Below are 576,716 nucleotides of genomic sequence, written 5' to 3' on the forward strand. Positions count from 1 at the left end.
CTGGGAACAAGGTTTGGCTGAAAAGCTCAGAGAGATTTGTAACTGTTAGGAACTTGGCAGAAGTTCCCAGATCCTACCTACTGAAGACTCCAGAAGGATTTCTCTAGAGGAACCAGGTTCATCTTCCATATCTCTACAAAGAGAGAACCTGGAACCTGTAGGTACTCTGTCAGGAAGCGAGCCCTCTTCACAGAGAACTCCTCACACATACTCAATGGAAGAGAACATGGTCCGGAAGACTGATCAGACCCTCTCCAAGACTTGATCTTTGTGCTACGGCTCAGGATTATTTAAATGCAGTTGGTGAGGGGACATAGTAGTATAAATAGTTCTAAGGAATTTGAAGTTTTATTTTGAACTGTTGTGTGCATATACATTGGTTTATAATTTAAGTTTTCATCTTTTATTATAAAGAAAGGGAGATGTGGAGTGGTTATAGAGTTCCTGGTCTCCACAATTACCTGAGAGGACCAGAATGTGTTGCAGTGGGGAGCTGAGTAAGTGTAGGAACTTCCTGGTTTGCGAGTCGTCTAGTCGCTGCTTAATGCATGTGTTTATGTCCTCAGACTATCAAGAAATTTCTACCCCTTTTACACTCTTGTTTTGTTTTGTTCTCCACAGAGTAGTAAAATCATAGACAGTACCATTATATTGTAGCAGCCGTTTAATTTTTGCTGTTCATTATACAATGACAAATACCTGAGTGACACACTGCAAATTAAAGTAGGACGGATTTTATTTTTTTTTAATTAAAACCAAAAATAATTTTAATTCTAAGTTGTGAAGAAGATATCTATCAGGGCTGGATTCTGCTTTCGCTTACACCAGTGTAAATCAGGAGCAGCTCCACTGAAGTCAACGGAGCTACGCCAGTCAAAAAGAACAACCATGAAAATGAGAGCAGAATCAGACTCATATATCTTAATTCATATGTACGGTAGGAACATGTTTTTATCACAAGGATCTTACAGCACTGTTGAAATTATGTTACTGCCCATTAAAGCAGAGCCAAAATTGATCAGGATTTAGCCATAATACATCTCATAGTGGGAGACCACTTTTAGTGGAAGGCCTTAGTAATTCTAGAAGCAATCACTGCAAAGATTGGTCTGGTGATGTGCTGTCATGTTGGGCCTGGCTTTGCTTCCTTATCTCATCCCCATGCTGAAAAAGGGTTAAAGCTTTGCACAAGCTGTGTTCTCCGGCCATTGCTCTGTAGTGAGCCCCTTTGGATGACAAAAAGAAGAGCACTGACAGACTCCAGATGATTCAGCTCTCCTCATCTGGAGCCATTGACTTCAATGGGAATAGGATCAAGCCCCTAAAGAGAGGGTTGTCATGTTATGGGATGTGTGTGGGCTGACAGAGTAAATGGTGGGAAAAAGGAGATCACCTCGAGGATATCTCACAGAAAGGAGCCTCAGTATCTGTCATAATGAAAATACAGACTAAGGGTATGTCTACACTACAAAATTAGGTCGATCTTATAGAAGTCGATTTTTAGAAATTGATTTTATACAGTCCATTGTGTATGTCCACACTAAGCTCATTAAGTCGGCAGAGTGCATCCACAGTACCATGGCTAGCATTGACTTTTGGAGCGTTGCACTGTGGGTAGCTATCCCACAGTTCCTGCAGTCTCCGCTGGAATTCTGGGTTGAGCTCCTAATACCTGATGGAGCAAAAACATTGTCGCGGGTGGTTTTGGGTACATGTCATCAGTCGCCCCTCCCTCCATGAAAGCAACGGCAGACAATCATTTTCCGTGCAGACACCGTACTGCTGTCAGCAGATGGTGCAGTAGGACTGCTAACTGTCGTCGTCATCCACTGCTTCCACTGCAACTCTGCTCTGCTGCTCTTGTCTCAATAGCGAATTTCTCCATGTTGTCTGTCATGTGCTCCCGGGTACTTGTGTTCTTCCTCAGAAAATGTGCGCGGTGCTAACCGTCGTCCTCCACCGCTTCCGCTGCAACTCTGCTCTCCTGCAGACGCCATACCACGGCAAGCATGGAGCCCACTCAGCTCATCTCTGCTGTTGTGAGCATTGCAAACACCTCACACATCATCTTGCAGTATGCAGGCGAGGAGGCAATGACAGCACGATCATGATAGTGATGAGGACATGGACACACACTTCTCTCAAAGCACAGGCCCTGGCAATTTCAACATCATGGTGGTAATGGGGCAGGTTCATGTCGTGGAATGCTGATTCTGGGCCCGAGAAACAAGCACAGACTGGGATGATTCCCAGTGGCTGCAAATCTTTCGCATGCGTAAGGGCACTTTCATGGAACTTCATGACTTGCTTTCCCCTGCCCTGAAGCACAAGAATATCAAGATGAGAGCAGCCCTCACAGTTCACAAGAGAGTGGCGATAGCCCTCTGGAAGCCTGCAATTCCAGACAGCTACTGGTCAGTCGGGAATCAATTTGGGATGGGTAAATATTCTGTGGGGGCTGCTGTGATGCAAGTAGCCAATGCAATCACTAAGCTGCTGCTATCAAGGCTAGTGACTCTGGGAAATGTGCAGGTCATAGTGGACAGCTTTGCTGCAATGGGGTTCCCTAACTGTGGTCGGGCGATAGATGGAACGCATATCCCTATCTTGGGACCGGACCACCTTGGCAGCCAGTATGTAAACCTCAAGGGGTACTTTTCAATGGTGCTGCAAGCACTGGTGGATCACAAGGGATGTTTCACTGACATCAACGTGGGATGGCCAGGAAAGGTGCATGACACTCGCATCTTCAGGAACTCTGGTCTGTTTGAACAGCTACAGGAAGGAACTTACTTCCCAGACCAGAAAATTACCATTAAGGATGTTGAAATGCCTATAGCTATCCTTGGGGACCCAGCCTACCCCTTAATGCCATGGCTCATGAAGCCATACACAGGCAGCCTGGACAGTAGTAAGGAGCAGTTCAACTATAGGCTGAGCAAGTGCAGAATGGTGGTAGAATGTGCATTTGGACATTTAAAAGCGCGCTGGCGCAGTTTACTGACTCGGTTAGACCTCCGCAAAACCAATATTCCCATTGTTATTGCTACTTGCTGTGTGCTCCACAATATCTATGAGAGTAATGGGGAGACGTTTATGGTGGGGTGGGAGGTTGAGGCAAATCGCCTCGCAGCTGATTACGCGCAGCTAGACACCAGGGCAATTAGAAGAGCACAGATGGATGCCCTGCACATCAGAGAAGCTTTGAAAACCAGTTTCATAACTGGCCAGGCTACGGTGTGACAGTTCTGTTTGTTTCTCCTTGATGAAAACCCGCCCCCTTGGTTGACTCTACTTCCCTGTAAGCCAACCGACCTCCCCCCTTCGATCACCACTTTCAGAGGCAATAAAGTAATTATTGTTTCAAAATCATGCATTCTTTATTAATTCATCACACAAATAGGGGGAAAACTCGCAAGGTAGCCCGGGAGGGGTGGGTGAGGAGGGAAGTACCGGGTGTGGTGGTGGATGAGGGGAGGAGGGAAGGTCAAGGCCACACTAGAGTTCAAAACGTATTGAATGCCAGCCTTCTGTTACTTGGGCAATCCTCTGGGGTGGAGTGGCTGGGTTCCCATAGCCTCCCCACCCACCCCCGCATACTTGGGCCTCTGGGTGAGGAGGATATGGAACTTGGGGAGGAGGACAGGCAGTTATACAGGGGCTGCAGCAGCGGTCTGTGCTCCTGCTGCCTTTCCTGCATCTCCACCAGATGCCTGAGCATGTCAGTTTGCTTTCCCATTAGACTCAGCATTGCATCCTCCCTCCTCTCATCACGTTCATTTAATGCTTTCCTGGTCTCTGCAATTGTTTGCCTCCAAGAATTCTGCTGAGCTTTATCAGAGCGGGAGGACTGCATGAGCTCTGAGAACATTTCATTGCGAGTACTTTTTTTTTTTTTTTTTTTTTACCTTCTAATCTGTGCTAGCCTCTGGGATGGAGATGATAGTGGAGCATAGAAGCATTTGCAGCTGTGGGAGGAAAAAAAGGGAGAGTAGTATTTTAAAAGATACATTTTAGAGAACAAAGGGAAGACTATTTCACACTGAATCAAGCGAGTCACAATACGTAGCACATGTGCTTTTGGTACAAGGTCGCATTTTGCCTCTTATATTGAGTGCCTGCTGGTTTGGTGTGAGACATCATGAGACACCATGCTCAGCTGGGCAACAGAATTCGGCTTGAAGGCAGCCATGGTAAGGTAAAGGGTTTCGGCTTCTTCAACCTTGATAACATGTGGGAACAGTTTCAAACAGCAGCACACTCCTTTCCCATACCAAGCAAAGCCCATTGGGTTGGCCATTTAAAATGAGGGGATGCGGTTTTAGGGTGAATGTGCAGCACAACCCAACCACCCCCGCCCATTCTCTGGGATGATCGCTTCACCACCACCCCCGCCACCACGTGGCTAGTATCAGGGAAGATCTCTGTCAGCCAAATACAAACAGCTCAGCATGAACGGGCCTCCCCCAACAGCGTGGCTAACAGCAGGGATGATTTCTTTTCAGCCAAAGGCAAACAGCCTAGCTGGAACGGGCACCTCTGAATGTCCCCTTAAACAAATTTCCCGTATTTGAACCAGGTGACCATGAATGATATCACTCTCCTGAGGCTAACACAGAGAGTTAAAGACTGAATGTTGCCTGAATGCCACCAAAGCCCGGGCCAATTCACTACAATGCTTTGTTCTGCAATGATTCCAAACTACTTGCTACTGGCTTGGCATTGTAAAAGTGTCCTATCATGGAGGACGGAATAAGGCTGCCCTCCCCAGAAACCTCCTGCAAAGGCTTTTAGAGTACCTCCAAGAGAGCTTCATGGAGATGTCCCTGGAGGATTTCCACTCCATCCCCAGACACATTAACAGACTTTTCCAGTAGTTATACTGGCCGCGAATGCATCCCAAGTCATCAGGGCAAATTACTCATTAAACACGCTTGCTTTTAAACCCTGTATTATATTTACAAAGGTACACTGACTCGAGGTGCCTTCTCTGGCTTTGTGATCCGGGAGCCTGCCTTGGGAGGGTATTGGCTCCAGGGTGATGAACAGTTCCTGGCTGCCGGGGAGAAGAGATTCTCTGCTTGCCTGCTATGCGCTATCCTCCTCCTTCTCCTCATCTTCCTAATCCACAAAATCCTCATCCCTGTTGCGTGAGACTCCCTCCTTAAAGGTGTCCAAGGACAGGGGTGGGGTCGTGGTAGGCCCCCCTCCCCCCCCCCAGAATTGCATGCAGCTCATCATAGAAGTGGCATGTATCGGGCTCTGACCCAGAGCAACCATTTGCATCCTTTGTTTTTTGGTAGGCTTGCCTCAGCTCCTTAACTTTCACATGGCACTGTTGTGTGTCCCTGTTGTAGCCTCTGTCCATCATGCCCTTGGAGATTTTGGCAAATATATTGACATTTCATCTTTTGGAACAGAGTTCTGCCTGCATGGATTCTTCTCCCCATACAGCGATCAGATCCAGTGTCTTCCATTCAGTCCATGCAGGAGTTCTTTTGCGATTCTGGGACTGCATTGTCACCTGTGCTGATGAGCTCTGCAAGGTCACCTCTGCTGATCAGCTCACCACACTGGCCAAACAGGAAATGAAATTCAAAAGTTCCTGGGGCTTTTCCTGTCTACCTGGCCAGTGCATCTGAGTTGAGAGTGCTGTCCAGAGTGGTCACAATGGAGCACTCTGGGATAGCCCCCAGAGGCCAATACCGTCGAATTGCATCCACACTACCCCAAATTCGACCCAGCGAGGTCGATTTTAGCGCTACTCCCCTCACCGGGGAGGAGTACAGAAATCGATTTTAAGAGCCCTTTAAGTCAACAAAACAGGCTTGGTCGTGTGAATGGGTGCAGGGTTAAATCGACCTAATGCTGCTAAATTCGACCTAAACTTGTAGTGTAGACCAGGGCTAAGTGACAATGAGTCCCATTGTCTCTGGAAGCCAGATTCCAATATTGTACTATCAGAGATGGCAGTAATTTGAAAGCCAACCAAAAGCTTTGCCAGTAGCCCAGAGTACCACATTAAATTACTGAAAACAAATAATTAAATCAAGAGGATTATTTCCCACAGGCAAGCAGAAGAATGCAACCTGCAAGTCTTAGAATGGCAGCTTTACAATTTCTGCAGTTCTCGCAGCAAGCAGCATGGTGATGTGAATCTCTTGATGGAGAGAACTCGTGACTATTTCATTTTTCTGGCTCCCTGTTTATCTATAAACTGTTTTTCCAAATATTGATTTGGGAGGAAGGGAAAGTAAACTGGTAAATACTATATTTTCTCTTATTCATGAACACCATGCTGAGAGTGTCAATTCATATATGGATGCATGAGTGATATACAAAGAGAATTCCCATTGGCTTCATGTTAACTAATATATATTTGTAGAATAAATTTCTCTGTTATTTCTCCTTGGTTTACTTTTTTACTGGATGCAGGGATATGTGCACACATTTTTTTCAGGCACTATATAAGTACAGTACTTTGTGGCATTAATTTTTTCCCCTAAGATGTATATGTCTATGTTTGAACAGTGGAGATGACACATTGTGAAGTTCTGTATTTTCAGTGAGCTATAATTAAAAATTAACAGCACTTGGTGTCTCCAGTCTTCAAAGAAATGTAAGCAGATGACATGCTGCTTGTGTGATGATATTACATTTATACAGCCCTTATTTTTCCTGAGTATTTGAAAGCACTTCATAAACTGATGTACAAACTACACACAGCATCACACCCCACCATTGAAATGCAGTCACCTCTGGGTTTAAACATACCCACTGTTTATTAGATTGTAGCAACATTACAGAAACCTTCCAAGTCTCCCTCCCAATCCTGCACACCTAGGCCTCTTTCCTAACCATCTCATTTGATTCCTCACACTTTTCTTTTTGTGCCTTCTTCATACTGCCTGGAATCTTTTTCCTTCCTTGGTGTGCTAGGTATCCATAACCTCCTCTTCCAAATCTCTTCTTAAACACACTTCCCCAGTGAAGCAACATTAATTCACCAAAGAGAGTGTTAATATTTACAACAAGCAATTAAAAAAACTCACACTGATTTGTGATAAATCCCTCTATCTAGGAGCTTAAATAGTCCCAAGCAGCTGAGCTTCTGCCAATTATTAATGAATATATTCTTACAACACCCCATTTTACAGATGGAAAACTGAGGCACCAAGAGATTAAGCAGAATTCTAAAGGTCAAACAGGAAGTCTGTGAAAGAGACCCCAGTTTCCTGATTTTCCTTCCAGTGCCTTAATCACAAGACCAGCCTTCCTCTTCTGGCCACCAAGTGTGATGTGTCAGAACTGTATTGTTTGTCTAGTTAGACTGTAAGCATCTTGTGATGGGAACCATTTTTGCCATATGTTTTGTATGACACCGTGCGCAATGTCAGTAACAAATAAAAATAGTAAATGGAGCAAATTCTGGTTTCGCATTTGAACAGTGGATTTCAGCTCAGATATTCTTCATTCTCAATGGGAGATCTATGCAGACAGGGAGATCAGAACGCAAGAGTTGAGATTCATCATGCAAATATGAGAGTGGAATTTTGCCTTCAAGGACAAATTCACATCTCGGCAGAGGGACATCACACGGTGTACACAACACTGAAGTGCCACTAAGGCACTTGTGCTGACTTTTTGCACGGGAGAAAAATGTTACCCTTTTTGAATTATGCAGCATAGTTGTAGCCTTGTCAGTCCCAGGATATTAGAGAGACAAGGTGGGAGAGGTAATATCTTTTACTGGACCAACTTCTGTTGGTGAGAGAGAGACAAGCTTTCAAGCCAACAGAGCTCTTCTTCAGGTCTGGAAAAGGTACTCCCAGCGTCACAGCTACATGCATGGTGGAACAAACTGTTTAGCACAAGTAGTTAGCACATATTGTAAGGGACTATTCAAGGGCCTGTGGGTTACAGATTGTTGTAATAAGCCATAAATTCAGTGTCTCTCTTCAGTGAATGATTTTTGGTGTCTAGCAAATTAATTTAAGCTCCCAGGCTTGTCTTTTGAAAGTGTTGTGCAGGTTTCCTTTGAGGAGGAGTACCAAAAGGTCAGATATAGAGTGATCACTTTGTAAAAAGTGTTCACTCACAGGTGACAGGGTGTCTTCATCTTATTTTCCTGTGTGAGTTCATGCAAAATAATCCCTTACAATATGTTTAACCACTTATGCTAAACAATCTTGTCTCACTAACACCCTTTTTGCTTCACTTCAGAGGAGAGATACCTCTAGTGTTTAATTTGTAATTAAAGAGGTGCCAGGGCTCAAGTAATATTTTTACATTCATAACTGATGCAGCAACCAGAGGTGCCGGGTCTATGAACTGCCAAGCGTCGAGGAATCGGGGCTCAGCCCTAGCAAGCCCTGGCACAAATCAAGCATTGGATACATCAAATATTCTCTACAGACAAAGCGCAATGCCAGCATGTGTTTTCAACTTTTCTTAATGAATATTGTTAAAACTGTGAATAGCAGCATAGTGCATATCGGTGAGAAGATATTCCAGTGTACCTTTTCAGCTTCTTACTGCTAAGTTTATGTTGGGGATTGGTAAATGCAACTACAATTATTGTAACAGATTATTTAATCAATAGAAGGCTACAGAACTGATTACTTTATCGATGCCAAAAGTAATATTTTCACAAATAATAGTACAAATTTACAATTCACTTCATTGTATTGCAGAAAAAGTTGAACTGTTCCCTATCTATGTTAAGTGGCCTACCAACAAGGTCTTTATATAAGCATAACCTGTAGCCATGTGAATAGTAAGTATAATGGATCAGATTCTCTTTTGCCCTGACATCTGTTCAGCTATGTAGAGATGGAGAACTATCTTTGCCCTGCAGGGCTTCAGCTTCAACTCCAGCTCTGGCATAAATTAGAAGAGCCTGGGGGATGCTCTAATTCAGTGAAAAGAAAAGGAGTACTTGTGGCACCTTAGAGACTAACAAATTTATATGAGCATAAGCTTTCGTGAGCTACAGCTCACTTAAGCTTATGCTCAAATAAATTTGTTAGTCTCTAAGGTGCCACAAGTACTCCTTTTCTTTTTGCGAATACAGACTAACATGGCTGCTACTCTGAAACCTCTAATTCAGTGGTTTTCAGACTGTGGTCTGTGGACCCCGGGGCCTATGCGAAAGTTTGTAGTTACCATAGAACAGTGGTTTTCTATGTCTATATTTCTATGACTATGTCTAAGATTTCCAAAGGGGTCCATACCTCCCTTCAAAGTTTTTTAGGGGCCTGCAAATGAAAAAAAAGGTTGAAAACCACTGCTCTAATCTAAGCCATCTGGCAACAGTCCCTGCAGGACCATCGTCCAGCTCTGAATTGCCAGAATGCTGTTAGCTGAGAGCTCCCTGCTGTCAGAGTAATTCTCAGCTGGCCAGCTATGGCCAGATTCCAGCTCCTTTGTGCTTCTAGAATAGCCGAAAAGAGCTGGTTCAGGGGAGAGCATTTGATTCAGTATCTTTAGGGAGGCATTCACTTTACACGGTTTGTCAAAAAGCACTCAGCACTGGTTTTGCAAAGGTGTGTCAGGCACCATAATTTAATCAGTTAATACTGGCATTTACACAGCACTTTATATCTCCAAAACGGTTTACAATCAGTGGCCCAAAGACTCCTCTAATTAATAACCAGGAAACTATATTGAAATCAATGGGGTTGAATAGAGACAACCAAGAGCAGAATCTAGTCCACTAACTAATCAATTAAACCTTGTAGCATCCATTAGGTGTGAGTACCAGTTTTATTATCCCCTTTTGACAGATGAGAAAACTGAGACCAAGGAAAGCCACATGACTTACCCAAGACCTTGCTGCAAGTCACTGCAGAGCTTGGATTTGAATGAATGAGTTTCTAATCCTGTCCTTAAACCAATCTGCCAGGCTGACTTCCTCCCCAGTTCATTATATTAAAACATTTATATGAAAAACGAACAATTCCCCTCTATTCCAACTTCTACTGATAATCATTAAACCATAGCATCATGCTTCTCGACTCATAGCATGTACTGTGTAGAGCTTGAGCTGCAGAAAGGGAGACCTTTGATTTTTTTTTTAAATCAAAACTTCCCTCTAAGCACCCATTTCCTTACCCAGATATGTAGTCACAAACAAAATGTGGTGTTAACCGAGAGTTAAAGTTGCAAGTGCTTCAGAGGAGTCTAGCTAACACCCTAAACCAATGGGTAATGAGAAATGCAAGAAAAAAACAACATAACCTTGTCCTCAAAATATTAGCCAGATTGAAACATGAGTCTCCCGACTCCCCAGGGCAAAATGCTGCTTTCGGAAGCACATGGCACATCTTGCCTCTGATAGACTGCCTGATGTCAATAGAATGAATCAATGCATTTAAGCCCAGATCCAAAGCCACTGAAGTCAATGGGAGACTTTCTGTTGATTTCAGTGGGCTTTGGATCAGGTCCTTAGGGAGAACATATTATCCAAGGCAAGATTTGCCATACGGCTATAAGAACAGAATTTTGATGTCGGGGCATGAGACAGTGCTTTGAGCAGCCACTGCAAACAGAAATATTAACCCTTTGTTATTGATTCGCTATCCCATTCTGAAACTACTACAGTGCTTTGCACAATAGGTATAACTCGCTGATATCACTGCAAAGGTAGCAACCTCGGAGTTAAAATCTTAACACACAATTATTAATAATATGATTAACTTGAAACCGATCTGCTGCTAAGCTATTTCTTGCTGTGTATACTGAAAAATATCTAAGGGGCTGATAAATTTGACACAGCTGATTTTTGTTTTTACTTTTGGAAAATGCTACCCCAACAGATCTCAGAGTCAAGCTACACATCTGTCACTCCCTCTAGTCAAATCCTTGGAATTCTATATTCAGAGTCTTATTTCTTCCACAGTAGGGGCTTGATCCAATGCTTATTAAAGTCAACAGAAGTCTTGCCATTGACTTCACTGGGTTTTTGAATTAGAACCTAGAAGTGTTATGGAAGTGACAATCATTACTGAAAAAAATGGATAAAAAAAGTTCTGTGTGAGACCCATCCAGTAATAGAAATATTGTGGATTGTTATTAGAAAACATATTACATATGTATTCCAGACATAGCAAAGAAAGATCTCTGGACAAGGAGATTACTAGAAGAAAATGTGTTATTAGTTATGCACACCTCACACTCCTTGAGGACTCAAAACTTTCAGTGAAGTCAATGGGTATTTTAGCTGTGCAAGAAATGCAGGTTCAGGCTCTATGTGCTGTTTTTATGTTAAACTCTGGTGTATCATTTTATTATCTTTTATTATAACAAGCACTTAATCATTGAGCTGTGTTTAAAAACAAAACAAAAAAAACACTGCAAGATTAAAAGCACTCAAAATTTGCCCTTTAAGTTTGCAGAGATTCCACAAACTGCTGATAACATTTCCCACAGAAGTTTTTGTACCAGTAAAATTTTCTTCAAAGATGGGCAATAAAACATTGTCTTTAGCTGAATGCTGGCAAAATGTCAATGAAGCTTTTACAGAACATTTTCACTTTTTGAGATGGGTTATGTTGGATTTCATCATCTGGCTGAAATCTATCACCCTGTAGTCTGACACGTGCTCCAGCGGGTCATAGACTCAGTTACCATAAAGAGAAAAGACAGAAAACCACTCAGGAGCAGCTAATATATAGAGAAAAAATAATTTTTTAAAAGTATAAGCCATGTAAGAGATTAAATAAGTTATGAAAATTCCCATAAGCAACTTCATTACAGTTTCAGAGTAGCAGCTGTGTTAGTCTGTATCCACAAAAAGAACAGGTGGACTTGTGATACCTTAGAGACTAACAAATTTATTTGAGCATAAGCTTTTGTGAGCTACAGCCCACTTCATCGGATGCATAGAATGGAACATATAGTAAGAAGAGTTAGATAGATAGCTAGAACATGAAAAGGTGGAGTAAGAGGCTAATTAATTAAGATGAGCTATTATCAGCAGGAGAAAAAAAACTTTTGTAGTGATAATCAAGATGGCCCATTTAGACAGTTGACAAGAAGGTGTGAGGATATTTAATATGGGGAAATGGATTCAATATGTGTAATGACCTAGCCACTCCCAGTCTCTATTTAAACCCAAGTTAATGGTAGTTTGCATATTAATTCAAGCTCAGCAGTTTTTCTTTCGAGTGTGTTTTTGAAGCTTTTCTGTTGCAAAATTGCCACTTTCAAGTCTGTTACTGAGTGGCCAGAGAGGTTGAAGTGTTCTCCTACCAGTTTTTGAATGTTTTTGAATCTGTTTACCCTGTAAAGTTACCTTCCATCCCGATTTTACGGAGGTGCTTCTTTTACTTTTTTTTCTTTATAATAAAGTTCTGTTTTTTAAGAATCTGGTTTACCTATTTGGTTCGTATATTATTCTCAAGCCTTCCCAGGAAGGGGGCGTAGGGTTTGGAGGGATATTGTGGGGGAATAGGAATTCCAAGTGATTTCCCTGATTCTTTGTCTAAATCACTTGGTGGTGGCAGCGTACCATCCAAGGACAAAGGATTTCTGCCTTGGGGAAGTTTTTAACCTAAGCTGGTAGAAATAAGCTTAGGGGGCTTTCATGCAGGTCCCCACATCTGTACCCTAAAGTTCAGAGTGGGGAGGGAACCCACAAACAAGGTACAATTCTGCAGTGACCTAGAATCCTACTTTCAACGTCTCCAACTCAAAGAATATTTCCAACACACCTCTGAACAACATACTAACCCACAGAATCCTTCCTACCAACACTACAAAAAGAAGGATTCTGCCTGGACTCCTCCTGAATGTTGAAACAACAGACTGGACTTCTACATAGATTGCTTCCGTCGACATGCACAGGCTGAAATTGTGAAAAAGTAGCATCATTTGCCCCATAACCTCAGCCGTGCTGAACACAATGCCATCCACAGCCTCAGGAACAACTCTGATATCATAATCAAAAAGGCTGACAAAGGAGGGGCTGTCGTCATCATGAATAAGTTGGAATATGAACAAGAGGCTGCTAGGCAGCTCTCTAACTCCACATTCTACAGGCCATTATCCTCTGATCCCACTGAGGGTTACCAAAAGAAACTACACCATCTGTTCAAGAAACTCCCTGAAAAAGCACAGGAACAGATCTGTGCAGACACATGCCTAGAACCCCGACCTAGGGTATTCTAGTTGCTACCCAAGATCCATAAACCTGGAAATCCTGGACTCCCCATCATCTCAGGCATTGGCATCCTAACAGCAGGATTGTCTGGCTAAGTGGACTCTTTCCTCAGGCCCTATGCTACCAGCACTCCCAGCTATCTTCGAGACACCACTGACTTCTTGAGGAAACTACAGTCCATCAGTGATCTTCCAGAAAACACCATCCTGGTCACTAAGGATGTAGACGCCCTCTACACCAACATTCCACACAAAGATGGACTACAAGCTATCAGGAACAGTATCCCCGATAATATCACAGCAAACCTTGTGGCTGACCTTTGTGACTTTGTCCTCACCCACAACTATTTCACATTTGGGTACTATATATACCTTCAAGTCAATGGCACTGCTATGGGTAACCGCATGGCCCCACAGTATGCCAACATTTTTATGGCTGACTTAGAACAATGCTTCCTTAGCTCTTGTCCCTACTCCCCTACTCTACTTGCGCTACATTGATGACATCTTTATCATCTGGACCCACAGAAAAGAAGCCCTTGAGGAATTCCACCATGATTTCAACAATTTCCATCCCACCTCAGCCTAGACCAATCCACACAAGCGGTCCATTTCCTGGACACTACTGTGCTAATAAGTGATGGTCACATAAACAGCACCCTATACCAGAAACCTACTGACCGCTATACTTACCTACATGCCTCCAGCTTCCATCCAGGACACACCACATGATCCATTGTCTACAGCCAAGCTCTACGATACAAGTGCATTTGCTCCAATCCCTCAGACAGAGACAAACACCTACAAGATCTCTATCAAGCATTCTTACAACTACAATACCCACCTGCTGAAGTGAAAAAACAGATTGACAGAGCCAGAAGAATACCCAGAAGTTACCTACTACAGGATAGGCCCAACAAAGAAAATAACAGAACGCCACTAGCTGTCACCTTCAGCCCCCAACTAAAACCTCTCCAGCGCATCATCAAAGATCTACAACCTATCCTGAAAAATGATCCCTCACTCTCACAGATCTTGGGAGACAGACCAGTCCTAACTTACAAACAGCCCCCCAACCTGAAGCAAATACTCTCCAGCAACCACACGCCACACAACAAAAACAGTAACCCAGGAACCTGTCCTTGCAACAAAGCCCGATGCCAACTCTGTCCACATATTTATTCAAGTGTCAGCATCACAGGACCTAATCACATTAGCCACGCCATCAGGGGCTCATTCACCTGCACATCTACCAATGTGATATATGCCATCATGTGCCAGCAATGTCCCTCTGTCATGTACATTGGCCAAACCGGACAGTCTCTATGCAGAAGAATAAATGGACATAAATCTGACATCAGGAATCATAACATTCAAAAACTGGTAGGAGAACACTTCAACCTCTCTGGCCACTCAGTAACAGACTTAAAGGTGGCAATTTTGCAGCAGAAAAGCTTCAAAAACACACTCCAAAGAGAAACTGCTGAGCTTGAACTAATATGCAAACTAGATATCATTAACTTGGGTTTGAATAGAGACTGGGAGTGGCTGGGTCATTACACATATTGAATCTATTTCCCCATGTTAAGTATCCTCACACCTTCTTGTCAACTGTCTAAATGGGCCATCTTGATTATCACTACAAAAGTTGTTTTTCTCCTGTTGATAATAGCTCATCTTAATTAATTAGCCTCTTACTCCACCTTTTCATGTTCTCCGTATGTGTGTGTGTACATATAATATAATATAATATAATATAATATAATATAATATAATATATATCTTTTTACTATGTGTTCCATTCGATGCATTCGATGAAGTGGGCTGTAGCCCACGAAAGCTTACGCGCAAATAAATTTGTTAGCCTCTAAGGTGCCACAAGTCCTCCTGTTCTTTTTTCATTACAGTTGTCAGATAAAATTAAAAAAAACTCAGAGGCTAGAAAAAGCCTTTGTCTAAGCTAAAGAAAATCTTTTCATGCAGGCGCAAGTTCTGCTAGGCTTCCAGGGTAAATTTAGTCTTGAAAGACTGAAACAGGCCCCTGCCTAAACCAGCTTAACTAAGGCTATGCCTACACAACAGATCTTATAGCGGCACGGCTGTGCCTCTGCAAATGTGCTGCTGTAAGGTTTCCCGCGTAGCTGCTCTATGCCGACGGGAGAGAGCTCGCCCGTCCACATAATTAAACCGTCCCCAACGAGCGGCGGTAGCTATGTCGGCGGGAGAGCGTCCACGGGGTGGCAATATAGCACTGTCCACACCAGCGCTTCAGTCAGTTAAATTTATGTCGGTCGGGGGGTGTTTTTTTTCCCACACCCCTTACAGACAAGAGTTGTACCAACACAAGTGTTAGTGTAGACGTAGCCTTGGATTGCCGAAGGCGGAGCAAGCCTCCTAAACTAAGGGCTTGTCTACACGCACAGTGCTGTGGTGGTGCAGCGGCACTGATGCCGCTCTGCTACTGGAGTGCGTCTGGTGAAGACGCTGTGCAGGTCCGCTTACCTCCAGATCTCCTACCCAAATGAGCTAATTCCCTGTCTTTTAATTCCTCCAGCAGATGGTGCATTTGCTGCAGGTGTGGCGGAGCAGGGCTGGCTGAGCCCAAAATAATCCCTTAACCCCTTGTTGCTCAGTGTGGGGTGTGTACACCCCATCACAGATGATAGGAGGCCAGGGAGTTTGGAGGGGGGGCTTCCATAGATTTGAATAATTCTTCTGATAAATAGCCAGACTTCTAGATGCTTTTCTGAACTTTTAGAGGTTCCCTCATAAACTAGCTTCTTCTCCTTCCCCCACAGCACTGAGACTTGCTTATACTTTTACATGTATCATGTGATGGGGAAGCTGTGTATTAAACCCTATTTCATATAGATGGGCAATACTGACAGTTTTTATATACAGGGGGAGGCTGACTTACCATGTGCTTAAGGAGACCCCATGCCCTTGAATTCCAGGAATGTCTATGCTAGGATGCTTGATGGTTTTAAAAAACTCAGTATTTTGTCCCAGTTTTTGCAACCTCATGAAGTCAGTGGCCAGCTGAGGCAATGAAATTAAGACCAGCCTGGTTATGCCCATTGACTGTAATGGGACTTTGCTGATTTACTCGAGCTGAGGATGTAGCCCATGTGTCTCAAGAGCTAACACATACAAAGCTTTTCACAAGACACCATCTTGCCCTTTCCCCTCTATAAGTGTGCTAAAATCCCTGATTGTTTAAAGAATAGGCCTTTTCATGCATTCAAGAAGCAAAGAACTCCACTTATGCCCACACACAAACAGGGGCGCAAAATCTGCTCAGTAAATCCAAGCAACAAACCCCAACCTCTGACATTTTGTGTGCCTTTATCTACTTAATAATAGCCTCACCACTGGAAGTGCAATTCATAGATTCCAAGACCAGAAAGGACCTATGTGATCATCTAGTCTGACCTCCTGTGTAACACAGGCCAGAGACTTTCCCCAAAATAATTCCTGAGGACTGCAAAGCACTATAATTGCCAGAGTATCATAATTAGGGCAGTGATTTTTTCGCTTATGGTGTGGGGGTTTTGGGGTTTTTTTGTTTTGTTTTGTTTTTTTTGTAAAATTGCAAACTATTCACATTGTTTTAAAAAATGATACTTTAGGCCTTGTGCTGGCCCGCTGCACAGGGTGAATTTCACCCTACATGAATAAAAGCACTGCGTTAGGCTAACTCAGGGGTGAATTTCACTCTATATGGACAGCCATCTAAAATAAACCTTCAGCACCATATTAGTCCCATGTAAGCCCTATTTTGAGGTCTTGAGTGGTGCACAGGCCTTGTGCTGGAGCTTTGCACAGCTGCAAATTGCACCGTTTGATTCTTGAGCTCATTTGTGACACCAGACTCTGCCACTTGCCGTGACTGTAAGCCACAAGTGAACTGTAAGGCACAGATCCTCAAAGGCATTTAGGCAGCTAACTCTCACTTAAATCAATGGGAGCTGGGTGTCTAAATACTTCTGAGGATGTGAGCCTAGTGTCTAGGTACACTATCTAAGTAAATATTTATATATATGAATAATCGATTTTTGGCTCTTGTAACATCTGCTTATCCTTATCCCAGGCATCTGAAAACCACTTATATTATTAAAGAAAATAATAGAACTGGCATTTTCCCACAACCACAGGTATTTAAAATATTTAAGAAAATAAGATATCATGCATAAGCACTCTGATGGCCATCTTGCAGCCTTAGGGCAAGAGCAAAAGATTTCTTCCTGAGGGATAATTTTGTAAGAGTTTAGTATTAGAAATTAATATGTCCCCTCCCCACCCATAATGGCAGAGACTTTGCAAGTATATTGATGATTTTCAATAAACTTCATTTACTTTTGTGCAAAAATATAAGAGATTGATAACCAATTTAAAGTTCCCAGTGCAAAGTGGGAAATAATTTTCACTAGGAAGTGATTGGCTGATGAAAGTTCCAATTGTGTTGGTATCTGGTAGAATTACAGGTGTGAGGATTCGCAAAAAGAAAAGGGGTACTTGTGGCACCTTAGAGACTAACCAATTTATTTGAGCATGAGCTTTCGTGAGCTACAGTTCACTTCATCCTAGAGACTAACCAATTTATTTGAGCATGAGCTTTATTTCAGCATCGGATGAAGTGAGCTGTAGCTCACGAAAGCTCATGCTCAAATAAATTGGTTAGTCTCTAAGGTGCCACAAGTACTCCTTTTCTTTTTGCGAATACAGACTAACACGGCTGTTACTCTGAAAGGTGTGAGGATTGGCTTGTTAAAGGGATTGGCAATAGAACACTGAGCCCTTCACTGCTAGATCACAGTGTGAATATGTCCCAGAGCAGCACTGATTGCAAGGCACCTTCTGCTGTCCTGTCTGAAACATGTTACTAGGGCTCATTCCAGTTCCTAAACGGTAAGAGCCATTGAAATCAAAGGAAGTTTATCCCACGAGACACCTATCTGCATCTTTAGGCTAAGGCCCAGACCCACAAAGGTAGTTAAGTGTCTAAACCTCAGATTTAGGCACCTATGTCCCAGTATTGGCTTCACTGCGATCCATAGAATTCCCACTAAACACTGTAGGGGCCTAAACTCACCCAGCATCCAGGTTTTCAAAGTAAGAGTTTCCTAGATAGCTGAGTTTCAGCTTCTGGGTAAATGTCCCGCTGACCCACTCTAGGCATCCAGTTACCTATCTCTCACCTAAGCTTCAGAGTGATGCACAGAGCAGGGAAAGCTAGGCATTTGGCCACCTAACTCACATACAGGGGCTATTCTGGGAGGTATGCCCACAGGCTGCCTACCAAATCAGATCAAGGAGGAGGTGGTGACACCCACCCAACAGTTAGAGCACTTGCTTGGGAAACTAAGATTCAGCTCCCTGTCGCTGGGGGAAGGATTTGAACTGGGGTTTCTTACCTATCAGGCAAGTGCTTTAACCACTGAGCTACAGGACGGTCTGTTGGGAGAGTCCCTCGGTCCCCGCTTTTGCAGCTATACTGTGACTAAATAATGAAAGAGTCATTGGAGCAGAGGGACTGGCCCCAGGATCTTCTACCTGGAAGGTGGGTTCCCTAGCCACTGGACTACAGTGTCTCTCACTCTTGCCCCATGACTTTTCTACTGTGAATAAATATTTAAACAGGCATTGGGCCAGAAAGAGTGAAAGAGAATGACTCTGTAGTGCTAAGGGCACCCACTTGAGAAGTGGGAGACCCTGAGTCCAGTCCCTCTGCTCAAATCATCCTTGTATTATTTATCCACACTGAAACAGCTTCCACAAAAGAAGCCCAATATGAGATTAGCCCAGTAGTTAGCAAGCTCTCCTGAGAGGTCAGAGACCCCTTATTCAAATCCTCCCACCCTCTGCCAGTGAGGGGAATTTAACCGGGGGGCTTCCACATCCCAGGCTAGTGTACTAGCCACTGAGAGAAAAGTTTTAAGATGGGTTTCCCCCACCCCTATTTTGTGTGCAGCAAGGCAGGGACCTAACTTATTCCCTCAAGAAGCAGCTTAGGCAAATAAACCACCTGAATCTAGGTGGCGGGTTCCCGTTTGTGGATCATTAAGCACAGATAGGTGCTTCCCCGCAGCACAGATTTAGGTGCCTATCTCCAAGAGAGGGGTGGGCTTAGTGCACACCCTTGTTGTCCGCACCTTCCATTGGTTAACTTAGGCGGGGAGCCTCCAAGCATAATGGCTTTTGTGGATCACATTCTTAGGTGCCTGTCTCTCCCCATTCATAGCATAGGGCACCTAGATACCTAACTCAGGCTTTGTGAATCTCAGAGTTGTTCTTCTGAACTTCTAGGTGCCTAAAACTTAGGCGCTGTTGTACTCAGTGTTACAATGCTTCAGTCTCTTTGTGGATCTCACCTGAAGTGTCCACATCCCAATAACCATAATTACAATGGACGCTAACTGGCTCATTTGTTGGTCTAAGATGGAAATAACATTAAAAACTAAACTACCATTTTATCACTCACGGACATCATTTATTCATGAACATTGATTTATGCATCAAGATGTCTGCCTTCAGTTATCATTTAACAGTTTTGCTAAACATGGTGTTTCATTTAAATGATAAACTCCATACTGGACCTTTATCTATCTAACAAGGAATGGCAGGAGCCTTATTAAATAAGGACTACAAATGGACTAAACAATTCTGGATTTGATAGGCAATATTACATAGCAAAGAGTAACTAATTCCACTGCAGGAATTATTGGGTGAAAATCTATGGCCTGTATTAAGCAGGAGGTCTGACTAAATGGTTATAGTGGTCCTTTCTGGCCTTAAAATATATTAATTTATTCACTTTGCAGTAAGAAACAATTCAATCTATACATATTGAATTAAGAGGAATTAACTTGCTGGTCAGGAAAGATACATTTTAGGCAAGTTTTCTTTAGATATAAAATGAAAATAATGAGTTTATAGATTACTAGTTCATCTGAGCTGTGAATCCCAGGTACATTACACAGTGTGGTGGCTACCATGCAAAAAAACCTTATTTTGATATGGTGCTGTGAAACTGAACCACAATATGAATTGTCAGTCCAAGAAAACCAAAAGTAGCTTTGTAAATAGAAAAACTCCTAATTGTTGTTCCTGCCTATTAGAGAATTAATAATATTAGATTTCTAGAACTTCAACAAGGTTCTTTGACAATGCAAAAGAAATATGTAGGTGGCAATACCCAGGGAATGATCAAGGAAAACCTGGATGTAAGAAAGTTGCCCCCTATATTGTCTCCTACAGACTGGACACTGTGCGTTAACTGATCAATCTACAAGTTTTGGGAAATGACTATACAATAGAACAAAGTTTATGCGCATAGTAAATACACATGAACATTTGTTATACATCCTACCTTCTTAAAAATGCCAACGCCAATTTTTTGAACAATGGTTGGCATATTACCAAGAAAAAATTTGCCTACCATAATGTTTAGAGTGAGTAAGACACTAATCGAACATGCTGACATCAACTAAAAAGGCCAACCATCAACCCAACCCTGCTTTTTACAAGCCTTATGAATATAGTGTGTTGGTGTGAGGCAATATTTAAGAGATCCTGTCATCAGACAATAAACAAGCTCCAAGGCAGCCCCTTTGGTGAACCATGAAGTTCAGGATTCTCTCCTGGTTCAGAATTTTTTTTTTGCTGGTATGTTGCACAGAAGATAAATCACACTATGTGGCATCTGGTGGTCCAAGCAGTGCAAGAGATGACAAACAAATGACTCTTCCATGTTCCTTCTTTTCTTTTTAAATACTGAATTTTTATGTCATCCACAGTTGTGCAGTGACATTAAGTAGAACAATAGCAGTCAAGTAACAGGTCTGCCTATACAGTACCCAATCCCTGGAGATAGAAAGGTTACAGATCTGTTTTAACAATAAAGACAGATTTGCAAACAAACAAACTTGGTTAAAAGAGAGTGAAGGTTGGAATACCCAAAAGCAATATTACATCTGCTCTAAAACACTTTACACCTTTAAAAAACAAATAAAAACAAAAAACTTAGAATGTCTGGAAATGAACAATTAAAAGATCCAGTCTAGTCTCCACTGCCATACAGCCTTTCATTGCTCATGTAAACTATCTACTCAGATTTAACTTTGCCCCCTTGTTTTGTTCTGTTATGGAAATATGCTGTAGGGTGTATACAGTAGATGCTGTTACTACTGACATTGCTGCTTGCAGGCAGGGATACAGATTGTAAAACCCAGATCTAAGGAAATATCTAGTCTAACTACCTGCCTACTTTTCCCTCAATTGTTCAGGTGAAATTGATGTCCCCATTCAGGGAATTCTTCCTTAAAAAAAAGTCTTTCATGTTAGCAGAGCTCTTAAAATAGTTTAAAACAATAACAAACAAAAGCCTCTTGAAATCAAAAGTCAATGCATGAAACACCGAGAAAGCAATCACACAAGAATGGTGCAAGCTTTCATTTCTTTCCAGCAAAGTTTGGCTGCTTATTAGAAAGAAATGTGGAGGGAAATGTTATTTATATGAGGTACCATGCTGGGAGTTTCAACCTGTTTAGTTCTGAGCTCCCAATGTTCAGAAAGATGCCTGGCTGAGTGGAATAAGATATATGGAGCTAAATTCTGTTATCATGAGTGGGGCTACATGTGTATAGGTGAGTGGAGAATTTGACCTCCTGAGTGCATTCTGATTTACAAACATTTAAGTGTCAAACTCTCTAACTATCCTCCAAAACCTAGCCTAGATACATCTCCCAGTTTGATAACAAATCATTAATAACTACTCTTTGACTATAGTCTTTCAACCAGTTGTGCACCCACCTTATAATAATTTCAGTTAGATAACATTTCTCTAGCTTGCTTCTGAGAATGTCATGTGGGATTTTGTTAAAAGCCTTACTAAAATCAAGATCCTGTATATCATGTCTGCAGCTTCCTCCAAACCACTAGGCAAGTAACCCGGTCAAGGAAAGAAATTAGGATGGTTTGGCATGATTTGTTCTTGAAAAATCTATGTTGGCTATAATTTATTATCCTCTAGGTGCTTACTTCATTCCAGTATCTTTCCAGGTGTCTAAGATAGGCTGACTGGTCTTTAATTCCCCAGGTCCTCTTTGTTTCCCTTTTTAAAGTTAAGTACTCTGTTTGTTCTCTCCAGTCCTCTGGAACTTCACAGCCCTATACAATATAAGGTTTATGAAGATTAAATTGATAAGCCAAATGATATAATAGGACAAGTGTGTTTGCAAAAAAAGCCTTACAGGATGTAGTGTCATATCTGATGCTTCTGAGGCTTTCATTCTGGGTATGAACATGAATTCAGTGGGTACAATACCTTTTTAGCCATTTCAGTTATAAAGCTACAGAAAGTGCCCAATTCTTGACAGTTCTATATTCTAATGAGCAGGGAAGAGCATTGTGCATAAACAGCCAGTCATTAGCTTAGTTTTAACCAAGACAAGTGACTATGGACCAGCCATGTGCTGTCCCCTGCCATAGGCCCCACCACCTTGGCACACCTTGCCCTAAGAAGGTTCCCTGATGAAAGGGAAAAGCAGTGAGTTCAGACCTCCAGGGGTTGCCTAGAGAGGCCTCTCAAGATCAGCTGAAAACAGAACTAGAGAGAGTTGGTCCTCTAGCAGCTAGAAGGGCCAAGAGCAGACAGAGACCAATCAGAGCCCAACAGGCAAGCTAAAAAGGTCTGTTTCCTTTTACTAGGAGCCCCAGTTCTGGGTGAAGCCAACACAGGACAGGGCAGCACAGCCTAATCCAAGTTACCTGGCCAACTCAGGATCTTAACCTTGGTAACATTGACCTTGGGTTTTTATGAAGGACTAGGGTTTATATTATGGACTTTAACACCCAAGTGGCTATTTTGAGTTGAGATTTAATTTGTCTTCTGCTAATCCTGGAAGAAGTCTGGACTGAAAGCTGATCTATCTGGAAAGTTAGGCCATGGAGTTGGCAGACCAATGTGGAATCAGGACAGGAGGCGGTACTCGAGAGGAAGAGTTCCTGTCATGCTGTGTCCTGCCAGTAGGGGCTGCTGTGTTGGTGAGTACACACTATAATAGGAAGCCTTTTAAAAGTTATCCCTTTAGTTGCCATCACACTGAATATACACAGCCACTTGAAAACATGGGTGTTCTTTCTATCTCCATTGAGACTATCAGTTAACAAAACCATCAATATCACACTGAGTTAATTTGACAAGATAAGAACAAAGCTGAGTGTTAGTCCATGAGATGCTGGAGTAGAGATGTCTGTCTTGAATTACCCATTAGGTGCTTCTGTCCATTACCTGAAGAAAAGTGGGACATCTGTTTGGTAGCAAACACACTGTCAGCAAAACCCTAAGCAAGTAACAGATCTAGTTCTGTGGTACTGCTGTTTATACTGTGCAATAATTAGTTTAGGGAAAGCTAAGTCACAATTACAATTGATTGAAAGATGGTAATTAATTGACATATTCCCTCCTTATGAGTAACAAAAATGTTGAGGTCTGGTACTGAAACAGACAAGGATCTCACACATGATCACAGGTAATTTTAGAACGTTGTTAATCTTGTGCATTAACTCAAATGGAGTGTTTATTACAAATACTTCAGTTCAGGCCTGCATAAATTCTCCTGCTCTGATTGCCAGCATAGCCTGCAGGAGACATAGTCAGTGAGGGCAAGCCACATCTTGCAAATCATGGGTGCACAAAACAATGCTGCTTGGCCACCTCTATCATTATCATTGCACAGTATATTGATACTGCCTTTTAATAGGTGTATACTTTGGCAATTCCAGTAACAGCTGTAGAGTCAATAAAAGGAGTGTTGACTAGGTGCAAGATTCAACGCAAGATAAATGTTTATCACTGAACACATCCTTGCTGAGGTTTGCTGTTTGACTACAACTAACCTGTTTCTAAGATCTGTTCTTGCTCTTGCCTTTTTCAGAGCTTTCCACATATTTTGATGTAATCTACGCATGCATTTTAGTGAAGCCCATATTTCAATAAACAAACATTTCCCATTAAGGCAAAAGCAAATCTCCCATTGATTCCAAGGAGTGCACGTTCAAGCCCAGGCTGTAGATGTAGTGCCAGGAGAACTTCAAAAGGTCCCACAGATTCAGTTCAGATAAGGAGAAAAAAAATTCAGACACTTATCTATTTAAAAAAACTAGATAAGTTCATGGAGGATAGGTCAATCAATGGCTATTAGCCAGGATGGATACGGATGGTGTCCCTGACCTCTGTTTGCCAGAAGCTGGGAATGGGCAACAGGAGATGGATCACTTGATGGTTACCTGTTCTGATCTTTCCCTGGGGGGGGCACCTGGCATTGGCCACTGTTGGAAGACAGGATACTCGGCTAGTTGGACCTTTGTTCTGACCCAGTATGGCAATTCTTATGTTCTTCTACTTTTGGGTCCGGAAACTAGGCTGGAAATACCATGAGAACATCCTCTTCCACTGTATTTTGGCTCTTCTATTTCCATCAGGAAACTTTTATGAATCTTAGAAATAATTCAGTTTGGTTCAAATTATGGATGAGTGTTCAGGTCAGTGTTGATTTAAGATGAACAGATTTTATCCTCCCTAACAGATGCATTTATAGGGAAGAGAGCGGTAAGCAGTGGGACTCAGATTCCACCTGAATTATAAGAGCAGCTCTGATCAGTTTTCTTGGTGATGGAGGGGAAAATCCTGTGCTCCCATGCACTTCACATAGTAATGGAATTGCCTGGTTGTAAATGAGAGCAGGATTTGACAGGAACTTTTACCTGAAGTTCCTTATAATATTAAAGTTGTTAATGGAGGTTGGGAGAAGTTTTTATAATCCATACATTACACTAATGGCTGGTCTACATGGGGAGTTAGTCTAGAATAGCTATTAATTCAATGTGTGGACTCTCTTATTCTGCAATGAGTTCCTTGTTCCAAATTAGTTTACAGATCAAGCTACTTCAGAATAAGGGCACTCTTATTCCAGACTAAGCATCCATATATGGAGTTAATCAAGAATATTTAACCTGCTTTAAATTCACGCCCTGCCTGCCAGATTCCAGATTAATTTTCATGTGTAGACAAACTGTCAAATATACCTGAGCCAAGATTAGAAAATCAGATTCTAGAGGATAGTAGTGTTACCTCAGAGTTTAGATTGCTATTGGAACAAAATAAATTACTCTATTCAACAGTAAAAAAAAGCATGAATAACACTATCACATACTGTAACAAGTTTGATCATTAGTGTAAAATCTTACGGTATTGTTATAAGGGATGGGTGATGTTAGATTTAAAGGAATGATCCCCAGGCTGAGTTACAAAAGTTTTTGTCTCCTGCTGATAATAGCTCATCTTAACTAATTAGCCTCTCACAGTTTGTATGGTAACTTCCAACTTATCTGTATGTATATATATATATATATCTTACTATATGTTCCATTCTATGCATCCGATGAAGTGAGCTGTAGCCCATGAAAGCTTATGCTCCAATACATTGGTTAGTCTCGAAGGTGCCACAAGTCCTCCTTTTCTTTTTGCAAGAAGCTGCTTTTCATACACATGATAAACAACCACTAGCCAATATCATCTTTGGAGTGTTGCCAAGAAAAACACTTGCCTGTTCGAGCACAGTCACTTGAATGGGTGCAGGCGAATGTACATCATCTGCTTAGCCATGTCGTGAAAGGCAGGTGGGGAAACGATTATTATGGGATATATATTATGTCTAATCAGATCTCAGCATATGGGACGACAGAGGTGTAATGTATATATTTTTTAAATCCAAAAGTAGTATATTATCTAATCAATAGGCATAGGACACTTCTGAGTCCATTTATGCATTTTACCAATATCATCATGCGTAATAGCTGCATCTCTCTGATTTTCTTTGGTTTGCATCAGGTTAAAAAAATGTAATCAACATTAAAAAAAAAATGAACAGGAACTTTGATCCAGGCTTTCAGCTACAATTATACAATTTGTGTTCATAAGGGCTGACATTTTTCAAGAGTAGCCATTGATTTTGAGTGCCCAGCCTAAGACATCATTTTTCAATGTGCTGAGTACATGCAGCTCCCATTGATTTTAACTGGAATTGCAGATGTTCAGCGCCTGCCTGAAAGTTTGAATTTGGGCACCAAAAATTAGTGTCCATTTTTGGCCTAAATCCTTTCTTCCCAAATTATTGCTTGTGTCTAAGGAAATACTATAAGAAGTTATTTTGCAATTATTTACTAATGACTTAGGAAACCAAGCATATAGATGACTGAATCTTCACTGTACCGAACCTAAATATCTCATTAACATATCTCCATTACCATATTCCATAATGAATGGGTAAAGGAACCAGAAAGCTTTGATGAATTGTTCAAAATGCTGCAACTTTCTTACTTCTAGCAACAAACAAAAAACCAGTCTAGCCTGGCACATATACATATCATTTATATCTGCTTTAAAACAAGGAAATTTGTCTCCTAGACTAGAGCAATGACTTAGTGACACTGCCCAGATCTTGGACTTGGTCTCAGTCTGACTCCCCAGGCCAACAGTTGCTGAAAGTGCTGCTGAAAAGTACTGGTCAGCTCTGAAAAGGGAAGGAATGCCACTCAACAGCAGCCCCTCAAACTGACTACACTTTGGGTGGAATCCACAAAGAGATCTGGGTGTTGCAATGCTGAGCGTTTGGATGCCTAACTTTTAGGTGCCTCGAAAATCACAGAAACAACACAAAGCCAAGTTAGGTGCCTCCTAGCCTCCTACACAATGAACGGAGAGAGATAGGCACCTAAGAGATCCATCAAAGCCAGCATGCAAGTCAGGGAGCCACCTAAGCTAGCCAAGGGGGGGTGCATCCTAAGCCCTGCCCCTCTCTCAGAGAGAGACGCCTAAGTCCAGGCTTCAGAGAGGTGCCTAGCTCTGCATGTGCTCCATGAACTGGGAGAAGATAGACTGGCTAAACTGCATGCAGGGTTTGAAACAAAACAGCTGCAGCCTGGAGAGAAGCACCCTCATAACCTTTAGCCTCCATGTGGGACACCCCCAGGTAAAGTCCCTCTCCTCCTGAGCAGGGATTTGAACCAGGTATGCTACCGCCAAAGAGCATGAATGCTCTGTTGTGGGACTCCTGCAATCTTCTCTACTAAAGTTGTTCCACTGTGATTAAACAATGGACTACTTAAATGTTAATTGGACCAATGAACGAGTTAGAATGACTTTGTAGCCTAGTGGATGCTATGGCCTGAGAGATCCCAGATCAAATCCCTTCTCCTGCCCACATCCTGTATAAATACTCAATCCACTAGGCTAAAGATTATAAGGAAGATCTCCCCATTGCCCGCTGGGTGGTTTGTGTGAACTTGCCTGGGGGGCTTGATTCAGTAGGCACCCTCTGAGCATGACTACTAGATTGGACCCCTGCATGCGATTTAGGTGGCCGAACGCCCCTCTTTCCTGGTTTGTGAATAGCTCAGGGGCTTAGGCAGGAGTGAGGCATCTGGACACCTATTATGAAGCACCAGTGCACATGCTCAGGCAGGAGATAGGTGCCTAGTGTGAGGCTGCAGCATACATACCCGGAGGAAAAAAATTTAGGCACTAAGCAAGTTGAGGCGTCTGCCAGATCAGGTGGCAGCCAAGCAGGAGTTTTGTAGATAGCAGTGGTGCCTAAAACATGGACGTAGGCATCTAAGTATCTTTGTTGGTCGCACCCTTAGCCTCACATTGCTTAAATAGCTCAGCTGACAGTCTCCACATGTAGTCCTGTTCAGTCTTTCTTGGATAGCAGAAGAAATGTGGGTTTTCAAGTATGGTGGGGGAAGATGAAAGGAATGTACAGTGTTCATCAGGGAAAGACCCAACTCCCAGGGAAGCTAAACATAATTAATTAGTTTGAGACAGTTGTGCTGTATCATTGCATGAGGTCACTAGTGGCTCTGTATTTGGATACAAGACAACACAGTTTTGCTACCTCCTATCTCTGTTCTGTCTCGCCAGGGTAATTGTTGCCATTATACTCCCCACAAGACAAGCTCTGGCAATCATGCCAACTAAACCAGATTAGTGTTCAGGGGTATTTGCTGTACAAGATGCCAAATTCATCCTTGATCCTAATTATATGAAATATGCTCCAATAATTTTCCACTCGGTGAATACAAATAATGCCAGAACTGCTGCCTTTTACTAAACCTCAGTTAAAGAGGCATTCACTAATCCCAAGACATATCATAGCTTCCTCCTGTGTGATTACATTCCTGTTTTAAAAAATGGTGTTTCCCCAAAAGGAGATGATTAGCTCTGTTCCTGGCACCAAAATTCTAGGGAGAGAGAGAGAGAAAAATTATTTCAAGCCTAATTTGTCTGGGCCAAATCCTGAAGTCCTTATTCAGGCAAAATCCACATTTGTAGGTTGGTGTTCACATACAATTTAAACCAATAAAAATTTCAAGACATACCTCTCTATACAATACTTCTTCCTGAATCAAAAGAAGGAAAAACACCTTAACTTGGGAAATAAAATCAAAATACACAAATTAGCATTTAGTACTTAGCATTGGTGAAATATTTTCTCTAAATTAAAAATGCTACATGCTGGAGCCAATTCCAAAATTGTATTCTGGAAATTATTTGACACTAAAGTGGGAAGAGTGGTAGATACACGGCAGGGTATGGATAGGATACAGAGGGACCAAGACAAATTAGAGGATTGGGCCAAAAGAAATCTGATGAGGTTCAACAAGGACAAGTGCAGAGTCCTGCACTTAGGACGGAAGAATCCCATGCACTGCTACAGACTAGGGACCGAGTGGCTAGGCAGTAGTTCTGCAGAAAAGGACCTAGGGGTTACAGTGGACAAAAAGTTGGATATGAGTCAACAGTATGCTCTTGTTCCCAAAAAGGCTAATGGCATTTTGGGCTGTATAAGTAGGACCATTGTCAGCAGATCGAGGGACATGATTGTTCCCCTCTATTCGGCATTGGTGAGGCCTCATCTGGAGTACTGTGTCCAGTTTTGGGCCCCACGCTACAAGAAGGATGTGGAAAAATTGGAAAATGTCCAGCGGAGGGCAACAAAAATGATTAGGGGGCTGGAGCACATGACTTATGGGGAGAGGCTGAGGGAACTGGGATTATTTAGTCTGCAGAAGAGAAGAATGAGGGGGGATTTGATAGCTGCTTTCAACTACCTGAAAGGGGGTTCCAAAGATGATGGATCTAGACTGTTCTCAGTGGTACCAGATGACAGAACAAGGAGTAACTGTCTCAAGTTGCAGTGGGGGAGATTTAGGTTGGATATTAGGAAAAACTTTTTCACTAGGAGGGTGGTGAAGCACTGGAATGGGTTACTTAGGGAGGTGGTGGAATCTCCTTCCTTAGAAGTTTTTAAGGTCAGGCTTGACAAAGCCCTGGCTGGGATGATTTAGCTGGGGATTGGTCCTGCTTTGAGCAGGGGGTTGGACTAGATGACCTCCTGTGGTCCCTTCCAACCCTGATACTCTATGATTCTACTGACTAATAAGGACAATGTTTTTAAAAACAAGTGTTCAGGAATAATGATTACAAAATATAAACTCACAGGCATTCTAGTTGCACAATAAGAAAAGGAGGACTTGTGGCACCTTAGAGACTAACAAATTTATTTGAGCATAAGCTTTTGTGAACTACAGCTCACTTCATCGGATGCATTCAGTGGAAAATACAGTGGGGAGATTTATATACACAGAGAACATGAAACAATGAGTGTTACCATACACACTGTAAGGAGAGTGATCAGGTAAGGTGAGCTATTACCAGCAGGAGAGCAGGGCGGGGGTAGAGGAACCTTTTGTAGTGATAATCAAGGTGGGCCATTTCCAACAGTTGACAAGAACATCTGAGGAACCTGGGGGCGGTGGGGGGGGGAAGGTGGGGGTGGGCAGGGAATAAACATGAGGAAATAGTTTTACTTTGTGTAATGACCCATCCACTTCCAGTCTTTATTCAGGCCTAAGTTAATTGTATCTAGTTTGCAAATTAATTCCAATTCAGCAGTCTCTCATTGGAGTCTGTTTCTGAAGTTTTTTTGTTGAAGAATTGCAACTTTTAGGTCTGTAATCAAGTGACCAAAGAGATTGAAGTGTTCTCCAACTGGTTTTTGAATGTTATAATTCTTGACGTCTGATTTGTGTCCATTTATTCTTTTACGTAGAGACTGTCCAGTTTGACCAATGTACATGGCAGAGGGGCATTGCTGGCACATGATGGCATATATCACATTGGTGGATGTGCAGGTGAACGAGCCTCTGATAGTGTGGCAATGAAATGCTTAAAATATACCTTTATTTACATTTGAAAACTTTTCTTTGGTACATTAAATGTTGCACCTGAAATAAACTGGTTGTATATGGGGGAATCCATTTACCAAAACAAACTGATAGCAAATTTGTTTTTACAATGTATAATCAATCTCATTATTACTTCTTGCAGGATCTGTGAAGAATAGTGCATATTTAAGATTAAATGGGAAAATTTACCTTAAAGCTATTTACCATTCATTGCCAATATAAGGCCTTTGTCAACTTGGAGCGATTTAATAGTATTTGACCCTCCTGTTGTTTAATTTTGCTGTTACCCTTTTGTTTTGTTTTGTTTTGTTGAAAGTCTAATGATCGTAAGGTTAGTTTTACTGAAATAGACATCACGTTTTATAACTTCTTTCAAACCACCTAAAACAGCACAGCAGAAATAAGGGAATGTCAGGAACTGATAAGTTAAAAAACGAAACAAACAAAAAAAGCCAAACCAAAACAAAACCCTCTAAAGAATAAAAACTCTTAGGTATGAATAATACGATGTACTTAAGTAGAATTATTGTCTGAGCTAAAGCACAGTTTAAATGGCACTAAATTTGTTACTATGGTAGATGAAAATAGTCTGATGGTATTGATAGATCTAACACTTAATTTTGTGTCCAGGTACAGCAGCAATAAAGAAAGCTAATAGGATGTAGATGTCACCAGTTTTGGTCACCATATTTTAAAAAAAGATAAAATTGGATAAAGTACTGTACAGACAACTCCAGTAACATGAATGTAATGGAAAGGTTTATATATGACAAGAGACCAACAGAACTGAGATCACAAGTCTTCAGAGAAGAAAACTAGGAGGTGAAATGACTGAAGTATTTAAATTAGCTGAAGGTTACAAAATGAAACTTGATGATCTGTTTGATACAGCTAGGCAGACCTGAATTAGGGGACATAGCTTTAGGTTAAGAAATGGGCTGCTCATTTCCTAAGTAGTGCATCACACGAACAGCATGTATGTTACACAATTAGTCCATATTCTGAACTGTGAATGGGTTTTCAGGGGGAAGGCTTTAAGGTTGGTAATCCCATGGTTAGGGTGGTAGCTTAGCATTTATGAGAGCTGGGTGCTCAATTTGCTACTCTGCTGCCTATGTCCTTGTAACTATTAGCAAGTTATTTGGTCTCTATGCCCCACTTCCCCATCTGTAAAATGGCAATAACAGTACTTTCCTCCCTCACAATGGTGATGTGAAGATAAATGCAATAAAGATTGTGAGTTGTTCAGCTGGTAGCACTGGCTTCAGTACATAAAGCCCTAAATGGTTTGGAAACTATTTATGTAGTGAAGCTCATTTTCGCCACAGTTGTGAGCACCAGAAGTCCCTGGTCTGGCATCCTCTCAGTTTAAATGGGAGGAGGCTCCTGGTAGGACAGTATCTGTGGAAAAACCCTTGACTTTGAAACTTGTTTCTCCCTGGATTGACCAGAGCCCAGTTTCTGAACTCTCTGAGCAAATAGCAAAGCCCATGTTTTCTGGTGGACATCCGGCAAGAAGGTAGGGTTGCCAACTTTCTAATCACACAAACCAAACACCCAAGCCTGGCCCCTTCCCTGAGGCCCCACCCACTACATTCCCCCTCCCTCGGTAGCTAACTCTCCCCTCCCCACTCACTTTCACTGGGCTGGGGTGTGGGAGGGGGTGAGGGCTCTAACTGGGGTTGCAGGCTCTGGGGTAGGGCCAGAAATGAGGGGTTCAGGGTGTAGAAGGGGGCTCCGGGCTGGGGCAGGGAGTTGGGGTGTGGGAGGGGGTGTGTGTTCTGGACTGGGAGTACAGGCTCTGGGGTGGGGCTGTGGATGAGGGGTTCGGGATGCAGGAGGGGGCTCCAGACTGGGGGGTGGGGCCGAGACATTCAGAGTGCGTGATGGGGCTGCGGGTTGAGGCAGGAGGTTGGGATGCAGGAGGGGGTACGGGCTCTGGGCTGGGGGTGCGGGCTCTGGGGTGGGGCTGGGGATGAGGGGTTTGGGGTGCAGGAGGGGGCTCAGGTTTGGGTGGCTCAGGGCTGGGGCAGGGGGTTGGGGCTCGGGGTTGGGGCATGGGCTTACTTTGGGAGGTTCTCGGTCAGCGGCGCAGTGGGACTAAGGCAGGCTCCCTACCTGTCCTGGCACCGCGCTGCATCCTGGAAGCAGCCAGCAGGTCCGGCTCCTAGGCGGGGGGGGGGAGGAGTCTCCGCAAGCTGCTCTCACCCACAGGCACTGCCCCCCCCCCCAGCTCCCATTGCCCATCATTCCCGGCCACTGGGAGTGCAGAGTTGGTGCTCAGGGCGGGAACAGCACGTGGAGCCCCATGGCCCCCCTGCCTAAAAGCTGAACCTGCTGGCTGCTTCGGGGGCACAGCGCAGTGCCAGGACAGGTAGGGACTAGCCTACCTTAGCCCTGCAGCACCACCAACCGGACTTTTAATGGCCCAGTCGGCGGTGCTGACCGGAGCCACCACGGTCCCTTTTTGACCGAGCATTCCAGTTGAAAACTGGACACTTGGAAACACTACAAGAAGGTGGGTTGATGGGCTGGTTAACAGAGTAGAGGGATGTGAGTTGTGGGATTTGTGTAGCAGTTCAAGTAATAAATTAATGGTCAAAATGTTGTACTGAATATTTTTAAATTTTGTAATGTGCCAAGGTTATGATATTTATGCTATAAAATCATAATAAATACATGAGAGTTATTTTATTTGAGCAAGGAATAAATTAAATAGATTTCCACTTCATCAAGTTAAGTAGTATTTAGAACTAGTCAGAAAATGGGACAGGGGAGAGTTCTCCATGGAAAACTTCAATGAAAACAGAAATGTTTTCCCTGAAACTTTCTGTGGAAAATGTTGACATTTTGTTGAATAGCAAAAAATTTCCAGGTGAAAATTCTAAAAAGTTGTCTAGAAAGTTTTTAACAACTACTTAAAATTTTCAGTTGAAAGCAATGTTGTTGTAGCCATATTGGTTCTGGGATATTAGAGAGACAAGGTGGGTGACAAGAAGAACTCTTTGTAAGCTCAAAAGTTTGTCTCTCTCACCAACAGAAACTGATCCAATGGAAAATGAACGGTTTTCATGAAAAACTTCACTTAGTCCAAATCCAAGGAACACTTGGAGGGAAATTTTTTCATGAGACCGAATAGTAGTGTGTGTTTAAGCGAAACCTAGATAGCAACATGGAATTTAATAAGTGAAAGGGGTAACAATCAGTTTGGTAGTACACCATCTTTCCTAAGGGTCAAAAGTAAATTTTCCATTGATCAGGCTTTTAACCCCTCACCAAGTTGGTGATGAGAATTTTTGGTTTGGGAGTAGTTTTACCTTCTTCTCGTACTAAAAGAAAATATTTTAACAGTTTAAGGTTTTAAAATGTATATGTGATCGAGATGGGAGAGCCTCATTACATCTTTCCAAACAGAAAGGGCCTGGGGTCTTCTTCTGATTCAACACCCATCCTCCTTCAGAGCCTGGGACTAGACAGATGAGTCTTGTGGCATGCCCGGAGATCAACAGATTTGTAGTATTTAGACCAAAAGGCAGGCAAATTGCAAAGTTGAGAGCTTCTCACAGAAAATGCCCTGCCAATTTTGTACCAAGAAGGCTCCAGACCAGACACCTCTATGGATCATAGGTAAGGCACTGCATGAGAAAAGAGGTGATCTCTCATGTAGGCAGGTCCCAACCATTTAAAACTTTACTTGTCATAACCAATACCATCTGGAAACCAATAATAGATCCTATAACATGGTTGTCATGTGCTCATGGTGAGAGAGCTGCTGCATTTTGAACTAGCTACAGTTTCTGGTATGATTTAAGGTATAATCCAATATAGAGCATGTTATAGTAATCTAATCCCAAAGTGACAAAATGCATGTATTTCAGTAACAAGGGTCTGCATCCAAAAGAAACAGTCACAATCTCCTGGTTTCACCACCGAGACATGAGTGGTCTGAACATAGGTGCTGGAACGAGGAGTGCTGGCTTGAAGTAGCAATAACAAACACCAAATACATGGCTTCTGCCTTCAGCACCCCACTATAAAAATTGTTTCAGAGCCACTGGTCTGACCTAGTGGTCAAAGAAGGAGTCAGGCTGGGTCAGATACCGGGAGGTCAGGGTCCAAGACAGGCCAGAGGGCAAACCAAGAGTTGTGCATCAGGAAGCAGGCAGGTTCGGGTTACCAGGAGATCAGCAGCAGAAGACAAACTTGAGAGCAGAACCACAGATCAATAACCAGAGTCAGGCCGGGTCAAGATACCAGGAAATCAAGCCAGGGGAGCAGGAACAGGAAGCACAAGGTACACAGTCCAGAGCAGGATTGATCCAAGATGAAGCGGGACCTGGCAGCCACATGGGCTTCCTCAGCTGTGCCCCCCTGCCAGCCCAGCTCCGGAGGCCGGCGCCTGGGGTTGAACCTTGCAGGCACCGCCGAGTTCCCGCTCTCGCAGCAGCTGCAGATGGCCTGGGGGCCTTTCACTGGCATCCAGGCATTGCCAGCTTGGCTGAAGGAGAAGGCTTTGGTCAAGGGATCTGGCACTTGGGTGGCTGCCGTGACCTTCAGGTGGCAGGTGATGTAGATCAGGGGTCTCCAAACTTTTTGAATCGCACACCCCCAGGGCCAGCTCTGGGGAAGTAAAAAAAAAAAAAGAAGAGCTGCTGCCGGCGTGCCACCGAAGCATCAGAGGTCCAGGAGCTCCTTCGGCGGCGCCCCTCCTGCCGCACACCCCCATGGATGGTCTTGCGCACCCCACTTTGGAGACCACCGATGTAGATCACATTCTTGGAATCACCAGCAAATCTGAATGCATTAACCATGAACCAGAGGATGTCCTACCAGAGCCTGGTTCAGCTACTAGATACCAATGCTGAACTCCTGGTATCTGACCCAGCCCAACTCCTATTTGATCACTAGGTCCGACCACCCACATCCTGGTCATGACAATTTCTATGGACAACAGGCCTGGTCCTGTGCTGAGTTTAAATAGGAGCTGTGGACCAATCAGGACCCCCAGTATCCTGCCAATCAGGTTCCAGGATTGGAGTCCTCTATCAGGTTTCAGCTTCTGCCCTAGCAACTGTTGGCAGGTTGCTGGGTGACAGGTTGGTGCTTACTAACTCCTACAAGTCCTGTAGACCCAGGTTTAAGACCTGTGGTCCCTGACATCTGCTAGTCAAAGATGAGAAAAGGACTTCCTAGAAATTGCTGTTCTTTGTGTAATGGCAGATAGGAATTCAATAATAACTCCCAGATTGCAAACCAATAAATGGCAGGCACACATCCTCAGTATTAAGAGGAAGATATAATCTTTGCCATATCTTCTGGTTGCCTCCCCTATCCTGCTAGCATCACCTCACTCTTATCTGGCTGAGCTTCAGCCACCTAATTCTCGACCAGGCCTAATTTTCCCTCAAACATTCAGCTAGGTGTTCAACAGCACTGGCCTTGTCATGTGAGCTAGCAATGTAGAGCTGGTTGTTGCCAACAGACTGGAAACACTGCTGCAACTTACTCCTGCAAATCCTCCTAACAGCCCTGTGTACGAACTGAATAAAGGGGAGGCAAGATGGAGCTCCACATGATAGCATCCAAAACCGCCGCTGAGAATGTTCAGCAAGGAAGGAGTGGGAAAACCTGGATAGCAACCCTATTTGCTCCTGCTGCTGACCACAGGAGACTCAACAGTGCCCCATGATCAGTGGCATTGTAGGCTGCAGATAATAATAAATATTTAATACAGCTCTAACAATATTAGCATGGGCACTGGGGGTTACGAAAAGTAATTCATGTATGTCTGTAACGAGTTACAAGATCCTTAGACAAAAGGTGCTATAGAAGCAAGAAGTATAGCTATTAAATATTACTTTTTACAATTGTCTGTTTACCTCATACACTGTAGTAGCCCGAAGTCTGTCAGGGGAGGTGAACTACAGCAAAGATCAAAACAGAGCTGTCAGGAAGCAATTTTCCCCTGGAGAGAAGAGAGGAGAATTTCTTTTCTTTAAACACTCCTTTCCTGATGGCATCCATTGAAGCTTCTGTTGGAATGTTTGCACTTAAAATGCTATGCCTAGTGTAATACAATCTTAGGGCTTCCCCGTGTAGCAGGCACGCTGGGTAAATCTGAAACAGTTAAAATGAAATTAAGAGTTTTATTTTTATCTGCAATGGCCATGGAATTATGGCCCAATTTTAAAACCTGAGTGCCCAATGTTAGCCTCCTAAATTCATCTTTAGACTCCTAAATCTTCTATTTAGTAGCCTAACTTTAGGCCTTACAATTTTGAAAATATTGGCCTATATCCTTGAATCACTCGGTTACGTCTAGATGTTGCATGAGTCTCTAAACCGTAGGTGTTAAGAAATACCATATGCTGCAATACCAAGTTACAACAGGGTAAGCTAAGGACAGAGCGTCATCCTTAACTTTGAATTTCCTTCTCTTTTCCGAATGGTGTTACAACTTTTAGCATTACTTAAATGCATGTTTTGTGCTTTAATGAACTTCAGGCACAAATGTTTTACCTAATATTAAAGCTGACAGAAAAATAATGATGTTCACTGTCAGCACAAATAACATTGAAAGACAATGAATCATTGACTTGTAAACTATAATCAATTGAAGTTATTTGCCTCTATAAAGGTAGATTGTTAAAAGGCTAAATGTGATTTTAAATGGTTACAAAATAGAGAGTAGAGATACATTAAATATGGATGATAAGAATAAGGAATAAAACCAGTGAAGGAAAAGCCAGGATGTTCAACATATTCATAAATGATCTGGAAAAAGGGGTAAACAGTGAGGTAGCAAAATTTGTAGATGATACAAAACTACTCAAGATAGTTAAGTCCAAAGCAGACTGCGAAGAGATACAAAGGAATCTCACAAAACTGGGTGACTGGGCAACATAGCGGCAGATGAAATTCAATGTTGATAAATGCGAAGTAATGCACATTGGAAACATAATCCCAACTATATGTATAAAATGATGGGGTCTAAATTAGCTGTTATCACTCAAGAAAGACATCTTAGAGTCATTGTGGATAGTTCTCTGAAAACATACACTCAATGTGCAGCAGCAGTCAGAAAATCTGACAACACTGGGAACCATTAAGAAAAGGATAGATAATAAGACAGAAAATATCATATTGCCTCTATATAAATCCATGGTATGCCCACATCTTGAATACTGTGGTCGCCTCATCTCAAAAAAGATATATCAGAATTGGAAAAGGGTCAGAAAAGGGCGACAAAAATTATTAGATGTATGGAACAGTTTCCATATGAGGAGAGAATAATAAGACTGGGACTTTTCATCTTGAAAAAGAAATGACTAAGGGGGGATAGGATAGAGCCTAGAGGTCTATAAAATCATGATGGGTGTGGAGAAAGTAAATAAGGAAATGTTATTTACTCCTTCTCATAACACAAGAACTAGCGGTTGCCAAATGAAATTAAAAGGCAGCAAGTTTTAAACCAACAAAAGGAAGTATTTCTTCACACAACGCACAGTCAACCTGTGGAACTCCTTGCCAGAGGATGTTGTGAAGGCCAAGACTATAACAGGGTTCAAAAAAGAACTAGATAAATTCATGGACGATAGGTCCATCAATTTCTATTAGCTAGGATGGGCAGGGATGATGTCCCTAGCCTCTGTTTGCCAGAAGCTGGGAATGGGCGACAGGGGATGGATCATTTGATGATTACCTGTTCTGTTCATTCCCTCTGGGGCATCTGGCATTGGCCACTGTAGGAAGACAGGGTACTGGGCTAGATGGACCTTTAGTCTGATCCAATATGGGAATGAGGGGCGATCAGCAGGTTATCTCAAGTGCTTATATACGAATGCACAAAGCCTTGGAAACAAGCAGGGAGAACTGGAGGTCCTGGTGATGTCAAGGAACTATGATGTGATTGGAATCACAGAGACTTGGTGGGATAACTCACATGACTGGAGTACTGTCATGGATGGTTATAAACTGTTCAGGAAGGACAGGCAGGGCAGAAAAGGTGGGGGAGTAGCACTGTATGTAAGGGAGCAGTATGACTGCTCAGAGCTCCGGTACGAAACTGTAGAAAAACCTGAGTGTCTCTGGATTAAGTTTAGAAGTGTGTGCAACAAGAGTGATGTAGTGGTGGGAGTCTGCTATAGACCACCGGACCAGGGGGATGAGGTAGATGAGGCTTTCTTCCGGCAGCTCACGGAAGCTACTAGATCGCATGCCCTGATTCTCATGGGTGACTTTAATTTTCCTGATATCTGCTGGGAGAGCAATACTGCGGTGCATAGACAATCCAGGAAGTTTTTGGAAAGCGTAGGGGACAATTTCCTGGCGCAAGTGCTAGAGGAGCCAACTAGGGGGGGCGCTTTTCTTGACCTGCTGCTCACAAACCGGGTAGAATTAGTGGGGGAAGCAAAAGTGGATGGGAATCTGGGAGGCAGTGACCATGAATTGGTTGAGTTCAGGATCCTGACGCAGGGAAGAAAGGTAAGCAGCAGGATACGGACCCTGGACCTCAGGAAAGCAGACTTCGACTCCCTCAGGGAATGGATGGCCAGGATCCCCTGGGGGACTAACTTGAAGGGGAAAGGAGTCCAGGAGAGCTGGCTGTATTTCAAGGAATCCCTGTTGAGGTTACAGGGACAAACCATCCCAATGAGTCAAAAGAATAGTAAATATGGCAGGCGACCAGCTTGGCTTAATGGTGAAATCCTAGCGGATCTTAAACATAAAAAAGAAGCTTACAAGAAGTGGAAGGTTGGACATATGACCAGGGAAGAGTATAAAAATATTGCTCGGGCATGTAGGAATGAATTCAGGAGGGCCAAATCGCACCTGGAGCTGCAGCTAGTGAGAGATGTCAAGAGTAGCAAGAAGGGTTTTTTCAGGTATGTTGGCTACAAGAAGAAAGCCAAGGAAAGTGTGGGCCCCTTACTGAATGAGGGAGGCAACCTAGTGACAGAGGATGTGGAAAAAGCTAATGTACTCAATGCTTTTTTTGCCTCTGTTTTCACTAACAAGGTCAGCTCCCAGACTGCTGCGCTGGGCATCACAAAATGGGGAAGAGATGGCCAGCCCTCTGTGGAGACAGAGGTGGTTAGGGACTATTTAGAAAAGCTGGACGTGCACAAGTCCATGGGGCCAGACGAGTTGCATCCGAGAGTGCTGAAAGAATTGGCGGCTGTTATTGCAGAGCCATTGGCCATTATCTTTGAAAACTCGTGGCGAACCGGGGAAGTCCCGGATGACTGGAAAAAGGCTAATGTAGTGCCAATCTTTAAAAAAGGGAAGAAGGAGGATCCTGGGAACTACAGGCCAGTCAGCCTCACCTCAGTCCCTGGAAAAATCATGGAGCAGGTCCTCAAAGAATCAATCCTGATGCACTTGCATGAGAGGAAAGTGATCAGGAACAGCCAGCATGGATTCACCAAGGGAAGGTCATGCCTGACTAATCTAATCGCCTTCTATGATGAGATTACTGGTTCTGTGGATGAAGGGAAAGCAGTGGATGTATTGTTTCTTGACTTTAGCAAAGCTTTTGACACGGTCTCCCACAGTATTCTTGTCAGCAAGTTAAAGAAGTATGGGCTGGATGAATGCACTATAAGGTGGGTAGAAAGCTGGCTAGATTGTCGGGCTCAACGGGTAGTGATCAATGGCTCCATGTCTAGTTGGCAGCCGGTATCAAGTGGAGTGCCCCAAGGGTCGGTCCTGGGGCCGGTTTTGTTCAATATCTTCATAAATGATCTGGAGGATGGTGTGGATTGCACTCTCAGCAAATTTGCGGATGATACTAAACTGGGAGGAGTGGTAGATACGCTGGAAGGGAGGGATAGGATACAGAAGGACCTAGACAAATTGGAGGATTAGGCCAAAAGAAATCTGATGAGGTTCAATAAGGATAAGTGCAGGGTCCTGCACTTAGGATGGAAGAATCCAATGCACCGCTACAGACTAGGGACCGAATGGCTAGGCAGCAGTTCTGCGGAAAAGGACCTAGGGGTGACAGTGGATGAGAAGCTGGATATGAGTCAGCAGTGTGCCCTTGTTGCCAAGAAGGCCAATGGCATTTTGGGATGTATAAGTAGGGGCATAGCGAGCAGATCGAGGGACGTGATCGTTCCCCTCTATTCGACATTGGTGAGGCCTCATCTGGAGTACTGTGTCCAGTTTTGGGCCCCACACTACAAGAAGGATGTGGATAAATTGGAGAGAGTCCAGCGAAGGGCAACAAAAATGATTAGGGGTCTAGAACACATGACTTATGAGGAGAGGCTGAGGGAGCTGGGATTGTTTAGCCTGCAGAAGAGAAGAATGAGGGGATAGCTGCTTTCAACTACCTGAAAGGGGGTTCCAAAGAGGATGGCTCTAGACTGTTCTCAATGGTAGCAGATGACAGAACGAGGAGTAATGGTCTCAAGTTGCAGTGGGGGAGGTTTAGATTGGATATTAGGAAAAACTTTTTCACTAAGAGGGTGGTGAAACACTGGAATGCGTTACCTAGGGAGGTGGTAGAATCTCCTTCCTTAGAGGTTTTTAAGGTCAGGCTTGACAAAGCCCTGGCTGGGATGATTTAACTGGGAATTGGTCCTGCTTCGAGCAGGGGGTTGGACTAGATGACCTTCAGGGGTCCCTTCCAACCCTGATATTCTATGATTCTATGATTCATTCTTATGTTCTTATGTTTCATTACATGAAACAGAAGTGACAGTGAACACTTCTGAGTCAGCCTAAGGAAAGAAGTTTTTTACAAACAAAGTCATGTCTCTGACCAAGTATCTCTGTCCATCTCTATCCATCTAATGCAGATGCAGTATATCATATGTATTACAACAACTTCCAACACTTTTCATGTCATAGATTGCAAATGACTGGGAAATACATTGTACACATGTCCTGGCTCCCATCTCTTCTTCAAGTGGAATCAGTAAAGCCTCAGTCTGTCTTGACGAATGTAGAACTAAGACATCTATGACCAGTAAGTGTAGAATTGACGACATGAAGGTGCCCATCAAGTAAATGTCTGTGTGGTGGGATCTCAGAGCCTCAACAGATATGTGAATACTATGTATTTGGACTGATCACAATTTTTCCATCACAACATAGTTTTTCTCAAAAAGTGTCTATTTTCTGCAGAATATTTTGAGTTTTAGTTAAAAAAACAAAAAACTTTTTGGCCAAAAGCCCAAATTTTTTGGTGTTTGAGGTAAAAATTTTCTGCAGAAAAAAACCTCCGTTTTTCAAACAGGTCTAATGCATATACACAGGAGGATGGATAAGGTAGGTTGAGTTCTCTGTCTCAGAATGGATGGGAAAGGCACTGTCTCTGGGCTTTCTATGGAATGACTGTGATTGCTGTACCATATTAAGAGTGTGGGTTGTGACGGATTTGGGTCTTTGGAGAGTAAGATACAAGATGTTGGTATCTCTGGCCCATAATGGGCAGGTGGATAGGAAAAAGGCTGCTTGTACCTGGTATGTCGTGGTTGAATGGTGGTCTGCAGGTCAACAGGATAAGTGTGGGAGCAGGTAGTAGGGGTCTGGAGCCCATATTGGAAATGTAGATGGATTAGCTTATGTATGATTAAGGAGGTTTCTGGCCTACAGAGGAAGGCTCTGGAATGTTACAGAAAGAAAAACAATCAGCTTTCTATGTTCAGTAATTCATTTTACTGTTTTAGAAATTTGTAAGACTAAGAAATGCAAATGTACTTTTGATGTGCTGATTACTTTGGGGTGCACAAAAACATGAAAAGTAACTGTAATGAAATATCTCCTGGGTGTCTTGGAACATCCAAAGGGGATGCAGGAGGAGTTCCCTAGGAAACAAGAGATGCACTGACAAGCATTTTTAAGCCTGGACAGCTGACAGCTAGTCAGTTGAGCTCTGAACATCATTGCTAGAAGGTATGTGATTCCACTCAAAAGTGTGGTTGGTAGGATTAAATGTGGAGAGCCTTAGATTTCTGAGAGAACCTACAAGGGAAGCAGGCTGGATAGCTTAGTGTCCATAAATCCTTTCTGAAACCACTGAGAAGGATAAAAGTCTGATCACTAGTTTATCCAAAAAGGGATTTGGTGACACCTTAAATAACTCTAAAAAAAGATTATAGGGCACAATTCTGCCACTTAGGCACAGACCACATTGGAAGCAACAGAAGTCACACCATATGTCCTGGAGCCCCTTGACACCCAGGGGGAGTGTGTCAATTGCACCACACCCTGGCAAAGGGTAATATGCTCTGCTTTCTGTAGCTGGCCAGCTCAAATCCATGTCCTTTTTGGGCTTGTTTAGGAGACTGTAGACAATGTAATTGTGCCTGATGCATCTATGGGGTGCAAAGGGGAAGAAAATATCTTGCTGGCCAGGAAGTGGGTAAATACAACTTGTCCTCAATAGTTTTCAAACAGTGGCCTGAGTGCCATCAGTGGTCCTTGGGGTCCCTCTTGGCGGTTCACAGTATGAAACATTTTGAGAATCAAGCAGTTGGAATTTGGGATGTTAGGAGAGGAGGTGGACTAGGAGAGACTCTCTCTTTTACAAAGGTGTCATAGAAGTGAGAAGTCGGAGAACTATTGCTCATAAACTCCCACACCTTGTTCCGAGATAGTTCCTGCTTGGAAACAGATGTGCCAGTAAATCAAATACAAGTAATAAATGCATTTAATAGCTAGATCAGTATAATTGCTTGCCTCGTCAGCTAGTAAGCAAAGAGAACGAACAAGTACCATAACAGTTTTATTACATGTTCGTGCTTGTGTTTCCTTGAGACGTATGATGTAAGCAAACTGTATGATACAGTACACTTCAAACAAGCAGTTAAAAGTAAGAGTTCGCAACAAGCAATTTAAAACAAATGTTGGGAGAACTAGGACTTCAAGAAATCTTTTCCAGGTTAAGTTGTAATTATAGTTTACGATTTGATGAGGAGAATAAGATGATGTGAAACATCATACAGGATATTAACATTTAGAAAGACATCCTTTAAATATTTTTTCTCTTGTTTGCTTGTAAGATGTGTTTCAGGGAAGTAATATATACTACTATCTGTAAAATCATCAGGCATGACTCTGTATGGAAATTTTTTGCATGAGTGATTGGTTGTGAAATATCCCCACCCTTTCTTAGTTCAAGCAACATATAAGGAATGTGCTTCTTATTTCTCAAGTAGAGTATTTTATTTATTGCAGATAAGAGTGTAAAATTCGTTTTGAAGTGCTTGAATATTAGTAAATTGGAATTAAGATGTTAAATACATTTCTGACAATCTACTACAGTTTTACAAATATTGCATGGATTATTACAAGGGAATGCATCTTTGATGTTACATCAAGATATATTAGGCTGCTAAATCATGTAAAGTAAGTCCTTAGATTTTTTTCATTTTACAGCATAGCACATTGTGCGTGTTATGTTGTACTGTAGGGGAAGTGGACAAGAAGAGGCTGAAATAGTCTGCCAAAGTCTGATTTTTACTTAAATTAATGGGTTTTTACTGATGTGAGAACAACATTGACCCTGAAGATAGATCTTCATGTGAAATTTCACCATCAAAAGCAATACAGCAAAGTTTAAAAAACAAATTCTTGTAAAACATTTCTAAAATGAATATTGTCATAGTCCGGTGGGGCAAATATGGCTAAACAGATGGTCATTAACAAATATATATTGTGACAGGGTCAGGCCAGATGGCTACAGGAGAGTAATAGAAGGCAGATATATTAGCCCTAGGCTAAGTAGGTCCCTTTCCCCTGGGTAAGGTAACAGGGAAGGTTCGAGAACAATCAGGAACCTTCTGGAGACAATTAAGACAGGCTGATTAGAACACCTGCAGCCAATCAAGAAGCTGCTAGAATCAATTTAGGCAGGCTAATCAGGGCACCTGGGTTTTAGAAAGGAGCTCACTTCAGTTTGTGGTGGTGTGTAAGGAGCTGGGAGCAAGAGGCGCTAGGAGCTGAGAGTGAGAACGCATACTGTTGGAGGACTGAGGAGTACAAGCATTATCAGACACCAGGAGGAAGGTCCTATGGTGAGGATAAAGAAGGTGTTGGGAGCAGGCCATGGGGAAGTAGCCCAGGGAGTTGTTGCTGTTGCACAGATGTTCCAGGAAGCACTCTAGACAGCTGCATTCCACAGGGCCCTGGGCTGGAACCTGGAGTAGAGGGCGGGCCTGGGTTCCCCCCAAAACCTCCCAACTCCTGGTCAGACACAGGAGGAGTTGACCTGGACTGTGGGTTCATGAAAACGGCCAAACTGAGGGATGCTGTGAAGCTCCAAGGTGAGCAAATCTGCCAATAAGCGCAAGACCCACCAAGGTAGAGGAGGAACATTGTCACAATATATAAAAAATTACGGCTAGAAATAGAGGGCCTGATTTTTCCACTCTATTATATTGGCTTAAAACTGATAGAATGGAGAATGAGGCGCTCAGATTTTGCTGGCTAACACTAGTCATGGACTTTCTCTGGATCAAAGGCAGAGGAATTGTCTCATGCTACAACTTGCTCAATTTTAGCCCTCAAAGAAATTTTTCTTTTTGATTCACAGTTGTGTAGTTGTGGAGGAAAGAGCTCATAGGGTTCAGTATGACGTCAAAGTAGCGTCAACATCACTTTCAAGACTTCTGTGATGCATGCATTTCAGATATAAAACAGTCATGCCGAAAAACAAAGAAATCCACAAATTTATCTTCAAGCTTGACAACCCCTTAAAATGAATGAACAGCCCAGTTATGAATCAAAACATCCTGTTTCTTTTTTTATATTATAGCTGTAAATGGACAACAAATGCTAAATGCCTGTGATTGGACAAGAGGATGTTACTGTTTTAAAGTAGAAATTGAATTTAAAGTTCTGTGTTTAATTAATTACTTTTGGCTTTGCCTTTTATTTTGAATTAAAGATGCCTTGCCTGGAGATTTAAAAGAGAAAATTTGTAGCTTTCAATATTATTTCACTTTGTAGAATGTGGATGTTAAAGAATATACACAAATTGCTTTAAAGAGTAAAAGATTATTTGAAACATAAAAACATTGTTGTTTTTTTTATGGTGTTCAAATAAGCAAGTATTGTATAAGGTTAATTATTTTGCGTTGTTTGAATTTTCATTTGCTACACTATGTGTCGGATTTTGTAAATTAAAAGTCCCTGCAGTTACATTCCTTTTTTTAAAAAGTATATTTCTTTCCTGCAGTTCTTTCCTTTTTTCTTTTTCACTTTACTGAATGCCTACTCAGCGTGTCAAGGTCAAAGTCACTGCAGCTGTTTTAAGAAAATTGAATTTTTCCTTTTCAGCCTGAATTGGGAAAACGTGTATATCTGCTGGCAACTTTGTAAATGAGACTCTTGCAGAGTAGACCAACTGCATTCTTCTAATATCCCACATATCTAAAGGCATGTCACAGAAAGAGACAGAATGAAAGAAATGAACTAACTAAAGGGCTAAATTAAGACACAGCCCAGCTTGGGAGTGAGGTGGGGTGGAGGTGGATCCTGTTCCTCCCGGGCTTCTAGGGAACACAGGCCACAGCAGGAGTTCTGCTACCCTTTTAGAGAGTGCAGCTCATGCCTCCTTAAATTATTGAAACTGAATACGTTAACTTGTTTTCAGCATTTCATTCAGTTTGGAGAATGAAACAATTTCACTTTCACTTTCTGGTTCTCATGCACTAGCACCAGCTAGTCTCATGACTAGCTCTTTTGTTTACATTTCCAAGGCTGGAGGGGAATGTTTAGCTTTTTAAAAAAATTGATTAAATGTAAAACAAAGCAAACCTTTCTGTTTGTATTAATTTTGTAACCTCCCTCTTTGTATATTTCAAAATCTAACTGTTAAGCCTGTTGATTACCTGATGCTGTCCCTTTATGGTAAATATCAGCTATATCATGAAACACTTTTTCCTGTGTAAGACATGATTACTGTTGCTCCATGACTATAATTACACTCAAAGACTCAGTTCCAGCATATCAAGCTTTCTTTCTAAGAAATGGCTCCTTTTTAAATCCATGATATTATGTTGTTTGTTGAGACGTGAATTACAGGGATTCAGCCACACATCTTCATGCTTCATCTTGTCATTTTCTACACTGCACTGTATCTGCTTAAAGTTTCTGACAGGTCCATAAAAAGAACTGATGCTGTTCAAGCAACAGTGCATGTTGGACAATATCCTGAGGCCACTTCATTAACTAATACATGTGTTTACTTATACCTAAAAATAAATAACACTCATAATATTGTAAAAGATTTTTAATATTTGCCTCAATAGGATATGTTGATCATACTTCATTTACAAAGTGGCACTGTACTGTATATAGGTCATATCTTAGCCAGTAGCACTTATGCCTCAGTAACACACATTGGGGTTAAGTGATTTGTCATATGATCAGAATTCTAATTTTCTTTCTTTCCTGCTTATAGGAAAGACACTGAAGTAAGCCTGATTTACAAAAATTAATTGCTATTGTTTGTGCTGGAGCAACCAACATTATTGGTTACTTCCTGCAGTTTAGTTTAGTTTAGTCAAAACTATTATTGTACTAAATAAATATAAATAATCTTGGTCTTTGTTATAGTTTATTTTTAATGGCTCCTGCATTTGCTCCTCAGAACCCTGAGGATTCACCTTCATTTCCTCTATTAATGTTATATTGCCTCCTTTCTTCAAAGTCTATGCTTTGTTAATCTTTCTTCTGGCCATGGAGAACTAATTGTGGAGCACATTAGGAATCACTGAACAGCAATGTGTTGTCTCCGTCAGAAGCCTTTCCAAACTTTCCAAGAACAGGAAAAGAAAGACAGTACTCCAGAATCCCACTCATGGCAATTATATGGCAATATAACAATATGGGGGAAATTCCATTTCCAGAACTGGGCTCCACACTTTTACTTTGTCTGACTTCCAGGAGAGTTATTGGGAATCCTTCTTAAATAACTGGGGCCCAGCCCTGGATCATAAATGCAAATTACCTCTACAGAACCATCCCTAACTTTACCATGTTTAATTAGTTTATCACGTCAAACACTTTAAGGCATGCCTGTGGACACTCTTCTGCTATCTTCCCTTAGAAGACCATATGCTTCAATGCCTCAGCCCAAAGGGATAATGACATCTACTTTTGGGGTGAGGGTATTGTTCATTCTTTATGCATTCCATTTGCTGAGACTACCAACCAAGATGACAATTTGTACTATCTTATGCTGGTTTTGGTAACATGAACTCCTGTCAGATAGCAACTGGACTGAGACTACAGGCTTATTTCACATATATCACTGAATGGCTGTCAGAGATTAATGACTTTTTGTGGTTATTCAGACTAGAAACTTTGAGGTGAAAGGTGGCCAGTTTCCTGAGTCATCCAATTTCAACTCCCATTGTGTTACTTCATATCTTCTGTGTCTTGCAGACTTTCAGTATACATCCAAAAAAGGGCATTGTATGATTCCTTTGGATATTTACTGCAGTTCCTCCTATGCCATTAAAGCCTGACATGCTGAGACTTAGTAGTTCTTGTGACATTTTCAAAGCTACTGTATGGTTGGGTGTTTTACTTATTATTTGCATACTTCGGTCATTGTTGCTGTGTTTTTCCAAATTAATGCTGCATTCCCTCCCCCCTGAAAAAAAAGTTTTCTTTTATTATACAGTATTTGTGAGTGGGGAAGTATTGCCTATTAGGGGAGCCCAAGAGAGGTATTTAGTTTTTCCAGGTTTCTGGGTGGGGGTTCAAGACAGTTTTGTTTTTCTAGTTTTAAGAACCCCAATACTGAACCTGGCCTTGTTGCTGCTGACAAGACCTAGCAGAAGGTTTACACTTGCATACACTGCATCAGTGGCAAAGCTGAGAATAGAAGCTAGGGGTGAAAACCTCACCCTGACTCCAACTCCTTTTTACCAAGTAAAAGAGGGAGTGGCATGAAGGTGCCTAAAAGCACTATGTCATTTGGGGTAGGATTCTCCTGGCACAGGAACTGTGGAGACAGCCTTTTAAGCTACCTCCCAAGGACCTGCTTGCAATCCCTGACATGGGGGCATGCTGGGTAGGGCCCCAATACACAGTGCTGCTATCCATAGGATAGCCCAGGGGGGCTACCACAATTTAGGTCCAGGGATTATCTAAATTATGCTGGGGGCATCTCCAGCCCCAAGAGCAGCCTAGGATTGGGAAGATGCAAAGGTGGTTTATAGACACCATGTCCCCTTCCCTCTCAGCTGCGTGTTCTGTGCTGTTCCTCTTAGACATGCAGCACAGAATCTCCCACAGGTCTAGTCTAGTTGGCAGCTGGTATCAAGTGGAGTGCCCCAAGGGTCGGTCCTGGGGCCGGTTTTGTTCAATATTTTCATAAATGATCTGGAGGATGGTATGGATTGCGCCCTTAGCAAGTTTGCAGACACTAAACTGGGAGGAGAGGTAAATTCGCTGGAGGATAGGGATAGGATACAGAGGGACCTAGACAAATTGGAGGATTGGGCCAAAAGAAATCTGGTGAAGTTCAGCAAGGACAAGTGTAGAGTCCTGCACTTAGGACAGAAGAATCCAATGCACCGCTATAGACTAGGGACCGAATGACTCGGCAGCAGTTCTGCAGAAAAGGACCTAGGGGTTACAGTGGACGAGAAGCTGAATATGAGTCAGCAGTGTGCCCTTGTTGCCAAGAAGGCCAATGGCATTTTGGGATGTATAAGTAGGGGCATTGCCAGCAGATCGAGGGACGTGATCGTTCCCCTCTATTCAACACTGGTGAGGCCTCATCTGGAGTACTGTCTCCAGTTTTGGGCCCCACACTACAAGAAGGATGTGGAAAAATTGGAAAGAGTCCAGCGGAGGGCAACAAAAATTATTAGGGGACTGGAACACATGAGTTATGAGGAGAAGCTGAGGGAACTGGGGATGTTTAGTCTACGGAAGAGAAGAATGAGGGGGGATTTGATAGCTGCTTTCAACTACCTGAAAGGGGGTTCCAAAGAGGAAGGCTCTAGACTGTTCTCAGTGGTACCAGATGACAGAACAAGGAGTAATGGTCTCAAGTTGCAGTGGGGGAGATTTAGGCTGGATATTAGGAAAAACTTTTTCACTAGGAGGGTGGTGAAACACTGGAATGCGTTACTTAGGGAGGTGGTGGAATCTCCTTCCTTAGAAGTTTTTAAGGTCAGGCTTGACAAAGCCCTGGCTGGGATGATTTAATTGGGGATCGGTCCTGCTTTGAGCAGGGGGTTGGACTAGATGACCTCCTGAGGTCCCTTCCAACCCTGATATTCTATGATTCTATGATTCTTCTGACTCCCACTCCACAGCTCTAACCACTGCCACATGGTGCTTCCATTACTAACAACCTGCTGAATGCCTTGACAAAATAAACTGCTAAGGGCTAACTTCATATTTGTTACAGGACCTTTACTGTGAATTTCCCCCTTTCTTTTTTCTGAAGTTCTTTGTTCAAAATTTAACTTATTGTTGGAATTGGTCTGATGCAGCTCACTAGTGGTGCGTGAAAAAGCCAGTGTTTAGAAAATTCCTAGAAACTAACCTAAAGTGATCATGTGTTGATCACTTGTAGTGTGTTGTCTTGTGACTGTACAATGGACCATACCTTCTGTATATATGCCACTTTCTATCTGACACAATAAAAGATTATAATAAAACAACACTTGACCAAAAATGTATTCTCACCCAAATATTGAATATAATACTATGCATGTGTGGGTGTCCATATATACTACCCACGATTTTTTAAGAATAGCTAATGCTTTTGGTACATTAGTGTTTGGGTTCCCAACTTGAGACATGTTAAAGGGGCCTGACTTTCAGAGAATGGATGTGAAGCACTTTCTGAATATCAGGACCCTTTAAAATGTCTCAAGTTGGAAACCCAAAATCTCTAACTAAAATCTTGGATACAAGAGAAAGTTGTAAAGCACTTTGGGATCCTTCAGGATGAAAGGCCCTATATAAATATAAGATTATTAAGGCCCTATATAAGATTATTTCTACGGCCAATGGGAACTGTGGGGGCAGCACTTGGGGAGGGGGCAGAGTGTAGAGCGGAGCCTCCTGGCTGCTGCCCCTACGCGTAGAAGCTGGAGTGGGGCCATGCCGCTGCTTCCAGGAGCCGCGTGGAGCGGCCCCCTACCCTGCTCCCTGGCTGGAGCACCGGAGTGGAGCAAGCCCCAGACTCCGCTCCCCAGCAGGAGCTCAAGGGGCAGATTAAAACAGCTGGCGGTCCGGATCTGGCCCCCAGGATGTAGTTTGCCCACCCCTGCCCTAGCCTCTGTTTGCCAGAAGCTGGAAATGGGCAACAGGGGATGGATCACTTGATGATCATCTGTTCTGTTCATTCCCTCTGGAGCACCTGGCATTGTCCACTGTCAGAAGACAGAATACTGGGCTAAATGGAGCTTTGGTCTAACACAGTATGGCCGTTCTTATGTTGAAAGATTGATGAGGCATGATTTCCTTTTACAAAACCATGCTGATTCTTCCCCAACATATTGTGTTCATCTATGTGTCTGATAATTCTGTTCTTTAGTATAATTTCAACCAATCTGCCTCATACTGAAGTTAGGCTTATCGGTCTGTAATTGCCAGGATTACATCTGGACCCTTTATAAAAATCAGAGTTACCTGAGCTACCTTACTTTCTAAAAGTCTCACACATACTTTTACACACACAATCTTACCATATGAAGTAAACGTACCTTATTTGTCCATAGTAATGACCCAAAATACGGTAATAGCAATACTGCAATGTTTGGGGGCAATTACTGTAGCATACAAAAATGTTAGAAAAATACCCTCTTTCACCTACCCTTCCTTTCTCACACCACACACACATACATGTGCACACAATTTGTAATGTAGTTGTTTTATGGGTATGTGCATTTGGCCCTGCCACTCTCTCATGGCTGGCCCATAGAAAGGATAAGGGTACTATTACCCTAGAAGCTACAAAAGTTCTCCTTTAGGCCAAATTGTTTTTTGTTTTTGTTTTTTGCAAAAGGAGAATTCTAGTCTCTTTGTGTTGCTGAATTATTACAATTGTCATATATGTGTACCCTCTGTAAGAATGTGAGGAAGTGAAACCCAAGAGAAAACAGAACAGGGAATCAAAATATTTATTAGTTAGAAAGGCGAGAGGCACGATCTACAGCAATCTGCTACAGAACAATACTAACAACCATTAGCCTCCAGCTGGTTGTCTTTCTTAGGACCAACTATCAGTGTGAAGCATGCTGGGAAATGCCTTGATACAAGTGTGAGCTTAAAATTGAGAGCCCAATGGTGACCAGGCAGCCAGAGGCAATGGGCCTGGTCACTCTGTTACAACAGATTTATGATAGTGTAACTCCATGGTATAAAACTGGTGTAACAGCAGTAGGGTGACCAGATGTTCTGATATTATTGGGACCATCCTGATATTAGAGGCTTTGTCTTATATACACAACTATACCCCCCACCCCTGAAAAAAAGTGTCCCTCAATTTCTCACACTTGCTATATGGTCACCCTAAACAGCAGAAAATTGGGCCTATTATTTACTATTGGGCCTATTTACTACTATTATCTGTAGTAAATGCTGATGTAAAGGGAGAAATTCCCAATTCTGCTGAGGATAAGTGACTGGAATGTATGATACATTAAGATTACTATAACCAAAGACTGGTTTATGATGAATCTGGAGTATTTATTTTTTGTGTCCTGTAATTACGTTTATATTACAATAAAAACAGAGTCTTTTTTGTTATCCTCCACACTTACAGAATTTCAGTTTAATAACTCTTTCAGAAAGCCGTACTCTAGTTTAACCACACGTTATTGGGCTCAATTCAGGAACTTTTGGATAATTCAGTGGCCTGTACTATCCAGGTCAGATTAGCTGATCATAATGGTGCCTTCTGGCCTTAAAAAAGAAAAATCCATAAATCTACAGTATTTTATTAGCATGACATGCTGTATCAGTTTCGTCAAAACATAAAAGAGACAAGAAGCCAGAGTCTCCTTCAGAGATACATGCTTCTGCCTGGAAGTGGTCTTCACTGTAGTTGGGGTTTTATCCTCTCTCACCATTTGTCCGGATTGGCCATTTCTAACTGAGAGGCCAGGTGCTATCCAATCTGCCACTATCTCTGCTTTCTCTTATGGTTATGAAGCTTTCCTTTGTTGCTTTTTGATGGAAAGTCTTATCATTTCTAATAGTTTAAACATGTTTTTGTCACTCTCCTGAGTATCTAGGAGCCTGACTGCTCCCACTGATATCACGGAGAATTTTGTTTCTGTTTTCAACGGAAGGCAGATCAGGCCTTTGGACGGTGCAGTAGAAAATCTCTCTTAGTTTCTATCTCTCATCTATGATATTAGATGCACCATTATTTCTCTCTCAAACACCCTTCATGCCTTCTCCTCACATCTTTTACCCACCCTCAACCTCATCTTCTCCCCTAATTTCAGCCTAATTCTCTCATCCATCAGTCACCTCATTCAGCCCCTCATTCCAGGAGTGGAATTGCACTCTGCCAAGCTCTTCTACAAACCAAGCCCAATCCATCTGAGATGCTGAAGTGAGATTTCCCTTTTCCTTTCTCTTTTCTGAGTTTATTAAGAGCCAACACAACATTGCTTCAGGTAGACAGAGCTGCATCACTTTATGCTCCAGTCATAGTTTCAAGGATTTTTTCACAATCTCCATGGCTAGGTGCTTAATATTTTGAAAGATCAGATTCCAGAACCCAAGATGGCAGTTTCCAGGAAAGAAACACTGATTCAATTACAACCCACAAGCCGGATCCATTTGGCTGCTGTCCTCCCCTCCTACCTTCCCTCACCCATCTTTGTCACATTCTCATCCCCCACCTAGTTCTTCTCACCCATGTCCCCAAACCCTTACACTCACCTTCTCACCTCACAAACCCTCTCAAGCTCTCCCCCTACCCCAAATCCATCCCTACCTCCAAACCCTCCTCCTCCAACCCACCCCAATCCCTCCTCTTCAACCCCAGCCCCACCTCCAAACCCTCCTCCTCCAACCCACCCCAATCCCTCCCCCTCAACCCCACCCCAAACCCATCTCCTCCAACCCACCCCACCTCCAAACCCTTCTCCTCCATCCCACCCCAATCCCTCCTCCTCAACCCCAGCCCAATCCCTCCCCTTCAACCCCACCCCACCCCAAACCCTCCTCCTCCAACCCACCCGAATCCCTCCCCTTCAACCCCACCCCACCCCCAAACCCTCCTCCTCCAACTCACCCAAATCCCTCCCCTTCAACCCCACCCCACCCCAAACCCTCCTCCTCCAACCCACCCCAATCCCTCCCCTTCAACCCTACCCCTAAACCCTCCTCCTCCAACCGCCCCAATCCCTTCTCTTCATCCCCACCCCACCTCCAATCTCTCCTCCTCCAACCCGCCCCAATCCCTCCTCCTCAACCCCAGCCCTACCTCCACACCCTCCTCCTCCAACCCACCCCAATCCCTCCCCTTCAACCCCACCCCCAAACCCTCCTCCTCCATCCCACCCCAATCCCTCCCCCTCAACCCCACCCCACCTCCAAACCCTCCTCCTCCAACCCGCCCCAATCCCTCCCCCTCAACCCCACCCCACCTCCAAACCCTCCTCCTCCAACCCACCCCACCTCCAAACCCTTCTCCTCCAACCCACCCCAATCCCTCCTCCTCAACCCCAGCCTTACCTCCAAACCCTCCTCCTCAACCCCAGCCCAATCCCTCCCCTTCAACCCCACCCCACCCCACCCCAAACCCTCCTCCTCCAACCCACCCGAATCCCTCCCCTTCAACCCCACCCCTAAACCCTCCTCCTCCAACCCGCCCCAATCCCTTCTCTTCATCCCCACCCCACCTCCAATCTCTCCTCCTCCAACCCGCCCCAATCCCTCCTCCTCAACCCCAGCCCTACCTCCACACCCTCCTCCTCCAACCCACCCCAATCCCTCCCCTTCAACCCCACCCCCAAACCCTCCTCCTCCATCCCACCCCAATCCCTCCCCCTCAACCCCACCCCACCTCCAAACCCTCCTCCTCCAACCCGCCCCAATCCCTCCCCCTCAACCCCACCCCACCTCCAAACCCTCCTCCTCCAACCACCCCAATCCCTCCCCTCCAACCCCACCCCCAAACCCTCCTCCTCAACCCCACCCCACCTCCAAACACTCCTCCTCCAACCCTCCCCTGCCTTAAACCCAATCTCCAAATCTTCCCCCATCTTCAAACTCACTCCCCACGAGCCCTCCCCTCACCCATCCTTTCCCCCCTTCAATCTCCCCCCCCCCGCGTCCTGTCCCTCCCCAACCCGCTACGCTCCTTCAGCCGAGGCGTGACGGCAAGACTGTAGCACCTCCCTCCGGCGCATGCGCAGCGGCGACCCTTTCTCTGTGCCGGTTGCCCCTCCCTGGCCCCGCCCCCAGGTCTCGGGAGCCGCCGGCCGTTGTTGTCAGTGCGTCGCGCTCGGAGTCGCCGCAGCGGCAGGAGCCGGGGCCAGAGCTGGCGGCGGCGCTGGGCGCGGGACACGCAGAGCCGGACGCGGGCACAGGTTGAGCTGCTCCCCGCCGCTGTTTCGCTGTCCCGCCTGGGCCCCGCTTCTCCCGGGGGCGCCTCCAGCTCCCAGCGCGGGGAGCGGCCGGTGACAGGGGCCGGCGCCGCTGCCCATGTGGGGGGTGGCGTCCGGAGGAGCCGCGGCTGCGGGGGTACGTTACTGGCGCGGCGCGGGGGAGCGGTGTCCCGGGGCTCCCGGCCCGGCGGGGATGGCGGAAAAGTAGGGGACCGTTCCCCGGGTCCGGCCGGCCTGCCCGCCGGGGCCCTGGCTCCCTGCCGGCCGGGCAATGGCGGCCTCGCCCCGGGGAGGCGGCGGGGCCCGGCGGCGGGGCAGTTCCCCGCTCCTGAAGGTCGGGGCTGCCCGGGCTGGGGGAGCCACATCTTGTGTCTCCTCCTCCTCCCGGCTTAGGCCGGCCGGGTGAGGGTTGGTGCGGGGCTGGAAGCGCCTGGGCAGGCGGGAGTGTGACACAACGACCCCGTCCCGCCGCGCGCGCGCGTGTGTGTGACACGACGACCACCCCCACGTCCCCGGGCACGCGTGTGTGTGACATGATGACTCCCGTCCCGCCGTGCGTGTGTGTGTGTGACACGACGACCACCGCCCCCGTACCCCCGCACGCGTGTGTGTGACATGACGACTCCCCCTTTCCCCCACGCGCGTGTGTGTGTGTGTGATTTGTGGTACTATCAAAATCCAAACACGGGCCAAGCAGGCTCTGAGGGAAGAAAGTGAGGTGGAGTTCACCCTCACCTCTCACACCCTGTGAAGGGCAGGGACACCTATCGTGCTTTGCCTGTTCTATGCTTTGTGTTAAAAGGGTGAAATCTTTCTAGCTAGAGAAATTCTTAAACCAGAATCCTATCCACATTTTGGGGGGGATGATACTATACTGCCTCTTACTCTTTTAGGCCAGAGGCATAGCCAACAGGTTTGTTCAGAGTGAGCTGACATTCTTTCTTTGCTTAGAGGGAGTACCTCTGACAGACAGACAGACAAACAAACTGTAGGTGTCTCTTTTCCTTTGGCAACAGTTGTATAATCATGCCATTAACACTATTTCGTTGAACTGCTGTTTCTAGGTTACTATCGAAATTAATTTGGCAAGTAGCCCTGTACTGGACAATGGCTTTTATGGACCTTAGTGGCTAGGTTCTGACACCCAGAAGCCACCCCACTAACTACATCCATGAAATGTATCTTTTAAAATCTGTTTTATTGTTTTTAGTTATTCATGAAGTCCTAGGGTAACTAAGGTAAAATCTATGCTATCTTGAATATTGTATGCAGTTCTGATTGCCCCATCTCAAAAAGATGTATTAGAATTGGAAAATGTTGCAAAATTTTTTTGTACAAAAATTATTGTACAAAAATTATTATGGGTATGGAACAGTTTCTGTATGAGGAGAGATTAAAGAGATGGACTGGTCATCTTAGAAAAGAGATGACTAAGGCCATGTCTGCAATTACAAGCACAGCTGTAAGATCACTCGTGCAGTTATGTTATGACGACAGGAGAGAGCTCTCCCGTCGACATAATAAAACTAGATCAACAAGCAGCTGTAGCTGTGTCCGCAGAAGAGTGTCTTCTGCTGACATAGCACTGTGCACATGAGCACTTACACCGGCAAAACTTACGTAGCTCAGGGGGCTGTTTTTTTCACACCACTGAGCGACAAAAGTTTTGCTGACATAAGTGCTAGTGTAGACATGGCCTAAGGGGGAGGGATATGATAGAGGTCTATAAAATCATGAATGGTGTGGAGAAGTGAATAGGGAAGTGTTGTTTATCCCTTCACATAAAGGGAAAAACTCTGTAGTGACCTGGGGGATGCTGGAGACAAACTTGACTTTTCTCCAACTGGATTTTTTTACTGGTACATATGATAACTAGAGCATCTGTGGAGGGGCGCTTTCTGCACACACAAAGATTACTGAAGGGAGAAAGGTTTAAATTGTGGTATAAAAATGTTTTCTCATTACGGGACAATTTTACATCTGTCCCCCTACTCTATGCATCCTGTTAGAACTCGGATTGCAAACAAGTGACTTCCTCAGTGGTACCAGAGCAGTTCTTGAAACAATAGAGGTGTGATCTAAGACTTATAGCCATCTACTGGTGTGGATAAATTGCATCCAAATATGTGATTTTATGCCTTCCCTCTCTGGTGTACATGCTACTTAGTTATTATATAGGCTGCTACATTTTTGCTTTTGAGCATTTTTATGGGGAATGCTTTTAGACCTCCAAAGGCACTTTTTCCATGTGTAGGGGGAGGAAGAAAATAAGGATCTTAGTAAAGTGGAATTTAAAGATATGTTGAGACTGACTTATAGATTATAAAAGGGTTAAGCTCATCTTGCAAGAAATGTGCCACCAAGGAATTGATTAGTACTGAAATATTGTTGAAATCAGCTGAATTTTCGTTTTACGTAATGTGCTCCAATTGTCAACTACTGGGACTGAGGAGCCAATTGATTGTAGTGAGTAGCAATGACAGTTAGTTCTTGTAGGACTTGAAACAGATCAAGCATTAAAATACTATACAGTAACATGAGTCCATATGATTCCTCAGAGCTGCCAACAAAGCCAGATAAGACCAGATTTGACATTTCAAATGTATTTAAGGTAATAAAAAGCCGGAAATCTTAAAACAAACAAACACAACCCCCACACCCTTCCTGTATTCTTTATATAACATAAAGAAGAAGGGGGGGGGGGGAAGCACAGACCCAATTTATTCCCTTAGTATGGTGGATGACATAAATTACATTTCATTCTTAGTGATATTCCCTATATTTAAATCCTGTTAGAACTGAAGTAAACTTTTTAAGTGTGCCTAATATAAGTGACTTAATGCTTTCTTTCTTGTCTGATTGTGCAGTAGGTCAAACAGTTTAAATTCTGGTAACTGAAGTGAATGCAATGTGAAGACATATTGGTACATCATTTTTAAACTGGACATGTGCATTTGTTATACTAAAACCTCTAATCCTCACCTTTCTCTCCTTCAGTCTATTCATAATGTTACAAAGAGAATCTTTCTCACACACTGCTCTGACCACCTCATCCTCTCTTCAAATCCCTCTTACTTCCTGCCTTCTGAATCAGGTTTAAATAGCTCTTCTCCAGTCTACATCTTCATTTGAATCTTGCTCCCTGTACTCTGCCAATACCTTGTGTCTGACCACTTCCTCTTTATCATTCTTGCTTTCTTGTCTCTCTTTCTATGCTGTCCCTTACGCCTAGTATATCCTTGCTGTCGTGGTGTGCAACAAGATTCCTCTCTTTCCTCTTTCATATACGTCCTCAAAACATACTTACCAGTCATACTCCCCAACTGTCCCCCACTCCAAGAAATCCCCTGAAGTACTATAATTAATTTAAAAACTTTTTTTGCTGCACTGCTGTGCATCCAATCATCAGGTGGTTTGTGTTATTTTAGAGGGTAAGTTCCTGGGAGCAGGGACTTGTCCTTCTGTATGTTCTATACAGAGCTGAACCTACTGTGTGCGGCAAATAAATAAATACTGTCAGGTAAGTTAACAACTTAAGTGGTAGTACAAATTACTTCTGAAATGTAATTGACATTGAAATTCAACCACATCTGTAGTATAAAATAGCTGCTGTTTTAAGAGCACATGACAATAGTACACAGCATTTCAAGGATGTGCAAATTTGTGCATACAGTTGAAATTTCAGAGAGAATATAGCTAGTCAGTATGTAGACACCCACGCAGAAATCTGGCCAGGACAATGGGGTTAAGAAAAGAAGGTGGCATGCAATCTTTACTAATCACTAATGGACAAGATCTCTCTTTCATCTTAGACTACATCTCTCAACTGCACAGTGAATGCTACTACCATGATGGGGCATTATATGAAGTTGTATGGAAGAGTTTCTATTCATTGATTCACCAACATGACTCCTGCATCATCCTGTTTTCTTCAGCAGGCTCACATCCCATTAGTGACCAGGCATAACCCAGCTTATCTTGAGATATAAGATCTCAGCTCAGGATTTCATGACTAAAGTTCATATATAGTAAGTAAGGAACGAAAAATTTCACTTTTTTGCCAATTCTTAAGTAACTTAAGATGTTATTAATGAAGGTGTAGTATAGAAGCTGACTAACTGGGTGGGGAAAAACTATGTTATTGAACTTTAAGGAAAAGCAGTTTGTGGCTACAGATCTCAGTGGGAAGGTTCCAGTATTATAAAGCCATATGTGTCCAGGCTAAGTTGGTATTCTGAACATTTATGGTATCCGACATTTATTAAACCAGTAATGCTCTAGGATTTAGTTCACAAGCATACTGTGGAAATCTTACTTTAGAGGGTGAGAGTGTGGCTTACAATAGGTTTTATATGTACTTGTCTCAGTATTCAGACATGGGACAGCATTTGACACTTCTAGCTCAGTCCACATGGATTAAAAAAAATCTTGATTTGTGCTTGTTTATTGATGTTACCTTTTGTCTGAGTATGCTTACAATAATGGATTAATCTCATTTGTTTTTTTTTTAAAATGTGTCCCCATTGAAGAATCAGCTGAACATCTGTTGAAATGTTTTGAAGTCCAAGTATTCGTGTCTCTTATCTTTGTATATTCTACAAATATTTACTAGCCTTCCAGTGGAGGGAAATAATTTTTTTTTTTAACTCTCTGCTTACCTAGGAGCGAGGGAAAGAAGAATGCAAAACTGGCATCAGTACTTGATATGGAAACATCATTAGACATTTGGAAAGGATGAAGAAAGTCTGAGACTTCATGAACAAAGAACAAACCCAAATGATATCTCTGAAAGGGGCACTGTCAAGGTTGGTGGAACCCAAATTTGATCAGTCTTTTCCTTCTTTTACAAAATGTTTGCAATTAACTTTCTCAAAATAAATGTGTTTTCCCCATTTAAAAAATAACCAGCGCTGCCATTCACGATCAGACCTACAATAATAAAGTATATGCATGTTGTAGAAGGGTAGACTTTCATCAGAGTAATACATCATTTCAAGCTTCCAAACAGTTGTTCTAAAATGATGGGTCGGGAGGATGAAGAGGGAAGATGTTGAGGGATTTATAATTCTGAAGTTTAGGGAAAAATACTTGGTTAATGCCAATTAATCTTCAAAACAAATCTTGGCTTGAGAAGATTATATGGTTTTATTTCTAGATTCAGGAAAGACTGACCAAAATGCTTGGTTTCTGGGCTGCTTCTTAGATTTGCTTTTTCTTTGTGGATGAATTGTAGTCAATTAATTGTTGGTTGGATTATGGGTAGCTGAGGTCTACGGTGGGTTTGTTGTGCTAGGGGAGAAGCTGTTTGCTGCTCTAGTGAATATTATGGTATGCTGCAAAAAAAATGTTTGGGTATGTGAACTGTCAAAATGGATTTATTTCAGTATTATGAAGATTTGGTATAACTGAAGAAATTTTATAGCTAAGAATTTCTATGTCTGGCTGTTCACAAAATAATGGACGTTTATAATTATATCATCCTGGCTACCATCTTGCTTTCTCCCCTGCTCTGTTACTTTTGCAATTACTATCTTAAGAGGTAGTATTAGGTGTTAGCAGTTTACACCATTAATGCTTTATTTTTTGGAAAGCTTTCCAGCCTTTCACTATAAAAGTCTGATAAATCTGTCAAAATTGAAGTGAGGTTGGAGAACAAATTATGATCAGAATTGTTGGTATTTTCTGGTTAACTTTCTTACCACACACAAGGGCTATAAATGAAGGATGTAAACTGCTGGAAGTTGAGATTCCCAGCTTTCCAGTGGTGGTATGACATTTCTTTCTAGCTGTGATGGTTCATAAGATATCAAACCTTAATATTTTCTAGATTGAGGGACCAGTGAAATACAGTGGTGGTGCCTGTCTAGGAAAGACCATAACAAGTCTGAGACTTGCAAAATTTTCATTCTTTGCTGTTTAAATATAAGACTACAGCACTTCACGTGCCTAGCTTTGGTACTTGGAATTCTCTTCCCAAACCCTTTGTATAAAGAGGGCTGGGTAGGAATGATATTAACTGATGTGCCCCTCCCTCTGTTGATTCTATGTGCTATTCAAAATATATTGGTGATCAGTGAGATCATGAAGAGTTGGACACTTCCCTTGTTACATCTAATCTGATTTAGTTCCCTATGGTTGACTTTTAATCAAATTTCACCTCTTGCTTCCCTCAGGTGTAAGAAATCACTTTTGGGATGGAGTGGGCCATTTCAATGGCCAAAGGTGAAAGAGTGTTTCAATCAATTGGTTACAAATCTCTGTTTAATCTTCCATCTTTGTGCCCTGTTGATATATGTTGGGCTACACGTAGTGGTCTTCCTGAGCCCGCTATACCAGAGATACCTTTATATGCATCCCTTTTACCCCTGAAAAATACCTTCTAATGCTGTTGTTTTTAGATTGAAATAAAAACTAAATACATAACAGGACTCAACAGTGTTCATCCTGCAGGATGGTTCTCCAGTTTTTCAAACAGACTTGCGATCAGGAACGTCTATTGGATGATATGTTTGACGGTCCTCTCTATTTCCAGTCAAAACTGGGTTTTGTTCAGCCAAAAATCCCTCATAATAAAACATTAGCTTTGCTTTTATACCACTTTAACCAAATACACATGAGTAATATTTTCTCTTGAGCTATCTTGAAAGCCATGTTTTGACCAAGTATATTTTTTTGTGTCCCAGTTAAGTACAGAAAATAAGACTTAATGGAAATGGATAATGCTTTCCATTAGCAGGTATCAAAGCACTTTACAAAGGAGTTAAGTCTCATTATCCCCATTTTACAGATGGGGGAAACTGAGGCATACAGTGGTGAAGTGACTTGGCCAAGGGTCATCTAATAGGCAAGTGGTAGAGCTGAGAATTAGAACAGAGATCTCCTGAGTCCCATTCCAGTGCCCTTGAAAGCATTAATGAAAGAATAGTAGTTGAATTTTTCAAGCTTAGAATATTTGAAATTTTGGTAGTGCACGCATATGATGAAATTTGTGTATTATAATAAATAATTATGTGCCTGTTGGCTACTAATGAATACTTTACTTTTCCTTTCAAACCTTGTTAAGTTTACAGTTGATGTCCTGTGTTTCAATTTTCTAAGACTTAACCTTTTTAAACTGCCATCAATTATGAACCCATGACTTTAGATTAAGTTCACAATTTTGGGGGACTCTATTGCTGGATTTGCAACTCATTCTAGCTCACCTGTTGTGTAAAAATGGGAAACAAAAATGCAGCATTAATATGGAAAGTCTTCGTTATCTTCCCCTTGCTCTGACCCTATTTTTTCCTTCCCTTTTTGTGAATATTTGTCCCATTGAAGGTGCTGTCGTTTGAAAATTTCTCAATAGCTAATGCATAGCTGACTTTTGATCAAAAGCTTTTTGTGACAGGTTGAAGTTTAAAGACAAACTGTCACCTTTTAATCAGATTTTACATAAGTGCATAGTTGCAGGTACTACGCTTGGTCTTGAGCCCTCCTGCCAACATTTTAGTGGTACTGGAAATCGTTCTATTTTCTTTCTCTGTTGCTGTTAGTGAGATGCACAGAGAATAGGGGAAAATCTCTCTTCCTATTTGTTCGCTTTGTACATTTTCAGAACCTTGGCATATGGTCAGTTTCCCTATTTTCTCCCAGTCTTTTAGTTATAGTAATCTTAAATGCAGTAGTAATAGTTGATTTAAATCTCACTTTTGTCTCATCTCACGGTCTGTCTAGGTTTTTTACAGTGCCCCATCATTGTGGTCTGAGCAGTTCACACAATTAAAGTTTGTGTGTGTTTAATGTGTGTATATATAAGCTTCTCTTTTTCCTCCACTGTGCAGAGAATGGACTATTTTGGGTTTTTCTTGTTGATGTTAGAGGAAAGTTAGGTCAAAATGGATTTTGTATTTTTGACCTCAAGGTTAGCTTTACCTCATGCAGTACCAAGATCTAGTTTTATGGGCCAATCACTAAGAAAGGTATTTCCCATGCACATGAAGCACATTCCAGAATTTGACATTACTAGTGGAATGTAGCTTGAGGTGGTGATCACTGAGTGAGGTGGTCAGATGATTTGAGCCAGTTGCATGGAGGCTTTGGGGGAGGATGACTAAAACCTTGGGTCTTTTGCTATTTCATAGGAAGCCAGCAAAAAGAGTGGAGCACTGGGATAATGTGCTTTGGCAGGCTGTGTTGCTGAGCAGTTGGGCTACTATGTTCTGAACCAGTTTTAGCTTTTAATTTAAGATCATCAGTTTCAGTCCTACACATGAAGGAATAAAATAACTGAGCAGGGAGTTTGAGTATAAATTTCACTGTGGGTAAGTTCAAATTAGATAGAAGGCACACAGTTCTTGTCAACTGTATTTAGAAATGACTTTTTTATGGCTGTAGGCTATTTGCGTACAGAGAAGCAGTGGTTGTGAGTTCTTTAACATGCTTCATTCTTCTTGTAAGCATAGCTTTAGTCTTTCTAGGATTTATCTTCCAATAGCTGCTCTAACACAAGAAGTAGGGGCCACCAAATGAAATTAATAGGTAGCAGGTTTAAAACAAACAAAAGGAAGTATTTCTTCACACAGTGCACAGTCAACCTGTGGAAGTCTTTGCCAGAGGATGCTGTGAAGGCCAAGACTATAGTAGGGTTCAAAAAAGAACTAGATAAAATCATGGAGGATAGGTCCATCAGTGGCTATTAGCCAGGATGGGCAGAGATGGTGTCCTTAGCCTCTGTTTGCCAGAAGCTGGGGATGGGCGACAGAGGATGGATCACTTGATGGTTACTTGTTCTGTTCATTCCCTCTGGAGCACCTGGCATTGTCCACTGTCAGAAGACAGGATACTGGGCTAGGTGGACCTTTGGTCTGATCCAGTATGGCCATTCTTATGTTCTTCATCCAGTTGCTGGTTGTGCTGTTTAGTGTCTTCATATAGATGTTGAACAAGTTAAGGGAGAGGATAAATTGTTGTGGGAATCCACATCTGAAGGCTATTGAGGTGAAGGAGCATGTGCCCATCACAACTTAGTTTGATGTGAGATGACCAGTTGAAACCATCTCCGATCCAGTGCTGCTAACCATGCCTGCATATGAAATGGGTAGTAGGATTTTTGATAGGAGTACAAATGTTTCTTTTTACTGGTCAAGAAGAGCACATTCATCAGTGCCATCATATCTCTGTTCCATGTCCAGCCCTGAAGCTCAATTGGATGGGGCCCAGAATATTGGCAGAATCTAGGTGGAGCTGGAGGTGACCTTGCTCAAGAATAGAAGGCTAGATACTAGATAGTAATTTCTTAACTAATGGTCAGATTGTGATGTGGTTCATGGAGACTGTTAGGTCTCTTTTTAGAGGAGGTATTAATGAGCTTAGTTAGGGGGCAAAGACTTTCTCAATACTTTCACTAGCTGACCAGAGCATGGATTAGGGTTGCAGCCTCCCTCATGGCTTCATTTTCTTGCAGTGCTTCCTGTTTGTCTGTGAGCATAGACTGAATTTGGATATAGAGTGTTTCTTGTGCTTGATTCCTGTTGTTGTGAATGAATGACCTTCTCTGAGAAGTAGGCTAATGTTCTTTGAAGTGGGAGGTATTGGGGTCTGGAATTGAGTGGAAACTTTCTGGGTTAGAAGACTCCTTGTCCCCTTTTAAGACTTGTTCTGTTTCTTTTACAGTTCCATGGTTATGTTTTTGTAGTGCTTTTTTAAATTGCCAAATACACTTGTTGAAATTTTAAGTAACTTTTTAAATACAAAAGGGACTTTCATGCATTGATAAACGATCACTAAATTTGAGTTAGAAAGTGAAATCTAGTACCTCATTCTGAGCCGTGGTAAATGGGAAATTGTTACCCAACATATTTTAACGTCACTGCGGTAGAACATTGATCCAAGAAATGAGGATGTTTCACCTCATTTTTTGGCATATTTTAACACTTATGTTGCAGCACATAACAGTTATTCTGTGATTCAAAGTTCTATTGGCATTACTTTGAATTCTGATGATTAGCTCCCCTGTTTTAACAAGAACATGTAGACTTCAGCTTTTAAGGGCTTCTATAATTGACCATTTTTATACTGTAGTCATGTGGAAGAACTAATTTATCCAAACTACAGCTTCCTTGAAGTGTTAATCACACATTGTATTTTCCAAATCCAAGGCACATCAAGGGTATCCAGTTTTTGAGAGAAGTTTTTGGGTGTCATGAGATTCCTCTAATGCCCTTTGAGTAAATTTCTCTTGAAATTCCATTACTCTTCATCCCATTGTGCCTTTGAAACTCACTTTCATCAAACACATGGACAGCATGGTTTTCTGACCGGTGCTGGTCAGCAGTGGCATTGCTTTAGTTAGGGTGTTGGCAAAATATTCTTTTTGAAGAACTCATCTGCTGAATAACTTCAGAAGTATTCTATAACGCCCACATTGTAATTATTTTTGAATGGCTTACACTTAGGACGAAGTGAATATATGTAATCATGTTTCTCTTTCTATGTTTTAGATATGTTTGGCAGTGAAAATGGATTACTTATTTGGAAAAAATATCCTTGTATGAGAAGATCCCCATTCCAAACAGTTTAAACATTATTCCTTCTTCAGGAACAGTATGGCAGGCTTCAAACGAGGGTATGATGGAAAAATTGCTGGACTGTATGATTTGGATAAAACCTTGGGCAGAGGCCACTTTGCTGTGGTCAAACTTGCCCGGCATGTCTTTACAGGTGAAAAAGTAGCAGTGAAAGTAATTGACAAGACCAAACTGGACACTCTAGCCACTGGGCATCTTTTCCAAGAAGTTAGATGCATGAAACTAGTGCAGCATCCTAATATTGTTCGACTGTATGAAGTGATTGACACCCAGACCAAACTTTACCTTATCTTGGAGCTTGGTGATGGAGGAGATATGTTTGATTACATCATGAAACATGAAGAGGGACTTAATGAGGACCTGGCTAAGAAATACTTTGCTCAGATAGTTCATGCTATATCTTATTGCCATAAACTACATGTAGTTCACAGAGACTTAAAACCAGAAAATGTTGTCTTCTTTGAAAAACAAGGACTCGTGAAATTGACTGACTTTGGCTTCAGCAACAAATTTCAGCCTGGAAAGAAGCTTACTACCAGTTGCGGATCTCTAGCATATTCTGCTCCTGAAATTCTACTTGGGGATGAGTATGATGCACCAGCAGTGGGTAAGTCACTCTTCTTAAATTTGACCAGTAATGTTAACTTATATACCTCAACATTTTACCAGTTAGACTTCTTCCCTTCCAAAATAATGCCATCCTTAGAAAAGAAGTCTTATAGTAAAGATTGGATCACTGAGTCAAGGTTACAGTAGCTTTATTTGAAGGAGACACTATTTAGTCTATTTAAGAAGAACTTTCAAACTGCTTGTTAAATCTTTTATTTTTATCTTAAACCTCATAAAAATGGAAACCCATGCAATATATGGACTGGATTAAAATAAACTATCAATAGTACGGTGTATGCAGTATGCCTTCTGGTATATAGTGATTCAAACAAAATCCAGCTCCTTTCATAGGGAACAGAAAGGTAAAATTTAAAAACAAAACAAAACCTCCCAAATCTAAACACACAAGAATCACTTACCTCACAAACAGAAGTAAACTTTGAAAATGAGCAATTCTTCTTTTGAGTGCTTTTCCGTGTGTATTCCATTCTTCGTGAGCATTTGCTTGAAATCAGAGTCTTTTGGCCAGCAGTGTCTGTTGAGTCCTCCCATGCACCCTGAAGGCCCTTGTGCTCCCATACCAAGAGCATAAAGGGCAGCATGGGACCCTACTGCCACTCAGTTCCTTCTTACCTCCTGTGGCTTTGAGACGGTGCACCCAGAGTCCACGATCACTTTCTCTCTTAATAAGGAAAATTTGGATTTAGTGTATATATTAGTACAGTAAATTTGGTTTGGTTTAGTTGCCTGTTGGCATCACCTCTTTGATAGGTTTTGCTTAGTTCTGAGAAGTCTTTAATATTTGTACATATTCCCAGCTGGGATCTTTCAGTACTAGTGCTTAAAGATGTTGCAGCCAAAGTCTTCTGCATTAAATTTTGGCCCCCTTGTGAGGCAGCTGTTTCCATTAATGATGGGCATACAAGATCTCATTGTTTTGAGGGGGTCACATTTCCCCTTAAATGCAGCATGTGCAAGTCCTTTTCGAGAGGGCTTTGAAGTCTGAGAAGCGAAGCTTAAAATGTTCCACTTAACCACTCTGTGCAGCCTGCCTCAGATCCAGGTCTGTCTGACCCATTCCTGGTCATCAGTCTGTTGTGTCCAAAAGTGCCCGTGTCAGTTTGGCTTCAGTTAGCTGCAGGGCTCCAGTAAGCAAGCTGCAATTTCAGAGATTTTGGTAGGACTGTCCCTGTTAATGTTCCTGAGGGTAAGGAGCATTGCTCCGCCTCTAAAATTAGTCAGTTCTCATATCTCTAATGTAAAGAAGAGGTCAAAACAGCCTCTTGACTCCCAATCTAAGGAGTCTCCACAGCTTGAACTGAATACTGGAGGAGATTCAAGGGAACATGGTACTGGCTAACTGATACTGCACACTGCAGGATACAGTGTTCTTGAGTAGTACCAAGACAATGGTTATTTAGGTTATTTCGGCACTGTGTGTGTCTTTATTGGTTGCTACCTCTTCAGCACTGATGAAAATATCAGTACCAAGTGAATTGACTGTGGCTACCCTTATGGGCTGCACATTAGATATGAGATTTGCAGCACCATATATCCTGGTACTGATGAGGTACACATTACTGAAGAAGCTCTATGTTATGGAGGAACCTAAGTCTCTCTTATTGTCTCTTGGGCTTAACGTTCCATCGGTACTCATGCCCGCTGCTGCAGTGGTACCAACCTTGTCTTCAGCACCACCTGCTGCTGGGTTACAGCCTATTACTGCTGCCTCAGCAGCCCCACCTTTAGAGATGGAATTTTCGTATTCTTCATCTGACTCACAAAAAAATGAGGCAAGTTCTCCAACTGTTCCCCTAGGACTCCTTTTCCAAGTTCTGTGGATCAGAAAGAGTCTAGAGTCTCCTATATTTAGATCTGTAGGAATTATGAGGGTAGCTTTATGCCCTTGTACTCTTCCCTTTTGGCCCATACTCCTTTTCCCTGTACTGTTCCTGCATGGCCATACTGGAACCTTGGGGTCCATATTGGTTTATCTCTTATGCACCATCTCAGAGAGAGCAAGAGCTACTTAGAGGCAGAGAACATTGTAACCTCAGACATCCCGTGATGACTCTCTGCCTGCAGAGGAAGAACAGCCCCAAGACAAGATTAGGACATGCAGGCACCAGTGGCTATCTCCTCTTCCTTTCCAAATGTGTCAGTAATCCTTTCATCTGGATGTCTATAAAGGCTTCCAGTATTTGGTGAGAAGGGTAACTGAATCACTCCATATTTCATTTGAAGAGGTGCAGGAGGCCCCTCATAAGTTTTTGAACATTTTGCACACTTCTTGCCATTAACAAAGCCGTATTGGAATCTCCTAAAAATATCTGGCAGACGCCAGCAACTGTTGTCCCAAATTCAGAAAAGCAGGTCAGAGATAGTATGTACTGTTGGTAAGAACAGAATATTTTTTCACATCTGCTACCAGGGTTTTTAGTTGTTGCTGCTGTGAATTGAAAGCATAGGCTGCATCAACCTAAAGTGACTCTATCTGAAATGGAAATGAATCTAGTTAAATTTTAAGAGTTACCTGGGCAAGTCTGAGAGGTAGAATTTCAAACTATCAGGCTCTTCTTGCTCTCTGATGTTAATTACAATAAGTTTAGTCTGCAGAGACAGACTGTCACAGAAAGAAGACTTCAGGTCCCTGATTGCTATGGGGCAGTTAGATGCAAGAACATCTCTGCAGGCAGCACTGAATGCTGTGGGTACCACTAGTTGGTTCATGGCATCACCTATAGTGACAAGACACTTTTCTTGGACTCTAGAGTTCTGGGTTCTCAAGAGAAGTACAATATACAGTGGAGGATGTTCTGTTCATGGGCTCCAGTTTGTTCAGCAGAAAGACGGATGATGCCCTTCACATCTCGAAGGATTCCTGTGCCATACTTTGTTCTTTAGGAATCTGCATGCTGCAGTGAAGAGGAAAGAGTAGATCCCATTCTTACTCTAGTCAAAAAACAGCACCAAGCACTGTCCAAGGTCCTCAGAACTTCCTTGAAAGTGTCAGTGACTTCAGAAGAGAAAATCTTTTAGATTCTACTTCTGCCTCCCAGCTGGCTTCAGCAAGTAAGCAATCCTTTTGATGGGCTTGTGGAGAGATGCAAATTAATCACTTTTGATTTTCCTTCTTTGCTTCCCTTTTGGAAACTACCTCTTTTTTTAGGGGCGGGGGGGGGAGGGGGAGGTGTTATGAAACTTGGTAACAATGCAGGAGAAATGTTTCTATTATAATTCCTCATACCCAAACAGTGTGATCGAAGCCATTTATGGATTTGAGTGTGCCCAATACCTACATCTGCCAGAAAAAGTTTAGAATGGTCACCACAGCCTCTGTAATGCCAGCTCTAGATCCAGAAAATTATTTTGCGGCTCTCGCCCTCTATAGTGCCTGCTTTCATATTGCCATACATCTTGCACACAAGAAATACTTAAGATTCTTGGTAGGTCATAACCACTTCCAGTACGGAGTTCTACCTTTTGCCTCTTCATAGCACTTAAGTGTTTAACAGAGTGTAGTGGTAGGAGCTGCACACAATGGGGTATGTCTATATTTGATCAAAAATCTGCAGCTGGCCCATGCCTGCTGACTCGGGCTTGTGGGGCTTGGGCAAAGGGGCTGTTTAATTGTGGTGTGAACATTCTGGCTTGGGCTGGAGCCTGGGCTCTAGGACCCTGTGAGGTGGGAGGGTCCCAGCACTCTGGCTGCAGCCTGAGACCAAACGTCTACAATGCAATTAAACAGCCCCTTAGCCTGAGCCCTGTGAGCCTGAGTCAGCTGGCACAAGCCAGCTGTTGGTGTCTAATTTCAGGGTAGACATAGGCTATTATCCCCTAGCTCCTTAAGGATATCCACAACTGTCTTATCAGAGGGAAGTCTCAGCATCATGTGCAGAACTCCATTCAGTGAATTCTTCAGCTCTTCATGTCCTTCAGCTGAAAAGTCCATTTTGACACTAATGCAACAGATTTTATAAGGATTGTTTTGACTCCAAGACAGCAAGAGCTCATTTACCCCAGGATAGGTTTTGAAACGGTGCGTGCACATCATGTAACCTCAGACAAATTCTCAAACAAGAGAAGAATTTGTCTGAGCCTGCTGGGATCACATGGCGGCCTGCACTTTTGCCTCACAGCATGCCAGGCTAACCTGTATTCTACATGCAGGCCTTACAAAATCAGTTTACATTCTGAGCAGGCCCAACTTGGACATGCCTCAGACATTCAGTAAGATGTTTTCTCCTTATTGAGCTGTTGGATGGACCCTAGCAAGGAGTGCAGAGGAATTCCCTTCTCTCCACTCTTCCAGCCAAAACTGTAATGGCAGATGCCTCACATCTGGGTTTGGGAGTGCGCCTAGAACACCAATCAAGCATGAGACAGGTGGACTCATGAGGAGACTCATTCACACAACTATATTGGAACTCGGAGTTGTTTGCAAAGCGTACATACACTTCTTTCCTCTGATTCAAAGACTGTACATTCAGATCATGACAGACAGCATAACTGCTATGTTTTATATAAACAGGAAGGAAGAGCTGTGGTCATCTCCTCTGTGCCAAGAGGCAGTTCAGTTATGAAACTAGAGCCTTAGGGTATGTTTACACCATGAAATTAGGTCGAATTTATAAAAGTCGTTTTTTTTAGAAATCGTTTTTATATAGTTGATTGTGTCCCCACACACAATTCTGTAAGTGCATTAACTCGGCGGAGTGCTTCCACAGTACGGAAGCTAGCGTCGACTTCTGGACCGTTGCACTGTGGGTAGCTATCCCACAGTTCCCGCAGTCTCCGCCGCCCATTGGAATTCTGGGTTGAGATCCCAATGCCTAATGGGGCAAAAAAATTGTCATGGGCAGTTCTGTGTACATGTCATCAGACCCTCCATCCTTCCATGAAAGGAATGGCACACAATGGTTTCGCGCCTTTTTCCCTGAGTTATCTGTGCAGACGCCATACCACGGCAAGCATGGAGCCCGCTCAGCTAACTATCACCCTACATCTCCTGGGTGCTGGCAGACGCGGTACTGCATTGCTGCACAGCAGCAGCTCATTGCCTTGTGGCAGCAGACAGTGCAATAGGCCTGATAACCATCGTCATCATGTCAGAGGTGCTCCTGGCCGCCTTGGTAGGGTCGGTCAGGAGTGCCTGGGCAGACATGGGCGCAGGTACTAAAATAGGAGTAACTCGACCAGGTCATTCTCTTTAGTCCTGCTGGCAGTCCTATTGCACCGTCTTCTGCTGAGCATGCAGGAGATGAGGATGGCTAGCAGTCCTTCTGCACCGTGTGCTGCTAGCCAAAGATGTAAAAGCTAGATGGAGTGGATCAAAACAAGAAATACACCAGATTTGTTTTGTATGCATTTGCTCCCCCCTCCATCACTCCCTCCCTCTGTGAAATCAACGGCTGACAATTGGTTCGGTGAGGTCTGTCGGGGTACCTTGAAAAGTTTAATGGAGATTCAGTCCTGCCTGAAATACCGGGGGGAGGGATAGCTCATTGGGTTGAGCATTGGCCTGCTAAACCCAGCGTTTTGAGTTCAATCCTTGAGGGGGCTATTCTGTGTGACAGTTGTTTTTGTTTATCCTTGCTGTAAAGCCACCCCTTTTGTCGATTTTAATTCCCTGTAAGCCAACCCTGTAAGCCATGTTGTCAGTCGCCCCTCCATCCATCAGAGCAACGGCAGACAATCATTCCACGCTTTTTTTTCTGTAAGCATGGAGCCTGCTCAGATCACTTCGGCAATTTGGAGCACAGTAAACACCATGTGCATTGTCCAGCAGTGTTTGCAGCACCAGAACCTGGCAAAGCGAAACCGGGCAAGTAGGCGACGTCAGCGCGGTGACGAGAGTGATGAGGACATGGACACAGACTTCTCTCAAAGCACGGGCCCTGGCAACGTGGGCATCATGGTGCTAATGGGGCAGGTTCATGCTGTGGAACGCCGATTCTGGGCCCAGGAAGCAAGCACAGACTGGTGGGACCACATAGTGTTGCAGGTCTGGGACGATTCCCAGTGGCTGCGAAACTTTTGCATGAGTAAGGGGACTTTCGTGGAACTTTGTGACTTGATTTCCCCTGCCCTGAGACGCAAAAATACCAAGATGAGCAGCCCTCACAGCTGAGAATCGAGTGGCAATAGCCCTGTGGAAGCTTGCAGTACCAGACAGCTACCAGTCAGTTGGGAATCAATTTGGAGTGGGCAAATTTACTGTGGGGGCTGCTGTGATGCAAGTAGCCAACGCAATCAAAGATCTGCTGATATCAAGGGTAGTGACCCTGGGAAATGTGCAGGTCATAGTGGATGGCTTTGCTGCAATGGGATTCCCTAACTGTGGTGGGGCCATAGACGGAACCCATATCCCTATCTTGGCACCGGAGCACCAAGCCGGCGAGTACATAAACCACAAGGGGTACTTTTCAATAGTGCTGCAAGCACTGGTGGGTCATAAGGGATGTTTCACCGACATCAGCGTGGGATGGCCAGGAAAGGTACATGACACGCTCATCTTCAGGAACTCTGGTCTGTTTCAAAAGCTGCAGGAAGGGACTTTATTCCCAGACGAGAAAATAACCGTTGGGGATGTTGAAATGCCTATAGTTATCCTTGGGGACCCAGCCTACTCCTTAATGCCATGGCTTATGAAGCCATACACAGGCAGCCTGGACAGTAGTCAGGAGCTGTTCAACTACAAGCTGAGCAAGTGCAGAATGGTGGTAGAATGTGCATTTGGACATTTAAAAGCGCACTGGCGCAGTTTACTGACTCGGTTAGACCTCAGCAAAACCGATATTCCCCTGCTATTACTGCTTGCTGTGTGCTCCACATTCTCTGTGAGAGTAAGGGGGAGACGTTTATGGCGGGGTGGGAGGTTAAGGCAAATCGCCTGGCCGCTGGTTAGGCGCAGCCAGACACCAGGGCGGCTAGAAGAGCACAGGAGGGAACGGCGCGCATCAGAGAAGCTTTGAAAACCAGTTTCATGACTGGGCAGGCGACGGTGTGAAAGTTCTGTTTGTTTCTTCTTGATGAAACCCCCACCCTCCTTGGTTCACTCTACTTCTCTGTAAGCTAACCACCCTCTCCTCCTCCCTTTGATCACCGCTTTCAGAGGCAATAAAGTCATTGTTGCTTCAGAATCATGCATTCTTTATTAATTCATCACACAAATAGGGGGATAACTGCCAAGGTAGCCCGGGAGAGGTGGTGGAGGAGGGAAGCACCGGCAGGGGTGGTGGAGGAGGGAAGTACAAGGCCACACAGCACTTGAAGAGTTTAAAACTTATTGAATGCCAGCCTTCTGTTGCTTGGGCAATCCTCTGGGGTGGAGTGGCTGGGTAGCCAGAGCGGGCCCCCCCCCGCCACCAAGTTCTTGGGCGTCTGGGTGAGGAGGCTATGGAACTTGGGGAGGAAGGTGGTTGGTTACACAGGGGCTGTAGCTGCGATCTGTGCTCCTCCTGCCTTTCCTGCAGCTCAATCGTATGCTAGACCGTATTAGTTTGAACCTCCAGCAGCCTCTGCGTTGAATCCTGCCTCCTCTCATCATGCTGCCGCCACCTTTCAGCTTCAGCCCTCTCTTCAGCCTCTCCTCCTGGTCACTTTGTGCTTTCCTGCCCTCTGACATTGTCTTCCTCCGCACATTCATCTGTGCTCTGTCAGTGTGGGAGGACAGCATGAGCTCAGAGAACATTTCATTGCAAGTGCGTTCTTTTTTGCCTTCTAATCTTTGCTAGCCTCTGGGAAGGAGAAGATCCTGTGATCCTTGAAACACATGCAGCTGGTGGAGGAAAAAAAAGGGACAGTGGTATTTAAAAACACATTTTATAGAACAATGGGTACATTCTTTCACGGTAAACCTTGCTGTTAACACTACATACATAGCACATGTGCTTTTGTTGCAAGGTCGCATTTTGCCTCCCCTCACCGTGTGGCTAACCCTCCCCCTCCCCGCCTCCCCGTGGCTAACAGTGGGGAACATTTCTGTTCAGCCACAGGCAAACAGCCCAGCAGGAATGGCCACCTCTGAATGTCCCCTTAAGAAAAGCACCCTAGTTCAACCAGGTGACCATGAATGATATCATGGTCATTGGATTCGTACTAATGTATCATAGTTTCCGTGGTGTCCTCTGTGGCATGGCGGGGAGGGACTCGCTTCCAGCTGTAGGTCGTCCTGTTGGTGGAAATTTTTGATAATGCAATGTCTTTGGAAATGGGTTGAGTTGGGTATCATTCAGCCCCTTTTCCAGTGATCACAGTGGTACCAAAGATGACAAACCTAGAATAGTTACGTAGATATATATTGGAGAAAACGTTTACAAATTGAATTTTTTAAAAATTCTACTTAAACACAGATATACATTGCTTACATTAAAAGGACATTGATCTTGCCTAATCCTAGGGAAGTTGTCCTTCACATGTAGGACTGAAAACATTTATTCATCAGTGACATCTGTCTGGGGCACCACTGCTAAACATGTTGTGTCACTAATCCTTGTTCAAGCCGCACTCGCACATCTCCATACAAAACAGGGTGCCAGCCAAACATTTGCAAGATAGTGAGCATCTGGTCTTTGCACATGAGTGTTTGATTTGCTGAAAGATTGATTCAGGAGTGCATAGTATTTCACATATAGCTGGTGTGATTAGTCCATCCTCCAAGACCCATCCATGTGCGATAGCAGAAGGTAGTTTTGGATGCTCTCAATCATCCTGGAGCCATCCTGTTGCTTGATAAATTTCTCTCTTATTAGCAGGTATAAACGCATCCTTGTCCTTGTTGATTTTTCTCCTTTTGTCTGCTTCTTGGAAAACATCCGCCAACTCTGCCAGTGTCGTAATGTTGGTTTTTAAACGGTAAACTTGGTATATGAATGCCTCCAGTGCATTTTTGGCCTCATCAGTGACTGTCTCAGCCGTTCCAAGCAGCCTCAGAGTGAGGCAGAATCAAATGCCTTTCAGTAAGATAAATTTGGTCTTTCCAGGCAACTTTCCAGTAGTGTCACATGCTGAAAGATGTGGAAACCTGGCAGTACGGTGGCTTTTAACAGTTTGAGTGATAGGAACACATCTCTGAGGGATATACAGAAATTCTGTTCCTCAGCAGCAGGCACAAAAACAGAATCTTGCAGAAGTCTTGGGTAGCATCTCAGAGAGAGCACTAGAACATCTGTCTTGTGCAAAAAGTCTGGAGTTTAGTTGCACTTTTCTCTGTGGCATTGATAGCATGAGCCTCCTTATGGGAACTATGAGGAAACTCCACTGACCATTGCGAGGCAGAAGCTTCATTATGCCATGTGAAGATGAAATTCTTTGTATGTTGGAGCTTTTTTCCTGCTAGTTAACGCCTCCTTTGTGGATATATAAAACAGTAGCTTCTTCATTGTGAGATTGGAGAAGTTTGTGGAGTCAGGTTTCAGAGTAGCAGCTGTGCTAGTCTGTATCCGCAAAAAGAAAAGGAGTACTTGTGGCACCTTAGAGACTAACAAGCATTTTACTTTCCATGCAATGTTCTTGCTAAGAGTGACTGCTTCATACAGTTTCTCACCTGTCTCACATGTTGGGTTTCTGGGTTACAGCAGAAAGGTAGGGTTCTTCTTGAAATGCACGCCATAGGACCTACTATAAGGTGCGTCTCACCACAGTTGGCACTTGTCCTAGCACTTTCAACTCTTTCCTGATGCTTGATGTACTTCCTCTCCAACCTTGCCAATGCAGTTTATGGGTGTACTTGTTATATTGTGTAAGGTGCCACCAAGTGTTGTGTTTAACCAGGTCCTCCATGATGGTGGTCTTCAAGGATTCAGCAACTAGTTGGTACTGCTCATCTCCCCACTGATGCCTAAAAATGATCAAGACCAAAAAAACGAAGGATTTTGTAATAAATTACTTGGTAATCATAATTAATTGTTACGTAATGTATGATATGTAACTTGTGTATGCCATTTACAGATGGATTCCAGTAATTTCTACCTGGATACTGATGTCTTAATCACTCATTACAATTCTTTTTACGTCATAAAGCTGATAATCAATATCGCTGAACTGCTTCTTCTTTGTTGATGATGGCAAATCCACTTGAAGCACACATTCAATTTATAGTAATCTGTAACATTAAAAAGTTCATGGATCACGTTCTGAGCATTAATTGATAACACAGTACTGTCAATCAACAACCACAATTTAATTTTGTGAAAGCTGCATATTTGACATGCCTGTGTAAAAGTATAATTAAAAGTTGATATGTAAACATTTTCTCAAATATATATCTACAAAATTGTTCTAGGTTTGTCTTGTTTGGTACCATTGTGGGAGAATGGGCTTTCGAATGATATCCAACTTGACCCATTTCCAATGACATTGTAATATCAACATTTTCACCAACTGGAGGACCTAGGGGTGAGGGGGGCAAGTCCACCTGCCCACCACGCTGCAGAGGGTGATGCCATTGAAATTATAAATATTTACGAATCAAATGACCTCTCCCTTACCTTTATATCATTAACTTGCCCACAAAATTACACATGCTCCCAGACAAATGATCTAATGGGAAGTGTGGGAACCAGCAGTTTAAGGATGAGATGCTGACTTGACCTTTAAAAGTAGCAGAGCAGACACAATTAACTAAAGAAAAATAAAATAACAATGAGAAAGCACTAATGTCTAAGAATTAAACTCTGGAGATGGCTAGTTTCTCTTACCTGCTGGAGATGGCAATAATTGGAGATTGCCAGGGTGTCAAATGATAATTATAGTTATTGCCTTTGAAGTTCTAGTTTTTTTTGTTTCCTCCTACTGGAAGGGGGAGGGATCATGTTAGCTATCTGGGCTAACATATTAAGAAGAGTGAGAGAACTCTTACTTCACTTCTGATATTACTCCTGAGGGAATTCTGCGCCTAAAAATTATGCACACAATATTGCTAAATTCTGCAAATGTTTGTCAATAAATGTGGCTCCAGCATGGCAATGGGGAGCACAGGCACTGGTGGGATCCAGGTGTGGGCTGAGAGGTTTCTGTGTGGGGCAGTCTGGATATGGGCGGCTCAGTGGGAGATCTGGATACACAGAGGCTCATTGGGGGGTTCTGGGTGCAGGGGATCTAGGTGAAGGTGGTTTGGGCTCGGGGGACGGTCTGGGTGTGAGGAGATGGGGCTTGGTGCGGGAGCGTGAGTGAGGGGGTCTAGGTGCTTGGGGAGTGGAGTTTGATGGGATGGGGGTCCAGGTGCAGCTGGCTGGGGATGGGGGTGGGGTTGGGTCTGGGGGTGTGTGAGTGGTGGAGCTTGTCAAGGTTTGATGGGCCTGCATAACGGGGGAGCCCCAGCTGCTGTCGAGGGGATGCCGCATGCCAGGCTCTGGCTCTCCACCCCCCCACCCCCCCCGTGATTCCACTATCCCCTTTTTTCTCCATCCCCCTTGCTTCTCCCCTCCCTGCCCTATTTCACCTCTTCTTCCCCCACTGCCTCTCCCCGCCATCCCCTCACCTTCCCTTCTCTTCCCTCATTTTCTCCACCCCTGTCTTACCCAGCCCCACCGCAGGCACTCACTGTTGCACAGAATAGAAAACAGGAAGGCTCCCAGCACACAGAAGGGGCACATGACTGGCACTAGGACCCAAGAGGCAGCGTTCAGCTGCAGAGTCAGTGGAGCCCAGACACAGCCTCCTTCAGCTGGGCAGCTCAGCAGCATGTAACCCCATGTGCCACCCCCATGCCTTGCCTTGTTTGAAAGGGGGAAGTCCCCCCAAAAAACTGTGCCCATGATCGCCCCCTGCACCTGTGCAGATTCCCTTTGCTTCCCTGCCATTTTCTGCAGGGAAAAGAAGGAAATCTGCAGGGGGTGTTCTGCAGGTGCACAGTCACGCAGAATTCCCCCAGGAGTAGATACTAAATGTGCTGAACTTGCTTGGCCTTTTTGGGAGATAAGTAACTTCTACAGCTGTATAACAGCATGGAAGAGCAGATCCACTATAGTTCACTGGGGTCAGATATAGGCTATCCATGTCCACCGGACAAGGCATGAGCACTGGCTGCTCATTTTTTTTTTTTTTTGACATGTTATTCTGAAATTGAGAACATCTGAAAAAGGAGGTTTGGTATATTTTGGGTGTTTTGAAACATATTTAATCATAGTTAAATACCTCCTGTCCTTACATGCCTGATACGTTACTTTACTTTTTTCATAGTACACTGTAGAACTCCATACATAACCAAGCATAATCAAAGTTACCTTTTTCAGGGGTGAATTTGTGATGTTTGTAAGCAACAAGTTGAAGGCTGCTTCATTGCTAGCTTTCAAAAGTATTTTGATTTTTTTCTGATAAGTAAAACTTGAATATTATCCTAGGTAAAGGGGCAATTGCTGTAGTGTGGTGGGGACATTTCTGAAGAGTAATGTTATAGGTCTTAGGACTGATTTTATTGATTATTTAGCATATCCGTATTCAGACTTCAAGGTAGTGTAGTTATTGATTTCCATCCTAGAGCTGGGACCCAGTTATTCAAGTTACAAATCCTGTTTGCAGTTTTGGTAGTTACACCTAAGAGTTGATGACAAATTAAGTCCTTTCTTGCATAAGTCACCTCTTTAATTATCTGAATTTCTTGAAATACAGGTTTCAAGTAAGTGGTCAGAGTAGCCTGTGACAATAGAGGAAAAACTTATCTGTTGTGTAAAGTCCATTGCAGGACAGTTGATTTGGATCTAGTTTTTTTCTTTTTTTCTTATACGAAATGGAGAGAACAGAAGCCAGACTGCAGATGATTGAGGAGGTAGTTATAAGAAGAGAAAACTGAGGCCCTGGTAATACAGCTTGTTCAAGTTTTAGAGATAAAGTGGAGGAAAGAAATGGCATGAGAGACATGAGGAGCACTTAGAAATGACAACATGCTTAAATTCAGAGAGAAAGGAAACAGTTGTAAAGAGACAATGGAGAAGAGTAAAGGGGAGAAGGTAAGGGATGAAGGACAAAAAGTTGGGGGTGCAAGTGTGACATCAACATGAGAAGTTTGGGGTGCTTGACAATCTGAATAGGATAAAGCCCTAAGAGAATAGAATCAAAAGATGGGTGCATGGTGCTATTTTTACATGGCCACTTTTCTGACCATATTGGTAGTTTCTAGATGCTACATTGCTTTCATGTTTCATTACCATCAGTGTTCTTTTGTAGGCCCTACTGCATTTTTACAGTGCACTGGAAGAGAAGTGGTGACCAGCATTGAAGAAACAATTTTCAGTGGTGATTCAATGTGGTTCATAATGACTGGCTTAAAGTTCACTTAACAGGAGAAAGTGACTCAGGGTTATTGGAATATATTTTGGACTAGATCAGTATCATGGAATAAGTAGGGGATTAGATTGGGTTTAAATTTCTGGGCATTGCCCGTTTAGAAACAGATATTGTAAAATCAGTATGTTTACGTTCTTGGCTCAAAACTTTATGCAGGAGGGCAGCTTAGGCTCTCTGTAAGGTAGTCCATGAGCTACCTGTATCTCCAACTTGATTGTCAGAGAAGAAAATATGTTCTAGTGTTGTTTTGCAAGAGACTTTTTTTTCTCATCTAAGAAGTACAATATGGAAGTTTTAAAATACAGGGTTTTATTTTAATTCTTATATTGGTGGTCTGATCCAACCTGCACTTAAAAATGTTAGGTGCATTGAATGACCACCTGCAGATGAAAATAGACTCTCACCTTATATCTTGTAAATGCCACTGTACCACTTAAGTCCTATACTTGTACATGGTAGAGAAGTGCCTATATAATTAGCTATGCACGCTAGTCCTAAAGGGCAGTATGATATGCAACTGATTGAGCTGACCCAGAGCAGGTACCCAACACAATAATGAGCAGGACATGCAGAAGATGTGGCCAGAAGAAAACTAAGTCCACAGAAAAACTTGAGCGGGAAACTAGTTCTCATTTTTTAGCCTCAGGTTAATATGCCAGCCAGTCTGTGACCCAGGAGTTTTAAATGCAAGTCAACAAATAGTTTGGCAGAAAATAAGTAATTATATTTAAATTGTCTGGACAATAGGATTTTTCCTAACCTTGCAGAAGGATTACTAATTTTGTATTAAAAACTGTTCATGTCCCAGTTTTCATCATTTTTAAAAAAGATTTTATAGTGAATTACAATGAAGAGTGCTGTCATCAATCTTCCGTGTATGGCAAATGAGTCTAGGTTGCCTGAGAGGAAATGTAGATTTTACCCTACTGATTTCTGGATTGCATAGTCCACTATTTTGCCTCTGTCACTGGCCTCTGTCACTTGTGCTTCAAAGGAAGGTGTAAACCCCCAAAATACAACTGGCTAATTGTGCAATGCTGTAAGTGTGTGTAAGAGAGAGAGAGAAAATGGGGAGAACTTTCTTGACCTTTGCAGGTGATAAACTTTCATGAGACCAGCATCCTGTGTATGGCGACCATAGAATTTACCACAGAATTGGTAAAGATTATTTTTATAAAAAACAAAAACTCGTAGCCTTTATAGGTGTAAAGAGAACATCCAAATGTGAACTGAATGTAAACTAATGCAGTGTTTTCTTCCTGAGTCTGCACATAGCCTGAAACAATAGCAGAGCAGCGTGAACTGCTCCCATGCAATGGCAATCAATACCTAATTATTTCACTGTTAATCAGTGTAGCAGAAAGTTCAAATGTTGGATACAGTGGTGACTAAGGGCAGTGGAGTACTAATAGTTCAGCCCCCTCCTTGGATTTCAGGTCACCTCTGCCCCTGTCCATGATGAGGTTGCAAGAGGAACTGCACTCCACTACCCCATTGCCAAAAACCTAAACTGTTTCCTTGGTGCTGAAAATCCAAACCTCATTTCTTGCCTTCCTGGATGTCAGAAGTTCAAACTGTTGCCTACTTAGCTGCCAAAATTTTCAATTCCATCCACTCCTTCAATTTATACAGTGTGACTGAGTTCTCATTTCAGAATCTACAGTAAAATTGGGGTGCAGTATAAATGAATGTAAAGTTAATAAAATAGAATAGAAAATGAAGTGGGGATAATATTTGTCTTCATACTTCATTCAGTATAAATCCTTCCTCTTTGGATTTACCTGAAGTTGCTGTCAAATTTAGCAGTAATTTATGTATACTTAGCTGCAGAATAGATAAGGACTTGACTATAAGCAACGCTGGGACTAATTAGTAAATAAAAAAAAATATATATATATATATATACTTGGTGCAGTTTCCCACCGCCAAGAACAAAGTGTTTTTCTTGAGAGTAGAAAGAGGTTGTCCTTGTATGTAAAATAAGCTGTGCATTACGTAAAATGTTTATTATATATTTAATAGTGCAAAAGTAATTTTGGGCTTGCATAAGTAAACTGAATCAACTAGTCTAGTGGAGAATAATCTCCAGATCACTACTTTATAATAACTTAACAATTGAAGCACTCAGTTTAAGGAATAGCTTTTCTTTTTCTTTTTTTTTTAAAACACATATGCTGGTCCCTAGTGATAGTAACATCTTTTCAAGTAAAGGTTGTTAAGGTATTGATTCTGTGAATCCAATAACATTCCCTTTGGTGTCTGAGGTTGCAAATAGCTAGAAGAATAGTAAGCACTGGTCACACCTTCTGTACGGTTACATCAGGATTTTTACTTGCTCATAACTTTCTGAAAACTTCTCTTGGGCGAAAACTTTTCATGTTTTTCATGTTTGCAAAATCTGTGCAGCTGTTGAGTCATGGAAAGGTGACCATGGAAAGTTCTTTGCTGATGTATATGAAGTTTAAGACCGTTTCTCTCACAATGCAAATGCTAAACTTTAGTTAAAAAAATTCAAGCTTTCCTTTGAGTGATTGCACGTGTCTGTTCGACTTCAGGCATGTTTGCACCCAGTGCATTGAAGCCGGAGATTTTTCCCACAGTGGTACCTGTTGCAGCGGCCCATGTGCTCACCGCAAGCTCATCCTGTTAGCTGGTGGTATAAAGGGGTTGGAACCACCCTGATACTCCCTCAGTTCCTTCTCACTGCTTGTGGTTGGTAGCTGAAGCACATATGCTTCCTTGCACAAATCTTCCTGTTTTTCTCTGAGTGAAATCCATAAAACTTTATAAATAGTTAAATTAGTTGTTTAGTGTTTGTTTGGATAATGGCACTTGTTACTTTTATTTTTGTTTGATTTTGGACTTGCACTTAGGCATGCCTCAGTACTGGGCATTAACAACACTAATTCCCTAGGCTTTAAACAAGCCAATGCCAGTTATGACCCTTACTCTTGTTGTCTAAAGTGTTTGGGTGAGGGCTACATGCTATTTCCGAGTATCAAGAGATGATGCCAGATTTGGGTGAGTTGTGTTGCATTCCTTGTTCAGGTAGACTCTGAAACCCTCCTTGCCAGTCACCTGAAGTGGATTGGACACATGCAATCACTTGAAGAAAAAATTGTTGTTAACCTGTTCTGTAACTATTGTTCTTCAAGATGTGTTGCACATGTCCATTCCATGACCCTCCCTCCCTCCACTCCATATTGGAGTCTAACTTATTGGTCTCTGGTAAGATAGGAGGAGCATGGAGAAGGTGCATGTGCCACCCCAGTGGACACTGCTGTGGAGAAAAAGATCTCTGGCTTCAGAGCAGTGGGCATGCACACACCTGAAGTGGAATGGACCGTCCAGCATATCTCTAAGGGCAACAGTTACTGAACAGGTCAGTAACCATTTTTAGGTAGTTTTTACTGATGGCTAAGTTTGGGGTTTTTTTAACAAAGTTAAAAATATGTCATTGCTAAGCACTGCATGTACTGTAGTAACTTGTAGTGAGCATGGGAACTATGATACTCTTGTGCATTGTTGCTACAGTATATCTGAAAACAAATTTGGCTTTATAACTGTTGTTCTGTAAAGTTTTCAACGTAGAAACTTGTCATATCTTTCAATTCTCTCATCTGAAACTCAGATGGCTAGCTCTCTGCACTCTCTGAAAGGATTGTCTTTCTGTTATGTCTTTATGGTTCCTAGCCTAATGGAATACTGGCCTCTAGGTGCATTACAAATAAATAATAGAAACATTTTTGTAAACATCACTGCAAATGGCACATGATGGCATATATGTGATAGTTTTACTTTGTGTAATATATCACATATATGCCATCATGTGCCAGCAATGCCCCTCTGCCATGTACATTGGTCAAACCGGACAGTCTCTATGTAAAAGAATAAATGAACACAAATCAGATGTCAAGAATTATAACATTCAAAAACCAGTCGGAGAACACTTCAATCTCTTCGGTCACTCGATTACAGACCTAAAAGTGGCAATTCTTCAACAAAAAAACTTCAAAAATAGACTCCAAGGAGAGACTGCTGAATTGGAATTAATTTGCAAACTGGATACAGTTAACTTAGGCTTGAATAAAGACTGGGAGCGGATGGGTCATTACACAAAGTAAAACTATTTACCGATGTTTATTACCCCCCCATCCCCCACATCCCCCGTTCCTCCGACGTTCTTGTCAACTGCTGGAAATGGCCCATCTTGATTATCACTACAAAAGGTTCTCCCCCCCCCCCCCCACTGGTAATAGCTCACCTTAAGTGATCACTCTCGTTAGTGTGTATGGTAACACCCATTGTTTCATGTTCTCTATGTATATAAATCTCCCCACTGTATTTTCCACTGAATGCATCCGATGAAGTGAGCTGTAGCTCACGAAAACTTATGCTCAAATAAATTTGTTAGTCTCTAAGGTGCCACAAGTATTCGTGTTCTTTTTGTATTTTAACAGTACCTCTTGTGTGTCCGTTATATGCCCCATAGTCTGAATAACGGGTACTGTTGATAGTCCCTTGTAAATTAGTAATGGATACATCTTGACATGGCAGTTATTCTTCTAGTTATAGAGACCTTTTATTAAAATTCAATTTTAAAATATGTACTCATGGAATATTTGTAAACTGTGCTGTGTTGAATACTAAACATCCAGCATTTTGGATTTTAATGTACTCAAAATGACATTAAAACGACACCTTGCTAAAATAAAAGCTATCATGGATGATATTCTTTGCTGGGAAAATTAGACAGTTAAATGTCTTTAAAATCCAGTCTGATTTTTTTTCTCTCTAAAAGCTCCTTTATTGCTATACATTTGGAGGCTTACTTTTTGAGAGGCTGACTAATCAGTGTAAGGTAAATTTCAGCGCTTGACTAAAACTGATGGGAAGGAATAGTAACAAATGATCAGATGAAAAATAAGAATATAATTTGAATATTTTGCGTTTTTGGAAGGTTTTAGTTATGTTTGAAAAAGTGGCTGTTATGCGCTTTTTAAACATTCTTTGCTTTTTTCTCAATTGTGAAATAATTTACATGTAGTATGTTTAAAAAAAGAAAAATCATGTCCAGTATTGGTATAGAATTTTTTTTTTTTTTTACAGTCAAGGTTTAGCCAGTTTCAGTACATATACAAGTAATGGAATTGTTGGTCTGAGTGAAGGGGGAACCTAAATTTCACCTTAATACAGAAATCTCTCCTCTTTCATGCTGCCTTATCTGAACCTTCTTTATTGATCTAACAATGCTCTTTATACAGTCTTGAACAGCTTGAGCCATTAAGGTAACAGATAATAGTGTCTTAGATGTATATAGTATCTTTTACTCAACTTAAATCACTAAAAAATGTACATAGAGATCAGTCCATGCACCATTAAATTCAACCATCATCTCCAGGGGAAGTGAAGAATAACTTATTCAAGTGAAATGCCAGAGGAGACTTTTCAGAGCTGTGTTTAATTACCAAAGTTAAATTTAGCCAGTACACCAAGGCAGTCCGTTCCTCTTGCTTATCTTGTACTAAAAAGGAGTTCTTCCAAGAGTACAATACATCCTCTTGCTATTGTGGGGCTGTGGTTCCTTACTGAGAATACCAGATGAAGTTGTCTCTTGCAAACATACGTTATTATTATTTATGTAAGACTGCATATGTAGGTCTGATAGTAGTGTTACAGTTGCTTATAATTCGAATACCCATATGCTAAATTTTTAGAAAAGAGTACTTTTCATATTTGTCACAAAGTCAAACAAATTTTCAAGTTGCTTTATGATTGCTATGAACAAGCTTATCTGTATCTTTCAAATAAATAACATCTGCTATATATGTTTATTTCTTAAGGAAAAAAGCAAAAATGAAATGTTTGCTCAAAGCTTTTCATGTAACATGACATCTTTTGTTATGTCAGATCAATATACCTGGGGATCTATACTTTTCCAAGGAAAAACTGCTCCCACATATAGTTGAAAAATTAATATTAATAGAAAAATTAATTTGTGTACTGGAATAATAAGAGTAGTTGGAAAGTCATACATGGTGAAAATTTGTACTTTTCCAAATTATTTAATTATTAATAAACTCAGCATTATGTGCCTGGGCAATAGAAATCTATTAAAACAGTTTTCAGAGTAGCAGCCGTGTTAGTCTGTATCCGCAAAAAGAAAAGGAGGATTTGTATCATCTTAGAGAAAATGAGCTGTAGCTCACGGAAGCTTATGCTCAAATAAATTTGTTAGTCTCAAAGGTGCCACAAGTCCTCCTTTTCTTTTTATGAAAACAGTGTAGCTTGAACTGCAGAACAACATCATGAATAGAAACAAACAAATAACCCCACCTTAGTCTTGCAATGCAAACAGTTTGGGAATTAAATGAGGTTAAAAAAAAAAGGCAGGCAAGTCCCTTGAGTAAGTCCTTTTTGTTGATAGTCTTCTGTAAACATGCCTCTTACGGAATGTGAGCTATAGATGTCATTGGATTATGAGTCAAAAGTGCCTGAGTAAAAACATGAACTATATTTCCATTTGTCTTTAAGCTAATAGTTTGATATAGGCTCTTTGATGGCTATTTTAATGTTTGTTTTTTACCAAAGACAAGTAATGTTTGTCAGTTTGTACTGAAAGCAGGAGCTGCGTATAAACATGGAACTGATCACCTAGATTTTCAGTCATGTGCTTCAATAAGTAAAATATTTTGCTAGGTTACAGAGAAGCTAATCACCAAAAATATTAATCTGGTGAGCTTCAGTGCTTTTTTTCAAAGGAACTGTATCTGAGTTCTCTTGGCTACTAATCCAACTATTAGTGATTAATAGTAGCTTTTTAAAAAAGGAGAAAACCCTGCAACCTTTTGAAAGTGTGTGTTAGAGTGAAGAACATCCCTAACTCTTTCCATCTGCTGGAAAAAAAAATTAAACCCCTGCCTTTTTACAGGGACTAAAATAAACAGCTGAGTTAAACATGAGACTGTCTCTGAATTATATTGATGTTTTGGTGTGTGCGTGTCTGAAGTATTTTTAAACGAAGAAAATTCCAGCCATCTAAAGATTTGTGTATTTGTAAAAATAGCAGTATTAGAAGTTGTTCAAATGGTGATGTTAAACAAGACATTTGAACTAATATGGTCTTCTTCCCAAAGTTCATAAGTCAGCACATGTGAAGTCTGAGTAGTCACAGATCCTATCTCTGTGTGTGTACGTTATAGTAGAAGAAGCATTTCCAATACATACAATGGTTGTTATTACTGTTACTGTTAACAAAAGGGTTACAGTATGTTGTCCTGATGTTCAAAAAGCCTAACAGATACTTCCTGCCAGGAATACAACTTTTTTTTAAAGGAATGTGTTTTGAACAACTTTGAACACAGCATGATGCAAATGTGCTTTCATTTTACTCTGAAGAATAAACTTACTTACAAAAAGCATACACCAAGCAGTATTTGTATATTTCAGTTCTCAGAATTAATCAGCATTTGTCCACATATTAGATTTTCTGTATTTTTTTTAAAATATTCTCTTCAGTTAGAAAGTTCTCAGTTTCTACTGATTGGTATGCCAGGGTCTAATCCTGCCCCTTCAAAGAAAAAAACTCATGAAATTTTGGCTGACCAGACACCTTAAGGGCATTTCAGTGTGTACCAAAATCTGTCCTTTCTTTTCATTCTTTTGCAACCCTCGGTGTGAAAAATATTTGCCTGTTTACCCTTCTTAGGGTATGTCTACGCTACGAAATTAGGTCTAATTTATAGAAGTCAGTTTTTTAGAAATTGCTTTTATATAGTTGATTGTGTGTGTCCCCACACAAAATGCTGTAAGTGCATTAACTCGGCGGAGTGCTTCCACAGTACCGAAGCTAGTGTTGATTTCCGGAGCATTGCACTGTGGGTAGCTATCCCACAGTTCCTGCAGTCTCCGCCTGTTGGAATTCTGGGTTGAGATCCCAGTGCCTAATGGGGCAAAAAAATTGTCGCATGTGGTACATGTCTGGGTACATGTCGTCAGGCCCTCCCTCCCTCCATGAAAGCAACGGCAGACAATGGTTTTGCGCCTTTTTTCCTGAGTTACCTGTGCAGACTCCATACCACAGCAAGCATGGAGCCCACTCAGCTCACTGTCACGGTACATCTCCTGGGTGCTGGCAGACGCAATACTGCATTGCTACACAGCAGCAGCCCATTGCCTTGTGGCAGCAGACGGTGCAGTAGGCCTGATAGCCATTGTCGTCATGTCCGGGGTGCTTCTGGCCACCTCGGTAAAATTGGTCAGGAGTGCCAGGGAAGACATGGGCTCAGGGACTAAAATAGGAGTGATTCGACCAGGTCATTCTCTTTAGTCCTGCTGGCAGTCCTATTGTACCGTCTTCTGCCAAGCAGGCAGGAGATGAGGATGGCTAGTGGTCCGACTGCACCATGTGCTGCCAGCCAAAGATGTAAAAGCTAGATGGAGTGGATCAAAACAAGAAATACACCAGATTTGTTTTGTATTCATTTGCTCCCCCCCTCTATCGCTCCCTCCCTCTGTGAAATCAACAGCTGACAATTGTTTTGGTGAGGTCTGTCAGGGGCACCTTGAAAAGTTTAATGGAGATTCAGTCCTGCCTGAAATACCGGGGGGAGGGATAGCTCATTGGGTTGAGCATTGGCCTTCTAAACCCAGGGTTTTGAGTTCAATCCTTGAGGGGGCCATTCTGTGTGACAATTGTTTTTGTTTCTCCTTGCTGTAATTTGATTTTAATTCCCTGTAAGCCCACCCTGTAAGCCATGTTGTCAGTTGCCCCTCCCTCCATCAGAGCAACGGCAGACAAACAGTCCGCGCTTTTTTTCTGTAAACATGGAGCCCTCTCAGATGACTTTGGCATTTAGGAGCACATTAAACACCACATGCATTATCCAGCAGTGTATGCAGCACCAGAACCTGGCAAAGCGAAACCGGGCGAGTAGGCGACGTCAGCGCGGTGACGAGAGTGATGAGGACATGGACACAGACTTCTCTCAAAGCACGGGCCCTGGCAACATGGGCATCATGGTGCTAATGGGGCAGGTTCATGCTGTGAAACGCTGATTCTGGGCCCAGGAAACAAGCACAGACTGGTGGGACCGCATAGTGTTGCAGGTCTGGGACGATTCCCAGTGGCTGCGAAACTTTTGCATGAGTAAGGGGACTTTCATGGAACTTTGTGACTTGATTTCCCCTGCCCTGAGACGCAAGAATACCAAGATGAGCAGCCCTCACAGTTGAGAAGCGAGTGGCAATAGCCCTGTGGAAGCTTGCAGTGCCAGACAGCTACCAGTCAGTTGGGAATCAATTTGGAGTGGGCAGATCTACTGTGGGGGCTGCTGTGATGCAAGTAGCCAACGCAATCAAAGATCTGCTGATATCAAGGGTAGTGACCCTGGGAAATGTGCAGGTCATAGTGGATGGCTTTGCTGCAATGGGATTCCCTAACTGTGGTGGGGCCATAGACGGAACCCATATCCCTATCTTGGCACCGGAGCACCAAGCCGGCGAGTACATAAACCACAAGGGGTACTTTTCAATAGTGCTGCAAGCACTGGTGGATCACAAGGGACGTTTCACCACCATCAACGTGGGATGGCCGGGAAAGGTACATGACGCGCTCAACTTCAGGAACTCTGGTCTGTTTCAAAAGCTGCAGGAAGGGACTTTATTTCCAGACCAGAAAATAACCGTTGGGGATGTTGAAATGCCTATAGTTATCCTTGGGGATCCATCCTACCCCTTAATGCCATGGCTCATGAAGCCATACACAGGCAGCCTGGACAGTAGTCAGGAGCTGTTCAACTACAGGCTGAGCAAGTGCAGAATGGTGGTAGAATGTGCATTTGGACATTTAAAAGCGCGCTGGCGCAGTTTACTGACTCGGTTATATCTCAGCGAAACCAATATTCCCCTGTTATTACTGCTTGCTGTGCGCTCCACATTCTCTGTGAGAGTAAGGGGGAGACGTTTATGGCGGGGTGGGAGGTTGAGGCAAATTGCCTGGCCGCTGGTTAAAGAATGGATGTTGTTTGAATGCCAGCAAACATACGCTGCAATGCTTTGTTCTGCAGTGATTGCCGACTACGTGCTACTGGCCTGGCGTGGTAAAGTGTCCTACCATGGTGGACGGAATAAGGCTGCCCTCCCCAGAAACCTTTTGCAAAGGCTTTGGGAATACATCCAGGAGAGCTTTATGGAGATGACCCTGGAGGATTTCCACTCCATCCTCAGACACGTTAACAGACTTTTCCAGTAGCCGTCCTGGCTGCGAATGCCAAGGCAAATTAATCATTAAACATGCTTGCTTTTAAACCATGTATAGTATTTAAGAAGGTACACTCACCAGAGGGTCCATTCTCTGCCTGGTAGGTCCAGGAAACAGCCTTGGGTGAGTTCGGGGGGTACTGGCTCCAGGTCCAGGGTGAGAAACAGTTCCTGGCTGTTGGGAAAACCGGTTTCTCCGCTTGCTTGTTATGAGCTACCTATAACCTCCTCCTCATCATCATCTTCCTCGTTCCCCAAACCTGCTTCCGTGTTGCCTCCCTCTCCATTGAAGGAGTCAAAGCACACGGTTAGGATAATGGTGGCTGAACCCCCTAAAATGGCATGCAGCTCATCATAGAAGCGGCATGTTTGGGGCTCTGACCCGGAGCGGCCGTTTGCCTCCTCTGGTTTTCTGGTAGGCTTGCCTCAGCTCCTTAAGTTTCATGCGACACTGCTTCAGGTCCCTGTTATGGCCTTTGTCCTTCATGCCTTGGGAGATTTTGACAAATGTTTTGGCATTTCAAAAACTGGAACGGAGTTCTGATAGCACAGATTCCTCTCCCCATACAGCTATCAGATCCCGTACCTCCCGTTCAGTCCATGCTGGAGCTCTTTTGCGCTTCTGGAACTCCATTATGGTCACCTCTGCTGGTGAGCTCTGCACTCACCTGCAGCTTGCCACGCTGGCCAAACAGGAAATGAAATTCAAAAGTTCGCGGGCCTTTTCCTGTCTACCTGGCCAGTGCATCTGAGTTGAGAGTGCTGTCCAGAGCGGTCACAATGGAGCACTCTGGGATAGCTCCCAGAGGCTAATACCGTCTAATTGTGTCTACAGTACCCCAAATTCGACCACGTAAGGCCAATTTCAGTGCTAATCCCCTTGTCGGGGGTGGAGTAAGGAAATCGATTTTAAGAGCCATTTAAGTCGAAAAAAAGGGCTTCGTCCTGTGGACGGGAGTAGGGTAAAATCGATTTAATGCTGCTAAATTCGACCTCAACTCCTGGTGTAGACTAGGGCTTATAAATATGGTCAGCCATGCCCCCACAGATGCTTACAAGTTTTCAACAGCTGCGCTAAGATGCGCGCCTGCGCGGCCGTACAGTATGTTACGAAGGGCCATACACTTAACTCCCCCAGCCCTGGAGCTGCTGTGGTGGGGAGAGGCTCCTCTCCCCCGGCCCCACCCCAGAGCCTGCACCCCCAGCCGGAGCCCTCACACCCTGTGCTCCAATCCTCTGCCCCCAGCTCTGAGCCCCCTCCCACACTCCGAACCCCTTGGCCTCACACCCAACACACATCACCTCCATATTGGTGCACATAATGAAATTCATTCTGCACATGGATGGGAAAAATTAGAGGGAACATTGTTGCCAACCCCTGTGTCCAATTCTGGCTGATCTTTCTAGCACTAACTTCCTGGTTATTTTTATTGGCCCAGGCCTGGTATAGTAACTGATTTAGATTTATATAAGGAATAAAAACTTTCAGCTGAAACTATAAGGTCTAAATAGCTTAGAATAGCAATTCCCAAACTTTAGTGGTTCATGTACCACCTTATTAAAAAAACCTGACGTTTGAAGTAACACATTCAAATTTCTTTGTGTACATTTATTTTATGCCTTAATGCTGTTATGTATTTACAGACTCATAGTAAAAGAAGCATTTGAATTTGACTTATGGAAATGTACTTGGAAGAAATTAGATGTGGGTTTGGTTGGGGGAGTCCACGTACAAGGGCTAGAGGACATGAGGTTTAAAGCTGATCAGGGATCTTTTGATAAAACACATTTTTGTTTGAAAATTCTGACTTACCTAAACTAATATTTTGCAGAAACCTACTGGCTTTGATGAAACTTTCATCGGGAAAGTTTCTTTTCAGGTGAAGGATGAAATTTTTGGTCAAAGTAGAGAGAGACATGCCAGAAAAGCCTGATGAGTAGGGCACTCACCTGGAATGTGGGCAGATCCAAATTCAAGGCTTTGATCTGCCTTATTCAGATGAGTGCCCTGACAACCAAACTACTGGCAATTATGGGGTGGGTGGATCTCTCGTTCTGTTGCTCTTTTGTTGTGAAAAACTTCAAAAGGTCTCAGTTGCATCCTGATGCACATTGGGAATTCCTGAAATTATGAGAAGTTTCATAAGACAGGAAAAGAGTTTCCTGCCCGGCTCTAACCAGGTTAGACAGAGGGTAGGGTCAGGGATTGTGTCCGGGGTGGAGGGAGGGTTAGAAAGGTGGGAGAGCCTTGTCTGGAATTGAGGAGTTTTACCTGGGTATTGAACAGTCTCCATTCCAATTCAGCTTTGTTCCCAGTTCTCTTCCTGCTCCGTCTGAACCATGGAGCTGTGTGCAGTCACCCTGCAGTCTCTGGCCTGTCTGGAAAGTCTTTCCCACATCTCCTTCTGTCTTGGTCTCACAATTCCTTTCTGTTGGTTAAGGTATTCAACATGGCTCTTTCCTGGAGCTGTGCTTTGAATCAAGCCTTCCCCAGCTCATTAGTATCCAGATTCCAGCCCTGTTCCATGGATCCTCTCTTGGTCCTTGGACTCTCGCATTTTGTCCTCTTGATTTCTGGGGCCCTACATCTTTCCTTCTTGGGGTTGGGTTGTGATTCAGGCAGCCTTTCCCAGCACACCAGTCTCTCTTCTGATTTCCATACCATGGTGTGTCTCTCATGGCTTAATGCTTCCCTGCAATGCTGCCCTCCAGGCCGTCTGCCCTGTCCCTTTTTAATCTTCCTGGAAGTCATCTAACAGCTGGATTTTATCTTAAGGAGGTACCTTCCTCAGCTAGTCTGCTGTTCCCTTGAATACCTTGTTCTTTAAAGGGGCCATATAATGGAACAGGGGTTGGTTGGCCCCAAGTCCCATTATCTGTTAAAGGGGACATACCACCTATTACAGCATACCACTTCCAATAAGGTCATATACCTCAAGTGATAAACGTACTGCAGTCTCAGAATCTTAAACACCATAGGAATGGCCAGAAAATGTGAATATATTTGTTCCCGTTTTTTACACTATTTCTAAGTGCAGTAACAAAATATGTAAAGTAATATAATGGAAGTATAATATACAACACATAGATATGCAATGTACTTGACCACAATGTTGAGGAATTACATTTTATTGCTGAAGCCTCTATTTCCCTTCCCACTTCCTTTCAAAATGTTAGGCTGTTTTGTTTCTATTGCCTGCCTTCTTCATTTTTTCAGTCAATAGTCCTCCTTCAGTTAGCCAGAGATCCTTGTTGGAGCGATTCATGTCAGATCTTCTCTTCCTCTAGCCTTTTCCCCTCTGCCTTGAAGGTAGAAAGTGCTTTCTGTACAGTGTTTCTTATTCCTCTCAACCTGGAAGGAAGGGATTGAAATTTAGTTAATTTGAACGATCATTGGACTAGCTATACAGTTCTACTTCCTATTGTCTCAATAGTGTGCATTCATGTCCTCACACCTTTTTTTTTTGTTCTTTCCACTCTCCTATCTCTTCTGTGTGTCTTAACCCCTCCTTCTATCTTTCTGGGTCTCTGCTTCCTCAAGATTGCATCTATGCTTGTGCCATCACTGATATAACAGTGGTGAAGTGATGCAGTCAGTCCCAGCCAGTTCGCTGGGAAAGCACTATGCAGGAATAATACTGACATAAAAGCAGCCCTCCATTGCTGCAGGCCTACTGTAAGAGAAGCGGGGGGTGGATTGAAGGGGAAAATACAGTCTTTTGTCCACATTCAAAGAAAAGAACAGTGGGGAAAATAGTACTTGTGCCATTGCTGGTGTTGCAGATTGGTTGTCTACTAGTAGCAGTATGTGAAACTGACTGACGGTATTCAGCAAAAACAACGAGGAGTACTTGTGGCACCTTAGAGACTAACAAATTTATTTGGGCATAAGCTTTCATGGGCTAAGACCCACTTCATCAGATGCATGGAGTGGAAAATACAGTAGGAAGATATATATACATAGTACATGAAAAGATGGGAGTTGCCTTACCAATTCTAATGAGACCATTCAATTCAAGTGGGATATTATCAGCAGGAGTAGTTTCACTTTGCTCTTGAGTACTGCTGCTCTGTGAAGGAGCAGAAACACAGCCGTGATTCTTGTCTGTGGAAAGAGTTCTGTAATATGGGATTTCTATGATCTCTGTGCCAAATTCAACCCTTGGTATCTTACATCACTTTTGTAAACTCAAGTTCTGGTCTGCCTTTTCTCACATGAGTTTAATTAAGTAAAATGAATTTTTTGTTTTTGTTTTTAATAAAGAATAGTTATTAATAAAACTGGTACGTATTTGCTTGCTTAAAATTAATTTGAATGTTTACTGTAATAGGTGAGAACTTTATTTATAGACTCTGACCGCTACTCCAAGTGTTACTGAGTAGTATACATTGGCCTTTGTTTTACCCAACTGAAAGATTAGATCAGCTATACATCTAAGGTGTTGAAAGAGCATTGCCTGTTCCAACAAGAGTCTGGAATAAATTGCTTTAATAAACAGACTCCAGATTCACTCATTTCATGTGGTTGAATGGGAATAATGTGACTGCTTTGTCTAACGTATGCCCATTTTCGGAGACCTGCAATCACAAATGTACCAATATTGTGTGATGGTCTATAACTTTTGAAATGTGGCAGAAATTCTAGCAGATAAGCTCTTGATATAGAAGCTACAGTCAGCCTTTGTAAATCATAAATTGTCACTTTCTGAGAGTCATAGTGAGGACTACATCATGCCCTCAGAATGGAATAAATGTTTAAGTTAACTTTAATCAGATCCTGGAGTTCTGTTCTTAAGCAATATGAAAATGGATACCCTTTATGCATTCTGTGCACTTAAATACAACAGATGTGCTCAGCTTCTCTCTGGTGCTCACTTGATCTGAGGCAGCCAGTGACGTAGCTTGGTTTCCATGGCAGTGACTTCGTGTTATGTAAGGAAGTTGAACGTACACTGCCCTGGTTGTTAAGGTTCTGAGAATCTTTCTTGGACAATCCTTTCCCGATCAACCTTTTAAAAGATCATTAAAAGTATGTGAAGTGTTTCAGGTTCTGTTAATTGGTTAGTAATCAATACCACTTCTAATTTATGTTAGTAATTACAGCAGTGAATATGTAGGTCAGTGGTCCATGGTTCTAAAGGTCAAATCTGACCCTGAAATCTGCACTGTGGTTTTCACTAGAAAATCTTGACGACTGTGTGTACACCTCACAGGAATTAATATAGATATGGCTTCAGTCTACCTTTCTGAAATCAGTGTATATTTCCAGTCTTGTAGCCCCTGTGTTAGTGCTGTAAGCATCAAAAGATGCACCCCAAATTTCACAATTTGCTCCCTGTACTCCCCCCCCACAAACTCCTCATCTCTTGCTAATTTGCCCTCCTCAGAAATGGATGCTTTAACTTTGAAATGAAAAATTTATTCATCATATAGCCTTCTTTTGGCTCGTCACTAAGATGTTAACTATTTTTGTATATAGCAGATTTTTAAATTTTCATATTTTAAATGCAGAATTTTATTAAGTACATTACATCACAAGTTCTTAAACTGAGGGTTGGGAATCCTAGGTGAATTGTGCCCTCAGAGCGAGAGCATATAGGGAAGAGTGGACTCACCGCTACTTCAGTTCCTTCTCAACTGCCTGCAGCTCAAGATGAAGCAAGACGAAGCAAAGTGTCTGCTGCTTCTTAGTAGCCATTACCAGTTTTAATTCTTCTTCTTTTTTTTTTTTAGTTTATTCTTTTATTTTTTGAGTATTTATTCCCCCTGCCCTTGTTTGCAGAAATCTCTGGGTTTTGGGGGGTGGTTCTCCCCCATCGATTTCCTGGTATGTGACTAATTCTTTGGCCTTTCAACTGGTCTTACTGTGGGGTGTGCCAAAAGCCCCAGGATTCAAAGCCTGCCAGACCTGCAATAGACTTTTTCCCCTAGAGTGCCGAGCACTCTAGCTGTCTCCGGTGTTCAGAGACTCCCACATCCTGTTGAAGCGCAAAGCTTGCACTGGGTTTAAGAGCAGATATCCCAAGGAATAGGCGGTAGGAGTAAAGCTTCTCCTTAAGGAATGCGCTCTAAAGCCTGCAGTGTCCAAGTCATGTCCCCCCAGTACTTCAGTGACCGCTTCAGAGATGAAGCGCTCTAGGAAACAAAAGCATTCTTCTCCTCGTAGAACAGCGGTTCTCAAACTGTGGGTCAGGACCCCAGAGTGGGTCCTGACCCCATTTTAATGGGGTCACCAGGGCTAGCTTAGATTTGCTGGAGTCCAGGGCTGAAGCTGAAAACCCAAAGGCTTCAGCCAGGCATGGCAGGGCTCAGGTTACAGACCCTTTGTCTGGGGCTGAAGCCCTTGGGCTACTGCTTTGTTCCCCCACCCAGGGCGATGAGGGGCTCAGGCTTTGGCTTCGACTTCCTTCCTCCCTTTCTTCCTCCCTCCTCTCCCCCCCCCCCCCCCCCGGGTGGTGGGCTCAGTTTTGGTCTCCCCTCCTGGGGTCGTGTAGTAATTTTCATTGTCAGAAGGGGGTCATGGTGGAATGAAGTTTGAGAACGCTTGTAGAACCTCCAGGAAAAGAGGGAGATCACTGCTAAGAACTGAACCTTATGCCCTGGAATGGATACCTCCGAGGCTTCAACAGACATTGGCACTGGGGCTTAGGTATTGTCTAAATAGACAATTCAGGATAAGCCTGCTAATAAGCACTGGTGAGAGTCATCTTCTCTGGTGCCATCTAGGCATTGAGATCCCTCTACATGTAAAGACTCAAGGAAGCCCAAGGCACTGGTACTGTCTTCCTCTCTGGTGTCACTGTGAGAATCATATCACCTGGAGTGTAGAGACACCACCTTGACAATCACTTTGGCACCATCCTCAATGGCATCTTATTTGCCATTTCCATTACCACAGGCCTGTGGCATTCTCAAGGTTCCTGTTACAAAAGGACCTGTTTGTGTTGGAGGAACTGGAGTCTCCCCTCTTGTGGGTTACTGAGAGTCTGGGGTATCTTTTAGACTCCATTGAGTCCTCATCAGGGTACACCTCCTGAGGTGTCAGGTAGTAAGCTGAGGAAAAGCCCCACACCAGGATTTTGGAGTCAGAGGTGTTATCCCCAGAGTCCAAAAGGAGGGATCTAGGCATTGGTGCCAGAGATGGTACTGGAGGAGCTGATAGATGGGTAAGTATTGGGAGACAGACACCTGCTGCAAGGTGAAGAGAGGAGATGCCTGATAGGCATGGCAGTAGCTGTGGAGATCTTGTGGATCTTGGGCTGGAAGATGTAGATGAAGGAGCTCTTTTAAGAATCTTGCTACCATGGCATCGGAGAAGATTGATATTCCCTGAATGGGGGAATGAAATGCCAGTATCACTGCTAGATGCACTTTCAGTGAACTAACTGCAGGCCCCAGTGACTGAAGGGGCAACATAAACTCCAAAATGTCCTGGATAGAGATCAGTGTTGGTTGGATTCTGCAGGCTAATGACCACACCAAAAATCACTTTCATTTCACTAAATAGGCCATCTTGGTGGAAGGTTTTCTATTGAAGGAGGACTTGTTGGACAGCTGCCAAACACAGCTCTTCCTCCTCATTCAGCCATGCAGCAGCCATGCTCTGAGATGCAGGGAGCTGAGCACAAGATGCAAGGTGTGGCCTTGGTTCTGAGTAAGCTGGGGTGGGGACAAAGCAGTATGGGAGTCTTAACAGACAGTCCAAGAAGGTTGGAAAACCAGCACTGTCTTGGCCATCCCAGGGCAGTGAGAATGAGCTTGGCCTGATCTGCCGTGAGCTTGAGGATAACCTGAGGGATGATCTGGATTGCAGGAAATGTGTACAGGAGAGCTGACTGTCAACTGAGGTGGAAAGTGTCGGACAGGGAGTGTGGACCGAGGGCCCCTTGAGAGCAGAACAGATTACCTTGTATCAAACAGGTCAATTATTGGGATGACCCAAGCTATGAAGATCACCCACACTTGTCTTCAGGGACCATGTGTGACTCAGGGAAAAATACCTGCTGAGATGGTCACAAGATGATTCTGAACCCCAGGCAAATGAACAGCTATTGGAGTAATGTTCTCCTCGATGCAGAACTGCCATGGCCTGATCACATCTAGGCAGAGAAACATGGAGTGTGCTTCCTCTTGCTTGTTCACAGCATTGCTGTGGTATTGCCAGTAAGTATGTGAACCACTGAGTCTCTGATACAGTCCTGAAAAGTATGACATTCATGTTTAATGGCCTGAAACTCTAGCACGTCAATATGGAGTGAGGCCTCCTGCTCCGACCACAGCCCCAGTACTTCCAGTGATCCGAGGTGCCCCTCTCAACCCGTTAGGGAGGTGCTGGTAAAAACCGACCTGGTTGGCAAGCTCTGGGTAAAGTGAATGTCTTGGCAGACACTGCAAGGAGTCCAGAACCAGTGGAGGAAGGCAAACCAGTCTGTCTTAGAGGGTGAAGAGTAGGACAGTAAACCATCCTGAGTCACATTTGAATGGAGCAAAGGTACAACCTTGCAAAATTGGATCACCTGCGTGCAAGCAAACACGTGGCTCAGGAGTCTCAGATGTATCTGAACAATCATGGAAGGCTGAGACTGCAGACTGAGGCAAAAGTGGCAAATTGTCTGAAAACAGTTGGCAGAAACGCTTTCAACGTCTTGGAATTTAACAGTGAACTCTATTTTCTGAGTAGGAGACAAGTTTGACTTCCTTGTGTTTCAGATGAGACTCAGATGGTTGAGCAAGCACAGTGTGATGCTGACATGAGCAAGAACTTCCTCTCTGGATCTGCCTCTCCAATAATCAATCATCCAGATATGGGAAGATGTGAATTCCCTTGTTCCTGAAATACTCCCTAACAATGACTATGCATTTGGTAAAAACCTGGGGAGCAGAAGAGAGGCTGAATGGAAACACTGTGTATTGAAAGTGGCTCTCTCTCCAAGTAATCAAAGGAATTGTCTGTGGCTCAGCAAAATCGACACATGGAAGTATGTGTCCTGAAGGTCCAGAGCAGCAAGCCAGTCATTCTGAAACAATGCAGGGAGAAAAGTCGAGAGCGACCATTCAGAACCTCATGTACCTGATATAGTTATTCAGGTGGCAAAAGTTGAGGATGGGTCTTACCCCATCCCTTTGGCTTCACTGCAGGGAAGTACTGGGTGTAGAAGCCGTAACCCCGGTGTTCTGGCGGAACCTCCTCTACTGCTCCCAAAGCCAGTAGAATGGACCTGCTTGAGGAGCGGTATTTTGTGAGAGAAATCCCTGAAGACAGACAGGGAGGAAGGTTGGGGAGGATGTGTGGAAAGGAACTGCATGGCATAACCTGATTTGATGACACTTAGGACCCAGCATTGTGAAAGTGAGATGAGAAGGGAGGAGCGACGACTGGAACAGTGCTCTGGACTAAGGATTCAAAATGGGTACTTTGGGAGGTGCTGGAGGGAGGGCATGTGGATTGGCCAAACCCTGAGCCCACCTGCTTCCTCCTGTGAGATCTGTTCCCCTTTCTGGGGTAGTCCCGTTTGTGCGGGAAGAGGGAAAGCCTGGGAAACGTGCTGCGGATGCTGCTGCTGCTATTGCTGTTGAATGCTGTAGTTGCACCACTGGTGTGTACATCTCTCTCGCAGAACTGTAGGATAGCCCTGGAATCCTTGCAGGCGTAAGGCATCTCATCAGTTTTGTCTGAGAACAGTGGTTGGCTGTCAAAGGGCAAGTCCTCAATGGCTTGCTGGACATTGGGGCAGTGCCTGAATTCCACAGTAAGGAAGCTCTCCCATGGTAACTACAGAGGCTGTCACCCTGGCTGAGACGTCTGTGATGTCTAGCAGAGACTGCAAGGACATCTTAGCCACCAAGCAACCCTTGGTGACACATGCCTCTCATGAGGCCTCGGCAGCTGGTCTGTGAACTTCGATGTAGTTGTCCAGTTAACAAAACCATATTTGGACAGCAAGGCTTGCTCATTAACAATTCACATCTGTAAGGAAGAGGAGGTGTAAATCTTCCTGCCCATCAGGTCTGTTCATTTAGAAACCCTATCCTTAGGGGTGGACTTAAACCTGCCCTATCGGGCTCTGTCGTTCACTGCAACTAGGGAATCTGGGGCTGGAGGGAAGTAAATGGGTATTCTCCTGCAAGAACTGCCTTGGTACTGAGGGAAGCAGCTACACGCTGCAAAAGGTCTTGGTACTGTTTAAAATCTCCGTTACCAAAGGGAAGGATGAACCAGGTAGCATGGAATTGTTCAGAGATGAAGGGCATCCTGTTTTAGGGCTTATAGACCGTGGTAGGATGGCTCTGGAGGCTCCGCAGAGAGGTGGTCTGCCGGTGCCTTGGCTTGTGGCAGATGAATGTTCACCACCACACACCTGGCCAGTAGTCACACCTTTGAGCGAGACAAAGAGAGGGACCTCCATGACAAGGAGTGTCCCATGGATTTCGTGGAGGCCACTGGCATGGATAAGGCATTGATGGCCAGTAGGCACCAGGCCAAGAGCCCCTGTCCTGACCACGAGACAAATGCCAATCCCATTATGGTCCAGTGGTCCCGGATGTGGTCAGGTAATGGAGAGTGGGAGGATGGTAACCCAAGTCAGATGCTGAGGAATTTTGGGATTCTGGAGATAAGGGCAGATAACAGTACAATAAGGAACTGTCACTCTTGAGGATGATAGAAACAAATATATAAAGAATTGACAAGATTGTTTGGTAAACTAATATGCTGTATGGAATGGTAGACATGTGTAAGAAGATTCCAAAAATGTGTAGCTGTGCATTTTGTCCGTGGCATAGAAAAGACTAATTTGATATCCTGGCAAGCTGTGTTGTTATAAATATTTTGGGTTGTGAGTTCTAGTAAGAAAAAATCTGTTTCAACTCTTTTTGGGAAAGGTGTTTAATGGTGTGTCCTCTTTCAAGCTATAGATGGTTAAAAAAACAGGAAAGAAAAAACAAAACCAAAAACCAAGCAGATTTAAAATCTCTAAATGTTGAGAGACCAGCACTGAGTTTTACTCTATTAACTACACTTGATCTTAGCTGAAAACAGCCGAGAAGTGCTAATTTGTCCAACATTTCTTATAATATAGAAAAAAGTGTAGACCTCTTTCTAGACTGGGTGGGTGAAAAGATACAGTTTTAACCAGAGGATCTTGTTTGATGTTGGGGTCATTCATTGCTCTTTGACTAGTTGTGATAGTTTGAAATCAACTCAATTCTATGCAGGCTCTTCCATTATCTATTTTAAAGTGTCTTTGTCTATGAAATTACTCTGAAGAGTTGTTAAACATTTCCTGTTTTTCTTCAGTTTTTTACCACTTCCTTTTGCATTCTGCTAATCGTCTCCTACAAAGTGTTTGGTATGAGCAGTAAATATAACATTTGATCTGTTTAACTGTTTTCTGTAACACATGGTTTTAGCCTGATTTGAATGGAGTCTTCAAACTTTATAGACTCATATTGCCTAACTTTTATTTTTTGATGTGCTCTCACACCATTTCCCTTTGCCAAAAAACCCCGCTCCTGATGAAGCCCTATATACTAAATTGGAGGCAAGAGAGGAAGAAGTTCAGTAAGGTCTATTGCTGTTGAATGGTCTAGCAAGAGTAGTGGAAGTCTCAATGGTTATTTTAACCCTAAACTAAAAGCACTCAAAGTATACTCTATGCAACAGTCCTTCTCTTTTGGAGATAAGTAAGGTAACCCAACTACTAATTGGTATCTTTTTCTTGAAAAGTATGCCACTCTCTAAGGCTCCTGGAAAAGAAAACAGATTGGGCACTGAAAAGGTCTTCTGGATTTGTTTGTTGGTCAGCTTGCTACTTCTTTTCATTCTCTCTGTGGCATGGTCACTAGCTGAGTGCTTAGGAGAGATTTAGCCACCTTAAGAGGGAAGCATTGAAGTCCATTTTGCCGGATGTGCAGTTTCTTGATGCATCCCTCCATGCAGCCCACAATTCATTCAGTGACTGACAATTACCCTACTAAAGAGAGATTTCTAATAATGTCCTGGCTTTCAACCTCATGGCTCTTGGGGTGGGAAGGATGCCCTTCAGGCATTTTTAATTTTTTTTTGTAACAAATCAATTCTTCCAACTCCTCTTGTCCTTGCAGTAGACCAGTAAGAATTTTAGGCATTCTTCTAACGCCATAATTCTGTAAAGGTCTGCTCCCTCACTAGATGCATTGCTTTCTCTGCAAAAGGCTTTAGACAAAAGGCCTTGCTTGTCAGTAAAGTGAGTTCAGGACTCAGTTCTCTGTACCATTAAAGGAGGGGAGTGTGCCAAGTCTTCCAGTGGTCTCATAACTTCTCTAATTGTCTGTTTTCTTTTAGGAGTTAGGCTTAGGCTTCCTTTCAGATATATTATTTCCACTTAGATACTGTTGCTAGTTCTCAGAAAACTCTTAAAGTTCCATTCAAGCGAGTAATTTGTGTCCCTGAGACTCCCGGCTAAGTCATTTTGCCTGTAGCTTCTGATGTGAAGAGCAAGGAGCTTAAAGTTCTGTCTCTTCAACCACAGTTTCTATAGAGAAGGGATGGGAGTGAAAACTGTGCCTTTGTTTCTACCCGCAGTGATTTCCCGGTTGTATTAGAACACAATGTGTTACAAAACTCCTGAGTAAAAAAGTACAGATTGTTATGAGGAAATAATATCACATTTGCCTGGACTATTTCAAAATACAACACTGTTAATTAAGTTTGGAATAGTTTATAGTTCTGAACTTTGACAGCACAGAATTATTGCAGCTACCATGTTCAGAGAAGGTGTTAAAGTATCTAGGCAATGCAGAAAGTCTTCAAGCCCTGTTTTTGGATCTTTGTTAAACCTGTTCTTTGTTTTGTACATATGTGAAAGTGATGGCTTCTTTAGTAACATAAAAGTATGTAATACTAAAATATTACGTAGGCAGTTCAGTACTTCATCGAAGTTTGACTATGATCAAGAATTTGTCTTGTTTTTTTCATGTGATGGTATTAAAAACCAACCTTTTCAACTTAATTACTAACAGCTTTTATTAGGGCTGTTGATTAATCACAGTTAACTCATGTGATTAACTCAAACAAATTAATTGCAATTAAAAAAATTAGTTGTGATTAATCGCACTGTTAAACAGTAGAATACCAATGGAAATTTATTCAATATTTTGGATTTTTTGTACATTTTCAAATATATTCATTTCAATTACAACACAGAATACAAAGTGTACAATGCTCAATCTATATGATTTTTTATTACGAATATTTGCACTGTAAAAATGAGAAACAAAAGATTTTTTTTTCAATTCACCTCATGAAAGTACTGTAGTGCAATCTCTTTATCATGAAAGTGCAACTTACAAATGTAGGGTTTTTTGTTACATAACTGCAGTCAAAAACAAATCAATGTAAAACTTTAGAGCCTACAAGTCCACTCAGTTCTACTTCTTGATCAGCCAATTGCTAAGACAAACAAGTTTGTTACATTATGGGAGTTTAATGCTGTCCACTTCTTAATTACAATGTCACCTGAAAGTGAGAACAGGTATTTGCATGGCACTGTTGTAGCTGGGGTTACAAGATATTTATATGCCAGATGCGCTAAAGATTCATATGCCTCTTTGGCATATGCTTTGGCCATTGTTCCAGAGGACATGCTTCCATGCTGATGATGATCATTAAAAATATAATGCGTTAATTAAATTTGTGACTGAACTCCTTGGGGGAGAATTGTATGTCTCCTGCTCTGTTTTACCTGCATTCTGCATACCTGCATATATTTCACATTGTATCAGCCTCTGATGATGACTCAGCACATGTTGTTCATTTTAAGAACACTTTTGCTGCAAATTTGACAAAATGCAAAGAAGATACCAATGTGAAATTTCTAAAGATAGCTACAGCACTTGACCCAAGATTTAAGAATCTGAAGTGCCTTCCAAAATCTGAAAGGGATGAGGTGTGGAGCATGCTTTCAGAAGTCTTAAAAGAGCAACAGTCAGATGCGGAAACTACGGAACCCGAACCACCAAAAAAGAAAATCAACCTTCTGCTGGTGGCATCTGACTGAGATGATGAAAATAAACATGCGTCAGTCCGCATTGCTTTGGATCATTATCAAGCAGAACCCATCATCAGCATGGACGCATGTCCTCTGGAATGGTGGTTGAAGCATCAAGGGACATACGAATCTTTAGCGCATCTGGCATGTAAATATCTTGCAATATTTGTGGGTAAAAACACTTCAAAGATATATTTCCTCAAAAGAAATGTGTGGTATTTTAAATCTAGTTAATGAATATTATTTTATTATTCCAAACGTAAATTTGTAATACTTGTTTGTCCTGTTATGGATAAGATGTGAAATCTTCTAATTTAAAGTTAAACATTTGCAATTTAAAGCAGACAAACTATTTTATTGTGTGTGGGAAGGGACGGGTGGGGAGAAGGAAGATGTACTATTTGCTTAGCTCTCTTAAAAGGCCAATTAGAATATAGAAATACAGAAAAATTGTAGATAGTGTGTTTAAACAAGATTTTAAGGCAAAGTAGGTTAATTAAAACATATTTCAATAGTACACTGAACTCTCAAGAAAACGATGCAGTTGTCTGTTAATGAAACACATGAATGGAACATACTCTATGCATGAAGAGAATGGGCTCTTACAGTCTATATTTGTGTATGGGGGGAAGAATATTCCATGACATCCTCTTCAAATTTCTTGCAACTCAACTTTACAGTGAAAGAAAATCACTTGTTTAGACTTACACTAGGAAAGCATTCACTACAAATTACCTCCCATCCTGTAGAACTTTTAGAGAAGTTAATGTTGTAGGAGTTGATCCTGAAAAGTACTCTGTCTGGAACCATTCTGGTACCACTCTGGCAAATTATTGAAGCACATTTTAAATGTGTGAATAGTCCCACTGAATTTACATGTATTGCTGTAGTGAGGCCACAGTGCTCAGTGCCTGCAGCATAGAGCTCACAAGCCATCATTAGCAGAAATCAAATGATTCTCTGGGTTAATATTGATCATAAATTAGAATTCTAAAGAAAATTAGGTTGAATTGCTCCTATTTATTTTTCAGCTAAACTATATAAAGAATAAATAGTTTATAACTAGTAACATGAGTGATTGTTCTAAAAATGAATAAATGCATATGATTTACACACGATTACGTGAAATGTAGTTGTCTCTTTGAGTACGTTAACTACTCTGACGTCTGTATTGCAACCCTCACTCTTCCCATGACCCTCCATGGCAGGGAGTTTCAGAGCCTGGGTCGACTGACTTGGGGTCATGCTATGGGGCAAGAAATAGTAGTATAGATGTTCTTGCTTGGGCAGGAGCCTGGGCTCTGAAATCCAGTGAGGCGGAGAGTCTTCGAGCCTAGGCTCCACCCTGACTGGGGACGTCTACACTGCTTGTTTAGCCCTGTAGCACAAGCCCACGTCAGTTGATCTGGGCTCTGAGATTCACTGCTGCTGTGTGGGTTTTTTTTGGTTTGTTTGCAGTATTGTCGTACCCTGATTTAAGCCACAGAAAATGGAGCTTTTTTTAATAAAAAATATCTTATAGCATTGCCTTCACTCCTATATATAATCCGTTAGCCAGTACTATACATATCTCCTGTTATCTGCAACACTTCAGATCTTTGCTATCATTTTGTCTTGTGAAGTTCTTTAGTAGTGCTTCCTTCTGAGAGTTAACTTTTTAAAATTGACTGAATAGATTGAAGTATTTGCATGTTGTAGAAAAAAGCGACATACTGCTCAGATGTACTACTATGATTACTTTTAATCTTTTGGTGTACGTCACCTTATCAGGAAATAAGAAAATTAATGCTTTGTTTTTCTACAAGATGTAATTGGAAGAAATCCATGTGTTAACTGCATTAAATGCTTGTTCCTAAATAATTTAGAAAAATTTAAACCTAACTGAAGATAATACCAATTACAAGCAGTGAACTAGATTAAAATATTTATAATAAAATGAATAGAGAAATGTAATTCGGGATTTACCAGTAAAATAAAAAATCTAATTCATCGGTATCCCCAAAATCTTAAAAATGAAGGTTGTTCCAGTGCTTCATCCAGTAACATGTAAATACTGAGAATTGTTTATTCTTGTCCTCCAGAAGGGGCAGATACAGTAGCCATAAACCTTACCTTTTCAGTAATATGTACCCAGTTATAAGGTAGTCTATACATTCTCTAGTTTTGAATGAGCAAAATAGTCTGACTTTGAATAAATATTTGCCACAAAATGAGAGAGGATTCTGTTAACAAATTCAGATGTTTTATTCACAATTAATTGTAATCATGAGCAATCGTAAAGCTTTAACAATGGAAAAAGGTCAACTTTTATTTGAAATTCAGTATTAAATGCAGCAAAAATGGAGGTGTCAGGAAATAGATATGTATTTAAGATTGTAATGCACTCCCATATTTTTCTGCATGGCTTTAAATCATAAATTTTGGTCCTTCCATCCAAAATCTTAAAGCTGTCAGTAAAATGTAGAACCTATTGTATTTTGTACTTCATTACAAAGGAATTGTAAATTCCACAGTTAATGCCTATAAAGACAATCTGATGATGATACTTAAATTAGTTAGAAACCTTAATGGAAATTTAGCAAACACTTTACATTGGCAGTATTTTTTCTCTCTCTCTGGCAATAAGTTTAAAACATGTATTATAATTTACAGATATATGGAGCCTGGGTGTTATCCTATTCATGTTGGTATGTGGACAACCACCATTCCAAGAAGCAAATGACAGTGAAACACTGACTATGATCATGGACTGCAAATACACAGTGCCATCGCATGTGTCCAAAGAATGTAAAGAGTAAGTAAAATATTAAGTAATTTGGTAGCATTCATAGATATGTATACTACCAACAAATTATCTAGAATCTGGTTCCTCAGGTGTTTTATTTTAAAAGCCAGGAAGGTTTTATTGATACTATTTTTAACAGAGCTTCCAATGCTAAAATTCCCTGCTATGTTACCAGCAGTTTCCTTAACTTGTTAATTCTTCTGTTAGCACCAGTTAAATAGCTTCTTTACATCTTTAATCTCTTTGCCTCTTTCAGTCTTTATCAAAGTTGACTGAATTTGTTCCTTTGAAATGTTTTGAGCCTGAGACTCTCCACACATTTGTATTAGGCAAAGTTGTCACAGATTTTTGGGTTGGGGCGGTGATAAGTAAACCATTATTTGTCTGAATAGTTGTTCAAGGATATTGTCACTAGCTGTTATGCTCAAGAATACGGCACCAGGCTTTTGCTTATCTCCTACTAAAATTGCAATCCCAAAATCAACATACCGGGTGTCAAGGAAAAAATATCTATGTAAATAGCACATGCCACTTAGGAATCATGACTCATTTTGAGATGTTTATTCTGGAATGTTCACTGCAGCTCTTTGACAATTTTGAATCGTTCAGTACTCCCCATATGTTGAAGTCAGGTTGATGCATGTAGGCTTCAGCCCCTAATGTAGATCCCCAAGATGTGAGATTCCCCCTTTCTAGTTAGAATTTTTATTCAGGCATAGCTAGAGTCCTCAGTAAATGACAGAATATTTTACCACTCCTACGCCTTGAATATCCTGGTGCAGTGGTGCCCAAACTTTTGCTTTAGTGTCTCCCCTTACCAGAAATGTAATGTGTCCGTGCCACTCCAGGCCAGGAGCAGAGGTGGGAGCTGGGGACAGGGGCTGGGAAGGGACCTGGGATTGGGGCAGAGCAAGGCTGGGTGGGGCCCGGGCCCTGCTGCGTCTCCCACTTTGGGGACCATTGTCCTAGTGCATGTATAAGATTTCAGGTTTCCTCTTATGCCAAACACTGGAGTTCAAGCAGAGCGTGATCTTTTGCATGGACCAGGTGAATGTTTTCCACCTTCTGGTGCTTGCTGTAATAGCCATACCTGCGTTCATATATGACGTGGAGTCTAGTGCATTTTTTAGTACTGCACTCAGTGTCATAAGTGAGCTGTAGTTATTTTTTGTGCTCTAGCTCTCAGTATTGAATTTGGATCTGCTGATTCCGCTGACTTAGCATAATCAGTAATGCAGAAAAGCTGTTCTTGTCACATCTTTTAGAAGTATCAATAGTTAACAATCCAGGAGAGGTATACGAGAAAGAATTAATCAACTGAACACTACTAGAAGAAATTCCTTGAGACCCCATAAACCAATAACTATTTTTCCAATGAATGTATTGGGTGAAATTGTCACTGCCAAAACCAGAATTGGTAGGTCTGATCATTCTGTGCACCAGCCTCTCCCTCTCCCTTCCCCTCCCCTATCTGTCTTCTCCCAAAAGATAGGATTTGGTATGCCACATCTACTAGCCTCTGGTCAATAATCTGTATCAGGAAATACCAGGTCCTGTGTCGGTGGGTTTCAATTCTAAATGTGCAGTAAAGATTGTGATTTTTTTTTTTCCCCTCCACCACTTCTGACCATTTCTCCTGGGGAAGAGACTTTAAGAATCTCAGTAAGTAAGATATAGAGATGGTTCTGCTTTGGGTGAAAGCATCTTTGGATGTTTGTGATGCATTAGAAAGCATAGCAAAGTTGATGGATAAGCTCTGCACCCCTTTTTACGTGCAATACGAGGTAGAGTGAAAACTTTGGAAACCTACTATCTATACATAACACATCTTTTGGAGACAGAGACCATATTGGCAAAGGAGAAGAAAGCTGTCCTTTATTTTCCTGTGTCCCACCCAGCCGTCCTCTTTGAAATTTAAAAATTACAAGGGAAAAAGATAGACTAATGATATTCAGTATATGTCCCTCCTTTTTCATGGCAGTTTTTAGGAGTCAACAGTGCAGGCAATATAGGACCTCCTCTTTCCTTTGTAACTCCTTTCTCTACTCATATCATGATTCCCGTATTTAACAAAAAATAACTTGTGGAATACATTGCATTATAACGTGTAGTTAGATTGTTGTCCTGCCTAGCATGCTTGGTACGTGAGTTCAAGCATTCCTTCATAGCTGTGCCCCTTACCTTTTCTGCTACATTTTGAAGTGCTAAAGTTCCAATGGAGCATCAACACTAAACATCCTCCATCACCAGCTCCATGTCCTGTGCAAAGCAGGTAAATTGGGGCAAATGCTGTCATTTGCCACGGCATAAACTGAAGTTCTGCATACATTAGGCAAGTAGAAATATGCTAGTCATACAATATCCATTCTCTATACATTCTGTGATAGTTTGTGCTTGGGTTACACTTCTGCCTGCTCGCAGTTGGAGACATATCACTTGATTTAGCATCTACCCACAAAGAAAAAGCTTGTCATTGCAGAGTCCTCAGCTCTTTCTCTCGACAGCTCCCCTTCCTCTTGCTGATACTTAAGAACTTAGGGCCTGGTTCCTACTTTAAAATAAAACACACTTTTCTTTGTTGCAGTTTTGTTGTAGCTGTGTTGATCCCAGAATATTAGAGACATCATGGTGGGTGAGGTAGTATCTTTTATTTGACCAAACTTCTGATTGTGAAAAGGACACGTTCATTTGAGAGCATAGTGATTCTCTTGTTTCATCCATACAGTTGTTGTTGGGGCATTTAAAGCACTCGATAAGGTGCACCACATGGTGTGATAAGCACATATAGGACCCAGGCATCTTGAAGGGTTTGTTGTGGAGGTATTGATTATTGTAGCAGTGGCGATACGTCTGCAAGTTTTGCATCTGTTGTTATGAGGGGCTTAGAATTGGTACGTCCTGGTCTGTGGGTGACATGAAATAGTCACTATGCTCTCAGGTGAACTCTCACATAAAAAAGATAAAAACACCCAATTGCTTGTGGGTAAACGCTTTCTTCACAAAACAATCTCTCCATATCTGACTTCTGAGTCCTTGTTCTCAAAGGAAACCAGCTCAACACCTTCAAAAGACAAGCCTGGGAACTGAAATTCATAACTTTGCTAGATACCAAAAATCATGGACTCAATGAAGACACTGGGTTTATGGCTCATTTACAACAATCTGTAACCACTAATCCTGCTTTGTCCTATGATTGTAGAGGTATTAATTGGTCATTTCACCTTGAACGGTCTCTTGCAACATGTGTTAACTCCTTATCTCTTCCACCCTTCTATTTAGTTGTGACACTGAGTACCTTTCCCAGATCTGAAGAAGACCTCTGTGTAAGCTCAATAGCTTGTCTCTTTCACCAGGAGAAGTTGGCCCAATACAAGATATTACCTTTCCCACCTTGTCTTCCTTACATTCTTTGTAATGCCTTACATTTGATGACAATAGCAAAAAATGTATTAATAATTTTAAAAAAACATTTATATTGGAGTAGCACCTAGAGGCCCACCTAGTTTGGGACATGACTTGAAAAGTACTGTGCCAACCAATAGAAAATGAAAGTCCAGAAGAGTGTAGAGGTGAAAGAGCTCAAGTAAATCAAATGGAAATGGTGGCGTTTGCTATGTCTGCAGTTTTTATGATTCAGTTGCTTTATTCATTTCAGTTTTGCATTGTCATTTAGAGTATTTTTGTGAGTGCAGATTCAGGTTCCAGTCACACTGTACTTGCATTATTTTTACTGGAAGGTCTGAAAAGAGGCTAATATGAGCTCATAGTAACAAAAGGAAAACAGTCCTCTTCCTAGTGTTGCTGTTGTGATGGCTACTTTCTGAACATATTAGTACGTTTTGTTTATAGATTTATTTTTTGTTCCTAGTCTAATTACACGGATGTTACAGAGAGACCCAAAGCGAAGAGCGTCTTTGGAAGAGATTGAAAATCATCCATGGCTCCAAGGAGTTGACCCATCGCCTGCAACAAAGTACAATATCCCTCTGGTTTCATACAAAAACCTTTCTGAGGAAGAACACAATAGTATAATACAACGCATGGTCCTTGGTGATATAGCAGATCGAGATACAATAGTAGAGTAAGTTACCAATTTTCTACATGCAATTTGATGATTTTAACGTTATATTTAACTTGAGAATTACTAAAAAATTGAATGCAATCACAGAAAAATGACTTTCTGCTTCTTCCTAAATGCTGAGACAAAGCCCCACAGGAGATATTGAGCCTGTGATAGAGTTCTTTACTTGAAGTAGTGTAGATTTAATCTGATGAATTAATTTTAAGTGCAGTTCTACTCTGAAAAATAATTCTGCAAAGACAGGATTTTATTTTTAATGTCTCACTTACTCCTTATCAGATCCGTTCAGTTTACGAATAAAAAGTGTCAAATTCACCATGAGCACCAGTTAAATTGGATTCTTCTTCGAGTGCTTGTTCATGTCGATTCCAGGTAGGTGTGTGCACACCACGTGCACACTCGTCAGAAGGTTTTTCCCCTATCGGTACCTGTTGGGTCAGCTGTGGAGCCCCCTGGAGTTGCATCTTCATAGCAGCGTATATAGGTCCCTGCCGACCTGCCACCTCTTCGGTTTCTTCTTACTGCCAGTGATGATTGTTAGAGCAGCTCTTCTCTTGCTATGGCAAGTGATCCCCTAGTGGACTGTCTCTAGTGTTTCTGTATAGTTAAAAACTTAGTATTAGTTAGGGTTTTTTTGGGGGGGCGCACACTTAGGCAGACTCAAGGCCTTTGGTTCCAGGCAGAACTTCCATCCCTAATCAACGTTAGGGAGATACGAGCGGTCCGCCTTGCTTGCCAGACGTTCCAGGCCCATCTGCAGGCCAGATGTGTGTCGGTCAATAGCAGTACGCAACACATCATCAGCGACATTCTATATAAACAGACAGGGTGGTCCTCGCTCCTCTCCCCTGTGCTGGGAAGTCCTCCAGCTGTGGGACTTCTGCATTGCCCATTCGATACATCTAGAGGCATCATATCTTCCAGGTTCCCAGAATGAGCTGGCCGATCATTTCAGCAGGTCATTTTACAATCACGAGTGGTCCCTCTGCCCAGATGTTATCAACATCTTTTAATGGTGGGGGTTTCCCCAAATAGATTTGCTTGTAAAGAAGTACAACAGGAAGTGTCACCAGTTTTGCTCATTCCTGAATCACAGCCTGGGCTCGCTTGCAGATGCTTTTCTCTTCCCTTGGAAGTACCACCTACTACATGCTTCCTGCCCTTCCCACTTGTACATAAGGTATTGCTGAAAAATCAGAAGGGAGAGAGCATCAGTGATCTTAATAGCACCAGTGTGGCCTCGCCAATGCTGGTTTACCATGCTTCTAAACCCGTCGGCGGACACGCCAATAATTCTGCCTCTGGTCCCGGATTTGATCACCCAGGAACACGACTGCCTCCAGCATCCCAATCTATAGTCGTTCCATCTCACGGCATGGAAACTCCATGGCTGAACCCCTTAGAGCTTACATGCTTAGACCCTGTTAGAGAGGTCCTCCTTAACAGCAGGAAGCCATCCATGAGGGCCACCTATCTGGCCAAGTGGAAAAGATTCTCCATTGCGGCATTACAAAAGCACACTCCACCCTTACAGGCATCAATTTCCTTTATCCTAGACTTTTTGCTGCATCTAAAACAGCGAGGTCTGTCAGTGTCATCAATAAAAGTGCACCTGGACGCTATTTCAGCTTTCCACCCCAGTGCAGCCAATCAGTTGGTTTTCGTGAACCCCATGGTGAGCCGCTTCCTCAAGGGATTAGACAGATTGTACCCTCAAGTAAAACAGCCAGCTCCTGCATGGGATCTCAACCTTATGCTCTCTGGACGGATAGGACCTCCTTTCGAGCCCTTGGCAACATTCTCCCTACTCTACCTCTCCTGAAAAATAGTGTTCTTGGTAGCTATATCATCAGCCAGGAGGGTGTCCGAGTTTAAGGCTTTAATTCGGAGCCCCCATACACGGTCTTCTGTAAAAACAAGGTGCAGCTGTGACCGCACCCAGCCTTCCTCTCGAAGATAGTTTCACAATTCCACGCAAACCAGGACATTTTTCTTCCTGTGTTCTTTCCTACGCCCCATGTTAGCAACAGGGAACGAATGCTACACTCCCTGGGTGTCAGATGAGCATTAGCCTTCTACATTGAAAGAACAAAGCCATTTCGAAAATCAACGCAATTCTTCATTGCAATTGTGGAGTGTATGAAGGGGCTTCCAGTCTCGTTCCAAAGGACCCTTTCTTGGATCACGTCCTGTATCCAGGTGTGCTATGACTTGGCAAAGATACCTGCCCCCACGCTGACAGAACACTCCTCAAGGGCGCAGGCATCCTCAGTGGTTTTCTTGGCTCAAGTTCCTATCCAGGACAACTGCAGGGCGGCAACGATCCACGCCTTTACATCGCACTATGCCATTACACAGCAGGCCAGTGATGATGCAGCTTTTGATACAGCGGTGCTATAATCAGCGATCCCATAAACTCCGACCCCATCTCCTAGATAAAGCTTGGGAGTCACCTGTTTGGAATAGACATGAGCAACCACTCGAAGAAAAAACGGTTACCTACCTCTTGTAACTGTTGTTTGAGATGTGTTGCTCATATCCGTTTCAATACCCAGCCGCCTCCCCTCTGTCAGAGTATCTGGAAAGAAGGATCTGAAGAAGTGGCGGGTTGGCAGGGACCTATATATGCTGCCATGAAGGCGCGACTCAAGGGGGCTCACAGTGACCTGATGGGTACCGCTAGGGGAAAAACCCTCTGACTGTGCACGTGGCATGAACACACCTACTTGGAATGGACAAGAACAACTGTTACAAAAGGTAGGAAACCGTTTTTTCTTTCCCTCTCACATATTGCCAGTAAAATATTTTGTAGGCCAAAGGATGTCCTCTTACATTTCTGAGACCCCAGTGAAGACTGATGGTGTACAGGGTAACTAAAGGCCTCATTTAAAGCCTGATCCAATGCCCACTGAAGTCAATGGAAAAGACTGACTCCAAGTTAATGGAAAGACAAGACTCCTGTTAAATTCACCAAAGCCTTTGAAGATAACACGGATTGCACAAAGGTTAACTGAAGGGAAAATTTGGCTGTTAGAATGTTTTGATGATGATGATGATGTGTGAGAAAGGAAGAACACAACTTAACTGCCAGAGCACACAGTAAATTTTCAGGGCTGTTAAATAGATACAATTGTTAAAATTGCTTGCCATCAGAGAGGATTTGATAAGCATTGATGAAGCCATTGGGTCACTTTTTCGGAGTAGAACCACAGTTTAACTGATGGAGTCTGGTGTATTTCTTCAGTCTAGCACTGACCATCTGTTCTTCTTCCATTTTTCAGCCAAATGTAGACAAGTTTTAAAATTATACTGTGTTATGAACAAGTTTCTGACAAGTGAAATTTATGCATATAACTGATAAATAGAGTAAATTTGGTAGACACGTTTTATTAGAGATTTCTAATACTGTATTACAGTTTTAAAGTATCTTTCAATTTTAAAGCTATGTGACACATGCTGCTATAAAACTTTTATAGATAATTTTAAATCCTACGTAAAAAGTCCACTTTACGATTTCAAATTTTGATCACAAAAACAAAATAAAGTATAACTTAGTTACACCACAGGAATTATATACTGGATCTCTACAGAAATGTTTCTGTCTAAATCCTAATATTTTTATCAAAATGGCAGTCTTGCCTCACAAGACTTTTTTGTTGTCGTCATTAATCTCTGGAGTTCACCCTGCAAATAATTCGTTTTGTGGATTTTTAACTCTCTGGTTGTAAAACTAATAAAATATTACTTTTTACCTTAATGTCTAATTGTAAAACAGTTTAGTTCAGTTTGTTGACATTTTGGATAATTAGCAATATTAAATGTATAATGTGCTCACCATTTCAATGTTGGATGGATAAATATATTCCATCCCTCTTTTACTCCCCACTCTCATCTCATGGCATATTTTGTTGAGGAAAAATAACAATTAGTAATTTCTCAATGTTCAAACTGAGTCAGTAGTTATGTTGGTGCTAACGGTCATGGGGAGTGCTAATATAGACAAGCGATCAGCATTTTAAACACCTTCTCATCTAGATCTGAGTAGTGTTCAATCACGTGGTGTGCTGATGGCTGCCTAGAGTCCTGTCTACGCTAACACTTCCATGGGTATTATTACTGGTCAGGGTGGATAAAAATTAATGTGTTTTTTTTTTAATCAAAAAAATCTGATTTTTTATTTAAATCAGATTTTTTTGATAAAATGCTTTTGGAGGAAAAAACCTATCTAAAGATAGTTTTAATTAAGATATGTTATAGCTCAAAGATATCTCATTATGGAATAGGGATTATAAATTCTAACAATATATGACAATATATTCATGTAATGTTTAAGAAAAATTTTGTAAATGAGTTCCAATAGTTCATGGATTAGGGACCCAATCTTACGGGGTTCCACAGGCTTCTGTACAGAGGATTTAAGTTAATCTTTCTACCTACCCAATGGGACTCAGTGCTCAGTCTAGAACAGGGGTCACAAACTCAAATGACCACGAGGGCCACATAAGGACTAGTGCAGCAGCTTGAGAGCCGCATCATTGACGCCCCTGCCCCGCATCTTCCCACCCCTTCCCTGCCCCCATTCCAACACCTTCCCTGAAGTCCCCACCCCAACTCTGCCCCCTCCCTGCCCCCAGGGAGTGCAGGAGGGATGTGGCAAGGGGTGGGCAGGGAGTTGGGGGGCGGGGTACAGGAGGGGTTCAGGCTCCGGCCCGTGCCGCTTACCTAGCGCGACAGCGGCGCACACCGGGGCCAGGGCAGGCTCACAGGGACATGGTTCTGGCCGCTTCAGGGAGCGGCGTAGGGCTCATGGCGCCACGGGGTAGGCAGAGGGGCGGGGGGGCGCATCGGAGCTTGGCAGGCCACACGAAAGAACCCGGCAGGCCACGTATTTGAGACCCCTGGTCTAGAAGATACCATCAGAGTTGCTTAGTTTTGCAGTTCTCAAACAGTGGATTTGTCTCCAGAGGTAACATGCTTGTTAACACCAAAAATGTTTTTAAATAAATAAATAATATATAGAGGTGAGTAATAACAGACCTCAACTCTATTGTCCCTCTGCAAATTTGTGTACACAGAGTCAATCCCTTACCTCTCTCTAAAAGTGCAAAGTTTCAAAAAGTTCAATGAATAGAAGAAGATTGTTGGGGGCGGAATAGATCTGGACAAGGAGAAGAAGTCTGGAGATAAATGTGAGAAGCGAGGGACATATGCTTGTTTTGTTAAAATATGTTTGCTGTTGAAGAAAAAAATCCAGAATACTTAACGTTTGTTGTTTTACTTAAATAAAACAATTTAAATGTCTGTCTGATGATGTTCTCCTCCTAATACAGCATGGCAAGAAAATCCTCCAAATATCAGTGATTAACCTGTTGAACTGGAGATAGTTCACCTCCCAGTGACTTCATAAATATCTGCTTCAGTTACCTTTGGTAAATGAAATAACCAAACAATCATTCATTTTCAGATATAGCTGTAAAACTAACCTGAAAAGTTTTCAAAATAAATCACTGTTTAAAAATGTATAGTGTGTACCTTCTAAAAAATGAAACCTACATCTATCTCTGAGTTGTGAAGAGTATGTATTAAGGTTATAACAACGAACAAGAATGCACTTTTATGTAGAAAACCATGATTAAATAGAGTCTTCCTGACTAGCGATTTAAATCAGATCCACCCTGTTACTGGTGGAGCTTAACAAGTATTTACAATGATGGGAAATTTTAAAGAGAAAATGGCTACTATAGACACAGACTTAGAATAAAGATTTTAAAAAATCAGTCTCAGTGGTGTTGGATTACTCTAAAAGCTTTCTGTGGTTTTAAGTAACTCTTAGATCTCTTTAAAATATAAAATGATTATTCTGATTTGTGCTACATCTGTTACCTTAAAAAGTGAGGCTGTTTTTGTGCAACTAGTTTATTTTGGGATTTTCCTTCCAAGTAATTTTTGTAAACATTGCTTTGTTATACAATATTACTAAAACTATTACTCATCTAATGATTTTAAATTTAAATTTTCAATTTTTTTCAAAAGTTATTGTGTTATAAAAATAGAATTTGTTATCCAGTCAAATTGTAGGAAAGCAAGTAAAACTTTGCACCAGTAAAACTTTTTTAAAACAATGAATGTTTAATAGCCTTCCAAGGGGTGCAGGGAGGGGGGCAGAAAACCTAACTGGCTTCAAGACTGAGCTTGATAAGTTTATGGAGGGGATGGGATGGTGAGATCTCCTACAATGAATGGCAAGTTGCCTATTGGTGACTGCCAGTAGCAAAAATCCCCAACGGCCAGAGACAGGACACTAGATGGGGAGGGTTCCAAGTTACTACAGAGAATTATTTCCCAGGTGTCTGGCTGGTGGGTCTTACCCACATGCTCAGGGTCTAATTGATCGCCATATTGGGGTCAGGAAGGAATTTTCCCCCAGGTCAGATTGGCAGAAACCTGGGGTGGAGGTTGCCTGCCTCTTCAGTATGGGGCATAGGTCACTTACAGGTTTAAACTGGTGTAAATGGTGAATTCTCTGTAACCTGAAGTCTTTTTAAACAATTTAAAAAAAGCACATTTAGGATTTAGAAGCTTTAAATGTTTTATTTCTGAAAGTATTTTATATATATGCAGTAGCTTCGGAAAGGCCTCTTAAACTTTCAAGGGCCATGAAAAACCCCATTAAACCCATTATTTTAGATCTTCTGGTAGATTATAGTGTCTAGGAAACGCCTTTAGTAACCTCAAAAGTTCAATTTTGTTGCAAGTTTGCTACGACAACACTGAGGGGAATGTGAGATTTTGCTCAAGCTGCTTCAAAACTAAATGTTTCCACTTCACCTCAGCATTTGTCTGTAAGTGGGAGAGGCCATTTTCGGAACACAAACTCATATTCAATTAATGTTATTGCTTAAATATGTGTAACAGAGGAAAACTTATTTAGCCTTTGGATGCTTTTCTAAATATATCCAAAGCTAATTATTGAATTTGCCATATTTGGTTGCCCCATTTCTAATAAGTCAAAAACCATGTTTCAAGATGTCAAAAATATTAATTTCTATTTTCAGGAACTTTACTTTCTGTGTGAAGCACTCTAAGTTGTGTCAGCTATGTGTCCAGTTCTAGAAAATCGTTGGTGTGTGATGTGTTCCATTTTTCTTTGTTTCCCTTAGGGCCCTGGAAACTAACAAATACAATCATATCACTGCTACTTACTTCTTACTAGCTGAGAGGATTCTGAGAGAGAAACAGGAGAAAGAAATTCAAACCAGATCTGCAAGCCCTAGCAACATCAAAGCGCAGTTCAGGTGAGCATTTAGACACTTCAGTGCTTTAGTCAATTTAATCAGAATGTTTTGAAATTCCAAGATAACGTTAAAAACAGAAAAATATTATTTCATTGCTTGTTCCAAACGTTTTGGGAGAAGTGCAGCTGAAATATAAACAAGTTTTAGAATAGATTTTTATATCTGCCATGGGGAGGTCATGTTCAAAGTGTCATACCTGTATTATGTCTGATAGAGAAATTATTTGGTATGATTTCCTTCTGTTGGTTTAAATTCCACTTTGTAAAAACTATTCTGATGGTGTAATTCCCTAATTGCACTCCGGTGCTGATGGGGATCTATCATAAAGGAAAAGCTGAACTGAAGTTTACATAAGGATTTAGTTGTCAGGTCGTGTTCTGGGTTTCAGTAAATCTAGGTTAATTCAAGTACTTCTCAGGACGAAGCCCTTAAAAAGGACATACGTTTTGAGATTTTTTTTAACAAGTTAGATGTATTTATTGATTAAGGAAACATGTTGAAATGGCTGTCTTCACTCTACTTGATTTATTTCTTAGCTAAACTGATTTTTAGGAATAAAAATGTTTTCAACATAAGTAAGTTTCGTTTTCAACATAAGTAAGTTTCGTTTATCTGTCAGTGTCTCTCAAAGACTGTTCCGTGGATGGGTACTGGTCCCTGGAATTTCCCTGACACAGTTTAGGAAGGCAGCAAGCCAGTCCCTGGTATCGAAAAGGATGAGAAACACTGATCTGTATAATCCTATTAAAAATTACTCCTGGGAAGATTCTGCTGGACTGCTCACCAGCAATCCCCTCCCCCCTCCCATGCAGATTTCCTTCTTTTCCCTACAGAAAATGGCAGGGGGGCAAGGGGAAGCCGTGCAGGGGTGGAGGCATGACCAAGTGCAGTTTTTTTGGCAAGGCATGAGGGAGCACACGGGGTTATGTGCCACTGCCCCCTCCCCCGTTTCTGCAAATGCAGAGCTGCCCAGCTTGGAGGCTGTGTTTTGGGCTCCGCTGACTCTACAGCTGAACACAGCCTCCTAGGTCCCTAGTGCCAGTTGGGCTCTCCTTCGGTGTGCTGGGAGCCTTCCTATTTTCTGTGGAACAGTGAGTGCCGGTGGTGGGGCTTGGGGGGGAAATGAGGGAAGGGAGGTGAGAGGGGAAGGAAGAGGGGTGGAATAGGGCAGGGGGAGGGGAATGTGGCAGTGAGGGGAGGGGGATGGAGAAGAAAAGGGGATAGGGGAATCAAAGGGGGAAGCGGGAGCCCAGCATACGGCATCTCCTCGACAGCAGCTGGGGCTCCCTTGTTAAGCAGGCCCATCGAACCCTCACCCTGACAAGCCCTACACCTGGACCCCTCGGACAAGCCCCCCACACCCAGACCCTCCACCCCACTGAGCCCTAACCAGCTGCACCTGGACCCCCACCCCATCAAGCCCCACTACTTCAGCACCTGGACCCCCCACTGAGCCCAACTACCATCACCTGGATCCCCTGCGGAGTCCCATTGCCCAAGGAACCCCCCAATGAGCCCCTGTGCATCCAGATCTCCCACTGAGCTGCCAGCACCCAGATTGCCACACACAGACACCTTCACTGCACACCAGGATCCCTCCACACTTGCGTCCTGCTGGCTGAGCCTGCCCAGCCACGCCTGGTGCACCTGGCACAGAGGGACAGGGCCCTGGGATGTTTCTGGGGCAGGCCCAGCCCTTGTACTGTGTCAGGGTCAGGTGCAGCCTCACTGCCGAGTCCCTGTACCAGGGGAGGTGAGGGCTTCAGGCTGATCTCCCACCTCAATGTAGCCAGTGGCCTGTGCTCCCCACTGCCATGCTGGAGTCACATTTATTTATTGACCAATAAAATTTGAAAAATTTTGCAGAATTTTAAAAAATTGTACACTTAATTTTTTTGGCGCAGAATTCCCTTAGGAGTAAAAGATGTAATAACTGTCAGCAATGCTCCTGAAATCTGTGGTCGCTCCATCTCATGTGGAAAAGATAGGAGAAATCTGCTGCTGCTTTTGTGTATGTAGTTGGTATTGGTGTGTTCACCCAGCCTTTAATTCTTTTGCATTTTTAGATTTAGGTTCAAATTTATTCTGAAGAAAGAAACGGAGAGGATTTTAGTGAGAACATGCTAAACTGAAAGTTTCTGCTATATTTAAAATATTCATGGGGGAAGAGGTACCCTCTCCCCCTAAACTCTGAGTTTTGTTTGGTGGCGTTAATGTGTTGATTGAGATGTAGGCAGCAAGCCTGCTGCTGTTAGGGGTTCCCTGAGCAAGGATCTGTTGACACTGAGAATCATCTTTGAGTTATTGCTCTGTCTTGATTATCATTTTAGGAAAGATTATGGAGGTTGTGCTGAGGTAGTTCCATCAATATTTGTATTTCTGAAATCTTTGATTCCCTCCCTTCCAGTGGCTGTGTCTTTAGGCCTGGGTATAGTACAGAGTGGTCGTCGCTAACTTCCTTTCAGTGATGGATGAAAATCAGGTGCCTGTGCTGATTCTTTTTTATCTCTTGCCTGCCTTCAGAATGGTTAACCCAGGTCTGGACTCCAGGGGGTGGAAATAAAGATACTCCTGAGAGGCTCCATCCTTGGAATCCAAGGATGGTATCGGGCAATTGCTCTTCTGTTCCAAGGGTTATCTCAAGCAGGATTCCATTTTGTCATCCTTACCATTCAACATATATAGGGAGTCATTAGGAAGAATAATGGGGAGATGTGGGTTGTGACATCTTTCCATTTTATACCCCCACTTCATTGAAGCCAGCTGGGGCAACTGAGGGCTAATTAACTGAGACTCAACCCAGACAAGGCTGAAATTGCTGTAGACTGGGGGATACATTTGTAGAACTAGTTAACACTAGTTCAGCTCCCTTGACTGGAGGAGTTTGCCTGCTGTTTCTGATCTAGGTTTACAGCTTTGGTGGCTTTACACACTGTATGGAGCTTCTTCCAAAGGCCATTTGAAAACTTCAGTTCACTTACTGAGCTCACTTAGTGGTCTTTGCTGCAGGAAACGTATTTGTACTGCATGGTCTGCACTGGCTGACAGTTTATTTGCTGGGTGCAATTAAGTGTTCATTTTTAGCTATAAACCCCTAAATCATTTTGATCTTGCTGCTGAAGAGATTATTTCTCTTCTACTGTAGTACCATGGCCTTTCATTCTGACACTCCCAGGATACCCTGTTCTTATTTTACATGAAATAAGATGAAAGAATCTGTGCATTTTCAAAATAAATCCAAATAGAATACTCAAATTTTTCAGTGTTTACTGTTAGAACAGTCAAAAAAACTAAGCACCATAAACTGAAAACCCTGAATATGCCTTTGAAATGACAGATGTTTTTAAAAGATTGTTTTATAGCACTGACTTTCAGACCTCCCAGCAGTCCTGGTTTTTGCAGGGCTGTCCTGCAAAACCCCTGTTCCAGTTGAAGCGGCTCTTGTCCTCTGGGGCTGGTGGGGTTTGGTTCCCTGCTCCAGGTGTTACAACCTGGCCGTGGCACATGAGGTTGCAGTATCACTCACTCAGATTTGCCCTGGCCATATTCCTTTCTCCCCCCGCTCCTCTATCAGTGGGGCCAGGCCAACCACCAGAGAGAGGAATTGAGCCCAGCCAGCCCCATGGAACAGGACAGCTGTGGGGCGAGAGCAGGATAGACTTGCAGTTCAACCTTCCTCCCCCTTCTGCGGCTGCACTCAATTCCCCATCCATTAGAGGCAGGACCCATCATGCTTTACCGACCTGAAATGTGGGGAGGTATGCAGTGCTGGAATTCTGAGTTGAAATATTAATGTGGACCAAAAAAATATTTCATTATACCTGGTAGTGTCTGCTTAGGAGATGTCAAGAACTGAAGTAAGTAAGTTATTTTATATCAAGACTGAGGTGAGCTGGTAGAAATGAATGGAGTAGTTTGTTTAATGCCTGCCCTGCAAATATTCCTTTGCTCCATGTGACAAGCAGAGCTATGTACTTTTATGGATAGTTGGCTCTTACAGCTCCAAGTAGTTTTGAGAGCGTTATTTGTTGTGTAGATATTGTCCTTGATCCAAAAGATCTACCAAAATAAAGGCCTTGTAGGGAAAAGACGGACTGCTGCATAACTTTGATTTTGCAGTTAAGACATATTTGGAAACTTATTTTTAACTGACTCACAGGTTGGAGCTTTTCTGTCATCTCAAACCTATTGGAAATCACAGAAAATAAGAAAATTGTTGTAGAAATTATACAGTCGCTATTTCCCTGTTGTAATTAATGAGAATAAAATGTTCCCTAGTCATGATGATGATACTATCAAGATCCCATTGTTCTTCTTTTTATCTTTATCACTGACAACACACAATGTCTCAAAACTCCTATTTCATTGACACCACAGTCCATTCTTAAATCACTGTTTCTTTTTGCAAATGTTTTAGATATTCATTTTCTAAGCTAAGTATTATGTGTCTCTAGTTTATTTCTTAAGGTCTATTTTGTGAACTAGTGATGTTTGTAGAATAGCATTTTAAAATACCAAGCATGCAACATATCAGGACTCTAGCTTGTTCTTACTTGCTAACAGAATGAATGGCATGTTACTGGCTAGAGGGAGACCTTGATAACACATGCTAATATTACAAATATAGAGGGCCAGATCCCCAGCCAGCTCCAATAGTCCTCTGTTAAGGGAAACTTCCCAAATAGCATGAAGCGAACATAAGGGTTGGGAGGAGGTAGGCTGCAGCATGCTCCCCAGTGTGCTATTACAACCTGGCACAACTTAGAGGGGCTTTGTGACTGCCGTACCCAGGGCTCACATTCAACTGTTACAATGTAATGGCCCTTTCATACTTCCACCTCGTTCTTGAAAATTCCATTGATGTGTAGTGACATTTTCCTACGTTTGCAGAGCCTGAAACCACACCTTTGAGAGGTCTGAACTATCCCATTCATCTTACTGGGTGCTAACTTAGTTGCCAGTCATACTTTAAATGTCCAAGTCACCAAAGCACATCAGAAAGGAGAAGAGTCTATTGTGAACATTTCCACAGGGGCACCCCCAGTGAGTGGCTTTGGAAGATATCACCACTTTTTCTGTCCCCAAATCAAGGAGGAGTCTAGTAGAGCTCATTGGAGCATCTGTGCCCTTCCTAAGGGGAAGCCAAGCTCACGAAGGCCCAGTGGGACACTCGAGCCTCCCAGAGGGGAAGCCGAGCCCAGCATAGCCCATGGATGCATCTAGACCCCACTAAGTGGAGCTGAGCGCAGAGAGCATACATACATGATCATAGTGTGAAAATCTGCCTAATCAACTGTGAGCAGTGTCTGATGTAGGTGGAGCACAGAAGAATACCACTACCTCCCCCACCTCCCAGTTTGTGTCAGAAAGCCATGTTTGTAACCCATCCTCGGGTGAACCAAGCACTGCTCTGATGTACTGAGAATCATACTGGGTCAGACCAGTGGTCCATCTAGCCTGTCTTTCACCAGTGGCTGGTGCCAAATGCTTCAGAGGGATTGAATAGAACAGTGTACTTTATTGAGTGATCCACTCCTGGTCATGCAGTCCCAGTTTCTAGCAGTCAAGAGTTTAGGGACACCCAGTGCATGTGGTTCCATCCCTGACCATCTTGGCTAATTGCCATTGATGGACCTAGCCTCCCTGAATTTATCTAATTCTCTTTTGAACCCGGTTATACTTTTGGCCTTCACAACACCCCCTGGCAATGAATTCCACAGGTTGACTGAAGAAATACTTCCCTATCTTTATTTTAAATCTTCTGCTTATTAATTTCTTTGGGTGACTCCTGGTTCTTGTGTTGTGTGAAGGGGTAAATAACACTTTCTTATTCACTTTCTTCACACCATTGGTGATTTTATAGACCTCTATTATATCTCCCCTCAGTTTTCTCTTTTCCAAGCTGAAAAATCCCCAATCTTTTTAATTTCTCCTCATGTGGAAACTGTTCCATGCCCCTAATCATTTTTGTTGCCCTTCTTTGTACTTGTTCCAGTTCTGATATATCTTTTTTGATGAGATGACTAGAACGTCATGTATATTAAAGGTGTGGGTATACAATAGATTTATAGAATGGCATTATGATATTTTCTGTCGTCTTATCTTTCCCTTTCCTACTGGTTCCTAATATTCTGTTAGCTTTTTGAATTGCCACTGCACACTGAAAACTAAGTATGACGACTCCAAGATCTTTCTTGAGTGGTAACGGCTAATTAAGACCCCATCATTTTGTATGTATAGTTGGGATTGTTTTTTCTAATGTGCATTACTTTGCCCTTATCAACACTGAATTTCATCTGTCATCTCATTGCCTAGTCTCCCAGTTTGGTGAAATCACTTGGTAACTCTTCGCAGTCTGCTTTGGACCTAACTATTTGAGTAATTTAGTATAGTCTGCAAACTTTGACACCTCACTGTTTACCCCTTTTTCTATATCATTTATGAGTATGCTGAATAGCACAAGTCCCAGTACAGATCCTTGGGGATGATTGGGTGTAGGGGACTGCTATTTACCTCTCTCCACTGTGAAAACTGATCCTTTATTCCTACCCTTTGTCTTCTGTCTTTTAATCTGTTAATGATCCATGAGAGGACCTTCCCTTTTATCCCATGACTCCTTACGTTGCTTGAGAGCCTTTGGCGAGGGACCTTGTCAAACGCTTTCTGAAAGTCCAAGTTTATTATGTCCACTGGATCACCCTTGTCCATGTGCTTGCTGAACCCCTCAAAGAATTCTCATAGATTGGTGAGGCATGATTTCCTTTTACAAAAACCTTGTTGACTCTTCCCTGACATGTTGTGTTTATTTATGTTTGTTAATTCTGTTCTCAACAGTTTCAGCCAATTTGTCTGGTACTGAAGTTAGGATTAATTGCCTGCAATTGCCAGGATCACCTCTGGAGTCTTTTTTTAAATATCAATGTCACATTAGCTATGCACCAGTCATCTGGTACAGAGGCTGATTTAAGCAATGGGTTACATTCCACAGTTAGTAGTTCTGCAGTTTCGTATTTGAGTTCCTACAGAACTCTTCGATGAATACCATCTGGACCTGGTGACTTATTACTGTTTCATTGATCAGTTTGTTCCAAAACCTCCTTTATTGATATCACAATCTGAGACATTTCCGCAGCTTTGTCACCTAAAATGAATGGCTCAGGTGTGGGAATCTCTCTCAGATCCTTTTCAGTGAGTACCGATGCAGAGAATTCATTTAGCTTTTCCGCAATGGCCTTGTCTTCCTTCAGTGCTCCTTTACCAGCTTGATCGTTCAGTGGCCCCACTGATTGTTTGGAAGGCTTCCTGTTTCTGATGTACTTAAAAAAACCTGCTGTTAGTTTTTGTGTCGTCGTATAGTTGCACTTCAAATTCTTTTTTGGCCAGCCTAATTATACTTTTACACTTGACTTGCCAGAATTTATGCTCCTTTGTATTTTCCTCAGTAGGATTTGACTTCCAATTTTTACAAGATGCCTTTTTGTCTTAACCACCTCTTTTACTCTTGTTTAGCATAGTGGCATTTTTTGATGGTCTTAGTGTTTTTTGTTTCTTTAATTGGGGTATGCATTTAGTTTGAACTTCTTTTTAAAGTTTCTGTGCAGTTTGCAGGTATTTTACTCTTGTGACTGTTCTATGGTACTGCTCAATTAAATTAAGATTTTTACTATATTTGACACTTTGTTCTCTTTCAGATATAGTGACGCTCCCCCACCAGCGTAACCTACTCTCATTCCTGTATATTTTATACCCTGGTATTACCGTGTCTCATTGATTATCTTTGCTCCACCAAGTTTCTGTGATGTCAATTATATCAATATCCTAATTTAATACCACACACTGAAGTTCACCCATCTTAATATTTATCTGCCTTCATGGGACATAATTGAATGGGACTCTTTTTTGTTGTTGACTGTTTCTATTCAGTTCCTACCTGTACTTTGTCAACTTCTATCCTCTCTTCTTTACTGTGATTTGGAGTAACCCCTTTAATAAGTACTCCTCTAATGGATGTGTCTGCCTTGACCGTGTGCTCCTCTGCACTTGTTGGCTTCCTGCAACCTTTTAAAGTGTCATTTCTTTCGTAGCTGCTTTGATTTGAGGTTTGTGCTGAATACACAGTCATATTACATTCAAAGTTCCACTCAATTACAGATAAAATGTCTTTGGAAAATATCATGTTTTTTTGTTGCCTGGACTCATATGACTTGTTGGTTGAATATTGAAATGACTAGGAGAAATTGATTTAGTCAGAGGCAGTACATCAACCGTGTTACAGTTTAAATTCTAAAGTAAAAAATTTCTATCAGCTGTATTCGTGTACTTTAAGTAAAGGCAATTTTGTAAAAGCAAACTTAGACCATATGTTCAGAAAAAAAGACACTGACATTTGAAAATGTCATTTTTTTCTGAATTAATGGTTTAAAATATGTGAATGAGCAGATGAAAACTAGCAATATGTCTGAGCAAATACAAAGCCATTGAATTGATGGCTTTTATATTGTTGATTGAAGACTAGATAGAATAAAAAAGCTCCAGATTAACCTTGTCTACAATACCGTCATTCTTAGATTGTGTTTGAAAAGCTCCAGGAACAGGACCCTCCCTGCCAAGTGCATACTGATTCTAGACCTCCCACAAACATTTGATTTAGTGTTTTCTGTGACGTTTGAAGAAAGTTTTTTTTCAATTTGTTTTCTGAGAGCTGTCATGGATTTTGCAGATCTCTAAATTGGAAACAACCAATTTAAATTATACTTATCATTTTTCTTAAGTTTTCTTTAAAATTACTATTTATAAATTGTACTGGCTTGCCAAGTAGGATAATTGCTGTGGCCTTTATGATCTCTCTATACTGTGACGATTTTATATTGTGTATTCTTAAGCTATCAGTCAAATCTAATTTTACTCTTTTTTCCCTTCACAATCTCTTACGTAGGCAATCATGGCCAACAAAAATCGATGTACCCCAGGACCTGGAGGATGACCTTACAGCTTCTCCTCTCTCCCATGCAACTGTTCCTCAGTCTCCAGCTCGCACTGCTGAAAATGTTCTTAATGGTCACAGAAGTAAGGCACTTGGCGATTCAGCAAAGAAAGAGGATATCCCTGAATTAGCTGGGCCAGCACTTTCAGTGGTTCCTTCAGTGAGCTTAAAACCCACCACTAGTGGCCGGAAGTGCTTGTTTAGAGTAGAAGAAGATGAAGAGGAAGATGAAGAAGATAAGAAACCCATTTCTCTTTCAACTCAAGTTGTTTTGCGCCGCAAGCCTTCAGTTACAAATCGTCTCACTTCCAGGAAGAGTGCACCAGTCCTCAATCAAATATTTGAGGAAGGGGAGTCAGATGATGAGTTTGACATGGATGAGAACTTGCCCCCGAAGCTCAGCAGGTTAAAAATGAATATTGCTTCACCGAGCACAGTGCATAAGCGCTACCACAGAAGGAAAAGCCAGGGTCGGGGGTCTAGTTGCAGTAGCTCAGAAACTAGTGATGATGACTCAGAAAGTAGGAGACGGCTAGATAAAGATAGTGGGTTTACATACTCCTGGCATAGACGGGATAGTAGCGAAGGGCCACCTGGAAACCAAGGAGACGGTGGTGGACAGAGCAAACCAAGCAATGGAAATGGAGGCGTAGACAAAACAAGCCCTAGTGATAACACCAAAAGTGGGGGAAGTCCCTCCACAGGCTCCAGTGGTAGCACTAATAACACTTCAGGTTCTACTCGTAAATGTGCTGGATCTGGAAACTCAATGCAGTTATCGTCTAGAAGTGCAGGGGACCTGGTTGAAAGCCTAAAATTGATGAGCCTTTGCTTAGGTTCGCAGATTCATGGCAGCACTAAATACATTATTGATCCTCAAAACAATCTGTCCTTTTCCAGTGTAAAAGTGCAAGAGAAATCAATGTGGAAAATGTGCATAAGTTCTACTGGGAGTGCAAATCCAGCCTCATCTTTGGGCAGCATAAAATTCTTTTCTGACCAAATGTCAGACACAGCAAATGCGTTGGAACGGATAAAGAGTAAGAACTTGAAAAATAATGTGCTACAACTACCTCTCTGTGAAAAGACTATATCTGTGAATATTCAGCGGAACCCCAAGGAGGGACTGCTGTGTACCTCCAGTCAAACTAGTTGTTGTCAGGTCATTTGACAGTGACCTGACTTAATAGCTCAATCTACTTGACAACACCATTCTTCCTGTTCAGAGCTGTGAACACCTTATTTCAATGAACCCCTTTTTTTGTCTTAATATTTTAAAGTGGGCTTTATGAGCAGTTATTTATTACATTTAAATTTTGTGTTTGCTTGATGGTATGACAATGCATGGTCTTTGTGCATGCTGCTAGCCAATACATCTTTCTTTCCCAACATAATAGACTATTTTATTGTGTAATTTTTACACATATAATTTTACTATGGAAGATCTGGATTAAATTAAAATGTATATCTGGATCCTAGTGTAAATGTAGCACTTGGAAGTTTCATATTCTGCACTTAAACTAGAGAGAGAGAGAGAAGCTTTTGTTTGCTTGTGAAATGTTAATTCTTGTTCTGACCTTCTGTGATATCTAAAATATGTGATATGTGGCATACTTCTGTGTGTCTGAAACAGAACCAAAGCAATAATGTTTTGATACTGAAAACTCCTCAGGGAGCTTTCAGATGTTCCAAGGCTTGTACAAAGCAAAGATGCACTGAAAATTAGTGATCTTAAACTATGATTTTAAACCCACACCTATTTGTCTTAAGCTATATGGTTAAAGTTGTGGCTCAAAATCAAACTGAAAAGATCTTGTTTTCCTATAGGCAAGATTTTTTTAAAAAGCAACTAGATTTGTAAGGCAGCTTTTTCCCATAGAAATGTGTTAATATTACAAGCAGACAATCTTCTTTTTTAATATAACAAAGGTAAATTATAAAGTCTACTTCTGAGTTTTTACATTCTAACTGAAAATAAATAGTTTGTATACATTACTTCCGTTAGTAGTAGTCTATCATGACAATTACCTTAAATATTTTAGCACTTCTTATTCTGAGTGTGACCCTTAGATCTCAAAATGCAATAAAGAATGGAAAATGTTTAAATAATTGGATGCAAATTTAAATTAATCAGTATTATTGTCCGATAAAAATTTTCCTCATCATTAGGCTTTTTGGCTCTTGTCAGGACTTAATATGTTGTGTTGTCTCCTGTATTTATTCTGTTTTGTTAATTTCCCTCAGTACTCTCATTTTCTATTAAAATCAAGTCCAGTATTTACAAAAACTAAAAATTGGGCACATAAGAAAATACCCTTCCACGTTCTTTAAAGCTATTAGCTTTTCCATTTTGTGTCCCCATTGCCATTAAAATAATGGCAAATTCGTGTGTTAGAATATTTCTGTACAAAAGGTTACTTTTGACCAGATGAACTAACTTTTTTGTGGAATTTTATTATCTAGAATAAAATATATTGCAGATTCCCAATTTTGGGAAGGGCAAGAATGTTTTATTTTTTCATGCTGTGCACTGGGTCTTCAAAGCAATGCTAGTAAAAATTGGTGGTATTATGTAGCAGCACCCCAGCCAGACATTGAATGGTCTGCGAGGAGTTTACACTGTTTAGCATATTGTAACATTTTTACACAATGGTCAAATACAATGCATTTCATGGACACCGTAGAGCGAGTAGAGCACCAAAGAACTGCATTACATTTGGTCATAATCTCTGTAGTTCACACTGGCTTTTCTTAATTAGTATGATACATTTTATTAGGACAATCTATATTGCACCGAGTACTTTTACTGGCTAGCCTAGCTAGGGATTATACATTCTGCTCCCTAAACAAAACAAGTGATAAACATTTTACTTTATGGAACTTTTCAGTTTTAAGCTACAGTTGCAGTTCAGTCAGTGTGATATTTATAAACTGAAAGCTACAAGAAGAGATGTGTGGGTGAAGCCATAGAACACATTTGCTTGATATTTTTGAGCAGGGATCTTATAAAGGGCCAGAAATAAGATGTGTGGTTCACAGACAGTGAGCATAACATCTATATTAAAAGTAAGAGAAAAGTTTATAAAGGGCATTGGCAATAAACTATTGCAGCTTTTTTTTCCAAGTATTGTAAATACTTTCCTGATATTATGTACAGCCTTGGAATGGCACCTTTTAACTAACCCCAGGTGTATTTTGTTTCCAATGTTTTTATATACAGATGTATATATGGTGCTCACTTTAGAACAGCAGTGTTGACCATTTATGCTGCATAGCTGTATTATAGCCTTATTAGTTGTGTATGGTTGGTTGAACTTCTGGGTGTACAAAAGTTAGTCTGAGTGTTATCCTTTTATCCATTTGTTCATAGGTGAATGATTGTGCATGTGTTGTATGTTATATTATGTTGTCATGTAAAAGGAAGGGAGAGAATAACCACTACATTAAAATAATATTGGACCAAACTATTTAGAGCGAGTAAACAGTTTCTTGTACCCCTTAACCTGTCTTTAAAAGTTGCATATAGTTATGGTAGCATATAAATTAAATATTGTGGAAAAACAATTAGTCTTGTATTTTTCTCCGTGTGTATATATAAATGTACCTTTAGAAACTTTATCTGTATTTAAGATGTGACAATCTTGACACAGAATTTTAAGTGTAGCAGTAAAAATAAAATAGAACAGAATTAAATAACTTCTCACCAAGAAAGAATGTGTGTGTTAAGAGGGTACAGAAATATCAGCTGATCTTGTCGGTTGCTTCCAGCAATGTTTGGCTTTCTTCATTGTGTAAACATTCACGGTGTGTGTCAGAAATGGAAAATCCAGTTAATAAAAATGACATCTTGATTGGTGCATAAACTTTGTTTTCCATGTCAACTTTATACAATTTGCTAAATCAGACTATTCATTCTACACTATGGGGTGAAATAAAATCTCTTCTGCTCTAGTATCACTTTACAGAACATATGAAACGGTGGTGGTGGTGGTGGTGGTGTCTGGGTCAAACAGACGGGGAAGTCTTTGCAACATGAGGCTAGATTCACGGAAGTGCCTAAAGTAGTAGTTTGGCACTGCTGACATTTACAAAACCATCACTCAGCTGTCCCCTATCCCTCTAGGTGCCTAAATTTTCACTGGTTGGGTATGCGCAATGTCATCTAGCTGCTCAGCAGTGAAGCTCATACTTATGCCCTAACAGGATTGTCAATCTAAGCAGGGTCTGTCCCAGTAGATGTGCTCAGTGCATGCTTAACCTGCACAAGAGACAGCAGGCTCCAAGCAGACTGGGAATTTTTGGGTCTGGCTGGTGGCTAGGGTACTTGGGATGAGGGAAACCCAAGTTTGAAGCCCTGATTTATATCATGAACTTGAACCTCACACTTCCCATAGCCGAAGTGCCCTAACCACCGGACTACCAATCTCTCTCTTTTTCTGGCCCAATAAATATTTATTTTTACAAAGTGGAACAGCTTCGGAAGAGACTGAGATGCAGAGTAGCTAATAGCCAGCTGGTTGGGGCACTCCTGGGATGTGGGAGACCTGGGTTCAAGTCCCTGCTTCAAATCAGGCAGAGCAGGGATTTAAAAGCAGGTCTTCTATGTTGCAGGAGACTACCCTAACCACTGGGCTATAAAGGGAATAGGCTTTCCTTCTCTACTCCCTCCACCCCCTGTGCAGCTAAGCTGTTTTAGGTGCCTAATTCCAGCTGAGGGTTCGTGTCAGAATTCTGAGCAAAGGAGAAGGCATCTCCCTCCATTTTGGAGTTAGGCCCTGCCCCTTGGCATTTTTTACTGGCTAGTTTAGGTGTTCACAAGCTGAGGGGAGAGCTGCCGATCTTCTGTATCTCTCCCCACACAATGCATGGTGAGTCGGAGTGCTTATCTTGGACCTGTGAATTCCAGTGGGTACCAGGGCACTTGAGTTACACATTGCACTTGTGTATCCTTAATATGGAACACCAGCGTTAAGGCTACAGAAGAGGTTAGTTGAAAGTCCCATGTTTTCACTTTAAGTGTCCACCCACACAGCTGCATTTGTTTAGTTACACTGGTGCAATTTTGGTGTCTAGACAAGACCACAACTATTTTTTGTGCTTAAAATGTCTATGGCCGGCAACAATGGAAATGTTTCAGAGTCACAGCCGTGTTAGTCTGTATCTGCAAAAAGAACGGGAGGACTTGTGGCACCTTAGAGACTAACCAATTTATTTGAGCATAAGCTTTCGTGGACTACAGCCCACTTCATCGGATGCATAGAATGGAACATATAGTAAGAAGATATATATACAGAGAACACGAAAAGGTAGAATTAGCCATACCAACTGTAAGAGGCTAATTAATTAAGATGAGCTATTATCAATAGGAGAAAAAAACTTTTGTAGTGATAATCAAGATGGCTCATTTTGACAATTGACAAAGTATGAGGATACTTAACATGGGGAAATAGATTCCATATGTGTAATGACCCAGCCACTCCTAGTCTCCATTCACACCCAAGTTAATAGTATCTAGTTTGCATATTAATTCAAGCTCAGCCGCTTCTCGTTGGAGTCTGTTTTTGAAGCTTTTCGGTTGCAAAATTGCCACCTTTAAGTCTGTTCCTGAGTGACCAGAGAGATTGCAGTGTTCTCCTACCGGTTTTTGAATGTTATGATTCCTGATGTCAGATTTGTGTCCATTTATTCTTTTGCATAGAGACTGTCTGGTTTGGCCAATGTATGTGGCAGAGGGGCATTGCTGGCACATTATAGCATCACATTAGTAGATGTGCAGATGAATGAGCCCCTGATGGTGTGGCTGATGTGGTTGAGTCCTATGATGGTAACTAATACTTCTGAATGATGAGGGAACATAAGAATGGCCCTACTGAGTCAGACGAAAGGGCCATCCAGCCCAATATCTTGTCTTCCAACAGTGGCCAGAGCCAGGTACCCCAGAGGAAATGAACAGGTAATCATCAAGTGATCTATCCCCTGTCACTCATTCCCAGCTTCTGGCAAACAGAGAACACTTCAACCTCTCTGGCCACTCAGTAATAGACTTAAAGGTGACAATTTTGCAACAGAAAAGCTTCAAAAATGCACTCCAATGAGAAACTGCTGAGCTTGAATTAATATGCAAACTAGACACCATTAACTTGGGTTTGAATAGAGACTGGGAGTGGCTGGGTCATTACACATATGGAATCTATTTCCCCATGTTAAGTATCCTCACGCCTTCTTGTCAACTGTCTAAATGGGCCATCTTGATTATCACTATAAAAGTTTTTTTTCTCCTGCTGATAATAGCTCATCTTAATTAATTAGCCTCTTACAGTTGGTATGGCTACTTCCACCTTTTCATGTTCTCTCTCTGTGTATGTGTGTGTAAAATCTTACTAATGTTCCATTCTATGCATCCGATGAAGTGGCCTGTAGCCCACAAAAGCTTATGCTCAAATAAATTTGTTAGTCTCTATGTTGCCACAAGTATGTCTAACAATTGAAAGGTAACTTTAGCTGTTTGCTCCTGGAGGGTTTCTCTTCAGCCTCAATGTGTCACCTCACTCTTAAACATCTGAACTTTAAGAATGTAGCATATAAATGTTGGTCTCAGATTAAGCCATTTCATTCTTCTTCTGCCTCCAGTGAACTTGGAGAACAATTGATCACTACGCACTGTCCTCTTTGTAACAGCCTGTAATGTATTTGAAGATTGTATCAGCATCTCTTGCCAGTCTTCTTTTCTCAAGACTAAACATATCCAGGATTTTTTTTTTTTGGAGGGGGGGGGGGGAACCTTTCATTATAGCTCAAATTTTCTAAAGCTTTTATCATTTTTGTTTTTCTCCTTTGGTCACCTTTGTGTGTGTCTGCATCTTTAAGGTGTGGCACCCCAAACTGGACACAATACTCCAGCTAAGGCCTCATCACTACCAAATTACTGCCAATATCTTACCTACAACACGCCTGTTAATATATCTTAGACTATTTTGCCTAGTTGCCAACTGCACATTGTTGGCCCAACTTCAATTTGTGATCCACTATAAACCTCAGCTCCTCTTCAGCAGTACTACCATCTAGCCTGTTAGTCTCCATTTTGTATTTGTGCATTTGATTTTTCCTTCCTAAGTGTAGTTCGTTTCACTTGTCTTTACTGATTTCATCTAACTGATTTCAGACCAATTCTCCTATTTGTCAAGGTCATTTTGAATTCTAATTCTGTCCTCTCCAAAGTGCTTGCACAATCCCTCCCACCTTGGTGTCATTCACAGATTTTAGACTCCATTATCCAAGTCATTAATGAAACCTGCAGGACCCCACCAGCTATGCCCTCCCCGTTTGACAGAAAATTACTATGTTTTTTCAACTAGTTGTGCACCCATCTTATAGGAATTTCATCCAGACCACATTTCCCTAGTTTTATGAGAATGTAATCCCCAAAAAATAACTAATGGTTCCAAGATTGTTTCAGCTAGTTCCTTAAGTACCCTAGGATGAATTTCATCTTGTCCTGCCAACTTGAATACTTCTAACTTGTTTAAATACTCTTTATATACTGGTTTTAAGCTTATGTTCCTTCCCCTTATTGTTAATATTATGTTAAGCATCTGATCACACTTACCCATTTGAGCCATGTCTACGCTTACAAGCTTACAGTGGCACAGCTGTACTGATAGAACTATGCTGCTGTTCTCCCCCTGACATCATAAAATCAGCTCAATGAGCGGCAACGGCATCTCCCCCTGACATAGCACTCTGCTCATGAGTGCTTATGCCACCAAAGCTTATGTCTGTCAGGGGTGTGGCTTTTTCCCCCCACATCCCTGAGTGACAAAAGGTTTGCTGACATAAGTGATAGTGTAGATATGGCTTTAAATGAAGCCTGAAGCAAAACAGTCATTAAACAGCTACGCTGCATTGATGTCTTCCATTATTAGCTCTCCCTCCCCACTAAGTAGTGGACCTACACTTTCCTTAGTCTTTCTCTTGCTCCAGGTATTTATGGCATCTTTTCTTATGTTTATGTCCCTTGCTAAATGTAACTCATTTTGTGCCTTAGCCTTTTTGATTTTGTCCTTATGTGCTTGTCCTATTCTTTGGTATTCATCCTTAACAATCTGTTCATGTTTCCACTTTTTGTAGAATTCCTTTTTGATTTTCAAATAGTTAAAGAGTTCCTGGTGCAGCCATTTTGACGTCTTACTGTACTTCCTATCTTTCCTTCGCATTGAGATAGTTTGCACTTGTACCTTACTGCCAGCACTCCTTTTTCCCTTATATATTCTTCCCATGGGATCCTACCTACCCGTCCTCTGAGTTGCTTAAATCTCCTTTTTAAAGACCATTGTCCTTATTCTGCTGCTCTCCTTCCTTTCCTTAGAGTCATGAAATCTATATTTTCATGATCACTTTCATCCAAACTTCCTTGAACCTTCACATTTGCAACCAGTTCCTCCCTGTTAGTCAGAATCAAGACTGGCTGTCCCCCTGGTTACTTCCTCCTGCTTGCACACTTAGAATTACCTGAGAGGAAGCAGTTAGTAAGAGCAGAACAGAACTCTGAAATAATGCTAGAAAAAATTAAAATGTATCTATAAATAAATACAGATTCTAACTAAGATGGAGAAAAGAGGGACCAAATGTGATTCCAAAAAGTGGAAGGAATCAGCCAATTTTTCCACCCTTCAGGGGATTTTAAATACTGTATAGCATTTCACTGTAAAATTAGCCCATCAGTACCGTCAATCCTAATGACCAATTTCAAGATATGTAGGCAATTATCTATGTATAAATCCATAATTTAGATTGACAGAACTGTGTCTCAATTTGTATGTCTGAAGCCTAAATCTTGGATTTACTTTTCTAATTTAAGTTTAACAAGAGGCTGAGGCCTGTAACTGTTCCTATATTCAGTCAAAAAGAAAAGGAGTCCTTGTGGCACCTTAGAGACTAACCAATTTATTTGAGCATGAGCTTTCGTGAGCTACAGCTCACTTCATCAGATGCATACAGTGGAAACTGCAGCAGACTTTATATATACAGAGAGAATATGAAACAATACCTCCTCCCACCCCACTGTCCTAGCCTGAAGTATGAGTCTCTTCCCATTAACTGTTTTCTGTTAAACCTTCAGTTATGAGAAAGTTTCAAATTTAGAGCACGTATTAAATATGTGCTTTATTTCATCACTGATTTAATCTTTTACCTAATGTGCACTATACTTTGATTTCCACTGTTAACCTAACAGAAGGATGCCAGGGGCTTTTTACTAACAAGGTAAATCTTTGTAAAAGTTTAATTTATTCAATTTACTACTGGCACCTCTTCACAGTGCATGTAATCCCCAAAGCTGGGTCCCAAACTGCAGTGTGTAGTGTCCCTGACGTGGGAGATTGACTCTTCAGGAACAGCTGATCGAGAACACAGTAAACAAGCACTGAACCATGAGGATGATTGAAAAATTTAAATATTCAAGATCAAATACCCTGTTGGCTTGCATGCATTGTTGTGATTTACCAACTCATTTATTTACCGGACATCTGCTTTAGGTTAAAAATGGCTGTTTCAAGTGTATTTGTGATCCTTATTAAATGACAGCAAGTCACATTTATTCCTACTGTATCATCACACTGAATTACACTAGGGAGGAATTTGGCCTAATAACTCTTCACATGTGCAGCACAGAATGAAACTCTGACTTTGTTCACATTAGAAATCAATCTGTTTATAGCGTTTCAAGCAGGAAGGATATAAATATGTAGCTTGTTTTTTAAAAAGTGATTTCCAATTTTGAATAGAGCCTCAAGCATAAATTGACTCTCTCATAGGTGTGTCAGTGAGCTTCTGAAATGAACAGTCAGAAGTAAATCAAGGAAATGCTTGTTTTCTGCATTCAGACTCTGCTACGTTCACCTCTGTTTGTTTATTTGCATACATTTTACCAATATTTTCCTCTCTGGTTTGGGGAATCAATTCCCAACTAAGGAACAGATATATTCACTTGTTTAAAAAAGCATCTTTCCACTACCATCTAATCAATATGGTTATATTACAATGTATCAACTCAGATTTATTTTTCTTTAACGCTATGAACTATGCTTTTGTAAATTAAGTAGTGTGGGATTTAGTCATTGTATTGATAAGCTTTCGGGATAACCTAGCTCATGGCTCAAAAGCTGACACTTCTGGCATCTCAGCATGGTGCTAAGGGAACACTGTGCAGGCAGAGCAGGCATCTTGCTGAAGAGATGTAACAGAGGTCCTGATCATTTGTCTTATGACACTGGTTTAACACCATTTTCATGACTAAATCCCTAGGGAGGCATCTACATTGGGCCATCTTAAGTGTTCCTCGTAGTTGCATCTAAATCAGTTTTTTCCTCAGATAACCCCCAACCACACACACACCCCAATTTTGTCAGAGTGCTAGCACAGAGTATCTACCACATTCTCATCTGTGTGTCGGGGTGGGTGCCTAAGGTGTTTGGGCATCATGCGGGAGAAATTATATAAACGTGAGGTGATTATGTAGATTTTGTTCCACATCAGAAGTTTTGCAAACATTAACAGAAAGGGTTTGTGGACCAAGCACTGGCCCATACAAGTTGCTTTTTCATAAAAATAGAAACGCCTCTTGCCCCGAGAGCAGTTTGCTACATGTGAATATTTTTTTAAAATGAAATACATCTCCCCTGCCCCCAATCTCAGTTCTACACAGGGTAGGGATTTTTCATGGTACAATGCTATCTCTACTGCACAGCTTCTGCAGAGTACTGATGATGTTCTTTATGTCCTGGGGAGGGTGGGATTTCCCTGTGGCTCACAGCTGTATGTTTGGAGGAAGTTGGTCAAAGATGGTATTATCACATCATTATTCCAACCAAATATTTGGAACTGGACCTACTGGCATAAATTTGTGATTATTTGGCTGCTGCTACATTTTTCAATTCATTTTTATTTAAAGAGCCAACACACACAGCACTTTAGCAAAATGATCCTGTAAACAGTACCTTAACTAAATTAAATTAAAACAAAACAAAACAAAAAACCAAGTAGTCTAGGAGGGACCAAATCCCCACAGTGTCTGTCCTCAGGCTCCTACAAGAAACTTCTCATGTGTTACCTTTAGCTCCTTAAGCTGTATTCTTTTCCATGAGCACTAGACATCATTCAGACAGAATCCCTGTAACATCTTATGGGAGGGGGGTCCCTTAGTTCAGGCCCTGTTTGTCAGGATTCCCCAATGCAGTAGGTTCCATCTTCCCTGGAAGGGTCTTCATGAAATTCCTGACGTTTAAGACTCTCAAGTAGTATCTTTAAACAAGATTTAATTTAAAGAAATACCAGATTGAAGCAAAATAAATGGTCTGAATCACACTGCTTTTACTCACTATGTTACTAGTTAAGCCAGATATATTCACAATGTGTTTAACTGAAGTTACAGCCTTAACTTTCTATATGGCGTGTTCTCCTTTTTTGCGGTTGGCTGTCCAGTGGCACATCTTCTTTGGTTTTGGATGTCTTGGTCTCCCACCGTCTCAGAGCCCAGCCTATCACTATTTTTGATGTTAAAAGTAAAAGAATGCATTACATCAGATATTCCACAGTAAATAGTTTGATAAGGTGTTCCATCTGGGAGAAGAAGTGTAATAGTGCCTATTCTCTGTACAGAGGCCATTGTCCCTTGTATCATCTAACATCCTGCCATGTGGATCTACTTCCAAATTTCCTTTCTCAAAGCCCTAGCATTTCAAATGTCATTTTTAGGTGTTAGGTTGAGTCAAGCTCCATCTATCTTTTTTGTATAGTTTTCTCGCACCATTATTTCTATTCTATATCAGTTATGTTATTTGACAGATTAAAATCCATCTGTTACAATGGGAAAAGATTATTCCTGCTCATTTTTTCAGAGTGAGGTAAAAAATAACTATACCATGTGGAAAATGCAAGAACCAACTGCATGGGGCACTTTACAGAGAGCACAAAAGTCTACATATTCATTGGATCTTCAATAACCTTACTGTCCTCTAACAAAAAGGCTGTTCTAGTGTGATTTTTACTAAATAAATCAATCAATCAAGCTTAGTTCCTATTTATATCATGGCAGAATTATGCTGGGTCTGAAATCAGATCAAATGGATCATTGCTTTTTTGTCAATTGTGACAACCAGAACCTCCATTTCTCTGTCCTCCATACCCAGGGAAATTACCAAGTGAGCTTCTAGGACACTTAGAAAAAAATAGACGTAAGTGTGATTACAACTGGGCTCTGTGGTTTACTTAGATTTTACTTTTACAAGCACAGCACTCATCTTCATCCTTTATCTCCATGCATATTTATATTGAATTTTTTTGAATGGATTTACCACTCTAGTGCTCTAGCCTGTCATGTCTTTTGACAAAGTCTCCCTAGCAACCCTTGTCAATGATCCTATGGTAACCTTCTTCTTCTATCTTCCCTCTTAATACCTTGGATTAAAAAATAAATATTCATCCTAATATTTTTAGCTGGCAATACAACTTTACTTTGTTAGGAATTTTCATACAAACTGTCTTTCCAAACTGTTTACAGATTTACACAAGGCTGTTATAAGGGAGAAATAAAAACAACAGAACAAGAGAGAGATGAAGATGTATAGGTAGAAAGATTTCTTTTTCCATCAGGTGAGGTATGGATGAAGTCAATGAGGCAAAGAAGATACAGTTCCAGAGTTCGAGATGGAGAAAAACTCCTACACCAAAGGGGATGAGACTGGATAAAAAGAGACAGCAGACTGCTAGGAGACGAGAGGAAGGGAATGGAAAGAGGTCTATGGCAAAATACTACTTGAGAGACAAGGTGCGTGAGGTACTATCTTTTATTGGACCAACTTCTGTTGGTGAAAGTGACAAGCTTTTGAACTACACAGGTCTGTGTTGGTCCAATACAACATAGTACTTCACCTACTTTGTCTCCCTCATAGCCTGAGATCAACACGGCTAAAAGAACACTGCAAACAAAATATTACTTAGCATTTTATGGGGTAACTAATCCTGCACAGCAACTAAATTTAAATTTCTTTACCATGTTTGTATGGCTCCTAGATGCCTCTCTGGGGACCCTCTGCACTCCTCTAATATAAATAATAATAATAATCCCTATGAGATAGGTCATTGTTTCTCAAGCTTTGCCAGACTTGGTCCTCCCTACTGTTTTTCTGATAAGGGAAGGGCAGGGAGGTCACAACCCCTTGACACCTACTCACGACTCCCAGGTTGAGAAACCAAGAAATAGGTATTAACCCCATTTATAGATGGGAAAACTGAAGCAGAAGTGACAGGATTTGCCAAGGTCAGCGGGAGAATCCGTGTTAGAACCTCAGGATTTATTTCCAACATGTACTTAAATCCGTACTACGCCTCCCCCTGGTGGGCTAAAGTAAGCAGGAGGATTTTAAAGACCAGAATGACAGGTGAGCAATAGTCAAAAATACTCCTTGATATAAAATTCATCAAAGAATATTTTTGTTATGTTCTCCAGGTGGCCAGGATCAGAACCTCCTTCCCACCCATGTATGCTAGAAAATCAGGAAGTTTGTAGCCAGCTTCAGTGGCTCATCATCCAAGCCAGTGTTCTCCAGGAAGCCCATTTCACTCACCCAGATTTCTGGTTTCTCTCTCATTCCCTAACTAGTTTACACTACTCAAACCCAGTGGAAGTAGGAGGTTCGCAAGTTCAGGGCAGGTGTTACAGGGTGCCAGGTGGGACAATTGCCCAGAACCCAACACTACAGGGGCAGCCCGTGAAGCTAAGCTACATGCTTCAGCCCTTGGTGGTAGGGCTTCAGACAAGGCTAAGTGAAAAACAGTCTCAAGTATCACAGAGAAATGTAATTACAATATTTATATTCCAGTTGATTTATTTTATAATTATATGGTAAACAGGAGAAAGTCAGCAATTTTTCAGTAATAGTGTGCTCTGACACTTGTATTTTTATGTCTGATTTTGTAAGCAAATAGTTTTTAAGTGAGGTGAAACTTGGGATACACAAGACAATCAGACTCCTGAAAGGGATACAGTAATGTGGAAAGGTTAAGAACCACTACCATAGAGGGGCGGTGCTCAGACCTCATGGCTGTGGCCCCTCCCCTGGTTATGTGAGGTGGTGCTGCCACCCACCCCCCTCAGTTCCTTCATATCGCAAGCCTGTAAGATGAGACACCAGTACAGAGGGGAATATATGTCTACATAACATCTTAAAGAACCACAGTTACAGTAAGTAACTGTTTCTTCCTCTTCGAGTAGATGCAGATGTGTATTCTACTTAGGTGACAATCCAGAGGCGGGTCTTAGAGTCTACTGAAATCACAGGACTGCCCTTTCGAGACCTGTGTCTGCTTTGCAAGATGCGGTAATAGCTTAATGGTCTGTAAATATATGTATGGATGACCACATGGCTGCCTGCAAATGTCCAGTATGGAAATGTCACTGAGAAATGCTATCAATGTTGCTTGTACCCTCATGGGGTGAGCCCATATTCGCTGAGAAGGTGTAGCCAAAGCTATCTCATATGCAGTCTTGATTCAGGATGTTATCCATCTAGAGATGGTCTGTGCAGAGATCACTTGCCCCTTCATGCAGTCCACAAATGAAGAATTTATGGGTTTAAAGGTAGAGGAGGCCTGGGATTATTTTAAATTAAAGCTGCAGAAGCTATCGGAAGCCTGCATCCCAAGAAAGGGGAAAAAATTCATAGGCAGGAGTTGTAGACCAAGCTGGATGAGCAAGCATCTTAGAGAGGTAATTAAGAAAAAGCAGAAAGCATATAGGGAGTGGAAGAAGGGAGGGATCAGTAAGGCAAGCTACCTTATTGAGGTCAGAATATGTAGGGATAAAGTGAGACAGGCTAAAAGTCAAGTAGAGTTGGACCTTGCAAAGGGAATTAAAACCAATAGTAAAAGGTTCTATAGTCATATAAATAGGAAGAAAACAAAGAAAGAAGAAGTGGGACCGCTAAAAACTGAGGATGGAGTGGAGGTCAAGGATAATCTAGGCATGGCCCAATATCTAAACAAATACTTTGCCTCAGTCTTTAATAAGACTAAAGAGGATCTTAGGGATAATGGTAGCATGATAAATGGGAATGAGGATATGGAGGTAGACATCACCATATCTGAGGTAGAAGCGAAACTCAAACAGCTTAATGGGACTAAATCGGGGGGCACAGATAATCTTCATCCAAGAATATTAAAAGAATTGGCACAAGAAATTGCAAGCCCATTAGCAAGAATTTTTAATGAATCTGTAAACTCAGGGGTTGTACCGTATGATTGGAGGATTGCTAACATAGTTCCTATTTTTAAGAAAGGGAAAAAAAGTGATCCAAGTAATTATAGGCCTGTTAGTTTGACATCTGTAGTATGCAAGGTCTTGGAAAAAATTTTGAAGGAGAAGGTAGTTAAGGACATTGAAGTCAATGGTAAATGGGACAAAATACAACATGGTTTTACAAAAGGTAGATCGTGCCAAACCAACCTGATCTCCTTCTTTGAGAAAGTAACAGATTTTTTAGATAAAGGAAACGCAGTGGATCTAATTTACTTAGATTTTAGTAAGGCGTTTGATACGGTGCCACATGGGGAATTATTAGTTAAATTGGATAAGATGGGCATCAATAGGAATATTGAAAGGTGGATAGGGAATTGGTTAAAGGGGAGACTACAACGGGTCCTACTGAAAGGTGAACTGTCAAGTTGGAGGGAGGTTACCAGTGGAGTTCCTCAGGGATCGGTTTTGGGACCAATCTTATTTAATCTTTTTATTACTGACCTGGGCACAAAAAGTGGGAGTGTGCTAATAAAGTTTGCAGATGATACAAAGCTGGGAGGTATTGCTAATTTAGAGAAGGACAGGGATACCCTACAGGAGGATCTGGATGACCTTGTAAACTGGAGTAATAGGAATAGGATGAAATTTAATAGTGAGAAGTGTAAGGTCATGCATTTAGGGATTAATAACAAGAATTTTAGTTATAAGCTAGGGACGCATCAACTAGAAGTAACGGAGGAGGAAAAGGACCTTGGAGTATTGGTTGATCATAGGATGACTATGAGCTGCCAATGTGATATGGCTGTGAAAAAAGCTAATGTCGTCTTGGGATGCATCAGGAGAGGTATTTCCAGTAGGGATAAGGAGGTTTTAGTACCGTTATATAAGGCACTGGTGAGACCTCACCTGGAGTACTGTGTGCAGTTCTGGTCTCCCATGTTTAAGAAGGATGAATTCAAACTGGAACAGGTACAGAGAAGGGCTACTAGGATGATCCGAGGAATGGAAAACTTGTCTTATGAAAGGAGACTCAGGGAGCTTGGCTTGTTTAGCCTAACTAAAAGAAGGCTGAGGGGAGATATGATTGCTCTCTATAAATATATCAGAGGGATAAATACCAGAGAGGGAGAGGAATTATTTAAACTCAGTACCAATGTGGACACAAGAACAAATGGATATAAACTGGCCACTAGGAAATTTAGATTAGAAATTAGACGAAGGTTTCTAACCATCAGAGGAGTGAAGTTTTGGAATAGCCTTCCGAGGGAAGTAGTGGGGGCAAAAGATCTATCTTGCTTTAAGATTAAACTCGATAAGTTTATGGAGGAGATGGTATGATGGGATAACATGGTTTTGGTAATTAAATATTCATGGTAAATAGGCCCAATGGCCTGTGATGGGTTTTAGATGGGGTAAGATCCAAGTTACCTGGGAAAGAATTTTCTGTAGTATCTGGCTGATGAATCTTGCCCATATGCTCAGGGTTTAGCTGATCGCCATATTTGGGGTCGGGAAGGAATTTTCCTCCAGGGCAGATTGGAAGAGGCCCTGGAGGTTTTTCGCCTTCCTCTGTAGCATGGGGCACGGGTCACTTGCTGGAGGATTCTCTGCTCCTTGAGGTCTTTAAACTACAATTTGAGGACTTCAATAGCACAGATATAAGTGTGAGGTTTTTTTTGTAGGAGTGGTGGGTGAAATTCTGTGGCCTGCGTTGTGCAGGAGGTCAGACTAGATGATCATAATGGTCCCTTCTGACCTAAATATCTATGAATCTATGAAATGACACGAGCAAGCGAAGTGAAGCACAAAATGGTTTAGTCCTGGCTAGATGGAGGCACTGTTCTTCCGAGGAAGAGTGTGGTTTAGGGGAAAACACAGGTAAATACATTGCCTGAGTCAGATGAAACTGAGAGACCATTTTGGATAAAAACTTCGGGATGGTCAAGCAAACACAACATGATGTTGATGTCGGCAAGAACCTCCTTTGTGGAGCCACCCCCGAGTAACCAATCATCAAGGAAGTTGTGAATTCCTTTCCTCCTGAGATATGCCAGGACCACAGCCAGGCATTAGGTGAAGACTCGGTGGGCAGAAGAGAGGCCGAATGGGAGAAGCATATACTGAGTGATGTTCTTTTACCACAAAACAAAGTAACTTCTTGTGGCTTAGTAGAATTGCCTGGAGGTCCAGAGCAGCAAACCAGTCGTTATGAGACAGCATGGGGAGGACAACCGATAAAAGTGGATCATGCAGAACCTCGTGTATTTGATGAACTCGTTGATGCCACAAAGGTTGAGGATGGATCTTATCCCGCCCTTGATTTTTGGTATCAGGAAGTACCGGGAGTAGAAGCTGTGGCTGCAGCCGTTCCTGATATCCATTACCCATGTCAGCAGAGACCTGATCTGCTCAATAAGCAGCATCTTGTGAGAGCGGTCCCTGAAAAGGGACAGGGAGGAGAGGTGGGGAGCAGGCATGGAAAGGAACTGGATTGTGTGGCCGATCTGACAATGTCTAGGCAATGTAATTAATTCCCAAGGATTGTAAAAATGGGGCAGCTTGTCCCCAAAAGGACAGGGGGACAAAGATGGCGGAGAAATGACTGTACCACTGCTTTGAACTAAGGAGTCAAAATGGGTGCTTAGCAGGTTCCGGGGGAGGGTACCCAAAGCCTGAGCCCAACTGCTTCCTCTTGTGGGATCTATCGCTTTTTCTAGGGTAGTCCCACTGCTTTTGGGGAGTGGGGGTGGCGGGGGAGAAGGCTGCGCAAGGAATGCTGTGGGCGATATTGCTGCTGCTGAGCCCCATAGTGGTGTCTTCCTGTGGAGGCATGTACACACCCAAGGATCTTAAAGTAACTCTGGAAGCCTTAAAGTAGGGCAAAATGTCATCTGTCTTGTCCAAGAACAACATCCGTCCATCAAAGGACAAGTCCTCAGTGGCTTGCTGGATATCCAAACCTATCCGAGTGTTTTGCGACCAAGAACCCCTCCTCCTCATAATTAACACTGAGGCCATCACCCTTGCCGTGATATGCGCAATGCCAAGGGTGGACTGCAGGGATGTTTTGGCCTCCAAGCAGCCTTCTGCAACAAATGTCCAAAACTCCTCATGCGAGGCCTCAGACAACTGGTCCACGAATTTAGACATGGCTGACCAATTCAGAAAATCATACTTGGACAGCAAAGCTTGTTGATTCGCAATCCTTATCTGTAGGGATGATGAGGTATAGCTTTTTCTGCCCAGAACATCCAACCACTTGAAGTCTCTGTCCTTGGACAGAGACTTCAACCTACCCTACCGGGCCTGTCATTCACCACCGTTACAACAGGGAATTTGGGGCTGGATGTGAATAAACTCTTCAAATCCCTCATGTAAATGAAGTACCACTTTTCCATGCGCTTAGTCACCAGCGGTACCGAGGCCAGTGTACTTAACGGGGCTCTCGCCAGCTCAAGGAACACATCATTAATTGGGAGGGCCACTCTCCCAGGGATGGCGGGCTGTAGAATGTCTACCAGTTTGTGTTCTCCTGGATGTAGAGAAATGTGGCTACATGGTGTAAAATGTCCTGGTATGCCTTAAAGTCCTCTGGAATAGATGCAGAGGACAAACCAGGCAGCATGGCATTATCTGGTGATGAGGGTGAGGCTCTCGTTTGAGCCACAACTGGCTCTTGCTCTCTGGACGAAGAACCCGGAAGGGAGGACACCAGCGGCTCTGCAGGGAGGAAGACCACCTATGCCTGGGCTTGCAGCTGACCCACAGTAACCATTGTCAATCTGGTGGGTGACTCCAGCTTTGAATGAGATGAGGAGTGGGATCTCCACAAGCATGGAGCATCCTACTGAGTCCAAGGAGGCCACAGATACTTGTAGCAGATTGGTGGCCAGTAGGGGCCAGGGCAAAGATCTCCGTCCCAGCCATGAGGTGCATGCCAACCCTGGGAGCCATACTGGTCCATTGGCGGCCCTCAGAGCTCACCAGGTGATATGGAGTGGGAAGATGACAACCCTGACTCAGAAAAGCCCCAGGATCTCAGAGACATGGGCGGAGCGATGCCCTAGGGAGCCAATACGTGGCCCAATTCATCCATTGCCCCGATGAAGCTGGTACCATCAGTATCAAGCATGTCAGTGCTGCAGGCAGTGATGGTCCCGGTGTAAACAGTGGTACTGGAGCACCCAGGTGCATCAACATTGAGGGCGGTGAAAGCTGCCATGGGAGCATCTGCAGCATTGAATACAGCAGGGCCAAAGAAGGTCTTGGTGCCGAGGTCCCTCATACTGATTCCGGTACAGTCTCCTTCCCCACCACAGAGAGGGGAGCACATGCCATCCCATGTTCCAGAACCAGTCCTAGTCCGGCCCACCCTTTTCCTGGGGGAGGAAGAGGAGTCGTCCTATGTCCTGGAGTCTTCCTGATTGGACTTATGAGACCTTTTCCTCGGTCCTGAGGACAGAGAACGGGTCCTTCGCCTCTTTAGAGAGGTGCCTGCGCCGGAACAAAAAGTGGCAGAGCTCTCTGAGCCCAAGGGCGATCTTCGGCCCAAGTAGAGCCTCATTACCAGATCAGGCCATGTGGCCTGTTCAAGCAGGTGCTGCTTGAGTTGAAAGTTCCACATCACCTGAGTCTGCTTCCTGAATGATTTGCAGATTGAACAACGCTCTTTGAAGTGGGCCTCACCAAGAGAGAGCAAGCACTCTTCAGTATCGCTCCTTCACACGACAGACAATGTTTAAACCCCAGTGAAGGCATCACTCAGGAACACTATCTAGCAGCTAACACTATCTACTGACTACTAACACACACTAACTAATTATATACAATGAACTAGGCTGAGACTAAATGCAAGGGTTGTGAGACTATAACCACATAGAGCTCCGACTCCAGCCATGGGTGGTGAAAAGGAATGGAGGGGGGGCCGGGGCCAGGGGAGTGGCCAAAACCATTAGGCGCAAGTGTTGCCCCTCTATGGATACTGCTAGGCAAAAGTCTCCAGCTCCAGCATGCTGGGCATGCACACACCTAAGTAGAATACGTGTCTGCATCTACTTGAAGAAGTAGTTAACGCTATAATGGAATTTAAGGGTTCTTGCTACAGAATTTGGTTCCATTGTGCTATGGAGTACACCAGCCTCTGATCAAGGCACTAATTTTATTGTTGCAATAATTTCCCAAGACACTCAGTACTTCACCCAATTCCTACTTAAAAGCTATATGAAAAAAGTACATTAATGTTTCATGTCAGAGCCTCATACTCATAGTTTCCCCGTTCCTCTTCTCCCTTTCTCTAATAGCAATGCAGGAGCTTAGTCTCCATTTGGTTAGTTTCTTGGTAACACAGGCTGGAGAGTATGTGTTTCTGATGGTATTTACTATATCTCTTTCCACTCTGCATGCATTTAACTACCATAAAAATGCCTATGCCACACTTTAGGCACCCTTGTCATCAATGAAAAATGCAATCCCTATGCAACGAAGGTAATATAAATAAGAACACAAGAACAGCCATACTTGGTCAGACCAATGATTCATCTAACCCAGTATCCTGTTTTCCAACAATGGTCAATGCCAGATGCTTCAAAGGGAATGAAAAGAATGGGGGAATTATCAAGTGATCCATCCCATCATCCAGGCCCAGCATCTGGCAGCCAGAAGCTTTGGGACATGCAGAGAATATGATTGCACCTCTGACCATCTTGAGTAGTAGCCACTGATAGATCTATCCTCATTGAACACATGTAATTCTTTTGTGAATCCACTTTACTTTTGGCCTTCACAACTTACCCTGGGAATGAGTTCCACAGGTTGACTGTGTTGTTTCCTTTGTTGGTTTTAAACCTGCTATTAATTTCATAGGGTGACCCCAGGTTCTTGTGTTATGTGAAAGGGTTATTCACTTTCTCCACACCACTCATAATTTTATATACCTCTATCATATCCCTCAAGTCAACAACAAATTGCCAACAAACCACCACTCACAGGAACATATTCCAAAACAAAATTACGCATTATTAACATTCACAAAAGAGATCTATCCCTTAGATCTTCAACTCTCCCCCAAATGTTCGTTCAAAGAGCTTGGCTTTGCACATACCAAAAACCTTAATAGATCTGGGCTATTTTAGACCAAAGTGTGGAATGAATTCCATAGCTGAAGGGTCTTCATGGAGAACACCCTGCCAGCAGTTCTCTCTCTTATATGCCAGCTTCCACTGATCACAGCTGTGGCAGGAAAACAGAGGGAGAGAAGAGTTGTCTCAGGTCATTTAGCACTTTACAGATCCAAAAATCAAAACTTTAAACTCCATACAGAAGACTATATGTTAGCTTAACTGTGTTATTCTGTGATGAGTACCCTTTGTCACAAGTATCTCTTACTTACAAATGTAAAAGTTTGCTGTGTAATGAAGTATTCAGGTGACAGGTTCTCTTGTGGTAGAATTTTGAAATATATCCAAGTCAGTGCAATTATCTTCATCAGATCTATCCAAATAGGATTGCATAGCTAACACAAAAGTATTTCACATCCAGGGAAGTTCGCTCTGACAGAGATGAAAGCTGAATATCAACAGAAAACAAATTGACTTGAGGCCACATGACCTAGAAATATAGATTTTGAGCTTATTACCATCAGAAAACAATTTAAAAATAGGAGTATTACATTTTCATGATATGCAAGAAAGAGTCAAATATCTCAGTACATGTGTGAAAGTATCAGACATACAACCATGTAGTGTTCATTTTAATAGCTCTGTTACTATCATTTCAGTTAACAAAAAAGATCCATTAATACAGGACTATTGTTCTGAAGAACCACCAAATGGTAATCAGAGTTAATGCTGAATTAAAAGAATACACAATCACCATTCATCTTCATAAACTACTAATCAACAATCCCTGTTTCATGCCAAATGCTTTCTTAACAGCTTCTGAAAATAATTTAATTGAGATTCTTTATATAATGAACATATTGTAATCTCATTTTATAGTATACATTTCCAAATAACTAGTTTTGTGATTGGTTCTATGGAAAAAAATCAGACATCACACTATATAATAAACAAAATTTAGATTAATTTCCTAGTAAATGCTGTGAACAGTGTATAATAAGCTGTCTTTGAAAAAAGATATGCCTTTGGAAATGATTAACTATTCTACTACAAGGACAAAAATGGTTAACAAGCATAAGGAATGGTACACTAAAAATTAAGTTCTAATACGCCTTCTCTTGACAAGCTGCAGATCCCGACTACATTTAGCATCAGGATACCTACTCTTAAAGATCTGTTTAATATAATTTTGATATAATGTACAGTTGGTTATGACATATTTCAACCAGACCTAGCATAAACTGGAGTGATGCTCTATATTCTGTCTCACTGGACAACTGTTGAATACTCGATAAGAAATGAAGAGGAAAAGGAAAAGGGAAACCATTTTTCATTGTGTCAAGCAATCAGTCTTGATGACCAAGTACAGATAATAGATACTATCTATTGAGTAATACATTGTAGAGTGCAAATACAGTAAATACTTTAAAAGCATGTTCACATGCTAATGCTCAGTTCATCTTCTTTTCTCCATGTGTTTCCTCCTTCAATGACTCAGCTGCAAGTTTCATTTGCTGTGAGGGAAAAAAAATGGTATCACACACTTGTTGCAGCATAGTTTAAATAAAGTGAACAAAACAATGGAATCCAAAGGTAGAACTGAAAAAAGTATCACTTTGAATCTAATCAAATAATGTTTAAAATGACAAGAAATAATTTTAAATTAATTCAAACATTCCTTTGTAAAAAAAGTGAAAACACACTGAGCTTACAGCATGCCTGAATTTTACAAGCGAGAGACAGGAACAGACAGTTTTTATTTGGTAACTGCCTGTCTTTCGAGATCTGAAGAAGCACTCTGTTAGGCTGAAAGTGTATCTTGTCTTACCAAGAGAAGTTGGTCCAATAAAAGATATTACCTCACCCACCTTGTCTTTCTCACTAAAAGACATAGAGACTGACAGTTCAGATTATATGTTAATTGCTTGCATGGTGAACAATACTTATACAGGTCTATGGACATAAGCAAACTCCTTCAAATGGAGTTACTGAGCCCTGGAGGTACCGCATGTAGATTAGTAAGGCTGCAAGTTGCAACACTGGAAGAGTATATAAAATTAAATCTATTCTTTTAATAACTGGCCTTGTTTTCGAAAGGACTATGTGAGGAGTTAAATACAATTCTAATATTTACCTGCCATTTATAATTTCACTGACATTTTGAACTAGCATTTCAGATTGATTAACTTCTCTTTGCTATAAAGTCTATCAAAAATATTTCATGGAGGTATTGGTAAATCACACATCTATAAAACTATATATTTTTTAATTTTAGAGGTGTTTATTCTTGGAGAATGCATTAGCCTTTTAGGGTGTCATTTTATGGCCTTTCTTTGAAAAATTAAAATAGGTGGTGAAGCTGTCTAATAGAACCTCTTTCCAATTAAACTAATTAATTTTTTAAAAAAAGCTGTCTCTCAACTGCACCTAACTTTTTTGGAAAGTAGGTCTTAGATCTACTGTGTTCCTATATTTAATAACAAGGTTTCAACCTGCTCACATATCTATAATAAACATAGTTAAAACCTTGTTATGTACCACACCATAATATTTACTTCACCTGTAGTATTTCTGGCATTCTGTATAGTGAAAATGAGGAATGACACAGTAACTAGGCACTGCAAGTGTACCATACATTTCAACATTTGTTGCCCATTGTACAACTCATCCATGTTCTGTTTTCTGTAGCATGGTAAAGAGATTGTGTTGCTTGAAAGCTTGTCAGTTTAATTTATTAAAGTTACTATTTTCATGGAATTGCCAGGCTAGCACCTCTGCCTGCTGATAGCTCAGAACCCTGGGAACATGCACACTAAGCTGCCAGCAGGGCTGCTGCTAACAAGACCTAACTGTGCTCCTAGGTCTCCTCCTCCCATGAGCAAGCCTGGCCCTTGCATCCTGACTCCATGCTGTCTTTGATTGCCTATTTGTTCACTTCTCCCACAAATGCCTTTCTTCTTTCTCCCATGTAACCTCTACCGCATGGAACCTCCCTCCCTAAACTAAACCGTAAAACCACCCCCCCCCAATCCTCCTTTGAACTCCTTGTCAATATTCACTTCTACCTGACTACAGGGACTTTCAACTAATAATGGCTAGGCAGAGGGCCAATAGAGATTACAGATATGTTATTTATATTTTATATGAATATTTTAATGGCATGACCAGATACAATCTAAATGTGCACACAACTAACCTATGTAATCTGGCATTCCTATCACTGTTATCAGAAGTCCCTTAGTTCTACCTCTTCTTCTGTCTGCGTGCATTAAAGCTGATGACCGTATTGTTTGTGTTTACGTAGTCATCATATCCTGTGACGAGAGGCCAGAGAGCATGCCGATATCAGGAGTGTAGCGAGAGGGGTAGCTTTGGATGAACATAATTCATGAAGAAATCTCCCACATTTAGGAACCCAAACATGCAGCCTTGGTATCACAGGGTCAAAAACTTATTTCTTTTCCATTTGTTTTGATAGTTATGTGATGCTTCTTCCTGGGCCATATTTTCAGGTTCGTAAAATGGTGACCATGAAGATGAATTGTAACAAAGTAATTTTATATAGGATGGAAAAATTAAATTACTTGGACATATTCATATTCTTGGTCATTACATGCTCCATTTCAAAAATGTGAATGGAATTTGCCTGTAGACTAAGCATCCGTCTCCTGACCAGGTAGTCCTGCAGGTGTTAAAGAGGAAATAGCGAGCCCTACTGAATATAAATTTTACTGTACTGAAATGTCTTGAATATTGTACCGTATGTTTTTCTCGTAAAATTATTGAAGTTAATTTTTTTTTAAATTTTTTATTTCTACTGGCAGGCTTTTGAGAGACCCTACTGCTCAATGCATCACTATCGTTGGGGGGCTCCCAAAGTCCCTTGGAAGAGAGTGTTAAACTTCATTTTATTCAGTTCCTTTTCTTTGCCAGGCAATCTGCTGCTAAAATAGATTAATTTACTCCCTGGTAAAAATAAAATCTGGAAAGAGGGCAGTGGTGGTGATGTGTGTTATTCCTGAAGCTACAGTTAAGGTTTTGTCTCCATTACCGGAGAGGGCTCAACATGAAGCAAGGATGCCGGGCATCAAAAATATCTGCTGAGGGAAGTTGAAGTCATTATGTGCAGCTTCTCAGTAAGAAGACTGTATGATCATTCAAGAATCTGTGGAAGCAGAAAGAGACTGGATGAAGCTGAGCCAAAAGAACTGTTCACCTACCACCTGCAGTTAACAGGTATAGGTCTCACAATATTAGAAAAAATAGAATTTGTGCACGTATACTAAGGCAGTGAATATTGAGAATAAATGCCATAAAGATACATTGAAACAAGTAAGAAATAACTCGCTATTCTTTGGAGAGAAAGGGGATTGAAAGATATAGTCAAAGCAAAGAGAACAGATTGCGATGAACCTAAACGTGAGGAGGGAGGAAAGGGGAGAAGCTAGTTGTATTGAGTGGCATTTTTAGAATTCAAGAGTTCACAGTCTTGAATTTAGCATGACTTAATTCTAGATGATTCTACAGACAGGGAAAGAGAAAGAGACCTGAACGTTAAAATACAGAAAGCAATCCCATGACAAAGTAACTTTTACACAATCTCTAAAAGATTACCTAGCCATGCACTTGCCTAATCGTTCAATGAGTGAGTGTTTTGCAAATGCCAATGTCCTAAAGTTTAAGCTGTTTTTCTATTTAAAATAAAAAAAGTTTGATTTTATCAAATATGTATAGAGTGGTATAAAGACAGGAGAACATATAACTAAGTGTATAACAGTACTATCACAAAAATTGGAAATGAATAAATTTCATGTGTGTATAAAAAGCACAATGAAAACATTTCTGCTCGAAGCTGTGGACTCGTCAGTTGAAAATGAAAGAGGAGAGGAGAGACCTAGGTGTGTTAGTTGATGACAAGATGACTATGACCCACCAATGTGATATGGTTGTGAAAAAGGAAATGCAATCCTAGGATGCAGAAAGCAAGATATTTCCAGTAGAGATAGGGAAATGCTAGTCCCACAGTACAAGGCACTGATAAGACCTAATTTGGAATATTGTGTACAGTTCTGGTTATCCATGTTCAGCAAAGAGGAATTTAAACTGAAACACGTGCAGGATGATCAGGGGAATGGAGAGCCTGATTACCAGCGGAGACTAAAACAACTTGGTTTGTTTAACTTAGCAAAACAAAGGCTGAGAGGAGATATGATTGCTCTCTATAAACACATACAGGGTGTGGGAGGAGGGGTAAATACCATGGAGAAAGAACTACTATTTAAACTAAACAACTATGCTGGCACAAGAACAACTGATTGTGATGACGGGTAGGATGGAAATGATTTAATTAATCTTAAAATAGAGCTTGATAAATTTATGAGGGATTGTATGATGCAGTGGTTCCCAAACTTGTTCTGCCGCTTGTGCACGGAAAGCCCCTGCTGGGCCGGGCTGGTTTGTTTACCTGCTGTGTCTGCAGGTTCGGCCGATCGCAGCTCCCAGTGGCCGCGGTTCGCTGCTCCAGGCCAATGGGAGCTGCTAGATGTGGTGGCCAGTACGTCCCTTGGCGCATGCTGCTTCCAGCAACTCCCATTGGCCTGGAGCAGCGATTGGCCGAACCTGCGGACGCGGCAGGTAAACAAACCAGCCCGGCCTGGCAGGGGCTTTCCCTGCACAAGCGGCGGAACAAGTTTGGGAACCGCTGGTATGATGGATTTTCCTACAGTGGTAGAGGGCTGGGCTGGCCCTGGGAGTTCTTTCTGGTTCATGTTTTATGTTCCTAAAATCTCATGCTTCAGGGCTTCAGCCTATCACCTATAGGGTTCAGGAAGGGAACCCCGGAGGTGTTCTGACTTTTTTTTTTTTTTTGGTCTTCTTTCTCTGAAGCTTTAGAGATGGCCACAGCGGGATGGGACACTGGACAGGGTGGCCTGGTGCTCTGAGGTGGCACTGAGTATTCTCTTTCTCAGATGCTTGGCTGGTGTGTCTTGCTCATGTGCTTGGGATCTAACTGATCATGATCACCATATTTGGGATCCAGAAGGAATTTTCCCCCGTGTCAGATTGGCAGGTATCTTGGGGGTTTTCCACCTTCCTTTTCATGACATGGGGCATAGATCACTTGCTAGTATCATCTGGATATATCTCATGAAATCAGTGCCTCCAGTGCAGGGTCCTCAGGCATTGGTACATCTCAGTCTCTCCCTCTCTGCCTGTGGCAGACAATAGTCTCCAGAAGGCTGTAATACTTTGGTCTAATTTCAGCTGATGAGTTTAGCGCTTTTGTGCTGGTGGTATTTAGTAGCCTGGGATATACAGGAGGTCAGATTAGATGATCTGGTGGTCCCTTCTGGCCTTAAACTCTATGACACTGAAATTTTAGTTCACATTCTATCCAACAAAATTGGGATGCCAGGATTTATTTAATACAGAAGAACATTCAAACTTTGCCTCTTGTCTTTGCCTGCCTGCAGTCCAAATATGCTTAGCATGGTATAAGCTAACTACAGTAAATGTATTTTTTAAATTGCTATCTGCATTTCCATCCAACCTATAAGCAAAATAAAATTAGTTTGCTGTACAAATATTTATTTGTTTTCCCCTAGCAACTGTGGAAGAAAGACCATAGCTGAATGATGGGATTCAGAATCCCTTTCTGTATCCTTGCTGATTCATTTATTTAAATAAATGCCTCATTAAAACTAACAGCAACTTAATTAAAGTGACTTCTGTCTCTAATGTAAAAGCATCAGAAAGATACAGAGAACAGTAATTCTACCCAATTCATGACTCACCAAACTCAAAACTAATTCACTTACACTGGAGTGATTTTCTTAAATTCTCAGCATTATTGACTCTAGTTTCTCTGATGAAAAAAAATATCCAGAAGTCTTTATCCAGTTCTGGACCTACATCCTAAACTTAGCTGAAAACTCATTTCAAAATGGGGACTTCAGCTCTTCTGATCTAAGATACAGTACCACCTCTGCCACCACCTCTTTATATATTCCGTAGCTATCAGGGAGGCTTAACTTCAATTCCAATACTTCCTATGGATTTACAGGGAGATGGCTGAGGGCACACTGAAGTTCAATGATGTTCTGGTAAAGCCAGGATCTTCACGTCATTTTGGGTTGAGTTGTGTTTTACCAGCTCAGACTCAGAGAACTGGGGTAGGGGATCATTTGTGGCTTGAGAGGAATCTCCCTGGGCAGGGAGACCTCTCAGCTGATGTTGACTGGCTGGGGAAACAAGGCAGGGAACAAGCTCTCGCTGAAACACCGTGGGCACCAGAAACTGGCCACTGTGGCAGCTTGCCAGGGGTCCTTCATTGCACATATCTGTTCCCCTGCTGACTGACCTGAGACATGCTACTGAAGAGGAACTGAGACAGTGCAGGAACTATGCTGGGGGAAAATTAATTCAGGTATCTATTAATTATAACCCCCCCCAAACAAAACTATGGAAGCTCCTTGGGGGAGGCAGGGTGATGGATGCAAGAAAAGGAGCCTTTTGTCTAATCCAGGATTTCCTCAAAGTGTTCCCCAAACACCCTCTCCCTGCCAGGTGGAGACCAACCTGCAATAGATGCAGAAGATGGAAAAAAATCCAGAGGAAAAGAGCCCTCAGAGAGCTAGTGAAGAAACCTCTGCCTCTGAGCATGGCCACAGAAGACAGGGGAGCAATATCAATAAAGTTCACTGAGAGCACAGGCAAGCAGGCAGGCAGACTGCACAGGGGGTTAATGGGGAGGAACTTCTTACCCATTTCTGAGACTTGGAAAACATGGAAAAATCCAGCAGTTCCAAGTTTGACTGAACAGCAGATTCCTATCATTGAGAAGATGCCATCACGCTTGATGACTTAAAAATCGTGAGCTTTTAAAATGTACCTCTGCTCAAATAGTTAATAGCTGCTAATCTGATGGCTGTTAAATGGACTATCTGAAATACCTTGATGGTTCTCAGTTTCAGTTCTGTGCTCCTGATACTTTATTACAGCCCCAAAACCACAGCTCATCTTAGCTTTGTTGTTTGCAGTGTTGCAGCCATGCTGCTTCCAGGATATGAGAAAGTCAAGGTAGGTGTGGCAAAATCTTTTATTGGAGCAACTTTCAAGTTGGCCCAATAAAAAATATTAGCTCATTTACCTTGTCTCTCTCTCTTAGCTTTGTTGGCAGTCTCAACAGAGAAGCCAAAGACCAGTGTGAAGGCTCAACTCCCTTCTCAACCATAGACATAGTCCTTCAAGGAAGGGTGAGAGAGGAAGTTTGCAATACTTCAGCTTATACTGTAACTGTTGTATGGACAAAGAAAGTATTTAAGTCCGGGAGACTGCAAATTTGGCACATTTCTCAAGCATTACATTTCCATGAATATTTTAAAGGAAAACATAAAAATAGACCAAGTTTATCACTCCATGGAATCATCACTGAAGGTGTGATACTCTGCTATGTAATCTTTTCCTTCCTTCTCTACTCAGCAAAGATCCAAGAACTTTGTGGCTAAATCCAAAAACTTTAAAAACGGTATTTAATTAAATTACAGACAGAAATGCTGACACGGTACAAAAAGAGTCCGCAGAGTTAATTTTTTACCTGGTGTTTTAAATAATGCTGTAATGTTTAATTTTCCTCTAGCCATGAATCCATTTTTTCTTTAGGCCAACTGAAAAGGCTTGGGGGAGGGGAAGTGCTTGGCTTGCAAGATTGTTTTAGTACTAAAAAAACCTTTTCTCCTCCAGGATCACTAATTGACTCACTAATAATCTTGTGAATTTGAATGAACCAACTTCCCCCTCAAAAAAGTGTGAAAGTGCGGAGATCAGCATACTTCCAATATCTGTTTGCAATCATCATCATATGAACATAAAAATCTTGATGCTTTTAGGCAAAGGTGCCAGTTGTATTTGATTATAGCTGACCCTGAAATAAGGGGCTTTTAAATTGTATAATTTAACACTCAAAACAATACAGTATGTTGGCAAAAGGGTGATAGTTACAGATATAAGCAAATACAAAGAAAGGCACAATCACATTATAAACCTGGATAAAGAAAAAAAATGGAGCTGCAGGGCATTTTATTACAGTAGTGTCCAGACTTTCCCCACTAAAGGCTTCATTCGAAACTTACCCTTAATTTGCATGTTATGAATGGATTGCAGCCACCTTTATCTTTAATATCAAAGTGCAGATCCTAGAAATAACAGGTCCCAATGTGCAAACTCCCTATCTTGCTGTAAAGCAGCATATCTTGATCAAGATGGAATACAATGGGATCTGTAGTCTCATTAGACCACCATTATAGAGCTCTTTGTGCTATTCTTTGACTAACTGCATTACAAATACAGGAAATCTGTGACCTTTGTATAATGGGCTTCTATATTTGTCGATGTTCACATCACATATTTTTCACACACTTAGTATGCTCTGATAAACCATCCTCAACGTTTCTGTGTGGTTTTACAAACCACAGTTGACATTTTCTTCAGAATGTTCAGATGCATTTTGTATGTATTACCTCTGTTTTTTCCACTTACACATAATGATATTGCCCTTGTGCATTTGTTGAGCTCTATGCCATAGCTATGTTATGCTTCATAGCAACATTACATTTTCCAATTTTCTTTTTGCTCTTATGTTCATAATCTATACTGTAGTCAGATCTCCTTACAGTTATTGCTACCGGGTCTTACACATTTAAACAGAGAAAAAGGGGCCTCAGACAACAGTTCAGCAGCTAAATGTGGAAAAGAAGATAAAATTACCTGAAATAGCTAGAAAGAAGAAAATCAAACTGCTGAGCTGAAACTAGACTTCATTGATGCACCAAATAAATATTTTTCAGCACAAAACCACATATACAAATAAGTAGATACAGAAATATGTACTAAAGTAAGTACAGAGTACATGCCTCTAACCAGCCACTTCTTCGTTTGCTTTTCTTCTACTAGCCAACTAAAATTCCTTCATTTGAGTTTACTGTTTTTATTTTTATATAGGACTACGTGCTAAATTATTTCTTGATTTGTTTCATATTTACAATATGAAAATGGAAGGGGAAAGAAAATGTTCATGTGACATTCATGTGATGGTGCACAGTAACAGTAGAGGTAGATTCTAGGGCTTGTGACTTATGCAGGTAACTGAGAAATATCAGCGAAATCTACATGCCAGCCAATAGCAGGATAATGCATGCCTGCGCCTGGAATGAAACTTGATAGACTCCTACTGCCCTATATGTTTTATGAACAATAAAAAGTCTAAGAATAAATCTGAATGGAACAGTAGCTATCCCGCAATGCTGTGGGGAAAGTGTATGGTAAGCATGTACCTATCATGACTAAGCACTTTCAGAAAACAGGAATTACACCTATGCAATTTTATTGTCTCTGAAGGTAGTGTCACAGCAGATCCTCACTTATACTAACAAGCTCAGCGAACGTTTTGGGGCAACAGTAAAAGCATCCTGTAATTGGAGGATACCTTATTTTGCAGGTGGGGAAAAATAATTACATTTTCTAGGAAGAAGAAGAAGAGATCTCAAAACAAAAACACTAGTTATTATAAATGGTGGAGGAAAGATGGAGCTCTCTCAGTTTGGAAGCAGATTATGTGATACCAAGAAGCTAAATGTAGAATCACAACCTAACACTGAATTCAGGCAATACCATTTTGCATAGGTATGTGGACAACTCCATGTGGCTGCTCTGTGTATCTTCTGGAGACGAATGTATCTGAGGCTGGATATGGGATCAATCATTCTTCAGAATGAATGTGCCTTATAATGATCCTGAGCTATAGATTCATTTAGAAATAGTTGTCTTAGGGTACATTTACACTGCAATCTGAGGTGTGATTACAGCTTGTGTAAGCATACTTGCACTAGCTAGATTAAAACTAGCTCAGGTATGCCTGCACAAGCTGCACTCACACCTCTGGTTGCAGTGTAGACATACCCTCAGATACAGCATAATCTATTGATAAGAATCCAAAGAAAATAAGAACCCGTATGTTCTAAGGGTACTTCTACACAGCACACGGCAGCAACCTCCCAGCACAGGTCGACTGACCTGCGCTGGTGGGGCTTGTGCTATTGCTCTAAAACCAGCTGTGTAGACTTTATGGATTGAGCTGCAGCTTGGGCTCTGACACCCAGGAAGCTGGGGGGGCTTCAGAGCTCAAGTGCCAACCCAAGCTGCAACTTTGAAGTGCTGTCTAGACAGCTGCTTTTAACATGGTAGCAAGAGCCCTGTGAGCCCAGCCTGTGTAGACATACTCTAAGACAGTTATTTATTCTGCTCCAGATAATAATTTAAGGTACTGCACAGAATTGGGTGGTGGATGTGTCTTTGGTACCAGAGGAGCCATTGGTCCCAGCTGCACCAAGACGGCTGGCATGAGTAACACCAATAGTATTTGCAGAAAGAAAAGGAGGACGTGTGGCACCTTAGAGACTAACCAATTTATTTGAGCATAAGCTTTTGTGAGCTCAAATAAATTGGTTCGTCTCTAAGGTGCCACACGTCCTCCTTTTCTTTCTGCGAATACAGACTAACACGGCTGCTACTCTGAAACCAACAGTATTGGCACAAGAGCCAGTACTGAAGGCAAAAGCACTTATAACTGGGTGCAGTGTTCTGAGAGACAGAGAGATGAATGAGTCCGCTCTATTAGCTTATGCAGTAGAGGTTCATGCACTAAGCTGCAGAGGCCACAGGTTTGGTCCTGCCTGCCAACAACTGGGGTCCATCGGCGTTACACAGGCATCAACACCATGCATGCTCCCTCAGTGACAACAGCTCCAGGAAGATGTAATTCTGACCTAATGATGTGAGTTTCCAGTGCTCAAACTGCTGGATTTGGAAGCACTACAGAGCATGAGCCAAGAATTTATTGGGATCCAGGAAGTGCTAAAGGATCCCCACCCCAGCCTAAGAGGGGGATCCACAGGACCTGGAAACCAAATGATTACGGGGGACAACTAATGAAATAACAGGGACAGGAGTGCGGTCAAAGGGTCAAACCAAGGGAACCAGATGGGGACATCGAGCAGAGAACCCCGGACACCGCTCACTGCTCCTCAAAGGTGTCAAGGGAGTCAGTGGAAACCGCCCAGAGGAACTCTGCCCGGATACCTGAACGGACGGAGGATCGGAAATAGGCCCCACAGTCACAGGAGACTCCATCGGCCAACCTCCTTGTCCTGGTTTTATAGATGGCCATTTGAGCCAGGGCCAGGAGGAGGTTGACCAGGATGTCCCATGACTTTGTGGGGCCACAGATAGGGAGTGCATAAATAAAAAGGTGAGGGGAAAAGTGCAACCAAAACCTTAACAAAATGTCTAATAGGATCCGGAATAGGGGCTGCAGCCTGGCGCACTCTAAGTAAATGTGCACCAGGCTTTCCCTCACGCCACAAAAGGGGCAGGTGTCCAGGATAGGGGTAAACTGCGCCAAGTACACGCCCATGCTCATGGCCCCGTAAAGGAGCCGCCAATTTATATCCCCGGCTGGCCTTGGGACCAGAGTGGAGTATAGGCTGGCCCACCAGGGCTCCTCACCTTCTGGTGGGTAGATAAGATGATCTAAAGAACTGAGTGATGCGACTGGCTCTACTTACCCTGAACCTGGTCCTCTGAATTGTGACCAATCACCAGGCGGTGTGTCACACTGCACAACATCAGTGTCCTGTCTCCATTCGCTCTGATGAGCTTGATATAGCTAAATTCTTTGAGGATGCTGGTGTGCTATGGGACTTCTATTGCTAGTGTTACAGCTCAGTGCTTGGCAATGATTCAGTTTCAGCACCTCAGGGGAAACTTGACTTGAGAACACTGACTTATAGGTTTTATGGCCAGAAGGGACCATTATGATCATTTAATCTAACCTTCAGCATAACACAAGCCACAGAATTTCATGCAGTAATTCCTATATCACGCCCAATAATTTCTGAATGAACTAGAACTACCATATCTTTTAGAAAGACAATCAAATCCTGATTTGAAGATTTCAATTGATAGAAAATCCACCTCTTCCCTTCGTAAAAAAGTGTGCCTTATTTCTAGTTCGAATGTATCTAGCTTCAATTTCCAGTTTAGGGTTGAGAGTTCAATCCTTGAGGGGGCCATTTAGGGATCTGGGGCAAAAATTGGGGTTTGGTCCTGCTTTGAGCAGGGGGTTGGACTAGATGACCTCCTGAGGTCCCTTCCAACCCTATGATTCTATGATCTATGACCTTGTTATGCTTTTGCCTGCTAAATTGAAAAGCCTTCTGTTATCAGGAATCTTCATTTTATTTAGGTGCTTATATAATACCATATGTCACTTCTTAGCATTCTCTTTGATAAGCTGATGGGACTGAGCTTCCTTCATTTCTTACTATAAGGCAAGTTTTCCAGAATTCAAATAATTGTTGTGCCTCTTTTTTGAACCCTTTTCAATTTTTTAACATCCTTTTAAAATGTGAACAGTTGAACTGGTCACAGTATGTATTCCATTAATGGCCTCACCAAAGCTGTATCCAGAGCAGTAATAAACACCTCCTACACCTTTTCAATATAGACTTTAAGGTCAGAAGGGACCATCATGATCATCTAGTTTGACCTTGTGCACATTATAGGCCACAAAACCTCACCCACCCACTCCTGTAATAGACCCCTAACCTCTGGCTGAGTTACTGAATTCCTCAAATCATGATTTAAAGACTGCAAGTTACATAGAATGCACCATTTACACCGGTTTAAATCTCCGTGCCCCATGCTGCAAAGAAAGGGAAAAAAAAAACAAATAACCAGGGTCTCTGCCAATCTGATCTGGGGGAAAATTCCTTCCCAACCCTAAATATGATGATCAGTTAGATCCTGAGCTTGTCAGCAAGACCCACCAAGCAGATACCTGGGAAAAAATTTTCGATAGTAATCCAGAGCCCTCCCCATCTAATTTATATAGCCAAGGATTATGCTAGCCCTCATAACCACAGCACCGCATTGGGAGCTCATATTCAGTTGGTTATCCTGCATGACTCTTCCATCTTCTTCAGAGTCACAGATTTCCAGGGTACAGTCCTCTCTGTCGCGTAAATTACATTTAAGAAGACTTGCAACTTGATGACTTTTGGACTAACTTCACATCTGATTTAATCAGTATTGCCAAAACCAATAACTTTGTGAAGCTCAGGTTAGCAAAAATAATTATCAAAAAAGCAAAACAATAGAAGAGAAGTAAACACAAAACACAACTTTTCAGAGAAAAAAACACTGAGGTAAAAGATGAAAAAGCTCTGGGTAGACAAGAAAACAGATGCAGTAACATAGCTAATCAAATAGTTGCCATGAAACGTGCCTTCGCTGTCAGCAATAGAAAATATCGGATCACCAGAGCTGGCAACCAAAGCCTTAGTTATGGGACGCCTGCAAGTCATATACACAAGGTATGGACCCTGAAGTGGGGAGCTGCTGCAACCCCACATTTAAAGAACTACTCTACTTTTTTTGTTTTATTCACATGTAAATCATTGCGTAATAGTGAATGTAAAAACAAACAGTGTTAATGCAACATTACATTTGAGAAATTGAGTGTTCCAAAGTCAGGAAATGCGAAGTTCAGATGACGATACCTTTATGGCTTTGTATTTTATATCTGATGAATGAAGCCTTGTGTCACTATAGACAAAACAATCTATGTTTGTAACTGATATTTTGTAGTTTCCTTTTGATCTACTGTATAGTATCTCTGAATTAAATTACAAAGTATGAATTAATATTCAGTAGCCTATTTTTTCTATAGCTGTTAGTCTCTGCTGAGTCATCTCTATTTTGGCTAAATAGGTAATTTGTTTTCACAATATTTTTAATTCATTTCTTGCACAATATGTGTGTTCAACAACGTAGCTGGAAATCAAAGAGCAAGAAAATATACAGTGTAACAGAATAAGTTTAAATCTCTCATTAGGATTGTATGCTTTAAGCATGCTTGCAGCATGAGAATTACTGTTGGCTGAGTCTCTCTTTTAGGTCATGTGATTATGTCTCAGCCAATAGGCAGCCAGTCAACAGATTCTGGAACCAGAAATTATTGACCAGCAGGGACAGCAATGATACAAAAATATTCAAAGTGACATGAACCTGTTTCAACTAAACAGACTTGTGCATCAATCTAAAGGTGCAGTTTATATATGAACTATGATCACATGAATGATCTTCTAGTGATTTTACATTGGGGTCAACTGGTTATTATGATAAATCTGTTTTTCTCATCAGCTTTGAATAAAACTGACTACTAGTTTGGATTTCAGCAACTAAGGGACATTGCCAGATGTGTCGCTGACAAATTGAAAGGAGATGGCAGGAGAGTTTGCACTGTGCCTGCCAGCAGCTCCATTTTCTCTTCCCCCTTCCTGCAGTTAGTTCTTGATAGGCCTACCGTGGGCATAAGCTTCTCGAGTTCTTGGCACTTGTCCTGAGGAAGAGACTTAACCAGGACAGAGACCTTCTTCCACAGCTTAACTAGACCTTTGGTGATGAAGCCCTGGGTATTCCATGACTTTGAGGGCTGTAGCTGAGGAATGGTGAACCCAACATTTGACTAAATCTCAATACCAGTGCTTAGGATTCTTGGGCAAAGCAATGTGAGAGCAGCTGGTCTTCCCTTGAGCCATCTCTGCCTCAATCACCAATCGCTCACGTGGAGGGCAGGAGATGCAGCTAACAGAGTCTTCTGGGAGAATATGCATTTTATTTATAGTCTTCGAGAGTGTGCATACTGTGTGAGCTGTCTGACCATCTTTTACAAAAGCTGATCCAAAACAGAGTTTAAGGGCTTGGTAACCCCTTTTAGAGTTTCTAAAAATTATGGATGATAATTTTCTAACACAAAAGGTATTGTATCCAACACCAAGTAATTATTTTGGACCTCATTATGATGGATAAAGATGAATTAATCACTGGACTGGAAGTTGGTGGTCTTAGGGACCAGTGATCATGGTTAAGGCTTACATTTTAGTCACGGGTATTTTTAGTAAAAGTCATGGACAGGTCACAGGCAGTAAACAAAAACTCACGGCCTGTGACCTGTCCATGACTTTTACTAAAAATACCTGTGACTAAAACTTGGGGGGCGGGGCTGCCGGGGGCGCCACAGATGTTGGGGGAGGGCGGTCTGGGTGATGGCGGGAGGAGGCGCACAGCCCAGGACCCCAGGTGGTGCTGGAGGGGGGAAGGGCGGCAGCGCATGGCCTGGGACCACTGCTGGTGCTGTGGGGGGGAGGTTGGCAGAGCTGGAAGGCTCCCTATCTGGCTCCGCGCCTATCCACACAGCAGCAACATCCCCCTTGCTCAGCTGCTAGGCGGAGGCATGGCCAGGCAGCTCTGTGCACTGCCTCCGTCCAGAGCGCTGACTTCGCAGCTCCCGCACGGCCAATGGGAGCTGCTGGGGCGGTGCCTGCAGGTGGAGGCAGCCACTTCCAAGGAGCCCCCCAAGTCAGCGCTACCCAGAACCCACCTCACCCCATCCCATGCCCCAACCCCCTGCCCCTAGCCTGAGACATTCAGATAGGTGAGCACATTTGTTTTTAAAAATTATTATTTAATATTGTCAGTGCAAAGCAAATATATAACAAAAACAACATCCTAACACTCTCCTTTTACCTTTGAGAGCCTGGCATTTAAAAAAAGCCATGTTAGGATTAAAAGTGGTTTTAATTTAAAATTTATATTACCGTAGTATTTATAATATACAGCTTTATCATAATAAAGTAGAAGATATGTATTTTAATAACATTTGTTTTAAATTATCTGGTGAACAAGAAATAGTATCCTATCCATCTAAAAGTTACAATAAGCAAGGAATCATAAATTAGCTAAGGAAAAGATCTATTAAGTCATTCAGTCCTTTCCCCTTCCCTGTGCAAGCTTGTTTCCCATACTATATTTTCCCTAAAGCATAATTTCTAGAACTTTCTGCAGTCTATTTTTATTTGCCTCTAAAGGGACTATTTCCTTTGGGGGACTATTCAACAATCTCATAGCTCTCAGTCAGGAAAACTTTGGCTACTTCTAGTTCTTAGATATTTTGCAAATTTTCTGAAGAAACCTATCTTAACATTTATAAAATACAGTCAGGGCTTGGCTGCAACTGTTCACAAACCAAAAATAGCACATCAAACACCATTCCTCCATTCATTCAAGACAGTTTCTACAAGGTGAATTCCCACACTGCCAAGAGAATTCTAATCCTCAACTTGGAAAGACTACTCCCTCAATAGATAAGAGGTCATTTAGTCTCTCAGCTAAATGCTGTGGTACTCAGTCCTAATCAGATACAGCCAGTTTATTCAAATTGGCTGTGGTGTCTTTATGATGTGGTCTACATATACACAAGGGGCACATCTGCGAGTTACCAACTTCCCCTTTTCATTTAAAGCATACAGTCAGATATGAATGGCATTCTTAGAGGAATACAGCATATTGACTAAAAAGCATTTATGAGAGAGAACGAACTTTGAATTGGCCTGCAGAGCAATTTTTTAAAAAAGGTAAAATATGTGAACTTTGTAGTTTAAAACTCTGTGTTTCTTTTAGATGGCAAAAATTACGGATGCTTACGTGGTTCTAAAATATAGTGTGATAAATATGTATGAAATGTATAGCATGCAATTTTTAAATATAATTTAAAATTACCAGTCTAAGGGTGAAATCCTGGCCCCATTAAAGTCAGTGGCAAAACTTCCATTGACATCAATCCAGCCAGAATTTCACCCTGTTTACAAGGCTATGGTAGGACAAAACATTTTGTGCACGTTTTCCAATAAAATGGTGTGAGGGAAACCTCTTCTGCAATAGCCTGCTAGCTTCTTTTGTTTGGAAGCTATGCAAGTGAAAGGATTTAGTGTTTTGTTTATATTTGTAAAGCTCCTGTCTGCCTGAATCTTTCTAGAACTATAAAGTACTTTTGATAGTTACTTGAATACGGTAAAGTGCAGCAATGGAATGCCCGAAATACAAATACTGTTACTTGATGTGTCTCTTTCAGTGCACTGCCACTATAGCCCTCACAGAGAAGTTTCAGGCTCTCTCTGTCTAGCACTAGCAACTATCCTGCAAAGTTTTAGCATCTTGTGAAATTATGTTCTAGGGAAGACAGTGTTATGGATAGTTAAAGATTTTAACAGATACTGTCCCATGTCAAACGGGTCTGCATTTTTTAAGTGACTGTGTAACATGAAGAACAGGCTGAATTAGGGTTGCCAGAAGTCCGGTTTTCAACCGGAACGCCTGGTTGAAAACAGACCCTGGCAGCTTGGGTCAGCACCACTGTCAGGGCCATCAAAAGTCCAGTCAGTGGCACAGTGGGGCTAAGGCAGGCTCCCTGCCTACCCTGGCTCCACGCGGCTCCTGGAAGCAACCAGCATGTCTGGCTCGTAGGTGCAGGGGCAGCCAGGGGATCCGCATGCTACCTCCACCCCAAGTTCCGGCTCTGCAGTTCCCATTGACATGCTGGCTGCTACAGGGAGCCGCCTAAGGTAAGCGCTGCCCGGCTGGAGCCCGCACCCCAACCCCCTCCCACATCCCAACCCCCTGCCCCAGGTCAGAACCCCCTTCCACACCCTAAGTCCATCCCAGAGCCCGTATCCCGCACCCCCTCCCACACCTCAACCCCCTGCCCTGAGCCCCTTCCCACACTCCAAACCCCTCGGCCCCAGCCTGGAGCCCCCTCCTGCACGCTACACCCCTCATTTCTGGCCCCACCCCAGAGCTTGCACTCCTAGCCAGAGCCCTCACCCCTCGAGCACCCCAACCCCCGCCCCAGCCTGGTGAAAGTCAGTGAGGGTGCAGGAGACGGAGTGACGGAGAGAGGGGGGATGGAGTGAGTGGGGGTGGGGCCTCTGAGACGGGGCAGGGCAGGGGACGGGGCAAAGGTGTTCAGTTTTCTGCAGTTAGAAAATTGGCAACCCTAGGCTGAACATTTAAGACTCACAGCAGAAAGTAACATTTTTATGGAGACGTACGCAAAATGCTGGTGTGCATACTTTACTCTGATTTTTTAGGTTGGCTTCAGTGCTTTTAAAAACAGGGTGGTTTTTTAAAACAATGTGTAAATGAACAACCACAGAAGGAGAACAAATTCTATCTAGATCAAGGGCTGGACTGGAAAATAAGTAGTATTACTCTTTTCAGCAGTCTCTGTTTTCTTTTCTATTTTCAAGCTTTTCTTCCTGTGTACACCACTCACCAAACCCATTACTTCAGCATTCCACAGCCACACTAACTATATCAGGTCTTCCCACCTTTCTTACATATAGTGACATGAATTTTAGATTAAACATGATCACTATCAAATTAAGACATTAATAAGCAATTAACAGATTGATATTTAATTGTAGTAACATTTCATCATTTATAGTTTTAAATGATCATTTATAATTATTAAAATAATAATAATTAAAACATATTACAGCTTCTACTTCTAAGCAAAGCCAGAACACTTGTAAAAATGCAAGATGCCATAATTAATAATTTCCTTTAAAAAAAATTAACCGTCTATGCCTCCTGTCGCAGTGCGTACTGTTCACTCACCTCTATCCATTGACACACACAATGACACCATGTTTCTCAGACTCTTTTTTTGCTGTCTTTTTAATTGTTTTCCTCTCCTTTCCCTCTTCCTACCATTCTTTCTCTATTTTATAGTCTCTGTCTTTCCCCCATTTCTCTCTCTTCTTTTTCAAGTTTTTTTTACTTCCTCTCCTGCTCCCTCCTGATTTCTTCCCCAGCCCATTTCCTGGTTGCTTTCTTGCCCTTCTAGTTGCACTCTATTCCTAATCCCTTGCTGCTTCCTCCCAACTGCTCTGCTCTGCATCCACTTGCAGTAGTAGGGAAGGGTCAAATTCAGTGGCATGAAAAGTACTGTGATCGCTCTGCTAAGCAGGACACTTATGATTCCTACCAACCTCCTCTCGAGTGCACATATCTTCCTCCTGGCCAGGCAGAGGGCAGAAACTCCACAAAGACACTGAACCAGGAAGTGACCAGGCACTTTTGGGAAGCAGCTAGGGTGACCAGACAGCAAGTGTGAAAAATCAGGACAGGAGGTGGGAGGTAATAGGCTTCTATATAAGAAAAAGCCTCAAATATTGGGACTGTCCCTATAAAATCGGGACATCTGGTCACCCTAGAAGCAGCAACAACATGGCTAGTCAGAAGCTGCAGGGAAGAGAGATGCAGGGAGAAACCCAGAGGGAACTGCATACAGAGCAGGTTGCAGCTGAAGCCAGGGAACTGCTCTAGAGTAGGGTGTGTCTGTCAGACATGCAGACGGGACCAGGGTGCTGTGGGACTTATGGAGAGAAGCAGAGGTTGGACAGGAAGCCAGTGAAGAGGGACCCCAATGACAGCTAACCCACTAACTGATCCTGGCCTGGAAAGCTGCAAGTTCCTATTTGCTTTGAATAAAGCCTGGACTGGAGAAGGCACTCCAGGAACTAGGCCTTAAAAAAGTTCTAACCCTCAGGTAGACTGCCCTTGAGGGCCCATACAAGAACTGCTGTTGATCCCTTTGACCTGTAACTAGTTAAGCCACTGTACCCTACAGTATTTGCAACCTTCCCTTTCTTGCCAGGCCTAATAAAACACCCTTTCACTTGAGCCAAGTGTCTGAGTGGTTACTATGACCCACCAGGCCTAGTGCTTACAAGGCCTAGTAAGCTGAAATGCTTTCAGCTTTTGAATTGTGGGTGTACACTGCTGAGCTACTATAACAATTACAGCACAAACAACCCTCTCCCTGAAGCCTAGGTGCTACTCCACTTCAAAGTGTGAAAACTGTTGCACTTTTCCTTCTCCTCTCACTGCTCTGCTTATTTGCTCAAATAAATCCCCCCCCCCAAAAAAAAATCAACAACCCAACACTTTTTGCTATTCTACTGTTTGAGTACCTGAGGATACATATATAGAAGAAAGTAGCAAACTGGAGCCAAGAAAGAACTGTTAGGTTATACAGACCTACTGGCTCAATCCAACGTGTTCTAGACTGACTTTCTTCATTTACATTAGTATGGATTAGAGCTAATGGTACAGCTTAGGTTGAGGAATTAAGTATTAAGATTCATGTTCAAATGCCACAATAATTTAATGCTACCAGACCATGAAGTTTAGGTTTGAAAGATTTCTTATGGACTACAAAACACTGGCATTATGTACAGACCTAGGCTTACAGATACTTCATTGCTGCAATTTCCTTTCATCACCTTTAACTTAAATATAGTAACAAATATATATCTAACAGGTAACACTAAACGTCTGAAACTGTATCTAATCAGCCTACCACTATATGACTGTTCTATGAATTACATAATGTAGGAAAACAGAGGAGACTGTATATTACAATTTGTGTTAGAAAATGTAACTCTTGATCTGTAAATTATGTTGGAAATGCTATCTAATATAGGCGGTTTCATCTGCTAAAATTAAAAAAAAATACCAGTGGTTGCTGTCAGAGGGCTTTAAATAAATGTTTCAGATATCACATGAACTTGAATCAATACAGTGGATTAATATTACCCAGTGAATCACTTAGCTAATTCATTGTGAATTTATGTGGTGTTATAAAAAGGCAGGTGAATGAATATTTCCACAGGTTCTTCAGGGCAAATCAAATAAGCAATCTGGGACAAGAAAAATAATTACAAGATTTTCACAAGCTGCGGAAATCTATTTTCCGCACTTTGAGCCTGATAATACGTCAATGATCACATGTACAGTCTTCCTCTTTTGGCACTATTTAAGAATATTGGAAACAATCATAAATGAAAGAATAAAAATTCCATGTACCGTTTTAGAACCAATGGAACTCTTCAAAATGTGCCAGTTACTAATAACAGAAATTTACAGCTGTAGCCTGTACTTCCTCAGTAATCTGAGCAAAGCTTAACACTTCTCAGACATAAAGGAAGAATGTAATATTATTTTCTTTATTAATAGGAAGTGAGAGTGACCAATTAGCACTGCAAGTACAAATACTAAAAAAATGTATAAAACCAAAGAGAGAGGCAGTCATAGGTGATGATTTAGAATATACCAACATGTAAATGCAGTCACAGTCACATACAAATGAAACAATAACTAGGACACATGTAAAGAATGTAAGAATAAATGAGACAGAACTTCAGTTATATGTAAACTGATCAATATTATTGTTATTGTTTGCATTTTGGGGTCCACTCTCAACATTATGAATGAGAAATTCTTTACCTGATCATTTTCTGTTAGCAGCTTCCCTCCTCATTCATCACTAATGTGGTAATACATCTCATTTGTGGAATTCGAAGGAGGTCCAATGTTGCTGCTGGAGGCTCGAGGACTAAGCCCTGCCTGTCACCTCAGTCCAACAGAAGAGTTCTTCTGAAGCTGTAGAAATTCTTCAGCGACCAACAATTAACATTAAGACAACTTAACATACAAATAACCTTAAGGCAAATCATATGTCCAAGTCTCCCTTTGGACAAAAATTTCAATTTGTTTCAAATTGTAGTCCGGTGATTTACCAGACTACCACAGAGAGTTGAATGAGGAGAGAAGCTGCTAACAGAAAGAAAATTATCTGGCAAGAAATTTCTCATTCTGCTACACAGGTTTTGTAACAGGAAGAAATAGAAATTCCCCCCCAAATAGAGCAAGAGCCTTATAATTTAAGGAATTATTTTGGGAACCAACCCAGCATCTTATTCCTCCCAATGAATGCCTCTGCAGAGGAATGGAAACTTGCTTTGCAAATCTTCCTCACCTGAGGCTCATACACTTTTCCCCCACAATGCCACTAAGAGACATCGTAGAGAGAGCCTTGACTTGTTTGTAAATAGTTTCCCAAGGGTCAAGCATGCCATTTGGTGCAGGATTTTAACATCTTGTTAGCAGCAACTCTGAGGCCCTAAGGACCTGGCATTTTGGATAAAATAAGATGCACAGGGTACAATTGGCGCATATACTCCACATGCTTGAGATATATCTTCAGAGTTCTAGGCATGTCTATTTATGCCACAAGTGTCCAAAGGAGTGTTGAGAATTGGAACAAAACAACGTGAGAACTATTTCCAGTAACTGTGGAAAGAAGAACTTATTTGAACACAAGGGTTTCTTGATCTACATGAATAACCTGTTCCTCACGACAAAAAAAGCGTGATTCTTGTATGGACCGCGGAACTAATTGGAAAGACTGTCTTTTGGACATAATGGCAGCTAGAAAGGTCAGCCACAGACTTATCTAATCTGTCAGTCTGATTAAACTTGACACATGATGATACTCAAATGGGAAGTCAGTTGTACCTGCCTAAAGAACCCAGATAGACCTGGCTATTCCTACTTTTCTGTACTGCTTGGTTGTACGACTCCAGTCAATCATCCTGGAGAAACCAAGTGTAGTTGAGATCACCAGAACTTTGTGGTGGTTATTATTATTTCTACTATCGTGACATCAAGAGACCAGAGCCTCATCACAGTACAACACAGTACAACTAGAAAGACAGTCCTTGCTCCAGAAATGTAATTTTAATAGATCAATAAATGAAATATCCTGGTTGAATTCTGTCAGAATATCAAAAAGTACTGAGGAGGCTAATGGAGAAACCCTGCCGAACTATACTACTCTTCCAATGCTCGGCAATGTTAACAACAAGTTGTCCTGGTCCAGATGGAAAAGGATTCCTTCCTTACAAAGTCTGGGGTTTTCTGTAGGTGTAATGGAAGTTCCTTCATTATCTATCAAGTCCAAAGGGCCTTCTGGGCCAGTAGCAGTCTAGAGAAAGTCTTTCGCTCTTCCTTTTCCTCTTTTCTACCTCCCTTATGTGAACTATCTTGAAATGCAGCATATTCTTATCTGCCTAGGACATGAATACTTTTTTTTTTTTATTGCCACAGATAAGCTCTGACCTCTGCTTATTCCCTGGTTTTGGAAGAGATTTCAACATTCATGCATCTATCATAAGCAAAATTCTTGCTTTCTTCTAATGGGAGGTAGGAGAAAGCTTTCTGTATGGGCACCATAACAGCTCACTATAGGTTTTCTTGCACTTTCTTCTGAAGTAGCTGGTACTGGCCATTGTCACAGACACAACACTGTACTTGATGGACTACTGTTCTGAACCTATGTGGCCATGTCTATGTTTTTGTTCAGACCACTGATACAGCTATTGAAGTGAACTTAAAGGATATGTACTCTGAGCTTTGTCTTATAGGTATGCACCCTCTGCTCCAAAGCTTGCTTCCATAGTATGTATGCAAGGGTCTACAGAGGAAAAAATGTGTTGGCTGTCAGCATGTTATTTGTATTTACCTGCCCACAAAGGGACATTTAGATGTGATACGGGAATGACACCTAATTTTCCACTGTGTTCAGAGAGTGGGTTCCATGTTCTCCAAAGGATTTCTGGAGGTGCATTGTTAAAAATCCCATCCAGGGATTGACACAGTGGGTGGCACCAATAATCTTGGCTGTTGGAGGTAACCGGCTACAGATGATTAGTGCCAGAAAATGTCTGATGCTGTGAAGTTTTGGATCTTTAAAAATCTTTACTGTGGTTATAAAATTATGGCCAGAGCCAAGCCTATTCTGACCCCTGAGTAAGGAATTCTCTACAGTGATTTTAAAAGGTTCTTGATTTAAAAGGAGGTGGCAAGTGGGTTTGGGCAAAGGACAATGATTGGAATGTTATCCATGAATGGGTATTGATGCGTGACTTGCAACCTAAGCCTTGCTGTCACTACTAAAAGCCATTTCTTAGGACTCTTGGTGCAGAGGGCGAATCACAAATAAGAGCCTTTTACAGGAACTGTAAACTCTGATAGACAAAGATAAAAGAAGATTTGGATTTCAGAAGAATTTTGTTGGTTTGGGAAGAAAATATATATAAGCTTTGTTGGGAGTTTCTGCTCCAGATTTTCTCCTCTGCTTGGAGAACAGCCCCTCTTTTAATACCCTTGGTGTTGGTAGTGACCAACAGAATGTTATAGTGGCTCTGATAGGGAGGGTTGAGACCCTTCTGCAAACTCAGCAACTAATTTCTATAATGTCCATATAGCTCCTCACCTGTAAAATTGGAATGCACAAGGAATATGTTTAGGAAAACTTGTTGCTACTCATGAGTGCAACGTAGCTACTTTGTAACCACTGATTTAGGTGTCATTGCTCTTGCCCAAAGTCACATCAGAACTTAATGATCTAAGTACAAGTTCCTTGCCTTCAACGAGCAAGCAAGGAACTTGTACTTAGATGTTGAACCACTTGCTTGCACCTAGTAGGTTTTCCTTTGTAAGCACAAGAAAAACATTTGGTCTGAATGGCTATAGCTGAGGCTTTGAAACTACTGTGCAGTGTCCTCACTCTTATGGTCTATGCGATCTTTTGGAAGGGAGTCCCCTTCTGAAGCTGTGACTATATTTTTCACTGGTTGAGCTACTGCTGCTGCAACCTTAGGTTTCAAAATTTATGACATTTCTTTATGTCTTATAGAACATTTTAATTTAGCATTTGTTTTTTGTTTGTGGGAGGTGTGGGTTTGTTTTCTTGTTTTTGTTTATTTGGGATGGTGTGTGTGTCACTTCCCCTAGCGGTTTGTAGGAAGTAGCCCGCTGTTCATCCTGGCCTGGGGTCAACCAGGAGTAGTGCTACTAGGTATACCTCAGTTGTGGGAATAGCCCACTAGATAGCCCCAGGAGCACGGAAGGACCCTGCCTGCTCCCACAGGCTGGTTAGCACCCATATAAGAACTATCATACTGCGGCTGGATTAAACCTTGTGGAAGCTGGTGGGTTTTATAGTCACCTTTCGTTCAGAATAAATGTCAGAAGCCTTTAACCTCCTTTTTGGAATAAGATAACTCACCACCCAAAACACAGGCCACATGAATGGCCAAGCAGGAGCTAAGTCTTGTGGGCAGAGGGATTTCACTGGGGACTCGACGCAAATTCAGTGGGTTGGTGGTTGTTCTGGTGGTACTGAGTGTGAGAGAGTGCAGCTGTAGACAAATACCACAGAAGCAAACAAGAAGGCAGCCAAAAGCCAAGGATAGCCAGAGAACCACTTGTAGCCTGACTCTGAGAGAAAACCAAGAGAGTTGTTTGGGCAGAGTGCAGGTGGGAAAAAGAGACTTGGGCAAGCAAATGATTTCATGTTATTTGAGTCCTAATGTGTTCAGGAAACAGGACTTTGAGTACATCATTTGTAAATGTCAAGGTTCCTCCCCCACTCTGAACTCTAGGGTACAGATGTGGGGACCTGCATGAAAAACCTCCTAAGCTTATCTTTACCAGCTTAGGTCAAAACTTCCCCAAGGTACAAAATATTCCACCCTTTGTACCACCACCAAACTAATACTGGTTACTGGGGAAGAGCTGTTTGGATGCATCTTTCCCTCCAAAATACTTCCCAAAACCTTGCACCCCACTTCCTGGACAAGGTTTGGTAAAAAGCCTCACCAATTTGCCTAGGTGACTACAGACCCAGACCCTTGGATCTTAAGAACAATGAACAATCCTCCCAACACTTGCACCCCCCCTTTCCTGGGAAATGTTGGATAAAAAAGCCTCACCAATTTGCATAGGTGACCACAGACCCAAACCCTTGGATCTGAGAACAATGAAAAGGCATTCAGTTTTCTTACAAGAAGACTTTTAATAAAAATAGAAGTAAATAGAAATAAAGAAATTCCCCCTGTAAAATCAGGATGGTAGATATCTTACAGGGTAATTAGATTCAAAAACATAGAGAACCCCTCTAGGCAAAACCTTAAGTTACAAAAAAGATACACAGACAGAAATAGTTATTCTATTCAGCACAATTCTTTTCTCAGCCATTTAAAGAAATCATAATCTAACACATACCTAGCTAGATTACTTACTAAAAGTTCTAAGACTCCATTCCTGGTCTATCCCCGGCAGAAACCAGCATATAGACAGACACACAGACCCTTTGTTTCTCTCCCTCCTCCCAACTTTTGAAAGTATCTTGTCTCCTCATTGGTCATTTTGGTCAGGTGCCAGCGAGGTTACCTTTAGCTTCTTAACCCTTTACAGGTGAGAGGAGCTTTCCCCTGGCCAGGAGGGATTTCAAAGGGGTTTACCCTTCCCTTTATATTTATGACAGTAAATAACAAGATTTTCACCAAAGAAATACCTCATTCCATCATCAATTTATCCTAATGAAAACAACCCACAAGACTCCAAATTTTAGTTAACCACTCGGGCCAAAAGGCGTAATAGTACTTGGGGAGACCCGCTACCATTCAGGGCTTTACTCAGTAAAACAGGAGTCGTTTTGAACAAGAGAGGGGATTTCTTATTTACCTCTTTGTAATCACACAATGGTGCAACTGCGTGAGGAATGGAGTCCTCAAATGCCTCTGTTCCAGTCACAGACTGCATGAAGTGCTCCTTATGTTTTACATGTGGTTACAGCCTACGGAGAGGTGAAAGGGTGGAGAGAGAGACTGCTTCTTGCCTTTCCGACTGAGCCCCTTTCCCTGTGAGGTTCCAGGGCTGAAAGCCAGACAGGTACCATTTCCATTATGCTGCAGTCTGAGGCAGGGCTTCAGAAGAATAACAGACTTCTCTGCTTACCTAGACATGCTGCAAGGTGGGGCAGGGGCAGTGAGCCTGATACAGAGCCTCTGTGAAGAAGCCCCAGCAAACACTCCCTCCAGGGGGAAAGACAAAGAAGAAAAGGTTCAAACCCTGATTTTACCGAGTTGCTCATTAATAACACTAACTGTTGCCTTAGGAAGTGGACAGACTTTTTGGGACCTAGAGTATTTTGAGGGAATCCTTATGTACCTAGTCAAGCCTCCCATGATGGAGTAACAGCTTCAGGCAGCATTTGAGTCTCTACATGCCTATCTGACTCAAAGCCCATGCCCTGACATAGTGAGGGTTGGCTGTTTCTGGCTGCAGCTCACCCTCTCAAGTCCATACCCTAGCAGAGTGTGAGTTAGCAGCTTGTGGCTGCAGGGATTAGCTCAGCCTCTCATCCCCATACCATGGCAGCATGAGGGTTGTCAACTCATGTCTGCAAGGCATAACTCGCCCTTTGAGGTTCCGCAAAGATGCCTGTAGAACCTTTTGGATTTATCCTGATGCTTCCAGGGCTTCTCTGCTGCTGTGATGGGGGGCAGAGGGAGCCCACTCAATAAATACTGTCCCATAGACACCAGCGGGTGAGAGCCTCAATACTCTGGTAATTCCTCAACTCAGGAGTAGGAGAGCAGAGCTAGAAGTTGTTTTCATACAGTAGTGACTTCATTTCAAAGTGATAAAACAAAATGGTCAGGAGTCACTGAACTGCCAACTTGTTCTGCTGCCACTGGCAGAAAAAAAAATCTGTTGGCATGAGCTGAAGGGTGGGCTTAGTCCCACAGACTCCACCACTTCATCTGACTGCCTCCCAATTCCACAGGTTGGAGGTATTACCCATTAGTGATGGATGAGGAGAGAAGCTGTGCAATTGAAAGTAAAAGGATTAAAAAACTAAATGGAGATAAGCATAGTATTATCAAATATGAGATCAGCTTTCTTAGGCAGCTCCTGTCTACAGTACCCTTCAATAGTTATAGTTAGAGTTGGAGGGATTAGATTTGTATCAGTAAATGTCAGGAAACATCAATTTCACCATACACACACAAACCAACAAAACACTATACCCATCAATAACTGAAATTTACATATAAGTAAAGTAAGAAAAATACTGCTTGAGAACTTTAATTAGAATTTGATTTAAGGATATTTACTTTGTATATTTTGACATGGGATGTTCACAATTTGTGCTTTAATGGTTATAAACTTAAGCTTTTTGAATCTCAACATCTATTGTCATTAAATAATTATTGTGTGGCCAACTCATAATTTCCTGCAACTCTGAACATTTAAATTGATAACTTTTTAAAAATACTTAAAGCTCATAATTTTCTACAAGAGTGAGAATTTAAATTTAAAAAAAAGAAATGCTTAAATATTGATATCTGTCAAAATGATAAAAAAATAAAAACTGAATTTGGTCAAGCATACTTACTGTTTCGGTCAACTGAGCCACCTCTGTGGTGGTTTTAAAATACTGTGAAGAGTTCACTAGGAATTTTATTAATACCAGTAATGACAATCTGCTTGTGATCTACAACAGTGACATGTTTATCTTGACTTACCTTATAATATTATAAAAATGATCTGGCAAAGTAGCGTCATCAGGCACCAAACTTATTTTTCTGATAATTAGCACTAAGTTGTAGGTATCAGCTTTTCTTTAGTTTGGTTTCCCAAATACAACATACATGCATCTAATCAGCTCTCTTCCTATTTAGCTCTCCTTGAATACGGTGATAACATTCCTTTCCGAGCTATAGCCCACAGTGTTATGAAATATGCAGTTTTCCTCAATCCATGCTATTCTATCACAAGATATTGTACTGTATGTCACACCTGGTCAGAAAAGAACTAAAGCTTGCAGTCTAGTCTGCAAAGAAAACAATTGAATAAAGAGACAGACAATGGCTTTAGATTAAATTAAAAGCTATTTTAGAGTTGTGGGCAGATCTAGTATTTGAATTTTTTGTACCATATTTGTGTTTATGTCATGTGATTTACGGGAGCTAATTATAGAGCTGAAACAATGAGAAGTTGATCTCACCTTTTCTTTCCCAGATAATAAGAAAATTGGCTTTCATTTTTTTTTGGTTCCACTGTTTCAGTTCTTGCCTTTTCCCCTAGCTATGGAGGTTATGGAATCTCTGTCACTGAATGTTTTTAAGAACTAGTTAGACAAACACCTCTCAGGGATGGTCTCTCGATAATACTTAGTTCTGTCTCAATGACCTATCAAGCTCCCTTCCAGTCCTACACGTCTCTGATTTCTATGATTCACTGTGTATTTTGGACAGCAAATGAGGCAGCCAAGCATACTGAATATGACTGGGATATGAAGAACCCCAGCATTATTAACTACTGTCGATGAAAAACAAAAAAGGAGTTCCAGAAAAAGAAAAGACTTGTATGAAAAGAATTCCTGGACTTGGCTTGCAGTTTTGAGAAAGGCTCAAGGAATTAAGCAATACATATCCAAAAAAAAAGGAAGAAAATCCTGTACATGAGAAAAACTAGAGCAACTAAGATAACATGTTATCCAAAAAACCTGTTACAAAAGAAAATCCTTTCTTTCTCCAATGAATTTAATAGAAAATATAGCCATGATCAATGCACATTGCAGCATTTATTATTGGCTGAACAATCTAGCAAATCACAAAAAAGTATCAGGTTCACATTGCTGCAGAACTGGAATTAATTTGGAAACTGGATACCATCAGATTAGGTCTGAATAGAGACTGGGAGTGTTTGGGTCATTACAAAACCTAAACTTAATTTCCCCAATACTAATTTCTCCCTACTGTTACTCACACCTTCTTGTCAACTGTCTGTAATGGGCCACTCGCTTACCACTTCAAAAGTTATTTTTCCTCCCTTGGTATCCTGCTGTTAATTGATTTATATCATTAGACTGACCTCACATTTGGTAAAGCAACCCTCTTCTTTCACGTATTTATACCTGCTCCTGTATTTTCACTACATGCAGCTGATGAAGTGGGTTCTAACCCACGAAAGCTTATGCCCAAATAAATTTGTTAGTCTCTAAGGTGCCACAAAGACTCCTCGTTATTTTTGCTGATACAGACTAACATGGCTACCACTCTAAAACCTATCTGGAGACTGAAAATCTTTATTTATAAATACAGAACAGAGCAGCAATATGAGCTTGCCACAGTGCACAACCATAATATGCCTACTGCCAATAGCAGTGATGGATATATACCTATCTATGGAGAATTACAGTGTGTCTAACAAGTGATTTCACGAACACTTCAGAACAATACTAATGTCACTAGACAAAAATCAATGTCAAGTATTCTGGTTAAATACCTTCTTCAGAAAGGGAATGTTAAGGGAACAACTCCCCTGATTACTTCCTAAATAGGACTAAAGCGTGGAATGCATTTTAATACTTCATATTTGCCAAAGATAGAAAAAAAATTGCTTCAGATTAAGAGTACAATTTGCATTCCCACTTCAGGTGTGATTAAAAATGGCCATTTGTAGCCTTCCAAATTTATCCTTCCTGGTGTATTTATGGTATGCCCTATAGTACATTTAAGTACAGCAAGTAATAAGTATCCTTTTTTCAAATGTTCCCAAGGCATGTTGAAAATGAAATTGCGTGCTTAAATAAAGACTGCTGTGTCCGTTGGTCCCCCCATTTCATTTTACTTTTCTTTGGAAATGCAACAGGTTTTGTGCTAAAAGTGACAATTGTTACTTCTCTTCCATGCAAGCATGCAAAACCTACAGTGCAGCAAAAACGCCATGCTTAACTTGCACCAGATGGGGGAGAGAAAGAACAGTCTTGAGGCTACCCTGGCAGACTCCACAAATCTCCACATGTTGTTGAAGCAGAGCTCTTCAGTGGCTTTCTGCACAGAGGAAGACATGGAATTGGTTGTGCTGTGGATCCATGTGGAGATGAACAGCAAAGTGGGAAGGTAGGTATGTGGAAAATCTTTGGTGGGGGATGAGGTGTGATGCTATATAAAAACAAAGATGACTAGTTACCCTAATACACTCACCATTGTTCTAAAGTTGCAATAAATCTAATACAAAATATGTCATGTAAGGTATCAATGGAAAAGTTATGATTTGCTAAGGGTATGTCTACACTACGGAATAAGGTTGAATTTATAGAAGTCGGTTTTTTAGAAATCGGTTTTATATATTCGAGTGTGTGTGTCCCCACAGAAAATGCTCTAAGTGCATTAAGTGTATTAACTCGGCGGCGTGCTTCCACAGTACCGAGGCTAGAGTCGACTTCCGGAGCATTGCACTATGGGTAGCTATCTCACAGTTCCTGCAGTCTCCGCTGCCCATTGGAATTCTGGGTTGAGATCCCAATGCCTGATGGGGCTAAAACATTGTCGTGGGTGGTTCTGGGTACATATCGTCAGGCCCCCGTTCCCTCCCTCCCTCCGTGAAAGCAAGGGCAGACAATCGTTTCGCGCCTTTTTTCCTGAGTTACCTGTGCAGATGCCATACCACGGCAAGCATGGAGCCCGCTCAGGTAACCGTCACCCTATGTCTCCTGGGTGCTGGCAGACGCGGTACGGCATTGCTACACAGTAGCAGCAACCCCTTGCCTTGTGGCAGCAGACGGTACAGTACGACTGGTAGTCGTCATTGTCATGTTCGAGGTGCTCCTGGCCACGTTGGCTGGGAGCGCCTGGACAGACATGGGCGCAGGGACTAAATTTGGAGTGACTTGACCAGGTCATTCTCTTTAGTCCTGCAGTCAGTCCTATTGAACCGTCTTATGGTGAGCAGGCAGGCGATACGGATTGCTAGCAGTCGTACTGTACCATCTTCTGCCGGGCAGGCAAGAGATGAGGATGGCTAGCAGTCATACTGTACCATCTTCTGCCGAGCAGCCATGAGATGTGGATGGCATGCAGTCCTTCTGCACCGTCTGCTGCCAGCCAAAGATGTAAAAGATAGAAGGAGTGGATCAAAACAAGAAATAGACCAGATTTGTTCTGTATTCATTTGCTTCCCCCCCTCCCCCGTCTAGGAGACTCATTCTTCTAGGTCACACTGCAGTCACTCACAGAGAAGGTGCAGCGAGGTAAATCTAGCCATGTATCAATCAGAGGCCAGGCTAACTTCCTTGTTCCAATAAGAACAATAACTTAGGTGCACCATTTCTTATTGGAACCCTCCGTGAAGTCCTGCCTGAAATACTCCTTGATGTAAAGACACCCCCTTTGTTGATTTTAGCTCCCTGAAGCCAACCCTGTAAGCCGTGTCGTCAGTCGCCCCTCCCTCTGTCAGAGCAACGGCAGACAATCATTCCGCACCTTTTTTCTGTGCAGACGCCATACCAAGGCAAGCATGGAGGCCGCTCAGCTCACTTTGGCAATTAGGAACACATTAAACACCACACACATTATCCAGCAGTATATGCAGCACCAGAACCTGGCAAAGCAATACCGGGCGAGGAGGCGACGTCAGCGCGGTCACATGAGTGATCAGGACATGGACACAGATTTCTCTGAAAGCATGGGCCCTGCCAATGCATGCATCATGGTGCTAATGGGGCAGGTTCATGCTGTGGAACGCCGATTCTGGGCTCGGGAAACAAGCACAGACTGGTGGGACCGCATAGTGTTGCAGGTCTGGGACGATTCCCAGTGGCTGCGAAACTTTCGCATGCGTAAGGGCACTTTCATGGAACTTTGTGACTTGCTTTCCCCTGTCCTGAGGCGCATGAATACCAAGATGAGAGCAGCCCTCACAGTTGAGAAGCGAGTGGCGATAGCCCTCTGGAAGCTTGCAACGCCAGACAGCTACCGGTCAGTTGGGAATCAATTTGGAGTGGGCAAATCTACTGTGGGGGCTGCTGTGATGCAAGTAGCCCACGCAATCAAAGATCTGCTGATATCAAGGGTAGTGACCCTGGGAAATGTGCAGGTCATAGTGGATGGCTTTGCTGCAATGGGATTCCCTAACTGTGGTGGGGCCATAGACGGAACCCATATCCCTATCTTGGCACCGGAGCACCAAGCCGCTGAGTACATAAACCACAAGGGGTACTTTTTGATAGTGCTGCAAGCGCTGGTGGATCACAAGGGACGTTTCACCAACATCAACGTGGGATGGCCGGGAAAGGTACATGACGCTCGCATCTTCAGGAACTCTGGTCTGTTTCAAAAGCTGCAGGAAGGGACTTTATTCCCAGACCAGAAAATAACTGTTGGGGATGTTGAAATGCCTATATGTATCCTTGGGGACCCAGCCTACCCCTTAATGCCATGGCTCATGAAGCCGTACACAGGCAGCCTGGACAGTAGTCAGGAGCTGTTCAATTACAGGCTGAGCAAGTGCAGAATGGTGGTAGAATGTGCATTTGGACGTTTAAAGGCACGCTGGCGCAGTTTACTGACTCGCTTAGACCTCAGCGAAACCAATATTCCCACTGTTATTACTGCTTGCTGTGTGCTCCACAATATCTGTGAGAGTAAGGGGGAGACGTTTATGGCGGGGTGGGAGGTTGAGGCAAATCGCCTGGCTGCTGGTTACGCGCAGCCAGACACCAGGGCGGTTAGAAGAGCACAGGAGGGCGCGGTACGCATCAGAGAAACTTTGAAAACCAGTTTCATGACTGGCCAGGCTACGGTGTGAAAGTTCTGTTTGTTTCTCCTTGATGAAACCCCCTGCCCCTTGGTTCACTCTGCTTCCCTGTAAGCTAACCACCCGCCCCTCCTCCCTTCAATCACCGCTTGTAGAGGCAATAAAGTCATTGTTGCTTTACATTCATGCATTCTTTATTCATTCATCACACAAATAGGGGGATGACTACCAAGGTAGCCCAGGAGGGGTGGTGGAGGAGGGAAGGAAAATGCCACACAGCACTTTAAGCACAGCACTTTAAAAGTTTACAACTTTAAAATTTAATGAATGACAGCCTTCTTTTTTTTGGGCAATCCTCTGTGGTGGAGTGGCTGGTTGGCCGGAGGCCCCCCCACCGCGTTCTTGGGCGTCTGGGTGTGGAGGCTATGGAACTTGGGGAGGAGGGCGGTTGGTTACACAGGGGCTGTAGTGGCAGTCTGTGCTCCAGCTGCCTTTGCTGCAGCTCAACCATACACTGGAGCATACTGGTTTGGTCCTCCAGCAGCCTCAGCATTGAATCCTGCCTCCTCTCATCACGCTGCCGCCACATTTGAGCTTCAGCCCTGTCTTCAGCCCACCACTTACTCTCTTCAGCCCGCCACCTCTCCTCCCGGTCATTTTGTGCTTTCCTGCACTCTGACATTATTTGCCTCCACGCATTCGTCTGTGCTCTGTCAGTGTGGGAGGACAGCATGAGCTCGGAGAACATTTCATCACGAGTGCGTTTTTTTTTCTTTCTAAGCTTCACTAGCCTCTGGGAAGGAGAAGATCCTGTGATCATTGAAACACATGCAGCTGGTGGAGAAAAAAACGGGACAGCGGTATTTAAAAAGACACATTTTATAAAACAGTGGCTACACTCTCTCAGGGTAAACCTTGCTGTTAACATTACATACATAGCACATGTGCTTTCGTTACAAGGTCGCATTTTGCCTTCCCCCACCGCGTGGCTACCCCCTCAACCTTCCCCCCTCCCTGTGGCTAACAGCGGGGAACATTTCTGTTTAGCCACAGGCAAACAGCCCAGCAGGAATAGGCTCCTCTGAGTGTCCCCTGAAGAAAAGCACTCTATTTCAACCAGGTGACCATGAATTATATCTCACTCTCCTGAGGATAACACAGAGAGATAAAGAACGGATGTTGTTTGAATGCCAGCAAACATACACTGCAATGCTTTGTTCTACAATGATTCCCGAGTACGTGTTACTGGCCTGGAGTGGTAAAGTGTCCTACCATGAAGGACGCAATAAGGCTGCCCTCCCCAGAAACCTTTTGCAAAGGCTTTGGGAGTACATCTAGGAGAACCGCGAATGCCAGGGCAAAGTAATCCTTTCACATGGTTGCTTTTAAGCCATGTATAGTATTTTAAAAGGTACACTCACCAGAGGTCCCTTCTCCGCCTGCTGGGTCCAGGAGGCAGCCTTGGGTGGGTTCGGGCGGTACTGGCTCCAGGTCCAGGGTGAGAAACAGTTCCTGGCTGTCGGGAAAACCGGTTTCTCCGCTTGCTTGCTGTGAGCTATCTACAACCTCCTCATCATCATCTTCTTCGTCCCCAAAACCTGCTTCCGTATTGCCTCCATCTCCATTGAAGGAGTCAAACAACATGGCTGGGGTAGTGGTGGCTGAACCCCCTAAAATGGCATGCAGCTCATCATAGAAACGGCATGTTTGGGGCTCTGACCCAGAGCGGCCGTTCACCTCTCTGGTTTTCTGGTAGGCTTGCCTCAGCTCCTTCAGTTTCACGCGGCACTGCCTCGGGTCCCTGTTATGGCCTCTGTCCTTCATGCCCTGGGAGATTCTGACAAAGGTTTTGGCATTTCGAAAACTGGAACGGAGTTCTGATAGCACGGATTCCTCTCCCCAAACAGTGATCAGATCCCGTACCTTCCGTTCGGTCCATGCTGGAGCTCTTTTGTGATTCTGGGACTCCATCATGGTCACCTCTGCTGATGAGCTCTCCATGGTCACCTGCAGCTTGCCATGCTGGCCAAACAGGAAATGAGATTCAAAAGTTCGCGGTTCTTTTCCTGTCTACCTGGCCAGTGCATCTGAGTTGAGAGTGCTGTCCAGAGCGGTCACAATGGAGCACTCTGGGATAGCTCCCGGAGGCCAATACCGCTGAATTGTGTCCACAGTACCCCAAATTCGAGCCAGCAAGGCCGATTTAAGCGCTAATCCACTTGTCAGGGGTGGAGTAAGGAAATCGATTTTAAGAGCCCTTTAAGTCGAAATAAAGGGCTTCATCGTGTGGACGGGTGCAGGTTTACATCGATTTAATGCTGCTAAATTCGACCTAAAGTCCTAGTGTAGACCAGGGCTAAGTAAAATAATCCTGCTTATATGCATGTATCATCTGAAGTTATGAATATTGGCTGTGTATTTGTATCTCAAACATGTGTTGTGTTTCTTGGTGACACCCCCCAGACAGACCCTCCAGCTATGTGCTGATGGCCCATTAAAGACTCCCAACTCTGACCATGGGCCGTTGAAGAGATTAAACACACCCAATGGGCTTTTCCTGGAGACATTTCAGAAAGCACTGAGGCTGCCCAGTGACTCATCGTGGCATGTAAGGACATGTGATGAGGATATGTTCAATTTAAACTGGTTTAAATTAGTCTTTATTAGGGGTTTGCCCCACTGTAACTAGATAGATTGTTAGCTTTACCAATGTAACAATTCTATTGTAGAACATATCACCGGTGCAACGGTTACTGCCAGCATTTTCACTAAGACTCCATCTTTTGACAGTAATTTTCTATGCACCTGGGCTGAAGGTATAAAAAGAAGACTCTGACATCACTCCTTTGTCTTCATTTCCTGCTTCACATCTCTGGACTGGATTTCTAACAAAGAAGCTTTAAACAAGGAACTGAATGACCCCCAAGCTGCTTGGGTAAAACCAGAAAGACTTTTTACAAACTAGCAGATTTAACATCACTGCTATGATCCTGACCTGCAAACTGTAAAAATCAATTGTAATGTATATGATTCCTTAACCATTTGATAATTCTCTTATTTTCTTTTTTATATTAATAAACCTTTAGTTTTTAGTTACTAAAGGATTGGCTATCAGTGTGATTTTTGGGTAAGACCTGAGTAAGATACTGACCTGGTGAAGTGGCTGGTCCTTTGGGATTGGAAGAACTTTAAAAATGATGAATCTGGTTTTCAGTAACCTCTCATCATAAAGTCCAGCTGTCTGGCTGGTAACCATGGGCTGGAGTGCCTGGGGGAATGTTGTGTGGCTCTCTGTGAACAAGTGTAATGATACAAAAAGAAAAGGAGTACTTGTGGCACCTTAGAGATTAACCAATTTATGTGAGCATAAGCTTTCGTGAGCTATAGCTCACTTCATCAGATGCATACTGTGGAAAATACAGTAATGATACAGGAGCTCACTTTTGTTACTGGCTTGGTGAAATCTAATGATAGAATAACTATTAGTTTGGGGTGCGTCTGCCTGGTTTCTCAGCAGTCAGTCCTGAGTTGGCATTCTCATCTTTGACCCACTTTAGGCATGGTGACATGAGGTATATGGGGATTTGTGGTGGAAGAGAGAATAGGTAGGTATGAGAGAAATATGAGATAAAAGATGTATGAGGGGGGCCTGGGGCTTCAGCTGGCATGTGCATGTCTCATGCGCCCACAAAGACTTTCCTCATGTTCTCAAACCCTGCACACACTATGCCCCACCTCTCAGGCCTTATGACACCTGAATAATGTTCCCATCTCCCTATGGCCTTGCTCAACATGTTCTTCCTCACTACATCCCCACTCTCCATCCCTATTAGATTCAGCTTTTCAACTTTGGTACACAAACATTTAGAAGCTAAATGTAACCAGTAACTAAGAGGGCATAGTAGGGATGGATACATTGTGGTACAAGGCAGTGGTGAGCTAGGCTGAACAGGTAGGGAAGAGTTTGGGGAAAGCTTGGAATGGGGAAAGATAAAAATGGGACTTTACAAGAAGACGTCAGAGAAGGGTGAATCTCTCCAGGAGAAAGTAGGGTAAGAAGTGTAGGAGTGGGAGGCACGAGGAACATTGGGGCTTAGCCAAGGAGGAATATTACTTTACAGTAGTACCTTCAGGCCTTATGCAGGTCATGGCCTCATTGCCCTGGGCATACAAAGTATAATACCTATAATAGTTGATAACTGTCAACCTCAACAACTATCAGTGATGATAAGTAAGTATTTAAAAAGGTGGAAATTTTACAAAAATGGACAAAAAACCTTTAGGATTGCTAAACTGCAAATGCTACCATAGAATGCGGTGAGGTAAAACCTTTGACCAGCATCCTGAAAGAGAAGATGGAGGATGGTCTGGAGGGTGATCAGCTGACAAACAGTGAGCTGGGTGAGGTAAGGGAACCATGTTTGTTGTAGCCATGTCAGAACTACTAGAATAACCTTGACCTTGTATTTCATTATCTTGAACAGCACCTGGGATATCAAGGGAGTTGATGCATACAACAAATGCATACAACAAAGGTGAAAGGTATCACCTAGGAAGTGGTGACCCAGTCTGCCCCATGAGCAAAACTGAGAGTACTTCTTGTTCTTCGCTCTGGCGAAAAGGTTTATCTGAAGGATGCCCCATCACTGAAATATGCGGTGTAGTGTAATGGGGTCTATCTCCTATTCGTGGTCTTGTGAGATGCGCCTGCTGAGAACATCTCCTGTGATGTTTTGTATGCCCAGAGGGTAAACTGCTAAGATGTTGATCTGGTTTCGTATGCACCAATTCCAGAGCCTCACTGCTTTGGCACAGAGAGAAGGTTGACAGTTGTCAACCTTGACAGTTGATATAAAACATGCATGACAAGTTGTCCGTCATGATCTGTCAAGGCTTTGCTGTAGGAGGATCCCTTGAGCAGGCAATTGTCGAGGCATGGGAATATCAGAATTCCTTGTCTATAAGGTGAACAGCTACCACTGAGAGAACTTTTGAGAAATTCTGGGTACCAAGGAGAGACTGAATGGGAGCCTTCTGTATTGAAAATGCTCTTGACCCAGAGAGAAGCATAGGAACCTTCTGTGGGAGGGGTGAATCACTATATGGAAATAAGCATTTTGTAGGTCGAAGGCCAAGAACCAATCCCCTTGGTGCAATGATGGAATTATTGTTGCAAGAGTTACCATTTTGAACTTCTACATCTTTACAGATCTGTTGAGTAATCTTAGCTCTAGAATGGGTCTCCACCAATGTTCTTTTTGGGAAGCAGGAAGAACCTGGAATAAAATCCCTTTCCTCTGTGTTGTGTAGAAACTGGTTCTATAGTACCCAAGTTCAGAAGAAGACCTATTTCCTGTTGTAGAAGGTGCTTGTGAGAGGGATTTTTGATGGGGGATGGGGTAAGAGGGTAGGAGGGAGGTAAATTAGATGGAGTATCCTGTTGAAATAATCTCCAACACCCACTTGCCCTTAGTGACATGATCCCAGTCCCAGCTGAAATAAGAAATGCAGTCACCGATGCAAGGGACACATGCCGATTGATGCAGCAGATATGAGTGGGGACGGTAACTCAGCACTTCAATCACCCCATCAAAATTGTTGTTTTGAAGTTGTGGCTTATGAAGTGGATGCCTGAGAAGTAGATGGTCTTGTCTTCTGAAACTGTTGTCTCTTACATTGTGGTTCATAATGTCTCTGGGAGGCAGGAAACTAGGGGGAGGGGGAAATGGGGACACGAGACCCCTGCACCATCTGGGACTTACTGAACTCTCTTTTTTGTGAAGGGATGTAAATTCCCAGAGAATGCAGAGTGGCACTAGAACTAACACTAAGAATGAACACTGACTAACTAGTAAGATACGAGAAAAAAATACAGTTGAGGTAAGTTCAACTAGGACGCTGCTGAGGCTCCATCTCAGGCTAGGGCAGTTGAGAAGAAACTGAGGGTGGTTTGCCTGCGTAACTCTATATGGCCAATGGTACAGGGCAAAAGGCTGCATGGTGGGCTTACATGAGCCAAACGGACGCTGCTACCTAAAATATCTGATCTGAGGTACATGAGGCACATGTGCACCTAGAGGGAACACCCATAGGAACACTATTTGAAGAAGAACCCAAATTAGTGCCTATATTCTGACTTCACCAGCTCGTGGTATTTATTCTTACTGAAACCCAGAATAAAAATTATTATTGTTAGAGTGTACTGCTGGTAGAGACTGTAAAACTTATATTGACATTAACAATAAAACTAACATGAGATTTTTACAATATTTGACAAAATTAGTGTTAAGCCAAATAAACACCATCTTACAGAAAACCAAGCCCGAGAAATATTCCTATATGTTGACAACTACTAGAACTATAAATGATTTATCGTGGGATTTTCAAAAGCATCCAGCATTTGCCTAACTCTGCTTCCTCTGAAGTCAATGAGAATTAGGCGTACATTGAACACTTATGAAATTCCCACCCATAAAATCAAACGATTCCTGACACCAGCTTACTCATGTTTTGTTTTGCAGTCAGAGTTATGAGTACAGGAATATGAAGTGCTTTTTACTTTCCAAGTTTCTTGTTCTCATTTGGGACTCCAACTGCACAACTTCCTAGAAATGAAAATGGGAGAAAAAGGTGATCCAAACCTGTATTGGCCCCAGAGTTTTGGTCCAGAAGAAAACTAAATACCATGGAACTGATTCAGAATTGGATTTCCAAATGTTACATATGGCTATATCACATTCATATTTAAGTTAAATGGATATCAAAGAAAGATATTTCTTAATATACTGTGGATTTTAAAGATATAAATACATGCAAACAGGAAAGTTTCCTACTACCTTGCTGAAACCAGCAGAATCTTCTTTGCAATATCTACCTGCAATGACCTACCAGCATACAGGGATTTGAGAAAAGAACTCTTTGTAGATTTTCCACTTTTAATGTATGCATTTATCAGGAAATTCTGTCATTTCCATTAGACTCTTTATGCATATATGCAGTAATTTTACTTATATTCACCACTGTGGGACATTATGCTTGAAATACTTTCGCTCCCTTTTTGTCCCCATAATGAAAAAGATACTGTTCTAATTTGCTTAGAGTGCAGCCAGGTAAGAAAAGTTTAAACTATTCTGAAGAGTGCTTCATGAAAAGAAGAGAGGAAAAAATTAGGTGATCGTACTATAGAAGAAAACTATCAGTGTAAAAAGCAGGATAACCATAGCTTGCTGCTGTGATAAACTTGAAAACATTCACAGTTTCTAGAAATGTAGCTCTCAGAGGAGCCAGAAGAACAATATCTGCCATGGCAACCAACCAGAGCAGTCTTCTGGCATTTTCTGAATGAGCATTTAGGAGAAGATTAATTCCATACACAGAATGATGAAAAAGCTCTTAAGATCCATAACCGTCTCCCACAAATTACACTTATAGTACTACTGGATGTTTAGAACAGATTGCCATTATCTATATTGAAATAGAACTTTCACAGCAAATTTATGTGAAACAGATTAAACACACACAACATGCCACACCATTTTCACTCTCTTTATTCACTATCTAGGATATTTTGTTAAACAGACCAGAGCAGTTTTGTGGGGTTTATTTTTAAACTTTTTTATATTTAGAAGCCATTGTAAACCATTTTGCTATCTAACTTTGACATTTCTGAGATAAGAGCCATAAATAATTAGACACTCAGATACTATGATATAGTGTAAAAACAGATAGATATACCTCAAAAGCATTAGCACTTAACAATTATGATAAATTGTTAGCAATATACAAATATTCTCTTTTATAAAAGTAATTTGCACAGATCTAATCAGTTTCAAGTGATACTAAAGTACTTCTATCAATAATTAAATGTCCCTACTCACAACAGTCAAAACACCTTTTTCAGTAAAGACTACTTCCAGCAAGCACCATATAACTCACTTTAAAGACAGGTGTAATCTTTAAAAACTGTGTTAGATGAGTATATTAGGCATCTTACTGCTTCACCAGAATCTAAATCACCTATAGAGCCTAATCTTCCATGAAAAAGTAAATTCACTACGGGATTATTTTATTTATGTCTCCTTATACTGTGACTGATTACACTGTGCAATAAATATCCAAAGTGAAATAAACTTGTTATGAGACAAGATTTACAGGTACAGAAACATCTACAAGTTAGTAAAGCATGAAGGAGCTAGTCAGCTGCTTATATGAATGCAAAAGGGATGCATTCTGGCTCTTCTGAGACCACTAAAGCAGAGCACAGCATAGGAAGCCCAAACTCATGACTTCCAAAGCCAACTCTGATACCGACTAGCTCTGTGGCCTTGGGCAAGTCTACACCACTCTGCTTTTTTATGTCCCCATCAGTGGGGGTAATAATACTTCCCTATCTCAAAAAAGTTATGAAAAACAAAGCTCTTTATAAACACTACCCAATGAATTAAAGATGAAAACACTATATAAATGCTTACTATTGGGAATAATAGCACATTAATGTAAACACAAGTGAGGTAAGATACAATATAGAAAGAGACCTAAGGAAATTATAAAAAGAGCAGGAAAAAAAACCCGAACAATAAAATTCAACCTATAAATTCATAAGCTTCTAGGAAAAAAATAAACCAAAATACAAATATTCAATGAGAGGGAGAAAGCAGTAGAATGAACTAAGGGTAATAGTGGGTAGAAAATTAGACATGAGTTTGCAAAGCAATATGGTAGTAGATTGGGCTATTGAAAGCTTAGGCCATATATGCAAAGCATACACGGACTAAGAAGGTAGTAATTCTCCACATGATTCTGGTCAAACCACATCTGAAATACTGAACAAAGTTCTGGATTCCTCATTAAAAGAAAGACAGTAATAAATTATATGGAGCTCAGGGAAGAACAAGAAAAGCATTATGGAATTTAAAGGATAGACTTAGTAAAAGATCTTGATTAAACACAACAATATGAGATCTACAGAATAAGAGCACATAAATATCTCAAGGATGTAAGCATCATGTATTCAGAAGGATTATATGGCATATCCACAATGTGATGTATGCAAGGAGCAATGGGATGAAATGAACAAGGGAAAGTTTAGGCAGAATATTAGGAGTAATTTCCTGATAGTGAGGGTGTGAGAAGGTTTCTCAAGGAAAGAGACAGAATGCCCATTGCTTGAGACATTTAAGCTAAACTGGACAAAACACTAAAAATGTATTATGGGGAACAATTGCACATAAGTAATCTACTCTGTCTCTTGACCAAACAGATTTTATCTCTCTTGTACTCCTCTGATTCTGTGATTACACTCATCTGAGGAGGATTGTATATAGTACGGAAATAGGCAGTATACTAGTCCTGGGATGAGCATCAGATTTGCTTATATCTACTTTATGATGTAGTCTGGCTTTGTGTTTTCCCAAACTAGCTGCATTCGAGAACTGCCGTATTCATTGTTGTATTCAATTAGATCAATTGTATTCAATTAGATAGCAGATTTCTAGTAGATGGCAATCATCCGCCTAGTACCTGGACCACACAAAGTGTAATCAAGGAGAAATAGCTAACCAGGGTAAACACAATCTCAATTAGCACTGATTTTCTGTGTAAAATGAGGTCGAAGATTATCTATGGAGTCTGTATTTGGCAGCTGGATCACAGCAATCTTAAACTACACTCGCTGCACTAGTATTGAGCCCTTGTCTAAGACCAGGAGCCAGGATTCTATTTCTGTAGCAAATACTTTCACATTATAGAATGCCTGTTTTATTATTTTTCTTTTAAAAATTTAAAAATTCCAGACAAAGAAGTATAGTAAAAGAATAAAGATCGCAAAGCACTCAAAATCAGTAAATGCCAAAATAACCCTAATATTGTTCTTTTGTATATGCATTATGATAGAGGGTGGGATTCTCAGAAGAGCCAAAATGAGATAGCTTTTTAACTTGGATTGACTTTCAATGCAAGTTAGGATGCCTAACTCACTTAGGCACTTTTGAAAATCCCATCCAAAGTGTTGGATTACTTGATGACATATTATTGTTTCTGCAGAATCCTTGCCTCATTCATTGTACAGCATAAATGACAGCAGTGAATAAAGCAGATAGGTACTGAATGAAACAGAGGTCTTGTGGATCCATGGCTCATGCTGAGACAAATTCTATTTGCAAGTGCCACAGTGGACCTAGTCTGATTTTAAGACCTGTTTAAGTGCAGATTTGGATCCTCACTGCACAAGATGGACAGTGTATTCTGAATAAGACAGAGTGTGTGTGGCAAACAAAGCAGGGGCTCAGAAGATCTGTCATTTAGTGCAAAGTTTAGAATGTGCGCAAAAAAATAGGTATGGGTTTGGCCATTGAACACTTAGGATAAATAAAAGCAGAGCTCACTCAGCAGCCTCATTCACTGTGCATCATCCAGCTTGCGCACTGACTAAAGTGGGGTCCTGAAGACATAAGAGCATGACCTCAGTCAATTAAAGACTGCATCATAATGCATAAACACAAAGTAGCAGAATTAAGGTTTGGCAATAACCTTAACTTTGTTATTTCCTCACTTTTGAATGCTTCACTTTGCAACCTTAGCATTCTTATAATATAGACTTTTTTTTAATTGAAAATAAGTTAGTGCCATTTAAAGCTTATAAAGTCCTTCAAAATGTTAGATATTGATAGTGTGGGATTGCATACATGAGGTGTAAATTAAACTGTAGGCCAGATCCTCTTGGTGTAAATCAGCAGAGCACCATTGAATCTAATGGAGCTAAACTGATTTACTACAGCTGAAGATCTAGACTTCTGAGTTTCTGGATTCTTCGAAAAAATAATAAAGTGGAATACCTTTGTATAATTCATCACTTGGATCTCAATGAGAAAACTGCATTTAGTTTTAGTCCTCATATTGTAGAAAAATACTGAGGCTTTCAAAATTATTGAGATGCCAAGCAGAGAGGTATTTTTTGCTGATTACAAAATACCCCATCAATCTCCTCTCTGTAGAATGAAGATAATTAAATGGATTACAATTTTCAAGGTGGTATACCTTCAGGAAATGAGAAACAATAATTCGAGAATTTGGTCACTAAGGACTGGCACAAGTACTTACATTATTTAGTAAATTCTCTCTCTACACCACCATCTCAGGATCATTATCTCCAAAATGTACTGCTGTCTTTAAAAGTAAGATAGACAAATCTCCAACATGTGTTAAAAGGTTTAATCAGTGCATGTTGTCAAATTAAAATGTGCAACTATAAAGCAAGGAATTGTTTGTAAATGTGAACCTTGATTCAACTCTAAATCATTTTGCACCTAGATTACTGAAATCTTCTGTGCAGCCTTGATGCCTGCAACGTTTTCCCTCTCTAGTCCATGATAAAATGCTGCCGCTAACATCTTCTTCCTAGCTTGTCACTGTGGCTTGTCCATTATCCCACTCTTTAAGTCCCTCTATTGGCTTCTTTTCCGCTTTATCCACTTTTTCTGTTCCATGGCTCATGGACGGTCAGAGAGGCTCCGCACACTGCCCCCACCCCTAGTTCCGGCTCAGCAGCTCCCATTGGTCTTATGCTCCTAGAAGGCTGCACGGTCCTGGCGGCTGCTTCCTGGGAGCTGCGGTAAGCCCTGCCAGGACCCCACTCCCACCCCAACCCCTGCAATATCCTGGAGCCCCCCCACACACCCCAACTCCCTGACCCAGCTCAGAGTCCTCTCCCACACCCCAAACCCCTTATCCCCGGCCCCACCCTAGAGCCCGCACCTCTAGCCAGAGGCCTCACCCCCTCCAGCACCCAAAGTCCCTGCCCCAGCCCAGTGAAAGTGAATGAGGGTGGGGGAGACCAAGCAACGGAGGGAGGGGGGATGAAGCAGGCAAGGGTGGGGTCTCGGAGAAGGGGCAGAGCAGAAGTGTTCAGTTTTGTGGGAATAGAAAGTTGGCAACCCTAATTTCCTGCTCATTTGTTTCTCTCAAAAGAATCTTTGTTCTTTCTCCCAAGTTGCCCCTCATGTGTGCCCAAAGCTCAAATCCATACAGTCAACATCTTATCTTCCAAGTCCCTCCTCAAAACTCACCTCTGCTGTAATGCATACAGAAAACCAACATATAATCACAGTTAGGCAGGTGGTGAGTGGCAGTTACTGTTACTTGTGGGCTATGAGTTGTGCATACAGCTACTCTGTACTAAAACATCTAATTATTTTTGTTACCCCATACTCCACATGACCACCTGTTATATCTTGTCTTTTAGATATAATGGAAAAGGGTCTATAATTGGAAGTGTTGGACATCCTTAACTATAGTCATCACTACTTGAATTGCCATAATCATTATCATAATAAAGTGGAAGTATAGAAGCTGGAAAAGATCTTTATATTTTTGCAGAGATGTATTTTTGGGCTGTATTTCTTAGGAGTGATTTCTCACTCATATTTGTTTGACTGAAGATTCACTGCAGAACAGCAGACTGTCTGTGCTGTAAAAGTTTTGTAGCTCCAGATATTTTTTAATGGCCCTAAATGTTAAATATAGTAACACATTCTCTGAAGGCAATCTTGCCATTTAAACACTCTCCATGTTCTTAACATAATAGCTGATTGTTGCCATGCTAACAGAGGCTGCTCAACATTACCTTGTAAAGCTAAGTTAAAGGGACATGGTCAACTTGAAAATCACAATTCCAGCTGAAGGTTCTGTATTCATTACAGCTACAAATAACACTTCAGATTAATAGACCAGAAAGATATTAGAGGGAAAAATATTTGTCTCTATTTTTCCAGTTTGTTTACTGTGTGCATTTGACAATGAGTATATAATTAGTTTCACTGCTCTGTTAACGGTCAATTGCATCACTCATACACTGCTGTGCGCGGTGCTCCATGTACACTCTTTCCTCTGGTTATGGTACCAAAGGCAACATATCTGAAACTGAAAGTCAAGACGAAGAGGTAGCAGGCATATGTATGCACAGAGGAAAAAAAGGGCGTGTGATGCTTCTCAGGTGTATTCAGGGCTGTGAGGCACCTTGTTACTAACTGCCCTTAGCGTGAGGAAGCCTTGTCTGTACCTGTGGGGTGTCAGCTCTCTGACTCCCCCAACCATGGACAACACACGAGCACTCCCCTCTTAGCCTATGCAGGCTCTGCTGTCCCTCTGAGGGTAACCAATAGGCGTGTTCCAACTCCTGAGCCCTCTGAGCATCTCCCTGGAGTGTCCAGACCCTGCTCTGCTGGACACAGAACTTACAGATCCACTGCTCCCAAAGGAACAGAACCCCCCAGCTTACCGGTTGCACTTTAGATCACAGCTCCGCTTAACACACAGCACTTAGGTATGTTTATAACCAAAGCAAGTAAACGTTTATTTAACAAAAATATAGAGATTTGAGAAGTAGCAAGTAGAAGTACTGGAAACAAATGGTTATATGTAAAGTAAAATAACACCACGCATTCTAGAGAGCAGACATAATTAATAAGATATTTTTCTGTCTAAAGTCTTTGCAGCATTTTCCAGTCAGGTTGGCTATGACCTTCTTTCATAAGGCAGAACACGCTGACACAGTTCATCTCCTCAGTGAAGGATCCTGGGAATCCCTCAGTATCCCCAGTTATAACCCAAAAATCCTGCATCTTTATTCATAAACAAGGTGTTTCTGGTGTTTTCAGTTTTTTCCTGAAGCTTTCCTCTCCCTGTAGTTTCACACTTTTTTGATTAGCATCAGGCTCAATAAAGCAAACAGGCCTCCACTGTGATACATACAATGTACAATACACGCTTGACCTGATAGCAAGAAATAAGCATCTCCTACTTTTTGCCTGAACAGAATCTGTCCAGGGTCTGTCACCTCCACATGACCTGCTTTTAACTTCAAGGCTTTAAGAACTTGATTTCCAGTATAAATACATAACTTCTTAAATATTACTTGTGGTGACCATTAAGCTACTGGGTTCTTGGCAGATACCTTACATGCCACCCTTTGGTGAATTATTATGCATATACCTGACCCAGGAGATCCCTGTAAAACCCCATGCATCCCCTCTGTACCTTCTGTCAATTGGCATCAATAGGTGCTAGGGAGAAGGGCTGGGTCCAATCATATGAGGTGGTGAGGTTTTTAATCCTGGGCAAAAGACTTACATAAAATCACCAGGGAAACCGAAATACCCATGTTTTTATATGTATGTGTGTGTGTGTGTGGGGGGGGTAACACATTGATACACACACACATATTTAACAGAATGTTAAAAAATTAGAACACACTATTTTAAAAGGGTACTCTACCAGAAAACTGAATTTTTAAAAATCATTTACAAACCATTCAAATTATGAGTGTCCCTTCACACTTTTAGTTCTGCTTATTTTAAATGGAAAGTATTTAGATACAGCTAATGCTAACATCTTTTGTAAATACTTAGATCAAATTCAGACGGCACAAGTTATTCACAAACAAGCCAATTATGCCAGAGCTAATTCTGTCCCTTATTTGCTCAAAATATAAATACATTCATTTTGGTAGAGGGACAAATTTATATTATGGGTCAGATCGTCAGCTGGTGTGAACTGGTGTAGCTACACTGTATTCAGTTTAACTATGCCAATTTATACCAGCTGAGGATCTGGCTTTTTAACTCTACCATGTCAGGAGTCTTATGGTGCTTTGTTATACTTTTGTGTTATTGAGCACCTTGATCCTGCAAGCTGATCCATGCAGAGAGACTCCTGAAATTTTGTGGAGCCCCACTAATTTCAATGATACTTCAGATGGATGTTACAGGGGCCTCCCATCTGGATCAAACCTCAAGATTAGAATTTAAGGCCCCACCACCCTTCCAAGACTTACATGCTAATGTAAATCTGTACTCTGAAACCAGCGGGACTACTCATGTGGTAAGATTATGCATGTGCATAAGTGTTAGCATTATCAAGACCTTACTTGTACATGCACATAAAAGCAACAATTATGAGTACTTTTTTAAAAACTGGAAAAAAATATGAAAACACAAAAAGTAGCCTACATAAAACTACATAAAGTAGCCTACATAAAATGAGCAATTAATGTTCATATTTGTAAGTTTGAGGGTTTTTTAATTTTTAAGCAGAGCAATTACACTGCTTGTGCTTTTTTACTTTTACCAGTGCTCCTGTCTTTCTCTGAGAGGAAAAAAAACAAAAGGCCTGAAACTGTAAGTACTCCTAAAATGCTTCCTTTTAATATTATTTTCACAGTGTAATAATGCTGTTAAATAGTAATATATTACTCCATTATTTTATTATCATTGCATTATTTCCTCATTTTTTGTGACCGTCTTTCTCCTTCCTCTCCAATTGCTCCTTCACAGTGTTAGGATGATACATCGCTCCTCAATTCCAGCTGTCTCTGGGATCCCCCCAGGGCTCTGACCCTAACCCCCTCCTAAGAGCCTTGCAGCCCAACCCAAACCTTACATTTGGTCAGGTCAGAAAACAACCTGACCTTCTCGGGCAGGCTCTGATCACCTCCTGCCCATGGGGTTGGTGCGGCAGCAGCTGTATGGCCTGCTCATACCACTTCGCACTGAGAGCGTGCTGACGTATCACAGCACCTTTCACTTTGCAGCACACACAGTGCAGCAAGGCACCTGTGGATGGCAGGAGTGGAGCATGCACCCGGTGCTGAGCTGACCCCACAGGCAGGAGGTGGCTGGAGAAGTATTGTGGCCATGCAGTGTGGGGAGCAAGAAGCTCCCACCAGGCCAAGCCCCAAGGATGAGGTGGCAGTGCTGATACAGGTTATGAAGGAAATGCCAGGTTCGGGTCAGGTCAGAAAAGGATTCGATCAACACTCTTGGGTCAGGTTTGGGTCAGCTGTACCAGGGTTGGGTCCCGGGCTGGGGTGGGCTGGGCTTTAAAATTAGGCCCAGGGAGACATCTACACCTCTTCTCTCTCTCTCCTCTCTCTCCATCCTATCTCTGGGTAACCTCATTCAATTTAATATAAAAGGAAACCTTTCATTTTGTATATTTAACTGATTTAAGATACAATGTCAGAAAATATTCTACAAAAACTTCTCCAGGTATATTGTGCTGCTCTTCATTAATGTTTGTATTACTCCATTGGGTTACCCATATGGATCCTATGGTAGGGAACAGCATTGCTATTAGGAAGTTTAAAAAAAAAGAAGAAGGGTCTGAAAATTGAACACCTTTTATAAACTGCAAGTGCCTTCTTTAAATGATTGGATAACTCCATTTAAAAACAGGCAACAAGTTAGACTCATCCTTGATGAGTCTAACTCAAAATCAGTTTTCCCAGGGCATTATTTTTAATTGCATGGTTAGTTGTATTATTTATCTAGCTGCTTTGTAATTTGGTGATCATCTATCCAATAATAAAGGCTTTCCTAAGCCCACTGAAGAATATCATCACCTATATGACTGTATGCTGCTTCACTGAATAATTTAAAACAACTAACAAATCTACATGGTTGCAGTTGTAGCTGTGCCGGTCCCAGGATATTACCAAGACAAGGTGGGGGAGGTAATATATTTTATTGGACCAACTTCTGCTGGTCAGAGAGACAAGCTTTCAAGTCACATAGAGCTCGTCTTCTGGTCTGGAAGAGATACTCCCAGCATCACAATAAAATTCAAGATGGAACAGATTGTTTAGCGTAAGTAGTTAGAAGATATTGTAAGGGACCATTCAAGGTAGAGTGGCCCATTAACACAGCTGCAGTCATAGGACAAAAAGAGGGGGTTATTGGGTTATAGATTGTTGTAATAAGCCATAAATCCAGTGTCTCTATTCAGTCCATGATTTTTAGTGTCTAGCAGAGTAATGACTTTATGCTCCCAGGCTTGTCTTTTGAAAGTGTTGTGAAGGTTTCCTTTGAGGATGAGGACTGATAAGTCAGATATAGAGTGATTACTTTTTGAAAAGCGTTCACCTGTAGCTGACAGGAAAATGATAAAAGACAAAAACACACTATATGTGAGTTCATTTGAGAACAAGGTGATTATTTGGTTTCACCCACATACTTGTTATTGGAGCATTTTGTGCACTGGATGAGGTATACCACATGTTGTGATAGGCATGTGTAGAATCCATGGATCTTGAAAGGTAAATAGTAGGGGTATGGATCAAGGAAGCAGTGGAGATATATCTGCAGGTTTTGCATCTGTTGTTCTGGCAGGGTCTGGTGCCGCTTTGAGTTGGTGTGTTCTGGTCTGTGGGAAGCTTACTTCTGATGATGAGCTTGGAGAAGTTTGGGGATTGTTTGAAGGCCAGAAGTGGGGGTTCAGGAAAGATTTTTTTCAGGATGGGGTCCCCATTGAGTATGGTTGCTAGTTGTTTGATGATACCCTATGTGGTTCCAGTGTGGGGTGCTAGGTTACGATTAGGGGTGTGCGGTCAGAGTGGTTCTATTTCTGTTTTGAAGCAAGTTCTCTTGAGGTATTTAGGTTGCCTGTTCCATGATGCGATCTCCTTCTCTGGTGGAGTGTCCATGTTTGGTGAAGGCAGTTTAAGTGTGTTAAGGTGTATCCTGGACTTTCTCCTCGGAGCATATTCTGTGGTATCTGAGTGCCTGGCTGTAGATAACAGATGTCTTGATGTGTTTGGGGTGGTTACTGAATCTATGAAGTTAGGTGTGGTGATCCGTGGGTTTCTTATATATGGTTGTCTGTAGGGTTCCATTGCTGAAGCTGATTGTGGTATGGAAGTTGTGCTACTGTGGGAGTGTTCCAGAGAGAGTTTAATGGACAGGTGGTGGTTGTTGAAGTAGTGGTGGAAATCTATGAGGCAGTTTAATCCATCTGTCCAGAGGATGAAAATATCATCAATGTATCTCAGGTATATCATTGGGTTCATGGTGCATTTGTCCAGAAATTCTTCTTCTGGGTGACCCAGGAAGAGGTTGGCATATTGGGGAGCCATTCTAGTACCCAGGGTTGTTCCTATGGTTTGTTGCTGAATGTAAAATTGTTATGGGTGAGGATGAAATGGATGAGTTTGATGATGTATTTAGGGCAGATATCTGAAGGTTGTCCATTGTTTTGTAAATATATGAGGCAGGCAGCTATGCCATCGTTAGGGATGTTGGTGTACAGGAAAGTGACATCCATGGTGGCGAGGATGGTGTTCTGAGGGAGGTTGTTTATGTTGCAGAAATTGTGGAGAAAGTCTGCTGTGTCCTGGAGGAAGCTGGCCCTCTGAGTGGTGAGTGGTTTGAGGATGGCTTATGCTAAATAATCAGTTCCACCTTGCTTTTTGCTGTGATGCTGGGAGTACCTTCCACAAAACTGAAGAAGACCACTATGTGGCTTGAAAGGTTGTTTCTCTCACCAAGAGAAGTGGATCCAATAAAAGATATTACCTCACCCACCTTGTCAAATCAAGATGGGTTCAGCTAAACTTTCAAATTAGGACATTCATTCTGTAAATGAACTGTAGTGTTACTATGTCAACAAAGTAAGAAAACACAGCAATACCACTGGAATTCCCACAAAGTATTTGACACCTATAAGAATTCAGCACAATCAACACTTGCACATAATATTTAGGCTTCGTCTACACTAGAGAGCTTACAGCGACATTTCTGTACCAATGCGACTGCCCTGCTGTAAGATCTCTCGTGAAGCCGCTCTATGCGCACAGAAGAGAGCTCTCCCATTGACATAATTAAACCACCCCAAATAAAGGTGGTAACTATGTAGGCAGGAGACGCTCTGTCACCAACATAGTGCTGTGCACACTATCACTTATGCTGGCATCACTTTTGTCACTCGGGGTGTGTTTTACTGATGTAAGTGGTAGCGTAGACATGGCCTAAGTAACACGATAAAATGCATATAACTACAAAGCAAAGTCCACACCAGCCCTCTCTTTCTACAGATGTTTAGAGATCCTGATAAAACTCCAGACAACTTAGGTGACCCTTCCTTTATGAATATCTACTGACAGCTGCTAAATGATTTATTGGTAATGATTTAACATCACAATTACCACCAAATCGTCACTAGTTCAACCTGCAAACTGATTCAGTAGCACCAAAGAAACAGTAGTTAAAAAGGGCATAAAATATTACACACCAACACCCAAGTATGTTTTGTAAAGTAAAAAATAAAGATGTACTTTAAACAGCAGATATAGTTTCCAGCAGAAGAGTGGGTCTGCATTCTCCTTATATTTTAACTGCTTAATTAGTATAAGCAGGGGTGGGTTGTTTGTTTTTTAAACTGAAAAGGTGTCAGTACTGCATGAATTCAATATCAATCCAAAATTTAGCAACATTAAGAATCAAGCCAAAGCATATCTGATGATGACGCCATATGCAATAACCTCTAGCTTCACTCCTCCACCTTTCTCGGCTTTCGTTTTCAGAAGCTTTCAGCATTCAGTTTTGTTTGCATTAGGCTTTCCTCCAAAACCGCACAGTCTGTTCTCACTGTACTACAATTCTTGAGAATCAAGCCTTTTGAATGCTATACTGAAATGTGGGTATAATGAGGGTAAATTATATATAATTTAATCTATCTGGGGGACTAGGAGATTGTGTTCAAACAGAGAATATTGTGATGAGGGCACAGCACAATTCAGAACAGACTCAGTCCTTCTTTAGCTTTTTGTTTGGGTTCTAATAAAATCAACGTAAATGAACTGCCTAGTGTGACAAGGTTGGCATGAGTACTTAAATGACTTTTTAAGACTGCTTCTCTTCCTGGATAAATTCCATTGTCACTGTATTTAGAGCTGTAAAACATTATAATGGCAAGTAAACTGATGTTTTCAAAATATTCACAATACAGGGCCATTTTAAAATGCCTAACAGCTGTTTAGAGTTCAGGGTAAACTGCAATCAGACAAACACTACATTTACTAAATTAGATTTATAAAATTGACTGCATATGACCTAACTATCTCTGCTATGGAAGTCATAAATATTTGGATTTAAGAAAACAAGCAAGAATGAAGGAACACAGAATTGAAAAGATTTGATTTAGTAAGAAGTTATTTACAAGCGTCAAATACACCAAAAAGAAGAGAGCAAAAACCAAACAAATTAAAAATAAAAAGTAACAAAATGTAATAAAAACAAAAGGTTGCAAGTACAAACCCCTAAAAAGATGGACAAATAGATAGTTAATTACTATGGTTAACTAATGGGAATTCTTCCAAAAACAATCCCTTGGGGATAAATTTACTCTCTTGTCATCAGCTTTGTTTTTATCTTCAAACAAAGAAAACTGTCCAGTACTAGTGATACACAGGGCTAAATATCAAGCTAATTCCCTGCCTCTTGTTAACCTAAAAGCTTCATATGAAAGAATGGTTACTTACCTTACAGTAACTGGGGTTCTTCCAAAGGTATTCTTCACATTGTCCCCATAAGCACAAGAATGGATTCTTTTGGATAGCAGTGTTCATTGCAGCCACACCTGCAAACTGGATGCTCTACATCCTCAGATGGGGGACACCAAAAGGTGGAACAGACCCAAGTGCCCTTCAATTCCTTTGTCAATACAGAATCCCAGAGCTACAGGACTGTAAAAGCAGGGTGAGTCATGGGATCCATGTGGACAACAAATCTCAAGAACCAGTTACTGTATTGTAAGTAACTGTTCTTTCTCCTTCAAGTAATTGTCTACATAGATGGTGACTAGCAAGCAGTTACCGCTTGGAGGAGGGTGCTAGGTGTCCCATTTAAATAAGGACTGCAGGACACCTAGCACCCTCCTCCAAGCGGTAACTGCTTGCTAGTCACCATCTATGTAGACAATTACTTGAAGGAGAAAGAACAGTTACTTACAATAAGGATTGCAGGACAGCTCTACCAAAGTGGGCACCTCATCTGGAAGCCTCAACTAAGGAGCAGGGCTAGATGAACATGTGGACTGATCCCTATATAGCCACCCTGCAAGTTTCTGAGATAGGGATGCTTCTGCGAAGTAGTAGAGTCTGCCTGAGCCCTGGTGGGCTGCAATATGCATAGGTGGATCTAACCTAGCTAACTGATAGCAGGATCTTATACAGTTAGATACGCTTTTAGACACTCTTAGAGTGGATATGGCCTGACTCTTAACGCTGTCTGCAAAGTCACAAACAATCTAAGGGAGTTCCTGAAGGGCCTTGTCCTATCAAGATAATAAGACTTAATTTGAATGGGGCTTGGAAAAGAACACTGAGAGGTGAGTAAACTGATCCAAATGAAATTCTGAAACAATCTTGGTCAGAAATTGGGGGGAGGCATCAAAGTCATCTTATCTTTATGAATCTCTGTGTAAGTTGAACTAGCCTGAGACCCTGAATTCTCCCCTACCCTCTGAGCTCAAGTTTTGGTACTATGTATTTCATGGACACAAGATATAAGAACAGGTCACTAGGGGCCCACAGGGGAAATATATGTAAGAGGCCTTTGAGGAATCTAGTAACTAGAGGGAAAGAAAATATGGAATAAGGCTCTGAGTAAGAGGGTGATGTGCAGAAATTGCTGCTAAATGTACCCTTATGGAGTTGATGGAAATTCCTGATTGTTTTAGGGCTGGCCAATAGAACAAAACAGCAGAAATAGAATTTTCAAGGGAGGCAGGTGATGTTAGGATTCCCAAACAAAATACCTTTCCCCTTCACTTTGAAAGCCAATCTAGCTGAGTGTGGTGGTTTGCGGGTTTTTTGTTTTGTTTTGTTTTTTGTTGCTATGGATCACAATGATCTGAATGTTAGCTGAATCACTCCTTTCTGTGGCAGTCCTATGGCACTCAACAGACAGCCTATCAGATGCAAAAAATGCTGAATCTGGGTGCAGATAGTCTGTGTAGTCTGATAGACTATGCTTGGCAAAGCAGGTAACGCAATCAGAGGCTGTATGACAGATTGATGAGATCAGAGAACCAGAACTGTCTGGCCCATCCTAGATTGATCATGATCATCAAGCCTCTGTCCTAGTTAATTTTTCTCAGGATTTTTGATATCAGTAGGATTGAGGGGAATGTGTACATCAATCCTGGTATCCAAGAGATGAGGAAGATGTCTGATCTGCTAGAATTCTGAGTGCCTGGCAGGTACAGAGCCACAGCGTAATCTGATGACAAATATACCAAACCCAGTGTGCCTTGGACTGAGCGGCCATGACCCTGCTCTCCCTGTCATGAGCAAAAAACAAACCAAAGGAAGTATTTCTTCACACAATGCACAGTCAACCTGTGGAACTCTTTGCCAGAGGATGTTGTGAAGTCTAAGACTCTTAACAGGTTAAAAAAAGAACTATATCAATTCATGGAGGATAGATCCATCAATGGCTATTGACCAGGATGGGCAGAGATGGTGTCCCTAACCTCGGTTTGCCAGAAGATAGGAATGAGTGACAGGGGATGGAGCACTTGATGATTACCTGTTCTGTTCATTCCCTCTGGGGCATCTGACATTGGTCACTGTAGGAAGACAGGATACTGGGCTAGATGGATCTTTGGACTGACCCAGTATGGCCATTCTTTTGAGCCAATTGGACGTATGCATTGACAGCTCAATAGTGAAAGAGATGATAGTTTCAGTGGGGATTGACTGTGAAGTGCTTTGAAAGTGAAAACAAGCAGCTTATGTTTGATGCAGTAGAAAACAAGGATCCAGAGGATCCAGTGTTAGAGATAGAAAGAGAGGGGTGACATGGTCAAAGCGACAGAATAGGAAAATGATCTTTACCTAAATGGATATGGGCAAGCCAAGATTGCATTTGTCAATTACTTCTTTGCAAACCTAATATGGGTCTTTTCACGACTTTAACAAAAGTTATTCTTGTGGGACCGTTCCCTATATGTCTATGTGATGTTTAGGTGAAGCTGGGAAAATTGAGTCACGTAGGTGCAGGAAGCCATATGACTTAGAAGTGTAAGGCACAGTCTCATTAACATCTTTCGACCAGGCTGGAGGTGATTGATAAGGTCCAGGATAGTTTGGAATCTTTCTTATTGGCAATAAGCCCTCACTGACCTTGTTTCTAACATGGCTCCTATGAGCTCTAGACTTTGAGTTAGATCAAAGGTGAATTTTTCTCTATTTTTTTTGAGGCCTAGAGTAGCAAAGAGCCTTTGGATTACATAGATTGAGCTGGTCACCTGCTGGGGTGATTTCCCTCAGATGAGCCAACTGTCAAGATACAGACAGACCTGCATACCTTGCCATCTCAAGTAAGCTCCCATGACAGCCCTCAGTGCTGTGGAAAGACCAAAGTGCAGGACCCTCTATTGTTAGTGAGCATTCCCTACCCGGTATCTGAGGTATTTCCCAATGTCCTGAGTGTGTGGGCAGATGGACATAAGTATCCTACAAGTTAAGAGATACAAACCAATCTTGATGCTCTAATAAGGAGATTATAGAGGCCGCAGTCACCATCCTGATCTTGAAATGATGGACAAACTTGTTGAAATGTCAAAGGTCCAGGATAGGGCACCAACACTCTTTCTTCTCTGGGATTAAGAAAATAATGGGAGTAGAATCCCTTGCCTCTGAACCCAAAGGGCACTTTCTCCACTGTTCCAAGTGCACAAGAGAGTCCATCTCCTATGGGGAGGAATGGGGAACAAGGGTCAAGAGCATGAATCTGTATGCAGTATCATTTGCTGATGAACTCTAAACTGGTCCTTGATGATGCCAGCCGAGGCCTCCTGAAAAAAGGCAAAACAGTTGTCAAAAACTAGTGGGGAAATGGGTAGAGATCCTCTGTAGGTTCTGCCAGGTTCTTGACTACGCATCAAACCTGTTGCCAAGAAACAGATATGGAGTGCACAGTAGCTGAGGAAGTAGCAGAGGGTCATCAGTAGTGGAACCTCTTCTTCCTTGGTGGTTCTGATGCCCTGCGTGGATTATAATACTGTAATAAGACAGCTGATGGCAGCTAAATGTGAGCAGCCAAGGCCTGGAGGATCAATGGCCTAGAGGGGCAAGCTAGAAGCTGGAGGATTCCGTGACAGTTGGGAAGAGTTGGAGAGCAGGGGTTGACATCTTGACTGTAGCATGTGGGGAGGGAGGCCTCCGTGAAAGGAAGAAAAACAGTTATTTACCTATACAGTAACTGTTGTTCTTCGAGATGTGTTATGCACATACACATTTCACTGCAGGTGTATGCACGCCCAGTGTACTTCACTTGGAAACTTCTGCCAAGAGTATCAGTAGGTGACTCATGTGCCTCTGCACGCCTCATGCACTCAGGTGAGGGCAAAAAAGGGGCTTGGTCACTGCCTCCCTCTCTGTTCCTTTGCACCACTGTATATAAAGGTGGGAAGGTCATAGAATGTATATGTGCGCTACACATTCAAAGAATGACAGTTACTGTATAGGTAAGTAACCATTTTTTCCTCCTTTTATGCCTTTGCCTGATAGCGTCGCCTAGTGCTACTAGTGGCAAAAGTCTCTGACTAGAGTGCACTGAGTGCACATACACTTGCTGTGGAATATGTATGTGAAAATCACTCGAAGAAGAAAGACAGTTTCTCTGGTGTAGATGTGCATGAGCCTGGGAAAAGGACCTGTGAGGGACACTTCTAGCTTGGGACTTGTTGTGAGCACTCTTGATTTAGGCTCACGCATGTTCTGAGAGAAGATGATGACTGAGTAGTTGAGGAGTAACATATCTCATCAGGCCTGAGGTCCAGACTGAGCAGACACCAGAGGAGCCTCATCTCACCAGGCTAGCGCATCTCAGCTCATTCCACCACCACTGGGATCAGAGGCCTCAGGTGAGGGTGTAAAGATTTTTGGCACCTCCTCAGGTAGGGGAAGAAACTGTGCTATTGTTTCACTGTTGTTGAATTCCCTTAAATTTCCCCTCCTTATTACAGCCCATTGGTCACCCCTTCCCTTGACTCACGTGGGTGTGATTGGGTTTTGGTGTCAGAGGCTTCTGGACCCACTTAAGCAAAGGGGGCCAGTGCCCAACCCAAAGAGAAACAGGTGCAAGGCTCACTACCTTAGGACATCTACCAGCACCTGTGTCCAGCACAGGCCGGGGGTGGGGAGTGGGAAGTGTTGGAACAGCAGCATAGGGCAGAGGGACATTGCCTGAAAGAGCTTTGAGATCTGTTTTTTTTCTCCTTGGGACTGGGGTGCACAAGCCCAGAGAGTGCAAATTAACCCTAGAATCTTGATAAATGGAGATCCTTGTCAAGCTTGGAATTGAAGAGGTCACAGCTCTCAAAAGGCAGATCCTCTATAATTGTTTGAACTCCCCTGGGAATCCCCGATGACTAGAGCTGGAAGGATCTTCACATTGCCCCAGAAGTGGCCATAGTGCAGGCAGTGGGCTTAGACACATCCAAAGCAGTCTGTAGAGAAGTTCAGGAAATCCGATGCCCTTGAGCAGGATCTACAGTAAGTAATCCTGGCACCAGGTACATGCATCATCTTTTGAATGTGGTAGATATTGATGCTGGAATTTGTCACAATTCCTTTGCAGGGTCTAACAATCTCTCATTAATGGACATGGCAATCCTACCAGGCATGAAAGGTATAGGAAGTGTAGTGGCTTGTTCTACTTCTCTTACAAACTACCTCCAGTGGTTTCAGCCATGTGTTTCATCAAATCTTGGAATGCCTTAAAGTTGTCCATGAGACAAGGCATGGAGGAATTTGCTGCCTCATCAGGGAAGAAGGATGAAATTATAGGTGGGATCAATAGTTCCTCTGTGTGGGCATGCTGATCCTTATCACTCTCCTCCTCCTGTTTCTCTAGGATCTGTGACTGCAGCAACTAACCTGATTGGGAAGGTCTATACCACCACTTAAACAAGAAGAACTAATCCTATAAGGAGCAACAGTGAATGCTGGCTTGTGGGAATAGGATAGCATACCTGAGGGTTCCCAGTAGGGCCATGATTAATAGCCATCTGAATACTGGACAAATGGACCTTGGAGGAGGATACGAAGGCGGCTTGTACATTGTGACACTCATGCCCTTTTCTGCTTAAAGAACAATCTCTTGAGTCCCTCCCTAAAGCCCCATGTGATACCTATGAAGAAGAAAGGAGGTTAGCAAGAGATGATTCCCTGTTACATAAAGATGGAAAAATGAAAAAGAGTACATCTCCTCCATTAGGGGGTCTATTATTTCTGATCTGCCAGGGAGCCCTTGGATCCTTTCTACAAGGGTAGGGGAGGGAGTTGTTACTGATGTTATTGGAGAACTTTTGGCCTGATCTTTGGAGGACTTTAATAGTGATGTCAGACAAGGCTATATAAACTCAACTGCAGCTCTCCCGATTCCAAATTAAGGGGACAGGGATACTGAATCAGATTGTAAATAAAAAATTACTTCCTCCTTCCAGCGACTCCAACATAACACCATTTGAAATACTGAAAAAACACAGCAGTGAAATAAAAATATTGTGGTGTACTGTGAGCTTTACCCTGTGATATGCCCTTTTTAAACTCAAATTCACTTTCAGTCTAAATGAACTTTTTAAATTATTGATGTGCATTCAACTTTGTTCTTTATTACAAACCATCCCATTACTTTTAATATATTCATAAGAATGATCACTCATTCAAAACCGCTGCTGCTACTACTGCTGTAGACATAATTTAGGATCATATTTTTTCTAATATTCTTTAATACTCTAACTGTAATTAGTTTTAAAATAATAGCTAGTGGATTTTAGCACTGGAGTGCACTTATGTAATATACTTATACACATTACATAACCTTCACATATTGTGCCAGCAAAATGATCTCCAGGATTTTTGACCATCAGAATGCACCTCCTTTTTCCCCCTCCCCCGCCTCCACTATAACTCAGGGATATGAGATGTAAAAAACAGCTCCATGGATTATGTGGCATCAGTACACTAATGGTGACACACTTGCTAATGGCAGAATGTTGACAAGTTTTCCATTGTCTAGATATCTGTGCACTTGCACTTCTTCTCATCTGCCAGTACACCTAGGTTTACAAATTCAGCCTCTCATCAGCCTGGAATCAGAGATGGATTCTGCTAACAGACTAACCAGGTGGAAACATATGTGGTTGCTGGCTGTGTGTGCAGGAGCTCTTATAGCACAGCCATTTGCTAGCATTAGCAGAAATCCCTATTTTTCACAAATGTTTCTTCCCCTCATTTATTAACAATACAATAGTTAGCTAAGTGGATGATAAATATTTGCTAAGTGTGTGTGGGGAATTCCTTTGTTTGTAACTAATATTTTCAACAATTAAGGAACACATTTGGAAAATATCTTTGAGGAAATACATCTTTTTAATTCAGTTAGTGCTTTTCGTGTTCTGCAGGGATATCAGCCAGGTTCATTACTTTTAGCAAAAAAATAAAATAAATGATTTGCTTTTAAAGAGTGACTGTAAAATAACTGTATAGTATATAATGCTTATTTTAAAACCATTTTCCCATTATAATAATTCCTTTGAATCTTAAAAATAGCTTTTATTTCCCTACTCATTCATAAAGAATACCTTTTCAGGAAACTGATTTCTCACACATGCCATGTCTACAGGAACTGAAATATTTCTTTATTTAACAAACACTTGAATGTCTATCTTACTTCATTGTGCCAAAGCATTTTTCATTTTTGCACTAGAATCATTATATTGATGTCAATACAGTTGAAAGAGTATAAACTGCACTCTTGTTATGAGTCTAACAAAAGTAGTATTTTTTTAAGATGTCAGTGATCAAGTATAAGAAAAGTAAAATCTGGAGGAATTTCACTATCAGATTCTAAGTGTCTTATGATTATGTCCAAACCTCGGGCTTTAACTACTAGATATTTTCTCTTTAACTGTGGCAACAAAAAAGCAACACAGCATCTGAACTAAAAAACATTTTCGTTATAACACGCATGCAAACATGGTCAGAGGATATGAGATATTTTGACCTAAAAAGCTAAGAACCTTTGAGCTTCAAACCAGTCTCCAAAATATTTATCTTAGTGCAAAAGTTTTGCCGTCAAAACTATCCAGTATGATAAATGTTTTCTGAAAAACATTAAACTTACAGTACGCCAGTAGATAGACACACTTTTAAATATACCTACCCCAGGGAAAAGTAGCTGCTAATAATCAGTTGAGCCTTTAAAAAACTGCCTGCTGTGAGTAAAAAGATACCTTTATGAAAATGAACACATATAGTAAGCTGCCAAGTGATTCTGAACAGGTTCCTTCAGTGTGGATGCAGGAAAAGAGTGGAGAATTTGTATTAATAAATGTCTAATCCTACCCCCAGAGAGACGAAATAAACAGCACAAATTAAAAAAAAATAGGGAGTATAGTATGGAAGTAATGTAACCAGCCATATCCAAAGTGAGCTTATTTTTATCTTTTCTTAATGTTGTCCTAACATTACTGTTTTCAAGTAACCAAACTCTATAGATATTGCACAGAAGGTAAGGAATTAGATATTGGAGAGTGGGAAGAGAGATGGTCCATAAGAGGATTCCACTATTAAGAAGTGATCGGCAATGAGAGTTTGAGAAACATTTGTATAGGGAATGTGATCCTCAATTCAACTGAACAATTTGCTAATATTTCTTCTACTGACAACTGAAAACAAATCTAATGTGCTACACAAACTCTAGGTCCTGTGCATAAAGCAATACATGCACACTGAGAGTAAACATTACGCTGTTATATACACAATACATTGCCACTTTTTATTTTTTGTGTTACTTGGCAATGGAATTGCATATAACTTCAGAGCAAAGATATCGACTGAAATATATCCCATTCTTGTTGTATTGGCAGTTATAACATCACTGAAACGAAAGCACAAATCTCAGAGTGCTCCCTCTTATACAACAAAAATTATACATATTCAGATAGTGTCAGTGGGCAAAACCAGTTTCTACATTTAAAACGGTTAAAATTATGGTGACTGCTTTTGCATCATCTGGATACTAGTTCTTGGCGTCACAATAGTTGGGCAGTGTACTCTGCTTCTTCAACACATGCATGGACTCAGTCATTATACAAGTGTCAGCACTAATGTAACTGTGATCTTCCTGGCCCTCCACCTTAGCTCTCCTACCATCACAGAATCAGAAAACAATGCCATGACACCAGGGATTAGCAGAGGTAGTTTACATAGCGGGATGAGAAGTTTGAACTCCGCTGGGCTAATGTTATTCCCACTTTTTATAGCATGTCTCTTTTTCCAGGAATCCTGAGGCTTCCTGCTGCTCGTCCTCCTGCCGTTTCTGAAGAGTGAGAATGGGAAGAATGGAATGGAAGCCAGGGAAGCAGCACACAAAACAGGGAAGACAGGACATTTTGGAAAAAGTCAGGACAATACTGAAATTTTGATAAAAATCCAGGCTCACTCAAATTAAATGCCTATTAATAGTTGGGTGACAACAGTCACTTGAAATCAGAATTCTTGGTGCACTTTACGCCCATTTTTATGTGAAATGGAAGAGTTTACCCCCACTGTATTCAAGACAGTCAGAATATAATTGGGCAGCCCTGTGGATTCTGAACCTACGAAGTCTGCTGTAACTGCAGAGTGCTTAGGTTTAAGCATAATTTTAACCTAGCCTTACTCATTTTACTCCACATTTCCTTGTAGATATATTACCAGTGCTCTGGGATGTTTGGGGGATGCAGAGGAGATAGGCTTGACTTTTGTTGAATTCCATTCCTCGGATCTAGGTCAGAGGCTGAAAAGGGTAAGACTGAGGTTTCTTTGCAAGAATGGTTCGCTGCTGTCAATATGTGACATTAGGAACAAATTTAACTTTGGCTACAATGAGAAAAAGAAGCAATGGGTTGTTTAAAAAATAAAACTAAATTTTCCAGCAAGTCTTCCCTCCCACCCCAGTTAACAGCATGTAATTAATCACAATCACATAACATTCATACATATTTGTAATTGTATGCTTATGCAACCATTCCCACATTACAAATGTAAATTTACCTCCATATCACACAGACTCTGTGTCATCTCACTTTTTCAGTTGTTATCAGAAATAGAGAATCATGAAATTGACATTATAGAAAATGCTATAAAGGCTAATGAAGTTAACCCCACAATTCATTTTGGGCTCTCGTCCCACCCCCTTTCCACCATTTCTAATTTTAGGGTGGTTCCTCCAACACTTTTACATTGACAGGTTCAGAGGGATGCTCTCAAGAAGGGTCCATCTTTAGAGCATCAACAATGCTTTGGATTAAAGTATATTGGCAGAACTATGTGAGCAAGTTTGAACACTGCTTGTTTCTGCTATGACTGGTTGCAAATCTCTCACTTCCATGAGTGATAACATTTACTAAAAATATATGTAAAAAGAAATTATGTTATGAAAATCTAATATAGTTTATTAATAGTCTATCCCTTATGCTAACAAACACACACACAAACCTTATATTAAAGAATGTCCGGGGCAACAGATTACTCACTAGGGAGAAATTGTCTTTTCAAATTAAATTTAAACAGGTTTGGGCTCTTTCTTTAAAAAATCTGACAGATAAAAATGATTAATAACCTTTTTATTTGAACACCATGTGTGAGTTTGTGCTTTAATTACATAATCAACATTTGCCTATATCAGGAAACTAGATTTTTGGCAGAGTACTCCAATATCAGCGTGAATCTTTTCAGCATCTAAGATAATAATTCACCATAAGGAAATGCTCACTGAGACGCAACATCCCCCCACCCTTACTAATGTATGCAAATTTTATCTACATCAACTAACATGAGAGTTGGTACCGGTAATATACTGAGCTCAGATGACAGTTTTGAGCGATTGTTAGATTGATAAATAATTTGGCTGCAAAACAACATGGCAGTTTTCTAGGTTAAGAAAATATAATAGATACCAATATCAGGTGCTCAGTTTGCACAGCAAAACAAATGAAAGAGAAACAAACCAATGAGCAATTCTGCCCTCTCCCTATCCTTTCCTCCACTGTCTTTCACATTCTTCCCACCATCAACAACCCTCTACTTACTATCTGTACATAGTATAAGCAGGCAGCGCAGTGTGTTAACTGCAGCATTGTTGTTGAATGTGCCAGTTACATACATATGTCCAGTAAACACACACCTCCTGTGCTAATGGACATACCTGACATACTCTGATATTCTGTTGATTTCAGTGGAATAGAGCACAGACTATTTCATGATTCTGTTTAGTCCCAGTGTCATAGAGGCAGGAGAGTTTCTATTATCCTTTCAATACATTTATTATTAAAGGCACTTCTGTGTTTCCCTGTTATCTAATGAGGAGTCTTCAAAAGGAGAAACAAGTCAACAATGAAGCTGTTTTCACTGATTTTTCCCCAATCCATACTTTCTTGCAGTTTTATCCTTTTTTAAGATAATAGGTTGAAATTATGGCCACATAACAAAATAGATCACACCACCTCACGTCCCTCTTCCTCACTGCTGGATACCTTTGGAATACTATTTTCAGGAAGGAACATGGCACACTGATTGTGTAAAATCATTGTTAAAGAGGTAATCAGCCAGCAGATGGGTCTGATTACAGAAGAGCTGGAATCCTCCTCCACACCCAGACAACAAGCAATATACTTCGGAGTGATGTACACCTAGTATCTATTGTCTCTAGAGAATAGAAGTCCTAAAGCTATTCTCAATCAGGATCTTCTGCAAACATGGAAAAGCAGACCCTTCTTTTAGCATCTCTCATGTATTAAAATAAATGGGGGACAGGGAATTGTGACAGCAGTCAGAAGACGAATTTGGTATGCACTTATCACAAGAGTGGGGAGGAGGAAGCTTCCATGTGACATATAAGTCTAACACATTTCATTTTTTTTTTGCTTTTAAAAAAATTGTTTTTTTAGAGAAATCAATTTCAAATATCAAAACTAAAACGGGTTACATTACAAAGATGATGTTTATTGCCAGAAGGTTTACTTATGATTATCTTGACTATCTGAGGCTGAAAGAACTTGAAAATATGCTTTAAAAATAAATGCCTCAGTTGTCAGTGAATTATTTTGAAGTGCAGATATTTTGCCAGCTGACATCCAGAAAACCAAAGCTGTTTTAATGTGACATTAAAGAATAAAAGCAAGTCTCCACATGAGATCATTCCATTTCAGTACACTACTTAATACATGACATGTTCAAACTATGAAAGACATAACATGGAATCAGTCAAGGAAAATCTGAAAAGATGATCGTGGTTATCTGTGCATATAATTATAGGTATCCTAAAACTAAAAAGGACTTCTCTATCCTGTAAGAAGATGGAGAATGAAAAGAATTGGAGGGTTTTAGTTCCCACTGAAATGCAGAATGCCCATCTCTCAGTAGGATTAATAAAACAAACCCTGAAGACTTGGGGCTCAGGCACATATTATGGTAATTCATGCATAGATGTGAGGGTGAAAGTTTAAGTCTTAACGGCTGACAATATATTCATATTGAACCACACTCAGTAGATTTCAACCGGCATATTCTAATCAAAGGTGGTTTTATTCATTTGTGCTTAAGGTTTCAGTGGATGAACTAGTTTTGCCTGTCTACAAAATGAAAATAGAGAAAAGGAGCAACTAAAATAGAGCAGCAGTCCTGCTCTTTAAAATGTTAAGTAGAGGATACGTAAGACCACTGTCAACGCCTGGTAACTTCAGTGAACCCATTAGAGAACTACAAAACTAAATTGTAGAGCTTTAGATTCCATTTTAATTTAGATTTTATTTTTTATGCTTTTATTGTGGAAGACTGTCTTGACCTGGATAGGGACACACATCATATAAGACCATGTGTTTTTAATAGTGATGGCAATGTAATACTTGAGGAGTCAGTTTGGCTGAAATGAATATAACATTTTGCCAGATATCACAGAAGATTTTTTTTTGTTAAGGTGTATTCTCCAACTTCACTTGAAGATCACAGAGTATGGACGATTACTCACCTATAACTGATGTACTCTAAGTATATTGCCTCTGCAAATCAGTAGTGACCATTGGGACAATGTGAACACTAATGTTGTGTTGATATGAACATTTGATGCTGCTTCCCCAGTACACTCCAGTTCATTTCCACTGTATAAAATACCATCTAAGGACTTTGAAGTGGCAGCGAAGAAAGATGAGAGAGTGTGAATGTGTTAAGAACTATGGGTGAATGGGACTTCAACTCTGAAACTTTGGGGGTTTTCCCAACATTGGGTTTGGGTATATTTTTGCAAAGTTTATGCTTGTTTTGTGCTTGTTTCTGTGAAAAATTATCACATTCATGCACAATCACAGTCCAATCAATATATGGGACAGACAACACAGGGTTAAGTGTGGGTTTTGTTTGTCTCACTTAGTTTTATTAAAATCCTACTCTTAGTCTGACAGAAGATGAGGAATGAAATCCTGGACCCAGTAAGTCAATGGTAAAACTCTCATTTGACTTTAATGGGCCATGATTTCACCCAAGATTTCTAAGACAAGCCAAAAACTAACAAATGAAAGCCCACCACCACAATTAAAATACTCACATGAAAAACCTAAAATTCATCATAATTCACATGCAACTTTCTGGTGACTGAGGACACAGCGGTCCCAAATACCTATTTTTATGGATAATTGGCCTTTGAAATACTTTTTTACGTATTGGCGATTATGAAGGTTAAGATGGAAATCCTCATGTTCATAAATAAAGCAAAGAAATAAAAAAAGGGTTATTTTCATAAATGATTTCATGCAACATTAGTTTAATTCAGTGTAGACAGACAGCTATATGCATAATGCTTATTGTAATCAGCTACTGCATATACTTCACATTTTAGCTTACAATATTACAAAATTACATTATTTGCTAATCTTTACCTGGAATTCTGCTTTCTGTAACTGGATCATTCAGCTAAATATCCTCAAAGTCAAATATTTTTCAGAACCTACAGAGGTCCACCCAGTTCCTCCCCCACATAGCTATTCTTCTTTCCACTAGGTCACGGATTTTCCCTTATGATCTATTTTCTTTGTAGAGGGTAGCCATACAGGCATGTTCTACCTGAGAGATCTCTTCCCACCGCTTGAGGTTACCACATACTAGTTACTTTCAGTTATGGCTTCCACTAACTGTCCCTTGTATGCATTTGCCTCTATAGATTCTGCAGTACAAAAATATAGCTCATTGTTTTCCTAAGGGATACATGTTACTTGCAGTGGGGGAGGTTTAGGTTGGATATTAGGAAAAACTTTTTCACTAGGAGGGTGGTGAAACACTGGAATGCGTTACCTAGGGAGGTGGTGGAATCTCCTTCCTTAGAAGTTTTTAAGGTCAGGCTTGACAAAGCCCTGGCTGGGATGATTTAGTTGGGGATTGGTCCTGCTTTGAGCAGGGGGTTGGACTAGATGATCTCCTGAGGTCCCTTTCAACCCTAATATTCTATGATTCTATGATACATACAGCTGAAATGTAAATTATACATATATATATAAAAATAATAATGCTAAAACTGTGGTAATAAAATGTAATCTAGTTTACCTTTTTCACATAATGTCCATATAATTCTTTGGTAACCTTCCCCCAAAACAAATATTGAAATGATTATTTAAAAAAATCCATGCCAAGAGTGCTTACAGTAACAATATTCCTCCATACAGTGGCCAACTACAATTTACACGTGATGCCAGTACAGTGAACACCATTTCTTATAGAGAGCTTTTCATCCATAGATTTCAAAGCTCTTTACAAAGGAAAATAAGTATCATCATAAATAAGAGAGTGGGTTTTTTTAAAATGAAAGATACCTGACCCAATCTGGCAAATTCAACGCAAATTCATGAGACACTGTCAGGTTAAAAATGTTGATCTCTGTGTTACTAAACAATAACTGAAATTATTAGAATTTAAAGTACTTTTTAAAATTTAATTTACTTTTCAGAATTAATGCTGTTTACTTTTTGCTTTCCAATCAATGTGAACAATTAAAATATACTAATCACTTTCATATTTATTGATAGGCATTTTCTTCTGTTTCTGTTAAACACTGCTTTATTTTGGTTGCAAACAATACAGAAGGATAGTTAAACTCCAAACAAAAATTATTTAATTGGAATGATCAATGACTAAATCACTGAAAGCTTTTGCATCAATAATAGAGTTTTTTAAAAACAATTTTTAAATTATTTTACATTTTAGATTGATACTATGTATGTCCCTTAAAGATGCTAATATCGAATGCCATGCAACTGAAATAGAGGATAGTACTGACAATTTCCATTTCCTTAATTTACCTTTGCTTTTGGTCCCCCAAACTAGTACATTTGTTTCCCCAAGTCAGTTGCCCATACCTGCTGTTTGAGAGCTTCTAGAGATTCAAATTCCAACCTGGCCAGTTTTATCTGGATATCCCGTGGTTTATCAGGAATCACAAACGCCATGACAAACTTCAATGCCAGTAGAATATGCTGGGGGAAAAAACAAATTCAGTACTCTATTATATAGTTTATGGCAAGTAAAGAAGAATAATACAAAAGCATTCTGCAAATTTTAATTCCAGGATGCCTAAAAATTATTTATTGTTAATTATGTGAGAAATAGTGATGGCATACTATGCCACGATTACTCCTGACTTTTCCAGCTCAACAATTATTTATACTTTGCAAATAAACACATATTTCTATTAGGTTTGTTTTTATTATAATCTTATATTTTCACTATGTACTGTATAATTCTTCTTTATTTATACATTTGTGATTCCTGATAAAAATCAAACTATTCAGGTTGATACTGACCTTGTTGGAATTTGAATCTAGGATAAGAACTGTAGTACATAGTGAAAGCATAAGATGTATATGTCACAATAGATTTACATGACATAATACAATGGTAAAATGTGCCAAACAAAAATAAATAACAGTCCTGTCCCAGAAAGAGTATAATCTAAAAGTCCTTGTGGGTGGACTACAAAACAATACAACACAACAGGAGTCTGGATTTTACAGCTGGAATGATACACAGAAGCGGTGAACTGGCCAATATTAATTGAGAGGATATTCTAAATATAAGGAGTGGAAGGAATAGGCCAAATTAGCCATAATTATATAGCAAAGGATTATAGATTATAATTATAAGGATTATATTATATTTAACCCAACAAAGACCAGAAAATTCAAAGTTAAATTTAATCCTTGTTCATCACTCTTTATATTTGACCTAAAGATGCAGCACACCCATTAACGCTTGTTCAAAACAAGTCCCAAGTTTTCAAGACAGATGTTTATTTTTTTGGGGGGGCACACAGATGTTTGCACGAGCATCTAAGCTAGAGCCCCTCAAAATTTACCCTACTGAGGACTGGACTGGCAACTTGCCATGAGTCTGATGGCAGAAACTTAGCCTTGATTCAGAAAAGCATCTCTATACAGGGAAACTTAACTTTAAACACATGCTTAAGTCCCACTGACATCAATGGTACTTATACGCATGCTTTATATGGTATTTATATACATGTATGCCCAACTTTTTTCCTGAATCAGTGCTCTAACTGTCATAAAATGGAAAAGAGCACTGACTCATTTTTCTGAGAATACAAGTCCAAGAATTAAATGTTCCATCTTGATGCAGTTGGCTGCACAACACAAAACGCTAAGCATCAAGAGTAAAGATGTGGGATGGGAAGAGCTAGAAATAAATCACCTGGTATAATGCAATGGAGGTAAAGGACAGTGGAGAAATGGAAAGAAATACAAACCCACACAATGGTCATGTGGACTATGCAGCAATAAACATACTTTAACTATAAACAGGCGAATACTGATAGAAAAAAGAAGAGGTAATGGTAATGATTAAGACAATACCAAAAGTTAAAAATGAGCCACATACAAATTATACAAAATCAAATACAGAAAAAGAGTGAATACATTTAGGGAATGAAACTTACAGTCTAAGAAATAATAATTAATCCAAAGAGGATAAAGAAAGGCTGAAATAGAATTTAATGTAAATACAACATTTATTAAAAACTGTACATACAAAGTTAGAGATTAAAGAAGGAGTCAGCACATCAGCTAAGACATGGCAAAGAAAATATTTATTTATTTCGACTTGTGCAATCCCATTATCCTTGACAGTAAACACAAGCAATTCAATCCTTAATACCACATTACAAAAAAATTCTACTTTGACATCATGTCAACACTGAAACACTCCCTAAAGGCACAAAATTTTCCCCTTTTCCCACTCAACATGGCAGAATCTATTCCTGAGAAAGCCTAAGTAAACACATAGGTCTGCTGACAGAGGAGGTACATATTGCTAAAAATATCATTTTTTCCCCTAACAAGTTTACAAAGAAGAATGAGGGACAATGCCTTCCATGGAAAGATGAAATACTGAAGGAGGATAGGATCAGCTAGAACAAGAATTACGAGAGACAATACTCTAGAGCGGGATAAAATCCATCCCAGTACTCAGATGTGACAAGAGATACATGGGGAACATTCAACTCATATCTAAAACCATTTTTTTGGATACAGGAGAGTTACCAAGGAAGATGCAGACTTAAAATCTTAATAGCAGCAATAGGAAACACACTTGAAAAAAAACAGGGATCAAACATAATACAGTAAAAGCTGTGTTCTCCAGCCCTGTACCAACCGGAAAGCTCCATAAACCGGCATTTCTAATCTTCATAGAAAGTCCGGTTTACAGTGCAGTTGGCACGGGGCCGGAAGGCTCCTTATCGGACTCCGCATGGCTCCCCAGAAGCAGTGACATGTTCCTGTTACTCCTAGGTGGAGGAACGGCCAGGAGGGGTTCAGAGTGCGGGCAGGGGTGTGGGGCACAGGCTCTGGGAGGGACTTTGGGTGTGGGAGGGGGCTCGGGGCAGGGGCTTGGGGTGTGGCAGGTGACTCTGTGCGCTGCCTCCGCCTGAAGGTGCTGCCCCCCGCAGCTTCCGTTGGCCACAGTTCCTGGCCAATGCGAGCTGCAGAATCAGCGCTTGGGGTCGGGCAGGGGCAGTGCAGAGAGCTGCCTGCTGTGCCTCTGCCTAGGAGCAGCAGGGACAGTTCGCCGCTTGCAGGGAGACACCGGAGGTGAGGGCCCCCTGGATTCAGCACCCAAAACCCCTCCCGTGCCCCAACCCCCTGCTCAAGCCCCCTTCCACACCCTAACTCCCTCCCAGAGCCCGCATCCCGCACCCCCTCCCGCATCCAAACTCCCTCCCTCTTAGTTAACCGGAATTTTTCACTTACCGGCACCCCCCATTTCCCCAACATGCCGGGAAAAAAGCTTTTACTGTATGTAATCAATTAGCTAACAGCACTGGGCTAAATTTTGTTCTCAGTTATACTGGTGTAACATGGAGAAATTGAGTGCAAAGTTACAAAGATCATACCTAAATGTGACCACCATATTTTTAAATACAAAAAAATGTATCAGCAGATGAATCCTTTAATAAATGTAAATGGGTTTATAGTCTAAAAATTTCACAAATGCATTTTTACAAGGACCTTTAGAATTCATACCTGAGGAAAAAGGTTATTCCTCAAAACTGGAAGACTAAGTACTACTAACTAATGTATTATCTATTTTAAATTATATAATATAAAACATATGAACTTGATAGGATAGTATGCATAGCAGTTTCTGTTTAGATAGTGTGTCTTTTTTTCATTTATAGATCATGGATGACCATTGAGATCATCTAGTCTGACCTCCTGTATAACATAGGGCACAGAATTTAGTAGCATTTAGTAGTAATTTAGTAGAATTTCCTCTTAAAAACAAACAAACGAACAAAAATAGTGACAGTCCAGAGAATAAGATTATTATATCAGTTTCCCAACCTGAGGAAATGAGACACCCCGGAAGGCTACTTTTTTTGAGGGTGCAGGAGATTGGGGTAGAGGAAAGTAGTGGAAGATGAAAAGCTCCACAGCCATGGATTTTCTGCCACTACCACTCCACACATGGTCTAACCAACCTGCTTCCAAAGCTACAGATAAAGCAGCAGGAGGTTCCTTCAATTTACGTGTACAGCTGCAGGTTCATGGCACTTACGCAGCCAGGCCCAAACTACCAGAGGATGTTCCACACCATGAGCAGCAAGTAGTCATAGATTCACAGACTTTAAGGACAGAAAGGATGTCTATAAACATCTAGTCAGACATCCTGCATAACATAGGCCAAAACCTACTCACCAGTAATTTCTGTATCAAACCCATAATGTCTCTTCGAGCTATAGTATATCTTTTAAAAATAAATTCAATCTTGATTTAAAGACTTGAAGTGATGAAGACTCCATCACATCCCTATGTAAGTTGTTCCAATTGTCAATTACCCTCACTATTAAAAAACTGTACCTTATTTCTAGTCTGAATTTGTCTGGCTTCATCTTCCAGTCACTGGATAACATCTTTTCCAGCTAGATCAACGAACCGGCTCCTACCAGAAATTTCTTCTCTAGGTAAGTATTTATAGACCATAATCAAGTTATCTCTTAACCTTCTCCTGGATAAACTAAATAGATTGGGCTTCATTAGTCTTTCACTATAAGGCATTTTTCCAAAACTTGACTAATTCTTTTGGCTCTTTTCTGAACCACTTCAAGTTTGTCAACATCCTTTTTGAAGCGTGAGCATCAGAACAGGACACAATATTCCAGCAATGGGCTCACTAATGCCACATGCACAGGTAATCTCTACTTCCACTCAATATTCTCCTGCTTATACATCCAAGGACCGTATTCACCCTCTTAGCTACTGCATAACACCAAGCGCTCATGATTAACTGGTTATTTACCATGAGTCCTAAGTCCTATTCAGAGTCACTGCTGTCCAAGAGACAGTCCCCCCATCTTATAAGTGGGACTTATATTTTTTGCTCTTAGATGTATGACTTCACATTTGGATGTGTTAAAATGCATGTTTTTCATGTGTTTTGGTTTCGGGGGGACGTGGGACAGAAAAGTGGGAGCAACCTAGGAGGCAAAAGGGTGAACAAGAAAAAAAGAGAAAGAGAAGGTTATCAGAAAAAGAACTCATGGAGCTAGGGGACATTGATGAATGCGGGCAGGGGATTTATTTGCAAGAATTACAATTTCAGTAAAAAAGTTTGGGCACCAGCAGGGCTAACCTTTGGGTGCCTGAATCCAATTGCTGTAAACTCCTAGCCATTTCCTTGTGAAAATAGCCTTGAAAATCTAAACCACCAGCAGCTAACTACACTTCCACAGCAGGAAGCTGAGACGTAATCTAAATTTCCTCTCTTAGAGTCTGCTCACTTTTTATGTAAATATGTAAATTAAGTTTGAGGGGTCGCCAAAGACTAATCTCATAGCGATTTGATGAGGGAGGATAGGAATTGATTAGTGGGCTTTATAGACTCAGACTTTAAGGTCAGAAGGGACCATCATCTAGTCTGACCTCCTATACATTGCAGGTCACAGAACCTCACCCACCTACTCCACGCTTACTCCCTAACCTCTGTCTGAGTTACTGAAGTCCTCAAATCATAGTTTAAAGACTTCAAGTTACAGAGAAGTCACTATTTACACTAGTTTAATCCTGAAAGTGACCCATGTCCCATGCTGCAGAGGAAAGCGAAACCCCCCCAGGGTCTCTGCCAATTTGATCCAGGGGGGGAATTTCTTCTTGACCCCAAATATGGAGTTCAGTTAGACCCTGAGCATGTGGGCAAGACCCACCAGCCAGACACCTAGGAAAGAATTCTCTGTAGTAACTCAGAGCCTTCCCCATCTAGTATCCCGTGTCCTGCCATTGAGGACTTTTGCTACTGGCAGTCGCTGGTGGGCCACATGCCATTATAGGGAGTCCCATCATACCATCCTCTCCATAAACTTACCATATTCAGCCTTGAAGCCACTTAGGGCTTTTGTCTCCACTGATCCCCTTTTTTATTTTGGTTTGGGTTTGTTTGTTTTTCTAGGGAGTGGGGGAGTGGTGAGAACAGATTGGAAGAGGGCAAAAAAAATGTTTGCAGACCTGCTCAAAAATTCTAAACCCAGCTCTGAAAACCACTAAGTAATTTTGTTATTTACTTTTAACATTTGAACAGTTAGATTTTTGTACCAGCCAAAAAACCCCTGTAAACAAAACTCTAATTTATCAAGAGCTCAGTCTCCATGCTTACTCCATTCATGACCTCTTAGAAACAGGAAGTTTTATTGTTTGTAAACTGTGTAGAATTAAGTGAGAGGTATTTATCATGTGGGTTACTGTCCTTTAAAAGTTTGTGAGCTTAGTTAAAATGTCTTGGACTTTAAGATGGTAAAGCCATTCCACCCTACAGAACCTAGTGAAAATGTTTTAAAACATTAAGGACTACCAAAAACAATTTTAGGAGCCACAGCTCCACTTATAACACCTTTCCCAAAATGAATCCACATTGGTTACTGTTAAACCTACTTATTCCTCCTACTGCATTCTCCCCACTTCCTAACATGCAATTCACAAACAACATTATTAAAAAATATGGGAAAATATCTGAGAAATCTAATCAAAATCCACCAATGTGGGTGGGTTAGAGCCAAGAGAACATTTTAAAAGAAATTGTATCTAATTTCAAAATCTAACCCTTGAATAGAGCTGCAGTTGACTCAGGAAGACCAAAGAACTGTTCTAGAAATTTTCAGAAGAGTAAAAAGAAATAGGATGCAGTATTCATTTTATAGTCCATCTTCATTTTAGTATTCCTTAAACAAAGCTAGTATAATTTTACAAAGCTGACTCAAATACATCCACTGTCAGAAAAACTGTCCCAAGCATAGGCTAATAGGTCACAGATATAACACAGCAAAACCCTTCTTAGCAATTTACAATGATAAAATTAAAACAAATAAGGGATCTGAATCTATCACAAATAACAAAACAAAACAAAAAAAGAGAAAATGTATACTCTGATGAAAATCTGCTGCAGAAATAGGCAGAGTTGTAGTAACCTCTTTAAAGCATTTATTTAAGTAGCTTCCTAATAATCAAAATTGTTTACAAATAAAAAAATTACAAAACCAAACTGTTATTTTAAAATGAAACTATTAAAATAAGTTGTTGTTTTCAAAAACATATCCCACAAAATGATTACAGGGTGAGTGTGTCTTTGTATGAAAAAAACAGGATAATAGTAACACAAGCTGTATGCTCCCTAGTGCCAACAGTGAAGTACTCTCCTACTCTGCAATCTGCCAAGCGGGTGAGGAGAGAAATGTCAATATGTCTCTCACCCTTGATAATTGCAGCACTATCAAACTCTTTGTGGTCTTGTGCCAGGTGCTCAGAGAGCTAACGGAACTGTTCTATTCTACAAAATCTAGTGGCATAAGCTACAAAGGCAGCTGTGTTTTGCAGCAGTGTATCCCCAACCTTGTTTCTTCTGAAACAGGAAATGCAAATTAGGGCTGAATTCTTGGCATTTTAAACAGCTAATTTGATTTCTACAGTGGTATGACTGCAGTAATGCTGTGTTCCCATCAGAGTCTAGCCACCATTGAACAAAGAAATATATGCAAAAGCAGCCTTTTCTGATAAACAGACAGATTACATGACAAATCCCAATCTGGAAAGAGTTTAATGAAGTTTTACATCAAACATTTGTCCCAGAATGTACCTGTTTATTAATAAATTCCATTAAAATCAGAAATCCAGTAGTCTAGACCTGCAGAACTATTATGTGTGATAGAAGAAGGCATTCATTGGTTATTCATTAACTGGGAACCCTACACAAGATTCCCCCTCTAAGGTTAGGTGACTTCAAGGTATTTCTCCCCTGCATGTTCAATACTGCGGTATACAGAACATCTTTGGGAGTGTTAATGAATGCACCAGAATATGATCATTTTACTGTCAAAGTGCAGAATATGTGGTAAATATAAGGAAGTCATGTGATCTCCTACTGTTGCTGTGTTAAACTCAACTAAAATCAGGGCTAAGAACTGATACAGATCAGAGATAAATTAATCTCTTTCTAAGGAGTACTTGTGGCACCTTAGAGACTAACCAATTTATTTGAGCATAAGCTTTCGTGAGCTACAGCTCACTTCCGATGAAGTGAGCTGTAGCTCACGAAAGCTTATGCTCAAATAAATTGGTTAGTCTCTAAGGTGCCACAAATACTCCTTTTCTTTTTGCGAATACAGACTAACACGGCTGTTACTCTGAAACCTAATCTCTTTCTGTGGCTTTAAAAATCTGATGACTGGGCTCCAAGTTCTCTTAACTATACTAGATAAGGCTGATACTTTGAAATGTTACTAAAAAGTTTAAAATAATAAAAAAAAGTATTTGTGCTTAAAAAAGGAAATTCAGTTAAAGGTACAATACAAGCAAAGATTTAACTTACAAATGCCAGAAACTGGATTACATTTAATTGCTTGAGTAGACAGCAATAAAAGAAATTTATTAGAAAACATTTTTTGTAACGCATAAAAAGAAAGCATGACTAAACTTTTCTTCCTGTTTTTAAACTAAACTACATTAATTAAAGAGTTTTGCTAATTGAGTAGAATTATCACAGCTGAAGGACTCTAATAATAGGGGACCGTCTTCCATTTCAGTGATAAACGCTTCTTTTAAAACCTCACATCCCCTTACATTATTAGAGAATCTTTTTACAAAATGTGAACTGAATCTTCTTTGGTAAAACTGCATGTTCCTCCTTTCAGAACTTGCAGCTTATGCAGGAGAAGTTACTTGCCCAATGCAGTAACTGTAGTTCTTTGAGATGTGTTCCCCTATGGTGCTCCACTTCAGGTGTGCATGGGCGCCAGGCGCCTTTGATCAGAGATTTTTGGTAGAAGGGCCTGTGCATTTGTTCTATACAACTAGTGTCCTGCACCAAAGCTATATAGGGCTGCATGAGCATACCAATCTCAGTTCCTTCTCTACTGCAAAGTCCCATAAAGGAAACTCTAAAGCAGAGGGGAAGGAGGGCGGGTAGAGAAACACCCATAGGTGGACACATCTCAATGAGCTAGTTATTGCACAGAGTGAGTAAGTTCTCCTCCTTCTTCAAGCAGTGACCCTAGGGGTGCTCCACTTCAGGTGACTACTGAGCAGTACCCTCATCAGGGGGAAGGGGGGTTGGAATTGAGTCTAATACTTTAGATCAGCGGTTCTCAAACTGTGGGTTGGGACCCCAAAGTGGGTCGTGACTCCATTTTAATGGGGTTGCCAGGGCTGGCATTAGACTTTCTGGGGCTTGGGGCTGAAGCTGAAGCCCCACCCAAAGTCCTTGGGCTTCAGACCTGGGTGGGAGGGATCAGGTTACAGGCCCCCTACCTGGGGCGGAATCCCTTGGGCTTGGGTTTTGGCCCCCCCACACACCCAGGGCAGCGGGACTCGGGCGGGCTCAGGTTTCGGTCTCCTCTCCTGGGATCAGGTAGTAATTTTTGTTGTCAGAAGGGAGTTGCGGTGCAATGAAGTTTGAGAACTCCTGCTTTAGATAATACTGCAGAGCCAAACACAGCATCCAAAGCTGTATTATGGATTACTGCAAAATGCTTTGAAAAAGTGTGTATAGAGATCCAAGCTGCAGCTCTACAGATCTCAGTGATGGAAAAATTCTTGAGAAAAGCCACTGAGGTAGAGACAAACCTTGTGGAATGGGATAATATCCTAGGAGGAGTTTGAATATCATTAGATGCATAACAAGAAACGACACATCCTGATATCCACCTATAGAGTATTTGGTTGGAAATTGTATATCTCTTACATCTGTCAGCAATTGATACTAACAGTCTGCGAGATTTTCTAAATGAATTAAGTTATGCCTAGGTAAAAGGCTAATACAATGTTGACACTGAGTGTGTGCAATGCAGCATCCTCCTTAGTCAAATGTGGATTACGGAAGAAAACTGGGAAGTTAATGACCTGGGTAATCTGAAATTCAGTTGAAACCTTAGGTAAGAATTTGGGGTGTGGTAGTAATAAAACATTATCTTTGAAAAATATCATGAAGGGAACATGTGCCTTAAAGGTCCCTACTCTTCAACAATTAGAGTAGATGTAATGGCTACCAAAAACTGATGCGTTTAGTAGAGAAAGGGTCACCCTTGGTTCAAAGGGAGGTCTCATAAATAGGGCCCTACCAAATTCACAGTCCATTTTGGTCAATTTCAGTCTTAGGATTTTAAAAATCATCAATTTCACTGTTTCAGATGTTTACATCTGAAATTTCATGGTGTTATAACCCTGGGGGTCCAGACCCAAAAGAGGGTTGAGGGGGGTTGCAAGGCTGCTATGGGGGAAGGGGGTCATGCTATTGCCATCCTTATTTCTGTGCTGCTGACAAAGGCACTTCCTTCTGAGATGGGCAGCAATGAGAGCAGTGGGCAGCGCAGGTGTGATGGTCTCATGGTATGGTGGATCCTAATCACTTTTTGGGGGAGCAGGGCCAGTCTTACAGGGTGGGCAACTGCCAGGGAGACAGCCCAAGGTCCCTTTATCCCCCAAGCACTGAGTCCGGAGCCAGGGACGGGCAGGGCTGGGGTGCCAGAACCTTTGTAGTAGTGTGTGTGGGGCCACCGGAACTGGGGGAGGCCAGGGACCATGCCCCCCACTTTTTAACATGGCCATATTTTGGGGTGGCAGGGGGTGGCATTGTCCTCCCAAATGGCAAGTCTAGGGCAGGCACGTAGCGGTGCTGGCAGGGACTGCGCTTTGCAGCGGGGGAGCTAATAATGATGATCAGTTTCCCCACCTCGAAGCATATCCCCTGTTGGTGCTGCTCCACACTTGACCGAGGCTTGAGGTTTGGGGGGACAACGCCACCCCCTGCCACCCCAAACTATGCCCACGTTAAAAAGTGAGGGGACATAGCTCCTGGCCCTCCCGATTCTGGCACCATTTGCTAGGGGCGACCCAGCTGAGGGCTCCTACCGTGTGCTAGGCTCCAGCAGCTAGTCCCAGTCAGGCTGGGACTTCCTCTTCTCCTGCTGGGGCCTCTCCTAGTGACAGGTCAGACCCATCTCCGGCTGCAGGAAGCTCCACAGCTACTCCCTATACATTGACCCCTCCTCCCACCGCTGGGAAGCGATTGGGGCAGGAAGTGGGGCGGGAGTGCGGAGCTTCGTGCAGCCAGGGGAGGTTCCCTCTTGAAGAGAACCGAGTGCTCTTCCAGTTTATGGCAGTAATGAAGAGGTCTACCTTTGGAAGACTCCAAATCTGAAAAATGCAAGTGAGAATACAAGGGTCTAGCTCCCATTCGAAATCTTGTGAGAAACGTCTGCTGAGAGCATCTGATATGATGTTCTGATTGCCAGGAAGGTACACTGAAGATAGGTGAATATGACTGCATATGCACCAATTCCATAGTTTTATAGCTTTGTCACACACGGAAGATGGTCTCGTTCCTCCTTACTGATTGATATAAAACATGCGGGCCACATTGTCCATCATGATCTTGATACACCTGCCTCTGTTCAATGGCATAAAACGGAGCCAAGGATTTCTGACTGCTCCGAGTTCCAGTATGTTGATGTGTAAGGTGGTCTTGTGGGATGACCACCTACCCTGAACAATATGAGTATCCAGGTGAGCTCCTCATCCCCATACAGATGCATCGGTTATTATTAGATAATAAGTCCAGATAATACTTAGTCATGCCATGAGTGCAGGGTACTGCACTAGATGACCTCTCAAGGTCCCTTCCAGTTCTATGATTCTATTACAACAGTTGGGCTAGATAAAGAAAATTATCTTTTCCTAATGTTGTCATAAATATAAAGGGAAGGGTAAACCCCTTTGAAATCCCTCCTGGCCAGGGGAAAGCTCCTCTCACCTGTAAAGGGTTAAGAAGCTAAAGGTAACCTCGCTGGCACCTGACCAAAATGACCAATGAGGAGACAAGATACTTTCAAAAGCTGGGAGGAGGGAGAGAAACAAAGGGTCTGTGTGTCTGTCTATATTCTGTCTTTGCCGGGGATAGATCAGGAATGGAGTCTTAGAACTTTTAGTAAGTAATCTAGCTAGGTACGTGTTAGATTATGATTTCTTTAAATGGCTGAGAAAAGAACTGTGCTGAATAGAATAACTATTTCTGTCTGTGTATCTTTTTTGTAACTTAAGGTTTTGCCTAGAGGGGTTCTCTATGTTTTGAATCTAATTACCCTGTAAGGTATCTACCATCCTGATTTTACAGGGGGGATTTCTTTATTTCTATTTACTTCTATTTTTATTAAAAAAGTCTTCTTGTAAGAAAACTGAATGCTTTTTCATTGTTCTCAGATCCAAGGGTTTGGGTCTGTGGTCACTTATGCAAATTGGTGAGGCTTTTTACCAAACCTTGTCCAGAAAGTGGAGTGCAAGGTTTTGGGAAGTATTTTGGGGGGAAAGACGTGTCCAAACAGCTCTTCCCCAGTAACCAGTATTAGTTTGGTGGTGGTAGCGGCCAATCCAAGGACAAAAGGTGGAATATTTTGTACCTTGGGGAAGTTTTGACCTAAGCTGGCAAAGATAAGCTTAGGAGGTTTTTCATGCAGGTCCCCACATCTGTACCCTAGAGTTCAGAGTGGGGGAGGAACCTTGACAAATGTAAAACAAAAATTCCCTGTGGGAAGGGTCGATCACTATTTGGAAATATGTATCCTGTCGGTCAAATACCAAGAATCAATTCTCTTGGCCCCATGAAGGGATTATTGTTGCAAATGTTACCATTTTGAATTTCTGTACCTTCACAAATTTATTGAGGAGCCAGGAAGTACCTTGAATAGAACTACTCCTCTCTGTGTACTGGTTCAATAGTTCCCATGGTCAGAAGGGAGTTGATTTCCTGTTTTAGTAGGTGCTTGTGAGAGGGATCCCTGAAGAGGGATAGGGAAGGGGCTGGAATGGAGGGAAGGGAGGTAAAATGGATCTAGTATCCTGATGCTAAGATCCCCAAGACCCACTTGTCTGTAGTGTTTGCTCCAAGCCATGTGAATTTTTGTAGCTGAGAACTCAAACGGTGGGAGATGACTTGGACCCTCAACAAGCCTGACAATATGAGTTTTCAGATTATGATCAGGTTGTGTGTTCGATTCAGATGTGGTGGTCACTCTCTTCCTCTGGAACATTTCTCTCTTTCTTGGGATTCATTGGGGCTTTGAAATCTGGCAAATAGAACAAGGCAAGATCTCTGAGCTGTATGGGACTCACTATATCTCCTTTTATTTGCAGGTGTGTAAATTCCCTGAGACTGCAGAACAGTCCTAGAGTCTTTTAAAGTATGTAGAGACTTGTCCATATTTTTGGTGAACAACTTGGAATTGTCAAAGGGAAGTCCTCTGCTGTATTCTGTATCTCCCTTCAAAACCACAAAAGCTGAAGCCAAGAAGCCTTATGCAAGACAACTGCCATAAAGATGGAACAAGAAGCAGCCTCAGTAATGTCCAGAGAGGTTATGGGAGGATATTCTGGCCAAAAGCTGGCCCTCCAATATGATTGCCTGAAATTGTTCCCTCTGTTTTGGTGGAAAGTGCTCAAAAAATGAAATAACTTGGAGACGCTGATAGATACACTTTGCAACAAGTGCCTGACAGTTGGAGATCCTGAATTGCAGAGTTGTAGATAAGTAGGATTTACAACTTATTAGGTTGAGACATTTTTGTTCCCTCTTGTATAGCATTGTTTTAACGTGGTGCTGCTTTCCATTCTCAATTACTACCTTGACAATGAGGGAACTGGGAAAAGGATGGGAAAACAAAGACTCAAAGTCCTTTGATGAGACATAATATTTTTATCAGCCCTCTTAGAGGTGAGTGGTACTTTTGTAGGGTTATACCAATTTGTCTTTGTGGAATCTAACAAAGCCTCATTGATGGGAAGGGCAATTTGAGCAGATGACATTGTAAAATATCCATCAACTTGCGACACAACTCCTTGACCTTCTCCAGTGTGATCTATAAGGAGTCCTGGGATGTGTAAGCACCACAAATGTTTTTCCAGATCTGCTGTTTGATTCTAGCTACGCGAATGCTCCATCTATCAGTTAATTAACATTTTGATTGTGCCAGATGATTAAATTACACACACACACACAGACACACACAAAACCTTTCTGGAGATAATTGTGCCATTGTCAAAAGGCAAACACATTTGGTCATGGTGACCTTCCTTCCAACTCTAATAAAATTACTCTTCCACAGTGAAGAAATGAATATTGGTGTTACAGAAGCAGATAGAGCTTCCTACTTGGCAACCATTTCTATTTCTCAAACACTGGTAAATAGATGTAGAAATCATAGGATGTACCTTTTCATTGCCAACATGCTGCAGAATCTCTTGTGCAATATTGCAACACTGCTGCGGGTACCATGCATAAGATATGGTTGTGAGACATAAGGAAAATGATATAATGCAAGGATTCAATAATCACCAGTAGGCTTACAGAAAGCAGGAATGTAGCAACAGGAGATCAAAACAATTCCAACAAATCTCTCTTCTAAAATAATGGAATTTTTCTGCACATCCACATTCTTCATCTTAAAGAATTATTTTGGACTAATACCAAACGATTCAATGGTCATTTTGTTCTAAACAATCTATGAGTCACCCAGTTCACTGAAAGGACAGAGTGACATTTTCACTTCCACAACATGTATTATACCTGAGATGTTAAGCCAGGTCTACACTAGAACCTTTGCCAATATAGTAATGAAAGTTAGGGTCACATTATTATTTTTTACTACACTTCTACACCAGCTAAAGCCCTCGTATAGATGCAGTTAAACGGACATAAAAGTCCTTTTTTCCATTAATGCTGATTTTGCTCGGGGATCTGGTATAAATTTAAATACATCAGGGAAGAGAAGAGCTATTTAAACTGAAGGACAATGTTGGCACAAGAACAAATGGATATAAACTGTCCATGAATAAATTTAGGCTGGAAATTAGAGAAAGGTTTCTAACCATCAGAGGAGTGAGGTTCTGTCACAACCTTCTAGTAGGAGTAGTGGGGGCAAACAACTTGTTTAAAGATGGATCTTAATAGGTTTATGAATGGCCAATGGACTGGACTCTATGATCCAAATGGTCCCTTCCAGTCCTATATCTTTATGCATAAGCTATACCAGCAAAAGCATTTTTGTGTGTGGCCAATATAAGATGTGGTCTACATGAGGAGGATTTGCTGGTACTGACATAACTAGAGCGGCAAGCATTTTGAAGTGTTGACCAGGACTCGGTCTCTAAGGTTGTCCATCTGGTAATTTTTTCAAATACTAAATTTACTTTAAATAGCAATGACTAGTACAACTAAATCAGTACCACCCCAGCACTCTTGAGTAACTGCATCGTAACAAACCAGTGTGCCTGAGTGATGAGATAAAAATAGTTTTGAGAAGAACTGGTTTACGTTCCTGGTTTACATTTCCAGGAAGTTACTGTAAAAACAGAGAAGTTATTTTTTTTAAATGAAAAACAAACACTTCAACATCACCCTCATAAAAGAGAGGATCTTCTGTCTGTACGTGGGAGTGTATTTCTCCACTCACTTCCTGTTATCAAAAAGTTCTAAAAGTGACTATTAGAAAGGAAACAAAACAAGATAACACTTTTTCTGCAACGTAGTCCTAAATTTAGAAATCATTCAGAAACATTTAGTTCATATAAAGGTTTAACAGACTCCATCTGGTGATTTATATTTAAATGAAAATGCATTCCACCAAATGCATGTCAATACAGTCTAAAGCATGGATAATCTGACCAATACAGTTGTGAAAAAGATTATTGCTTTTTCTTATATCATGCATATTGTTACTGGGATGGAATCTTCAAAAAACAACCCATACTCTAATTATTTACAATACTTTGTATTTTTAATCAATTGACAAATGTTTAAATTGAAGTTATTGTACATTATAGTCAATCACCCATGAATTAGAGCAAGAATATGGATTTACTAATATTTTAAAAAATATTTATGTGAGCATCTGTGATCTATGATTTTCTCCTAGAGCTATCACTGAGAAACTACCTATATCTGGTCTGATCTTCCACCATTGAAGTCCATGGGAATTTTGCCAGTGATTTCCTTTGATGCATCATAAAATCTGTAAGATCCTATTTTTCCAGGATTTATACATTTGTTTTTTAAAAAACAGAATCATAGACGTGCAGGGCTGGAAGGGCCCACAAGAGTTCATCTAGTTCATCTCCCTGCATTGAGGCAGGACCAGGTATACTTGGACCATTGTAACTGATAATTATTTAAAAACCTCCAATGACGAGGATTCCACAACCTTCTTTGGTAACTTATTCCTGTATTTAGCTATCTTTATAGTTAGAAACATAAATCTTCCTTCGTGCAGATCAAACCCATTATTTCTTTTCTTGCCTTCAGAGGGACATGGAAAACAACTGATCACCACCCCTTTATAACAGCCATTAACATATTTGAAGGCTCTTACCAGGTCCCCCCTCAGTCTTCTTTTCTCAAGATTAACATGCCTTATTTTTAACCATTCCTCATAGGTCATGTTTTCTAAACCTTTTATCACTTTTGTTGCTCTTCTCTAGACTCTCACCAATTTGTCCACACCTTTCTGAAAGTGTGGTGCCCAAAACGGGACACAATTCTCCAGCTGAAGCCTCACCAGTGCCAAACAGAGCAGAACAATTACTTCTCCATTGCACTGGAGTTTTTCATGCTTATTTTCAGCATCAAAATAAATGTTTTCAAGATTCTGGAGGAATTCCTTTGGTGCATTTTTGAGGTATCTGAATATGCAACAAAACAAAAAGGATTGGTGGTGGAGGAGAGGATGGGTTTGGGAGGTTGGCAGCTTGCTTCTTTGTTTTGTTTTAACCAGCCCAGGTATTTTTCTCCATCCCTTTTTTCATGCTCTGATAACTGAGAAGTGGCTTTTAAAACCACTAGTAACTGACATATTTGTAAAAGTTTTAATAATAATGAAATAATAAGTATCAGAAAAATCACATACTGCAAAGAATGTATTTTGCTGCTTTTTAATACCATATCAGCCTGCAATGCTCAAGATCCACACATAGGAACAGTGTTATTTTCTTGAAATTATGTTATCCTTAACTGCCCTGGACTTGCTGGGCATCCTGCCGCTCAATCATTCCTCGCCTTAATTCCTCCTTACAAAGTTTATTTGAATATGCTATTTAACAATAATGTGATCAATTCAAACACTGTAGGGAACACAACCCAATTTTTGACATTTTTGTGCTTTCATTTTAAAAAATCAAATGCCATAGACTACCTTTGTGGAACACCATGATTTAATTTTACACACACAGAAGTCAAAACATTTCAGAAAGTTGTGTTTTCTACAGCCATAGTATTCTGGTAACTGTTAAGGCATGAAAGTTAACATCATATATGGTACAGTAATACAAAACACTATATATATGCTTAAAGAAGCCAAGTCATAGTTGTGACAACTGAATTTCCTGACTCAGAATGTTTTTATATTATACATCCAGTTACCAGGAACATCCAAAGCAGGTACAGCCAACTTTGATTCACTTTGTATAGAAACAAAGAAACAAAATAAAAAATGGCAGTTAACAAGAAGGTGAATTACATGATTATAAATAGCAATTTATTACACAAAGGAAGTATTTGCTCTCAATCTCTTCACCCACTCAGATTGCCCTCTTTGGATCTATCAACAGAAACCTGATATTCAACAAAGTTCTGGAAACACCTGCAGAAGCAATAATTATCAAGAGAAGAACCCCAATATCAATCTGTGTGTATGCCGGTTTATAATTAATTGCAAACCGGCAATGAAGTTACTCACAGGTATATACTCAAAATCTAAAAATACTATTTTGTAATTCAACATATTCATTATATTGCTAAAATATGCCATACTACAGTACATTTGTTAAATAACTGTTCTCTCAAGCACTCTAAAATACATGAAATACACACAAGAACTCTAGCAATATTTAAGACCATATTATTTTCTTCACTTTGCTTCAGAGCATGGCCAATTTAAAACACACAAAAACAAAGCACAGTAGGTGTATATTTTTCATCCTTGAAGCTTCTCAGTATTTGTTAATAGTAAATCTTGCAGCACAGCAATCTATAACAGAGTTTCATAATGCACCCAACAGTATATTACCATTCTATAATCCTGAAATGTTTTGGCACAATCCTTATCTCAATTTATGGATGGTGTTTAATAGGAACCAGGATCTGGGTTGCCAAAAGCCAAATTAGCTAATGCTGAATCTAAAGAAGAGTAAAGCTTTGATCATGCTCAGAAATAAATTCTAAGTGAAAAGTGGATAGAAAGATGCCCATGCAATTGAATTTGACATTGTGATTAATACCACAGCTCACAAAGTGCCTCTTAGCTGATTGCTAACATTACATATCGGAGCCTATCCTGACAGGTATTGTTTATTTTTGAAATGCCCTATGCTCCACATCAGAAAAAAAATGCTTATTGTAGCCTATTAATCTATGACATTTACACTTCCTTCTCCGTCAAACCACACGCCTTCCAAAAAGAAAAAATATATAAAAGGTAGAGGTAAACTACCGTATACTTCATTGTAGTTATCTATATAAGGAATTCAGTTTGTCCAGCTTCAGAAATGTAATGTTACTGGATGACTCAGGGGATTAGCAAATGAGTTATGAAGCTCTTTACCTCTATTTCAGTGGTTTGAAACTGATGCAAGTAGTAAACAAAAGATGTCTTCTAGTGCAGTTTTAGTGGCTTTTGTAAGAAAACAAAAACACACAAAGAGAAACCCTCAAATCACTGACAACACCTTAAAGAACCATGTTGCTGTAGGGAAGTAACCACTCTTTCTTTGATGTATGTGTCAGCATGGATCCCACGCAGATGACTGAAAAACAGTACTCCTTCGAATGATGGGATGAGGAATATCAACAGCATTAGTTGAACATTGATTGTAGTTCTGCTTTCCTGAACTTGGTATCTGTTCTGGCAGCTATATCTGAGGTATAAAATGTTTGTTAAAGTCCGTGGGTTAGTCCACATCACCGCCTTGCAGATCTCAGATATTTTTCTGCTTCTGAAGCAGGCAGAGGATGTCCCTGAAACTCTGACAGAGTAAGGACTTGGCTATGCTTAAAACACCACAGCTGCACAGCTCTAGTGCTTCAGCGTAGGCACTACCTACGTCGATGGGCGGGATTCTCCCATTGGCATAGGTAATCCACCTCCTCGAGAGTCGGTAGCTAAATCAATGGAAGAATTCTACTTCCACCGATCTAGGAAGCCATCCACACAGGGTCTTATCTTGGCTTAACTACACCACTCAGGGGTGTGGATTTTTCACACCCATGAGCCAAGTAGTTATGCAGACCAAATTTTCTAGTGTAGACCAGGCCTAAGCCTTGAGGTTCAGTGGAAATGGTACACCAGCCAACCTGTAACACAGCAAGATACATTGAGTACATTATCATTCTTTACGATGTGACAGTCTAGCCTTTGGAACGGCCAGCTATAGCCAGAAACAAACAGGAAGACAGCCTAAATGGTTTGGTCCTGTCAATGTAGTAAAGCTCTGGAAACATCTAGTAGTGTGCAACTTCTCTCCCAATAAGGAATGTGGTTTTGAGAAGAAAACATGCAGGTTAATTGACTGATTCAGACGAAATTCCGAATCACCTTGGGGATGAACTTAGGGTGAATTCAGCACCACCTTACCTCTTTGATATGTGGCGTCATAAGTGTTTGGAGTTCACTCACTCTCCTGGTCAAAGTGACCAAAAGTAGGAAGACTGTCTTCACAGTGACATGAGGTATGGAGTATTCTAAAAGGGGTTCAAAGGGAGGCCGTATGAGTCTCAAGAGAATGATGTTGAGATCCCCAAGCAGGAGTAAGCTCTCTAACTTGTGGCTAAGTGTGTATTAGGCCCTTCAGGAACCTTAATGCTGTCAGATGAGAGAGAACTGAGCTCAATTGTACAGACAGATGGCAAGCTGAAATTGATGTGAGGTGGACCTTAATGGAACTGAACAAAAAGGCTGGAGCACTTCAGATCCACCAAGTAGTCAAGAATTTGTAGTACTGAAGTCTGTAAACAGTATAGGCCCTGTTGGCAAGCACAGACTGAGAACCACTTTCATTGTGACAAACAAGTCCTTCTAACGGATGTCTTCCTACTATGTATTAAGATCTTCTGGGCGTGTCTAGAGCATCCCCTGTCCGTGATACTTCGCAAGCCAACATTCAAGCTGCCAGGTGAAGGGACTTTGGGTCTGGACAGAGTACCTGGCTGTGGTGCTATGAGATCAGGTGAGGGAAGTCTAGGAGCTGAATCCACAGCTGCATGGACATCTGTAATAAATTAGTCAGACAGAACAGCCTCCGCCAGTATGGTGCTATGAGAATGATCAGAGTTATGTCTCTTTTGAATTTGGAACTCACCCTGGGGATCAGGGATATCAGTGAAAAGGAGAACGATTCCATTGCAGAAGGAAGCCATTGGGCAATGCGCCCAGGCTCAAGCCTCCTCTGGAACAGAAATTCTGACACATGACATTGTCCTTGGTGGCAAACAGGTCTATCACAGGAACCCACCGATGTTGGAGTATCAAGTCTCTAATGGAATTCCACAGGGACCAATTGAGACGGGTGATGGATTGCATGCTCAGAATGTCTGGTAGGTCGTTGCTGATTCCCACTGGTGAATAGCCAGTGGAGTTATCATGTGTCGGTGGCACAATATCCAAGGTTGATGGCCTGAAAGCAGAGGGGTGCTGAGAGGGAGCCCCCTTGTTCATTTATCTAGTGAATCACGAAGACGTTATCCATCGGAATCTGCACTGTGACATTTCAAAGGACAGTGTGCTACACAGGACAGCCTGATGGCCCCAAGTTACAGGAAGTTTATGTGAAGTCCCATGTGTTTTGGAGACCAGATCCCTGGCATCTCTATGTGCCCCGGTGGGCTCCCCAACCTCTTCCTAGTGTGTCCATGATTCAAGTCTCTATCAGGGAGGGGAACAAAAGTAATCCTCTTCTTATGTTTTCAGGTTCTAGCCACCACGTTAACTCTCTGAGCACATTAGGAGGTATTGAGACCTTTCTGTTCATCTGGAGTCTCTCCAGAGAGTAGACAGACCAGTGCCAGAACTATTGGAACCTCAGGTGAAGTCTGTGTATACCGACATATGGCCTAACACCCCAATGCAAGTCTGTACCATTACAGTCGGGTTTGATTTTATCTCAAGTAGCAGTGACTGCAACAACAGGAACCTGTCCTCGGGTAAGCATACTGTCTCTGACTTGGAGTCCATTATAGCTCCTACAAACTGTATCATATGTGATGGGGTGAAGACACAATTTTTTTTATAGCTCACTAGAAGGGCCAGTCTATGCTTGTCATCATCATCTGCTGGAATCTGCCTTTGATCAGTCAATCATCCAGGCAAAGGTAGATGTGGATGTTCCACCAGGACTAGGCATTTTGTGAAAACTCTTGATGCTATGGAGAGTCCAAACAGCAGTACCTTGTACTGGTAGTCACTTGGCCCCACTGTGAATCTCAGTTAATTCCTGTAGACTGAGTGGATGGCTATTCCTGCAAGTCAAGAGTCATGAATCAGTCCTGAGCCTGCAGAGATGGAATAAGGAAGGCAAACATCCTGTATCTGAAGAGCCTTATGTATTTGTTCAGTTTCTTCATGATTAGGATAGTACAAAAAAAACCCGTTTTCTTTGGGATTAGGAAATATCAGGAGTAGAAGCCTCTAACCTTGCACTCCTGCAGTACCTCTTCTAAACCTCCTAGTCAAAACAATATTATCCCTTCTTTTTGTAATAGGCTCTCATGAGAAGCGTCCTTGAGGACAGACAGGGAAGGGGGGTAAGATGTGGAAATGAACAGGTTAGTCATGGGCAATTATGTCAAATACCTATTATTCTGATGTGATAGTAGACTAAGCCTGGTAGAAAGAGGTAAGGTGGCTCTCAAGGGTAGCAACTGGCTTTGGATTAGCTCTGGTGTGACTTTTGACACTCCCATCAAACCTGCTGCCACTGTGACAGTGCTGGGAGAGTGACAGAGGATAGGTGTCTCTAGAGAATAGGTAATTTTTGAGTACTGAGAGTATGCAGGTATCCCTTGCCTTTGCTGGGACTGATAGTTAAATAGTTTCCAGTACACAGCTGGAATGTAAATCCCTAAAGACCTCAAAGAATCTCTCATGAAGTAGAGCACCTCACTGGTAATTTGACTAGAGTTCCATCCCCCAAAGGACTGGTCTTCGAGGGTGGCTTGCATCTCTTTGGGTATCCTGGATGCTAGTAGCTAAGAAGCCCATTTCATAGTGGCCATGTCAGGTGCATCCCTGGCTGCCTACAATGATGTTCTAGTGACCATTTGGCCTTCTTTCATGATCTTTCAACTACTCTCTGTTCTCCTGTAGGATTTTTTGACAGGAAAGCAGTGATCTTCTCCCAGGTGAGGAAGCTATATTTCACAAACAAGTCTTGGTAGTTTGCTACCCAGAGTTGAAGTGTGCCTAAATATGTAATTTCTTTGGGTCTTTGTAATTAGGAATACATTTTTGGATATCTTTTGGATTACACATACCACCAAGGAACCTACATTTGGGTGGGTGTAAAAATGCTCACAGCCCTTTGGGCTCCTCCACCCTGTGCCGGCCACCTTGATGGACTTGGAGGCTCTTTCCTTTGATGATGGATGTGTCATGTCCTCCTTGTGGGACAATCACGTGTTGCTTAGAGCTGCGTTGTGCTCAATGTGGGGTTGTCTTTCGGTGTCACCCTTTTGTGACCAGAGCATAGGTGTCAGTTTTAATGTTGAAGCTGTTGCATTAGGATTACTGATGCCAAAGTTGATGGCACTATTTTTGCCTGTGTCCTCTTCATTGGCTTTTTTTTTTTTTTTTTTTTTTTTTGCTGCTTGATCCCAGGGTGTTGTACCCATTCTAGGAAACACCGACCAACATCAACTCTTTCAGCTCCACTTTGGTAGCTATGGTTTCCTCTGGGCCTTAAGTGAGCCACAAGGATTCCTCAAGCAGCTGTAACTTGAGCCAAGTGTCTTCTATAGTTGCAGGTCTTGGAGGGAAAAAAGACCAGTACACGAAGCACCTATCTGAGATATGGCTCTCCTCTGGACTGAAAAGGTAACAGTGGTGTTCTTCAGTGAGGGAGATCTGATCATCATAGGACAGGCAGGATTTGAACCCAGACAATTTGGAGTCTACCACATTGGCACTAAGTGCCTCAACCTGTTGTACAGGGGAATGTACAAGGGATCTCATTTTACCTTGTATTTTTATATATTTATTTTTTTAACTAATTTTTCTTGGAACGTCCAAAATAAGGGAGAAGGGTGAAAATATGTTCTTCACCAACTAACTGAGAAAAGGATTAGTCTGAAGCTCTGTAGAAGTAGCGATTTGGACACTCACTGGGTTCCATCTTCCTGACATAGGGAGTAAGAAGGGACTGAACAAGGGTCATAGCCACTCTACTCTCTATGCCCTCACATGGGAGCTCAAAAAGCCACGGGGTACAGACACAACCCCAGACACTACTATTTGAAAGAATCCAATTTCACGTAAATAAGGCACATGCACACCTACAGGAGGATCTACACTGGCACATACATATTCAAAGAAGAAAAATAGCGTTTTTTTTTTAAAAAGTTTCTGATAAATTCAAATAGTTCTTATCTTAGGAAAAAAACATGCTTCTAAAAGTCAAATATATTGAGGAGCATAGCCTTTCAAATCTTCTATCCAAATATGGACTTCCTGAACATAAATAGATTAATCTTAATTAAAGACGTATTAGATTGCACAGTGCGAGAGCCATATGATAAGTGGAGTTTTCTGTTAAAGAAAACACTGTTAATCTCTGTGATACATGTTTTTCCCTCTCTTACAAGTTCCTTTGTAGCTGTTACTGAAAAGGAGAAATTCCTATAATCTCTTAGCCAACATTTTATCTACTTAATATCCTGATTTAAATAGTCTTTGATATGAAAATTGAACATTATAGAATCACAAAAATGTACAGCCAAAAGGGACCTCAAGAGGTCATCTAGTCTATCTCCCCACACTGAGGCAGGATTAAGTATTCCTACACCATCCCTGACAAGTGTTTGTCTAACCTGTTCTTTAAAACTTCCAATGACTAGGATTCTACAACCTTCCTAGCTAACCCATTCCACTGCTTAAGTATCCTTATAGTTAGAAAGTTTTTCCTTATATCTAACCTGAAACTCTGTTACTGCAACTTAAGACGATTACTGCTTGTCCTGTTCTTGGTGTACATAGAGAACAACTGATCACCGTCTTCTTTATAAGAAACTTGAACATATTTGAAGACTTATCAGGTTCACCCTCAGCTCTCTTCTCCAGACTAAACTTGCCTAATTCTTTCATGTATTATATATCATATAATTTCTTCATATATCGTGTTTTCTAAATGTCTCAATTTTGTTCTCTTCTAGATGCTCTCCAATTTGTTCATATTATTTCTTAAAGTGTGGTGCCCAAAACTGCATCTAGTACTCCAGTAGAGGTCTCACATGATTTAAACACAGTGGAACAGTTATCTCCCTTGTCTTACATATAACACTCCTGTTAATACATCCCAGAATGACATTGCTTTTTTCACAGCATCACACTGTTGACTCATTCAATTGGTGAACCATTCTAACTTCCAGATCCTTTTCTGCAGTACTGCTGCCTAGTCAGGTATTCCCCATTTTGTAGTTACACATTTGATTTTTCCTTACTAAATGTATTGCTTTGCACTATCGTTATTGAATTTCATCTTACTGATTTTAGACAAATTATCGAGATAATTTTGATTTCTAATCCTGTTCTCCAAAGTGCTTGCATCCCATCCCAGTTTGGTATCATCACATTTTATAAGCATGCCCTCCATATCATCATCCAAGAGATTAATGAAAATATTTAATAGTACTGGACCTAGGACATAACCCTTCAGGTCTCCACTTGATGTATCTTCCTAATTTGACACTGAACCATTGATAACTAATCTTTGAAAATGGTCTTTCAATCAATTATGTATGTAATTTATAGTAATTTCAGCTAGGCCATTGTGATGGGATGTCTCGGCCCCAAACTGGCCGATAAAGGGGTTAAAGCAACCCTTTGAAAGCTGTGCAGGAGGCAGCCAATCAGGAGAGAGCTTATAGGAGCACAGGAGGCAGCCAATCAGAAGAGGGCTTATAGGGGCAGCCAATCAGGACTGGGCTGTGCCATATAAGAAGGGCTGCTGGGCAGAGCAGCTTTAGTCACTCCCTGGAGCTCAAGGATGGGGGGCTGTCTGCTTCACAGAAAGAAAAGAAAGAAAGAAACTAACTAACATCTGGGACACAGCAGTGCTGGGAAGGATCAGGGGAGCAACGGCAAGCTCCCAGCTGACTGCTGACAGGCTGGGGCCCTGAGACAAGGGCAAAGAAGGTGCTTGAGCTACAGGGAAGCGGCCCGGGGAAGTGGCCTGGGAAAGTAGACTGTGGGGTTGGAGGGGACACAGCATATGGCTGCCATCTACAGGACCTGGAGGAGTGGGTGGACTTGGGTCCCCCCCACTTGCCACTGAGGAAATAGCTGGACAGTGGACTATGGTTCCCCTAGAAGTGGGGAGAACAGAGTGTGACACAGCCAGAGGGCTGTGTCCTGAAGAGGATGCTGTGTTTGTGGGGACAACGTGCTTCCTGGAGGAGAAGTGATTGTGGTGAGACATCACCAGATGAGGTGTGTGAGTGAACTAAGCTAATTCCCAGGACAGCCAGCAGGAGGTGCCACAGCGGTGAGTCTAGCCTGTCACAGCCATATTTCCCTACTTTGCTTATGAGACTATCAAGGGGAACTGGAACAAAAGCCTTACTAAAATCAGATATGTCTACTCCTTCCCTTTACTCACAAGGCCAGTTAGCTGATCAAAGAAGGAAATTAGATTGGTTTGGCATGATTTTTTTTCTTGAGAAATCCAGGTTGGTTACTACTTATCACCTTTTTATCCTCTAGGCTGGAACAAAACGATTCATTATTTCTGGGTAATGAAGTTAGGCTGGCTGGTTTATAACTACCTGGAATCTCCTTTTTCCCCTTTTTGAAGACAGATACTATTTTTGCACTTCTCCAGTCCTCTGGGACCTCATGCTTCCTCCATGAGTTCTCAAAAATAATTGCTATTGGTTCAGAAAGTGCTTTGGCTGGTTCATGAAATTCAGCCTACTCTAGAGTATTTGATCATTCCCTGATGACTTTAACACATCTAATGATCTTTAACCTATTCTTTCCCTGTTTTGGTCTGAGATTCTTACCCCTTGTTAATATTGTGTTAAGGATCTGGTCACAATTAACCTTTTTAGTGAAGAATTAATGCCCAAAAAAAGGTCATTAAACGCTTCAGCCTTCTTTGGGTCACATGTTATTTGCTTTCCTTCCACATTAAGTACTGGACCTACAACTCCCTTCTTTCACTTACTTCTGATCTATATATAAAACCTTCTCTTATCCTCTTATTGCCTTTTATGGCTCTTACTAGTCATAATAAGGCTTCAATTTAGTCTTGGATATTTTTAGTAAAAGTCATGGACAATACACAAATATTCACAGCCCCATGACCTACCATAAATACCCCTGACTAAATCTCGAGGGGAGGCACTGCTGCTGGGGTGCCCTGGGGGGGCCACTGCTCGGGGGGCTGTTGCTGGGGGTGCACCCCAAGGCTCTGGCTGCCTGGGGACCACTGGAGCATCGGCTGCTCTGGCCACCCTAGGAACTGCTGCTTAGTAGTCCTGGGGCAACCCGAGCAGAGTTGCTCCAGCAGCAGCAGGCATGACTGTCCCTGGGGCCACTTGAGCAATGGGCCCCGGAGCCAGCTGCTTGGGCGGCCCTGGGGTCAGCCACACTGGCTGCTGCAAAAGTCATGGAATCTGTGACTTCTACGACCTCCGTGACAGAGACAGAGCCCTAGTCATAATGCATGTGCATTAGCTTTTCTCATTTTGTCCTCACATGCTTGTGCTATTCTTTTATACATTGTTTCCCACTGATGTTGCTGATTTGTGTTTCATGTGGATCTTCATGTGGGTCATTTGTACATAAACCATTAGAAATATAAAACTGATGGTTGATAGTGGACTTAAAGGTTGGTTTTCCCACTTAACACTATTGCCTAGGTCTTATCTAATATATTTCCAAGGTATACAGACAGAGCTATTTCTAAAATGATCACTCAGACTTTTCCCCCCCACTCGGACAACATTTAAAAGCAAGACTTGCTTTAGTATTACACACAAATATTATAAGGAAAATGTTGTGAACATTTTTACTTTAAATCCAGAAGAATATTACCTTGCTTTTAGGGAATGATTAGTCTAGGTTAGGCAAGATGACTGTGCTATGTATACAGTAATTTAAAATCCATTTCTAGTCTTAATCCTTTTTTGCATAATAGAAACCTAACTCTCAAGCTGGAAGCAATGACTCTGAATACTATATTAGGTAGTGGAGTTGTGGAAGTCAGGTTATAGGTTTTCCATCTACTATTTCATTTTTATATTTTCATTTATATTTGTTATATATGTTCTCACTGTATAATGTAACCCCATCATCCTCCCTGTCTCAAAGCAATTGTGGATATAACACTATCTCAGTTACTGGGAAGGCAATACAATTTATTGATTATAAAACATAATTTTACAACAAGCTGCTATGAGATGCAAAAACAGCAAACTAAACCTGCACCTTCAGCACCTATCTGTAATGTTCTCAATCCAGTTGTGGGTAAAGGAACAATTTCTCCCTATATCCATTGGGTCCCTAGCATAACAACATAGTGCACACTGCAGAATCAGCTACACCGCCTGATGCACACATGGTTTCCTATTTTGAAGTGGAAAAACTGAAAGCACCTTAAGCCTTTTCAGAATCTGCAGTAATTCCAGATGAAAACCAAAGAAATATCACAAATTGCAAACCCTTGTACTTATTGCTTCTTGCTTGACATTTTTGTACAGTCACTTCTGCTACTGATCTGTTTCAATTTTATTATTTTAAAACCAGTTCAAAACTCCAACCCTATGTTTAAACGTGAATCCATCCCACAAAGATATTTCTCCTTCAGAGGAGCCCCTTGATATGTTTGGTTTTTTTAGTTGTCTAGTGAATCTTTCCATGTTACGTTTGTTACTGATCTAATCTTACACACATAATAGATTAGTCAGTATGTGCCAAAAGAGGAACATTTTACAAGATTCTTTTACAAGATCTAAGCCAGTCTTGTTAAAAGCACTATTCTTCCATTACTCTATTTCTGATATGAAGGCTTTTTACAACTATCATTGGTGACACTTTGAAAAAGTCAGACAGTTTTGATGGCCAGAGTCTGAAAATTAGTAAATTGTGAATTCTCCTTTGTAAACTGCAGTTACTTAAAGGGAAAGGCAAACAAGAAACATGTGGAAGACTAACACAATTAATAAAGGAAAGAGCTGCAGTGATGGGGATCGACGCCTAAGGTTAAGGGACCAGGGATGCTCCGCTGCTTTAGACGGCAGTCCCATAAATGACCTGCCCTTAGAAGTCAGGGCCTTAGCCAGGTCCATTGCCTGGCTTGGTGTCTGTGGTACCGGCTGGCCTACTTGCTCTTTGGCCACTGGGCCCACTTTGGGAACAGATGGCCCTATGCGGGGACAGGATCCCCTGCTGCTCCCGGGGGTAGGAGGTGGATCCCTGGCTGGGCTAGGGGTTCCAACCGCAGCAGTACCCCCAAGTCACTCCAGGGCGGGAATGTGGCTTAACACAGGTTCTTTGCCCGAAGCCCCCTTTTCCTGCGGTGCTGGTGAGCCCTTCGACTTCTGCTGCTTCTTAGGCACCGGCGAGGGGGAACCGTGCCGGGCAGATTTCAATGCCAGTGCTGTGCTGCACACAGATGCTGAAGTGCCAGGCGTGGAGTCCAATCAAGAGACCTCAGAGGCAGTACGAAGTGCAGTCTCCATGTGGAGGTCCCTCAAGCAGATATCCTGCTCTTTTGAGTTTGAGGGGGAAATTTTTTGTAGATCCTTCACTTTTCCTTTCTGTGAAATTTCCCCAAACACTTCAAACAGCTATAATGGGGGTCACTAATGGGCATTGGCTGGCTGCACAATGAGCATGGCATAAAGCCTGGTGAATGGGGCATGCCCCGCTCTGAGGCAAAGTCCCAGAGGGACTCAAACTCCTAAACTACTACTCTAACACTTAATAGTCCAGGCCCTGGTCTACACTAGGAGTTGAGGTCGAATTTAGCAGCGTTAAATCGATTTAACCCTGCACCCGTCCACACGGCAAAGCCCTTTTTCGACTTAAAGGGCTCTTAAAATTGATTTCCTTACTCCACCCCCGACAAGGGGATTAGTGCTTAAATTGGCCTTGCAGGGTCGAATTTGGGATACTGTGGATGCAATTAGACGGTATTGGCCTCCGGGAGTTAACCCAGAGTGCTCTATTGTGACCGCTCTGGACAGCACTCTCAGCTCAGATGCACTGGCCACGTAGACAGGAAAAGGCCTGCAAACTTTTGAATTTCAACTTCCTGTTTGCATGGTCACCTGCAGCTTGCCACGCTGGCCAGACCTCATCAGCAGAGGTGACCACGATGAAGTCCCAGAATCGCAAAAGAGCTCCAGCATGGACAAAACGGGAGGTACGGGATCTGATCGCTGAATGGGGAGAGGAATCAGTGCTATCAGAACTCCGTTCCAGTTTTCGAAATGCCAAAACCTTTGTCAAAATCTCCCAGGGCATGAAGGACAGAAGCCATAACAGGGACCCGAAGCAATGCCACGTGAAACTTAAGGAGCTGAGGCAAGCCTATCAGAAAATCAGAGAGGCAAACGGCCACTCCGGGTCAGAGCCCCAAACATGCCGCTTCTATGATGAGCTGCATGCAATTTTAGGGGGTTCAGCCACCACTACCCCAGCTGTGTGCTTTGATTCCTTCAATGGAGATGGAGGCAACACAGAAGCAGGTTTTGGGGATGAGGAAGATGATGATGATGAAGTTAGCTCACAGCAAGCAAGAGGAGAAACCGGTTTTCCCGACAGCCAGGAACTGTTTCTCACCCTGGAACTGGAGCCAGTACCCCCCGAACCCACCCAAGGCTGCCTCCCAGATCCGCCAGGCGGAGAAGGGACCTCTGGTGAGTGTACCTTTTAAAATACTATACATGGTTTAAAAGCAAGCATGTTTAATGATTAATTTTCCCTGGCATTTGCGGCTCTCCTGGATGTACTCCCAAAGCCTTTGCAAAAGATTTCTGGGGAGAGCAGCCTTATTCCGTCCACCATGATAGGACACTTTACCACACCAGGCCAGTAGCACGTACTCGGGAATCATTGTAGAACAAAGCATTGCAGTGTATGTTTGCTGGCATTCAAACAACATCCGTTCTTTATCTCTCTGTGTTATCCTCAGGAGAGTGATATCATTCATGGTCACCTGGTTGAAATAGGGTGCTTTTCTTAAGGGGACATTCAGAGGTGCCCATTCCTGCTGGGCTGTTTGCCTATGGCTGAACAGAAATGTTCCCCGCTGTTAGCCACGGGGAAGGGTGAGAGGCTAGCCACGTGGTGGGGGGAGGCAAAATGCGACCTTGGAACGAAAGCACATGTGCTGTGTATGTAATGTTAACAGCAAGGTTTACCCTGAAAGAGTGTACCCATTGTTCTAGAAAATGTGTCTTTTTAAATACCACTGTCTTTTTTTTCTCCACCAGCTGCATGTGTTTCAAGGATCACATGATCTTCTCCTTCCCAGAGGCTAATGAAGATTAGAAGGCGAAAAACATGCACTCGTGATGAAATGTTCTCTGAGCCCATGCTGTCCTCCCACACTGACAGAACACAGACGAATGCGTGGAGGCAGACAATGTCAGAGGGCAGGAAAGCACAAAATGACCAGGAGAAGAGGTGGCAGGCTGAAGAGAGTAGGGGGCGGGCTGAAGAGAGGGTTGAAGCTGAAAGGTGGCGGCAGCTTGATGAGAGGAGGCAGGATTCAATGCTGAGGCTGCTGGAGGATCAAACCAATATGCTCCAGCGTATGGTTGAGCTGCAGGAAAGGCAGCAGGAGCACAGACCGCCATTACAGCCCCTGTGTAACCAACTGCCCTCCTCCCCAAGTTCCATAGCCTCCTCACCCAGACGCCCAAGAACGTGGTGGGGGGGCCTCCAGCCACCCATCCACTCCACTCCAGAGGATTGCCCAAGCAACAGAAGGCTGGCATTCAATAAGTTTTAAAGTGCTGTGTGGCCTTGTCCTTCTCTCCTCCACCACCCCTCCTGGTGCTTCTCTTCTCCACCACCCCTCCTGGGCTACCTTGGTAGTTATCCCCCTATTTGTGTGATGAATGAATAAAGAATGCATGAATGTGAAGCAACAATGACTTTATTGCCTTTGCAAGTGGTGATCGAAGGGAGGAGGGGAGGGTGGTTAGCTTACAGGGAAGTAGAGTCAACCAAGAGGAAGGGGGTTTCATCAAGGAGAAACAAACAGAACTTTCACACCGTAGCCTGCCCAGTCATGAAACTGGTTTTCAAAGCTTCTCTGATGTGCACCGCGCTCTTCTAACTGCCCTGGTGTCTGGCTGTGTGTAAACAGCAGCCAGGCAATTTGCCTCAACCTCCCACCCCGCCATAAACGTCTCCCCCTTACTCTCACAGATATTGCGGAGCACACAGCAAGCAGTAATAACAGTGGGAATATTGGTTTTGCTGAAGTCTAACCGAGTCAGTAAACTGCGCCAGCGCGCTTTTAAATGTCCACATGCACATTCTACCACCATTCTGCACTTGCTCAGCCTGTAGTTGAACAGCTCCTGACTACTGTCCAGGCTGCCTGTGTATGGCTTCATGAGCCATGGCATTAAGGGGTAGGCTGGGTCCCCAAGAATAATTATAGGCATTTCAACATCCCCAACAGTTATTTTCTGGTCTGGGAATAAAGTCCCTTCCTGCAGCTTTTGAAACAGACCAGAGAGTTCCTGAAGATGCGAGCATCATGTACCTTTCCCGGCCATCCCACGTTGATGTTGGTGAAATGTCTCTTGTGATCCACCAGTGCTTGCAGCACTATTGAAAAGTACCCCTTGCGGTTTATGTACTCACTGACTTGGTGCTCCGGTGCCAAGATAGGCACATGAGTTCCGTCTATGGCCCCACCACAGTTAGGGAATCCCATTGCAGCAAAGCCATCCACTATGACCTGCACATTTCCAAGGGTCACTACCCTTGATATCAGCAGATCTTTGATTGTGTTGGATACTTGCATCACAGCAGCCCCTACAGTAGATTTGCCCACTCCAAATTGAGTCCCGACTGACCAGTAGCTTTCTGGCGTTGCAAGCTTCCACAAAGCTATTGCCACTCGATTCTCAACTGTGAGGGCTGCTCTCATCTTGGTATTCTTGCGCTTCAGGGCAGGAGTAAGCAAGTCAAAGTTCCATGAAAGTGCCCTTACGCATGCGAAAGTTTCGCAACCACTGGGAATCGTCCCAGACCTGCAACACTATGCGGTCCCACCAGTCTGTGCTTGTTTCCCGAGCTCAAAATCTGCGTTCCACTGCATGAACCTGCCCCGTTAGCACCATGATACCCACATTGCCAGGGCCCGTGCTTTGAGAGAAGTCTGTGTCCATGTCCTCATCACTCATGTCACCACTCGCTGGTATCGCTTTGCCAGGTTCTGGTGCTGCATATACTGCTGGATAATGCATGTGATGTTTAATGTGCTCCTAATTGCCAAAGTGATCTGAGCGGGCTTCATGCTTGCCGTGGTATGGCGTCTGCACAGAAAAAAGGCGCGGAACGATTGTCTGCCGTTGTCCTGATGGAGGGAGGGGCAACTGATGACATGGCTTACAGGGAATTAAAACAAAGGGGGTGGCTTTGCGAGAAACTGAATGGCCGCCTCAAGGACAGAACTCAAAGCCTCAAGGATAGAACTCAAAACTGGGTTTAGCAGGCCATTGATTTCACAGAGGGAGGGAGGGAGGATAAAATGAATAGAAAAAAAATCTGGTCTATTTCTTGTTTTGAGCGACTTCATCTATCTTTATACATCTTGCTGGCAGCAGACTGTGCAGTACAACCACTAGCCATGAGTGCTCGGCAGAAGACGGTGCAGTATGATGACTAGCCATCATCTTCTGCTAGCTGCAGGTTAAAAGACAGTGCACTGCCGGTAGGACTCAATTGCCACGAGACGAAACAAGGGAAATGACCTGGCTGAGTCACTCCCATGTTTGCCCAGGCGCCCGGTTAAAAGAGCACCCAGGACTACGTCGATGATAGCTACCAGTCATACTGGACTGTCTGCTGCCAAAAGGCAATAAACTGCTGCTGTGTAGCAATGCAGTACCACGTCTGCCAGCACCCAGGAGACATACGGTGACGGTTAGCTGAGCGGGCTCCATGCTTGCTGTGGTATGGCGTCTTCACAGGTAACTCAAGAAAAAAGGCACAAAATGATTATCTGCCCTTGCTTTCACAGAGGGAGGGAGCGAGGAACGGGGTCCTGACAATATGTACCCAGAACCACCCGTAACAATGTTTTAGCCCCATCAGGCACTGGGATTTCTACCCAGAATTCAAATGGGCGGCGGCGACTGCAGGAACTGTGGGATAGCCACCCACAGTGCAACGCTCCGGAAGTCGACAGTTGCCTCAGTACCGTGGACACACTCCGGCAACTACATGCACTTAGAGCATTTGTGTGGGGACACACACAATCAACTGTATAAAAACGAAAAGGAGGACTTGTGGCACCTTAGAGACTAACCAATTTATTTGAGCATGAGCTTTCGTGAGCTACAGCTCACTTCATCAGATGCATACCGTGGAAACTGCAGCAGACTTTATATATACACAGAGAATATGAAACAATACCTCCTCCCACCCCACTGTCCTGCTGGTAATAGCTTATCTAAAGTGAGCATCAGGTTAGGCCATTTCCAGCACAAATCCAGGTTTTCTCACCCTCCACCCCCCCACACAAACTCACTCTCCTGCTGGTGATAGCCCATCCAAAGTGACAACTCTTTACACAATGTGCATGATAATGAAGTTAGGCCATTTCCTGCACAAATCCAGGTTCTCTCACTCCCTCACCCCCCTCCAAAAACCCACCCCCATACACACACAAACTCACTCTCCTGCTGGTAATAGCTCATCCAAAACTGACCACTCTCCAAGTTTAAATCCAAGTTAAACCAGAACATCTGGGGGGGGGGGGGGTAGGAAAAAACAAGAGGAAATAGGCTACCTTGCATAATGACTTAGCCACTTTAAAAACTTTAAAAACGCTTTCTACAAAACTGACGTCTATAAATTTGACCTAATTTCGTAGTGTACACATACCCTGACTAAGTACTTATCAACTAAATACAATCCATTGTTCGGTCTTCTTTGTAAGAACCGCTAATACTCTAGCGATGCTCAGATCAACCATCACGGGTGCTAAGAAGGAACGGAGAGGCTGTAGGGTCAGCGGCACCTAATATACCAGGGTATGAGCACAGCACTCAAGGGGGCACCACAGCTAACCCTACAGACACCACTAAGGCAAAAATCGCTGACGACTGTGCATGTGCACTGAACACACATCTAGAATGAAACTGACATGGGCAAGCACTTGAAGAAGAACGCACCTTTTTTTCCAGAGAAGACAAGGCCAGAGCAGAGAACTGCTTGCTAGCCATATGTGTATAGTTCTAACTTGTATTAAATTTTACAGTGTTTTGTATAGCTCTTCATGGCTCATCGGAAAGAGTGTAAAAATCTTTATAGGGATGGATTGTATTGTGAAAAATCCTTCTATTCTCAATTCTCCTGGAAAAGGAACTGGGGGAGACTTTACTGAATTCTCCACAGACTGCTAGAATTTGTCTTGATCAAGAAAGACAAGGTTCTTTGACCAAAAAATTGACTGAATTGTCTAAAATTGGATGAGTGGTTCAGTATAAATTTTAGAAGTTGGCAAAATTATTCATCCTTCAATTACATTGTGTGGGGTGAGGGAAAATAAAATTTAGATTTTGTGTGTGTGTGTGTGTGTGTGTGTGTGTGTTAGTAAATTGACTATACTATATGCAGTTTGAGCTAATTTCTTTGTAGCAGTATCGAGGAACCTAGCAGTTGCTCCATTTTTCTCACATGCCTTCCTTGTTATGATTTTTAACTATTGAAAAGTATAATTTTCACCTCACAATTTCTATTCATATTCGATCAGATAACAAAACCTTTGGGCTATCAATTGTAATATACCCTTGAGTCTAAATATCTGAAACTTAATTAAGTTTACAGCTCTTTTAAATGATCAATTTAAAGCCTGTAGAATATGATGGACTGAAGGGTTACATTCTCTTTAATTAATGGTACAAGGCAAATGTAGTAGACTTTTTTATATGGCATGCATGTATGATTTTGAAAGATCTAATGAGCATACATGACTCTAAAGGGCAAGCCGGTGTAATAGTTGATAGAACCATCCTGCTGTATCTAGAAAGTACATGCTAAGTGCCGCTGGAGTTCTGTTTCTTGGTAACATTAATAAACAAAGATCTCTAAGATGTCTTTAGTATATTTTTCCTCCTGTTGATTTTTTTTTTTTTTTTACCACCTGACGGTTACATCTACTTACATGCAAGTGTGCTCTCTCTCTCTCAACATTATATTAGAAGCTCAACTAATGGAAAATGCCTGTTTGAAGAGATTATAAATAAGCAGTACCGTATTTAAATCCTGACAACTTCAACAACATTTCAAGTGAAAGCAGTTACTATATCACATTATTAGCACTGGAAATATTTTAAACACTTCTCAAGTAGCATAATGCAGCACATTGCAGTAGATAAAGTATTGTGAATAAGAATCAAAACTGCTCAAATTATTATTGCTGTTGGTAAATTAAAAGAAACATATATAAGGGGATTGTTTAGTCGCTCTCAGCATTGATCATGGCTTGTGTTTTGTTTTTGTTATTTAGCAGCAAATTATGTCGTGTAGATAAAGATGGATTTTTGTACTGAAGATTTTATTTTATGACCATAAGTAAACACAAACACCCATATCTTTATGGTCAAGTGATAAAAAAGTGAATACTTTCCCCTGTTTAGGCAGTCTAATAACATCACACATAAGATGAGATAAAGAAATCAAGAGAAGGATACAGCCTGCAAAAATGCATTCAACAACTTCCAAAGACTTCTGTGTAGTCAAAAGTTAAAACTACACATCTGCACTAGATAACTGGAGTGCTACATATGGTCAATCCTCCTGTACATACAGATGTGGGGGTTTGAAAACTTAAAAAGGACACAGATGACTCAAGTATCAGAGGAGTATCCGTATTAGTCTGTATCCACAAAAACAACGAGGAGTCCGGTGGCACCTTAGACTAACAGCTTTATTTGGGCATAAGCTTTTGTGAGTAAAAAACCCACTTCTTCAGATGCATGGAGTGAAAATTACAGATACAGGCATAAATATACTGGCACATGAAGAGAAGGAAGTTACCTTAAAGTGGAGAACCTCTGCTGACAAGGCCAATTCAGTCAGAGTGGATGTGGTCTACTCCCAATAACTGATGAGGAGGTATCAATACCAAGAGAGGGAAAATAGCTTTTGTAGTGAGCCAGTCACGCCCAAGCCCTATTCAAGGCCAAACTAATGGTATTAAGTTTGCAAATGAATTGTAGCTCTGCAGTTTCTCTTTGAAGCCTGTTTCTGAAGTTGTGTTTTTGTTTTCTTTTTGTTGAAGGATGGCTATTTTTAAATCTGTTATTGAATGTCCAGGGAGATTGAAGTGTTCTCCTCCTGGCTTTTGTATGTTACCATTCCTGATGTCTGATTTGTGTCCATTTATTCTTTTACGTAGAGATTGTCCGGTTTGGCCAATGTATAAGGCAGAGGGGCATTGCTGGCACATGATAGCATCACATTAGTAGATGTGCAGGTGAATGAGCCCCTCATGGTGTGGCTGATGCGGCTGGGTCCTATGCTGGTAACTAATACTTCAAATGATGAGGGAACATAAGAATGGTCTGACCCAATAGCGCCAAAGGTCCATCTAGCCCAGTATCCTGTCTTCTGACAGTGGCCAGTGCCAGGTGCCCCAGAGGGAATGAACAGAACAGGTAATCATCAAGTGATCTATCCCCTGTTACTCATTCCCAGCTTCTGGCAAACAGAGGCTAGGGATGCCATTCCTGCCCATCCTGGCTAATAGCCATTGATGGATCCATCCTCCATGAATTTATCTAGTTCTTTTTTTAACCCTGTTATGGTCTTGGCCTTTACAATGTCCTCCGGCAAGGAGTTCCACAGGTTGACTGTGCATTGCGTGAAGAAATACTTCCTTTTGTTTGTTTTTAAACCTGCTGCCTATTTTCATTTTGTGGCCCCTAGTTCTTGTGTTATGAGTAGTAGTAAACAACACTTCCTTATCTACTTTCTCTACACCAGTTATGATTTTATAGATCTCAATCACATCTCCCCTTAGCTGTCTCTTTTCCAAGCTCAAAAGTCCCAGTCTTATTAATCTCTCCTCATTCGGAAACCGTTCCATACCCCTAATCATTTTTGTTGCCAATTATATCTTTTTTGAGATGGGGTGACCACATCTGCACACAGTATTCAAGATGTGGGCATACCATGCATTTATATAGAGGCAACACGATATTTTCTGTCCTATTATCTATCCCTTTCTTAATTATTCCCAGCATTCTGTTTGTTTTTTTGACTGCTGCTACACATTGAGTGGATGTTTTCAGAGAAATATCCTTAATGATTCCAAGATCTCTTTCTTGAGTGGTAACAGCTAATTTATACCCCATCATTTTATATATATAGTTGGGATTATGCTTTCCAATGTGCAATACTTTGCATTTATCAGCATTAAATTTCATCTGCGATTTTGTTGCCCAGTCACCCAGTTTTGAGAGATCCTTTTGTAGTTCGCAGTCTGCCTGGGTCTTAACTATCTTTAGTAATTTTGTATCCTCTGCAAATTTTGCCACCTCACTGTTTACCCCTTTTTCCAGATCATTTATGAATATGTTGAATAGGACTGGTCCCATAACAGACCCCTGGGGAACACCACTATTTACCTCTCTCCATTCTGGAAAATGACCTACTCTTTGTTTCCTATCTTTTAACCAGTTACCAATCCATGAGAGCACTTTCCCTCTTATCCCATGGCAGCTTACTTTGCTTAAGAGCCTTTGGTGAGGGACTTTGTCAAAGGCTTTCTGAAAATCTAAGTACACTATATCCACTGGATCCCCTTGGTCCATATGCTTGTTGACCCCCCCAAAATATTCTGGAAACAAGCATTCTAGTGACAAGAAAGATGTATTTAAAAAGAGCACAATTTGTTGAAAACCTATCTTAGAGAACATATTTCTGAGACAGGTTGATTGCAGAGGGATTTGATTCCAGTACTTGCACTATCAGGCAGGATCACAGGCAAACCCGGACGAGGAAGAGAGAGCCAGCTATGTTGGAAACACCGAGAGTGTCAACCATATATTTGAGGGTAAACGTTGACACAAAGTACAAAATCACTTTAAAATCCTGCTACTCACTATGGCTGCACCCTCCCTTCCTAATCTATATATACACACACAGAGTTACCTCTCAGAAGAGCATGCATGCTTTCCTCAGGTGATAAGATCTCAAGCTATAATGCTGTTTACTATGACTATGATCCAGTGGATATAGTGTACTTAGAATCATAGAATATCAGGGTTGGAAGGGACCCCTGAAGGTCATCTAGTCCAACCCCCTGCTCGAAGCAGGACCAATTCACAGTTAAATCATCCCAGCGAGGGCTTTGTCAAGCCTGACCTTAAAAACCTCTAAGGAAAGAGATTCTACCACCTCCCTAGGTAACGCATTCCAGTGTTTCACCACCCTCTTAGTGAAAAAGTTTTTCCTAATATCCAATCTAAACCTCCCCCACTGCAACTTGAGACCATTACTCCTCGTTCTGTCATCTGCTACCATTGAGAACAGTCTAGAGCCATCCTCTTTGGAACCCCCTTTCAGGTAGTTGAAAGCAGCTATCAAATCCCCCCTCATTCTTCTCTTCTGCAGACTAAACAATCCCAGCTCCCTCAGCCTCTCCTCATAAGTCATGTGTTCTAGACCTCTAATCATCTTTGTTGCCCTTCGCTGGACTCTCTCCAATTTATCCACATCCTTCTTGTAGTGTGGGGCCCAAAACTGGACACAGTACTCCAGATGAGGCCTCACCAATGTCGAATAGAGGGGAACGATCATGTCCCTCGATCTGCTCGCTATGCCCCTACTTATACATCCCAAAATGCCATTGGCCTTCTTGGCAGCAAGGGCACACTGCTGACTCATATCCAGCATCTCGTCCACTGTCACCCCTAGGTCCTTTTCCGCAGAACTGCTGCCTAGCCATTCGGTCCCTAGTCTGTAGCGGTGCATTGGATTCTTCCGTCCTAAGTGCAGGACCCTGCACTTATCCTTATTGAACCTCATCAGATTTCTTTTGGCCCAATCCTCCAATTTGTCTAGGTCCTTCTGTATCCTATCCCTCCCCTCCAGCATATCTACCACTCCTCCCAGTTTAGTATCATCTGCAAATTTGCTGAGAGTGCAATCCACACCATCCTCCAGATCATTTATGAAGATATTGAACAAAACCGGCCCCAGGACCGACCCTTGGGGCACTCCACTTGATACCGGCTGCCAACTAGACATGGAGCCATTGATCACTACCCGTTGAGCCCGACAATCTAGCCAGCTTTCTACCCACCTTATAGTGCATTCATCCAGCCCATACTTCCTTAACTTGCTGACAAGAATACTGTGGGAGACCGTGTCAAAAGCTTTGCTAAAGTCAAGAAACAATACATCCACTGCTTTCCCTTCATCCACAGAACCAGTAATCTCATCATAAAAGGCGATTAGATTAGTCAGGCATGATCTTCCCTTGGTGAATCCATGCTGGCTGTTCCTGATCACTTTCCTCTCATGCAAGTACTTCAAGATTGATTCTTTGAGGACCTGCTCCATGATTTTTCCAGGGACTGAGGTGAGGCTGACTGGCCTGTAGTTTCCAGGATCCTCCTTCTTCCCTTTTTTAAAGATTGGCACTACATTAGCCTTTTTCCAGTCATCTGGGACTTCCCCGGTTCGCCACGAGTTTTCAAAGATAATGGCCAATGGCTCTGCAATCACAGCTGCCAATTCCTTCAGCACTCTCGGATGCAACTCATCCGGCCCCATGGACTTGTGCACGCCCAGCTTTTCTAAATAGTCCCTAACCACCTCTATCTCCACAGAGGGCTGGCCATCTCTTCCCCATTTTGTGATGCCCAGCGCAGCAGTCTGGGAGCTGACCTTGTTAGTGAAAACAGAGGCAAAAAAAGCATTGAGTACATTAGCTTTTTCCACATCCTCTGTCACTAGGTTGCCTCCCTTATTCAGTAAGGGGCCCACACCTTCCTTGGCTTTCTTCTTGTTGCCAACATACCTGAAAAAACCCTTCTTGTTACTCTTGACATCTCTCGCTAGCTGCAGCTCCAGGTGCGATTTGGCCCTCCTGATTTCATTCCTAGATGCCCGAGCAATATTTTTATACTCTTCCCTGGTCATATGTCCAACCTTCCACTTCTTGTAAGCTTCTTTTTTATGTTTAAGATCCGCTAGGATTTCACCATTAAGCCAAGCTGGTCGCCTGCCATATTTACTATTCTTTCGACTCATTGGGATGGTTTGTCCCTGTAACCTCAACAGGGATTCTTTGAAATACAGCCAGCTCTCTTGGACTCCCTTCCCCTTCAAGTTAGTCCCCCAGGGGATCCTGGCCAACCGTTCCCTGAGGGAGTCGAAGTCTGCTTTCCTGAAGTCCAGGGTCCGTATCCTGCTTAGATTTTAGATACTTAGATTTTCAGAAAGCCTTTGACAAAGTCCCTCAGCTTTATCTGAGTGTGATAGAAATCCTATGAGACAGGATGAGCTCAGTGACTCATCATGCTCTTCTAATGAGTAAATACTTTTTTCTATTTGTCCTAACCTCTACAATAAATATTAATCATTATAAACTCTCCTCTTAGCTGGGAATAACACAGTTTCAAAAATATTACTTGCTATTCATTTTAAGGAACAAAAACAAAAAAGGACTAATATCAGTCTTCCTATTGTAAATCAAAACCTTTTCACAATTCCACCTCTCCTCCCTGATAGCTTCTTCTTCAAGCAATGTCTCAGATACACAAGTTATTGACCACCACCTTCTTCCTTTCAGACATACCAGAGTTATAAAATGTCCAATCTCCTTTGGATACTAGTCAATTGGAGTTTTATGTATGAGAGCAGAAACTGGCAAATTGGCTAACAGTTGTGACTGGTTTATTATACAGGTGATATAAGGATTTTGTGTCTCTGAGTAGGTGTGTGGAGGAGGTGAGAAAATGTATATACTTTGAGTTTCTTGTGGTGTTTCCTGAGTTGGGTATTTGCCCTTTGCAACCTTAAATAAATGTTTTAAATGAATTTTTGATATATTTGTGCATGTATGTATATATACACTCTCACATGTGATGAGAATATTAAACTTATATACATAGCAATTCAGTTCTTACTGTTTTTGTTAAAGGAATAAAAAAAATTAGTTGTAATCTTATAAACTAGACTTTTAGGGTTTTTTCCTTTGGATTATTTGGTCCCTGAAACCTCTCTGCCGCTCTCGTTCTTTGCAATTATAACTCCTTAAATCCATGGATCTCAGAGTGTTGAGAGGTTATTTGCCCACAGTCACGTAAGGAGACTTGCTGATCCAAAACCCTTAATCTCCTTCACTTTCAGTCTTCTTCTTTGACTACTCGACAACACTTATTTTCTTTCTCTGCTTTCAGACAAGCAAGTACTTATAGGAATAATTTAAAAAGTGACTTCTGATGTATCAAACTTGAACAAAAAGAACATTTATAATAAACAATTTTCTTGGCCTTTCCTCACCTATATTTCTTTACTTATTATTTCAGATATTTGGGTTTGAATAGACTTTCACAACCCAGCTTCTTTATATGAATGATCCTTCAGTGAATTAATTCTGCGTTTATTACCTCAGTGCATTGCCATGGAAATGTCATGTCACAAATTCAGTATTACAGCTTTTGTGAAGGAGAGTAAGGGGAGAAGAGGGTTGTGAGAGTGGTTCGGCAAGGCTTTCCCTAATATCTTTAAATAATAAATAAAATTCCTTTTGTGCAAATGATATATTTTTTTAAATTTAGTGTGTAAATCTGATATGGCTCCTTTAAAGATGACTTCAAAGCATTTAATTCTATTGACAATAAATGGAACAGCAATACAGTTTTTATTTCCCATCCAGTTGTGTAGTGGGCTTTTTAATCTTCATAATCTCCCTCTCAGACTATGAAAATGACCTAGGGGGATCTGCAATTTTAAGTAAAACAAAGGGCATTGAAAGGACTAATCTCTCTCGTTGTTGGGAAAATCCTGAGAGACCATTACACCCTCATTTACCTGAATACATTTAATATATTATTGGCTGATTAACCTGTACAATTTAAAATAACTATAAAAAACTCCTTACAGAAAAGTGTGAGGTTCTCTCTGTGTTGCAGGGACATTTTAAAGAATGCCTATAAATGCTCTAATAATGCTTAAAAAGTGGTTCTCAGCTAGGGGTACAGTACCAGTACTTTTAAATCTTTGTAACTAATATTCAAGGCTAATGACATACTTTGGACACTTAGAAAGACACAATAGTCTGGGGAACCAGAAACTCTGGAATTTTAATCTCAACTCTGCCTGTGATTTGCTGTACATCCTTGGGCAGGTAATGTAACCTTATTTTTTCTGGCAATAAAATGGGGAAAACTAAACTTAAACTTTCTCCCACCTACTTCATGGTGATGTGAAGATTATTTTGTGCTTGCAAAAAATGTCTGGAGTGGAGGAAGAAGCTTAAGAGGGAGAAACCTCTTGATGGCAGACCTTTGGTCCTCAGCTCCTGGAGAGAGGGCTGATTGAAGGCAGGAGCTCCCCAGGCAACCACTGCCCAGTGGACCCTCCCTGAAGGAAGGAAGGGCCAGATGCTAATTCATCTTGAGAGGGAACCACTCTGCTCTGTAAGCTGTGGACTCAGTTTAGGGCCACAGCCCAACAAGCACCCTCTGAAGGAAGACAGCCATAACCCAACTTTTGGACAATTGATTCGTATTAATTCCCCTTCTTTCTGTTTATTGACTACCCTTTAAAGCCAGAAACTTTAAAGTGATCTGGCCAGAGGTCTAAGTCACAAGAACAGACAGACTACCACAGTGCTGGAGTGGCTGTTAGCAGAAGGTACAAGTACCTGACAGGCCAAGAGTTGCCAAGCCACACCTGACCACAAGGAGGTACCAGTGGTGAGTTCAATCGCTTCCCCTGGGGGGAAGCGATGTAATTGTAATTTAGGACTGCTGCTTGTAATTGGTGGTAGAAATGGAAAAGAAAGTTTGGGGTCAAGATGACTCCACCCCACAGTCCCCATAGGTCTACACAAACACACACACACACACACTGCAGTATCTGTTGGGTTCAGGGCAGCAGCTGCCAAACAGACTTCAGGACGCCAATGTGCATGCGCTGCAGTTTGACACACACACATTAGCATGGAAAGCCCGAGGACATAGGTTGTGAGGAGGGATCCAAGTCCCCTGTCACACTGTGAGGCATCCAGCTCCACCCAGCACGAGGGGCTCCTCTCTTGCTCTGTCTACTACATTCTCTGGCCTGGTATGAAGCGCAACAAGCTTGTGTGTGCGGGGGGCACTGCCCTTCACCTGCTCTTCTTATCTGGTGTCCCTGCCCTAAATATTCCTTAGCTTATTCCATGGAAGCTGCTGTCTTCCTTCCTGTTGGTGGTTTTTTTTGTGTTTCTTTTTTAAAGGGTCAGGAAGGAATTAATTGTTCCTTTTTGAACAACTGAAACTTTTGGGGAAAGGATTACAATTTGAATGCCATTTTTATAAACAAACTTTAGGTAAATGTAGTTAAATTTGTAATTATTATTATTACACTAGCATCTTGAAGCTGCAGCGATTTTTTGGTAGGTGCTGTATAAATGTAGTCACTGCCCTGAGGAGTTTAAAATCTAAATAGAAAAGACAAAGAAACATTGTGGGGGGGGAGCAGAGGCGCAGAGAGGAATAATGATCTGTACTAGATAACACCTGGTCAATGGCAGAGACAGAAATGGAACCCAGATCTCCAGATTCTCTGTCCAGTGCCCTGTCTATACCACATGCATATCCTGTACCCATGCTCCCACTTCAAGAAATTATGTGCATTTTATCCATTCCCTTTCCTCCTGTTTCAGTTCAGTACACTCAGACCAAACCACTCTTCCAAAAGATAGGTGGAGTGTAATCTGAGGTCAGACTGCAGAGTGCGGAAAGAACTGTCTGTAGTAATGGCCTGGTCTGAGAGTACTTTTATTAAGTAGTAGATTACGGGAAAGAAATCAAAAGTATGCCATCTCACAGGAAGTGAGAAGCAACAAGTTATCTATCTTAATTTGGAATTCTTGGACACCATTACGTAATAAAATTAAGTAGGGCTGTCAAGCGATTAAAAAAATTAATTGTGATTAATCGCACTGTTAAACAATAAGAGAATACCCTTTATTTAAATATTTTTGGATGGTTTCTACATTTTCAAATATATTGATTTCAATTACAACACAGAATACAAAGGCAGATACATCGCAGAGGGTTCAGAGAAGAGTCACAAGGATGATTAAAGGATTAGACGACATGCCTTATAGTGATAGACTCAAGGAGCTTAATCTACTTAGTTTAGAAAAGAGAAGGTTAAGGGGTGACTTGATTAGTTTATAAGTACCTATATGGGGAACAAATATTTAATAGGCTCTTCAGCCTAGCCGAGAAAGGTACAATGTAATCCAATGGCTGGAAATTACAGCTAGAGAAATTCAGATTGGAAAAATTAGGCAAAAATTTTTAAAATGAAAAATTAACCTTTGGAACAATTTACCAAGGTTTGTGGGGGATTGTCCCTCACTGACAATGTTTCAAATAGAGATTCAATTTTTTCAAAAAGATATGCTCTAGAAATCATTTGGGAAGTTCTTTGGCCTGTGTTATACAGGAGATCAAGTTAGATAATCATAATAGTCCCCATCTGGCATTGAAATCTATGAATTACTATGTGTAGTACATGGTAAAAGATTCAGCAAACAAATTATTCATGATCATTCAGATCAGGAAAGAAACTATGCAGTGACATGGACTTTCTTGTACATATAAAAAATTCCCATTAGTTTAACATCTAATCTTGGGAGCCCCTTTTACTTCAATCCTGCTTTCCTTTTGAGACACTTAAAGGAGTTTTAGGCGTGCACCAAAGGCAGATTTGGGCTGTCCGTTTTCATGGTTATAACTGAAGTTGACAAGATAGTCCAATAATTAACTAGAAAAACTCTCTTTAAATCAGTGTGAGCAAATATGCTATCAAAACTAATAGGGTTTTGTTCTGCCTAGATAAAAGGCCAAAGCGCTCCTGACTTCCAGGGTACGCAGCAGTGCACCATGGGGGATTCAGATGTGGTTTGGGATAAGAAGATAGGCAAGTGAATGGTCTGATGGAGATGGAATGCAAACAAAATCTTAAGTAAGAATTTGGGGTGACAACACAGTGTGACTTTGTCCTTAAACACTGCGAAGCGTGGGTATGCCATCAGGGACCCTAGTTCACCAACCCACCGCGCTGACATGATGGCTACCAGGAATGCCATCTTCATTGACAAACGGAGCAGTGAGCAAGTAGCCAGAGGTTCAAAGGGCGATCTTCTGAGGCATTTAAGGACCAGGTTGAGGTCTCCTATTGGAATGGGATATTGGACTGGGGGATAGAGGTTCCCCAGCCCTCTGAGGAATCTCACTGTGGTCAGGTGGCTAAATATGGAATCCCCCTCTATTGGGGGATGAAAGGTTGTGATGGCTGCCAGGTGTACTCTTATTGAGCCCATCGATAAGCCTGAAGTTTTCAGGGTTAAGATGTAGTCTAGTATATCTGGAAGCAATGCAGTCATTGGTGAAAGCTGTCTACAGTCACACCAACTGACAAAACGCATCTATTTTTGAGAATACATGCAGTGAGTAGATTGTTTCCTGCTGTGTAGTAGCACGCTTTTTACATCCTCTGAGCAGGCTGTCTCTGCTCCCGTGAGATGAAACACTGGGGTGAAAAATCCTCTCACACTCCTGGGAGAGGACATGGGGAGCGTTGCAAAGAATGATTGGAAGGCAAAGAGCTAGCTGTAAGAGGTAAGGAAACAATTATTGCCTGGGCCAGGTGGGAGCTATTAGAATGGCTCTGTCTTTCTTTACTTTGAGCATAACTTTGTCTATTAGGGGAGTCGGCAGGAATGCACACGGTACGGTTGACAACCACCAAAGGTGAAAATCATTCCCTAAAGATTGGAAGTTTAATCTGCCTTTCAGGTGGAAGTGAGGGCATTTCTTGTTTGCCTGCATGTTGAATACATCTATCTGGGGGGTACCCCATTGGCAGAATATGTAAAGTAATATGTTGGAATCTATTTCCCAGTCATGCACTCTGCAGACACTTCTTCCAAGACCATCTGCAATCATGTTCTGAATACTAGAAAGACAGGCTGCTGTGCTAGTAATCTGGTTTCATATGCACCAGTTCCAAAGTCTGACAGCCTTGGTGTAAAGGGAGGGGTATTTTGCTCCACCATGGCAGTAGATATAAAACATGCTTGAAATACTGTCCATCATGATCTTTGTGTTTGCCTTTGAATAGCAGTAGGAATAGGAGACAGGCATATTTGACTGCTCTGAGCTCCAGGAGATTGCTTTGTAGCATTGTCTCTTGTGTGATGGTCTAGATGTGCTCCCCACCCTAGCAGAGAGGCATCCATCATTATGACTACCATTGGGGAAGGACGTATGAATGGAACTCCAGTGCACATGTTGTGTCGGTTCTTCCACCAATTAAGAGATTATTTCACGAAGATAGATTTGGAAAGAAGCATACGTTGACTGATGGGTGAATAAATGGTTCTGAATCATCCTTGGAGGCAACACATTCAAAGTCTGGCATGTCCGGTCACAAAGGTGGTGGCCGCCATGTGGCCCAGTAGTTGAATGCAATTCCTGACTATGGTTTGTGGACTGCATTGAATCGTGTCTGCTCCATTGGAGAGAGCCACAAACCTGTGCCAAGGAAGGTAGGCTTTTTCTGTCACTGAATTGAGATGTGCCCCTATGAAGTCTAGACTCTGTTCTGGGGTCAGTGTGGATTTTTGTATATTCAGTTGTAGGCTCAATTGAAGAAAGAAGTTGCCCAAGACATCAGCTCCAGGGAGCAGCCTTTTAGCAACCAGTTGTTCAGATAAGGGAATACTAAAATATTTTTCCTGCAGAGTTGCGCTGCTACCACCGACATGATCTTTGAAAAGACACTCAGATCACATGATAGGCCAAAGGAGAGCACTTGATACTGGAAAAGATCCTGGCCAACAATGAAACAGAGGAATCGTTTGTAGGATGGATGGTTAGCAATGTGGAAATACGCATCTTGAATGTCAAGGGCTGAAAACCAAATCCCCTTGCTTTAGTGAGGGAATTATTGCTTCAAGTGTCACCATTTTGAATTTCTGCGCCTTCACAAAAGTGTTCAGTTGTATCAGGTCTAGGATGACTCTCCAATCTCCACTCTTTTTTGGTACCAGGAAGTACCTTGAATAAAACCTCTTCCCTCTGTGCTGCATGGGGACAAGTTCTATAGCTCGCAAGTGTAAGAATGTTTGTTTCTTGACAAAGCACACTCTTGTGAAAACTCTTCCTGAACAGGAATGGGTTTGGGGGTGGGGGGTCATTGGTGGAAGTTCAGTAAAAACCTGCTTATCTGTAGTGATCAACTCCCAGGTTTGCCTGAAGTGGTGAAAGCTGTCACTGAAGGGAGGAAGACTGATGAATCAGTGCCGCAGGACAGGATGACCAACATGTCAAAATTGCTGCTTGGGGATGGAGGGGAGTGAGGTGGAAGGCTGAGAAGCATAAGGTTACCTTATCTGCCTTCTTTGGTATGGTTCATATGCCCTCTGGGAGGGAAGGAAATGGACAGGGTGGGATCTCTGGGCTCTGTGACTTGCTTAGTTTTCTCCTGTATGTAAGGGTGTAAATGCCAAGAGAACACGAAGTTGCTCTAGAATCCTTCAATAGTCACATGACTCTTCCATAATATTTGTGAACAACTTAGATCCATCAAAGGAAACCTCAACTGCGGTCTGAGACCTCCTTAGGGAAACCAGAGAGCTAGAGGTAGGAGGCTCTTCTCATTTCTACCGTTCTGGTGATCAAATAGGTGGAGGTGTCAACAGCATCGAGGGAGGCTTCAGATTGCCCTGGCCAGTAGCTGGCCCTCCACCACAACTGCTTGAAACTGCTCCCTGTGATCTGCTGATAGGTGATCTACAAGAGAGGGGAGTTTGATGTAGTTCACATGGTAATATTTTGCCATCAAAACCAGATAATTTGCAATTCTGAACTGGAGGGATGCCCAGAAATAGAACATTCTCCAGAGAAGATACAGTTGCTTGTGGCCTTTATCGTGAGGCATGAATTTATCATGGTGCTGCCTGCCACATTCATTCACTGCATCCATTACTAAACAGTTAGTTAGAGGGATGGGAAAATAACTCTGAGTACTTATCAGGGACATAATATGTCTTGTCCACTCTTTTACATGTAGGAAGAAAAGAAACTGGTGTGTGCCAGCTTCGTTGGATCTAAAGAGCTTCACTGACAGGTAAGGCTACAGGGGCCGCTGAAGGTAAATGAAGGATATCTACCAGCTTATGATGAGGCTCCATAACCTCCTCAAGTGGAATTTGCAACTCTTGATCAGATCCTGGAAGTATTTAAAATTACCCACCAGGGATGGGGGAAGGAGTCATGACTGCTTCATCGGGGGATGAAGAGGTGATGTTGGCTGCAGGCAAAACCTTAGCTCTAGCCTCCTGCTCCTCAAAAAAATTCCTCCCGAGGGTCAGGTCTCCTGGGGGGAGCAGGTGACATTGATTGTTCCTGTCTCTGGTGAGTAGCACTGGATGCTCTGGAGAATTGTTGGCGATAAGCAGCCCAAGGGTCCCAATATGGTCGAGGAGGAGTGTAAGGCATAGGTGGAGGAACCCAAAAGTGCTTGCACCAGCGAGGTGTTGATGGTAATCATGGGCCGTGAACAGTCGGAGCTTCAGTCGAAGCCTCCAGGAAGGGACCTCTGGAGGAGTAACGTGAGAGCCCTGGACAAACACTTGAGAGAACAAGGCAAGGTCTTCATCAGAATCCTTTCTCTGGTTCACTCAGGAACCATGGAGCACCTAGAGAAACTGGAGGTGAAATAATTGGTACCAGGCACACCTCAGGTGATCTGGATGTCCTTGGTACCGAGAGTCCATTAGAACCAAGAAATGGTGAATCAGGAGTCTCAGATTCTGCCAGGTCCAGAGGAAAATGGAACTCTTGTGGTGCTGCAAGGACCATTGGTACCAAGGCTGACGAGTGTGCCGAAGTAGTTGTGGCTGGGTTGTTGACAGTGTCGCAGTCCTTGATGATGGTGCCAAGTGCTTTGTGCACTCTGAGGGAGACGCAGTTGGAGTCCAAACATGCTGCTTTGAGGCTGAGGGAGCAGAAGAGCTCTTCTTACCGTCTCAATCAGATAATGATACCGAGGCTTCTCTCTGGGGCTGAAGCCTTGCCGCCATGCTGTCTAGCTGTGCCCTGGATACCAAAGAAACCGGAAGCCTCATCAGTACATGACTGGAGAGCCAGTGGTGCTGGGGTAGCTAGAGAACCGGTGACCTCAGCTTTTTAGACGTAGAATCTCTATCTGGTGAACCCAGGGCACATTCCTTCGAGGGCTTGTTTGAGGAGTCCTGTATCTTTCTCTTGGGCACCCTGGAACTCTGGGGTTCTAAGGCAGCAGACTTACTTGGGGACCGGCATACTGGGAGGGAGTCTGGATTTGTCCCTTGGCCTGGACCAGAGGCCAGGTGTTAAGAACTCTCCATCACAAGGAAATGAAGCTTTATTTTTTTGTTTTACCTGTCTCTTGATTTTAACACCAGGCAAAAGTTGCACTTTTGAGTGACATGCAACTCCCTGGATACGTGAATGTCTGTCGCAGACCAGGCTGGCCTCCTGGCACAAAAAACAGCATTTGAAGCCAACAGAATCAGACATCACCTTAGAGACAGAAAATGACAAACTATCTAAATAGATATAGAAAAGAGATTCCTTTTTTAAAAAAGAAAGGAAAAAAGCTAGAATAAAGGGAAGTATTGACTATTAGAGAACTAACACTACAATTAACTAACAGTAAGAGAAATTTGAGTTGAGATATCAAAAGGACAACTGCTAGAGATGTGTCTCAGGTCAATGCAGTTGAGAAGGAACTGAGGGTGGTTCGACCATGTAGTGCTATATAACACAACAGGGCAAGAGACTGTCTAACGCTCATGCATGGGCAGAATGGACACTGCTATGAGAGATCTCCAAAGGCGCAGGGGGCACGAGCGCACCTAGAGTGGAGCATCCGTAAGGCCAATACTCAAAGAAGAACTATAGATTATCAGTATTTCTGTAGGCTCCATACATTGCTTGGTCCTTAGTTATCATGGACTGTACTTCCATTCAAAAGAGTGGCTTACTAAGTTTTCTCCATCTACCTGTCAATACAGAATTATTTCCATTATAATACTGTCCAATGCTTTATTCAAGTTTTAATGACTCATGCTATGGAGCTTTCACCACTTTCGATGGACTACATTAGTCCAAAATCTGACATATCACATTTTTGATCTGGGGACTGTCACCACCTACAAAGGCTGGAATTAGCATTTCTACTGTGTAAAATAAAATAGAATAAAATAAAAAAATTGCAGTTTGGATTTTGTAGAGTGACTGACATGAATTCAAAACTGATATTTCTTTGCCTGTTTTACGGTAGAAATGAGGGTTTTGAATCAGTGAAGACAGGCAGCTTTGTGTGGCTTTTTCCTCTACTGAAGTTTAAAATAAGAAAGATTATAATTTTCTCTCATCTGATACTACATTAACACCTAATTAGAATATAATTTTAAAATGACTGAAACTGAGTACATCAAAATATATATCAAGTCTTCTTTCATAAAATACTCTTTCTGATCTCTATTTTGGTCTGAATATTTTCTATACCTGAAGATATATCACAAGCCTCTTTTAATATTTTCTCTTGTACAGGCTAAAGGTTTCCTGAACCTCTATTCATTAGTATTTATTATAAAACTGTTGAGTGCTAACATTGTGCCCAGTACTATTCAGAAACACAGAGGAGATGTGGTCATTTCTCTGAGTTGCTTAAATTCAATGGGCCTGCATCTGCAGCCCTTGCTTCTGAGTACTCTTACTGTTGTCAATAGCTTGCAGGCTCAGTTTTCTAATAATTTTTACTAGAAATAGTGCTGGAATTACCTACAAAAAGAAACTATGCCTCATATTTCATACTACATTGGCTCACTTTGGAGAGGTGGGGCTTTTGCAACAATAAGGCCTACAGACTTTTTATTTTAGTATATAATATAAATTTTCTAAATTAAAGCTTACATTTTGGAGAAACTGAGGGTGTTACCACAAAAGTATTAGAATACTGTTTCTGCTCACTTTGACCCTGATTCAGGAGAGCATCTCTATGCAGGACTGTCCTTTAAGCATGTGATTAATTTTAAGAAGGTGCTTAGGTTCTATTAAACCCAATTTTTGAGATTTTTTTAAGAGTCTCTTAAAATTAGACATTTCTATATTTTACTCTAATTTTTTAAAAATCACTCTTGCATCTAACCATGAATGTCTAATGATAATGAGTGTCCATGTGCAGAAAACTAAAGCGTTAATAGTGTTTGTCTAGTCCTGAGTGTCTGAATATTTCTAGGTACTCTACAATAGTACAAACAGAAATGGAAAATTTCCAATTTAGATGCCTAACTTCAGGCACCCACGTCCATATTTACACACCTTAACTGGCTTTGGCCTGTTTTTCAGAGACACTGAGCACTTCAAATGAAGTCAATAAGAGTCAATTATTTCCATTCAGAATTTATCTAACTTATACATTTGTCTACTAGATTGAAAAGCCCATTATCAAAATTCTGTTCCCCATGTATGTACTTACAAATTATGATAGTCACCTCTTATTCTTCTCTGATAAGCAAGTACACTGAGTTGCTTTTATCTATCACTATATAAGGCATATTTTGCAATACTTTAATCGTTCTCATGGCCCATCCCTGAACCCTACCCAATTTATCAACATCCTTCTTGAACCATGGACACACCTTTAGTTTCTGTTCCATCAAAATTTGTTTAATTTATCAATTTTGGGGAAATTAATTCCTTTGAGGGTGTGGGAGAAGTACCCAATTCTTCCCACTCTACATGTTCTATCTGGGTTATTTCATCTGTAAACACAAATTCAACTACCATCTCTATATGGGCAACTCAGACCTATCTCCTTTCAACTTTAGACCTGTTTCCTTCTATCCAAACGAAAATCTCAACCTGTCTCATTGCCATCTTTTTATGGATGTCTAGCTATCAGCTCAAGCTCAACATGGCTAAAACAGAGTTCATGTTTGTCCTTCACCTGTCCTGTTCCCTTCTTTCTCAATCACTCTGGACAACACCCTTATCCTGGCAATCACTGAGGCCCGTAACCTGGATGTCATCTTCAACATGGACCTCACACTAGGTCCTCACATTCAGGCTATATTGAAGTCTTGCAGATTCTTCCTGCATTATACCTCTAAGATATGGCCTTTTCTACCTACCCACTCAGCTAAAATTCTCATCCAGGCTCTTCTTGGGTCATGTCTTGATTACCACAACTCCTCTCTATGCATCCCTCTACTGGCTCCCTCTCGTCCATCCTGTCTTAGAACTGGAAGGGAGGGACCTCAAGAGGTCATCTAGTCCAGTCCCCTGCACATGTGGCAAACATAAGCTGTTTGTATTCACTTTCAAGGCCCTTCAAGGCTATCCCCATGTTACCTATCTCTCATTCAGTATTGAAAGGTCAGCTCCTGCCTCCAATCAGCCTGTGTCAATCTTCATTGACTACTTGTTAAAATTTCAAACCTGCATCTTTGTGCCTTCTCCCATTCCGCTCCTCACACTTAGGAGGTACTATTTCCATAGACATCCACAAAGCTACTTCCTTGTTTTCCTTCAAATCCTTCCTTAAAACTCACCTTTGCGGTGATGCCTACAAAAATCTTGACAATGCTAAGGCTGCTGGTGTGCTGAGACCACAGCCTATCATGATGTCCAGTATTCTCACCATTTCCTCGTACTCCCCTGTTGGTCTGCCTGTAACCTTCTATTGTCTTTTGTCTTATACTTAAGATTGTAAACTCTCTGGGGCAAAGATTTTTTTTTTCTTGTTTGTACAAAGCTTAACACAATGGGGTCCTGGACAGGGGCACCTATACGCTATAATAACAGCAGCAATCCCTAAGGGAGCTGTGAGGATGTCCCTCTCCCCTTCAAAGGTTTCTATCACAAACTTATTCTATTAAGATTAGTCCACTCAGGTTGACTTGGTCCATTTCATCCTTGGTAAGGCTTGTGACTGAGTGTGAAATATTAGCTCTAATAAATTGTGCAGGTTTGTAACCTGAATTACATTATATTTATGATTTCATTGATCAATCATAATTGACTAATATTTCATACTAAATACTCATTTGTTATATAATTGTGTCAGATAATGCAGTAGAATGGATAGTTTACCACGTTATAAATCAACAGAATAGTTTTTGCTGATCTCAAACTTTGGCTATGAAACTCAAGACTATTGAAATAACATCATAATAATATCCTAATAATATCATAATAATATAATAATCCTGAGATTATTATAATTCATCCTATTTGGTCCAATTTTTTTTGGACTATGTAAAAGATTTAAAACGTATTTACAAGAGTAAATTATTTTTCTACTCTTATTCCATGATTAGAACATTCTGAAGTTGTACTGCTTTTCAACCCAGGAATGTTAGGATTATTAGTATTTGTTATATATTATGGATGAATAAATCTTCTGTCTTGTACTCCTTTAATAATATACAACAGTATTAAGGTAGCTCTGTATAGAATAGTTTTCTATGACATAACCTCGGACTAGATATTGAGTTATGATTTCTATCTGGAAATAGGGGTTGATTTTTACAGTTAGCCACTGTGGCAAGGCAAGTCCTCTTCCTCACCCAGGCTCAGCGTTTCCCACTCTTGTGGTGGGGGGCCTGGAGTAAATCAGCCCCATTCCAGACTGTTTCTTTTCCCACTTGAGATTTATTTCTATTTTCCAGGTAGGCCTCAGAATGACCAGGCAGTGAGTGGGCTCATGTTATCAACACTTCCCAAGAGGAGGAGGGTCACACTAGAGAGCTAGAGGACAGGACACCAGGATGCTATGACCAGCTCGTAAGACAGATCAGTGTTGGTGTGGACAGAGATAAGGAGCTCTCCACATGAGAAATTCTGTACCATTTGATTTTTTTTTATTTGCTTTTTGTTTCATTGTATGCACTTGGGGAACAGGATGGATTTAAATTGAGCCTAGAAGCCAACACTTCTAAGGTCATTATAAGTCCCTAAATCCCAGTAATGTCCCTTTTTTGGGTCTGTCCCAGATAGGGAAAGAGAACACCTAGAAAATATCATAATGCCTCTATATAAATCAATGGTATGCCCACATCTTGAATACTGCATGAAAATGTGGTTGCCCCATCTCAAAAAAGATATATTGGAAAAGGTATAGAGAAAGCCAACAAAAAGTATTAGGGATATGGAACAGCTTCAGTATGAGGAGAGATTAAAAAGACTGGGACTTTTAGCCTGGTAGAGATGACTAAGGGGTCAATAAAATCATGAACAGGGTAGAGAGTATGAATAAGGAAATATTAATTACTCCTTCACATAACACAAGAACTAGGGGTCACCCAATGGCATTAACAGGCACCAGGTTTAAAACAAGCTTTAAAACAAGGCAGCAGGTTTAAAACAAGTACTTCTTCACACAATACAGTCAACCTGTGAAACTCCTTGCTAGGGGATGTTGTGAAGACCAAAACTATAACAAGGCTCAAAAAAGAACTAGATAAGTTCCTGGAGGATAGGTCCATCAATGGCTATTAGCCAGGATAGACAGGGATGCAACACAATGCTCCGAGTGACCCTAGCCTCTGTTTGCCAGAAACTGGGAGTGGACAGCAGGGATGGATCACTTGATTGCCTGTTCTGTTCATTCCCACTGAAACACTGGACACTGGCCACCATCAGAAGACAGAATACTGGGCTAGATGGACCATTGGTGTGACTCAGTATGGCAATTCTTATGATATCCCTGTAAGTTTAAAAATATATTTTGTCCAGTTTTTTATAAATACCTGATGAAACCATTACTCATTGAGTTGGTTAAATTAACAGCACGCTGTCTGAGCTTATATTCAATTCAAACATTAGTCTCCCCTAGGCTCACCACACATTTGTCACCCTAATTAGCCCAACAATAAAAACAAATAAATGGATAGCAAGATAGCTCCCTATTTGTCCTGACAGTTCCCCAAGAGCCCTGCCTCCCAAGATCTTAGATTACAAAAAAGAAATAGTTTTTAGTAAGAAGGAAAATCACCCTGTCATAAGGTCCTTGCTCCCTGTTTCTTTGTATTAATCTTCAGTTGGACCCTTGTACTAACTGCAGTTGTGTTGCAAAGAGTGATCTGCAGTAGCTGGCCCAAAGGACTCTGAGTTACTTCTAAGACCTAGAAACTCCCACTGAATATGAATGAGCAGAAACAGATGTGTGTTTGGAGAGAGTCATGGGAAGCAGAAACTTCATAGCTGTATAAGAGTTGTGAACAGTTCTGTTAGTGAATTGTCCAGCAGTTCCGAAATTCTTCCTAAATTTAACAGAAAAAGCACAGCAGCAGCCAAAGTGATTCAAGCTAAAGTCTAATTGCTGTCGGGCACTTCTGAAATCAATATTAAATTAGCTGCTTTGCTTTAAGATTTTTAGAATACAAAAAGTAAATTGCAGATCAGTATATCAAAATGAGATTACATGCCCGGTTTAGTTTCATATCCTCTCCCTTATTTGTATTTCTTGCCTTTTCTAGGCTCTGTATTTTCATCTTTCATTTTAACCTTTAAATGCTTCAAATATATCATACATTGCCTTCAAAGAGATGTGTCCTAGACAATGTATTAACCATGTTGCTATAAATATACATCTCCTCACTTTCATTACAGTCTCAGGTGGTTTATGGAGGTTTAATAAGTTAGGCCTGATCCTGCAATTAATAGCATGTGTGAGCAGCTGTCCACCCAAATATTAACCTTGGAGGATCAGAGCCTTAATATTTAATAAAGGTAGCATTCATTAAAAAATTGTATCCATGCCAAAAGAATCACGACAGACTTGAAGAGAAACACACCTCTCTCTCTCTCTCTGTCCTTTCATTCGCACCCTGATTTGGTAATTAGTATAGAAGTTATATTTTTTATCCACTGATGAATTCAACAAACTACAATGTATCCTGTTGCTACACACTGGATAAAATGGAGGAGGCAGGAGTTTATTCAAAGTGGATTTGAGCTTCAGGGTAAGGAGTCAGAACAAAGCAGCAGATTATTCTACTCCACTGGAGTTTTACCCTTAGCCCAAGATTATCTTTAATACATTACATCACTTTTTAACTTTTACCTTTTCAATGGGCACTTAAGACACAAAAGTATACTTCTTCCTTGCAAATCTAAATACCTGCACATTGTTAAACAGAATGAATACTCTTTTAGTGCATAACATCATGTTTTACACAACAAATTCTTTCTGAAACAAGTTTATAATGCTAAAAGAAGAGAGAAAGGAAGAGAAGCAGCTTAGAGAAGGAACATTATGGGACATGATCCACCAAGTTCCTATGATACTCATTTTGTATACAGTGTCAGCCACCTGAACCTATTTTAGAAGTGTGCAGTTACTTAATGGGTTTTTACTTGGTTCTAATTTTTTTTCACACTGGAACTGTATTAATGCTATTATGATTTTATTTAAGATGAGGGAATTTAAGATGAGGGAATTTCACACTGGCAAAATAAGGTGTTTTAACTTTATCAGCTTGCTTCCTGTGTCAGTGTCTAATGGGCAATTTCCACCAAACAAGTACGATTAGCAGCAACATAAGAGAAAAGAGTTGAATAAGCAACTAGCAAGCTCATATTTGATTACATTTAGAAAAGAATCTTTACAGTGCAATAGAATTTAAGTGAAGTGTGTTTGAAATCGTAAGTAAAAATAAAAAAGGAAGGAAACAAGGAGATCAGAAAAACAAACAAACAAATGCATTTTAATCCTGTAAAAATTGTTTAAGAAACTCAAGTCCAAGTATACTATATCCACTGGATCACCCTTGTCCACATACTTGTGACATCCTCAAAGAATTTGAATAGAATTCTATTATATATCCAGACTGATGGGGAAACTGGGGCATGGCCTTAATAGCACCAAGCTTTGGAATTTGATTATGTACATGCTGTTGCACAGATCTAATTATTCTATTACATACCATCTGCACAGTTAATCCAACAGATTCCATACTTAAGGAAAAATTATGGCAAGAATTTTACATTGCTTCTACAAAATAGTGATGTTAATAGCTGAGGCCAGCCAATCTGTTGTGAGTTTCATAAAGCTTTTGTATACATATAAACCTTGTTTAAATTATGTAAATCACATTTTTCAATTCCATATATTCTTTTTAACAACTTCTTATAATTTTCATTTTATTCCTATTAAATTAATGGAACAGTACAGGATCCCTCTAGTGGTCAAACCACCACCTTTGAATTCCAATGGAGGTTAAATAAAGTTTCTCTAGCCTACATGGATAAAATATTTGCCTTCTATTTTAAAGCTAGAGAGTTCAAATCCGAGCAAGGCTGTATCCATATTAAAAATTCTTCATACATATTCTCTCAGTGGCAAATGAACTACTATGTTAAAAAAATATTCAGAAACTGTCTGAATGTATTTACAATACACCACACTCTGTTGAAAAGGCAAAACATACTATAATATTCTTGGGATGCTGGCATTTTTCAGACTACCAGCCCAATGAAAGGTTAGGAGAGCATACAGCGTATGTGAACGCACGCATGTACACACATGCACACACACACATACTCTCTCTCTCCCCCCCTTTTGAGGGTTGTTAGTTTTGGAGGACAAATTTTGCTTAAGGATAATTTCTGGCCAGAAACTTATCAAGAATTTGGAGCATTCATATTATGAACATTTTGATAATTTACTTTAACTCTGTAACAACCACTGTTTTTATTTCCAGTGTTAACATTTCAATTGCCTTTGTGAAAATGAATAGGTTCTGTCTGATGGCTAATTTTAGCCCTGCAGTTTCCAACCATTAAATTGGTACTGTTGTTTCACTGAATTTCTAATAGTCTTATTTTAATGCTAGTGTAGACTAATTCTTAGCCCCTTTCTAAAGCAGTTACAAAAATTATATCTGATCAAAAAAAGTTAATAGGCACAAAAGGCAAATCTATAAAAATAAAGATGTAGCTGAACCTTATATGGCTGAACCTATAAAAATGGCATGTTAAAAGAGTTTTAGCAATTCAAAAATTGCCGCATCAGAGCTAATTCACACAAAAACTTTCGACCCAATCCTACAACTATTTCTGGGTGTAGTGCTTAGTACTCAGGGTAAACTTACCATGACTACTCCTATAGTAAGTCCTATGCCCTATGTGCAATCATGTCTGTAGTATCAAGCCCCTAATCCCACACCCCAACTCAGAACTGACATACTAAATGAAGGGCAAGACCATATTCTCTTTCTAAGATAACTGTCTGTAGAACCCCTGTCTTTGTTTAGTTGAGTTTTATTTATATTCTTTTAATTGTGGCTTTTTATAAAATGTTACATATTTCTAGTAACCAATATCTTAATATTAAGGGACAGGTGGCTTCTTGTTTCTTGGGTAAATAATTTGCTTTTTATACCATTTCATGCTAAACAGCAAGACCAGGGACTCAATGGGTATGCAGATTAAACTATTTTCTAACCCCTCAAGGTGGTCATTCCAGGAAAGAGTTGAGGCATGGACATAGACTGAAGTGCAGGAACCTTGCACTGCTGTTGCTTGTGCTATACACAAACTACTGTTTTGAACACTATCAATTAATACATTCATAATTAATACCAATCATCACAGGTTTATCGAAAATAAATCTGAAACAAACTAGATTTTTTTAATGACATGACAAATTTAGTTGATAAAGATATTAGGGTTGATGTACTATACTTTGACTTCTGTAAGGCATTTGACTAGGTTCCGTGCACGAGTTTAATTAGGAAATTAGAATGATACAAAATTAACATGGTACATGTTAAATGGATTTAAAAATGACTAACTGATAGATCTCAAAATGTAATTGTAAATGGGGAATCATCATGAAGCAAATGTATTTATAGCAAGATCCTGCAAGGATTAGTTCTTGGCCCTATACCATTTCATATTTTTGAATGAATGATCTGGAAGAAAATATAAAATTTTTTACTGACACACTTTGCAGATGACACAAAGATTGGAGGAGTGGTAAACCATAGAGAAGACAGATCACTGATGTAGAGAAATCGGGATCACTTGCTAAACTGGGCGCAAGCAAACAATAGGCTTTTCAATACCGCCAAACATAAGGTCATACATTCCTCTGTTTGTAGATGTGGGAACCTTCTCCATAACATAAAATAAGAGTTACCAGAAAAAAAGTCGATCTGTATGAGTCAGGTTCTGGTGAAAGAAAGACCTGCGGTAAGAAGGGTCTAGTAAAAGATCTTGTTCAGAGTTGCAGGTTTTGAATACAGTTAGAGACTTACATGATTATTTAAAATCTGTTTCTCTTTCTTGTGACTAGTACAGTGGGATTTTTTCCCTTGTATCCCTTGAGTCTGCATAATTCTTAAAATTCTGAATCAGATGTGCCAAATTATAAACATTAGAACACTGAAAATTATCAGCAATTTCGTTCATTAAGATGTTCCAAGAGCAACAACCCTTAGTTGATTTTTTTTTAAAGTTTAAAATAAAAGTTAACCTGGACAATGTGTAACCCCCATTTCACACTATTAACCCAAACAGATATTGTCTAAAGAGTGCATTACAGTATTTGCCAATAGTGCAAAGAGCTAATTTTGAACAAAGAGGAGAATGAATAATTGCAGGAGGCAACTTCCCTAGCACAATGGATATTAAAAAAAAATCCAGTAAAGTATTCCTCTTTCAGCTATGTATCACTTAATCACCAAATTTAGTTAGTAACAGCTAGAAGAAAGTAATATTTGAAAGGTTATGTTTTACCAGAAGTTTACTCATTAAGGATTAAAACAAGAAAACTATGAATGTTCAGTTTCTTCTGTCCAACTAAGGTGAAAGAGATACTAAAATTAAACTGAAATTTACCAAATTTTCACTGTCAATCTATGTAAGACAGTCAAGTGGATATAAAACAGATCCTTTTTCAAACTGCCTAATAACATGTCATCCTATAACAACTGATCTGAGGGAGATATGCACCACCTGATGCACATAATAAAGTAAAAACTGACAAACAGGCATGTTCCTTTTTTCCATGTCAGTTTTTCCACAATAATTGAATAGCTAACATTTTTTATGTATTAATTTTTGTTTGTAATTCTATTTTAGCTGCACATGGGCTCTCTTTTATTCTAAGAGCAGAAAATGTTCAGGAATATCTACATATACCATTCAAGATAATTAAAGAATTAGCTGAATGTAGAATTCTTATTTCCATTTTATTTCAAAAAGAGGAACTAAGGAGTATACGATGCTTTTAAGACCCATAAAATAATTTTTAAAATCCGCTTTTGAAACCAAACTGTTTAGATTTCAAAAAATGCATAAACCATCTTATTAGCTTACAAATACACACACTCATTGGTGTGAGACTTAAAAAATAGTTTGATGGTGTGAAAATCGTGGCAATGGAATGTGCAGCATTAAAGGTGGGGGGTGAATAACTAGGGAAGATGTGGCAAGCCAAAGTACTCAGGACCTCTTTCATTAAATGATCCTTAAATAGGCTTCTCATTTCTGATGGCAACATCTTCTATGTTGCAGAGAAGAGTTTCATTAGGAATGTAGCTGGAAGATCCACATTCAACATGCAAGTGGAGAAAGATACTTGTTTCTTCCCTGTGTTTAGAATGATTCTTTCATATAAGCAGTGGGCTTTTTAAGGTCTGATGGTATGAAGTTGTGCTTGTTATGACTGCTCTCAGCTCCAGTAAGTTTAGATATAGCCTAGCCTCTCATGGGGTCCAGATACCCTGAGCAGTATGGCAGTCCAAGTGAGCACCTCATCCTGTAAAGAAGGCATCTAGCAAGGTGGTAGCCTTCAGTATGGGAGGGCTCAAGGGAGTCCCCACCATAACTCTGTTTGGACTGGACCACCAGGTGAGGGAGGTGAGAACTACAGAGGGAACAAAGACTTTGAAGTTTATGCGATCCCTGTTCGGCTGGTAGGTTGAGTGGAGCCAAGCTTGGAGGCACCGCAAGAAGAGTCTGGCGAAAGGTGTCACATAGGTGCATGGGGCTATGTAGCATGACAGAGAGAGGCACTGATGTACTGTAGTTTGAGGTTTGTGGTTGATGAGAGAGATGAGGTTGTTCAACATGTAAAATCTGTCTGCAGGATAGAAAGCTCTCGCATCAGTTGAGCGCAGCCATTCTCCTATAAATTGTCCTTGGGTTTGACAAAACGGACCTGTCTTTGTTTATGCAAACATTCAAGATGGCAGGCAAGGAGGCGCCAAAGAAATTCTGTTGCTGATATAACTTCTTGTCAAGATTGGCCTACCAAAAGCCAGTCATCCAGGTATGGAAATATTGTATATCCCTGATATCTCATCTGGGCTGCTACCACTGCAAAAACTTTCATCAACACCCTAGGCACCGTCACAAGTCCAAATGGGAGGACGTGAAACTGGTAGTGCTCTTGGCCAACCATGAAATTCAAGAACTTCCTGTGTGATGGCTGACTGTCTACATGAAAATATGTATTCTTCTTGTCGAGAGCCACAAAACACACTTCCTCCTGAAGGGAGGAGATTATAGATGCCAATGTAATCATCCTGAATTTCAGCTTTTGGATAAAAGATATTGAATTGCTGAAGGTCCAGGATGGGTCTCCACCCTCAATATTTTTTGGGATTAGAAAATATGGGGAGTAAAATTCTCTGCCCTGGTACTGAGGCTCTCTCTCTCTATCGCTCCCTGGTGTAACAGGAATTCCGCCTCCTGTTGAAGAATCAATTGGTGAGAGGGGTCCCTGAAGGCAGGGTTGAGAAGGTGTTTTGTGAGGAGGGAAAGACACAAACTCTATGGAGCATCCCTGATGGATAATCTCCAGAACCCAACTGTCCATGCTGATCTTGTTCTAACTGTGGGCAAAGAAAGTAAGATTGCCTCCAAAGATGACAAGAGGATAAGTAAATGACATTGTTGGTGGTAGGCGGGTCTTGATGTGCATGTCAAAGATGGCCTTTGGCCTGCAGTTGAGATGGAGGGTATAGCAGCGGAGGGAGATGAGAAACAGGATCTCTGAATCCTTGTTGCTTACAAGGAGGTTCAGGTGGACACTGGTAGTATGGGGCATGTGAAGGGGTAGTCGTGATTGAAAGGGCTGTTTCTGGTGTTTCCTTCTGGGGGCTGGAGTATAAATCCCCAAGGATCACAGGGTGGATCTTGAGTCCTTTAGAGAGTGTAGAGATTCATCTGTCTTTTGACTGAACAGGTTAGACTCATCAAAAGGGAGATCTTGGATAGTATTTTGGACCTCTTTACGGAAGCCTGATGACTAGAGGCACAATCCCGTCACATTACCAACCCTGTGGCCAAAGATCTGGATGCTGGTCTGAGTCACCTTTGCTACCAACTTCTTCTCGAATAGAGAGGATTGAAACTGGGCTCGGTCTTCCATCAGAAGTTTGCTCTTTAAATTCCACGAGCTTTAGGTATGTGTTAAAATCATATTTTGCTAGTAAAGCTTGGGTAATTAGCTATAAGAAACTGGAGCCTATGGAAGAGAAAACCTTCCTATTCAGAGGATCCAGTCTCTTTGACCCGTTATCTTCCAGAGTATATTTTTGGTAGCGCAGCCAAACTCTATCCATAGCCACCTATACCACCAACGAATTAGGGCCAGGATGGGAAAACAAGAAGTTAGCACCCTTGGCTGGCATAAAATAGCATCTTTTCAGCTTTTTTTTTTTGGCAAAGGGACACAAGATGCCGGTGTGTGCCCAACTGCTCTGGCTAGTTCTAATATGGCCTCATTGACTGGAAGGGTCATGCTGGTCAGTCCCGGTAGTTCTAAAAAGTCCAGGAATCAATGTTGGCAGTCCTGGACCTCATCTAGTATGATCTGTAGATAATTAGTAACCCTGTAAAACAACTCCCGATATTGCCAGTGGTCATCCAGTGGGGAGGGTGATGAAAAAATGATGGCATCATCTGGAGCTGAGGAGGCCCCAGACAGGACCAGTTCTGGTTCTTCCTTCTTGTACACCAATGGAATTGGTTAACGAGAGGGGGAGGAGCAGTATGACTCCTAAGAGAGGTCCGTTCGCCTGCCATAGGGGTCCTGAAGACCCTAATAAGGCCAGAAGGAAGGTTCCATTGGTCATGATGGTCCCCACAATCAATACCAGGTTTCCCCTGGAGAGGGTATCATAACTGAAGGGATAATAATGTTTCGGATGTGTCAACGTGCCTGTGCCTTTGCAGAGATATTGGTGCAGCTATATCGTCTGACTCCTCTGATTCCAGGGACGATTCTGTCAGTAACGATGGTACTGTTAGCACTGAGGTGCTCCTGCCTGTTGGATGGGGATGTACCTCCCCTAAGACAACTGTAACGATTCCTCCTCCATTGTAAGGACATCTCAAGAGAGAAGGGCCTCAAAGGAGTGGAGACTGCAGGAAAGGGAGGAAGATATCTTCTGGCATTACAAAGGTCTCTGTACAACCCAGAGTCCCAGGAGTTCCAGTTGAGATGCCGGAAGGACCCAATTCACCTGATGCACCTAGACACTCTTTGGATAGCTGAGGCAATACCAACAAAGAATCCGGACCTGCACTCGGACACGGGACTGGCAAGTCTATCTTTCCGACCCAGTACTGCAGTCATCATCGGAACCCTTTTTCTCCAAGCCTTACCCTCCAGCCTGGGGGTCTTCAGCAGAACTGGTTCCATGGGTCTGTATGCAGCGTCTCACCAACCTGGACCAGCTCAGGGAGGAAACTTTGTTTCTTTTGGACAGTTCACTGTGGGGATCTGTCCTTATGCCAATTTGAGTGTCTCTTACCCTCTCATTAGAAGCCCTGTGTGATGAGTCCTTGGGCTTCGATATTAAGGGCTCCACTCCAAGGCTCGTGGTTGGATTGGCAATACTGACTGGCTGAGACCAATGTAGAGAGGGGTCTCCCAGGCCCTCACAATCTCTTCCATCAGGAACTTTTTCAGTCAGAGCTCTTGGGACTCTCTAGTTCTGGGAGAGAAAGATTTATAGATACTGCCGTTTGCAGAGATATATATGCCTCACCCAGACAGTACAGACACCGGTGATGCTTGTTGCTGATGGAGAAAGAACAAGGGCAGGAGACACAGTTCTTGAATCTGGACATAGGGAGGATTTCCCGACTTGGGGGGGAGACGGGGTGCGCACATGTGGAGTATGCTAGTCTACACTAAACTATATACTAACTAGAATTTCAAAGATAAGATATAAACTATTGCGACAGGGTGCTCCCTCCTGGCAGTTCTGGGTATTAGCTCCATGAGGCCAACACCCTCTACTCCAGGTTCCAGCCCAGGAACCCTACAATATGCAACTAAGGTCTGTTCAGTCCCCAGCCTTGCTCCTAACTCCCTGGGCTGCTTCCTCCCCACTTTCCCCAGGCTCTCTTCTCCACCCTGCTCTCTTCAAGGTACACCCTGCCTCTGGGCCAGCCTCCTCCCCTGGGTCCTATTCTTTCCCTGGGTTCCCTTCTTCCCTCTCTACTAAGCAGAGAGTGACCACAAACTTCCTTCCAGCCAACCACGCTGCTGCCAGCTTCCTGGATTTATCCTAGCCCAGCCCACCTTGGCTAAGGTGAACTTCCTTCTAATTAAGGCTCTCAGACCAGTCTGTATCTACCTCAGTTGATGCTTAATAGGTTAATTGGCCCATCTGGCCTCCATTAACCCCTTCAGGGCAAGTGCAGGGTTGGCATGCTATCACAACTATTTACAATTAAAATTTACAGGTTCTGCAACAGCGAAGGACACACTTCTGACTCAGGCCATGCAGCAGTAGAAGGAACTGGAGAGGTGCTGACCCGCACTGCCTCTTATACCCTCATTTGGGAGGGTAAGGAGAGTTACTGCACATGTGCGGGTCAACGGACACTTCTTTGAAGAAATTCTGGACTCGATCTCATGATGTGCATGTGTACCTGACGTATGGAATACACACAGGGACCACCACTCAAAGAAGAAAGATCCAGTTTTTAAAATGGTACCAACTGAGCATACGTACATATGAAAGAAATACTCAAAACCTTCTGAAGGATAACAGGATCACTCATATCCTGTTCTAAAAAAGCAGAGCTCAAGCCATAAAAAAAATTAAACAAGTCCTTGTCATCCCCAGATTAGCCAGCTTCTCCTAATGCACCATTATCTATCTGTAAATTACTAGTACCGTAAAGGAGTAAGCTCAGAGTCAAAAAATGTACTTGATTCTATTGACTTTTAATTAAAATCAACTAAACTTACATAAGGCTTCACAAACAACCTTTACGTTACCTCTTCAGAAGTTTAATTTATGTTATTCATATATTTAGCAACAGAAGATAATCTTCTTTCATGCAAAGAATGTATCTTCTTAAAAGGAGGAAGCAATCATATTTTAGCTGTAAGATACCCATGCAGATCTTAATATAGCATAAATTAGGTTTCCTTACATGCTTAACCTTTGTGTTTTAATTATACTTTTAATAAGTACTCACAGCATACTTGGGTAAGAATGTTAAATTAAGTGATCTAATGCTAACTATCCAGAGTTTTACTATGCGTTTTTTTCTTAAAGAACTCCCACTTTAATTGATACATAGATGCATAAACAAAAAAAAGTCTCTGTATGATCAAAATAAAACAGAATTTATGCATGAAGCCCAGAAAAAAGGATCATTCTAATACTGTGAATACATTTTAATTTATTTTGTGATTATTCAGACTCAAAGTCTTATTATGGTTTTGGCAAAATAAACTAAACTGAAAAATCCACATAATGTATTTAGCAATTTGACAGTATTTCACAGAATCATAGAAATGTAGGTCTGGAAGGTACCTTGAGAAGTCATCAAGTCCAGTTGATGCATAGAGGAATCCCTGTTGAGGTTTCAAGGAAATCCCTGTTGAGGTTACAGGGACAAACCATCCCGATGTGTCGAAAGAATAGTAAGTATGGCAGGCGACCAGCTTGGCTTAACGGTGAAATCCTAGCAGATCTTAAGCATAAAAAAGAAGCTTACAAGAAGTGGAAGGTTGGACATATGACCAGGGAAGAGTATAAAAATATTGCTCGGGCATGTAGGAATGAAACTAGGAGGGCCAAATCGCATTTGGAGCTGCAGCTAGCGAGAGATGTTAAGAGTAACAAGAAGGGTTTCTTCAGGTATGTTGGCAACAAGAAGAAAGCCAAGGAAAGTGTGGGCCCCTTAATGAATGAGGGAGGCAACCTAGTGACGGAGGATGTGGAAAAAGCTAATGTACTCAATGCTTTTTTTGCCTCTGTCTTCACGAACAAGGTCAGCTCCCAGACTGCTGTGCTGGGCATCACAACATGGGGAATAGATGGCCAGCCCTCTGTGGAGAAAGAGGTGGTTAGGGACTATTTAGAAAAACTGGACGTGCACAAGTCCATGGGGCTGGATGAGTTGCATCCGAGAGTGCTAAAGGAACTGGCGGCTGTGATTGCAGAGCCATTGGCCATTATCTTTGAAAACTTGTGGCGAACGGGGGAAGTCCCAGATGACTGGAAAAAGGCTAATGTAGTGCCCATCTTTAAAAAAGGGAAGAAGGAGGATCCTGGGAACTACAGGCCAGTAAGCCTCACTTCAGTCCCTGGAAAAATCATGGAGCAGGTCCTCAAAGAATCAATCCGGAAGCACTTACATGAGAGGAAAGTGATCAGGAACAGTCAGCATGGATTCACCAAGGGAAGGTCATGCCTGACTAATCTAATCGCCTTCTATGATGAGATTACTGGTTCTGTGGATTAAGGAAAAGCAGTGGATGTATTGTATCTTGACTTTAGCAAAGCTTTTGACACGGTCTCCCACAGTATTCTTGTCAGCAAGTTAAGGAAGTATGGGCTGGATGAATGCACTATAAGGTGGGTAGAAAGTTGGCTAGATTGTTGGGCTCAACGGGTAGTGATCAATGGCTCCATGTCTAGTTGGCAGCCGGTGTCAAGTGGAGTGCCCCAGGGGTCGGTCCTGGGGCCGGTTTTGTTCAATATCTTCATAAATGATCTGGAGGATGGTGTGGATTGCACTCTCAGCAAATTTGCAGATGATACTAAACTGGGAGGAGTGGTAGATACGCTGGAGGGGAGGGATAGGATACAGAGGGACCTAGACAAATTGGAGGATTGGGCCAAAAGAAATCTGATGAGGTTCAATAAGGATAAGTGCAGGGTCCTGCACTTAGGACGGAACAACCCAATGCACAGCTACAGACTAGGGACCGAATGGCTAGGCAGCAGTTCTGCGGAAAAGGACCTAGGGGTGACAGTGGACGAGAAGCTGGATATGAGTCAGCAGTGTGCCCTTGTTGCCAAGAAGGCCAATGGTATTTTGGGATGTATAAGTAGGGGCATAGCGAGCAGATCAAGGGACGTGATCGTCCCCCTCTATTCGACATTGGTGAGGCCTCATCTGGAGCACTGTGTCCAGTTTTGGGCCCCACACTACAAGAAGGATGTGGATAAATTGGAGAGAGTCCAGCGAAGGGCAACAAAAATGATTAGGGGTCTGGAACACATGAGTTATGAGGAGAGGCTGAGGGAACTGGGATTGTTTAGTCTGCAGAAGAGAAGAATGAGGGGGGATTTGATAGCTGCTTTCAACTACCTGAGAGGTAGTTCCAGAGAGGATGGTTCTAGACTATTCTCAGTGGTGGAAGAGGACAGGACAAGGAGTAATGGTCTCAAGTTGCAGTGGGGGAGGTTTAGGTTGGATATTAGGAAAAACTTTTTCACTAGGACGGTGGTGAAACACTGGAATGCGTTGCCTAGGGAGGTGGTGGAATCTCCTTCCTTAGAAGTTTTTAAGGTCAGGCTTGACAAAGCCCTGGCTGGGATGATTTAATTGGGTATGGGTCCTGCTTTTGAGCAGGGGGTTGGACTAGATGACCTCCTGAGGTCCCTTCCAACCCTGATATTCTATGATTCTATGATTCTATATGGCAAGCAGCCAGGGAGAGGAAAGAAGAGGAGAGGTCCACCTCAAGCAGGAGAGAAGACCTCAACAGCTATAGAAGGACCAGAAGGAGGAAACTCAGAGTCAGAGGCATTATAATTTAATATAATGCTTTGATAGGAATGGCTAAAAGAGAAATTAATTTGGGTTTTGTTCATATGTGAGGTGGCAACTATAAGTAGCTAAGGAATGTTCAGTTTACATAGAAAATTGTATGGAATATTTTTTAAGCATCTGTAATGTGTCCTATTACGCTATAATAAAATACCTTTCTTCCTCTTGCACATTATTAAGTTATCTTACTGGAAAGATCTTCCTCTGGGATTTTATTGTAGTTGTCAGAGCACAAGTCTCTGTGTAGCAGTTTCCACTTTCCCAAAGCTGCATTAGAGTCACCATCTTTTTGGCTAAGGAGTACTTAATGAGAGTCCCTTCAGAGCCTGTCAATACCGTTTACTTAAGGCACTGTTCTTTTCCCACAGATGAAGTATGTTACCTCTATAGTGCTCCCCAAAAAATTCTACTTTTTATCTTGAGTTGCCTTACCTCACATTATAGATTTCATTTTACAAGCTCTGAGAGTTTTAAGTTACAGGAAGAAAGACTTTTGAAGCATGCCAAAATGTTGTGTACACCATTTGAATGAGTTGGCATGGCTGTCATGGGACTGCAAGAGAAGAGCTAAACAGGGAACCACTTTATCCTCGTACTTGTTGATTACGCAACACGTTATCCCGAGACAGTCTCCTTGTGCGCGGCGACAGCCCCTAACATTGCAATGGAGTTAGTGAAGATTTTCGCTTGGATTGGGATCCCCAAAGAAATCCTAACTGATCAAGGCACCAATGTGTCCTTCAAATTGGTAGCTGAATTGTATCACCTTCTGTACATTCGAACTCTCAGGACCTCAGTGTACCATCCACAAACTGATGGGTTAGTCAAGCACTTTAACTGAACTCTCAAGTCAATGTTGCAAAAGTTTGTAGAAGATGATCTCAGACATTGGGACTTGTTGCCAGCCTACTGTTTGCTGTGTGGGAGGTCCCCCAAGCCTCAACCGGGTTCTCTCCTTTGAACTCCTGTATGGGAGACAACCTCAGGGCATCCTCGATCTTTTGACAGAGAACTGGAAAGCACAAGAGACCCAGGTCCTGTGGACTACCCACTAGGTGTTACAACTCCATGAGCATCTCCAGGCCTTGGGGGCCTTCGCTCGAGAGAACCTGTTACAAGCCCAGAGAACCCAGGAGCAACAATATAACAAAGGGACTAAGGTGCACAGCTTTGAGTCCAGAGACCAGGTTCTACTATTATTGCCTTCCACCGAATTGAAGCTCTTAGCCAAGTGGCAAGGCCCCTTGGAGGTGACTTGTCAGGTGCGACCAGTAGATTATGAGATCAGGTTGCCAGGGCGACGTAAGTATGCATGTATCACGTGAACTTGTTAAAAGCCTGGAAGGACAGAAAGGCCTTGTTCATCGCTCCTTCACCACCAGAACCGGAACCACTATTGGGAGAACCTCTGGATCCAAAGCTAGTGGTAATGGGAGAAGGCCTTTGCCCCGCACAGTGAGAACAGTTATGTCTCATATAGGACTTCCTGGACGTCTTGTCACACACCCAGGGCAGACCGATATCATAAATCACCACACTGCAACAATCCTGGTACAGAGGGTGAGGGACGACAACTGGCCCCTCCCCAGGAATATGTGGGACGCCATCCACCAGAAATTGAAGTTAATGCTTGAGATGGGAGTGGTGGAAGAATCTCCAAGTGAATGGCGAAGTCTGATCGTATTGGTTCCGAAACCAGACGGGGCCATCCAATTTTGCATTGATTTTCAAAAGGTCAATGTCATTTCCCAGTTTGATGCATACCCAATGCCACGCATCAAAGAGCTCCTGGAATGGCTGGGGGAGCCAAATATTTGTCAATGCTGGATTTAATAAAAGGGTACTGGCAGATACCCCTGATGCCAAACTCCAGGATGAAGACTGCCTTTCTCATACCATATGGTCTTTTCTAGTTCATAACAATGTCCTTCGGGCTTCATGGAGTAGCCGCCACCTTCCAGTGGTTGATGAACAGGATGCTACAGCCTCACAACTGATACGTGATGGCTTATATAGATGACACTGTGATTTACAGCAGCAGCTGGGAGGACCACCTTTGACACCTGGCCAGTGTTTTCAAGGACCCTTCGGGATGTGGGCCTCACAGCCAACCCCGCCAAATGCCATCTCAGGCAGGAAGAGATGACAGGTGACATACCTTGGATATACAGTGGGAGAGGGCAAGTTACGACCACTGATTGATAAGGTGCAAGCCCTATCTAATACCCCAACGCCGACAACGAAGAACCAAGTATGCCAATTCCTGCAATTGGCCGGATATTATTGGCATTTCATGCCTGGCTTCACGACAATAGTGGCCCCCTCTCTGATCTAACCAAAAGTTCCAACACTGGCAAGTGCGGCAGTCTAGTAAGTGCGAGGAGGCTTTCCAAACACTGAAGAAATGGCTAGCGCAGGAACAAGTCCTCATACATCCAGACTTCTCAAAAGATTTCACTCTGCAAACAGATGCCTCAGAAGTGGGGCTAGAGGCCGTCCTATCCCAGGAATTCAACAGGGAAGAATACCCCCATTTTATATCTAAGCCATAAGCTGTTCCCCAAGGAGACATACTATTCAACGATTGAGGAGGCGGCATTGGAGGTGAAGTGGGCTGTCGATGCCCTATGCTACTACTAGGCCACACAGCCCTGACTCCAAGGGAAGCCACATGGACTCTGGCCACTAAGCCGCCCAGCCCTGTACCCGAGGGCCGCCGTATTGACTCCAGCCTCTAGGCCTATGCTGCTTTCAGCCTAAGGACAGTCCGATAGAGTGTAACCATGGTGGTATCACTACTCCGACCCACTGCTAAGGAGGACAGGGTGTGCATACTGAATAACTATGATAGACAATCCTAGCACAATAGTGTGAGTAAAGACCACCAGGTTCTATTTCTGGCTGAACCACTAACAAAATGTGTGACATAAAGCAAGTAATTTCACTTCACTGTGCCTCAGATTTCTCCAACTACAAACAGGATTGCCATTTCATAAGTATCTATTTCACATCGGAGTTATGAGACTTAATTGTAGAGCTCTTGGTGCTCGTTGGTTGCAAGATGCTGTTGAAATTCAAAGCGTTATAATGCTAGAGATGAAAATATATTCAATTAAATATAGTGTAAAGTTCTCATTAACTATTAAAATTGTGGGGCAACATTTCAAACTTGCACTTTCTCTGAATATTTTTTCACATCATGATAAATTATGAAAGATAAATGATTGCCTGGTTCTTTCAATAATCAGTTTCCTTGGAATTATTCCTGTTTAGCACCAGAGTAGAACATGTTGCCATCCTGGATGCAGTAACATCTTCTTTTTCCTTTAACAGATGCTGAGAATTTGTTTTGTGTAGGCTGAGACGTAGTAATCACTTTTATTTTAAAGTTTCAGTATTAAATACAGTAATACATTTGCATTATCCACTCAAAGTATTAAGTAAAAAACAGTCCATGGAATCAGAAAATTCAGAAAATAAAATCAATTCAATGATGCAGCATTAAAAATGCTGTCATCTTATATCTTAGGCAGGGATATGACTAACATATGGACTGTAAAATTATCTCTCTCATTATAGACTCCATTCTCATAATTAGCTCTGTCCCATAAAGTAGCTCCTCAATCCTGCTTGCTAAATTTTCCAGTCCTGCTAACAGACTTTAAACACAGTACCACCACATTTTATTAACCTTGGCTAATTAACCATCAGCTCAACAGTGTCTGCATCTGTCTTACAGATACATTTGTTTATGTTTTTTTTAAAAAATACTAATCTAGAAACAGTCTCTCTCAATGAGGTAACATCAATTACTGCTCTCTCTCATTTGGGTAGCCAAAGCTTTAAAATTATGATGGTTGAATAAAATGGAAAATTAGAGATAAAGGTGATACATTTTTAAAAGTTACGTTGAAAACTGTTGCTATAGTATGGACTTTGTTCCTAAAGTTTTGCTCAGTACATCTGTAATTTTGTTCTTCATGTACAGAATTATTTTTTACAAATGTGTTTACTGATGGCATATTATTTTGTATAATTCTAATGCAAGACCTGCAGCATGTTTTAGCATGAATATCAGACTAATTCAGTGTTTGCAAGAATTAATTCTGTAGTGGATAGGTAAGGAGAGAGTTAGTCAATTACAATTCAACATAAATGACTAAACTGCAAAAAAAAAAACAGAGATAAGCATCATAGCTACCATCTCTGATAAATATATTTCTATAGAGCCTGCAAAAGAATATCTGAATTAAACTAGGTTTTAAAATGAGAAATTAGTCTAAGAAAACACATACTGTAGCTTTAATAAATTGATTCAGTGCAAATCCAAAGACAAATAAAATGGACTTTAATTCTTAGGAACTAATAGTGATATAATTATGTTATCTAGCCATATTCTATGCTTCTTCTGTTTATCATGTTTTATGGTCATGAACATAAAATCATAGAAATGTAGGACTGGAAGGGCCTTGATAGGTCATCTAATCCTGTCCCCTAAATTGAGGCAGGACTAAGTATTATCTAGAGACCAACCCTGGTAGATGTTTGTCTAACCTGTTCTTCAAAACCTCCAACAAGGGTGATTCCACATGCTCCCTAGGTAATGTGTTCCAGTGCTTAACTACCTTGCAGCTAGGAAGTTTTTCCTAATGGCTAACCTAAATCTCTCTGGCTGCAATTTAAGCCCATTACATCTTGTCCTGTCCTCAGTGGTGAAGGAGAACAATTTATTCTTCTCTTTATAACAACCATTTAGGTACGTGATGACTTATGTCCCCGTCAGTCTTCTCTTCTCCAGACTAAACAAACCCAATTTTTTTTCCAATCTTTCCTCATGAGTCATTTTCTAGACCTTTAATCATTTTTGTTGCGCTCCTCTGGACTCTCTCCAGTTTGTCCACATCTTCCCCAAAGAGTGGTGCCCAGAACTGGACACAGTACTCCACCTGAGACCTTATCAGTGCTGAGTAGAGTGGAAAAATTACTGCTTGTGTCTTGTTCACAACACTCCTGCTAACACATCTCAAAATGATGTTCACTTTTGTTGGCGACTCTATTACACTGTTGATTCATATTTAGTTTGCGATACTCTATAACCTCAAGATTCTTTTTCTACTGTACTCCTTCCTAGTCAGACATTTCTCATTTTGTATTTGTGCAACTGATTATTGAACGTGATCCAAATGAATCTGCATAGTTCATCACATGATAATAAATATGCATTGATATAAACCTTTTGGGTTTATTCTGTTCTAACTTTTGTTTACAGCAATTTTCCAATATTACAGTCAAACATTTCTTTTTACTCATTTTCAAATTGACATTTACACTGAGATTTTGTTAAAAAGTTTCCAGGTACAGCTAGAATATACATGGTTTAGTACAGTTTGTGTTTTACTATATAGCACTCTTCCCACCAAATCACAACTCAAAAATGTACCAGCATGGTGCTAGGAAGCTCTTTACTTCTAATGTGTATAGATGTGAACTAAAATCAAGGTCTTGATAATTCGTGATGAGAGATCCCATTCCAATGCAAAAACAGAGGAACAGAATGTTAGCATTAGTAACATAGCCAAATTTCAAAATGTGTACTTATCTACATTTCTTCTCACTTCCTATCTGCAAATGTGTTATTTGACGCTGAACTCTGGTAAAAAATATGTTCTATAGTCCGCCCCAAAAGTGATGAAATTTTAGTGGTGATTTAAATCAGTTTTATAGATATACAGCACATATTTAATTATTTTATATAAACATATACATTCAATTATCTATTTATATTGTGCACTTCCCTGTGGTATACACACAAAATCAAAAGCATCTTGGGACTGATTCTTCTAACTAAAAGACACACACTGGGAAAATAATATCAAAATGTAAGATGTGCTATATTAAACTCAGTTTTCTTTTGTGTTTATTCTTCCGTTCATCCCAAGTATTTCCAGCTAACATTCCAAAGCATGACAATTTTAAATACAACATGGCAATTCACCAGGAAACAAAAATATCAGCAGGGACAAGGCAATCAGTATCTTCATTTACAATGTGTGAATCCCTAAGTGAGAAAACCAATCATTAGATAAAAATAGATCAACATAGAGCCAGGATGGCTTCAAGCTTACTCATGGTCTGAATGAGCACAGATGAAAAAAGGCAGTGGCAGAAGAGGTGTATTAAAATAACAGAAGCATGCATTCAGAATTTCTAATTTGAAAGGGTTGTAAAGTGCTCCCTGGTAAGCAGCAGGGGGTAAGAATACTGGAATGAAAAAGCAAATGCACAAGGAATAATGAGTAAGTGATGTGTGTTTTAGTCATTCCAACCCAAATGCCAGGAGATCACCCACTCTGATTTAGCTTTCCTTTCTGCTACTTATAATACAGTACATAGCTGACTGGATACTGTCTATGGAAAAAACTCAAGTGTATTAAACATGACTCATACTTGGATTACATTCTGTACTAGTTTGGTTCATCTGTTTCCACTGGCTCAGGTTGACTACACAATAAACAAATCCCAATAAACAAATGGAACTCTTTCGAGTTTTCTCAGTGAGTAAGCATTTTTATACAGGAATATCAAAACCACGGGTCAGAATGAAAAAAAAACCAAGCTGTGAATCCACTTCCCCTTTGGGCTGCACTGACTCAGTCAGCAGCTCTTCCTGTGCGGGCTGCGGACTACAGCTGGGCTTAGACATCCTCAGTTAGATTCTCCTCTACTTGTTCCACATTTCCTGCTCCAGACCTGCCTAAGGCACTATTCTACTACTTGCCTCCTCTCAGGCAGGTATATGAGAAAACATTTTCAGGTGGGGCTACTATATTAAGGAGTTAATCTCCCCTTCCAGGTAGTGGTGGTAGAATCTTGGGCACGTGAGGCAGCAGCAAGACCCAGGGATGCTGAACTTTCTGTTCCCAAAGCAGCTGATTGCAGTTTCCTACAGGGATTTTATGTTTTGGATTTGATGCCACTTAAGATTTACGACTCATCAGTCACCAGCTGCACAGCAGCTGTGAGGACCCAAGAATTGGAAGCAAAATGGAAGACGGACAAAAAAAACCAAAAACCTGCTCATTATATGGCTGCATACCTGCCCAATCCAACTGCTGTTCAGAATCCAAACACTACAGTTTTGATGGTTAGCATTTTATATACAGTGACACAGAGGCCCATCGGTGCCAGCTGGCAAAGGGTTCACTACTCCGTGTCAGCAACTCCTAACAGACCTGACAAACTCCCTACACCTAGCATATGGGCTTTCATAATATTTATCCATAAAGAATATCTTGGAAGGTACTTAATAAAAGCTTACGTCATATTGATTTGCATAATCATTGTGAGATGTATGTACAGATAATATTTAAGGAGTTGTGTATATGTACTGAAAAGATGTTTTAAAATCTGTCCCAGGAAGTGTGGACAAACAGATTTTGGGTCAAATAAAGGACAATGATTCACCAGTCTCTCTGTTGGCTATGTAAATTAAGCATTGTAAACCAACACAATTGAAGCCAAATCCGCATACGGTATAAAGGAAAGAGAGGGATGGGACTGCATCAGAGACTAAGCCACAGGGTCCTATCCTGTCTCTGGGGTGCAAAGACAATGAATTTTGGGGATATGAGTAGAAGGCAAGAAGTTTTATAGAGCACGGGCTTCTTGTATTTTGGGTCTCTTTTTTGTTGTTGTTGTTTATTTCACTCGATTATTTGGGTGAGTAGGAGGAGAAATACTCACATCCCAATACATTGTAAGTACAAGGGACTCAATATTTATTACAGTTTCATCCACTTTGAAATGGAACTATAGGCAGTTTGAAAAATGGACAGAGGTTATCTAGTTACAACAGCTTTTCTAAAATGCTTCCATATAATCTGCTGAAGTATCTTTAAAAAAAAAATCTTCTTGCAGCCATAATCTTAATTGAGGGCCTTTACCCTGCCCCTACTCGAGTCTACAGAATTTTTCCTTTTTGTTCAATGGGAATACAATCAGACGAATCACAGATACACCTTCAATTTCAACAGCCAGTGTAGCTGATGGGAAGTAATTCCCCCCCTTCTCCAGTTTATGGCTGTGTCTACACTTGGATCTGGGGTTGTGATACCCAGCTCGAGCACACATACTCGCACTACTCATGAGACTACTGTGCTAAAATAGTAATGTAGCTGCAGTAGCAGGAGCAGCAGCGAGCAGCACTGTGTGCTAGCTGCCCCAAGTACAAACCAGCCCAGACCAGGTGGGTATGTACTCAGGGGGATGGGGGGATGGTAGGTCATGCCGCCACTTGCCACTGCCTGTGTTACTGCAAGTACACTACTATTTCAGTGAACTAGCTCAATGAGAGTGAGCAGGCGTAGGCCTTCTCAAACTGGGAATCACATCCCCAGCAGCAAGTAACCTACTTGGTGGGTGAAGTAAAGGAGACGGGCAACAGAACGAAAGTTAATATGGGGACAAGGTAAGACAGAGAGATGGAAGAAGGTTGTATGTGGGAAATCAGGAAAGTAAAACAAAAGGAAGTGGAAGAGGAAGGATGTCAACAAAGCATTAGTAGGGGAAGAGGTTAAGACAAAATAAACAAAAAGAAAAAAATACAGGAAATCAGAGAGGGCACAGGTTAAAGAGAAGAAAAAAATACAAAGATGACAATTACTGTGCCCAAAATGCCTGTCAGAAACAAGAGGTGCTGCTTCAAGAGCTGATCCAAACATCAGAAGGTACTGGTGGCCATCTTACATCCGTATAACTACCTCGTGCAGGGGTGTGAAAAATCCACACCCCTGAGTGATGCGGTTATACAACCCAACCCCCACTGTAGACAGCCCTATGTTGATGGGAGGGCTTCTCCCGTCGACATAGCTACCACCTCGTATGTTGGTGAATAAACTATGCCGACGGGAGAAGCGCTCCACTCGGCATAGCAGTGTCTTCATGGAAGCACTACAATGGCGCAGCTGCACTGGTGGTGCGCTGCTGCAGTATTTTAAGTGTAGATCCGTCCCAAGTGAACGGGACAGGCCGGTCCATCTGGTGTAACTTCAGAAAACTGAAAAAAATGCCAAAGTAAAATAACTATTTCATTTGTTACATTGCTTCAAGTCTAAGAGACTTAATAGCTTGAGATACTAGTAATTTAATATTGAGCCCTTTTACCTCTAGGTTTCTAGTTCTAATGTGACTCTGATAAGTAATGACCAATAAAATCACTTGATGACCACTCATTGCTTTGTGTGAAATGAGCGGGTGGTATCATCATAATAGGGGAGTCGTCCCCAAACTTTTTCAATCATTCCCCCCTCTTACACAGTTTGTGCACCCCTGGGAGCTGGGGTAGGGTGAGTGGGGCAGGACAGGTAGGGCTGTCCCTAGGGGCGGTGCAGGGCCTGGGACATTGGCGCTGAGTTTCTAATCTGCTGGGAAGGTGCTCCCTGCCTCGGCTCTGCCCAGGCCCCGCTCCTGCTCTGCCTCTTCCCCACCCAGTTCTGCCCCCTCCCCAGAATGTGCTGCGCCCTTGCTCCTCTCCCCTCCCCCAGCGCCTCCTGATGCCACGAAACATCTGATTTGCAGCAGGTGGTGAGAGGGAGGGGGAGACGGTGATTGGCAGGACCCGCCAGCGGGCAGGAGGCACTGGGGGGAGGGGGAGGTTCTGGTAGGGGGGCTCCTCTCTGCCTGCCGCTAGACTCCCCATTTGCCTCCTCACCCCACCCACCCGCCTCCCCTCCCTGCCCATCTCCTCACGATTTTATAGAAGCATGGGGCAGTCCCCCAATTCACTGTACCCAAGGGACAGCTCTGAAGACAGTGGATGGGGAGCCACACTCTGGGGGTGGAGGGGTGAGTAGGTCAGGACGGGGAGTGGGAGCTGTGCTCCAGGGATGGGGAGGTGAGTGAGGTAGGATGGGGGAGGGGCAGCTGTGCTCGGGACACAGCAGGGGAGCTGCCGGAACCTCTCTTACCGGAGCAGTCCCTGAGTGCTCCTCCAGGCTCCAGCAGCAGCGCTGCTCTTCCTGCCCCCGGTGGCGAAGGCCAGTTAATGCGGGTAACCAGACAGTGTCAGGGTGGGGCAGAACTGGGAGCAGAGCAAGGCTGGGTGGTGCTGCCTTCCCACCTCCCGGGGGGTTGGCCCAGGTCCACCACACACACCCAGACGTTCCTCTGTGCCTCCTTAGGGGGGCATGCCCCACAGTTTGGGGACCCCTGTAATAGGGTCTAAATGGCACCCTGATAATTTTAATAAATGTACCAATGACTTAATATGTCTGAAGACTGAGATACCCTCTCACACTCTATAGACAACCTTTCCAGAACAGCATAGGAAAGCTTGTATCTTTACTGTACAGAATCCAGTCTTCAATATCCAAGGATTTCAAACTGCATCATTTACAAGTAATTTTTTTTCAATAGTTACAAAATTCAAATAATGTTTTCAAGGGGAGGATCTGTGGCTCTCCCATGCATGTTGGACTCAAAACCCTTCAGCAAGTTCATCTTCTCTTGGCATCTGTACACTATTCCCTTTCCACTTTAATATTAATTAGTTGCCTGAAAACTGCTAATTTCGAGGACTTTCCTGTGGAATCCAAATGAGGCCCAAGCAGCCCTCAACCCACTCCTACCATCTCTGGTTCACAATTTCAAAAATGTGGATCTAGTATTCCTACACTTCCCAATTTACAACTGCTTCAGGCTTTGGAAGCCCATCATATCACAGCTTATCTTTACCGCTGTGTACTATTTGGTCTTTTTCAAAAGAAAATTAAAAAATATAAAAACAATGGTGTAGGACGTAGAAAACAGTTTTGATGTAATTTTAAAATTATCTTATTTTAGAAGTAATATTAACACAATATTATTATTAAAATATCAAAGCTATGACATTAATTCAACAAAATCCAGGAATTAAATTAAAGATGACAATCTTAAACCTTCCCTGTATTGCCTTAGATTGGGAGCAAACACGGTATGACAATCTACTCCCTTAGTTACTCAGTCATATACCTCTACCCCCATCCTTTCTGCACATTAGAGCTCATTTGACACTGTCAAGTTTAACTTTGGTTTTAATAATAAAAAATATATTACAATATGGGGGTTTTGGAGGTCAATATTTTCTTTGTTGAAACAGAATGTTATACTTTTTGAATACTTCCTTGGTACGGATTTCAATTGGACTAAACAGAGTTCAGAGGCTCTTTATCCAGCTCACCATTGTGTACCCAGGTCTCTGTTCGTCCCTTCACCCATATAAATCCACCTTATGTCCATATCAGAAGACTCACATAACTAGTGGCTACTGACCTCAAAAGTTTGAATCTGTGGTTTGAGGAAGAGGGAACATATATTACAAACGCACAGTTCTTTTCAGATACTTTAGCCACATTCTCAGACAAGCTTGCCTCTTACAAACATTTAAGTGAGGGAAATATTTTATAAAATGGAGATGTTGACTACTTTTTTTTAAAAAACAGAAAGCCAGAGCAACATAAAAAGTTCTGGGGTGGGGAATAAACACACCCCAAATACTGTATATTTTTACTTCAAATAGAAATAGGAGGCAAAACACTTTCCATTTGCAATACGGGAGCTTTATACATTGATTTGTATTTAAAGAATACTACTCTCAGAATATGTTAAAAACAAGTGGCATACTTCTCTCTAAGGTAAGTCCCAAAAAAAAGCCATGTGCCAACAATAAAGCAGATTCTGAACAAGCTAGCTTTGTATCTCCTCTGTAGAGTATTCTGCAGCTGCCACAGCAGCCAGCAGTGGAGCCAGCTAAGAGACCAGACAAGAAGTCAAAGAAGAGGTCAAGGTTTGGGAGCCAGATCTTGGCATCTGGGTTCTGCAGCTGTCAGGCGCACTCAATGAGAGGCTTCAGTGTTGTCTGCAGCACTTGCAAACATTTACAATGAAGAAAAAGGAAAAATAATCTACATCAACAACAGGAGCCAAGTTACCACTGAAAAGAGATACATGCCACCATTTGCTTTGTCACTGCACTGTAATTCAAACATATCTCATCGGTGACTAAAACACTGTTGGCAAATTTACAATTATGTAGCAGTCTGGACCATTAACTTTACCAGGAGATCTACCACTAGAAAAAGCAGTATCAGTGAACAAAGTGGTAATAGAAACTCTAGATATTTCTTTAAACTGTTTTGCAAAAAATACAAATATTGGTGTATATTTTGGGTTTTTACACACATACACACAAACAAAGGAGTTAGCACACTGTTGGCTGTCACAACCAACACAACAAAATGTTCTTTTCTTGACATCGTGTCTACGCCCATAGTAGTAGATTATTAATAACACAATCACAACTAACCATACTAATAGCTCCAACTGGTCAGATGCAAAAAATAAGATTGTTATATATAATGTAATACTTTAACATGTTTAGCATCATAGAAGCTTCCCACCACTCCTGCCAAAGGCAAGAAATTAAAAGACCAGTCTAACATTCTAATGGTTCTCATAAGGGACTAAAGTTAAGATCTGAGTTCGATTCTTGATTCCTGAACCAGCAACATGCTTAATCCCTAACAGATGCAGAAGGAATAGATGTGCTGTTGCCTGTTTTGTAACAAAAGAATGGCCTTCATGGGCTTCTGATAGAGCTATATACAGGCCTCCCTACAAGGAAAATTGCCTCCATCTCAGAAGAAAAGAGGTGCACAAAACAAACAACAGAGATAGCCAGAAGGATAGTACCACTAGATCCAAGAGATCTTGCTTTAAGAATGTTGGCTGAAAGATAATTCAGCCAAATGGCATAAAAAACTTACTGCTAAGCTAATTAATGAAGCAAGACATATGAGAGCCTTATTCTGAGGTCCAGAAAATAGCCAGTGGACTCAAGTGAAGAACACTGCTGTCTTGGAGAGACTAAGCACAAGTCTTCTGGGAAAAGATAACTGTGATCTCTTCAGCAGTCCTCATTCTGGAACTATATTAAACTCAAGAAGTCACTTCTACCTTGAAGGGCCAGCATGTGTTCTGTGTGACCCTTTTTGCTATTTTTGTAATCTTATTTTCTGAGACTACCAGACCCAGATCATTCCCTTTGTCCAGAATGCTGTGTACGCTCCCTACCTACCTTTCAAAATAAAATAATATTTGCATCAATCCTTTTCTTAGAACTCCAAGCAATTCCACTGACACCAATGATAACAGTAAATGCTCTAGTGTGGAGCCACTACCATTTTTGTCAATATGTTGTATACACTTGTTTTGAGCATAGCTAGACGACATGGAAATAAAAACACTGGTGCCTTAGCTACACTAGAACTCCCATTGTTGTTATCACTGCTGCAGATGCATCACTCATAGTGCAATGGTGGGAAATTTTAAGGAAAAAACCTCAGGATATTCACAGCCCAAAGGGTATTTACAAGACCCTCAAAGGGGAAAAAATACAACGAATAAGAACAATTCCCTCACCTCTCCACTTATTTCATTTTAAATGCATATGAATACAAAGCCTAAAGCCATTATCAATTTTCATGAAACCTATCTCCATCCAATCTGTACTGACAAAGCAGGCCACTGCCAAAAAAAAAAAAAAAAAAAGTTTAAAAACAAACACATGCAACCAAAAAGTGCCAAAAAAATATTTTATATCCCGCAATTACTATTAAGACTTTGGGAACAGGAAGGAGAGGAAACCTACACCGGAATTCTAATTAACACTGTAAATAAGGCAGATTTCTTACTAAAACTCATTCATTGGAAAGTGTCCTGGCACACAAAAAAGTGCTCCATAAAGTATTTACAACTAAGCAGGATGAATGTGTACTTTTTGATAAAAAGGGAGAGATGGAAGCAAAGATAAGTGCAGTTTGTCAGAAAGTGGATGCCTGGTGTTTGCTGAAGAGATGTGTCAATCCTACTTTTTGGAGAAAGTTTCTGCATTAAAAGGATTCACATATGCTTTATAATTCAGTGTTTGAGGAGGATTTATTTCATCTTGTAAAATACAATTTATCTGAAGCCTTGTGCTCTCTAACATACGTTACATCTTAGGTCAGAATTATGCAGGAAGGTAGAGAGGAAAGTCACTTAGGAAAAGGTCTGCTTGTTCATAATACCTCCTTCATTTGCAACTTGGCTTTTGTTTCCTAGCAGCATGTGTCCTTTCTGTTGTGGCACACATGGAAATTACATAGCTACAATAGTATCCCGGGGGGCTAATATTTTTTCCTGATGCTAATTTATACCTGAACATGGGATAAAAATATATGTATTTTTAAAATATGCTGCATCAGACTACCCTCATTAGAGCAAAAAGATGACACATTTTAAAAATAATTTGATGAAATATTTTCTTTTGTATTTTCTCCCATATTCCCTCACTGTTTACAAGATTCTATGCCATGTTATAGATTGTTCTAGCAAACTAATTTTATTCCCAAAATTCAGAAAACTAGTGATTTGAGGTTGCTAGTTTATGAAATACTTAACACGGGAATTTTTGTCTTTACTGATACTAATGTTTTTACTATCTCATTTCCATCTCTGGCATTCTTCTCAGGTCCTGTGAATCATTAGAAGGCTGTAAAAATAAAACCTCTCCAATGCACTGAGTTATACAAGTAAACTAAATATTCATGTGCCCTCTAGTGGCAGAGTAACCTTATTTTAAAGTTACTACACTCAGGCTTTCTATCCACCTCCTCTCTAGACTGAAGTTGCTTTCTAATATTATCTAAGAAGTGAAACTCAGCCATCCAGCACCACACTTTTAACTCTCCTCAAAGCTATCCATCTAAGATGACAAGCTTATACTTCAGTTGATTTAAAAGACAGTTACCTTTTTCCATAACTGGTGTTCTTCGAGATGTGTTGCTCATGTCCATTCAATCTAGGTGTGTGTGCTCGCCAGATGTACCAGTGCCAGAAGTCTTTTCCTCAGCAGTATCTGCAAGGGACCAGCTCTGGTGCCCTCTGGAGTGGCACGTACATGCCGCGGTATATAGAGCATCGCCAGTTCCCTGCACCCTCAGTTCCTTCATGCCAGAAACTCCGATAGTAAGGAAGGAGGGCGGGTTGTGGAATGGACATAAGCAACACATCTCGAAGAACACCAGTTATGGAAAAGGTAACTGTCTTTTCTTCTTTGAATGCTTGCTCATGTCCATTCAACTTAGGTGGCTTCCAAGCAGCCAAGGAGGTGGAGGTGGGTAGGAGTTCATGGATGTGTAGATTGCAACACCTCTCTGCCGAACCCAGCATCATCCCTGGCCTGCTGAGCGATGGCATAGTGGGCCGTGAACATGTGCACCAAGGACCACGTCACGGCTCGACAGATGTCCTGGATCATGAATTGTGCTAGGAAGGCCGCCGAAGATGCCTGTGCTCCAGTTGAGTGAGCTCTGACGGTTGGCAGCAAAGGGACTCCTGCCCACTCATAGTAGGTCCGAATGTGAGAGATCCAGTGAGAAATCCTCTGCATGGACACCGGGAGGCCCTTCATCCTATCATCCTATCTGTAGAGATGAAAAGCTGAGTCAATTTATGGAAAGGCTTTGTCCAATCTAGGTAGAAAGCCAGGGCCCTTCTTACGTCCAAAGCGTGAAGGCGCCTCTCTTCACTAGTCTCATAGGGCTTACGGCGGAAGACTGGAAGGAAGATATCCTGGTTCATGTGGAAAGTAGACACCACCTTAGAAAGGAAGGCCGGGTGGGATCAGAGCTGGACCTTGTCCTAACAGAAGACCGTGTACAGTGGTTCTGAGGTCAGGGCTCGCAGCTCGGAGACTCGCCTCACCAATGTTGTCACCACCAACAGGAAAGCTACCTTCCTCAATAAGTGAGACAGAGAGCATGAGGCCAAAGACTCAAAGGGTGGGCCCATGAGCCTGGACAGAACCAAGCTGAGATCCCACTGAGGGACCAGGAACTGAACTTGTGGAAAAAGTCTCTCAAGACCTCTGAGGAACCTGACCATCATGTCATGGGAGAACACCATCTGCCCCTGGATTGGCAGATGAAAGGCAGAAATAGCCACCAGATGCATCCTGATAGAGGCCCTGGTTCCTCAAATGAAGCAGGTAGTCTAAGATTGACTGCACCGAAGAATGCAAAGGGGAGATGCCCCAGTCAGCTGTCCAACGGTAGAACCTCATCCACTTTGAAAGGTAGGTCTGTCTAGTTCATAACAACCTGGGTCCCCTGGCGGAGGAGCTAGAGGAGCCCTCAGACTCTTTCTTTGATGTCCTCTACTCCACAGCACCGGCCAGGGTGGCTCTGCCCCTTCATGATGGGGTCTCTAAGATCACCACTAATGTGCTCTGGCAAACTCCCTCCTCCCTGCCACCCATCTCCAACAGAGCTGAGCACAAGTACTTTGTGCCATCCAAAGGCCACGAGTACCTGTATACCCACCCTGCTGTTCCTGACCTGGTCTCTGAACCAAGATTATCAAATATTCCAAACTTTGTGCTATTTCTGACATTTCTGACATAATCAGAATGACTAGGATGAAATCCCCATACAACTTTGTGACCTACAATAAGACAGGATAAATACATTTTAGACTATGTAGTAATATCCTTTCCTCTACATATTTACACCCTGTCCTTCACGCTAGTATCCAAGCAACTTCTTACCATATCAGCAATGGCACACAGAGGATGAACATACATCAGTAGTTCCTGATGCACTTTAGCATCATCCACAGAAACCGGGGGAGGGGGCCCCCATTATAGCATCGTCTGGCGACATCAAGGAAGATGCCAGTGCCATAGGGTCCTCCACAACCATTGGTGGCCCAGTGACTTGTTCCCCTGCTTCCTCTTGGACCTGTGGTGTCCTCGCACCCAAGGTTTCGTGCACCGGAGGATGGTGGGAGAGAGAGGCAGCTGGTCTCTCCAAGGCTCCGGACACCGAGCGGGTGACCTGAGTGAACCGCCACGGGTTCCATGGGTACCACAGTGTCGACCACTGTGCCTACTTCAGGGAACCTCGCTCTGAACTAGGGCTGGATCCTGGGTGGTCGCTCCCAGATGACCAGGGTGGAGTGGAATTGTGGCTCTGTCCCGACTAGTGTGGGTTACTTCGCCTGGAATCTGATCTGAAGAGGGGTCTAAGGGACTGGTGGCGCTCAACAGATCCGCGATGGTTTGGAGCCAGCGATCTACGTCTCATGCTTGATGAGCGGTACCAGGATGAGGAGCAGGACCAGGAGTAGGGACAGGCCCGGTGCCGGGAAGCACCTGCATGCAGTGATGCCCTCCTTGGGGATTGGCAATTGTCCGAGGACTGGTAACATCAATCCCTCGACAGGTCCCCGGAGTGGTATCACAGTCTCGGAGATACCAGGTGCTGGGACCAGTACTCCTGCTGGGGGGTGCGTGTATCCAAAGGTCTGTGCCTGGTAGCCAGTGAGCTGTTCCTCGAGCCTCTCTCCCCAGGCCCAAGGTCCAGTGACTGAATGGGGTTACACTGCGTCTGCCTTTTGCGGTCAGATGTGTGCCGACTATGGGAGGGCGAGCGCTGGCGGGACGTCCCCGGTGATGGGAATGGTGAGGTGGGGACCAAAGCGGTCTGAATGCGGGTTTATCCTGTGAGCAGGGAACCACAGGAGCCGGCATGGGTGGCACTGGGAGGGACATGATCTCCTGTGCCACCTGCAGGGCCTCTGGCGTGGATGGCACCCGGTGCTGATGGAGCTCTTTGCCGCTATCTGGGTAGCTGGCAGGGAGCAGGTTGGGCTACATCGCTCCACCAGAGCTTGGGCCCGAGGTCCTGACATGGGTGAAGAGTTGCCCGGCGTGGGACTTTGCTCACACCCAGTCTTATCCTTTCCCTTACAGGAGGTTGGAGACTGGCCTCGCACCGCCTTCTTGGGCTTCTTGGTCAGAGCCACGGATGGGGACCGGTGCTGGCCAGTGGATGGTCCTGGTGGGGCGCTGCATACTGAGGTCATGGTTCTCAGTGCCGAATCGGAGTATTCCTCTGGTGCCAGGGTGAGGGCTGACTCCATAAGTAGTGCTGTTAAACAAATATTGCACACTTTCTTAGTCCTTGGCTTGAAGGACTTGCAAATTTTGCAATTTTCACTAATGTGCCCTTCACCCAAGCAATGCAGACAACTGCTGTGTGGATCGCTAACGGGCATGGGCCTCTTGCAGTGATCACAGGGCTTAAAGCCTGGGGACTGGGGCATGCCCCCTCCTGAGGCAAAGTCCCATTCAGGACCTATGAAGCCTCTAACTATAGCTAAGGGATTTATAAACACTAACAGAAAACTATATACACTATAATACAAGGGATAACTAGTTTGTACGAATGAGCAGCAACAGCACTAGCTGAAGCAGCAACAGTTCCAGCACCGTCACTGGTGGCAAGAAGGAACTGAGTGTGGGGGGAACCAGCCTATATACCCCAGCATGTGCACGCCACTCCAGGGGGCACCGGAGCCAGTCCCTTATGGATACTGCTGCGGGAAAAACTTCTGGCACGGGTGAAAGTGGCAAGCACGCACACCTAAGTTGAATGGACATGGGGTCGGGAAGGAATTTGTTTCCAAGGCAGATTGGAAGAGGCTCTGGAGGTTTTTTGCCTTCCTCTGTAGTATGGAGCATGGGTCACTTGCTGGAGGAGTCTCTGCTCCTTGAAGTCTTTAAACCATGATTTGAGGACTTCAATAGCTCAGACATAGGTGAGAGGTTTATCGCAGGAGTGGGTGGGTGAGATTCTGTGGCCTGCATTGTGCAGGAGGTCAGACTAGATGATCATAATGGTCTCTTCTGACCTTAATATCTATGAATCTAAGCACTCAAAGAAGAAACCACAGTTATATGGCTTAGTCATTAAATCCAGTAACTGAAATGTGGAGAAAAATTATGAAAAAACAGTATTATCAAATAAGGTATAAAACTAGTTTGACATGAAATACTGTGTCACCAAACTCTCCTCCAATGATTTTGAACAGTATTTGGAAAGCGAATGCCCAAACTTAGATATAACCATATTCAAGTACTTACCCGGACTACCTAAAAACACTTAGATACCCAAATTTTAACTTAACGTTTATGTGCTCCTTTTACTATAAGCCATTGAGTATTTCTCTCATTTTTATTTTTTAACTGTTGTGCACGAACAGAAAGCTCAAAAATTGAGACACTAATAGCACTGTTTTTTGTGTGGACAAGTAGTGTGCATACTTTACTACAGAATACTGGCAATACACCATAAACCTGACTGAAACACACCCTGCTGTTCCTGATCTGGTCTCTGAGCCAAGATGATCAAATATTCCAAACGTTATGCTATTTCTGACATAATCAGAATGACTAGGATGAAATCCCCATACCACTTTGTGACCTACAATAAGACAGGATAAATATATTTTAGACTACGTAGTAATATCCTTTCCTCTACATATTTATACCCTGCCCTTCACGCTAGTATCCAAGCAACTTCTTACTATATCAGCAGTGGCACACAGAGGATGAACATACATAAAAAAGACTAACAAAAACATGTTTTAAATCAGGAGCAGCCTTTATGACAATTTGTTTTCGCAGTTCAACTGTCCTGAAACAAGACTGATTTGCACATATTTAGCAGTCCCTGGGAAACAGAACATCCCACAATGTTTGGCCATATCAGACCTTTCTTTATACTCTGACAGAGTCATTAGACAGACAAATACTACACTAGCATGCGGGTGCCATCTTGGAATATATGCATTAATGTCACATTAAATTAGCCCAAATGTAGGGTGGATAAAAATCGATTTCTTGAAAACATCAAAAAAATCTGACTTTTTATTTTGTTACTTGAATTATAAGTTTTTCTTTTTAAAAATAAATCTGAACGTAATAAAAAATATGTTAAGGCCTAAATTTATAGTCTTTTCAAACATTTAAATAAAAAAAGAAATATGCTGAATCCATGAGCCTCTATCAAAAACTTTGAGTTAAAGAAAACACTCAAGGGAAAAACATCTAACTTTTGAGGTCAAGCTTTATAAATATGGCACAACAGATCATGTACTGTGTTAAAGGCTTGATCCAGTGGGGGAGCCAGGGGCTACACTACTTATGCAAGAGACCGGCAAAATCATCACAGGCATTAGGACTCAGTCTCTAACTCTAGGAGACAGCTTCATGTACCTCATCAGGATCATCTACTGAGCCCACTTGGGTGATCTCAAACTTCTATTTTATAGGTGGTTCTTACCTGAGTTCTGATTGGCTCAGTTCTCGCATTATGAATGCTTACGATCCACCCACATGGAAACTTACTCTCCAGCTCATGGAAAAACACTGATCTGCCCAATAACTACCAATCCCGGGCTTCTGGATGGCTCTGGGCACTTCAAGTAAATGGCCTTGCTCTGTCTCGTTGCATGTGTATGCAGAAGAACAAACAGAAATCCATTAAATTTCTCAACTGCTTCCCTCTGTCTCTTAAATAAAATATTGTAGAGCGAAAGCCACGTTGTCACATAAGCAGAAGTCTTGGATTGTTGTTGGTTCTTTTGCTTTTCTGGGAGTAGGGATGGGAGAGTTATGTAACATGGGACAAGTAGCAGAGCGTGCAAACAAAGGAGAAACACTGATGTCAAAGCAGGACACTGTGGGAAGAAGTGACAACATTCTTTAGGGTGCAGTCTCTAGTGTGGACTTCAACACCTGGGAACTGGAGAAAAAAACTGCCACTGCTGCAGCTTTCAAAAAAGACCCTATTTGGGAATATTTTCAAGAAATTCCTGTACCTCTGGGTAAAAAAGGAACATGTGCCAAATGTAAACAGTGCCACAAAGAGATGCAAGGCCTGGTTGTCAGAATAAAACAACAATGGGGAAGAAAAAGAAGAAGAAAAAACCACTTGTCAGAAGGAAATGACTTTGAAGATGATGATGTGGACATGTCTGAACGACCATGATCAGCTGGTTAGTAAACTTATTTTTGCACCATTCTTATGGACTGGCTACTTTGTCTTACTATGCTAGTAAATGATCACAAATTTATTACAACAATATATGTTTTTTGGGTGGATTACCAATGAATTTCAAAATGTGTCTCTTCAAAATATAATTGGTATGTTAGTTGTTGTGGGAGTATTTATCAATTATATTTTTACTGTTACTGATGAACTCCTACAATTATTTTTTTATTGATCAATATGATCAAACATACTAGGTGAAGATTTCCTGGTTACACGTAAAGTTTTATAAACATTTATGAATTTTAACATTTAAATAAATTTTTGTCAAGTTGTTTGGTATGTTTCTAGAGATAAGAGTTTAAATAGATGTAGATAATCCTTGTGATTTAGTATTTCCCCTATAAAATTGGGTTTAGAATAAATTATATCATTTAAACAGTGGTAAAACAGCTGCAGTAGAAGGAATCTTTCATTTACAATCTCACTTTTTTAAAACAGTGAACTGAGTATTACTCAATGAGTGCGAGTGACTTTCTTTTACCATTTTATTTCAGAGTCCAGCTTAGCCATAAGGGGTTTTGAATGTCCCTGCACTGTCTACAACTTCAGAGTCATCTGCTGGGACCACCAGCAGTGCTGCAACTAAATATATGTCAGACAGCAAATTACCTGTACCAAAAAACCTTCTTCATCATCCAGTCAAACCACTGATGAGTTTGTAACTAGAACCAGCAAATTCCAGAAAAACTCCACAGATGAAAACACTGGATATATAAACTTCTCGGATCAAGCAAAGTATTTAAGGTTGTTTCATTTAATAAAAATAAATCTTTATGCTGTTTTGTGTATTTAATTAAATTCCAGATACCATCTTAATGCAGCTTGACAAATCATAAGCAAAAAGTTAATTATCTAGTAAATAAGCAAGATATCATTTACCATTTTCTAACAAACTAAAAATGTATAATGATCAAGAATCTGAAAATATTAAGCTATATGATTGCTTAAATAAATGTATATAGTAGCTCCTAGGTAGTAAAAAGACAGAGCCTTTACACTAGATTTGGTATATTTAGTTGTAAATGAACATGGTTTAACGGTTATATTAACCAGTAAGAACTCATTTTTAGAAAGGAACTGAAGTACAAATGGAAAAGTTGATTTTAGAAAAATTGCTTATTTAAATCGAGATTTTTGCATTTGGTGATTTAAATCATGATTTAAATAGACTTGATTTAAATCAATCCACCCTGGCACAATGTCATAAGGGAAGAGGAAATACTGAACAGATATACAACACCCTCAACAAAAAAAACTTTGGAACACCCCATAGTTTCCTATTTTGGCCTCTGCTCAGAACAGGTAGATATGGGGTATTAAACTAACACCATTACTTCAGAGAGCAGATCCCTATATTTTGTTGTTGGAGTAGGCTCAGGGTTTAATCAGCTGTGATTTGAAATGCAGAGTTCTTCCTCAGAAATGATAGCCACTATGCCACCACCCTGGTTTTCTCCAAGTGCAAAAGCAAATGGTGAAATTGTTGACCTGTGTCTGATTATTCCAATATGACTTTCTATTTCACTTACTTACTCCCCCCGTTTCAATCTGAACCCATTCTGCCACAGCATCAAAATGGTCTTTATAAACTAACTTTAAAACTTGGAGTGCTACTGCAATACAGTCTATGCAGAAATGAGGGAAACAGGAGTACAGACATGGAAGTATGGAAATGAATAAAAAAAGAACAGAATGTACATTAAAAAGGAATACCGTCTACATCTATAACCTCTACCTTTCTCCATTGCTATGGGCAGCAACTCATTTCACAAATGTGGGTCACCTTTGACTCTTCTTTCTCTCTACACATCCAAGCTATAACTAATGCCTTGTCTACATTTTTTGCACTGGTATATCTACATCAGTAGAGAGGCACCACTGCAAACCTCCAGTATAGATGCATTGCACTGGTGTAAAAATGACTTGTACCAGGGCAGCTTACCTTGGTTTGAAAATCTGTAAAACCCGAAAGCCGCAGGGAATTTTTCCCTTACCTTTAAAAAGAAGCCCACATCTACCCTTCCATATCTTAATCACACCACCTTTATGTGATCTAGTGAAATATCCATGTTCTTGTTCAATGACTTTTAAGGTCATCTTCCATAATGTGTGTCTACAGTTCAGATGCCCTCAGAGAGGGCCTGAGTAAAGCTAGAAATAGCCATGATTATTAATACAAATTGACAGTGTAAAGTAGGCTGGAATTTAAGACACACGGTTTACTGATAGCAATTTTGTTAATGTTTCCCTACTAGAAGTTTGATAAACATTGTCAAGTAGCCATAGATACTTTTATACTTTAGTTTGGAGGAAACATTTCCAGCAGCTATGGCATTAATTCCTGAGGTCTTTCACCCAGTGACCCTAAATAAGTTATTTTAATTATAAAAATGTGTTCAGTTACAGGTCTCAGAACATATATATTTAAACAAAATTTATTTACAAGTGGACAATAACAAAAGTAAACCACCACCATTATCATCCATCCCACCCTCAAGAATAGCCTCAGAAAGAGATGGGACTTGCAAAATGGCCTAAATATCAGCAAATACTGGCTCTGTCTTTGTGAACGCAGTAATTATTCTGCAACAAAGTGACACTAAAGTGCCTTCTGAAGTAGTCAATGAAACACAATCAATAGGTGATTATACTCCTTGTGTTTCTCACTGATATGGTAGATATTTGCAATTTGAGCATGTGTGCCTCATTTTTCTCTCAAAACAGCTTCTTGTGGTGATAATTCTGCTTCTATCATTGCCCTCATGCAATCCTGAATTATGCAGAGCAGCATTTTATTCACATGCAATATTAGAGAGCTGGTAAAATAGATACTGCACTCTGTTACATCCCCTTTCCTTAGTAAGGGCAGAAAGATTTCCTTTGTCCAGTTGTCTGGCCAGTTTCTAGTCATCATTGCAAATTTTCCACATGAAATCAATATCACCATCACCAATTGCTTTTAGCAATTCTGCTAGTACATTATCTACCCCTAATCCTTTACCATGTTTCATTTTCATAATAGCACTTACCACTTTGGACCCTGAACTTCAGCAAAGCAGACTTTGACTCCCTCAGGGAACTGATGGGCAGGATCCCCTGGGAGGCTAATATGAGGGGGAAAGGAGTCCAGGACAGCTGGCTGTATGGTAAAGAAGCCTTGTTGAGGGTGCAGGAACAAACCTCCCAATGTGCTAAAAGAATAGCAAATATGGCAGGCGACCAGCTTGGCTTAACAGAGAAATCTTTGGTGAGTTTAAACACAAAAAGGAAGCTTACAAGAAGTGGAAACTTGGACAGATGACTAGGGAGGAGTATAAAAATATTGCTCGAGCATGCAGGGGAGTAATCAGGAAGGCCAAAGCACAACTGGAGTTGCAGCTAGCAAGGGATGTGAAAGGTAACAATAAAGGTTTCTACAGGTATGTTAGCAACAAGGAGGAGGTCAGGGAAAGTGTGGGACCCTTACTGAATGGGGGAGGAAACCTAGTGACAGATGATGTGGAAAAAGCTGAAGTACTCAATGCTTTTTTTTTGCCTTGGTGTTCACAGACAAGGTCAGCTACCAGACTGCTGCACTGGTCAGCACAGTGTGGGGAGGAGGTGAGCAGCCCTCAGTGGTGAAAGAACAGGTTAAGGACTATTTAGAAAATCTGGACATGCACAAGTCCATGGGGCAGGATGCAATGCATCCGAGGGTGCTCAGGGAGTTGGCTGATGTGATTGCAGAGCCATTTGACATTATCTTTGAAAACTCGTGGCAATTGGGGGGAGGTCCTGGACAATTGGAAAAAGGCAAATATAATGCCCATCTTTAAAAAAGGGAAGAAGGCAAATCTGCAGAACTACAGACCAGTCAGCCTCACCTCAGTCCCCGGAAAAATCATGGAGCAGGTCCTCAAGAATCCATTTTGAAGCACTTGGAAGAGATCAGGAAGAGTCAACATGGATTCACCAACGGCAAGTCATGCCTGACCAACCTGATTACCTTCTATGATGAGCTAACTGGCTCTGTGGATATGAAAGCGGTGGACATGATATACCTTGACTTTAGAAAAGCTTTTGATATGGTCTCCCACAGTACTCTTGCCAGCAAGTTAAAGTAGTATGGATTTGATGAATGGACTATAAGGTGGACAGAAAGCTGGCTAGATCATTGGGCTCAATGGGTAGTGATCAATGGCTCGATGTCTAGTTGGCAGCTGATATCAACCAGAGTGCCCCAGGGGTCGGTCCTGGGGTCGGGTTTGTTCAACATCTTCATTAATGATCTGGATGATGGGATGGATTGCACCCTCTGCAAGTTCATGGATGACACTAAGCTGGGGGGAGAGGTAGATATGCTGGAGGGTAGGGATAGGGTCCAGAGTGACCTAGACAAATTGGAGGATTGGGCCAAAAGAAATCTGATGAAGTTCAACAAGAACAAGCGCAGAATCCTGCATTTAGGATGGAAGAATCCATGCACTGCTACAGGCTGGGGACAGACTGGCTAAGCAGCAGTTCTGCAGAAAAGGATCTGCGGATTACAGTGGATGTGAAGCTGGATATGAGTCAACAGTGTGCCCTTGTTGCCAAGAAGGCTAACAGCATATTGGGCTGCATTAGTAGGAGCACTGCCAGCAGACTGAGGGAAGTGATTATTCCCCTCTATTCGGCACTGGTGAGGCCACATCTGCAGTATTGCATCTAGTTTAGGGGCCCCCACTACAGAAAGGATGTGGACAAATCCTCTAAGCTAGTTGAAATGGTTAATGTGGTGCTTCCTGACTGGCAAATTCAAACAACTTCTGTGCTCCCCTAAAAGGAAACAACAGCTTCACAAGTGTATTTAAAAGGAACATTGTTAATTTGAAAAATCACACTTCTGATTTTTGTTTTTGCCTGCTGTTATTTGTGTCCAGTAAGGTTCACAAGAATCTAGATACTTTCCAAATATAAAAGACAGCACAGTCATTGGCCTGAAGAGCTTGCATAAAAAAAAAAAAAACCGACACACAGAGAGGGTAGGGGAAAAATACAAAGAAGTAAAAAGAAAAGGAGTACTTGTGGCACCTTAGAGACTAACCAATTTATTTGAGCATGAGCTTTCGTGAGCTACAGCTCACTTCATCAGATACATACCGTGGAAACTGCAGCAGACTTTTTATATACACAGAGAATATGAAACAATACCTCCTCCCACCCCACTGTCCTGCTGGTAATAGCTTATCTAAAGTAATCGTCAGGTTAGGCCATTTCCAGCACAAATCCAGGTTTTCTCACCCTCCACCCCCCCACACAAATTCACTCTCCTGCTGGTGATAGCCCATCCAAAGTGACAACTCTTTACACAATGTGCATGATAATTGTGTAAAGAATCATGCACATTGTGTAAAGAGTTGTCACTTTGGATGGGCTATCACCAGCAGGAGAGTGAATTTGTGTGGGGGGGTGGAGGGTGAGAAAACCTGGATTTGTGCTGGAAATGGCCTAACCTGACGATTACTTTAGATAAGCTATTACCAGCAGGACAGTGGGGTGGGAGGAGGTATTGTTTCATATTCTCTGTGTATATATAAAGTCTGCTGCAGTTTCCACGGTATGTATCTGATGAAGTGAGCTGTAGCTCACGAAAGCTCATGCTCAAATAAATTGGTTAGTCTCTAAGGTGCCACAAGTACTCCTTTTCTTTTTGCGAATACAGACTAACACGGCTGTTACTCTGAAACAAATAAGTAAGATAGCATTGAGACACTTTCTCATAATACAAAGTTTTAATAAAAGTTTAAAATATATAGGATGAGATTTTCAGGATTTAAGGGAGCTAGGCTCCTAAATCCCACTGAAATTTGGTATGATTTGAGCACCTGGCTCCCTTAGGCTTTTCTGACAACTTCAACCGTAACTGTACAATATTATAGTTAGTCACAAGTAACAACTAAGATTACTATAACTGAAATATTAGAGAAAAAGTTATTTCTCCATTTTTCCCCCATATACTTATTGTGTTTTGCAACACTTAAGCCAGATCCTCCAACAGTGCAGCAGCAAATTCTACCACACGGCTGGTGAAATCTTTTGTGAATGTCAGCATGAGGATAGAACAAGAAGCAATAGACTTAATTGCAGCAGTTTAGGTTCGACATTAGGAAAAACTTCCTGGAAAGGCAAGTAAGCACTAGAATAAATTGCTTAGGAAGGCTGTGGAATCTTCGTCATTGTAGATTTTTAAGAGCATGTTAGACAAACACCTGCCAGGGATGGTCTCGATCAGTGGTTCCCAAACTGGGGTTCGTGAAATGTTACAGGGTGTTCTTGGGAAAAAATTCCCTAATGGCAGACAGAGCTGTCCCCTATGGACCCCATGCAGCACGGGGCCAGCAGCCCGGAGCCCTTGGACTTCCAAGATCTAAGCAGATCAAAGCAAGCATATCTATCACACTGAGGAGATTTAAACTTCAAGACTCCTTATAAGAAATGGAAAGGGAGGTGGATATTTTTTGCTGTGTTTAAAATTAAATAGGCAGCTAGTATTGTTTTTAAATTATTATGAAGAATAAGTTTAAGCTTTGTAACATGTGTTGTTTGCCTTGACTGCTCAAGACCTCAAAGCTTGCGTAGGAGGAACTCTTTGAGTGGGCTTCTTAAATACCTTCATGCTGTTTCACATCTGATACTCCTTGATGAAACATAGGAGCTTTGTCTTAAAACAGGCTTATTCAAAGTGATACAAGCTGCGAAAGTGAGATCTTGGAAGAGTGTTGCCATTTTCATAATGTAATAAAAACACTGCAATGATAAATAATAAATAATAATAATAAATAGTGTGTGGTAAGCATGTCATAAAAACAAATTTTATATTTCCAAGATCACTACTTTTATAATTTATACTCAGGTAAAGGAGAAAATCCCTAGAAATATTCATTTTTAGGAACACTTGACATTTTAATGAAAGGGATTCACAGGTTGTTAAAGTTTGGGAACCACTGGTCTAGACAATAATTAGTCCTGTAATGAATGCAGTGGACTGGACTAGATGACCTCTCAAGGTCCCTTCCAGTCCTTCAATTCTATGATTATCTACACAACAGAATCACCCTTGTTTAAGAGGGATCTACTGAAGGCCTAAATGGCTCCAGTGTCATCCTCTTCCTTGCTGGCTGGATAGGGTGAATGGCTGGAGGAAATAGGACATGGCCATGACACACTAAACTGCACCAATCATCTGCAGTGGCTTTGGCTTTTAAAGGCTGTTGGCAGTCGATATAAGTTAAAGCAGTCCTTAGGCTGCTCTAACTACAGCTGAAGACTGGCCCTACATAGCGTACACAAGATTATGCACATGCGGAGGTGAGTTCTATGCTACAAGTTGTGTTGTGGGCTCTTAGACACATTTAAGATCTAATCCTCAAGGCTTATCTACACACAATCTTTGTACCAATTTAACTAAACTGACTTTCTACTGATCTAGTTAAACTGACACACAAACTGTGTGTAGACAAGGCCTTAGCATAATGTTTGTATTATTAAGTTTTTTTGTTTGTCTGAGTGTTTCTCACAGCACCACAAAGAGAAAATGTGACTAAACTATTTTTACTATTTAAAATGTTTATTAATTATTTATTCTCTCTTTCCAATATTTACAATTCTTCAAGATGCGCAAATGCATTAATCTATGTTATGAACTACACCTCTCTCTCTTATGCCTCTCTAGTCTATGCGGAAAAATGGGCTTCTCACCACTACCGTTTATCTATACTAATAAATTCATCTTTTAAAAAATGAAGCCTTTTTAAAGTTAGAGCAGCATAATAAAGTATCTGAATTCAGCAGGTGTTTTGTCTGCCCTGCTGTAACTAAAAATGTCAACATATTTCTCTTTTAATATTTACAGTATTTACTTGCCCCATCAAGGCTTTAAACAAAGTTTCAGTTCACAACAATAGTTTACCATAGTTAGAAGATCCTGAAAAATCAATTTAATGAAGATGTAGATACACCCTAAGTTATAATAATGCTAACAAGTGTTGTAATAATGTTCCAAATCTAATAAAAGGTTTTAGTATTGGTTTATCTTCAATCCCCCAAACACACACACACTTTATATCTTGTGACCATTTCTGACTGAGATTAACCTTGATCAAACATATTACAGTATATGAATTCTCAGTCATTTCTAACTGTGCCTGCTTTGTATTATCCACTATATAGATTCAGCTGATTACATGCATGCATTAGGAATCTCCTGTGACTTCAAAAGGACTGTTAACTGTATTCAGACCTAAAGCAGCTGCATATCTTGTGCTTCTTGCACACTGCCACAGTTAATGAAAAATGCCTTTGAGAATTGCACATCACTCCACTAATTTCCTCTGATCAGGGAAGTGACTTTCTGGATTGACACTTCCTTCAAGTACCGAATGAAAACAGAATGAAATATATCCTATTTCTTTTGACATTCACTTTACAGCATCACTTGTGATGCTATATCAGGCTTTATTGTATAAATCCCTTTTCACAGAGGTTATAAAATCAGTTCTAGAAAATTCACTCTGAACTGTACTCTCTTGGTCCAAAACCCAGTTCAACAAAATTATATTTGAAAAAAAGAAAATGGTTTAGCAGTTTTAAAGCTCAAGAAGGTGGTCTGTCTTATTTTTTAAATTATTTCATAGGCTTCTTGGCACCTAAATAAATCAAAAGGGATTATTTTTTAAACTGAAGTTTCACAGGCCATTCATTGATAATATAGTTGGTGCTTTGGGATTTATTGGGAAAATCAAATTAAAGCAATTAAGTTCATTTGTTTCACTTTGATAAGAGGTTATGCAGTAAGTTCCAACATATTTTTCATATTTTTAGTATATCTAGTTAGCATATATGCAATATGATCAGCATGATAAACAGCAATAACTAAAGAGATGCCAGGAGGTTATACTTCGGTAACAGTCTACTGAATTATAAAGTGGTAGATGCCACCACACAGATGAAGTTGCAACAGTTTTCTATTTTAGGCCCTCTCTTTAAAACATGCAAACAAAGAAATGTTGTACTGTAAATTCTGGAGCTGAGGTAAAAAAAATTTAACCAAAGTTGAAAGTGTAGTAGATTAGTGGTCAAAAAGTCTTCTAATTTGTCTACCATCTTATTGTAAAAAGAGAAAGAAAGAGAGAACTCAAGTTACGTTTCCTGGACCTATCTGGTTGCCCTGGATAAAAAATTAGTCAATTTAACTATAAATTACTGTCTACGCTAGGGAGTTCTACAAAAATATTACTAATGGTGCCACAATTGCTTCTGCTAAATTGGTGTCTTGTCATGTACACTAGGGCTCCAACTGGTTCACCACTGGAACTGATTGTAAAATTCCCTGGTGTATAAAAGGCTCCTGTGGCTGGACCCATAGGAATTGTATAAAGTCAAGCAAATGTGTCAACTGAGGACCACATTGATGCTCTACAAATGTTGACAATAAAAATGTTTCCCACAAATGCAGCAGAGGCCGAATGTACCCTAGTTGAATGTGCTGACAACTTCTCAGGAGGTGTGATACTTTTAGCAGCATAGCACTCCTGGGGGAATTCTGGACCAAAAAATAAAAAATTCTACACACAATATTTTAAAATTCTGCATATTTTATTTGTCAAAACAGCAATATAAGCATGTCAGTTCCCATTATTTTGGTAATTTATTTCAAAATACCTGTCAGCAAGTATGTCTGTAACAGTACAGACTACAAAAAAAGATTTAGGAAATGTTTTTGACAAATAAATTCCCTACTAGGCATATTAATAAAGAACTCCGAGTAATAATTCTTTTAAACTACAATATAAAAACATATTTCCCGCACTCCTCATAAGAAGTGCAAAGGCTTGGGGGAGTCAGGGATAAAAGAGGAGCTGAGGGAGAGGGAAGTAATTGCTGGGAAGGAGCCTGGGTGTGAACGAGGGTTGTTGGGTGTGGGTGGGAGACATATGGAACAGAGGTTTTTTTGGTTGGGGAGGGATTGTTAGGGAGCCTCCACCATGCAGACCCTGGCTGACAACTAGCCTCTCTCATTCAGTCGGGTACATTTGCCTATATGTGTCCCTCCTCCCCCCCTTCCCCAATCCCCCTGAACCCTCCTCCCCCTGTCCCCATGTGTCCCCACACCCTCATCCCCATCCCCATGTGGTCCTGTACCCCCACTCCCATTCAGCCCCTGTCCCACTCTGTTCCCCGCACTAGCCCTTCTGAAACTCAGTCTGTGACACCCCCCCCAGCAACTCCATGTGCCCCACACCGTCCATCCCCCCATTTGCTATGCCTCCTGACCTTGTCCCACAGGCAGGGCCTTGTGAGGAAGGCAGCAACTGGGATTGGCCCGGGAGCCACTGCTCTCTGCTCTTTCGCCACAGCAGCCCTTGGTGAGTTCTTGTAGAACTTTTTCAGCAGAATGTATTTTCTGTGTGGTAAAAAAATTCTGCACAGCACATGAATTCTGCACATGCACAGTGGTGCTGAATTCCCGCAGGAGTAACACAATGCAGATCGCAATCCATTTCAAGAGCCATTTGCCATAACAGGGTGGCCCCTCATTCGTTCTGCATAGGAAATGAAGAGCTGGGAAGAAACCCAAAAGGGCTTTGTTCTACCCAGGTAAAAGAGTCAGTGTTCAGTGCATATCTAAAGCATGCAGTTTTTGTTCATCTTTGTGAGCATGTGGCTTTGGAAAAAGACCGGTAAGTCTTTTGAGATGAAAATCAGACACCATCTTGGAAAAAATCTTAGGGTGCAGCCTAGCCTACTCCTTGTCCTCGTAGAATATTGTATATGAAGGATCTCTTACCAGGGCATGTAGCTCCCTCACTCTCCTCACAGAGAGGCGACGGCAACCAAAACCGAGAGGCTTAACATTGAGCAAGAGGCTAAGGCTTAAAATGGAGGTTCCATAAGAGCTAACAACTAAATTCAAGTCCCAAGGTAAAGCTGGATCTCCAATAGTGGGGAACAAGTTTATTTAATCCTCTTTAGGAACCTGGTTGTCATAGGATTATTGAAAACAGTCCTTCCAGCAACATAAGGATGAAAGGCTGAAATGTTACCCATATGTACCTTAATAGAGCTGACCATTAGACCGGATTCTTTGAGATGTAAAAGACAGTCCAAAAATCTTCTGAATTATAGACTGTAAAAGACACATCATGGCTAGCTGCCCAGATGGAGAAGCACTTTCATTTACTAAGTAGCTCTCATGAATTCTCATGAAGTAGCTCTCATGATATTCTGCTATTGAGAAGGACATTCTGAACTGCTGCTAAAGAGTGCACCACCACAAGATTTAACCACTGACGAACACTACCATGAACTGCAGTACCTGTGGGTTCGGGTGCAATACTTGCCTATGATACTGGGAAATCAGGTCCTTGACTAGTAGCAGAAATAAGGGTTTCCTGGTAGACAATCTCCACACATCTCAGTGCTGTGGGAGCCTTTGTCAGGATGGAGCTAGGAGGATCATTCTGCCTCATATTTGCTTCCTATGACTCTGGGAATATGGCGTATTGGTGGGTATACATACAGTGGGATTTTTTCCACATGAAAACAGAAAAGTGTCTGAGATGGATCCCAGACTCCAGAACAGAATTGGGGTCATTTCCTGTTCTGTCAAGTTGCGAACAAATCCACTGTAGAAATTCCTCCCATTCAAAAACACTCATTGTAGAACTATCATGTTGAGCAACCATTCATGACATAGGCTGAATGATCTGCAAATCATATCCTAAATGAACTCCTGGCACGTGTGATGCCTCGCTGTCTGATCTGGCATCCCCTAACTTGTTTACATAAAACACCACTGTGGTGAGCACCTGAATGACTTGGCCCTGAATATGTGGCAGGAACTGTTGACACACTCAGAATATTGCATGCAGCTTGAGAACATTTGTATGTAACCCGGCCTCATGAGTGGATTATAAACCCTCATCCTGTAAATTGTCCAAATAAGCTCTCCACCACATGGTGGAAGCACTTGTCACCGAGGTCATAAAGCAAAGAGTTTGTGAGACTGGTACTCCCTCACACACAGTCATCCACCAATCCAGTATGACACACCCTGGCAGGGATGCATGCGAACTTGTCCAGATGGCGTATCTGAGGGTGGAGACTAACTTGAGTCATGCTTGCATCCCCTGGAGAAGCAGCTTGGTATGAGGAATCACATATATACAAGCAGCCACACGCCCTAAAAGCCTGAGACAGTTCCACACTGTTTCATGGCTGATCTTTGAATGACACACAAAGGTTCCATATAGCCAGATAAGCCCAGTCTGAGGTCAAGTCCAAGACCACCCCCAATGAACTCTATTAACTGGAGTGGTGATAAGACTGATTTTTTTTGTTTATTTTCAGAACTAGGTAATTGAACAGATAAAGAATCTGATGGATACTGCTTGCCACCTAGTGACTGAAGCAACCTTGTACCAACCAATTATGCAGGTACGGATATATGTTAGACAACCCAATGGTGGAGACACGCAGCTATCACTGTCACACTCTTGGAGAAAATGCTCGGTGCTGGTGACGATAGACTGAAGGGTAGTATGGTGAACTAGTAATGTGACCCTCACCCAAGCACTTCCAACAGCAAGAGCGAGAGTCACTTACCGGTATCGGCTTGAGACACCCAGGACAAGGCTCAAAGCCATGAAGCCTCATTTAGCATAAGCGCCCCCGGTCCCGAGCAAAGTTTGGACAAGTCTACAGACCTAGAAGATCAAATGAATTAAAATAAAAAAATAAAAAATGTCCAAATGGACAAATACCGAGTAACATTAATGCTAATTAAGAATTCTAACTATACACAATATTTTTGCGTTAATAGGGAAACAAGGGACTGTATCGAAGCACTGTAATATGCTCCAACCATAGACGGTAAGAAGGGCAGGGAAGGCTCCATCCTTTATACCCTGAGAGCACAACGGAAGCCAGCATGGATGTGTGGCCAGCCCTCCAGGCGTTGCTTGGGAAAACTGTCCAGCACTGATGCATGAGATGCACACACATCTACATGTGAGGGTTGTGCTGGTGGCCAATGGTGCTCCAGCGAAAGGAGTAGCTGATGCCTTTCACATTGCATCCTCCTGAATCAGCCTGGTTTTTCACCACCAGTGACCTTGAACAAAAATCTTGAGAATAACTGTCCTGCTAGGGACAACATAAAGTTGTACTGTATCATGTGTGTTTTAAAACCTTTTTTACTTTATGAAAAATTATCTGAGTAAGAACGTTATTGAATAAACTAATATTCAATAAAACCTGACAATCAATTCAGACACATAAAATGCTAAAATAACCTTAAGGACCTTTTAAGCTAGGAGGCTTTGGGGGCTCAGCCTGCATCATAATACCTTGAACAGTTCCTTCCCCACTCTGAACTCTAGGGTACAGATGTGGGGACCTGCATGAAAACCTCCTAATCTTATTTTTACCAGTTTAGGTTAAAACTTCCCCAAGGTACAAACTATTTTACCTTTTGCCCTTGGACTTTCGCTGCCACCACCAAACATCTAACAGGGATATAATTGGGAAAGAGCCTGTTTGGAAAGGTCTTTCCCCCCAAAATCCTCCCAAATCTTACACCCCCTTTCCTGGGGAAGGTTTGATAAAAATCCTCACCAATTTGCATAGGTGAACACAGACCCAAACCCTTGGATCTTAAGAACAATGAAAAAAGCATTCAGATTCTTAAAAAGAATTTTAATAGATGAAAAAGTAAAAAGAATCACCTCTGTAAAATCAGGATGGTAAATACCTTACAGGGTAATTAGATTCAAAACACAGAGAATCCCTCTAGGCAAAACCTTAAGTTACAAAAAGACACAAAAACAGTAATCTACATTCCATTCAGCACAGCTTATTTTCTCAGCCATTTAAAAGGAATCAGAATCTAACGCATATCTAGCTAGATTACTTACTAAGTTCTAAGACTCCATTCCTGTTCTATTCCGATGAAGTGAGCTGTAGCTCACGAAAGCTTATGCTCAAATAAATTTGTTAGTCTCTAAGGTGCCACAAGTCCTCCTCGTCTTTTTGCGAATACAACTAACATGGCTGCTACTCTGAAAAGTGTTCTATTCAGTGGCTGCCAGACAATGAGTAATCTTATATACCAGTTCTGCCTCTATTCCATACAGTAACCTTCCACCAAAGTCACCAGGAGTTGAGTATGCAGATCAATGGCAAGATGGAGGACATGGATCAGTGTTCACGTTGCATCACCCATCAGTACTTGGCCTGGGCAAGGGAAGCTAATGATCCAACCAGCGGACCAAATCCTGGTGACATGCCACTTGAGGCACATTGCACATACACTAAGAAGAATGGCAGGATTGGGCATGAGCTGCAAATACCATATTTATACACAATTCTCACCTCTTTGTGGCAGGGTTAAGAAAAATGGGGTTAAAAGAGATCTGCCATGTGATTTTTGGAAGTCTTTTAAAATGCCCTATAGTTGTCTCCGGAGGTCTGTTTTCTTTTGATGGTCCTTTTTGAAGTTTTGTCCTCTTGGCAACCTATGCAATTCCACATGGGAGGAAACAAATATGTCAACTATATCTCATACTGTTTCTCTAGGCTGACTTCTGCGAAGTCTTCATAATATACTCAGAGAAGACAAGGGTAAGGAAAATTACAGTCAATCACTCAAGCTGTTTATTTTGCCTTTGTGAGGGCACATCCTGGAGAAACGTTTGATTTGCCATTTCTTTTCTGAAGGAACACAAAAGGTATGAGAGGCTCGCCTGAAACGTTTTTTTCATGACAAATCCATGAATCTTACTGCTGATCAGGGTAAACAAGATCCTTGGAGCAATCCTCCTCCAGAAGAGCCTCAGTGAGCACAAGCTCTGCAGCCAGTTCCCAGGCTTCTGCTGCTTGAAAGCACCCCTCAGCTGTTCCTGCTCTCAAGTCCTCATCATCTGCTGATAGGGACTGGACTCAGCACCTCTTTTCTAAAGAGCACAAAGACAAATTACTGTCAGAGAGACCCTTTAAGTAAAAGAAGCAGAGATCACATCATTCTGCCTCAGTTAAGGATAGCAAAAGGTCCTAGGTTCCTTTAGCACCCTGGAAGACCCCAGGTCTCCATATTTGGATACTGACTAAATATCACTTTTATGCTGTCTCCAATGCAGATACTGCAGTACCATCTCCAGGGCTCTTCATATTGGCACCAACTCTTTTGGTACTGACATCACTGGTGCAATCTAGTCCATTGCCAACTGCTCTACTGTTCAGGGTACCAATGTGCTCAGCACCGAGATTTGCAGTATCAGGGATTCTAATAGTATGTGCCCTCCCGCAGTCATGACTTCTCTCTTCTGTAGTGCCCATTAGCACCTTAGTACTTATAATTTACCACAGAGGTTCTCAAACTTCATTGCACTGTGATGCCCTTCTTACAAAGTTACTACATCCGCTGCCCCGGGTGAGGGTGGAGCTCGAGCTTCAGCTTCAGCTCTGGGTCCCAGCAAGTCTAATGCTGGTCCTGGGGACCCCATTAAAATGGGGTCACAACCCACAGTTTGAGAACCTCATTTCCTTACTACTGGGTAAATCTTCTGTACCAGCAAGGGACTGCCCCAAATCATGCCTTGAGACCCCTGCCAGTTCTGTTCCACCACTGGAAAAGGAGTATTCCTTCTCCTCCAGACCATAGTGGGGACTGGCAACTCTCATATTGACCAAGAGCTTACTCAGATGACCCTATGCTTTTGATAGGGATTCCAGAGCTCAAGGTCACCATACTAGACACAGGAATTATACAGAGACACACCTAGCTGGTGTCCCCTGTCCTGCTCCCCTGTTCACTTTACTTATGATTCTCATTCTTGAACATACTGAGCAGCATGGAGTCTACAACATGCCAGAAAGCCCTCCTCCTTTTATGTCTTCAAAGGCTAGATCATCTTTCTTGGTAGAGTCTGTGAGTGTCCAAGAATATCCCCAGTGTCTTGTGTTGAACGTCCACAGTTGTAAGCTTCTGATGAAGAACAGCACCACTGTATTAATCTTGTCCCAGCTGACATTTCGTCATCACCACCTGAAGAGGGTGCGGTGTCATGTACACCATCTCATCCCATTGACTAAGTCCTTCCAGGACCTCCTTCAGAGAATGGCAGGCACTTCAGAGATACCAGTCAAGGTAGCGAAGAAGAAATCACACCAACTGTTAGGTATCCTGCACTCCTCATTGACAGAGTGACTGGCTATGCCAGTGAACAAGAAACTATGAGAGACATTGCAGCTTCTGTGGCAGACACTAGCATCCATTCCAATGACTCCTAAGAAAGCAGATAGAAGGCACTAAGTACTCTGTTCAGGGTTTGAATATTTTTATACTCATCCCACATACACATTTCAATCCATGGTCACTACTGCCAAAAAGCAGACAAAACCACAAAGCTCCAACACACCTAAGGAGAAAGAGCATAAGCACTTGGATCTCTTTGGAAGGAACGGTTACTCATCTGTCAGCCCCTAGCTCAGAACACCAAACTATTATGCACATCTTGCTAAGTACAACTACCTCAACTGGCATGAGGTTTCAGACTTTGTCAACAAGTTACCACAGGAAAATAGAGAGGTATTAAGATCCTTAATCTCTGAGGGACAATTAGTAGCACTAACCTCTCTGCAGGCTCCAAGTGACACCTCTGACGCTGCAGCAAGATCAACTGCAACAGCAGCGAGTACGAGGCGGGTGTCATGGCTTCAATCTTCAGGGATCACCAGGGAAGTACTGACTGTGACAGAAGATCTCCCTTTCACAGTCTATGATCTGTTTAACAGCAAAACTAATGACACACTGAACTCATTAGAAGACTCTCAGGCCATACGTAGGTCCTTGGAAGTACACACCCAACGGTCCAGAAGGAAACAGATAAACCACCAGCTCTATTTGAGACAGACACCATTTTCTTCTTACTATCTACCATACCAAAGACTATCAGAACCACCTCAAGAAAGCTGGTTTGACACCTTCCCCGTGGCCCTTTTCAGGGACCTCTTTCATGAGAGACTGTTACAGCAAGAGGTAAAGTCTCTTTTTACCCTCAGAGCAATAGAAGCAGGCTTTCAGAATAGAGGGAAAGGTTTTCATTCCAGTTACTCTTTAAGTACAAATATCTCTAGAAGTTCTCTTGTCATTACAATGGTGGAAAAATCCCACCATTTGTGCCATGCCCACACATTTCTGTTTCTGGTGGCTGAAAAACAGGCAGTAGCATTCCATTTTCTCTCAAACAAAAAGAGCTCTTTTGTATCTAAGCGATTAATAGGTTTCAGTGTGTGGGTATGGCTCAATTGGCAGGGCTCGATCATATTTGTATTGCAAGTGATTATTCTTCAACTTCCATCATGCCAAATGGAGAAGCTTTAATAGAAAAGGAGAGCACAGAGGAGAGAATATTAAGAAAGAAGAGCAGATGCCGCAAATTTAAACTTAAGTCTCATGAGTTGTGAGACTTTTGTTAATGTCCACTGGACTCTTTAGAAGCAGAAGCTAGATGATGAGGGAGAAAAACCTTTACACTTGAAGAACAAAGCAGAATTTCAGCTTGCCTATGCCATATAAGAGTACTACCAACTGTAAAAAGGTCTGCTTAGATCCCTGCATTCTTTAATACTGAATCCCCTTTTCATCTGGGCAACCCTGTGCCCTCAGTCATTACTATTCAAACTCAAAATAAATAAAGGACCAAAATAAATTGGCATGAATATCTCTAAAGGAACACTAGATGGCAGTGAAAAGATCTAAGATACACCCTTGAATATATTTATTATCAAAAGAAATGTAATATTATCCTAGTGAACAATCAGCATTATTATTTTGATTGTCATTTTTGCCCTTGGTGATATGGCCCCTGAAATTTGCTTCAATGGGCAACAACTTGTTCATGAAATTAAATTAACTGATGCTAATTTTGACTCACCTATACAAATCTTCCCCAAATTTGAGGAGGCCAAACTTCTTTTTCAGGTGATCATTTAAAAAAAACAAACAATCTATCTTCCTCTTATATGAAAAAGATTGTTAAATCATCTAACTTCTATAAATTCATATTAAATCCAAGATTTAATGGATGTTCTGAGTATAGTACATGCACCCTATATACATTACACACACACACACACACACACACACTTGTTTTGGCTGTATTTTAACTGAATCACCCAATGTTATAAAATAGTAATTTAAAAACAGTCCTCATTATTATTATTATGATTATTAAATCTTTATATTGCACTAGCATCTAGAAGACTCAACCATGCAATGTACAAATACATAGTGAGTGACGGTCACTCTTTCAATGTTACAACCTTGCATAAAATCTCCATATAAAGTGATTGTTTTTCTTTTACCTGTGTTCAATTTTCTCGAGTTTTAATGTTACCCACAGGCGGCTTGGTCTCTGTTCTTTCCTCCATCCTCAGCCTCACAGTTACTATTTGTCTCTATAATCAAAAAGGGGGGGGGGGGATTTCTTCCCTACTCCTAGCTAGCGGTGCCTTGTAACTTTGCTATGGCCCTGATCTGCATCATTAAAGTTAATGAGAGCCTTGCCACTGCCTTCTGTGAGCACAGGATCTAGCCGTATGTACTAACTCAAGAATTAAAAATGAAAAACACAAGCTAGTAGGTCTCATACACACAAAGAACCCTAAATACCACATTTTATTTTCATCCATTTTAAAGTAAAGAAAATCTATTTTTGCCTTTTCAAGTAGAAATGTCATATACATTAGCACGTTTCTTATATCCTTGACAGGAGTTTTATTTCTACTTTACTGGCATTTGAAATAAAGGGGAAAATATTCTTCTCATAAAACATTATTTTTGAGGTATTTCAGTTAGCAAGATATCCCAAAGGATTTCACAACACTCATGGTTTGCCAGTGGTATTCAACAACATTTCAGTTTGAAAATATTAGTATCAGTAAGACATACTTTCTATTGCCCATAATTGTCCACTGGGGTGGAAAACCAACAACCCTGAACACCAGTGGTCTAGCTTTCCAGCACAGGGTATGAAAATTTAAATATTTTGTTTTGTTCCATACAAAAAGCATCTGAAAACATGCACATTTTATGTTTTAAAACAGGACTTTGCAGTTTGATTTCTTATGAAAATGACATTTGCAACTGAATTACAAGTAACTCATAAATAGAAACAATATGTTAATTGAAATCACCAGTGGCTTTGATTAACCTTCCTTAACATTCAGAATTAGTAATGTTGTAGAATTATTTTACATATGTATGTCACTGAACCATATAATTGTACAATTTCCATAAACTGCATTTTTCTATTTACCTGCCTAAATTTTAAAACTTTCATTACATTTGCAAGCATAGATGTTTCTTGACTCAGATACCTGCTATACTAAGAGCCAAACCTTTAACTTCCTAAAAATTGTTTCTTCACTAAGTATGAACAGTGGAAACACATAACTGCTACTTTTAGATCATTTTCCATATTTAACTTGTCAAATCCAAATCAAACTAAGCTTAATACAAATAAGAATGAGGTATAAATTTAACCAGCAAACTGCACAGATATATAATTCTTTCCTACTTTTAAGTCAGAAAATTGACAAATTAGTCATTTTCAGATATTTAAACCCAGCCCCAAACCATTTTTATGTCATTTAAACAAATAAACATACAACCTGAGTGTCACAGGGTGGCACTGAAGCTTTAGAGGAAAGAGACATCTGTAACTGGTCAGCTGACCTCCAGCAGGCTCCTGGGCAGTCACAAGAGTATCAGAGAAAGCAGACATGGAGCTCTCTCTGCCTACTCCTTACTGATAGCCAGAAGCTAGGAGGCCTTGGAACTGGAAGCAGGAGAAATTCCCTAGGAGTGGCTGCCAGAATCCCCTGGTAGGGAAGGCAGTAGGAACCTCCTGGGGAAAAAGCTCAATTAACAGAGCATGGGAGAATCCTGCAATAGGCCCTAAAGCAGGAGGAGTTGAGAGAGGCAAAGGGGAAAATCCCCTGGGAGCTATAGCCTCAGATGGGCTGAAGAACTGTGTGTGTTGGGGTGGGGGGGTTGCCTATGTTTGAGAAATGAAACTACCAGAAAAAGAAACTATGGGGTGGCAGTAGGTCTTTCATAGAAGGGGGCAAGCCAGAGCCTTGCATTGTGAGACTATGTACACTGACCTCCCACCCCCCATGTCACAGAAAACAATGGGATCAGCAAGAAAAGCAAATACTAAGATACCAATGCTGGGGGAAGAAATTGTAAAAGGATGGTGCTCCCCAATTCCTTCCAGAAATGGTCACAATGATTCTCAATTATGATGGAGCAGGTAGAGCAATAATACAGAAAGAACTTGTACTGATATTGAGAGGAAGAAGCTGGTACAATTCCATAATTATACGCGACAAGCGTTGTTCTTGTATCTGAAAAGCGACAGTGGCAACTTGTTAATACATATTTACAGCTGAAAAACTTGGCTTCTACTTAGGCTATGTCTTCTCTACCACGGAAAGTCAACTAAGTTACGCTACTCCAGCTATGTGAATAATGTAGCTGGAGTCGACATAGCTTAGGTTGACTTACTGCAGTGTCTGCACAGTGCTGGATCGATGGGAGACGCTCTCCCATTGACTTACCTTATTTCTCTCGTTCCCGGTGGAGTACTGGAGTTGACCAGAGAGTGCTCTCCCATCAATTTAGCAGGTCTACACTCGACACGCTAAATCGACCCCCAGTGCATCCATCACAGCAGCGTCGATCCCGCAGTAGTGTAGACATAGTCTATATATAGGGCTTTATTCACCTCTGTGTTACTCCAGTTTTGCACTGGTGTAATACCATTAACATCAATGGAATTACACAGGTGTAAAACTGAAGTAGTGTTGAATAAGGCCTACTATGGTTCTCAGTTTTTTCTGTTTCTTTCCTTTGTACATTTGATAGAAAGGAGAGGTTACTCACTTTCTGCAGTAACTGGAATTCTTCAAAATGAGAGCCCCTATTAGTGCTCCACTTCATGTATACATGTGTCCCATGTGCCTGTGACTGGAGATTTTCAGTAGCAGTGCCCGTTTGGCCTGTGCACATGCTACAGACATCCTTGTGCCTCATCCTGATGATATATAGAGTTGCACAGGCAATCCACCCTCACTTCCTTCTCTACTGCGAAGTCTTGTGAGATAAAACTGTGAAGCAGAGGGGAAGGAAGACAGATACTAGAGCACCCATAGGGACACACAGCTTGACATACTCTAGTTACTCCACAAGGTGAGTAACCTCTTTTTCTTCTTCAAAAAGTGTCCATTTGGCTGGTCCACTTCAGATGACTCCCAAGCAATAACCCAAGAAGAAGGAGGGAGCTTCAGGGTCAGATCTAACACTGAAGACTGAACTGTATTGCCAACCGCGGCACCTAACTTGGAAGCATGAACCACAGCATAGTGTTTGGAAAAGTATATTGACACCCAGGTTGTAGCTCTGCAAATTTTAAAAACTGGAACATTTTTCAATAATGCCACAGAAGTAGACTAGGACCTAGTAGAATGAGCTAGTACTCTTAAAAGGGATTAAATGTAGGCAGCCTCATAACAAGAGATAATACACCCTGAGATCCATCTTGAGAGTCTTTGAGTAGAGATGCGGACCCTTAGGATATGTCCACAAATGAAACAAAGTCTGGGAGATTTTTGTAAATGGTTTGGTTCAAAGACTGATATCCAAGATATGGAAGGCAGCTTCCTCCCTGTTCTGGTGTGGCTTTGGGAGAAAAAAAAAACAGAAGATGAATAACCTGGTTATAATACATAGCATAAAATTCAGAAGATACTTTAGGTAGGAATTTAGGGTGTGGTTGTAATGAAACTTTTCCCTTGAAAAATACTGTAAAGGGATGATCTACCATTAAAGTCACCATTTCTCTGACTCTTCAGGCAGAGATGATGGCCACCAAGAAAGCCATCTTCATAGAGAAGTGCAGTAAAGAACAGATTCAAAAAGAGGCTTCATAAAGCAGTTAAAGATTAGGCTTAAAACCCACACAGGGGCAGGCTGTCTAATCTATGAGAACAGAACCATCAACCCCTTGATGAATCTTGTTGTCATTGGTTGGCAAATACTGAGAATCCCTCTACAGATGAATGAAAAACTGTGATAGCCACCAAGTGTAAACCTTGATAGAACTCACAGAAAAACCCAACTTTTTTAAAAAAAAATTCTAGCAGGTAATTGAAGACAGTGGAAAGAGAAGAGTGAACAAGCAAAAACTGTTACCATTTACGCTAATGGTGAATTCTCTTCCATTTTTGAAGGAAAGCATTTTATGTAGATACTGTTCTGCTGTTTAACAATGCCTGTTGTACTTACGCCAAACAGGAAGTTTCTATTCTTGAGACACATCAAAGAGCCAACCCTTTAGTCAAAGAATTCCCAGGTTGGGATGAAGAGTTTGAGTGGAGTCCTGAGACAGCATATGGGGAATGGAAGGAATTCTCAACACTGGACAGAAAGCAAGGCAGAACAGATAAGGGTACCAGACCTGTCACAGCCAGCTTGGTACAACTAAAATGATTCTGACTTTGTCTTGTTTTATCTTGTTCAACACTCTCAGGGTCAATGGTGTGAGAGGGTATGCACAGAGAAAGCCCTTCATCAGAGAGGCCAGTCCTCCATCTCCGTCCTAGAGAGAATGAGGAGAGGCCAGTCCTCCATCTCGTCCTCTTCTAGCTTTAGCCCACCTGTAGGGGTCAGCTCTTTGAGTCCTCCTTCTCCATTCCAGTCTGTCTTGAAGTAGTTCCTTAGAAACTCTGCAGCTAATCAAATCCTTTTGTATGACATCCATCTCTCTAGTTTTGGGTCTTCCAACCCTTCTCTTACCCTCCACTTCCAACTTTAACATCCTGTTTCCTATATATTCTTCTGATCTTATTTTCACATCCCCAAACAATCTAAGCCTGGATCCCCCTGTCTCTTCTATAATTGGAACCACCTTCACACTTCCCCTAATTCATTTGTTCTGAACATGGTCCATCTTAACATCTTCATTCCTATTGTATTCAAGATCTGCTCCTGTCTCTTTCTCAGTGCCCAGCATTCAGAGCCATACAAAAGTAAAGGCCTAATTACTATCTTGTAGATCTTACTTTTCAATTTAATAGGCATTCTCCTACAGCAGATCACTCTGCTCACTTCTCTCCATTTAGCCTTTCCTGTTCTGCTTATATGTTCATCACTGAGCTCACTATCATCCTGCACTATCGAACCTAGGTATTTGAACTTCTGTACCTTTAGTAGTAGCTGGCCCTTCAGACTTACAATCTGCTTGTATTCCTGCAAAGCACCATCAAATCTACAGATTAGTTTTATTTCATACCATTTCTTTCATGTATACCCCTCTCTCTCTCTCTCTCTAAATCTTCTTCCATTTTCTCTTTGCTCTCCCCCACAAGCGCTACATGACATGCGAAAAACATACACCAGGATGCCACTTTCTGGATGTCTTCTGTGAGTGCATCAAGAATCCATGTGAACAAAAAGGGCTTTAGTGCCAAGCCTTGGTGTGCTCCAACTCCTACTAGAAACTGTTCCATTTCTCCACATGGCCTCCTAACTGTGGTAACAGCACCCCAGTACACGTCCAGGATGAGTCTGATGTAGTCTTCAAATATCAGTTTCATTCTCATACACTACCCAATGACTTCTCTCAGAAAATGGTTATATGCCTTCTCAAAATCGATAAATACTACGTGTAGGGGTTTCCTCTTTTCTTTATTTTTTTTTTCACAAGCAAAGATAGGCAAGTCAACAATGCATGCTAACACAAATATAAACTGACGGTCACTGACCTTTACTTCTCTCTATAGTTTTATTCATTACTTTCTCCCAAATCTTCAGTATGTTGGTCATGAGTTTAATGCTGTGGTAATTACCATAGTCTTGTATGACTCCTTTTCTCTTAAATATTGGTACTAATGTGCTTTTTCTCAAGGCATCAGTTATCTTCCCAGACCTCATGATGAAATTAAATAGTTGTGTCGATATATTAAGCCAAGCACCTCCATTCCTCTGCTGGTATGCCATAGAGGCTGAGAGTTTTCTAGTTTTTCATATTACTCAATACTTCTGCAACAACTTATTCTAAGACAGGTGCTACCAGACCCACGTTTGGTTTTATTCAGACGGCATGGTTCTTCTGGATTATCTTCGTTCACAAACCTTTCAAAGTAATTTCTCCACTGTTCCTTAATCTGAAGGACCCAGTCTTCCTCTCAAAAATAACTGGTGGCGACATGGTCCACTTCTGGAAACCCCCAGGTCAGAGATCATCAACTGTGGTGTTTTGTATGCCTGGAAGGTAAGAGGTTGAAATGAGGATGTGACTGGCTACACCAGTTCCATAGATTCATTTCTTCGGCTCAAAGAGAGAGAGATCTCACCCCACCCAACAACTGATGTATAATAAGCAAGCTACATTGTCTGTCATGACTTTGATGGATTTGACCCTGCTTAACTAAAGGAAGTGGATGTAGCCATTCCTAACTGCTCTCAGTTCCAGGAGGTTGATGTGCATAAAGCACTCTTGGACAGAACATCTGCCCTGAATGGTGTGTCCCACTACATGCACTCCCCATCCCAGGCAGGATATAGCCAATTTGTAGTAATGGTAGGGGGAGGTTGGGTGAAAGGGACTCCTGCGCAGACTCTGTAAGGGTCTTTCTACCAATTCTAGTACTCAGCAAGGGACAGACACTGCCTTGTCTAGACTGTGCTTGTTTGGGATATAAACTATTCTGAGCCATCCTTAGAAGCAGCAAAGATGTAACCTGGCATGTTATCTTACAAAAGTACAAGGTGCCAGATGTCCTAGCAGTTGAAGACAACTTTTTCCCAACATCTGGGGGCTTATTTGAACCGTGGAAATGAGGTCTGTTAGAGTCATAAATCTGTCCAGAGGAAGGTAAGCTCTGGCTGTTATAGCACCCAGAGGGGCTCCTATGAAGTCTATCTGTCAATGATTACTCCATGTCAACGTAGGTTGGTGGCTACCACTGGCATAATCTTTGAGGCATGATCCTCTGGGGCAGAGGAGAGGCTGAAGGGAAGCACTCAATGCTAGAAGTGATCCTGGCTGACTGTAAAATGAAGAAACCACTGGTGTGTGGGTGAATTGAGACATGAAAATACATGTCCTGAAGATAGAGGGCTGCAAACCAATCCACAGATGCCAATGATGAAATTATAGCTGCTAGAGTCACATCCTGAATTTCCATGATTTCACAAAGGTGTTTAGGAATCTGAGATCTAATATCAGTTCCCATCCCACATCCTTTTTGGGGACCAGAAAATACTTGGAATGGAATCCCTTCCCCCGGGCTAGACTGGAACTGTTTCTATGGCCCCCCATACATACAAGAGAGATGACTTTCTGTCTCAGCAAGTGTTCATGAGGCATATCCCTGAAAACAGTGGGGAGGAGGGATGGAGGTAAAGGAATGGAGTAATCCGATGTTATGCCTCCAAAACCCATTTATCAGATGTAATCAGATCCCATGCAGGCTGAAAATGGGGGGGAGAGAGAGAGAGTCCAAAGGGAGGGAAGTGGGTGGAATGGTACAGATGAAGCTTCCTGCAGAAGGGATGCTCCAGACTCTGAACCAAATTGTCAAAGTTGACATTTGGACAAAGAGGATGGATGGATGGATGGATGATAGCAGTTGCCATAGGCAGTCTGTTCTTGTGATATCTCGGCCTCTTTTAGGAGGTCAGAAGGCCTGTGGTAATTGGAGAACTGAACCAGGTGGGATCTCTACACCATTTGTGACCCGCTAAATTTTCTTTTGTTTGCAGGCATGTATATGTCAAGGGACTGAGTGCAGCCCTGGAATCTTTCAAGGTATGGAGAAATTTGTCCATGGACTAAGAGAAGAGAGTAAATTCATAGAAAAGAAGGTATTTTATGGCATTTTAGACCTCCATAGGAAAGCCAAACAGCTGTAGCCAAGAAGCTTTATGCAGTACAGATGGAGTACAGCAGTACAGATGGAAGGGGGACACAGTGTTGGCTGCATCTTGGGAGGCTTACAATAAAGTTCTTGCTAAGAGCTGACCTGCAGTTAAGATGGCCTTGAACTGCTCACAATGTTCCACAGAAAGCTGTTCAATTGTTGAATTTATCATAATTGTGTTGTTATACTTTGCAATTAGGGCTTGGTTATTGTGATCCAAAATTGCAGGGTCGCTGAAGAGTAGCTCTTATGACCAAATAGGTTCAGTCACTTTTGGTCTTTAGTGGAAGGTGTAGACTACATATGATGATGTCTGCCATGCTCATTGACAGCCTCCAAAACTAAAGAATTTGATGGAGGGTGGGAGAACAAAAAATACAGATTTTTTACCAGGATGTACTACTTCTTATCAGCCTGTTTGCAAGTAGACGGTATAGTGAAATGAGTTTGCCATATGTTCTTGAAAGAATCCAATCAGGCTTCATTCACTGGCAGTCACTCAAACAGAGTCTGTAGAATGTCCAAAAGTTTATGTTGAAATCCTGGACCTCCTCTATCAGAATTTGTAATGAATCAGCAATATATTTCATCAGCTCCTGAAACTGCTTGAAATCATCAGTTATCTTATCTCATGACAATGATGAAATGTTAGTTTGTGTTGTCACCTCCTTATCTACTCTAGTCTCATGTTCCTCAACAAACTCCTACTGAGGTTGGGGCTGTTGAGGAGGAAGTGATGGAACAGGACAGTATCTCCCTCAATGATCTCCTCAGGAGGAGATAGGGGGTCTTGAGAACTGCTGGCAACAGGCAGCCCATGGATGCCACTATGACCACTGAGGTGGACCACAAGGCACAGAAGGAAACATCCAGGATTGGTCATGTCAGTAAGGGACACAGTTATTTCTCCCTTGGAATTTCCCTACAATATAGGCAATTAAAGGATTATTATTACTATTGTACTTATGGATCCACCTCTGGCTTTCTTTATAAACCCATGTTTTTAAAGGGCTAATATCTTGGTAATTTAAAAATCACATGGAGCTGAAATTTGGCACAAAATCTGTAAGGATTCATTTTTTTTCCAACAGCAAATGAAGAAAAAACATTTTGATGATGATGTCACTATGCATCAAGCCACCTCAAACTGTTTTACCTAGAGGTTGACAGGACCCAACATCTCTTTGATTGGGGTATCCAGAAAGCGCAATAGGATGTAGTCAAGATCCTGCTGATAACCCCATATACTCATCAATCTTGGTTCTCTAGAATACTAGAACCAATACTGGAAACCACAAGTCCAAGTTCAAAGTCTACCATCTATCGACTCAGAATTGGGTTGTGATTCTTCACCTACATCCAAAGTCTCTCAGGTTTACAGTTTTGCTTCTGGATTGTTGTGGGCACTGGATCTGCTGTGTTCTGCAGAAATTCAAAGCCTTTACTGTAAACTAAGGAGGCCTCTGATAAGGAAGATCTGCTGCATCAAATGGAAGTGACTCCATCTGGAAAACTCAGAAAGGAGTAAATCCAAGATGGTTCTCAATCCCTTTGATTATCTGCAGCACTTAAAACAGTTAAAAGGTTAATTTTTGAGCCTTATTAACTAGCTAACATTACTGCTTTTCAACCTCTGGTCAATGGATTTTCAGTTTGTTTCCCCTAGAGAAACAATGTCTAAAAGGGTAACTTCATATATTTTCCAATGTATGACCCACCTCATCACAGATCTAAAGTGGATTTTATGAAGTTTACTGGGGCTATGGTTGGACCCTTAGTATTATACCATCTCACCATTATACCATGTGAAGATGGCATTCCTTATAGCTATGTCAGCCTAGAAATTAGTGAGATCTAGTTCCTGATACCTGATCCTTTATACCACGTTCTATAAGGATATGGTAAGATAGTCATGCAGTCTCATCCCAAATTCCTATCTATGGTGATCTCTAATGTTCATCTTAAGACAAACCATTAGGTGTCTCCATTTTTTCCCAAACCACATTCATAAACTTGGAAGGTCAGGCTTCATACTTATAGATGTCACACTATTCATTATTACTAATATGGCTAATCCAATCCACAAATCCCTGGAGTTTTTGTGATCCAGAGATAAGATCAAAGATGGGTCCATCTTCCACACAAAAGCTACCTAAATGGATTCCTAACATTTGTCTGCTTCAGCCTGGCAGATGTTCACCTGTCTGTAGAGATTAGGGCACATTTCTTTCGGTCTAAGGTAGACTTCACAGCATCTTCATTAATGAATTATTCAAGGATGCTACTTGGAGTTGTATACACACCTTTATGCAACCATAATTCCTCCATTTGGCTCCTTCTTGGGGGGGGGGGAGTAGTACTGCAATCAGTTTTCAACTAACACTCTTCACACCTCCTAGACTAGTGATCAACAGTGGAAATCCATATGGGCAATTTTCAAAGAAAGACAAATGTTACCTAACATAGTAACTACAGTTCTTCAAGATGATTGTTCCTATGAATCCACAAACCCCACCCACTTACCAAACTTCTTCAGAGTCACTTCTCAGGTATTACCACATTAATGTAAGAAACAAGAGGGAGTTTGGGTCCAGTCCCCTTTTGTATTTGTGGGTTTCTGCACAAAAGGAGAAGATGGCTATGCACTTGGACCCAATGGGCATTTGCAGGCTAGAAATTTCCAGGCTTTCACACCCAAGGCACATTTCCCCAAAGAGCGTGGATATGTGATATGGGCACTCCACCTTGGATGTAGCTGTGACACTCGGAATACCTTTCTGAGACCTGAAGAAGAGCTCTGTGTAAGCTCAAAAGCTGATCTCTTTCATCAACAGAAGTTGGTTAAATAAAAGATATTACCTCACCCACCTTGTTCAGAGGACTACAGTTATTATGGCAAGTAACTGTTTTAAAGATGTGTTAGGGGATGGCTGATTTTATCCTGCTTGAAGGTATTTACTTTTACTCATTTGTTTGAAAAGTGCACTTGCAGCACTCATTCAGTATCTATCCACAAGTGAAAGAAAAGAAAGACTTTCAATAATTCTGCTGCTGACTGCTAGTTCAAACCATGTTGCCATGGAAGCAGATGTTGGATTGATGAAAATGGGTCAGCTGCTTTAAAATCACTGTTTCAACACTTTGGAAATGTTGGATATTTTAATTCCTTTACTCTGATTTTGCTGATACCATGTTTGTTCCCATAGAAACAGCAGAAAGCGGCATAGTTAGTGGTTTTTAATGTAAAACACTCTTTTTCTTTTCATAAGTATATAAGGGTTTGGTACAGAATGCTTACAATGGTGTCATGCAACTCTGCCTTTAGTATTGAATACTGTCAGATGTTACTATATAAACAAATGAGTTCAATTTCAAGAATATTTGTTATTCTACTAAAATAAAAACACCTTTTGGGGAAAATAAGAAAGATGTATTTTCTGGTTGCTTGGCTCTAACCAAAAAGTACAATTTCTTTAGTTTTTAATTAAATTTGATTTTATCAAAGAAAGGTAGAACTGTTTAGCCAGATTCTCATTTACAACATATACAAAAACTTTGTTTAGTGACAGTTAAGGTTGAGTCAGGACAACTCAAAATCTGAAAAGCACAGAAATAACAAATTAAGGGAGAAGTCTCTTGCACTCCTTTCATATTGCCCGCCGCAGTGGTAATAACACTCCAAATGCCATTAGGCTTTCACTTAGCGTCTGTTGGAGATGGAAAGAGCAATATATACTCCAACTTTATCAATCACTCTAGCACAAAACTTTAACACAATGACCTCAGATTCTTTTTTAACAACAGATAGGCACATCTGACACATTGGGGACATTTTTCTGCCTTAATGTTGCTGAGGTCCCTATTAAGATTTTCTGCTAGAGTGTGAATTTGATGGGTGCTAGTCCTTGACTGCTTTTTAGAAAGAGTTCATGGATTTAGTCAATAATTAGGATGATAAGCAATGTTCCCTCTAATTTTTTACAGGCTGTGTGTGCAAAAAATTTCTTCTGTGCAAATTTTCGACAGGTCGTGTGCACAAAAAATTTCTTCTGTGCAAACTGTTGTGCTTCTGTGCAAATTTTTGTGCTTGCGGTGTTTTGCTGTGTGCGCGGGGTTTAGGATCTGTGTGCGCGCGCACAGCTTAGAGGGAACAGTGATGATAAGGTATATGGGAATATAAACTGACAACAAAGGTGAGATAGGAACTCATAGTCTCCTTATTCCCAGCCCAAGAAATTTTCCCCTGGGTTCAGGAGTATTTGGCAGAAGACTCAGTCAGTCTCTCTCCCTTTCTCTCTCTCTTGCAGTCAATGAGCAGACATGTCACAACATAACTGCTAATTACAACCGGTTCAGTCTGGTGCATTTCTTTTCAATTATGAAGAAAGTTACATTGCCAGAGCAGTGTAAATTGTCTTATGTAAATGAAAAGTAAGCCCTTGATGTTTGTCTGTTTCAATACAATTTTTAAAAAAATTAATTTACCAATATACACATCTTTGTGCCACAAATATTTTATACCAGCTGGAGAACAAGCTTTCTTTCAACTCCACTGTCTTCATATAACATTTCTCAATAACTTGTATTATAGAAAGTTTGCAAAATTATGTCCACTCTACCATTGCCTGATTGATATTGATAACTTTGGACTCAGAAGGCTGTAGAGTTCAAAACATATAAAATTTAAGTTTTTTAAAAAAAAAATGGACTACAAAAAAATGTGTTTTGGGAGACTGGAAACATTAAAAAAAGTTTTTAAACATCATTTTTAACATTTTTTTCCTTTCGCTCTTTTGTGGTGGGAGCTGGAGTTGACATAACTAACAAAAATCCACATAAACAATCATGAGTTGGTTTACTACGCTTTGTTTAAAACTTAAGAAAAAGTACATTCTTAACTTCTGAAAAAGGTTTTTAATTTTGTGATTTTCTTATTGTATTTCTCAGACAATTTCTAGTAATGCAATGTAAATCTAACGGAACCATGGAACCAGTTTGCAGTGATACTTTCAACATTAATTTTAAAAACATACAGTTTCTGACAAGCCTTTATATAGTACATCCTGATTTTTAAAAAATCCTAGAAAACAAAAAACAAGTATAAGGGTTTTCATTCTCCTCTGTTTGTAAGGGTCCATCCACAATCACGCAATGTCCGAAAGCACTTTCAAAATTAGATATTCCCTGTTATCAAAGTCAAAGATCCTATTTTCTCAATTTGTAACAAATTGAGAACATAAATCAATAGTCTTACAATGATAAAGAATGCTATACGTTACACAACAAAGTAAAAAATAAGCACACTTTAACCTTCTCAAATCCTAAGTGACCATGTCTAATCATGGCTAGCCAGTTCAGGGAAACAAATCATGACTAGCCAGTTCTATAGAATGATTTCAATGTTAATTAAGTATAAAAAGATTGCACTATATGGTAATAATTTTATTTACATGCATTATTCCAACATCTTTGTTTGTATTAATAATTAAGTCTAAAACAAACAAACGCTAAAATCAATTTACAAGTACAATTACTCCGTTATAAACTTTACAGCACAGAACCAAAATTTACATTTGTATATGAAAAGCAAGAAGAAATAACATTTTGTCTTAAAACAGTTGATCTGTCCTTTCCTGAATGGCTTTCTTCCCTCTGGGAATAAACTTTCCAATCTTAGGGCAAGTCTACACTACAGCGCTACAACAGCGCTCTCCCATTAGCATAATTACTCCACCTCCACGAGAAGTGGAAGTTATGTCAGCTGGAGAGCATCTCCCATCAAATAGCACCAGCGTGGATAGCGCTTTGGTCGATATAACTTGCGTTGCTCAGGAGGATGTCTGTTCTTCACACCCCTGAGAGATGTAATTTACAACAACTTAAGCAGTAGTGTAGACCAGCCCTCAGTGTCTTCCTACTCCCCTTCCCACTATTTGCTCATCCAACATCAGCCTGCAGTCTTGCCTTTCACACAATCTGGCCAATTCTAGGGTGGGACACTTTTCCTCTCCAGTCTTTTGCTATATGGAACATTCCTCTCTCTCTCTCCAGCCTCAATATCAAGTGACCATTTCTTTTCAAATCTTTCCCTTTCACTTACTCCTTTTAATTTTTCTCACCCTCTGTCATAATTTACATCTTATATACATTATATACCTGATTTACATCTTTTATAACATTTTTGGATAATTTGTCTGGATTTTCCTCAATAAAAATGGATTTACACAATCTGTAGATCCCATAAAAAGTCTTTATTGATCTGTTGGGGCCACAAACCCCAGTATGAGAGCATCTGACCCTGAGGAATAAAATACACTAAGGGCTGGTCTACACTACACAGTTACATCGACGTAAAGCAGCTTATGTTGACCTAATTATGTCAGTGACTACACGACAGCCTTCCTCCTGCCGATGTAATGCCCTACTTCACCAACATAACAACTGCACCTCCACAAGAAGCGTAAGGCTTATGTCCATGTAGTTCAGGCGATGCATCCCTTACATCAGCTGCCTTGCCACTTTCATGGCAGGAGCCATGAAAGTGACAAGAAAGCTGGACAGTTAGAGCCCTGCTGCCCCCACTCCTCTGGAGAGCTGGGCGGCTTCGGACCCAGCTTCCAGCTGGGGTGAGAAGCCCGGAGGCAGCCCTTTCTCCCCAGCCTCCCACCAAGCAGGGCAGCCTTGTCAATTTCACAGCTCAGTGAGCAGTGAATTTGACAAGGCTGCAAGGCTTTCCGCTGCTCCAGGCAGGGAACAGGGGCAGGGGGCGAGAAGCCCCAGGTGGCTTCCCTCCACTCTCGGCGGGGAATGGGGAGAGGATGGGGGAGGCAGCCTGGCGAGAGCCCAGGGGCCTGTGGGGAAGCCAGACTCCTGGCAGGGAGCTGCCAGCGGAGCTGAGAAACCGGGCTGTCAGCTCCCCACACTGCCCCTTTTAGGTCAGTGCAAGCGTTCCTGGTGAGGACACAGTCCACCGACCCAAGGAGGGTAGTGTGAACATGCACCATATCAGTAATTACTGAGGTGGCTGCAAGTTGACCTAATATAGCTCAATTAGGGTATGTCTACACTAAGTTTATTCTTGTGTTAGTACTATTAAATCCTTCTTGAAATATATAATGCAACATACACATAATATTTCAGACTATGTGGCAGAGCATAGGTGCAACATCCATAGTAGATGAAAGCGCCAAGAATAAAAATTTAATCTAAGAGTAAAACAATGAAAAACCCATTCTGATGCTAGAATTTCCATTTCCTGGTAAATGAAAGAAAAAGATATGACAAATGAGATATTAGAAATTCCAAGTGATGTAAATGCCATTTGCTACTAAAAAACATGTAGATATTTAAATCTCATACTTACCTCCGCCAATACCACAATCAAAATAAGGTCCGTTTTTGAATCTGGAAAAAGTGCATTTACTTGTGGAGACAATCCAATCAGTGCACAGTTAGTAACTACTGATATAACACTCATAGTTTCAAAAGCCAACTGAAATAAAACAAAAATGGAATATAATTAGTATCAATATGTCTACTTCCTCCAGTCCTCATGCTCCTCTTGGGACAAGGTTTCTCCCACATGTACAAGTTCTGACACACCCAACATTTTTACCCTCCTTTTTCTTTTACATTACACTTCTACCGGATGAAAAGTTGAACAGATTCTATCAGGAACCTGTCAACATCTCCTCTTAAATGCATAAGCAGGGTCCACAACAAGGCTTACACCATCACAAAACCCATCATTAGCACCCTCCAAACCGTACCTCTACAGCAGTGGTTCTTAACCTGGGGTGCACACATGCCCTGGGAGTGCAAGATGCCATTTCTGGGGGTGCGAGACATGCCAGATTTTTTTAGAAGGTAAATCATCGAAAACACAAATTAAGCACAGGCACGTAAATACAACTACTTTGTTTCATCAAACCTATGTATTTATTAACATTATACATTTTTTAACAATTACTGTAATACACAAACAAAAAAATATATCAAGTTTTAAAGAACTGACCTACTTCAATGATTTTTGATAAGGGGTGCGAGAACATATTTTGAGAACCAAAGGGGTGCAGGCTGCAGTAAAAGGTTAAGAACCACTGCTCTACAGCTATGGTTGGCTCTTCTTTGTGTTTGCTGGGGAAAATTCAAGCACTGTTCGTCACAATATGATGAACATTTCATAGGCCCTGAAAGTTGTTTTGGGACCATTTACATCTCACAAGCTAGATTTGCAGGATATGAAATCATCTCCCTGAAAATCAGAATTAACTCAAATGGCATCCCTATCTTCAGTACTTCCATGCTCATGTTCTGGGTCAGATGGAAACAGTGGCACATACTCCTACAGACCAGCCGCCCGACTGACTGGTGTACAGTGTGTTCCTAAGGGAAAGCCACCTCCGACGTAATCAGTGTCAAAGAGCGAAGTTTTAATCAGGGGTACGTTAGCATTTAAATCTGACTTTAAAAAGAAATTTTCTGGTGTCCTGTGCTGAGGTTTTGACTGCATCTTCAATATTAAGTATTGGAATATTAAGTATATGAAAACACCAGGGGAATTCAGAATAAGATTTTTAAACAACTCGTTCCGCCAGCCAAAACTTGTTGGAATAAAATGAGCCATGTTTTCAAACGTAAATACACAGAATTTTATGCTTTCATCTGTACATCAAGCATTTACATGTGCACGCCAGCAAGGTGACTGACTTGTTAGGTGCATGTTCACAGGCAGCTGATTTACATGGACATAAATGGATGTGTATGTTATTTTTTATTTACAGTAGCACACATGTGCTAGGAACTTTCTACACTTTCAAGAAAGATGAATCCTGCACTGAGGAGCTCATAATCTAAAAAGCATGCATAAAATAGGTGCATGCTAATATAACTGCAATATTGTGCATACCTTTGAAAATCTGACCTATAAATGAGAAATTTTCCTATGAGTAAAGGAGACTGGCAAAATGTAGTGTCTGCCATGATGAATCAGCAGAAACAACATTCACTATGACAATAAATCATTGACTCAGCTTGGCCAATACAATAATTCAAATGGTTCTTTACATAGAATACCATCTATCTAATCTAACACCTTACTACTGCACCTCATATACAAAATTAAATACTAAAAGCCCTGAATTTACTTTCTTATATTCATAAAACTAAACACATTCCCACAATTCACTGAAAAGAATGATATAAAAAGTGTGTAAAAAAAAAACTATTAAATTCAATAAGACTTCTCTAAGAGATCATCTACACTGCAGAAAGGAACTATGATTTAAAGTAAATTAAAACATGTTAGTTAATATAAACATTTTCAAAGACCACTAAACACCTAGTACATACAGAGACAATAAGGTTTTAAAATATTAGCTGGTTGTGGCTACTTCTTTGTGGTCAGCCCAAAAGGCATATTGTAAATGTATACCATGTGCACTTGCTGTCCAGCATCATGCTTAGTGTTATCTAGCAATATAGTGCTTCAAATATAACTCCATCCCAGTGAATATCTGTGTGCATTTCTAACGATTTTTTCTCAAAATGATTTGTGTATTTTTTCAAGATTAATCTCCTTTGTTGTTTCCTATTCGTATATCTAATTTCTGTCATTTTGTATTTCCCCCCTCACAATATTATCAACACCTCCCAATTTAAAATAATATACTAATTTAATTGTTGTGCTCTTTGTCCCCCCTTCCATATTATTAGGGAAGATGTTAAATAAAACTGGGTCTAACACAGACCACCCACTTGACACCACCCGCAATCTATTTCAGACTCACTAACATCTTATTACTTGCATGGGATACTGCAGTCTTAAAAAGAAGCTGCTGTCTCTTGCAACTGCAATATGAAAGCAATATATGCAGTCCAAAAAACCCAAAGGAAGATGGGATTAAGGAAGACAACTCAGAATGGCAGATAGTTGAAAACCCTACAATCCTGCTAGAAATGGGTAATGTCCTAAGGCATTGAAGAGGAGAGGTGTCTCAAGTACACTCTAACAGCAATTGATGGAGCAACAAGCAGCCTAAGTTTATGGTAACATACAAGGGCAAACAGAGAAAAGTAAAAACCAGGTTACCTGCCAAACTCCAATATTTGCTGTGGGTTGTGAAAATGGACGTTTGAAGACCCTGCACATTTTTAAGGCATCAGAATACATCTCTGTGATGTTGTTTAGCACTGCGAAGACAGCTGCTAAAGGATACACGCATGAGAAAAGACTCACGTAGCCAAACTGTAAGAACAGCTCCAAGTAATCATCAAAGGTGCCCTGAAAAACAGAGACAAAATAAGCACATTTTATCCTTTCTAAATATATGATGAAAAGCAGAATCAACAACATGGTAACCACATGTTTTCCTCCCAGCCCCACTCAATTGTTTAGGAAGGAGTGGCAGGGGACCCCAAAGCACTCATCCTCTAAATTACTTAACTTTGGTCTAATCTGGAGTTAATTATTCCAATCCTGTTTACGATGGGGGCAAGAGTGTTCTTTTAGTCAAAAGGACTTTCTACAATATTACCAATAAATACCTTTATTATTGGTATAAAACATTAAAAAACATGAACTAATCCTACAAACAGGTTTAGATATTCAATCTTTGCAGTACCTCAGTGAGGGAGTAACTACAGACAAACCACAGTGTAGGTAAGATGTTGCCATGACTTTAAACTAGGATGACAACCTTCAAAGAGCTGTGCAACAAGCTGTTTGTACTGTTGTTGTAACAGTGTTGATCCCAGGATATTAGAGAGACAAAGGTGCGTTACGTAATGTCTTTTACTGGACCAACTTCTGCTAGTAAAAGAGAAAAGAAGAGCTCTATGTAAGTTCAAAAGCTTGTATCTTTCCCCACCAGAAGTTGGTCCAATAAGAAATATTACCTTACCAACCTTGTCCCTCTAAGAAAAGTGTTATCATTTCAGACTGCCAGCATGAATGATAAACAAAAGCAACTGTAGGCTGATGTACATGTAAACTTTTTCTTGTTCTTCTGAGCTACGCCATATTAAAATCAAAAGGCAAAGTTAGTAGCCTGCGGCCTGCTTGAGAGGACAAACACTGAAACAATAGCATGGCAAGGCAGCAGCAGTTCTGGCAACTGAACAGAATACCAAATGCATGCAAAAAGTGTGTCCTGAGCACATCTGCAAAATACCTATCATCTAACCTTTAAACCAACACTATGGATAGCTAATCAACCCTTTTACTGTGACAAATTTCAGTGTCAATTAATAAAATGCTTTTATAAAATATTTTTAATTCCTATTTAAGAAAAAATCATCTAACATTACAAAATAGTATAACACCTTTTAAGAAAAAGTGTCCATTGCATAAGAGAACAGTTATGTTTCCTTTCTGACCATGAAAAGCCATCAAATGGATTCCATTTTAACTATTTTTTGCTATGCAGTGTTCCCTCAAAGAGAGACGCGTTTAGCATATTTCATTTGGAGAGGGGAAAAAATAAAGATTAGAGAATATTTTAAATAATTAGTGAGGATCATGAAAAAAGAAAGCAAGCCATTTTTGGCTCTGTATCAGTAGCATGCCTCTTTTCAGTCAGTCTGCTGGAAGCTGAGCTGTCAAGCTGGCTAGTCTCTCTAGTATCTAATGTACTTTCACCAGCAAAACACAAAGAGGCAGTAGAAGCCTACAAGCTCAAAATCAGCTCATGGATATGGGAGAAGGGGCCACTTCAGCTACATTCCCCAGTCAAGATCACTGTTAAGCAGCATAGCATAGCTATGTCTGATAAGCTATTTAATTTACAGATTAGACCCCAGGGGAGCTAACCTTTAAAAACCCTGAGATATACTCACAGAAATATTTTACATAAACTCTGAATTTTACTTCCCGCTTGTTTAAGTGTCAAGTGTCACTCAACTAGAGTGACAGTAACACATTTGCCCCTGTTGTCACAATCACCCAAACAGTGCTGCAGGCAGTGAGCAAAGTTTTCCTTTCAGCTCCTCCCCTTGATTACTGCAGGCTACTCCTGGAGCTGCTCCCTCACCCCATCCACATTGTGGCTATGTCTACAAGACAGTTTATGCTGGCATAACTTGTGTCACTCAGGGCATACGTTACACCAACATAAGTGCCAGTGTGGACAGCACTATGTCAGCGGGAGAGCTTTTCTGCCAGCATAGCTTCTGCCGCTCGCTGAGGCGGTTTTATTATGCCAATGGGAGAGCTCTCTCCTGTCAGCATAGAGCATCTTCACCAGATGCGCTGCAGCGGTGCAGCTGTAGCGCTGTACATATAGACATGCTCTTTTAAGACTCTCAGTGCAGCACAGAGGGGAGGAACAGGAGGCCACCACTACTACTTCCTAGCCCTGAGCAGCTATGTTTAAGCATAAGACGATGGATTTTCAGAAGTCTTCACACTGTACACTAGTACTTAAAATAGAGATCCTCTCAGGGATAGCTCCATTCCCAACCTCCGAGTCTTATTTCCACAACTTCCTTGTGAAAATTACAATAATCAGCTATATAAGGTAGTAAAATGAGGAAAGTATTAAAGAGACAAGATGCACTTTAGTGCAATGGGTGTAGCAGTTTGAGTAGGACCATCTTCCCCTCCCCTCCCATTTTTATATCTTCTACCTAAAATAAAGCCCTACACTATTAGTATTTAAGTCTCCTCTTATCCCAACAGCACTCAACAGTTTTACTCTCTCCATGTTGCAGTTTGGATCTGCTTTGTTTGTTTGGTACCCTTCCAATTTTGGATCTGCATGATGAAATTTATGCCCCAAAATATCCAACAAAGATAAGTATGAAGCAATCTGACAGGACTAAGAGATTGGGATTGAGGACAACTCTGCTTATTTGAAGTGTAGTTGGCCAAAAGTCACTGGAAATCCTACAATGATTCTATGCTATACTCCTGGAAATATCAGCATTTAAAGACAGACAGATGTTTCTCCCTTGTGAAAGTTGTAATTCTAGAAATACTCTGTTGACCACCAATATTTCACTGTTTGAAAACCACTGGTATAATACGGCACTTTCACTATTACAATGTAGAGCTATTGTTAGTTTTCAGATGGGAAATAAAACTGAGCCCTTAAATACACGTAATCTAGTGAACTGAGATTGGGCCTGTGTGCATTTGGGCAAATTACTTAATCCCTCTGAATCTTAGTTTCTGCATATGTAAAATGTGGGTAATATTTACCTTCCTGCCAAGGGTGTTGTGAGGATTAATACTTATACAACTTTTAAGATGTAAAAACACTATTCAAATATTCTCCTCATGCTTCTAAATTCTGCAGCATTTTATGCAACAAGAGGAGCGTTTGACCTGTTGTTCTGGGCATATTCCAAATTGTGTCATGAACTACTGCCTACTAGAGATAAATTACTTAACTGTAATACTTATTCTCTGAAACTATATATTATAATGCATTAACATTTTTGGCTCTGTGCTTCCAGCATCTGACCAGGCAGGAATTCCTATGGGTAAAAGTTCTAAGCCTCTGGGGAACCCTTAGGGGCAATTCACAAAGTTCTGGGGTCAATGCCCTATGCTCTCTTGTCAGTTCCTTAAAAAAAAACCAAAAAACAGGAAGAGGTAATTTCCAAAAATAAAGTCAATTAAAATACAGTTTAAAAAATTATGCAAAAAATTACAGAACACTCTAAACAATGAGGAGAAGAGGGTGGGGAAATAGCCATCTACTGGGAGATTTCATATATATTTTCAGAGAAAAATAATTACTGCTAAGTAATTTTATTTTCTCCAGAGACGAACTTTCTCCCCGTGAACTCCCCAACCCAAGGAGAGTAGAAAAGTTTGAAGGTGGTTTATAAGGTTGAAAAAATGTAATGGATATAACTGCCAGCAGGACAAGAAAGCAATGCCCTGGACAGTGACAACAGCAATAAAGGGAGGATACTTTCTTGTTCTGTAACTAGAGTTCTTAGAGAGGTGTGGTCCTATCTGTATTCCACTATGGGTACAGATACATACCATACACCTGAGGTTGAAATTTTTTTCCAGCAGCATCCATTGATCCACACCTATGCCATTCACCTCTTTGTGCATTGATCCAAGGAAACAATGGGCAGTGAGGACTAACTGCCTCTCCAGTTCCTTCGCTACCAAAAATCAAGTCATGCCCTGAAGCAGAGAGGAAGCGGGGGCAGGTACTGGAATACAGATAGGGCCACACATCTTGAAGAACTCTAGTTACAGAACAGGTAAGTAACTTTACTTTCTTCTTCAAATGCTGGTCCCTATTTGTATTCCAGTGTGGGTTATCAAGGAGCAGTATCTATTACTGAGGTGCATGCGAGGACAACAGAGGGAAAACAGCCAATATGAGCACAACAATATCCAGGGAAGCTTCAGTTGCCGAGGCCTGAACTATAGCTTAAGTGTCTGGAAAAGGTATGTATCAAGCTCCACGTGGCAGCTTTGCCAGTTTTACCAATGTGAACATCTTTCAACAAGATACTGAAGCTGCCTGGGCTCTGAAAGAGTGAACTCTCACATCTTGTGGTGAGCTAGTGTTGGCTAACTCATAACACAGGAAGTTGCATCCAGATATCCATTCAGAGAGCCTTTGGGATATTACAGCTTTACTTCTCATCTATTCTGCTAAACAAAACAATAACCTAGCTTTCTTTCAGAACAGTTTTGTCCTCTGCAGATAGAAAATCACTGCTCTGAGACTATCCAGGGAACGTAGACATTCGTCTTCATTAGAAGCATATGGTTCTGAAAGAAGGTATGTAAGTTAATAGTTTGAGGTGAAAGTCCGAAATCACCCTGGGAGTAAACTTAGTTGGCAGTCTCAATATGATCTTATCCTTGTGTAAAACTGTGTATAGTTTATCTGCCATAAGGGCTCTTAGCTCTCCCACCCATCTCACAGAGGTGGTGGCTATTAAAAAGGCTACTTTCATAGAGAGATGCTATAGCAAGCTGGAGGCTAAATGGAGTTTTCATGATCATTGATAGGACAAGATTAAGGTCCCACATTGGAGGTGGTTTGTTTACAGGTGGAATGGTCTGAAGCAAGCATTTCAGGAAGCAGAGAGTAATAGGATGTGCAAAAATTGAGTACTTATTGATCAGGGAATGGCAGGTACTGATAGCTACAAAGTGAATGCATGTTGAGTTGAGAGAGAGTCCTGAGGTCTTTAAGGATAGGAGGTAGTCCAGGATAGCAGGGATGTCTGATTCCTCTGAAGAAGTGTGCTGGTTATGAGCCCACATGGAAAAATCATTTCCACTTGACTGCACAACTGCATTTTAGTAGACTCCTTTCTACTACTGTTGAGAATAGCCTGGACATTTCTGGATATCTCTCAAGCATTTACTCTCTAAGCTCAATGCTCATGCAAACACCAGGTTGGCAGTGCAGTGAGTCTGGATTGGAATGCTTGATTCTGCCTTTGTGTTGTGTCAACAGGTCTGGGAAGGTCTGGAACGTTGACAGGTAGATGAGCTAACAACTGAAGAAGGCTACGAAACCAGAATTGCCCTGGGCCACTTAGGAGTGGCATCATGCTGATCACACCTTGCCCTGCTGGATTCTTCTTGTTACCTCAAGTCCTGAGGAGATGGAGGAAAGACGTACATTAGTTGTCCTGACCAGTGAACCAGAAGAACATCTCCCATGGAGTTCTGACCCAAGCCCCTCCCCACCCCCTTGCCCCGAGCAATATTTCAGGCACTTTTTCTTCTTGCAGGAAGCGAAGAAGTCACAGGAGGGGAACCCCCACAGATGGAATATTGTCTGTATTACTGAGTCATGAAGTTCCCACTCATGGTCCTGAGAGAAGCACCTGCTGAGGCTGTCCAGCCAGGTGGTGTTTATTTCTGGTAGCAGCACTGCTGATGTTGAATTCACCAGTTCCATAGTTTCACAGCATTATAGTGAGGTGGATCTCATGGCTCCCCATTTGTTTATATGCAACACAGCGGTAATAATGTCCAGCATCATTAGAATGTGGCAAGACTATATGAACATGAAAAAAAAAATGCTTGAAAGCCTCCCAAACTGCTCTCAGTTCAAGATGGTTTATGTCCATTCTGTTTTCTTTTGCTGACCATGTGCCGTGAACAACCCAGCCAAACATGGAGGCATCTGTGATGACAGTCTTCTGTCATCAGGTTGGAGAGAACGGGACTCTCGCACACATGATTCTCATTCTCCCACCAACTCAGGGAGGCCCTAACCTCTTGAGGGAGGGAGAGTCGTTGGTTCATAACGTCTCTGGCTAGTAATTAAACTGAGCAAAACTTGGCCTGTAGATAGCAAACACATAACTTCACAAATGGGGTTATGTAAGTACAAGTATATGACCCAGAAGGATGAGACAGGAGCAGATTTGCATTTGTGGGCTCAGCCTGAGTTGCACAGCAAGATGTTTGATAGCCTGGAACCTGTCCTGCAGGAGAAATGCTTTGGCTGGAATCAAGTCCAGGGTTACTCCTATAATTCTATGGACTGGAGTTGGCACCAAAGTGGAATTTTCTAGGTGTATGCGCAGACTGCTGGAGGTTGATCAGTTGCTTGGTTGCTGAAAGCATCTCCTGGTAAGATTTCCCTGTCAGTAGCCAGTTGTTTAATCTGGGGAAGACTGATGACCCATGACAATGGAAGCGAGCTGCTATGACCAAGAGAACTTTGGTAAATTTACCCTTGGTGCTGTTGGAAGACCAAAGGGAAGCAACTTGTATTGGAAATGTTCATTCTCTATGATGAATCTCAGGAACTATCTGCGAGAGGGGTGGATGTCTATGTAAAAATAGGCAACCTTCATATTGTCAGCCATGAACCAATCCCTTCTGGACAATGAGGGGATGATAGATACCAAAAGTAACCATTCTAAATTTCATCTTGCAAATAAAGATATTGAGTTGTCTTCGATCTAAAATGGATCTCCAGTCCCCTTTCTTCTTTGGTATGGGGAAGTAATTTGAGTGGAACACCTTCCACCAGTGTTGTAGAGGTATGGTTCTATGGCTTCTCGAATAAGGAGGGAGACTGCTTCTTGGGAGAACATCCTGTTGTGAGAAGGATCCTTGAAGAGGGAAGAGAAAGGGGACTTTTGGAGGGGGAAGACAGAAGAACCCAGTGATGTAGCCTGAATGTAATATATCAAGTTCCCATTTGTCTGTTATGATGGCCTTCCAAGTATGGAAAAAATGGGCCATCACAACAGACAAATGGGTACTTGATATAAAAGAGCAGACTTGGGTAGTGTGAATGGCATCTGCAGCTGACACTGGAAAGGCATGTTGGAGGAGGCATTTGTTTACTGCGCTGTATATTCTGCTTCTTTGTCAGAAGCTCCTATGCCTATTGACAGAAGAAGGACTTGGAGCACTGTATGAGGTCTGCAGGATGTGGTTCTCTCTCTTCAGGCCTTGGCTGTCAATTTCTAATGCGCACAGGGTTGCCCTTGAGTCTTTCAGTGAGTGCAAAGACTTGTCTGTCTTGTCACTGAAGAGATTATTCCCTTCAAAGGGCAGATCCTCCCTTTGTGGCTTGTAAATTGCAAGGAAATCCAAAGAGTGAAGCCATGGCTCTCTGCACATAACTATTGCTCAAGCCATGATTCATGATGCTGCCAGCTGCATCTACAGAAGACTGCAGGGTTGATCTGGCTATCAGCTTTCCTGCCTCAATCAATGCCTGGAACTGCACTTTGTGTTCCTGTCTGCAAATCCTTGGAATTTAGAACAATTAATAAAGTTGTATTTTGAAAGTAGAGCTTGTGTCTCAGCTATTCTAAATTGCAGGCTGGTTGGTGTAAAGATCTTCCTGCCCAACAGGTATATCCCTCTATTTGAGGGAGGAGATCTGGCCTGGTGCTGTCTGCTCCTTTCCATCTGGGCCTGAACTGGGGAGTTTGGGGTCAGGTGGGTATACAAAAACTCTCATCTCTTGATGGCACTTAATATTTTTCTCATTTCTTTTAGAGGTAGGAGCCCAGGTTGCCAGCATGTGCCAGATAAGTTTAGCTAGCTCCATAATGGCTTCATGGACTGGAAGAACGACACTGCTTGGTCCTTCACTTTCAGGATACCAAAAAGTTTATGAGGAGTTACTTGAACTCCCAAATCGTATCTGCAGAGTGTCAGCCACTCTCCTCAAGACATCTAGAAACGACGTGAAATCATCAGGTGGAGATGGTGAAGCCAGTGCCATGGCTTCATCTAGAGACTATGAAAACACTGTCAGTGCTAGTGGTATATTCAGATCCATCTCTACTAGTTGTTCTTCCTCCTCAGATGGTAATTGCGAGAGGACTGGTTCCTCCCTTGGCGGAAATGGCTGGCATGATTCACCCTGTGAGCGAATCATAGAATAACAGAGTTGGAAGGGACCTCTGGAGGCCATCGAGTCCAACCCCCTGTCCAGAGCAGGACCAATCCCAACTAAATCATCCCAGCCAGGGCTTTGCCAAGCCTGACCTTAAAAACTTCTAAGGAAGGGGATTCCACCACCTCCCTAGGTAACGCATTCCAGTGTTTCACCACCCTCCTAGCGAAAAAGGTTTTCCTAATATCCAACTTAAACCTCCCCCACTGCAAATTGAGACCATTACTCCTTGTCCTGTCATCTGTTATCACTGAGAATAGTCTAGATCCATCCTCTTTGGATCCACCTTTCAGGTAGTTAAAAGCAGCTATCAAATCCCCCTTCATTCTTCTCTTCCGTAGACTAAACAATCCCAGTTCCCTCAGCCTCTCCTCATAACTCATGTGTTCTAGACCCCTAATCATTTTTGTTGCCCTTTGCTGGACTCTCTCCAATTTATCCACATCCTTCTTGTAGTGTGGGGCCCAAAACTGGACACAGTACTCCAGATGAGGCCTCACCAATGTCGAATAGAGGGGAACGATCACGTCCCTTGATCTGCTGGCACTGCCCCTACTTATACATCCCAAAATGCCATTGGCCTTCTTGGCAACAAGGGCACACTGTTGACTCATATCCAGCTTCTCATCCAGTGTCACCCCTAGGTCCTTTTCCGCAGAACTGCTGCCTAGCCATTCGGTCCCTAGTCTGTAGCTGTGCATTGGGTTCTTCTGTCCTAAGTGCAGGACCCTGCACTTATCCTTATTGAACCTCATCAGATTTCTTTTGGCCCAATCCTCCAATTTGTCTAGGTCCCTCTGTATCCTATCCCTGCCCTCCAGCATATCTACCACTCCTCCCAGTTTAGTATCATCCGCAAATTTGCTGAGAGCGCAATCCACACCATCCTCCAGATCATTTATGAAGATATTGAACAAAATCGGCCCCAGGACCGACCCCTGGGACACTCCACTTGACACCGGCTGTCAACTAGACATGGAGCCATTGATCACTACCCGTTGAGCCTGACAATCTAGCCAACTTTCTACCCACCTTATAGTGCATTCATCCAGCCCATACTTCTTTAACTTGCTGACAAGAATACTGTGGGAGACCGTGTCAAAAGCTTTGCTAAAGTCAAGAAACAATACATCCACTGCTTTCCCTTCATCCACAGAACCAGTAATCTCATCATAGAAGGCGATTAGATTAGTCAGGCATGACCTTCCCTTGGTGAATCCATGCTGACTGTTCCTGAGCACTTTCCTCTCATGTAAGTGCTTCAGGATTGATTCTTTGAGGACCTGCTCCATGATTTTTCCGGGGACTGAGGTGAGGCTGACTGGCCTGTAGTTCCCAGGATCCTCCTCCTTCCCTTTTTTAAAGATGGGCACTACATTAGCCTTTTTCCAGTCATCTGGGACTTCCCCCGTTCGCCACGAGTTTTCAAAGATAATGGCCAATGGCTCTGCAATCACAGCCGCCAGTTCCTTTAGCACTCTCGGATGCAACTCATCCGGCCCCATGGACTTGTGCACGTCCAGCTTTTCTAAATAGTCCCTAACCACCTCTTTCTCCACAGAGGGCTGGCCATCTATTCCCCATGTTGTGATGCCCAGCACAGCAGTCTGGGAGCTGACCTTGTTCGTGAAGACAGAGGCAAAAAAAGCATTGAGTACATTAGCTTTTTCCACATCCTCTGTCACTAGGTTGCCTCCCTCATTCATTAAGGGGCCCACACTTTCCTTGGCTTTCTTCTTGTTGCCAACATACCTGAAGAAACCCTTCTTGTTACTCTTGACATCTCTCGCTAGCTGCAGCTCCAAGTGCGATTTGGCCCTCCTGATTTCATTCCTACATGCCCGAGCAATATTTTTATACTCTTCCCTGGTCATATGTCCAACCTTCCACTTCTTGTAAGCTTCTTTTTTATGTTTAAGACCCCCAGGATTTCACCGTTAAGCCAAGTTGGTCGCCTGCCATATTTACTATTCTTTCGACACATCGGGATGGTTTGTCCCTGTAACCTCAACAGGGATTCCTTGAAATACAGCCAGCTCTCCTGGACTCCTTTCCCCTTCATGTTAGTCCCCCAGGGGATCCTACCCATCTGTTCCCTGAGGGAGTCGAAGTCTGCTTTCCTGAAGTCCAGGGTCCGTATCCTGCTGCTTACCTTTCTTCCCTGTGTCAGGATCCTGAACTCAACCAACTCATGGTCACTGCCTCCCAGATTCCCATCCACTTTTGCTTCCCCCACTAATTCTTCTAATGAAGATATTGAACAAAACCGGCCCTAGGACCGACCCTTGGGGCACTCCGCTAGATACCGGCTGCCAACTAGACATGGAGCCATTGATCACTACCCGTTGAGCCCGACAATCTAACCAACTTTCTACCCACCTTGTAGTGCATCCATCCAGCCCATATTACTTTAACTTGTTGACAAGAATTCTGTGGGAGACTGTGTCAAAAGCTTTGCTAAAGTCGAGGAATAACAAGTCCACTGCTTTCCCTTCATCCACAGAACCAGTTATCTCATCATACCATGAATCAATTCATAGTACCATGCATACAAATCCCTGGACCCCAGTATGGCCAGAGTTCTGGCTTATACATAGGTTGCAGAGGACCCCAAGGCATGGGGTATTACTATTCTGGGTTCAGTATGTCACTGTATGTGGATGAGAAGGATTCCTGAGGTTTTGGATCCTCTATTCAGGCTAAAGTCTTGTTTCTGAGTGTGGGAGGCAGGTTCTTCACCTGCAACTGACTTTCCCAAAGACAAAAACATGGGATCCGCCTGTATCAGTCATGCCACTGGGACAGTAATGATGATGGATCCCAATTGGTAGAATGGATCAGAAAATGGCTCCTGTCACTCCAACTCAGAACCAATGGAGTCAAAATTTCCCTGATGAGTACTAAGTTGAAATAATAGGAGACTCCGGATCAGGAAGTATAATAAAGCCCTCCAGTGATGTGAAACTTTCCTTAGTTTCAGAAAGATGAGGGCTTCTCTCTTTTTGCATCATCAGGAGAAGAGTACCAGGTGGTTTTAGTATGTTATTTTCCTTGCTGGAGTGCGGCAGAGCCAACAACATATGATTGTCTTTGCACAGTGCCACTGATTGCTTGGTCTGGTGGTCCCAGTGCTTATGTTCATTCGGTTCCAGTGGTAGCATTGAGCCCTCTGGTACCATCTTCTCTTTTGGAGCCTGCAGATCTGGTGAGACCTCCTTACAGCTCTTCAAAGATCCACGAGCATCTCTTGACTGAGATGGTGTTAGAGAAAAGGCTCTCCTCTCAGGGGGATGATCTCAATTCAGGGGCATCTCCCCAACTCATAAGAGTTTTCTACTCTCATATGTAGATTTATGGGAGTACTTATCTCTACTCCTGCCTCCCTCCACATCCAATACGAACTTGGTCGTGTGTTTCTTGGCACTTCTAGCCACTGTAAAAGGAGGGGGCTGTCTAGGCTGGGTCAGACTGCAGACTCACAGCATGCTCCATAAGGTGTTTCTTGAGTCTGTCTGCCTTTGCCTGTTTGGTTCGGCTGGGACAGGAGCGGCAGTTGCACTTGGAAATGACCAGGGCTTCTCTGAGGCAATATAGACACAGCAGCTGGTCATCTGAAACTAGGAACACCCAAGAGTAGGAGAGACAGTTCTTAAAGTCAGGATTTGGGACACAATAAACCTAGTATGGAAGATGAGGGAAAGGCCCTCCGCCACAGACTATACTAACTAACTATATAACTCTAATACTATACTAAATTAACAAAAACTGTTTAAATGACCTAAAATGAAATATTTACAATACTTACTGGTTCAAAGAGAAAAAAGGTCAGAGGACACTGGAGAAGTTCTGTCTCAGATCATGCAAAGGTAGAGAAGGAACTGGAGAGGCATTTAGTCTGAACTGCCCCTTATGCCCTCAGATTGGAGCACAAAGAGGCAAATGGCATTGGCACACACCAACAGACAGACCCTGCTGAAAAAACCCTCCAGTCTCAGGCACATGGTGTGCATGCATACCCCAAAGTGGAATACACATAGGGACCAGAATTCGAGAAAGTTTTTTTCTTTAATTAAGAATCTTACCAACAAGGATATGGAAGACCCAGAAATGCTGCAAATTTTGAGAGATGCTGTGAGCCAGACCAATTGCCAAAGTACTGATAAGTTACAGTAGTAGCTCTACCAAAGGCAATTAGAAAGGAACTGACTTTAGGAAAAGGGTGCGTGAAGTGCCTTGACAGCTCAGAACATGTGAACTATGGGAGTTCCTTCATAGGCTTTTGTTAGAAGCAAAAGACTCATGAGCAGGAAATCACTGGCACAGGTATTTTTGGAGAATATCATTGCGCTGGTGGCAGGGATGAATGCATCTTTAGTAAGCATAACCAGGGACATAGAACAAGAAAAAGGCTGAAATAACTAGAAAGTAAAGAAGTTTTAGATTATGAGATAGGTTACACCTTCTAGACCAGCATTCTCAAAATGTGGATAAGGACCCCAAAGTGGATTGCGACCCCATTTTAATGGGACCGCCAGGGCTGGCTTATGCTTGCTAGGGCCCAGGGCCAAAGCTGAAGCCCAAAAGCCCCACCACCCGGGTCTGAAGCTGAAGCCAATGGCTTCAGCCCTGGGTGTCAGGACTCAGGTTACAGGCCCCCGGCCAGGGGCTGATGCCCTGGGGCTTTGGCGTTGGTCCCCTCTGCCCGGGGTGGTGGAGCTCGGGCTTCGGCCGCCCCGCTTCCACCACCCTCCACCCCCACCTTCAAGGGCAGCAGGGTTCAGACTTCAGTCCCCCATCCTGGGATCGTGTAGTAATTTTTGTTGTCAGAAGGGGGTCGCGGTGCAATGAAGTTTGAGAAACCCTGCTCGACATATCCTTTGATTTTTAACAGTGGAAATTATGAAGGGGTAATGATTAGAACATTCATATCCCTAGAGGGGACACAAGTATATTGTGTACCAAAGGCACTAATAGAATTGAGTATAATGTATTCTCGTATCATTCCTTGTTTATTTAAAATTGCAACATGATTTTTACAGTATCTATTCGCACAAAATATCTTAGACTAATAAGCTATTTTACCCTCTGCTGGTAAAAAGTGAACAAGTATTTCTGATGCAGCAACTTACTATCCTACTTTATGATGAGACAGAACAGACTGAAGCAGTTGTTACGTTAGCAATTTAGATTTCTCTGGGTTCTGTGTTGTATGGGACACATCATGACTAATGCATAATACCCAAAATGTTTACACCACATCTTCACATTCCCTTCTAATATAAAACAGTTCTTTCTCTTCACAAGCCACTACATTACAGTCATCTAAAATTAACATATGGCCCCTTTTTGTCAGCAATAAATTTCAAAAGTTTTACCAAAGTAGCATATATTCAACTTACAAGATAGGTGCCCATTTCTTTTTCCAGGTTGACTTGCTCAAATAATGAAAGGTCAGTATCCACTTTTACGGAGTACACCCTTTTCTTCACTTTCATATTATGTCTCTTTTGGAGCCAGTAAGGAAGTAAAGCTTCTACAAATTGATTAAGGATCTGTGAAGTTATCAGCAGAGTAGCCAAGCTCTTAAGAAAATTAAACAAAACAATATTTATTTAACAAAACTGTGATATATTTTAAATTATTTATTATTTTGTGCATTTAGATTACATTGTCAATGGTTATTTATAATCATAATAAAAGCAAATCTCAGGCCAGTCTAGTGGTCTAGCAATACCACAACACATACGAGGTAGATCTAATTCCCAGTCTTTGCCAGGGGCTGGTAGGGACTAAGTGCTGAGCACGCTGTACACTCAGTCCCTTGTGGGGAAAATGAATACTTTCCCAATGTGTAACAACCCCACTGACAAAACTAATAACGGAGCTAAATGGGCTCCAAAGCAAGCCAAATTGCGGCCTTTTCAGACAAAGGGTCACTATAACTAGAGTTTGGGAAAATAAAAAGAGGGAAATGGAGGAATTCTTGTACCTCCAAGGACAAGCAGCTCAGAAATCACCACATCAGGAAAAACAAAGGACAATATCAAACACAAGAAAATCTTAAGTGACACTGTAATTCATGAGACTAGCATTCCATGTCCAATCTCCCATTACCTGGGTGAGGAGGAGCTCCTCAACTGCAAAGGCTGGTATTTATAACCAACAGTTTTTAAAACTGGCCTTTGTTTCTTCACTTTCTGCTTTTAAGCTGTCTGTAGACATTTTCTAATTTGTAGGTTTAAACTGTTGCTTAATTTACTTATTTAAAAAATTACCCGCGAAGAGAAAAAAAAATGTTTGTGGTTCTTTATGATGTATAAAGAAAACCTGAAAGTTTGTTTGGATTTATTTTTGTTTTGTTTAATTTCTTTTCCAGTTGCTTTTTAAATTAAAATATCAGCAATATCAAGTCTTGTCTTTCCTGGTTTTTCTGGAGGTCTCCTTGGAGGAGCAGAGAATTCATGTTCAAGGGTTATCAGCTTAAATCGAAGATTTTTAAATTTTTAAACAAAAACATCTTTTCTTCCTATTTTTCATGCATTTAAGTTAGATGGATATCAATAAAAACAGAGTGAGTTTTAAAATGTGACTAAAAATGATTTTCCCCTCAATTCTTTCCTTATGCTTGGTTTTTATGGTAGTTGTAATCCTACTGTTCTCCAGTCGTCAACAGAGTCCCTCAGGAAAAATAATGCAGACAAGATTTGAAAAGTCTAATGCATAACAAAAAAAAAAAAAAGGCAAGAGAAAAAAGGTTTCAGGCCTTGTTTATATATCAAAAAGATATTAACCTCCCACCCACCTTTTTCTCCTTTGTAGGTCAAATTGTTTGAAAATATTTTCTTATTTGTAGGTTTTATTTGTGCCTCTTTAATATTGTTATGACTTTGTAAATATATTAGAGGCACTGAAATACAGATAACTGGATTTGCCAGAAATTATTAACAGAGGGTGAACACATATCCTATATTAAAAAAGCAATAAAAACCCTCTGAATTCCTATTTCAACTAACCCTGTATTTCTTAGATATCTTACAGTTTCCAGAACTCACCTGTCGCAGAAGTTTCATATCAAAAAGGACAAAAGCAATGTAGAAGAGGGAGGCAAAGCAGTTTAAAAAGTTGAACTGCAAAGAAAAAATGTAAACAGTATTATTGAAAAGTAAGCTCAGGAGAGCAAATGTAGACTATGATCAAAAAATAGCACCCAACATAACAGCTAATTCAATTAAAGAATTATTGTTCAGATAAAAATTCTTCATTTACAAAGTTCAGTACCTGTATTACTAACAGCTTAGATTTTCTAACCTACTTTTCAACGCCTATGGCATTTACTTTTGCATTTTCCTCAGTGAAACTAGATGGCTCAGTTTCACTTTAGGTTACCTTGAAAATCTGAGCCTGTTCTCAAAGTGCTAATTCCTAGAAGCTCCAGTCAGTTATGGCGATGTACAAACAGATTAAGAAGGTAGCTTCTGTCCCAGACACAACAAAGGAGAATAATAAACAACTCAAAAGGAGAAGTGAAGGGAAAAGACGAAGAAACAAGAATAAGAGCATGTTGTTATAAATGCCAGCTTTTGGCTTTTTTTTCTTTTTTTTAAAGCTTTTCAGGGAAGCATTCCTATTCAGAAAAGCTTACATGCTTTCCTGATTCATGGCATATATGCACATCTCTATTAAACTTATAAAATGTAAGTAAACAAATATAGCAGATAAACATTAGAAATCCCTACAGCCATCTACATAGCTTTAATCAGTTGGGAGTTTCACATAGGCACAACAATAATAGCAGGTCTTGAGGAGAGATCTGAAGGACAAATTTTGGTTCTAAACTAAGATGACGATGTTTCTTTAAGTTATGTCACAGTGTTGGAAATCCGTTATAAATATATATCTGCTGGATGATTCATTGAGAAGTGGTTTCAGAGTAGCAGCCGTGTTAGTCTGTATTCGCAAAAAGAAAAAAGAGTGCTTGTGGCACCTTAGAGACTAACAAATTTATTTGAGCATAAGCTTTCGTGAGCTACAGCTCACTTCATCGGACATCCAATGAAGTGAGCTGTAGCTCTCAAAAGCTTATGCTCATATAAATTTGTTAGTCTCTAAGGTGCCACAAGTACTCCTTTTATTGAGAAGTGGGTGTATGTACATGAGATATACAGCAGTTGCATTTTAGGTTCAATCAGTTTTAAAAGATTACATGAGTTTGACAGATATTCCACATATTTAAAACGGGAAATACCACTGGTATTGGTACTGTCTCTAAAATAAGAATGAATTTTAAAGGGTGACAACTGTACGTATGAATTTGGAACCTTGCTTAAATGAAAGGATATATGTGGCAAGGAGGATACATTTTCTGGATATATATACAACTCCCAATGGATTGCCCAGCAGATTGCCCACCTGCCAAACATGTATCCTATTTGCCATCAGTGCTGGCAGAGTTTGGGTACAAAGGGAGCGATCTGTTTATTTCACCCCTCTTCTGGAGCCCCCTAGGTTCTCTTCCTTCTGCAATTTGTAAGTACCAATCTGCCATAACATTTATGATCTGTAAATTTTGCAAGACAGGAGAATGAACCTGCTGAGGGTTCCATATAGGTATATGATTGTACATTATTATATAAACTAGATATATGGACACACAAATATAAAATATGCAATATTTATTTTATTTCGTGCACACTACATTACACAAAATAGCTAACATTCCCATTTTCTGACAAACAGCTGTAGAAGCAAAACTATATCTGCATAAATGAGATTCGTATGAACAATGAGGCAGACAATGGTTTTGGATAATACCTTTTTGGTAAGTCTTTCATTAACCAACGAAAACTAGCCATCTCTAGCTGCATAATGTAACAACACAAGAGTGACCTCCATCAAAAATACCAGAGTTGTATTTTAGGCTACAGCAGTGATTCACCAGAAAAATGAAGAACTCCTACAAAATTAGCAAATTTTAACTGGATTTAAAAAAAAAAAAAAAACCACCCCACAACCCACTGTGACTTTCCCCTGGTGTTATCTGGACCAGTGATCTGCTATGTCACGCCAATCCTTGACTCTGGGAGTCAGCCTTACTCTGCTCTGCTGTGAGAACCACTTTTCAAAAAGTAGGATATAGTATTTAATACATTAAATTCAAAGTTAACACTGCATATATGTGAACACACAAGAAATAGAAGATATTAAGGTTCCATGGCAAGAGTTACCTTGCCCATGTTGTACATACTTTAATATTAAAGTTGCATAATTTAATAATCTAAATAGTATCCTAATAATACAACATGGGCCTAATCCTAAACTCAGTGCATTCAGTAGAAAGACTTCAGTGGGCTTTGGATCAGTCTGGATATGAGCAATCTGGACAATTTAATGTTGCTTAAGGAACATTCAATTTTGTAAGATGAAACAAAAAAATCTTTAAGATACAGCATTACTGAATTGAACAATTTTTTTAATGCAGCTCCACAGAATGGAAGCTACAGTTCTCAGGTATTTACACACACACACACACACACACACACACACACACACACACACAAAACCTAGCTGCAATACTATGCAATTGTATATTATAACAACTAAAAACCACTAATATTTTTCATAGGCATGCACAAAAAATGTTCAATGATTTATAACTTATTTGCCCTTTCTCAAACATAAGTAATTATTCCTCAATGAGGGCTTTAGCCCTGATCCTGCACTGTGATGCACGCAGACAGACCCCTGCGTCTGTGCATAGACCAGCTGACTTCAGCAATGCTCTAATCTATGGAGTTGTAGGGTGTGAAGTGGGGCTATATCTGCATAACTTATTATTTCTGATGGATACAACTTTACAGTATTATGAAAAATTGCTGTATATGGAGTGCCTATATGTATGTAGAGCCACCCTGCTGACAGGGCCTGTATATATATACCTCAGACATGTACAAAGGGAAATACTTAAGGTTAATGACAGTATTTAGACCTCACAAAGGTTATGCAAAAAATAGCTGAACCTTTGGAAAACACAGTAGCCGATTCCTTAGTGGTTCTCAAACTGTGGGTCAGGACCTCAATGTGAGTTGCAACCCCATTTTAATGGGGTCACCAGGGCTGGTGTTACACTTGCTGTGGCTTAGGGCCGAAGCTGAAGCCTGAGCCCCACCACCCTGGGCAGCAGGGCTCAGGCTTCAGCTTTAGGGTCCCCCCCTGCCAAGGGTGGCATTGCTCGTGCTTCAGTTTTGGGCCCCCCCCAAGGATGGTGGGGCTGGGGCGGGCTCAGGATTCAGTCCCCCCATCCTGGGGTCATGTAGTAATTTTTGTTGTCAGAAGGTGGTCAAGGTGCAATGAAGTTTGAGAACCCCTGCTGGAGGGAAGGGGGTGAAGAAGCAGCAGAAAGTTTTCAGGAGGACAACAAAAGAGGCCAGGTGACAGAAGGAGTTTAAATAAGAAAACCTCACAAAAGCATGAGCTGACAGGAAGCCAAAGCCTAGGACAAGGGAGAATAAGGTCACAAAAACTGGGTGAGGGGCTCCAGAAGGGTGAGGTCATCCAGAATGTAGCAGCTTCATGGGGCAAGGGGGGCCAGTCTGCTTTCCTGAATTAAGATGGCACAAGGACCCTGGACAACACAAGGGACTCAGACCCCAGCCCAAAGAATGTCCTGGAGTGGTGAGGAAGGTGAGATAGGGACCTGTGTTTGGTGTTTACTGTTTTGTATGATCCGTACTCTCCTGTGCTTTATATGAGTAAGTATAAAGGAGCATAAAAGTGTTAGTCTGTACAAAGTATAACATGTGTTGACTGCTTCACAACTGCTGCCTGCCGGAGGGACTTGCTGAAGCTTTGGAGTGGAATTATGGGTGAGTGGTGTGTTTAACTAATTGGAGTATCTTGGGGGTCTGTGCCGGTCCTGGGGGCCTAGGGCAGGTAAGCAGAGCAGCCCCACTTCCCAGAGGTGTAACAGACAGAGCCAGTGCCCAGGAAATGTGCCCAGGAGGCCACACAAGGAACCAATGCTGCAACCGATAGGGGCTCTAGAAGTTTCACACACCCCAGGGGATCCAAAGCACAGAGGCTGAGATTCCTCTCATTACACTGCCAGGGAATGCCCACTATGATCTGTGAAATAGGGGTTCAGCCATGCAGAGGCAATAGAACAGAGGTGGGCAAACTACGGCCCGTGGGACCGTCCTATCTGGCCCCTGAGCTCCCAGGAGGGGAGGCTAGCCCCCAGCCCCTCCCCCACTGTTCCCCCTCCTCTGCAGCCTCAGCGCACCGCACCGCCCCGCCAGCGCTCTGGCCCACCACTCCTGCCGGGCAGGACAGTGGCGTGGCTGGCTCAGGCCAGGCGGCAGGGTTGCGAGCTCCTGCTGCTCTGAGCAGCATCATAAGGAGGTGTGTGTGTGGGGGGGTGGGGTTGGATAAGGGGCAGGGGGTCCCGGAGGGCAGTCAGGGGACAGGGAGCAGTTGGATGGGGCGGAGGTTTGGGGGAGGGGGCTGTCAGGGGATGGGAAACAGGGGACGTGGGATAGGCGTAGGAATCCCTGGGGGGCTGTCAGAGGGTGGGGGTGTGGATAGGGGTCTGGGCAGTCAGGTGACAGGCAGCGGGGGGGTGGGGTGGATTGGGGGGCGATCCCGGGGGCCATGTCTGCGGTCAGGGTGTGGATAGGGGTCGGGGCGGTGGTTAGGGGCGGGGGTCCCAGGAGGGGGCGGTCAGGGGACAAGGAGCGTTGGATGGGTCAGGGGTTCTGAGGGGGGCAGTCAGGGGGCGGGAAGTGGGAGGGGGCAGATAGGGGGCAGGAGCCAGGCTGTTTGGGGAGGCACAGCCTTCCCTACCTGGCCCTCCATAAATTTTCACAAAGCTGATGTGGCCCTCGGGCCAAAAAGTTTGCCCATCCCTGCAATAGTAGGATCAGGGCCTTAGGCTGCAAATTTAAAATTCAGATGTTCAAGTTATTTTGCACAAAGTTTCTGGGAAAAACAGAATGGGGTGCTATTGTTCTTGTAAATATAAACAAAATATGGCTGACTGGACTTAACGTACACTCTTGAATGACAATTCACCTTTGGGCTGAGAAGAGGTATGGAAAGTTTCAGCCTAAAAGAATATTTTTTGAGAAATTTGTTCGTGAAAACAAAGAGATTACTGAAAGATCACGTGCAACTGTAATATAGCACTTACGACAGCAAAAACCGGAGCAACCAGAATGTTTTGTAAATAATACTTCCCCCCAAAAAGTCCATGAAGCAAGATTTAGGAAACCAATGAAAACAACAACAGCCAGGAAGTTCAAAGTGAGTGTTAATGTGCTCTTTTCAAAATGAACACTCAATGGTAAACCACATATAAACAAACAAACAAGCAAACTGGTCTAATTTCCCAGGTTGTCCTTTATTCCCTTTTTATAGATGGGCACTATATTTGCCCTTTTCCAGTCCTCTAGAATCTCTCCTGTCTTCCAGGACTTTTCAAAGATAATTGCTAATGGCTCAGATATCTCCTCAATCAGCTCCTTGAACATTCTAGGATGTATTTTATCAGACCCTGGTCACCTGAAGACATTCAACTTGTCTAAGTAATTTTTCACTTGTTCTGTCCCTATTTTAGTCTCTGATCCTCCCTCATTTTCATTGGCATTCAGTATGTTAAACATCCAATCACTACTAACCTTTTTGGTGAAAACTAAAACAAAAGTCATTTAGCACTTCTGCCATTTCCACATGTAGTATATTCCGTTATCGTTTGTGCTACAAGATGTATACTTTAAAAAAGCAACTAAAAATATATACACATCTTATTGTGACTCACATAGAAAAACAGATCAGCACCTATAGTAAGTTGCACAGCAAGGCCTTGAAGCAGCGAACACTTAAAGGCCCTGTCTACACTGGCAAGTTTCTGCGTAGTAAAGCAGCTTTCTGTGCTGTAACTCCTGAGGTGTACACACTTAGTGCGCAGAAACTGCACAGTTGAAGCGCTCCAAAAAAACCACCCCAACGAGAGGCATAGAGCTTTCTGCGCCGGGGCTACAGCACTGCAGAGCCAGTGCAGACACCATGGCGATTACACCGCTGTGACTGACCTCCGGGAGGTGTCCCAAAATGCCTGTTCTCGCCTCTCTGGTCATCGGTTTCAACTTTACTGCCCTGCCCTCAGGTGACCAACCATCATCCCCACCCCGTAAATTCCTTTGAAAATTTGAAAGTCCCCATCCTGTTTGCTCAGTGACTTGCAGTTGTCTCAGTGCATCTTTCCAGGTGGCCATGCCTGCTCCATTCACCAGGCAATCCCCTGCTTGGAGCAATGCCAAGCTGCTGGACCTCATCAGCATTTGGGGAGAGGAGGCTGTCCAGTCCCAGCTGCGCTCCAGATGTAGGAATTATTATACCTACTGTCAAGGTTCCTTCCCCACTCTGAACTCTAGGGTACAGATGTGGGGACCTGCATGAAAACCTCCTAAGCTTACTTTTACCAGCTTAGGTTAAAACTTCCCCAAGGTACAAATTAATTTTACCCTTTGCCCTTGGATTTCCACTGCCAACACCAAACTTTATCTGGGTTTACTGGGAAACGTAGTTTGGACACATCTTTCCCCCCAAAATCCTCCCAACCCTTGCACCCCATTTCCTGGGGAAGGTTTGGTAAAAATCCTCACCAATTTGCATAGGTGACCACAGACCCAAACCCTTGGATCTGAGAACAATGAAAAAGCATTCAGTTTTCTTACAAGAGGACTTTTAATAGAAGTAAAGGAATCACCTCTGTAAAATCAGGATGGTAGATACCTTACAGGGTAATTAGATTCAAAACATTGAGAATCCCTCTAAGCAAAACCTTAAGTTACATAAAAGACACACAGACAGGAATAGTCATTCTATTCAGCACAGCTCTTTTCTCAGCCATTTAAAGAAATCATAATCTAACACATACCTAGCTAGATTACTTACTAAAAGTTCTAAGACTCCATTCCTGTTCTGTCCCCGGCAAAAGCAGCATACAGACAGACACAGACCCTTTGTTTTTCTCCCTCCTCCCAGCTTTTGAAAGTATCTTGTCTCCTCATTGGTCATTTTGGTCAGGTGCCAGTGAGGTTACCTTTAGCTTCTTAATCCTTTACAGGTGAGAGGATTTTTCCTCTGGCCAGGAGGGATTTTAAAGGGGTTTACCCTTCCCTTTATATTTATGACACCTACAGACAGATTTCACGATGCATGATAGAAAGGTGCCATGACCAGGACACACTGCAGTGCAAGGTAAAAATGAAGGAGCTGTGGAATGGCTACCACAAGGCGCGGGAGGCAAACCCCCGCTCCGGTGCTGCACCCACAAGCTGCTAGTTCTACAAAGAGCTGGACGCGATACTCGGTGGCGACCCCACCTCCACTGAGGAGGTCACTGTGGATACTTCCATGGCTCACGTTCCAGTCGAGAGAAGACCGAGCCAGGAGGAGGAAATCTTGGACGAGGATGTGCGGGGGGGGGGGGGATCCAGAGGCAGAGGATGACTTGGAGGCCAGAGATGCATGCAGCCAAAAGCACTTGTCTACCCCAGAGGAGGCTAGCCAGTCACAGCTGTCGGAGGTTGGCTAAGTGCAAACAGGAGAGGAGGCCCCTGGTAAGTGTATCTGATTTTGGGAATCGCTGAAGCGAGTTGTTGGGGGCAGGAAGGTTGCAGAAAGCAGGCTTGTCTCCCACCGCATGCCTAGTACAAGTGGTCAAACAGGCTGTTGATTGCTCCCTCACTTTACTGGAATCTCCTTCAGAGATCTCCAGGAAACTCTCTTGGAGATACTGGGCAATCTGCTGCCGCAGGTTCTTCAGCAGAGCTGCTTTGTTTCTTGCCCCATTAATGGTAACTTTCTCTTGCCACTGTGCCGTCACGCGGGGGGGGGGGGAGGGGGAGGTGAGCCTCATAGGGACCACGGTGGAAGCTGCAGGCTTGGAGAAGACCCTCCCTTGATTCCCTGCTCACCCTCAGCAGCGAGGTATCTTCCATAATGATCACATCCTGTGGAAAGTGTGGGAACAGGAATGATCATCAGGCCTCCCCTACAGTGCTGGCTCTCCCCAAGACCCACATGCCCAGTGTACAGCAGGGTCCAGGAAGAGTGATTTATACTGCCCCTGCAGCTACTCACCATTTTGGGGGTCTTGTGGCTCATGTGTGCTTGCCTATGGTCAGCCAGTTAGTGAGAGGTGTGAGAGTACTGGCTGATCCTAGGCAAGCACACATGAGCCACAAGACCCCCAAAATGGTAAGTAGCTGCAAGGGCAGGGTAAATCACTGAATCAGTGTTGTCTGTGTTGCAAACAATACTGCTTCTGTAAAATATTGTGTTTAAACTTCACAGAGATGACCTTGGGAGCCCAGCCTCCCTCTTTGTTATCGGCAGCTGAATAGCTGCGCAGAATTAGAAAGCAGCCAAGAAGAACTAAGGAGGACTTTCTGCGTGATATTATGATGCACTCCGCCACCAAGAAACAGGAATTGAAGGAGTAGCAGGACAGCGAGAAGAGGGACTGAAAGGAGAACACGGCAAGCCAGAATGAAGCCACGGAGCAACTCTTAAAGGTTATGGAGCACTAAACAGACACGCTTCAGGCGATACTAGCTCTTCAAAAGGAGGAGCTCCGCGCCTGCCCTCCCCTGCAGCCGCTGTCACAAAACTCTTTCCTGTGCGCCCGCCAGACACCACCAACACACTTTTATCAAACTCCTGGCTCCAGTCTACACCTGCAGCATTCCACTCCTCCCACCTCACAGTCCAGCACTGCAGACTCCCACTACCCACTGCACTTAACACCATCTCTCTGCAGTTTGGCCCTACTAAAGTATAGTACCCGCTGCATCCAAATGAGAAGGTTGGATATGATCCCTGGACTTACACAAATCTTTAGCTGTCCCAGGACCCCTCCTCCTCCTGGGACCTCCCCCTCGCACATTCCCTCCTTCCACCCCGCTGATGGTTTTTTTTGTTTGTTTGTTTGACTCTCTCCTCCAGATGTTGTCTTTGAATAAAAGAATTGTGTTGGTTTGAAAGCAATCTTTATTTTATCAATTGAAAGCAAAAAGAGCACTGCAAAGCAACATACAATTATGTTAAACCCCCTTATTGCATAACGTGCACCAATCACCTCCTAGCATTGCAAGCGCTGCAATCCCAAGCATAGCAACAAATATTAGAGGCTTTTAGCTTAAAATTGCTGCTTCAAGGCATGCCTAATCCTTATGGCCCTGTGCTGTGCACCTCTAATAGCCCTGATCTCTGGCTGTTCAAACTCAGCCTCCAGGCACTGAGCCTCTGCAGTGCAGCCCTGAATGAAGCTTTCACCCTTCCTTTCACAAATATTATGGAGCATACAGCACGCACCTATAAGCATACGAATCCTGTCATCAGCTTCCCATAGAGGTAGCGCCAGTGGGCTTTTAAACGGCCGAAAGCACACTCGACAGTCATTCTCCATTTGCTCAGCCTGTTGTTGAACCGTTCCTTGCTGCTGTCAAGTTGCTCCATGTATGGCTTCATAAGCCACAGCATTAAGGGGTAGGCAGGGTCTCCCAGGATCACAATGGGCATTTCGACTTCCCCTACAGTGATTTTCTGGTCCGGGAACAAAGCCCCTGCTTGCAGCTTCCTGAACAGGCCAGTGTTCCGAAAGATGCATGCATCATGCACGTTTCCAGACCAGCCCGCGTTAATGTCTATGAAACGCCCACAGTGAACCACAAGCACCTGGAGAACCATTGAGAAATACCCTTTGCGATTAATGTACTCGGTGGCTAAGTGGTCTGGTGCCAGAATTGGAATATGCATGCCATCTATCGCCCCTCCACAGTTAGGGAAGCAAAGCCATTTGTGCAAAGCCATCCACAATGTCACGCACAATGCCCAGAGTCACGGTCTTTTGGAGCAGGATGTGATTAATGGCCCTGCAAACTTCCATCAAAACAAGTCCAATGGTTGACTTTCCCACTCCAAACTCATTAGCGACTGATCAGTGGCACTCTGGAGTAGCCAGCTTCCACAGTGCAATCGCCACACGCTTCTCCAATGACAGGGCAGCTCTCATTCTCGTGTCCTTGCGCTGCAGGGCTTGGGTGAGCTCATCACACAGTCCCATGAATGTGGCTTTCCTCATCTGAAAGTCCTGCAGACACTGCTCGTCATCCCAGATGTGCATGACGATGTGATCCCACCACTCAGTGCTTGTTTCCCGAGCCCAAAAGCAGCGTTCCACTGTGGTCAGCACTTCTGTGAATGCAACAAGCAATTTTGAGTCGCAGCTACTACGCATGGCGAGATCAATGTCGCACTCCTCTTGCCTTTGTAGTTTAAGGAATAACTCCACTGCCACTCATGACGTGTTACTCAGAGAGAGTAGCATACTGGTCAACAGTTTGGGATCTATTCCTGCAACCCGAAGAGGCCGTGCACATAGTACACAAACTGTTGAAAGACGGTGCCAAATGCAGACGGAAGCACAGGGATTTCTGGGATGCGAAGCAATGTATCATGGGTCATTGGGACAGGACCCAGGATGCCCCACAACTCCCTCCGCCTTCCCACAAGTCTCAGCGGCAGAAGAGAAAGAGGTGCTCTGCAGGATAGCTGCTCAGAGTGCACCACTCCGAATACCACCGCAAGTGTGAACACGCTATTGTGCAGGCAGCTAACAGTGAGAACACACAACAGCAGTTTCCCTTCAGCGCTCTCTGAGCAGCGCTGTAACTTTGACAGTGTAGATGTGTCCTTATGCTCATGAATAACTACACTCCTATGACTGCTTGTGCAAGTACATTAATGTATTTGAAAAGTGTTTACACAATCAGCCTCTACATCAAGCATTTGGTAGTATTCTTGGATGAATGAATCAGTGAAAACAAGAGCTTCTTGATACATAAATCTGAACTTATCTTTTAAAGAATGAAAGCAATAGTTTCCAGATGCAGCAAGGATCATCTAAAGAAAAAAGAAAAATCCACACATCTAGAATCTTGAAAGGAAGAAATTCAGTATGGGAAAATTGAAAGCTGACCATTGTGGAAACAAGCATCTAACACATTATATATTGCCTCCTTAAATAAAATATTACACTAAACATACCTACCACTAAGACCTTCAGAATTAGATGATTCTGATGTGATGATTCCAGTCTATGATTCTCTAAAATATTAAAAACAATCAATTGAGATACAATACAAAGCAAAGAACACATATTAGACACAACTGTGTAATAAAGACAAACAAGCATTTTTCCTCTAGTTAGAGAAATATTTAAGCAAGAGCCTGTGGTGAAAAGTTCGGGCTGTGTCATACCCACCTCAGTGTTTAGCCCATCTTCAAGTATCCTGATGCATAACAAGCATATTAGTATTTTTTCCTATTACAAAAATACTTCTGAATCTCTCTCTCTTTTATGAGAACTATTTTATAATAGAAAAATAGGAGGAAAATTGCACTAAGTGTTAAGCATGATTGAGGCTCTGATCCTGCTCCCATTGAAATCAAATACAAAACTAACTGAAATGCAATGTGAAGCAGGAATGGACTCTAATGACTGGGAACTAATCTGATGCCCATAGAAGTCAATGAAAAGACCCTCGTCGACTTCCACAGGGCTTTGGATTTGACTGTTAGATCTCAAATGTCACTTCTTATGATGCATGAAGTTCTGTATATACACAGTCTCTACAGAATTAGGACCTTTAAAGATTCAGGCTTCAGAATTACAATAGGCCTAAACTCTCTGGATGCTTTTTGCTTTGTTTTTTTTAAACCATTTTACAAGCCCCTTCCCTTTATGCTCATTGTCCCAGCCTAAGCAATAATTGAATAAGGTGATGTATTTGTACATACTCACTTTTCAGAGTAGAAATTCACTTTAAAATTAAAGAGTGGCTATGCATGAATCATCTGAAGGTTTTTTCTAAATCTGAAGCTATCATTTTTGTTTTTTTAATTATGCAGGCTCAATTGTGGTTTTTAGTAAGGGCAATAAAATGGATATTCTCTACAGAAAGGTCACAACTCTAATATTTTTATTCTTTTGGGCAGGCATTTTGTGAGGGCTCAGATGGCTAAGGAAAGAGCTCCTTTGAGGAATGGGGAGATTTTATTTGGTTTGTAATATTTTTGATGCCTAGTGATTATGTATGTGGGGCAAATGTGTTGCTATTTTGGTTCTGTATTTATTTTTGTACTTTTAACTGATTGCAAGGGTCCCTGATGCCCAGAACATGCAGTCTTGCATGTGTTTAATTAAATCTGCATAAATATAGTGTAAACATTACTTAATTCTGGAGCATGAAGAGAAGGGTCAGAAAAACAAAATACAAAACATTTTACTTAATAGCAGTATTGATTACAGAACATCAGGTCTATTTATTAAAATAATCACCTAAACACAAACTTCATCCTCTACAATACCCCTCTTCTCAGGCTCTCTAAATCACCCTTAATTCAGTGTAAGCCCTCTCAAAAAATCATTCAGTTTTCTCTGTTCTCGGTGCAACCCTTCCACCAAACCATAGTAATCTACTAGAATTCTTTTCCTTCTCTAGCACTGCTGCTATAATATTTTGACTCCTTTAAAGATTTCCGTAACTTCCAATCCCTTGAAGGCTCTAGAGCAGGACACTAAACATTTCTTGGCATCTGACATTTCTAACAAATCAGCAGCATTCTGGGAGGCAGCCCACTAGAGAATCTCCTGATAGACAAGTGGAATCTTGGTCTGGACCAAATAGCCCTGTGTAAGATTCTGTTGAGCACCCACCACCTTATTTAGGCACTACTTGGGAGTCACCAAGAGTGGAATATATACATATGTATAGACAAACACTTGAAGAAAAAGTTACTTAAGAATTTTTTTTATTGATGGTGTCATTCGAGATGTAGTCCATATATATGTGTTCCACGACCCACCCTTCTTCCCCTCTGCTTCAGAGTCCTATTGTACAGCTGGATTCTGTGGTGGAAAAATAACTGAGTTGTGGTTGGCCCTGCGCCACCATTTATACTCTTGGAACAGGAGCATGAGGGCACTTGGAGTGCACGCGCAGACTGTACAAATGACTGATCTTGAGGGCGAAGGGTGCTCATGCACCAGGAGTGGTGTGTGTGTGATATATATATATATATACACAGACATATACATGACAACATCTCAACTTTCCCAGAACTTTGGCTGCTGTATAGGTAACTTTTCTTGTTCAGTGAAATAAGCATACAGTGCATGTATAAGTATTTAAGAGATTTTTCTGAAGTAGACTTTTACCAATTGTATAGTAAAACAAAAAAGCATATATTAATTTCCTAAACTTTTTCTTCAACTGTTTGTCCATACATATGTATATATTCCACTCTTGGTGACTCCCAAGCAGTGACCTAAATAAGGTGGTGGATGCTCAACATTTCTTCTGTACTGTAAAACAGCTCTGACAAAGGAAGTCTCTGCTCTGGATGCTTCTATTAAAGCATAATGTCTAGTGAAAAAGTATATCGCCAGGTGGCAACTTTATTGATGTCAATTATGGGCATGATTCTCAGAAAAAAACAGCTGAGGTTGCCTGCGCCCTAGTGGAATGAGCTTTAGTATTGTTTGGTGGATCTAATTGGACTAGCTCATAACAGAATCTAATATGCCCTGAAACCCACTTAGGTAATGTTTGAGTACAAATGGGGTAGTCTTTCAACCTCCCGGCAAAGGACAAGAATAACCTAAGCAATAGCAAAAAGGTTTCATTTGCTAATAGTAAAAGGCTACAGTCCTATGCACATCAAGGGTACATAGCTTAGATCATTAAAATAGGGCTTGAGGAGAAAACAATGTAGGTAAAATGTAGGACATCATTTAAATAGAAATCTGACACTACTTTTGATAGAAATTTGTGGGGGTGGCTAAAGAAATACCTTGTCAAAATGGAAAATAGTAGACAGAATGTCTCCATAAGAGCCCCATGATTCCCACCCTCCTAGCTGATGTGATTCCCACAAGAAAGGAGGTTTTCAGAGAGATAAGAAAGAAAGAACACGATGCCATGGGCTCAAATGGGGGATCCATGAGACCTGCCAAAAGAAGTGAGGGTTGGTTCCCTTAAAGACAGAAACATTTTCAACTAACCACTAAGGAATCTGGACATAGTGGGATAAGAAAAGATGTTATACCTCATAAAGGTTGGTGATAAGTGCTAATAACTGTGAAGTGCACCCTGGCAGAACTAATTGAAACTCTCAAAATTCTTTAATGCAAATAGACAAAAGTGCTAGGATTGGCATCTCAAGAGACTGAAGTTCATGGTATTCATACCAAGTCAAAAATGTTCTCCACTTAGCAGATTTTTTTCTGGTGAAGTTTTTCTGCTGCTATTTAGAATGCTCTGTATAGCAACTGAACATAACCTCTCTATCTCTGACATCCATTCAGAAATCAACCTGTTCGGTGACTTCTTCATTCTGGGACGCAGGTCTGAGGATAGTGGAAGAAGTATCGGAGGACAGCTCAACAAGCACATCAGATCCAAATACCAGAATTGCCTCGGCCAGGTGAGAGACATCAGAACAACTCTGGCTGCATTTTTTCTGATCTCTCCGGGTATACTCAAGAGCAAAAGAATCAGTGAATAAGCATAAAACAGTGCACAAGACCAAGGAATGAGGAACATATCCAATAGGGATCCTGGATTCTGTCCCACTCTGGAACAGAAAGTGTGACATTTCTTGTTCACATACATCACAAATAAAAGTCTACTGATGGATGACCCCATTTCCTGAAGATCAACTGAATCACTGACATCATGTTCACCTACTCAGACTGTCTGCAGAGTGATATGCAGACCTGGAAGGTGAACTGCTCTGAGCATTATCAGATGTTGGATGCACCAATTCCATAACTAAACCATGTCCCTGCACAAAGGAGATGACCAACCTTCCCTTCCCCCAGTCTGCTTATGTAAAACATGGCAGTTGTCTGGTCTTTCATTAGGTGAATGGAGTGTTCTTGTACTAGAGGTAAGACTTTGCGAACTGCTCTGAGTTACAGAACATTGTATGCAAGTGTCTCCCCTTAGGAGTCCATTTGCCCTGTACCTGTAGGTGATCAAAGCCAATAGTAAAGCATTCATCACTATCATCTTGGTTGGAAGGGGTGGAGAGAAAGTTGCTCCCCTGGATGCCTTGGTGATGGTCTTTCCACCAACTCAGGCAGGAGGGAACAACATCCTCTGAAACCATCAGAGGCATATCTAAGTTATCCTTGCTCAGAATGTAGAGATTTCAGCCAGCCTTGCATGCAGCATAAGTGCCTTCTGGCATAACAAAAGTTCAGGATGCCATATGACCCAGCAGATGGGACCAGTTCATATTGTTGTTCAAGGTTTTGTCTGAAGCTGGGAGATGAGCAGTCTCAAACCTGTCCTAAAGAAACTATGTTCTAGTCATCCTGAAGTTTAGAATGACCCCTATAAATCTATCCACTGGATTGATAACAAAACAGACTTTTCTCAGTTGACCTCTAGGCCAAGCAACATGAATAACTGAAGAATAATTTGGATGGAATTCTGTACCTTCTCACCAAGTAAACAGTCAGTATCCACCTCTTGATGATCCCATCAAAAGGACTGTTTGCTAGAAGATGCTGACTGAGAGGCCACGATAGGTGCTAAGAAGGACTTTCTCTTTTGGAGTTATTAATTTCTAGGCAGTTCTGCAGGTCTTTCAAAGTTGAAAGTGCATGAAGTACTTCTCTACCTTGACTAAGTGTGGGTTCTGTGTTTTCTTTGTTTGCTGGCATGTACACTCCCAGAGACCACGTGATATGGGAATCCTTCAAGGAATGAAGGGCAACATTTTCTGCACCAAATTAATTCCATCCCTCAAACAGAAGATCCTCCACGGCAGAGTGTACTTCTCTCAAGATCCCAGAACTTTAGAGCCAAGTAGAGCACCTCATTACCACTGATGTTGCCATCATAAGGGGATATATGCAGCACCCAGTGCCACCTGCAGGGATGTTCTTGCCACCAACTGCACTTCAGTAATTAGGGACCTGAACTGCTCTCTATGCGCCTGTGGTAAATTTTTTTAATAAAGGCTGAAAACTTAATTATAATTAAGGAAATCACAAAGCAAGCATGACTTGACAGTTTGGAATTTCAAAATACAATCTCACAGACAATAATTCTTATGACCAAACAGCTTGAAACACTTCATTCCTTTTCAGCTGGGGTCATTTTAGATAGGTGCTATTTTTCTTATTTGCAGCAGCCACAAATAGAGAGCCCAGAACCAGATGAGAATAAAGATATTCCACTCTCCAAGAGGATACATAATATCTCATTTGCCACCTTCTCTGGTGTCTGCCAGATATTCTTGGCAGGTTCCAATAGAACTTTATTAATTGGAAGAGCAACTCTTCGCAGCAAGCACCTGCGCAAAATATTCAGCAGCTTACGAGGGGCCTCTATACCTCCTCAAGCAGAATCTGGAGCAATTCAGCCATTCTCCTCATTGAATCCTGGAAGTTTTTATAATCATCTAGATAAGACAGTGCAGAATGGATTACAGGTTCATCTGGAGATGAGGAGATGTGCACTGATTCCTGAATTATGTTCTTCCTCAGATGGTGCCTCCATATGCTGAGTACATCTTGAGGACATGACTGAGGCTGCATTGTTCTCTGTCTCTGTCTAAGTCTACATTGAAGCTGGGAGGTGTAACTCTCAGCTCAAGTAGACGTATAAGTGCGAGCTCTGCTTGACCTAATGCGCTAAAAATAGCAGTGTGGCTGTGGTGACACAGCCGGTGGCTCAAGCTACCCGCCTGAGTACAATCTCATCCAAGATACAAGGTATGTAATCAGGTGGCTACCTCAAGTCGCCACCGCCACATTCCTACTCTTAGTAGCTTAGCTCAAGCACAGCTAGCATATGTATGTCCACCAAGCTGGGAATTACACCTCCCAGCTGTCATGCAGACATACCTCCTATGTAGCTCTCTTTTGAGAAGGTGCATGTGAGGTATGATCCCAATAAGGACCCCAGGATCTCCAACATGACCATGTAGGAACATTATGAGAAAACAGAATAGTGCCCAAAGATAAGGAAACCAAGACATATGGCTACCCTCATATCTCCTACGGTGCTTACGTCTGTGGGAAACCACAGTTCTCTCTGTCTGACCCACAGAACTAGGAAAAAGGGGCCCAAGAGGAGTAGGTGGTAGATCCCTCCCCAGTTTAGTGGGAGTCAGAAGAGGAATAAAATAATTTCAATTCTGGAAGAGGCACTGCAGATGCATTCAGTACCAGAGACAATATAGGGTACTGCTAGGCAGTGGGGCAATATAAAAGACTGTTACCTGTTCTGTAACTGGTGTTCTTTGAGATGTGCTGCTCATGTCCATTCCACATTAGATGCGTGCGCTCACCACATGCACCAGTGCCGGAAGTTTTTCCCTCAGCAGTATCCATACGGGAGCGGCTCTGGGTGCCCTCGGGGAGTGGCACCCACATGGCATGGTATAAGGGGTGTCGCTGGCTCCCCCCGCCCTCAGTTCCTTCTTGCCAGAAACTCCAACAATGGGGAAGGAGGGTGGATCGTGGAATGGACACGAGCAACTCATCTCAAAGAACACCAGTTACGGAACAGTAACTGTCTTTTCTTCAAGTGCTTGCTCTGGTCCACTCCACATTAGGTGGCTCCCAGCAGTTCCCGTGGAGGTGGGTAAGAGTTCACGGCTGCACAGATTGTAATACTGCTTTGCCGAACCCAGTGTTGTCTCTGGCCTGCTGAGTAATGGCATAATGAGACATGAACATGTAGACCGAGGACCACATTGCAGCTCTACAAATGTCCTGGACCTGGATGTGCGCCAGAAAGGCCGCCGAAGACACCTGCACTCTAGTCGAATGGGCCCTAATGATTGGTGGCAGCGGGACCTTTGCTAGCTTGTAACAGGTCTTAATGCGAGAAGTGATCAAGTTGGAAATCCTCTGCGAAGAAACTGGAAGGCCCTTCATCCTATCCGCCATAGCGATGAGGAGCTGGGTCGATTTATGGAAAGGCTTGGTATGCTCCAAAGTAAAAAGCCAAGGCCCTCCGGACATCCAGCACGTGCAGACACCTCTCCTCAGCAGTCTTGTGTGACTTGAGACAGAAGAGTGGCAGGAATACGTCCTGGCTCATGAGGAAGGAAGATACCACCTTCAGCAGCAAGGCTGGGTGGGGCTGCAGCTGGACCTTGTCCTTATAAAACACTGTGTAAGGCAGTTCCAAGATCAAGGCCTTAATCTCTGAGACTCGTCTCGCTGACATCACCACCACCAGGAAAGCAAACTTCCAGGACAAGAAAGAAAGGGAGTGGGAGCCCAGAGGCTCAAAAGGCAGGCTGATGAACCTGGAAAGGACCAGGTTAAGGTCCCACTGCGGGTCAGGGGCCCGTACCTGCGGGTAAAGCCTCTCAAGGCTCCTCAGAAACCTGACAGTCATGTCATGAGAAAAGACTGTCTGACCTTGGATTGGCCTGGTGGAACGCAGAGATGGCCGCAAGGTGCACTCTGATGGAAGGATGTGCCAGACCCTGGTTTCTGAGCTGCAGTAAGTAGCCCAAGATGGACTGCACTGAAGAACGCGAGGGAGAAATGCTGCGCTCCGACGCCCAGCAGGAAAACCTCGTCCACTCGGCCAGGTAAGTTAGTCTCGTGGATGGCTTCCTACTTCCCAGGAGGACCTGCTGGACCTCCTCCGACCACGTACGCTTCTCCGGGTTCAACCATAGAGCATCCCCGCCGAGAGGTGTAGAGACTTGAGGTTGGGATATAGGAGCCGACCGTGATCCTGTGACAGCAGGTCCAGACAGTAGGGAAGGGAAGGGCCACTGCCATATTCATGAGCATGCCGAACCAGTGCTGGAGAAGCCACGGACGGGTGATCATGATAACTTGTGCCTTTGTCCCTCTTGATCTTTACTAGGACCCGGCTGACCAGAGGGATCAGAGAGAATGTGTACATCAGACCCTCGGCCCACGACAGGAGGAAGGCATTGGAGAATGCTCAGGCTCTGCCGGGAGGAAAACTGATGGCACTTTCTGTTTTGCCCGGTGGCAAACAGATCAGCTTGGGGAGTTCCCCACCTCTGGAAGATCATGCAAGCCACCTCTGGGTGGAGCAACCACTCGTGGTGAGAGGAGAAGTCCCTGCTGAAGTGATCTGCTAGGGCAGTGGTGGGCAACCTGCGGCCTATCAGGGTAATCTGATTGCGGACCACGAGACATTTTGCTGACATTGACCATCCACAGGCACTGCCGCCCACAGGGGGCCGCGGTTCGCCGTTCCCAGCCAATGGGTACTGCGGGAAGCGATGGGCTGCAGAGACCTATTCCCTAGATTGGGAATAGATCGACGCCAGCCATTGCTGCAGGGGCTGCACGCGGAGCCTGGCATGGCGGATGACATATGTGCAAGCTGCCATATGGCCTAGCAGGTGCAGGCACCCTGGCTGTTGTCAGGGGAAACGAGGAAACTTCCGCGATGAGGTCCATCAGGGCCTGAAACCTGTCTAAAGACAGGAACGCTCTCACCTGGGTCGAGTTGAGCATGACCTTGATGAATTCTATCCTTTGAACGGGAACTAACGTGGACTTTTTGTGGTTGACCAGTAGTCCCAAGGAGCAGCACATGGCTTGTAGTACGGTGATGTCACATTGGACCTGAGCCTTGGAGTTGCCTTTGACCTGCCAGTCGTTGAGGTACAGGTAAATCCGGATATCCCCATGCCTGAGGTAGTCCACGACTACTGCCATGCACTTAGTAAACACCCTTGGTGCTGTAGCCAGGCCAAACGGAAGGACCGCAAACTGACGGTGGGCCGAACCAACTGTAAAATGGAGAAAGCATCTGTGTCCGGGGGAAGATCACTACATGAAAGCATGCGTCTTCCAGGTTGAGGGCAGCATACCAGTCTCCCAGATCCAGGGAGGGGATAATGGACGCCAGGAAGACCATACAAAACTTCAGCTTTTTTAGGTATCTGTTGAGGTTTTGCAGGTCCAAGATGGGACGCAAACCACCCTTGGCCTTTGGGATCAAAAAAACTCCAGGAATAGAAACCCTTGTTCCTGTAAGGAGGCAGGACCTCCTTCATTGCCCCCAGCTGTAAGAGCTCCTGAACCTCCTGCTCGAGAAGATTCTTGTGAGAAGGGCCCCTGAATAGGGACGGGGAGGGTGGGGTGGAAATAAATCGGAGGGTGTAGCCGTGCGCCACCGTACTGAGGACCCAGCAGTCCAAAGTTATCGCCGACCGTGCCAGGAGGAAAGGTGGTTGGGAAAAACTGGATCCAGGAAATAGACTGGTAGGTCGCCCTTGGGCGTACCCTCAAAAAGGACTTTTTAGCTCCTTGCTTGGAGCAGGTTAAGCCCAACTGGGCAGAGAGTGGGGACAGGTGGCTCGTGCACCATCTATAGCCCTTGGGCTTTTTGTGTGGCAGGTCCTGCCGGGGATGGCTCCCTTGCCCCTGAGGAAGTTGTGGTTTGAACTGCTTACATGCCGGGCCCGGAACGTAGGCCCCAGGGTTTTAGGGTGGTTCGGGAGTCCTTCAGCCCATGTAATTTGTTGTCCGTCTGCTCCGTAAACAGGGCCTGGCCATTGAAGGGGAGGTCCTAAATAGACTGCTGAGCTTCGGAGGACAACCCAGAGAGGAGCAGACAGGATGCTCGCTGCATGGAGATGGCAGATGCCATCGTGTGGGCGGCAAAGTCTGCCACATCAGATGCCATTTGAAGGGCCACCCAGGCAGCAGCCATGCCCTCATCAAAGATCGCCCAGAATTCTTTACTTGAACCTTCCAGGAGGGCATTCTTGAACTTGGCCACGGTCTGCCACATATTAAAGTCGTAGCAGCTAAGGAGAGCCTCGTGGTTGGCCACACTCAACTGTAAGCTAGACGAGGAATAAATTTTCCGTCAGAACAAGTCCAGTCTCCTAGAGTCTTTATTTTTGGGGGTAGCTCCGGGTTGCCCCTGGCCTCCTCTGTACTTAACTGCCTTGACCACCAGGGAATTTGGGGCAGAATGGTAGTAAAAGTATTCATACTGCTTAGTTGGGACAAAGTACTTATGCTCTGCCCATTTAGAAATGGGGGGCAGAGAGGAGGGGGTTTGCCACGAGGCACTGGATATCTTCAATATCCCTTCGTGAAGAGGAAGGGCCACCCTAGCAGGGGCTGTGGAACAGAGGACGTCAAATAGGGAATCCGCTTGCTCCTCCACCTGCAGGCCAAGGTTGGATGTGACCCTCTTCAACAGCTCCTGTTGCACCTTAGTGTCATCCTGAGGAACCAAGTGAGGGGGCTCCATGATGGCCTCATCCAGTGACAACAAGGAGGAGGCTGCTACCGTTGGTTCCATAGCACCCCTTTGGTGGTCCAACAGGCTGTTCCTCTTGGTCCACATGGACTTGTGGGGTCTTAGCTCCTGGTGCCTCAAGCACCGGAGGGAGCTGGGTCGTCAAGGCCACCAGCCTGTCCGAGGCTCCCAACACCGAGTAGGCAGGCTAGGAGGGCTGGGTGAACCTCCAGGGGTGCCATGGAGCAGGTTTCAGTATCGACAAAGCAGGCAGCACCAAGGGTCTGGGAGGCTGCCCTGACAATGTGGAATCTTGTGCTGTACAGGAGCCATATCTGGAGCGATTGCTACCCAGTGACTCGGATGTAATGGAGCGGCGACTCAGTGCCAGGCGGTAATTGCGGTCACCTCTAGAGGAGGACCAGTCCAAGCAAGATTTGCGCCTCCACGGGGACATCAGTGACCAGTGGCGCTCGAAGGATCTGCAACAGGAGACCTGCAATCCATGCCTCACGCTTTGAGATCAGTAACGGGACAAGGAGTGGGACCTGGAGGTATCGTGGGCCGGGCGCCAGGTGGGATCTCCCCAAATATGGTGACACCTGTCTCGGGGATCGTCGGCAGGGCCCGCGGCTCTGGTCCTCTGATCATTCCCAGGATCTGTAACAGCGTTCTGATGACGTGAAGGGCTGATGCCGACATTCCTGCCGGGGAGTGCATGCCTCCATGGGTCTGCGCAAAGTAACTGGTGAGGTCAGCCTCAAATCCCACTGCTGGTGACCAAAGTCTGGTGACCAATACGTCTACCTCACTAACTCCGAGGCCTGATGGCTTTGGGTGAATGGTGGCGGGACATCTCCCATGATGGGGAGCGGTACCGTTGGGGCGAAAGCAGATGGAAAGATCCCAAAGAGGGCTTACCCCAACATCTGGGCACCGCCAGGGCTGGTGTGAGCGGCATCAGGAGCGTCAGGATCTCCTGTGCAGCCTGTAGTACTCCAGGCATCAACAGCACCTGAATCTGATGAAGGCCTGCTTCTGTGTCCGGGCTTCCAGGCAAGGAATGGGATGGGCTGCATCGCTCGACATGAGCTGAGGACCGACTTCCCGATGGGGAAGATGAGTCACCTGGCGCGAGTCTTAGCTTGCCTCTAGCCCTGTCCTTCCCCTTACAGGGAGTAGGAGACCGTCCCCTACCGGCCTTCTTTGACTTCTTGGCCATGGATCAGTGCCGGCTCATCAACAGTAAGTACACACCAATGCCTCAGTGTTGGATGCCAAGTCAGACCTTTGCTCCGGGGCCGGAGTGAGCGCATACTCCATCAGGAACGCTTTGAGTCTGATCTCATGCTCTTTCTTAGTCCTAGGTTTAAAGGACTTGCAGAGTCAACACTTATCACTTATGTACCCTTCACCACGGCTCCTGAGACAGGTGCTATGCGGATCGCTCATGGGTAGGGGCCGTTTGCAGCAATTGCAGGGCTTAAAGCCTGGGGACTGGAGCATGCCCCATCACCCGGCTAAGTCTTCAACAGGACTAACAAAACTCTAACTACTGCTAAGGGCTAACTAACTCAACTACTAACTACGTACACTAACTTTACAAGAACTCTAGTTTGTCTGAACGAAGCCTAAGCAATGCTAGTAAGAGCAGCGAATGTTCCGTGCGCCGTCACTGGTGGCAAGAAGGAACTGAGGGCGGGGGAAACCGGCAGCGCCCCTTATACCACGCCATGCGGGCGCCACTCCAGAGGGTGCCAGAGCCACACCCTTATGGATACTGCTGAGGGAAAAGCTTCCAGCACCGGTACATGTGGCAAGCACACACCCCTAGTGTGGAATGGACATGAGCAAGCACTCAAAGAACAGTAGAATGAGGAACCCTACTTGTTGCAACGGGTACCCAGGTTCCTCCATAATCTGGAGGTCCTTTATCATACATCTCATCGGTACAGAGGTAGATGGGGCTGTGAACCTCTGAAATTAACTATAGCCCAAAGCAGTTGCCGGAGTGGGTACAAACATGCTCTGGTCCATTGAAGTGGTCGCAACCAGTGCCAATACATGCAATACCAGAGACATTCAGTGGCTGGCAGTTTTGGTACTGAACATTGAAAAGGTACCCTCAGGGGGCAGTACCACGCTCCCTAGAAGCTCCTCTGGTATCTAGCTCAGGTCGTGGAGTCTCCTTAGATCACAAGGGGCAATTTTTACCTCTGGTTTACAGAGGCGTTTTGAGGAGATCTGCCTCTATTCTTAGAGGAAGAGCAATGCTCCTTTCCATCATCAGACTGAGCAGGGACAGCCTTACTAGTATCCCTAGAAGTCAAAACACTTAACCAATTGAGTCCTGGAGCTAACAGATACTGAGCTGACAGGAGCACATCTCAACAACACAGGCAGCTGTCCAGGGAGATCAGAGGAACCAAGGCCTGAGGCAGACTGCATGGAATGGTGAAAAAAAGACATTTTAAGCTTGGCTTCCCTGACTTTTTAAGTTCTTTTCTAAAAGGATTTCCACACAGTTCATTTACTGAGGATATTCCCCCAAACAAAAGAGACACTTGACCACAGGATGCTGTTCCGGGAAGAAGGACACTGAGCAGAAATGGGGTCTATCTATCGAGGAAGGGGAAGAGCATATTTGGACACAGATGGGCTAACCTAGTGAGGAGGGCTTTAAACTAGGTTAGATGAGGACAGGAGACAAAAGCCCAGAGGTAAGTCAAAAACATGGAAACCTGGGAGAGGGTCAGAATCCGGGAGGAACATGAGCCATTATGAGTCATGAGCAGGGATAAGGGAGACAAGAGAGAACAGAGGGAAAATCAAATCAGTATCTTAGATTTCCATATACAAATGTGAGAAGTATGGGGAATAAGCAGGAAGAATTAGAAATACTAGTTAATAAACACAACTATGACATAGTTGACATCACAGCGACATGGTGGGATTATACACGATTGGAATATTGGTACAGAAGGATACAGCTTGCTCAGGAAGGACAAGCAGGGAAAAAAGATGTATACACTTGGACTGAAGTTGAGATGGAAATAGGAGATAGGCTTGTTGAAAGTCTCTGTGTAAGGATAAAAGGGGTAAAAAACAAGGGTGATGTCATGGTAGGGGTCTACTATAGACCGCCTAACCAGGAAGAAGAGGTGGATGAGGCTTTTTTTAAACAACAAACAAATTCATCCAAAGCACAGGACTTGGTGCTGATAGGGGACTTCAGTTACCCAGATATCAGTTGGGAAAACAACACAGCAGGGCACAGATTATCCAACAGGTTCTTGAAATGTATTGGAGACAATTTTTTTATTTCAGAAGAAGGAGAAAACTACTAGGAGAAAGGCTGTTCTAGATTTGATTTTGACAAATAGGGAGTAACTGGTTGAGAATTTGAAAGTGGAAAGCAGCTTTGGTGAAAGTGATCATGAAATGGTAGAGTTCATAATTCTAAGGAATGGTAGGAGTGAAAACAGCACAATAAAGATAATGGATTTCAAGAAGACAGACTTTAGCAAACTCAGGGAGTTGGTAGGTAAGATCCCATTGGAAGCAAGTTCAAGAGAAAAGAGGAAAGGAAAAACAATTCAAGAGAGTTGCCTGGTTTTTAAGGAGATATTATTAGGGGCACAAGAGCAAAACTATCCCACTGTGTAGGAAAGATAGGAAGTATGGCCAGAGACGACCCTAGCTTAACCAGGAGATCTTCAATTATCTGAAACTCAAAAGACTCCAGAAAAAGTGGAAAATAGGTCAAATTACAAAGGATGAATATAAACAAAAAACATAAGCATGTAGGACTAAAATTACAAAGGCCAAGGCACAAAACAAGATTAAACTAGCTAGACACATAAAGGGTAACAAGAAAACACTCTATAACTACATTAGAAGCAAGAAGAAGACAAAGGACAGGTTAGGCCCATTACTCAAAGAGAGGGGAAAAACAATAACAGAAAATGTGAAAATGGCAGAAGTGCTAAATGACTTTCTTGTTTCACTTTTCACCAAAAAGTTTAGTAGTAATTGGACATCTAACATAAAGAACACTAGTGAAAATGAGGTCGGATCTGAGGCTAAAATAGGGACGAAACAAGTTAAAAAAATATTTAAACAACTTAGATATCTTCAAGTCGCCAGGGCCTAATGAAATACATCCTAGAATATTCAAGAAGCTGACAGAGGAGATATCTGAGCCACTGGAGATTATCTTCAAAAAGTTATGGAACATGGGAGAAATTCCAAAGGACTGAAAAAGGGCAAATATAGTGCAAATCTATAAAAAGAGGATAAGGACAACACGAGGAATTACAGGCCAGCCAGTTTAACTTCAGTGCCTGAAAAGATAATGGAGCAAAAAATTAAGCAATCAATTTGCGAACACCTAGAAGATCATAAGGTGATAAGTAACAGCATGGATTTGTTAAGAATAAATTATGTCAAACCTACCTACCCAATAGCTTTCTTTGACAGGATAACAAGGCTTGTGGATAGAGGGGGAAGCGGTAGATGTGGTATATCTTGACTTTAGTAAGGCTTTTGACAGTCTTGCATGACCTTCTCATAAACAAACTAGGGAAATACAACCTAGATGGAGCGACTATAAGGTGAGTGCATAATTGGTTGGAAAACCATTCCCAGAGAGTAGTTATCAGTGGTTCACAGTCAAGATAGAAGGGTGGGGTCCCGCAGGGATTGATCTTGGGTCCAGTTCTGTTCAATATCTTCATCAATGATTTAGATAATGGCCGAGAGAGTATACTTATAAAGTCTCAGGACAATACTAAGCTGGGAGGGGTCACAAGTGCTTTGGAGGATAAGATTAAAATTCATAATGATCTAGACAGACTGTAGAAATGGTTTGGTCTGAAGAAAACAGGATGAAATTCAATAAAGACAAATGTAAAGTACTCGACTTAGGAAGGAACAACCAATTGCACAGACAGAAGATTGGAAATGACTTCCTTGGAAGGAACACTGCAGAAAGATCTGGGGGTCATAGTGGATCACAAGTTACAAATGAGACAACAGTGTAACACTGTTGCAAAAAAAGGAAACATCATTCTTGGATGTATTTCCAGCAGTGTTGTAAGCAAGACAAAACAAGCAATTCTTCCACTCTATTCTGCACTGATATGGCCTCAAGTGTCCAGTTCTGGGTGTCACATTTCAGGAAAGATGTGGACAAATGGAGAAAAGTCCAGAGGAGAGCAACAAAAGGTCTAGAAAACATGACCTATGAGAGAAGACTGAAAAAATTGGCTTGTTTAGTCTGGAGAGGAGAAGACTGAGGGGGGACATGATAACAGCTTTTAAGTACATAAAAAGTTGTTACAAGGAGGAGGGAGAAAAAAATTTCTTGTTAACCTCTGAGGATAGGATAAGAATCAATGGGCTTAAATTTCAGCAAGGGAGGTTTAGGTTGAACATTAGGGAAAACTTCCTGTCAGGGTAGTGAAGTACTGGAATAAATTGCGTAGAGAGTTTGTGGAATCTCTTTCACTGTAGGTTTTTAAGAGCAGGTTAGACAAACACCTATTATGGATGGTCTAGATAATACTTACTCCTGCCATGAGAGTAGGGGACTGGACTAGAAGATCTCTCAAAGTCCCTTCCAGTCCTATGATTCTATGACACCTCATGTGCCCATCAAGAACTGGAACTGTTGCCTCACAAGAGGGGTAGTATTTGAATCCAAGTGACTTTCGATGTGACTTCCTAAAGTACCAGAGAAAGTCTGGTGGGGAACATATACAAGGGAAGGAAGAACTAACAAGATTTCCCAAAAACTAACTATAATTTATCAAAAAATGGGGAGGTGCCAATGGTCAACTAACCAACCAAACAACAAACACTAATATATAATTGATTCCAAAAATCATTAACAAAGGGAGAGTCAGTGCAGACATTGGGAGGTCCATCTGAAGCCACACAGGTGGTGAGAAGGAACCAAGTGGCAACAGGTCCTGCACTTTCCTTTATACCATTGGTACAGGACCACAAGGGAACTCGGAGAACATGAGTGGATCCAATGGACACTTATGGCCAAAAGTCTTTAATCTCGAGTGTGTGGGGCAAATGCACGCTAAGACTGGAATGAAAATTTATATATATGATCAAGCACTCAAAGAAGAAGTCCTGATAACATATCTTTGTCATGGGGTGCAGCCCCCATCACCAGACTGGTGCCTCCTCCTGGTCATGCTGGAGATAAGCTCAAGGCCAACACCCACATCCACGGTCTGCACACCAACACTCGTTCTCCGCTCCTGCCTATGGCTCCTCTCTCAGCTCCCCAAACCGCAGCGTCTTCTTCTTGACTCAGCCCTTCGACTAGGTCATCGTCTGTGCTTCCTCTTTTCGGGGGGGAAGGTATCGCTGTCCAACAGTCCAGCCACTTCCCAGCAGCAAGTGATCCCAGCCCAGGAACCCTGTAGCTAGCAGCCCTCCTTAACATCTCACCGGTGCTGCTTCAATTCCCTGGGCCACTTTCCCACGGCCCCAGTACTTTCTTTGCCCTCTTCTCAGGGTCTCGAGCCTGCAAGTCCCAGCAGCCAGCCAGAAGCTCTCTCCCTAGCTCCCCTGGTCTCTGCTAGCAGCTACCCTGTCCAAGGTGCTAGCCCCCCTTGGGCTTCCTGCAACACCTCACCGCCTCTGGCCCTGCAGCTCTTTTTATATAGGCCTGCTGGGCCCTGATTGGCTGCTCCCTTTACAGCCTCCCTAGGCTGCTTTTAACCCCTTCTCTGCCAGTGTGGGGTGGATGCTCCTGCGCAACTAAACCATGGATTTGTCCAGACAGTTTTCTTTATGTACACAGCAGTAAGTTTAGGAAATGCCTTCCTCGCTCGGAAATGTGTTTATATACATTTATTTTAATTATTTGGGCTTCTTACTTTCTCACACAAAAGAAAAGTAGAAAGAAAAAAAGCCAAGTCTTACCCCATGATGTTAGGAATTCTGCAGCATATCGGTAGACGCGGTTCATCATTTCAATCACAATAGCATAAATGATGCTGGGCACAAATAGCATTAAGTTGCTATAAGACGACTCATTCTCCTCATGAAAATCCAGAGCCCAAGTCTCCAACTCAAAGTAAATCATCATGACATACAGTGAAAAATAGAGGCAAAGGCACACAAATGGCAAAGACACCAGATAAATTCGTATCTGTCTTTTAATACTTGAGTATACCGGCTCCTCCTTGCCAGTGACAGCATTGATTCCCAAAACCCCATGAAATCCTGGCCTCGGTTCCTCAAACTGCCGCTTCATCAACAGTGTCCCCCATCTGTAAGTCATAATAGCACAGCAGCGCTTCCAAACTTCAAGGATCACGGTAGACCAAAGCAGATTGAATGAGGCAAACATCACATACTTGTCATAGTCTTCCCATGCAAACACATAGTAAGGAATCCCAATGAGAGCCATAGGAACCAAAGCAAATGTGAAGTATTCCAAGAAGCCAAAATACAGAGCAATCGTTTCACCAAAATAGCAACGGATTTCATCTGTGGAGAGAGAAAAAAAAACTAAGCCAAGGCAAGGGGGAAAACACCAAAAGAACGTATTTTTCAAAGCACACAAAGCTTTTAAAATATTCTGCGACAGAAGTACTAAAATCTTCAATAGGAACTGTACTATCTTCTAAAGACACAAAAGAGTTACCTGACTGGCACACTAAAAGAAGGAGTGAACATTAGGTTCCTATGTCATACTGGTTGCATTGAAGACAAGATTTCCTTTCAGATATTACCACTAAGTAAACAACTTATCCATTTCACCAAACTATCAGAGGCCTTGTTTACACTACCCGCCTGGTTAGTGGGCAGAGATCGATCCATTGGGGGTCGATTTATTGCATCTAGTATAGACGTGATAAATCGACCGCTGAGTGCTCTCTCGTTGACTCCAGTACTCCACCAGAATGGGAAGCGCAAGCAGAATCAACAGGAGAGCGTCAGCTGTCGACTTACCACAGTGAAGACACCGCAGTAAGTATGTCCACTTCAGCTATGCAACTCATGTAGCTGAAGTTGCGTATTTTATATCGACCCCACGCGGTAGTGTAGATAATGACTATGTTAAATAATTCCCAACATAGTTCTCAGTGTAATATGAAATTAAGTTTCAGATTAAGACAATGGCCCAAATTTCAGTTTCCTAAACAGAGAAAACAAGTATCATTACTTCTCTGTAATTCTTACCACACCTCCAAAACTACCAGAAGGTATATTTGAAAAAAAAAACACATTAGTAGGAAAGCTGTAACTACAGCTTATTTTAGCAGCTACAACTATAGCATTAAATATCTAGTAGAAACAAAATGCTAATATCAATTAAAGAATTACTGATTGCAAAACACACTGTGTTATTGCAAAGTTAAGATTGCAGAGTTAGGCATTCAAAAGTAAAGAAATGCCAAAATTAAGGCTAACAGAATTTTTGCAGAGCCTCTGCTTACATGTATTAAAATATTGTCTTTATGAAATGGCATTGTGACAGAGTGGTCTGTCACAGAGTGACTGCTGATCAGAGTCTAATACGACGGGGGGGAGGGGGGGAGGAGAGTTTGCTGGAGTTTAGTGAGGAGCAAGACTTGGAATCTACAAAGCTTGCCTCAGCTTTGAAAGAGCCTGTTAGCCTTGGACTGAGGTTACCCTAGAAGCCTGCCCAGCTGGAAAGATTTGTTCCAGCCCTGCAAAAGACTGGAAAAAGCTTAGCCTAAGCAGAGGCCTGCTGCAGCTATGAAGGACTGAGCTTAATGTGGAAAGATCATGGAGAACCACCCAGCCCAAAAGATGTTCTTTAGCCTGGGCAAAGACTTGTTCTAACTATGTGGATTTTTTTTACTTCAGCTGAGAGATTAAATGTTCTGAAGCAATCATGAGAATTTCTATCATTGAAGTTTCTTCAGTTACTGAAAGATCTTAAACGTTAAGCTTACACACAGTTAACTACTCAAAAGTACAATAAAAATGCTGAATTTAAGAATGGATATCCGATCTTCCATGACCCCATGCATTTGCATGTATACATTACAATAGCATATAATTTATTACAATAGGATGTAATTTCTCAAATATCAAACATTTTTTCTACAATCTTATATCAAAGTGTAGCATCTTCTATTTTGTACTATTCTGCGTGTGCCAGAAAAACAAAGTCCATGACAAAGCTTTGCCTCATACAAGTCACACTTTATAACTATAGTATCCAACTGAAAGAGCATTCTTCTCCTTCTCAGTACAATACGTAGTTACATTTCCATGTATGTATAAATAGTATTATGCATCCATCACTTAAAAGATTGGTAAGAAATGCTAAAAAAAAATGTATTGAAAGTACTATGTATGCCTGAAATACAATTTTCAAACCCTCATAACTCTGCTAATTCATAACTGGGTGCTCATATACCATTGTGATGGGCATGATTTAAAAATCAGAACAGAACAGCAATCAAAAACAGATTTTAACTTTCTCTCCTCAGCTACATTGGCACTAGAGCTGTTAAAAATACACTTGTAAGAATTCCTTTTTACGATGAGGAAAATGTTTTTCCCCCAACATTCTCCCCATGTTCAAAGATGGTTGAACTGTTATTGCTCAAACTGAACTATAATTAACTATGGCATTTCCTTACTTTTGAGTGTTTAACTGTGAAACTTTAACACTGCATTAAATGTATTCTTTCCTACATTTAATTTTCCAGGTTTTTTTTGTTGTTGTTGGGTTGTTGTTAAAGAGGGATACAAACCAGAAGACCTTCTGTTGCAGGGTTCAATCTCCAAAGCATTGGCAAATGGACTTTGGAAGTTCATTAACCCAAAACAAATCAGACTTTTATAACTTCTCTAAACCTGCTACCAGGCAACTGCCAATCATCCAAAAGTTTCAGGGAGATAGTTTAGATAAAGTGAGACAGCAGGATCGGAAGTCTGTACTCAGAGACAGCTCTCTTGATTAAAAAAGGGCAGCTAGCTTCTCAAAAGCTCACCACCACTGGAGCCACTTCTGGTTTCAAGACATTTTATTTTTTTCAGTGAAATAAGTGCTAACATACCTAAAGGTTGATAACTAATTTTGACCTGGCCATACCAGGTGTACCGGAGTTTCTTCAATTCTTCTGTATCATGAAGTGGGAAAATCTGAAGCAGGATACCACTGGTCAACAATCTTCTCACTGAAAGAAAATGGGGAAAGCTATGCTTACATTGCTCTTGTAAAGTCATAGTACAGATAGCATGCTTGCACTGGGTTACATTATAACTAGCAAGCCTAAAAAATGTTTGAAAAAAACAACTAACTTGATATTTAAATCCTTATAATACACATAATATGTGCATTTAAAAATTCTTATATATTAATATAACATTATAGAATATAGGAAGTGGCTAATTGGTTAACGCCCCAACAAAGACCTGGGCTTAAATGTTATCTCCAAGAGAAACTTGATATCCATCTCATCATACAAACTACTCCACAGGCTGGTAGTTTCTGTGTCTTGAACAGCAGGTGGTGTAGCAGGTCAGAACTGAAATGCAGTCATATACCCAGGTGGGGAAGCTTTAACAGCACCTGCCACTGTGCCTGGCTCTAGCTGATGAACTTATTGTTATTTTCATGAGCACCAAAAATTATTAATATTTTTTAAAAAATTAAGCCTATAAAACCAAACTAAAGAAATAGCTGTTGCTTTTTTAATATTATTCCATTTCTTGTGGGAAATTTCTTCTTAAATTGCAAAGTAGCCAAATCCGAATGCTCTCTTCATTATAGAAAAAAATCCCATATTATGATATCATAAATTTGTATTGAATTTTTATTATAGAAAGCAAGTACTATTTATGTTATGTGCACATCAATATAAGGTACTCAGGGGGTTGGAATTTGAGAATGAGCCTGGGAAAATGGATTAAAAGGCAAATAATTCTTCCATCGACCTAGCTACTGCCTCTCTGAGAGGTGGATTACCTACACTGATGGAAAAACTCATTCTGTCAATGGAGGAAGTGCCTAAACTATAGCACTACAGCATCACAGCTGAAACATCACAGCTGTGCCGCTGTGGTATAAACATACCCTCAGTCTCACCTCTGACATTTACAACTAATCTTCTATACACATTTGTTGAGCTATTAGAAGACACAAATCTTTCTATTCTGTAGACATTAACATTGAAATATAAAAACAAACTCTAATGATCCACAGATATTAAAGATATGGTACATTTCTTTAGAAAACAACTTATGTGCCAATGGTCTAGTTCCAGCTTTCCTAAAAATAGTACTCTCTTATTGCTCCCTTCCCCCATGAAATAGAAGAGCTCTCGAGTCAGAGGAAAAATGATCTACCAAGGATGATTTTAAGAGTTGCAAATGAAACCAAACTTCCTTTCTCAGTAATGTAATACTAGTGGCTCTGTAAAAACTATTACTTTTTCTGATACTTTCATAAGGAGACAATCCAAACACATCATTATCTAAAGTGAACCACATCAAATAAGATACTTTATCACACAATCCTTCCAAAGTAACAACATGTAACATCTATTCCTTGGAAAATTAATATAGTTCACATTGTCTGCAATTTGCTAACAGAAACAGAAAATTACAGGTTGTCATCTTCTACCCACAGAGCATGAGTATTTTTTCATAAATGGTGAGTAAATTAATTAATGTAAATAGATGCTCTGCACCTATTTCAATCTGCACCTGCTGTCTTTCCCACTAGTGTGCTTTGTGATGGTTCTTGTGGCACCCAAGACCAAAACATGCCGTAGTGGCTGGGTGTTAGCTCCCTGATACCAGCAGCCTTTCAGCCACGCAAGAATTCTCCTTTGGGCTATGGCAGCCCTATCTTTGCCTTGCAGGTTAACAATACGTGCACCCCCCATCCCTGAATCTCTTTGAATTGCTCCTCTGTGATATCCTACCCCTGACACTGGTACTCAGAGAAATCCCTGATCCTCTGCCTCCAAAGGACCAGTGTACCCCAATAAGCAGTTTTACCTTAAATCACTGCTCCTGTAAAATCACACAGCACTTGTGAGCACTTATAATAAAACAAACATAGCTCTCCATTCTTTCTTGAATAAACCTAACTAGAAAGTGTGGTGGAAACAAATGGTTATAATACAAAACAAAAACATAAAACTTGAACATGGGTCTACACTTATTACTAGTTGCGTTTCTACTTAATAAAGTAGGTTTCCCCCCAGAGTTCAGTATGTGGCAGAGCTGGCTGGCTTCATAAGAACCAGGATCCAATTTTTTCTGAGAACATCCCTGCTACCCTAGACATCTCCTCAGTGAAAGGATACAGAGTGCCTTTTCTGACTCTCTGTTATATGAAACAATATTTTGTCTTTACTCATAGGCAGGGTGAGTCTCTGTTGTAATGAGAATTCTCTGTTGTAATGAGAAGTCCTCCAAGTGGCCTAGACTGGTTGCAGAGAAGCAGCCAATGAGAGAGGCTGCAGAGAGCAGCCAACCAGGGCCCAGCAGGGCCATATAAAAGGAGGTGCAGAACAGAGCAGTAGTCAGTTGCTGCCTGGAGCTGGAGGAGATAAGCCTGAGTTCCTGGTTGTCTGAAAGAGCAGCAGGACCATGGACAGCTCAGTGTGATTGGGAACCAGAGAAGGAAAGGAGCTCCTGGCTGGCTGCTGGGACTAAGTAAGGACCAAGCTGAGGGAGGACCACAAGAAGACAGTGTTTCTAGGGAGGATGCCATGGGGGTCTGGCCCCATACTAGAGCCAGGATAAGTTAAAGACTGTACATCTCAGAAGGGGGTGGTTCTGTTTCACACACAATGTGTGTGACTCAGCCAAAAGCCACCTGAGAAATCACTGACGGGGTCACCATAAACTGAAGAGACTGCAGACACACCCGACCAGAAGGGGGCGCTTGCAAGAGGTTACAAATCCATTATGCTTTGCAGACATTTGTGAAAATCTAACATTTCTGCATGCAGATCCTCAAAAGGCAAGAATTTGTCTCACTACATATAGATCTTCAACATGCTTTTAAAGTCTATTTATTGTAACACTCAAATTTTTCATGGTAATAAGAAGGTTTGCACATTAAACTAAAAAGATTGAAGAATCTAATCACTAAGTTGATTAGAAATGTGAATAATTAAAAATTTGCTTCCCAACTATCATACAGCATTTATTCATCCATTTATTTATACATTTATACATCCATTTATCTTTTCAGAAGACCACTAGTTGAAGTTTATAAAAAAAAAAAAAAAACAACCCTTCGTTTCTTTACACTACTCCAGTTCTTAAAGATGAAGAAAAATAAAAAGATACAGTGGAGTAGTTGTGGAGTCCTTTTAACTTTTGAGGGATTACTCATGGCTACAGGAAGTTGTGAACATCCCCATTACCTTACATATTCACGATGAGCAATATGTTTCAAATATTATTCAGAACAATCAATTAAGAATATCAAACTAAATCACTTACAAATTGATTTTCCTGGATACAGCTTTGCCTGAGGGTACCCAGGAATCATTCTTTCATCTTTGGCTCTCAAATTTTCAAGTTCGTGCTTGATGATGTACTGACACTCTGCCATTGTAAGGAAATCGTGATTGTCCTCTAAATCAGAAAGAAAATGATTCATAATGCCCTTTCCTTAGCATACCAAAAAAATCTAATGGAGATAATTGCTTAAGACGCTGGGGACAAAAATAGGTACTAAAGACCAACAAGTTCAAAAAAGAAATACTGTATTTCTTTACACCAATATTATTCGATCACACATTTTTGAGAGAAAACTCCTGCCTCCTAAAAGCCTTCAATGATAAGCACATTTCAGCTACTTTATATTTAGTCTACCTATATGACTTGAGAACATCAAAAGGAAGAATAATACCCACTTGCAATTATGTTTCTCTGAAGATATAATTCTGACAATGTCTCACTCCCAGGTTTTAGCACCATAATGAAAGACAGGCAGGACGTCTCAGCTCTTACAGAATTGTGACCTCTGAGGGCAGCAGCAGTATGTCAGTGCACAAAAAAGGCCCCCTAGCAACTATTTCACACCAACCCTGCTGGATATAAATACTATCTTCTGTTGCACAGCAGGTGAATGTAACAGAATGGTGAACCAATTCAAAATAATTAATCATGACCTAAGTAAGGAGATACCTTAAAAAAAAAATCCCAAACTCTAAGGGGGTTTAGTGGGAATCCTGTTGCTACTATATCTTCAGATAAGCAGAACTACAAATAACTTTCCCTTCTCTGAAGATACCATCCAACTGCATTTTTAATTTATGTTAATGCAAAGTAGGTACCTTTTAATTCATGCTACACCGGGCAACTGAAGCACAGCACTTTAAAGTGCTCTACAATTCACAGCTCCATAGTCCAGACTATGTAGACAAGCCCTAAGAACCTAGAAGGATGTCCTAACAGAATACTAAGTAAAGTTGCAATGAGACAACTTAACAAGACTAATGCCAGAAGTGAGAACAGGACTTTATAAATAGAAGGCTTAGTAAGAACATATGGGCTATAAATTTCTATATACTGATGACACACGGCTTTATGTTTTCATTTGATGTGATCCAACCAAAACAGTCAATGATCTTACTCCATATCTTGGTGAGACTGGGGCATGAATAGTTGGTTGAGGCTTAATCCAGACAAGACTGAGGTGATATTTGAGGGAAGCAACTGGAGGATATGGTGAAAGAGGTCTACCTTTTTGATTGAGGGTTTGCATCCACCATTTGTTGGTCAGGGTTGCAATCTAGAGGTCTAGTTGGACTCCCTGCTGCTACTAGAAGATTAAATAGCAACAACAACCAGCTCAGTTTCTTATTAACCTCCTGGCTGTAAATAAATTATATCATTCCTTTTGGATAAGGATCTCACGACTGTTGCCCATCCTTTTGTCACCTCAAGATTAGACTACTGCAATGAACTCTATGTGGGGCTACTCCTTAAACCCATCCAGATACTGCAGCTTTGGCAGGCAACAGCAGCCTAACTAATAAATGCAGCATCTTGCCACAAGCACATGAAATCTATGTTTCACAATCTGTGCTGGCTGGCCGTGAATTTCCATCCAAAATTAAAGGTGCATTTTTTATTTTAAAGTTCCAAATTAGGCTCTCCCTCAGGTAGGTAGGTCCTTTCTCCCCATTCCATACGCCACAGTTGAGATCAGCAAAAGTGCTTAAGCTACAGCCCTGATAGTATAAATGAAAGCACACTGCTGGCAGAGCACTCCTTGTGAAAGCCCAGCAGCTCTGAAATGCACTCCCTGCCTTGGTATGTAATTACTTAAATCGGATGATCTTCAGGGCATGTCACAATGATCATCTTTTTCAGAGGCATTTGAAAATAAGGGGTGGGGAGAACTGCAAGGGTGGGGAATTGCTGCACTTTGATGTAACTTAAAAAAAGACATCCTAAGACACCAAGAACATACAGACAGGCACCCTTTTTAGCATCTTTATAAATCTAAATAAATATATACATCTACAAGAAAAGCAGGAGTGGTTACCTTGCCTCTGATCAAGTGAGCCTTGGCATGGTCTTCCAATTTCAGGACAGCCAGACCACAAAAAGAAATGCACTGTAACAACTATTTGGACATGGTCATCTTGGTAATAGCATTGTCCAGCAAAATGATGTCAAAACATGCAAAAAATGTAATCAATGTTTAAGGGTTTCAATGATGCCAGACAGAACCCCAAGAGCCTTTTGACACAGAAAATACGGAGAAGGGCCTCATTGAAATGGACAGGTAAAAAAATGCTGATAAGACAATAGGCTAATTTAAGATGAAACTCTGGTACTTCCTTGGAAAGCAAGAGTTCTGCCAATCTCGCACTACAGAGCTAAGACCCCTAAGAAAGAATCATTGCATGTGGTATCCTTAAAGCAATGCATTATTATTCTTGGTAATGCCCACAATATTCAAACACAAAGGAAGGAATGGACCTTTCCCCAATTAACTCCCAATCTAAAAAATACAAACATGAAATCTATCATTCCCCTGCTAGTGACCAATTGCTTGATGCACAAACATAATGGATCAAAATACTCCCATTTTTCCAGCTAATTGAGATGCAGTTAACCCCAAAATTTTGCTTTTCACAGTTTTTTTTTTAAATCAGAAAAGGAGGCAATATTAACTAATACTTTAGATAGTGTTAATCAGGTACATATTACTAACAAATTTAAGGTCCTTGTTAACTTTATTATAAACTGTCATATCAATAAATGAATATACAGATACACCAGATGAAAAAGTATGAACTAAAAGCACAGGCACATTACAAGATTGTGACTCATCCAGAGACAGGAAATACAGATTAATTCCACAATGAAGTCTGAATGTTCAAAGGTCAAAAGGATTACATAGACAGTGGCTTATTCCACCTACATCTGTTAGCTTTTACTATTCCAAAAAACAGAAAGACAATGAAATATTTGACTAGTTAAACTGTGTGCTTATGCACCTATAATCTTTGACCACATCTTTTTAATGATTCAGGAATTGTCTTAAAACGCTAAAGGCACTTTACCTGCAAAATCTTTGAAGGTGTTTCTACTGCTGTATGTAAAGGTTCTCATTGAGTTATCATTACATTCTTTTACCAATCCCACAGTTTCAGCTCCCAGCAACAGCCTTAAGTGAGAGGCTCCAACAAGATATAAATTTTGATTTCCATCTATTTTTCCTCCATCTTCTTTTACCAAAGGTTTAACCAACAGCTGGGCACCTTTAATGAAAGGCAACATAAAGTACGGAACATATAAAAGGCACATAATTAAACATTATGATTGTAACACATATCACCCAATAGGACGCAATTCTGTGAAGTGCTGAGAACCCACAGTTCTCATAATAGAGACAAGGTAGGTGAGGCAGTATCTTTCATTGGACCAACTTCTGTTGGTGAGAGAGAGACAAGCTTTCCAGCTAGAAAAAGGTGGCATGGACATTTGATTTTTCCAAGCTACTTTTGACCCATAGCCCAATGCGACTATTTGCTCTTCTATACATAAATATAACTTCAAACTATTTTTATGCAATTGGATTTCTACTAAATGGATATGGTACAAGGGAAAGGGGTTGGAAACAGGGACTTTATTTTGCTTTTTTACCCAGGTAGAAAATTCCATCTTACATAGCTAGAACACTACTACATACAATTCTCAGTATAGCCAGTGGAGGCTCAAGAGCCATAGCAACTCATAAGAGGTGTTAACCACTTTTCAGGATTGGGTCCTGATTTAATTTATTTTCTGTAAACACCTCATCAAGTGGGACTAGCAAGAGAATAAACACTGCAATTGACAGCCTGGCACATGGAGGACAGTTAGTCAGTCTACTCTTATAAAACACATACTTACAACGTAAGTAATCCTTATTTATGCAAATAGTTCCACTGACTTCAACAGGCTACTCATAACAGTAAGGCTTCCAGGATCAGGCCTTCTGACACACTCATCATCTACCTACTTGTGACAGGCCTAGAAACTAGTTTGTGGCCACAATCCAATATCAACTCAACTCTTAACGATCAATTGATTTTCTACCTGTGTCAAAACCAAAATAAAGTCCCTGTTTCCTATTTCCAACCTTTTTCCCCATACCATATACATTTAATAGAAATCCAATTGCATACAAAATGGTTTAAAGTTATATTTATGTATAGCAGAGCAAATAGTCACAGTGGGTCATGGGTCAATAGGTAACTTGGGAAAGTCAAATGTACGTCACCTTTTCTAGCAATACAGAAGATAAATATTTCATACCATATCTAAAATCCTGTGAATACATATTCTTTCAACTCATAACTGTATGAAAGAGCTATTACTATGCTACTGATAAATCTGTTTTAAAGTTGAAAAGTTTATGATCCAAAAAAGATATTGAAATAATTAGAGCATCATCCAGAAGCTCTAGCTTAAATCTTGCTTTAATAATAGTTACAAAAATGATGCTAAGTGCAAATTACTTAGTCCCACATTACTTCGCTAATTTTTATTTGCAAAATACATCACTTTTATCCATTGCTTAGAAAATGTTTCAGGGAAAGAAATGTTCTAATTTTAAGAAGTTTACTAAAATTTCCATTCATTTCTAAAATCCTAATGATTCTGTTGCCTTCCCTATACGTGTTTATAATAACCAACACCAGTTTTCCTAATATGGGGAAAGGAACAGCAACAGACTTAAATGATGAACTCTGGGAATAATATTTGCATCCTCAATTTTTAAAGTGACATGCTATCTACACTATTAATTTTGACTACAAGGAATTGTTACATCAAAATATTGGTTTATTGTCAGGGCATTATCTTAGTACTTGGTTATTTGTATTAGAGAATCAAGTTGCAAACCTTACCTAACATTCTAAAACTTTCTTCCTTCATGTCTCATCCTTCTTCAGATTCTTACAGTTCCCTAACCTCTCTCTTCAATGACCCACTATGCTACCAACAACCATGTTATCTGTCTTAGCCCTACAGTGAAGTTTTGCAGTCTAAAAATCAAGTGTTTGGGGGATTCTGTGGTCAGCCATGTCCCCAACCTATGTGATATGTTAATAAATCAATACGATGGCACATCATAAACACTTCAAGACCTCATGAAAGGCAGAGGGTCCACCTGACTTGTAGGGTTATCACCAAAAAAAAAGGGAGGAAGGGATCCCTCTCCAAAGGTACATTTATTTTTGATTTAAAAGTTCCTCGTTGGCGTGGGCTTTCTTAAAAAAAGGGAAATACAATCACTGGAGTTTTTCAAGATGCGTTATCCCTGTGTGTATTCCACTTACAGGTGCACATGGGCCCAAATCAGAGATTTTTTGCTAGCAGTGTCTGTTTGGTCCAGGCATGTACCCTAACTATCCTTGTGCCCTTTACTGAAGGTATAAAGGGCAGTACAGGACCAACCACCACTTCAGTTCCTTCTCTACTGAAGATCACAGAGAGCATAGCAGGAATCCAAAGGAGAGAGTAAGGGAAGCAGGCCATGGAATACACACCGGGACAACACATCTCAATGAACTTCAGCTACTGTACAGACAAGTAACTCTCCTGTCTTCTTCTGAGTGCTTGTCCTTGTGTGATTCTCAAGCAGCCATCTAACTATGGTGGTGGGTGTTTGGAGTCCTGTTTAAGACAAAATGAACAACTACTCCACCAAAAGTGATGTTTGATGAAGATGCCTACATCAAAGCATAGTGTATTGTAAAGGCATGTATTGAACTCCATGTGGCAGCCTTACAGACAACACTTTTCAGAGAGGTCATCGCAGTCATTTGAGCCCTTGTTGAATGAGCATTAATATTGGTTACAAGAACTAATTTAGCTAATTCATAGCACAGAGTAATGCAACCGAAAATCCACTTTGCCGATTCTGTGTGGATATCTGAACTCCTTTCATTCTTTCAGCAAACAAAATGAATAATCTTGGGGACCTAGAGAATGATTTCATTCTCTGGAAGTAGGCTAGTGCCCATCTAAAGTATGTAACTTGACTTCATCAAAAATGAATGGGGGGTGGGGGGGTTGGAAAAAATACCAGTAAAATATATCATCCAATTCAGGTAGAATTTGGACATTATTTTGTGCACTAAGAGAAACTTTCCCCCAGTAAAAGACTGTGGTATTGGAGGTGGAGGAGATCAGCCACGAGAGACCCTAACTCTCCCAGATGTTCTCACAGATGTTATTGCTACAAAAAAGAAGGTTTCCACAGACAGATACAGAAAAAAACATGAAGCCAAGGGTTCATACAGACCTGTCAAAACAACATTAAGGTCCCTTATTAGGGTAGGTTCTACTACAGGTCGAAATACTTTCATTAAACCTCTCAGGAACCCAGATGTGGAAGGGTGGAAAAATACTGGAGAGCTACCCAAGGTGAGGGGTGTCAAATATAAAGGGAAGGGTAAACCCCTTTGAAATCCCTCCTGGCCAGGGGAAAGCTCCTCTCACCTGTAAAGGGTTAAGAAGCTAAAGGTAACCTCGCTGGCACCTGACCAAAATGACCAATGAGGAGACAAGATACTTTCAAAAGCTGGGAGGAGGGAGAGAAACAAAGGGTCTGTGAGTCTGTCTATATGCTGTTTCTGCCGGGGATAGACCAGGAATGGAGTCTTAGAACTTTTAGTAAGTAATCTAGCTAGGTATGTGTTAGATTATGATTTCTTTAAATGGCTGAGAAAAGAATTGTGCTGAATAGAATAACTATTTCTGTCTGTGTATCTTTTTTGTAACTTAAGGTTTAGCCTAGAGGGGTTCTCTATGTTTTGAATCTAATTACCCTGTAAGGTATCTACCATCCTGATTTTACAGAGGTGATTTCTTTACTTCTATTTACTTCTATTTCTATTAAAAGTCTTCTTGTAAGAAAACTGAATGCTTTTTCATTGTTGTCAGATCCAAGGGTTTGGGTCTATGGTCACCTATGCAAATTGGTGAGGCTTTTTATCCAACATTTCCCAGGAAAGGGGGGGGTGCAAGTGTTGGGAGAATTGTTCATTGTTCTTAAGATCCAAGGGTCTGGGTCTGTAGTCACCTAGGCAAATTGGTGAGGCTTTTTACCAAACCTTGTCCAGGAAGTGGGGTGCAAGGTTTTGGGAAGTATTTTGGGGGGGAAAGACGTTTCCAAACAGCTCTTCCCCAGTAACCAGTATTTGTTTGGTGGTGGTAGCGGCCAATCCAAGGTCAAAGGGTGGAATATTTTGTACCTTGGGGAAGTTTTGACCTAAGCTGGTAAAGATAAGGTTTTTCATGCAGGTCCCCACATCTGTACCCTAGCGTTCAGAGTGGGGAAGGAACCTTGACAAGGGGTAAGGCACTAATAGCTGCTAGATGTACCCTCAGAGAGCTGAGTGAGAGACTTGAGGTCTTCTGCTAAAAGATATGGTCTACAATGTCAGGTATATGAGACTCTGGAGGTGCCAGTTTACATTGATCACACCAGATGGCAAATCTGTTTTACTTTGCACAGTACACTTTTCTTGTAGAATCTTTTCCACTGCTGCTCAGGATGGTTTGCACCTCTGAAGAACATGATTTTTCTAGCTCTGACATCTATCCAAAAACCAAGCTGTTAAATGGCGGGAGGACAGATCAGAATGATGCGTCATTCCCTCACTCCGAGTCACAAGATCCAGCATGAGAAGCAATCAGATTGGAGGGCAAATGGATAAGTGAAAAAGCTGTGGGGAACAGTATTGCCTCAGCCACACAGAAGTTTATAATCTTTGCCTTGTCTTGTCTGATTTTCCTTAACACCCTCAGAAGCAATGGAATTGGAGGATTAGGCATATGTGAATACGTGATTAGGAATGCATCTGCCAGGGAGCCTGGGCTTTGACCTCCTCTGGCACAAAATATCTGACATCTCTTGTTCTTATCTATTCTAAACATGCCTCTTCTGGCTGGCCCTTCTGGTGGAAAATGAACCACATCACCAATTTGTGGATTTCCCATTCGTGGAGAAGTGCATGTTGAGATTGCCCGCTAATGTGTTCTGGAGAACCGCTGACAGACTGCTGCAATTTAGTTTGCACCAGTTCCATAATTTTACTGCCTCTGCACAACACAAGGAATGATCTCACTCCACCCTGCTTGTTTATGTAAAAATCTGCAGTTGTGTTCCCTTGACATAATCTGAACAGACTCATGAATCATCAGCAAGAAATGCATTTTACATGGCTCTCAGCTCCAGGAACAGATCTGTAACCAAGATTCTTCTGGAGTCCATTTTCCCTGAGCTAAATGACCACCTAGATGAACTTCCCAACCCAGTAAGGATGCATCTATCACTATTGTTCCTACTGGAAGAGGGAGAGAGGTCTTTCCACCAGTCAAGGATGCAGAGGATATTCTGTGGAACTTACACAAGTATGTCCAGACTTTGTAAGGTCAGGGTGTATGCCGTATTCAACCCAACTTGCATACAATAGAGATGTAGTTTGGCATGCTGCACCACAAAAGTGCAAGAGGCCATGTGACCCAGCAGACAGAGACAAGATCTTACTGTTATTCAACAGCTCGCTTTAAGCTAACCTATCAGACTAGACATAGCCTGAAACATGTCTTGAGGTAAGTACACTTTAGCAATCCAGGAATTCAGTTTTTCTCCAATAAAACTCTGTATACTGTATTAGTATCAAACTTTTAACAACTTAAACCTATGATCAAGCATCTGGAAGAGTTGAACCATTCTCATGGAATTTTGAGCATCTTGCTAGGACATTCTATATCTGGTCCACTGGCTAGTCAAAGGATAGACCACTATAATTTGTCATAGGCATATCGCTACCACTGCTAACAATGTCATAAATACCCTTGGTGCCACTGACAGACTGTAGCCAGACAGCCAGCCCCCCCCCCCCCCCCCCCCTCAGACCAGCATTGCTGGAAACACAGGAGGAAGCCGGAACAGGGCACTTAACATATATTCCAGCACAGCCTTTGAAGCTGTGAAAGCACAGGTGTGCCTCTGGGGGCAGATACAACGATTAAGCTCACAGCAGGCAGAGGCCCTGTGACAGACATGGCTTTTAGCCCCTACTAAATAGCGTGATGCACACACACCAACATCCTAGTTGGGAAAATATTTACCCTGATAAAAGAAATGTCCAGTAGTCAACACTTATTGTTTCTCTCCCTTGCAAGTGTAAACTACTCTTGCGAAAGCTGGCGTCACCCAGACAGACCAGCCTCAATTTGGCATAAGAAAGGAGAAAGAGAATAAAGGAGTACAGAGGTATAAGTAGGGGACCTACAGCACCATGATTTTTGAGTGCTTTTCACTATCTATCTGCTGGTCAGATAAGTGACAGCCTCCCAAGGCTTCTGCAGCTAAGAGGGTCCCTACGCCTTGTCCCTTATTCGTCTTTCCGCGGAATTGAGTGACCGATCCTGGCTTGGCACCGCTGGAATCGAGAGATGCAAGGAGGGTAAGAAGCACCCACACCTGATCTCCTATCTTTAGTGTACACATATTTTGAAATAGAGCTCTATACTTTGTTTTCTTTCTTTGGGATTGTGGCTTCAGTTTTGTAACTTGTTTGTGTGTGTAACATCTCTACATTTAAATAAGTAGGCACTAGCAATTTTGTAACCACATGATTAGAATCTAGCTTAATAAATTTTGGTAACCATTTATGCATAAGCCTGACTTGTTTTCTCTGGTTTACTGTAAAGCAGCTGACACAATTAAAGAACCTCAGCCGTTTTGGCTCTAAAGCCTGGCCATTAGGTGAGAGTACTAAGAGCCTAGCGTTGAGTTGTGCCGCCTCCACGGGGCAAACTCTTGGGGCACCTGTCAGTCAATCCTGGCTGCCCGCTGCGAAGGAGCTCTGAGCTCTAGCAGTTAAAGTCACGGGTGGTTAGGACCTTGGGGCATCCGTCAGCCTAGCCCGGGCTGCCCGCCGCGAAGGGACAGTGCGTCCTAGCGGTTAAAGTCACGGATGGTATAAACGGGCATAGCTGGCACCTCACCAAACATCCTTGGCCGTCGGCTAACACAGACCAAAGGGAAGAATCCTGTATTGATAGTGATTTGGGCTGATCACTAATCATAGGAATCTCTTATGTATAGGATGAATGTCAATGTGGAAATAAACATCCTTGAGGTCAAGAACAACAAACCTATCTCCCAGATATAGCAACGGTATAGTAAAGGCCAGGGTAACCATCCTGCATCTCAAATGGCAAATGAAGGTGTTGAGCATTCTGAAATCCAGGATCAGTTCCCATCTCCTTTTTTATCTTGGCTATGAGGAAATATATTGGGGATAAAAACCTTTCCCTCCATATTGAGGCGGAAGAGGTTCTATTGTGCCCAGTTGAAGGAGAGAATCCATGTCCTGGAGGAGAAGCTTCTCATGAGAGAGATCCTTGAAAAGGGACAAGGAAGGTGGGTGAGGATGGATACACTATGAAACTGAATTACATAGCCAGTAGTAATAATTGCTAATACCCATTTGTCTGATGAAATAGCATTCCAAGCTCTCTGAAAATGGGAAAGAAAATTTACGAAGGAAATCCGGGAAGAACGGGGGAGTAAAATCTGGAGGGATGTTCATTCTGTAGCTTTTGACAATCCCATCAAAAGGGATGCTTGCTGGTGGCCGCTAACTGTGATGAGAAAGTAGAAGCATCAGGTGGTCTTCTCTTTTGCGTCCTTTGACATTTCCTAGGATGCTGTGCAAGTAGATGGTGATAAAAAGAGGGTGGAGTTAACCTCTGTCTTGGGTAAGATTGAGGCTCTCTGCATATTCTTTTCATTGCAGGGCTGTAAATACTTAGAGAACATCAAGTGGCCTAGAAGTTTTTAAAAGTGTGGAGAGAGACTTCCATTCTCTCACTGAAAAGGTTAAGGCCCTCATATGGAAGGTCGTCCACTTTGGCCTGGACTTCTCTTGGAATGCCCAAGGATTGGAGCCAGGACAAACAACTCATTACAGTGGAAGTTGCCACAGAGCATGAAGCTGTATCTGCAGGGTCTAATGATGCTTGTAAGGAGGATCTTGCCATTAACAATCTTTACATTGTTAGTAATTGAAATTGTTTCCTATGCTCCTGCAACAACTTGTCAATAAAATCCATGAATTTTTTATAATTCAGATCATCATCATTTGCCATAAGAACTTGGTTATTAGATATATGGAACTGCAAACTTGCAGAATATTTTTTTCATCCGAATAGGCCTAAACATTTTGAATCAGTAGCATAAGGGGTTGAATAAACAGTACCACTCTAACACCTCTCATTAACTGCAGCTACCACAAGGTACAGGGTGTGAGTAGAAGTACCTGGCTCCCTTAACAGAAACATATTTCTTTTCAGTCTTTTTTGAAGCCCGAGCAACAGCTGCAGGAGTCTGTCATAGTTTTTGTCCAAAAGAGCCTCATTAATAGGAACAGCAATCCTCCCAGGCATAGTTTTGTGAAGGACATCCAATAATTTAGGAGTCTCTTGAACTTCCTCTAAAGGGATCTGAAGCGAAGCTGCTACTTTTTTCATTATCCCCTGAAAGTTTTTAAAGTCATCAGATCATGAAAGTGAAACCGGTGTCATTGCTTCATCAGGAGAAGAGGAGAGAGGATGTAACCATGCCTCTGTGGGTCACAAATGAGGATACCTAATTCAGGACAAACTGCTGAGAAATAGGGCAGATACACCCCAAGACCGGTGGCTAATTCCCCATAGGATATACCAAACCAGCCAAAAAGTAAACTTCTGTTTCACCATACTGGCTAACAAGAAGTCATAAAAGCAGTTTCCTTAGGCATTCCAGTCCTTGTATTACCACCAAAAACACTAGACTTAGAGATGAGCGGTTCCTTAAAACTAATCTCACCAAATAAAAGGTTCTTTTGATCTCAAAGGACCAACCACAGACCCAGGTCAATATACAACTTAGATCTTACCCAAAAATCACGCTGTTGCCAATCCTTTAGTATCTAAAATCTAAATGTGTATAAGAAAGAAAGAGGTTAAAGGAATTAAATACATACAGTAATTGCAAAGTTCTTGGTTCAAGCTGGTAGCAGTGATGGAATAAACTGCTGGCTTAAGCCAAGTCTCTGGCTGTTTCCAAATCACTGGAAGGTCCTCAGTCCATTGGTTAGAATGCTCCTATTAGTATAAGTTCATAGTACAGAGGCTTGGGCAGTAAAAAGACGCTGGAGCAGGATAGAGGCAAAATGGAGGGGTTTCCGGGGCCTTTTATATTTTCTGCCATGTGGAGAGAAACCTATTGTTTTAAACAAAAACCTTAGCACAGCTAGTAGAAAATTACAGGGGACAAGATAGTGTTTGGAGTCACATGGGCAAGTCCCATGTCCACGCATGAAGGTTTAGACACAGTAGAAGCCATTACCTCAAACAGCACATTTGCAGGACAGCTCATTCCATGTATATGGGAGTCTCCCATGGTCCATTGTCAAGTCAAGTGTTTCTTGATGAGCCACTTAATTTGAATAGTCTCTCCAAGATGTGCTGGCTAACTATCTTGCAGGCATTACCCCAGGAGCAAACATTTGAAATACAGGAATAGAGCCAATACTCATAACTTCAAGTACAAAACTACATACATACATATAGCATAATCATATTCAGCAAATCATAACCTTTTCATAGACATCTTACATGCCACATTTTGTACAAGATTTGTTGCAAATATATAACAGAGATTGCAACAATGATCTGTATGGTCATACTTTAATCGGATAACATCACAGAGGATTATGAAAACTGAACTCTCTCAACAGGGTTGATCTTGTTCTTCTGAGGGCTCTTCCCCTTGTTAGATCTGCTCAGGAGACTCATCGGACCAGGTTGATGTCTCTCTCCTTTACTGTCTGGAAGGGTACCCGGGAAGGATGCTTGTACAGGAACCCCAGTATGGCCCCTGAGGGACATTGTATGGGTGCAGAGAAGGCTCTCAGGCCATATGGGAACTCTATCTCTAGATGACAGGACAACCTAGACCCTCTATCTGAGCTTAAAGTTGGGGAATGAGCTCTAGGAGAGTATGTGGGTGAGTCACTCATGCTATGCTTAGAGTCAAGTGATGGATATGATATATCAGACTCCAGAGAAGAAGCAGCAGGAATAGGAGTAGTATGAGGCTGAGCCTGTCTTACAGTCAGTACCAGAAAGGAAAATGATGCCAAGGGAGGCATTGATTCTAGTACCAGAGGCAAATTTAAGCCTCCAGATAATAAGGGGTATTTGGGTTCATTAGAAACCCTCAAATCAGTACTGAAGGTTGGAGAGCATTATAACCATGGGGCATACTTGACACCATCAATGTAGTGCTCTGTACCAACCTGTCCTATACTAGAAACAGTCAGTGCCAATGATGAGGAAGCAATCAGTGCACACTGGGAGGATGCCAAGGGGAGCTCCATACCAAAAGACTCAGTGCCAGGCACAATCACAGAGCCCTTTGACATCAAGCCAGTACCCTGCTCCTTCAATGCAACATCTGTACCAGGATGTGAAGTCTTGCTTGACTTGGAGAAGAAAGGCAATTTTGACCTATTTTTTAAAGAGGATTTATGAGGAGATGTATCCCTCTTTTCCTTGGGAGGATGCTTAAATTTTCCTTTAAACACTTTTTCATGGCTCTTCTTACAAGATTCTTTCAATGAAGGCTTAATTGCATGCACCCTGGAGCTAACTAATTCAGGGCTTGATGGGTCACTCTTTGGTTTTTCTGGCTGTTGTACAAGCATCAGAGGGAACAGAAGCTGAAGCAGCCCTCACAGAACGATTCAGAAGGAAAATGTTTAGTCTCCCTAGAATTCCTTATTCTCCTGAAGAACCACCTACATAATGCTCACTTTGAGGGGGCTGTACAATTCCCCTAAAAATTAGAGGTAACCAGTGTGATCTCCATTAATTGGGAAAACTCACAAGCTATACAATATTTAAAACTGGGGCACTTATGCATAATCATATGGCAGACACTAATCAAACAAACAAGGTTGTAGGCGGAATACTGAGGAAAAATAAATTCCCCCTTAGTCTCATAACTATAACCAACGGACAGCTACACAAACAAAACATAAATTACTAATTAATCTAAACTGTACTATACACAAGAATGAGACGCTAAAGTAAAGCTGCTGACACTAAAGCACTCCAGCTCAGGCCAAAAGTGAAAAGAAGGAACTGAATTAGCAGTTGGTCCCACAATACCTTTTCTACCTTGGATATGGGACACAGGGATAGTTAGAGAACATGCACAGACCAAACAGACACTGCTTACCAAAAAGCCTCTGATCTAGGCACATGCACACCTAGAGTGGAATATACAAAGGGGCAAGCACTAAAAAAATATATATATATATTCTTCCTTTGCTGCAAATCAAACTTGCTAAACTTGTTTCTCAACAAGTCACTATGAATTTAACTTTACCATAGCATCAAGACATTTATTTACAATAGACTACATCACCAATACAATTTCAACATCTCTGAAAAGGAACCATTGTATTCACCTCCATTTTTCTTTTTGTCCACAATTCTTTGAGTGAGCCATTCTTTGGTTTCCTCTTTGGTGTTTTTTGCAAGCTCAATAACTACCAGAGGCCTGAAATGAGGCTCAAATGTGTCGAATGCAGACCAGCTTTCTTTCATCCTTTGACAATCTGCGAAATACTAAAAGACAACAAACATGCAATGTTAAAAATACTACAGGATACAGTCTGCAGAAAAAGAAACTTTGCTACAAACTACTTGTTTGTAGTTAGCATGTGAACGGAGGCATACTGTGGGTAGCATGCTCAGTGCCTGCTGGAGGGAAGTGCTATGCAGCACTTGAATAAACTTCACTGGGCGTCACTCAACGTAACGTTGCCTGCCTTTGGCTGAAGCTATATCCAATTCTCTTTATCTAGGATGACTGTTGCCACCATGTATAGCACATTGGTGGTGGCAGCGGTAGTGAGGAAGCAAAAAAATATAAATAAATAAATGGAAGAGAAAAATAAGGGAGGACACTGAGGCCATCTCCCTTTTCCCAACAGAGTAAAATCAGTGACAACTGTTACTAAATTAAGAGACATTATAAGAGTCTGAAAATGTTAATTTTGCACATTTATCAGAGAATTAAAAATGTTAATAAAAAGAATACTAATGTATTTATTCTGTAATACAATATATTTTGCCCTTATCCAGTTGAGAAAACAAATTTTGACAGACAGGTGATGAATAACATTGTTTGATTTTTAATGATCTCGATAAGGGTGGGTAAACAGACTATGAGCCTGAGGTGATAAGTTTTCATGAAAATTTTGCAAGCCTTCTTTACAAACACTAATTGAAACTTCACAGCACCTCTGTTAGGTAAGTAGGTAAACAGTATTCCCATTTTACAGATGGGAAAAGTAAGGCACAGTAATTAAGGGACTTGCTTAATATCACACAGCAAGTTAGTGGCACAGACAGGAACCTAAAGCTAGGTTGCAAAGAATTAAGCATGTGCATAGCTTTACACGAGTAGTCTCACTGACTTGAACTGAAGTTTTATGTTGACATTATTCCTTAAACACTTGGATAAAATGTGCTGCAAGAATAAATATATCTATCTATATCTATCTTCTTACTATATGTTCCATTCTAGGCATCCGATGAAGTGGGCTGCAGCTCACGCTCTAATAAATTTGTTAGTCTCTAAGGTGCCACAAGTACTCCTTTTCTTTTTGCGGATATAGACTAACACAGCTGCTACTCTGAAACCTATCTTTTTTCTGTATGCTTCACAGAGCAACTTAGGAGTCACTGTCAAAAGAAAAATTGGTCATCTGCCTGTTCAGTACATGAGAACAACAGACTAGATATAACCTCATTGGAGGAAATTTTGTTTTGCTACTGACTTGAATGGGGCCAGAATTTCATCCATTGTCTTTGACTGTAAGTACTTTTTCTCTCTCTCTCTTATTCAAAGTCAACAAGATTATATCTATCCTATGCAGAATGTCCATTTTTCACAACAGCTTCTCTGGATTTCTCCATGAAGCATACAGGAAAGGGTATTTCCAGTATAGGTAAGGCTACAAATTACAGAGATACAGTCAACACACAGCTCAATTTAAACAATAATTTCTTCCCTATCTTTTTAAAATATTAAAACTGAAATCATGTTTAAAAAGCTAATTTATCATTTATTAGCCTGGTCAGTTTCACTTGCTAGTTCTCATACATAGCACAATCCTGTTGCATTTGGTGTTCACAATGCTGAAATAAAATGTGTACATTTTAAGTTAATATATTATGAATGCTACTAGGTTCATAAAAATGTAAATCTACACTTTAGATGTAAATCTGTACGGACAGAATGATCTAGAAGAATGAGAATAGGACTGGAAATCAGGAATTTTAATCTTGGTTCTGAGACTAACTCAGTGTTGTTTTATACAAGCTACTTCAACTCTCTGCCTTAGTTTTCCTATTTTTAAAATGGGGGTAATACTTTCCTGTCCCCAAGGGATGTTGTGAAAATTAGTCAATGTTTGTAAAAAGCTTTCAATATGATTAGCACTGGATAAATGGTAAGTTCTATTAGCTGACAGTATCTTTTATTGAAGTAGAAAAGGAGTATTTGTGGCACCTTAGAGACTAACAAATTTATTTGAGCATAAGCTTTCGTGAGCTACAGCTCACGCTCAAATAAATTTGTTAGTCTCTAAGGTGCCACAAGTCCTCCTTTTCTTTTTACGGATACAGACTAACACGGCTGCTACTCTGAAACCTTTTATTGAAGTATTGTTCTGCTCTGAAAGTGTCCTGCAGAAAAAATGGCAGCTTCTTATTCAAAATGATCTTCTCCTTTTACGTATTCAGCATCATATTTTCTCATTTTAGTCACAAAAAAGATTTCTTACTCCTGTTAGCATTACAGAACTGCGCAAGTGGTGAAGATTCTATTCCAGGGGTCGGCAACCTATGGCACACGTGCCAAAGACGGCACGTGAGCCAATTTTTAATGGCACCCTGCTGCCTGCCAGGTCCCAGCCGCCGGCCCCACTCAGACCGCTGTCGAACCCAGGCCGGCAGCAGGCTGAACAGGGCCGGAGGCCAGGACCCCAGCAGGCAGCATCGTGCCATTAAAAATCCTGCCTGCCCTGGCCTGCTCTTCTCCACCCCCGTCCCCCCCCGGGGGCAGGGTGAAAAAGCTTGGTCATGCCAGCTTCTGCTGCAAAGCAGGCAAGGTCCCCGCTCCCCAGCCTCTTCCCCCAGCATGTTGGGTTCCTGCCCCTCCTCCTCTCCCTCCCTGCTGCTGATCAGCTGATGGCCCTTGCGTGGGAGGGGGAGAAGCGGAGCCGCAGTGCACTCGCTGCTCCAGGGAGGAGGTGGAGAAGGGGGGTGGAATTAGGGCATATCCCCTCCAGCCCCCTGCCATGAGCCACTCTGGGCAGGGGGCTGGGAGCACCCCCACGACCCTAGCCCACACCCCCAGCCCTCTGCCCTGACCCCTGCACCTCCCTCACATACTCCAAGCCCCCCCATGCCCTGACTCCTGCACCCCCCTCACATACTCCCAGACCCCCATGCCCTGACTCCTGCACCCCCCACATTCCCACCCCCACCCTGAGCACCAAACGAGAGCTCCTGCACACACCCCCATTCCCACCTGTGCCCTCACACCAAATGGGAGCTCCCCAGGTACGCACTCCACACCCAAAACTCCTGCCCCAACCCTGAGCCCCCTCCCTCATTCTAGCTCCTGGCCAGACCCTACACCCCAACCCCCAGCCTGCTCCTTCACCCCCAGCCCTGTGCTCAGTGCACTCCCACCCTCAGCTCAGTGCAGAGAGGAAGAGAATGGGCTAGAACAAGGGAGATGGTAGGTACCCATTCTATGTGGGCAGGGCTGGGATCCCAGACTGGCAGCAGGCTGAGTAGAGCCGGCAGCCGTGACCCTGGCTGGCAGGAGCCAACGGACGGAACCCCAGACCAACAGCGGGCTGAGTGGCAGCAGGCTGAGCGGCTCAGCCTGCTGCCAGTCTGGGGTTCTGGCTGCCGGCCCCTTGCCAGCCGGTGTCCCGGCCGCAGGTCCTGCTCAGCCTGCTGCCAGCCTAGGTGAACGGAACCCCAGGCTGGCAGAGGGCTGAGCAGGCCAGCGGTGTAAAATCAGCATTTTAATTTAATTTTAAATGAAGCTTCTTAAACATTTTGAAAACCTTGTTTACGTTACATACGACAATAGTTTAGTTATATAATATATAGACCTATAGAGACAGACTTTCTAAAAAACGTTAAAATATATTACTGGCACGCGAAACCTTAAATTAAAATGAATAAATGAAGATTCGGCACACCACTTCTGAAAGGTTGCCGACCCCTGTTCTATTCCATCTTGTTGCTCCTGTTTGAGATTGCACAAGTGTCACCAACGATGTTATCTGGAGGCAAAAGGGTTCGGGGCGGAGCTGCAGTCGAATTGCCGCTGCGTGACACGGACTGGCGCCCGATTCTAAATGCAGCCCCAAGCACGTGCTTGGAAAGCTGGTGCCTGGAGCCAGCCCTGACAGGGTTACACAGATGTAACAGACTATAACCTGGCCCGTAGAATCTTTACTATTTGTGACGATACACAACATAAGAAAAAAACGATCATATTTGATCAAGAAACTAGGGACACACAAACATAGAATTCCCTTATGCCATTTTATATCCATCCTTCCAAGAAGAATTGCACTCAGTTTACTTAGGTGTGTGTACAGCAATTGGCACCCTAGTCTCAGTACAAATAATAAACACCCTTCCTACATCTACTACTTGATGGTCCAAGGGGTACATCTAGAAGGTAGCATGGAGTGCAGTTGACATGCCCCAGAAAGGCATGCCACATCCACTTAGATGTGTCACAAACGCCAGCACTCTACGGGTAACAGAAGGAGAAATGCAATTACTGTTTAGCTGTTACTGTTAGCAAACAGAAAGTATGCTGACCTTGTTATAAATCAACTGTTTCATAATACTTTGGAATTGAAGAAAATATAGAATATTAATTTCATTAATGTAATACATTTTATTGAATAAATTTAATACAAAGGTTTTCAGACAAAAAACTTGTTTATTCTCCAGTAAAAGAATTGTGTTCACATTATCTACTTCATGATTTTATTCATAAAGTGCCATCAGTATGCTCAGTTTTCAAACAAGGAGACATAACTTTTGCTCCAAGAAGAAACAATGATCTAAATATTAATATTGTATTGTAATTCAGAAGATAGCACTGTCCAGATAAAAGGCAGCTGTGAAGGGCATCAAAACATATCTTTCACACTTCAACACACCTGTGAGTGATTCAGGCACGGAGGGGAAAAGCGTTAAGACCACCCTGGCTCTGGTTATCACAAATTCCAGCTAATCCTAAAATCAGTCTAATTCACTTGCTCACGTTCAAATCCCAATTAGCAGAAACCAATTCTATGATGTGAAAAACCACGGGACCTACTTCGAAAGGAAGACAATTTGATGGTTATTAAATGTAGGTTGCAACGGGTGATCTACTTCCTTTGCAAATCTGCAAAATGCAATCCGGGCAGTCCAGCCCCACCCCGACCACAGCTCGGAGAGGGGTGGAGGAGAGGGCAAAGTTGGAGCAACACGGCAGGGTCCTAGAGAAGAGTAAGCGTACGCGCAGTCTTGCCCGCTACCAACGCCCCAGTACTTCTGCACCCCTAACGCCTTAGGCCCTCCCCAGTGCCCGGCTTCTCTGGGGTGCCAGCCGTGAGCGGACCCCGGGCCACTCAGGGATGGGCGAGGGAGGCTCCTCCTCTCCCGGCGGCGCAGACACGGCAGGGACTAGCGGAGAGCAGGGGGCTCACACTCACCCTCTGCCGCTTTATTCCACGTCCGCAGGCGAGGGAGGGAGCAGAGCGGCTGCGGCTGATGGGAGGGGGCGTTAGACCCGCCGTAACAACAGGGAGCGTGCGCCGGTGTTAGGGGCGCGGCTGCTCGCGCCAAAAGGGCGGGCCCAAGAGGGACGCGAGGCGGGGCTTAGGGAAGGAGAAGCGCTCGGGGAAGACCGCGGGAGCCGCGCGCGCCAGGAGGCGGGGCTAGGAGAGCGCTTGCGCGCACTCGGAGGAGAAAACGGAGGGGGAGAGCGGACTGCGCGAACCAAAGGGCGGGGCTAAAACGTTGCCTGAGAGTTACTCCGCCCTCCCCCTTTCTCAAGAGCGGTTGGGCGGCGGTTGGCCCCGACGGGACTCGTGCATAGCCCCTTCAAGCGTTTGGCAGCCGTGTAGCTGTGCAGCTGCTGCTAAAAATGGGAGCAAAGGCTTTGCATGGGGGCGTAGAGAGCCATGTATGGTACACACACCCCTAGGCTGCTGTGCGTCTGTGCGCCCCTAGGCAGTGCCTCGCTGTCCTTCACTGCTAGTTGTACCCGTACTGGGGTCGGGGGGGGGTGCAGTGTACATATGCCACACGCGGGAGCCAGCGTAGACCTGCTGCATGTTGCTCTTTAGCCTCTGGAGCGTGGGGAAAGCAAGGTCAGGATCCTCCCCACCAGGGTGCTAGGAGTCTGGCAGCAGCCCTTGGCCAGAAGTGGTTTTCCTGAGATGCACAGTTTACAGTTTTGTTCAATGGCTTTCAGTATCTGCACTCTATAAATTGTTCCAACGCCCCTGCTCCCCACACAGGCATTAGGACTCTACATAGTCATGTGTGCCCATCTCCCATGCCCACATGCACCCCTTCTGTCTTGCTGCTCCCTGCCATCCACCATATCCTGCTTTTCACCCTGTAACTCCTCAGAGCTCATGGCTTCCGGCAGCAGTAGCTATTCTGGCCTCCTGTACTTTCAGTATTATCCATTGTGCAATAAGAAGTTAAAGAAAACAAGCTACTTCCTAATACATACATGAGCCTCCCACTGGCCCACAAAATCTTATTTTCCACTCCCTTACCCTACCTCTCCTTGCTTTGTTGTCTCCTGTTTGTTCTAGTCTTAATTTAGGGACTACCCCAGCAAACCTGTATTACAGGGTGTAGTACGTACTTACAACCCATTGATTTCAGTGGGATTATTCACAGTAGTAAATGCTAAATCCATTTTATTTACCTGTTGTATAATTTCCTGCAATCTAGAGAGCACATTTCTGTTTGTACAACCACCTAAAGAGAACTGTACAGAATAGTCCTAAATTTTCTAATATTTCCAGTATCAGACCTCAAAAAAATAAAAAAAGGAATTGTCACTCCTTTCTCTCCCCCAAATCCTCAGGAAATTAATTGAGATTTTATATATATATATATATATATATAATCCCATTTGATTATATATATATATATACACATCCGTTTGATCTTAACAGATGAGTACCAATTAATGTTACAGAAATAAAAAAAATTGCACAGAGAAACCTCTTTCCAAACCCCAAATTTGGCATTCAGTTTAACTCTGTGCATATGAGAAAGAATCAGTCATTAAGTACGTAATTCTGCTGATACATCAAAATTACTAATTTTTTCCTTGAGTCCTAGTAAAAGGTGGATTCTGTCAATATGTCAAGGCTCAATTGAAAGAAAATTTAATATAAAGGCTGAATTGGTAAGAGTCACTTCATACAAGCAGGAATTGTTGCCAGTAGCTAAGGATAACAACAATAATGTTTAAGACATCTCAAACATGAGAGACACAGTTAAATAGTTTTACAAAGAGGATTTGGTTCTCCCCTGTTGCTACAAGGTGATAAACATTACAAGAGCCATTGATCTACAGGTCCTGCTGTGAGAGGGAAGGTTTAGCTTATCAAAACTTGTTCTGGTCCCAGTCTCTAAGTGGACACCAGTGTGCTGAGTCTTATATAAGTACTTTTTATCTGTATATTTACAAAAGAAGGTAAACACTATTACTATCTTCATTCTACTGATGAGGAAACTGAGGCACAAATAGGTGTAGTGACTTCCCCAAAGTCATACAGCAAGCCTGTAGAAGAGCAGGGGATATAATCTACATTCATTATCACAGCATAGAGACCATTAGGTCAAATCTGAATTTTATTACAACTGTAGAGGAAATTACTTTTCCAGTGATATGTAGCCCAATTTTCACATGCTAGCAGTTGTATTTTCCTTTTTGTTACAGGGGTTTGCAAGAAGCAGCTTCCACAGACAGACTGCAGCACAGAGACAGAGGCTGGGAAATGGAAAGTGGCTACCCATTCGTTGTGCATGAGACCCTGACAGGGGGTGTTTGGCCAGAGAAGAGGGGAAGTTGCTGAGAGAGAAGAGTGACTGACACTCCTGGTCAACCAACTGCACCCAACAATGTCTGCATGTGGCTGGGACTCCCAGTTATGTGCATCCAGCCCAAACATTGTTTGTGGGGGAAATAGGGGAGTTTACTTTCAGAAGTAGAGACAGGTGAAGTTGTTCGGTTGCTCTCTACACGGTAGAAGAGAGGTAAATCCCTTTTACCTGCTAGTGAAAGGAGCCCAGCTCATTCACAGCACCCAGTTTCACCACTCAGTCAGCTATTGCCAAAACAGCTTGGCTATAGCAGGCATTGGACAAAGAAAAGCCCGTCCCTCCACTCAAGCAATCACCAGCCACAATATAGAACCAGCAGAAAGAGAGGAGGCCAACCTGCCTAGGTGTGGACAAAGCGAAGAGGAGGGAAGCAGCTCTCAGATTACTATCCAGAAGGAACAGATAGAAGGCCAGCCTCACCTACTAGGCCTCCCTAGCACAGAAAGTCAAGGGAGGATTAGTATTTGAGCAACACAGAGACCTGCCCTCCAGTCCAGAGAGCAATCTGTCTCACAGTATGATACTGTACCAATACTGGGTGTGTCTACACTTTGGGCTGGAGGTGTAAATTCCACTTTGACTTTGAGGACATGTACTTGGATGGGTACATACTTGGAATGGCTAGCCCATCATGCAGCTGCAGCTACATTCTATTTTTAGCATGGTAGCTCCATCAGACAGGTACATCTACTCAAGCTGGAATTTACACCTTCAGCTCCAGTGTAGATATACCAGGTGAGTATTTTCACTTACTCTTAGGAAATACCCAGAGGTCATTCAAGACCTTGTCTAAGAGACTCAATTAATTTCAGTGTAAAGACAGGCGAAGGATTACAGAGAGTTGAAGGATAGTGTCAGCGCCCAAATGATGGTCAGGACTCTGACATAAAAACAACGGCAAGTTTACTTTTCTTTAATCAATCCTAAAGAGCTCTAACACAAGTGACAGTGTGTACATACTGACCAGCTGAGATCTGTGGGTAGACTTTACGATTGGACCCTCTTTTCTTTTATATTCTGTTTGTAGAATTCAGATTGTATTTAATTATTGCAAAAGATGTGATTATTTGAGGGGAGGGGTGTTTGATTATTGTTGTGGAGTTAACACTTTGGTATCTCTCTTCCCCTTGATTTCCCTGACCTTTCCTTTTACCCATGGTTCCTACTTATCCCCTCTTCTTTTTATGTAACCCAAACCCTTTCTCTTAAATGTTGGGAGGGGTTTTCCTACAACTTTTTGGTTCTTGATTCCTATTAAATATATTGTTAATGTCCTAGGTATCAGAGGGGTTATATATAAGCATGTATTCACCTGACCACTAGATGGAGGCACTATGTAGTCTATAGATTGACAACTTGAGGTGTGCCATTAACCCAGTGGTCCTATGGTGAGGCAGAGAGTTTCTTAGAAGGGAAAAGCAAATGGCCTCTTTGGGCATGTCTACACTGCAATTAAAACCCCTGGATCAGGCTAAGGAGCTGTTTAATTGTGGTGTAGATCTTCAGACTCAGGCTGGAGCCGGGGCTCTAGGACTCTGCAAGATGGGAGGGTGCCAAAGCGTGGGCAGCAGCCTGAGTCAAACATCTACACCACAATCAAACAGCCTCTTTGACTGAGCCCCACGAGCTTGAGTCAGCTGGCATGGGCCAACTATAGGTGTCTAATTGCAGTGTAGATATAACATACCCTTCTACTCTTAAGGACAAGGGGTGTACTAGTAGAGGGCTATACCAGGAGTTGAAATATTGTAACAAACACATATACTGCAATCGAAAGATAATTATTATATAAATAACCCCCAGTGGTGAGCTGTGACTAGATCTCTTATTTTCCACCTATACAAAAAAAATATGAAAGCCTTTACCATTTAAATCCTAATAGATTCCTTATCCTCTCTGTAAATTGGCCTCTAATGGGCAACATCTAATGGCCTTTAATGGGCAACAAAGCATGAAGTGCCTAATTCTGCAAAAAGGTGAGTACCTCCTAGAAGGTTCTGTGCTTTCTCTCTGAGTTCAATGAAGTTGAGAATACTCTGTACCTCTTGGGTGGGACTCTATCTCGCAGGATTGGACCCAAAAAGATAGTATATTATAGTCTGGCCATTCATACTGACTTACATCCAGAATTCCCCAAATTGTAATTGTCACTGATTGTGATAAATTTTACTGGTGAAAGGAGATGGTTTGGTAAAGGTTCCTTTATTTTATTCTTCTAGAGTAGACTTTTTAAAAACTATATCAAATCTTGAGGAAAATCTCACAGAAATGAGCACATCAAAATGGTTAAGTGTAGATAAAATAATGGGCAACTTTTAGCTAGTATTTATATAAAAGTTATAAAACTTTCTGTACCAATTATCATTTATATTTTAGAGTTATCAAAGAAAAAACAGAAATTTTATTTTCTACCACACAGCACATGAACATTTTGCTTTCCAGACTTTCTTTCTCATTATCTTATTTTTGTTACTATTGCAAAAAATGACTATAGTAGTTCTAGTTAGTGTAGAATTATTTTTCAAAATAAAGGATTTTTTTCAAGGGTCTATTATGTGCTGTGTGTGACCAAAGGAAGATAAGCTGCAAAGAATAAAAGAAAAATTGAAATTTTAACTGATAGATCTTCAATAGCCATCAATTCAGAAATACTAAAGACCACATATTTGTAGATTTAATTACATTTTCCATAAATTCTAATTTATCTTTCATACTGCTAAGTGGTCCACTTAGAACATTAGTACTATCTGTACAGCAAAATCTTTAGTCTTGTCATCAAGTTCATTGACTTTGTCTTCTACAGCTGTAGTGTTATTCTAAAATCTTATTTGAAACAGAGCATAATTTATACAAAAATGTTTCAAACTGAGTTTGAAGAGCTTTTATTCCAAACTGTAAACCCTGTATATAATGGAAACCACTTCAAGCCAGGGGGTATCATAGCACCCTCAGCACCCCTAGTTCCAGCACCTATGGGGTCCCCCAAGGATCTGTACTGGGACCTGTGTTGTTTAACATTTTCATAAATGATCTGGAAAAGAGGACAAACAGTAAGAGGACAAAGTTTACAGATGATAAAATATTACTCAAGTCCAAATCAGACTGTGAAGAGTTACAAAGGGATCTCACTAAACTGGATGACTGAGCAACAAAAAGGCAGATGAAATTCAGTCAAAAAAGCTAACAAAGTTAGGAACCATTAGGAAAGGGATAGATAATGAGACAGAAAATATCATAATGTGACTATATAAATGCATGTGATGCCCACACCTTGAATACTGTGTGTAGTTCTGGTCCCCCCCACATCTCAAAAAACTAGGGTGACCAGACAGCAAGTGTGAAAAATCGAGACGTGGTTGGGGGGTAATAGGAGCCGATATAAAAAAAAGACCCAAAAATCGGGACTGTCCCTATAAAATCGGGACATCTGGTCACCCTACAAAAAACATTTCTTAGAATTGGAAGAAGTACAGAGAAGGGCAACAAAGGAGTATGGAACAGCTTCCATACAAGGAGAGATTAAAAAGACTGAGCCTGTTCATCTTAGAAAAGAGATGACTAAGGAGAAGAGAAATATGTTAGAGGTCTATAAAATCATGAACAATGTGGAGAAAATGAATATGTGAAGGGGTAAATAACACTTGCCTAACACAAGAACCAGGCGTTACTCAATGAAATTAATAGGCAGCAGGTTTAAAACAAACAAAAGGAAGTATTTCTTCACACAGTGCACAGTGAACCTGTGGAACTCATTGTCAGGGAAACTGTGAAGGCCAACAGTGTAAGTGGGTTCAAAAAAATCTGCCTGCAGCAGATGACTGACACCCTTTTGGAGGAAGAAATAACACAGGCAGGGATTCAGGTGAACTGCTGAGCTGCATGTAGAATGGGAGTGGGGAAGCACTGGAGGAAATCCACAAATCCCCTTTGTCTAACAGTAATGTAGCTAAATTTGACCCTTTATTTCTAGTTATTAGTCAACAAATATAGCCATATGCTCAGTACTACATCATAGACAACTGAAGAGCAAGTGAGGGCTAGGGAATCAAACTCACAATTTATATTGGTTACTGACCGTCTCCAGAAAGATCAGTAGCAAACAGTTCATGGAGCACATTTTGATAGGAAAATTTTCCAGTCCAAAAATTTAGACCAGTTTTAATCACTTAAGCACCATAAGCATTTATAAGGCCATACTGTCATTTACAATAAGACTCCTTTACATCACTCTGACAATGTAAAGGAGCCTTAAAACTTTTATACCTGTTTTATACTCATGGGGGAATTCATTAAGAACAATGTGAACAATTCACTAAGCAGGCAGGCTGCTACATTCTGCTCTGCCTGAGGAAACAGAGCTTTCTCCATGCCTACCTCCTTAGAAACGCTCCAAAGCCCTGCCCCTCAAGGCAGGGTGCACTGTGATATTAAGTGAGAGGGCCAGAGTCTCTCTCACTCACTCACACGCTCCGCCCCACCCCACCCCTCCGGTGATGATTTACGTCTCCCTTATCTGCTCCAGATGCCCAAACTGACGTGCCCGCCCTGCCTGGGAGGGGCATGTGACCACTCTTGCAGCTTCCTTTTGCTTCCCTGTCAGAATTCATTTTTCTTCAGGGAAGCAAAAAAATCTGCAGCAGACATGAATTCTGTGCGTGTCCAGTGGCACACAATTCCCTCAGGAGTACTGTATGATCATTCTTATGGGTTTTTTTTATATACATATATGGTTACACTGAGAACTTGAGTTTCATGTGAGTGGAATGAATTTTACCCAATATGAATGAGGCCATGAGGTGGTAAGGGCTTGATCCAAAACCAATGGAAAGCCTCCTTCTGACTTCCCTGAGCCTTGGTTTAGGTCCAGATCTTCAAAAGCTTTTAGGCTTCTGTCATAAATATAAAGGGAAATGTAAACACCTTTAAAATCCCTCCTGGCCAGAGGAAAAACCCTTTCACCTGTAAAGGGTTAAGAAGCTAGGATAACCTCGCTGGCACCTGACCAAAATGACCAATGAGGAGACAAGATACTTTCAAAAGCTGTGGGGAGGGAGAAACAAATCCTCTCTCTCTCTGTCTGGGTGATGCTTTTGCCAGGGACGGAACAGGAATGGAGTCTTAGAACTTAGTAAGTAATCTAGCTAGATATGCATTAGATTCTGATTCCTTTAAATGACTGAGAAAATAAGCTGTGCTGAATGGAATGTAGATTCCTGTTTTTGTGTCTTTTTGTAACTTAAGGTTTTGCCTAGAGGGATTCTCTATGTTTTGAATCTAATTACCCTGTAAGGTATTTACCATCCTGATTTTACAGAGGTGATTCTTTTTACTTTTTTTTCTATTAAAATTCTTCTTTTAAGAATCTGATTGCTTTTTCATTGTTCTTAAGATCCAAGGTTTTGGGTCTGTGTTCACCTATGCAAATTGGTGAGGATTTTTATCAAACTTTCCCCAGGAAAGGCGGTATAAGGGTTGGGAGGATTTTGGGGGGAAAGACTATTCCAAATGGACTCTTTCCCAGTAATATACCAGTTAGACGTTTGGTGGTGGCAGTGATAAATTCCAAGGGCAAAAGGTAAAATAGTTTGTACCTTGGGGAAGTTTTAACCTAAGCTGGTAAAAGTAAGCTTAGGAGGTTTGCATGTAGGTCCCCACATCTGTACCCTAGAGTTCAGAGTGGGGAAGGAACCTTGACAGCTTCTAACTAAAACCAGTGGTAGTGAGGCACCTAAATACCTTTGGAGAATTTGTGCCTATGCCTGCTCCTGCTCCCACTACCATCAGTGACAAACCTACCATCCACATCAATGGTGTAGTATCGTGCCCTTAGGCCTGGTCTACACTACAGAGTTAGGTCGAATTTAGCCACTTCAGGTCGATTTAAAAATGACCGCATCCACACAACCAACCCTGTTCCGTTGACCGAAAAGGCTCTTAAAATTGACTTCTGTACTCCTCCCTGACAAGGGGAGTAGCGCTAAAATCGACCTTGCTGGGTCAAATTTGGGGCAGTCAAGATGCAAATAGACGGTATTGGCCTCCAGGAGCTATCCCAGACTGCTCCATTGTGACCGCTCTGGACAGCACTTTCCACTCCGATGCACTAGCCAGGTACACAGGAAGAGCCCCAGGAATTTTTGAATTTCATTTCCTGTTTGGTCAGCATGGCGAGCTCAGCAGCACAGGTGACCATGCAATTCCAGAATCGCAAACGAGCTCCAGCATGGACCGAAAGGGCGACACTGGATCTGATTGCTGTATGGGGAGAAGAATCTGTGCAGGCAGAACTCCGATCCAAAAGAAGAAATGCAAATATATTTGCCACAATCTCACAGGGCATGTTGGACAGAGGCTACACCAGGGACACACAGCAGTGCCGCGTGAAAGTTAAGGAGCTCAGGCAAGCCTACCAAAAGACAAAGGAGGCAAACGGTCGCTCCGGGTCAGAGCCCCATACGTGCCGCTTCATGTTCATGCTGAACAGCTGCATGCCATTCTAGGGGGGGACCCTACCACTACCCACCTCTGTCCGTGGACACCTGCAAGGGGAGAGTCTCAAGCCACATGGAGGAGGATTTTGTGGATGAGGAAGAGGAGGAGGAGAATGTGCAGCAAGCAAGCGGTGAATCCGTTCTCCCCCGCAGCCAGGACCTTTTCATCACCCTGGATCCAATACCCTCCCAAGGCTGGATCCCTGACCCTGAAGCCAGAGAAGGCACCTCTGGTGAGTGCACATTTGTAACTACAGTAGGGGGTTTAAAAGCAATAGTGTTCATGATCACCTGGTTGAAATAGGGGAATTTTTGTAAGGGAACAGTAAAAGGACCCCATTCATGCTGGGCTGTTTGTGCTTGGCTAAAAGGGATCATCCCAGAGAATAGCCATGCGGTGCGGTGGGGGTAGGTGTGGGCTGCACATCTACCCGAATACTGCAGCCCCTCCTTTTAAATGTGAAACCCAACCCATTGCTTGCTCTGGGGGGGTGCTGCAATTTGATAACATTCCCACATGTTATGAAGGCGTAAGAAGCCAACCCAATTTTTCTCTCCCTTTTTATCTCCCCCCAGGTGCAAATGTTTCTACGCTCCCCCTATCATCTCCGTCCCTGAGGTTATCGCAGATTAGAAGGCGGAAAAAAAACGCACTCGCAATGACATGTTTTTCGAGCTCATGCAGTCCTCCCGCACTGATAGTGCACAGCTTAATACATGGAGGCATTCAGTGGCAGAGGCCAGGAAATAATTAAGTGAGCATGAAGAGCGGAGGCAGGACGCGATGCTGAGGCTAATGGGGGAGCAAACAGAAATGATGAAGCATCTGTTGGAGGAGCAAATGGACATGATGAAGTGTTTGTTGGAGTTGCAGGAAAGCCAACAAGAGCACAGACCCCCACTGCATCCACTGTATAACCGCCTACCCTCCTCCCCATGTTCCATAGTCTCCTCACCCAGACGCCCAAAAATGCAGGGGGGCCCCCCTCTGGGCACCCAGCCACTCCACTCCAAACAACAAAAGGCTGTCATTCAAACAGTTTGATTTTTGTAGTGTGGCTACAATAAACAATGTGGCCTTGTTCTTCCCTCCTCCCCCACCCCACCCAGGCTACCTTGTCCGCTATCTCATTTTTTTTTAATTAGTAAAGAAAGAATGCATGGTTTGAAAACAATAGTGACTTTATTTTGAAGGGGGGAGAGTGGTTGGCTTACAGGGACTTAAAATCAACAAAGGGGGTGGATTTACATCAAGGAGAAACACACACAACTGTCACACCGAAGCCTGGCCAGTCATGAAACTGGTTTTCAAAGCTTCTCTGATGCGCAGCGCGCCTTGCTGTGCTCTTCTAATCACCCTGGTGTCTGGCTGCTCAAAATCGGATGCCAGGCTATTTGCCTCAACCTCCCACCCTGCCATAAACATCTCCCCCTTACTCTCACAGATATTATGGAGCACACAGCAAGCAGCGAGCTTTTAAACATCCAAAGGCACATTCTACCACCATTCTGCATTTGCTCAGCCTATAGTTGAACTGCTCCTTACTACTGTCCAGGGTGCCTGTGTTAGGCTTCATGAGCCATGGGAGCAAGGGGTAGGCTGGGTCCTCAAGGACAACTATTGGCATTTCAACATCCCTAACAGTTATTTTCTGGTCTGGGAAGTAAGTCCCTTCTTGCAGCTGCTCGAACAGCCCTGAGTTTCTAAATATGCAAGCGTCATACACCTTTCCCAGCCATCCCACACTGATGTCAGTGAAACGTCCCTTGTGATCCACCAGTGCTTGCAGCACCATTGAGAAGTACCCTTTGCGGTTTATGTACTGATTGGCAAGGTGGACCAGTGCCAAGATGGGGATATGTGTTCTGTCTATCGCTCCACCACAGTTAGGGAAACCCATTGCAGCAAAGCCATCCACTATGACCTGCACATTTCGCAGAGGCACTACCCTTGATAACAGAATGTCAATAATTGCATTGGCTACTTGGATCACAGCAGCCCCTACAGTAGACTTGCACACTCCAAATTGATTCCTGACTGACCGGTAGCAGTCAGACGTTGCAAGCTTCCACAGGGCTATCGCCACTTGCTTCTCAACTGTCAGGGCAGCTGTCATCTTGGTATTCCTGTGCTTCAGGGTGGGGGAAAGCAACTCACAGAGTTCCAGGAAAGGGGCCTTATGCATGCAAAAGTTTTGTAGCCACTGGGAATCATCCTATACCTGAAACACCATGTGGTCCCACCAGTCTGTGCTTGTTTGCCGGGCCCAGAATTGGCGTTCCACTGTATCAACCAGCCTCACTGCCACCATGATGTCCCAATTGCCACAGCCCGTTCTTTCAGGAACGTCTGTGTCCATGTCCTCTTCAAAATCCTTCTCGTGCTGGCGTCTCTTAGCCTGGTTTTGCATATATTCCAGGATAATGCGCGAGGTGTTTACAATGCTCACAACAGCAGCGGTGATGGTGAGCTGAGTGGGCTCCATGCTTGCCGTGGTATGGCATCTGCAGGAGAGCAGAGTTGCAGCGGAAGCGGTGAATGATGACGGTGAGCAGTCGTACAGCACCCAGGAGGACCAGCACAGATCCCCCGAGCTCATCGCTTGGGAGCAGGAGAGCAGAGTTGCAGCGGAAGCGGTGTATGACAATGGTTAGCAGTCCTACTGCACCGTCTGCTGACAGCAGCACCCAGGACACAACAGTAGTGACGACGGTGAGCTGAGCTGAGCGGGCTCCATGCTTGCCGTGGTATGACGTCTGCATGGAAAAAAGGACCGAAACAATTGTCTGACGTTGCTTTCACGGAGGTAGGGGTGACTGACGACATGTACCCAAAACCACCCGCGATAATGTTTTTGCCCCATCAGGTATTGGGAGCTTAACCCAGAATTCCAGTGTGCGGCGGAGACTGTGGGAACTGTGGGATAGCTACCCACAGTGCACCGCTCCGTAAGTCGATGCTAGCCACAGTAGTGAGTACGCACTCCGCCGACTTAATGCACTTAGTGTGGACATATGCAATTGACTGTATAAAATCGATTTCTAAAAATCGACTTCTATAAAATTGACCTAATTTCGTAGTGTAGACATATCCTGTGTGAAGAAGTGTGGATTGTGTTAAAATCATAGATTTTAAGGCCAAAAGGGACCACTAAAGCATTGAGTCTGCTTTCATGTAATCATAGGTCACCAACACCACCCAGCACCTGCATATTAAACCCGACAACTGAAATGAGACCAAAGTATTAGAATGCTAAGGAGACTGAACTATGACGTGCCACAGGACATACATGCCACCCAGTTCTATATTTGATTCATTGGATCAAGTTAGTGCACTTGAACGACTTATTCACTGTGTGGAAGAGAGGAGGAGTTAATGAGGACGAGCTGGCTGAGCCCCAACCTTGTTGAGACTGAGTAATGCTTCTGTCCGGAGTGCAGGAACTAGGCGATATCTAATCCCTCTACTGAGATAGTATGTCAACTAATTCTTACTTGTTGAATCTTCAACTGCCCACATATGTCTAGATATTTGTTTTAGTTATAGAACTTCTTAGGGTTGCTGCCACCTCTTCAGGTGGAGCAGCTTTCCCCATTCACAGCATAATGTAGGCATCCAATCAGAAAGGAAAGATAAGACGTCAGATAAGAGCCCCATAATGTGTATTTTAAACAAATATATACACAATGTTATGCTAGAGGTTGGGCACCTCCATGAGGGTGTGTATTTGATCTATGGGTCATCACAGATCTCAATGAAACTGGTGGACATGATAGCACCTTCCATTCAGGCTAACTGAAGCAGCAGTTAAATTCCCCCTTTTTAAGTGACAGATGAAACAATAGAAGGTACAGTCTTTGTTTAAAATGGTTTCTCTAGCAATCGCACTTTGTCCAGCATGGCTGACTGCCTCTCAGTCAGGACCTTCCACAGAAGCACAGGATGCTGATTCCTTCTTGTCTTTCTAGGAGAAAGTTAACTTGGAGTTCTTTGCCCCTCTCATTTATAGTCCAGTGAACCTTTGAAATGGATTCTTCTGAAGGTTACCCCCCAAAATAAAGTTCATTCAAGTTGTGAGGAAGGAGACATGGAGTATGGCGGTGAAGGCACTTCCATGCTGATTTCTTCCCCAATGGTGTTTGCTAAAATGCAAATTGGTTTGTTCCTGTCCCTTCAATGCAAATGAATGGCCTCTTGACATGTGATTGCTAATGGATTCTGATGACACCTGGCTGGAGGCATGGCCTTGTCCTTTGTCTGAGAGAAACCTGTTTACCTGCTCCCCAGACTTATCTGGTAAGCACATTTTAGTTCCACATTTCTTTCATATTTTTATGTTCCCTTGGGTGTTTACTGCACATACACAACACAAGAATATTAATCATCAGTGTGTTATTAGTTTTCCAATGATACCTTTCATGACACATATCAGATACAGTTTATGACATCAATGAACTGGGTACGCTGAACTGGTCAGACCAGCTGAAAGTTACTACCAGATACCAGTGAGCCCCTTGCCCTCTTACATTCGGATGCTGTTAGGGTCACATCCACTCAACAATCCATAAAGATACAAACAAGCAGATAAACAACCAAAACTATAAGTAGCTTTGTAAGGATTAGATTTTTATCAGTAAAAGTCAATCAACATGGATTTCACTGCACCCATACAAACTGACAAAAATATTTCCATTGATCATCAAAATTCACAGCTAAGCAAAGTAATAAATGCTTCTTGAGAACTTCAGAGCTTGATTTAAGAATATTTACTTTGTGTATTTTGACATGTGATGTTGAAAATTTGTTAATGGTTATAAAGCTTCAACATTTTGAATCTTAACATCTACTGTCATTAAATAATTAAATAATTGCCTGATTCCCTCCCCCACTGTCTCAACTCCCCCACACCATAATTTCCTGCAACTATGGAAATTTAAAATAAAAATGCCCCAGAATAAACAAATATCAGTCAAAATTATAAAAAATAAAAACTGAATTCTGCCAAGCCTAACTAATAACGTAATCAAGCTATTTCTCCTAGATCTTGGGAGAGACTAACACATGGAAGGCACTCAGACACTATAGCAAGGGGGCTATCTAGAGAGCAATGAAATGGTTAATGTTAACAAAGGCTCCAAACCAGCAAACACTTACACACATGTTAGACTTTAAGCATGAGTCATTCCACTGAAGTTCCTCTGTGTGCATGTGTGTAGAAATTATTGAAGTCAATGAGATTACACGTGTTGCAAGATCAGGACCTAAATCATCGTAACTAGGCTTTAGACTTAATTTACCATTTGAATGATGAGGAACAACTCACAGCACACAGAGCTATCATTTCAGGTTGTCTGCAGATGCAGGCACAGTTCACTATATCCATTTATACTCTGTTCACATATCTTCAGAATTGTAAAGTCTAGATACTTAATTTTTTATTTAAATAAAAGTTTCCATAGCACAAGCAGGTATCCTCAAAAGAAAAGTACTAGTTTGCCATTGTAAGGTACCCCAATTAAAACCTTGACTGAAACTATTCTGTGACCTTGACTACTGCATTTGTTACCAAGTACATACTATACACTTGTGCTGTATAGCTGCTTTCATCCAATAATTTCAGAGTGCTTTATTATAACCTGGTCAGATATTACCTGTTACCAATACCAAGTAAAGTACTGCCCCATACCATATTAGCTGAAAATAGAAGCTAAGACTTCTGAACCCTGCTTCCCACACACTGAATCATGCTGCCTGACTTCAGTTATAATGTTTATATAAGTTTAATAATAATTAGGTTTAACATTAAGACTGTTGTTCTGCTTTTATGGGTGTGTAATGCCTAATATAAGCCTCTCCCTCCCCCTAATTACTCACCTCCACATGAGGGAGGTGAAACTTAATATACATATGTTGGATTAAATGAATGCTTGTGTGGCACTTTGCAAATGCAAAGCACAATATAAATGCTAGTTAATCATTATTATGGTCAGAGTTCAATACTGCTCCAATTACACATGTAATAATTGTCAGGGTTTACTTTAAAAACCAAAACCAGCCCAAAAATCTAATTCAAAGCTGCTAGGTTGCTGTTGCCTCTCTGGCCTCTAGTAAACATGCTGGAGAATGCTTTTTCTTGTGAGGGAATCAGTTCCTCAGTCTGGTGCTGCTGCCTCCCCTGGAATCACCTTTGGGCTATGTGTGTGCAAGGGGGCTCATTAGCTTTTCACAGATATTTCCTGTTCCATAAGCTTTTGCCTCTTTGTTATTTGATTAACATAACTAATAGCCAAGTGAAAATATTATATACATATATGTATGCATATTGATGGGGTACATCCACCACAGTTTAATGGTAATTCTAGACCCCCTGTCGGTGCTGATCATATTCAAACAGTAACCCAGCTGGGTTTTTACCATCTGTGTCTGGCTAGGATGCCATAACCCTTCTTTTTAGATATAATTTTCACTGTGTTACTCATGCCTTTGCTGTCTCAAAATTAGACTGTTGCTACTGCTGCAACATGTTCTACATGTGGCTACATCTGAAAACCATTTGGAAACAAGCTGGTGCTAAAAGCAGCAGCTTTCTTACTGAGCTGAGCATATGGGTAAACACTTAAGGGTGTATGCTCTGACCTATAAATCCGTAAATGGCTTGTGACCTATCCTCCTGAGAGATTCCCTCACTCTTGTGGTATACCACCACAGCTGTGATAAGCAGAGGTATTTGAGCTGGATCCCACTCATTATAATAGAGGTTGGTGCTTACAGGGTGTTTTCTGTGGGTATATCTGCACTGCAGGCTGAACTCTGTGCTTTTGTGTGTGTGGTTTTTTTAGCCCCAAATCCCTATCATCCATGCACAAAATCCTTAAACAGATGCTTATATAAGTGTCAATTCTGTGTTTGCATGCATGACTGGAAGTATGGGTTAAGGTATGTCTCATTTTAAGGCATGCTCCTACCTGACCTTTTTGCAATAAAGATGCAACTTAAGTATGTGTAGCTGAGTTTTGTTTAGATTGTCCTAGCTAGACCTCCAATGCCATCCCACAATTCCTGGGGCCTTTATGTTCCAATCCTTCTACCTGCTCACTTCCTACTCATCTTCTAAGTACTAGAAACTGGTGGCTGGTTTATAGGCACCCGGTCAGCATTTAACCCTTCATTCCATGCAGCCTGCTCCATTTTCTGCACTGCACTCTTGGTCCTCCATATTGGTCAAAAGTAGCCCAGATTTGGAGACCATCTAGGCATGCTGCCTGCAAAAGACATCTGTTGGTAGGGTTTTTGGAGAGGGCTGAGAATATGCTTCCCAGAAAGATGAAGGTGGTGGAAGGGAGCATTCCTACAGGTGGCTGGTTGGCATAATTTCAGTTTAAATTATTTTAATGCTGCTAGTTCTAATCAATTATGTTAGGCTGCCTAGAGCCTTATAATAGACATATTTTTATTATTTAAATCTAAATAAATATGCATATTTTATATTTGCACATCTGTGGTGCATGTGTGTGTCATATTTATACACACACATTGTGTAGTGTGTATGTAGGCATAACTAGTGCCACAGCATTTTGTGCAACCAATCCTTTTAAATACTTTTTCCTGAATATCATTTTAGACATTTCCCCCCTAATTTAATGAGGCACTAATCCTCATCCATTTTCTTCTAATGGTCCCAAATGGAAGCAGAAGAATAGGGATGGTGGTTCTTAACAAAACCAAACCAGAAAAATGCTATAACATCCACAGGGTTGGCAGAAGATTTAGTAGTAGTCCTCAATGAGATTTCCTTTGCCTGTTTCTGTATTAGAGGCTGTTAGATTATCAAAAATTAATCTGCTAGCATAGAACCAGTTATTGCTAAAGCAGTGGTTTTCAAATAGGGGCACACATACTCCCGGGGGATATGCAGAGGTCTTCCAGGGGGTACATCAACTCATCTGCCTAATTTAAAAATAGGCTACATAAAAAGCACTAGCTAAGTCAGTACAAACTAAAATTTCATACGACTTGTTTATATTGCTTTATCTACCATACACTGAAATGTAGGTATAATATTTATATTCTAATTTATAATTACATGGTAAAAATGAGAAAGGAATCAATTTTCAGTAGTAGCGTGCTATGACACTTCTGTATTTTATGTCTGATTTTGTAAGCAAGTAGCTTAAGTGAGGTACTTGGGGTATGCAAGACAAATCAGACTCCTGAAAAGGGTACAGCAGTGTAGTCTGCAAAGACTGAGAGCCACTCTACTGCTGACTGCCAGAAACTAGGAATGGATGACAAGGGATGGATCACTCGAATTCACTTCTTGTGTTCATTCCCTCTGAAGCCTCTGGCGCTGGTCAGAAGACAGGATACTAGATTAGAGGGACCACTGGTCTGACCCAGCATGGCCGCTCTTAAGTTCCTTTTAGGATGTGTTTAAGCATGCTGCCCCCCCCCCGGCCACTCAGGACATTTGAGCACTCTACTTCTGACACGGATTAATAGAATTTGTTGACAGCATCACACGAAAGGCGCCTTTCTTCTTTTGTCCTGAAAATATGTCATCAGACCATTTGGATGTGACATTAAAAAAAAAACAAAACAACCCTCCAGGAATCTCTTTCTCAAACGTGCCCTGTGCACTGAATTCAATGACCTGGCTCAGGCCCCAGGCAGGGAAGAAAGCGTTGCTGGGGGCCCTGTTTGCGCATGACACACAAAATGAGACTACACAGAACCCTCCCTTAGAACGCGCCCTCCCCTCCCCCTCCAAGAATTGGCCCCTTCCGGCCCCCACAAAGAGCTCCCCAGGGAAGAACCGAGCACTGGAGGGCGCTCGCGGGGCCTTCGGCTGACAGCGCGCGCGACCTCCCGCGCAGCCGTGCGCAGCCCATTGCCCTGGCCGGCCCAGGGAGGGGCGGGTCCCCGAGACGCTCTAGCCGCACGCTCTGTGGTGGGCCGGCCCGGCTGGGGTGACGCGGCGGGCGGGTCCCGTGATGGCTGGCGGTGTCGCCCTGGCGTTGTCACTCGCTGCCGCCTCCCCGGCACCAGCTCGCGGCCGCCGAGCTCCCGCCATGGCCGAGGACGGGCACCTGGAGGCCTCGAGCGAAGGGTGAGCGCGGGCCGGCGGGCGGGGAGACGGCGCCACAGGCGGGGGCAGCAGTTGGGGGGGACCTCCTCCGGCCTATGTACACCTGCGAACCCCCAGATGCCCCCTCCCGGCCCCCCCGCACACCGCTCAGCAGCGGACCCTCGCATCCCAGGTGCTGCAGGTTTTTTTCTGTCTCACTTCCTCCATGTTCTTACTGCAAAACCACTGATGTCTTAGTTGCTTCAGCTACAGCAACTCCCCCCCCCCCCGCGATCTACTCACATCTCTCGTCTCCTCCACCCCGTACAAACTGCTGTTGCCAAACAGTAATTTTCCTCTTTTGTCTGTGTCGCTCCATCTCTCCATTGACTTCCACTTCCCTTCAGCATCAACTGAGAAACACAAGTCCCCTTTAAACCGCTGTGCAAATTGGCCTGACCCACATTTCTGCTACTATTCCTTCTCTTCCCAAGCAGCCCATTCAGAATGACTTAATCGTTGTCTTCACATTTTCTACAATGCTGCACCTTGTGTTTGAAACTATCTTCCCCTCCACTGTAGTTTGTGTGCCAAACAAACCTCCCTCTCCTTTAGAGAGAGACAAGGAGGGCGACGTAATCTTTTGGTGGACTAACTTCTGCTGGAGAGGTTTTGACTGAATAAAAGATATTACGTCACCCACCTTGTCTCTCTGATTCCCTAGGACCAACACAGCTATAACACCCTACAACATTCTTCTTAAAATACACAGTCTATAAAGCCTCCTGTTGATTTACCAAGTGAGTTTTAAAATATCTCTGCTTCATATTCTCAGACTCATTCAGTGCATTGGCTCTAAACTGCATTAGTTGCCTAACTTGATCCTTTGGGGAGTTAAGTGCTTCTTGGGTAGTGCTGCGTGCTCCCAACTTATTACCTTCACACAGCACTTTTCAGGATTTTGTTCTTAGAATATAAAGTCCTTGGGGTAGGAAAAAATGGTCTACATTTTCATAAGGGTTTACTGATTATGGATGTCCAACATGACATCTTTTAAAAGGGGTGTGATTTTTAGAAAGTGCTCAGCATCCACCCTCTGAAAATCAAGCCCTTTTAAGGTCTTTCAGATTGCGCACCCAAAATCACTAGTCACTTTTGAAAATGAAAGTTTAAGTCTCCTCTTTGCACATCAAAAAGTGCATTGGCAGTGGTGAAATGCTAGTACTTTGAACAGTTAGCACAGAGTATTTGCATTACTGCTTCTTAATATTGGCTAGTCTTAAAGCATGGTCATCCTTTCAAGGTGAACAAGCCTGGTTACAGCTAGAGAAAATTTAAATTAGTGTATTTCACTAATTCATACAATTACTTTCAGATTTAAAATTGTTTGGTTTGGTAGAGAAATACCTACATGCTATTAAAATTGCAGATTGGATACATATCTCAATGACAGGTGACATATTGGGTGTATATAAAGGAAAAATCTGAAATTTAATCTTTTTAAAAACAAATACAGCAGATAGTAATTCACCTAGTTACGCAGCAAGTTCAACTAGTTGAAATCTGGCAACGTGAGTGTTCTGTGGGAGCATAGTGGTGATAGCATAGTAAAATCACTATAAAATATATTAATCAAAACATGCAAAATCATACAGATGTAATACACAGTCTAATCTGAAGATAAAACTAAATATATTTGGATCTTCAATGTGGAATAAAGTATCTAGAAATAGTTTGTCAGCGTTCCGTATAAAATCACTAATTACTGCTCAGTTTGCATAAATGTGGGGAAAAGTTTCAAGGATTAAAACTGTTGTCTTTAAGATAAGTGGTAACTTTCTTTAAAAATAACTTTGGGTGGGTTTTTTTGGTGAATTTAGATGGAATGGCTTGCAGCAACTAGTTAAAACTAAGAGTGCTTTGGAATAATATATAGAACTATGTTGCAGGAATCATTGCAATTCCAATATTCATAACTGTTTTTCCATTATCCTTTGAGACTTTTCTTAGTTTGGGTTTTTACTTGTGAGGCATGTTGTTAGAGATGTTAGACTTTTTACAGTCTCAGAGTGAATGTAGTTTTAAAATCTGCAGTGATGAATTCAGTAGGTTTGAACTCATGAAGCACTTCCAGTAAGACACTCAGGGTACTATACTGCATAACATTCATAATCATTTACTTGCTCTTTAAAGAGACACTGTCAACTGCAGATTTGTCTGGCTGTCGCACCTTAAAATTTAAAACAAAGCGTAAGCAGGTAGGGTAATGAAATCATGCCCCAAATATCTGCACAGTTATAGTTCTTTTGCTCAGTTTTTCTTTAACTTAGAAATGAAGATTCAAAACAAATCAACTCAAAACAGTGTCACTGCCTGCAGGATCTTGTCTTAGTCCTTGTCTCTCATCATCAGCTGGGACTTCCTCCCTCCCAGCCAACTCTTGCTCCCTTAAAAGGTCTTCCTCTCAGGCCTTCTACCTGATAGTAAAGAGCTCTATGTTCCTCCATGACCCAGGGTCTCTCCTGTCTGCTCCCCTCCCTAAAAGTCTACAAGACTTATGTATCAGAGTAACAGCCGTGTTAGTCTGTATTCGCAAAAAGAAAAGGAGTACTTGTGGCACCTTAGAGACTAACCAATTTATTTGAGCATGAGCTTTCGTGAGCTACAGCTCACTTCATCAGATCTGATGAAGTGAGCTGTAGCTCACGAAAGCTCATGCTCAAATAAATTGGTTAGTCTCTAAGGTGCCACAAGTACTCCTTTTCTTTTTAAGACTTATGTAGTTTCTTGTAAGTCACATGACTAGCAGAGGCTTCCAGTTTTAAAGGGAACATGGGCAAAAACAGGTGCACTGGGATGTACACTTTTACCCCAGTGCCCAGTGTTACACACAGACTAAAGGAAATTTGCCACCCCTTTTCCAGGTTGGCCTTTTGCATTGATAGGAGTTTGTGTATAGGCAGATGCCTTTCTATGTCTATCATCGCTTTCACTCTCTGGTCTCATGCACTTGCATCACATTCATGTACTGTCCTCAAAGCTCAAGAGCAAGTTTTATTTTAGCCACTCTAGAAAGTGTATTTATGCAGTTTCCCTGCCCCTGCATAGATTTGGGAAGGGGAGCACTGTGGCTTTCATTGGGAAGGTGTCTTTTTTCCCCTCTCTTCTGGGTGGAGCCACAATGGAGACACAGTTAGGAGGCTGTCTCCTCACCCCTGGCCTGCTGCTAGTGTATTTCCCATCCCTGCAGATGGAGGCCTCCCATCTAGAAACTTCCCTGGGAGGAATGTTTAACGGCAATAGGGACTAGAACAGTGATATCCAGCCTTCTCAGTCTGAGGGGTGAACAGATTATTTGCTGCAGTCAGTATTGGAGATGGATTCTCTCTGTTCTGCTCTCCTTGTACCACTTAGGCCAGTGCTAGAGATTTAGGGTGACCAGACAGCAAGCGTGAAAAAGCGGGACGGGGTGGGGGATAATAGGAGCTTATATAAGAAAAAGACCCCAAAATTGGGACTGTCCCTATAAAATTGGGACATTTGGTCACCTTATAGAGATTCTCCTTTTTTGGGGGGACTCCCTCGGCTGCTTTAGCCTATGCAGGGGTTGAGGCAGAGAACCTGGGATCCATAAGGAGTAGTTCATTCTTGATTTCTCTTTTCCCCTCTCCTGAGCTGCCCTTAATGGCAATGTGGTGAAGGGGAACTGAGCCATCGTTCCTCTAGGCTCAGGCAGAGCCAGTCAAACTTCTTGTATCCTGCTCTCCTTCAGGCTTGAAGAGAAACAGTCAACAAAGCAGCTGAATTGCTCAACAGTTACCGGAGGGAAGGGACAGCAGCTGCTAAGATCATTCTGGGCTCACATCACAGCTCCTCCTTGGCTGTAGGTGAAGCAGTGGGAGGCAGTACTTCATTCCTCCTCCTTGTAGTGATGAGTTTAATTTGAACACCCAGTTTAAAAATTGCAGGGCATGGCACACTTTGAATTTGTAATCAAATATTTTATTCTTAAGTCTCCCTCAAGTACTGCAAGGTAGACACTGCCGAGCTAGAGGTTTTCTCCTGCCTCCCTTCTCAAGCCCAAACATGGGCTTAGTGGACAGAAGGGCAGCCTCCAGACTCCCCCACAAGGTTGCAGAAGGCATAAAGAGTAGACTGCCCTTCTTTCCCCACCCTTCAGTAATTCTCTAGTGAGTGCAATGGTAAAAAGAAAATATTGACATACTTTCAAAAAATTTTCAAGTAAAAAAAAAAAATCCAAGTTGAGTATGTCTTTAATAATCAAACATACCCCACTCAGTGCTCCGTGCCAGCATGGTACGTGCATGCACAGGGCTGTAAATTCAGGGTGAGATTACAGGGATTGCACACTTTTAAAGTCCTACCCATTACCTCAGGTGGAGGATCCTGTTCTCCGTGGCTAGTTGGCTGAGTCCCTGCTGAGTTGGGGCAGAAATCCTCCACCAGCTTGCTTGGCCAGTCAATCATCTGGGCTCTAGTCCCTTCCCTCTCAATAAAGTGTCAGGGTGGGGCGAGGAAGATGATAGTCATCTGTTAACTCTTGAATCATATTTAAAATCTTGAGTAACAGGGGTAATAGATATCTGGGAAGTAGTGTTCGGAAATCTACTACTGCCGCCCATACTGTAGATAAAATGAAGACTTCTGTCCTCAGGGCTATTGGCCTAGCACAAACCTTTCACTAGTACTAAATTCACAATTTATTCTGTGCTCAGTAGGGCCATTTATGCAGTAAGGAGCTGCACTAGGAGGAATTGTGCCTTAGGTCCTTTTCGTGATGCAGTATATTCACTCTTGCAGACTGGTCCAACTCCCTGTTGCACTGGGAGGAACAGCATCTTGGCCACGGGTAGGCAACCTATGGCATGTGTGCCGAAGGCTGCACGCGAGCTGATTTTCAGTGGCACTCACGCTGCCTGGGTCCTGGCCACAGGTCCGGGGGGCTATGCATTTTAATTTAATTTTAAATGAAGTTTCTTAAACATTTTAAAAACCTTATTTACTTTACATACAACAGTAGTTTAGTTATATATTACAGACTTCTAGAAAGAGACCTTCTAAAAACCTTAAATTAGTGTGAATAAATGAAGACTCGGCACACCACTTCTGAAAGGTTGCTGACCCCGATCTAGGTACTGTGAGCCCAAGAGGGTCACCACAATACAGGGCCTTTGGTGGGAGAACTAAAGGGTGGAAAACTGAAAACACAAATGAAGAACCTTCCCATTTAAAAAAAAAAAATCTGTAGTCTCTTCTGATTACAAATGTAACCATAGTGAATAATCTTATTTTTGGCATGTCTTAACTTTTGAGCACTTGACTTTGCAAATTTGACATGCCTTTAGCATAGCTTTTTGGGGTGTCATTGGTATTGACAGCAAGGGAGAAGAGGGGGAGGAAAGGTAGATAGCTCAGTTTTTGCCAGGTTGAGGTTGAGCAGGCAGTGAGAGCTCCAGGTGAGAGATTTTGATAACAGGAGAGAAGTCAGGGGAAGAGAGGTAGATGTCTGAGTCACTGAAGCTGTGTAAAGGGATGAGGTCACACTGGGCTAAAGTTAGAGGGAAAAGAGGAGGGATTTAAATACAAAGTCCTGAGTGATTGACAGTGTGGGGGCAGGAGAAGCAGGTGGTTAGTGGTAGGAAAATCTGGAGAGCAAGAGGCTACAGAAGTGAAGGAAGGGTAAAGTTCAGTCCTATATAATAAGTACTTTCTCTTATTTGCTAGTATAACATTTTTGTTAATGTTCTTGGTTAGGTTTGTTTGGATTTCAGTATCAAATACAAGTGTAAAATAATGTTTTATTAGACAAGAATGGGAAGAAAACACAAAGTCTTTATTTCTTTACTGCTGGTGCTGTGACTGCTTTGTAAATTATTTTTTTTAAAGGGGAAGTGTCTGATCTTGAACTTTGAATGTTTCTGCTCCTCCAGAGTTGATGAAATCAGAGCAGGAAAGGACTGGTTTCCTGACCTTTTAGCATTAATTATCCTCCATGTCTTTGTAGTAGTTTGACATGTCTTTTAGATGAAATGTGAGGCAATAGGGCAGTGTTTCACAAGCTTTGGGGGTAGGGAGAAAAGGGATACCAAGCTTGTCTGGGGATTTGGAGCACAGGCAGAGGAGAGTGGTGGTGGTCAGGAAAAGCTGAATGATCCCACCTGTGTAGGGCCCTACCAAATTCACAGCCATGAAAAACATGTCATGGTCCGTGAAATCTGGTGTTTTGTGTACTTTTATCCTATACTGTACAGATTTCACGGGGTAGACCAGTGTTTCTCAAATTGGGGGTTCTAATCCAAAAGGGAGTTGTGGGGGGGGGTCGCAATGTTATTTGAGGAGGGTTGCAGTATTGCCACCCTTACTTCTGCACTGCCTTCATAGCTGGGTGGCTGCAGGGCAGCAGCTGTTAGCCGGGTGCCCAGCTCTGAAGGCAGTGCCCCGCCAGCACCACCACAAAAGTATGGGTGGCAATACCATACCATGCCACCCTTACTCCTGCACTGCTGCTGGCGGGGCTCTGTCTTTGGAGTTGGGCTCCTGACTAGCAGCCACTGCTCTCCAGCTGCAGCACTGCTGCCAGCAGCAGAGCAGAAGTAAGGGTAGCAGTACCTCAACCCCCGTAACAATAATCTTGCAACACCCCTCCCCCTCAGCTCCCCCTACAATTACACCACCGTGAAATTTGAGATTTAAAATAGCTGAAATCATGAAATTTATGGTCACAGGATTTTAAAAATCATGAAATTTACCAAAATGGACCATGAATTTGGTAAGGCCCTACAGATATGTCTCTCAGAACTGCAAATGTGCTTAGTGACCTCCTGTTCTCTTGTGGCAGCCTGTAGTACTGTACAGCCAGTTGTGCAAGCAGCGTGGGTGTACTGGGATCCAGGCTCAGGCAGCAGTCTGATCATTTAAACTTTGCCCTTGTAGTACTCATCTCAGCTGCAAGAGCACATAATGCTTGACCCCACTGCATCAGTGAATGCCCTCTTAACACCCTGGAATGTGGGGAGGGGAAGTGGCAAAAGGAGGCATCAAAATGAAACAAAAATTAGAAAACAAAAAATACACAAGGGGCAGAAAAGGATGTGAGGAATTGCTGGGATACAGAAGAGAAGAGGGATAGGAACATGATAGTACGAGGAGTGAGCTAGTACCCATCTGCTGCATTTCAGGTAGGGGAGCTGTACCAAATTTGAGTACCAGTGTAATGCTGAATACCAGTGTAATGTTGATCTTCTCTCCTGCCTGAATTTGCAGCTTGTTCCAACTATTCCTAATGTCATGGTGTACTAGAATATCACTATACTAATCAGAAGAGATTAATTGTGTATGACTTACCTTGTTTACAATCTCTTGTTAGTATTTGGGAAGTCAGGGGCCAATGTAACATGCTGTTTATATGTACAGGAAACTTCAAGTGGCAAAATGCAATGTTTCTAAATAATTTAACATTGATAAAGTAGGTGCTGACTGTTCTAAATACCAAGTTCAAGATGCAATAAATATACAAGGAAGGCATTTTTACCTCTGACCTAATGTAGCAATATTCTGTAATAAGCTACCAAGAACCTCTTGTTGAAATCAGGAGGTATGATGTACAGGACACTTCCTAGAAATATTGTGCAGTAGTTTTCAAAATCATACGCAGTATTTTAAATGTTGCAAAACAGTTGGATAATTCAGTAACACTCAAGTAGTCACAGAACATTTTGGCTTGAAATTCTTCTAAAGAGCTTTATAAATAGGGTGATAATCCAGTTGGAAGAGGGAAAAATTGGCTTCAAAGTTAACCATGAAGCAGCTCCATAAAACTGTTGGATCTTATGGAAAATGCCAAACTGGTATTTGCAAGGGATACCATCCACCAGGGTTCTCACTTTGTGTTTTAGGCTTTCTAGTATATTCTCCAAGGCCCCACGCTCTTGAAGATTTGTAATCTCTGAGGGTAGTGATAGTGGGTAGAACATGAGCTGTATTCCATTCTATTAACATTCATGAGCCGCTTCTGGAGCTTATCTCCTGTCCTTGGAATCTCCCATCCAAATTGCATCTGTGGTCACTACATCTAACTTCCAATCCACATGAAGAAACTCTTCACTCACACAGCTTGGTCTCTTCAGAAATAACTACTACTCATAAAGCATCTGGACTCATGTGATCTTAAATGTACTCCTCATCTTTAGAGAGCTGATATCCCAAAAGGTCGCTTTGATTCAAACGAAGTTGAACTGCCATGTTTATAGAAACAATGAGGGAGGAATCAGGTTATGCCTCTTGTGTTGGAAAGCTCTGCAAGCATGGGAATGGATTCTGCTGCTAGACATTTGTAATCATTTCAGCCAGTCCCCATCAGACTGAGGCCTGGTCTTACACTGGGACACCCTGCTCTATTCCAACCCAGGAGCCCTCTTCCTAACGGACCAGGTTAGAGATCTGTAGATGTGGTGTTTCTGAATAGCTGACTTGTTTCCTTCAGCCTTCTTGGAATCAGTCTTGTAGATGAAATTCGAAATGGAAAAGATTCACAGTATAGTGCAAATGGACCCTTGTGGACCCATTTACTTTCCTCACATAAAAAACTATTTTCTTGACTTGTCTAACTTTGAAGACTAGCCTGTTTAATTTGGCAACTCTTTCAACCTATTGTGAATTTGTCTGCAGTTCCTTGTCACCAGTTTTCATGCAGGGCATGTTCCTTACATATTACAAACAAACTCTTTTTTTATTTAGTTATTAAATATGTTACTTATGATATCGGTCAGCTTTCAAATCTGACAATGTAAGTCACTCATTTTAGATCCAAATGTACTATATTTCAAACCTCTTTTCATCTCACTTATTGTAAAAATGAGTCTCACAATTTAACTACATTATACATACAGGTTTCTCACTCCAAATGTAAAAGGAGATGGTTTCATCATGCATTCATCTTGGTCCTCTGTAATTATTTCCTGCATTTTCCTACATGAAAACCCTCTGCACCCCCACAAGCTTTTTTCCCTTTCACAGCAAGATTTCAGCTTTGCCTGAAATACTATCCCAAATAATATGTAAATTTACTTTGCTTTAAAATGTGTCCTGTTTTGAGGTCCAGTGTTCTGATTAGTCTATTAGCTCTGTTGGCTTATTGAAAATCTTGTGTGTAGGAGGAAGAAACAGAACCCAGACATATTAGTGAAATTAAACTCTCGTCTGTTAAAACTACATCCTGTTTTTTTAGGATTGTGCTTCATTTTGAGTCTATTGTATTTTAAAGGCCTGTCCCAATTTGGTCTTTCAGTACTATGTAACCAAATAGCAAAATGGTATTAGATTTGATTCAAGGAGTTAGCAACTTAAAATCATTTAACTTGATTTTTTAAAAAAAAATTTTAAAGTACTTTCTGGTACTGTACCTGTCCATGTCTTCTTTCCAATTTCTTGTAGTTTTACAATCATGTGCTCATATTCTTTTAAAAGTATTTTTCTCCTCTGACGCTGTATGAAAGATCCATATAGTCAAGGGAAAGTGACTAAATGTTTTAATAAGACAAACAGTGAAACTTGAAGATACAAAATACTGTCAATGCACAAAGTAAATAAACTGAAAAGAGAAATACTCTCTGTAACACATTTCAATTATAAAAAGAAAAGGAGTACTTGTGGCACCTTAGAGACTAACCAATTTATTTGAGCATGAGCTTTCGTGAGCTACAGCTCACTTCATCAGATGCATACCGTGGAAACTGCAGCAGACTTTATATATACACAGAGAATATGAAACAATACCTCCTCCCACCCCACTGTCCTGCTGGTAATAGCTTATCTAAAGTAATCGTCAGGTTAGGCCATTTCCAGCACAAATCCAGGTTTTCTCACCCTCCACCCCCCCACACAAATTCACTCTCCTGCTGGTGATAGCCCATCCAAAGTGACAACTCTTTACACAATGTGCATGATAATGAAGTTAGGCCATTTCCTGCACAAATCCAGGTTCTCTCACTCCCTCACCCCCCTCCAAAAACATTTCAATTATAGTAGTAGTAGTCAATAAAAATGTTCAGAGAAGTGTGCTTTGTTGTTGTGTGTGTGGCTTTTTGTTTGTTTGTTTTTTTAAATTGATGGTGTCCTTTTTAATAGGTGGCTAGCAAATAGGTTGGTATGGAAACGTAACATCCTGCTGTGAGCGCCCATGTAAGCTATGTTCAGTTTTCAGGTTGTCTCAAATAACTAAACTATCAAAGTGGGAAATGAGATGCTAATAAGAACTTTTCTCTAAATTAGCCTGGTGTAAACCTGTGGTTGCTGTCTGCCCTCTTATTCCATACTAACTGCTTGTGTCATCCTTGACAGTTTCTCTCCGTTTGTCCTAAGGTCACAACCTTAAAAGGAACTCAAAATTTAGTAACTGAAGTAGAATTTGTACTGCAAACTCTATTACTGGTTGTGATGCATAAGGTTAAAAAAAAACCCCACAGCCTGAGTCTCAGATCCTAGGTTGAGTTTAAAGAGTTGACAGAATAAACATCTTGTAAATGGAATAAATTTTGATATGGAGTAGTTTAGACACAAACGTGGGATTACACGATGCCACGTCATTTTTCAGAGTAGAATTGCCCTTAAGAGCCTTTTTTAATTTGAAAAAGCTCCCTGGAACAGAAAAGTGGATGCTTTATTGCTGTAGTAAGTTTTCTTTGCTTTTATAGCATGAAGGCACATGAACTCAGTGATGCTGAAGAAAATGCTCAAAACTGAACATGTGTAAATTCAGTGGAACAGACTAACTTATTGGCCATTCCTCCCCAAAGTTCAAAAAAGTGGTGTATCTCATCACTTATCTTTAACTCATATATTATCCATATCTAAATATATCAGCCACTTGATGGCTATTGATGCTTCCTCTGTGAAATTGTACTTGCTTAATCTTCATTGTTTTCATGACTCTATGCAGGTTAGAAAGTAGTCATATATATTGACTAAAATCCACTCCCTTTTCAGCTAGTTGCTTTCCACTCCAGTTCAAAATGATATAATAGTGTTTTAATTTAAAGATTTTTTTAATGTAATTTTTTAACCTGACTTCTCTAGGACAGTAGTTGCCCAGCTCTCCCATTTGCTTTTCCTTTTCTCAAGTTTGTTTGTTATTATTTATGTAGCTCTTTAGGACTTGATCCAGGAAAGTGATGAGCACTCTGGCCCTGATGGAGTAAAGCATGTAAACACATGAGTAGTCTCAGTTAAGTCAAACGTTTAAATGTTTTTTCTGGATTGTAGCCATTGTGCTCAGAACCTTGCTGGATTGAGCCTTATAGTATTTTTCATATCTAAATTGCAAAGTACCTACAATTCTGAATTCTCTTGCTAGCAAAAGAGAGGGGTTGTTTTTTTTTAAACACACTGCCTGCAGAAGGCAGCAGAGGAAGGCATCTGTAGTTCCCTTTTGATATTGGTTTGTACTTCTGTATCTGCTCCACTGTTAATGTGTCTCAGTTTTGTACCAGTGCAATCCAACTGAAATCCACAGAGGCCATCTCATTAATTCATTAGGTCTGAAAACAACCACCTCTGTTCATCTCAGTGTTTAGGCAGCAAACTACAATAGGTTCTTTACCCTTTCCATGATAATCCAGTAGTGCAGCTACTCTATAGACATCCAGCACAAATTGGAAGTCTGGTGAGGGGAAAGGTTATTGTTTAAGTTGTAAAACCAGAAAACATTTGGATTTAAACAGGAAATTCAGTGCAATAGTCAGGTTATCAATTTCATTGTATACTCTTTTCAAATACAAAGTTAGAGTTGTGTAAGTGTCAGTATTCTGACCTGACCTTAAGGCTGAGAAGGGTTGATGAGTTTTAACAGGCTTTATTGTCCGTTGGCATTTATCTGACACTCAGATATTCTGTACATTTTCCTACAAAGTAGCACTAACCAATTTAAGGTTTGGTACACTGCATGAATAATTGAGACTGACCTTCAAAAGAAACAAAACAAAATTTCTACTACTTTAGAAATGTGGCGAATAATCACAATAACTAGGTTGAGAAGGTTATTTATCATATTCCCTTATAAACCACTTTTTCTTGGTTCTTTGATAGACCTCCCCAGCTACGATTGTCCAGAGCAATAAGTATCATAATCTTATATGCAGTAAAGCACTAGATTCTCCATGTTGATTGAAGCCAACCATATATGAGATTTACAAGTGACCTGGAAAGAAACTCCTGAATTAGCTAACTACATGTATATGAATACCCCCCATACCACTAACCCAGTTGTGGTAATACTGGCAATTAAAAACATGTAAATTTTGCTTCTCACATTTTTGAGGTCATTCTGCGGCTAAATCCGGGTTTGCTGTAAACAGTTTAGAATATTGTAATCTGGGACATCATAGAAAAGTTAATGATTCTATTGTGTTGCCTAGATCTATAGCATGGTTTGTTTTTAATTTTTCAATAAATACAAGAACAATGAAATGAGCAGAACATTTTAAAATTAGTACAATAATTGAAATCAGGACAAGGATGCAAACATAAGTATGTTGCTTTATGCTTTTAGCTTGTTTTTCTCTTCTAAATTTTTATAACATCTGTGTATATTATGCTCAAATGTTGATTTTTAGTAATATTTATAAACCTTGTTGTAACAGCTGCATTAATAAATCCATGCAATACTAATTTTCAGTTTTGTCCTCAATATAGTTATTTTCTCTGTTAAAGCTGTGCTTGACAGCCTTTCCAGACATTGTGAATAACTGTCTCATGCCATCCCAGACAAGTGGATATGATCAGTCAAACTAGAAGTAGAGTTGTGATGGTAGGTACCCTGTAAAAGGGTATGCTGGCTGCTGCTCAGTTTTTGTCCTTTGTTTCCGCAGAGGTGCTTGCTAGGCTGTTCAGATATATGGTATTGTTAGCATAATGTCATCTTAATCACACTACTTTCTAAAATGTCTGTATTCCTGGGTCTTCAGGAGAGAAGCTAAGGACAGCAGCCTGCTTCCCAGCTAGGAACCCTAACTTTTTCTCAGACATCAGTATATTTGAGTCCGTTTTGATTTGATCTATTCGAGAAGACATTCCTTCAGGCCAGAGAGTAACAAAGGAAAGTTTTATATTTATCTAGTATTTGTAGTCTCAGCTTTCAGCATAGCAGTGCTTTCAGGTTCCAGCCTCCAAGGTGGACTGCCTAAATATAGTTCCTGGGTACTCTTCCAAATAAGTCTTCTACAGTCTTTTCCTTTCTCACTGGTCCTCTCAGTCACAGAACTATGTCTTCTTCACTATAACCTCAAAAGTACTAGCCTCTCTTGATTGGTGACTGGTGGAAGCTAATTTCATGAAGGGATACATTTAGAGCCCCACTCCTGAATCCCAATAAATAAAGACACTTATTAAGGTTGCTGTATCTGTTTCTGGAACCATGTGACATGTAAGGCCTTACATATTCCCAGAAGAAGGCTAGAATGGTATGATATACTCACATACTACTCCTCCTGATGGTAGATCCTGTTAGGGATCCAAATAAAACAATGCTACCACTATTAAGCTGCTACAGAATATTTAGATTAATTAGATATGTTTAAGAGAGCAGGGCCTGATGAAGTTCATCCTAGGATACTTAAGGAACTAGCTGAAGCAATGTTGGAACCGTTAGCAATTTTCTGTGAAAACTCATGGGGAATGGATGAGGTCACAGAGGACTAGAGAAGGGCAAACATAATTCCCATCTTTAAAAAGGGGAAAAGGAGGAAACAAGGAAATTATAGATTGGTCAGCCTAACTTTGATACCTGGAAAGATACTGGAACAAATTATTAAACAATCAGTTTGTAATCACCTAGAGGACAATAGAGTTATAAAGAATAGCCAGCATGAATTTGTCAAAAACAAATCATGCCAGACCAACCTTTGGCAGGGTTTCTGGCCTAGTGGATGGGAGGAATCAGGAGATGTCTCTTGATTTTTAGTGAGACTTTTGTTACAGCCCTTAATAACAGTCTCATAAGCAAACTAGGGAAATGTAATGTAGATGAAATTACTATAAATTAGGTGGAAAACTGGTTAGAAGACTATACTGAAAGAGTAAATCAGTGGTTCGGAATCCAACTGGGAGATTCTGGGGTCCCACAGGAGTCAGTCCTGGGCCCAGTACTAGTCAATATTTTTATTAATGACTTGATAAGGTAGTGGAGAGTATGCTTCTAAAATTTGTAGATGACACAAAGCTGGGAGGGGTTCCAAGCACTTTGGAGGACAGGATTAGAATTCAAAATGACCTTGATAAATTGGAGAATTTGTCTGAAATCAACAAGATGAAATTCAATAAAGTGCAAAGTACTACACCTAGGAAGGAAAAGTCAAATGCACAAACAAAAATTGGGGATAACTGGCTTGGAGGTAGTACTGCTGAAAAGGATGTGGGGGTCATAGCTGATCACAAATTGAATTTGAGTCAACAATTTGATGCAGTTATAAAAAAGCTAATATAAACAGGAGTGTTGAATGAAAGACACAGGAGGTAATTGTCCCACTTACTCAGCACTGGCGAGCCTCAGCTGGAATGCTGCATTCAGTCCTGACACCACACTTTAGGAGAGATGTGACAAATTGGAGAGGTCCGGGGAGAGCAACAAACGTGATAAAAGGTTTAAAAAAGCCTGATGTGTGAGAAAAGGTTAAAAAAACTGGCCGTGTTTCGGAAAACAAGATTGGGTGGGGGACCTAGTACGTGTTGAGATATGTTAAGGGCTGTTATGAAGAAGATGATCAGTTGTTCTCCATCTCCACTGAAGGTAGGACAAGAAGTAACGGACTTAATCTGCAGCAAGGGAGACTTAAGTTAAATATTAGGAAAAGCTTTATAAGGATTATAAGGATGGTTAAGCTCTGAAATAGGATTCCAAGGGAGGTTGTAAAAAGAAAAGGAGTACTTGTGGCATCTTAGAGACTAACAAGGGAGGTTGTGAAATCCTTTTCCAGTTTTTAAGAATAGGTTGGACAAACTCGGAGAGGTCTAGGTTTACTTGGCCCTGCCTCAGCACAGGGGACTGGACTTGACCTGACGAGGTCCCTTCCATTTCTACATTTCTATAATTCTATGTATATAAACAGTCACCCAGGCTGTTGAGTAATGACAGAAGAGGTGGAGACGGTACTTCATTGGAAAGCATCAAATCTAATTGCTGTACAAATGATCCATATTGTGGATATCTTGACCTGTATGGCCAGCTCAACCATAGTGTACTTCAGAAAGGTGTGTTGGAGCTCAGCTAGTTTATGTTTCAGATTCTCTTCCAACAAGCATCACTGAACATACAGAATGCAAAGTGGGACTGCTGTTACGTAGCTAATTCTGGGACCCTTTGCATTGGGAGTACAAACACTCTCAAACATGTGACTTTGACAAGACTACATATTCCCGCTGACCTCCCCATATGCATCTACTCTTGATAGTAAAAATAAGAAAATACCCACGGAAATAGCTAAAGGAACCTTGGTAGTGCGAGATTATTCTGTCCCTTGATATTCCAAACTTGTAGCTGTTGTAAAATCCTCTTTTCCCTAACCTAAGGATGGTATCTCCTGTTTCAAGTGGTTCAAACTACGAAGCTCACCTTTATCTTACAGCATGAATATTGACAGTTGCACCTAATTTGGGAGGGTTTCTCAGGTAGTGATTTTTTTCCACACTGCTCCATTCTTAGGTGGTTCCACCTCTGTGGTTTATTAGATGGTATGAAGAACTTTTTGGCTTTGATGTCATGGAAGACATTAAACCAAGGATTGGATTGGCAATTAACTTTTCTTAGAGATGAGCTAGATAAGGGAGCTGTTTGAGCTTCCTCTGGGTTCAAGTTTGTACTCTCTTGAATGAGGCCTACTTGTGCTGTGGTTAATGGGGTGCCCATGCACTTTGCGGCAACCTAGTTAAGTTTCCTCTGACTCGTGCTCTGAACATAGTTTTGAAAGCTCCCATGCCTTTCAAGCCCTTAGGGACTTCTTCAGGTTATTTTAAGGTGGTTGCTGGTAAACTTGCATTTGCTTGGAGATTGTGTGAACTGTAGTTTCTGTCCTACATGGAACCATATCAGTGTTGTATCAAGTCAAAGATGTCATTAAAAGGACATTGTCTACTTTAAAAAAAAATACTTCATTGAAATTTTTTGCCTATTGGTGTTATAAGGGTAATCAAAAATGAGTTTGACAAAGATTAGAGAGGTTATTTTCTCTCTTTTTCCTTTTTGTTTACTTAGTGTATTTGATAACATTTTGTATAGTGAGTGTCTGTTTCTCTTTGTATAGTCAATATTAGTTGATTTTTTTTGTTTGGTAACTCCACACAGCAACTGAGGAATGAAACCACTTTTTAAAAAAAGAAAAGAAAATATGATTGTAAAACTATATAAATTGACAGGAAGATTCTGTGGAAAGTGTAGGACCTGAAACTACTTTAAGCTTTGACTAGATTTCAAGTTGACTGTATCCTTTTAGTACATGCTAACTGTTGCCGTCTGCCTATCACAGTCAGGATTACATACTCCACATGTCAAAGGCCTTGTGTGCATTGCTTCTCAACCCCAGCAGTGTGTAACCTTTTTATGTAGATGATAGAGGTACCCTGGCCATTTTCCTGCCTGATCTGGATCACCTTTTACTGCTCTGTTTGTCATATCAAAGACTTATTCGCTCTTCAAAAATCTTGTCTTTTTTTTAAAAAAAGGCACGAAACTAAGAATCTGGAATGAAAAATATGAAAAACCTTTAATTCAGATAAATACAAAGATATATACTCGCTTAGTTCTGAGAACTCTAAACCTTGAATTTCCTTTAATAATTCATCCACCTGTTGTAGGGTTCAAATTTATTTAACAGAAATTAAAATAGGCAATACAAAAATAAAGCTACTTTTAGTCATTTAAATATGACAGATTTATCATAGATAGAGGAAACTAAATACTTGTCTTCAGAAGACTGAAGTTTGCTTATCCCAAAGAACAGATACAAATAACAGTGTGATGGGTGTACTAACACAGCACTGGGCACCGGGGCCTGACCAATCAGGGAACTAACACTGAAATCCATCAGATGGGACAGGAGACCACACCCTTTTGCCCCTGCTATGCATGTTTCAGGTGGAAGGGACAGATAAAAGGAGGCAGCCCAGCTCAGTCTGTGCTGGCTGAGGAGGGGGAAGGACATGTGCTGCAGGTTCCTGTAAGAGGTGACTGCGACTCTCAAGCAGTGGGAACTGTGGACCTGGACAACACTGCGGATGATCAGCAGACCTGCACTGCTACCATTTTGACATGTTTGTTACAGCTGTCTTTAACAGTAGAGAAATTTCTTTATTGCTAAAAATGTTTTTCCCCTTAAAGAAATTTTAAGGGTTTTTTTTAATCAAGATATGTCTTAGGAATTTATACAGTATTGGGCTGAGGGGATGGGAAGAGAAGCGAGTGGGTGTTAAACTGCTGATCTCAGGATCATGTGGTAATATTCTTCAGCTTAGAATATCACTGGAAGAGACATATGACTTAACATGGTGGCCCAGCTGATACCAAGGTATTGTTATAATCAGTTTTTAAGACCGTAATTAATTAAAACTAAGTTGATTATATCAATTGATAATTTTCATTAAACTGTTTTAAATTTCATGGTACAAGTTGATGGTTGATAGTTGGCCAAATTGCTTTGTGTTGATGCCAAATTTACTTTTTTATAAAAATCTAAATTTTAGATAGCTAGTCTTGTCCATCAGCTTGGAAACAAACTGTATTCAAATACTTGTGGGGCTTGATTCAGATCCCATTAAAAATCAGTGTAAAGACTTCCATTGACTTCAGTGGCCTTTGAAAGAGAACCATGGGGTCAGATGCAACTCCCGTGACTTAAAATGAGACTCTTTCCATTGACGCCTTTAAAGGGAATTGGACTGGTCCCTTATATAGCATTAAGGTGATCCTTGGGTGCAGTGTTCTGCAATCTTTAGCACTGGTAGAAGCAAATATTTAATTGCTTTAGTTTCTTTCACAAATGCCAAGAGGCTGGGCAAACAAAAAAGTGGAAACATAAAGGGGGGAAAAGGATAAATGAGGCAAAATGATGTAAAAAAAAACCCCTTAAATGCAGAAGAGTTTTAACTGAGATTCTAAGAGAAAAAGGTTCTTGAAAATGTGTAACCTTTAGTTTGATTTGACATTCTAATTTAGCTGTCTTATGTTGTGTGTGTCTTCCTCAACTGTTAGTATTTTAAAAAATCAACATGAGAATGTATGGCAGACATGTTTGGACATAGGCACAAATTCCATGGGTGCTCCAGGGCTGGAGCACCCACGGGGGAAAAAATAATGGATGCTGAGCCGCAGCCCCTATATCAACTCCACCCCTACCCTCCAGAGCCTCCCGCCCACCAGTGGACCCCGCAGATCAGTGCCTCCCGCCCACCGTGATCAGCTGTTTCACAGCATGCAGGAGGCTGGGGCAGGGGAAGGAGCGAGGGTGCGATACGCTGTGGGAAGGGGGTGGGAGTGGAGTCTGGGGGGAAGGGTGTGGAGTGGGGGCAGGGCCTGGGGCAGAGTCAGGGGTTGAGCATCCTTCAGCACATTGGAAAGTTGGTGCTTGTGTGTTTGGATGCCAATGCCTAATGAGCTGACTTAGCTTAAGATGTAGAATTTGAAAAGTCCACTTGCCATAGGAAGTTTGGAAATTTTCCCAGGAGGGTGCCATCACTTTCTGCAGACTTCGAGCTTACTTTAAAATCAGTTAAATTAATTAATTGAAACCCTGGAAGTTTCTAACTTTTATGGGTGTAAAGAGACTCTTCCAAACAAAGATTGTAGTTAAAGCAATGCAGTGCAGTCTTCCTGAACCTAGAAACTTATGCCATTGCCTATGCTGCTTTTCAGAACTTCCATAATATGAAACTTGGGATGTTGGATGCATGTTTTACTTTTGTTTAACACTTTTTTTAATGTTCTTAAGAGCCTGCTCCTGCAAGATGCTGAGTGCTTTCAGTTCACTGATTGAGCTGAGCACCTGAGAGGATAAAGTAGTATTTGTTTTTAAATGTGTTTATTGAGAAATTGAAACACAGCTCCTAAATTCTGATGGTTAAAGCAAATCACTTTTTTACACAGAAAGGTCATAATTCAGAGTGACTGTTGTAAAGGTAACTAAATATTATTGAATGGCAATGGATACAGATTGTCAGATGCTGAATCCTGATTGACTGTCTTTCTGCTATAATCACCTGCTCTGTGTGTATCTGATCTGTGCTATCTGCAGCTTCACCGAGCACACTCGTCAGACTTTCCCTGTTGTGTTACTGCTTAAGCTTATGACACAAACTAATAAGTCAGGAGAAAGTAAAGGCTGAAACTCCATCTCATGCTCATTGTGGTCCTTGTACAGAATGGTCTGGGGTACTTGTGTGCTCTATTTGAGGCAATACTTGAAGATCTCTAAAGCTGCAGCTAATGCAGAATGTAGGTAGCTTGTTTATATATATTACAATTTATTTATAAATCTGTTTATTTTGTGTTTACTGCTACTGTAGGTCAGGGTGGCTATCTAGTTGGCTTCCTGCATGGTGCCCCACGTCACTGCCACATCTTAAAGAAGCTGAAGAGAAAATACTGAAGTGTAAGTATTTTTTTTTTACACATATGGAATATACTCAGATCTCATGTAATTTTTCTTCAGAAACAATCATTGCTATTTTTAATGCATTGCAATGAAGCAAACATGACTGTAATATAGATTCTCAGTGTTCCCTTGTTTAGAACCTTTGACCCTGCTCTGAAAGATACCTGATATTCCTGCCCTGAGCTTCCACTGAACAGACTGCTAGATATGACTAACAAAATAAAAAGTATCTGAACTATGTTTTTTTTCCCTTCAGGTATCACAAGCACGTACAGTAAACAGTATGTCTTCATATCCAATGGAAATAAAATATGGACGCTAACATTCTCTCAGGACCTCTCATATAAAACTCCACTTGTTCTCCTCCATGGGTTTGGAGGAGGTGTTGGACTTTGGGCTCTCAATTTTGAAGACCTTTGCGAAAATAGGACTGTTTATGCATTTGACCTCTTGGGATTTGGGCGTAGTAGTAGACCACAGTTTGACACTGATGCAGAAGGAGCAGAAAATCAGTTTATAGAAGCTGTAGAAGAATGGAGACAGGAGGTAGGGCTGGACAGAATGATTTTACTTGGCCATAATCTGGGTGGATTCCTGGCTGCGGCTTACTCACTGAAATACCCATCAAGGTATGTGAAAATAAAGGGAAAAAGGAAATCTTTGCTGTCTCTTACTAATGTTAGTACTACACATCTGTATTCATTTGACATGCAGCAGTATGTAAAACCAAGTTCTTTCTGAATTAGGTTTAGTTGTGAAAATTGGGTCAAGACTTGATTTAGAGAGACACTATCATCTAGTTTAGACCCAAAATGCAAATTGTTTTTGTTCTGTGTAGAAAAATATGAATACAGTATGAGCAGAAATTCTTTGTTTACGTTCTAACCATCAATCATTTTTGGTAAACGTCCTCTTGCAGTACTCTGAACCTGAACAGAAAAATCAGTTACTTCATGAGAATCTAAAAGCAAAACTGCCATCCTGAAGCATGTATAGTTAGTTAAATATTGTACTATTAATAATCTGCATTAATATAACTTTTAAAGTATATATTTACAAATTGTTCAGACATCACAAGCTGCAGATGTATTTGCATAATAAAAACATTAATAACATAACTCCCATAGTAGGCAGGATGAACCAACAAATTAATGACCTCTAGGTGATTTTTCTAATTTTAGGAGTCCATTGCTGTCTCCTGTTCCCCAATCCTTGTATAAATAAGGGTATCGTGTGTCTCTTTTTTTTCTGTTTTTAATCAGACTGTGACATTACAGTCAAATAAGTTTTATATTTGAATACTGTGTGCCCTTTGAAAAGTAACCTACATTTCTGTTTTAGTATTTTTCCCTCTCCCCACCCTGGTAAGTTAACATTAAGGTATAAGGATGGCTCTTAAGGTATAAGGATGGCTCTCTCCAACTTATCATTAGAAATCAGAGATTCTTAGCCAGTAGGAGATAAATGTTTGCTTGATTTAAACTAAAAATAATTACTTGTTAAATCTGTGTATTTAAATGAAAATACAGTATGTTGTTTTACCCCTTCCAATGCGTGAATCTCTTATAAGGGGGAATCTTAGTAGGAATGCATCTAGGAAGACAGAGCCCACAGTCTAATGCAGTCATTCTCAACCAATGGTACACATACCCCTGGGGGTATGCAGAGGTCTTCCAGAGGATACTTCAGCTCATCTAGATATTTGCCTAGTTTTACAGCAGGCTACATAAAAAGCACTAGCAAAGTCGGTACAAATTAAGATTTCATACAGATAATTAATTGTTTATACTGTTCTATAAACTATACACTGAAATGTAAGTTCAATATTTATATTCCGTTTGATTTATTTTATAATTATATGGTAAAAATAAGAAAGTAACAATTTTTCAGTAATAGTGTGCAGTGACACTTTTGTATTTTTATTTCTGATTTTGTAAGCAAGTAGGCAATCTGTTTCAAATCGTACAATTAGGAAGCTTTTCCTGAAATTTAATCCAAATCTGCTATTCTGTAGTTTGAACCCATTACCTCTTCTCTGGCAAGAGAAATTTTTTATGGCAGCCTTTCAAATATTTGAAGACCACTATCATGTCCCTCCTTAGTCTCCTCTTTTCCAAACTAAACATACCTAGTTCCTTCAGCCTTTGTTTACATGCATTCCATCACTTAGATCATCTTTGTTGCTCATGTCTGAATCCTTTCCAGTTTCTTTACTTCTTTCTATACATTGGTGACCAAAATTGGACACAGTACTCTAGCAACGGCCTAACCTGCGCTGAATAGAGTAGTACTGTCACCTTGTATGACTTGCATGCTATACCTTTGTTAATGCAACCTAAAATTGCATTTGCTTTTTTTGCAAAAGCATTGCACTGCTGACTCATGTTTAGGCTGTGATCCACCACAACTCCCAGATCCTTTTCAGTAGTGCTGCTGCCAAGCTACTTATCCCGTTCTGTATTTGTGCATTTGGTTTTTCTTCGCCATGTGTAGCAGCTTACATTTGTCTTTGTTGAATTTCATTTTGTTGTCTTTAACCCATTTCTCCAGTTTATCAAGATCCCGCTGAATTTTAGCTCTGTCCTCCAAAGTGTTGGCAACCCCTCCCCCCCTGCCGCCAGTTTTGTGTCATCTGCAAATTTGATCAATATGCTCTCTGTTCCTACTTTCAGGTTGTTAATAAAGTTTGTTAAAGAACACCAGACCCAGCACAGATCCCTTTGGAACCCCACTTGAGACCTCCAGTCTGACATTTCATTAACAGTTACTCTTTGTGATTGTTTAAACCAGTTGTGTATCTACTTAATGGTAGTTCTGCTAAGCATGCATTTCTCCAGCGTATTTACCAGAATGTCATGTGGGACTGTGTCAAAAGCCTTGCTGAAGTCCAGATATATTATGTCCACTGCATTTACCCCATCTATCAAGCCAGTTAGCGTGTCACAGAAGGAAATCAAGCTGGTTTGGCATGATTTGTTCTTGTTATTCCATGCTGGCTGCTAGTGATTACCCCTTCTGCTATACCCACTACCTGATTTACAAGGACACAAATCTCATCTTTCTAACTCACAGAATACAGTGCCTAGCAGCTGGTTTTGTGTTGAATCTTCTCTTTGATTTTACTTTCTTATGCTAATGAGGGATCAGAAATTAGATCATAGGATATGACCGTGATGGTGAATAATGTAGATTATTTAATCTGCCGATAGCTAGTTTTAATCTTTCTTGTTCCACAATAAATTGAGAGACTTCAAACCATTTTATACACACTAAACCTCACAAAACTTTTTTGCCAACAGGGTGAAGCACCTCATTTTAGTGGAGCCATGGGGTTTTCCAGAGAGGCCTGACAATGCTGAACAAGAACGACCAATTCCAATCTGGATTAAAGCACTAGGAGCTATGCTGAGTCCATTTAATCCATTAGCTGGGCTTAGGTTAGCAGGACCCTTTGGTGAGTGCTAATTAATATTTGTTAAAGTACTATTTCTATTTATTTTAAATATGAATACAAAGCAAATATTTCATTAAGAGGTTGTCTTCTTATAATTGCTAATTTCCTTCTTATAAATAGTTTTTGGCCCATCATTTATTTCATAAAGCATCTGGAGCTACATCAACCGTCTATCATGAGTTCAAAAAAAAAAGGGTGGAATTTCTAGCCTTTGTTTACATTTGAACTACCTGTATTCTTTAAAAAAAATATATATATATATAATTTAATATGCAAACCAGAAAGAGGCTTTTGTATGTTTTAAAAGCTTGACTAAGGTAATTAGCCTTTTGGACATATTAATTTGTTACTTTGCAAACAAGATTATTCTTTGAAGTAGAAGCTTTTCTAATTTACTTAATAGGACTATTCGATTAGCAAGTAGTTGCCCAGAAATAAAGCTAACAAATGATGCCTCTAACTTAAAAATTCAGTTTAGTTATTCTTAACAGTATTCCACTCTTTTTGGGGAAAGCAGAAATTCTAATTTAAAAATAGATTGCTGTGCCAAAGAAAATTCTCTAAAATGCAACCAGTTTGTCTGTCTTAGACGTAAAAAACCCCAACAATCCTAGCTTCTGTTGTAAATCTTCATGAACATCTGCTCAATTTTTTTGCATAAGGAATGGGTTTCCTTTCTTCCTATTATATAGTGGATTAACTGTACATTCTGACTTTCTGATGAGGGGGTGAGATTCTTTCTGGTGAGGGGGTGAGAATGTTAAATCCATTTATAAGATAGAAACTCCGTTACTTGATTTAATGTGGAGTATTTATTTTTTAAATTATTTAGACAACATGCACAAAAAAACTATCCAAAGGTTCAAGTTGTCTTGTTAAACATTAAAAATACAAACCAGTTTGATCAACAAAAGCAAATGCAGCCATCTTCTTAAAACTGAAAAGGGAGATGACCCTCACACTCCAACCACTGATCTCAGCACACACCAATATATCGCAGCTTCCTTCTCTCACCCTGCATTCCAGGAAAAAGAGATTTGGCAATGTGGACTTAAGATCAATAAACTTGGACTTATGACCAAGTGGAAAGTACAGTCCAAAATTGGGCTACCCACGGAAAATGCCCTGCTGGTAGTCTCCACTTTATTGAAGTGCAGGCACTTCATTTGAAGCAGGATGGTACACAGAAATAAGCAGTCTCTCAAATACAAGGTCCAAAGCCAGTTTTGGGGTTGTAAATCTAAAACAGCACTTTAAACTCTATGTAGAATACTACGTACAGCCAGTACAAATAACTGAGCATTGGTGTCATGCTCATGACTAAAACCTCCAATTAATAAGTGAGCTGCAACCTATTGTATTAGATTCAGTTTCTGAACTGATTTAAAGTGTAACCCTACATAAAGTATATTGCAATAGTCTGATCTCAAGGTTATAACAACATGGATCACGGTGACAAGTTCTACATAAATGGTCATAACCTTTTGGCCTGAAACAGGTAGGGGAAGCAGCATTATGATCACTGCAGTTGCTGTGACCGTTTACCAGCATGTGAGGATTAACCCTTACCTCCAGATTATAAACCGAAGTCATAAATGGTGAGGTCACATCTTCAGTTAAAGATGGAGCTATAGTCTTTGACATGTCTTCAGTTTGCTACCCCCTTTTACTAGCACCAATTCTGTCTTATCTGGGTTGACCTTCAGCCAGCAATCCCTCATTCATGCCCCAGATACTGGATAAGGCATTTAATAATGGATTATGGGTAGGATTTTCAAAAGAACTCAGCAGTGCCCTAACTCTACTATCATTCAAGCCAATGGTAAAACTGTTGTTGAATTCATTGAGAGTAGAGTTAGGCCAATGCTGCGCCGTATGATTACATACACAAAATATGTTAAAATAACGTCCTTTTAAGGTTGCAAAGTCAACCAGTTGAAAATGAAAAGAAAGCTAAGAACAATATCTTAATGAATGTGTACAAAAGGACAAAATGAGGATTGCATGGACAACTTTAATTCTGACATTTCCTAATTCTCAAGTGCTTGGTTTTGCACCCAAAATAATGTTGTTCTTATAATGTAGTTTTTGTATGTCATTTCCTAGAGAATGTTTTTTTAAGAAAAAAGTTTTAAAAAAAACCCTTAAATTCAATTACTGTGGTTCCCACATCATCCATAGGGTTCAGCCAGCAAACCTCCAGCCCAGACATCTACCTCTTGAGCTATGGGACTAAATAAATTAGGTGGCAACAGGAGAAGGCTGTTCCTCCAAGAGGGGGTTATGAGCCACTGAGGCCATATGCAAGGTCCAGGAGTTGCAGGAAGGAACCTGGCCTGGCTATCTCCTCCAGCACATCCTCCCTGCAAGGAGTTGGGATGCTCCTATCCCATGTAGAGTCCTCAGGGTGGGGAATGGTTTGTTGGAGCCATGTGCTGGTTCTGGAGAATAGGCTTAGTGGAGCCTGGCCCAGCCCAGTTCCTCTATCTTGACCCCTGTGGGGGTTGGGGGGATGCGGCTGCTGCTCTGATGCAGTTTGGTGCCCATTCTTTTTGAAATGTTTGTGTCCATTTGTTTTGATATCATGCATGGTGCCAGAATTTTTCTAAGGAACGCAAATGATGGAAGGGGAGATAGTGACTTGTCCAAAGTTATCTCAGCCACAACCTCAGGACCTTTTTATAATGGGAAAATGTTAGTCAACCTAAATAAAGGGGGTCACTACCAGCTCCCGATAATTATTTTTTAAACTTCTATTTTTTTTTACAGGGTTAAGCCTTGTACAGCGTTTAAGACCAGACTTCAAGCGAAAATATTCCTCTATGTTTGATGATAACACTGTTACTGAATACATCTACCACTGCAATGTACAGTCACCCAGGTGAGCATAAATTTGCCAAAATATTTTTGAAATTAATCTGTTTCCTAATTCAACCGCCACCCTTCTCCTCCTCCCTCAGCGCTCCCAGTAATGCATGCGCACTGGCTTTTTATTGTAGGGTTGTTTGTTAGGCTACTAGCATTTAATGTGTTAATTTTAAAAGCAAAACATTATTGAACTTTGCTTGTTCATTTATCTATTTGCAATCCTAATTTTAGGTCTACCAAGTTTGATTTTGTTGCCTTTTTTTTTCTTTTAAACTTTGGATGAGCACTTGGGAGCTAAGTTTCAATCAAAAGGATGTTCTTATAAGAATGCCCCACTGGGTCATACCAATGGTCTATCTAGCCTAGTATCCCGTCTTCCAACAGTGACCAGCATCAGATACTTCAGGGATAATGAACAGAACAGGGCAATTTTGAACCATCTCCTGTCGTATAGGCCCACCTTCTAGCAGTCAGAGGTTTAGGGACATCCAGAGATGGGGTTGCATCTGTGACCATCTTGGCTAATAGCCATTCATGGACCTGTTCTCCATGAACTTACCTAATTCTTTTTGAACCCAGAATCTTGTATTGCCAACTTCACATAGCAGGAAGTCACCAGACAGACCCCGAAAAGTCGCTAGATGTAGCTGTTTAAGCACTCAAGAGTCAAAAATGTCACAAAATAAAATTTCTAGAGAACTGATTGTGTGTGTGTGTGTGTATACACACTCACCCAGGCAAGTACATTCACAAAATCATTCACAAGCAGCTCAATAGTGTTAATAAAATCTATTCCATGTTCTTCTTACTACATTCTGACATTACTAAAGTCAATGTCATTATGTTTTGATTGAGCATGTCCTCGGAAGGATTCGCATTCCAGGGCTGCTTGGGCTGAGATCACTAATCTGCAGGCGAGGAAAAGAAGTTTATGGAGGATAATTAAATATTTTGCTAAAGCCAGGCACATTTTGGAGAGAGCAGCACATTAACCAAGGCTTGTTTTTATCCAAAGGTGTTCTTTCTCGCTGCTCTGTAGTAGGTAGTGTAACCTGTGATGCAGGGGAAGATCACTAATGAAGTGAGCAGGGCGGGGGAGGCAGGTTAGCCGGCAAGGCGAGCCGCGCGGATGGAAGGTGTGGTGGGATGAGACAGAGCCATGTGCCCTAATGGGGCGGGGGGACCGTGCTTCAAGGGATGAAGGCCTTACCACAGGATCAGAGGAGGAGCTAGCTTGATTTCAGTTCCCCTTTACTCCTTCCCTGACTTGGCCTGGGGTTAGCAGCCCAGCTGTTTTCAAAATATCAGACCCTGGAAGCAATGGGATTGGGATTAAATCTACCCTCTTGGCTCCCTGCAGCATCGAGTTCAGGTCAGGTGAATGCCCTCTTCCCCCTGGCTCTGGGCTCTCCCTTTCACTAACCTGTCAGCTCAAATCCAGGCTGGCAAGAAAGGGAGGCTTAGCTGAAATTAACCAATCCCAGCTGACCTGGGATGTGCTGTCTACTACGGAGCAGCGAGAAAGAACACATTTGGGTAAAAACAAGTCCTGACTAATATGCTGCTCTCTTCAAAGTGTGCCTGGCTTAGCAAAGTATTTAATTAGCCTCCACAAACTCCCTGGAATGCGATTCCTTCCAAGGACATGCTCAATTGAGACATAATGACATTGACTTGGTGTGCAACAGAATGTAGTAATTAAATTTATTAATCTTATTTGGGTTATTGCTGATTATGTACTACATATATTGTGTTACTTTTAAACCAACATTTGTACTTTGGTTAATATAAGCATTCTACGCAGATGCACAGACAGTCTTTTATTATGTATTACATAATTTTAATATTAGCTTTAATAAAAATTTTAAATCTGTAAGAAAAATAAAAAATAAATAAGAGCATGGAATGGATTTTATTAACACTGTTGAGCTGCTTGTGAATGATTTTGTGACTATACATATTGGTGACTTCTTTCTCTGAATGTCACTGTAATTGGCAGTGGAAGTCACTAGATTTGTCACCGGTCACTTTGAAACTTATTTTCTCGCTAGGGAAACCAAAGAGTCACTAAATCTAGTGACAAAGTAGCTAAGTTGGCAACAACACTGGTTATACTTTTGGCCTTCACAACATCCCCTAGCAATGAGTTGGACAGGTTCAGTGTGCATGAGTGAAGAAGGACTTCCTTATGTTTGTTTTAAACCTGCTGCCTATTAATTTCATTTGGAGACCCCTGGTTGTTGTGTTATGTAAAGGGGTAAATAACACTTCCCTATTCACTTTCTCCACACCACTCATGATTTTATAGATCTCTATCATATCTCTTCCCTCCTCCAGTCATTTCTCTTTAAAGTGGAACAGTCCCACTCTTTAATTTCTCCTCGTATGGAAGCTGTTCAATGTCCTAATCATTTTGTTGCCCTTGTCTTGTACCTTTTCTGATTCTATTATCTTTTTTCAGGTAAGACTACCAGAACTGCATGCAGTATTCCAAGTGTGGGTGTGCCATAGATTTATATATTTATTTATATATTTAACGATATTTTCTGATTTATTATCTATCCCTTTCCTGATTGTTGCTAACATTCTGTTAAGTTTTTTCACTACTACTTCACATTGAGCAGATGACTTTCAGAGAACTCTATGATGACTTGAGATCTTTCTTCAGTGGTAACAGCTAATTTAGATTCCATAATTTTGTATGTATAGTTGAGTTTATTGTTTCTAATGTGTGTTACTTTGCACTTATTTCATTTGACATTTTAAGTGGTGAAACTGCTTTCAAGAACATGACTGTTCCTTATGGATGGGCAAAAAGGCCAATGTTACAGCGGATCGCTCACATGCATCAAGATATTCCTATCACTGTGATTTATGGAGCACGTTCTTGTATAGATGGCAATTCTGGTAGTACCATCCAGTCTCTGCGACCAAATTCATACGTAAAGACAGTAGTAAGTGAATTTTTCTAGCCCTTGTTTTTTCCTTTTTATGGGTTTGTGTAAATTGTGTCCATTCTTTGCCCTATCTAGTGCCAGCCCTGGAATTGTAGTCTTACAGTTTAAAACTCTGGATAGGATATCTGATTTGATTTCTATAACAGAAAAAGGGTGGGAGAAAATAAATATTCCTCTTTGAGTGCTTACACATGTTCATTCCAATGTAGGTATGTGCATGTCCAGAGCACAGTTGCTAGAAATGTTTCCCTTACTCGTATCTGTTGGGTCGGCTCTAGCGCCCTCTGGTGTGGTGCACTCATATCGCCAGTATAAGGGGCCCTGCCCTGTTTCAGTTCCTTCTTACCACCTGTGATGGTTGCTGAAACCTCTCATTGCTTAGACAATCTCCTTATAGTGGTTTTCCTAACCTTTTAGTGTAAATAATTCTCACTTTTTAGTAGTTAGTTTTTACATAGATTGGACGTCTCTGCTCTTAGATAACAGAGTTGTCCTTTGTCCCAGTGCCGAGGCGTGCCTCGGTCACTGGGGTTTAAGCCTTGTGCGTCATGCAGGAGGTCTGTGCCTTTGAGCAACCCGCACTCAAGCTGTCTCAAGTGCTATGGGGTAGCTCATAGGAAGGACAGTTGCCAAATTTGTAAAGAGTTCAAGCCCCGGACTGAGAAGGACTGCTCTTTCAAAGGTCCTCCTTATGGAGACAGCTTAAGAACAGATTCAGAGCTGCGCTCAGAGTCAGCACCGAGCACCTCTGCCTCAGTGCAGCGTGTTCCTCTATCAACACAAGTCACCCAGCACCAATCATCTTCACCGGTGACAGGAGAAGAGCCGGTCTCTGGTGCAAAAGGACAAAGGAGACCGGGAGAGGGAGAGACCTGTACTGGGCCTCTCTTCATCCCTGGTGCCACACTGCCAGGTGCCCACAGTCCCGATATCAGAGCGTCCTACGTCACCCACTCAGGACCACAGTACTGGGTATTTTACAGTCCCGTCGACCCCAAAGCCTTTGCAGCTGAAAGGGATCTTCTAACCCTGCCAGTACTAGGCTCCCTGGAGGGTCAAGACTCGGCTCCATCAGTGCCCCCAAGCAGCAGGGAATTGACACCAGCACCTCAGCCAGAACTGTGTCAGATGTCCAAGGGGGAACCCTTGCTGAGAGCCTCAAGAGCCCTTGAGCAGCCTTCTCCGACACCCGGGGGCATGGCGCTGCCTTGGCCTCTGCAGCGCACCTCTTAGTCCTCAGCAGACTCAGAGGCGGAAGTGTACTGCCCCGCCAAAGCAGCCAACCCTTCTGCTCCCCAGGCCATTCCGACTCCATCATGGCACTGAGTTCATAGGGGCCTCCGGGTGCATGGCCACCATACCCAGGGGGCCCCACTACCATGCAGTGGCCTTTTTGGAATCATTGGGGGTTTCACCCACCTCAAGCTACCCTGTCAAGACGCTCTTATTCGGTCATCTCGGAGGCTAGAGCACCCTGATACTGTGCAAAGGTACTCCGGTACCAAACGCTGCACCAAACCCTAAGAAGAAGCCCTGCAAGCTCCTGCAGACAGCAGAGGCAGCAATTGAGGCTCCCCAACAAGCTTTAGCCGCCGCCACCTCCTCCTCCACTCCAGGTGAGGCCGCAGTGGCACCTGGGATCTCTCCACCTCCAGATGGCCATAAGGGGTATCAGGACCTACTAAACAGGTAGTCTCAAGCCTAGGGGTCCAAACAGAGGTAGTTAAGGAGGTTACACACGGCCTCCTGGATAGTCTGTCACAAGCAGGCCCATCCAGAGTGGCTCTGCTGCTACACGATGCCATCATGGACCCTATTAAAGCCCTGTGGCAAACTCCTGCCTCCCTTCCACTGATGGCGAAATGCTCAGAGCGTAAATACTTTGTTCCGGCCAAGGGGTGTGAGTTCCTCTTCTCCACCCCCATCCCTCCTGGGATCATTGGTGGTTGTGGCACCCAAAGAGCAAGACCACCAGGGACAGCAGAGCTCTGTGCCAAAGGCAAAGGACCCTAAAAAGCTAGACCTCTGAGTGTAAGGCTTACCCATCAGAGGGCCTGAAACTTTGTATAGCAAACCAGCAGGCCCTGCTGGGGCACTACAGCTTCAACATGTGGGAATCCTTGATTAAATTCAAGGATCTTCTCCCCCAGACAGGCATTTTCCTCCATAATTGGGGAAGGGAAAACTGTAGCTCAAGGTTCCCTGCAAGCAGCCCTGGATGCCGCTGACTCCATGGCCAGATGGAGAGTGACTGTGGTGACGATGCATAGGAGCTCCTGGTTGCAATCCTCAGGTCTCCCTCAGGAGGTACATCCAGGACTTCCCATTTGGAGGATTGTCGCTCTGCTCAGAGCAGATGGATGCTAGACTGCATGGCCTCAAGGACTCCCAGATGACCTTGAAATCCCCAGGACTCTATGTACCAGCAAGGACCGCAGGCCACAGCAGCCAAGCTGTTACTTCCCTCAAACAACCTGTCAGGGCCAACGGAAGAGAAGGAACAGAGGGTTTAGGTGAAGGCCCCATCCGCAGTCATCCTCGACAGACCCTGTTCAGTTGGCTCCCAGACACCCCGGGTCATCAAAACATTCTTTTTGATGAGACGATTGAGGTTGACATCACAATACCTTCTACACAGGATCCAGGTTACCCCCTCTACCCCCAACCATATTCCAACCACCTTTCCCATTTCTTGGATGCCTGGACCCAGATAACTTCAGACAGCCTGGGATACACCATAAAACTGGGTTACACCATCCAATTCTTGTCCACCCCACCTTCTCACTGGTCCTCTCTGTCTCTCTTTAGGGACCCTTCTCATGAGCTCCTGTTGGAACGAGAAGTCCAGTCCCTCCTTTGGGTGGGAGCTGTGGAACAAGTTAGAGTCATAGACTTTAAGGTCAGAAGGGACCATTATGATAGTCTAGTCTGACCTCCTGCACAATGCAGGCCACAGAATCTCACCCACCCACTTCTGTAATAACTCCCAAACCTATGTCTGAGCTATTGAAGTCCTCAAATCATGGATTAAAGACTTCAAGGTGCAGAGAATCCTCCAGCAAGTGACTCATGCCCCACACTGCAGAGGAAGGTGAAAAACCCCCAGGGCCTCTGCCAATCTGCCCTGGAGTAAAATTCCTTCCTGACCCCAAATATGGCGATCAGCTAAACCCTGAGCATGTGTGCAAGACTCACCAGCCAGACACCCAGGAAAGAATTCTCTGTAATAACTCGGATCCCACCCCATCTAACATCCCATCACAGGCCATTGGGCATATTTACCACTAATAGTCAAAGATCAGTTAATTGCCAAAATTAGGCTATCCCATCATACCATCCCCTCCGTAAACTTATCAAGCTTAGTCTTGAAGCCAGATACGTCTTTTGCCCCCACTGCTCCCCTTGGAAGGCTGTTCCAGGACTTCACTCCTCTGATGGTTAGAAACCTTCATCTAATTTCAAATCTAAACTTCCCAATGGCCAGTTTATATCCATTTGTTCTCGTGTCCACATTGGTACTGAGCTTAAATAATTAGTCTCCCTCCCTGGTATTTATCCCTCTGATATATTTATAGAGAGCAATCATATCTTTCCTCAGCCTTCTTTTGGTTAGGCTAAACAAGCCAAGCTCTTTGAGTCTCCTTTCATAAGACCGGTTTTCCATTTCCTAGTAGCCCTTCTCTGTACCTGTTCCAGTTTGAATTCGTCCTCCTTAAACATGGGAGTCTAGAACCGCACACAATATTCCAGATGAGGTCTCACTAGTGCCTTGTATAACAGTACTAACACCTCCTTATCTCTACTGGAAATACTTAGCCTGATGCATCCCAAGACCGCATTAGGTTTTTTCACGGCCATATCACATTGGTGGCTCATACTCATCCTGTGGTCTACCAATACTCAGAGGTCCTTCTCCTCCTCTGTTACTTCCAGATGAGTCCACAGCTTATAACACAAATTCTTATTATTAATCGCTAAATGCATGACCTTGCACTCTTCACTATTAAATTTCATCCTGTTACGATTACTCCAGTTTACAAGGTCATCCAGATCTTCCTGTATGATATACCGGTCCTTCTCTGTATTGGCAATACCTCCCAGCTCTGTGTCATCTGCAAACTTTATTAGCACACTCCCACTTTTTGTGCCAAGGTCAATAATAAAAGATTAAATAAGATTGGTCCCAAAACCGATCCCTGAGGAACTCCACTAGTAACCTCCCTCCTGCCTGACAGTTCATCTTTCATTATAACCCTTTGTGGTCTCCCTTTTAACCAGTTCCTTATCCACCTTTCAATTTTCATATTGATCCCCATCTTTTCTAATTTAACTAATAATTTCCCATGGGGAACCATATCAAATGCCTTACTGAAATAAAGGTAAATTAGATCCACTGTGTTTCCTTTGTCTAAAAAAATCTGTTACCTTCTCAAAGGCGGCGATCAGGTTGTTTTGGCATGATCTACCTTTTGTAAAACCATTTTGTATTTTGTCCCAATTACCATTGACCTCAATGTCGTTAACTACTTTCTCCTTCAAAACTTTGTCCAAGACCTTACATACTACAGATGTCAAACTAACAGGCCTGTAGTTACCCGGATGACTTTTTTTCCCCTCTTTTCTTAAAAATAGGAACAACATTAGCAATTCTCCAGTCATACGGTACAGCCCCTGAGTTTACAGATTCATTAAACATTCTTGCTAATGAGCTTGCAATTTCATGTGCCAGTTCCTTTAATATTCTTGGATGAAGATTATCTGGGCCCCCTGATTTAGTCCCATTAAGCTTTTCGAGTTTCGCTTCTACCTCGGATGTGGTAATATCTACCTCCATATCCTCATTCCCATTTGTCATGCTACCATTATCTCTAAGATCCTCTTTAGCCTTATTAAAGACTGATGCAAAGTATTTGGTTAGATATTGGGCCATGCCTAGATTATCCTTAACCTCCACTCCATGCTCAGTGTTTAGCAGTCCCCCTTCTTCTTTCTTTGTTTTCTTCTTCTTTATATGGCTATAGAACCTTTTACTATTGGTTTTAATTCCCTTTGCAAGGTCCAACTCTACATGGCTTTTGGCCTTTCTTACTTTATCCCTACATGTTCTGACCTCAATAAGGTAGCTTTCCTTGCTGATCCCTCCCATCTTCCACTCCCTGTCTGCTTTTTGCTTTTTCTTAATCACCACTCTGAGATGCTTGCTCATCCAGCTTGGTCCACAACTCCTGCCTATGAATTTTTTTTCCCTTTCTTGGGATGCAGGCTTCCGATAGTTTCTGCAACTTTGAAGTAATTCCAGGCCTCCTCCGCCTTTAGATCCACAAGTTCCTCAGTCCAATCCACTTCCCTAACTAATTTCCTTAATTTTTTAAAGTTAGCTCTTTTGAAATAAAAACCCTAGTCACAGATCTGTTTTTGTTTATCCTTCCATTTAGTTTGAACTGAATTAGCTCATGATCGCTCGAACCAAGATTGTCCCCTACAACCATTTCTTCTATGAGTTCTTCACTACTCACCAAAAGCAAATCTAAAATGGCATCCCCTCTTGTTGATTCAGCAACTATTTGGTGAAGGAATCCATCAGCTTTCACATCCAGGAAAATCTGAGCCCTATTATTATTACTAGCACTTGTCCTCCAGTCTATATCTGGGAAGTTAGTTTCCCATGATCACACAATTCCAATTAGTATTTACTTCATTGAACACATTAAAGAGGGCTCTATCCATATCCAAATTGGATCCTGGTGGTCTATAGCACACCCCAAGCACTATCCCAGGGGAGGCTCTAGTAGCGTTCTTCCCTGATGTGATTTTTGCCCAGACAGACTCTTATTCATTCCATCACTTCTTATTTCTTTACAGTCTACCTCATCATTGATATACAATGCTACTCTACCACCTTTGCCTTTATTTCTGTCTTTTCTAAACAGCACATACCCTTCAATACCTGTACTCCAGTCATGACTACTATTCCACCATGTTTCTGTTATCCCTATAATATCTGGTTTCACTTCCTGCACCAGTAACTTAGTTCCTCCATTTTGTTACCTAGGCTCCTCGCATTGGTGTACAAACATCTTAATTTTTGCTGTTTGGCCTCGCTCATATTCTTTACCCGATTAGGCAGAGACATTCTACAGCCAGTATGACCTATTAGACTGGTATCCACACTGCCCTTCCTCCTTATGTCCGTTCTCCTACCCACGACTGTATCCTTTCTTCATTTTCTTCCCTCTCAGTGTTAAAATCTGGCGTAGAGATTACCTGGACATCTCCCAAATTCCTAGTTTAAAGCTCTCTTAATGAATTGTGCCAGCCTCAATCCTAGAAGTCTATTTCCCTCCCTGCTCAGGTGAAGTCTATCCCGAGAGAATGGTCCTCTGTCCATGAATGCCTCCCAGTGGCCATACATCCCAAAGCCCTCCTTATAGCACCACTGCCTGAGCCATCTGCTGATCATCATAACCTTGTCACACCTTTGTTGCCATTCTCTAGGAACAGGCAGAATCCCACTGAAGATCACCTGAGCCTCGATTTCCTTAAGCGTCTTCCCCAGCCTGGCATAGTCTCCCTTCATACGTTCCAGTGAGAATCTAGCCATATCATTTGTTCCCACATGAAGGACAATCAGTGGATTCTTTCCTGCTCCCGTTAGGATCCTCTTCAGCCTCAGGTCCACATCCCGTATCTTAGCACCCAGCAGACAGCACATCCTTCTGTTCTCTGGATCAGGTCTGGTTACAGGCCTGTCTATTTTTCTCAGTAAGGAGTCCCCAATCATGTAGACCTGCTTTTTCCTGGTGATAGTGCGATTCTCCAGTCTATCTCCTGTTCCCTGTGGCTGCGAGTCCTCTTGATTCCTATTCTCCCTTGCAATCCTCTGCAACCCATCACCTGAGAGGAAAGGGGTTCTATTCCCACTATTTCCTAATTCTGAAAGCCATGGGGGGTGTCTCAGACCCATTTTAGACCTGCCCAGTCTCCACTGATTTCTAAAGAACCTGAAGTTCCACATGGTCTCCTTGGTCTCCATCATCTCTTCATTGGATCCCAGGAATTAGTATTTCACCCTCGATCTAAAGGATGCTTACTTCACATTTCGATCTTCTCTGTTCAGACATTTCTTAATATTTGTAGTGAACCAAAGTCCCTTCCAGTTCATGGTGCTCCCTTTTGGCCACCCTGCAAGTTTTCACAAAATGTCTGGCAGTAGTAGTGGCCTTCCTAAGGAAAAAGAGAGTCTACGTATTTCCATACCTGGACGACTGGCTGATCAAGGGCTGGTCCAGAACTCAAGTAGAGCCCGACATCCATCTCCTTCAATTAACTTCCTATGTATTAGGCCTTCTACTGAACTTTCCTGATCCCAGTCCAAAAGATCAAGTTTATAGGGGCAAAACTCGACTCAGTGCAAGCGAGGGCTCTGCTTCCAAACGACCGATTCCTCACAATTGCATTCCTGATACGATCTTTCCGAAGCTATCCAATCATGATCGCACAAAAGTGCTTGAGTCTCCTGGGCCACATGGCATAGTGTACATATGTAATGCAACATGTAAGGCTAATACTCAGACCCCTGCAAGCCTGGCTAGCCCTGGTCTACTCCCTCTCTCGCCATCACCTGGACTCAGTTCTCACGGTCCCAGCCTCATCTTGTGACTGGACAATGGTGACTGGACAGCCCCACGGTATGCGCGAGGGTACCCTTCTCAAGACCTCACCCATCCCTGTCCCTGGAATGTGACACATCAGCCCTCCGTTGGGCAGCCCACTTAAGACCCATCAGAACCCAAAGCCTTTGGGCCCAAGAAGAGCTCTCCCTGCAGATCAATGTCAGGGAATTCAGGGCAGTATGTCTAGCATGCCAGGCATTTCTACCTAACTTGACAGGCAAATCTCTTTCAGTGCTCACGGACAATACAATGGCTATGATCTACATAAATAGATAGAGTGATGCATGTTCTTCCCCCCTGTACCAGGAAGCATTCTGCCTGTGGGTACTCTGCATCGATCACGACATCACTGTAGAAGCATCCTATCTTCCTGGGACTCAGAACCAGCTAGCAGATCACCTCAGCTAGTCTCTCTCCTCTCACCATGAATGGTTTCTCCATCCAGACATTGTAAGGGACATCTTCTGATGGCGGGGGACTCCCCTTATAGACCTGTTTGCCACCTGATCCAACAGGTAATGCCATCAGTTCTGTTTCCTGAGGGGCCACAACTGGGGTCTCTCAGAGATGCGTTCCTGTTACCATGACAAGGCACCTGTACTGTGCTGTCCCTCCTATCCAGTTGATCCACTAGTTTCTGATGAAGATCAAGCGGGACGGAGCGTGGGTTATCCTCATGGCCCTGGCAGCACTGGTTATTCATCCTACTAGGTATGTCCATGGAGACAACCCTGCAACCCCTGTCGCACACAGGCATAATATCCCAGGATCACGGTCGACTGTTGCACCCAAACCCTCATGTCGCTGCACCTGGATGACTGGAAGCTCCACGGCTGAATCCAGAAGAGCAAGTTTGCTCGGAGCAAGTCCGCAAAGTCCTAATGAGCGGTAGAAAGCCTTCCACCAGAGCTATCTACCTGTCCAAATGGAAGAGGTTCTCCAGCTAGTGTTCACAACTGCCTCTGCAGTTTTCTCTGCATCTCATTCTAGACTACCTGCTGTCGCTAAGACAGCAAGGGCTAGCCTTTTCCTCAGTAAAGCTTCATCTAGCGGCCATCTCTGCCTTCCATCCCAAGATCGACAACTGTTCTATCTTTTCACATGACATAGTAGTCTGGTTCCTCAAAGGCCTGGAGATGGTATTCCTCCAAGTTAGATATCCCACCCCCCGTGGGACCTAAACCAAGTCCTGTCAAAACTCATGGGACCCCCATTGGAACCACTGGCAACATTCTCGCTGTTACGCCTCTTTTGGAAAGTAGCCTTCCTGGTGGCCATCGCTTCAGTCAGATAGGTTTCCTAAAAATGAGCTCTCACTTCAGAGCCCCCATACAGAGTCTTTTTTAAGGACACAACCCATCTGCGACAGCACCCATCGTTCGTTCTGAAAGTTGTATCACAGTTTCATTGGGGTCAAACAGTTTTCCTGCCAGTGTTTTACCCTAAACCACATGAGAGCAGGGAGGAACAGCACCTCCACTCATTAGATGTTGTGTGCGCTCTGGCCTTCTACAATACAAAGTACCAAACCATTCTGCAGATACATTCAGCTGTTCATAGCAATAGCAGAAAGGATGAAAGGTCTCCCCATTTCTGCACAGCAAATCTTATAGTGGATCACTTTGTGTATCAAGGCATGTTACACCCTCACGAACATTTAGCCCCCAGCTAACTTAATAGCTCACTCTACAAGTTTGCAAGCCTCTTCTGCTGCTTTTTTTTAGCACATTCCAATTCAGGACATGTGCAAGGCGGCAACCTGGTCATCAGTTCATACCTTCACAATGTACTGTGTCATTACACAACAGGCTTGAGGCAATGCCAGTTTTGGCTGGGCTGTGTTACAGTCAGCCTGCCCTTGATTTCCAAACCCACCTACAGGACAACTGTTTGTGTGTCACCTACATTGGAACGGACATGTGAAAGCACTCAAAGATGAAAAAACTGTTCCTAACCTTCCTGTAACTGTTGTTTTTCAAGATCTGTTGCACATGTCCATTCCAAAACCCACCCTCACTCCCCTCTTAAGAGGCAGTTGGCAAGAAAAAACTGAAGGAGGGCAGGGCCCCTTATTACCAGCACTTTGAGCACCGGATACCAGAGGGTGTTAGAGCCAACCCAACGGATACCACTAAGGGAAAAATTTCCAGTAACTGTGCTTGGGGCGCGCACACACCTACATTTGAATGGATATGTGCAACACAGACAGTTACAGAAAGGTCAATAACTCTTCATCTCCATTTTTTTCATGTGGGGGAACTTGGGCTCAAGTCAAAAGGAAGTTTGGTTGTGGCATTCAGAACTGAGCCACATTTCTTCCTAATTTCCAATCCAGGTACTTAACCATAGGGTCATTTTTCCTCTCTAAGAAAGCATGAACTCTACAGTGTTCTAATGAAATGTGTTTTGTAAAGAAAAAATACCTACAGTCTAAATTTACATACTACTTAATCAAGGAATCTTCAATGTGATAAATTGTTCCAATCATTTTGTGTAGTGCGAACATTTTTTATGAGTAACTGTTTTCTTCTGAAGTTTTGGAAGTGCCCTCATCTGAATCATTGCAGAAATATTGAATTTTGTCATTCCAGCCAATGTGGCTTTACTTATATATGTGAGGAGAGCTACTCTTTCAGATGTGTGTGCTTACATCCTAGATTAATATTTACACACACACAGAGGCCACTTTTCTAATGAACTAAATGAAATTTACTATTATCATTGATACTCAGAATCATACTAGACATCTGTGACTGTTGAATATGGATGTACGAGTTACTTTTATGAGTTGGTCAGATCTTAGAATATGCTGGATATCGTATTACTGTTGTGTGGTCTTCCGGATGTGACTGACCAGTAACTTGCCCAAACATGTTCTAGACATAATATATTGTAGGTCATGAAGTTGAACAAAAGATTGTAATGACTATTCACGTGTATCAGAAGTAGGTATACGAAGAAGGGAGTGTGGACAAGATGAGATTTTTCTCTCTTAATTTCCTGATTCTATAATTCACTCATAAATACCGCCCAATACAGTATAGGAGGATTAGGGAAAGTCAGATCCTTCTAAAGAGCACTTCTGCTCTTCCTGAAGTAGTGACATGTTTGCGAATAAAAATATATTTATCAAAAGTGATCTGTTATGGCTTAACAAGCAGACTTCCTATAACAGAAGTTACTGTTAGGGAGTGGGGAGTAGAAGGGTAGGACATGCGTGAGTCATGCAAAGAGGTATAACCAATCTGGTCTGAGGGACAGGAGGGCTAATTTAATGTCCTATTCTAATTCAGGTTAACATTTTGTCAGCCAAGATGTGGGTTATAAAAGGCAAATGCAACACGGAAAGAAAAATGGGGACACTGAAAGGCATCCTTTAGGGTGACAGAGAGGCTTCTTCCAATGTCTCTCTTTAGGTAGTAAAGTGTCTCCCCAGCAATGTTTATTCTAATATCTAACTAGATCTCGTTATTTCTAATTACATTTTATTTTGTGACTGTTTCTTAACTTCCTAGTATTTCTCTTCTCTTAAGATAACTTTTCTCAATTCCTAGAGAGTTAGTAATCCAAAACAGTAATTGTCCCTCCGAAGTGCAAGTGAATTGTAATTTCAGGGAAGGCGGGCTCAAAAGGGGATAATGCCTCGGTATAAAATTAAGTACAAATTGTTCAGGTGCCTTTCCCATAGAGTACTGTAAAATGGCCTGCTTTACCAGTCTGGGCATGGAGAGAACTAAATTACAGAAGTATCAGGTGTAGTTGCAAATGGCCCTTAGTTATATCTTTTTAGTAAAATTATCTATTCAGGAGGGTGCCAGCAGATGTGATTTTCAGCATCTGACTTTACTTTTTTCCCTGATTATCATAGAAGTTAATTTAGAGAGTTGAAATGACAAACAAGCTGCTGCCACAGTCTAGAAAATCCTCAGCAATTAAAGCCCTCAGTCAGTTCTTAATCATCTATTGTCATGCTCTTTCAGTCTTTCCCAGAGCATACATTTCATATGAGATGAAAAACATTCAGACATTCTGTGTTTAGATGGGAAGGAGTCAAAGAACCATTGTCCACATTTTTTTGGGAGAGTTGGAGCTGCATTTTGGTAGAAAGCTTAACATGTAAAGCACAATTTCAAGTTGGTTTGCAGAGGCTCACTTCCACTTAAACTTTTTTGGCATTAAAGCAAGTTATTGAATAAACAGTAGTTTTACTCTCTTTTTTCCTTTTGTTTATTCCTATGTAATAATGGTTCCTCAATAGAAAGAATAAACTGAGGGTGAAATAGGAAGAAAGTTTGCACCTCCTTTGCAGTTGCTTGTTACCTCCTCATGCTGGAAGCCAGTCTCACAGCTGAATCCATATGGATTGAGTGCAATAGGCTGTGTGAGAAAGTTCTTCCTCTGCCTTGGTGGGTCCTGTGCTTATTGGCGGATTTGTTTGCCTCAGAGATTCACTGCAGCCCTCAGTTTCGCCACTTTTGCTAGTGGCTCAAACCTGCCGTCCACTCAGCTAACCTCATCACTGGCCACATGGGGGAACAGAGAACAATCCCCACAGTCTCTGTGTCCCACCTAGTGGGTCGGGGACAGGCCAGATCCCTTTCCAATTTAGACCTTCCCTTCTGGTGTTTCTCACAGACCAGGTCAACTCCTCCTGTGTCCAATCAGGAGTTGGCGGGGATGGGGGAGAACCCGGGCCCACCCTCTATCCCAGGTTCCAGCCCAGGGCCTTGTGGATAGAGCTGTCTACAATGTTCCCTGTATCAGCTGAGTCCCAGCTACAACTACCTGGGCTACTTCCCCATGGCCTTCTCCCAGTACCTTCTTTATCCTCACTGCAGGATCTTCCTCCTGAAGCCTGATCACGCTTGAACTCTTCAGTCCTCCAGCAGCAAACATTCTCACTCCTTGTACACCCCCCCTACTAACTGATGGGAGGTCCTTTTCAAACCAGGTGTCCAGATTAGCCTGCCTGCCATAATTGATTCTAGAAAGTTCTTAATTGGCTCCAGGTGTCTTAATTAGCTTGCCTGTCTTAATTGGTTCTAGCAGGTTCCTGATTGCTCTAGGGCAGCCCCTGCTCTGGTCACTCAAGGAACAGAAAACTGTTTATCCAATGGCCAGTATATTTGCCTTCTACCAGACTCCTGTACCCCACTGGTCTGGGTCTGTCACAGTTGTCAGTTTTTTAATCAATGTTCTCATCTAATGCACATTCTAACACTTGTTAGATTTGTCTGGTTTTAATATTAGCACTTGTAATGTAATGTACAGGAGCTGGCGCCAAGATTTAAAATAAAGGAACCTAAAGTTTTATAAGCTTCTACATCCACATTTAGATGTCTTAAGTAAGTGTTAGAAATTTTCCAAAGTAATGAGCACCTACCAGCTCCCATTGATCGCAGGCTTTTTAAAAATCAGGTTTCTGATTTAGGTGTAAAAGCCTGTTTGGAAATCCTGGCATGGTGTTTTTGTTCAGGGTGACCAAAGGAACTTGCAGTATGACCAGACATGGGGGAGAGTATGTCCTTCTCACTATGTAATAACAGACACATGATTATGTGTGAAGGTTTGGATATGTATTTATTTTTATTTTTCCTAATGTATGTTTTTCCCATGTCCTAGTGTTTCAGGATTTGTTGATGTTCTTGTTATTCTGACTTCTCTTTTTCTACTTCCTCCTCCCAGGCTATCCTTGGTGCTGGTCATTATGTGTATGCTGATCAACCTGAAGACTTCAATCAGAAAGTAAAAGAGATATGTGATTCTGTGGACTGACTGAATTCAGCTCTTTATAAAGTCTGATCATACATACAGTTTACTAGCAATACTTTGTAGAACATTACAAAAATTTAAAGAATGCAGAGCTAGTGGAGCAGGCTCTGTTTGCACACAGTTTCTTCCAAGAAGTCACCTGCACACTTAAACTACTTAGTGCCTTTTGAGTAGGGTATATTTTAAATGGAAACCTTGTACAGTTTACTTTAAGACTTGTCTTTAAATATTTAGAGATGTTGTTTGCCTGTCTGATATAGTGAAAATAGAAATAACTAATAGTTTTTAAACTGGGGAAAAAATTGAATTGATTGAAATTTGCAAAATTTTGAACACTTTAAATTATGTTGCATTCTAAATCTACCATAAGAATGTCTATACTAAGCCACTATATAAATAATATACTGTATAAAGATATGACTTGGTTACTTTATAAACATTCATACTTGGTAGGCCAATGCATTCATAGTAAGAATGTGAAATTAATATATTTCTTCTCTTTCGATCCCAAGACTTTATGTACAATATTTTAACATTTTATTTTGGCATGATGACAGATTATGAAGCAAGTGTCTGGAGAGTGTCAGGGCCAAAATAATTAGCACAGCTTGTCATTGGAAATAAGGTGCATTGAAGCTTACAGTACTTTTTTGCCTGTTGGATTCTATTATATACTTCACAAGACATTCTTCCATGTGTCTAATCTCCTAGGAAGCTTCAGTTTTAAGAGACAATGGTGTTGCTGACACTCATGCTTCCATTACAGATAAAATATGTTTGAATTTAATGACTTAAAATACAGAAGTTGCCCGCTAGTTGCACAACCTATTTTTATGTTGATACAATTATCGTAAGGTCTGTTGCCAGCCCAAATCTATTGGTTTTAGAATTGCCCATTTTGATTAATACCAGGAAATAACTGTCTGACTAATGAGATTAATCCTGATCTTTTGCTTTTGATATTAAGCCTGCCATTTTCTCACACATACAAATTTTTAGAATACTGAAACTAGTCTAATTGGAAATGCAACAGAATATTGGATCTTAGTAGCATCCTTATAGGAATGGATATTACTGGAATAAATAGTATCAATGAAATAAACAGTAGCATGTTTTGGGAATTCCTTCTTAAGTGTTTGACCAATTCAGTATTTCACAATTGGAGCAAATCTATTCTCTGGATCTTTACAAAAGTGTAGTTTGACATTAGTTTTCAGGTGCTTAGTAAAATACATTGAACAAAGTACTTTGACACTTTAAAGCCAAATTATGTGGTGTTTTTATTTTTTTAAAAAAGCAAGTTTACGTTTCCATTTGATTGTTGGAATAACTACTGAAAGTATCTTGCTCCTTTATATAAAATATTTAATGTTATCACCTTCTAAAGGTTTAAAAAGAATTTCTGGATATCTTTGCTTTCCATATTATGATTACATGTAACAAATTTTCTCATAGATTGTATTCCAGTAGAGCATAGTCTTTCTTCTTACTTTACTTACATGGTGCTATGAAAACATCAGACAGTCCTTGTGATTGCCTTGACTGGTGGTACTTATTATACATCTAAATTATTTAATTGCAATGAATTAGTAAATTAAATTGCATCTTTAATTAGCAAATCCAGATTTATATAAAACAGAACAATATTTTCTAAAATTCGATGTTCAAAATGGAGATACAGAACATCACATACATTTTTGTACATAGGTCATAAATTGGCAGCATGACTGATTGGTTAATGAATGCCTTGTTGGTGAATAGTTTTTTTTCCATAATTATCAGTCTAATTTGCATTGATAAACTGAACTCAGCTGAACATTTTGAATTACATACAGAAAGTGACACCAAAATGTATGGTGTCTCTTTTCTAACCAGTAAAAGGTGGAACACATTGTTAATAGGTTTCAGAGTAACAGCCGTGTTAGTCTGTATTCGCAAAAAGAAAAGGAGTACTTGTGGCACCTTAGAGACTAACCAATTTATTTGAGCATAAGCTTTCGTGAGCTACAGCTCACTTCATCGGATGCATACTGTGGAAACTGCAGAAGACATTATATACACAGAGACCATGAAACAATACCTCCTCCCATCCCACTCTCCTGCTGGTAATAGCTTATCTAAAGTGATCACTCTCCTTACAATGTGTATGATAATCAAGTTGGGCCATTTCCAGCACAAATCCAGGTTTTCTCACCCTCCGCCCCCCCCCCCCCCCACACACACACACACAAACTCACTCTCCTGCTGGTAATAGCCCATCCAAAGTGACCACTCTCTTTACAATGTGTATGATAATCAAGGTGGGCCATTTCCTGACAGCAGGATTGTCTGGCTATGTAGACTCCCTCCTCAGGCCCTACGCTACCAGCACTCTCAGCTACCTTCGAGACACCACTGACTTCCTGAGGAAACTACAATCCATCGGTGATCTTCCTGATAACACCATCCTGGCCACTATGGATGTAGAAGCCCTCTACACCAACATTCCACACAAAGATGGACTATAAGCCGTCAAGAACACTATCCCCGATAATGTCACCAGGCTAACCTGGTGGCTGAACTTTGTGACTTTGTCCTTACCCATAACTATTTTACATTTGGGGACAATGTATACCTTCAGATCAGTGGCACTGCTATGGGTACCCGCATGGCCCCACAGTATGCCAACATTTTTATGGCTGAATTAGAACAATGCTTCCTCAGCTCTCGTCCCCTAACGCTCCTACTCTACTTGCGCTATATTGATGACATCTTCATCATCTGGACCCATGGAAAAGAAGCCCTTGAGGAATTCCACCATGATTTCAACAATTTCCATCCCACCATCAACCTCAGCCTGGTCCAGTCCACACAAGAGATCCACTTCCTGGACACTACAGTGCTAATAAGCGATGGTCACATAAACATCACCCTATACCGGAAACCTACCGACCGCTATTCCTACCTACATGCCTCCAGCTTTCACCCTGACCACACCACACGATCCATCGTCTACAGCCAAGCTCTGCGATACAACCGCATTTGCTCCAACCCCTCAGACAGAGACAAATACCTACAAGATCTCTATCAAGCGTTCTTACAAACTACAATACCCAGCTGCTGAAGTGAAGAAACATTGATAGAGCCAGAAGAGTTCCCAGAAGTCACCTACTACAGGACAGGCCTAACAAAGAAAATAACAGAATGCCACTAGCCGTCACCTTCAGCCCCCAACTAAAACCCCTCCAACGCATTATCAAGGATCTACAACCTATCCTGAAGGATGACCCAACACTCTCAGAAATCTTGGGACACAGGCCAGTCCTTGCCTACAGACAGCCCCCCAACCTGAAGCAAATACTCACCAGCAACCACATACCACACAACAGAACCACTAACCCAGGAACCTATCCTTGCAACAAAGCCCGTTGCCAACTGGGCCCACATATCTATTTAGGGGACACCATCACAGGGCCTAATAACATCAGCCACACTATCAGAGGCTCGTTCACCTGCACATCCACCAATGTGATATATGCCATCATGTGCCAGCAATGCCCCTCTGCCATGTACATTGGTCAAACTGGACAGTCTCTATGTAAAAGAATAAATGGACACAAATCAGATGTCAAGAATTATAACATTCATAAACCAGTCGGAGAATATTTCAATCTCTCTGGTCAGGCAATTACAGACATGAAGGTCGCTATCTTACAACAAAAAAACTTCAAATCCAGACTCCAGCGAGAAACTGCTGAATTGGAATTCATTTGCAAATTGAATACTATTAATTTAGGCTTAAATAGAGACTGGGAGTGGCTAAATCATTATGCAAGGTAGCCTATTTCCCCTTGTTTTTTCCTACCCCACCCCCCCAGACGTTCTGGTTAAACTTGGATTTATGCTGGAAATGGCCCACCTTGATAATCATACACACTGTAAGGAGAGTGGTCAGTTTGGATGAGCTATTACCAGCAGGAGAATGAGTTTTGGGGGGGGGGGGGGTGGAGGGTGAGAAAACCTGGATTTGTGCTGGAAATGGCCCAACTTGATTATCATACACATTGTAAGGAGAGTGATCACTTTAGATAAGCTATTACCAGCAGGAGAGTGGGATGGGAGGAGGTATTGTTTCATGGTCTCTGTGTATATAATGTCTTCTGCAGTTTCCACAGTATGCATCCGATGAAGTGAGCTGTAGCTCACGAAAGCTTATGCTCAAATAAATTGGTTAGTCTCTAAGGTGCCACAAGTACTCCTTTTCTTTTTACGTTGTTAATACTTTCAGATAGCATTAATGTAGGGAGCTCCAGTTCGTCACATCTAAGGATGTAAGGAAGGGGAGAAAAGTTCTATGCCAAACATGAAAATTTCTCTAAATAGCTCTTGTTTTTCCAACTCACTGTGCTAGTAAAAATCACTGTTTATGTAAGTTTTGCACTATTAAAAAAAAATTGCATTAAATGCTTGTGTGTGTTTTCTGCTAAGAATATTTCTATTGGCAGTTGCTTTTCTAAAGATACTTGTGTGACTACTTTTGATTTCCAGAGGTTAATTACAGAAATTGAGCTAAGCCATCCAAAAATGTGTAAAGAGGAAATGTATAGGATGTGTTAATTTTTTACACGTCTCAAACTTCTTAGCATTACTTTGTGCTGAACTGGAGACTTGAGTATAGGTTAACAGGTAACTGAAAGGTTCCAGAACTTTGGCTATGCATACAAAGAAAATGTTTTTGTTTGTGTGTGTTGTTTGTTAAATGAAAGGAAATGTTAGCTCTCCTCCTCCTCCTGAAGGTTAATACTGCAGTTTTGAATGTAATCATATTCTGATGATATGTTTCAGAGTAACAGCCGTCTTAGTCTGTATTCGCAAAAAGAAAAGGAGTACTTGTGGAACCTTAGAGACTAACCAATTTATTTGAGCATAAGCTTTCGTGAGCTACAGCTCACTTCATCAGATGAATACTGTGGAAAGTGTAGAAGATCTTTTTATACACACAAAGCATGAAAAAATATCTTCCCCCACCCCACTCTCCTGCTGGTAATAGCTTATCTAAAGTGACCACTCTCCTTACAGTGTGTATGATAATCAAGGTGGGCCATTTCCAGCACAAATCCAGGATTTAACAAGAACGTCTGAGGAAGGAGTGGGGGGGGGGGGATGGAAAACAAGGGGAAATAGGTTACCTTGCATAATGACTTAGCCATTCCCACACAACCTATCCTGAAGGATGACCCAACACTTTCACAAATCTTGGGACACAGGCCAGTCCTTGCCTACAGACAGCCCCCCAACCTGAAGCAAATACTCACCAGCAACCACATACCACACAACAGAACCACTAACCCAGGAACCTATCCTTGCAACAAAGCCCGTTGCCAACTGGGCCCACATATCTATTCAGGGGACACCATCACAGGGCCTAATAACATCAGCCATACTATCAGAGGCTCGTTCACCTGCACATCCATCAATGTGATATATGCCATCATGTGCCAGCAATGCCCCTCTGCCATGTACATGTCAAACTGGACAGTCTCTACGTAAAAGAATAAATGGACACAAATCAGATGTCAAGAATTATAACATTCATAAACCAGTCGGAGAACACTTCAGTCTCTCTGGTCACGCGATTACAGACATGAAAGTTGCGATATTACAACAGAAAAACTTCAAATCCAGACTCCAGCGACAGACTGCTGAATTGGAATTCATTTGCAAATTGGATACAATTAACTCCCAGTCTCTATTGAAGCCTAAGTTAATTGTATCCAATTTGCAAACGAATTCCAATTCAGCAGTCTGTCGCTGGAGTCTGGATTTGAAGTTGTTCTGTTATAATATTGCAACTTTCATGTCTGTAATCGCGTGACCAGAGAGATTGAAGTGTTCTCCGACTGGTTTATGAATATTATAATTCTTGACATCTGATTTGTGTCAATTTATTCTTTTACGTAGAGACTGTCCAGTTTGACCAATGTACATGGCAGAGGAGCATTGCTGGCACATGATGGCATATATCACATTGATGGATGTGCAGGTGAACGAGCCTCTGATAGTGTGGCTGATGTTATTAGGCCCTGTGATGGTGTCCCCTGAATAGATATGTGGGCCCAGTTGGCAACGGGCTTTGTTGCAAGGGTAGGTTCCTGGGTTAGTGGTTCTGTTGTGTGGTATGTGGTTGCTGGTGAGTATTTGCTTCAGGTTGGGGGGGCTGTCTGTAGGCAAGGACTGGCCTGTCTCCCAAGATTTGTGAGAGTGTTGGGTCATCCTTCAGGATAGGTTGTGTGGAAATGGCTAAGTCATTATGCAAGGTAACCTATTTCCCCTTATTTTCCAACCCTCTCCCCCCCCCCCCCCGAGGTTCTTGTTAAATCCTGGATTTGTGCTGGAAATGGCCCACCTTGATTATCATACACATTGTAAGGAGAGTGATCACTTTAGATAAGCTATTACCAGCAGGAGAGTGGGGTGGAGGGAGGTATTTTTTCATGCTTTGTGTGTATAAAAAGATCTTCTACACTTTCCACAGTATGCATCCGATGAAGTGAGCTGTAGCTCACAAAAGCTTATGCTCAAATAAATTGGTTAGTCTCTAAGGTGCCACAAGTACTCCTATTCTGATAATATCTTATCACACATTGAGACAGTACAACATAATCTATTAAAGTACTGTAATATGAACCTTAAAGAAAGGCTGTTTAGATTATGAATAGCTCATATTTTGGATAATTAGGAGATAAAACACTTGTAATGAGTTACTCTCTAGTCCCCTTACAAAGTGTGAAGCTCACCTCCTTCAAAAATAGACTTTGCTTCAATATCTTGAGTAGATGTTTTGCAGTATCTTTAAGTATGCTGTGTGTGGATACTGTACTGTGCTGTGATTATGCTATTTTTATAAGTGCTTTAAAGTAGCACAGGCACCACAGGGACAAACACAGACTTTTCTCCTGTAATAGCATCAAAATTAACACAGACTGCTTATAGATGCCAGGGTATATAGTAACAAAAGTAATCCAAAGTATTAATCTGATAAAACTAAGATTTAGAGACTATCTCCAGAACACTTTCTACCTTCAAAGATTGACATGATACATTTTATTACAGTAACTTACTAATGTTTTGTTTGCATGATCTACTTCATTTTTCTTGCTTATTGAAGCACATCTACTTAATCTTGAACCCCAAGTGTGTATTTTGGAGAAGTAATTTATTTTTCTATAACACTGCATAGTGTGGACAACTTACAAAAATTACAGTAAAGCAGCAGCTTGTTTCTGATCATGAAATGGAACATAAGTATGTGACTTGGTATGTACTGAGCATAGAAATGGATCCAAATAGATTAAATTAGATTAAAACTCCTTGTTCCACTGTAGTTAGAACTATGCCAACATTTGTATTATAAACTCTGTTTTACAAGGTTAGAGTGAATCGTTATAACTAAGGTACATAAACTGAAATGTCATGTGATGGTCTCCCAGACTGAAGCACTCACTGCTGTCTCCTGCCAAAAAAGTGTAACTGACTTTTCAAGTACAAGTTAAATTGAAGAGTATGAAACTTGTCTGGATATACAGTGTGGGCAAATAAATGTACAAAAAGTCTATTTCACTTGTACCAATCAAAATTTGAACCTCTAGAAGTGAGAGGCTAGTGTTGTTGTTTAGCTTCATAGTTAGCTGTTAAATACATTTTTCCTGAGTGTACTAAAAGAGATTAGACCCTACAATGGCGTATTCACTTATCAAATTAGATTTATAGAACAGTCGTCTTTTAGTATGAGTACCTTTATTAAACATGTATGAACTACAATGTGTTGGATGGTAATCTGTGCTATCTCAGATTCACATCTTTCCCCCCTGGATTCGTTCAAAAGTTGTGACCAGTCCTTCTTTTGGAGTCAGAATCACTTCTCAGTCAGTTGGAGAAAGAATAGACTAGCCATGGAGCAAGATTACAGGACCAAGAACTAAACTGATTTTCCACAGGGAAGTAGAATTATACATAAGCTTCTGACCCAAATACCAATTAATTAAAGTCTTTGTATGTACGCAGCTTCAACAGTGACTATTGAATGAGACTGCACCATAATATATAGTCGTGACAGACATTTTTACTAACCTCTGGAGCCACATGAGCTACATTAGTGAGTTTATTTTCAGTTTTTCTTTAGTCTATACTAATATTTTTCATGTAGTCCTGCACATAAATTGCCACAAAGTTTCTATCCTGTGGACCACTTTTGATCTATGAATGGATTGATGTTCAATGGCCCATGCTATGAAGGTTTAAGAATCACTGCTGTAGGTGAAACTGGGCTCACACTACAACTTCTGTAAAGCTAAGTGGAGAGAGTTATCCACAACCCAAGATATTAGTGGGTATAGTGAGGTCAGAACAGACTAGAGTAGTGCTCTGCTACTACTTTTTGGGATAGTGGCTATAAATAAAAAGTGGGTGAGGCTTTACTACAGTTTCACAAGCAAGGAACTGGATGGATGGGTGAGAAGAGCAGAGAGAAATAAAGGGAAGGAGAATATAGAAATAAGGCATAACAGGAACTAGAGATGAGAGTGAGAGAGAAGCAAATGGGAACAGAAAAAAGCATTGTTAGCTTCAAGAACTGGTTCAGACTTGGTTGAGGCAGGGATGCACAAATAGAATCTCAAGCAGGAATAGAGGTTATTTTACCTCTATTTGGCACTGGTGCGACTGCTGCTGCAATATTGTGTCCAGTTCTGGTGCCCACAATTCAAGAAGGATGTTAATAAATTGGAGAGAAGAGCCACAGGAATGATTAAAGGATTGGAAAACATGTCTTATAGTGATAGATTCAAACAGCTCAGTCTATTTAGCTTAAAGAGAAAGTTAAGGGGTAACTTGATTACAGTCTATAAGTATCTACATGTGGAACAAATAGGCTCTATTTAATCTGGCAGTTTAGGCTTCAGTCTAAATCTAGCAGAGAAAGGTATAACATAATCCAATGGCTGGAAGGTGAAGCTAGATAAATTCAGAATGGAAATAAGGTGTAAATTTTTGACAGTGAGGGTAATTAACCATTGGAACATGGATAGGGAAAAACTACACAATATAAAAACTACCTGTTGCTATACTAGTTCTATATACAAAGCAGTGTGAAAATTTGGCACGCCCACTCTTGTCTCATGCATGTCAGGTTTCACAAACTAAAAAGACTTGTATCAGATTAGTATTTTGGGGGTAAACAACTAATTAGTTTTAAGAGAGAACTTGATGAATATATGGGATTGTATGATAGGATTGCCGGCACTGATGTGGGGGCTAGGCACAATAGCCTTGAGGGTTCCTTCTGGTTCAAGATTTATGTTCCTAAAATCTCATGCTGTGGGGCTTCAGTAGGGGTCAGGAAGGAATTTACACACACCTGCCTTTTTTTTATCTCTCACTAAAGCATCAGAGATTGGCCACAACTGGAGATGGGACACTGGATGGAGTGGATCGGTATTCTGAGGAGGCACTAATAATTCTTCAAGTAGGGGCCCTATGGATGCTCCACTTCAAGTGCGCATGTGCCTCTCGAGCCTTTGATCAGAGATTTTCCATTAGTGTCCATTTGGCCTATGCTCTATGTACAACCCCCATGCCATACTCCAAGAGTACATAGAGCTGCGCGGGCAAACCTCCCTTAGATCCTTCTCTGCTGCCTCTGACTGAGACAGTGCTCTAGCATGTCCACCTCATGCATGCCTCAGTGTGTTTTGTAATTGTTGTTTAGTTAGTTTAGTGGAGGTTGGGAGAGGTTTCAGTTTTTCCTTACTCCCTTTTTTCTCCCCCATTTTTTCTGGGGAGCTTATTTGGCCTGGCTGGGTGTGCCTGGCTTGCCAGGTTTCAAACTCTGCCTCTCTTGTCTGAAGGCTACTCCAATCAGCGATGTTCACTCTGAAGTGTATCCGTTGCTTGGGACAGTACCCTGTTTCCCAAAAGTGTAGCTTTTGTCTGGCTCTAAAATCTAGAATTTGGAAGAATCTGAAGACTAAACTGCTGCTGCTGAACGCTTGCTTCAACCTGCTTCTGAGTCAGGAGACCCCGCTGTACATCTGACTTCAGCTTAGATCTCATCTAAGAAAGGGAAAATATCAGAGGACTCAGGGAAGTTTCGGAAGAAGAGGAGCTTGATCTCTCACCACAAAGAGCCACCTCCCAAGAAGTCCCAATCTTCTGCTAGGTCTGTGATGATGTAGGCTTCGACCTCTCAGCTTGGTACCATGGAGGCAAAAGACACTTCCTCTGGTACCAATGGAAGAGGGAGATCCCAGACCACTTAGGAGAAACACGGCCACAGCAGAGCCCCAGTACCATCCACCTCCAGATCAGCACTTAGCAGTAGTGTCTTCCCACTCAGCTCCATCAAAATCAAAGCACCCATGTTTGGTCATGGTGCCTGTGTGCTCCAAACCAATGGCACAGCCTAAGTCAACTGCCTCATTGGTATCGACCCACTCAGTACTGCAGGAATTCCATTAGTTCAGGGACTCGTCAGTGTTAGATGAGCCAGAGGCCCCACTGCTTATTGGGTGCCAAAGGATTCTTGGTACTGACACCCTAGTCTCCTGATTACCAGTGCTTCCCGGTACCATGGGATTCTCGTTTTCTGCTGGGGCTCCCCAATGTAGTACATTGAGGGAGACATTCAAACATCTCCTCCTTATCAGTGCACGGTTTCCTTTGCATCATTACAGGAACCCGTACTTTGACAAAGACCCTCAACCACATCAGGACTGATCCCACATCAGGGATGGTGGGATCAGTCCTAGGTACCACCCGTCTTCTATATAGGCCCTCCTCAATAGCCACACTGGGATCCTTGTGAGGTATATAGGCACAAATTGGCAGACCACTGGCTCAGCTGCACCAGGAAACTAGGGTTACACAATCTTCTCCAACATGAGGAGGGCTTTGAGGAACAGGAGCCTACCCTTCAAACCCCTAATTCATCTTTGTCTCCATACAAGGCAGTCATGCCTCCACCACATCAATGGCCAATTATTTTCATCAATTCCAGGATCTTGTGAGGAGGGTGGTGGAGACCTGCCAGAAGTCTCTTGAGGAGGTTAAAGACTCACATCACAAGGTCCTGGACATCTTGCTGTCAGCAACACTCACCTGGGTTGCGCTACTCATTAATGAAGCTCTCCTGGATCCAGCAAACACTGTGCAGCAAATTCCTGCCATTATACTGCCAACTTGTAAACAGGCTGATAAGAATATTATGTTCCCCCAAGGGCCTCAGAATTTTCCCCCCTCCCCCACTTCCTTGGTGGTGGATGCCATAAACAAACAGGGTAGATGGCATTACTCCAGATCTTCTCCTTATGACAAGGACCAGAAAAGGTTAGACCTTTTGGGGCAGAAGGCCTACTCATCTGCAACCCTCCAATTTCAGATTGCAAACTATCAGGCGATCATGGCCAAGTATGACTATACAAATTAAAAGTTTGCATCCTCTATTGAACATCTTCCACAAGAGCACAGCAAACACTTCCAGGCCATCAATAAGGAGGTTCAGTTATTAGCCAGAACCTCTCTCCAAGCATCCTTGCATGCCATGGACACTGCTGCTAGATCCATCTCCACAGCAGTTGTCATGCACAGGGTGTCATGGCTCCAGTTGTTGGGATTCCCAAAAGAGGTTCAGAATACTGTTGAGGACCTCCTGTTTGATGGTTAGAAGCTCTTCTTGGGAGCTACAGTCAAGTCCCTGCCCACACTGAAATATTCCATGGCCATACTGAGGTCTCTGGGTATATATGCCCCTACAAACAAGAGGAGAGTTAGCAGGTCTCAAACTACCCAGAAATTGGACCCAGCTCACTTCTCCGGGTTTCACAGAATCACCAAACCCATTAGAAAAATACAGATTCCAGAGAAAAAGAACTTCTTTGAGTGCTGTCCCTGTGGGTGCTCCACTCTAGGTGTCGGTGCATCGCAGTGCCATTGATCAGAGATTTTCGGTAGCAGTGCCTGGTCGGGATGCACGTGCTCAGCTGGGATCTCCCATCTTGTTGGAATCTTCCTGAGCACGTGCGTCCCGCACCCTCCTCAGTTCCTTCTCGGCTGTCCTCAGCTGAAGATGGGACTCGGGGCAGTGCTACTTTTCTTCCCTGGTCTCTGTAGGAAACAGTAACAAAGAACATAGAAATAGTTAGTTACATCCCAGTTGTTTCCTTTCCTTTAGTTAATTTTAGTTATTTAGTTTCCTGTCAAGACTCCATGCTACGGCCGGATGGGCACTCACGTTGTGTGAAATGCCTTGGGGAAACTCACATCCCTGCAAAGTGCCTCCACTGTACGAGCCTCAAGTCAAGAGCTCGGCGCGACAGGGACCTGCAGCTTAAAATGCTTCTAATAGAAAAATTCCTGCAGCCGCTTTCGGAGCCGGGGAAAGTTAAACCTAGTCCCACACACGCCCCAGCCAGATCCGAACCAGTTGGGAGCGTGGCTTCACCCTCTCTGGAGCAGAGGCAAGAAGCACAACAGTCTCAAAGGAGAGACTTTAACAAGGGTAAAGGGGCTCCCGCGAGATCCTTACCCTCTGTGCTGACAGTGCCAAAGGCAGGCGCCTCAGTCTTTTCTAACGCCTGAGCCGCGGCTCGCACAGAAGCAGGGACCCGACCTCCCGTGCTGGGAAGGTTTCCGCAGCCCTGGTCCCCTCGGCACCGAAAATAGACACGGTGCCGACAGCGTTCTCTACCCCGGTGCCGAGAACAACGTCGTCACCGAGCCTGCTTCCCACCCCGGCACCAGCAGCAGACCCCCTGCAGGGCACCTCCAAGCGCTCCGCGGCACCGCTGACACTTTCACTTGATAACGCGCTAGAGCACAGAGCAGGCTCAGCGCAGCCCAGGGAGCAGGAGCAACAGTTTCTCACTCCATGTGACCTCTCAGTGCCACCTGAGCCTAACTCCCCGCTCCTGGATACACAGGGCTCACTTTTTGAACAGCCGCTCTCCCAACCTGAACTGGCTACCTTTACTGACAGCAAACTCGATATACAGCAGCAGGCGGAATTCTCCCCACCTGCCTCTCCTCCTCCACCAGAACCTCTTCCACATCAGGTCACGGCTCACAGCCACCAGCCTCAGTTTCCCTACTTCGCCTCCCTCCGTGGGTGGCACTGGGTTCTCCTACCCTATGCCTTGGCCTCAGTGGTGCCCTTGGCCACATCCTCCTACCACTCATCCTCAGACCTCTTCTACCAAACCACTGCCTCCTGTGCCTCGATCTCCAGCTCCGTCCACTTCTAGAGTACCTGAACCCCCTCCTGAGAACGTGAGCTACGCACCATATCCTGCCTCACTGACCCCTTACTCTCCATCAGCTCCAGATGGAGCCCTCTTTCTCTCCGCCTCCACAGAACTTGGACGACTGTAAACAATTTCAAGAAGTTTTTAGGAAGGTGACACTTAGTCAAGACATCCCCTTAGAAGAGGTTCAGGAGACACCACACAGACTCCTCAGAATCCTTCAACCATCTGCGCCCTCAAAGATCGCGCTCCCCATAAACGAAGCACTACTGGAATCAGCTGACACTCTCTGGCAAACTCCAGCTTCTTTATTACCAACTTGCAAAAAGGCCGAACGTAAATACTATGTTCCTGCTAAGGACGCTGACATCCTATTTTCTCATCCACAACCGAACTCTCTTGTAATGGATGCAGTCACACAAAGGATGAAACAGCCACAATATCGGCCCACCCCGCAAGACAAGGACCTTAAACGCCTTGACTTCTTGGGTCGCAAGGTTTATTAATCCTCCACTGTACAATTCAGAATTGCGAACTATTCTGCCCTCCTCGCCAGCTAGGACTTCAATAATTACAATAAACTTTTTGAATTTGCCTCCTACATTCCAGAGGATAGGAGAGCAGACTTCAAATCAATCCTGATTGAGGGCCAACTGATTTCCACAACGGCCCTATAAGAATCTCTAGACACAGCGGACGCAGCAGCCCGTGCTACTGCAACTGCTGTGGTTATGCGCAGATCTTCATGGCTCTGTGCATATGGCATCCCTAAAGATCTGCAGACCAAAGTGAAGGGCCTCCCCTTTGATAAACTTTGATAAACATCCACAAAAACCAATGAACTCCTTCACACCATGAAAAATTCTAGAGCGACACTGCACACTCTGGGCATTCACCCATCTCTTCCCAGGAGACAACGATACCAACCCTACCAAAGACCACGCACACAACAGTATTATCGGCCTCAACCCAAACTATACGACATAACTAGTAATCGCGCTAGACCCCCTAAGCGCAGACAAAATCAAGCTCAAGCAACCACCTCCCACCCATCGGGGAATAAACAATTTTGAAACATTGGACGAGGGTCTGCATGACCACCCCTTGATTCCACCACTGACTTGCCATTTGGCCACTGCCTCCAGAGTTTCCAACACGCCTGGCAGTGGATTATTCAGGACCACTGGGTCCTCTAAATAGTTCAGTTTGGTTACTCTATCCCATTTATATCCTACCTTTCCCCATTCCTCATCCCTCTTCAGGGACCCCTCTCACGAACACTTACTTCACGGAGAAGTGGCGCACCTTCTACAACTAGGCGCAGTGGAACTTGTGCCGGCACAACATCGAGGGAAAGGGTTCTTCTCCCGTTACTTTCTGACCCAGAAAAAGACCGGGGGATGGAGGCCTATACTAGACCTACACCGACTGAACAAATTCGTGAGGATACAAAAATTCAAGATGGTTACACTGGGCACAATAATTCCTGCACTGGATCAAGGGGACTGTTTCACAGCCCTAGACCTACAGGATGCTTGTTTTCATATATCAATTCATCCAGCTTACAGACACTTCCTACGATTCACAATCGGTCACAACCATTTTTAATACAGAGTTCTTCCTTTCGGACTCTCCACAGCGCCAAGAGTCTTTTCCAAGACTCTAGCTGTGGTCATGGCTCACTTCCACAGACATGGGGTCACACTTTTCCCCTACCTGGACAAGTGCCCCATCAAGGGCAACTCCTATGACGAGACACTTCAAGCTACCCATTTCGCCATCTCCCTCTTTCACAGCCTAGGTCTCCAGATAAACTTCCCAAAATCCACCCTGACACCTACACAACAGATGGAGTTCATTGGCGCTCATCTGGACTCAATCCAAAGCAGAGCCTCGTTCCCAAATCACAGATTCCTTGCTATCACACAGCTTATACGCACGCTCTCTATTCGTCCCAGGACACAGGCAAGTATCCGTCTACAGCTCCTTGGTCACATGGCAGCCACCATCTTCATGGTCCAGCACACCAGGCTACACATGAGATGTCTTCAGGGCTGGCTCAACTCCAACTTCAACCCCAACAGACACACCTTAGGGATGCTGCTAACTCCTCCTCCCAATATTCTAGCTTCCCTACAATGGTGGACGAGACCAGAAAACCTCTGCACGGGCATACCCTTCCAGCAACGATCCCCAATGCTCATGCTCACCACGGACACTTCCCTAATCGGCTGGGGAGCGCATCTAGGGGGACACAGGGCACAAGGTCAGTGGTCCGCATCAGAGACGCGCCTACACATAAATCTCTTAGAGCTCAGAGCAGTGAGACGAGCTTGCCTTCACTTTCTTCCCCTCATAAAGAACAAATCTATTCGGGTCTTAACAGACAACATAGCATGTATGTTCTACATCAACAGACAAGGGGGAGCCCGATCACATTCCCTACGCATGGAAGCCATCCCACTATGGAATTGGAGCATACAACATCACATACAAATCATGCCTTCCTACCTACCAGGCTGCCACAACACTACTGCTGACGCACTTCTCGAGAGAACATGAATGGGAACTGCACCCTGCAATACTTCAACTCTTCTCCCTCTGGGGCACCCCGTCAATAGACCTCTTTGCCACAACCCAGAATCGAAAATGTCGCCTGTTTTGCTCCAGAGCAGGACTCGGGACTGAATCCCTAGGAGACGCATTCCTCATTCCGTGGAACACCACTCTCCTGTACACCTTCCGACCAATCCGTCTGCTACACAGTGTTCTTTGGAAGATCATAGACAACAAGGCCCGGGTCATACTTATTGCCCCGGCTTGGCTGAGACAGACACGGTATCCTTACCTGCTGCGCCTGTCCTCCCGTCATCCACGAGCTCTCCCCAGCAGGCCAGATCTCCTTTCCCAGGACAATGGACTGGTCCTTCACCTCCAGCTCCAAGAGCTCTACCTGACAGCCTGGTTCCTTCATGGTTCCAAACCCATGAAATAGCCTGTTCAAAGCAAGTCCAATACGTCCTCCTGCATAGTAGAAAAGACTCCACTCGTAAAACTTAGCTGCAGAAGTGAAAGCGTTTCGCCCTCTGGTGCTCACGTAATCACTTAACAGCCAATACGGTGACCCTCCCTAACGTCCTGGACTACCTTCTGCAATTAAAACAGGATGGACTCTTGCTCAACTCCATCAAAGTACACCCGGCACTTACTACCTTCCATGACTTGTTAGAAGGTTACTCACTCTTTACCTACCCCACCATAAAAAGATTTCTCACGGCCTGCAAAATCTCTACCCTGAAATTTACCCAACGGCGGCTACATGGAATCTTAACCTCATTCTTCATGGTCTCATGAAACCTCCATTTGAGCCCTTGGCTACCTCATCTCTTCTTCATATGTCAATGAAGGTAGCTTTCCTAGTAGCAATAACATCAGCAAAGAGAGTAGGAGAAATAAGCACCCTGATGGCGTATCCTCCCTACACAATCTTCTCCAAAGACAAGTCACTCTGAGACCACATCCTAAATTTCTCCCTAAGGTCGTATCCACCTTCTACCTTAACCAACCAATATACTTACCTACTTTCTATCCCAAACCTCACAAGACCCTGCACGAGGCAACCCTGCATACTCTTGACGTCAGGCGAGCAATCGCCTTTTATTTAGACAGGACTAAGCCATTTTGTAAGTCCCCACGACTCTTTGTCTCCATTACCGAAAGATCGAAAGGTACAGCTATCTCTAAACGACGTCTGTCCAAGTGGATCTCTGAGTGCATCAGACCCTGTTACCACACTCAAAATATTCAACTGCCCGAAGGCATTAGAATTCATTCCACTCAAGCTATGTTGACATCCATTGCCTTCTTACATAACGACCCATTCCTGACATATATAGAGTGGCTACATGGTCAGCTGAACACACGTTTGCCAAACACTATGCTATCACGCAAGATACCATGGCAGACACCATAGTAGGCCATACAGTACTCTCTACAGTACTCACTGCCGCATCTCCAAAGTCCCACCAACCATAGTGGGTATTGCTACACATTCACCTAGAGTGGAACACCCACAGGGACAGCACTCGAAGAAGAAGAGAAAGTTACTCACCTTGCAGTAACTGAAGTTCTTCAAGATGTGTGTCCCTGTGGGTGCTCCACTCCCCGCCCTGCTCCCCTCTACTTTGGAGTGCTAGTATGATTTCTCCACGGTAGAGAAGGAACTGAGGAGGGTGCGGGACGCACGTGCTCAGGAAGATTCCAACAAGACGGGAGATACCAACTGAGCACGTGCGTCCCAACCAGGCACGGCTACCGAAAATCTCTGATCAACGGCGCCGGAATGCACCGATACCTAGAGTAGAGCACCGACAGGGACACACAACTCGAAGAACTTCAGTTACTGCAAAGTGAGTAACTTTCTCTTCCCACCCTCCTTTAGCTAGTAGTACCCAATCATTGTCAAAATTGCTGTTTTGACAGGTTGGTCGAAAGCCCAACTCCTCCCTCACCTCTAAGTTTGCAAGCTGCAAATTTTTGGAGACCACCTGTCCCATTTCCTGCAGGCCTTAAGGCATATTACAACAGACAAATGGATCTTGGAGGTTATAAGATCAGACTACACCATCCACTTCACATCCCTCTCCCCATTCTCTGGCCCTCTTGTGAGATTATACTGAGTCAAGAAGTACATTCAGTCGTTTATTTAGGAGCAATAGAACTGGTTCCATCCTCTCACAGGGGGGAAAGGATGTTACTCAAAGTATTTTCTCATGCTGAAGAAGGATGTAGGGTGGAGACTGATTTTAGATCTAAGACAGCTGAACAAATTTGGAAAGTCTCAAAAGTTCCAGATGGTGACTTTGGCAGCTGTAATCCCTTTTCTAGAGGCAGGATATAGGCATCTAGGGCCAAAAATCAATTTCCGTATAGCAATACATCCCATGCACAGGAGATACCTGTGCTTCACCATGGGCCAGGATCACTTTCAATACTGAGTACTTCCCTTTGACCTTTCTTCAGCCCCAAGGGTGTTCTGGAACGTTTTAGCAGTAGTGGCTGCTTACCTTCATCAAGAAGCAATTTTAGTCTTCCTGTATCTCAACAACTGGCTACTCAAGGGCGGATCTTACAAAGCCACATTAACTTCCACCGAGACAACGCTCTCCCTCTTTTTTAGGAATTGGGTCTTTAGCTAAATGTACTGAAGTCAAAGTTAGCCCCTGTACAGAGAATACAATTCATAGGGCATGTTTGGATTTGTTGGCAGCCAGGGCCTTCCTTCCCACAGGCAAATTCATAACTTTGTTGAATCTGGTCAGAACAATTTCAAGGAAGCCCCCATACTACAGTAAGGAACTGTTTGTAGCTCTTGGGTCATATGGCAGTTTGCACCTTTGTGACTGAGCGTGCAAGATTACACTTCAACTTCTTTCAGGGCTGGTTCAGGAGGAGCTATTTCTTTACCAAAGACAGCATGGACAAACAGGTTACGGTTCCCCTCCAGATGAAGAATTCCCTGGGGAAAGATCAGTGCAGTGTCTGTGTTGGCATCCCTTTCATCCACCTAGCTCCAAAACTAGCTTTGACAATGGATGCATCACTGTTAAGGTGGGGAGCACACCTCAACACGCTCACAACTCAGGGCATAGTCAGCTCAAGAAACTGATCTCTTTTGCCCTGGAATTGAGGGGTGTGTGTCTCCTAGAATGTGATCAAGTTAATTGCAACCATACTATGTGCATTCAGCCACCGTGAAGTAATGAAATAGAACATCACATAGTTAAGGGTTAATTTGGTCATAGGCTTTCAGAAGGTCATATCTAGCTGACAGTTTCTCCTAATCAGAATGGGAGGAGGGGACAAACAAGTAAACAATTGAGACTAAAAACCTTAGTGGTTGGAAAACCTTGAGTCTAGATGCCTCTGATATTAAAAGTTTATTGAAAGTTTAAAAAGGGGTGATCCAGGAGGGGTCATTATGGCCTATGAGTTTTGTAGAAGTTAGTTATCAAAGATTAGCTAGTATAGTATACTTGGGAGCAGTCCTCTGAAGCCATCTTGAGACATGTTAATTACGCAGTACCATTCCAGATGTTAAGTAAATATCTGGGATGTTCTAAACCTATTGTTTATGTTTGTGTGTGCTTAAATCTAATAAACTGCAGTTTTAGATAGAGCATGCTTACTTGCATGAATCTTATCAGATGGAATTGCTGTGTTCCTATTGATTTATTCCTAACACCACCTGGAATGAAATAGTTAAGTTGCCCCTGTTTGGGGTTCTGAAAACCCCAGGTAATAGTCGCCATCAACTTGTTGGAACTCAAGGGAGTCAGGAACGCCTGCCTTCAGTTCCTCCTACTCATCAACGGCAAATCAATCAGAATTATAATGGACAATGTGGCTTGCATGTTCTATAACACAACAAGCAGGGAAGAGCAAGATACCCTTCTCTGCACACACAAGCTCTAAAGTTATGAAACTGGCGGATAGCCCGTTAGATTTAGATCTCAGCCGTTTACCTTCCTGGAGTCCAGAATGTCACAGCCAATTATGCTTACTTATCATGTTCTTCTCCCAGGACTCTGAATGGAACATGGACTCTCAAATCCTTTATGGGATAATCCAGAAGTGGGGACTTCCACAGGATGGACCTATTTGCCCCATCCAGCAACAGGAAATGTCCCTTATTCCGCTCAAAAGGAGGACTAGGTCGCCTGAATTTGGAAGATGCTTTTTTCCTTCCTTGGACAAAGAGCCTGTTCTACAGATTCCCTCCAACACCACTAATTCTAAGAGTGCTGAACTAGATCGGATCGGACAAGTCCAGGGTTATCCTCATAGTACTGACCTGGCCTGAATTAGTTTCATTTCAGTGCTCTGACATCTTTTCAGTGAAATTTCTTAAATAAATAAATAATATTAATGAAAATGTTACTAAACCAAAGACCAATAGCAAAAACATATTTTAGCCCAAAATGTAGTTTGTCTTTCACATAAGTGATGGTAACAAACAACAGAAAGCATCAGATATAAAAGATTGAAGCACTAACATCTATGCATGTTATGTATGCTTGTGTACACTAAGAACATTCCATACATGTTTTATTCTGTTACTTATAGAAGAATGCTAGCAAAGTAATAGTCCCTATCTGTATTCCATTCAATAGGCACATGCACTCCATCTGCCTGAGGATCAGATGATTTTTGCAAGCAATATCTGTTGGTCCACACCTGCACCCTTCTTCTCATACTCTGAACTGAAGGCATAAGGGGCAGTGTGAGAGAACTACCTCTCCAGTTTCTTTCTACTGCCCACGGTCTGAGATGGAACCTCTTCGTCTTTAGTTTTGTTGTCTAGTGTAAATAGTTATAAGTAGTTTCACCTGGTCTTAGATATGTTTGTTTGATAGGTTAGCAGGGACGTGTGCAGGAATTTAAATTTGACCACTTTTGGAGGGGCATGTACTGTGCCCCCACCGCAGCCCCAGCCTCAGGGCCAGAGGAGCTCACTCGCTCTCCCTGCTGTGGCCATGGAGCTGGAGGAATTCTGTGCCCCTGCTTGCCCCCCCCCCCCACTTGTGCACACCGCTGTAGATTAGTGTTAATTTTAGAACCAAGGGATCTGGAGGTACCCCAGACTCCCCTACCCTCTTTACAGGGTTCCTAGTATGCTTGAGCCCCCAGGATTCAAGACCTGCATGGTCTGCCCCTAGGCTTTCCCAGTCATTGACGACCATGACGCTTATCTGTATTGCCTCGGGGAAACTCACATCCCCTCCTAACATACTATCTGCAAGTCTTTTTCTTAAATGGTTCCTGATGGATCATTCAGTGAGACCACATTCCAACCCCAGCCCCTCAGGCCCCACGCGCACCCCCCAGATAGGCAGTGCCCTTTCCAGCACAGTTGTCTCCAGCTCTGGGACTGTAGCAGCAGAGTTAAGGACTGTAGCAAACTGACATGAGGAAGGTAAGAGTAAACACTGTCACAAGAACAAACACGAGAAATCTTAAATCCTCATCTAAGAAGAAAACTTCTTCTCCAACTCACTCTAAGTCAGGTGAGGCTCCATGCCCCAGTACAGGTGAATCAGCAGTTGATTGGGAGCATGGTACCAGTTCCTCAGCTCTGAGATCCAAAAGTGCCTCATGACCATTGTCCACCAAAGGAGTGGGACTGCACCCTCAGCACCAACAAGGGAGAGAAGCAAGTGCATGCCTCCTGCACCCACAAAAGTCGATATTGACTCTCATGGAGGAGTCCTCAGTACTGAGAACCACTGTCCTTCCAAAGCTGGCACTTCCAGTGCCACCAAGGGACCGAAGCCCTGTTTATCTACCAGCAACAGGGGGTCAATACATTATCCTGGAGGATCTTATTATCTATGCCGACCCAGAATCACCAATAGTATCAAATCCGGTCCTAGCCAGAGAGATCCCCACACCATCGGTGTGACATTCACTGGTACCGTCTACCAACTGAGGCAGTGTAAGACCACTTCCTATGCCAATGGCCTGTCTATCAACACAGAGGCCTCATACTCTGATGAATCCAGGCTCAGTGAGAGAACTTCACCAGCCTTATCAAGGTGGAAATCATCCCCAACAGAAGCTCTGAGATCTTTTGGGCACCTTCCCACTCCCACAGGAGAAACTATGCAGCTCAGGACCAGTGGTACCGTTCTCTATGGGGACTACCCCATCTCCCCTCTGATCCTCTCAATGACCTTACTGGGGTCTCTGGGATCCATACATGAGACATCCTGAATCCAGACAGACAGAAATGGGAATCAAGTCATGTATCCCCATGTGGGGAAGAAGCTGAACCCACAGAGGAACGCTCTGAGGAAGAGAAACAGCCTGACCAGGCAGCACCACTAGTCTAGATCAGCTTATCAACAGCCTTACCAGATGAGGTAGTCATGCCAGCATCACTGTCACCACCTAAGGACTATAGACAATTCTAGGGTCTTCCAAGAAGAATTGCAGATACACTCCAGATCCCCCTAGAAGAAGTGTAGGATACCCCTGGCCCTGATAAATTACTGGATATGCTCCAGAACGTGTGTCCTAGTAAAGTGATGTTGCCAATCCATGAGGTATCTTAAAACCAGCCAAGATGGTCTGGCACACTCCAGCCACCGCGCTCCCATTGCGAAAAGAACGAAGAAAAAATATTTTGTACTGTCTAAAAAGGTGCAATACTTATTCTCACACCCTACTCCCAACTCAGTAGCAGTGCAGGGCAATCACAAAAAAGAACAAGCAACACCAACCCATATCTACACCCATGGATAAGGAGGCCAAATGTCTACAGCTTTTTGTAAGAGAGAACTTCCCACTCACTGGCAACATCTGGAGGATTGAAGCCCATGAGACGTGGCTTCAATCCTCCAGATAGCCCAAGGAAGTCCAATAAGCTGTGGAATATTTGCCTTTTGAGGAAAATAACGTATTCAGTTAGAAAATAGATGAATAATTATATACCCTCAAAGACTCAAGAACAACACTCCACTTTCAAGTGTCTGTGCCCTAGCACCATGGAGAAAATACTCTACGTTTCAGTCTTACAGGCAATGGTCAGCTCCTCAATGCTCTTACCATCAGGGGTCTTAAGAGCCTCCTAGAAAACACCAAAGAATGCAGCACAGGAAACAGAATGCCCCCCGCCCCCAGCCTCCTGTCAAGAAATCCTTTTGATGGGACCTTTGAGAGCTACAAACTAGTCCTCCTTCCAAATCTACCTGGACTGGATTCCCCGACCCCTTGGGTAGCTGCTTAGCTCACTTTCCCTCATCATGGCACCATAAAATGGACAGATGGATTATGGAAATCACCACCAGTTGTGCAAGCGTTCTGTTCCTCCTCCTACTCCAAAACCCCTTTCCCCATCCCTTTTCAGGGATCCCTCTCACAAGAGGATGCCCAGTCAGGAAGTAGACTCCCCACTCCACCACTCAGCACAGGGGAAAAGGTCTTTACTCAAGATATTTCCTCATTCCAAAGAAGAAAGAAGGCTGGAGCCCATGCTAGATCTCCTACAGATGAACATCCTCCTCTGCCATCTGAGGTTCAGAAAGATCACCCTGCCTTCTATAATTCCCTTGATAACAAAGGTTTACAAGTCTAGATTTAAAGAATGCTAATTTCCATATAGATCTCCACCCTGCACATAGGAGGTTCTTCCAGTTAACTTTAGGCCTGGACCAGTAGTTTTCAACCTTTTTTCATTTGCGGACCCCTAAAAAAATTTCAAATGAGGTACAAACCTCTTTGGAAATTCAACCTGTGGTCAGCAGACCCCTGCCATAAAAGTCTTAGACTGAAAACTGACTGAACAGAATTCAACTATAAATGCTACATGTGCTCAGCACGGCATTTGATGCAGCGTGAGAAAGGGCGCTAAACTGTGGGCTTCTATAATAACGACAACACTTCTAGGTTTTGACCTGTAGGTGGGGGTATTCCCATACTTTTGATTGATCAGAAAAATGGAATGCCTTTTCTGGGATCCGAAACTTTATTTTTCATAGTCACCTTTCATGGACCCCTTACACATAGTGTGTGGTTCCCTGGGGTTCATGGACCATAGGTCGAAAACCACTGTCCTAGACCATTACAAATACAGAGTGCTCCCATTTGGCCTCTTGACAGCACTGAGAGGGTGTCAGAAATATAAAGGGAAGGGTAAACACCTTTAAATCCCTCCTGGCCAGAGGAAAAACCCTTTCATCTGTAAAGGGTTAAGAAGCTAAGACAACCTCGCTGGCACCTGACCAAAATGACCAATGAGGAGACAAGATACTTTCAAAGCTGGAGGGGGGTGGGATGACAAAGGCTTCTCTCTGTCTGTATTGCTTTTGCTGGGACCAGAGCAGGAATGCAGGTCAGAACTCCTGTAAAGGGTTAATAAGCAATCTAGTTAGATATGCGTTAGATTCTGTTTTGTTTAAATGGCTGATAAAATAAGTTGTGCTGAATGGAATTTATATTCCTGTTTTTGTGTCTTTTTGTAACTTAAGGTTTTGCCTAGAGGGATTCTCTATGTTTTGAATCTGATTACCCTGTACTGTATTTACCATCCTGATTTTACAGAGGTGATTCTTTTACTTTTTCTTTAATTAAAATTCTTCTTTTAAGAACCGGATTGCTTTTTTATTGTTCTTAAGATCCAAGGGTTTGGGTCTGTGTTCACCTATGCAAATTGGTGAGGATTTTTATCAAGCCTTCCCCAGGAAAGGGGGTGGAGGGCTTGGGGGGATTTTGGGGGGAAAGACGTTTCCAAGTGGGCTCTTTCCCTGTTATATTCGTTAGATGCTTGGTGGTGGCAGCAATAAAAGGGACAAAAGGTAAAAGAGTTTGTACCTTGGGGAAGTTTTAACCTAAGCTGGTAAAAATAAGCTTAGGTGGTTTTTCATGCAAGTCCCCACATCTGTACCCTAGAGTTCAGAGTGAGGAAGGAGCCTTGACAGAGGGTTTGCAAAGGTTTTATCAGTAGTTGCAATCTAAGTTCCCTGTCAGCTGTGTGGCCACGCAGGAGCCTATTTAGTGCCATGCAGGTGCTCAGGGAACCTGCCTGGAGGAGAGGCGCCCCTCCCCCAGCCCCCACCTAGTCCAGCACCCAACCTGCCGTGGCCAGGGCACCCCTCTCCTGGCCCCAACTCAGCCTGCTGTCTGGACCAGCCGGGGTGGTCTGGCTGGAGTGACCTGGCCCCAGGTGTGACCCGACTCAACCCCAGAGCAACCCAGACCCAGGTATGGCCTGGGCAGTGTGGCCCGGGTCGGCTCCAGGTGTGGCTGGGGCGGCATGGCCCAGCCCGACCCCGGAGCGACCTGGACCCAGGCGCAGCCAGGGTGGTCCAGCCCGGACCCAGGTGTGGCCAGGGCGACCCTCCCCCAGCCCAGAGGGGGACAGGGATGGGGTGCCTATCTTGTAGCTCCAGGTCCAGAGCTCCTGTGATGGGCAGAGGCACCTCTGCCCCCAAGCCCAGGTGCTGCTGTGGGGAGAGAGCACGAGGAGTCCTCTCTCCCCGCTGTAGTCCCAGAGCACTCTCCTGCACCCTAAACCCCTCATCCCTGGCCCCACCCCAGAGCCTGCACCCTCACTCCCTGGCACCCAACCCTCTGCCCCAGCCCTGAGCCCTTCATCCCTAGCCCCACCCCAGAGCCCGCAACCCCAGCCAGAGCCCACTCCCCTGCCCCAGCCCTGATCCCAGAGGCCGCACCCCCAGCCGGAGCCCTCACACCCCTGCAACCAACCCTCTGCCCTAGCTCTGAGCCCCCTCCCCCACTCCGATCCCCTCGGCGCCAACCCCACCATATGCATTTTTGTTATGTGCACTATATGAAGGTGATGTGTCACACATCACCTCCGTATTGATGCACATAAAATTCATTCCGCACATGGGTGGGAAAAATTAGAGGGAAGACTGGTTGCAATACACCTTCACTGTCAGGGTACAACAGTGTTCCCCTATCTTGCTGACTGGCAGCTCATTAAAAAATCAAAAAGTGCAACCCTATCCTTATTCCAACTACTACAATCATTAGGACTCTAAGTGAGCTCAGAAAAAATCCAGTTTAGCTCGCACACAGATTATAGACTTCACTGGCATGACCTTGGATTCGATCATGGCCAAAACATACTTAGTTTGGAACAGATTCCAAGGTATAAATGGTCTAATCACTCAGCTTTGACTGAGCCCTCAGATGGCAGTGTGATCCTGTCTCATCCACCTAGGCCTCGTACTTATGTGATGCCCTTTGCAAGACTTCATATGCAATGTCTACATGCTTGGTTGTGGACAGTCTATGTGCCAAGCAAACAAAGTCTTTACAAGCTGGTCTCACTCCCCCAGAGTTCTGACTTCACTAATCTGGTGGGGAAATGTGAAAACAGTGTGTATAAGGGTTCCCTTCATCACTTCGCCCATCCATGAAAAGATTGATTACAGACACCTCTCTGCTAGGTTGGGGACCTCGTCTGGTCAAACATGTAGAACCTAGCAGGAATCCAAGTTACCTACTTGAACTGTGTGCAGTCCATGAAGCCTGCAAATGGTTCCTGCCGTTTATCCAGACCCTGCATGTTCAAGTCATGTTGGACAACGTGACAGCAGTTTAGTATATCAACAAACAGGGAGGGGCAAGATCCATCCTTCTTTGCACAGAGGCTGCCAATTTCTGGAATTGGTGCATCCTCCACCATCACCCTGTTTACTTTCCAGTGGTACACAACACGTTAGCAGACAGCCTCAGAAAACACTTCTCCAGACACCATGTCTGGGAACTACATGACTCTATGGTACATTTCAACAATAGGTATTCCTGTTCTGGGACCTCTTTGCATTTCAAGAGAACAAGAAATACTTGATCTGCTACTACCAAGTAAAGAGGGGGCCACAACTCCAGAGGGGATGCATTAGTAGGAATGCTATTGTAGCATTCTTACCTGTCGATCTCTTACTACAAGTCCTGAGGAATACTGAACAAGTCAAAGTGTCAGTGATCCTCATGCTCCCATATACCAAAGACAGTTCTGGTTCACCAGTATTCTCCAGATGGCCTCATGTCTGTGCATCCACCTTCAGCTCTTACCAGATGTATTGAATCAGGACAGAAACACAATCCTCCATCCCAACCCTACATATTTCTGTCTAGTAGCTTGGTATTTGGATGGACAATGAACCTAGAAATAATTATGTTCTCTTTATAGTTTCAGCATTGTTGGCTACTCCCCAAAGGCTTATGAGGTCCCTACAATTCTGGACTACCTCCTCTCTCTGAAAATATCACAGTTGTCTCTTAGCTCCTTGCAAGTGCATTTGGCAGCTATTACCACCTTTCATCCTCCAGGGAACAACCATTCAGTCTTCACCCATCCAACTATAACAGGGTGGGCAAACTTTTTGGCCTGAGGGGCATATCGGGGTTTCAAAACTGTATGGAGGGCCAATGTAGTGTATTAAATTGCTCCCCATAGGGAGCTACTTACAGTGTACTACTTACAGCTGCCAGTCCTGGTGCTCTGAGCGGCATGGTAAAGGGGTGGGGAGCAGGGGAGTTGGATAAGTGGTAGGGAGTCCCGGGGGGCAGTCAGGGGACAGGGAGCAGGGGGCAGTTGGATAGGCGTGGGAGTCCCGGGGAGCCTGTCACAGGATGGCAGTGGGGATAGGGGTCGGGGCAGTCAGGGGACAGGGGAGGTTGGATAGAGGGTGGGGTCCAGGGGGGGCGGTTAGGAGTGGGGTGTCCTGGGAGGGGGCAGTTGGGACAAGGAGCAGGGGGGGTTGGATGGGTCTGAGGGGGCAGTCAGAGAGAGGGAAGTGGGAGGGGGCAGAGGCCAGGCTGTTTGGAGAGGCACAGGCTTTGCTACACGGGTGTAGTGTATTAAATTGCTCCCCGTAGGAATGTGTCACTTATGGTGTACTACTTACAGCTGCCAGCCTGGTGCTCCGTAAGTAGCACATTCCTACGGGGAACAATTTAATACACTACACCTAGTAGCTCTCGCAGCTCTGCCGCCAAGAGCGCTGACGGCACGGTGAGCAGAGGCTGTGTGGGACTGGCTGGGGGTGAGCCTCCCTGGCCGGGAGCTCAAAGGCCGGGCAGGATGTGGCCCACGGGCAGTAGATTTCCCACCTCTGAACTATAATAAGGTTTCTGAAGGGACTTGTCAGAACCTTACCTCCGGTGCTGAAACCTACCCCACTATGGGACCTCAGTTTAGTCCAACGATTCCCAAACTTTTTCATGTTGCAACGTACTTTGGGCTCACCACTGTTAACGCAACCTCTCTCCCCCCAGTACTTAATATTCAGATTGGCTTCGCACAAATTAACTCCATTTTAACAGTCTACTTTGAAAACTATGGGTGGATAGCCGAGCCTGGATTAACCAATGTGTACTCAGTGCACTTGCATAGGAGCCAGTCCACTGGATAAAAAAAAAAAAAGGCAACTGGTGGCCCGGGACCACATCCAGCCAACCAGATCATTTTATTTGGCTCGCCATCCTATCTGCAGTCCATTATGCACCCTCCTTCCCATCTGCTTTAGATCTCTACCCTATGGTTATTCATGGCAGAGCAGGACCTGGAGATGTGGTCAGTCTTTGTGCCCCAGTTTGGAACATGAAAAGCAAAATGGGTCATACATGGACCAATGGGCATGGCTAATGAAAATTCTTCCAGTCTCAGGCACATAGAGCTCATGCTCACCTTGAGTGGAATACACATAGTGATCACACATCTCAAAGAACTCTAGTTACTGTACAATGGAGTAACCAGACTTTTAGCTTTTATTGAAAGTGGGGAGAGGGTGAGAACTGTGAGGTAAGGGCTATGTTATCATAACCGCAATGCCTGGTAGATAGATTCCCCAAACAAACTTCTAAAATCAGTGTTGCAATAAAGGGTTATATTTCTGCACCCCTCTCCTTCAATGTATGTAACTCATGTGTGAACAACTGGAGTTGCCCATGGAGAACGGTGAAGATCTAACTTTCTTTGTAGAGGCATGATATGTAGATGCTTTTCTAAAATCAACGTGCTTTCAACTTTAAAATATTCCTTTGCTTTGTTGATTTCATTTAGCATGTACATCAGTTGCTGCTGTTGGAAAACTAAAACTGATATTAAGCAGGTCACAATATACAGGCGCACAGATCCTGATATGACAAACCTACTCTGAACAGAATAGCACTCACTTTTGCCTTAAAATCTCTTATTTGAATTTTAGTATTGTCACGGAGCTGTTCAAGCTCCCCCTGCTAGATACTCACCCGGCTGCTGTGTTTGGATCCAAACCCCGGATCCTGTGTGCTTCTAGGGGTATGTCTACACTACGAAATTAGGTCGATATTATAGAAGTCAATTTTTAGAAATCGATTTTATACAGTCGATTGCGTATGTCCACCCTAAGCGCATTAAGTCGGCGGAATGCGTCCTTACTACCGTGGCTAGCATCTACTTATGGTGCGGTGCACTGTGGGTAGCTATCCTACTGTTCCCGCAGTCTCCGCCACCCATTGGAATTCTGGGTTAAGCTCCCAATGCCTGATGGGGCAAAAACATTGTCGTGGGTGGTTTTGGGTACATGTTGTCAATCGCCCCTCCCTCCGTGAAAGCAACAGCAAACAATCGTTTTGCACCTTTTTTCTGTGCAAACACCGTACTACAGCAAGCGTGCAGCCTGCTCAGCTCAGCTCAGCTCACTGACACCACTGTTGTTGTGTCCTGGGTGCTGCTGGCAGCAGACGGTGCAGTAGGACTGCTAACCGTCGTCATACACCACTTCCGCTGCAACTCTGCTCTGCTGCTCTTGTCTCAATAGTGAATTTCTCCATGTTGTCTGTCATGGGCTCCCAAGTACATGTGTTCTTCCTCGGCAAATGTGCACGGTGCTAACTGTCATCCTCCACCGCTTCCGCTGCAACTCTGCTCTCCTGCTCTCATGAATCCACCTCGCAGGTCCTCTCGTCATTCTCTATAAATATCTATTCTCATGGCATCCGTTGTCAGCCACTCTTTCTGCTGCAACTCTGCTCTCCTGCTGTCCTGCAGACGCCATACCACAGCAAGCGTGGAGCCCGCTCAGATCACCACGGCAGTTATGAGCATTGTAAACACCTCACGCATTATCCTGCAGTATGTGCAGAACCAGAACCTGCACAAGTAGGTGAGGAGGCAATAGCAACATGGTGACGAGAGTGATGAGGACATGGACACAGACTTCTCTCAAAGCACGGGCCCCTGCAAGTTGGACATCCCGGTGGCAATGGGGCAGGCTCATGCCATGGAACGCGAATTCTGGGCCTGGGAAACAAGCACAGACTGGTGGGACCGCATAGTGTTGCAGGTCTGGGGTGATTCCTAGTGGCTGTGAAACTTTTGCATCCGTAAGGGCACTTTCATGGAACTTTGTGACTTGCTTTCCCCTGCCCTGAAGCGCAAGAATACCAAGATGAGAGCAGCCCTCACAGTTCACAAGCGCGTGGCAATAGCCCTCTGGAAGCTTATAACACCAGACAGCTACCGGTCAGTTGGGAATCAATTTGGAGTGGGCAAATCTGTTGTGGGGGCTGCTGTGATCCAAGCAGCCAACGCAATCACTGAGCTGCTGCTATCAAGGGTAGTGACTCTGGGAAATGTGCAGGTCATAGTGGATGGCTTTGCTGCAATGGGATTGCCTAACTGTGGTGGGGCCATAGACGGAACCCATATCCCTATCTTGAGACCGGACCACCTTGGCAGCCAGTACATAAACCGCAAGGGGTACTTTTCCATGGTGCTGCAAGCACTGGTGGATCACAAGGGATGTTTCACCAACATCAACTTGGGATGGCCGAGAAAAGTACATGACGCTCACATCTTCAGGAACTCTGGTCTGTTTGAACAGCTGCAGGAAGGGACTTACTTCCCAGACCAGAAAATAACTGTTGGGGATGTTGAAATGCCTATAGTTATCCTGGGGGACCCAGCCTACCCCTTAATACCATGGCTCATGAAGCCATACATAGGCACCCTGGACAGTAGTCAGGAGCTGTTCAACTACAGGCTGAGCAAGTGCAGAATGGTGGTAGAATGTGCATTTGGATGTTTAAAAGCACGCTGGCACAGTTTACTGACTCGGTTAGACCTCAGCAAAACCAATATTCCAATTGTAATTGCTGCTTGCTGTGTGCTCCATAATATTTGTGAGAATAAGGGGGAGACATTTATGGCGGGGTGGGAGGTTGAGGCAAATTGCCTGGCCGCTGATTACGTGCAGCCGGACACCAGGGCGATTAGAAGAGCACAGCAGGGCACGCTGCACATCAGAGAAGCTTTGAAAACCAGTTTCATGACTGGCCAGGCTAAGGTGTGACAGTTCTGTTTGTTTCTCCTTGATGAAAACCTGCCCCCTTGGTTCACTCTACTGCTCTGTAAGCCAACCACTTTCCCCCCTTTGATCACCACTTGGAGAGGCAATCAAGTCATTGTTGTTTCAGAATCATGCATTCTTTATTAATTCATCACACAAATAGGGGGATAACTGCCAAGGTAGCCCGGGAGAGGTGTGAGAGGAGGGAAGCACTGGATGGGGTGGTAGAGGAGGGAAGGACAAGGCCACACTGCACTTCAAAACTTATTAAATGCCAGCCTTCTGTTGGCTGGGCAGTCCTCTGGGGCGGAGTGGTTGGGTGCCCGGAGCCCCTTTGCTCCCCTGCGTTCTTGGGCATCTGGGTGAGGAGGCTTTGGAACTTGGGGAGGAGGAGGGCGGGCAGTTACACAGGGGCCGCAGTGGCAGTCTGTGCTCCTGCTGCCTTTCCTGCAGCTCCACCAGACGCCGGAGCACATCAGTTTGATTCCCCAGTAGCCTCAGCATTGCATCCTGCCTCCTCTCATCACGCTGCTGCCACCTCTCATCTTGCTCCCACCACCTCTCATCACGCTCGTCCCTCCTGTCCTCGCATTCATTTTCTGCTTTCCTGGACTCTGCCATTGTTTGCCTCCATGCATTCTGCTGAGCTCTTTCAGTGCGGGAGGACTGCATGAGCTCAGAGAACATTTTATTGTGAGTGTGTTTTTTTCACCTTCTTATCTGCGCTAGCCTCTGGGATGGAGATGGTAGGGGGAGTGTTGAAATATTTGCAGCTACGGGAGGAAAAAAAGGAGAGTAGTATTTAAAAAGACACATTTTAGAGAACAATGGGTAGACTCGTTCACAGTGAACTAAGCTGTTAACATTACATAGCACATGTGCTTTCGGTACAAGGTTGCATTTTGCCTCTTATATTGAGGGCCTGCCGATCACACACGCAGGGCCGGGCAACAGAATTCGGCTTGCAGGCAGCCATGGTAAGCCACAGTCTTTAGGCTTCTTCAACCTTCATAACATGAGGGAATGGTTTCAAACAGCAGCGCCCTCTTTTCCCATACCAAGCAAAGCCCTTTGGGTTGGCCATTTAAAAAGAGGGGCTGTGGTTTTTGGGTTAATGTGCAGCACAAACCCAACTAACCCTCCCCCACCCCCCACCCCCCCGCCGCCAGTTCTCTGGGATCATCACTCTCCTGAGGATAACAGAAAGATAAAGAACGGATGTTGCTTGAATGCTAGCAAACACCGGGACCATACGCTGCCATGTTTTGTTATGCAATGATGCCAGACTACGTGCTACTGGCCTGGCATGGTAAAGTGTCCTACCTTGGAGGACAGAATAAGGCTACCATCCCCAGAAACCTTTTGCAAAGGCTTTGGGAGTACATCCATGAGAGCTTCATGGAGATGTCCCTGGAGGATTTCTGCTCCATCCCCAGACATATTAACAGACTTTTCCAGTAGCTGTACTGGCCACAAATGCATCCCAAATCTTCAGGGCAAATTAATCATTAAACACGCTTGCTTTTAAACCATGCATTATATTTACAAAGGTACACTCATTAGAGGTGCCTTCTCCGGCTTCATGGTCTGGGAGCCTGCCTTGGGAGGGTTGGGAGGGTATTGGCTCCAGGGTGATAAACAGTTCCTGGCTGTCGGGGAGAACGGTTTCTCCGCTTGCCTGCTGTGAGCTATCCTCCTCATCATCATCCCCAAAAGCCTCATCCCTCTTGCATGAGACTCCCTCCTTGCAGGTGTCCATGGACAGGGGGTGAGGTAGTGGTAGGGGCCTCCCCAGAACTGCATGCAGCTCATCATAAAAGCGGCATGTCTGGGGCTCTGACCCGGAGCGGCTGTTTGCCTCTTTGGTAGGCTTGCCTGAGCTCCTTAATTTTCACGCAGCACTGCTGAGCGTCCCTGTTGTAGCCTCTGTCCATCATGCCCTTGGAGATTTTTGCAAATATTTTGGCATTTCGTCTTTTGGAACGGAGTTCTGATAGCATGGATTCATCTCCCCATACAGTGATCAGATCTAGTACCTCCTGTTCGGTCCATGCTGGAGCTCTTTTGTGATTCTGGGACTGCATGGTCACCTGTGCTGATCAGCTCGCCACGCTGGCCAAACAGGAAATGAAATTCAAAAGTTCCTGGGGCTTTTCCTGTGTACCTGGCTAGTGCATCTGAGTTGAAAGTGCTGTCCAGAGCAGTCATAATGGAGCACTCTGGGATAGCTCCCAAAGGACAATACCATCAAATTGTGTCCACACTACCCCAAATTTGACCTGGCGATGTTGATTTCAGCGCTATTCCTCTCGTCGGGGAGGAGTACAGAAATTGATTTTAAGAGCCTTTTAAGTCAACAAAAATGGTTTCGTCATGTGGACAGGAGCAGGGTTAAATCAATCAAATGCTGCTAAATTCGACCTAAACTCATAGTGTAGACCAGGGCTAAACCTATTGAGCCAAGCAGCAAGCAACCCCTACAGAAGTGCTCATAAGAAAACAAGAATGGCTGTGCTGGGTCAGATCAATGGTCCATGTTGCCCAGTATCCTGTCTTCTGACAGCAGCCAGTGCCAGATTCTTCAGAGGGAATGAACAGAACAGGCAATTTTCGAGTGATCCATCCCCTGACATCCAGTCTTAGCTTCTCGCAGTGACAGGTTTAGGCACATGGAGAGCATGGGGTTGCATCCAAGACCATTTTGGCTAAATGCCATTGATGACCCTATCCTTCAAGAACTTATCTAAGGGTATGTCTACACTGTGGAATTAGGTCGAATTTATAGAAGTCGTTTTTTTAGAAATCGGTTTTATATATTCGAGTGTGTGTGTCCCCACAGAAAATGCTCTAAGTGCATTAAGTGCATTAACTCGGCGGAGCGCTTCCACAGTACTGAGGCAAGCGTCGACTTCCGGAGCGTTGCACTGTGGGTAGCTATCCCACAGTTCCTGCAGTCTCCGCTGCCCATTGGAATTCTGGGTTGAGATCCCAATGCCTGATGGGGCTAAAACATTGCCGCGGGTGGTTCTGGGTACATATCATCAGGCCCCCGTTCCCTCCCTTCCTCCAAGAAAGCAAGGGCAGACAATCGTTTCGCGCCTTTTTTCCTGAGTTACCTGTGCAGACACCATACCACGGCAAGCATGGAGCCTGCTCAGGTAACCATCACCCTATGTCTCCTGGGTGCTGGCAGACGTGGTACTTCATTGCTACACAGCAGCATCCACCCCTTGCCTTGTGGCAGCAGATGGTACAGTATGACTGGTAGCCGTCATCGTCATGTCCAAGGTGCTCCTGGCCATATTGGCCAGGAGCGCCTGGGCAGACATGGGCGCAGGGACTAAATTTGGAGTGACTTGACCAGGTCATTCTCTTTAGTCCTGCAGTCAGTCCTATTGAACCGTCTTATGGTGAGCAGGCAGGTGATATGGATTGCTAGCAGTCCTATTGCATCATCTTCTGCCGGGCAGCCATGAGATGTGGATGGCATGCAGTCCTTCTGCACCGTCTGCTGCCAGCCAAAGATGTAAAAGATAGATGGAGTGGATCAAAACAAGAAATAGACCAGATTTGTTTTGTACTCATTTGCTTCTTCCCCCCCCCCCCCGTCTAGGGGACTCATTCCTCTAGGTCACACTGCAGTCACTCACAGAGAAGGTGCAGCGAGGTAAATCTAGCCATGTATCAATCAGAGGTCAGACTAACCTCCTTGTTCCAATAAGAACAATAACTTAGGTGCATCATTTCTTATTGGAACCCTCCGTGAAGTCCTGCCTGAAATACTCCTTGATGTAAAGCCACCCCCTTTGTTGATTTTAGCTCCCTGAAGCCAACCCTGTAAGCCATGTCGTCAGTCGCCCCTCCCTCCGTCAGAGCAACGGCAGACAATCGTTCCGCGCCTTTTTTCTGTGCGGACGCCATACCAAGGCAAGCATGGAGGCCGCTCAGCTCACTTTGGCAATTAGGAGCACATTAAACACCACACGCATTATCCAGCAGTATATGCAGCACCAGAACCTGGCAGAGCGATACTGGGCGAGGAGGCAACGTCAGCGCGGTCACGTGAGTGATCAGGACATGGACACAGATTTCTCTGAAAGCATGGGCCCTGCCAATGCATGTATCATGGTGCTAATGGGGCAGGTTCATGCTGTGGAACGCCGATACTGGGCTCGGGAAACAAGCACAGATTGGTGGGACTGCATAGTGTTGCAAGGTCTGGGATGATTCCCAGTGGCTGTGAAACTGTCGCATGCGTAAGGGCACTTTCATGGAACTTTGTGACTTGCTTTCCCCTGCCCTGAAGCGCATGAATACCAAGATGAGAGCAGCCCTCACAGTTGAGAAGCGAGTGGCGATAGCCCTCTGGAAGCGTGCAACGCCAGATAGCTACCGGTCAGTTGGGAATCAATTTGGAGTGGGCAAATCTACTGTTGGGGCTGCTGTGATGCAAGTAGCCCACGCAATCAAAGATCTGCTGATATCAAGGGTAGTGACCCTGGGAAATGTGCAGGTCATAGTGGATGGTTTTGCTGCAATGGGATTCCCTAACTGTGGTGGGGCCATAGACGGAACCCATATCCCTATCTTGGCACCGGAGCACCAAGCCGCCGAGTACATAAACCGCAAGGGGTACTTTTCCATAGTGCTGCAAGCTCTGGTGGATCACAAGGGACGTTTCACCAACATCAACGTGGGATGGCCGGGAAAGGTACATGACGCTCGCATCTTCAGGAACTCTGGTCTGTTTGAACAGCTGCAGGAAGGGACTTACTTCCCAGACCAGAAAATAACTGTTGGGGACATTGAAATGCCTATAGTTATCCTTGGGGACCCAGCCTACCCCTTAATGCCATGGCTCATGAAGCCATACATAGGCACCCTGGACAGTAGTCAGGAGCTGTTCAACTACAGGCTGAGCAAGTGCAGAATGGTGGTAGAATGTGCATTTGGACGTTTAAAGGCCCGCTGGCGCAGTTTACTGACTCGCTTAGACATCAGCAAAACCAATATTCCAATTGTTATTACTGCTTGCTGTGTGCTCCACAATATCTGTGAGAGTAAGGGGGAGACGTTTATGGCGGGGTGGGAGGTTAAGGCAAATCGCCTGGCTGCTGGTTACACGCAGCCAGACACCAAGGCGGTTAGAAGAGCACAGGAGGGCGCGGTACGCATCAGAGAAGCTTTGAAAACCAGTTTCATGACTGTCCAGGCTACGGTGTGAAAGTTCTCTTTGTTTCTCCTTGATGAAACCCCCCCGCCCCCGGTTCACTCTACTTCCCTGCAAGCTAACCACCCTCCCCTCCTCCCTTTAATCATTGCTTGCAGGGGCAATAAAGTCATTGTTGCGTCACATTCATGCATTCTTTATTCATTCATCACACAAATAGGGGGATGACTACCAAGGTAGCCCAGGAGGGGTGGTGGAGGAGGGAAGGAAAATGCCACACAGCACTTTAAAAGTTTACAACTTTAAAATTTATTGAATGCCAGCCTTCTTTTTTTGGGGCAATCCTCTGTGGCGGAGTGGCTGGTTGGCCGGTGGCCCCCCCACCGCATTCTTGGGCATCTGGGTGAGGAGGCTATGGAACTTGGGGAGGAGGGCGGTTGGTTACAGAGGGGCTGCAGTGGCAGTCTGTGCTCCAGCTGCCTTCGCTGCAGCTCAACATACACTGGAGCATACTGGTTTGATCCTCCAGCAGCCTCAGCATTGAATACTGCCTCCTCTCATCACGCTGCCGCCACCTTTCAGCTTCAGCCCTGTCTTCAGCCCGCCACTTACTCTCTTCAGCCCGCCACCTCTCCTCCCGATCATTTTGTGCTTTCCTGCACTCTGACATTGTCTGCATCCATGCAGTCGTCTGTGCTATGTCAGTGTGGGAGGACAGCATGAGCTCAGAGAACATTTCATCATGAGTGCGTTTTTTTTTTCTTTCTAATCTTCATTAGCCTCTGGGAAGGAGAAGATCCTGTGATCATTGAAACACATGCAGCTGGTGGAGAAAAAAAAAGGGACAGCAGTATTTAAAAAGACACATTTTATAAAACAGTGGCTACAGTCTTTCAGGGTAAACCTTGCTGTTAAAATTACATACATAGCACATGTGCTTTCGTTACAAGGTCGCATTTTGCCTCCCCCCACCGTGTGGCTACCCCCTCAACCCGCCCCCCTCCCCGTGGCTAACAGCGGGGAACATTTCTGTTCAGCTGCAGGCAAACAGCTCAGCAGGAATGGGCTCCTCTGAATGTCCCCTGAAGAAAAGCACCCTATTTCAACCAGGAGACCATGAATGAAATCTCACTCTCCTGAGGATAACACAGAGAGATAAAGAACGGATGTTGTTTGAACGCCAGCAAACATACACTGCAATGCTTTGTTGTACAATAATTCCCGAGTACATGTTACTGGCCTGGAGTGGTAAAGTGTCCTACCATGAAGGACGCAATAAGGCTGCCCTCCCCAGAAACCTTTTGCAAAGGCTTTGGGAGTACATCCAGGAGAGCCACGAATGCCAGGGCAAATTAATCCTTTCACATGCTTGCTTTTAAACCATGCATAGTATTTTAAAAGGTACACTCACCGGAGGTCCCTTCTCCGCCTGCTGGGTCCAGGAGGCAGCCTTTGGTGGCTTCGGGGGGTACTGGCTCCAGGTCCAGGGTGAGAAACAGCTCCTGGCTGTCGGGAAAACCGGTTTCTCCGCTTGCTTGCTGTGAGCTATCTACAACCTCCTAATCATCATCATCATCTTCTTCGTTCCCAAAACCTGCTTCCGTGTTGCCTCCATCTCCATTGAAGGAGTCAAACAACACGGCTGGGGTAGTGGTGGCTGAACCCCCTAAAATGGCATGCAGCTCATCATAGAAGCGGCATGTTTGGGGCTCTGACCCGGAGCGGCCGTTCGCCCCTCTGGTTTTCTGGTAGGCTTGCCTCAGCTCCTTAAGTTTCGGGCAGCACTGCTTCGGATCCCTGTTATGGCCTCTGTCCTTCATGCCCTGGGAGATTTTGACAAAGGTTTTGGCATTTCAAAAACTGGAACGGAGTTCTGATAGCACGGATTCCTCTCCCTATCTGATGAAGTGAGCTGTAGCTCACGAAAGCTCATGCTCAAATAAACTGGTTAGTCTCTAAGGTGCCACAAGTACTCCTTTTCTTTTTGCGAATACAGACTAACACGGCTGTTACTCTGAAATCTCCCCATACAGCGATCAGATCCCGTACCTCCCGTTCAGTCCATGCTGGAGCTCTTTTGCGATTCTGGGACTTCATCATGGTCACCTCTGCTGATGAGCTCTGCATGGTCACTTGCAGCTTGCCACGCTGGCCAAACAGGAAATGAGATTCAAAAGTTCGCAGTTCTTTTCCTGTCTACCTGGCCAGTGCATTTGAGTTGAGAGTGCTGTCCAGAGCGGTCACAATGGAGCACTCTGGGATAGCTCCCGGAGGCCAATACCGTCGAATTGTGTCCACAGTACCCCAAATTCGACCCGGCAAGGCCGATTTAAGCGCTAATCCACTTGTCAGGGGTGGAGTACAGAAATCGATTTTAAGAGCCCTTTAAGTCGAAATAAAGGGCTTCATCGTGTGGACGGGTGCAGGTTTACATCGATTTAACGCTGCTAAATTCGACCTAAAGTCCTAGTGTAGACCAGGGCTAATTCTTTTTTGAACTCTCACTTTTGGCCTTCACAACTTCCCCAGGCAATGTGTTCCACAGGTTGACTCGATTGTGTGAAGAAGTACTTCCTCCACTCATAAGCAATTTTTGGGATTCCCTCTGATACCTCTTTCCACTCAGTTTCTGAAGTACTCAGTTTGACTCTAGATATTGTCACTCGGTTATCTTTATTTGGCATACAGCAAAGCTACACTGAGTTGATAAGGCTCAAGTGTAACAAGTGGGTATAGGGCATACCACACATCCAAAGTTACACAGAAAACCTCTTCCTTTATATATATTTACACATGATATTGCATTTACTATACACTGCATCACATGTTTGGGATTGGTTTGGTTACTTTATAGGAACCAATCCCTGTACTGCATGCTCTGTTCATGCATAATCTGATCTCTACCTTTCATTTAAGATTGTGTACTAATTCCAGGATGTTCCTGCTGATCTTAGCTAGCCATCCTAACTCCAGCATACAGCTTATTATGACAACTTAATCTTCCATTCTCTTTCCTAATCATGCCCACTAAGAAATGAGGCAAGTTACTTATGTCAGACCAGGCCTATAGCAATCAAAATGGCTGATTCAATTCACACTGAGGGTTAAACATAAAGTTCATAAAATCAAACAAAATTAATAAATTGTAAGTAGACATTCTCCAATTGGTCACAAGAATATGTTTTATTATTCAATTATAACAGCAAATCAACCATTTAACTCCTTTTTAAAAAACAACAGTATTTTACAGTAATTAGACAAAAGCTACACTTCAAATACTCACACTGCAGTATTTGGGGTGATTATTTATTTATTAGAATAAGTGTAATAATATCTTTTCAAAGGATCTTATTGTGGAATTGGTTTAAATGCCACAGAGCTTTACAAGAAGACTTTTTTTAAGCAATATCCTGGTACAGTAATGAAAATGCATCCAGCTGAATGATTCTTAACTTCCATCAAACCAAATCTTTAATAAGCAGGCTAAATAGTTAAAAAGCTTCCCACTATTATACAAACCAGCTCAAATATTGGGACTGTGCATTCCCGTCCAGTAATTCTACAATATGTGTACCTTAAATGGTAAACCATGCAGGGGCACTGGAACAATTTATATAGAGCGGGAGCTGAGAACCATTGAACCAAGCTGTAAACCCTGTGTATGATGGAAACCACTTCAAGCCAGGGGTGTGGCAGCACCCCTAGTTCCCGTAGTTCCAGCACCTATGAAACCATATCGAAACCCCAAGTGGTGAGTTAGACCTATAGGCTTTCAATTTCTTCTCAGTTCAGTTCCTTTCTCTGTCCACCAGAGGGAGAACCTCTAAAACATTGCTACTGTGTCTGATTGCAGCTTCTGTATGGTACTTGTATAAAACCTCTGCACTGCAATTCCTTTTTCCATGCACAATATATTGATAGGTAAAATAACAGGGCTGGGCAACAAAGAAAGCAAGGAGGAAGACGAAGCTGGGGTTTCATGTACTCGAACTGACTTTTTTAAATATAGGGAAGTGGGGATGGGAAATGAGATCACGGTCTTATACTATAAAGTTTACAAATACATTATATTGTACCTTTGTTTTATTTATTTTAATTTCTTCTTTTAGCAGAGGAATGGAGCTCAAGCAGAAAGTCTAGACATGGGAAAAGAGGGGCTGGAGTAGAAAAATGAGCCCTCCTATATTGTGTCAGACCAAAGCCAGACTGATAGAAAATGGAGATATAGGTAAAAATAACTACTATGTAATTAATCACTAAGGACCACTTTTTTAAAGAGTCACTAGTCTGGTTTCTAATTTTGTTCCCATAATTTGATTGTGGGCACAGACGAGACTATTTAGACATTAGCTACTTGATATGCAAGCAACAGCAAGTAGTTAGCACTTAAATACCTATCATTTGTGCCTGCAGTTGATTTGTGATAGAATCCCCAGTGCATTAGGTGCTGGCTTAGAAAAAGTATCATATTTGATCTTTTGGTTAATGATGCATTTTTGACTCCTTGCCCCAGAGTGGGGGAGGAACCTGACTCTGTCTTACTGAACCTGTCTTCAGGGATGGCGTTAGACTCACTGGGTTCCAGGGCAGAAACTAAGGAGTAGGCCCCCACTCTGCCTCCCTTCGCTATTCAAGCATTAGATTTTTCCAGTGTTTTTGAAGCTGAAGCCCGAGCCCTGCCATGTGAGGCTGAAGCCAAACCCCAAGCCCCACCAGGCCGCCTGTGGCCCCAAGCAATTGCTTGCTCCTCCCTCATACCAACCCTGCCAGTCTTTTGGAACAGGTGTTACTGAACCTGATTTACATACATACACAGTAGCTTCGTATAGGGGCGCTAAAAGTCTCACACCCCTCCAGGGAAGGCCTCTCCCAGTGCAAGCATAGGGGTTGTATTGGGTACAGAAGGTCTGTCAGCAGTGGGGGAACCTGTATGCAGCACTGCACAGATTCCAGGCCACACTGCGGCCGTGGACAATCCCTCCAGAGCTATCTAAATTACACTGCATACTGTGGAACATCCAAAGATCAAGTAGGTGCAAAGCTGGCTAAAAACTGCCTTAGTCCCTTCTTCCTTGGGGCTGAGAGTTCTGAATCTCAACCAAAATCAGACAAGTAGGGAGGGACAGCATTGTGAAGTGCCTTGAAGGTGAGGGCGAGAAGATTGAACTTGATATGGTCAAGGAGGGGGAGCCAGTTGAGGGATTCCCATGGTGAGGGCAACTGATGGCATACATTAGGGCTTCCAACATTGTTAACACTGATGGAATTGAACCAGAGTTAGCAATTCTTTAAACGTTTCCCCACACATAGATAGGGCCACAGGAACAGGCAGAAGAGAAAGTGTGTAGTTTAACCTTCATTCAGACTCTTACACATGCTTCTCATTCTATGCTACACTCCACAAAGAAGAGGTAAATGTCATGGGCAATCACTAGATCAGCACAGCTTTGTATATTATTCAGTGAGCGCAAAGCATATACAAAAGGGAGTGCTATGATCTTACATTGATAACTAAAGTTTTCACAGTGTTTGAACTTTTTGGACCACCTTCTCTCTGTGTTCCCCAGAGATTGTGATTTCTAAACTCTACCTACCACTGCTGGCTGGGGCTGTTGTAGTAGAGGGGAAGACATTTTAGCTTGAGCCCTGTTCCATACAGGTCCCTGAATGTTTCTCCGCTCCGCAACACAGGCGTGCACTATAAGTTTATGCTTTAAAGAATTCTAAACATTTATTGCCTAAATATAAAATGATTCCAAGTACTAGGAATATGTGGTTACAGGAAAGAAATGACACTTTGTGGATTTTCTCTGTGTTAGACACTATGTACAGTAAAGGAGCAGGAAAGCTTAGACCACGTGGCTCACTGGATTTGGGGGAGAGGGGGGGCGGGGTAGGCTTGTCAGGGGTTTGAAGTGGCGAGATTAAGGGGCCAGGGATAGGTGAACCCAGGCCCTCCCTGCTCCACTGGGTGCCAATCCAGGATCCTGTGACTAATAGTTCAAATACATGGCCTAGGGGCGAGCACTCTTACACCTGTTCCCTGGGCCACTTCCTACCTCAGCTTCAGTGCCTCCATCAGTGCCTCAGGTCTGTTTCAGGATTCTCTCAGAGTTCTCTCTGATCACACCCTCAAGAGGGCCTTCGTTCCCAGCCTCTGTGGGGTGAAGGGCCTGTGGCAGCAGGGCCTGATGTGGACCACAGGGAGTGACAGCAGCTTCTCTGCAAGAGTTTGCAGCACACAACTACTCCCCTGTTCTGTCCACATAGACTAAGCTGAGCCATTCCCTTTTTATCCCAGCCGCCAATATGAGCATGCCCAGCTGGTGTGGCTGGGACGGACGTCCTGGGCCCAGAGCTGTTCTTTAACCCTTAGTTCACCAGTGGGGCTAGTACGCCCCATCACAATGCTATTGAATCCATTTGTTCAGTCATGTTAAACTGTGTTTGAGACATTTTCATTGGAGCCCTGTTTCATACAGACCCCTGAGTCGCTCTCTGCTTTGCATTACAGCTGTTTGTACTGTCTCAAGTAATAAAGAATTCTGTGCCTTCAAAGAACAGAATCTTTATAGTTTGCACTTTGCATGTTACCTTAATTTTCCCTAGTGGACACACAGCTACAGAGAAGGAATGACAGGCAGTGCAAGTAGGAGGAAAGAGCTAAAAGGAAAAGCACTACAGCAAGCCCCCTAAACCCATACGTAAGCCCCTAAATAAATAGCCTGCTATTCGGAGTGGCTGAGCACACGCAGTTCCTGTCAAAGTCAATGGGACTTGCGTGTGCTCAACATCTGTCAACATCAGGCTGCTTATTTAGGGGGGCTAGTTTTAGACTCCCAAGTGTGAACATTTTGGCCATTGTACAATATCAGGTGTTCGGCAGTTTCACAGTGGGGAGAAGGGGGAACCATTTAAAAGAAAAGTCATTTCGTATTGTAGAAACAGGAATCAGGACTACTCCAGCCACACAGTAAGACTGAGCACAATAGCACTAAAAGCAATCTAAGTGCATAGACCCATCTAAGTGTTTAATAATATAGCACTTTCTCTCTACAAGCCAATGCACTAACATTAACTAAGCACTGCCTCACAGTTGTGAGGTAGGTAAACAAGCAACTATCATTGACCTCACTTCAGAAATGAAGATGATGAAGCCCAAAGAGGCTGACTTGCCCTCTTCTACTGAGTGGAGTCAGTGACAAAATTAGAACGCGGGAGCTCCTAGCCTCAGGCTACCTTCCACATCTCAAATGAGGCAATGCTGCATCATTTGGGTCAGTTTCACAACTGGAAAGTTCATTCTCCCTAAAGAATTAAATATTACATTATTTTAATGAGGGATGGGTGAATCCTTTTGATTTTAGAACAATTTCCAGAACCTTAAGTTCTGAAAAATTACTGTTAAGCTTAGAAAAATGGGTATAGCTTGTGGAAAGAAAAGCAATATGTGTTAAACTCTTTTACATAGAATAGTTGAAACTAGGCCCGAATTTTGTCTTGCACATAGGTATATTAGCAACTTTTACGCAGTTAGTTTTTCTTTGTTAGGCTGTGTGTGCACATTTGTGTGTGTGTGGGCGCATGTGTTTTGCAGTGGATCTGCGTCTACTGTAGTAATCCATGATGGTGCATAATAAGCTTTGCATCTATGTGGTGGGATATCATAAGTCTTATTTTTGCCTTTGCTGAAATAACTTATAAAACCACATAAGAATTTGTGTAGGTAGTAATTCATTTAAACAAAATTTTGCTAAAATTTACAGTTGTCTTATACACCTTAAGCTGATAGGCACTAATTTCTAATAAATATAATAGGTTATGAAGAAAAACATTGCTTTGAGTAAATGAAATAGAGAGAAATAGAATAAAGGTTAAACACATAATACGAGCAGGGATTCTCTAACGGTTTTTAAACACAGATGCAAAAAGGATTATGTAGAAAGAGGAAATTTTATTCCTGGTCCAGAATTAAAGAACAAATAAGGCTAATTGATAAATTTACATAGGTTCTATAAAATAAAAAAAAGACCAATAAAACAAGCTCCTTTTGATTGGTATTTTATCTTTAATTTGCATTTTAGTAGGCTGTGATGTATAATTCCATAAAAGGCTATAGAGCTAAAGAAAACCTTCCCACTGGCTCAGAAAAATGTGGTATATTCTAATAGTCTATGATGTATAGTTCTATAAAAGATCACAGGATTAAATAATCTCTTCTGACTGGTTCAGCAAATGAGGCAAAGTTTTTCCCAAGTTCCCAGGACTAGGGTTTCTTTAAACCATGACACTTGGTAGGTTTAGCTGCTTTTCCTCTTCTCTCTGCCTTTTATTTCCTTAATTATACTTTAAAAAAAAACAACGTTCTTAGACAACCTGCCCATATGTAAGTTACTCTAGGTATATTTTATCTATCACTGATGCTTTGCAGACTTTGGGCATTAAATTAATTTAAATTATTTAGAATTATACTAATTGCATAAAAGAATATTTTCCCATGAAAGAGAAGGAAAAATTCATTAAATATATCTGCATTAACTCTTCCTCTGTATTCCTCTGTTACAAAGCCTATTTGCATGCATTTAATTTATTTAGAATTGAACTAACTGCACAAAAGAACATTTTTCTTGAAAAATGAGGAAAATGCATCATAGATAACACATACACATCTCATTTGTTCCAGTGTCACTAAGACTTTGTACAATTGTTTAGTTAGAATTGTACTCGTGGTTTTCTGCAATTATTTAGTTCAGTTTATTAGATTTAAGATGGTAGCGTATAAAGCATATTTTCATCTGAAAAATAAGGAAAAGGCATATGATCTTTATTTATTTGTTTGTTTGTTTTTACTGATCCCAGTAGGGATAAATTAAATAGATTTTTTTTTCAAAAAAATTCCAAAATGGCCAAATGGTGCCATAAACATACACATAGCCAAAAGTGAAACCTCAAGCCCTGGAAAGGATAGAAGAGTCTTCCTAAGTCATACAGTTGGCTCATTAGACAAAACAGGAACAGGACAAAAGGAGGAGGTCACACAATCTAATATGGTGTTCTAATTGGTGCAATATTGTGGCAGGGGTATGGAAACCTGTCAAAAGTACATGATAAGGAAAAGCACTGAGTTATTAATACTTACCCATGGTGATGCTCTGAAGGTGCTTGAATGGTGTAAAGTATAGACTGAATTTTAGAAAAAATGCCAATTTTTAATAACCCATTGACATATAAAATGATATTTTAAAAGATCACATTACTTTGCACCTGGCAGTCCTAGCTGCCTTTTATTCCATGGAAAAGTTACAGTATATACTGAGCATTGCTGGTACCTTTACCCCTCAAGAGAAAGGCAACACTGCGGTGAAATTAAAGGTCATATTTTACAGTATTTGGAATGAACCCACACAGGTATTTGTCCAGAGATAGGCAGAAATGCACATTTTTATTAATCCTTAGAATGCTGATATTTTCCAGACTGACAGTCAAGCAAAAAGAATAGGACACACTCACTTCACAGAGTTTAAAATAAAAATTATACAGAAAATTCATTGAATAATTTTGAGTAACATATATGAGGAACTAAAAGGCATTTGAGAGATTCGGGAGGATTTAAGTCTCATCTATTTAGTTTTATTATCTCTGTTGACTGAAATGACACAGTTTCCTCTTTCTTCATTCCCTTAATATATTCATTTTTTGGGTGATATTTTCCTACCTATTTGGAACTCGCTCAGTGTTTTACCAGGTGTTCTCTATGTGGAGCTCATTCCCTCCCTTGTTTTAGTCTTAAATCACCTGGAAAGATAGATAAATAATGATCTAGATAAGGATCAAGAAAGAGATCTTGGAATCATTGTGGATGGTTCGCTGAAGACATCCACTCAGTGTGCAGCAGCAGTCAGGAGGGTGGATGGAATGTTGGGAATCATTGGGAAGGGGGTGGATAATAGGGTAGAGAATATCATATTGCCTTTATGTGAATCCATGGTACACCCACATCTTGGATAATGCGTGCAGATGTGGTCACCCCATCTCGGGGAAGATGTATTGGAGGAGTTGGAGGAGGTTCAGAGGGGGGCAACAGAGGTGATTGGGGGTATGGGGCAGCTGCCATGTGAGGGAAGATTGAAGGGACTGGGACTTTTCAGCTTGGAGAGGAGACGGCTGGGGGGGATGTGATGGAGGTCTATGGGATCGTGACTGATGTGGAGGAAGAGGGTGGGAAGGTGGTGTTTGCTCCTTCTCATGGCACAGGAGCTAGGGGTCACCGAGTGAGGTTAGTGGGCAGCAGGTTTGGAACAAGGAAGAGGAGGTATTTTTTTGCATGGCATGCAGTCAACGTGTGGAGCTCCTTGCTGGAGGATGTTGTGAAGGCCAGGACTATGGCAGGTTTGCGGGAGGACTGGATAAGTTCGTGGAGGATGGGCCAATCAGTGGCTGTTGACCAGGATGGACCTGGATGGTGTCCCTGGCCTCTGGGGGTGGGAGGCTGCGAGTGGGTGACACGGGATGGGTCACTTGATGGTTGCCTGTTCTGTTTGTTCCCTCTGGGGGCACCTGGCATTGGCCACTGTTGGAGGACAGGATGCTGGGCTGGATGGATCTTTGGTCTGACCCAGTATGGCCGTTCTTATGATATTTCAATTGTGAACTCTTTTCATTAGATCATTTGACTGCATTACCTTAAAAGGTTGCTAGTGCCACCCTCCTGGGATTCAAGGGAAAGTCTTGTACCTTTGCAAGCTTAGTCTACAGGAAAATTAAAGAATCCCACATTTATTTAAGCCTTGAAGTTGTGACATAGCATCATGTTGTAGTAACAGCATGTCCTTGTGTCATGACTCTGCATCAGTAAATAATTATCATTAAGGCTACGATTTTGTCATGGCGGTCTTTGGAAGTCACAGATTCTGTGACTTCCAAAGACCTCTGTGACTTCGGCAGCTGGGAGCTACAGGGTCCTGCCACCTCCTGCAGTGGCCGGGAGCTGCGGGGTGCCCCCGGAGCCTGAGGCAGTGCTGGGGTCCCCAAGCTCCGAGCCACCTTTGGCAGCAGGGGTACTCTGTAGCTGCTGGCTGTTGCAGGCAGCGGGGGACCCCCGCAGCCCCTGTGCCCCAGAGGTGTCAGAGGGATCTCCACGCCCTGGCTCTTGCAGGTGGCAGGGGACCCCTGCAGCTCCAAGCCATGGATGGAGAGGAACCCTGGAGCTCCAAGCCCCCAGGAGTGGTGGGGGGCCCCACAGCTGCCCAGCAGCTTCCCATTTTGTCATGGATATTTTTAATATTTTCCATGATTTTTTCTTTATTGCCCATGACCTGTGCGTGACTTTTACTAAAAATATCAGTGACAAAATCTTGGCCTTAATGATGATGCATGACAAGGAGGAAGCAGCCTGATCATATGACAAGGCATCACTGCAATGCTGAATACAGTTATTCATTCCACAGAACAATATGAAAAAGCGGCATTTCAATGGGAGTTAGGTGCCTAAATACCTTTGAGGATCTGGGCCTGTATTCACATGTAGTGAGAAGATGGTTCCTGTCCCAAATAGCTTGCAATCTTAAATATGAGACAGGAGACAACAGGTGCATACAGCAAACAGCTGAGGGGAACACAAGGTAACAGTGAAGCAGTTGTGATTAGTGTAGTACGCAGTGGTCACTAGTAAAATTATTCAGTCAGTCTGTTTTAAGAAATGTGGGGACTTCTTTAAACTAGTCCAGTGGAATCTGGAATCAAGACTGCTAATGACCATGTACACATACTGGACAAAATTCTCCCTTTTCAGATCTGCCTTGGGGATCTGTATTATATATTGTGTGTTGAATCAGCATGTGTAACCCTCACTGACATCAACAGAACTTCCACATGTGAAATGAATGCAGAATATATGGAAGACATGCACAAAGGTCTCTGTAAAATTGAGATAATACTACTTTTCCCTCATCTTTTGTCTGTCCTGTCTATTTAGATTGTAATCAACTTGGGGCAGGGGGACTGTCTCTTACTCTGCATTTGTACAGTGCCTAGCATAATAGGGCCGTGATCTTGGTTGGACGGCTGTACACTATTATAACACTATTAATAAAAAGATGCAGTATTACTTGGTCTGTATTATGTGTTTTCCAAAAACAAGGGAATATGAAGTTCCTGCTCCAAAGAGTGTACAATCTAAAAAGACAAAGACAGGCATAGATGGGGGAAAGGGATTCAACATACAAACACAGTGACCCCAATTTTCCTATGGAAAATTCCAATATTTCAGCATCTGTTTTTAATCCTCCAAATCGGAAGAAAAGTCCTAATGATGTTAACCCCCTGGCCTGACACCCGAGAGAACACGGAGCTCACTATTGACACCTGTTGGTGAACAGAGAGAGAAGAGTAGTGCAGAGCTGCTTGAGAACTCAGGATGGGCAGGGGCTTTATCGGGGAGAGAGTGCTTTGTTAGCATCTGTTGGAATCAGGACAACTCCAGCCACATAGTAAGATTGAGCACAATAGCAATAACAGGGTCAGGCCTCATTTGCATTTTTGTTAGGTGACAGTTTGGGGCATTTTCGTTAAAATCCAGTTAAGTTTTGAGTTTGCGGGCAATAAAATATTGACCCTGCTGGGAAATAAAGGGACAAGAGGTCGACCCCAAATGTGCCCAGCATGACGGGTTACCCTGCCTGTGATTGCAGTCAGGTGCAGTTGTGTAAAAAAGCCTGGACAATTAAAAACAGTGAGAGAGGCTCATATCTTTAGTTTGGAATGTTTCTCTGGTGGTAGAAAGGATTGTGTTGAAGGTCCTAGATACCATGACTCCACTCTTCTGAAGACTTAGCGCAGGATGACTTCGAGATAGTCCATGGGTAGAAGGCAATGAGCTGAGCTAAGGCAGCTTGGAGCTGGTGGATGGAACTGATCTAAGGAGGCTTTGAGGTGGCAGTAGATGGAGCTGCACTGAGGCAGGTGATAGCATTTAGGCAGCAGCCTACCTAAGGGAGTCTGGTGTGGACCTCCCTACCCAGCAATTAAAGCTGAAATCACTTCCGCTGGGGCAGGTGATAGAGCCCTTGGCATAACTTCCTTTAGGAGTTGGAGAATGACCTGGCAGAATCCTTGAACTCTACCAGCCCTAGACAACAAACGGTAAGTAGGAAGCTGGGGAGGAGGGAAGTGGCTAGAATGCATTAGGAGGTCTCAGGCTGTTAAGATAATGTGGGTGGGTGGGTAGACATCGTTAGTGTATTAATTGGTGGCTTTCCCAAGTTCATTCTGTTACCCCCCCTCCTCTTTCCCTAAAAGTTCTTTGTTTTAAACCCCCTGGACCCAGTGCTTGCAGGTGGGGAAACATTGCCCCTCAAGGGAGTATATATAGTTTCCCAGATTTCTGGGTGGGGCCTCAAGTCAGTGTTGTTTAGGAATCCCGCAAGTAGTTCTTGGCTGCTCTTCATTAACCAGGTGTCAGTCCCAAGCTCCCTTCTCTCTAGGGCTTCAAGGCTCAGGATTTACATCATTATGACTTTTATTCCCACTTTAGGGCTTAAAACAGACACTGCAATATTGGAATTTCCTGCAGTTCTGACATTTTATTTTTCAAACAACTTTCCGACTGGGTCACTGTGTTTGTATGCTGAATCCCTTTCCTTGCTGCTCACAATACCTGGTAGCAGAGTTACCATAGCAAATATTTTTGCAGAACAAAAAGTTCTGAACATTTTTTAATTTAGAAGTGATGAAACAAAATATTTTGATTTTTGATTTAAATGAAATCTTTTGTCTTGAATTTTGCCATTTAAAAAATTGACATCTTCCTGTGGAAAAATTGCTGATGAAATATTTCAGCTGAAAACTTTCAACCAGTTATATTAGTTGGTTTTTAGGTAGAACACACTAGCTCTTCATCCTCCACAGTTTCAACCCCTTGTGTCCCCTGGTTCTTTGGTCACTATCAATGGGAGATGTAGATGCTTAGCACCTTTGAACATCAGTCCAGGATACTATGGAATATGCCTGCCCATTTCTACACTCAGGATTCCTATTTCCTTTCAGGCTGCCTCATGTTCAAATGGTTAGAAACTGAAATCCCTTCAGATTAAGTTATAAAAAATGTATCTAAGAAACCATTTGTTGCGACTGCTCTAGCTTGGTTGCTGTGTATTTCATTACTGCTGGGAAGTGAAACCAGAAACCTAGCAAACACACAAAATTAATAATAAAAAAAAGTTAACTTTTAACAAAAAACAAACTAACAACCACCCCTGAAAGCTCAGTTTAGGTTCAGTCTGAATTTGAGGAGAAGAGCCAGAGTGATTTTATCTATTTACTGTGCCTTAGTCCTGAGTGTCAAAAGCCTCCCATGGGTTTTTCAGACAGCTTCATTCATGGGGGGGAATTGCAGCAGTGACTTATTCAGAAGACTAATAGTTAAATGTGTGTTGTGCTGCAGCCTCACAAATTTAGCTGTTCGCTGCCAAGTGGCACGTATCACACTGACTAGACATCAGGTTATAGGCATCTCATGACTGTCAAGGGAAACTTCTCCCATTTCTGCCAGTGGCAATGTTAAATGTTAAGCCATTTACTTCCTCTAGTCACATGAATTACAACACATTTCAAAGGGTGTGAATAGCAATCTCCTTCTTAGAATGTCTTTATGTATCCTCTTTGCCTTTGTGTGTGAAAAGTTGTAAACTACAAATGGCACGGAGGGTTAGTTGTTATCTTTCTGTTTGGCAGGAGCTGAGAAAACTGTGTCCCTTGGAGAGGGTGCCTTAAGATTTTAGTTTTGTCCCTGAGACTAAAACCACAGAACACATGAAACTGATTACATGACAGACAGGATGTTGTCTTTTGAAACAAAACCTCTGATCCACTCCCAGCCACTTTGCAAATGGTCAAATATTTTGCCTTCAATATTTCTGCCTGCAGATTCTGTCAGCATTTCAAATCTATGTAAAAATGCTATGCCACTAATAGGTGGAAGTGAGTGAATAACCTGTAGCAAATGATTTATGTTGATTTTTTTCATTCAGCAGAATATAAATGAGCCTCTGAACTTCCTCAGATTTAGTCATTATTAAGAAACTATTCAATTATATTTTTGTTTGCCTTTTTTAACTCTATGCATTATTTCCAACCAATATCCTCCGATTCATTTATGTCAGTATCATTGGTCAAAATATGCTGATCTCTTGTGTATGGTCAGATAAGTAACATGGTATCATTCCTGTACTCTGATTAGCATGCATGTGCTTTTGGTAGCAATACCTGCATATGCGACTTCTTTAATTTAGTTTAGGATCTATGATCTGGGCCAGAAGGGTTAAGTAATTTGTCTATCCCTACACAAGTCTGTGTTCTAATCCTTGCTGTACCACTGAAGTATTCGGCTCCTATTCTTTGACTCTGCTGCCTGTTTTGTAGGTGCTTTTGAGTGGTGCTGTATATTTACAGTTGGTGAAGTATTTGGGGATTTTAGGACAAGACACTCTAAATATATTATTTTAATGTAGTACTCCAGTCCCATGGAAGGAACATTTTTAAAGAAATTTGTTTCCAAATTTATGTACTGTACAGACCCTATTGCTCTATAGTGCAAAGATATTGTACACTTTCAGTCTATTTATTATCAGCACAGCAGACGGGTCAGTTGTTAGCTTCTTGGATTAGTGACTCAGTACTTTGAAATTCCTCTGTCACCCAAAAAGGAATTTGTTGTATTGTTTGTGGCCATATTCTTTATAGCCTGCCAATTAATAGTGTTTTTGCTTCCTAAATATCTATCCCTTAAGTAATTGGTAACATCATTCTTGACAAGTGAGCCATAGCCAGAAAGGCTGTATGGCTATTAAATCCAGATTGACGTATTGCTTAGGTGATTTCAAATGGTCTCATTCTTTTGCACCATTCGATGACCTACTAGAACAAGTCACTATTCCAGTTATCCTCCAGTCATCACCCAGGCACTCTGATACCACAGTAATATGCACTTTATAGAGCACTGAGATAACACTTAATCACCACCAATCAAAACCTCTCCCAGCTTGACACATTGCTGTAGTCCTCTTAAAGTTTATCGTAAAAGGAAAGCTGACCATGCTTCAGGCTGCACCTCGTAGGCCAGTAGTTCTCAACCAGGATCCGGGGCCCACTGCGGGGCTGTGAGCATACAGGGCCAGCATTAGACTTGCTGGGGCCCAGGGCAGAAAGCCGAAGGCCCACTTCCTGGGGCTGAAGCCCAAGGTTCTAAGCCTTGCCACCTGGGACTGAATCTGAAGCCTGAGCAAATTAGCTTCGCAGGACCCCCTGTGGCATGGGGCCCTGGCGGTTGCCATGTTTGCTTACCCCCCAATGCCAGCCCTGGCTTTTATATGCAGAAAAACAGTTGTTGTGGCACAGGAGGGCCGTGGAGTTTTTATAGCATGTTGTGGGGGCCTCAGAAAGAGAAAGGTTGAGAACCCCTGTCCTAAGCCATGGACTTAGGGGAAGTTTACCTGAGCTATCAAGGCTAACCTCCCTATGCACAAAGAGAATAATTTACTCATCCCTGGTGATGCTACAAGCAAGAGAACTTCCCTCTCTCATTACTTACTGTTCTTCAGCAATTACATGGTGGTACATAGACCACTATCCCGAGATTAATAACACTATTGCATTAGATACAATGTTAGAATGAGCTCTCTTCTGCTTGTCTTTGGCTGGTGTCCAGGTGGAAGCTAAAGATCCCCTGGCTCTTTTCATAAAGAAAGGAGTAGAAGCCTGGTATCTTGGCCAACACTCCTTCTCTCAATAAAATAATTGTCACTGTCCAAGATCAAGCATGAACAATTCTGGAGTACGTAATATAGTCCACCCTCCTTGCACAGGTATCTAATGTGCTGCTTTTCAAATAGCTTTGGGGTCCTTGCACCACTTCAGCATATATATCATCTTCCATTCTAGATATTTTATTTTAACATGTTCCAGTCCAGGTCTTAGCACATTGGCTAGTGCTAGGGGCAATGCCCACTGAATATCCAGCAGACAGACTGTGTATAAAGCATAGGTCAAATTGATTAGCATTAGCATAGTATAGCCAGAGATGAATTTGGCCCCATGGGTCTGGAGTAATATTAGGTGACCCTCATAAGCTATCTGGCCATATGCCAAGTCTTTCCCATACACTTCAGTCCTGCTGGAGAATAATCACCTTCTACTGGAGGCTCTCCACAGCAAATAGTGGGTTTCTCATGTGGATTGCTGTGATGTTCTGTATTAGTGCTGAATGCTGAGTGGTTTATTCCATATGCTTCACTTCCCCTTTTGGGACTGGGTCATGAAGTGAGTAGCGCTGCTTTACTACAGATGGGTCTGCTTTCACTGGCAGTTTTTCCTTGGGGAAGTGGTTGGTTCTGAAAACTGGCAACTCCTTTTGTCACTTTCTTTGAGCCTTCATAGACATGCCATGTAGACTAGCAGCTATGTATTCTCTGCTGTTCAGCAGGTCTGCATAGCACAAAGGCTGTTTGTCTCAACAGGATATTAAAAAGAAGAGATTATTTTTAAAAAGTTTGATGCTGAGCTGTAGCCTTGCTAATAGCAGGGACATTTATCTTGTTTCTTATTTAAATTCAACTTACAAGAAGCATCAGCTTTGCTAGGTTACATATTCCCCCTCTCCGCCCCACCACGGTAGCTTGATAAAAACAAACTAATCTGTTTTAACCTACTGTAGCAGGGCATGGTCTGCTCCTGCCTTCTTGCACAACAGAAATATGCTCAGTCAGCACTGACTAGGTGCCCACACTGTACTGTTTGTTTATGTTCCCTCCACCAACACCTTTACAGTCCCATGCAGCAATGCTATTTAGTGCCCCTTCTATCTTCTCAGTCATTTTCCCAGGAGGTGAGGAGATCTCTGACTCTGGACTCAGCTAGTCCTAGCCCTCCCCCCGCCATTTCCTTCCTCTGTCTTTTTTTTAAATCAGTCTTCAGCTGATGGGCTAATTAATCTGTTAGCTCACCCAACTTGCTATCCTGCTTAGCTAAAATACATTTCATCCCCCCAGCCAATTAGTTTGAGTGATCAGAGTGCTGGCTCACTCCCAGCACTCTGTCACCCCTCTCTTCCCTTATTTTTTTTATGTGAAAAAATTGTCCAGGGAAATAATTAATCTGTCCCTGGAGGTGCATAGTCAGAAACAATAAATCTAAAATATCCAGAACAACATAGGTGAGTTTTCATTCATGTGCTCTGAAGTGGAGCAAAGTGGAATGTAGTATTGTATTCCTGTAGACCGTAGGATTTGCCACATCCTAGGCAACCCAGGATCCAGCGACATGAGTAGTCTGATGTGGGCAACGGCTAACTGCTGAAAGAGGTAATGAACAATCAAAAACAAAATCTATATATTTTTGGACTTTGACCAATACATTCTTCCTGTACCCTCCTCGCCTTCTGAGAGAGCAGCATCAGCCCTAAAAAATGGAATTTTTTTGTCATTCATTTGGACTAACTTGCTATCTTAAGTATAGGTGTCTGTAATAGTCACAAAGTCTTCCAAAACTCTTAAAATTCCATTCTATTATTTTACTTGGTGATTTCTCAGGAAACCTATGCTGGGTTAAGATTCCAAGAAGAAAAGTCCTCTTATTTTCTCTAACCTTCTACTGTGCATTCTGGAGGAAAAAAAGAATGTGAACCATTTTCAATAAATAACTATTAATATGACAATAAGCACTGCTTGCAATTTGAGTGGTGAAAAAGGAAGTGGAAACTACCTGTATCTGTCCAGTTGGGCATTGACCCCAGTGCAGATGAGTTCCTAGTAGGTGAAGAGCTGGCATCGTTGGTATATGCTCTTCCTCCCCACACCAGCACTCTTAGAACAGCAGGTAAAAAGGTGGGGAGGCAGAATTGCTGATGTGTACTGTGCTTCAACTATTCACAGTTGATGACACATTCCATTAGGGAGTTTTACTAGCTGGAAGAGCTGAAAGCAGCCCGCAGACTGCTCTAAACTTGGCTGGTATGATATAAACTCATCAGGAATCAGGGAGTCATACATGGCTCCCTGGGGAAACTGGACTCAGCGGAAAATCTGGACACTTTTCTTTGAGGTTTCAACTTCACTGGCATCAATAGTTACCAGGTTGAATTTGGCACGTGGATTTTTAAAATGTATAATCTTGGTTTCTCAACATGTACAGTGAAAGATTAACATAATCTGATGCACACCTTTGTGGTCCCAGAGATCTGGTGCACATGCTTTTGATATTTTTCTGTATTATTGCCTGTTATAATAGTTTATATTTCTTTCCCATCCCTTTGCTAAAACAAAAAAAATATTGGTTCAGATTGCTATTTTATATGTACAAGAAATATTTTACAATCCTATTTTAAATATATTTCTCAGTAATCTACTGCCTTAAAACCGTAGGAGTTATTTTAAAATAACATGTTTTTTAAAAATATTGCAGTTTATTGATTTTGGGTCGTACAATGTTAGACAAGAAGCAAGCAACTTTTTTGGACTGTATTACTGTAATTATTTCTCCTGTTCTAGTCATCACCTATAATAGCGTATCCATCGGCTTTTTGTGGTTGTCAGGGTAGCCAGCACTCCCTAGCTTGGCCAACAGGGGAAACCCCCTTTCGCTAAGCTTCTCCATCTCCTCCTACCTGCCAATGATTGAGCTCTGCGCTCTCATTATGTACTTGGCCTCCTTCTTTAGCTCTAACTCCTAGTCAACAGCAAGTGATTCTTTTGTTTGGATTGTTGACAGTGTATTGAAAAGTAACAAATAACTGTATTTCAATTCCTGCTATTACAGTAAATAATGAACATCGGTGGAATCCGTAAGGGGTAGAGGATACTTAGAAATGTTACCACTGTTAATGTTTAGTTTCACCATGGTAAAATGTCAAACACTTTGAAGACCAAAAAAAAAATAATCAGTCATGTCAGTGGTGTTTGGCTTTCTGATGTGCCATTTGTTTCTCTTGCTAGACTCACTTGTTAGCACTGCCTCCTGCTCCCTGCCTGCCTCAGTCAATCTTCGGTCTAGATTTTTGTTTCCATTTCAGAGTTTTTGAAATGAAAAGTATGGGGAATCTTTAATATGCAGACAAGCAGCTGCAGACAGCCAGTGGAGGAAGAGGCTAGTCCAGCCATGTTCAGAGATGGCTGCAAAGCACAGTTGTGCCCAGCTGCATCAAAGAATCCAAATGACATTCTGTGAATGCAGCAGGTTTTGTGATGCTGGTTACTGGAAGTGTCCAGCTTTACTGCTCTGTTCATTAACACTAGATGCATCAGAGTGTGGAAATGCAGTTTGGAAAGAAGATTTATTTGAAACACATTGAAGTACTGCAGTGGTTTATTAAAATATAGATTGTTCCTTCATTTTAAAGCCTCCCTGGTATAAAGGCCGTTTTTCTCCAGCTCCATGACTGCCACATGCACTAGCCTCCTTAAAATCATACTGATGGAAAGAGAGAGAAGAGAAGCATAATGATTTATTAATAATAGTAAACCATCTACTACAGAGTTTCTTTTGTCTGTCTCATTTAGGTAATTTGTTCCATTTCTTAATGGTGTGTATTCCTTATTAGACTCTTGCAGGGGAGTAGCTATGAGTCTCTGTAATTATAATTTACAGGATAATCTACCAACTAGGGCCAGAAGAATGTGCCTAGGGAAATTTCCAACCAGATCAAACTCTGTGGAATCAGGTGAAGCTTTTGAAAAGCTCATGATGAGCCATCGTCCAAGATGACACAGCGAAATGATGTGAGCACTGGCCACCTGCCCTGTAATAAGCACACTGAGTGCATCTTCCCCCTTGTAGTGGGGAAATCAGCAGCATCAGTGCAGGACTGGAATATGTCAGTGTCAGGAAGAAGCATGGTTAGCAATGTCAGTGAGGCCCAGGAGTACAGTCAGAGAGGATGTGAGGAAAGAAATGAGAGAAAGAGGTAGAAGAAGTGAGACAACTCTATTTTGGAGGAGAGAGAGAGCTGTTATGGAGTGGAGAAATGGGCCCAGGTACTTTTGAGCCTGGTGAGCAGAAAGAGAGAAAAGGTTCCAGATGCAATCAAGAGGGGCCTAATCCCACTGTGAGTGAAGTCAACGATAAGACTACCATTGACTTCAGTGATGCGGGAGCAGACCCAAGAACACAGCCCGTTGTTTTCTATGAACTCACATGTGGAATCAGTGCCCTGATCACAGCCCTCCACTGTAGAATGTCACATTTGTTCTGGTGCATTTCTAAGGATGGAGACTAAAAAAATACTCTCCCCTTTCCCCATGATTCTAGTTTTACAGTGATTTAGCGGGCCATGTGAGATGACATGCAGACAGCCATCATTGAAAAATGCTGTTTACAAGTCCTGGTGGCAGTGAGAAAGCAGCGTGCAGAGCAGGCTAAATCCTCAGGTGTGCCTGAGCTGAGTTCTGTGCAGCTATGGGGGAGTGGGGAAGGGAGAAGAGTTAGTGTATACCATCTTTTTTCCTCCACCATCCCTATTATCCTTGGGCCAGCAGTTGACCAATGTGTCCCCTGGAATAAACTAGAGCTCCCCCTATGATGTTTGCTCTAATTTACATTAGCAATAATAGCTCCCTATGAACACTGTGTACCCTGCCCCACCAACCCGTTTCACTAAGATCTGTGACCTCACCCCATGCTCAACTTATTGAGTTGTTAGCGCCTCACCCTGCCCTGGAGAGTCCCACCAACACCAGCCCAGCAGAGGATGCTGGGTGTGGCAGGAGAATACAACAGACACAGTCAACTCATCACGCTCTGCTTGCTGAGCTAAGTGCTTGGAGCCCCCCATCTACCACCCCTGCCTCTTCACAGGAAGAAGTGGGGGAACCCTGATGTCACTTAGGGGGAACCTTTGCTGCTGCTCCTGTTGGGGACAAGAGGGCCTCTTGTCGTTATCCCTTTCTGGAAGGAGAGGAGTCGCCCATGACACTGTCACTCCCCGTGGGGAGTATACCCACAAGGTGTGTGTGGGGAGAATGGGTGCAGAGCTATGGGAGGGGATTCCATGCCATGGTGTGGCTGGGGTCCTGGATTGCCTTAATCAGGCCTTAAATTAATGAAACTTCACAACACCCCTGTGAGTTAGATAAATTATATTATCCATTTTACTGATGTAGAAACTGAGGCCCAGAGCCAGACAAGTATTTTGGCTCTGGTCCACTCAGATCACACCTTTGTTGATCTGGGCTAGAACATTTAAGGGCTGAAGTCAAAAGGGTGGCCTCTGCTTTGTGGGTGGACATCACACCTTAGCTTTTTGCAGCAGCACTTAAATTGCACGTGTAAATCAGATAGACCTGCTGGTATTTGGATTTTCATTTTGAAGGTGCAAAAGTGCAGGTGCAAATTGTACCTGAAAAAGGGAGATTCGGCCTCAACTTTTTTTTTCAAATTTTCCTCTAAGCTTCTTGAACAAGGTCACACAGCAAGTCAATGTCAGAGCCAGGAATGGAATCCAGGAGACCTGATCCCCAGACAACCCCACTAGACTGCACTCTAACCTACTGCTAGAAAATATTAAAATTTTGAAAAGTGCCAGAACTTGGGAGTTTTCAAGGTTCTGCCATATCTGCTATGTAACATATAAATCACAAAGCTTTTCTTCCCATTTCTAAATGGTTAAAAATAGCTTAGTAATTAGCTTTCTAGAAATCATGTGCAAATCTGGTGACATCAAACTGATGTAGCTCTCTGTGACTTCATGCTGTCAATATGGAGCTCTGGTCCAGTCAGCCTGAGTCACACAGCAGTTAACGTAAATGCCATTAATTTTATTTCCTCCTTATTGTCTCCAATCACTCCCACCCAAATAAATTAGCAGAATTATTTATTAGGCAGAGAAAGGGCGAGACACTGAAAGAGAAAAAAGGAGAAAGGAACAGAGGTAGAGAGTTAATATCACTCCTATATACCAGCAGTGAGGCTGCTTGCCAATTCTACAAAAAGCTGCAAGTCATTCTGTCAGGATGCAAGTCTCTGGGATGTTCTAATGAAAGTGCTGCAGTATAAACTCAAGCTAAATGGAATGATGAAGGGGGGGGGGAAGAAAGCAAGCAAGTTATTAAAGCATTTTTCTTTTTTTTTTTTAAAGCAAGAGCTTCTTGGCAGGATTTCAAAACAGAGTTATCTTCAGGTTTTCTTTTGTCCTTCCTTCTTTTTTTTGGCCCTCATCCTTCATAGATTGGTTGTACTACCCAAATGTCCATAGCAACAGCCTCACTGGTAACGGAACAATAACGCTGCTGCCACAAGCCTCTTCAGACAAGAGGAGACCTTTGCTGGTGCTGGCTGCCCATCCAGTAGCACCTGCCGCTGTTAATGGCTGTGCGTCGCATCGTTGTGTTCCTCTCAGCTAGTTGCTCCCTTTCTGGGTAGCAGACAGTCTAAAAAAATACCTTTTCCCACCTTCAAGAGTGCTGGGTGACTGAGCTGGTGCTCTGAGTCCAAGGATCTGTCTGTCCCAGTGACAGGCTGCTTCTCAAGGTTTAGTTTGTTGATCCTCTGGATTCCAGTGTTTTTTCCACTTACATTATGTATTTGCCCTTTTAACAAATGAATTGCAATAAAACATAAAGCTGATCTTACCTTAACACCAGTACATGCAGTAGAACTTCTTAGGGGGTTGTAGAGTGCAGGACCAGCCCTATACCATGCAGGTGCAGGATTCCCAATTACACTCAGGCCACTTTGCACCACTCTTGCTAAATAAAGAGAGCTTACATTGGGAGTAAATATCACTTATTCCCTCTTGAAGGCCCCTTTATGCTATCAGAGTGGAGTAAAGTGGTCTTTGTGGCCCAGATTCTCATTTACGCTGACTTGTGTGTAGAAGCACCAGTAAAAAAGGCAATGAGTGATACAGGAAGCAGAGGGGAAGCTGATTCTGCATCAATGAGAGTGTTACTGTGTGCCTAAGAGCAGGAGTGAGACCAAAGGCATATCACTAATTGCCTTATTAGTATTATATGGATCACACTAAAACCCATAAAGAAAAGCAGTACTTGTGGCACCTTAGAGACTAACCAATTTATTTGAGCATAAGCTTTCGTGAGCTACAGCTCACTTCATTGGATGCTGTAGCTCACAAAAGCTTATGCTCAAATAAATTGGTTAGTCTCTAAGGTGCCACAAGTACTCCTTTTCTTTTTGCGAATACAGACTAACATGGCTGCTACTCTGAAAACTAAAACTCATGTTTCCTGGCACACCTACTCTTCACCCACACCCCAGCCTGTTTTTACCGTGCACACCGAGGTCTGAGAGTAAAGGAGGAGCTGCAAAGGACTGCCTAAGGTATAACTTCACTGGCATCCCCTGGTAGCCTTGGCTCGTGCTCATAACAGCCTTCTGCACTATATTATGCACTACTCACGGGCAGGCTGCAAGCCTTAATCCATACTCTGGTGGAGGAGCCATTGTAGAATGTTCTGATTGGTGAGTATGCAAAAAAAACCCAAACCACCCAGCAAATAAACCTTCTTCCCAGCCCCGCAACAGACCCACATTACCCAGGGATATTTTGTCAAACAAATTCACAGCAGAATCTCACTGATCCGCACTGGACAAGCCTAGTGTGAACTGATGAGGTTTGTGGGCTAGCAAGTACTGCGGATGAGGATGCAATGTTACCAGCAGCACAAATTATACATATACATATCCTAGCACCCTTTTAGGATATTGCTGAATGCCAGGGAGAGGCCCGGGGGGAGAATGATGACACCCACACAGGCCACTGCCTGGGTCACAGCAGGGCAATCTTCTGAAAACTCCACAATTGTATTTGTAGTTCAGCTATATGCAACTTGGCGAGGTTCTCCTGCCATTAGTATAACCCGCATTTAAATGTTAAGTACCACCCAGATGTATTTCTTTTTATATCCACATCTACTGAGAGAGACAACTGCAGAGAAAAAATATCTACCAAAAAATACCCAGGAAAGCAAAATAAAATAACAAACAGAATAACAAACAGCCTGCCCAATAATCATAGACTTTGTGTCATTTCAATTATATGTCAAGGCAATGGAGCCTATAGCTCATCTGTTTCTTTTACAGTTTTTATTAAGTAAATTTAGTGTTCATGAAGTTGTCAGCCTATTTAAATCCTGAGATTGATGGTCAGAGCTCTCCAAAGCACACATCCCCACAGGTGTAGGAAGGCACCAAAATCCCCACATCAACTAAATACTGGGAGGAGGGGGGAAGTAATGATCAAAGAGTGGTGGGGGTGCAGGTCACTGGTCAAAACAAAGAAACTAGAAGTGGAGACTAAACACACAATCCTCGACTATGTCCACAGCTCCAAGAAGGCGTTCAAGCCATCAGCGGACAACACCCAGAGGAACTTTGCCAGATGCGTGAACAGACCAAGGAATGGGAAAAGGCCCCATCAACCCCAGAGAACATCCGCTTTCCCCGCTTCATACAGCTTCCTCCTCCTGGACTGATGGATGAGCACCTTGGCCAGTACCAGGAGGAGGTTGATGAGGAGGTCTTGGGACTTTGTGGATCACCAGCCCAGGAGACCCAAGTTCTTCAAGTATTGACAAGTATGATATGGACAGTAGCAGGGTGGGCTTCCTCACCATTGTAGCTTAACTCTGCTCTGGACAGACCACCTATTTTGGAATAAGAGAGTGATTCAGCTTCCATGTCTACTCAGTCCTTGACCTTACCACTAAAACTTTCAACAAAGATGGCAATTATGTCAGTGTTATGTTTTCTATACACATAGAACAACTGTGTACTCCTACTTTCAGCCCAATGATTAGAGCTGACTGGAAACCAGTTTTTCCCTCCAGTGAAAAATTTCAAATTTTTGAAAGAAATTTTCAATCCCCATCTGGACAAAAGTTTTTAAAAAATTGAAATTTTTCACAAGAGCAAAAGACTGAAAAAATTCTGTTTTAGGAGAATAGAAAGGGATTTTTTTTGGCTTATTCCCTGGACTGCCCGTCTCATCAGAGAACCATGAGCCTGAGGCGTTCTGGCAGCCTGCCATTGAGGCAGGCAACCTGTGAAGCCTTGAAGGTCTGATAGCCCTGGTTCCTTGGCAGCACAGCTGGTGAACTGTAGCAGAGCCAGGTGGGTGTGCTTCCTGCTGGGCTTCCATCTAAAGTTTCATCGAAACTGACTTCCTTCTGACAGAATGTGGGGTTCAACAAATTGGCATTTTTCTATCAGAAAATTTCCAACAAGCTCTATTAAAGATTTATTGTAGAGGAAAAAACAAGAATGAACAAAAGTAAAATCCCAATGCGGGTACGGTGCCTCTCCTCTGGAAAAATCTGCATTTTAACTGGAAACAAAATGGTGGCTGCCTCCAGTAAACAGCAGACTCCTAGAAATTTAAAGATGCTTTATGTAGAGAACAAAATCATAACAAGATACATAGCTACATACACCCCCTTGGTGACTTGTGACATGTACACTGATATAGTAGGAATTGAAATGAGGCTGCCAGCTCATTTCCCATAAGCATCCTTCTGTGTTTTCCTAGCCTAAATTTTGAGAGAAGCTGACTTTTTCTTCCTGTGAATTGTTTCACCAAATTAAAATGTCTAGACTCTCTTCCTGGTGGAAAGAAGTTGGGGCTATTATATATAGCTGCTTATCAGCTCATGGTGCTATGGGCAGTGGAAGGAAAAGAGAGAGATTTGGATAATTTTCTATTTCAGGGAAAATCTCTCTCATAACTGGATTCCACTTTGATTTTGTTGCTTGGCAGCCTAAAAACTGTCCAATTAAAGGCAAGAAAAACTGCCAATATAATTTCCTGTCTTTTTTTTTTATATATAGTTAGAGCATTTTACATTGCATAGTGAGACTCTGGGCTTTTAAGGAAGTTTCAGTCAATTAAAATTAGCTGTCCTTTCCCATTTAATACCAGGGTTCAAATATTCTTCTTCGCCAACAGGCTGAAGGAGAAAATGGTGCATAAAACAGATAATTGATGGGGATGCAGTTTTTTTTCCATCCTCTGCCTTCTATTCCTCTGTCATCCCAGGCTCAGCTGAGCATTGTCCTGTGAATCAGTAAAAGCATGCAGGAGTATGGAGAATCTCAAGACTGTCACTGTTTTACTGCCATTATTATTCACCCCACATATTCTCAGTCTTTGGTGACTCAGGAGAGCATGAGGAAAGTGGTGAATTGCAGATGTGGAGGAGGGGGTGTTACTTCAGCTGGAAATAGAACTTTTCCCATCAGCTGGGAAAGGCTTTCGCAGGTTTTGGTAACCTATGCTACTCAATTCCAAATGGTTCAAAGCTATACTTCTGCTCTTGTACTGGACATTGTCAGAGACTGGACTCTGGACTAGATGGGCCATTGGTCTGATCTAGTCTGGACATTTATGTCCCAGTCTGGTCAGTGGGAATACAAAGTATGGTTAAATATGAACAAACAAAAATTTCCATGCCTTCAAAGAGGAAGTATTAAAATTAACAATGCTCAATATCTTTGCTCTGCAGAGGGAATCAAACCTTTCCTTGTCTTTTTTACCCTTTTAATGCCATGCTCGGATTATGCAAATGTATATAATGGAATAACCTTTAGAGAGAGAACTGTGCTGCTCATAGCTGTTGGTTTAGATCAGTGGTCCCCAAACTGTAGGGCGCAACCCCCTAGGGGGTCAGGGAGGAATGTCTGCGGGGAGATGCAGTGGGACCCGGGCCAGACCCCACAGAATGGGGGAGGGAAGGGAGTGCCACCCAGCCCCACCCTGTCCCCAGCCCTGCCTCTGGCCCTGCCCGCAGCCCCAGCCCCTGAACGCAGCTGCAGCCCCAGCTATGCTCCTGGCCCCCACTCCCAGCAGTGGCTTGGCCACTGGCCCCTGCTCTCAGCCTCCAGGCCTGGCCCCTGCTCTCAGCACCCGCTCCCAGCTCTGGCTTGGCCCCTGCTCACAGGCCCTGCTCTCAGTCCCTTCCCCAGGCACGGCTCTGCTCCTGGCTGCAGCCCCCAGCCCAGCTGCAACTCTGCTTCTGGCCCGGGGGTGCATGGACACATTCCATTACTGGTAAAGGGGGGGCACGTGAGGAAAAGTTTGGGTACCACTGGTTTAGATGATGAGAACCCATGTATCGCTGCATTTCTGGCAGGAAAATATATTTCCCTAATCAAAGGTATATTATTGAAAATTACTTTAACTCTTTATCACTGTGTTAAACCAGTGTTTGATGCACTGATTATAACAACATATTCCACAGAAGCAGTGCTGCAGTGGCAAAGGGTTAAATTTCTATCTCATATACATTGGATGATATGTATCTACCACTCCTGCACAGATCTAGGGTGAAGATGAAATAACTCATTACTCATGCACTGCAAACAAAGTGCTATGAATCAAATTAATGGTTAGGAAAAAAAAAAGAGGAGGATTATTGGCTTCTCATTGTTTATTGTCTTTCTTATCTTACAAGAACACCAAGAAACAAACAAGCATGGCTGGACTGTTTAGAGAACCTTATCATGCCAACATGCTTTACAATAACATTCACATTCAATGGTAATCCATTCCACACCATTAATAATTAGTGAAAATCTGTTGAAAGCCATAGAAAATAAATGTGACTTAATTTTTATGTTTAAAAAAAGGAAAAGTTAGGGACATTCATTCGGTGGATAGACAATGAGTTTCACAAAGCTCAACGAGTGACCACCCAAAGTGACATATTTTAGAGGTGAAAATGCAGCTCTATCAGTTGACCATATCTGGTGATCAGGAGAGTAAGGAGTGCTAGGTTGTGCAAGGTTATATGGTGCCTGTTTGCAAAGTGCTTTATAAATCGGCATAAGGACATTCTAATGAATAGGAAAGTTGACTGGGTAAATGCAAATCAGGGATAATGAGCCAAGTTTGGGGTTCACAGGAGCAAAATTCCCTTTGTCACAATCTCTGCCTGCCCCTTTCTGTTGCAGGTCTGTATGTGCGTCTGTCATAAAAACCAGGCACCACAACGTCATTTTATTTTCAATCTTTTTGCTTCTAGAAATTCTCTCACACACCCCTTAAAGCTTTCCCAGTTTCAGAACTTCATCTGTTTTAAAATAGTATGCTCAAGGTCGGGGGAAATAGGGATGGCATCAGGATGGAGCCATGGGTCAGGATTAGCAAAAGAACATAAGGGAATGGGGCACCCACTTCCATTGACATTTATTGGGAATTGGGTGCCTAACTCCCAGAGACTCATTTGAAAATCCCACCCATAGTGTGTAACTAGTACAGTCTGAGAAGTCCTAGTTATAGCTGAGAGATGATCTGGTATGTGTCACACTATTCCACAAACATAGCTTCTACAGCATTCAGTGCTGCACAGCACTCTGTGTAGCTGATTCATCGGGGCAGTGAAGGATCAAGATAAGACCTCCAGCAGGCTTTGTGAATTTAAACCTGATGGTAATATAAACAAATCCTGAAAAGAAAGGTCACATTAATGGAGCTCCATCCTGCTAGCCTGTACATGCTACACAGACAAGGTTGGAAACACTGCAGTAAGGAGAGATCACTCACCCTTGCAATACCTGCCTGGAGTTGTGGGGGTGGAAGTTATGCAGAGAAAGCCTTGCTGGATTACTGGCTACATCTATTCTACTGTATGCTTTATTGCAACAACATCTATGGAACAAGAAGAAAAGCTCCCGTGACTCCCCACTTTAACCCTCTGCCCCCAGAAAGTGGTTATACTCACTAATAGCAAACCCAGCTCAGTTTTTGAATAGGATTAATCTTGCCCATTCATGAAATGCCCTGTCATTACCCACCATAACGATGTCCTGGGCAGCAAGGGTTAGTTCTCTTCCCTGTAGTTTGACTGCTGTAGGAGGCTGTGAGACACGTGGCCTCTTTACTATCATTTGTATTCTGCCCCAGGCAGGTGGCGAGTTATACAGGGTGCTTTTCTGTAGTGAGGTGAACTTGAAACCTACAAACAAAGATCCCTACCTCATTAAGCTGACTCTGCTTTGGCTCCATAGTTACCAGGGGCTTTTATTTCCATTTAAAATTCCATCTTCATTTTGTTTCATCGAGTTTCCAAAATAATTGAACCGTGGCTTCTCCTAACCACCTTCCTCCTTCCAGACCTCCAATTATCCCGTTATATGGGACAGAAAGTCTGCATTCTGTACCTAGATGTGTCTCTGCTGCACACAGAGCTGGCCCTATTTCATTAGAAGTGTAGAGAAAAATTAAAGGTATTGGGGGGGTAAGAGTAGGGTTGCCAACTTTGTAATATATAAAAACTGGACACTCCAGCAGGAGTGCCAGAACCTCTCCTGCCCCGCCTCTTCCCCCTGAGACCCTGCCCCACCCCTTTCCCCAGGCCCCACCCCTGCCCTGCCCCTTCCTCCTGAGGCCCCACCGCATTTGCTCCTCTTCCCCCTGCCCTGAGTGGGTTGGGAGGGACTCAACGTCAGAGCCAGAGCTGGGAGCTGCCCAATGCAGGTAGGCGGCAACCCCAGCTGAGAAGGGGCTTGCGTGGGTGATGACTTGGTGCCTTCCCGCTTCCCATGCCTGCAGTACCCAGACTTCGGGTGTCCAGGCAATAGGCCTGACCGGACACCGCCAGGTCCCCATTTCGATCAGACTTTTTGGTCAAAAACTGGACACCTGACATCCTAGGTAAGAGGGAGGAGGAGGAAATCATGCTGGTATCATAAAGGCCTGATCCAAAGAGCACTGAAGTCAGTGGAAAAACTTCCATCAGCTTCAGTGAGCTTTGGATAAGAACCTCAGTCCTTTTCTCTTGCTCTGTTCTCGTGTATGTTCCATATCGGGGGGGTGGAAATAGCCAGCTCAGGGTTCCCCATCAGCCCATGATCATGCTTCCAGCTGTCCCTCATAATTGGCCTGATCCAAACTTATTGAATCAAAGGAAAGACACCCAGTGGGATTTGAATCAGACCCTATGTGGGAAATTCTTCAATAGTCTCAAATTTATCTACATTCCATACACCTTTTCTGGCATCCCACTTATTTTTATTGTAAATCAAGTGCCTCATGAATGTGGAATCGTGACACTGTGGCTAAAGACAATGATATTTAAAGTAAAGAACTAAATCCATATAATTTTATGTTGCTTGCACAATTATTTTTCTTGTGTCCTTCATTTTGGACATTGGTCACATTTTTGTGTCCCATATCTTGGCCTCAAGTGATTGAAAGGTATGTTCACAGTAGAACACTATTGAAATATGACTCTCAGTTCTGTTGAACAACTTTATAATTCCACTTTCATAGCATCTGCCTCCCTGGATCACACAAGCTCTTTGAGATCCAAAAGGGATTGATGTCCATGTTTCTAGATCATTTTTCATGGCTAATGAGAGGCCCAGAAAATAGTTCTACAGAGCACAGGTCAAAAAGTAAGAATTTTTTTTCCTATTCTTATACATGATGATTACCATATAATGAGCCATCTAATGTTACTCATAAGTAATATTCTTTGCTGAAAGCTGTGAGAATTCAGTCTATTATGTGCATGAGTTTTAAAAATAGAAACCCTTTTAGCTCTGTGCCCCATCCCCACCTTCCACCCCACACTCTTTGCTTCATCTTCCTGCCATCCCAAGTGGCCATTAAACAAATTTAGAATGCACTGTGGAGAACAATCTCCCTTGCTTGTCTGTCCCACTGTCCTGAATGTCCCTCATTTTGGTCCTAAAGTCACCTTGGTTCTACACCTATGTGATGTCCCCTTCATTTTTATTTATTTACCTGATGGAAGTGTAGCAGGTGTTCAAGCACTTACGTATGTAATGTATTCTTCTCTAAATAACAGCACTTACTCTTTGAGTACAGAATGAATTTTCTGAGAATTTCACAAACGAATTGGTTAACGACTATGAAGTAAAATGCATTTAAAAATGGGTCCTTTAATAAATTTAGCAACTATTGTCAGACATTTCTTTCTCCTAAACTATTTTAATAAAGGAATAACGCAGATGCTTCAAGCTTCCCTTATGGTTTAAACTCACTGAAATCTTGTGATTAGGCTACATTTGAAGTCTTTTTATTTTTATTTTTTTAGGATTATAGGTCATTTTCCCCCACTTAGTCATCATGACTGAAAGTGTCTTCTTCCACAGGGGCTGACAAATAAGGTTGTACTACAGAGAAATTCCACATGAAACTGCCCTGTTTCAAAACAAATGCCATCTCCCATTATCGTCAGTAGGGCTGAGGAAAGAATTTGCCCTCAGCTAGGTGACCATTTTGAGAAGGGCACCAATCTCCAACTCTTTCTGGAAAAAATAAAAAGGGGGGTGGTGGCCATTTTGAGACAAAGCACAGTAACTGAGGGCAGCTGTAGCCTCAATACCATTGAGAACAATGGGAGATGGCAGCCATTTTGAAAAAGTATAATTATTTGTGAGTTTCTCTGAAGGAGATTTTTATGCACCAGCTTCTGCTGACAGACAGACTTTCAATTGTGGAAAACAATGGCAAAAAATGACCATTAATCATAAAAATGTCTTTTCAAGAGCTACCCATTGTACTTGTTCAACTCAACAGAGAGGATATGAGGAGGGGAATAAGAATGTGTATGTGGAGGGACGGCAAACCTGACGGGTGTGCGCAGAGGACTGTGGGGTGCAAGAAGGAGGGGGAAACTGGTATATGTGTGTGCACACGGGCACAGTGGAATGAATGTGTGATGCAGGAGCGAGGGGGATTAAGGAGGCAGGAATGGAGGGAGGCACAAGAGGCAGAGGGAATTTGCAGGATTAGAGGCGGGGGAAGCTGGGGTGTATACTTCATAGCATAGCTCTGGCTGATTCGTGCTGCTCCAAAGTGGCATACAGCAGCCAGAATGTACAGATGAATATGGCCATAAAAGTTAATATTTAATAAGTGATTATGTTCAGTTTATAATTCCTGTCTTTAAATCATTAGAAACATCATATGATAGCAGTTTCTTGTTTACTGTTGTTGTTTGTTTTTTAATGGGAGGGAAAAAAAACAAAATACTTTTCAAATAAAAAAATTAAGATGGAGAGCAGATGCCAGTAATTACTCAGATGTTGCAATTATCTCAAAACCAAGCATTTTAAATTCAGCAAATCCAGAGTTAAGGTTAAACTTTAAAATTGTATGGAAATCCACAGTTAGCACTTCCAAGCAGCCTTATCTCTTCCCTGTAGTGACACCATGGTAAGTCGGTAAAGGAAAATAATCTAATTTGTCTTTTAAAAACCAGACTAATCTAATCTGGGACCACAAGATTAATCACAATCAATCACAATTAATCACAATCATATAATTGTGGCAGGTGTCACTACAGGGCTGAGTTAAGGTTGTTTGGGTGCTCTAACTGTAGATTTTCATTCTTCTTAGATTTTTTTATGTTTAACCTTCATTCTGCATTTCCTTGGTTTATAATGGTTGGTTTTAGGATAATAACACCCCTATGGTGTATTTTACCCTAAATTACTAATATATACTCTCAACCTTACCTCCATCTTCCTATATTTTTTGTTTTGGAATTAAAAATAATGAATAATAAAACTGACATTACAGAAAGAGTTGTTTACCATACCAGGAGGAATGCCACAGCTTTTTCAGTTTCTTGAAATCATAATTTTTTTTGTCCCACATTTGAGCCATGGCAGGCTGAGAGATTCCTCCTGCTCCTTCCCCCCCCCCCCCCAACTGCCCCTCCAGTTCCTTGTAACCAGAACCTATTGCCCTTAATTTGGATATATTAATGATATGCTGACAAGCTGCAGTCTATCTTTTGTGTCCCTCATTTGTTCATATTGTGCATGTGCAAATTAACCAACTTCATGATCTATTTCTTAATTCCTCTTTGAATCTGCAATATGCCTCTTAGCACAGGTATAAAGCCAAGCGGTGAGGAAAATGGGATTGACAAACTGAAGGCTTTCCAGATTAAATATGAAATATTGTTTGACGAGCAGCTGATCTTGTTCTTTGGATTCTCAGTAGTGAAAGGGAAGCATTTACTTCAGTACATTAGCACTCCACCATTTTTAATCAGATGTTCCTTGGTTCATTCTTTCAGCAAATTAGAACAATTACTGTGCAATATTTACCAGTCTAAATCAACATTGCTCTGCTTGCATCAGACAGTGACTACAGAAATCCTTGCCCCTACTCTTCCCCCAAACACAGAGACACGCCCTGCTATGTTTATTCTGAGCTCACATTCACAATGGTAACAGTGATGAGTGACAAAGTGTCAGGCTGTAGACAGTTTAACTTCATTTTACTTAAGAAAATAAAAAGCATGGTGTTTTTTGTGGCTACCTTTCTCTCTTTCATGTAGCGCAGATTAGGGATAACAGGTGTAGAGAAAGAAATATCTTCCAGGAGGGTGATGCATCAGGTTGCAGACAAGGGTAATCATGATGATCCTATTGTACCCGCTCTTTGAATGTTGGAGCTGACCTCCCAATAAAGTAGAAGTGCTGACCAAAGTTGCTTCTCCTCCTCCTTATTTGCTCTCTGGAATAATGCACATGTGCTCTGTCCATAAATATATTATTTTGTGTTCCTGCCAGCCCAGACTAATAGGGCTAATGCTTCCTGAGGAGCAGCCCAAAGCTGCATTAGCCGCAGATGTTTGATTGATTTAAAACAAAGAGCCTGACCGCCAAACTGCTCTATATGGTTTCTCTTCCTGTCACTTTGCCTGCAGGGTTATCTCTGAAATGCAATTAAGGTGCTTAAAAGTACATTTTCAGGAAGATGCAGAATTGATGAGGGTAGCTATGCCGATGGGTGCCTCCAAATTGTTAGCGCTACTGTGAAGGAAGTCGTGCCCTACCCTTAATAGTGGCATACAAGGCCTTTCCACTTAATCCAAGGTCTTAAATAGGACGGCAGGCCAAAAAATGCCCTCATCATAAAGTCTTTGGTATAGATGTACATTGCCAGTTAGACTTTTGTCTCCTGATCTTTTGCTCATTTATTATTGAAAATCAAGTGTTTTTCTAATTAGATGTTTACTTGGAAAGTTAAGTGCTGCAGAGATTTCACTCAGCATCCCCCTCTCCCCTATTTAGACGTTAAGGATGAAAGTCGTCCCTGGTGTAACTCTGCTGACATTCCTGGAGTTGCAGCAGGGATCAGGCTGGCCCCATATTTTATTTTCTGTGAATGAGGCTATCCTTCCCCTCCTTGTCTGAGTGCTGAGAAGGCAGTCATCCAGATTCTGACTTCAACACAACCCACCCACCCATCCCCACACACAACCACACACACACACACGAAGGATAACATAGTGAGCAGGACTGGAGAGGACAGCTTTTGGAGCCTGCCAGTATCATTCCTTAATGGTCTAGTAGACTTGTTGTTGAGCAAAGCTAGACAGTCCTCCATCCATCCTTACACCAGGGTCATAGTGCATTATTTCTGCCAGCACAGGGCGCCACAGCAGAGCCAGAGTCAGACTCAGGCTTCCTGCCTGGAGTGTATACACCACCACTAAGCCAGCCTGTGACATGGGCTAAATTATTTTTCAAGTTCTTTCCCAATCCTGCACACACTGAAGTCAGTGGTAAAAATTCTATTGATATAAATGGTGTAGGATCCTTCTTTTAGTGTCTAGTCCTGAGTCCATTGCAGTTCAATGGACCGACTCTCATTGACTTCAGTGGGTATTGGATCAAGCCCTGAATCCCCAAGCTGTTTTGCTTGTGCATTATGGCTAAGATAAATGCATTCTCTGAGGAAGAAGACATTTTATATCATAGACTTTAGTTATCATGTAATGTGATTGCCTGACACTGTTACTCAGTGTGATAGGGTCTCCAGGGTGCAACCTAGAACTGGGGTACCGATGAGCCCTCTGTCCCACCAACCTGGGCTCCCTCGCACACTGTGATGCCGTGACAAGCTGCAAACCTTTGGCAGGTCCTGTACTTACACAAACATCCACAGGCAGGGACACACCCAACTGAGTTACATAAATGCTTCTCCCAGCCACTCATGAACTAACAATAGAGAGGCTCCAGACAATTCCTCCCAGCTCCTCAACCTTACACCCCAGGGCTGTACCATCTTGCCCTGGTCAGAAGCCTGACCAGTGTTAAGTTTATTACTCAGTCTGCCCCTCCCTTAATGTGGAGAGGACATGCACCAGCTTTTGTACCTGACCTGAGGTTTCCCAAGCACTTCAAGCAAAACACACTGTTTTAGGTAAAATATAAAACAGATTTACTAACTACAAAAAGATTTTAAGTGATTATACATGGTAAGTATAAAAGATTAGAGAAAGTTCCCAAAGAAAATTCTTGTCAGCAAGTTAAAGAAGTATGGGCTGGATGAATGCACTATAAGGTGGGTAGAAAGTTGGCTAGATTGTCGGGCTCAACGGGTAGTGATCAATGGCTCCATGTCTAGTTGGCAGCCGGTGTCAAGTGGAGTGCCCCAGGGGTCGGTCCTGGGGCCGGTTTTGTTCAATATCTTCATAAATGATCTGGAGGATGGTGTGGATTGCACTCTCAGCAAATTTGCGGATGATACTAAGCTGGGAGGAGTGGTAGATATGCTGGAGGGCAGGGATAGGATACAGAGGGACCTAGACAAATTGGAGGATTGGGCCAAAAGAAATCTGATGAGGTTCAATAAGGATAAGTGCAGGGTCCTGCACTTAGGACGGAAGAACCCAATGCACAGCTACAGACTAGGGACCGAATGGCTAGGCAGCAGTTCTGCGGAAAAGGACCTAGGGGTGACAGTGGACGAGAAGCTGGATATGAGTCAGCAGTGTGCCCTTGCTGCCAAGAAGGCCAATGGCATTTTGGGATGTATAAGTAGGGGCATAACGAGCAGATCGAGGGACGTCATCGTCCCCCTCTATTCGACATTGGTGAGGCCTCATCTGGAGTACTGTGTCCCGTTTTGGGCCCCACACTACAAGAAGGATGTGGATAAATTGGAAAGAGTCCAGCGAAGGGCAACAAAAATGATTAGGGGTCTGGAACACATGAGTTATGAGGAGAGGCTGAGGGAACTGGGATTGTTTCGTCTGCAGAAGAGAAGAATGAGGGGGGATTTGATAGCTGCTTTCAACTACCTGAGAGGTGGTTCCAGAGAGGATGGTTCTAGACTATTCTCAGTGGTAGAAGAGGACAGGACAAGGAGTAATGGTCTCAAGTTGCAGTGGGGGAGGTTTAGGTTGGATATTAGGAAAAACTTTTTCACTAGGAGGGTGGTGAAACACTGGAATGTGTTGCCTAGGGAGGTGGTGGAATCTCCTTCCTTAGAAGTTTTTAAGGTCAGGCTAGACAAAGCCCTGGCTGAGATGATTTAATTGGGGATTGGTCCTGCTTTTGAGCAGGGGGTTGGACTAGATGACCTCCTGAGGTCCCTTCCAACCCTGATATTCTATGATTCTATGATTCTATGAAAATAAAATAAAAATGCACAATCTAAATCTTAAATTGTATTACACTAGGAAGTATTTAGATCAGCAATTTTCTCACCCCAACAGACGTTAGAGTTCGTAACACACAGGCTTCCCCTTAAGCCTGGACCAGTCTTCTCAGATGACCTTCCTCATCTTGGTTTTCCAGTTGGTTCCAACGTAGGTGGGAGGAGAAAGGCAAAGACATGTCGCAATTGTTCCTTATTTTATACCCGCAATCCATGTGCCAGGGAGACAGTTGCCTAGACATGAACCAGTGAGCTTTGCTGAGTCACAATGATCAAGTAAAGCCTCATTGTGTGGACTTGGGCAACTGTCATTGAATTATAAATCCCTTGATTACAACTGCCCTGCTGATTGATAGTTGTGGCGCACCCTTTTCGGTGGGGGGCCTTCGCATGTCAAAAGCAAATTTACAGTATATTTCAGTAACAACCATACAACAATCTCATAACTTTATACACACTAATGATAAGCATATTTGGACAGAACAATGTGCTTCAGCAGATTATGGCCTTTTTATGCTATTTTACATGGCTTGCTTTGTATGAAATATCACAATCATATACAAATGATGAACATGGAGTTACAGGGTGCTATTCTGCTGCACAGTGGCACTCAGCAACATGTTTGTTTACAGTCACACTATTGTGGACTAATACTATTCTTAATAATATGCATTTTTAGTTGCACAGTTTCTCAGCGTTTACTGGCAGGATTCTTATGTGCAAGACATTAAATATGGTTGCTATTTTCAAACATACTTAAGTAAGACAGGAACCCATCTGCCATTGTATTTCAATGGGAACTGTGTGCCTAACTCCATTAGGCCTCTTTGAAAATCCCAGCCTGTGTGTAAGCATGCTCTTTCTATATCAGTTTGATTTCTGTCCTCACTTGAATATTAGTATATAGAAAAGATAGAGATGGTAAAGACCTACTAAATCATTGAGTTAACCACACAAGGGCAGGATACAGTCTTCTAATAGAGCACATATCAAATATTAAACTGATAGTACAGTTGATCCTTGTCAACCAGTCCGTGAGGTTGCAAGAAGTCTCTGGGGAACCAAATTCTGCCCTCAATCACTCCTTTGCAACATCCTAGACTTCAGCGGTACAGCAGGGTGAAGCCGAGGGCAGAATTTAGCTCTGTAAGGATTAAAGTAAATTTCTTTTTAAAGTACGCTGCAAAGCTGTTGACATGTAAAAATATACTTCTCAACGTCAATCACCAGCCCCTGCATCCCAGATTCTCTTTAATTGAATAAAAGATAATTTACCTGTTACAGGCAACCTGTTACAGGCAAACAATGGCCTTTTACATTGCATTATATTTGCATTATTCAGGAATTGACTGCTTTCATTTCTGAAAATGGGTATTTATTTCAAAATAGTTCGGTATAGCTATTTAACTGAAATCTAAGGCCACCATTTTAAACTTGGGAACCTAAGGGTAGGCATAGAAATACTAAGGCACCTAAACAAGAGTGAGAGAATTTTCACAGGTGATGAACACCTGTTGATTTCACTGGGGACCTGCAGGTGTTCACTAGCTCAAACTCTGGACACGTGTTGGAACACTCCCTTTCTTCCTCACCCCCCGCGCACGCACGCGTGCACACATACACACACACCCAAATATGGAAACCAACTAATTCAGATGAACAGGAAATTCCAAGCCATGATGTGGAAATAATTTGGTACAATTGTGTTTTAGAGTGCATAAATAACCACATTGCAACAAGTCTGCAAATTCATGGCAACTGTATGTTGTAAGTATAGGACAGCTACTGTATAATCACAGCATAATTATCTGGTGCTTTTTGTCTTCTAAACTAGACCCCTGTTAACCTTCCCCCTATCTCTTTCTCAACTAAAACTGTAAGTTACATGGTAATTCATCATAGAAACACTTGGTAGCTTCAAGTATAATTACGAAGTAATCTTTCAAGCACATGTAATTACAATGTCAGATTAACCTATTCATGAGCCTTGAAACCAGACTGTTTAATGTGCCTTCAATCTAAATGCACTGTCTGCGTGCACGCGCATGCATTGTGTGCACCATGTTTGTGTGTGTGTGTGTGTACCGTCTGTGTTTTGTATGTGCAGACTCATGTGCATGTGTAGGAAAAACATCCGAAATACATCTTCCTCAACGGCCTACTTCACTGCATGATTAGGCATTTGTAGAAATTTTACAATGGCTGTTTTGTAATCTCCTAAAAAGCATATATTTCTGTATTACTCATATGCAAGATCAACATTATCCAGACATCCATAACCCTTAAAAGTGCCATTCTTCTTAGAAAAGTGTGCAAACCACATCATGTTTGTTTCCTCTCGATGGCTTCCAGAGCAAACGTGCTCAATCTACACACAAAAAGATGTTTTTTCTTATTGCCAGTCATGCAAACTCAACCTGAAATCTGACGTTCAAACTCCTCTCCCTTCCCGGCTTGTGCATCATCACCAATAATAAAGATGCTGCAGGGCAAATTCTCTCTGTTGCACTAATGCACTCCCATTGTCTTCAAATGGGCTGCAGTGATATGATTGAGGGCAGAATTTGGCTTTCCAAGTGAAACTTGATTAAGAACTCAGTTAAAGAATGGTGAACTGGAGTAGAACCCAGCTTGCTCTGCTCACCGTGTTCGCTCAACAGTGCTAACAGGAATACAAAATAGTAAACATTTATTTTGGAGCACTTAGTCTACACTAGCAGTCATGAGCCACCAGTGTGTCTGACTATGAGCCTGAACCATAGCACACATCTTGCAATAGATTGAAACGTGGAGTTCAGTCAGAAAATCCCACTCTTGCATAAGTGCCAGGCAACCCCAATGAGTCTGTTCAACTTCCCCTAGAATATAAATGATACACAATCTTACCCTCGCTATTTGGAATCTGTTAACCCATGGCAGCCAGGGCAGATGCATGGGCTATAGCTCCACCCACCCAGGGCTCTGGCTACTGTCATAATATCTGGGCCTACAAATTCATAAATTTCTAATTGTGAGTTGAACTGTAAGAAGTATGTGGAAGTTCATAAAATGTCACAATGACCTATAATAACAAGTGTTGATGGAAAAAGGTATGAAAGGGAGACAGGCTGCATTTGTCTAAACAAAAAGGCCTACCGATATAACTCAAGGACTGTGTTGAAACCATACTTGGTAAAAACAGAAGATGTGGAACAGGAAATTAATTAACCAAAATTTGGTTTGTACTGGATATTAGGCCTAACTGGTGGACAAATAATTAGGCTATTCCACCCATTACTCCCTTTTTGAGTCCTCAAAGAAAGAGACTGTAGGGTAGAAATGAAAGAACAGAGGGAGGCTACTGAAGCAAACTTCACCATCATGACTGCCAATCCCACTGTCTCCTGGACCCCCGGACCTTCTTTGTCCTAATTCTAAGGGATGACCTGACAGGACCAGGCCAGAGAGAGGAATCCATTTGACATCACCACCACTACAAGCTCCAGCTGAATCCTAAGCACCAGCTGAGATGGAACAGGATTGTACTTTAGGAACAATAGCTCCAGCTCATTTCAACTATCTTCTCTTTTACCCAAAAGACAGTTATTACCATCTTCGATACCATTTAAAAGAGTATCAAATAAGGAGGGTTTTCCTTCTAAAACTTTCTCCAGCTAAAGGAAAAGGGACCAAAAAATGTTGTTAAAATGAAAGCCTTACTTAATACTTTACATTTCAAATGTTTTAACTGTTTTTCTTTCTTTTCTTTATTTTTAATAAAGGGGTTACAAGATTTTTAATGGTGTGTTTGCCATGGTACTAAGCAGACAGAGGTCTCTGTATACCAAACCCCAGACCCTGTTTAACACTGTTTAATGTTGAGCAGTGATTGCGTTATGTTAATATCTTTGACCCATTTATTCCATCTAAATTAATACAGCAGTACGTACTTGAGCAGTCGCCATGGCTTCACTGCTATAGTTACTTGAGCTAGCTTTGATCTAGTTAGATCAATCAGGTATGTCTACACGAGCAGCAATCACATCGCCTGATTGCAGTGCAGACTTACTCTGTGCCATGTAGGTAGTAGATTGCACACCTGCATAGTAGCTATTTTTTTTTTAAAAAAAAGGTTATGATAATTTTCCTGTTTAGGAGGCTGGATTCCTCAGGTGATAGATAATAAGCTACTGAGTCTTTCATCTCCTGGTCACCCCTTTGGTTCAAATATGATTCTAGTTGGTGCACATGATCAAAAGCCATTCTTTTCTGATGGTTGTTTAGTACCCTATGGCAAACCAATTGGTGCTCTCACTTCAGGTCCTAATAGACAGATGTCCACAAAATAAATTACACCATAACCTTTGATACCCTTGTTGGCAACAGAAAAGCCAAGGACTGAATAGACAAGAATACTATGCTATCATCTCACCCCAGGAAGTGATGCCTCCAGGTTAGGACTGAGACAAATTGGCATGGCATTGTGGGAAGATTTGTGCTGTGCTTAAAATTACATATAGAGGATTTCAGTGCCCAGAGCCATCATTCTAGCACATTTCCAAAGCCCAAAGGCATCTATTTCTTAATCTTTATGTTAATAACATAAAGGTAACTGAATTAAGCCATTTTTTGACACACAATGTTTGACCTGACCTACAGTCTAAATCAGGGGTGGCCAACCTGGGTCTTCAGAGCCACATGCAGCTCTTCAGAAGTTAATATTCGGCTCCTTGTATAGGCACAGACTGTGGGGCTGGAGCTACAAGTGCCAACTTTCCAATGTGCTGGGGGTGCTCACTGCTCAACCCTTGGCTCTGCCACAGGCCTTGCTCCCACTCCACCCCTTCCCACTTTCCAAGCCTGCCATGCTCTCACTCCTCCCACCCACCCCCAGCCTCCTGCATGCCAGGAAAAGGTTGATCAGGGCTGGGGGCGGGTGTGCAGATTAGCGGGGCTGCCGGTGGGCGGGAGGCACTGGGAACTGATGGTGGGGCTGCTGACTTATTACTGTGGCTCTTTGGCAATGTACATCGGTAAATTCTGGCTCCTTCTCAGGCTCAGGTTGGCCTCCTCTGATCTAAATGCTGTGTTTTATCCTGATGCAAATTATAATGGACATATTATTAACCCTCAAATTGGGCTTTGTAATAACCCTTGTAATGTCTTTTAAATACCACTGTGACCAGGTGCCTGGATGGGCCATGCTGAGAATGCCAACTCAGGGCAGAATTAGGGCAGATAATCCCCAAGATTGATGATTTCTTCTATAATTAGATTCACCAAGCCAGTAACAAAAGAGCTTCTGTAATGCCACACTGGTTAACCAGAAGTCAAATATAGTCCCCTTTAAGGAATCCAGCCATTGGTTCCCATCTAGACAGCCAAGTCCAATATAGTGAGGGATTATTGAAAACCTTATTCACCATACTTAAAGTTCTGCCAGTCGCAAAGGACTGGACACATTGCTCACCAGGTCAATTAAAATTTCAGATATCATCCAAATACAGGCTTACAGCCAATCCTTATTAACTACATCTAAGATTTATTAATAAAAGAGAGTTATGTAAGATTAAGAGATCAATATTACATACAAATGTGTGTAAGGTCCTGAGGTCAGTTTCACAGCAGAGATGGTGAGGCTGCTGATTTGTAAAAGTCTTTCTGGAATCAACTTAAAAGGTTGTAGTCCAGTAGGCAGTTCAGGTGCAGAGTGTGTTCAAATTCTTCCATGAGAATTCCTGGGTAAATCTAGAGTAAACCTGGAGACCTCCGCCTTGTGGCTTAGCCCTTCCCAGTCAACGTTTAAACAGACCTGAGATTAAAAAGGATCAGGCCCAGGACTTTTTACTTATAGGCTTTTAGCAAACTCATAAGCCTCTCGACAGCAATTGTCACAGCAGGCCCTTCCTCAGATGAAGAATAGGCAATGTGTATTGTTGCTTTGAAGCTAATCTTCTGTTTCCTATGCATACACGGATAACTAGCTGCATTCATTCACATAAGGAAATCAGCCATTCAAACATCAAGCCATTTCATTATAGCATAGATAAATAAACTGAAGACAATGTAAATAATATTATTAGTTCCTACAGTATCTTACATCTTTGATCTTAAGGTTAGCTGAACCATTCATATGCATAATATAATGCCATTAAGACATGAAAGGAAATGAGCATCTACAAACTAATCTGGTTACACTGTTAAACTTCTAATAAGAAATAGGTAAACACAGACAAATACACGTAGCATCCACTCTTGATTCTCAAACCATGCAGGGAAACATTTTAAAGATTCAAGTCTATTTAACATGGCTTTGATAACTATCTACAAGGAATGACCTTGTTTACCATTTCAATACCCTGTTGATATGTCCATAAGGGTTGCTTCCAGGTCACCCGGCTTGCTGATTGTTTGACCTTTGCTGACTGAGCGTTACAACAGCCAGCAACAGTCCTGGTCACCTCTAGAGTAACCAGCCTGTCTTTCCTTTCGTTACTACTGTCTCTGGCCATTTCAGGCCCCTTTGTGTAGCTGTATGGCTGCATATACCTCAGGGACAGCGCTTCTTGTTCACGTGCTTTCCGTGCAGCATTACTGAACTCCTTTCGAGGAAGACTTCACCTGATAACATCTGGTGTAATGGTGCTGTTGCGCCACGGCATTTATAACTCCAGCCTACAGAATTTTAGAGCAGGAATATTTCAGTCTACAGGAGAGTTCAAAATGCCGTATTTATCTATCACACTTTTACAAAAGGTTGTGAAGCCTGAGGGTGAATTAACGTTTGTGTAGCACCCCTCTGTCCTCAGAAAGACCTTTAAAAAGGTCTTGGCAATTGTGTTTTGATGCAGTTGTGCTGTCAGGCAGCTGTGAGCTGTAGAACCAGCAAAGTAGAAGAGGATCTCGATGTAGATGTAGACTGACCTGACCTCCTGTGTATCTTCCTCTAGATCCGGGGGATCCAGAGCTGAGACAACTCCATTGTCCATTCCATCCAAAGGGAAACCCTGCCGAAGGAGCTTAATGACATTTTCCTCCCCGCCCTCCCCACTGCCCAAACCATTCCCTAGCGCTATTCCCATGGGAAAAGATGATTGGGCCCCAAGACTAGGCTATTTTGAAGAGCAAGGAGTGTTGACATCCATGGATAAAAGGAAATAGCTATGGCTGTGAGTCAATGCATACCTTGGACCCCTCTCATATACCTCTTTATGCTTCAGCAAATACAGCTGGCTCTCGGAGCTATACTATCTCCCCCTCTGAAAGGTTTTTGGGTCAGCTGTAATAAAATGCATTAATTCTTTAGGGGAGTCAGTAATCTGACACATCAGTGCGAGCTGAGTGAATGGGAAGAATACGCAAATTTATAACAATATATAAAAAGAATCCTAGAGTTTTGCTCTCTGTAAAAAAGCAGCATGGAATCTGTCACTCTAGGTCACAACAGCCAAATTAAACAAATGGAGTCTGACAGGAAGAAAAGAACCAAAGGACTTCTATCCAATTACTTCCAGAGAAATATTAAATTATGGGGGCACTAGCCTTTGTGTTAGCAAATAAACACTGAAACGGAACTAAAGTCCTTCATATTCTGAAAGTTGGATTTGTGTGCATGAAAAAAAAGCATGACATGGACACACACTTCTGAAAAGAAAGGGAAAATAAGATGATTGCTTAGAAGATAGCTGCAGACAGCAAGAACAGATTCATACGCTGTGATTGATAATAAAAATTCTACGACTGATGAGGTGAGGAAGTGTTGGATGTTAAGGTATAAAGAGAGACATGAAGAGGAAAAGAATTTGGGCTTGTGCTGTTTTTTATTTATTTCTTTTAATGTATAAAGAAGACTTGAAAGTTTTTAATGTTTTTTTCCCCTGTTTTTAACACTAGAAATTTAGGTTTTGCTTGCTCTGGAAGATGCTGTGATAACTGGAGAACTTAATTTCACGAAGAGGGAGAAAGTCGAACAGTTAACAGAAGGAAGGCATTTGTAACTGGGGTGTTTAAAACTCCTAATTTTTAGTTTAGGTTTTTTAAATTTGTTTAACACTTCAATGGCTAATTAATATCACAGAGAAAGGAAGTCTTTGTTAAAGATTCAATATGTTCACTTAAAGTGAGAGTGCTCACAATATACAAGTTAGTCTTGCAGCAAAACCAGAGAATACCAGAAGTGAGATTCCTGAAATTTAGGATTTAAAAAAAAAATCAGAAGAGGAACTCCTTTCAGGCCTTCATTCTACATAAAGAGAGAGAAAGAGAAAAGTCAGTTTTAAAAAATCATTTGCATGCCACCTTTAAGATGCTAAAAAACCTACTTTTCACTCTTACAGAATTAGATAGCTATTTGTAGTTCATTGGCTTTGCTTAAAGGGACTTTGGCTTGCTTTTACTGTAACAATCATGCTGTACAAATCCTCTTAAACATCTATTAAACACGTAACAAGAAAAACAAAAGAAAATTAAAATATTTGGGATTGAAAAGCTATTTGGATATCCGTTTTGGAAAGGTTCTCCTTTACTCATAGACTCACAGACTTTAAGACCAGATGGGACCATCATGATCATCTAGTCTGACCTCCTGCACGTTGCAGACCACAGAACCTCACCCACCCATTCCTGTACTAGACCCATAACCTCTGGCTGAGGTCCTCAAATCATGATTTGAAGACTTCAAGTTACAGAGAATCCACCATTTACTCTAGTTGAAACCTGCAAATGATTTGTGCCCCATGCTGAAGAGGAAGGCAAAGAACTCCAAGGGTCTCTGCAAATCTAACACAAGGAAAAATTCCTTCCCAAATATGACGATCAGTTAGACCCTGAGCATTTTGACAAGACCCACCAGTCAGACACCTGGGAAAGAATTCTCTGTAGTAACTCAGAGCCCCGTCTAGTGTTCCATCACCAGCTGTTGGAGATATTTGCTACTAGCAGTCGCAGATCGACTTCATGCCATGGTAGGCAGTCTATCATACCATCCTCTCCATAAACTTATCAAGCTCAGTCTTGAAGCCAGTTAGGTTTTTTTTTGCCCCCCAGTGCTCCCCTTGGAAGGTTGTTCCAGAAGTTCACTCTTCCTAATGGTTAGAAACCTTCATCAAATATCAAGCCTAAACTTGATGATGGCCTGTTTATATCCATTTGTTCTTGTGTCAACACTGGTGCTTAATATAAATAACTCCTCCCCATCCCTGGTAGTTATCCCTCTGATGTATTTATAAAGAGCAATCATATCTCCTCTCAGCCTCCTTTTGGTTAGGCTAAACAACCCAAGCTCTTTCAGTCTCCTTACATAAGGCAGGTTTTCCATTCCTCTGATCACCCTAGGCGCTCTTCTGTGCACCTGTTCCAGTTTGAATTAATCTTCCTTAGATGTGGAAGACCAGAATTGCACAAAGTATTCCAGATGAGGTCTCCCAAGTGCCTTATATAATGGTACTGACACTTCCTTGTCTCTACCGGAAATACCTCACCTGATACATATTAGGATTGCATTAGCCTTTTTCACAGCCACATCACATTGGCAGCTCTTTTAGTCATCCTATGATCAACCCAGGTCTTTCTTCTCCTCTGTCACTGCCAACTGATAAGACCACAACTTATAGAAAAAAATCTTGTTGTTAATCCCTATGTGCATGACATTGCACATTGCATTATTAAATTTCATCCAATTTCTATTACTCCAGCTTTCAAGGTGTTCCAGATCTTCTTGTATGATATTCCAGTCCTCCTCTGTATTGGCAATACCTCCAAACTTTGCATCATCTGCAAAGTTTTATTAGCACACTCCTACTTTTTGTGCCAAAGTCATTAATGAAAATGTTAAATAAGACTGGTTTCAAGACTGATCCCTGAGGAACTTCACTAATAACCTCCCTCCAGCCTGACAGTTCACTTTTCAGTATTACCCATTGTAGTCTCCCCTTTAACCGGTTCCTTATCCATCTTTCAGTTCTCATATTAATCCTCATCTTCTCCAGTTTAACTAATAATTCCCCATGTGGAACTGTATCAAATGTCTTACTGAAATCCAGGTCGATTAGATCTACTGCATTTCCTTTGTCAAAAAAATCAGTTATCTTCTCAAAGAAAAAGGTCTGGTTGGTTTGGCATGATCTACCTTCTGTAAAACCATGCTGTATTTTATCCCAATTACCATTTACCTCTATGTCTTTAACTACTTTCTCTTTCAAAATTTGTTCCAAGACCTTGCATACAATTGAGGTCAAACTAACAGGCTTCTAGTTTCCCAGATCACTTTTACCCCCTTTCTTAAAAAAGGTACTATATTAGCAATTCTCCTGTCATTGAGTATTACTCCTGAATGCATGGAGTCATTAAAAATCCTTGCTACTGGGCTTGCAATTTCATGTGTCAGTTCCTTTAATATTCTTGGATGGAGATTATCTGGGCCCCCCCAGTTTGGTCCCATTAAACTGCTTGAGTTTGACGTCCACTTTGGATGTGGTAATTTCTATTTCCATATCCTCTTTTCCATTAGCCACCCTGCCACTAGCCCTAAGCTCCTCATTACCCTTATTAAAAACTGAAGCTTGCTTTCTTTTATTTTCAGTAAATCCTTCAAAGGGGAAATTTTTGGTTAAAAAGCCTCTTGCTTGTACCAAAAGCCTTTTAGGAGGGAAATGTGTCAGTGCACTATTAGATTTTGACTCAATTGTTAATATTGTCAAGACAGTTGCTGTCTAGGAATAGTAACAAACTATTCCCAATGTAACCAACATGCACAAAAAAGAAGGAAAAGGGGAAACTTTTGCTTCCTTCACACTAGTTTCATTCATGTGCTGCAGGCATTGACTGGACAGTCATGAACAGTGTGGACTTTTGCTCACTTCTGTGGTCTGAAACATCATCCATGCTCTGGTTTTCTTTCACAGTTTCTCCTGTATGCTGAGGCAAGGCTGCTTAAAAGAGAGTGATGAATTTGCCTATGGAAATAATTCAGCTTCTTGAAACCAAGCTTGGAATCAGATGGAGGCCAAACAGATGGACAAGAAGGACCTTATGGTGATAAAGTGACCCATGAGGAAGAGAGAAGTAGGAGTAGCAATCCTTAAATCCTAGAAGATGCTTAGCATTCAACCAATCTGATGGCAAAGAGCTGGCTTTCTCACCTATTGGTTTATGTGCTGGATGTATCAGAGAATTGTCAGAGATGATCCCTTAGATGAGATCCCCCATTCTGATGGCCTCCAGAACCTTCCAGATACACCTGTGGTTTTCTCTCTAAAACATCTAGAAGGGGATTGGTACCTATGCTGTCTGATCACTTTGTCCAACCATCATCATTTCTGATGCTCCAAAAACAGGAATTTCTTTCCTGTTTAAGGCATTTTTAGTCCTTTGTCGATAACTGTGACAGTCAACTCATGACTAACTGCACTTATGACTTCTTGATCTAACTGCACCTCTGGCCCTTCCTGGTGTCTTTGATGACACACTAACTCAGGTCTCAAGTCATTACCTCCCTCAGGGTGGAGGGAGAGGAAATCTCCTGGGCTGCAGTTCCCTGTTGTACGCATGATCACCTCCGCATGCCTAACACAGATCAGTATTAGCAGTTCTTTTCCCTCGGGGAGCAATTAACAAGTGGTTAATATGGTGACCAAACAACCATCTTTAAGCAAAGTATTATTTTATTTAGAACCAAATCGTCTCCAAGAAAACCGATCTAAAAACAATACATAGCCTAAATGCTTCCCTGTTTTTCCCCGCAGCTTATCACTTCCTGGAAGCTAAGGAGGCCCCATCTGCTTCAGGCTACACAGGACCTGTGTCTCTGTCTTCCATGTCAGCCTCTCTCTCCAGAAACACTCACAACTCCCCAGTCCACTCTCTACAGAGTCCTTTTAACTGCTTAGCGTCCCTATAGCTCTAGGCTCCTAGCCTTGCAGAACAGCTGCGTAACTTTGGGCTAGAGCCTGGACATAGGCTATGGTGCCAATTCCAAAACAAAGTGTTGTTGGGAGGTTGCTTATATAGAGCCACTATATTCCTTTTCTGCTTGTTTTGCCAACAGGCCCTATTAATCTAGACCAATGCATCCATATGGGATAGTCTAATAACCCAAACTGGCTATACAGTAACTTTACCTCACTGACCAGGGCACATCCAATATTCATAAAATTATTGCATAGTGCTGTTCTTAGAATATTACCTAGCAGCTTCACATTCACTTCAGTGACCTTATAAGAGTCTGTGGAGATCACTGCACCACCAAATGTCAGCCTAATATAGCAACCTGCATGGGACTTGGAGGGAGGAGCACAGGTTCAGGAGGGAGGGTTTTGGAGGAGGCACCAGGAAGTCCATCTGTATGCACGACTGGAATTCTAGTTGCAGTTGCAGCTTTTTAGTCAATCGTTCTCTTAATAAACAGCCAGTTTAGTTTTACAAGCATGGAGTCCTCTCATGTTGTTACCCAACACGCAGTACTTTAACTACCTAACAGATTTAGCACATGATTCCTTTGACTCTTTTGTGTTGGTTTTTACCAACAATTTAAAATGAAGCATTTACAAGTCCAGACAACTTTAAGCACCTTCTACCCACCTTGGTTCAGCAAGGTCTTTCCAAATCTAGCAACACTTATTTAACTTCAAAATTTTCAGCACAACAGGGCCTTAATCTAATCTTAGACACAGGGGAAAATTCTTTGCCACATATTCTGGAAAGTCCACTGTTGCCTATGCATGCATAAGCTTTAAAGACAGGCAGCACTGAGCACCTTTGTATTACAGATTGGTACAATCAGATCTTTAGGAGGAGAGTGAGGGAGAGAGACAGATTCTATTACCAGTTACTCTGATGTAAGTCCTCAGTAATTCAAGTAAATTTTTATACACAATACCTTCCCTGCTCCCACTTTGCTCCTGGGGATAGTAATTTACTGCTGGACAATATCAACAGAAAATTATTTTTCTCCACTCGTGTGCCGACTCGACTGTGCTCGCCAGTGAATAATAGGGTGGAACAAAAGTTCCACCCGTTGCCTGCCTCTCTCCACCCACTTGTTCCAGAAAGACTAAGCAAATCCATAGCCCCCCTTCCTCCTGCATGCTGAGACCTAAAGTTGTAGGTAATGCCTCCTACCCATTTATGCAGGTGCTTAGTGCAAGCCATAATATAACCCCTCTATCTTTTAATTATTAAATGTCAGAATTCTCCTGTTTGTTAGTTAGCAGGATAGAAACCACTTTACACTGGTCTCCTCCCATGCTAATTTATGGTGTTGCAAATGATGCCTCTTTTTTTTCTGACAGTGTGGCTGGGAGCTGGATTGGGTGGCTGTGATTGCTGTACAAGGGGCTTAGAAAAACCAACTGCCGTTTAAAGGATCTTGTTTTAAATTACAATTCCCAGTTTTTACTTGGCAATAAATGCTGTTCCCTGGGTGGAGTTTCACCTCCTGCCCTGAACAAAATGGGTCCAGTAAGTGAGCTTATTCAAACCACCCCAAATATCCCTTGTCTGTTTGTGTGTTCCTAAACAAACAAAAGTCTCTGAAGAGTGGTATCACTGAGCCATCTGGAATCTTTTGCTGGGAGTGGTTTTAGAGGTAGGATCCATACACTAACAGTGAATCTGGGAAATAGCCTCACACTTAGCACGAATTATTTGATGATCAAGCTAGATCAAGGAATAAAGCTCAAGGGGAAAAAAAGAGGGTCGAGTTGAAGGAAAAAAGGGTAATAAAATTTCAATGAGCAATAAAAGACAGTTGGAGCAACCTCACCATTCAGTGGTTATATGAAAATGTGTGATATTTATGACTGTTCTTAACTTAAAAAAAAAGTTCAGTAATCTCAAATGGTAATTCAACTAACTGGCCCCACAAGGCATTAGCCCTTGTAAGCTAAAGTATCCTAGATAAAGGCCATGGTCTTTACTCATATTGAGCTTTATGCTCAAGGAGTCCCACTGAAATCAAAAGAGTAACATACCACTCAACATGAGTGTATCGGAATAGGCCCTCTGAATATGTTCTTAGGAAGACAAATGAAAACCCAATACAATCATGTAAGATTATGAAAGCAACTAGATAAATTTAAATCATCTTAGTTTGTGCTCAATAAAGCCCCTATTCAGGGTTTGACTACCTCCAGTGTGGTGCTAGTCACCCTTAAAGTCTAATCTCTTCAGGGGGTCCCCTAAGGCCTGCTCCCTCCCTGAGTGGCTTCATGGAGCAGAAGCAGGCCCCGAGTTGGCAATCTGTTCTAATTAACTGTTAGACTATGCCTGACAATTGCATTCCTGTGTTAATTTGTTGAATCAGCCGAGTGACCTCAGGATCCTAAAGCAAGTATCTCAAACCACAAATGATGCGACTTCAGTGCAGTGGGATTCAGGACTTTTGTGCAACACCAGTGCTGTCAGCACTACTAGGACCTTCTCTCTGTGTCATGTTAGAGTAGCTTTGGGAAAGCAGCAAAATTACAGATTTTCCCAGTGGCACTTGAACCCTAGCGATCCGTTTCATTTTGTGTTAATAAACATATATTATTAGGCTAGCTGATTGAGCTGATTGCTATTTTCATTTGCTGCATGTGTGTGGAGATATTTTTAGAACAATAAATCCATTCTTTTGTGCCCAAATCACTCACACTTTAAATGATTCAAGACCATAATGCATCTGTACTCACTACTGAAAACAAAGGGTGAGTTTCATTTGCACCTAGGGAGATGTGATTTCCCCTGAGGCTCCTATTCCACAGCAGCACTTCAGGAAGAAAATCCTGCAGAAAAACAGCATGCTCTCTGCTTTCTTCTGACAGTGCAGGCCTGAGATTTATGCTGTCTGTAATTGTAATCAGAGTTAATTTAATTCTGATGTGTAGGTTGCTGAGCAACTAAAGACAATTTATCCAGAGGAGAGAGAGACTGTAATCATCCAGCCTGGAGTGAAGTTGGGAGGGTAAATACACAACCACTGTAGTGTTCACTAAAGTGAACTCTACACTGTGAGAAAAATAGGGTAGTTGTGTTGGTGAAATCAACTGAAATATATTTGAATCCTGCTAAAAGAGTTCTTTTCTATAGTGTTTTAGAGAGGACACTAGCCTGAAAAGCTGATGACTTTGTAGAACAACTGAATTTCCAGAAGAGCAAGTTGGCACAATGGCTAAAAGGGCAAATTCACCAATGGCAAAAGTGAGCTCAACTCCAGGGAAGTAGTGAAACTGCCTGTTATTGTTCCCCATCCCCTAAGCTCTGTCTACTTGTCTGTTTGCAGACTAAAACTCTCAGAGCAAAGACCATCCTTCATACATGTTTGGGATGGATCTAGCACATAGTAGGCACTATCATAAACGAAGTATTAATACATCAATAGGATTGTGCCTGCTTACACCAGCAGATAATTGGCCCTGAGTTGTAATAGATTTAGAGGTACTGATCTGAGGGTATTTTGAGAAGGGAGTCTCTGGATTGTGTTAAAAGATGCCTTTGGACGAACATAGGAAACATTTGAAGCTATTGTCCTTGTAGTAGCTTATGAAACTCAAGCACATTTATTTAGAGAAGGCTTCTGTTCAGCTCCTACTGTGCCATCATCAGGCTCATTTGTCAGTGATTAGCACATTTCATGATGTGATCTCAGTTGGCATTTGCTACTTTGAGATGGGAGTCAGACTGCTGAAGGCAAGAGTGATTTGTTGATTAAGTGCTTCAGTGGGGAAGCCCATCCTAGTTAAGCTTTACTGTCATCAGCATTGCAACAGTCACGGAGACTTTTTCCTTCATGTTTTTCAGAAAACAAAGCGAATCCATGAAATTTTGAATTCTCTGAGTAAGATGTGGGGAAGAAGTGTGGGGAGGCAGGCTCAAAAACCAGACATAAGCAGTCTGTTAAGAAAAGGATTTCAGTGTGAAGAGATGCAGTACAAGCATAGGTTTCAGAGTAGCAGCCTTGTTAGTCTGTATCCGCAAAAAGAAAAGGAGGACTTGTGGCCACTCCTTTTCTTTAGTGTAAGCATAGTGAACCCAAAAGTATTGTCTGAGGTTTCCAAATGTGCTGTGGGGTGCCTCATTTTAGACACCTCTAAGGGGCTTAGTTTTTTAGAGGTTAGGTGCCTTTAAGGTTTGCCTCCGGTTGAATATCTGAAACCATCGGTCACTTTTGTAAATCTTGGCCACGAAACTTTATACATTTTTGGGGAGGGGGCAGGTCTGCAGTGACATCCCTGCAATACCGTTGCCGTCAGTGGTTGTGCACAGGTGGAAGTGATTGAAACTTAACAGTTGTATTGATAATGCACAAAAGGGACTTGAATCAAGCTCCTGCTCTTGTAGCCAGGTTAGCTCTGCAGGGCTAAACAGGAGTAAAATGCCAAAAACTTATTTGTCACTTTAAGTAAGCAAATAGGATTCTGAACACACTAAAACAGCAGATCTGCTGAGGAAAATGGTGCTATATGTATATGGTTGCTTTTCACATACCTTAATATGGCTGAGATAGCAAACTCAAAATTGGATTTGGTAACAGAAAAGCTACAATGAACTGAGAAGTAATGCCATTGAGCACCAGCCCTAGCGAACATAGTTACAAAATTTGAGTAGGCACAGACCAGCTTTAAATGGGTTACAAGGGACAAGCATTTGGAAATGGAGAAAATATTGGAGTTTTATCTAGTTCTTTTCTTGCACACAAAAGTTGTGTACATTTTCCCTTTGCTGTTTCCCTTGTGACGAAGTAATGTATGTATTGTAATTTCCCCCAACTGGGAACATAGGCTCGTTTGTTCCAGTGTAAGGGTAGCAATCACTGCCTCACTCTGTAGAATCCATCTGAGAAAAAAAATCATGGGGACGCAAACCCTCCTGGTATTTGCCTGATCTGGCTGCAGTACGATGGAATAGAAGCCCAGTATCTGTGTATCCAGTGTGAATCATAAGACAAGCAAGTGGCAATATACATTGGACCATTTCATCTATGTGGCACTTCACTTTCACTTGCCATCAGGCAAATAGATTACGGCATGGTTGTTTATCAAACACCATTGCTCTTTTATTTTGCTTCGACTACTCACTATTAAGGACAAAAATAGCATTTGTCTTGCCATAATGAGCACCAACAATGTGCTGGGGGCTAGCTGCCGGATTGCCATTCCTACATCTGAAGCACAAAGAATGTATAGTGCATACTATGGGAAAACGGTAAGTATTTACCATGAAAAATTGAGAAAGGAAGTACAAAATGTTGGTTTTTCAGAAATAGAAATTTCAAATGAAATAAAACTTTTGACAGAAGCTTTAGCTTTGGGAAAAAGGCCATTTTTTCCTTAAAAACAAAACAAACAATTCTGTTTTGACCGGCTCTATATTTTATACTTTTTTATTTTATACTTTTTTCCTCTTATTTTGCTGACAATAGCCTTTGAGGTCCTGACTCCTTAAAATGATCATTTCTAATCTGAAATTGTCATCATTTGTATCTTTTTTTTCCTCTTCTCCCCATTGTTTTGTAAGGTTTCTTTAGACACACACATTTTTAGGAGAGCTGCTCGCCATTTGTCCACAAAGAAGAGTAACAAAAATGACTCTGCTGCTCTGACACTATGGGAACGTAATGTGCTGGTCAGATTAAGGTGGGACACTGAATGGCTCTGTGGTGTTGATAACGGGACATCGTCTTTTGCATCTAACTCACTGGTTCAAATCCAGCCCAAATGTAATAACTGAAAGACACCAAGTCCCTTCCCAATGGGAAATTGTTTGCATTACAGCCTGCAATCTCTTGATGAGCATGATGAGCCAAATTTATCCTTGGTGTAACTCCATTAAGTTCAGTGGTGTTACACTAAGGCTGAATATGGTCAGCAGTCTGAACGATCTATCATTCTTAGCATTAATGGCCCTAATTCTGGATTGCCACAGAGCTGTGAAGTTCAGGGAACAATCGTGGGAACGTGTTCTAAAGCCCCAGGCCAGCTATATATATATGGCTCAGGTTCCTGGCACGGCTAGAGAGAGAAACTGTTTTTCTGTAGGGCCTTAAATGGGCTGTTGATTGTAGATCACACAGAGTCTGCAGATAAGAAGCAAAACCTGTGCTTTTTGTGAGGGAAGTATTATTCATGAGGATACTGGGCTGACAAACATGCTTCCCTTTTATAGAGGATTATAATATGTGATGCTAGAGCTTGGAGGAATTCAATATTAAAAGAAATAATCATATGAAAAAAATATAAATGTTTTAACTTGTGTGTATTATTACTGACCCTTTGTTCAGAGAAGGATCTTTTCAAGCTAAGCCAGCTAAGCATAGCAATTTACTTATTTTTTTGTCAGTCACCCATTGATTAATATTCAGATTGTTACAGTTTGGGAGAGTAACCCCTTTTCTTGGGTTTTAAAGAGCTCTGTGTAGGACTGGTATACCACGATCAGTGTGAGATTTTCCAAAGTGTGCCCTGGAGTTAAGGGCACAAGATCCACGGGAATCTTACCATGGCTGAACATGTGGCATGAGGGTTTAATCCCACTTAGTTCAACCATGTTCAAAGGGGTCATCCTGCACTATACTGACTGCTACACTGTGTTAGGGCTTTGGATCATTGAACACAGTTGTGCCAGGAGTGAGCTCCTTCAGCTGAGCCTGGGGCCTAGCCAGCCCAGCCTCCAGGCAGATAAATAAGCTCAGCTGGGCTGTGGTAGCACCACCTGATTTGTTTAAGGGAGCCAGCAGGCCTGCTTTTAAGCTCAGCAGCAGCAGGTTGCTGACTCCTCAATGTGTATATCTGCAGTTGCAATTGCTCCTGCCCTGGTGGGTCAGTCTGTGTTCCATCCAGGTCCCACAGCCTGCTGGGGATATTAATTGGCGATGCCTTCACGTGAACACAGGTGTGTGCTTGGTGCAGTTCACCCCTCTCCCTGACACTTGCCCCTTTTGCAGCGAGAGGGAAACCCTGGTGCACATTTATATCGAGTGCACCAGGTTGCAGCTCCTCCTCCAGCTCCTCCTCTCCTTAGGTCCTGGCTGCACTTTTCCCCACACCTCCTGATCTACACTCACCCCGTCCGAGGCCCCATGAAGTCACAAGACCTCCTTGTCAACCTCCTCCTGGCGCTGGTCAAGGTGGCCATCCACATACCAGGAGGAGGATGTTGGACAGAGAGGTGCTCTGTGATTCTGGGGCCGATGTCCGCTCCTCCTTGAAATCATGTCTCCAGGCAGAGTTCTTCTGGGCCGCGTCCATGGGCTCCCTGGATGCCTTCGAGGAACAGCTGGTGCTGTCCAGGGTTCTATGCTCAGTGTCCCCCTCTGGCTCCATGCTTTTGACCCTGTAACCCTCACTTCTATCCCTGTTTTATCATTTGTTGTCCCCCAACTTTACTTGAGTCTTGGGCTCAGTGGCTCCTCCTCTTAGACAGGGGGAGAGGCCTTTAGATGCGGGCAGGTGCAATCATTCCTGTGTCTGCCTTGCTCCTGTTCTGCTCCAGCTCTTCTTCCTTGCTTGCTCCTGACTCTGGTTTCTGACTCCTGCTTCACCCACTAGGTCTGACTCCTGCTCTAGCCATTAGATGTGACTGCCCATGCCCTGGTCATGACAGATTCTACACAAGAGTGCATGGCCAGGGTAAAACGCCATACAGGTAAGTTTTGAGCCGTTATTTGACTCTAGTCTCTAAGCATGTAGAGTTTTCCAGTCCCTGCAGGGAGATTCAGAGATAATAATTGAGAGATAATAATCATGAAATGCCATGCCACATTTTTACAGTCACTCTTCAGAGTGGAACTGCCTTGTGAGAAAGGAGCTGTTCTAGGGGACTCTAGCAGCTTTCCGATTGGGAGGGTCCCTAAATTTCCCAGCAGTTAGTAGACACAAAAAAAGCAAAAGAGAAGCCATGAATACTTCCCGCTTCCCCACGCCCGTCACTGTTTGTGAAAGATGAGTGCTGGCAAGTGCAGTTGCACGTCAGCATTTTAGCACATTGCTTGTCACTAATGCAGCTACTCATCCGTGGAGTCGATATATTCAGTGTAAAGAATGAGTTTAAAATGTGGTGCTACTGCTGAGTTTATTACTGTAAATTTAATACAATGGTAGCACAAAAATATATGTATGTTTGGGCCTCATCCTGTGATGTGCTGAGTGCCCTCAGCTCCTATTAAAGTCAATCGGATTTGAGAGACTCAGCACTTTGTATTACAGGGCTCTTGGTTTCCATGTCTGAATATCATTAACACTTCTTGACCCATAAGTTATAGGCCAAACCTCAGGCCCTAATGCAAATCAAGGGGGAAATTACCTTTGCAATGACAAATGGTATGACCTTCAACATTGAATAGGCTAGGAAAAATTCACATTCAACCATTCATACAGTCAGAATACTCCCTTATAACTTTCACAGTAGCAAAATCTATAGCTGAGATTTGTAGCTCAAATTTCATTATTGCTTCCTGTTTTATTAGGTTAATTACCTACTTAAAATTCTCCTTTAGGGTTGAAACTTTCCATGCTTGTAGCATTTTACTGCCAAGCAGACTGGTGTCAGGATGAGCCTTTTATTATGAATAGGGACTATGGACAGAATAAGGTAACCAATTTTCTGCTGCTCTATGTAGCTACAACCTGTAATTGCCCTGTCCTGGGCTTCTCTGTTTCTGCCCCCAGCAGGAAGTGTCTCATCGGAAACCAAAGACTCGTTCTAGAGTTTACAGGAAGTGTGCCATCTCTCCCCTTCCTGGAGTACTTTACACTATGCTTGGTCTCAGCCACAAGGTCAATTTGTGTGGTAAAGAAAGTTTGAATGAAATGTGTTCTGTCGTTTGAGTTAGATGACCAGGAGAAAACAAAACTTTTTTTCAAATTAAAATAGTCATAAGACCTAATGCCCCTCCTCCTCCCCCCAAGCAAACAAAAATGCACACAGCTGAAAAACTGTTGAACCTTTAAAATCAGGTTTTTAAAGGGGTCTCTATCTTTCTGTGACACTTCCCAGGGGCAGCCAGGGTTGTAAGGCACCTTGGGACCACCTGCCCTTTGCATGAAGAAGCCTTGTCTGTGCCTGCCATGGGTCAGCTTCCCAACCTCATCAGCCATTGGCAATATAAGCACTCCCCTCTAGCCTCTCAGGCCACTGTCACTCTGTTAGCAACAGGTATACTCCAGCCCTAGAGCCCTCTGAGAGTCTCCCTGGAGCATGCAGTCCCTGGTCCACTGGAAACTTGCAGTATTCACCAATTCGCTGCTCCCAAAGAAACAGTACACCCCAGCTTACCGGTTCCTCATCAGATCACCACTCCACTTAACTCATAGTACTTAGATTTGTTTATAGTGAAATCAAACACAAGTTTATTTAACAAAACATAGATGTTCAAGTAGCAGCAAGTAGAAAGTTTGGAAACAATTGGTTACACACAAAATATAATCATAACACTCATTCTAGAACCGGGACTTAATTAACAGGATAGATGCCTAGGTGAGTATTGCTCACCCAAAATCCTTGCAGCTCTTTAACAGCCAGGCTGGCTGTGATCCTCTTTTCATGAAACACACATGCTGGCGACCTGCCTTAACTCCAAGACCTTATAAGCATAATTTTCAATGTAGATACATAACTCCTTAAACATTAGCTACACATAATATGATTATGATGATCAGTGGCCTACTGGCTCAGTAGGGACCTCACGTGCCACCCTTCTGTGAACTATTATGTAGATATCTGACCCAGATGATCCCTGTAAAACCTATGCACCAGCTGGCACCAAAGGGTCCCTGGGTCACACTTTCCTCCTTTTTGGGGTGGGTGGGTGAAGAGTGCAATTTGTGTCTGCTGTAATTGTGCCTACATTTTATGAGGCCACAATTAATTGCCAGCAGAAATCTTCATTGCACAAGCCGATGGGGTACTTTGCTGTCTACATGGTAGGCTTTGCTTTCGGAATCAATTGGCTGTGCTTATATTTGTTTGTACTATTTCCTATCCAAATTGTTGTGCCCACGGAAAGAGGCTGGTTTTTGAAAATCTGGGTCCTAAAACTGCACACTTCTAATGTGGCTACATAGTCCTCAGCAAGGAATGGCCTCTTGGAGAGTTTGGAAGAAGATTTTAAAATAAGGAACTTTGAAATAATTAAAAACAGTGCTTTGTTATGCTAAGTGAAAATGTTTTGTTTGGCTTTTAGTTACATTTTTGCTGGTGTCACTTATTCCATAGTCCTTCAGTTGTAGTTCTGTTGTGTGACTATAGACCAATCCAGTTTAGGATCTGTGGAATTGTACAAAACACAATTGTGCAACCTTACAGTGGTACAACACTATATGGCCCCATTTTCCTTTTAATGTCGCTCATTAAAAAATCACACATGATGGTGAATCAACTACAATACAGTAATAAAATAATTTTGGTAACTGGTTAAGTTATTAAAGGTGTAAGTTGATGTATTCTCTGTGCAATGGGGCTGAGTTAACATTGCCATTGGAAGTTGAACTTTTGCATTTCCTGTGGAGAGGGAGATGTTCATTCTGATTTGCAAATGTAACATATATTACTGCAAGTTTTGCATCTAATTTATTTTGATGATTATCACTCTTTAAAGGGACACTGTCAAGGCTAGCAAGCCAGAAATGTGACTAACCCATTGAATTTCTGCTCACATATATGATGTTGTATTCCATTCTTCCCCAGCCGTGCCTGTCTGTTCAGTGCACCTAGTTCTGATTTCACACCAGTTTTACACTGTTGTAATTTCATTGACTTCAGTGAAGTTACTCTCAGTTCACACTAGTACAGATAAGAGTACTTATCTTCTTCTTTACAGCCAGGCTAGCTGTGATCCTCTTTTCATGAAACACACATGAAGAAGAATAATCATGTACTCCTTATATATATAAACATTTTCTTTCATAGGCATTTTTAGATCAACTAAAACAGACATATTATTTTTCCTTCTAATAATCCTCTAGGAAATAGTCTATCAATTCCATGCATCCGCATTTCTCAAGATCTGGATTCAGAGCAATCCCCCAGAGGATACAAAAGCACAAAAAGCTCAGAGATCTCAGGCAGCCTATTCCCAGCTCTGATTCTTAAACTCATGTATATGAATTGAATTGCTGCTGAAAGTTCACAGGTAAGCAAATAGTCTCTGTAGTTTGTCTGTGAACCACAGCAAAAGATCAGAGCCACAAAGGAAGAAGAAGGAGGAAAAGACGAGATGTAGGTTGTTAAGCAAAGGTGGGGAGCAAAAGGGATGAAATGGATAAAGTGCAAAGCTAGATTATTCACTCCAAGGCTCCATTTAGTTCCTCGGCCCTGGTAGTTTCAGTGGAGTGAAATTCTCTCTGGAATCAATACTGCTATCATTTCATAAAATTACAGTGGTTCGAACAGAAAACTGGTCATAAATCAACTTCATGTACAGACAGCCAGAGGAAAGAGCTTTGCTTTGAGGATTTTGGTGCTTCAGAACCAGCTAAGGCAGATCAGTCAGTCCTGGAATCCATGATTACTATTCCATACAGAAATACATACTGGTACCACATATTCAGAAAATATGTACATCAGACATACTAATTTGAAAGAGAGAGAAGGTGTCCATCTTTATCAGGTAAGTGAACAATTATTAAGACTGTGACTCTTCAGCATTTGAGCATATTTAATTTCAATGAAATCCAACCATTTTGGAAGTTATTGAGAGATGTTCCCTTTCTCCAATTCCACTTCCCTACCCACCCATCCAAATGAGGCCACAAAGATATCCTAGTTATTTCTTTCTTCAAGCTCTATCATAGTTCTCATAGGTCCTCAGGGATTTCCGCAGTTCACCACTTTAACTTAGGGCCTGATTCAGTTCTTACTGAAGACAGTTGATGGGAGTCTTTCAACTGATTTCAATGGCAGCTGGATCAAACCTTTAGCTTGGAGGGAAAGGGACAGATGAGAGGAGGTTGCACTGGTTCACTGTACTCTGGGAGCTCCTCTTTTAGGATCCTGCTAATAAAAATATGGCTACTATATATGTCATGAATGTATCAGAACCCAGCCCACTTGTCTTTTTTCCCAAACATCTCTGAAAGTAATCATTTTCTTGTAGTCTAGATCCTCTGTCTTCCAATGAAGTAGTAACAGGAGACCGGAAATTACCTCTTCACATATCTTAAGGATTTTGTGTATATAATATAGGGACAGGTTCTCTTATGTGGCCAAGCTCCACAAGGTGCAAAAGAAAGGAAGTTTACAGCTCTCTGGCTGTGAGGGTTGGTCTATTCCTGCACCAATTCTGATGTAAGTTATTGATGTATGGGTCCTCAAAGCACCATACACGTGTGGAGCATTGGTTTAGTGGAGCATAGCTCTATTCCTACTCCTCCCTGTCCTTTCCTCCTTGGGATGCTCCGTAAGCTTGGAGGAACTCTCAGTGACTAGTTACTGCCAGAACCCACTCCATATTTATGAATGATCTGCCTCCAACAATCTCAAGGCCATTTAATTATGCAGATGACATCTGCCTAGCCTCAACAGAAAGAGACTTCAAAAAGACTGAGACAACCTGAACCAAGATATGGTAGCCATCCATGGCTATTTCAAGAAGTGGAGACTTCAGCCCAATGTGTCAAAAACAGTGTCGTCATGCTCACATCTCAGCCACACTAACACTTCACAAGAACTCAACATCTTGAAGGGAGAATGACTGGCACATGTCCCAGAGCCATAGGAGTAACTCTAGCTCATACACTTACCTATAAGGACCCCTCACCAAGATAACTCAGAAGATGAAGAGCAGAAATGGCCTCTTAAATTCGCTTGTACTCTCAATGCCAAACTATGCAGTGTTTGCGCATTAGCTCCCCAAGTTAACTCTCTGATACACAGTTGGAGAACACTGTGCTCCTATGTAGTTAAACCCCACACAAAGCCAACTGATGTGCAATTGAGTCAAACAATAAGAATAATAACTGGGACTATGAGACCACAAAACACTAAGTGGCTACCAGTCCTTTCTAATATCCCACCACTTAACATCAGGCAGTATATTGCCACAAAGAACCATCTTGACAAATCCAGGAGACACCTGCCACTTTTCAAAGTTATATGGGAGGTGCCTCGCCATGGACTCATCTGTAAGAGGCCATGCTGGACTATGTTACCAAACATCTCCATGGCAGAAGCTATCACATTGTGGCGAGCAGAATGGAAATGAGCTTCTCTCGCTGTAAAAAACTCCTTTCTCATCACTCAGCCTTGATGACAACTTGCCTGGCTTCGCACTACAACACCATCGCTGGTGCAAGCTCACCCGTGTCAGCTGCGGGGTGGTGAGGTGTGCAGCAAATGAATCCATCTGGGGACTTAGCATAGTCCTGTGTGTAGCTGCTGCGTTGGAATGCTAAACCTCTACAAATGTACCAGAAGTGAGATGCGTCCTGGGGATGGTAAATTTCCTTGGTCGATACCTAAAAGACCTTTCTTCAGTGACAAAACCACTGAATGAACTGTTACAGTCCAACACATTGTGGCTATAGGGGCCAAATCAACAGGTCAAAGAAATGAGCTCAACAGGTCTAGTTCTCAGGCTACTATGGTGCAAACAAACACACACTGGTCAGTGCAAATGGAAGCAGCTAGGTGATATATTTGTAAGCAGTCAGGATGAGCTCTACCCTGACATCTGGTGGTGAGTTGTGGTGGGTTGTGGAAAAGAACTTCAGGGTCTGATCTCATTTGCATAGGCGCACCCACCCCGCCTAGATGGTCACTTTGGCTGCTGTGGAATCCCCAGTTTCTCTGTTATTGGGGCAGGAAGAATAAAGTGTTATTATCTTGATAATGTGAATCAAGGACAGTGGAACTGTACTTGGCTTTTTGGTATGATTGAGGGACTCAGCATCAACTAAGTAGCACTTGCTAGGGAAGGGACATGGGTTCCAAAACTCAGTGAGGAGGGAGAGGCTGGGGATAGGCATTTGTATGTTGTGGTAGGGTTCCCTTCTGAGGGCCCTATATGCCAACTGCAGCTCCTCCTCTCTCTGCTATGTAATAGTAGAGCTAGTTTTGATTCTACTAGGAGTCTGGTTACAGATTGCAGAGCTGAATTCACTTTGGGCTAATGGTGTACTAGCACTGGGGTTCCCCTACTATGAGCTGAAATCACTGAATACTGTGGTAGGGGGCCTGAAGATATATTGGTGATCGGCTCTCAGGACAGCTACTGGGGAGGAGCAGCGGCGGAGTTGCTTGCAGGATAGCTACCGGGGAGGAGCAGCTGGTGGAGCGGTTTCCAGGACAACTACTGGAGAGGAGCGCCTGGCAGTGAAGACTGCAGAAGAAACTCACGGAGAGGTGGGGCAATCGGCCATTGGAGCAAGTAAGGTGCCTCTTTACCCCCTCCCCCCCATTTCCACACAGGCTGGGGGGAGTTAAAACTCTGCAGAGGAACTTTTGAACTCTGGACTCACAAAGGACAGAGACAGAAACTTTTGGGTTGCTGGACTTTGGGGTTGTTGAACTTTTGAGACTTTGCGTGACTTTTGGGTTGCTGGACTCAAGAACCAAAGGGAAAGGACATGGCCTAATTTGCTTGGGGTGGGTTTTTGCTCATGGTTTGTATTATGAATCCTGTTGGTGGTGTTTCCCCAACATAAGGCCACATTGTTTCTCTCTGTTATTAAAAGGCTTTTGCTACACTCAGACTCTGTTCTTGCGAGAGGGGAAGTATTGCCTCTTAGAGGTGCCCGGGGGGTGGTATATATTTGTCCCAGGTCACTGGGTAGGGGCTCGAGCCGGTTTTGCATTGTGTAATTGGAGCAGAACCCCTAGATACTGAACCCGGCCCTTGTTGCTGCCAGCTCTGACGGGCAGAAGGGTTACATATTATTGCAACAACATGGATCCGAGAGGAAGCCAGTTGTGTTTTGCTCTCGCACACTCACAGAAGCAGAAAAACAATAAGCATAGATTGAAAAGGAATGCCTGGCATGCATATAGGTAAGTGAGAACTTTTAAAGAGTTCTGTGTGGTTGGATTCTTTTACACTGATAACAGACCATAAACCGCTTGTAACCTTCATCAATCGAAAATACCTAGATCAAGCACTGCTGAGATGCCAAGGTTTTTTGATAATGTTAATGTGATTTATTCCAATTGCTAAATATGTTCCTGGGAAAAATCTGTTAGTAGCAAACACTCTGTCACGGAGTCCAGCATCACACTCAACTTCTGCTGAGCTCAAAGATGACAGAAAGGCATACCAGTGGTTGCTGTGGAAGCATACAGACCAGCGTCAGACTAAACTAGCTACAACAAGCATCCTCGACAAACACACAACTTTAAAAATTTCTAAGTTACGTTAGGGTCATGATCATGGGCTGGCTGATCCTTTGAGACAAGCACTGAACACCAGAAGGGGACTGAACTATTGTGTGACTTGGCCTGAGGGCTGACCCATAGAGCACAGAAGACCCAGTCAGAGAATCTGGGGAAGAGACTGCCTGGGATAGGTCATCATGGCTGAGAAAGTGGTGACCAGAGAAGTGTGAGAGGCAAAGTCCCCTGCCATGTCATGCCTGGGCAGGAGGAGGTGCCCTGGAGGTAAGGATGCATGCTCCCAGATTGGCAGGCCCAATTATCTAAAGGGCACTAAGGAAGGGACAAGAGACTACTTTGTGATACATGGACAATTAAGAGAGTCAAATGGACTCATTATTAAAGACAACTGCATCATAATTCCAAATGCAATGAGAGGAGAAATCCTAAACCTCATCCATGAAGGACATCAAAGAGTAAATAAATACCCTAAACAGACCAACTAGTCATTGCATCAACAAAGACATAAAGAATAAAATATCTGCGTGTTAACATTGCTAAACTAACAGACCAACACAATAAAAAGAACCTTTAACAACAACACTTTTACCAGAAGAGACTAGCTGCGGATTTATGAGAATTCAGAGGATATCATTACCTGGTCATAGTGGACTGTTTTTTCAGGTATACAGAAATAACGTAATTGAACAGCATAACACATTGCAGTGTTATCAAGAAACCGAAGAGCATTTTTTCTCACTTTGGTATTCCAGAACAACTAGTGATGGACAATGGGCCACAATTCACTCAGCAGAATTTAAGTAATTCCAAACAAAATATGATTTTGATCATATTACTAGCAGCCCACATTACCCACAAGCGAATGAAGAGGCTGAGAGAGCAGTACAGACAGCCAAGAAAATCTTACAGCAGGAAGGTCCATTCCTTGCTCTTCTGAGCTACAGATCAACACTGATAGCCACTAATGGGCATAGTCCAGCACAACTCCTGATGGGAAGACAACTCAGAACTACTGTTCCAACTTTGGAAAAGAATCTGTCTCCAAAGTGGGCAGAAATGAAGAGAATAGCCAATCAGATAAAAAGGCAAAAAGAATTTATGGACACTTGTATAACAGATGTCACTCAGTTAGAGAATTGCTGGATCTAGAACTTGGTGACCGTGTTTGTGTCAAACCGATGGAGAAAAAGGATGGAGAACTCCAGCTGTCATAAATAAAAAGAATTCATCACCCAGATTATATGTGATTGAGACTAAAAGTGGAGAGTTCAACAGAAACCATTGACATCTTCAGTTTGTTCTTCAGAAAGAACAATCAATAGAGCAAACTCTACAGATGGTGGATGCAGAACAAGAAGAAGATGACTGAAAGATTCCAAACAGACCACAGCCAGTCGTTGCAACTAATGGACATCCAGATGACCAAGTGGTTACACATTTGGGTTGTGTAATTAGAAAGCCAGAACTATTCAGAGACACTTAACAGACTGATACATACTGAACTTTAAAGATAGTATAATAGTATAAATTTTGTAAACGGTAAGAATGTGAATCTCAAACGGTGAGAAGTGATGGAATGCCAAAACTATATTATAATGTTCTAGGTGGCACCATGTGTAACATATTTTACCTGAGCTGGTATTAGCCAGAGCTGGCAGTGCATGAAAATATCTTAAAAAGAAAACACATCTCTTGTATCTTTCTCCATGATGGAACTGCTGTAGCCAGATCAAATGTGTACAGAAGCCTGATCTGCTAGTAGCTGCCCTGCAACGTACCATGTACAGGGAGGACACAACAAGTGCGGTGCAATTGAGGATGCTCCGCCCCTACTGAATGGCGCTCGTCTTGTGCTGGTCTGTCAGGACTTTCCAGACTGTACACTGCTGATCCCAAAACTATTGAATAACTAAACATGTATGATATCTACCTAAGCCTGTCTCATACTTATGACTTTTTTTTTACTTATACATTTCTGTTTTTCTCCCTACTTCATATTTTGTGCTTTGAACCTCTTTTCATCTTTATTGTACATCCACTACCGGTAAGGAGAACAACTATTCTCTTCATCCTACTCTGCAT

General features: G+C 42.3%; 3 protein-coding genes across 8 annotated transcripts; 2 read left to right on the plus strand and 1 right to left on the minus strand.

Annotated features, from left to right (window-relative positions):
• The first annotated feature begins 54,906 nt into the window (after positions 1–54,906).
• Positions 54,907–130,774, plus strand: SNRK (SNF related kinase). Of its 3 annotated transcripts, none has more exons than XM_077811217.1 (8): positions 54,907–55,164; positions 58,841–59,056; positions 59,691–59,833; positions 65,510–66,203; positions 106,432–106,573; positions 110,433–110,645; positions 117,806–117,940; positions 126,876–130,774. In XM_077811217.1, the coding sequence occupies exons 4-8, from the start codon at positions 65,615–65,617 to the stop codon at positions 128,092–128,094; spliced, it is 2,298 nt and encodes a 765-aa protein (XP_077667343.1). In that variant the 5' UTR covers positions 54,907–55,164; positions 58,841–59,056; positions 59,691–59,833; positions 65,510–65,614; the 3' UTR covers positions 128,095–130,774. The 3 variants fall into 3 exon arrangements, with proteins under 3 accessions (XP_077667343.1, XP_077667345.1, XP_077667344.1); XM_077811219.1 differs by having other exon boundaries at positions 58,967–59,056; XM_077811218.1 differs by having other exon boundaries at positions 54,994–55,010.
• Positions 130,775–149,242: 18,468 nt separating this feature from the next.
• ANO10 (anoctamin 10) lies at positions 149,243–435,691 on the minus strand. Of its 3 annotated transcripts, none has more exons than XM_077811221.1 (13): positions 435,641–435,691; positions 407,928–408,087; positions 396,465–396,662; positions 393,382–393,516; positions 389,973–390,092; positions 386,851–387,420; positions 369,675–369,730; positions 358,615–358,689; positions 356,962–357,144; positions 343,291–343,482; positions 340,564–340,692; positions 217,749–217,865; positions 149,243–149,845 (listed from the first exon to the last, which is right to left on the minus strand). In XM_077811221.1, exons 2-13 carry the CDS (start codon positions 408,064–408,066, stop codon positions 149,783–149,785), a joined length of 1,977 nt encoding a protein of 658 aa, XP_077667347.1. In that variant the 5' UTR covers positions 408,067–408,087; positions 435,641–435,691; the 3' UTR covers positions 149,243–149,782. The 3 variants fall into 3 exon arrangements, with proteins under 3 accessions (XP_077667347.1, XP_077667346.1, XP_077667348.1); XM_077811220.1 differs by lacking the exon at positions 435,641–435,691 and adding an exon at positions 413,271–413,351; XM_077811222.1 differs by lacking the exons at positions 396,465–396,662; positions 407,928–408,087; positions 435,641–435,691 and adding an exon at positions 394,630–394,706.
• ABHD5 (abhydrolase domain containing 5, lysophosphatidic acid acyltransferase) lies at positions 431,129–475,623 on the plus strand. Of its 2 annotated transcripts, XM_077811224.1 has the most exons (7): positions 431,135–431,290; positions 450,812–450,897; positions 451,157–451,529; positions 454,200–454,354; positions 457,124–457,235; positions 459,990–460,176; positions 473,538–475,623. In XM_077811224.1, exons 1-7 carry the CDS (start codon positions 431,175–431,177, stop codon positions 473,625–473,627), a joined length of 1,119 nt encoding a protein of 372 aa, XP_077667350.1. In that variant the 5' UTR covers positions 431,135–431,174; the 3' UTR covers positions 473,628–475,623. The 2 variants fall into 2 exon arrangements, with proteins under 2 accessions (XP_077667351.1, XP_077667350.1); XM_077811225.1 differs by lacking the exon at positions 459,990–460,176 and having other exon boundaries at positions 431,129–431,290.
• The last annotated feature ends 101,093 nt before the right edge of the window (positions 475,624–576,716 follow it).

This window comes from Eretmochelys imbricata, chromosome 2 (genome assembly GCF_965152235.1).
Source record: "Eretmochelys imbricata isolate rEreImb1 chromosome 2, rEreImb1.hap1, whole genome shotgun sequence".
Lineage (NCBI taxonomy): Eukaryota > Metazoa > Chordata > Testudines > Cheloniidae > Eretmochelys > Eretmochelys imbricata.

Excerpts from the sequence above, each read along its gene's own strand:
- SNRK (XM_077811217.1), top strand. The coding sequence starts at position 65,615 with ATGGCAGGCTTCAAACGAGGGTATGATGGAAAAATTGCTGGACTGTAT. Across the intron at positions 66,204-106,431 it reads GTATGATGCACCAGCAGTGG|ATATATGGAGCCTGGGTGTT; the intron begins GTAAGTCACTCT and ends TATAATTTACAG. Across the intron at positions 110,646-117,805 it reads GATCGAGATACAATAGTAGA|GGCCCTGGAAACTAACAAAT; the intron begins GTAAGTTACCAA and ends TGTTTCCCTTAG.
- ANO10 (XM_077811221.1), bottom strand. The coding sequence starts at position 408,066 with ATGAAAGAAAGCTGGTCTGCATTCGACACATTTGAGCCTCATTTCAGG. Across the intron at positions 343,483-356,961 it reads AAGAAATGGGCACCTATCTT|GGCACCTTTGATGATTACTT; the intron begins GTAAGTTGAATA and ends TCTGTTTTTCAG. Across the intron at positions 340,693-343,290 it reads CAAATATTGGAGTTTGGCAG|TTGGCTTTTGAAACTATGAG; the intron begins GTAACCTGGTTT and ends GTTTTATTTCAG.
- ABHD5 (XM_077811224.1), top strand. The coding sequence starts at position 431,175 with ATGGCTGGCGGTGTCGCCCTGGCGTTGTCACTCGCTGCCGCCTCCCCG. Across the intron at positions 451,530-454,199 it reads TCACTGAAATACCCATCAAG|GGTGAAGCACCTCATTTTAG; the intron begins GTATGTGAAAAT and ends TTTTGCCAACAG. Across the intron at positions 457,236-459,989 it reads TGCAATGTACAGTCACCCAG|TGGTGAAACTGCTTTCAAGA; the intron begins GTGAGCATAAAT and ends TGACATTTTAAG.